At 36.0% G+C, this 576,716-nt stretch overlaps 1 protein-coding gene, 1 long non-coding RNA gene and 1 pseudogene across 6 annotated transcripts; 1 reads left to right on the top strand and 2 right to left on the bottom strand.

Moving 5' to 3' along the window:
* Positions 1-167,078: 167,078 nt before the first annotated feature.
* On the bottom strand, positions 167,079-471,305 carry GBE1 (1,4-alpha-glucan branching enzyme 1). Its single transcript, XM_059065713.2, has 16 exons — positions 470,901-471,305; positions 397,208-397,377; positions 358,263-358,378; positions 323,351-323,476; positions 322,276-322,411; positions 319,905-319,995; positions 310,438-310,647; positions 265,422-265,537; positions 256,925-257,052; positions 252,534-252,632; positions 246,030-246,140; positions 243,133-243,304; positions 207,453-207,637; positions 205,658-205,788; positions 183,725-183,842; positions 167,079-169,187 (listed from the first exon to the last, which is right to left on the bottom strand). Exons 1-16 carry the CDS (start codon positions 471,050-471,052, stop codon positions 169,131-169,133), a joined length of 2,118 nt encoding a protein of 705 aa, XP_058921696.1. The 5' UTR covers positions 471,053-471,305; the 3' UTR covers positions 167,079-169,130.
* On the bottom strand, positions 276,380-277,138 carry LOC131757843 (large ribosomal subunit protein uL18 pseudogene; annotated as a pseudogene).
* LOC131757844 (uncharacterized) lies at positions 470,630-520,397 on the top strand. Of its 5 annotated transcripts, none has more exons than XR_010840804.1 (6): positions 470,771-470,932; positions 476,824-476,953; positions 504,564-504,789; positions 508,088-508,420; positions 509,608-509,671; positions 520,356-520,397. It is a non-coding gene; the product is annotated as an uncharacterized lncRNA (long non-coding RNA). The 5 variants fall into 5 exon arrangements; XR_010840803.1 differs by lacking the exon at positions 520,356-520,397 and adding an exon at positions 512,969-513,315; XR_010840806.1 differs by lacking the exons at positions 470,771-470,932; positions 520,356-520,397 and adding an exon at positions 470,630-470,716 and having other exon boundaries at positions 509,608-509,710.
* The last annotated feature ends 56,319 nt before the right edge of the window (positions 520,398-576,716 follow it).

Here is a 576,716-nt window from a genome sequence, read left to right as displayed (position 1 = left end):
GTCATATTTGGGGCAAACTTAAATGGAGTAAATAACATGATATTCCAAAAATGATTTGAACTAACTTTTAACCTTTGCTTAGGTGTTGATCTTCTCATTAAACTAGCAAAGCTGTTTTTTTTAATTGAATGTCCAGAGGAAGTTTATTACTATTTTCAGTATGTGAAAATCTGACTAAAAAGAAGTACTGTTCCCTACTCAAGCCATATGCCTTATAATTACCAATTCATTACTTTATCCTCATTACTGTCATTCCCATTTTGTGTGTGAGGAAACTAAAAGATAGAGGTTTCAGTTCACTTGTTTAATACAGCATATGGTATATGTGATGTCAAAAGAAAGGCATTCCAAAAACAAAAAGAAGCAGATTCACAGATATAGAGAACAAACTAGTAAGCAGTAGGAGTGGGAAGGGGGGAGGGGCAATATAAGGGTGGGAGGGAAAAAGGGTCACTATGGGATTATGTGAAATTATGTGTGTGAAACTTTTGAAAATTGTAAAGCACTATAGGATTTAAAGACTCTATCATTTAATTAAAGAAAAAAAAAGAAGAAAGGCATTCCAGAGAAGGTAAAACATGAATTGCATATTGGAAAACATGGAGGAGGTAGCCTAGACAAAGGGACAGGTATGAGGAAGCCTTTCCCGGCAGATGGAGCTGCTTCTAGACAGAGGGAGAGAGAACGATACATTTCAGGGACTGAGTTTTTTTGGAGAACGAACATGAAGATGTAGCAACAGAAGAAGATTTAGGGAGTCAGGCTGATTCTGTGTCATACAGTATCTTGAAGGCCATGCTTGGAAACGTACACTTTTCCCACAGACCACTGAGGAAACATCAAAGGATTTTAAACAAGGGTATTTGCATTTCCAAATAATCTTTCTGGTAAAATGTTGAAAAGGATTTGGACAACAACAATTCTGAAATTAGGGCATTCCATTATAGGATTCTTTCCTTTGTTTTCCAGCTTCACTGAGATATAATTGACATATAACATGATATAAATTTAAGGGACACCAAGTGAGGACTTGACACATCTCCATCACCTCACATAATTGCCTCTGTGTGTGTGTGTGTGTGTGTGTGTATGTTTATATGTGTGGTGAGAACACTTAAGGTCTATTCTCTTAGCAGCTTTCAAGTACATAATAAATTATTGTTAACTATATTCACCATACTGTACAGTAGATCCCCAGGACTTATTCATCTTATAATTGAAAGTCTGTACCCAATACCCAACATCTTCCCATTTTCCCCCAGCCCCTGGCAATCACCGTTTGATTCTCTGTTTCTATGAATTCAGTTTTAAATTCTACATATAAGTAAGATTATAAATTATTTGTCTCTCTCTGACTTTTTTCACTTAGCCTAATATCCTCAAGATCCAAACATGTTCTTGCAAATGACAGACTCTATTCTTTTTAATGATTGAACAATATTTCACTATATAACACACATATATACAAACACACACACACACACACCATTTTCTTTATCCAATCATCTGTCGATGAACACTTAGGTTGTTTCCATGTTTTGGCTATTGTAAATAATGAAGATGCACAGCTGGATGGGCTAGCCCCACGTGCATGCACAGCTGCGGGTCTCAGCTGTGGGGATCTAGGCCGGCAGTTTGTACTCACACAGCAGTCCACTCCTACTGTGTGGATGATACTGGTAGCCCCTCTCTTCTTCCTTGTTCCAAGCCAACTCTATATGTCTCAGCTTTGCTGGTATCTGGGAATGGTGAAACTGAAGAGGGACCTTCATGCACTGCCCTGAAAGGCTGGGAAGTTGTTTGTTTACCACCCACTCCCATTTTCAGAGAGGGGAACTCTTTCCAGCAGAGGAGTTCCTTCTTGGTGCTGGGCAGTGCCAGCCAGGGAAATGGAATGATACAGGCAAAATAAAGATGTTTTTCCTTACCATTTTGTGCAGTTATTCTCAGGTTTTTTTGTTTCACCGTGTTACGGAAGTTTCTTAAATGGACTCCTAAGCTGTCCCAGGGCTACTTTTGTCTTTAGATAGCTGTCTAATTATTGATCTTTGTGTGGGGACGGAGTCTGTGGTCTCATGAGTCTCCATTTTGGTGACCTCATTCCATATCATATTTATTGATTTGCATATGTTAAACCATTTTTGCAGCCCAGAAATAAATCCCACTTGATCATGGGTTATGATCTTTTGAATGTGCTGCTGAATTCGGTTTGCTAATATTATGTTGACAAATTTTACATCTATATTCATCAGGGATATTGGTCTGTAATTTACTTTTCTGGTAGTATCCTTATCTGACTTTGGTAACAGGATAATGCTGGACTCATAAAATGAGTCTAGGAGTGTTCCTTCCTCTTCAATTCTTTGGAGGAGTTTGAGAAGGATTGGTGTTAACTCTTCTTAAAACATTTGGTAGAATTTAACCTAGAAACCATCTGGTCCTGGGTTTTTCTTTGTTGAGAAATTTTTGATAAATGACTCGATCTCCCTACTCATTAGTCTGTATAGATTTACTATTTCTTCATGATTCAGTCTTGGTAAGTTGTATGTTTTTCAGAATGTTATCAATTTCTTCTAGGTTATCCAATTTGTTGGCATAAAATTTTTCATAGTAGTCTCTTTTGATCCTTTGTATTTCTGTGGTTTCATTTGTAATGTTTGCTCTTTCATTTCTGATTTTATTTCAGTCATTTTTTTCCTTTTTTCTTACTTAGCTAAAGTTTTGTCAATAGTGTTTATTTTTTCCAAAAACCAGGTTTAAATTTCATTGATCTTTGTTTGGCAGGGGTGGGGGTGAATCTCTATTTCATTTATTTATTTTGCACTTGCTGAAATGCTGCAGGATGGTTATGTAAAGGAGGAATAGTGCAGGTACTTCTCAAAGATACATATGGTCTGTTTGGAAAGGACACGTCCACACAATATAAGGAACTGATTAAAAAGGATAGGATATGAATTAATGTGTGGTTGCTGGTGAAGGAAGGCATGAGATTAAGCTTCAAAACAGAATGTAATGTTTACATGTAGTGTGATTAATTTTCTTTCATGTCTCATTGTCAGAATGTTTCCTTCAATCTAGGGACAGAAGAACAGGCTGGATAAAACAAGCTATAAATAAGCCCTCTCTGTGCCACTCCGGGGAATAGAGAGCATAAATAAAAATTAAAAAGTTACACAAGCATTTCTCAAAGACTGGTTTACAAAATACATGACGCTTTTCATGGAAAAGTTTTTAGATATTCACAAAGGACTTCAGAATGAGAAATTCTATGATAAAAAGTCCTGCTTAACTTGTTTTAATGTAGCATTTCAAAAAATTGTTTAACCACAGAAAAAGTTATCTAGTAATGTCAGTTAATATGACCTATATTGTCATCGGATTATTATGGCATTAATATGAGTAATCTTTGGAATGCACTTTGAGAAATTCTAACTTCTATTACTTATAAGTGCTTAAAGGGACCTTTTAAAGAGAAAAGGAAAGCCTGTGGCCAACATGATGCAGTTTTTCCTGAGTCAAACTGATCAGTGGGATTAGTGAAAGATCCTACATAAAATGGTCTTTAAGACTAGAAAAATAATAAAGCCATTGACCCTGTAACCATACATCTCAAGAGGAGACATATGGGAACTATGTTTATGCAGATGGAAACACTGGTCATGGAGTAACTTAGAAGTCAGTATATAACAGAGAAACTGAAGTCAGGATATACTATTCCAGTGTTCAAAATACAAAGGTCAACAGACAAAAAGACAAATTACAGTATCTGGGTGAGACAGAGCAGCATGCCTCTTACTAGGCAATGTTGCAGAAGGAATATCTGTACTAATGGAAAAGTCAGAAACAGGATGGTGAAAAGAGCAATGTTGTAGCAATGTCATCAGCCCAGTTAGGCCTTTTTTTTTTTTGTGGTACGCGGGCCCCTCACTGTTGTGGCCTCTTCCATTGCGGAGCACAGGCTCTGGACGCGCAGGCTCAGCGGCCATGGCTCACGGGCCCAGCCGCTCCGCGGCATGTGGGATCCTCCCAGACCAGGGCACGAACCCACGTCCCCTGCATCGGCAGGCGGACTCTCAACCACTGCGCCACCAGGGAAGCCCAAGGCCTTTTTATTAAAAAAAAAAAAAAAAAGGAATAGAGACTTAAGGGAATACAGAAAGATTGTGATGAAATCCAACATTGTGCTGAAGAAAACGTTTCATAGCACACATTACAACCATCAGACACATTTCTACTAGCAGGAGGGGATGGCCTGCCTGAATACTAAGAGAATGAAAATAGAAAAAATGTTTCCTCTTCAGAACCTGTAGCTCAAAGAGTTTATCTATTAATCATGAAAGGAATAGTGATTAAACAGGTGTCAAACAAGTATCAGTTACTTAACAGGGATAAACTATATGCAAACCTGTACTGTTTAACTATTAATTGAGATTATTCTCTCATTCATTCATAATTTGTTATTTATTGACCAATAGTATTCTAAAGTAATTCAAATTTAGGTTGTTTTTAAAACGGAAATGTTTGAACTTGCATGAAGTCAAGTCATGATCTTGGTGCCTGGGTAAAAACTATTCTTGACTATATCTAAGAGATGAGAGTTAACCAGGTAATGAGACTGTATGTACTTTCCTACCTGCTACATAATTGTGTTTCATGTTTTACCTTCAAACGGATGACAGTATTGATCCATCTTCAATTAAGGTTGAGTTTAGAGGTATTTACAAGGTGTTTTCCTTGTGCTGAGTTTTGGTTTTATACATGTGGAATATGAGATATACAATCTAGCTATACTATTAAAAACAGAGTTATGTCCTAATTATTAGGACAGTGCTCTAAAACAAGCCATGGACCAACATGAGAGTTGTCCTTTTAAGGAAAAGCTACACTTTCTAGGAAATATTTGTTGATCTTTTGTTTTTCTTTGATTTTTTTTTTTTCGGTTACACCTGTTATGAAATGGAGAAGGAAATGTTATGCTTGCTTTTGTTGTTTTTTTTTGTTTTTTTTTTTTTTTTTTTGCAGTACACGGGCCTCTCACTGTTGTGGCCTCTCCCGTTGCGGAGCACAGGCTCCGGACGCGCAGGCTCAGCGGCCATGGCTCACGCGCCCAGCCGCTCCGCTGCATGTGGGATCTTCCCGGACCGGGGCACGAACTCGTGTCCCCTGAATCGGCAGGCGGACTCTCAGCCACTGCGCCACCAGGGAAGCCCTATGCTCGCATTTTTAAAAAAATTTCAATATGGCTAAATGTATCTAAAATATTCATAAAATTAAGCTTTTTCAGGATAAAAAAAAAGACATGGTTTTCTAAATTGTTTATAAGAGTGACTGTAAGCTGATGGAGATATTTTGAGCACAAGGTGCAGCAGAATTTTAAATAACTTCCTCTCACTCCTCATCAGTGTCTATATGATTTCTAATCATTCCTCTACACATCAGCTGTGATGAGAATGAGTCCAGGTGTGATGAACATGATGTTCTTGTTATTCTGAAGGACGTTTATTTTTATTTATGCCATTGTGTTTAGGCTTCTCAAGCAATATTTAGAACAAATAGGCACACAAAGCTTCTAAGTTACACCTTCTACTAGCTCCATTTGTAGGATGGGGGCAGAATCTCTTTTTGTTTGGATAAAAGTTTCCAGCTGGAATAGGATGAGTGAGGCCACGACACTAATTCCCAAATTGCCCTTAGTCTGATGTGGCGTAAGGGAGTATTTTCTAAGCAGTACTTTAATCTGAAGTTCCAGAAAAATTGAAAAGAAGAAAATACATATTTCCCAATGTTAACTTCTGTTAAAAGAAAAACTTTTCAAGGACAGATGTCGATCCATAGATAGAGTTGTTATGGCAAGAGGAACTTTCCATAATTATAGGTAATCACGCAAACACCTTGGAACACAGATTCCACTTCATTTTTTGTTCCTGAGATTACAGAGTCTTGGGAAAGGGGGTATTTTCACTTATTGAGCTAACAGCAGATCTTCTGAAAAGCTTAGCATAAGTTGTTCTATTAGGCATATATTTGCTGACTAAACAAGTGATTCTTGTTTATTTCCACAGGATAATAATTTTGAACTTCAATTCATCCACATGTCTAATGCTTCACATTTGTTGCTGTGCAAATAAGAAAATATTAAGAACTAACTAAAAAAACAAAGCTTAATGTTAGGAGCCCACTTGATAACACCCAGGAAATGGTTATATTTGGTTGGCACTTATTAAAGCTGCATATTTAAGTCTATTAAGGTGCATTTCATTACCTCTGCCAAATGCAAATAGGCTTTCAACCTTTCCAGAGCATCAGGATTTATTGTACAGTTCAAAGAATGATTGTATCTGCCTTCTGGGCTTGGTGTAGTCTAATTTCATAATATATACACAAATAGAATTTGTTCTCAGAGTAACATTGGGACAATTTCAGAGCTGTAAGTCAGGTGCTTGATGAGCTCCTGAAAATATTTGTTTAGTATTCTGAATAATACATATAATTTACAGTGTTATCCTGAGATAACAAGGAAATGTTATTTCAAATAACAGCTTACTTAGTAAACACGGGTGCCAGTGGAGATACTACCCAGCTATCACAAGACAACATACATTCACTTTAGGTAAGCCCATATCAATAACGCATGTCCCAAGAAAATTATGAATATTGCTGTGAATTGGCTGACATTCTGCTCAAATAAGATTTCTCTAGCAGCTACAAAATTGTAAATGGATTAATGCAACTTAATTGCTTTGAGAATGCTTTACTGCATTGATAAAAATTACATTTCATTTGAGGTGAAGCCAGGGAAAAAATAATTCTTAAAGGCCACCAGCAAAGTATAATCAAAATACATTTGAAATAATTATAATGTAAAGCATTAACAATATTTCCACTTTCATAAGAAGTTACTATAAAAATATTACACAAATCAATATTCACTTGAATTTTTAAACTTCATCTTTAAAAAATTTATACACTCCCACAAAAAATAAGGTACACCTAAATGTTTTGGTACATTTTATTTCAACAGTTAACTTTGAAATTTAGGTAGTTTGAAATTTAGTTCTTCTATCATTAAAAAAAATACATTATCAAATCTGAATTTGTTATTTTTTCTGTTCATCCAAGTTTTTATGAACTTAATAAGATTTCAAACTATAATTCCAATTAGTTGCTTATCTATTTGCTTCTGAGGTACTTGTTACCAAGATGATAAAACACGTAAACATGTTATCTCTTTCTCTTTATATAGTATATGCATATTTTATATATATATAAATTTTAAAATAAATATATACTATACAGAGTAGTTATAATAATCACAATAAATACAGATTTTTTTAACCTACATATCTATCTTAGAGCAATGTCTGATGGAGTCTTGTAGAATTGATAAATGAGACATAATTCCTTGCATTATCAGTTTTATATTTATCATTGTTTTAGTATATCATTTTTTCCTGACTAGTCTTGTAATGTGAGAATGGTAAAGAAGTTTGGATATAATAAAATTAATCTAGATAATCAAAAGGAAAACAGAAAGTTAAAAAATTTCTGAAAATACATTCTGTTAATTAAGGCACAATTCTAAATCACTGAGTTTTAGTTATAATTCATTGTTTATAAAAGTATTAAATATATTAAAAGACATTAAATTCCTCCAAATATTAAAGCTTTATTTCTACATTTCAAGCTTTGGACCTACATCAATTTTATTTATTTTACAGAAAAAACAAAATGTATTCCAAGTTTTGTTTTTTTGTTTACCATTTAGATATATGTCAACATGAAATAAAATATATGTCAAAGAAATGAATGAGGAAACTTTGTTATGAATGAAGAATATGAAAAATATAAATCATCAAGAAGACACATTAGCACAGTGTTAAAGTTTTCTTAAAGATATACACACACACACATACACGCACCACCACCATCAAATGAGACTAATGTCCCCTTTCTCTGATCTCCATGTAAATTCCTCACTCCCATCAAGGAAAAAAGACAAGTTCATTTAAGAGTGCTCCTAGCAAATTTGAAAAGTAAATTAGGCCTTAAATGGCCCCCTTGTCCTTAAATGGCCCCCTTTTCTCCATTCCTACTGTAATTGACCCCCATCATCATGAATACTCTCATATTTGTCACCACATGCACTCATCTGTCATAAGAGAACAATCCTTGGACATTGATATCTGTCTGCTCTGCATGTATCTCTTCCTACAAAATGACAGGCAGGCAAGATTGAAGAAGGTTTTAAGTCTTTTTAGTTTTCAAACTTGCCCAAGGCTTCAACATTCTGGAAACAACTGGATAGAATGCCTAAATTCCTCCTTCAACATGCTCCAATCTCCAACTAGAACACAGGCCAATAAATATCTTCTCTTAAAATTGACATCGGTTATGTGAAAATTATTTCAAAGATTTGAAAATGGTTGTTGCGGTCTTTGAGTCTCATCACTGACAAAGAAAAATGTGTCGTTCATTCCACTGGTATGTACCAGGTGTACTCTACATTCTGGGTATGTAGCAGAGAACATACAAGAAGAGCCCTACTTTTACCCAGCTTCATTCTCATGGGGGTAAGAGATAGTCAGATTACAAGAAAACAAACAGGATAATTTCATCTTCTTTAGCCTTAGCTTACCCACTGTAAAATCACTCATCAATTCAGCCAGTCATTGAAGATTTACTGAGTCTATAATGTGTGGGCACTGTTCCAGTAGTTGTGAATAAACACAAAAATCCAGGTCCTCATGCACTTACATTCTAATGGGAGGAGATAGATAATAAGCCAAATAAGCAGGTAAAACATATATTATGTTAGATGCTAAAATGTACCACAGAGAGAAAATAGCCAAGGATAGTGCATAAAGTAGGTTACAGCAATGGAGGCAGGGTATCAGGTTTCAATTTAAACTCAGGTAGTCAAGAAATTACCCTCTGTGAATGTATTAGGAGAGCAGAATTCTGAAGATGGTGAGGGAGCAGTACCTGGGAATCACCTGGGGGCGATGAATGACTGGTACCTGGCTTATTCCAAGAATAGTAAGAAAATCAGCATGACAGGTCTGAGCAATCAAGGAGGATCATAGTAGAGGAACAGGTGAAAGAGATAACAGCATGGTTTGGAGGGAGTGAACTGATGGTTTTAAACCTTGTAGACCATTCTAAGGACTTTGGCTTTTAATCTGAGAAGCCACTGGAGCATTCTGAGTAATAGATTTCAAATGATCTGATATGTTTTAACAAGAGAGAGTCAAGACAAGCAATTATGATGCTATTGCAATTAATTGGATGAGAGATGAACATGAGACATTACTGTTATTCCATCAAGAGTGTAGCAGTGGAGGTGGTGAGGAGTAGCTGGATTTTGAAGGTAGAGTCTGTAGGATATATTGATGATTTGTATTTGGGATGTAAGGGAGACAGAAGAATCAAGGATGACCCCATGATTATTAGGCTGGGCCATAGAAAGAATGGAGTTGCCATTAACTAGGATGGAGAATCAGGGGAAGAACTGACTTTGGAGGAAAGGTCAAGAGTTCTGTTATGGATATGTAGCTTTAAGATGCTTACTAAACATCTAGGACATCTAAGTATGGAGATAATTAAGAAATCTGGAGCTCAGGGGAGAGCTCCAGGTTGGAGGTATACATCTGGAAGTCATGACATTTAAAATTATGAGAATGAATAAGAAAAGTATGATAGTCTCATTCAACTACTCCTTAGGGTATTTCTAAAGAAAATACTCTTTTAGACATTTATACTGGACCTAATACAAAGTTAAGCCTTAATAAATGTTAGCTATTATTATTATTTACGATTCTGCTTTGTATCAACTACTTCTTATTCATACTTTCCATAAAAGTTAGTAACTACCAGAAACCACAGTGTCAAGTCTGATTAAAATGTGCTTATACCCTTGTAATTGAGGTCATACATCACAGATTATACAGGGTTTAGAACATAGGTAGAAATAGAAAACAACATCCCTAGAATAGTATGAGGGTGCAACACTATACATAGATGGTGGTTTCATGGATATTAACCCTGGAGTATAAACTTCTGATAAGAAATAAGTAAATGTACAAATCAAATTAAGCACCCCCCACCCAAAAAAAGTAGTTTTATGCTGCTCTGTTACATGGTAATTTAGACTCAAAAGCAACTCAGAAGCAACTTCATTGGCATACAGAAATCATGAAAAATTAAACTTGGACATATTCTGGATTATCAGATATAGAAAGTATGTTGGGGGTATGCTGTGTTACCTTTTCTTTGTTTACCTTTTTACTGGAAGAATTCTTCTATTTAATTAGTAAGGTTAAGACACAAGCATTTTCCAGTTATTTCAAAATATGATATGTCTTAAGACTGTTTTGAATTATAACCCTATTGAGCTATACTTAAAAAACAAAAGGGAATATTAAAGAGCAACAAGTGTTCCCACAATAACATTATGTTGATCTTAAAGAATGGGCTTTATGGGTAGCAAGTGATTAAGAGTGATTTAAGTGCCATTCCCAAGGAAATACTGACAGAATCTGTGGTTACATTTCCTGATCTTTTCATATTTTTGCCTTTATGGTTCAACCAAATTTGGCAAAGCAGATGATTCACACTTAAAAACACATTTAAAAATCAATATCAGTAGTTTTTCTTATTAGTTTTCTCATTTGAATCACTGTTAAATTGTAAAGCAGAGTAAAAATTAGTATTTTCTTGATCAGTCATTATGTTTCCATACAAGTTCCAAGATGCAAAGTATAAACACTGAAGGGCGTGGTTATGAAAAAACCCTTTCAGACCATTGCACTATCAGCATACTTGCACTAAAAAGACCATTAACAAACATAACTGAGAGCACTAAACATTACAAAACATGTTACAAAAGCACCTATACCTTAACAGATATTGAAAAGCCGCATCTATTATGTCACCTAGTGGATAAAAAGAAAATAGCAAGACTACTCCCTATGTATTTGTGGGCAGCAAAATCAGATCTCATTTCTGAGTGTATTACAGTACCTGACTAGAAAATACGTAGAAGCAACTGGATGGTGGATATAGTGGCTTCTTGTTCTCAGGAGAAGGAGTTCATTATTCAAACATAAAGTTATCTCCAGTACTGAGAAAGAAAAAAATCGAGAATCAGGTGATCAGTCTTAAGAAGGATTTTGTTTTTCATAAAAGCCAATCCAAGTCCTATCCAAAGAGAAATGTGATATCAATATTAATAGAAGATATGATGTCCAAGCTGCTTCTAACTTTAGTTCTATGTGAGTTGACCCAAAGAGAAAATCATTTTTACTTTCAGCAAATAAACTTATCATTTCCCTTAGAAATGAGGAAATAAAGCCAAATCTTAAAATAGCAAAATCATACACAGACATGTTTAGAGGTTTCAAAAACCAGCTTGTAAGGGAATTTTTAGACTATTCAAAATTCAATTACTCCAAGGAACAAATGTGATTGAAATACTTTGCCATAAAGAAAAGAGAAGGTACCTGATCAATGTCAAATATAAACTTAATTGACAGTCACAATTTTAAACCCCAAGACTGAACAACTGGTTAAGGATTTATATTCATATTGAGCACATTTTTAAAAATTGAGGTGTAATTGACTACAATATTATATCAGTTTCAGGTGTACAGTATAATGATTTGGTATTTGCATATCTTGCAAAATGATCACCACAATAAGTCTACTTAACACCTGTCACCATACATAGTTACAGATTCTTTTTCTTGTGATGAGAACTTGGAGCACATTTTTAGCAGTACTTGACTCTATAAATTTTCAACCCTATGCTTTCCAACAGAAGTATATGATCCAGATATGGAGCTTACAACTTCATAGCACAACCCTCAGAACTGAGAGATACATCATGCAGTTTTATTTTTCTTTTTAAATAATAATAATAAAGATTAGTTGTTGTTAGAGGAGAGTTTTACTTACTGGAGCAACAAACACAAACTTACAGAAAAAAAGCTTGCATATTCTTATAGTGTCAAAAGAGGGCAGAAGCTTATATTCTAATCAATTTGTATGAACTTTTCTCTTCACCCCACTAATGAATACTTATGAGGCAGAAAAGCAAACATGAAATCTGTCAACAATTTTAACATGATTAGTTAAGGAGAACTGCTGCTAGTTCTTACACTGATCTGAAGCATTAATATAGTTAGCTTGGGCAAGCTTGTCAACCAGGTCATCTGCCTTAGGCATGAACCTGGCATACAGCATTTTTGATAATCTTTTACTCGATTCCAACTGTCAAGCAACGCTAATGCTATTTTTCTTAGGTGTCAGTGTAATTGCTCCTGACTGAGAAGTGACTTCGTTTCTTGGTGTTCCACGTATCTGTAGCTTCTTGCCCAAGGGACATGTCCCAGGCTTCGTTCATGTCATGTTCCATTAGCTATGGTTAACTAGGAGTAGACTGAGATAGTCTATTTTTTCTACAAATGGAAAAAGTAAAATAACTGAATTTTCAATTAGTCAAAAAGATTTTTCATGTAGGTGGCTATGTGTGAGAACTTTCGTACATAAGCACATAAATGGGCACCTGTTGTTTTTTGCCTCAATCTTTACTGGTAAAAACAGGCAAGTGGTAGTGATAAGCACTTCAATATTATCATGAGCCTGGGATTCCTGGTAGTCCAGCAACAAGACTTCTGATTTTTCAATACCAAATAAAGCCTAGCAGATACTGCTATAAGTATTAAGGCAAAAATCTAGAAACACTGCAATATTACATTTACACAGATTTAATCATGGCATTTTTATAATAGTAATGAATGGAAAATAAGTATAAAGGACCTGTTAAATATTTAAAATATGAGAAAGGTCTAAATTTATTTAAATATAAAAATATTCATAATATATTATTAAATTAATAAGCAAATAGCAAGCATGTATAATATGACTTTGTTTGGAGGAGGAAAGCTAAATATTCATAAGTGGGTATATAAACACAGAAAACTATCTCAAGGATACACTCCAAAATGACAGTGGTTGCTATTCCTTAATAATAAGATTTTAGTTACTTTTTTTTTCTATTACTTGTCATATTGATAAAACTGTGGTATATCCATACAATGAAACACTACTTAGGAATAAAAAGAAACTAATAATAAATGAAAAAAACACAAATTAATCTCAAAATAAGTATTCTGATCTCTACATTAATCAGCCTAATTTACCAATCTACAAATCAGTAACCAAAGGTTACTAAAGGTTTACTCACCTAAAAGGTGAATCACCTAGGAGTATTAGTGAAGGTGAAAATTATTAGTTTCCTTTCTAATTGCAAAGTTTTTCTCATGAAAATAAGATGTTACATATTGCTTAGCCAGACTGGGAAAATCTGGAACAAAATTAACATTCCTTTACAGTCAACATGAATACTGCTATTAGCTGTGAACTTCCTAAATCCCTTCAAAAAGTTTATATGTTATGGTTCAATGCTCCCTAATTTCAAACAACATTACAAAGCTACATTAATCAAAACAGTGTAGTACTGGCACAAAAACACAGAACATAAGACACATGAATCAATGGAGCAAAATAGAGAGCCCAGAAATAAACCCACACTTATTTGTTCAATTAATCTACAACAAAGGAGGCAAGAATATACAATAGGGAAAAGACAGATTTCCAATAAATGGTGTTGTGAAAACTAGACAGCTACATGCAAAAGAATCAAACTGGAACACCTTCTCACACCAGGTAAAAAATAAACTCAAAATGGAATTAAAGACCTAAATATAAGACCTAACACCATGAAACTCTTAGAAGAAAACATAGGCAGTATGCTTTTTGAAATTGGTCTTAGCAATATATTTTTGGATATGTCGCCTCAGGCAAGGGAAACAAAAGCAAAAATAAAACAAAGGGGACTACATCAAACTGAAAAGATTTTGCATAGCAAAGAAAACTATCAACAAAACAAAAACACCAGGCTACCTACTGAATGGGAAAAGATAGTTGCAAATGATATATATGATAAGGGTTGATATTCAAAATATACCAAAAACTCATAAAATTCAACATTAAATAAACAAAAAATACAATGGTTGGAGGACCTGAATAGACATTTTTCCAAAGAAGACATACAGATGGCCAACAGGAACATGAAAAGTACTCAACATCACTAATCATCAGGGAAATGCAAATCAAAACCACAAGGAAGTATCACTCACACTTGTCAGAATGTCTATCATCAAGAAGACAAGAGACAACAGGGTCGGAGAACAGGGATGTGGAGAACAGGGAACAGTTGTGCACTGTTAATGGGAATGTAAATTGGTGCAACCACTATGGGAAAAAGTATGGAGGTTCCTCCAAAGCATATAACCTGAGAAAACCATAATTCAAAAAGACACATGCACTCCAATGTTTATTGCAGCTCTAGTTACAACAGCCAGGTCACGGAAGCAACCTAAATGCCCATCGACAGATGAATGGATAAAGAATATCTGGTACATATATACAGTGGAATATTACTCAGCCATAAAAAGGAAAGAAATTGGGTCATTTGTAGAGACATGGATGAATCTAGAGACTGTCATACAGAGTGAAGTTAAGTCAGAGAGAGAAAAACAAATATCGCATATTAATGCATATATATGGAACCTAGAAAAATGGTACAGATTAACCAGTTTGCAGGGCAGAAGTTGAGACACAGATGTAGAGAACAATCATATGGACACCAAGGGGGGAAAGCAGTGGCAGGTGGGGTTGGTGGTGTGATGAATTGGGAGTTTAGGATTGACATGTATACACTGATGTGTATAAAATGGATGACTAATAATAACCTGCTATATAAAAAAATAAATAAAATTAAATTTAAATTTTTTTTAAAAAAAAGGAAAATTAAGACCCAAAGGAGCTGTCAGGCGCAAAAGCTTATATACCATTTGAAACAAAGAATAATAAATTATGAAAATGTAACAAGACAAAGTGGTTTGGGCTAGGGGCAGTAAATTATGGGACAGTGACTAGGAAATATATGGGGAAAAGTAATGGAAGACAAGGGTTATTTTAGTGGGTTTGTTTGTACAGATCCATTTTGGTGTCAACTCCTAGTCTCTGGTGATAAGAATTTCTCTTCCTGGTACAGAGAGGTACTCTTTCTCACAGGAAATATTATGACCTGCTTTTAGCTAGAAAGAGGGAGGTCAGAGAGCCCTTCCTGTATCTGCTCTTCCTCAAGTAACTTCAGCTCAAAAATCAATATGCCAAAGGGGGTGACATGTTCTGAACCTCTTAAGGATAAAAATATCTCAAAAGCACACGAAAAAATTACCAGTAGGATTAGTACAGAAGAATTTATTTTTTTTCAATTCAAACTCACATTTAATTTTAATTACATACATATACAGTAAAAACTAATTATTATTCTCCAATATTTACTTTCCCCTTCTTCCTGCTCATTTACCCAGTTCTAATAAGACTCACAAGAGGCTGGCTAGGGAGTATATTTCCCAGTCTGTCTTGCAACTAACTAGGATCATGTGATAAATTCCTACAATGAAAAGTGAGCAGAGGGGCTTCCCTGGTGGCGCAGTGGTTGGGAGTCTTCCTGCCGATGCAGGGGACACGGGTTCGTGCCCCGGTCCAGGAGGATCCCACATGCCGCGGGGCGGCTGGGCCCGTGAGCCATGGCCGCTGAGCCTGCGCGTCCGGAGCCTATGCTCTGCAACGGGAGAGGCAACAACAGTGAGAGGCCTGCGCACCGCCAAAAAAAAAAAAAAAAAAAAAAGTGAGCAGAAATCAGGCATACAATTGCCTGGGCATTTTCTTATAATAAAATTGCTTGTTTTGTATCCTGATCTTTTCCCCTTCCAACAGGCTGTAGGATGGACTTCAGCCAGCTTTGGCCTGCAGTGAAGATAGCACCAAGGTGATAGTTCATTGTGAAGCTGAACTGAGCACAATGGAGCTAGGCATCTGCTTTTTATCTTTTTCAGGTCACTTGGAACAGTTGTTCTCTGAGGGAGAAATAAATACCTGCCTTTTGTGAGCTCTTACATTTTGAAATCTTTTTACAGCATCTTGGCCTATCCCCAAGCAACAACAGCAAGCATTTATTGTGTTTTAAGTATAGTCTAAATTTTAAAAGTTTGAGATCAATGGAACAAGTATATTTTAAATTAAGATAGTGTCAATCCCATTACTTATTTACTCAGTGTGCATATGTCAATAATATTTGAAACATTTTAGAATGGCATAGTCACTTCATTGATTTTTATAACTCCTGTAGTTTAATTCCCAAATTGTTCATAATATAATTATGTAAAAATATTGACCCATTGTATGTCCAAAGGAAAAGGTTAGTTCTTTTCATTTTATTTCAGAGATTTGTTTTGATACTCACATTTCTTCATTTTCCTAGACAACCTCTCACAGGATTATATTTCATTTTAACCGCTATGATATTGTTACTTGTTTACTTCTCATCAAATAATGGACTTTGGTATCTGATTAGCTTTACTCTATTCTTGAAAGAAAAATGTCACCCTCAGGCTAACATATCTTACTGATAGCCATCAGTAAAATAACCTTTGACACCTTCTCAATACTGCTCTAACAACTTCCACAAAACACACTGCAAACAAAGCTAGCTGGATTCAAAAGTGGCATTCATAATTTGAATTAAAGGCTCCCAATAATTATGGCCTACAACTCTATAACATTCTTAAATTTGCAAGAAATGTACATGGCTTGTGAATCACTTAATAATCAGCCAATACAAAAGCTTTCACATCTTGTGTCACTATTAAAATGATTAGTATAGTGTTGTTACTTCCTTTCAATTCTTCTAAAACATGAAATATTTTCTATCCTGAAACTTCTATACAGTGATTTCAGAGTTTTTAACATCAACATTTAGAAACACAACTGACTGTTTTGCAAACTCAATATTCTGTAATCAAATAGATTATTGCTATGATTATTCTCATATTTATAATATGTTTGCTTATGAGGGATTCTACATCTAAAAGTAAAGTTTTTCCTGAGAGTATTTACATAAGACATCTCTACCCTTATTTGGTCATCAATCTTATTATAAACTTATATAATTGTGAGAACTAAGATATCTCATATTAATGGGCTGCTATAGGGGATTGACTCCCTTTATGCTTAAATGATCCCACCTGGTCCCTAAAATTCATTTTTGGCTTTTTGGAGGTTATTGGTGTTGAGTTAATTTTGGAACTCTCATAAGTAATTTTTTTTTTAATTGACAAGAAAAGATCCTCCAAAGACAGGCAAAGCCTAGTATGTGTTATGTAATGATGAAACATAGATGAAGGCTATTGCACAACTCTAAATTTAGATGATGCCCAGAACCAAGGTATGGTCAATGAAGATGAAAGGGAAGGTGCAGATGTGAGAAACACTAAGAAATAGAATCCATAATGACGGGTAACTAATTGAATATGGTTAATGAGATTAAAAACACATCAAGAAGGCTATGAGGCCTTAAGTTTGGCAAACTTAGATAATGGGGGAGATGTAAAATAAGCATCTGATGAATGAAAGTAAAAGCCATGTCTTTGGTTCATGAAATGGCAGGCACAGTAGGACTGTTGCAGGAGTTCAATAAATTTGGGAATACTGTTAATGATAATAGACATTCAAATTCTTATGTTTAATTTACTTGGAATCATTCTTGTAGAAGGCACATCAGACTCTGACTTTGAGGCATGACTTTCTTTCTGTTATAATCAACTGCTGTAGAAAAAAATGGGGGGATAGGCATTTAATATAAATTTTGAAAATCTACTTCCAACAAAAGATTTAAGAAAATTGCAATTCAACAAATATTTACATGAACATTTAGTTCTGGAGTTTGGGCTGGAGTTGTCCTCAAGGGGAAATTATAATTACTGAAGAACTCTAATAGAGTAGGGATTACATCAATTATTATAGGAGAAGTAACAACAGTGAACCATTGTTTTCAAATAAAATTTAGATCACTTTAGAGATACACAGAAAAAATAATTGGGTCAGATAGCATTTCTGAGGAAAATTATGCTCTGCTGTTTACCCAACAGAGGTCCACTGTCTTGAGTCATGGAAATGTTTGTCACTGATCTATGAAGACATAAATACAGAGATTCAAAGACTTTAGAAACTTTTACAACCATTTGAAAATGTGTTTTGAATAGCATAATGAATGTATAAGGCTTTATATTTATTTCATACTTCTAGCAATTTATGTTTTTATATTGCAATGTTGGACTATGACTGAATAGAAACTTCCCAAAAAACTGGTCCTTCATCACAGAGAGGTTGAGAAGCTCTGTATTAGAGGATGGGTAATGTTTCTACATAAATACAGAGGGCATTCCAAGGTTTTCGCAAAGCAAAGTATTTCACATGTTCTAGGATCAGAAAGCAGCCTAGTTTCACTGAAGTACAGTGTGTATAAAGGTTTAAAGGTAGAGAAGGTTGTATGTTAACTTTAGATTATAACTTAGGAAGTCCTGAATGCTATAGTTTAATTAAAGAGAACTTTCCCAAGGTTTCATTTACTGACTGCTCATTTTATTAAGCATCAAGATCAGGCTGATGCTAAACACAACTGCAACACGTCATTTTTCTATTAAAGGCACTTTGGCTTCATTAATGAGCATGTGTTATTTTCAAGTCACTCTCCAAATGTATTCCTTATTAATTTTCTCCTATTGGGTGGGGTACCTATGGTTTCTTTTGGAGAACAGCATTTTAAATCACAAGGTCTTCTCAGTATTAATTTAAAAAAAAGAATCCCCTGAATTAATGTTAATAAAGGATATATTTTTTAAAAGGTAGTATCATAACTTGCATAGAAATATAAAATGAACACCTGCCAAACATTGTATTTACCTCATTAATTAATGAGGGAACCAGTAAGATGTTACAACTGGTTCAAAGGAGAATTCAAATAACTCACACATATAAAGGCAATCAAGAATACTAAAATAAATTTGCAAATATATGTAAATCTGATGAATATCCATGAGGTAATAATCTACTGGACAAAATTCACTTTCATCTCTATGTATAAGAATTATTTGCATTACTAAATAGCTCAAAGAGTATGAAAGGATCAGAACCAGACAGAATCAGATAACCAGGAAAGGTGATCTACCCAGAACAGTAAGTAATTTTTGATTTTTGTTCATTTTAATGCATTTGGCAAATTTCCCCTACAATCCTATCAACTGAAACTTTCTATTTTTGTATGTTGTGTTGCATTGTCATTGCCATTATTATTTCAATTTATCCTAAAGTAAAAAGAGGAGACTTATAGTCAAGCTTCCTTAAAAGTGGGGTTTCAAGGCTTCCCTGGTGGTGCAGTGGGATTAAGAATCCTCCTGCCACTGCAGGGGACATGGGTTCAAGCCCGGGTCTGGGAAGATACTATATGCCACGGAGTAACGAAGCCCATGCGCCACAACTACTGAGCCTACGCTCTAGAGCCCGTGAGCCACAACTACTGAGCCCATGTGCCTCAACTACTGAAGCCCGCACGCCTGGAGCGCGTGCTCCACAACAAGAGAAGCCACTGCAATGAGAAACCTGCACACCACAAAGAAGAGTAGCCCCTGCTCACCGCAACTAGAGAAAGCCCACACGCAGCAACAAAGACCCAACACAGCCAAAAATAAAAATTAATTAATTATTTTTTATTTTTTAAAGTGGGGTTTCAAATCAACGGCTTTTCAAAAAGTTTAGCTGCCAGGCATTTGAGAAAAGGATGTGCTAAATCACTGTAGTTTCTATGCCTAACATCTTTTGGTGGCACTTATAAGTAACCATGTGCTGTTTGTACAGTTTTCTTCCAATTCTCCACTCAGAAAAGTCATTTGTTTTTTATCCACCACCATTTACTGGCACTTAAAAGAGCTTGTTTGTTTCAGAAAATCTGCTTGACAGCCTGTGGTTTATAAGAGAAATTTGGTAGACATTCTGTTATAACATGGCAGGAGAGTGTAGAGTGAGCTCGTAGCATCTCAGATTAATAAATGGGAGTGTCAGCACACAGTGGGATGTTTAAGCAGCAAACGGCTTCTATGGAGGAGGCCCATACCTTACTATGTCTACTCGACCTTACACTGTTGATTTAAAGCCCAGATGGAAGACAGCCTCGGGTTGATTGGTACCCTCTAAAAAGGAGCTAGTGGTTTCCAAAGAGGCCCTATTAGGCAGGCATCAATTCTTCCTAGAAACTTGAAAGGGATATCACAAGCCTAAGGGGCTTTCCAGTTTACACCTCTGAGACATGTTGGTTGATTAAGTTTGAGGGTCTTGTGTGAAGTGCTTTGGGGGAGTCCACACTGTGAGACTGGCAATACAATACTTCTTTTTGTGATTAACTTCCCCAGGGTTCTCAACTCAAAACCTGCACTTGTACTCACTTCACTTAAAATTTCACAAAAGCCAGAACCCCTGAGGCCTCATTGGCTTCTATAGAAATTCATCTTTGCTGCCAAAAATTTATCTTCTTTAAGAGAGGCCTATATCTTCCCACCTAGCTCCCCTCTGGAATACTGTCCAGCTGTGTATCAGACCTCATACGCTATCCTTCCGATAGCTAGGATAAATCTGACTCTGTGCATACAATCATTCTGATTCAAATAATTGCACGCTTGGCTTAGTAGTGGGTGCCAGCCACAAATGTGATAATTTCTTCTTCCCACAGCCTCACACAAAGAGGTAATTTGTTCCATGCCCCCAGCAACAGGTAAACGGCACAAAACATGAGCAATGCCTGCACAGAGAGAAAGGCACATTTTACGGATAAAATGGGTGACAGAGAAATGATACAAATGCACAATTACTAAATTTGCATTAATCATTTTGGGATGGATGCTCTCATTGTATGAGTCTTGGGAAACCTGGCAGAGGAAAGCTGTTGCCTAAAGGATAAAAATAGCTTTATTCTTGCCGTCATAAGCCTGAGCTCTGGGGGATTCAATTCCCTTGCCAACTTTTTGAAACTCCAGCCCAAGGCACTAGAGTGTCACTTAAAGCCCTCCACTTCTTAATCAAACTCCAAGTTTTTCTTTTTCCAATACTTAGGTTTTATTTGCTCGCAAACAACAGTGTCAAACTTGCCTTTCTCATGGCAATTATGTGCTGTTCTTATACCGGTATGAGAAAAAGAATCCCGCAGGTAAATACATAGAAGGTGAAATACAGTTATTAGTATAAAAAGAAAGATTTTAGGCTTCTTCCAAACCATTCATTCTGCTTCAAAAATAGTCAGGAAGAAATGGTCACTCCTTGAGTGCCACTGAAACCAATTCTTAAGCCACTGATGAAAATGAAAGATCTGTGCCAGGAAGGTTGTACGAAGAAAACTACACATCTCAGCTGCACTACAACTACAGATGAATGTTGAGAGGCTTGGAGGAAAACAAATTAAAACATAATAAATGGTGAATTAGGGAACCAATCAAGAATACTTACATATTCTTATGAATGGAGGTTATACGGTTAACTTTTTGTTCTAGTCCATGCTCACAAATTCAGACTGTCACTCTTGAATAGCTGCTTTCCATCACTCCCACAAACACTAAAGGTCTCTTCATGCCTGCTTATGATCAGCCCCCATACACATACCCCTTTAAGATTTCTCTTGTCTCTACCTCCTATACCTGCTTGTACCATCTTTGTGAGCACTGCTATAAAACCTTTCCATTGGACCCTGTTCTTGCTCGAGGGGCATGTTCTTGAAGCAAGTTTTCAAACTAATCTTTCTGCTACTGAGGCCACTCTCACTTGCAAAATGAACTTTGATTCTCCTTCATTCTGTCTGCATATGATATCTGGAGCAGGCCAAGGGAATGTGGAGCGCACCTACGGCATCTGTTATCTCTCCCAACTCCAGTGAGCTCTGTCTGTATCACTCCCATCTTTCAAAGCTTTTTTTTTTTTCCTCTCCATGAAACTAGGCAAGACAAGCAACACGCCCCGGTGGCAAGAGTTGTGAAGCGGGGAAATACCAATATTTTACAGAAAATAGTGGACTGCTAGCCATCTGTGGTAGGCAGAATAATGGCCCCAAGTCAACCTAATTGTCAAAGCTGAGGTCCACAGAGGAGGGAGCCCAGCTGAAATCAGCAAAGCTGCCTACCCAACTAGAAGAGGACGCAGGTAGGTGACAGGGCCCAGGCAAAACCAGAAGAACTGCCTAGCTAAACCTCACCTGAATTGTCAAACTATAAAATCACGATCTACATGCACATTTTTTCCAGTAACTAAATATTGGGGTGACTTTTTGTACAGCAGTAGCTAATTCCACACTAGTACCTCCATTATCTGACTTCACAGAGAGTTTGCATGCCTGGATATTTGTATGCCTAGATTCTTACATTCATTGATTCCGTCACAAGCAAGCTCTGTGACCTCTGTCAACTCATTTAGCTCTCAATCTTTTCATCTGTAAAATGAGAAGTTGCTACCGTGTGATAAACAATACCACGTTTAGCTTTATGAACCCATCAAGGATAAAAAGAGAAAAGGATTTCAAAATATTCCTTCCATTAAGAGCAACAAACAAAGACAATGGCTGGCATGTCATCCACAAATTACCATTCATATTTGACTGGGATAATGAATTTTAGCAACTCTGAAATCAAAATTAAGCCCTGAGTTGAATATACACATTCATTTCACATTTCCTCTTCTCATTCATTTAAGAGCAGCGCAGAAGAAACTGCAGGATATATTCCAGTAACAATAAAAGTAAACAGTAAATAATAGATAGGCAGGAGTGTTTGAATTACCAAGCAATAAGCCCCATTACTAGCCCCTAATCAAAAACTAACACACTGCTCTCTGTTTCTATATAACTTAGTGACTTTGATTTGTATTGGGAAAGATGAATCTAGAAAATAGCTCTGTGCCTTCTGAAATAGACCCAGTCACTATAACAAAATTGAATATTTACTTTAAATGTAAGACAAACAGAACTCTGTGTATGTGTTATCAATTTATTTCCTCTCAGTTTCAAATCCATGCTCTTTAACTCTTCTTTGTGATGTTGACGTTGGACTCTAAAATTTTCCCCATGCCAGCTGGCACAATGTCAGGCTTTGTCAATAGAGGGAGCTGAAGGGATGCAGCAAAACCAAAACAGAAGAAGGAGCTCCTCTTCCAGATTTAGTAGGTTCTTATGTTGCAGCTCCCAGTAGATGGGTATGCAAGAGGCCCATCTTGGCAGTCACTCTCTGGCAAGTTCCTCGGCCATGGTGGACTGCTCCTATGGGCTAACTCAGTCCATGGACACTGCAGCAAGTGTCTCTGTCCCAACTGACTGCTTTCTGTGGATGGACTCAAGTTCTTACTATTTGTATTAACTATGGTACATGAAACAACACATGTATAATGTCATTTTGATCCTTTTTGACTAGCAGTCATTATATCAAAAAATTATCATATAAAAATTCATGAAAGTTAACAATTAATGCATCATTTCTAAAGTTCCAGAAATACGATTTCTGGGTCCACAAAGTGGGAAGCATAAGTGTACTATCAAAGAATAAGCAAATTAAGAGAGTTACATTCAGGCTGATGTTTTTTTCTGGAGACTACAAGTTCACTCATTACAGTCAGAGGAAAGTCAGTAGACTTATTCCTTGTATGTAAAATATCAGTCATGGTTTTAGGAAGGTATCAATCTAAAATATCAATAGTACAAACACTTAGTCTTACAGACATTGTGAAATTTTGCTAAAGAGAACTGAATTCACTTTGGAAACTTATAGTGGACATAGACTGGAAGAAGTTAATCATTTGGCTTATACTTTCTTTTAGGCAAGGTTCCCCAGAAAAAGATCTTAAGAAGATTCTTTTGCTAGTGTTGTAGTAAGGAAATAATCCCAGGAGAAATCACTAAGAGAAGTTGATTGGGAGGTGAGGAACACAAGACAGAGAAAGGGAAGAAGGTAACCAAGAATGCAATTGCAGACAATGTCCCAGAAGGGTACCTGCAGCCTGCTACTACAGAACTCTGCAGTATTATGTTTCAGAACTGTCCCAAACTGAGATGAGGGAGCTGGATTGTCATACTTTCACAAGACTGGTCACTAGCTAAGGGCCTGCTAGAGTAAAGTCCCCTTCCAGGTATTCTGGGCTCTCTGCCCAAGTGATCAGAGTAGCTCTAGTAAGTTGAGGGCTGACCTCTGTAGAAGACAAAAAAGCACACCAGAGTAGGGGGTTGCAGGTGTGGATGGAGTTAAGGATGAATCCCAGGGCATCTAAGCATAGCAATAAGAGCATTTGATACTTAATAAAAGAATTCTCTCCTTTTCAGCATTATTATTTCAGATGATTGTCAGAATTATGCTGAATGATTTGCAAAAGAGAAAAGATCTGGAATCAAAGATTTTATCAAAAGATCAGGCATTGGTGTCCAGTAGTAATAACCAGAGATGGATTCAGTAATCCCACGATAGTCAAGACCCCTCTTTTGTAAAATAAACAGAAATGGTCTAATGAAATACAATATAAGAAATGTAAAGATTACATGAAGTTCTGTTTAAGTATAATCACTGGAGACTGTAGAGGTGAACGTATTCTCCAGGGACCTCTAAGGTTTCTTTTCTTCTTAACAGTGTCACTTTATGTACTTGTTTGAGACTCCAAGCTGAACACAAAGATTTAGGTATGCTTTCCAATTTGGGTTCTGAATAATTTCTCTTTGCTTCTATGCAGCCTGAATTTGAATTGTACACATTCTCTGATGGTATATAAATACTGAAAGTAAAAAAGTGGAGAGAAAACTGCTAAGCCAGAGAATACAAAGAGTGCAGGAAAAACATGGGTTTATAAAGGTTGCAACTAAAAAGAAATATGGCAACTGATAAAATTATTACATCAAAAATTTGAATTCCACCCTCATGGGAAAAAAATACAAGGGCAAACAAGATGGCTTCAGGATGGCTTAACTGACTAAGGAGGGCTGCTTATGGATTAGAGAACACCGGTATCCATATTTATGTCAGGTTATGATATATCACTCATATCCAGAAAGTGTATTTACCTGGAAATACATCTTAGCTTTCAGTGACATTCTGAGAGGGTGGGATACACAAAAAATGCCTGGACTGATGTGTTACATTGTCAAATGGTTTTGTTTCTGGCAGACTTCCCCCTACATAAGGCAAATATGTCTGGGTTCAATCTTTGGCAAAGAATGAAGAATACAAACCAGATTCTACTCCTTTTCAAAAGAAATAGGATATAACAAGATTAATCAGATAAGTCAGAATAATCAGGGAAACTCATCCTCAAATTAACAAATGTAAAATTATAAAGAATGTCAGTATCCTAAGAAATAAAGGAGATATGAATAAGAAGAGATAAGAACAGCTAATAGAGACCTTAGTCATACTGAAAACAGACATCTTTTTATTCCTTCTTTCTCTCTCTCTCTCTCCCTTCCTCTTTCTCTCTTTCTCCCCCTCCTCCACCACTCCTCCTTTTTCTAATGAGGAATAAAATACATATAATAAAGTGTACTAATCCTTAGCATACAGTTTAATGACGGACTTCACACACACACACACACACACACACACACACACACACACGTATATGGATCATTTCCAGCAAACTCCCAATTAAATCCAAGTAGCATATTCTAATTCCTATCATCATACATAAAATTTTTCTACTTTTCAACTATTTATAAGTAGATTTTTACAGTATGTATTTTTGGACATAACACTTTGTCCATGTTGTTGCACGTAGCAGAAGTTTATTCTTTTTTATTGTTGTGTGTGTTACGTTGTGTGAATAGCCTACCTTTTAAATATCATTTCTATTGCGAAGGAAATTATAGCTTGTTTCTTTCAAGGAGCTATTATGAATGCTACAGCAGAATACTTTTATACATATTAATTGGTGAACATTAAGACTCATTTTTGGAGGTAAGGATATACAGTGGAGAAAAGACAGTCTCTTCAATAAGTGGTGCTGGGAAAACTGGACAGCTACATGTAAAAGAATGAAATTAGAACACTCCCTAACACCATACACAAAAATAAACTCAAAATGGATTAAAGACCTAAATGTAGGACTGAACACTATAAAACTCTTAGAGGAAAACATGGGAAGAACATTCTTTGACAAAAATCACAGCAAGATCTTTTCTGACCCACCTCCCAGAGTAATGGAAATAAAAATAAACATATGGGACCTAATGAAACTTAAAAGCTTTTGCACAGCAAAGGAAACTATAAACAAGATGAAAAGACAGCCCTCAGAATAGGAGAAAATATTTACAAATAAATCAACAAAGGATTAATCTCCAAAATATATAAACAGCTCATGCAGCTCAATATTTTTAAAAAAATACCAATCAAAAAATGGGCAGAAGACCTAAATAGACATTTCTCCAAAGAAGAAATACAGACAGCCAAGAGGCACATGAAAAGCTACTCAACATCACTAATTATTAGAGAAATGCAAATCAAAGCTACAGTGAGGTATCACCTCACACCAGTTAGAATGGGCATCATCAGAAAATCTACAAACAACAATTGATGGAGAGGGTGTGGAGAAAAGGGAACCCTCTTGCACTGTTGGTGGGAATGTAAATTGATACAGCCACTATGGAGAACAGTATGGAGGTTCCTTAAAAAACTAAAAATAGAACTACCATACGACCCAGCAATCCTACTACTGGGCATATACCCAGAGAAAACCATAATTCAAAAAGACACATGCACCCCAATGTTCACTGCAGCACTATTTACAATAGCCAGGTCATGGAAGCAACCTAAATGCCCATCAGCAGACGAATGGATAAAGAAGATGTGGTACATATATACAATGGAATATTACTCAGCCATAAGAGGGAATGAAATTGGGTCATTTGTAGAGACGTGGATGGACCTAGAGACTGTCATACAGAGTGAAGCAAGTCAGAAAGAGAAAAACAAATATCGTATATTAACACATATATGTGGAATCTAGAAAATGGTACAGATGAACCGGTTTGCAAGGCAGAAATAGAGACACAGATGTAGAGAAAAAATGTATGGACACGAAGGGGGGGAAGCGGGGGGTGGGAGGTGGTGGAATGAACTGGGAGATTGGGATTGACATATATACACTAATATGTAATAAGAACCTTCTGTATAAAAAATAAATAAATAAAATAAAATAAAAAGACTCATTTCTGTTTGGTATGTGCCCAGGAGTGGAACAGCTAGAACAGAGGGCACAATGCTTCGCTTTGTAGATACAGACAAACAGTTTCCAAAGAGGCTGTTCAAAATTATGTTGCTACTAGCATTGTATCATTGTTTCAAATGCTCCACATTCTTCCTAGCACTTGATATTGCTCTCCATTTAATTTAATCATTCTGGTGAGTTTAAGTGGTATAGGTTTGTGTTTATAGTTTGCACTTCCAAAATGACTGATGATATTACCTGCTTTTTTGTGTTTAATTTGATATCTCCTTTCATGAAGTGTCTGCTCATGACTTCCACTCATTTTTCTAAATTTTAATTTATTTTTCATTGAACTATATTTGGTTTAATGTTGTGTTAATTTCTGCTGTACAGCAAAGTGATTCAGTTATACATATATACATTCCTTTTTAAATATTATTTTCCATTATGGTTTATCATAGGATATTGAATATAGTTCCCTGTGCTATACAGTAGGACCTTGTTGTTTATCCATTCTATATATAATAGCTTATATCTGCTAACTCTAGCTCCCACTCCACCCCTCCCCCAAATCCCTCCCCCTTGGCAACCACAAGTCTGTTCTCTATAACCAGGAGTCTGTTTCTGTTTCATAGATAAGCTCATTTCTGTCATACTTTAAATTTCACATATAAGTGATATTATATGGTATTTGTCTTTCTCCTTCTGACTTCCTTCACTTAGTATGATAATCTCTAGTTGCATCCATGTTGCTACAAATGGCATTACTTCATTCTCTTTTAATGGATGAGTAATATTCCAGTATGGACCACATCTTTATCCATTCAACCATCAATGGACATTTAGGTTGCTTCCATGTCTGGGCTATTGTGAATAGTGCTGCTGTGAACATAGGGGTACATGTATCTTTTTGAATTATATTCTTGTCTGGATATATACCCAGGAGTGGGATTGCTGGATCATATGATATTCCTACTTTTAGTTATCTGAGGAACCTCCATACTGTTTTCCATAGTGGCTGCACCAATTTACATTCCTACCAACAGTGCAGGAGAGTTCCCTTTTCTCCATACCCTCTCCAGCATTTGTTTTTTGTAGACTTTTTAATAATGTTCATTCTGACTGGTGTGAGGTGGTACCTCATTGTAGTTTTTATTTGCATTTCTCTAATAATTAGCAATGTTGAACATCTTCTCATATGCCTATTGTCCATCTGTATTTCTTCTTTGGAGAAATATCTCTTTAGGTCTTCAAAATTCAATGTCCATTTATGATAAAAACTCTTACCAAAGTGGGTATAGAGGGAACATACCTCAACATAATAAAAGCTATTTATGACAAACCCACAGTCAATATAATACTCAACAGTGAAAAGCTAAAAGCCTTCCTGCTAAAATCTGGAACAAGACAACATGCCCACTCTCGACGCTTTTAATTCTACATAGTATTGGAAGTCCTAGCCATAGCAATCAGACAATAAAAAGAAATAAAATGTATCCAAATTGGAAGGCAAGAGATAAAATTGTCCTTATATGCAGATGACATGACACTAAAGACACCACACAAAAACTACTAGAATTGATCAATGAATTCAGCAAGGTAGCAGGATACAAGATTAACATACAGAAATCAGTTGCATTTCTTTACACTAACAATTAAATATCAGAAAAGGAATGTAAAAATATAATACCTTTTAAAATTGCACTCCCAAAAATAAAATACTTAGGAGTAAGCCTGACCATGGAGGTGAAAGATTTATACACTGAGAACTATCAAATATTAATAAAGGAAATTCAAGCTGGTGTAAAGAAATGGAAAGATAGCCTATGCTCTTGGATTGGAAGAATTAATGTTGTTAAAATGGCCATACTACCCATTAAATCTACAGATTTAATGTGATCGCTATCAAATTACGCATGACATTTTTCACAGACCTAGAACAAATAATCCTAAAATTTACATGAAATCATAAAAGACCCAGAATTGCCAAAGCAATCCTGAAGAAAAAGAACAAAGCAGGAGGCATAACCCTCTCAGACTTCAGAAAATACTACAGCCACAGTAATCAAAATGACATGGTATTGGCACAAAAACATATATGGATCAATGGAACAGAATAGAAAGCCCAGAAATAAACCCACACACCTACAGTCAATTAATCTTTGACAAAGGAGGCAAGAATATACAATGGGGAAAAGAGAGTATCTTCAGCAAGTGGTGTTGGGAAAGTTCGACAGCCACATGTAAATCAATGAAGTTAGAACACACCCTCTTACCACGCACAAAAATAAACTCAAAATGACTTAAAGACTTAAGCATAAGACATGACACCATAAAATTCCTAGAAGAGATCATAGGCAAAACATTCTCTAACATAAATCCTACCAATGTTTTCTTAGGTCAGTCTCCCAAGGCAACAGAAATAAAAACAAAAATAAACAAATGGGACTTAATCAAACTTACAAGCCTTTGCACAGCAAAGGAAACCACAAACAAAATGAAAAGAAAACCTACAGAATGGGCAAAAATATTTGCAAACGATGCGATCTACAAGGGCTTAATTTCCAAAATATACAACTAGCTCATACAACTCAACAACAAAAAAACACACAATCAAAAAATGGGCAGAAGACTTTTGCTCATTTGTAAGCTGGGTAGTCTATGTCTTTCTTAGTAATGTGAAGTAGTTCTTTATATATTCTGAATATAAATCCTTTTCCAGATATATTTTTACAGACATCTCCTCCCATTATATGGTTTGCTGTTTTCATTCTTTCAGCAGTTTCTTTGGAAGAACAGAATTCTTCATTTTAATAAGATCTAATTTTCTTTTATGAATAGTAAATATATTGTGCTGTTTATGAAACCATTGCCTACTGAAAAATCATGAAGTTATACCTCGATAATTTCTATAAGCCTTGTAGGGTTTTTTTTCACATTTAGATCTATAATCTATCTAGAAACATTTTTTTGTATATGGTTCAGGTTCTGGTTTTTCCATATGGACATTTAATTGATGAAAAACCACATATTAGAAAAACTTTTTTCTTCTCCACTGATTGTATTGGCAAGTTTGTCACAAATCAGGTTATTATTATACTCATAGATTTATTTCTTCATTCTAAGCTGTTCTATTGATTTATTTGTCTTTTCTTGCATGGTATCATACTGGCTTAATTACTACAGATTTATAATGTCCTTATATTCTGTGTTTTATTTCCTCAAATTTTTCTTCAATATTGCATTAGCTAATCTAGTTATCTGAGTTTAAACATTCATTTTAGAATAAACTTGTCAATGTCCACAAAAAAAGTAATGCTGGGGTTTTACCTAGGATTATCTTAAATCTATAGATAAATTTAAGGATACACATCTTAACAATATTTCCTCTTCTGATTCATGAATGTGTTATAGATCTTCATTTGTTTAGTTCTTGAATTTCTCCTAGCAATATTTTATAGATTGAAGTATAGAGATAGTGCACATTCTTTACTAGATTTACTCTTAGATGTTTTATGCTTTTTGCTATTAGAGATGGAGGGTGTTTTTTAAATGTCATTAAAATTATAATTTATATGTAAATACAGTTGATTTCTAAATATTAACTTTGTATCTAGCAACATTTTTAAATTCATTCTAACTTAGTTTTCCTCTTTTCCACATTCTTCCTTTCTCTTTCATTTTTAATGTAAGGACCCTTCATTTGAAAAAAGAATTTATTTTGTAGCGTCGTTCAATGCTGCTCACATATTTTTATAGGACCCTTTCCACAGTTCTGTGATGATAATCAAGGATAAATCATTTAGATTTATGTCAATTGCTAAAATAAGATATTAAAGTGTTATTTGGAATATTTTCATCTATCTGAAAAGTTAATTCTTTCTATAAAAATATGAGAGAGTAAAGGAGTCTTCTAAAAGTGTCATCATCAGTGTATAGAGAAGAGAGATAAGAATGAAATTTTAAGTCATTACTATAAACAAATCAGTGTCCACACACACAATGCCAAGAGTAGGACTGAGGTAATTTGGGGATAATTTAAATAATGAAAAATTTAATCAATTTTCTTTCTCCTTTGTATGTGGATCAAATTTTCTAGTGAGGATTCTGTATGTATTTAAATTTAGTACGTAAGTTTATTCTTTAATTTGACAAACATTTATTATGTACCTACTCAGTACCAAATACAAGAAATAAGGAGGGATTTTTCAGTCTAGTGAGAGATATACAACTACTGAGGCAATAAAAATTCAGTGATTGTTTTCTTGATAAGAAGAAAGGAATTGATGCTTCTCAGTTTGGGAGGTATGATTAAGAAGTAAGGTAGAAGTAGGGAAATGAGGTATAAACGTTGTCTTAGCTGAGACATGAAAAAAAAACAATAGTTTTATCCAGGCAAAGAGAGGGAAGATAACATTTAGCAGAAGAATGAATAATATGTGAAACTGATAAATAATTACACATATTAGCTGTCTCTAAACAATATCCCCTGATTGACTTTTAAATATAATTTTTTGTTTTTCCCCCCGTGGATAAATTCTGTCCTCCACCATCTCTCCTCCATCCTCTACTGTAAAGTATGTTGGAGGATTACTTTGTAATTTTTTTTCCTTGCAAATGAGATATAGAGCCATATGACCTTTAAATATCTTAGCACCAAAGATAAAAACCCGGGACCATTTTCTTAGAAGAAGGATGGTTTTATTTATGGTACTGGAATGAATATGGAAATAGACTACAAAATTGGATTTCTCTTCTCTTTCATTTTGTTCTCTTTCCATTCCTCACCTTACTGTGTTCTGGAAGGTACAGATTTCCATTTTACCTTCAATATACAGTAAACTTTATGTAATGAGCTAGGCTACTAGAGTTCAAAGAGAGGCTTAAAGCATCTAAGAACTTCTTTTTTTTTTAGAACTTCTTAAATTTTTTATTTAAATTATTGAAATATAATGATTTTTGAAGCATTTTGAGTGATTTGGGGGATAAAAAATTATAATCATATATCTAATGTATATGTATTGTTCAAGAGGAACAATATGATATGCTATTTTACTCTTATGTTCAGCCTTTTGAGAATATAAGAACTATTAAATACACAAACACAAAATACAAATACATGTGCTTTCCTCTACTAAATATAGGAACAAAAGTAGTCCATTCAGATAAAAGGTTGATATAATCCAATAAAACAAAATTTCAGAAAATAACAGTGAGGATTATGCTGGTAATAATGAACCAGGATTTGAATAACAGGAGAATGACTTCATGCCTATAGTCTTATGTATAGGCTCTATTACAGATATATACATGCATACATATATATATATATATATATATATATATATATATATAATGCTATATTACCACTAACTTTGTTGCTAACTTACTTATATCTATTATTTTAGCCAAAAGATAAAGAAATAACAATACTAGCTAAAGCCATCTCCTGTTTGATGACTTCTCATAGGAAAATAAACCAAAAAAAAAAAAAAAAAAAGATTATTTACACATGTGCACTTTTGTGTGTGTGTGCTTGTGAGTTCAAACATTGAACTCTACTTAGGGATTTAAGGTCCTATTCTTCATCTTTTCTAAGGTTGGGGGAAAAAAATGTTTTTTTTCTTTTTCCCTTCCAGGGGTGAGAGGTGACCTCTTTACTAATCTCCAGGAGTACTTATGAATTAATTGAAACTTGGCAAAACCTTTCACTTTAAAGAATGGAGGTGGTTATGTTATAGAACCCCTGTTAAAAAAACAGAGGCCTTGAAGATACCGCCCTGTCTCTACAAGTTATTTATTCTCAGGAAGAGAGAATATCAAACCTGCTCCAATTCTTTTCAGAAAAAGTGCTTCTTTCATGAGTTTTATTTTTAGAACCAATATGCCAAAATAACTTTAATCTTCTGAAACATTCTTAAAAACTTTTAAAAATTTAAATTCTGAAGTATTCTCTTTGGAAAAAATAAGGATGGGATGGCAAGATGCTGGGTCATAAAGAGAACCTTGAGATAGGGCAGTCAGGGAGACAAATGAGAAATATTGCACAACTCAAAATTATTGACCCAACAGATGTTTAGGAATTGTTCCTTAACCTTTCTATCAGTTTACAAGTCTTCACTGAAATATGAATATATATCCAGAGAATTGAAACAAGATTTTTTTAAGTGCAGTCAATTGAAATTCATATTTAGAGAAATTTCTCAGACTCTAGGGCAGGTACTTTCCAGTGTGAATTACTATTATTTTTTCCCTCTGAATGACACAAAATTTTCTGCACACCTAATTTTAAACTGTGAGAAAAAACATGAATACTGTTTTACGCTAAATGTAACAAAAAGATAACTATTTTCTATTTCAACATTAGATGTTTCCTTATAGTATGTCAAGTGTTTTGAGCAGCAAATCTGCACTCCTGAAACTGAAAAGTACTACCATCTCCTGGGTATTCATGAATACTGCATAAATGATTACAGTGCTAGTTGTAACAACTCCTAATATGTTCACTACAAACTTGATGATTCCTCTGCTGGGAGCTCTCATCCCAGTGAGCAAAGAGGCAAAATTCAAAATCTTTATTGAGGCTTTTCCAACTTTTTCAATCAGTCCATAAAGTAAAGTGAAATGATTCCACAAGTTTCAACTAAACAAATACTTCCAAGCAAATCAGTATAAAAGGAGCATTTTTAATCCTGAGACATTTTCAGGTCATGTAAAAATTGTTTGTCAAATATAATTGTTCTCTGTCCCTTTTTAAACATCATGATGTTTGGCTTTGAAATGTATTTGACTATAGTAAAATTAACAGTACACAGCAATTTATATGTAGATTCTAAATTGGTGAGTACAAAGTTTCAGAACCTCAAGGAGAGCCTGCAAAATATAATTATAAACTGGAACAGAAAGAATCCTCGGTTTCTGCAACCTACTTAGAGATATTACTAGTAGAAATATAGCATAGAATATTGCAAATATTCCAATAACTACTGTTAGGAATTCACTAATGTTTCTAAGCCTCCTTTTCCCACTGGGGAAGAAATAATTGTTCTTCAGGCATTAATTATTCACAGAAAAATAATACTCCTTTATTTTATGTGCTGTTTAAAGTCTTACAAAGCACTTAAATATGTGTTTAAATGTTAAACTAAATATTTATATACACATATATGTAAATATATATAATAATCATATTTAATACATCATATATATATACATACATAAAATTTAGAACTCAGAACAAAATTATGTGATTGAGTTCACATTCTCACAATAATGAGATTGATATTATTAATCACATCTTTTTATGAGGAATATAAGGCTTACAAGAATAAGTTATCCAAAGTAACATAATTAGTAAATGATAGACCTGGATGCAAAGTAAATTCTTTATAGAGTTGAAGTCCTATGAACTTTCCGGGCACAAGGAAAAGAAAATATCCTAGAATTATTATTTTAAAAAGCACCGTAGAACCTAAATATTGAACACCAGAATGCAATACTTTCGGTTTCTGATTGCTGAAATGTCCCTGTGAGGGTCACATCTTTTTCTACATCCTTACTCCAGCCTGAAGTTATCAGTCAGAAAGGTAAACATGATAAATCAATTCTTAAACCACCAGGTAGGTGTAACTGCATAAGTGACTATTTTCAGAGGTTAATTTTCTCTCCTGAGGAAAGACTAGAATCCCAGAAGGAATTTGGACACCCTAATATATCATGGATTAAGCTCATGCCTTTGAAATTGCAGTGATTTACTCTATCCAAAGATAAGATAAATGGAAGAACACCAGAGGAAACAAAAATAGAAATTGGATTTACCATTTCTTTTTCCTAAATGAAAGGATTTACTCAGGAAGCTTTTTACCTAATCATCTCCCATTGAAAAATGTAAATCTCCTAAGTACTGCAATGGGAGTCATCTTCAAAGAATTCCAAATATGCCCTGGTTTCAAGGCATACCATTAATTTTACATTATTCATCATCTTCAGTGTCAAAAGTTGTATTCTCATCTATTAGATCATCAGTTAGATGACAATTATTACTCAGCCATTATTGACTTCAGAACACACGCAACTATCTTTCCCAGCTGGCCAAAAAGAAATCTAAGAGATCTGAAAAAAAATGCTGGAGCAGCAATGTATTTGAAAATGTACCAACAGTTTCAGAATTCATAAATTGTGAAATGATTGTGTTAATGGACACGATGAAGTGTAGCCTATAGCTTGCAATGGTAATAACTAAAACTCTAGAGGGAATACAAAGAGAAACTATGAAATGCTCTAAAAATAAACATTAACAGACAGATTGAGGATGGAAGTCAAAACTTGAAGAGAATCCAACGTAGTGGTAAGTTAATACCTTTTGTTCCCCCTTTTTTATGTCCCATAATTGATCTGAGAGCAAGCTGGGCCCCATAACTGCATAGAAGCCATGGACAGGAAAATCTCCCAAAGAAGCCCCATTAAAAATGGGACTGTGAAAAGAAAACTTTTTAGCTGGAGAATGCAAGAGGAATCCCTGGTGGGATTTTATTGTTGTTGACTTGTTTTGGGTTTGTTTCTTTCCTGGACCTGCTCTGAAGTCAGCCAATATTACCTGGTTACAGCAGCAGAGAAACCTAAAACCTTAAGAGAAATGGATCATTCATACATTGCTGGTGGGAATGTAAAATGGTACAACCACTCTGGAAATCATAAGGTAGTCTCTTAAACAAAACTAAACTTGTATTTACCATACAACTCAGCATTTGCACTCATGAGTAATTATCCCAGAGAAATGAACACTTATGTTCATACAAAACCTTGTACAGGAATACTCAAAGCAGCTATATTCATAACAGTCAGAAATTGGAAACAATCCAACTCTTCAATGGATGAATAGTTAAACTGTGGTATATCCTTACTAAGAATACTACTTAATATTAAAAAGGGAAAAAGCAATGATAAATGGAACAACCTGAATGAAACTCAAGGGAATTATGCTGAAAAAGACAATCTCAAAAAGTCACACACTATAAGATTCCCCTTATGCAATGTTTCTTAAATGACAAATTATAGAAATGGAGAACAGATTAGCAGTCGATAGAGGTTAGAAAGCAGGTTAGTAAGGGGACTGGAAAAGGTGACTGTGATTATAAAAGGGGTAGATGACAGATCCTTGTGACAGAATTGTTCTGTATCTTGAGTATTATGGTAGTCATACAAATCTACACATGTGATAAAACTGCATAGAACTACATTCACAAATTAGTGTATGTAAAACTAGTGAAATCTGGTATTGTCAGTAGACTGCATCGATTTCCTAATTGTGATATTTTACTCTAGATATACAAGATGTTACTATTGGGGAAAACTTAGTGAAAGGTATATAACATTTCTCTGTATTATTTCTTATACTTGCATCTCAATATACAATTACCTCAAAATAAAAAGTAAAAAACCCCACAAAACCCTGAGAGAAATCCTGTCTAGGCATGTATAGCTAAAAACATCCTTTTGAACACTGCCTTTGCTGCATCCCATAAATTTTCATTTTTATTCATACTAAACTATTTCCTAATTTCCCTTGTGATTTTTTTTCTTTGACCCATTGATTGTTTAAGAGTATGTCATTTAACAGAATCACAGACATAGAGAACAGACTGGTGGTTGCCAAGGGGCAGGGGCTTGTGGAGGGATGGAGTGGGATGCTGGGGTTAGCAAATGTAAGCTTTCATATATAGAATGGATGAACAACAAGGTCCTACTGTATAGCACAGACAACTATATTCAATATCCTATGATAAACCACAATGGAAAAGAATATTTTTAAAAAGCATGTATATATATGTATAACTGAATCACTTTGCTGTATAGCAGTAATTAACACAACACTGTAAATCAACAATACTTCAATTAAAAAATAACAAAGAAGAAAATTAAAAGTGTGTTAAATTCCACATATTTTTAAATTTTCCTGTTTTTCTTCTGCTATTGATTTCTAGCTTCATTCCATTACAGCCAGAGAAGATACAATGTATGAGTTCAATCTTTTAAAATTTATTGAGACTTGTTTTGTGGCTTAATATTTAATCTAACTTTAACATTATATTTGAAGCAAGTTTCTTGTGACGGCATATATTTGATCCAATGTGACAATCTCTGTCTCTTAATTGGTGTGTATTTCATGTACTTACATTTATTACAAGCCAATCTTCTAATGTATATGGAATTACAAGAGCCCTGAAGAGCTGAAACGATTTCTAAAAAGAAGGATAAAGTTGGAGGACTCATGCTTCCCAATTTCAGAACTCACTACAAAACTATGATAATCAAAATAGAGTGGTACTGGAATAAGGATAGGTATATAAACCAATGGAATAGAGTTGAACCTGTACTTTTATAACTAAATAGTTTTTGACAGAATTGCCAAGCCCATTCAATGGAGAAAGAACAGTCTCTTCAATAGATGATGCTGAGACAACTAAATTTCCACATGGAAAATAATAAATTTGGACCTCTACATCAAAGCATATACAAAAATTAACTAAAATTTAATCAATAACCTAAATATAAGAACTAAAACCATAAAACACTTAGAAGAAAACATAGAGGTAATCCTCATGACTTTGGATTTGGCAATGGATTCTTAGATAAAACACCAAAAGCATGAGGAACAAAATTTTAAAAATAGATAATTTGAACTTTATCATAATTTAAAGCTTTTGTGTATCAAAACACAGTATCAAAAACTGTAAAAAGACTATGTAAAGAAAGGGAGAAAATGTTGCAAATCATATATCTGAAAAGGATTTAATACCCATAATATATAAGGAAATTCTATAACTCAAGAATAACAGAAAACAACCAAATTTAAAAAATGGGCAAAGGACTTCCATAGTCATTTGCCCAAAGAAGATATATAGATGGTCAATAAGCACATGAAAAGATGTTCAACATAATTAATCATGAGAGAAATGTAAATCAAAACCATGATTAAATAGTATTTTATACCTACCAGGATAGCTATAATCCAGAAAAAAAAAAAAAAGAAAAAAGAAAAGAAAAAAAAGTGTCAGTGAGAATGTAGAATGTTGGTGAGAAGGTAGAAATTAGAATCCTTGTACATTACTAGTAAGAATGTACAGTAAAGAAGAGCTACTGTGGAAAACAGTCTGACGATTCTTCAGAAAGATAAACACAGAATGACCTCATAATATAGCAATTGCATTCCTAGGTTTATACCCCGAAGAATTGAAAGCAGAGACTCATACCTATATTTGTACACCAATGTTCATTCCAGTATTATTCACAATAGCCAAAAGCTGGAAATGAGCAAAACATCCATCAACAGATGAATAAACAAAATGTGGCATATACCTACAATGGAATATTATTCAGCCATAAAAGAGAATGAAGTTCTGATAAATGCTACAACATGGATGAAACTTGGAAACATTATACTAAGTGAAATTGGCCATACACAAAAGGACAAATGTTGTTCAATTCCACTTGTATAAACTATCTATAATAAGCAAATTCCTAGAGACAGAAAGAGATTAGAGGTTACTTGGAGCTGGGAAGAGAGGGAAATCGGGAGTTATTGCTTAATAGTTATAGAGTTTCTGTTTGGGATGATGAAAAAGTTCTGGAAATGAATAATGGTGATGGTTGCACAGTATTGTAAATATAATTAATGCCATTGCATTGTACACTTAAAAATGATTAAATGGCAAATTTTATTATATATATATATATATATATATATATATATATATATATATATATATATATATATATATATATATATATATACATTTTTATAGGATTGGAGGACAGACCTGTAGTTATTTGGGTTTGGAGATGGGGAAATGGTGTGTTTACAAAGGGTCAACATGGGGGACATCTTTGGGGGTGATGGATCTTTTCTGTATATTGATTGTGTTGGTGATACACAACTCTACGCATTGGTCCTTACTCACAGAATTGTATACCAAAACACGTGAATTGCATTGTGTGTAAATTTAAAAATTTAATCCATTCCCCAAAATAAAAATCCCTTAGAAATAGTTTCCAGAAATAGAACCCTTTTGCCCACTAAAATAGTCACTTGATAGGCTCCAATAATTTCCAAAGAACTTCCAATTTTTGTATGATATTCTTTTTATTTTACTGGGACTGTTTCCTTATACTTTAAAAATATTTCCAAATTATATTTTTAAAAACCTGTGAATGCTTCATTTGTGGGGACCTTCGCTATCCACCCAGGTTATAATCATAATTTACAGAACATGCACCAGTGTAGCATTCATGAAAATTGAACAAGAATATTATTAAGTACCTCATCAAGCAGATGGAATTTCATGATTTTCTGATGGACCGGGTTGGCTCAATCTTTAAGAATTGACAGGCCAAGTCTATCATCATATTTAAACCTTTACTTTGCCTCAGGTTCAGTTCTGTTCCTGATAAAGGACAATGGCTATTGGTTCTCTGAGCTCTGCCATTAATCATTTCTGAAGTCACACCACTAAAATCTTTAGTAATTTTCATAAGATTGAAGAAGTGCTTTTTTTTCACTAAGATAAAACACTAGCTATCTTCTTTATTCTGTTTCTTCCTGAAGATTCATGAATCACATTATCTGTAACTATTTCTGATTTTCCATATTAGAAGTAATCATTTTTCTCCCAATGTATTTTTAATAAGTCCAATAGTGAAGAGTATTATCATTTCAGTTCTTTCAAAATGTCTAAAGTGAACAGTGGCTATACTTGTCAAAACTGTCTCTAAGACTTTGCATTCTTTACCTATGAGTTCATATGCTAGTAACTTCCAAGATACTCCTTTTTCAGGGAATCATTTCAAATTCCATCTTTCAATTCCACTAACTCCCCTTGCCTGTACTACTGATGCAGAATCCCTCTGTAACTGCCACCTTGTATTTGATGAATACCAAGATATGAAAAATCTCAGGATCAACACAACCGATTCTTTATTAACAATGATACCTGATCTCCCAAAACAAAAAAATTAAACTGTTTTATAACTCACAGAATTGCATTGAAGTCACAAATGTTCCTTTCAATGCACTATGGAAACAAGAATTTCATCATTGGTCTCACAATAAACATACAAATGAGATTTGTAGTTGTATGTCTGAGCTTGAATGATCTCTAGTAAGTAGGCCATCTTTATGGAAATCCCACTGGAAAGAAAACTCATGTGTATTCCTTTCCTGTATATAAGGTTGCTTTTATATGAAACACTGTTCACCGAGCTAAAACTCTGTGCACTGTGATTTATTGTATATCATATCTGGATTTTACAGTTATAATCTAATGGTAATAGAGGCAGGGTTATCTATTTGCACTAAAGGCCTTGTAATATTTTCCTGTCTTCTGAGGCAAGGCCTATTACAATGTATTTACATATTATATTTGAAAACTTTTCAGTTAGGCATTACATATTTATGGGTTTTAAATTATCCACATCTACTTGAGATAATGTTGACACATCTTAAGTTTCCTTTTGGGTCCTTAATAGAGCTTCTTCCTCCCCACCATCAGGGTTTAAACAAAGGATTATGGGTAAAAACGATGATTATATTCTTTCTGCATTTGTCATCCATGGACACACATATATCACGGTACTATAAGGTATAAAGGTATAATAAAAGATTTATCAGGAAAACTCACAAGCAGAGATGCAGCAGAGTTCATGACTCTTCCATCCTCTTGGATCAAGTGGAGAGGGATTCTTGGGGAGAGCACTGCTGGAGAGTCTTTAAGCTTAGCTTCTGACACCCGGCTGTTTTACTATTGAGCTAATTCAAAACTGCTGTGGGAGCAGCCTGCTAAGCTATCAAAAGAGTGTGGGAGTGGCGGGAGGGGGAGAATAAGCCTCAGACTCATCCAAATTTGTCTCTCCTCAGCCCACCCCCTAGCCCTTGGTGGCTCCTTAAGTATGAGTCTTTCCATTAGCTCTCATGGATTCTGGGTCAACAGTGATTCTTGCATAATTACCTAGTAGGTCTCCTGCAGCTGAGAAAGATAGCAAGCCATGGCTTGAAACAATTGTGAAAAACCATTTTGGCCTTTTCATTCATATCTAAAATAGGAAATCTACATGCACCAAACTTTCTGGTGTCAGAGGTACTTGTGCCTGTCTAGTTGAGGTCTGCTACTCCTCTTTGTTTATGTTAGGCTGTATATCCACTTTTAATTAAAAATAAGTTCTTCAGAGACTCAGAAATCACCCTTTTATTATCAAAAGCAACTTCTGGGCATAGAAGAAGGTAGTTGTACAGCTATGAGAGGCAGAGCCACTATCTAGATTCATATCTCTCCAGATATCCTTAATCTTGGCAACATACACTATTCAACTACTCACCAAGGTCATAAACCGTCCATCCATACAGCATTGCCAAAGCAAACACAAATTTTGAAAATGCTGAAGATGGCTAAAATGTTCCTCCTCAAACTCTTACTAACTCATGACTTCGAGGTGCACTGTTGCTCAGCCAAGGCGAACTAGATATAAAAGCATGTGCACAACTTTTAAAGAGCAGCAGGCAGCCAGCCCAGCCTTAGAGATACAGTTAATGGAGAGGCTAGAATAGGGGCAAGTAGAGGATACCCTGAGTGTCAAAACTTTTCCCATTGAGCATCCCCATCCATTATGGTGGTTCCATGCCACTTGTTAAAGTACAGGAGAAATACTTTATTCAATGGGTTGTAGGGACCCCATTACAATACGTGTAGGGACCACTGCAATGGGGTCTTGTATTGGGGAGAGAAACTGGACTCAACTCCAAATACAGCATTGGCAAGTGGGGATTTATAGCCAAGGAGCAGGGTGCAGGTCAGTGGATAGAAAGTTACTAAGAGAAAATATTAGGAGTAAGGGGGGATTCTGGCGAAACCAACTTAACAAAATCTTGTTGAAGGCAGGCCAAGGTGATTGGACATTACCTGGGGAATGGCAGAGGGTAAGAAACTTGATTATTTGTCGAGGATAATAGGATATGGAAAAAACTTTTTTAACCTGTAGAGGTAAACTTTTAATGGCTGGTTAATTACATCACTGCATCTTCTTTGCAATATAGTACCTACTTAAGCACTTAAAAATGGAATGTGTACAATGATTAAATTAAGACACAATAAATTGACTATATATTTGGTTTTTGTATTAATAAAGGTCATAACCATACTGTTGATATGTAACTGTTATAACAAGACAGTTAAATTTGTGAGTCTATGACGGAAGTTGATAAAGACCATGTTTAAACAAAACAACTAGGACTAACAGGTTGTGGTTGTAAGTAGCAACAAACATATTCACTCAGATCTGGCGCATTTTAAGGTTTATAGTTGGTGAGTTAAACCAAATTAGCAGGATTCTTTCTAAAATTGGACAGTGCAGAGATGAACGTGGAAGGTCTGGTTGAAAAGTTCAGAGGAGCCTGAGGAGAGTCTGGATCAGGAAGCATTCTGTGTCATGTACCATGCATCAATGTAGACGTTTATTTTAGTCAATTTCAGGGATGCTGCTCCATGGAGAACTAAAATTTTGTCCATACTGTAAAACTGCTAATGCTGCACTTTACCAACAGCTTACTCCCATTATGTTTGGCAGATGGCTAAGGCATTCCATAGCGTTTACCCACCTCAGAGGAGGGCTGTTTTGTTTTGTTTTGTTTATTAACATCTTTATTGGAGTATAATTGCTTTACAATGGTGTCTTAGTTTCTGCTTTACAACAAAGTGAATCAGTTATACATATACACATGTTCCCATATCTCTTCCCTCTTGTGCCTCCCTCCCTCCCATCCTCTCTATCCCACCCCTCTAGGTGGTCACAAAGCACCGAGCTGATCTCCCTGTGCTATGCGGCTGCTTCCCACTAGCTATGTATTCTACGTTTGGTAGTGTATATATGTCCCTGCCACTCTCTCACTTTGTCACAGCCTACCCTTCCCCCTCCCCACTTCCTCAAGTCCATTCTCTAGTAGGTCTGCGTCTCCATTTCCATCTTACCCCTAGGTTCTTCATGACCTTTTTTTTTTTTCTTAGATCCCATATATATGTGTTAGCATATGGTATTTGTTTTTCTCTTTCTGACTTACTTCACTCTGTATGACAGACTCTAGGTCCATCCACCTCACTACAAATAACTCAATTTCGTTTCTTTTTATGGCTGAGTAATATTCCATTGTATATATGTGCCCCATCTTCTTTATCCATTCATCCGATGATGGACACTTAGGTTGCTTCCATCTCCTGGCTATTGTAAATAGAGCTGCAATGAACATCTTGGTACATGACTCTTTTTGAATTATGGTTTTCTCAGGGTATATGCCCAGTAGTGGGATTGCTGGGTCATATGGTAGTTCTATTTGTAGTTTTTTAAGGAATCTCCATTCTCCATAGTGGCTGTATCAATTTACATTCCCACCAGCAGTGCAAGAGTGTTCTCTTTTCTCCACACCCTCGCCAGCATTTATTGTTTCTAGAGTTTTTGATGATGGACATTCTGACCAGTGTGAGATGATATCTCATTGTAGTTTTGATTTGCATTTCTCTAATGATTAATGATGTTGAGCATTCTTTCATGTGTTTGTTGGCAATCTGTATATCTTCTTTGGAGAAATGTCTATTTAGGTCTTCTGCCCATTTCAGGATAGAAAGCCCAGAGATAAACCCAGGCACATATGGTCACCTTATCTTTGATAAAGGAGGCAAGAATATACCATGGAGAAAAGACAGCCTCTTCAATAAGTGGTGCTGGGAAAACTGGACAGCTACATGTAAAAGAATGAAATTAGAACACTCCCTAACACCATACACAAAAATAAGCTCAAAATGGATTAAAGACCTAAATGAAAGGCCAGAAACTATCAAACTCTTAGAGGAAAACATAGGCAGAACACTCTATGACATAAATCACAGCAAGATCCTTTTTGACCCACCTCCTAGAGAAATGGAAATAAAAACAAAAATAAACAAATGGGACCTAATGAAACTTAAAAGCTTTTGCACTGCAAAGGAAACCATAAACAAGACCAAAAGACAACCCTCAGAATGGGAGAAAATATTTGCAAATGAAGCAACTGACAAAGGATTAATCTTCAAAATTTACAAGCAGCTCATGCAGCTCAACATCAAAAAACAAACAACCCAATCCCAAAAAAGGAGGGCTGTTTTTTATCAGTGGTTCATCCTTCTCTTGAGAGGTGACATTATTTCCACAACACAACCTTAATAAACTTTAAGCAGTTCTGAGCCATTCAAATACTAGAGAAGCCACCAACAAGAGTCACAATGTGTAAATCTGATCCATAGGTTCAGGTACCCATGCACTCCATATTAATTAAAGGTAGGATAACACAAAAAACAAGCACAGTCCAGAAACCCTGCCTTTACCAGGGCCCTCCCCCCAACAAAATAATTAACAACTAGATATAATAAAATAAGATTTCTTCATAATTCTCTTAAATTCAAGAATCCAGGTTTCAAATCAAACCAATAGGTTGTTTACATTTTTCATGGCACAAATAGCCAAATAAATTCCAGGTATTGATATAAATCAATCGACATGGATGCACTGCTGAGAAGCCCTTATCTTAGGTTATTCCAAGTATTTTTACTCTCTAGAAGTGCCTACCTTTCTACCCCCCAAGTACTGCTAATTTTTATAATATTCTTAAATCTCTTCTAGGCCCCCTCATCCTCAAAGACAGTCACTGGCCCCAAGCGCAACTTCTCTCTGTAACTGTGTCACTCTTCTGGTTTTTAGTCCACTTACAGGGAATGGGACTCTTCCTACTACCCAGCCTACCCCACCCCATTCCCAGCCCTTCCTTCTTCCCAATGGTTATTAACACGCTCTTTACTGTGTTTTATTTCTTTCCCAGGAAATCCATCATTCTGAGATTTCGGATCATTAATTTTGCTGTCATCTTTCCAACCACTGCATAGACTTGAACAGACACTACAAAGAACTTATTGTCTTTAGAACTTGGAACATCTACGGCAAGTCACCAATCTGGGTCTATAGCCTATTCAGTCGCCAGCCCTCCCACTTTCTTTCCTCTAGGAGGGTGTATTGCCCAAGGAACACTGCTCCTTCCAAGAACAGCCCAGAATGGAGTGATGTTTGTCCCTTCCTGGTTACTTGTTATTATGCAAAAAGAATCATTGACCCACCACTCCAAATGTAAAACCAAGCTTCTTAGAGGAAACTTGAAGGCATTGATGGGGGGATGTATGTCATCTGTGTTTGCTAATTGGATTTTCTCAAAGGAAAAGTAAACTCTCCCTTAGCTTCATAAGAGGAGGTAGTTTTACAACTTAGAGCAAGGTATCCCCCTCAATTAAGCTCTTACTCTCCCACAGAGACTGGGAGACAGAGACACTCTCTGCCTTTGTGATTACATTTCAAAGGGGTGGCTCCCAGGTCCTTGAGAAAGACCATGCTGGGCTGTAAAACTGGCAAGAAGCTTTTAGAAGATTTACACTTCAAAGGGGTATGAAAATAATTTATAATTATTCGTTTTCTAAAGTAAGTGTTCCAAGAAAGGGGAGATCAGGGGCTTAGAGACTGGAAGAAATTTGTCTAAAGTTTAATCATGCTGAGGGAAATGTTATGGTCTTCTTGGTTACCAGGTATCCTGCCTGGACGTTATAGTCACCAACCTGGGAGCCAAAATTGAAGGAAGACTTGACTTTAAGCTCCAACTCTGATCTATTCAAGTAAACATCTATTCATGTAAACATAATTCAGAGAAATACTGTACATGGAGCCAGGAACACTACACCTAAGAAATAAAGTCAGTTAAAAAAAAAAAAAGTAATTTAGAAGTGGGGATCCAAAACTTATCCACTTTGAGTAGAAAATGGAACGTGAGTCAGGCAAGGGAGCCAAATGTCAATGTGACCTCTCCTGGCTCAAGACACTACGTTCTTCTGCCATCCACAGAACACCTTGTTCATAGCACATTTTTCAGAGACTCTGCCATCAAAGTAGTTTCTCTCTCTAGGGATGTAGTAATCCACTCACCCAACAGCTGCATGCTCTCTGATATGAGTGTTCTTTACCTGCAAAACCCTTTCAAACATACTTTAATTTGTTCATCTAATTCATCCTGTTTGATGTTCTCAATTTACTGAGTCTCACACATATTTTGCAAAGCTACCAAGTCTTAGAGACGGATGCTTTTTTTCCTAGGCTACCCAGGAGACAAGCACAAGTCAGCAGGGCATTTGCATGGAGATTCCAGAGTTACTGGGGAAAACAAAAGTAGCAAACAGGTACAAGAAGTCAAGCAGAAAGTGAGAGAGATGCCGAACACCTCCTTTTCCTCTACCACATTCACTAGTATACCTGAAATTAAGTCAGTTCACTGGTTTGCCATTTTTCACTACAAATATATTAAAAATATTTAATCTCAAAAGGAATGTTGAAATAGCTATTCTCCCTGCTTTCAATCTACTCTCAATGCTGCCATTTAGCTTTTTAAAACTCAGAAATAATCCCTCATTCATTTCCTTAAAACTTAAGTGGTTCTTCCCAACTTCAGATTAAAGTCACTACCAAACTCCTTCACCTAACAAAAGGGGTAACATGACCCAAACATATTTCTTCTTCCCCTTTTCACCCCAGTGGGACCTTGTGTACTGCTGCCATGTGAAAGGCACCCGCTGGAATTGTGCACTATAGTGAAAATTTCCAACACATTCCTTTCAGCTATTTCCCAACTGACACTGCACTTCCATCCTACAGAAGACATTAATCATGAACTAATATGATATTTGCAGCACAGGGATGGAATTTTCACTGTTAGAGTCAAAGTCTCTTTTCTGATCCCTCTTAAGAGTAGAACATAATCTCTTTAGGGACTGGATATATTACACTCAACTTTTGTCCACACTGCCTACGGTATAGAGCCTGGCTTACGGTTGACCCTCAATAAGAGTGTGCCAAATAAATGAAATAAATTAACTGTGAATGAATGAGCGGATAAATGACACTATGGAACAACTAGTTAGAATTAACTTAAAGCTCTGGAAAAGAGACATGCAAATGTGTACTCTAAGGGATCATATTAATGAAGCTAACCGGTATTCATGAACCACAGATTCACCCTACACAGACAAACAAAACAATTATATGTATCCATGGAAAAAATGGCACAATACCAAGAATTCTTTTATCTTATTCTACTTTGGGAAGCGGGAAAGTACATTCCATTTCTTAAAATCACTTTCCCTGACAATTTTTTTTCAGTCGGTTGTATTGATTGATCTTCATCAGTTTTAGCCTTGAAATGATAAAAAGGATGAAATATAAACAAAGAGCTGCCTGCACAATATTTAGGTGGAGAACATTCATCAGTGTGAACAGCTCTAACTTAAAAGCAGTAAGAAGAGTATTCCCCCAATGCCCAAGTATAGTTCTCAGCTTTAATGAAAAAGAGACAATTAGAACAAAGGCACTTGCTCACTTCAAGTCACAATTCATCAAGCTGTCAAAGACAATAAAATGCTACACACCTAATCTTTCCTGTTAACCATAATGTAGGCAATGCAATTACATTGTTGCAGCAAATTGGCAAGAATTAGAGGAAGAATTAATGTAAAAACCTTGTGAAATTTTCTGTTCCAGTAAATGGTGTCATTCATATTTAAAAATCTGGTAAGGAAGTAAGTATTAATTGAATTAGCAATAAATACTTCTTATTAGGCCCATTTTCTTGCTCAAAAGTATTAGAGATTTTTTTAACTATATAAGCAAGGAAAAATTCATTTGTACCACCAAAGCCATCTAATTTTAATAAAAACAAAAGAAAATTTTAGGTGAAATGGAACATAGCAATACAAACACTCAATAATACTTAGAAATGCAAGAGAACAGATAAATTTAATCTTATGGTCAAAATGCTTTCAGTGGACTTCTTTCATAAACAGTAGATTCATATACTCACAGAAGAGGAAACTAAGCTGACTACGAAATTATATGGTTAACTATAAAGAGTATTTTCTAAATGACTCTCTATTTTCCAAACTCAGCTCGTGGCACTATAAGAAATACAGAAAAATAAAGCAAAGCCCCCACCCTTTAAAGGTACAAACGTTAATTGAGGACTATAAATGCCAGTCCAAGGATTAAAAAGATGCAGAGAAGTCGTGTCTGATCTAGAGGAGCTCACAATCCCCTGATGAATGCTGTGGATAAACTAATCATTGCTGTTTATACTTTACTGTTCATGTATGCCAAGAAAATGGAGGACATGTATTTTTCACGTCAATCTTATCTTGCTTCAAAAATCTCCACCTTGGTGCATAACAGTGATGAGACTGGGTTCTTCAAGTTTGCTTGACAGTCTCATTTTAACTTATTAATTATTTAGCTAATGCAAAGTTTAACCCCTATCATGCTGTTTCTCCTACTTCCACTTCTGTTCCTTAAGAAACCAATGCGTATATCGAGGGGTGGAGCTTGCAAGACTCCCAAGATTTGGACACTCTCTCCAATCTGCATCTTGCCTTCTGAATCCTGGCTGCTCTGTGCTGTGGGTTCACCGAGCTCAGTTCCCCTTTGCTTTCTCATCAACACCTTGATCCTTGTTGCCATTTAGGCTCTCCCTATGCTCTTCTTATAGCCTTGGCCATGTGTGTACTTTTCCCACCAGATCAAGCTTTCCTCCGCATCCTCCCCCAAGCTCATAAACCAGCAGTATCAGTCACCTTCATCCTTCCAAATTCATGGAGGGATGCTTCTATTTACCCCTTCTGCACACACACCCAAACTGTCACTAGCTCCAGCTCTCTCTGTCTCTGTCTCTCTCTGCTTGCTCAAATAGAACATACATCCATTTCTACTCTGATGTAGCTACCCCATGTTGAATTCTCATTTTAAATTCCAAATAGGAAACAGAACAAAAAAGCACTCCTTCCCTTTTTTTTCCCCTCAACAAAATACTCTCTTACCTCTCTCCTATCTATACTATAAAACCTATACTTCTTTAGAGGAACAGAAGATCTCTCTTATACTATTTTCTGTCACCAGATACATACCACATGTTATATTTTTCTTATGTTTCTTCCAGGGGGCATAAAGCCACATACTTTAGCCCTAATTATGGACAGATTTTAAGAAAAGGAAATAATTATTTCCAGTAAGCAAAATACATACAGAAATTCCTCACAAGTATTATCCCTGTTAGACCATAATATTATTACAATATGGTATAGGAAGATGATAATGCTCTGAAAGCATAAATAAGAAAGATTAGCTTAATTTAAGAGACTAAAGAAGGTTTGGAAAAGAAGGCAGTTGATTACAATGGTAAAGATAAGTTGAATTTTCAAAAGTTGAAATGACAAATACTAAAAATGAAAAGATCTACTTATATTTATACAAATGTATAAACATAAGAGTTCTGTTGTAGACACAGATATGTGCTGTCCAGAGGCACCTCTTCAAGAATGAACTTGCTGTTAAGCTATGGCATATTGAGCAAGTAGCCTTCAGCTCTTAGCTCCTTCAGGGTGTGCCCCAGTTTCAGAAGTAACACCATTTTGAGCCCATATTTATTGCTGAGCAAGGTGAGGGTATGAAGTCCCAGGAATTTTGGCCTGATATGACACTCTGATGAGCATTACTCACTCTAGAGCTCCCTGCCAATTCATCTAGGGCTTTATGGGGCCCACACTGCAATTCAACTCTTTCAAGGTCAAGTTTTGCCTCCTCCTTTTCCTTTCACAAAAGTTGATCCTTAATAAACACTTTGCACCCCAAGCTCTATCTCAGCTCCTGAAGAACCCAGAATTACGGTCTATGAAAGTAGGCCAAAAGATGGAGCTTTGGGGCTAGATGACTCAGCAACCTGTAGGCAATGAGGACGCCATCACTAGTGGTTAGGTCAAGAACACTCCTCCAACAAGGTGGCAGTCAATACTTTACCAGTGGTGAATCAGAAGGGTATCCCAGGGAAGGGGGAATAAATTAGCACAGGTAAAGATCAGTCATTGCAACTTACAGAGAAACTTGTAGCTGTAAAGATAACAGGATGGGCTGGCTATGGCTAACAGCCATTCATGCTCCATTTGGAAAGATAACAAGCAGCAGAGGTAACAAGGAACCAAAAACCAAGTATGAAAGCCAGAGGTCTGCGTGGCTGCCTACAAAGATGCTCTTATCATCCGTATGGCATGATAGAAAAAGCCAAAGACAAGTCCAGGACCTAACAGACCAAGTGGTTAAGTGTCCAATAACAAACAAGGTGAAATGTCCAACTGAGTCAAGTCATTTACACCATGGACAGGGCTCTGAATAGGAAATCCTAGGATGCTGACATGTGAGATGGAGCTGCTGAGTATATATGAAGTAGATCCTATGGTGCAAGAGGTACACTGGGATAGATGTGATGTGGCCCAGATCCTCCATAAAGACATGACCTGCTGTGGGGAGTACGCTCAGCAGACACCCTCCAGTTATCATCCACACTGGTCGCTAAGTGAGGAGGGGTATAAAATTTAGACAGTTCAGCCTGATGCATATGACTCTGACAAGTGAACTTGCTCCAGAGCCCCTTGTTGCTTTGTTCTCAGTGTGTCTAGTTTGTTTTACTATCTCCTTTGCCCAAGCTTCCCTCTTTCCCTTTCCTTTCACAGATTTCTCTATCTCATATACATCTTGAATCCCAAACTCCATCTTTTTTTTTTTTTTTTTTTTTTGTGCTAGGCGGGCCTCTCACTGTTGTGGCCTCTCCCATTGAGGAGCACAGGCTCCGGACGCGCAGGCTCAGCGGCCATGGCTCACGGGCCCAGCCGCTCCGCGGCATGTGGGATCTTCCCGGACCGGGGCACGAACCCGTGTCCCCTGCATCGGCAGGCGGATTCTCAACCACTGCGCCACCAGGGAAGCCCCCAAACTCCATCTTAAAGACTGCTTCCAGAGACACCAAATTGTAACTCAAACTGTTCAAAGAGAAATTGTAGTACCAGTATTAACATACAATTAGAAGGTATTTGTTTGCGGGCAGGTTGTTGCCTATAGATAATTGTTAATGACTATTTGATAGGAAGTATTTGAGGTGAATTTTTGCACTTCTAAGATAATTTTTGTCATCTGTAAAACTATCCAATTCCTTGTAGGTTCTCAATCTCGGAAGTTTTCCAGGTGAAATTTGAAACTGCCCTCACCCCAGACAAGGAAGGCATGGAGAGACTTTAGAGACAGGCAGCCACTCCAGGTTGGTTAGCGGCAGTTTTAACAAGCACAGGAACTTACTTACAGGACTTGTCTTGGGTGGCAGCAAGATGAGTAGATCTCCACACCTGCCAGGATCTTAGTTTATGTAGAGGCCTTAACTGGGTTCACTAACATGTACTGTCCAGATGGTCTCAGCACACATTGTTCTCTCGAGGCCTCATCCATGAAAATAGCTCCCGCTGTAGAAATGTTACCGACCTTCCCGAGTGGAGCTCCACCAAGGGTCCACCTAACCGGTGTCACTGGAACCAACAGAATGAGACTGAGTTCGGTTCAGAAGCAAAGGAAAGCTTTGTTTTTTGATCAAAGAATGGAGAGGCGCGAGCATATGCTCTTTGCCAGGCTCCGGGCTCCAAGGGCGGGGCTGCTTTATCTGCGGGATGAGGCTCAGTTCTCGCGAGTCCTGCACAGTCGTATTGCTCACGGCACCTCAGAATGAAGCGCCTGGAGCGGTGTCTCTGCACACGGCTCGCCCTCCGCCGCCGTCTCGATTGGTGGTGTTGTGCGCAGTGCTTCTGCGCATGGCCCACCAAGTCCAGGTATCAGGTACAGCGGTTCTGCCCTGGAAACTCTGATCCAACATGTTAGGTGCACGGTTTCTGTACACAGCCTCCTACAGGCAAGTGAAACTAGACTAAGCACAGAAGAAGAGGTTAGACCTTATCACCTAGAGTCCATCTTATTTTTCCCAGGGACCCCAGTGGACTTTGCTGGTGATGGAAGTGACAGGCAGAATATACATTTCAAGGATGGAAGAGGGTGAGGAGTGTCTGATGGGCCAGGTCCAGCTGGTGGGTCAACCACAGTCAGGTCCTCCCAAAGACCTCTTCCAACACTCCAACGCTCTTATGATCTCACCCACCTCCTTCTTCCTTAATGTGCTCCAAGAGGTCAGCAAGGGGTTTCACTAGCCTGGAGGTAGCTCGTTTGGCAGCTATCTGGCTGCAGTGGAAGCAGATGCCCAAGCAACAATCTAAGCACATGCGAGAGAAAACGCAGATTATGATTTCTGATATAAGTAACAAATTTTTCAACCGAAAGGCCCATGATCCAAAACCACTGATTTACTAACTCTTCTATGCCTTCTCTGCCCCAGGCTGGGGTGGGGCAAGGTGAGGAGTTTTGTAGGGGGTGGAACACTCAGAGCGTTCACTTGTATCCAGATTAATCTGGTATGAACATACGTTGTTTGGATAATGGCATAGAATGTCCCAGGCCATTCTGTTTTCGGGGACAGCTTTTCTCATGAGAGACGTTTCAGTGTTCATTAAGGACAGGCTTTGCCAGCTATCATTTGAGGCAGGCTGGGTGAATTTAGTAAGGACTTCTATGTGTGCTATAACATCCTCCAGGCCCATGGAAGTACCAGTGGAAAACACATTACTTTCTCAAGTCTGTAGTCTTGAAACAGCAGTTAGCGTGGGAATGGTAGGCAGAAGGTACATTCCAAGGACAGAGGAGGGGGTAAGGAGCCTCCTATTGCTTGGGTCCATCCCACAGGTCAACATGCAGTCACGCCCTCTTGATGACTTCCTCAAACATTTTTCCAAGCGCCGAAACAAAATACTGTATCATAAACTTCCATTTCAATTGTCCTTTATGGGGTGCTTCTGTCTTTGGTTCAGTCTTACTATTCTGTGCTCATTCTTAGTCTGAAAATTGGCAAACATTTGGATTCTCTGGTGTACCTAAACTAAGTACCATAAAGTTCACCTTTGTGACATATATAATGGATATGAATTGACTGAGATAGAGTATATGCTTAATATAGTATAGCTAGAAGAGTAATAATTATTATCTCAGAGCCATTCAGTCTAAACATCTTATTTAGGGTCAACAAAGGAAGTCATGAAATTGGACAGTATCAGGAAGGGAATTAATGTAGAAAGAAAAAAGAAGACGTCTATGGACTTTCAGCATTAAAATGTCGGGGAGATAAAGAGGAACTGAGGATGAGCCACCAATGAGGGAAAGGAAAAGCAATGGAGAATGCATGCCATGGGCCCTGTGAACAAAACTCCTTATGAAGGAGGGAAGAATCAACTGTGTAAAATCCTTCTGAGAGATAAATTAAGATGAGAATACAATTAGTAACTGGATTTTGGAGTGTGGAGATCATTGGTGGCCTTGATGGAGGGTTTTTACGGTGTGACAGGGTCAACATACTGATTCAAATGGGTATAAGAGAGAATAAGAGAATACAAAATAAGGTTACATCTGTAAACAATGCCTTTTAGAATTTTTGTTACAAAGAGGGCAGAGAAGTTGGAAAGTTGCTGAAGATAAAATTGGGAAAAACATTTTTTAAAAGAATGGATGAAAAGATGCAATTAAAAGGACTCTAGGCTCCCTTTTAACTTCAAGATTCAGCATCATGATCATGTGAAGAACAGCAATGCAAATGCATTATTCTGCCTTACTGGGTCCATTTTTTTTTTTTCCATATAGAGCTTTTACCAAAGATTTAACAGGCAAATGTCATTAAAAAGTATTCCTATTTTTCAGTCAAGTACTTTAAATTATGATCCACTCTCTTAAACACCTGCTCACTTCAGAACAGCTCATTGTTAAACACCCAAGTTAACCTACAATCTCTTAACAGGTTAAACACGAGCACTTAACTCCTAAAGTATATTAGCTACAAATTGAACATTAAGTAAAAAGCACTCAAGGCTATTTAAGGCTTTAGTGCCTTCCTATAAAGGTATGGTATGGTGCAATCAGATATGATTTCCATTAGTTATTATGGAAATAATCCACAGAACAATGTTCCTAATTGGTATTATAATAAAATGTTTCTCTTTGGAGCAAGAGTGGAATCAAGGCAAAGATGTGGATTAAAGTAAATGGCTCCCTTTCCTTCCAGGACCATTTATTTTTGTCTCTCTCTGGTTATCTGGCCAGGAATAAGCAGGGACCCTGGAATGCAGGTTATATTTAGTTGACCCTCTCTATCAGTAGCTGTTTGCTTTGGGAGGCAGGTGAGTGTCTGAATATCAACTGCACCCACGGCCAGAGTAAGCAGACATCTAACTACTCCTTTGTCTCCTGGCAGTAACTGCATTACCACTTTCCTCTCCAATTCCTTGCCCTGCTGTCCACAGATGAGTTCTAAATGCCCAGGGCTCAAGGCGAAGAGATAGAAGTTAAGGCAAAGAGTTATCCCAATATCCAGTGAATTTGTATTGTTAACAATTTAACTTTTCAAAGGATTTTAGAGTAAAGCAATCAGCTCTCTGCTGGAGTTGGGCAGGACATAAGGCTGAGACTGCTGAATCAATATGTGGAAACGTGACTGACAACTCAGGTAATTTGATGCAGGAGTTTGGACAACAACTGGAGATAAATTACTTAACACGGTCGGGAACCAAAATTGTGTTCAGAAAGAGACGTATTTTCCTGAGAGAAGTGAGGAGAATTGTACTGACAGGGAAGTGATGGGAAGTAATTATTTCATATGCAACTGTATAAGTTCTGATGAATATCTTTGAATTCAGTCTTTGTGGAAGGTAGGGAAGTATTGCGAAATATATGTAAATTAACTGTGATACAAATTCCTCCTCTTTAAAGTACGTAACTTTAGAACAGTTAGGGCTGAAATATATAGAAAGATGCTTATTTTGTGGAGAGAAAACTGCAGTATAAAAAGTCGTATTTTTATCTCTCTAAATCATGATGCAATCCTTTTAGAATTCAATTTGACTTATGACAAACTGTGTAAAATACTTTATATAAAGTTTATTTGTATTTTTAACTAGCTTGTATTGGTGTATTAAAGAAAGTTTCTTCCCCTCCTCCCAAACTAATACCCCCCTATAATGTAACATATTCAGTAATTGCAAAATCCAAGATGAATAGATCTAGCTACCTTATCAACCCTAGAATATGTGCAGTGAAAAAGGGAAGGAGGATGCAGAGAGGGGCAAACTCAATTGATTATTCACTGCTGTAGTCACTGCCAATTAAGAGGATGCTCCTGGGGCTTCCCTGGTGGCGCAGTGGTTGAGAATCCGCCTGCCGATGCAGGAGACACGGGTTCGTGCCCTGGTCCGGGAAGATCCCACATGCCGCAGAGCAACTAAGCCCGTGAGCCATGGCCGCTAGGCCTGCGCATCCGGAGCCTGTGCTCTGCAACGGGAGAGGCCACAACAGTGAGAGGCCCGCATACCGCAAAAAAAAAAAAAAAAAAAAAAAAAAAGAGGATGCTCCTGTTTTCACATGTGTGAGCAAACAATGTTTGAAAGGGTTACTTCATTTCTGATTTGCTTCAGTAAAGACTCTTAAGTGCTTTGCAGGGTGTAGCCAGAGACTTGTTTTTGGCTTTTCAGATTTCAATTCCCCTTTCTAATACAATCTATATATCCTTTTGCGGAATTAGCTTCTCCAGTATGTTCTGCTGTTGCCAGATTCAATAGATGACATGCTATATGAGCTAGGTCAATCAGATGCTTCCTCTAGAGCAGAGGGACAAAGATACCAGATGTAACTGGAATCTATCCCATTCTAAAAACCATAACTCACCCAGATTATTACTCTTCCTAGGCTCTTGTTGTTCTTGCTTCCTAGCCTCTGGGACTACTTGACCTTACTCACTTCCAGTGCTCATACCCAGTGTCCCATGAATTTTTTAACCTCCATTATTTCCTCAATCAATTCCCTTTTGCTTAATTTAACCAGAATTGATTTCTGTTGTTTGCAGTTAAATAGCCAAAAATTTATCCACAGGATAATACCTGACTGGCCCCAATGCTGATAATTCTACTGGGTATTATGCCACCATCCTAGCTCTCCATGAACATACATGGGTGTGTATGTATAAGAAATCTCAATGTGAGCTGTTCAACACTTATGTTACATCTTGGCCACTTCTTTTAACGTCTTTAGCAATTTGTGCATATGGCTATGATACCAAAACTGATCTTTTTCCTTGGCATCCTTTCCTGATGAAATTGATCAACAAGGGTACAATAGCAAATACCTAGGAATTATCCTTTATACCTCCCTCCCCTTCACTACCTTTATCCAGTACCTTACCAAGTCTTAATGATTATAATTTCTAACTACTTCTCAGGTCTGTATGTATAACTCCATCTCTACCATCACTGCTCTGGATGATTATCATTTCTCTCCTGAGCTACTGCAAAAGCTGCATGAAAGGTGTGCTTATAATTATTTGTGTCCCTTTACAATCTATTCTCCACATACAGCCAGCAGAACAACCTTAATGGAATAATAATTTGAACATTTCACACTCTGCTTTAAACACTTCAGTAGCTTCCCAGAACTCTTAGGACAATGTCCAAAATCCTTAATATATCCTTCAAGCCAAGTATTCTGACATTCCTCACTCAGCCCCTTACTTCACATAAAATGTGTAAGCTGGTCACACTGATCTTTCAGCTCCAGGAAGGAGCTATGTTTCCTCCCATTACAGGGTCTCTGTACTTACCTCTACGCATTTTGCCTTTTCTAATTAAATCTTAAGAATCCTTCAGATTAGCATCCTTCAGACAGTGTTTCATGTCCCCAGAAACACTTCTCATCCTCACTAACTAGATCAAATCCCTCTAGTATAGACTCTTCAGAATCATAAACCTTTCTTGACACCACTTATCTCAGACACACTTGCACTGTAGGATTATATGATTATCACTTTTCCCCCTCTCCCAGCAATGAGATCTAAGCTACATGAGAGCAGGGACAAAATCAATGGTTTTCATCATTGTTTCACCAGAACTAAGTGGAGTGTCTGACAGATGTTAGGCACTTGGTAATGGATGAATAAGGCCAATATTCTCTGTGAAGATATGAATTCCTTGAATTCTCTGTGGAAATATGAACTAATGTCTGACACAAGTGCTCAAAAACTGATTGAGTTCTTCCACACTCGGGTTCAGTAAAGGAATTGCTGACCTTAACAACCGATGAAGGTTATAAACATTATCACTCAAGGTCAGGTACACATTTTGATCATAATCTGATATTGCAAAATTTTTTAAAAATTATTCTCAGACTCCCTTTGAACAATCAGATTCAACATGCCAGGCATGGTAGTAGATCATCTTTAATCAACAGTCCATGATATTGTTTTTGGACAGAGAACATTTCAGAAGAACTGAAATCATGTACTTCAAAAGAACATTTAACTTTTCCATTAACAGAGTACTTTATTTGAAATGCTTATGAATAAACTCAAGATATTTAAGCAAAACCCTAAAGCAAATATCAACCCAAAGCCAATTAACTCTCACACATGTGCCTTTGATTTTCTGGTGACAGCCTAAAGTATAGATTCAGACTCAAATCCAGTACCAAAGTCCATGATCCTCCCAAGGACTTGATGAGACTCACTTGGTCTGCTCTCATATTTGCAGGGTTTCCCCTGGTTCTCAGATGCAGACTAGTGTTGGCAATTGTTTCTGACTGAAGATGAGCCACTTTTCCTGTTCCATTCTGAAAGTGTTCCATATGTTCCATTCTGGAAAAAAATATTGAATCTTATGTCTAAGGGGCATAAGCATGCTTTCAGAAAACAACTATATCATCACTCCCATCTCTTGTCAATTCAAACCTGTCCTGTTGAACTACTTATTTCCTAACCTTTAGATGAAATAGAATGCAGACATATGCCTTTTCTCATTACTCTTAGATAATAAAATGGTTTTACTCTGGAAGTGTTGACAGCCATCTTCTGACATTTGAAGCTGAAGAAGGAAGCCAAAAACAAGAGAAAGAAGTTGAAAAATAGAGAGAACACTTAGTCCATGGTGAAATTTTTTAGCCGAAGATCACACTGTGCTCAGATCTATTCAATTATGTGAGCCAATAATGCTCCTCTTTTACTTACTTCAGCTTTGTGTTTTAGTTCTATGCATAACTGACATATGATCTGCCAAGTATGCCCAAGAAAGATTTCCCCCAGGTGGCTAACTGCTCGCTGGTACATGGTACTTAGAGATATCTTACTCCCAACTCCAAAAACACAAATCCACTCACTGAGGAAACACAGACAGTGCTATCTGTTCTAAAAACTCAAAGAAGACCACTAGAGGTAACAGAGTTTTCTGTTCTTATTTCTTCACTTCCTCAACCTTGACAGTGAGGAGGTCTTTTGATGCTGCCCTGTGATCATTTTGAAACACTTAGGCCTACTCCTCCAAAGACATAAGGACATAATTGCTATCAGCTACATGCAAACCTATCCAGGATTTCCTACATGACATTGATGTTAAAGCTCCTTGTCAAGATGGAACCTACATCCTAATATCCTGGTGAAGAGGGCATAGACAATTGGAAAAAATGTAGAAGAAACTAAGGCATTGAGGATGAGGAACAGTGGAGAGAAAGAAGAGATGTCAGGGAAAGAGATGGTTTCCAAATGCCCATTTAACCTAGGCACGCCCCGTGTAGACTGAAAGGTGACAGTGTGAAAAGGAAAGAATGTTTTGTATCATCTATCAGCCTCCATGTGCTTTCCTTTTTATGAAAAATAAGATTGTATTCCCTCTGCTAACAGATTGTTCATACAAAGCCTTTCCAATTGTACAAGATATAGCAAAGCAGTTAGAAAATAAACACTCCTGGAACTTGTTTAAATATTCTCCATTCTTTCAGCCTTAAGTCCCATTTTTGGCTCCCCTTGGGGGTGCCTTTCCTCTCATATAATAAATCAACAACTATATCTAAATGCCATATATATACACACAAACATATATACGTAATTTTCTCCAGTGAAACCTTAAAATGGAAAGAAAAATACCAGTTGTGCATATATATACATGCACATACATACATATGTTATGTTTACTTTTTCCAGTTGTCCATCATAAAATCTGTGCCAGAATCTGTACTTGGTCCAGCATATGAAGGACCCACTTCTCTATGTTTTGGATAAATTTCTTCTTGTTCATCTGCTTTTATAACACTTCCTCTCTACCCCTCCCTGCCTCTCAGAATTGCTGTGCAATTGGAAACTGTACTAGAAACTGCACTAAGAAGTTAGCACTTCATTGTTGCTTTTAAATACAGTAATTATTTATGAATAAAATTACTATACATACATAGAGTGAGCATTATATAGCTCAAGATTTTACAGATTCTAAAGCCACTTCTTCCCAAGTAGCAGTAGAGATTTAAATTACTTTCAAATACAGATACCACAAATTCAAAAAAACTTGGAGTGAGAAAAAGAGCAATGGGGATATATTGTCTGCCCTGTGTCTAGAGGGAGGTAGTTTTCTCCCCATTTGCCAAGGAGAGAAGTGAACTGAAAAAAAGTGCTTACCCAAAGCTGCCATGGTTATGTTAATGCTTTTGGAATTTTTCCAAAGATTTTAACCAAATATTCAATCCATAACAAGTATTCCCCGTAGCACCGTTGAAGCATGCCGCAGTTACACATTATAAATGAAAGCCAGATCACACACTTATGTAAAATGACTGGTACAGCAGAAAAACAAGTTATGTATTTAATAAGCAATCTCAAGCTTGTAATGTAGTGAAACCCACTTGTAGTTTCTTTCAAAGTTTTTTTTTTTTTCCCCTGCACACACTATTCATTTCTGAAGCTCTCTACAAGGCTTTTATAAAAATCAACCTAGCTGATATACCATCACTCCAATTTTCTTTGCCCATTGCTTTGAAAAACTGTACTCCCATTCACGAATATTAGTCATATCAAAATGCATGAAATGTGGTTGTACGGCATTCCTTGAAGCATGGTTTTTACTTATAAAATATGTATGTTAAAAAAAGAAGCCTTCAACACGTGCTTACACTCCATGTAGTAGGCATGCTTTCTGTATTTCTACCCTGTGGGATACTTTTACATACAAAAGCCATTCATCTGTATTTTGTCTACCAAATGAAGGTTGTTATAGTTCCTCACATTGACATTACCCATAATTCTGATTGCCTTAATGAAGTAGCATAATGGGCCTTTTTGCCAATTAAACATAAGGCTTTTGTTAAAAATGAAAATACTGGATGTGGCAGTCAATTCTGAAACTGACTAACCTGAAATTCTGCCAGCATATTTAAGCTGTCCATTTAAAGGTGAAACTATCCATTGTTGCTTTCAGCAGGCCCTTTACTAGCTGGGTTCCCTCTCTACTGAATTTCTTCATTAATTCCTATGACATTTTACTTTCCTTTAATTAGATAATTATCTAATTCCATTTGAGCTATTTGTAAATGTGTTTTCATGCATCCAACTCCTCAGAACACATTGTTTTCTATCAGACAGGGAAAATATATTATATTGATAATTAGTTACCCCTTGGAACAGTGTTATAAGAAATTCTTCTCTGATCAACTTTGATTGAAAAGAAAACAAGTCAGTATTTTGCCAGTGAGTGCAGTATTGGCTTAGGTTTTCAGTGTATTTTATATTTATTTTTAACCTTGGCTTTCTGTTTGAGCCAGAAAAGATCATCTTCTTCTGAGGACTTTTCTCCTCTTTTGCTGATTAGCTATAGAATGAGAAGCACCTGAGGAGCCACATTAAGAAGGATGCTAAGCGGTTTACAAGTCTCAGTAATTAATGACTATTTTTATCACAAAGAATATAGACTGGCTTCTTCCATCTATCTAAAACTCAATGTAAGCCCCTATAAGCCTCAATGCAGCATAACTGGTGCAATAGAGCTGAAAATGAGATGGAGGATATAATGCAGCTTCCTGCCTTTAGCTGAAATGGAACAGTAGAAGCCCCTGGCAGCCTCCAATGTGGTTGCCACTAAGATTTAAAGACAGCCAGCTGTTTAGTGTTCCTTGTAAAGCCCACACTACTGTTTATGTCCTTAAATAGAGTTCAAATGTTTTAAATAATGATATTTATGAGAATGATTTACTGTGGTAAACAATTTACTTCTCAGCCTTTTGGCTCTAATTGGATGTTTTCTCTGATTAGGAGTAATCATAGACTGTGTACTTGTACTAGGTTTTATTCTGACCACCCTGTGCTTAAAATGTGCTCTCAAACCTCTTGGGATGAACAAATGGGTTTTGCTTTCTCAGTGTTGTTATTAAAAAACCCACTCTGCTGTAAATCATAATATGCTAATAATAGGTCTGAGGACTCAACTGGGAAAATGCAGAAAGCTTCACATTCCTGAAGGCATTCTAAGTGAGACCACAATAAGTGCTGGATAATGTGTTTGTTTTAGATGTGTGACCATCCCCTCTACAGCCTGGATAGCACTGTTTTGTCCAAACCAGCCATAATCACAAAATAAGCTCTTGGTAGTTTTCTACAATATGACTGGAAAGAACACTCCAAACAAAAAAAGCAAACAAAGGGAGGGGCTGGGAATACCTTCCAGGAGATTCTAAGACAAGCCAGGGTTATTTTCAGCTACCTCTTTGAATAGCACCTAAGCATTTCACTCATGTTCTTCCTCACAATGCTGGCACCACCAACTGTAAAAACAAAAAGACTGGTTTCTTCAAGAAAAGGCCATATTTGGAGACCCATTAACAGCATCTTCTACAAGTATTATGTAACAGCTGAATGCCACCTCTCTGTGGATATCAAAAGTTAGCAGGTTTTTCTAAAAGCATCTCTTGAGGATATGCCAGGTATCCAGAATTCAAAAGATTCATTGTAGAAACCAAATGGAATCAGATTAATCAGGAATATGGTTAGAGTTAACACAATAATAGAGATAAATCCAATGGGACAGAGAAACCAGTTGTAGTTCACATCTTTTAAGAATTACTATAGGGACTTCCCTGGTGGCGTAGTGGTTAAGAATCTTCCTGACAATGCAGGGGACACGGGTTTGATCCCTGGTCCGGGAAGATTCCACATGTCGCAGAGCAACTAAGCCCGTGCGCCACAACTACTGAGCCTGCACTCTAGGGCAGGCAAGCCATGACTACTGAGGCCGCGTGCCACAACTACTGAAGTCCGCATGCCTAGAGCCCGTGCTCTGCAAGAAGAGAAGTCACCACAATGAGAAGCCCGCGCGCCGCAACGAAGAGTAGCCCCCGCTCACTGCAACTAGAGAAAAGCCCGCGCAGAGCAACGAAGACGCAACACAGCCAAAAATAAATAAATTAATTATTTTTTTTTTTTAAAAAAAGCATTACTATAGATCAGGGGTCCCCAACCCCCAGGCTGCAGACCAGTACCAGTCTGTGGCCTGCTAGGAAGTGGGCCTCACAGCAGGAGGTGAGCGGCAGGCAAGCCATTGAAGCTTCATCTGACACTCCCCATCATTCCCCATTGCTCACATTACCGCCTGAACCATCCCCCCCACCCATGCCCTGTCTGTGGAAAAACTGTCTTCTATGAAACCAGTCCCTGGTGCCAAGAAGGTTGGGGACCGCTGCTGTAGATGATAAAATTCTGTTAGGATGAGAGTCTAAAATACTACCTATTCCATTACCCCATGACATAAAACAGGAGGGTTTCACTGTGAGACAGTCTCCTGAAAGACAGTGAATTCCCCAGTTCACTGCTGCAGGAGTGCTTAGTAGGGAAACAAGTTCATAAGGAGCTGTGAGGAAGGTCCAAGAACAACTCCAACTGTTGAATGAAAAACAGAATGAAACAAAAGGAAAATCTGAATTTACTCATTGCAAACAAAACATTCATCATAAAAGAACAGATTGGGTATTTATCTCTTATTTTCTGTTGACTCTTCTCACAAGGTTAAAGACTTTGGTAATCTGAATTGTACAGTTTCCTATGATAAAGATACGAGCACACCAAATGTTATTCCCTTTAAACATAAAGCTGAATCATGTGAAGATCCAAAGTTACAGCATCTAGGCAGTATTACAGAGGTGATGCAGCATAATGCTCAAGATTGCTGGACTCCAGAGCTAGATTGCCTGGAAGCGATTCTTATTTCTGCCGGTTTTCAGCTGTGCCTTGGGCAAGTTCTTCACTTAATCTGTAAAATGGGGATAATAGTACAAACTACCTCAACAGATTATTGGGATGATTAAATGAGTTACTATATAGAAACACAGTACTATTTAATAAATAAGTAAATAGAAGCCCAAATATGTACATCACTTTTCCAAGATCACATACTTAGGAAATAGTGAAGGCAGAACAAGTATCCTGTGATTCTGACCTGTACTTCACTGAGACGTCCACACTGGCTTGATGAAAGTACTGATGATTTTGGTGAGAGTGATTCTGGTGATGGGAGTACAAGTAAATGTAGGAACAAGTAATTAGGAGAGGAAGATGCAACCTAGATACTGAATAAGCAAAATGAAGGAAGAATATTGAAAGGATTAGAAGATCAAAGGAAGGTGATGAAATACTCCACAGCTGTGTCTGTCTGCCCAGGTGCTTGACTGGAACTATTATATATTAGATGAGGCACTTATACTAAAATAGATGTGAACAACTGGTTCAGGTGAACAATATACAACTTATATTTGTACTTAGTTTTTTTTCCTGCCCTACACATCTATGCTACCTTTCACGCATGGTCCTGAAAAACTGCTAATTCCTCAGTCTCATCCAACTAGGGAATACAAGCCGTATTCCTGAGAGGCTAGTCACTCTCCTGCAAACACACCTGGCTTCCTTTTAAGAAGACTTTCAATATTATAAAGAAGTGGATATTACAGTTGCCTTCTTCATAATTGTTTAGTTTCATGAGCTCTACATACTGTCCAAAAGCTACTGGCTATTCTGTATAAGAATGCTGATTATATTGAACATAATGCCATATATTTGATTTATTTGTCCTTCCAAGAAATCATGTCCATCAAACACTGTCTGTGACAGAAATACCTCTTTTACTGTTTATATTCTCCAATGTCACATGGAATGTTTTGAAATTTCTTTTTCAAAGTTTGGTACTTCTGCATCCAATTTAAAAGGATTTCCTCACTGGATAACCTTGGTTACATCTGACTCAGAACAATTCTTCACATTTTCTGTAGGATTATCATACTATTACATGGTTCTGTTGCTACAATGCTATTGCATTAAACTAATAATGCACCCCAGATAGCATTCTAGATTATACATTTTTTAGGCAAGAAAATAAAATATTTTCCCGACCACTCTAGAGTTGAGTATTCTCATGAATTTACCTGTACACTAAGCTTTAGCTTTGCTTACAACCTCTTTAGCCTCACATTTTCTGTAAAGAGATTTTTGTGACTTACTCTGGTTACTACAGAATTAGAATCAATGGTGGGTGTTAATAAAGGCAAATATCTGCTCAATAATAGAGAATTTTAAAAACAGATAAAATAAAATTACAATGGTCCCTAACTGATACAGATACACAAATGCCTTAAAGAAGGGAGTTGTCTGCTGTTCGAAATATTCAGAAGAAGGAACAAATCTATCACCAATATTGTAGAGAAGATTCCTGAGTCAAATGCAAAGTTAGAATTAGGGTCCTCTGAGATTCCATAATCCTAAACCAACTCACAGTAGATCTATCACAAGAGGTGGGAACAATTTTCAAGAAAAGAAGTCATAATTCTTAGTATATTTTCTATTTGATGTTTGGAAATTAATTTATTGGATTATTGCATTAAGGCAATAGCTATGGACTCTGGAGTACTATAGACTTGGCTCTGAATGCCAGTTTTGACATTTATTAGTATGTAGAATCAGGCAATTTACTTAATCTCTTGGAAGTGCTTTTTTTAATTGGTAAAATGAGATTAATAATACCTATTACATAGGGTTAGTATAAGGATTGAGTAAAATAACCTTTTAATGCTAATACAATTCTCAGCATGGAGTGAGGGCACAATACATAGCTGCTATTATAATACATATAAATCAATAGAAATAAAACTTTTCAACAGCCATATCACTGAGGATGTTTTTTAAAGTTATAAAATGGAATTGTGCCAAAGTTGTCATTTATAATGATTAAATGATTAAATGATTAAATATAATGATATAACCATTATAACCAATATAATGATGAAACCATTTTTTATCAGATGAATATATTCATTCCTGTGATTCAATTATGACTTGTAGATCTGTTAATATTTCTTCATTTGCTTATGTCATCCGACTCCTTTATCTTGACATCCTCTGAAAGCACTTCAAAATGAATCTAGCACTGTGTTTTTCTTGTTTGGCAGTTACCTTTTTCAGTAGCTATAAATTTAGAGATCATTACCTTTGATGGAAAATCTGAAGGAAATTGGGGGGCAGTGGAAGGGTAGTAGAAGTGTTCATTGGAAGGAACCTGTTTGGTGTTGAGTGTAGAAATAAATGTTGGCTACCCAAAATGAAGGTTCTAAAGAAATACAAGGAAAAAAATCAGCACTGAGATCCTAAACACTAAATGGAAAATTAAGATACCAGGAAACCCAACAAAAATAACAAAACACAATTAATGAATAATTGGTTTAAGCTGGGGATTGTGTCCTTTTAAAATACTAATTTTAAATACATCACGAGTTATTTGTTGAGGAAATCAACTTAATCTTAATTTATAAATTACCGTCAGACATCAGTTATTTTTTATTTATTAAGACAGTGAGCACAATTATATTCCAATAAAGATATTAAAAAAAGACAGTGAGCAATAAAAACTTATTATATTTATAATTTTTATTGATTGTATTGATCAGTGTTGAAAAGAAGAGGAAAAATTAATGTTTCCAAATAGCAGATATGTAGTATTCTCTGCCAAAAGGGTAAACTTCAGGCAATGAGAAAACAAAATTCAAATTCATGTCTTCTTTATATTCACCAAAATTCATTTCCCTCAGAGTTTAAGTCACCAAACATTATTAAAGAAGAAGCAATTTGCTCTCTTTGATCCCCTAGGTTTCTAAGTTGCTTCAGTAATCCATTGACAATAGTCATTGTCCAACATAGTTCTTTTGTTCTACTGTATTCTCTGTCAATTGGTACCTGAAGATTCAAAAACCAAAATAAAAATAACAGCAATAGTTCCAGCCTTTCCCTATCCCCTTCCCACTAAAAATACTTCTGGCTCTGCCTGATAAGTTTCTGCCTTTTCCCCAAACAATGAGGAGCATTCTGGAATTCCAAAGCAGATGTTTGCATTATTGTGATGCATTATTATGGGAAAGACTGAGGAAGAGGTTACACTAGAGAATAGAAGTTTGGGGAAGGCGTTTTTTAGTAGATTTAGATGTTAGAGTTTGACACTGGGTTTGCTGCAGGTGAAGAGAAGAGTAATATTACAATGAACCTTGTATCTTCTTGTGGAGTTTGAAACATGTAATCAACTTAATTCATTTTCACATTTCTTTTTAGTGGCCAGTCTTTGTTTTTTTTTTTTCTTGACCAACACAAGGCTAAGACTGGATGCTTGAATCATGGCTATATTATCTACACAATGAATTTTTACTACCAGTTTATTAATCCTTAGAATTTCAAATGAAGAGACTCATAAACAATGCAAAAGATGAAGCATATTGGGTATTGTTTTCAGTAAAGCTTGCCCAGTGCAGAATTCACCACCATTTACCTGGTAGTAGTACCCATCTGTGTGGTAATGCTGTTACAATGGTGCTTGGAAATTAAGTATAATGTACATGCTGATCACATGAGGTCTATTTAGATCTATCTCAGGGGCTAGGTTTTGAATTAGGGTTAGTAGGCATTTGTGTTGAAGGCAAAACTGAAAAGTCATAATGAAAAGAATTTGTGTTAAGTATAAGAAGGCTAAATTGCATCGGTAAGTTCAATTGAGCCCCACGGTGCTGCACATAATTTGCTTTGCCTACTGACTCCAGTCACGTCAGTGTCCACAATAAATCATAAGTTTGTAATCCATGAAGTTCTGCCTGACCTACTGGTTGGTATATCTGCCTGGAAGGAAAACCCAAGAATGGAGGAGTGGAGAAATCTCTCTTCCAAGGCCTTCTAAAGTAGCCTGGGATGACAGTAATTGTGGCAGCCCGAACTTTCTATCACCTAAAAGGGTAGTGAGAGTAGAAACATCACGAGGATTATATTCCAAGCTTTCACATATATCATCTCCTTTAACCCGTGTAACAACTAAATGCAATATGAACTATGTTTTATGTTTTATGGATAAAGAAACTAGGACTCTCAGAGTTATATGCTCCAAATCACTCAGCTAGTTTAAGGCCAGAATTTGAACCAAATATAACAAGTGCTTTTTATTCATATTACCCCACATCGTTTCAGATTTCTTCCCCTCCTTTCATTGTTTTTCCATCTATAAGAATATGTCTTCCGGGGCTTCCTTGGTGGTCCAGTGGTAAAGAATCTGCTTTTCAATGCAGAGCACACAGGTTCAATCCCTGGTCTGAGAACTAAGATCCCACATGCCACAGGGCAACTAAGCTGCATGCCACAACTACTGAGCTCATGCGCCTCAACCAGAGAGCCCGTGTGCTGAAAACTACAGAGCCCATGTGCCCTGGAGTCTCAGTGCCACAAATAGAGAGAGAAAACCCGCCCGCCACAACTAGAGAGATGCCTGCACCCTGCAACGAAAAATCCCACATGCCTCAACGAAAGTCCTGTGTGCCACAACTAAAACCCAAAGCAGGCAAATAAATAAATAAATAAATAAATAAACAAATAAATAAAAACAATATGCCTTCCTAGACTTTATACTCTTTTTTGTTTTTCTATCAAAATTATTGTAAAAAAAAAAAAAGGACAGCAATATTATTATTGAAATAATATGCCTCAGAATAATTCGCTGAAAAAAAGTGAAACCTTGGTTGATATAAAACAAATTATTCTATCAGGCTTTTGTCCAAAATTTAAATAGTCAAATAACTTAAAAATTAATATTTTTCGCCAAGATTGCAATGCCATTAATAAAGATCCTAAATAGATGCAAGTTTTCTAAGTGGCTTTGAAGCCATTAAGGAAATATTAAAATATCTTTAATAGGTATCAGTGTTATGTATATCTTACTGCATTATAATATCTGGAACAATGTTCAGTTTATTTATGGTGCATGTGTTACTCTCAGCCAATCCCCTGCTTGTGACTTATAAATGAATTTAATAGAATAGAATAGAATTTATTATTTATTTAATAGAATTGTCTTTATTCAAAGCTATAGGGTCACTGGGCTACTAAAATATTATCATTTACAGTCCTAGAGGTTATGGTACACAGTGAGAAGAGATATTCTTTCTACCAGGGTTGCAAAGTTTCCAAATATAAACTGAAGTAGAATCTGCATAAATATTTAAATGTTCCTTGGCCTATTATTATCATTGTGTTCATAGTATGAGACTCATCTATGAAAGGAAGGCTGAATTTAAATTCTCTAACAAGATAATTACCCATTGCATCTAATTTTGAGGGTAAATTATTAAAGAAACTGTGTCTGTTTGCACGAATATTTTACGTGGTCATGATTCAGAAATAATCCTGGTGGGTGAATGTGGATATACCAGGATTCTCTGGTGATGTTTTTAAGAGATTCTGAATGGGTCTGAACTCAGGCTTTTAAAGAATTTCGAATCTGTATCTACTCCTGGTGCTGCCTGCCAGCTCCAATTTCTTTCTTTAAAGGGCTAATCTCCTTTTAAGGAAGGGCATTAGCTCACCAAAAAGGAAATGGTGTGCTTGTAATGACAAATGACATGGCTCTTCTCTTCTATTTGATAGAAGGGCACTTGTTCTGTCTAAATCGTATATTCTTTTGTAAACAGACTCTCCAGCCCTCTAGCTAGAGAAATCAATGCCCTGTGCAGATGGTGCCAGACCTTTATTCAGAAATGCATGCACTTGATTTATATTAAAGTTCTGATATTTAACCTCCTGTCTAAACCTTAAATCAGGACCCTAGGGCAAGGTCCAATATCTTCATCTTTTTAAATTTAAAAATTTGTTTCAAACTATAGAAGAGAAATTAAAATCCCAGAATGATTTGAGTCTGTGAGCATAAAAATAGCCCTCTAGCATAGTATGCATTTATAACGAGAGTCATAATCTAAGGATCAGTCTCGCAAAATGAGAGTGAGAATCAAAAAGAATTAGAGGAAAAAAGTTGTGCCTGTGGAAAGACATATATAAAGCCCTATGAATATAAAAACCAAGCCAAGCCAATTAAAATTCAAGCTTATTTAAATACAACATACATACAAATATACACATAAAAAATACAATGTAACCTAAAATTATGCTATTTAGAATTTTTAAAAAAGTAATTACAGGACTTAACTCATATAGCAGCTAGGGAAATTATCACAGGTTGTAGCTACTGCCGCCATAAGAATTGGTTTCAATTCAGCCTTTAATGAGATCAGCTATTTCTATTCATTTTCATGGGTACCTACTTCTGTAATGACAAGGATTAATGCATCACCTAGCTCACGTTGGAGGGTAGCTAGTCTGTGGGCCATAAATATAAATTCTTCAAGTAGTGGGTTAACTACTTCATTAAAACTGATGATGTTTTAGTATTTCGTATGCAGAGCCATGCAAAGGTGGTATAAAGCAAGGTTTTAATATAGAAGGTATTTAAGGAGGAAAAGCTGTCATGAAAAGGTGATTGTTAGTTACTCACAGATGCACGAGTCAGGGTAGGGAGATACTTCCTTTGTCAAGCAAGTGCAAAATAATCTCTGAATTTCAGGTGTCTCTTATGGCTAAAGCAGGCCTGCAAAACATATCCCCACATTCAACATAGCCAATACAAAGGCAGGGGAAGGCTTCTGTGGCACCGGCTACCTTTCAAATGTCAATGATATTAATTTACTTCACTTTTCTTTAAGTAAAGATAATAATGATTGGAGGGTAATATTTGAGGTTTGGGAGAAGATAGTGCACACAGTATGGTTACTCAGCCTCCTGTAGTTTAGCCCCTGTTTGTAAGTCAATATTTCCCAGCATTCTTCTCTAACACTGTAACCAGTGCCATTCAGAGAGACAGTGCTGGCAGTGGCAGGCTACTGTCATGCTCAGTGGGAGGGGAGCTGCAAAACCGGCATCAGGTCCATAAAGCACAAGTTCATTAAATTCCCTGAGAAGCCCGCAATGACTCAGACACTTTGTGTTATGTAAGTTATGCACATGTAATAACGAAGCAAGCAATTTAGCCTCAATTTGATCAATTCACTGAGGAGAGAAAAATAAAAGAGAGCCATTGTGGTTTCATATGAAATCAGGGGCCATCACTGTCCTGGACTTCTCAATAACAGTGTTATAGACATGTTTTCCAGATTCTATTTTTCCGGTAAAAGAAGAGTTGACTAGTATTTTTGAGAGTTAAACATTAAAAAACATTTAAAATATCAAGAATTATTTGTAAAATAGTAATAATCCACCTACTTTTTTTAAAGTGGAAATTTTATAGAAAATGATAAAATGTTTATTTCTTTCAAAATTCTTTCCAGTAGCTGTTCTGAATCTTAACATAGTGTTCATCATCTTGCAAGTGAGTAATAACATATAATGATTCTTAGCCCTGCTGCAGAAATACCACTTTGGGACCAGTATCCTCTGTGACATCTATAAACCAATGACAAGACAAGATCACCAATAATGATGTCCTGGACACCAATCAGCCATAATGTAGTGAGTCCATCTGGGGTACTGTCCTCCCCTGCACCAGACAGGTGAAGAAGGGAGCTCATAAGTGATGTATGAACCCTTCTGTTGTACCTAACAGAGGCAGAGTGTTTATCTTCCTAAATATCGGTTAGACTCCTGTCACTTAGATATATAATACTCCAAGAAGACGAAAGGAAGAGGAAAAAAGGAAGTTAAAAAAATGTATCTTTCAAGCCATTGTGCTAAGGAGTGTCAGGTCAGGGGTTACTGCCAAGTCTGAATAGCTCTTCAGTGAATATGTTTATGTAAAATAAAAACCACAAATTAATTCAGAGAGAAGAAGCGAATGAAAAAAATTCCAAATTCATTATTTCCATAATACAGCCCAAACCACTGGTTAACTTCTTTCACTCTCAAGTTTTGACTGGTTGGTTTTGTTACTGTCATGCTAATCCAAGGCACAATTGATAGACTATCATATGGAAAGGAAGAGCATTCATTTTTTCTCAGCTTTATTGAGGTATAATATCATCTTCTCTTAAATATCTAAACTAGTATGGATCTTAACCTCTAAAAGAAAACATTTATTCCTTATCACTCTGATCCTTAGTTCCATCCATAAAATTGGATGAATAATTCAGTGGGTGGCTATATAGATTAAGTGAAGTAACATATGTAAAGTGGCTAGGACATTGCAAGCACTCAATTAAGTATTAAATATTATTTTTATTCCCATAGATGTGCAATATTTCAGTTCATTTTCAGTAAAAATCAACTTTTCCTTAACTCAGACTATGAGCAAGTGTTACAGTTTGAAAAAAGTGAAACAGAAGATTAAAAGAAACTGAAGATCCAGATAACTATTATTCACTATAATTGAATTTCCATTTGTGATTAAACTTCAGCTTCTTCATAACTGAAAAGATACTAGAATAGTAGGTCATAACATGTGTTGTGAATATTTCCACATGTAAAAAGACTGATTATTTCTGACTGCAAGGACCTAGAGTACTTACACTACACTTCACAATTAAGATCCCAATATCAGCTCCCAATTTCATATGTGAAAACAGCAGAAAAAGACTGGACAACTTGAAATTCAGTGTGTGAAATGAATTTTTGTTTTCTTACGTAGCTCATTTTCTCATAGAGTTAATCATTGATTTAGCAATATATTTTGGGCACCTACTATGTGCCAAATATATAATGCTAGTACTAGCAATAAATATTAGAGTTAATAAGACAAGATAGAGCTTACAATTGACACACACACTAAACACACACATTTGCAATCACTTGAAAAACAAATATTGAACAAGAAAGTCAACCACAGGTCCTAGAGTTGAGTGGGATTTTGACAAGTAGAGCTAAAGGAGATGAGAATTATGGTCAGAAAGAATAGCACAAACAAACGTCCAGATAATAGAAACACAAGATCTGATTTATGCTTTCTTTGTCTGCCAAAATCCCACTCTTTCTCCAAAGTGTAGTACAATATTTAAACTGACTGCTTATATCTTCCCCTATCTTCTTAATTGTTCTTCTTCCATAACATCTTTCATTTTGCATTAGTAAGTTAAGACACTCTCAAGATCAGGAACATCTAGAATCAAGAACACTGAGTTCTCTAGGATCTTATATAGTACCTGGAACATATTAGTCACTAAAAAAATGTTCATTCTAGAATATAGAAAATGAGGGAAAATGAGAAGCTGTGATATGTGATTTATAATAAGAAATATATATTTGGTCTTCATCCCCATTTTTGGCTCCTAAAATCCTTGGAATTTCCTAAGTGAGGAGAGTAGAAGAGGTATCTTTTTTTATGTCAATGAGGTGACTTTTGGACCCCACCTAGGGATGGGGGTAGGTTGACAGGAGAACCAACCAGGTAACTTGAGGCTTGGGATTTTCAGTCCCACACACCCCTCCCCACCCCCTCCCCCCGACCTCTGGGAACAGGAGAAGGCTGGAGACTGAGTTCAAGCACCAATGGCCAGTGATATAATCAATTATCCCTATGTAATGAAGCCTCCATAAAAAACCAAAAGGAGGGTCAGAGAGCTTCTGGGTTGGTGAACACACGGAGATAGGGGAGAGTGGCACCGTCAGAGTATGGAGGCTCCATGCCCTTTCCCCATACCTTGTCCTACACATCGCTTTCACCTGGCCATTTCTGAGTTATATCTTTTTTAGAATTAACTGGTAATCTAGTAATTAAAATGTTTCTCTGAGTTCTGTGACTGCTCTAGCAAATTAATAGAACCCAAAGAGGAGCTCATGAGAACCTCTAATCAATAGAGTCAGAAGCACCTGGGCTTTCGACTGGCATCTGAAGCGGACAGAGAAGGGGTGCAGTCTTGAGGGACTGAACCTTCACTCTGTGAGATCTGATGCTATCGCTGGGTAGAGAGTATCAGAATTGAGTTGAATTGTAAGACACCCAGCCAGTGTCCGAAGAATACTTGGTGCTGTGCAGGAACCACATCCCCCCGACCCAACACACACCCATTGGAATTGGTACCAGAATCTATTTAGATCTCTAGAATTTAAGTTTCAATGACTGGGTAGAAAGAGGTCAGAAGCGTGGAGTCCCTGAATAAGGAGGTAATTTAAGTTATTTGAGGAGAAGAGAATTATGATGATTTTAGTTTTGATGACAATTAAAGAGCCAAGTGAAGGTTCTGGCCAATTTTTGCATATACAGGACTAGAATTAAAAAGATAGGCAGGACTGTAGAAAAATATTTGAGAGTTGTCCACATAGTGGTAACTGTATATATTAAAAAAAAAGATTAGGAGTGTGCTAACAAAGAAAGCCTGAAGGACAACTATTTGGGGGACAGAAAGAACATGAGAATACAGAAAATTGAGCAAAATTAGAAAGAGAGCTAGGAGAGCTTATTGTCAAAGGATTCCATGGAGAACAAAATAGTCAGAAAGAAAGGAGAAAGAGTTATTCGAGTTGTGATTTCTGTGTTCACTGGATACCAGCAAAAATTATTTGGAGACAGAATGGAAGTCATTTTATCAGAAGGAATTTTTCTTCCCATGCTGGGTACACTTACATCTAAAACATCATATCGCAGAACAGAGTCTATAAAAAGTAATATGATATATCAATAGCTTTATGAGGAATGAAAAGAAAGTGTTTATTCAAAGCAATTTCAATATATTACTGTGATTTGCACATAATGACATCATTTTAGGAGTGCATTAGATGAAGATTCTGTACTTAGGACTTTATGATTTTTTTTTAAGCCTACCATTATTAACATTTCTGAGAGAAAATTTACACCAACTATCACAATTAAACAACAGTAAGAAATCAGTCTTGATGCAGAAAGAAGCCCGAATGCTATTCTGGAATCAGTAGTTAACTACTTTTATGAGGGAAAGTGGATGTACTTATACAATACAGTAGGAAGAGAATCAGACTACCCAGAGGTAATTTAGCCGGCAGGTAGCCTGAATGTTTTGCATTTTAGAAATTGTGTATAGGTTGTGAGGACAGGAGTGTAAAAAGTGAGGAAATGAAAATAGATGACCAGCTACCCAGAGAATCTGCCTGATTCAGTTTGTAATCAGATGTTTAGATTATCACTCTTAATCTTTAAATTATTTCAATTCTGTTGAGAGTGGAAGTGAAATTAAAAATTGTAGAATCTTGTTAGCTGAGCTAGTTTAAGACACAATAAATTCATACTGAGGGTATATGAATTAAATATGCAAAGAAAACATTTCTCATAGTAATACGAAAGTTAGTATATTTTCATGGTGGAATTAATTTAGTAATCCACATTCATGTCTTATGAAACCATATAGAAGTCAGTGTATTATCCTTTTCCCCTTTGGAGTAGGTTTTCATTCAACCATCCACTCATTTACCCATTCAAATAATAATTGAATGCTTATTATACATCAGGCACTGTGGTAGGCACTGGTCATCCAATCATGAATAAGATCCATCCCTTTCTCTCAAGAGCTGAAAACCTAGAAGTGCTTTCTAGATACTTCAAAATTTGTTAAAGAAAATTAATAGAGCAACTTTTAAAATCCAATATATATGCCATACAACTACCACTTAAATATCTCACTATATTAACCAACATTGCCCTATATCATAGCCAATGTCCATAGCATACTGAATGCTCAAAAACAGGATCTCTGTTATACTCTCTAATACTTTTCCTTCCACTAGTAGAAGGTTTTCATGTTTTTGTTTTTGTTTTTATCAAGAATACAATTTGGATTTGCTCCCAAACATGTTTATATAAGTTATGCTCATGATCGTAATTATGTAATTCAATTAAATATTGCTTAAGCTGATTAAATACAGTTGTGAAAGTGTTTCTTTGATGCTGTTTCTAAGTTGAATGCTTTGTTAAGACTCAATAAAAATAGGTTACCAATAGGGCTGAATTAGTTTAGGAGACACAACTTTAAACAATTAAAGGGAAAAAACCTTAAATGTCTTAAAGGCTTCTCTACCTAGGTTAGATTACTTTGCAATGGTCTTTAAGTTCTTGGTCCACTTAAAAAAGAAAACAAAACTGACTTTCATACAAGATCTATTATGTGTATGATTTATGTGGAAACATGAACTCTAATCATTGGGTCCATCCTTTAGGGAAAAAAAAAGCATAAAATAACTTTGGTCTTATATTTAAAAAATAGTTACTGAACATTATTTGTAGGTTTCAGGTTAATAGAAAACCTTTAATGTGTGCGTATAACATTATTTTGTGATTCCTCACTGTAACCAACTTTTTCAATTAATTGCTCTACTACCAACCTTACCTGCATGTGATAGAAGGCTTTTTGCTGTGCTACCTACAGACTACAATTCCAAAGACACATGGATATGGCATAATAGTGTTGCATACTAATTGCTTATGTAGATAGATATGATTTTGTTACTCTGAAACAGAGAAGATGTCTTTTGTTTCTCAATTTAAAAAAGGAATACTTTATTTAAAGGAACAGTTTTTATTGGGAAATACAAGAAGTTAGAACTTCATACCCTAAGGTACTATTCTATGCTTTCTTCTTAGAGGAACAACAGTTCTCCCAGTTGATGGCTAAAAACTCCACAAAAGGGAGCCATGAGTTGGGTTGCATGTCACTGGAAAGGAATGAGATATGACAGTTTGAAAATTGAGTTTTCTATCAAAAATGTTGAGTTATTTAATTCTCAGTGATTCAGGGTACTGATAAATATTTTTACTTGGAATGCACATCCTTGAATGTTATGTTGTAAAAATGTCCAGAAAATGGAATCTGAACAAAGCCATTTTTCTTCCATTACACACTAAGAGAAAAAAGAAAAACAAATGTGTTTACATACCTATGCTTTATTAAACTACAATGACTTCAGTTGTTGCCTGTGGGATTTTTATGAGAAACTTTTCTTACTTTGCTCACTCACATGCAGGCCATTTAATGGTCTTGTTCAGTTCACATTCATTAGCAGACTTAATGATTAAGTGGATTACAACATAAAAACTAAAATAACAACAGATTAAACTATCCAAAAAAAAAAAAGAAGAAAAATCCTCAGAAGGTTTTCTCTTGTGAATCTCTTTGGAAAAGCTAGAAGTCCTATTGTATTCAGTCTTTAGTCTAGAAAAGATATGTAATTCAAATTATGACTTCCCTGTACCATTTTCACTTCCTTGTTTTATCCCAGTCGCTGACTTTAATAAAATTGCCATCTTGTTTAGCCATCTCCTCCATTTTACCCTTAAATCCAAATGTTCACCAAGTTTTGTTGCTTCTTCCTTTTTCATCTTCACAATTCTCAAAGCCACCCACCAAGTCAATGACCTCCTTAGCTGACACCTGGATTCACTTTAACTCATGTTTCCTTTTGCTGTCCACACTGCACAGCACTTCCAGATGAATCTTCCTCAAACATGGTTTGTATCACTTAATTCTCCTGCTTAAGAATAAATAAAGCAATCTATTGACAACATCGTTTATCTAAGTGCCTCTTCTTGTTATTCCAAGTCTTCTATAATCTGCTCCCACTCAATGTGATATTTAGTCTCTTCTAATCTATTTTTAATTAGCTGGGAGTTTGAATATATAATTTCTTAACCTCAGCATAAATCCCATAGCTTATATCAAGGGTCTATAAACTATAAGCTGTGGACCAAATCTGCTCTATCACCTTGTTTTTATACAATCCATGGTCTAAGTATGATTTCTACATTTTTAAACAGTTGGGAAAAATTAAAAGAATTCTATTTCACGATATGTGAAAATTATATAAAATTCAAATTTCAATGTCTATAAGTAAAGCTGTATTGGAACATAGCCATGCTCATTTGTTTATATATTGTCTATGGCTGATTTCACACTAGAAAGCTGAGTTGAATAATTGCAACAGAAACCACATGGCCTACAAAGTCTAAAATATTTACTATCTGACCCTTCACAGAAATATATATATTTCTCTATATATATTCATATAGCATATATATATATATATATATATATATATATATGCTAGCCATGTTATACTCTACTTCATAAGCAATTTTAAACATGAATCTCTTTTTGTAAACTTAGAAAAACATTTTCATCAAAATGCTACTTGGGGTGTAGTGAAAAATAACAGCAGGAGAAGAGGGGAAGGGAAGAGGCAACATAAGCATGGAGAAAGTGGAGAATTTAGTGAAAGAAAAAGGTAAGTAAGGAGGGCAACAGGGAGCAGATTGTACAGACATAGAGGGAGAAAAACAGAATCAGAATTAAGTAAAAGTTAGAGCAATATTCCCAATCAAGCCAACTCCTGCCATGCTGCCCTTTCTCCCTATTAAAAAGAAAAATAATTAGCTCTTACCTAAAAGATTTAGTTATCAGTTAAGCCTCACAACAAACTGCAATTAAGGCAATAATGTCATTCTAAGTTAGAGATGAAGAGTGTGAGACCTACAGATGTTGACCAAGTGACAGACCTGTAACTGTAACTTAGATATGATGCCAATGCCCATTGTTATAACACCACATTGCCTTTCGTTATTCTTCAAGAGTTGTTCTTTATTCAGGAGTGTGTGTTTAGTACTTTAGAAAATCATGCATTTTTAAAATTACTATGGAATACTATCAAATCTAAACTCAGCTTGCCTCTTACACTTAACAACTTCTTGTAAAATCCAGGTGTTGACTTTTACCTAAGGGGCTCTTGTGAGAAAAAGTAATCAAGAATTTTGTTGACCCAAGGAAATAAACTACACTGGTAGGTTTCAAGGCTATTGACCAATGATTAAATATCATCCTAATAGTGAATATTTATTGACCTCTTACTATGTTTCAGTCTTTCCTTTCTCACAATAATCTTAAAAGGTATGTACAATTAAAATCCCTATCTGCATCATCACAGAAAAGTTTTGAGTAAATTGCCCAAAGTTACAGAGCTTAGCGGAAGCTGGGAAATGAACTTAAATGGTCTAATACTAGAGCCATGAGATTAACAATTATGCCAGGTTGAGAAAATCTTTAAAAGATTTAAATATATGAGACTCATGAAAACCTAAATGTATGAGACTTACCTTAGTGGTTTCTATTTTTTTTAATGAATTACCTTTCTTTGATAAGGCAACAATTTGCATTTATAAGACTACTGAAGTGCTATCTTTGAAGACAAAGCAGCACAGCATCATGATGAACACACAGTCACATGCACCTCTGCATGCACACACACACAATTACAAACACAGTGGTAAGAAGTGCTACGGTGGTCAGGAAGATCCCAAATGGCATTATGCTTATCAATTTACCAGTAGACAGGAACTCCTCTGTGATGAATGGCATGCTTGGACCATAGTGTGGAGTTGCTTTAAGTTCAAGAAGTATCTCTCCTTCAGGCAACACTCCAAGCCAGCTTTCCTCATGATCAGATCTTGGGACTGTTAACATAAAACGTTGGCTATCGTTACTGGGCTGTGAAGGGTGCATAATGAACAGTCTGTCCCAGGGGGCCACAGTTCATGTAGCCCCCAAACACTGATGAGGCCAGAGATTGAGATGTCTGTTCAATCTTATTACTATTTTTAAGTCGATTTCAAGATTTAAAAGTTCTCTGGAATGAGGCGGAGGAACCTCACTGCTGCTGCATAACCTTTTGCTGGTACATTGTCTTGGATGTTTCATCAACATAATGCACTGCATTTCACAGGAACTGTACTATTTTACAAGACAAAAGTTAAAACTATAATGTAATATTTAGATACTCTTTTCCTGGAGGTCAATGTAAGGACACTGAGTAATTATATCATAACATGAGATACTTAATTACAGAGGTGCATATATATTACCTCTACTAGATAAAGCCATTTTTATTACAGCAATTTCTCATTCTTTAGAAACACTTTTTCCCCATATAGGACGTCTGACACTGGAATACATCTTAACGTCACAAAGGCAGATATAAATATGTACATTTAGTGAGGTGATACCCTACCCCAAATGTTGATTTTACATCTTAAACTAGAGGGTCTCTTAAAATGGAAAAAATAATGCAATGATTTAATATTGGTATGGCATCAAATTATTTTTTTTTTAATTTAAGAAAGCATTTTCAGGGTTTCCCAGTGCTGTTAAAAAGTGAACATATTTGGATCACATGGAATGCTCAACACCTCCTCCTGACAAAGTAAAGCATTAATACTGGCAGCAACCATAACATTCTTGTCTCTCTTACTGCTAAAACCAGTACCCTATGACATAGTGAGAGTTGAAAATTCCTAACCTTCAACTCGGTTGATTGGAAAGTTTTCATTAGAAGTAGGTTCTCTTATGGCCCCATAATCTACATTTTAAAGCTTATTATCCACTGTTTTAGCCATTGATAAGCTGACAACTGTAAAACATTCATGAAAACACACTTGCAATCTTGATAAATGCCTCCATTGTGTAATCTATTGCAGCAATGATATGTATTACAATTATTTCTTAAAGGACCCCAAATTCACAAATTCACCTTGTTTATACACACATACATAATGATGTAGTACTAGACCTAGATTTAGAATGATGCCCTTTTCCTTTATTATCAGGGAATTTTGCTTTCCATACTCCTATAATTATTTAACATGAACAACCTTCTTCTTCCATCCATCAAACAGCAGTGCTCACCAGAAATACAAATAACCAGAAGACAGTTAGCCTTAATAGTCAACAAAATGTTAATCATTATATATACTATGGTACATTTACCAACCTGTAATGTATTGTTTTCCTTTTCTCATATAGTGTGAAGAAATTTGCAGGTCAAAATGATTGTATAAGTAAAAAATAGAAGCAAACTTGTTTTTATTTAAAATTAGAAGTCCAAAATTTAAAATATCCTGTGTAGATCCAGTAATAACTGAAATGTTCTCCCTTTACTTGAGCCTTCATTTGATTGAATATATTAAACATATAAATATCAGGACTTTAGATTATAGAAAATGCGTCTGAAAATACTTTCCAAAATATACCCCTGTAGACCTCTAGATGGCAAGCTTTAGTAAATTTTTAAAACAGGGCTGAATTCACAGTTTCTTACCGACTCTCTCTAATCCACCTATTGAAATAATTTTCTGTTAATAAGCTACTCAAAGGTATTTGTGCTCTTATGGAACAATGCATGAAAAGAGAAAATTATATTTTTTTCTGAAATTTAATCCTCTTCTTTGGGATAACCTAATTGTATCTACATGGTGTACTAGTGTCTTCTAGCAGTGTCGTTTTGGTGTATGGGATGTTCTGGAAAAGTTTTACTTGATAGATGATTTCAAGTGGTTTCTAAAATCAACTCTTTATTTATAATTATAAAGATCAGCTACAGCTTTTATTTTAGGAATTTCAGAAACCTTATAGAATAATTTTTTAAAAGTCCTTTGAGAAACATAAAGTATGAAATATGTGTGCATTTGTCATTAGAATTTCAAGCATGCCCTTTTAAAAACAAATACTAACAGAACAAATTTCCGAAGCATGAATCTTTTTGTGATACATCATTCATGTCTGTTTAATTCGATAATCACTGCTATTCCTTTAGTCAAGTTAAAAATATTTGTTTTGAATGCCAACTATATTCAAGAGTTGTCGTGGGATGAACTGAAAAAAATTAGTAAGAGAGTTGATAATTAACATATATGCAAGTGGCGTTGAAAAGGACAAATTTACTTTGCATATAATATTATTAGCAAGAATGCTGAAATATGAACTCCAGTTATAGCTAGGATACATATGTTAAATCTTCAATGAGGACTTGAATTAATATCAATATCACTGGCTATGAGAAAATTCATTACTTAGTGTGCTGGATATTATAGATCCCTTTCTGAAAGGTAGCTTGTCCTCAAACACATAGTAACTATAGAAACAATACTTAGCATCATGTCACACTGGCTACTGACAACTGGGAATCTGCTTCAATTGGCATAAGCATCTGACAAAAGCTGGGACCAAGTTCTTTTCAAATTCCAGATTCGAGTCACTAGGATGGGTCCCTGATCCAAGATGAACCAATAAGTGTCTCCCTAAAGATTATAAAACTAGAAAAAGGGGAACAAATCTCTCTCTACTAGCCGAAGCTATGAAATAGAGAGATAGAGACAGAGATAGATATAGAGATATAAAGATAGAGACTGAGATAGAGATAGACATAGAGATAGAGATATCTACAGTTGGTGAGTTAGAGGAAACCACTTTTGCTTCAGATTGGAGGAGACTAAATGGGAAAGAGTTCTGAGGGATTAACCCCTGATTCCAGTTATTTGTGAGGTTGAGCTATTTTCTTATCTTCCCAGTCTGTGAGACAGCCTAGAAGCCAGTCATTAAGTTCCCATTTTACTTCAGCTTGCTCAAGTTGTATTTGAACACTTAAAACCAACAGAATGTTAACTAATACTTTTTGTTCTTTTGATAAAATAATATCCTTTGTAGTTGTATTCTGAAGGTAAATCATTTTAGAGATAAATCAAGCAGCTAGGTTTTTAATTCTTATTTATGTAAATACTAACTGAGAGTGTGGACATCTTTTAAAATATGACAGAACCAAGATATACCTTCTGATAAATTCCAAGTACATTAAATATTATTTATGGACAATAAGTAGAATAGTATATTTAACTTAGAAGACTTCAGTACAAAGAAAACTTTGTGACCATAGAAATGTAAAAAGAACCCAAATGAATAAAGATAAGATTTTCTTTCATTCATAATTATAAGTGTAAATGAGTCTTTTGGGGGGATACATACATGTATCATCCAAGAAATGAAAAGATTGAGAATTTTTATAGCTCCTATAAAATATTTTGATCTAGATTGTGCATGTTAAACTGAAATGAGGTATAGAGGTGAAGCCCTGGCTTGAGCTCAGCTCTCCTCATCACAAGCAGGGTGCCCTTTCACAAAATCCTTACAACTCAGTGTCACATTCTTTTCAGAAAATATACATCCTTGTTTTCAACACAAAACCTTGAGAGTTGCTCTGTAAATGTTTTTTTAGATGAGCATGGATTTTCTCCTAATTTTGGATGGTGGAAAATACAGATGATTTCCACTAGGGGCTCCTGAAGTCCTACAACATGGAGAATACCTACCTGCCTGAAGATTAAGTCAATTCACAGAGAGAAGCAGATCAGGTAAAGAGAGATGCAGCAAGGGTATCACTTGAGCACATAGATCCAGTCATGCTGAGTCAGTCCAGCCCTGTGACTTTACATTTATGTACACTAATAATTTTTCATTTTTATCAAACCAGCTTGTGTATGGATTCATTAGGAACCAAAGGAGTCTTAAAAATAGCGTCAAACCCCACTTTTTTGAATCATGTATTTCAGTGGAATCTCTTACTCTTCTCCAAAGGGTAGAATCAGAGATAGAGGATAAGAGAATCTTTAGTTTTATAGAGGAAACTTAAAATGTTGATAGCTAGATAGAATGACATACCTAAAAGCAGCAGAAAGATTCATCAGATCACATATCCAGATGTCTGCGTTCAGGAAAATGTTATTTACATATAGTGATTGACAGAATAAGGTTTTCAAAAAGTTTGAGAAGCTAAAAGAAAAAGTGGGTCAAACGTAAAACATGAAATATCAAAGAGATTTATCTTTTTAACAGAAGATTAGTGAGTCCCACCTAACAGATCTTTGCAGGTGAAAAATATTAGAGGTTTTTGATTATTGCAGAGATGTCCAAAATGACTAATGTGACTTAAATGAATAATAACATTATAATAATGCCTTTAAGAGGAATATTTTGACTGTTTTTCCTTGGTTTTCTTTATTCTGTAACATAATTTTGCTAAATTCTGAGTACAAAAATATGCATAAATTGAACACTTGTAAGAAGAGTATAATTGAAAGATTATATCCTGATAGTCAGCTAAAAACTGGGGTAATTCAGGTTAGAAAAGAGAAGTCTGGGAAAAGATTTTTTAAAAAGATGTGATGTCAAAAAGCCTGAAGTTGTTGACCTGTCAATTGCTAGAGAAGCTATCTTGGATAAACTGCCTGATATCTGTAAGTTTCAGTTTCCTCATCCATAAAATTGGATTGATGTAGTAGATAACTATGTGCCTGTCTTCCCAAAAGCTTTTCTTGGAAACTATCCACTATTTACATGGGAACTATGATCAACCTCGTTTGTTTGCAACCTTGGAAATTTTCAGGGTGAGATATGAAACTGGTGCCCATACACAAAGGGCAGGAAGAGGCTGAAGAAAGAGGCAGACCACTCCAGATTAGGAGGTGGTAGGTTTTTTTTTCTTTTTTTTTTCTTTTTTTTTTTTTTTGCGGTATGCGGCCTCTCCCATTGCGGAGCACAGGCTCCGGACGCGCAGGCTCGGCGGCCATGGCTCACGGGCCCAGCCGCTCTGCGGCATGTGGGTTCTTCCCGCACCGGGGCACGAACCCGTGTCTCTTGCATCGGCAGGCAGACTCTCAACCACTGCGCCACCAGGGAAGCCTAGGAGGTGGTAGTTTTAAGAGAACTTACAAGGCTGGTCTTGGGTGATGGCAAAAAGAGTAGATTTCTGTATAACTCTGCTCAGTATTCTGTAACAACCTAACTGGGAAAAGAATTTGAAAAGTAATTGATACATGTATATGTATAACTGGATCATTTTGTTGTACACCTGAAACTAACACAATACTGTTAATCAACCATACTCCAATATAAAATAAAAAGTTAAAAAAAAATAAAAACACTGAATCAAAACTACAAAAAAATTTTTTTAATTAAAACTAAAAAAAAAGAGAGAGAAGAGTAGATTTCTGCACCCGCCCACCAGAATCTTAAGAGTTTATACAGAGGCCTTAGCTAGGTTTAGTTACCTTTTCAGTCCAGATGGTCTCAACAATATCTTACTCTCTTGAGCCTATGTCTCTGAAACAGCTCCTAGTGTGGGAACTGTAGACAGAACATCTTCTCAACCCAGCCCTTGATGGGAAGAGAAGTTTTTACGATGACATGCTCTTTCTTACTGAGAGGCTCTTCCTGGAGGAGCGCCGTGTACACTGGTAGGAGCACTGAATAGTGAGCTCAACAGGAAGCCTCCTATCGCCTCCAAGGGCCCTCACCTGGAAGCAATCTCAGCCTGCAGCATACCTGGGGCATGGGAAGCAGCCAACCCAACAGGGATGGTAGGGAAAGGTGGGGGCAGGTGTGAGCTGTTGTTCAGGTTTTAAGGCTTTGCACAGGCTGACCAACACAGCCTTGGGTGGATGGTCTGTCTTTTCAGGTGGGTCCCGGCAGCAATGAAGTCAAACCACACCACACTACTTCCCAGTTCCTGTTACCACACACTTTACAGTTGACTGGGGTAGCCTTTTGGATTTTTGAGCTCCCTGTCTTGGGCCTTTCCCACAGCCTGTACCCATTCCCAGGATTTGTCAGCTACCCCCAGATCAGCAATGGATTTTCCAACATCATAAATATCTTGTCCCACAACTGGGCTCAGAATGGATATCAGCTTTCCATACCAGGTGCTGGGGGTGAACTGGAATATTTCGTCCTTCATTCCTGCAGTGAATGTGGCACACACAGGGCCTTTAACGATGAGCATAGATGGCCTGTTTCATTTCCAACTCCTAAGAATTTTTGGTACCTCCTCTATAGATTTCCAAGGCCCCATGCATCCACAGAGATCCCCCTCACTGGGCCAAGCTTCCCTGCAAGATAGAATAGTCCAATCTACAAGGGAGTGAGTACCTTGAACCTCCCGAGTACCATGCAGGCGCTGCGAGAGGACAGGGAGGTGGGGTGGGGTGATGTTGTTCATTCTTTCTGCCTCCTGCCTGGTCAGAGAAATGCCATCACCCCCTGTATCCCACAGCTGCACTAACCATGCCTGGATACTTCCCCCGGCCTTTGGCTGGAACTTGGAAGCTATATCAATAAGCTCAGCGGGAGCATATTCTCTCATCAGGAGCATTTCCTGAATTGGGGGCTGCCCGGCTGGCTGGGGCTGTTGTCACGGTGCTTTGGCTTTCCTTTGTACTAGAGATCAGATGTCACAGGTGCTCTGTCCATTTCACTGTCGATCACAACACCCTCCTCTTCACTCTCCTCACTTTCCCAGGGATTCCACCTCTTACTGTCCTAACCAGGCTTTGTCACAAACAACTGGACCTTACCCCTCAGCAGTCTGCACCCTCCCAGCTTTGCAAAACACACACTAAGGTGTCCAACTTGTTACCCTGCTCTCCCACCTTGTCCACCAGCCCCAACGTGAGCAGAGCAGTGGACACCTGCATGTCCTTCTCTAACCTCAGCTCTTCTGCCAACTCTCTAATTGGACATCAGCCTCTAGTTGGACATCGGTGGCCACAGTAGAGGCCAGTCCACTGTGGGGGCCATTTGTTTCCCTTCTTTGCCACAGCATGCTCTGTGCAGTTCCTCAGACAAGGATGTTAGACCAGCTGGTGATTTCAGGGCATCCGCAGACTCACAGTGTGGTCCACAAACATCTAACATACATGCCACCCCTCCCACATAGAGGTCAATGGCCAACTCATGATTTCCCTGGAGGATGCCTCTTTCCTGTCAAAAGCTAATAAAAAACAGCAGTAAAACCAATGAATTGCTCAAGTAGTAATTAGTAAAAGTTTGTTGTTCACACACCAAAACAAAACTATTTGCAAACTGGGAGCACTCAAACCAAAACATGGAATGAAGCTCAGAGGTGTATTGTCATAACATAGCTTATATAGTGTGAAAGCAGTAAGTGTTTATTCTTTACAGAGATTGGTTATAATATTAGAATTTTCTTAAATAAATGGGAATTGGCTAGTGGTTACCACATACCAACTTTGAGGAACGTTTTAAGTTCTGCTTATAATTTTCAGAGGCACAAGCAAGAAGTGACCCAGGACAGGTTAACCTTGCTTGTCTGGCAAAATAAGCTAGATTAAAGCTTTGCTTGTATGACTAACTAGTTTTGTCTGCTCAGGGAATTTTCAAGTCTGGTGTCCATTTGCGCTTGACACTAATATTCCCAAGACCCATTTATTTGGTCTCTCAGTTGGCTCGTTAATCATCAGTTCTCGACCTCTGGAATTTCCCTAGTGAAATCTGAAACTGGCCTCCATACACAAAGGGCAAGGAGAGATGGAAGAAACAGGTAGAGGACTTCAGATTGGTAGAGGGCAGTTTTTTTGTTTTTTGTTTTGTTTTGTTTTGTTTTTGCTTTTTCTGCATCTATTGAGATGATCATATGGTTTTTCTCCTTCCGTTTGTTGATATGGTGTATCACATTGATTGATTTGCGTATATTGAAGAATCCTTGCATCCCTGGGATAAATCCCACTTGATCATGGTGTATGATCCTTTTAATGTGTTGCTGGATTCTGTTTGCTAGTATTTTGTTGAGGATTTTTGCATCTATATTCATCAGCAGTATTGGTCTGTAATTTTCTTTTTTTGTAGTATATTTGTCTGGTTTTGGAATAAGGGTGATGATGGCCTCATAGAAGGAATTTGGGAGTGTTCCTTCCTCTGCAATTTTTTGGAAGAGTTTGAGAAGGATGGGTGTTAGCTCTTCTCTAAATATTTGATAGAATTCACCTGTGAAGCCATCCGTTCCTGGACTTCTGTTTGTTGGAAGGTTTTTAATCACAGTTTCAATTTCATTACTTGTGAGTGGTCTGCTCATATTTTCTATTTCTTCAGTCTTGGAAGGTTATACCTTTCTAAGAATTTGTCCATTTCTTCCAGGTTGTCCATTTTATTGGCATAAATTTTCTTGTAGTAGTCTCTTAGGATGTTTTGTATTTCTGTGGTGTCTCGTTGTAACTTCTCCTTTTTCATGTCTAATTTTATTGATTTGAGTCCTCTCTCTCTTTTTCTCGATGAGTCTGGCTAATGGTTTATCAATTCTTTTTATCTTCTCAAAGAACCAGCTTTTAGTGTTATTGATCTTTGCTGTTGTTTTCCTTGTTTCTATTTATCTGTGCTCTGATCTTTATGATTTCTTTCCTTCTGCTAACTTTGGGTTTTGTTTGTTCTTCTTTCTCTAGTTCCTTTAGGTGTAAGTTTAGATTGTTTGAGATTTTTCTTGTTTCCAGAGGTAGGCTTGTATAGCTATAAACTTCCCTCTTAGAACTGCTTTTGCTGCATCCCATAGGTTTTGGATCGTCTTGTTATCATTGTCATTTGTCTCTAGGTATTTTTTTATTTCTTCTTTGATTTCTTCAGTGATATCTTGGTTATTTAGTAACGTACTGTTTAGACTGCATGTGTGTGTGCTTTTTACATTTTTTTCCGTGTAATTGATTTCTAATCTCATATTGTTGTGGTCAGAAAAGATGCTTGATATGATTTCAATTTTCTTAAATTTACTGAGGTTTGATTTGTAAGCCAAGATGCGATCTAACCTGGAGAATGTTCCGCGCACACTTGAGAAAAAAGTGTAATCTGCTGTTTTTAGATGGAATGTCCTATAAATATCAGTGAAATCTCTCTGGTTTATTGTGTCATTTAAAACTTCTGTTTCCTTATTTATTTTAATTTTGGATGATCGGTCCATTGGTGTAAGTGAGGTGTTAACGTCCCCCACTATTATTGTGTTACTGTCAATTTCCACATTTATAGCTGCTAGCAGTTGCCTTATGTATTGAGGTGCTCCTATGTTGGGTGCATATATATTTATAATTGTTATATCTTCTTCTTGGATTGATCCCTTGATCATTTTGTAGTGTCCTTCCTTGTCTCTTGTAACATTCTTTATTTTAAAGTCTATTTTATCTGGTATGAGTATTACTACTCCAGCTTTCTTTTGATTTCCATTTGCATGGAATATCTTTTTCCATCCCCTCACTTTCAGTCTGTATGTGTCCCTAGGTCTCAAGTGGGTCTCTTCTAGACAGCATATATGGGTCTTGTTTTTGTATCCATTCAGCAAGCCTGTGTCTTTTGGTTGGAGCATTTAATCCATTCACGTTTAAGGTAATTATTGATAGGTATGTTCCTATGACCATTTTCTTAATTGTTTTGGGTTTGTTTTTGTAGTCCCTTTTCTTCTCTGTGTTCCCACTTAGAGAAGTTCCTTTAGCATTTGTTGTAGAGCTGGTTTGATGGTGCTGAATTCTCTTAGCTTTTGCTTGTCTGTAAAGCTTTTGAGTTCTACATCTAATCTGCATGAGATCCTCACCAGGTAGACTAATCTTGGTTGTAGGTTCTTCCCTTTCATCACTTTAAGTATATCATGCCACTCCCTTCTGGCTTGTAGAGTTTCTGCTGAGAAATCAGCTGTTAACCTTATGGGAGTTCCCCTGTATGTTATTTGTTTTTTTTCCCCTTGCTGCTTTCAGTAATTTTACTTTGTCTTTAATTTTTGCCAATTTGATTACTATGTGTCTCTGCGTGTTTCTCCTTGGGTTTATCCTATATGGGACTCTCTGCGCTTCCTGGACTTGGGTGGCTATTTCCTTTCCCATGTTAGAGAAGTTTTCAACTATAATCTCTTCAAATATTTTCTCTGGTCCTTTCTCTCTCTCTCTTCTCCTTCTGGGACCCCTATAATGTGAATGTTGTTGCATTTAATGTTGTCCCATAGGTCTCTTAGGCTGTCTTCATTTCTTTTCATTCTTTTTTCTTTATTCTGTTCCCCAGCAGTGAATTCCACCATTCTGTGCTCCAGGTCACTTATCCGTTCTTCTGCCTCAGTTATTCTGCTATTGATTCCTTCTAGTGTAGTTTTCCTTTCAGTTATTGTGTTGTTCATCTCTGTTTGTTTGTTCTTTAATTATTCTAGGTCTTTGTTAAACATTTCTTGCATCTTCTCGATCTTTGCCTCCATTCTTTTTCCAAGGTCCTGGATCATCTTCACTGTCATTATTCTGAATTCTTTTTCTGGAAGGTTGCCTATCTCCATTGCATTTAGATATTTTTCTGTGGTTTTATCTTGTTCCTTCATCTGGTACATAGCCCTCTGCCTTTTCATCTTGTCTATCTTTCTGTGAATGCAGTTTTTTTTTTTCCCACAAGCTACAGGATTGTAGTTCTTCTTGCTTCCTCTGTGTGACCTATGGTGGATGAGGCTATCTAAGAGGCTTGTGCAAGTTTCCTGATGGGAGGGACTGGGGATGGGTAGAGCTGAGTCAGTAGAGGGTAGTTTTAATAAGCAAGGAAACTTACTTACGAGGCTTGTGTTGAGCAGCGGCAAGAAGACTAGATTCCTGCACCCACCGGCCAGAATCTTATGAGTTTATATAGAGGCCTTAGCTAGGTTTAGACACCTATTTGGTTCAGATGGTCACAATATCTTACTCTCTCAAGCTGTGTCCTTGAAAGAGTTATTAGTGTGGGAATGATGGACTGATGGACAGGAGGTACATTCCAAGGACAGGAGAGCAGGTAAGGAGCCTCCCACTCCCAGGGTCCAGCTCAAGCATCTGCCAGCAGTCACATCCTCTTGATTGCCTGCTCCAACAAACCTGTAACTGTATTTTGTTGTAGCAGGTTCAGAACCCTCATGCCAATTAGTCCACAAGGCCCTTCATGGGACTGGTGAGCCAGAGAGGGGTCAGATGGTCTTCAATAGCCAAAGGTGTGAGATGACAGTTAAGTAGCTGCTATTGATGACAGTTACTGCCAAGGAAAGGCAGATTGCAGTAGGAAAGAAGCTGATAAGCAGAGAGACTGACAGTTAATAAATAGAGAGTCATGTTATTTTCCTCACAGAGTCATTCTAAGTTCAGCTCTGGAATACTATTTGCTTTGTTGTTCAACTTTTCCTTACAATCACTTGCCAGTACATTTCTCTCTTTTTTTTTTTTTTACATCATCTTTGAAACTGGTATCTATCACTTGCTGCTGCCAAGGAAATTCCTAATCTGATTAACTTTTCTAATTTTATATATTTTTTAAAATAAAGAAATAAGGGGTTCCCTGGTGGCGCAGTGGTTGAGAGTCTGCCTGCCGATGCAGGGGACACAGGTTCGTGCCCCAATCCGGGAAGATCCCACATGCCGCGGCTAGGCCCGTGAGCCATGGCCACTGAGCCTGTGCATCCAGAGACTGTGCTCCACAATGGGAGAGGCCACAACAGTGAGAGGCCCGCGTATCGCAATAAATAAATAAATAAATAAATAAATAAATAAATAAATAAATAAATAAAAATGAATAAAATACTGGACATAACAGGACTTTGAAAACTTTAAAGCACTACCCAAATATAAGACAGTATTACCTTGTTTATTATCTACAACCAACCTCAAATGTTTGAGGGACTGTCACAAAACAGAAAGATTTCTTGTTATAAGTAGTTTCAAATGGCAATACCAGTGACAATAAGATTTGGCGAAATTTAAAAGGAGGAAGATTTCAGCTCAATATAAAAAAGAGGGTTTTAAAAACTGAAGTCTTCTAGTTTTCTTGCATTCAACCCTAAAATTCTGTGACACTATCTCCATGATTTTATTCCAAAGGTTACACCCATTCTAGTCAATGGCAACATTCCCTCAGCTCTATATTACTTTGGATAAAAAGCTATCCTTTCAAGTTTTCTACCACTTTTGTTTAATACATACATGCATACACACATACACATATATAAATACAAATTTTACATATATTTTAATTTTCTCTCTATATGTGTGTATAGTTTCTAAACCAGTAACTCTCAAAAAACTGAAGTCACTGATTGTTATTTTCTCTCCAGCAACTACTCTCATTTCTTTTAGCAAGAATAAATAGTTAAGATTTAAGGGAACCATTTGTTCCCATTCTTTGTCCATATTTTTTCATTGAAGCTGAATGTTGGGCTGGGATTTTTCACGACTAGAGGATATGACCTTGATTAAGCCCATCAGTGTATTGAATTTCCTGCCTATAAATATTGCTTAAGGGACAGGCACATAAACTAAGCTGGCTTAATTAGTGTGAAATCAGGAAGTTGTTCTGGACCAATTAAATGGCCCATCAGGAACTTTGCTGGGAATTCTGAAACAAAGATCCTTTCTTCAGTTGTAGGCATTTGACTCTGGAATCTGCCGGCAACCTTCATGTGTTTATGGGGGAAAAAATCAAAGAATAGGCTCTAATATATTAGAAACAGAGTGGAGAAATAAGACTACGCCTTTGATGACCAGGTTGAGTCATTGGATTAAATCTAATATTAAACTTTTAAAAAGATGAACTTTTTATTTCCTTTTATTGTTTAAGACAGTTTGAGTTCAACTGTCTTTAACTTGTAACTGAATGCATTTTAAATAATGCAAGTGAGAGTAGTGATGAATGAAGGGTACCAGAATAGGCCACGCCAAATTATGCCTCTCTGGCATATGGACTGTTTTGAGGTAATGGCCATTGAGAACCAGCAGATATGGTAAAGGACTCTTAAAAACTCTTATCAATAGGGAAAACTTAAATCTGTATTATAAACCTTACTAAACAACCCTTGTTTACCATACTTTTCTGGGTCACCTTCTCATAACTTGTTCCCCCCTCTCAGAAGCCCCAAACCTTAAAATGGTATATGGGTCCAAGTTCTAACCAGCCCTTTGGGTCACTCATCATTGGTTGCTCCCATGGGTGTGCAGGATACACATGTTAATAAACTTGTTTGTTTTCCTCTTGTTAATCTGTCTTTTTACAGTCTAATTTACAGGGCCCTGCCAGAGATGGATAAAGGAAAAATATTTTTTCCTCCCCTAAATGGACAACACTGTTCCCACTATGTTTGTTCAAACGCCATATACCTGCACAAACTGACATTACACCGTAGTGACAACATTCACAAAATTCACCAAGGTAAGGACTGAGATGGCAAAATTTTAAAAATAAAAATTTAAAAAGTTTGAGTTATTAAAAAACACAATTCAACTGAGTAAATTTGAAGATCTCATTCGCCTTATTAGGCAATTCATGAATTGGGCAGCATCCCATCTAGCAACTGAAAGGGCACTCTGAGGTGTTCTACAAATGGAAGAATTTTATAGGAAGAAGGGTGGGGCCAGGGAGTTATTAGCAAAAAAAAAAAAAGGATTTTTTTTTTTAAAGCCAGGATATCTTTTGGGGGGTAGGGGGAGGGAACAGCAAGGGTTTTATCATTGAAATTGCCTCTTCTTCCTATGGGGGATGGAGTGGTCCCACATGGCAGATTATCTCATTGGTGCTGACCAGAAAATTCCAGACTGGTTGATTAAAATTACATATTTGGTGAAGGTCGAAACTGCTGTTAGGTTAGGTTTTAAATCTAGGTTTGGTACCTTGGGTTTCAGCACAAGTGATGCCATTTTGGGCCTGTGGTTTTTCTCTTTAACAGCATAAGATATTTACTCACAAGACCATGGACTATGAATTGCCTACTAAATGTGACTAAGAATAATTCTGAAAAATCTGTAGCTGTAGGCGAAATTATGTCATATGTAAAGTATGTCTTCAGGACTACATTCCTCCTCTCTCACTATGAACGTACACCCTCTCCTCCAAAGAAACATGTACAGAATATGTATCTTTGCTCTCCAGTAACTACACACATGTATGGAATACTCCTGGATTCCAACATCTTTTTTTTTTTTTTCTCTGAAAGAACTACATTTGGAAGGGTATTGGAGTAGGAAGGACTTCATATTTTTCAACTCCCAGAGTTATTTGTGTTCCAAGAGAGCATGCCTGTGTGAGTCAACAGGAGTTGAACTCTTGTAACAAATGTTTCTAAGAACCATTATAACAGAATATAACAGAAACTCCTATAGTAAATATGAACCCCATAGCCCACAAACTCTGGTGCTAAAAAACCCAAAAACATAAAACAATTTTTTTAATTACTTAATTTAATGTCTATCTCAAGTCCTCATTCTGCCTCATGACAGAAAACAGCCTATCTTAGCTTACTCTCTGCCTTCTATTCTTGCTCCCTTCCAGGGGGAGACAGTAGGAGGGTCGTAGATGCTGACTCTAATTTGGAAATATTATCAAGAATAAAAAACCTGTATCAAAATAATTTCTGCTACACTGCTTTATTAGTAAAGTTCTAAGAATTGAGAATTCTAAATTAATCGGATTGTTGTATCTAATGGAATTTGATCTTAACCCAATCTTCTACCTAAAGCCCCACTTTACCAAAATAATATCAGTTTTTGAATAGAATTGGAAAGATAATCCTTAAAACAGCAGAATAAGTGGCTAATGGTGAAATCTCTAACATCAGTGATTAGAAGCCAGGAGACAGACTATTCACCCTATGCTAAAGAAATAATTCAGAAGAGGGGAGAGAAATGAATGGTTTGCAAAGAAAATGTCTGAGAACCACAATTTGCATACAGTTTCCAGAAAACAGGTCTGATAAAGCAAGAATAGAAGATAATGAGCTAGGACATTTCCTCCTCTCCTGCAAGTCTGCAACCTCATCAAGATCAAACATAACCTGGCCTGGCTAGAAGTCAATTGGCAAAATAAATTATCAAAAATATAATTAAGTAAGCAGAGAGGCCTGGGCAAGCTTCTTAGACTTTTTTATATCAAAGCTGTAAAAATGAAGCTTCCTGGGGTCATTCCGTCAAAATCACTAACAAAGCCTACATCTGGCTTGACTCTGACCAGAGATCTCACCTTACAATCAATTAGGGCAATTACAAACTAGTGAAGCACAAGGGCTCATCTGTGGTTAACTGAGTAAAACGTACTTAATCAACTTTCTGAGTAATAAGTACAAAGAAAATCAAAATACCTCGGGTCCACTGGTGCTTGCTCTAAGTCCTGTTACTTAAAATCTGGCTCTTTTATGGATATGAAGGGAAAATGTTTGAAGGAGGACAAAAAATGGTTCAGGATGGTGTATCTGGCATAAGAGGGTATTTATCACCCTTCCTATCACCAATAAACAACTTCCAGTATATCCGAAGACTATCTTTGTGCCCTAGAGAGAGCACAAACGTGTAAAAACAAAAACAATCAATCAAAAGCAGCTAAATCTCAAGAATTGGAATCAAATTGGCAGAGTAGAAGGACGTGCTCTCTCCCTCTTGCGAGAACACCAGAATCACAACCAATTGCTGAACAATCATCAACAGGAAAATACTGGAACTCACCAAAAAAGATACCCAACACCCAAAGACAAAGGCAAAGCCACAGTGAGATGGTAGGAGGGACGCAATCACAATAAAAACAAATCCCATAACTGCTGACTGGGTGACTCACGAACTGGAGAATACTCAAAGCACAGAAGTCCACCAACTGGAGTGAAGGTTCTGAGCCCCACGTCAGGCTTCCAAAACTGGGGGCCCGGCAATGGGAGGAGGAATTCCTAGAGAATCAGACTTTGAAGCATAGCAGGATTTGATTGCAGGACTCTGACAGGACAGAGGGAAACAGAGACTCCACTCTTGGAGGGCACACACAAAGTAGTATGTGCATCGGGACACAGGGGAAGGAGCAGTGATGCCAGGAGAGACTGAACCAGACCTACATCCTAGTGTTGGAGGGCCTCCTAAAGAGGTGGTGGGTGGCTATGGCTCACCGTGAGGACAAGGACACTGGCAACAGAAGTTCTGAGAAGTACTCCTTGGCGTGAGCCCTCCCGGAGTCCGCCATTACCCAACCAAAGAGCCCGGGTTGGCTCCAGTGTTGGGTTACTTCAGGTCAAAAAACCAACAGGGAGGGAACCTAGCCCCACCCATCAGCAGTCAAGCAGATTAAAGTTTTACTCAGCTCTGCCCAGCAGAGCAACAGCCAGCTCTATGCACCACCAGTCGCTCCCATCAGGAAACTTGCACAAGCCTCTTAGATAGCCTCATCCACCATAGGTCACACAGAGGAAGCAAGAAGAACTACAATCCTGTAGCTTGTGGGAAAAAAAAAAACTGCATTCACAGAAAGATAGACAAGATGAAAAGGCAGAGGGCTATGTACCAGATGAAGGAACAAGATAAAACCACAGAAAAATATCTAAATGCAATGGAGATAGGCAACCTTCCAGAAAAAGAATTCAGAATAATGACAGTGAAGATGATCCAGGACCTTGGAAAAAGAATGGAGGCAAAGATCGAGAAGATGCAAGAAATGTTTAACAAAGACCTAGAATAATTAAAGAACAAACAAACAGAGATGAACAACACAATAACTGAAAGGAAAACTACACTAGAAGGAATCAATAGCAGAATAACTGAGGCAGAAGAACGGATAAGTGACCTGGAGCACAGAATGGTGGAATTCACTGCTGGGGAACAGAATAAAGAAAAAAGAATGAAAAGAAATGAAGACAGCCTAAGAGACCTATGGGACAACATTAAATGCAACAACATTCACATTATAGGGGTCCCAGAAGGAGAAGAGAGAGAGAGAAAGGACCAGAGAAAATATTTGAAGAGATTATAGTTGAAAACTTCTCTAACATGGGAAAGGAAATAGCCACCCAAGTCCAGGAAGCGCAGAGAGTCCCATATAGGATAAACCCAAGGAGAAACACGCAGAGACACATAGTAATCAAATTGGCAAAAATTAAAGACAAAGTAAAATTACTGAAAGCAGCAAGGGGAAAAAAAACAAATAACATACAGGGGAACTCCCATAAGGTTAACAGCTGATTTCTCAGCAGAAACTCTACAAGCCAGAAGGGAGTGGCATGATATACTTAAAGTGATGAAAGGGAAGAACCTACAACCAAGATTAGTCTACCTGGTGAGGATCTCATGCAGATTAGATGTAGAACTCAAAAGCTTTACAGACAAGCAAAAGCTAAGAGAATTCAGCACCATCAAACCAGCTCTACAACAAATGCTAAAGGAACTTCTCTAAGTGGGAACACAGAGAAGAAAAGGGACTACAAAAACAAACCCAAAACAATTAAGAAAATGGTCATAGGAACATACCTATCAATAATTACCTTAAACGTGAATGGATTAAATGCTCCAACCAAAAGACACAGGCTTGCTGAATGGATACAAAAACAAGACCCATATATGCTGTCTAGAAGAGACCCACTTGAGACCTAGGGACACATACAGACTGAAAGTGAGGGGATGGAAAAAGATATTCCATGCAAATGGAAATCAAAAGAAAGCTGGAGTAGTAATACTCATACCAGATAAAATAGACTTTAAAATAAAGAATGTTACAAGAGACAAGGAAGGACACTACAAAATGATCAAGGGATCAATCCAAGAAGAAGATATAACAATTATAAATATATATGCACCCAACATAGGAGCACCTCAATACATAAGGCAACTGCTAGCAGCTATAAATGTGGAAATTGACAGTAACACAATAATAGTGGGGGACGTTAACACCTCACTTACACCAATGGACCGATCATCCAAAATTAAAATAAATAAGGAAACAGAAGTTTTAAATGACACAATAAACCAGAGAGATTTCACTGATATTTATAGGACATTCCATCTAAAAACAGCAGATTACACTTTTTTCTCAAGTGTGCGCGGAACATTCTCCAGGTTAGATCGCATCTTGGCTTACAAATCAAACCTCAGTAAATTTAAGAAAATTGAAATCATATCAAGCATCTTTTCTGACCACAACAATATGAGATTAGAAATCAATTACACGGAAAAAAATGTAAAAAGCACACACACATGCAGTCTAAACAGTACGTTACTAAATAACCAAGATATCACTGAAGAAATCAAAGAAGAAATAAAAAAATACCTAGAGACAAATGACAATGATAACAAGACGATCCAAAACCTATGGGATGCAGCAAAAGCAGTTCTAAGAGGGAAGTTTATAGCTATACAAGCCTACCTCTGGAAACAAGAAAAATCTCAAACAATCTAAACTTACACCTAAAGGAACTAGAGAAAGAAGAACAAACAAAACCCAAAGTTAGCAGAAGGAAAGAAATCATAAAGATCAGAGCACAGATAAATAGAAACAAGGAAAACAACAGCAAAGATCAATAACACTAAAAGCTGGTTCTTTGAGAAGATAAAAAGAATTGATAAACCATTAGCCAGACTCATCGAGAAAAAGAGAGAGAGGACTCAAATCAATAAAATTAGACATGAAAAAGGAGAAGTTACAACGAGACACCACAGAAATACAAAACATCCTAAGAGACTACTACAAGAAAATTTATGCCAATAAAATGGACAACCTGGAAGAAATGGACAAATTCTTAGAAAGGTATAACCTTCCAAGACTGAAGAAATAGAAAATATGAGCAGACCACTCACAAGTAATGAAATTGAAACTGTGATTAAAAACCTTCCAACAAACAAAAGTCCAGGAACGGATGGCTTCACAGGTGAATTCTATCAAATATTTAGAGAAGAGCTAACACCCATCCTTCTCAAACTCTTCCAAAAAATTGCAGAGGAAGGAACACTCCCAAATTCCTTCTATGAGGCCATCATCACCCTTATTCCAAAACCAGACAAATATACTACAAAAAAAGAAAATTACAGACCAATACTGCTGATGAATATAGATGCAAAAATCCTCAACAAAATACTAGCAAACAGAGTCCAACAACACATTAAAAGGATCATACACCATGATCAAGTGGGATTTATCCCAGGGATGCAAGGATTCTTCAATACACCCAAATCAATCAATGTGATACACCATATTAACAAATTGAAGAATAAAAACCATATGATCATCTCAATAGATGCAGAAAAGCTTTTGACAAAATTCAACACCCATTTAAGATAAAAAATTTCCAGAAAGTGGGCATAAAGGGACCTACCTCAACATAATAAAGGCCATATACGACAAACTCACAGCAAACATCATTCTCAACGGTGAAATATTGAAAACGTTTTCTCTACAATCAAGAACAAGACAAGGATGTCCATTATAACTACTATTATTCAATACAGTGTTGAAGTCCTAGCCATGGCAATCAGAGAAGAAAAGGAAATAAAAGGAATACAAATTGGAAAAGAAGAAGTAAAACTGTCACTGTTTGCAGATGACATGATACCATCCACAGAGATCCTAAAGATACCACCAGAAAACTACTGGAGCTAATCAATGAATTTGGTAAAGTTGCAGGATATAAAATTAATGCACAGAAATCTCTTGCATTCCTATACACTAGTGATGAAAAATGTGAAAGAGAAATTAAGGAAACACTCCCATTTACCATTTCAATAAAAATAATATAATACCTAGGAATAAACCTACCTAGGGAGACAAAAGACCCATATGCAGAAAACTATAAGACACTGATGAAAGAAATTAAAGATGATACCAACAGATGCAGAGATATATCATGTTCTTGGATTGGAAGAATCAATATTGTGAAAATGACTATACTACCCAAAGCAATCTACAGATTCAATGCAATTCCTATAAATTACCAATAGCATTTTTTACAGAACTAGAACAAAAAATCTTAAAATTTCTATAGAGAAACAAAAGACCCCGAATAGCCAAAGCAGTCTTGAGGGAAAGAAGTGGAGCTGGAGGAGTCAGACTCCCTGACTTCAGACTATACTACAAAGCTACAGTAATCAAGACAATATGGTACTGGCACAAAAACAGAAATATAGATCAATGGAACAGGATAGAAAGCCCAGAGATAAACCCACGCACCTATGGTCAACTAATCTATGACAAAGGAGGCAAGGATATACAATGGAGAAATGACAGTCTCTTCAATAAGTCGTGCTGGGAAAACTGGGCAGCTACATGTAAAAGAATGAAATTAGAACACTCCCTAACACCATACACAAAAATAAACTCAAAACGGATTAGAGACCTAAATGTAAGACCAGACAGTATAAAACTCTTAGAGGAAAACATAGGAAGAACACTCTTTGACATAAATCACGGCAAGATCTTTTTTGATCCACCTCCTAGAGTAATGGAAATAAAAATGAAAATAAACAAATGGGACCTAATGAAAGTTAAAAGCTTTGGCACAGCAAAGGAAACCATAAACAAGACTAAAAGACAGCCCTCAGAATGGGAGAAAATATTTACAAATGAATCACCGGAGAAAGGATTAATCTTCCAAATATATAAACAGCTCATGCAGCTCAATATTTAAAAAAAAAAAAACAAAAACCCAATCCAAAATTGAGCAGAAGACCTAAACAGACATTTCTCCAAAGAAGACATACAGATGGCCAAGAAGCACATGAAAAGCTGCTCAACATCACTAATTATTAGAGAAATGCAAATCAAAACTACAATGAGGTATCACCGCACAGCAGTTAGAATGGGCATAATCAGAAAATCTACAAACAACAAATGCTGGAGAGGGTGTGGAGAAAAGGGAACCCTCTTGCACTGTTGGTGGGAATGTAAACTGATACAGCCACTATGGAGAACAGCATGGAGGTCCCTTAAAAAACTAAAAATAGAATTACCATATGACCCAGCAATCCCACTACTGGGCATATACCCAGAGAAAACCATAATTCAAAAAGATACATGGGCTTCCCTGGTGGCGCAGTGGTTGAGAATCCACCTGCCGATGCACAGGACACGGGTTCGTGCCCCGGTCCAGGAAGATCCCACATGCCGCAGAGCGGCTGGGCCCATGAGCCATGGCCGCTGAGCCTGCGCATCCGGAGCCTGTGCTCCGCAATGGGAGAGGCCACAGCAGTGAGAGGCCCGAGTATCACAAAAAAAAATAAAATAAAAAAAAAAAAGACACATGCACCCCAATGTTCATTGCAGCACTATTTACAATAGCCAGGTCATGGAAGCAACCTAAATGCCCATCGACAGATGAATGGATAAAGAAGATGTGGTACATATATACAATGGAATATTACTCAGCCATAAAAAGGAATGAAATTGGGTCATTTGTTGAGACATGGATGGATCTAGAGACTGTCATACAGAGTGAAGTAAGTCAGAAAGAGAAAAACAAATATCATATATTAATGCATATATGTGGAACCTAGAAAAATGGCACAGATGAACTGGTTTGCAGGGCAGAAATTGAGACACAGATGTAAAGAACAAATGTATGGACACCAAGGGGGGAAAGCGGTGGGTGGGTGGTGGTGTGATGAATTGGGCGATTGGGTTTGACATGTATACACTGATGTGTATAAAATGGATGACTAATAAGAACCTGCTGTATAAAAAAATAAATAATATAAAATTTAAAAATTCAAGAACAAAAAAAAAAAAGCAGCTAAACCTGGTAGTTGCATTGGTCAATAAGCTGAACATGAACTTTGATCCAAAATCGTAGCTCTTAAAATGTTCTCCAAGGATGTAAGTTTATTTTCACTCTCTTACTGATGATACATTCTGAAAATTAAGTTTAAAAAATACTCCCAGATTAACTTAGCTCAGTACTCTCTTTTCTTTTCAACCTATTCCAAGAGACAAGTGCCAGCTCTAGCAAGACAGTTGAAAATACAGCTCATGCTGGAATCCAGCATTTCCCAAACAACATTTCAGAGTCAATCAATCTCCAATGCATCTAATTTTTTGAAGACAGCTCTGTTACAGAAAGAATAGCCAAAAACCATTTCTACTGGGCATGGGGGTGGGAAGGAGACTACAAGCTAAATTACTAGACAGTTGGGACCAACCATCAAAGTATATAGGTTTTTACTGAGCAATGAAATTTCTAACCTAAGCTATATGAGGAGTGAGTCCCTTATGTCTATGGAAAGACTATCCTCTAATTCTAATCTAAAGCACTGGGCGAATAAGCAAGAACTATTTTAAAGAATCCAAACAGCTCATTTCCTCCTCCTGCTGGGTACACTTCTAAGAAGTTGGCATTAGCACACACCTTCCTCTGAATGGAAGAGAACAAAGAGAAAGAACAAACAAGATATAAAACAGAAAACAAAATTGCCCTAAGGTTGTTTTGAACTCCAGTGGCTCAGACTAGGTGAATGGTGCTTCATCAGCACAGTGGGAAGTTCCCAAGCAGGCAGGCCCCATGCCCTAGAAAATGCCTCTGATGTGGATCTCTAATCAAACTAAACAAAGAATTTTAAAGAGAGGATGAAAAAAAAAAAGTGGCATGTTTTTATGGGAAGAATATTACGTTGCCTCGCCTTCTCTGGAATTGGTACTCTGGCACCACACAACTGTCTGGAGTGTTCTCTCCCAGCAAACAAGGCGCAAATTATTTATGTTTTCATTGTGTCACATTACATGAGGCTACAATGCAAAATAATCAACAAAAAGAAGCCTCAGGTGACACAGATGGTAGCACCAATTGTTTAAGAAAAAATACCTGATCACAAGCTTTGCACTAAAACTGCTCTGACAAATGAAATCATCATAAGAAGAAAATAGCACTTTGATTGAATAATAATTCTGAGTAAATGTCAACTTCTCCTATATCCATTTGGCATTAAAGATGGCTTTGGAGTAAAATGAGAAGGACATCGTTTCTTGTTTCACATGAATAGAGATTAAGTAGCGTAAGATCTTTTGAGAAGCAAGGAGAAAGAATTCCCACAAGGTTTGGATGGGCTCAGATTTTTAAATACGAGGGTACATGTGTATGCAGCCTATAAACAAACCATCAAATCCTTCACACATGCACTGTTCTGAAGTGTTCAATCTGAGACATGTGGGAATGGAGGCCAAACAAGCTAATAGAATAGCAGAGAAGATACTAACCGAAGTTTAAATATATTTTCCCATATTTTATTGCCTACATAGAGGTGTCAGTGTATACAAAAAGAACAGATACATAGAGCATTTAGATAACCTTTTCTGAAAAGTTTGTTTGTGATCTCATGTTGAGAGTGTTGTTTATACAGCCTTAATAGTTAAGATGTCTCTGCAGCTCTTTAGTTTCTTGCCCCTTATACTCAACAATGATAGAGATGACAGTGAGCGTATCAAATACAGCTGTCGAGTTTGATATGCCAAAGATTTCTCTTTTGTGAGTCTTTTTAGGTTTCGTCGCCTGCCATTCTCAGTTGGCTCCCTTTCTCATGCTATCCATAAGCTATTTTGTCATCTTGTCTTCCCTCCCTTGCACGTGCCTTGCCTTGTGAAGCCCACTTACAGCTGTACACTTTCCATGCTGTTTGGCAGGCTGAGTGGTAGGATTTCATTTTTAGTGATTGTTGTGGTACTTGATGTCCCTTCTGATGTAAATAGAGCTCCACAGTTTCCAGGAAAAAAATGGAGGGTTCTATGTAAAGCCTTGTGAGTAATGGTAGAAAGCTTGAAGTAGATTAATGATTAGTCCCACCCCGGATGTCTTCCCCAAGTGTACCCAGCGTGAAAAGTTGGTACCCTGACCTGCTCTATTGCTTCATTTTTCACCGTGTGGAAGGGTGGTCTTGGAAAAGGGGGTAACGCTTAATAACCCCCCATGGATTCCCAGGCTATTTTAGCGCCCCCAACACAGGCTGGGTCTCTTTTCTCACTTATCGCTATTAACAATCTATTAACAATCATTTGTCAGAAAGCTTACAAGTCAGCAGCAGGTACCAACAGCTTTCATTTCTGCATCTCTAAGGACTACCCTTAGCATTACAAATGGTCATCACAGGTGTAAGTTGATGCTGTTATTTTCATCTCCTTCCAAACATTCTCCTAAGGATCTCTGTTGTGTGTGGCTGGCTCCATATTTCCAGTGAGTTATTGTGTATGCAGAATGATTTCTGAGTGTTGTAAAGATGTCCATAATTTTTTGAGCTGAAAGAGCTTCCCCAGAGGCCAAATTTATATTCTAATAACATAATTCTCATTTCTCATCTCCCTAAGCAGGCCTTCAGGAAAAGATGATCCTGAAGCCAAATCTACAAACTATTCCTACTTCTACACAATTAGTAACAGGAAATGACTCTAACACAGCTCCTCAATTGTCACCCACAAGGCTATGTCCTCATGTACTAGCTTTGCATCATAATTAATTCTGTTCATATCCACATCTGTTTAGAAGTACCTCAGTTCAGGTCTGCTAATAATTGAAAATATGTCTATACGAAGTTTTGAGAGATATATCCAGACAATTCATGTAACTTCTTGTATTTCTCTCCTATCAAGAGAAAACTGCCTCTACTTGCAGGCAAAAACTACCAGGGACTCTGGGAGACTTCTTGAGCACTGCACAGTAGCTGAATGAAAGCAGCTCATTCAGGGATTGTACCAGTGCTCGAGAGAGATGGCAAGTCCCAACAGTTGCTGCGGACAGCTTTTTGACTCTTCTTTACAGACGGTGATGACAGTCATGCTGCATCCTGAGATGTGTTACCAGTGCTTTATGGGAAGAATCCTAGAAGATGTCTGAGGAGCTCCTTCTTGTTCAGAAAACCTTGGCAATGAATATGGCAAAATCCAAGGACTTTACTATTAGTCATCTGCCTGTCTTGTCAACTTCTGGCAAAGCTGAATATTTTCCTTAGCACCTTCTTGAGTATTCTGTGTAATAGAAAGTCTTATGCATAATGGTAGAAGGCAATAAGGATACTGATAAACTATTATTGTCAAGGATTTCCTCTCCAAAGGCCCTCACAGTGAAAGAGTAGAACCCATATACTTGCTGTCACTTGATCCATAAGACACTCCATAGTACCAACAAATGGGGAGCCCCAAAGAGGTATGAACATACGCAAAACCAGAAATGACAAAAATGCAGTAAGTCTGAAGGTTAGTCCAGGCTACTTTAATCCTTGAGGGTCTATCAAGCTGGCTTCCCCTTGGGAATTGTTTTCTGGATAGCTTTGAAAGGGTGAACTTTGCAAGAAGAGTGTCAACCTGAATATTTTGGGGCTTGGTTATTAGCTTCGTCATGAATAGGCTTTACCTTCTCAGATCCTACTTTTATATATTTTATTAGGGTATCTCACGTGACCATCTCAGAAAATCTGCTATTGCCACTTTTATAAGTGTCCAAGTGTGGCTTACAATTTAGGACTCTTTCTACTTCTGAATTCAAAAGACCCGATGCTGTTGAGCAAAATGATAAAACATTAATATTTTTATAATTCTTCACAGATGTACAGAACCATACATCATGGATAAGATGAACATAGCATAACACTCATCAAGGGAAAGAACAATGAAAAAATTCATTAGACAAGGTTCTATTTGCATATAGGAACAATAACATTTATTGAGCACTTACTCCACATGAGGCAGTTTTTTACATGCATTTTACATATAGCACATATTTAATACTCAAAACAAAACTTATGCAGTATATGCTATTATTTTCCACATTTTGTAGATGAGAAAACTGAAGCATGACACGAATCAGTAATCTGATCAATGTAAAATTATTGGTAAGTGGCAAAAATCAGGTTAAAAGCCAAGCAGTCTGGCTTTGTATCATGCTACCTTAACCATTAGTCCATACTGCCTATGGTCAACACTAATCATTGCTTTGCTCTTACAAGGGGAATTGCTTGATTAAGATCACTAATGATCATGGATGTATCAATTCTGTATTGTGACAATGCTTCATAATAAAGCACTCAAAACTTCAGTGGCCTATACCAGTGAGCATTTATTTATCATGCATCACTGGGATTCAGCTGACCTAGGCTAGGCTTAGCTGGGCTTGGCTGGGATCATTCATTTTTCTGCAGAGTGGTTCTGCTTTGCATGCCTCTCCACCAGTCTCTGCTTGCATCTTGTTTACCAATATTCCATTGGCCCAGTGCAAGCCACACGGCAGAGTTCAAGAGTCAGAGTGCAAGGGCCCTACCAAAGGTGTATGGCAATGGATATGGACACAGGGAGAGGTAGAACTGGGTCACTCTAGAGACTGTCATACAGAGTGAAGTAAGTCAGAAAGAGAAAAACAAATACTGTATGCTAACACATATATATGGAATCTGAAAAAAAAAAAAAAAAGGTTCTGAAGAACCTAGGGGAAGGACAGGAATAAAGACGCAGACGTAGAGGATGGGACTTGAGGACGTGGGGAAGGGTAAGCTGGGATGAAGTGAGAGAGTGTCCTGGACATATATACACTACCAAATGTAAAACAGATAGCTAGTAGGAAGCAGCCACATAGCACAGGGAGATCAGCTTGGTGCTTTGTGACCACCTAGAGGGGTGGGATAGGGAGGGTGGGAGGGAGATGCAAGAGGGAGGGGATATGGGGATACATGTATACATATAGCTGATTCACTCTGTTATACAGCAGAAACTAACACACCATTGTAAAGCAATTATACTCCAATAAAGATGTTTAAAAAAAAAAAGAATTGGGTCATTATGTAAGCCTACTATAATTAGTAACAAGGAATGTAAATTGGGTTGGAAGCCAAATTTTACTATATTTATTCATCCCTTTATCCATCCATTCAGTAAACTCCCTTGAGTTTCATATATAAGCACTGTCCTTACATCTTTAGTCATACCAAGATAAAATTCAGAGTTGCTCCTTCAAAAAGACTTGTAATCTCGTTGATGAGATAGACAAATCAACAGTTACCATACATCATGGTATTGCAAAGAATGTTATGAGAGCAAAGACTAGAGCTCCAAAGAAGGGTTGTATTCAATAAGGAGAAAGGATAAAGGGGAGGAGTGACTCCCCTAAGACAATGTTCAGGCTAAACTTTTATGTGTAGGTAGTTCAGATAATAGCAAATGTGCCTGCATTACATGCAGCAGGACATCAAGAGATGAAAATGGAAGTGAGATCATGAAGGGATTTGCATGTCACACTAAACAGCCCAAATTCTATCCTGAAGGCAACAGAAGGCTATGAAAGATTTAAGCAAATTATCAAACTTTGTAAATATGTCTATACAATGCCTGACAATTTTCTGATGGATAATTTACAAGTTGATATATAGGTAGGTAAGTGGTATTAGATAGAGATAATCCTTCTATAATGTTCCTTTATTTTGAAGTCCCCAAAGACACTTTCTTATTGATGTTCCAAAGTGTGATTAGGCTTTGAATGCCTGGTTCACACTTACTAATAAACGACATGTAAGATAAATATTGAAGAATCAATTTATTTATATGCACTGAGAAATATAACTTTTATACAAACTATAAGTATTTGAGTCAGAGCAGGGTTGGCACATTGCTTCCCCATGGCCAAACTATGTGGTCATGCAATAAACATTAACCAGTCTGTTTTAATAATTTACTGTGAAATATTATAGTGACAAGGACAATAAAACAGAGAGGCAGACGTGGAAATTAGATTTCTTGGTGAGCATGGAATCAAAACAATGGGAGTTACATGAATTGAATGTTTAATGGCAACAGGTGAGAATACCTGTTGGTCATTTTCACAATAGAGTTGGACTTTCCATTCAGATCAGAAAGACCTAAGAGCCATCCCCTGGCTCCAAATCTTAAGGGCCAACCTTGCCAGTGGGACATAAGGAACTTGATGTCTAATGACCAGGCTCCCTTCTTCCTTTCATGATCATTACCTTTTGCCCAAAGTCTTGGCTTCTTTTCCTGCATTTCCACAGTTGACTGATGCCCCTTCTGTGTGGCACCTTTTTTCTTTAAATATGTTAAAACTTCAACCAGAAGCCATCTGGTCTGTCACAAGTCTGCTGATCTATAATCTAATATTGATTTTACCATTTATCTCCCAAAAAGCCAATTATTTCCTTCACTGTCAACATTCCTAGTGGGCTTCTTATTGTAGCCTCTTAATATTAAAGAAAAAAAAAAAAAAAACAAGGACACTAGAATGTGTAGTCAACAACTATTATACAAACATACATACGCAGTCAAGTTAAAAAAAAAAAAAAAAAAAAAAAAAAAAACAGACATTTTTGGTTATTTAATGATGTAGTTCCACTGGTGAGTTTTGACCTGTAATAAAATTATATGGGTTTCCCTAAGTTATTTAGATCAATATATTCATGAAAACATGCTTTTTTATTCACTGGGAATTTTAACTTCAAGTAATGCATCTTTCTAATTATACAGTAAAGGGCAACAGACACCTCCAGGTAATCTTTGAAATAGGAGAAGAAACGATTTGTTCTCTGATTTTCCATTCTCCTTTCTTGTGTTCTTCATTACCATGAGCAAAATATTTGAATGAAACAGAATTTTTGTTTACAGATGACTATCTTCTGTTAATGTCAAAAAAGCCTCCTGACTCCTAAATAATAATGTGATTACATTATGTATATTTCCTTGGCAAATGAGTCAAGGAAAAGGAAATAAAGTAAGCAATCTCCAAATTGCTCACTGATAGTGGGCATTTATGGCTTCAACTATGTTGCTATAAGCAATTAAAATATGGTATTGCATGCACCCATAATATACCAGTCACGCAGGAAAGTCAGATAAAGTTTACAACTATACAGAAATACTGCTGCTTTTGTGTGTCTGTTTCTTTTTATTTATTTATTTTTTACATATGATTTAGGTATTAGAGAATGGAGGATTACTACATTTATCAAAATGCTTTTATTTTCTAGTAGTAGAAAACACAACTCAGGCTTAATTAATAAAGATAATTTCTTGCTTTTGTGGCTGAAAAGTCTTTCAAATAGTGCTTGAACCACAGCCCAAAAGGTGTTGCCCAAGACTTTTATTATTTTTGCATGTCTCAACCCCTCTTTCTGGGCATTTCCCTCATTCATTAGAGGCTTCTCTCCTTATACACCATGATAGATGGCAGTGGTTTCCAAACAATCATACTTCTGCATTCCTATCCAGCAGAGGAAAGCATTTCTGCCACAATATCCAAACAAATGCCCTAATAATTCATTCTGATCAGACCAGCTAAACTGCAAGCCCACCTCTGAACAAATCACATGGCCAGCTAGCCGCCTCTGTACCTGGCAATGGAGTCAGCTTCCTGCACCACATGCCCTCCTGAGATTAAGGAGGAGATGTTCATTAAAATCAAGGTAGTGCACCAAGAAAAAGGAAATAAACTTAGGAGTCAAGTAACTGACTTTACACTTTGGCTTTAACATCGGATAAAACACATTAAAAATTATTCCTAGGGCTTCCCTGGTGGCGCAGTGGTTGAGAATCCGCCTGCCGATGCAGGGGACACGGGTTCGTGCCCCGGTCCGGGAAGATCCCACATGCCGCAGAGTGGCTGGGCCCATGAGCCATGGCCGCTGAGCCTGTGTGTCCAGAGCCTGTGCTCCGCAACGGGAGAGGCCACAACAGTGAGAGGCCCGCGTACCGCAAAAAAAAAAAAAAAAAAAAAAAAAAAAAAAAAAAAATTATTCCTATTTGCAGTAACATATTTCGTCAAGATGAATAGGGCACACACAAAAATAATTTCACTGAAAACAAGGGAAAAAAATCACCTATGAAAACGATTAATGGTAATAAGACTTTGAGACTTCATTGAATGAGATTGGAGTATTTGATATTTACCTTCCTCCACAACAGAACTCTATAACCATTTCCATTTGCCTTTTGGATATCCCAAAGTACCACTGCTAATCAAAAACTGCTGTTAAGCCGTTAAGTTCAACTTCCCCTTTTATCTTCTAAGCAGCCACAAAACCCACTGTCCAGTGTTGCTTATTATCTTCTGTCATCATTCTTCTCTATATCAGTAGGAGGAACACTAGCATATCCCTGACAAGGAACACATAGCTAACTCAATTCCAGGGTGCTTTGCCTGCGATCCAGTTAGGAGATTTGGTCATTTAGAAACTAGAAAGCAACTATCACATGGAAAGTGAGACATATGTTGTGTTGCAATGCTCTGCCTGTTTGGTGTTTTCTCTACATTTTACCTTGTTTTAAATTGTCTCCATTGACAGATTTAAACCTTAATTTTTTTCCCCAGAGAGTTACTAATTATCCTTACGTAGTGACTAAACCAAAGTCTTTTCCATCTTCAGGGCTATTTAAACCTGCTATATCTTTTTTTCTATTTGCCAGAAAGCACTTATTCTATTTCACGTGGAACAGAAGGCTTACTGGTTCCTGCAAAAGTAAATTCTTTTGCATGTAATCTAAAAACAAAGCAAAGTGACTTGACAGGTCTCCCCTTTACCCCCTTTCAGAATGGATTGCCATTTTCCAGGTACTATCAGCCCTGAGCAGTGGGAAAATTTCAAGATGTCCACTTCAGAGCATCTAGACTTCAATGAACTAAACCATCAAACTGTTTTGTGCATTAAATAAAGTGTGCATTGGTAATGAATATTTTTCCAGTCAAGGTTGGTGTTATAAGGATTTAAGATGCAGAAGCTCAGCAATAAAGTGTATATATAGCTAACAGTCTTGGAAAAGAATTGATTGAATGTGGGTTTAAAATCAAGTTTTACACCATCTTATGAGTGCTTTAATGAATTATCAGATATTTTATTCTAACGAAAACTTGACTTCTATGCTAATCAGCCAAGGAAAGGTGTATTTGCTTTAGATGAATACTTCTATATAATAGAACTTAATTTAGTTTCAAGAGCTCCTAGTTTAATTATTTACAGCTTGTACATAATAAAGGGAAAACACATACTGTGAGTTACTGTTAACTATTTGAACTAGTAGGATATTCTATTGCTTAATCACAACATGAAACTCCTCACCCATAAGTATTTGCTATCATCACAGTTGACTTCCAAAGAGTTGTTGACATTAAATAACATTTATTTAATTGTGTATATTAGATAAAAACGTGAGATAAAGAAAAAGGCAGTAAGTGGAAATGGATGATCCACAGTACATTTTCATAATTATTATTCAAATTCTTTCATTTGCTCCCTACATCCTTCCTTCTAAAGCTGCCCTCAATATTCCTAACTCAGAAAAGAAGTCACCGCCCACAGCCTGATCTTTCTGACTTCACCTACTGATGATGTAGTGCCCCACATTTCTCCCTACAGGACTGAGGCCCTCATTTCCAACCACTGAGAGTCTAGACTGCTGGCAATTTTCAACTGAGTCTCTCTCCAAAACTTCCTGAAGCCAGCTGCTCTCAAACTTTAACATGTATTTGAATCATTGGGAGAGCTTAGAGCACAGACAGCTGTGCCCCCAGACTTCTGATTTAGTATGGGATCCAATATTCTACCTTTTTAACAAGCACCAGGATGATGAACCACACTTTGAGAACCTCTGCCCTAAGTTGAAAAGAGCTGCCTCACACAAGGTCACACCTCCCTCCCTGGAAGCAGCCCAGATCCATTGGGAGTAAAAAAGTTAGAATTTCTTGCTTCCAAGGGACAAATCTAAAGGGTCATCTTAGCTCCAGACATCCTGGTGGGATTGGCTGTGGCATTTATCACTGCATAATGTTTAAGTAATTCCGTTTATCCAGTCCTATGTCCATTCTTGTCCTACACCTGTGGATCCTATGTGTACTGCAAGACCCAAATTGATCTACTTAAAATTCCTATCTTGGGCTTCCCTGGTGGCGCAGTGGTTGAGAGTCCGCCTGCCGATGCGGGAGACGCGGGTTCGTGCCCTGGTCCGGGAGGATCCCACATGCCGCGGAGCGGCTGGGCCTGTGGGCCATGGCCGCTGGGCCTGCACGTCCGCAGCCTGTGCTCCACAATGGGAGAGGCCGCAGCAGTGAGAGGCCCGCATACCGCAAAAAAAAAAAAAAATTCCTATCTTATTAATGGCTCTTCAGTATCCCTAGAATGCCATCCAAACTTGTGTCTATCTTTTGCATTCTTCCCAGTTCTGGATTACTTAGCTTCTACTGTCTGTTGAATGTTGCTGGAGAAAAAATATACAAATTCATAATGTCCTGCTCCAAATTAGCCCGCCACATTGCCTGATAGTACTAGAATGTGTGTGGGGGGGTAGTATTTTCTCCCTGTTTCTGCATGAACTATCTTTTTCACTTTCTTTCTCCCTCCCACTCCACCATTTCCTAATATACTCTCAGGTGGCCTTTTCATCACCTTACTTAATGGCACAAAGCAGATGCCAAAGTCACCCTCCACACTCCTTTTCCTTTATTCCTAATATCTCATCCAATATCAGGTCCTGATGATTCTATCTACAAAATATTGCTCCAGTTGTCTACATCTCTTCTTCCCAATTATCCATTCATGCCCCAGTGCAGGCAAATATTATTTCTCATTCTGGTAACATTAAAGCCTTCTTGACCAGACCTAGGTTTTTGTTACCTCCCATCCATTCTCTATCTTGGCAGTGTTTCTAAAACAAAAACTTGATTTTGTCTCTCCCTTTTAATACATTCTTTCCACACTCTTCTACCATAAACATCCTGATGACCCACCTCACCCCCCCTCCACTCCACATATATACATAACCATCTCGGAATAAAGTTTGAAATTCTTAACTTGGCTTACAAGACTTCATGATCCAACCCATGCTTATATCTCTTGCCTCATCCTGTGTCCCTACATATAATAAAATATGGGTATTGCTCCAGTAGTTATTGCAATAAGTACCCTCATTGCTTATTGTACTTATTACCCTTATTTGCTAAGTACCTATTGCTCCAGTACTTCCCTGCTGGTGTAGTGGTTAAGAATCCGCCTGCCAATGCAGGGAACACAAGTTCAATCCCTGGTCCAGGAAGATCCCACATGCCATGGAGCAACTAAGCCCGCGAGCCACAACTACTGAGCCTGAACGCCACAACTACTGAAGCCCACGCGTCTACAGCCCATGCTCCTCAACAAGAGAAGGCACTGCAATGAGAAGCCCGCGCACCGCAACGAAGAGTAGCTCCCACTCTCCACAACTAAAGAGAAAGCCCGCGTGCAGCAACGAAGATGCAACGCAGCTACATAGATAAATACATACACACATAAATAAATAAATATGCTCCAGTTATGCTAAACAACTTGAAGATCCTAAGCCTTGCATAAGTCACTCATCCAGTAAAATGTGTCTGAGTCCCCAAGGCTAGGAACATTAAAAAAAAAAAATTATAGCAACAAATTTTAAACCTTTCCAATCCTTGAGATATACCCTCAGACCCTGAGAGGTTGGTCATGAAATCCCAAGTTGAGCAACACTGTTATAGATGCAATCCTCTAATATAAAAGCAAAAGAATTGTAGAATTTTAGGGCTAGAATGACATTAAACAAAAGCAAGCCCAACTCTCTTGTTTTCCAAATACGGAAAATGGTGCTCAGAGAAGTTAAATCATTTCAAGTGGCTATTATAGGAGTCAAAAGTTAAAGAAATCCATTAAATACCAAAGAAAATTTTTAAAGTGGTTGTGTGGTGTCACCATCAATTTTGAAATCCAGATGTGTAGATGTAGGACAGGGGACAGACTGAGAGGACAGATGCCACACTGGTCTCCAAGGCAGACATGGTTCCTTGGTTCCTTCCAAAAGGCACTGTTGCCAGTGCCTCCTGGTTGAAGTCAATGAAGAGTTAGAATGAGAACAGGTATTGTACTTACATCTTCATCCCTTTGAGCATGCTGGGTATAGCTAACGTCTCAGTAAGAAATGCACTTTAGGACTTCCCTGGTGGCGCAGTGGTTGAGAGTCTGCCTGCCGATGCAGGGGACGTGGGTTCGTGCCCCGGTCCGGAAGATCCCACATGCTGCAGAGCGGCTGGGCCCGTGAGCCATGGCCGCTGAGCCTGCGAGGCCCGCGTACTGAAAAAAAAAAAAAAAAAAAAAAAAGAAATGCCTTTTATATTGTTAACTGGTATACAGACACGAAGCAAAATACTTTTGCACACAACTAAATAATAAAAATTTTCACAAAGCAAACTCTGATGTGTTCTATATTGTTCTATTCTAAATCATTAAGATAAGGGCTAATTGTGACCTGCTTAATTGTTTTCACAGTCCATGAATAGGTTGTAACCCACAGTTTGAAAAATAATGTAGCCATGATTTCTCATTATTTAGTCTGAATTTGAGCTCTTCATGTCCTTTCAGCCATAACAGCAATAATACTTCATAATTTCCCTATTATATTTTGCCTTCTTGGTAAATTGCATTTAATCTCCCAGCAATCTTTCTTATTAAGATTAAGCCATACAGTAGGTATTAAGAAGGATATATATATATATATATATATATATATATATATATATATATATATATATATATTTTAGTCAGCTCAGGCTGCCACAACAAAATACCATAGATTGGGTGGCTTACACAACAGAAATTTATTTTCTCACATTCTGGAGGCTGGAAGTCTGAGATTGGGGTGCCAGCATGCTCAGGTTCTGGTGAGAGCTTTCTTCCTGGCATTTAGACAGCCCCCTTCTTGATGTGTGCCCTGATGGTAAAGAGAGAAAGTAAGTAAGCTTTCTGTGTTTCTTCTTACAAGGACACTAATCCCACCACAAAAGCCCCACAATAATGGCTTCATGTAAACATAATTACCTCTCAAACCCCCATCTCCAAATACCATCCATATTAGAGGTAGGGCTTCAACATATGAATTTTGGGCAGACATAATTCAGTCCAAAGCTTAATGTAATGCAATGTTCTTTCAAAAAGAAAGAGTCTTCTACGCCTTGTGGAAAGGAAGACATGGGGAACGTGGAAGTGAAAGGTGAAAAAAAAAGTCCTATTTACCTTGGAACCAAAATTCTAGGATAGGCTGTTAGAAACATCCATAGAGAAGGATGAAGGGGGAGAGGACGAAGGAGAAGCACTTACTCCTCATTTTTAAGTTGTAACTTAAAAATTTCAAAACCCTTTGGAGAAGCAGCCTGACAACACAAGGTAGCTACCATAAAGTACTGATGACACAGGCAGAGAACAGATCATGAGACTGTGATCTCTTCGTTCTCTACAGTCTGGGAAATGTATGTAAGAAATCCAGAAGTTTTTATGTGACATCTTACAGAGTGTGTGGTAAACAGCCGAAAGTCAGATAATTTGATATCAATGTCAGAAATTTTTGCTAGGATTTCTGCTAGGATTAACTGAGGTGTGTGTCCTGGGTAGGAAATGGCCAGCATCTCAGGAATTTTCTTGAGCAGAGAGAGATGACACTGACACTTCACGAAAGATACAAGGACAGAAACCAAGGCCTGAAACCGGGCAAGATGATCTTTACTTCGACTGGAGACACTCAAAAGCAAACCAGATAAGAATAACGTAACAGTATGTGTGTGGTCTATGTGCCTAAAACCAGAGAGAGGAGTAGGAGAGGTGGGATGGAGACAAAAAGTCTGGATATGGACCACAATGATACAGAGAAAGACTGAAACACATTGTTGTTAAACTGGAATAGACTATGACATATTTAATTGCTAAGTTTGTGACTTAAAACGTGACACTATTATACTTCACTTTTCTTTTACGCTCACTCTCCATTAAAATATTCTGACTTGTCATTTTAACTTAAGAAAAGTATAAGGTTATTTCTAAAAATATAACATAGGGGCTTCCCTGGTGGCGCAGTGGTTGAGAATCCGCCTGCCGATGTAGGAGACACGGGTTCGTGCCCTGGTCCAGGAAGATCCCACATGCCGCGGAGCAACTAAGCCCGTGAGCCATGGCCGCTAGGCCTGCGCGTCCGGAGCCTGTGTCCCGCAACGGGAGAGGCCACAACAGTGAGAGGCCCGCATACCGCAAAAAAAAAAAAAATAAAATAAAAATATAACATAGGCTATCATAAGAAGCTTGGGTCAAAAACAATGTGATTGCATGCTAATATTTTTGGAATCAAGTAGTTAACTCCTCACTTTCATTTACTTCAAAAATGATAATAGATTGATCTATGCCATGCATCAATATCACGAGTGTCACACACATTTGTGCAAAGTTCCCATTTATAAAACTAGTGTTCTCTGTACCATTTTATATAAAAACTACTCTATTACTGGGAGTCCTCCAAACTATGTGAAAAGAAAAATATGTAACAAAGGCTCAATCCAAGATAAATAGCGAGCCATTTCTGGATAAATCTGTAACTGAGAATAGAATGAACTCCACTGGCCAGGGCCCACCATTATACTACAGCCATTGGTGCTACACTTAGCTACTTCCAAGTGATCATTGACTTTTACTGTATACCCACTGTGTATTTATCACTGTGGTAAGTAGGCACTGAGGACACAAATTGAACAGCACAGAATTCCTGCCCTATCAGAGCTGATGGCTTAATCCCCAAAAGAGAAAAATTAAACAGTTACAAAGCATTAATACTGACATCTGTGACATGTTTCGTTTTTTCATGTTTCTGCTACAGGAGCAGAGACAAGATAGGAGGGTCTTCTTGCTGTGCAATGGTGCTGCATTAGGGAAATTGTGAGGGACAGCTTCACAGAGATGACAACTGGACTAAATCTTATAGGGAGGAATATTGTGTTATGTGTTTAAAAGAAATATTGATTTTTTAATACTTAAGAGACCTGAATGAATCTAGTAAAAAAAATATTAGAATGGACTAAGTTGGGGCCACAAAAAATCTGGAGATTAAATTTTGAGAACTTACCTCATGATTTCATGGGTTGAGTTCTATGCCAAATAAGCCATTTAAGGATAACTTTTAAAATCCACGCAATAGTTATTTATTTTGAGGAGACTGCAATGTACATTTGTAAATATGAACAAATACCAGTGGTGCTAATATTGCCAGAATGACTACTTGTGGCTGGGAATAAAATATCTAGCAACAACATTATGTACCAATTCAAATATTTTTGTATTTCAAAACATTTAGACAGGCGAAGATGAAGTAACCTGAAAAACTCCCTGATGATTAAAAAATGGCTCAAGTGATGGTGATGAAATGAGATTTTACATGCATATCTTGACCCAAGTTAGGTCAAATTCACTTTCTCAAGAATTTAAAATTGGAAGAGTTTCCAGTGGGCTTTGGGTGCTGAACCCTGCAAAACGTGTAAAATTAGAACTGGAACAGTCATGTTTGCCCACCAGCCTTGTTGGGCAAGCAGAAAGTCCAATTGCAGGAGAGTAAAGAACAGAGGGAGGGCTTCCCTGGTGGCGCAGTGGTTGAGAATCCGCCTGCCGATGCAGGGGACACGGGTTCGTGCCCCGGTCCGGGAAGATCCCACATGCCGCGGAGCGGCTGGGCCCGTGAGCCATGGCCGCTGAGCCTGCGCGTCCGGAGCCTGTGCTCCGCAACGGGAGAGGCCACAACAGTGAGAGGCCTGCGTACCGCAAAAAAATAAAAAATAAAAATAAAAAAAAAAAGAACAGAGGGAAACAGAATTAAAGGCCACGTGAACCCAACTGGAGGAAGGGAGAGACAGGGGTAAGTAGGGTACCTTGGTTTCTGGGTTGTCTTTGATTGCTCTGGTTTGGGTGCTCTTCATTTTAGTCCCTTGCAAAGCCTGGCTGAACTTCTTATCCTTGGATTTTCTGAAATATGACAAGATTGTCCCAGGTTTTGCCTAGATAACTATGAGTGGATTTTTTTTACATCCAAGCAAATGATTGACACACTGTGCTTTAAAAAAAAAAAAAAAATTAAAAGGTAGCCTAAGATCAAGAAAAAAAGACAATAAATTATTTAAAGCATAATGTACAACATCTCTATCATTTTTACTATTGACTCCACTGAATGAAATGCAATAGAACATAAATAAATTCAAATGCTGCCTTTCTATTCCTCTAGGGTACACAATAGAACTAAAATTATATGTAATCTTAGCTGAATGAGATGACTCCATAATTTTATCCATAATATGCAATTTAGAGAAAAAAATGTATTCATTTTATCATTTCCATGTTTATTCTTTTGTTAAGTAGATTAAACTAAAATTCTCAGGGTGATCCTAGAATTTCATTTGAGATTTCGATGCTTTCCATCTGGAAAGAAGGCTAAGAGAATAGTAATTGATTAGCCATTTATTTCCAAATACCCAAATATATTGAGAGTCTAATTGAAGTTTTTAAATTATCCAGATGTTAGACACATGTAAACTTTAAAAATAGGAAAAGGAACTGCTGCTTGATAAGTCATAGGTTAGGGCAGCATTAGGAATAGAAAAAACTTTAAAGAGATGAGTGTGGCCTTAATGACATCAACTACATTTTCTTATTGAGTGGCTACTCTCACCATCCTATTCTATTATTCGGTAACTTTATGGAGGCTCTCCTTGCTACTGGCCCCCCTCTAAATTTCTTATTAACTCTTCAGAAATTCATTCACACGAAAGGGATTGATAGTTGCTCAGTGTTAGCCTTCCCAGGAGAACTGTCATTTTAAGCCTTTAATTAAACAGAATAATCTTTTACTGCAGGATTTTTCAAAATGTAGTCAATAGAAAGGGGAGTATTTGAGGAACAAGGAAGTTTCCCTGATGCCTCTTATCATACCAGGCAGGTAGACATCCACTCCAACCCGCTCCTTAACAAGTCAGGTCTTGTTTGGCAAAAAAGTATAATATTGGGGCTTCCCTGGTGGCGCAGTGGTTGAGAGTCCGCCTGCGGATGCAGGGGACACGGGTTCGTGCCCCGGTCCGGGAAGATCCCACATGCCGCGGAGCGGCTGGGCCTGTGAGCCATGGCCGCTGGGCCTGTGCGTCTGGAGCCTGTGCTGCGCAACGGGAGAGGCCACGGCAGTGAGAGGCCCGCGTACCACCACCAAAAAAAAAAAAAAAAAAAAAAAAAAAAAAAAAGTATAATATTAAGCAGAAGTAATTATCATACTCATTCTGCCTTATCATTGTAACTGTTATCATTGCTATTCTCATTCATGAGTGAACTTTCTAACTTGAAAGTTTATATATTCTTCCCAAAAGAGATAAAGAAAACAAAAAAGGAGAATTAACTCAATGAAGAATTAAGCAGATAGTACTGAGGAGATATGGCACTAATAGCAACTTTTACAAACATATATAACATAAAATAATTATACAAACAGTAACAAAAATAGAAGATATAACTTATTCAACCTGATTTCTTGCATGTTGGTCTCTTGCAAAGTTCCATAAAAATTTACAATACAAGCCCTTAAGGCAAATAATGCTGGTAGAGTTCTATGGCGGTGAATAGGTCGTCTACATATTACATCATATTTGTGTAGCAATAGGGAGGGACTCTAATTCATAATTAAGTCAAGGGAGGAGCTGATACTCCCCGAACCAAGAGAGCTCAGGTGGCAGGTCATGCCATTGGTCAATACACTAAATAGCTGTAACCACAAGAAACTGGACCCCTGATCAAGACAGGGAGAGGGATGATGCTTCATAACCATACAGTGAGGAAAAACCCACAGCCTAAGAGCTGAGCTCTGTCTCGCAAGTCTGATATCTGTTTCATCCCAAGTGCAATGGGCAACATTAACCCCCACATCAGCAACTCCTATTATTCTATGATTATTCTAAATAAGTAATTCCCCAGTAGGACAGGTATGTGGGAGATCTGGCCATTTGCCTTTGCTTTTATAAAAATGTAAAATACAATATAGATATTTAATATGTGGATAACTATATTGATTCATCAAGTACTTACTGTTCACCCATCTCCCAACAAATAATTCTGGGGGACAGCTGTGTCAGAAACTGTGTTACAAACAACACATACCCAGAACTGGGACCCAGGACAGAGCACAGGATTGGGCTTTAGAATTCAGATGACTGGGTTAAAATCCCAGTGCTACTAGTGACCAGCGGTATGACTTGAGCAAACTACACATACTCTCTACGCCACATATTTTGTTCCACAAGATGGATATGTTTGCAAGGTTGTCATGCGGATTAATGAAAATATACAGATAGCACCTAACATTAGTATAATGGCTACAGTATTCCATTTTGGTCAATTTGTTTATAACACTATGCTTTGAAAAAAAAAATTCTGATAATCAGGACATGTAAATAGATTCTTAATTTCAGAAACATAAATGGTCAGGCAACAAATTATAAGAATCTTAGTACCAAATTTAAAAAAAACTCTTCAGTAAAACATGGGGGGGTGCCTTTTGTTGAAATAGTCTATTAGAGCATGGATGCATAAAACTAAGAGAGCGTTGGTAAATAGCTTCTTCCAAAAGAATGATTATTCACACCGATAATCATTAATTGTTAGGCCATTTGTCAGTGGGAAATATATCAGTTCCCAATGATTAAAAAAAAAAAAAGCAACCCAAAATTTTTAAAAGGGCTTCTCGAAAAGTCTCCTCACATACAATTTCATAGAACACATCTAAATAAGTCACTAGTGTGGGTGGGTTGCTAGGGAATGCTGTAGCTTAAAGCACTTACGTTATAGCTTTGAAAACATGGGTCCACGTGGAAATGAAATTGCGAGAATTAAATGGTCAAATCCATCCACAAACACGTTTTGAAGATACTGCATACTGTCATAGACTGTACTGAATCTCCCATCTGTAAACTATAATCCCCAGGTGACTTCTGCTGGAGAGAGATGCCCACGATAGACCCAAGAGGATGCTCACCACTGGAACAGGAAGAGTCTTCCCCATACCTTCCTGTAGTTGCAGCTTGAAGATCCTGAAATGTAGCAGACAAACCAAACGCTTCCAGTCCAGTGTTCTGAAATCAGAGATTGCTCCAGGGATGTTAAGTAAGAAAGGAACTAAACTGATTTATTCTGAAGGAATTCACTAGCTAAAAGTATTCCTATTCCTCCTTCTTCCTGAACAATTTACTTCCCAAAAGGACTGCAACAGAATGAAGTTAATTTGGAGTATATGCATGGACAAGCATAAAGGAAAATGCATTTTTTAAGGAAAAAATGAATTGCCCTGGCCGCCTGTTTTTATGAGCCAAACTTACTCCAAAAACTGGTCCAGGATGTTGCTAGCATCCAGTGGGTACACAGTCAGATGTTTCCAATACGATTCACACTAATATTAAAAGTTCAATATATACAGGTGCTTTGGGGAAATTTAATGATTTAAATAATTGGAAGACATCATCCTCAATTAAGTACACTCAACTCTACATCAACAGGATGTGGGACCCACGGATATCAAGGAATTACTTGTACTATGTCATTTTACATATGGGACTTGAGCATCTGTGGATTTTGGTATCCAAGGTGGGTCCTGGAACCAAGGCACTGTGGATACTAAGGGATGACTGCACCAAGTTTAAAAGCATCGATCAATCAATCAATCAATCTCAAGCGTCTGATGCTTTAAATATATGAGCCTTTTTCATCTCCACCTGAATTCCATTTTACAGATGAGGAAACTAATACACAGAGACTCTTATTTACCCCAGGAAGCAGTGCTGGGATGCCAGTGTTCCAGTAGGGTCATACTTTCGAATCAATCCTCTTAAAAAGGGTGTAGGTGGAAATTAAAGGATAATTGAAGAGATACATAAAATACATTCACACAACCTAATAACAGAGAAAAAAGATTTTTCCCATTACTGAGACAGAATAAAGAAAAATAATCTAATAAGTAGCTTCTAACCTGCTGGTGAAAAACAAAATAGGACTGAAGTAGTTGAGCTTGCATATGAAGGTACATACATTGTAAAGGGATAATTATTACTTTTAAATACGAGTTTTACCTTGAGGCATTGTCATCTATGCTACTTCCTTCCTTAAATGAAGACAGTTATTTACTTTCCCCTAAATTAAAATAAGGTTCATAGAAGGAATACATATTTGAAATTAAGATCTATGATAAAGAATAGATTTTATAGAGCTTCCACAGACTTGCCATAATTTTAGAGTACACAACTGAATCAGGTGAAGACTTAGAAAAAAAATACACCCCAGGGAGACATTCAGTATTGGCTAAAGAAATACATTCTGCTTTAATGTTTTGTTGTTGTTGTCGATTTCATCACTTTTTTCTAAAATGCTATGATTGAGCCCTTGGAAATCCAGGCTCCTCGGTTTTTTTCATGGATTCTATGGGACTGCAGAATAATTTAAGCTTTTCATCTGAGTTAGGATCTTTACTTCTGCAGTTCATCAACCTCATCTGTCACGTACATGTCACGAAATGAGAAAAGCCTTAGAAGGCAGGAAGAAATTAAAAACAAATTAATGTGGGAAGATGATATAAATCAAGTGATAAAGCCAAGAGTGAATTATCAAAAAATTTTTCATCAGGAGTGAATACATTTTCCTTTCTCAAGAGGAACCCATTTTGTGTTTTTGTTTGCACTATTATACATCAAGTGGAATATTAAAGAAATAGATTTATTAGGATTTAGAATGTGTTTTACTCTGAAAGATAGAGGAAAGAATAGCGGTCCTTCAGATTTAATTTGAAAACGCTTAAACCATGAAAGTCTACATAGGCCCTGGTTAGTAATGAATGCTAAGAAAAACAAATACTATTTTTAACTTAAAACATATGAACAAATCCTCTCCCCTTAGGAAAAAAAATACCAAAACAATATCAAGTTAGAATAAGCGTTATTTATTCTATCTAAAATCCTTAGAATTGATTCAGTCAGCTATGACACTTTGAGGTTTTTTTATGGCAAATCATGCTCTGTTTACTGAGAGGGCAAAGAAACAAATCAAGGGTTGCTTGTGTTCTCTAACCTTGTTTTTCTTCTGAGTTAAATTGATTGGCTTTACCAATGGGTTTTGAAAGAGACATCTATATAAAACAGAGATCTCAATAAGGAGTTTGAGATTGCCAAGCAATCTGAGAGAACATAAAGGTGGATAGAAATTCAAAGATAAAGAAAAATTAGCTTTTCTGTGATAACCTACTTGTAACTTGCCTAATCATTCATCACACCTGTTATTTTATTAGAGCAACATAAGCAGCCATATTGGAGTCTACCTGGAGAAGTGTGTGTGTGTGTGTGTGTGTGTGAAAGAGACAGAGGCAAAGAGACTTGTAGGGAGAAGAACTGTCTAGGCATTTAATTTGGCTTAAGAAAGATATGTGGTAAGACTGGGGGGACTGACTATTGAAGTTGGAGAGGTGAACCATTATTGCAATAGGGAGAACATTCTGGACCAGAGATCTGCTAGTGTCTCAACAGTTAAGCAGGAAAGGGCCTTTCCTTTCTAGCGAGGAGTAAACAAGGCTAGAAAAAAACAGGTGTGGGGAAGTGGGATAAAGGGTAGCCTGATGGGACAACAGATCAAAGAATGTTCTACTGTGAAGCCCCCCTGTTCTTGACAGGGGCTCTTAAGGAGGGGTTGTATGTTGGCTCAGGCTGAAGGCGATCAAAATTCAACAACCTGGAGAGAAAATTAAATTTGAGTGTTCTGATTAATCAGTAGGAATAAGCAGTTCAGCAAATCACTTATGAGGCAAAGAATCGAAATTTGGAGAGTCTGTATCTGACTTGTCATAGGTAAATAAGATGCATCTGTGAGTTGTATTTAAATCATATGCAGTAGGGTGGTTCTCTACAGTACGCTGTTTGCTAGAACACAAGAGTGGGGGATTTCTTTAACTTCACTGTTTCTCTGCATCAAAGGGCCAGGAAAAAATTCAACAGTCAGACTTAATGTCACTCCCAGCTCTGAGCCTTTCTTCTTGCTCTTGCCCTAAAAAAAAAAAAAAAAAAAAAAAAAAAAAAAAAAAAAAAAAAAAAAAAAATGTCCCTTACCCTCTTCTGCTACAAAGATCCTAGAAGAAACAGTTTGCTGTCTCAAGTGCTAGGGCAAGGGCAAGGATGAGGAAGGAAGATGATGTTGGGAAATCTTTAAAGACGCCCTTGGACAACAACATCTGAGCTAAGGATGGCCTCCTAAAATGATCGTGGTCCCTCCAACAAGATAAAAAGCACCTAGAAGGGACATGTCATTTCATCAAACCCCTTCAGCTGACTGGGGGGGAGTCACTGCTGGAGTGTATAGTTTGTTTCCAGAGCTCTGAGCATGGGAGGCGCTACATGCAGCCTCTGGGCAGATGCAGGCTGGCAGAAGAGACTGCAGTGTACAAGGAGTTAAGATATGTTTAAATCCTCCTCCAGGCACATACTGGTGACTGGGCCTCGCTTGAACGAGAACAAAAAGGTCACATATGACAGCAGATCTCATCAGGGTGAGAAAGTATAGTCTAGTGATTTTATCATGCCCCAGAGGCTCAGAGTCAGGAGGTATGTGAAATTAAGCAGGTGGTGATTTTTTTTCCCTCCTGGGAAATTGATGCTGCATAAACTTGAATAAAGTTCATAAACCTTTGAACTCCTATGTCTGTCTTCCTTTTTTTTTTTTTTTTTTTTGGCAGTACGCGGGCCTCTCACTGTTGTGGCCTCTCCCGTTGCAGAGCACATGCTCCGGACGCGTAGGCTCAGCGGCCATGGCTCACGGGCCCAGCCGCTCCGCGGCACGTGGGATCTTCCCGGACCGGAGCACGAACCCGTGTCCCCTGCATCGGTAGGCGGACTCTCAACCACTGCGCCACCAGGAAAGCCCGTCTTACTTTCTTAATCAAGAACCTAGTTACAACTTTGATGACATAAGTTTATCCCATGAAATAGGCCAATAAGAGCTTGAGAAAAAAGTTCTTCAAGATAGAACACCAAGTATTGTTACTGTTATACATACTACTACCATTAAAAGCAGCAACATACACCGTAAATTATATCATTAATTCCATAAGGGTGAAAAGAAATTAGTTCTGCTTATAAGTAACAAAATGCTTACAACTCTCATTCAATTTCACCATTTAGGAGCACTTAGAACTTTTATCATTATTGTGATAAATTAGAAGTGCAAATGTAGCCTGTGTTTTCTCTAATTTTGTAGTAATAATGTCATTTCTGACCTACGTTGTCTCTGTCATCAAGGTAATATGATTTGCTTCTTAATTACGTTTCTGGGTGAAGGTAAAATAACAAAGAACCACACCAGTGAATTCATCTTTTAATAGATGTTACAGTGAGCTTTGGTTAATGCTAAAGAGATGGAGAGGAAAGAGGCTCAGGAAAGCAGATTAGACTCTCCTTTTCTCTGACTTGTCCTAGCTTACAGAATGTTACTATTCTGCATTCCATATATTAAATATAATTACATTTTAGTGTCATCCCCATTTCTCATAATGTTGAAGTGTTCATTGTAGCTTACCAAGAAGCCTTAAATATGGGTGTATGGGAAGCTGGAGTGAACAAAATTATTCCAATCCTGCTTTCTGTATCTCATGGTCAAGGCTTCATTTAACCACTCTCCTAGAGGAGGGGCAGTTGCACTTAAATTATACCACCAACTAATGGAGACCGCCTAGAGAGATGCCAAAAGTCTTATGCACAGTAATTTTTAGACATTTTTCTGTTATCCTTTATTCAGCAATATCCACAATACCTATTATCTTGGCACTTGGTGAATTATTCTGAATCTGAAGCTTCATTTTCTCTACTAATCATCACACTCCACGGTCCAGGTAAGTTCAGTAACCCTCCAGTTCTGTGGCCCCTAAAAGCAGCCACCTCTATGTACTGCTTCCACCATAGATTCAAGCAATGAGTAACAGCAATAGAAAAAGCCCTTCTTCCCCCTCCTCACTCCCAAACAGGAAGAGCCAGCGGAGGGCAATATTGTTGAGCAGGGTGACCTCAACTGACACTCCAAAAACATTTATGTAGCACTGCACTAGATGTGAATAGAAATAAAGATAAGCAAAGAAAGGGCCCAAGCCCTGCAGAAGCTGACAATGTATTAATGCACTTGGGAGGATTCTGATAAGTTTATTCACACTGAACTGTTATAAGCTGACAAGTGTTAGTTCCATCAGGTGCTATTGCAACAGGTTCCTTAGCAACCCAGTTCCTCTTTCCTTGGTTGGGCTGTAGCAGTGGGAGAAGCTGGTGACTGGGTATTGTGTGGGAACAACTTCTGAGGAAATCTGTCAGGGAATTATAAAGTTGCCCAACAGAGGCTCCAGAGAACAGGCTGTCATCCTGTTTCATCCTGGACCTTTTAGAGGATGGGCTTCCTGAAATGTCCCTTAACAGATTCTCTGCCAAGCAAGAGGGCAAGTGTGCAGAGCTGACCTTGGAGCCAGAAGTCTCCAGAGACTCATTTTCTCATTAAGGATTGTATTCCCTTTAAAAGCACTATAATGTAGCTTGAAAAACTACTTTCCTTTAAGACCTTGTTTCACAGCCTGATGTACTTTGTGGGGTAATGGCCACAGAATTTAGGTTCAACTGTCAGTAATCTTAAAGGGCACCACATCAAGTGTTCAGAACATTAGGAATTTTAGGCTGGAAATGAAGTGGCCTCCTGAGTGAATTTCACATTTCAGTGAGTGGATAGAGGAGATCTGTCCTGAAAAAAGGTTTTGGGGAAAAAGTCTAGACAGTCTTTTTATAGGAGATTCTGTATTTCTATCTATGGGTATATAGATATAAAAATATATGGATATAAGATATATTTTGTAACTATATATCTTATAATACCATCTATGTACATATGCATACATAATTTCTTGTATTCAATCTGTGGTTATTCAACAGTAAAAAAAATTAAAACCAGGGGCCAACCTACGTACACAAAAATTTATAGGATAGTTCTTTAATTTGGTCTATAATCGTAAAACAGTAAACTTTTTTTTAAAATGAAAACTAGGGGCCGGACCACTAATAGAAATTTAGCTGAAAGATATTATGATGACCTCTTTTATCACTTAGGCAGGTCATTGAATACGTTTACGTTTAAAATATATGAGGGCTGCCCTGAGGGTCAAGGCCTTGGCCAGTTAGCTTGGAACAAGGCTTCTTTCATCTGTGAACATATAGCTCCAATAGACTGTTGTTAGCAATGCATGGTATCATGTGTTCCTCTGCCCTAATCCCAAAGTGTAATTTATAAAAATTAAGTTGGGAGGAAAACAAGAGCATGCGGTTTTCTGTAATTTGTGTATTTTGTAACTTGTCATGAAATTTTTCACATACTTGCTACTATGTAATATCCAGTAGAAGATAGGAGATGCCCACTTCTCAGCAGCTCAAATAGGAGACAAAATGTTGCAGTTGGCTAGGGACACTGCCTGTCATCTCAAGTACAAAAGGGTGAGATGGATCATCTCAGGAGCAGAGACCAGATGTGTTGCAGGAACTTGAGGAAGGATGAACCGCTCTGTCTTGAAGAGGGCTAGGATGGGAGTGGCAGCCATTTCCAGTTCTGCTTGGAGCCTTCACCATCACGGGGTTAGAATCTAATGTACAACACGGTGACTATAGTTGGCGACACTGTATTGTATAATTAAAATTTGGTAAGAGAGTAGAACTTAAATGTTCTCATAAAAAAACTAAATATGTGAGGTGATGGATGTGTTAATTAACTTGATAAAAGGAATTGTTTCATACTGCTATATACACATATCAAATCATCACATTGTATACCTCATACATCTTACAACTTTGTCAATTATACATCAATAAAAAATTTAAAACATAAACCAATGTGGTCCATATCTGAATATTAAGGTTATCTGGAGGAGAAAATGTTTTAAATTTTGTTAGAAAAAAATCTTCTGACTGGCACCTGTCTCTTCAAGTTCTGAAGGTTTCATTCAGTCTTAAAAAAAAAAAAAAACCAAGGTATTAATTAATCAGAGCCTGAGAAGAAGGAAAGGGCTCTGACCTCAATCAAGCAGCTCCATATGACATATGACAATAACATATGACAAAATTAATAGCACATGGTAGGCACTCAGTAAATGTATTTACTGAATAATAATACTAGTAATAACAGACAATGTCTGAAGAATTTACTATGTACTAAACACATGGCTAAACACTGTACTTAGGCAGTTCCAGCTGAAACACACATTTTTCATGACTCAGTGGACAGCAACACCTGACCTGGCTTAAAGTCATTCGATGGAAAAACGTTACCTGAACTGCTCTACAGCTATTTCTCAGCTTTTTAAAAATTCAACTTAGTGTGAATATCCATATACTTTCCTGCAGAATTGTTAATATGTTTGACTATACTGCTCAAACTCTGTCACGGGTATTGTATAATATATGACATATACTCCATTTAACCTTTCTTTAAAAAATAAAAATGTATTAATTCTAGGGTACATCCAGTCTCAAGGGCTTTAGACAAGGGTTGTAGACACTAAGTCCTTCCAATAACCTTTGATTTGATATTATTATTATATTTATTTTATGGTTGAGAAACTGAAGCACAGAGAGATTAAGTAGCTTTTCTAAGGTCACACAGCTGGTGATGACTGGAGTTAGGACCTGAATTTAGGCAGTTTGTCACCAAGACCTATAATCTCTACCCACTGTTTCATACTACTTCTTATATGGATAATGACACATAATAGAGAAACAATCAAGTTTAGTAACAGGATAATGGAATGCCTACATGTAACCTATAAGAAAATATTTTATAAACAAGCAAAAACACTTTCTGTTTCATTTCGGACAACTAGTGCAATGAATTGACTAAGCTACAGGAACTAGAAAGGAAGATTGCATAGAAGAGAATAGGACAAGGCCACTTTGTCAGTGGCAGGTCCTGGGAAACTCAGGACATGAAAGAAGAAGCAATTATCAGGGGGAGATCTTAGGAATCTTTGTGTTAGATGCCTGGAAGAACCCCAAGGCAGCCACGAAAAAGCGGGGACCAAAGAAATCAGGAGAACCACAGAGGTCGAAGAGGTGACTGAGAATCTCTGCTTCCTCTTTTTCTTCACCTGGACACCCCATTGGGATTACAAGGATTGCACCCAGTTTGCTACTAGAAGCCCTTCCTCTTATTTCCCTCTACAGGTGATCCATCTGTGAAGGCTAGTGCAGAGGTACTGGGGAAAAGAGAGAAACAGCTTGCACGAGGGTGAGTATTCATCTCGACAACATCTCATTGAAAAACTACCTTCAGGTTTATAATATTTAGAAATATACTTAAAATAATAAGAAAGAGGTAAAGAGATGTAAAGTGATGTTTTCAACAACAAAGGAGAGGGAAAGGGGCCCTTTGTAAAATAACTGGCTAATATGAAAGGGGCCAGAATGACTGTAAACAGATGCTGAGGGCAAGCAAGGAGGAGGTTGAAAAAACACACATTAATGGCCATAAGAGAAATGAGTTTTCCAGAAAGTTCTGTCATATCATGTGTTCTGGAGTTAGAAGGGGCTAAGGTGAAATAACTCTACAAGTAAGGAGAGGATAATTAAGTTGGCTGGTCTCTGAGCTAAATGCTGGCCAAGTAGAATGGATTGCTTAATCCACCATCTGGAGTGGTGTCCAATTTATCCTCGGACTCTCAGGCCTTGACTATGAAATTAGGAAGGCAAGTTCTTAAAACTAAACAAAGATGGTTATCAAAGTGTGTGATGATTCATTTTCTAGCATGTCTCTATTAAGCAATGGTATTAGAAGATAACACTTAGAGTATCCTGAGGACAGTGACATATTGTCATAGCCACATTGATCCACAGAAATGTAAAGCCATTTTTCCCAGAGGTCAAATGGTGATGTTAAAACAAGCTTGCTTAATCTTGAGGTAATGTTGGAGCTAATTTACATGTGGACTTCGGGGGATTTGTATCAGAGACTAAAAAACTATTAAAAAGATTTAAACTCTCCTCCCCTTTTACCCATATAAAATGACCCTTCTCCAAAGAACTCTGATGAGGTTCTAACAGCAAGTTCTTACAAGGCTGACAAATCAGCTAAATGGACTTTTTTAATCACTATAAAAGTGAAGCATACTTTCAGAGATCAGAATGCCAATTATTTTATCTAAAATTTCTTTCATTCAGAGAAATTATAAACTAGTGAACCCAGCCTAGAACTGCTTATAGCACAGCAATGCATTCATACGACTATCACTAGTGGCCAGGAAATGCTATTGAAAAGTCAACAGATATACACTGTGTGATATCCAACCACATTTGTCAAAAGTTTTTTTCTTTCTTTTTTTTTTTTTTTTTTTTAAATCTTTTGGATGCAGCATGTGGAATCTTAGTTCCCCGACTAGGGAATTGAACCTGTGCCCCCTGCAATGGGAACACAGAGTCTTAACCATTGGACTGCCAGGGAAGTCCTGTGTCAGAAGTTTTGATAAGACAGACATGATAAGGCTTCAGTGTTCTCTGATAAACTTTGAGGATTCACTTTATGTTCAAGACCCCTTGAGTTACGTTGCAAGAAGAAACTGGGTGTCTTTGTTCCCTGGGACAGAAGGTTAAGAGTAGAATGAAAAGTTATGAAATAAGACTTTTAAAAATAAATACTTCAGCCTGGTCATCTAATTCAACTCTTTGATATCCCTGAACTGTAGTAATAGTCTCTTGTTTTTGTCTGCTCGTATGTATTTTCCTCTTTTTTTTATTTTGGCAATTAAGAACTCTATTTTTCTTTGCAAAGTAATTCAGGTAAATCTGGCCCCATTCCATCCTGCTCTGAGGGGTGGGAAGTAGCTATACCCAGTCAAACACATTTACAATGAATAGCTCAAGGATCGTTATATGACCCTAGTTGAGCCAGGGAGTTAAGCCCTAGACTCTTTTAGAAATCCATGGAAAGAGAAGCTAAGTTAATAAGTCAAGAGCTGCCAACAGCCTCTGTATGGTGAAAGCCTGCCTGAGAATGAAGCCAACACAGAGAATAAAAGATGGGAAGAGGAGTGGGAGACAGGGGTGAGACCGAGGAAGCACTTGTTGATACTCTTTGGATATAACTCTTCCTAAAGCTGGCTCTCTTATTTCTGGATTTTTCTGTTATATAAACTAATAATACCTTTTGTATTTATTATTATTTTAAGCGACTTTATAATTGGGAGCCTGTCACTTGAAGTTTAAAGATTCAAATTTGCAAAAACTGATACTTGCAAGTGGGGTAAAGTATAAACTTTTGAATTGACTGAGTCAAAGTGGGATATGAGAAAGCTCGAATTTGTCTACCCCAGGAGATCATTGATGTTACCTATTCTATTATGCACTAACGAAGTAAATAGTCAAATGATCTCTTGCTATATTTTAGGAGTCTGGTGATGTGCCCACTGTAGTTGGAATTTTAGGTTACTAGGTATAAAAATGTAAAGACAGCTAGATCTTTTATCCTGTGTCCTTAAAGAAAGACCAAGCATGTGTCTAAATGTGGCACACCAGAAAGCAGGAATGAGGAAACATATACTGTTCTTGTTTGTTTGCTTGTTGCTATGAAGCTACAGTAATCAAGATAGGGCAATGTTGGTAGAATGATAGACAAATAGATTAGTGGAAGAGAAAAGAAAATCCAGAAATAGACTGCTTTTTCACAAGGCACAGTCAAGCAATTCAATAGGAAATGAAAAGTCTTATCAACAAATGATCTGAAAAAGTGGAATAAAAGTATGAAAAAATATTAACTTTATTCATTATCTCACAATAAAAATTAATTCAAGATGTTCATAGACCTAAAACATTAAACCAAAACTATAACATTTCTAGAGATAAACATGGACAAATATTTCCTGGAACCTTGGGTAAATAAAAATTTCTGAGAAAAGGCAAAACAAGCATTAACAAGAGAGAAAAAACAATACACTGCACTTTAAGATTAAAATGTCTGTTCATCGAGAAAATGAAAAGGCTGGAACAATATTGGTAATACGTATACCTAACAAATGATTTGAATCCAGAATATCTAAACTCCTACAACTCAGTAACAGAAAAACAAAATATTAAATGGGTAAAATACTGAAAGATACTTCACAAAAGAATAAGCACATGGAAAGATCCTCGATATCATTAGTCACCAGAGAAATGCAAATTAAAACCACAATGAGATACCACGTCACATCAGTTAGAAAAAAATTGAAGGAATTGATCAGACCAAATGTTGGCAAGGATGTAGAGCAGCTAGAACACTCATACATTGCTGGTGACAGGGTAAAACAGTAGAACCACCTTGAAAATATGTTTGGCATTTCCTATAAAGCTAAACATTAATTTACCTATGTCAAAGAAATTATTTCTGTAGATATTTACCAAGAGAAATTTAAAAAATCTATTTTATACACAAAAACTCATAAAGTTTATAGCAGTTTTAGTCAACTGTATTCCCAAAGTGGAAACAGGTTAAGTTTTCCTTAGCAGGAATACATAAAAACAATGTGTGGTATAGTCATATATTAGAATACTATTCAACAATAATATTAATATTTAAAAATAAACTACTGATACACTCAACACAATGAATGAATCTCTTAAAAATTCTATGTTGAGCAAAGAAAAACCAGACACAAAAGATTACATACCATACAGTTCCATTTCTGTAAAGTTCAAGAGTAGATAGTTGCTCTGAAGCACACCCGTCATGGCACTTATCTTAACCCTAGCCCTATCCCTAATAATATCACTTGTGTTTCAGGCTCAACTATATCCAAGGGCTTTCTTTTTTCTTCCCAAATCAAAATATCTTCCTGCACCAATTCACTTACTCTCCCAGCTGTCTTACCTTAGATAGGATAAAGGAGAAAAGGAAACAGAAAACTGTGGTTGATACACTCTTTTTGACTTGGATTCTATAAGATGGGTAGCAATAAAGAGCCATCATTCTGCAGGGAGGAGACAGAGCTTTTGGGGGGTAGCAGTAAACACTTAATGCTTTTATTATTTCTGACTTAGATAAATTGGCAAGAGAAGAAGACTATAAAAATACTAACTTATGATGGTAACGTTAGAACAGTGGTTGCTTATGTCAGGTAGAGATTAATTTGAAGAGAACTGAAGGTATTCCTGACCTTGACCGGGGTGTTGAATACACGGGAGTATACATTTTCAAAATTCATTTAACTATGTATATAAGGTCTTTGCATTTCCTTATATTTAAGTTTTTCTTCAGTGAAAAATAAAAATTTATGTGCTTAACAATATTTTTTAAGTGTCAAAAAACCAAAAGGACCTTAAGGCAATGGATCGCCATTTGTGACTAGCAATCTACAATGCCTACAAATCAAGTAATCAAATTTTATAGGACTGGAAAAGCTGAATTTTTCTCTGTGAAAAATATAGTCAGTCCTGGCAGGAATCAGGAGTAAGATTGAAACCAAAGAAGCCAGAGCTCAAGTCCTCATGCCATTTCTCTGTTTCCTTCCTGCTCGAGAAGATGGGGGATTACCACATTCACATTTCTGATGGAAAAGGCTTTCAACCTAAAATTATACTCAGTAAACTGGTTAATAAAGTGAGCAGGTAGAAAAGAACCATTTTCAGACATGGAAGAAGTCAAACAATCTAATTCTGAAGGGTCCTATCATAGGAAGCTCTTTCAGGATGTGCTTCAAGCAAGGAAGGAAATAGATGAAGAGATAAGAAGGCAGAGTTCTTAGGAACAGGGGATCTCACACAAAATCAAGGAAGGAATACAGAGGACATCTCAGAATGGCTATTCTGTACCAGGTACAGATGGTGTCCAGTCTGTAGGGGTCAGGTCACATCACCAAAGAGCACATTAGTCAATACAGGCAACCGTTCAGGTTGGAGATTACTGCAGTCCCCCCAGAAAACCTCTAACATGATCTCCAAGAGAGCCAGCCTGCCAATACCTACCACATCGGAGATATCAGTGACTGAAATACAAAAGCACCAATAACATAAGACCTTTGCCACTTTTGCCCTAAGTTCTTCACCCCTTTCATCCCCACTAACCAAGAAGCCAGGAAGTATGGAGGATGGGAGAGAGTTGGGGGGACAGTGAAAGGACAGATGCTATAATACTCTAGTGCAGGTCTCTGAGCCTAGTTCAGGACAGCCTGACCTTGGAGGAGGGGGAAAACTATGAACTAGAGATGATACTGAAGGTTTAAGTTGGAGTGGTCTGGACATCTACCTAAAAAGAAGTCACAGTTTGCTTTTTCTTAGGGGAAGGGGAAGGAGATCTGACAGAGCAGGTTTAAACACAGTAATGGGAAAATAATTACCTTTCCTCTTGTTTTTACTCCAGAGTTAACTGTTCGATAATCTACTTACAGTATCGACTACTACCCGCCTGTCATAATGATTGAAGATTGGGCTTTCCATTTTTGTTACCACCACCCATATTCCATTCCCAGTAACTGAATGGAGTTATTTTACAGTATTTGATTCAGCATATTTACTGTTTGTCTCACTGTGATTATGTAAATATTTTCTATTGTGGATCACAAAGACAACTATAATCACATTTCTTAATGTTACAAAACTTTCCATTTTCTCCAGTTACATCTTGGCTTAGTTTTTCAAGACTCAACTGAGAATTTTTAGCATAATAAAGATCTTTAAAAATAATATTGGGAAATGGGTGTATATTTGCTAAAATACTAGGTAGACAGTAAGTTACATGTGTTTATTTGTATTGCTTGTTTGTCTTTGAAATAAAGGTGTTGTATATTCTGAGATACTGTTGTTCACTCCTAGCATTTTGATTGCTCTTTGCTTAAGCTTAACTTCTGGCCATTTGTGTTGTTTTATGGAGAGAAATAGAGTGAGTCTTCTTACATAGACTACACACGTGCTTAACCAGTTCTGCATTTACTTATTTTTTGTAGACACAAAAACAGATAGATGAGAGAGAGACAGAGACAGAAATAGACATACATATTTATGTATAGGAATAAACATATAAATATTCCTTATGTATGTAATATTACTTGTAAAATTGAGATAATGTTACTTTATAGGATTGTTGAGGATTTACTGAAATAATTTATATAAAGAATAGTGCCTGTCAAATAACATGCTCAATAAACATTGTTTATTATTTTCAGAATAATATATAAAAATTATTCTCTAATCCCTTAGCATAGTCAAAAATATGGATGCATTCCAATTATTTAAAGAGTGGAGAGCACAATATTGAGGTTTAAGAGACCTAATTTTTAGTCCTGGCTTCTGTAAACCTTCTCTGTTTGTGACTTTTACCAAAATGTTCTACTTCTATGGGCCCAAATTTCTTCCCCTATAAAACTAAAAGGTCTGTTATATACTTTCTCTTTAGAGTCTACTTCAGCCTTATACTTAGACAAAAAGTAAGTTAAGAAATGCATTTTCTATAGCCAATCGTTCAATAGACTTGGGCAAGACAAGTTAAGCAGTAATCTGAAACTGTTATGTTAACAAGTACTTACAGAACACTTCCTATGAGCGTGACTCTTTATGATGTACTGGCTCAGGTCTGGGACCCAAAGGGATTTCTGCAAATTTGGGGACCATATCATGAATAAAATTCTGTATTTATTGATAACAGATTTTTACAGTTACAACCATAGCACTTTATCTGTATAGCTATAACATTTTCTTTGTATAGGTCTATCACCTACGACTTAGACAATTAAAGGACTCAATGCTTAATTCTAGAATGTGCTTTTCTCCCTTGTGACATTTAGATTCAAGTCTGTCAATGGCCAACTCTGCAGAAGCTGAAAAACTGCTCTGCAACACTGCCAGCTCCTGCTTCAAGGCTGATTTCTAGCAGATGTCTTACCCTTGTCCATCCCCCCTCTTTATTTCAGCTGCCATCCTTTGCACTAACACAAGGAGACTTTCGGCCATTTTATATACCTGCAGGAAGCTATGTAGCCCAGTGCATGAGAGCACATCTGGATTAAGATTTCCATTTTCCCCTGACATACAAACACGAAGTATCTCATTGCAGCTTGCATGCTCTGTTTCCAAGTTGCTTGCAAGGGGCCTGGCAATTTGATAGTACAATGACATTCTGATCACAGAACCACTGGACTGACGTTAAGGCATTAGGATGGATGTAAGTTGTCACCCTTAACACTTCACAACCGACTGTGCAAAAATGTTTACCTGGGATGAAGAAAGTGTTCAAGAGTGTTCAAGAGTTGAAGAATGTGAAACATTCAGGAGTAAAACCACATTTGCTCCCTTTGGAATAATATTATACCTGCAGTCAGGATTCTAATTAGGACTGACATCAAATTCCCATTTTTAGGAAGGTCTCATTACCATCACCAACTGTGGCCAAAAAGGTAAAATAACATATGTTTATTTCATAAGGTAAATAATTTCATCTGGTAAATGCTGTATTCTCACACAGCTTCACAATAAGTACAAAGCTAAATAAAAATGGAAATTATTTTGCAAGCTTTCCTACAACTTAAAAAAAATGAAAGAAAGATACCTTGGGACTTATTTTCGAGATACATACAGATTCTTGAAATTCTTTATTCCTTTATCAGCTCTGTTGCCCAAGGGGAAATCTGTACGACAGGCATCGTATGTCTTTAATAATGAAGCAAAGTACTGTAGCTCAAATCTTTCTAGCAGCTAAGAAACCCAATTGTGTGTAGGAAATGCCAGAAGAGTTTGTTTTACTAGAGCTATAAATTCAGCAACATTCAAGGGTGAGGCTCATTTCAATCAAAGGCAGAAAGGCTAAACTGATGAAAACATTTTAAAGGATAATCCATATGGACTGAGTCTGAGGGACATTTCCCATGAAGCAAATACCTTCCTTATAAACCAGAGAGCTCTAGAATCTTCCCCCTCCTTTTTTTGTTTAGAGGCTCAAACTTTATGAGACTTCTCAAAACAAAGTTTCATCCTTCTTGAAAAAGGAAAATTGAGAAATTTATTTTAATTCTGGCATAATTTCTCCAAGTGAAATGTTTTCTCTATGATCCTATTTAAAAATATGCATTTGTAGTTAAAAACTGCAAAACTGGAGTTAGCAAATTAAGATAGTAAAGATTTGCTTCTAATGACACTGTTACACCAAACAATACATTATATGCCTTAGCTGATGGATGAACAATGGCTAAAAGTTGCTATTAAGCAAAGTAAATACATTAAAGATAACTATAAAAATAACTGTATTTAAAGCATCAAGAAAACATTTTAGGCATCATTTCCATATGGTCTTCTTGGTGCTTCAAATTGATGTATAATAAATACTATCCATTGAGACTCAAGATAAAGTCAATTCAAAGTACTGCAGATTTTAAAAATATTTAGTCAATAGTTCATTTTTCTTTCAAAAACCCATTCAGCTGAATAAACATGTAATTTTAGGGACAGAAAAGGAACATGTTTACTTAGATGTTTTCATATAGGAAATCCCAGCACTACAGAAACATTGTACTGATAACAGACCAGCTCCGTCCTTAGCTAGGAACAACTAAGGAACACTACTGAAGCTGGTATGCACTCAGTAAATTGAAGAATCATGTCATCTTGACTAATGAGCTTTTTAGCTGAAGACTCATCACAGATCTAAAATTTATATGTCACTTGGCAACAAGCCTACTTCAGGGCAAAATTCAAATTAACTCAATGTAAATATTGTTCAAAACAATCCCATTAATTTTAAGAGATTAACAGAAGAATTCCTTCCACACACAAGTGAGCTCTTTATTTTGTAATTAGAAAATGGTGTGAAAGTTTTTCCTGACTCCATCTGTCTTGAAGTATTTGTACAGTCCAAACAAAAGAGCTCAATGTTCTGTTCCAGAACTTGATATGTTAGACAAATTTCTTACTAAAAAGTCTTGACTTCTTTCAACACAGTTCTAAAAAGTGTGCCTATTTGACTTTCTAATCTAAAACAGGTTAGAAGCAGAAAATCAGAAGGGGGCATGACTATATTGGCAGGCCATCAAAGAGCAGCAAGAAATGACAGCTGAAAGGCTGATGGGAGAGGGAGAAGTCAGAGAAACCATAAAATACACAAAGTAATTATAAAAAGTAAATACAGCAAACTAACCCAAGACTTTAAAGGGCATAGCATCTTGAGGTAAACGTCTCCTCAAATAATGACTTTACTATACACTACAAAATTGATATGCACAATGATGACACAGAGTCATTAAGAAAACATTGTTATGTGCTCTCCTCCAATAAGACAGGAAGTATTTAACATATCATACAAATATTCCCATAAAAATACTTAGCTTATTTTAAAAATAAAGCATGAGTATTCTGGGTAGACCCTTTTGTGGAATATCTCATCCCAATGATGTCAGACCTCTGAAGCCTAACTGTGTTAATGTCAGACCACATGATACACAATATGATTGCCAGATGCTGACTGATAGTTCCGGTAATAAAATGTAAACAATTTATTTGTAACCTTAAAAGTAACCTATTGCTACATAGTCTTCATGATAATAACATTTAATGTTACTAAACAGAATAGTTCTCTGAGTGAATATTTTTAAACTTATTCTCCATTCCCCTTTGGTTGAGCATTTATATTTATAGGCTGTAATCATATTGTAATTAAAGCTTCATGTCTCAGGATGTTTTGCAGTATAAATAACAGAAGAAAAGGCTACAAATAAATTTGTTTAGATAGCCGGATACCCAATGGCAGGACAAACTTCAATTCTCTTTAATACAATGGTGCTGGTTTCATTTCTCTGCAGTTCCTCAGCTGTGCCCTTCACGGGTTTAGCCACAGGACCAGCTTCCTTTATGGTCACAAAATGCCACTAGCAGTACCAGGCTTCACATGTCCACAAATCAAGATGTGTGGCAGAGCAAAGAACAAATTTTTTTCCCCCTGATTTCTCTCTCACAAAAACTCAGAAGACTTCTTTCCTGTCATCCCCAGAAAAACTCTCCAAGTTCACCCTCATGAATTATGTTAGTCCTGCTACCTGAGCCCTGTGGCGGAAGGCCATTCACTGATTGACTTAGGTCTGGGTCACTGAACTAATCACTGTGGGATTACCTGAGACAATCAAGCCCAGGCCTGGAGGTTGCATTGGATCTCACCTTGACTGTGGAGGAGTCGACAACTATCTGAAGATTGGGTAATTATGAGGATGAGGGAAAAATCTCTTCCATTTAGATTCCTTCTTTAGTATAGTTTGTCATACATAATACAAATATTTTGATTTCATAATTTAAACATTTTTGGCCACAATGATTGGAACACATCTGAATTTGTTTAAGCAAATGAGGAAATATTTCGGAGTATGTAAGATATACTTATTGTCTTATTTTTCCAGGACAGTACCCTTTCCCAGTATCGAGGAAAGTGTTTTGAAGGGAGCAGGCTTTTTTGTTGTTTACGTGCTTGTACTTTCTTGGCAATAGTGACTGGTTGAAGGATGAGCATCTGATACAAGCATAGCCTATCATAGTTCTCTGTACCCCTGCTCAGTTGTGATTCATCCAGGGCACAGACCCATGGTCCACAGCAGATTAGGCTACTTTCCAAAGAGCTTTATGAGTAGGAATCGTGGGAGCTGGGGTGAGTGGCTGAAAGCTGATTTTGTTTCACCTTGAAAAACTACCCAGAGCTGCTGGTGACCACTGTTCCAGCCTTGTGGAGAAAGCGGGTTTCAGAAACTCCAGGACACAAAGAAGAACAGAAAGAAAAGGTGGAACAAAAAAGTCCCAAAGGCATTGACAAAGGTTCTCTACCAAACTCTACTCAGGCTGCCCTTAACTTTCTCAATTAGTTCTCCACTCTTAGACTTCCATGTTTGTCTCTGTACTGCCCAGTTTTAGCGAGAATCCTGCTAAGTTGATTTAGCTAGAATTCTTCATCCTCCATATCTGATCACCTTTGATATCTCATTGGGTTCCTCATCTTTCATCATCCCTCAGTTGATGTTGGATCACCCTGCCCTGCCTTCAGCAAGACTTCTGTTAGGACGGTTTAGGCAGAATTTCCCCTTACCACTGTTGTTTCCATATAATTTTCCACACAATGACCCACATCCTGCTCTTGGTTGTAAATTCCCACTTACCCATGCTATATTTGGAGTTGAGCCCAGTCTTTCTCTCCCACTGCAAGACCCTAGTGCCATGGTTCCTATTTCTATCCTTTGAAAAAAGTCTTCTTTGCCATCATTAACAAGTGTCATTGAATATTTTTTTTTAACTACATGCATGCACCTGGTTCTAGCTGTGTCCAGTAACAGGCAGGCCCTTCCAATGTATTGGGGTAGGAAGTTTCCAGAAAGTTTGTCCTCAATTACTTTTATAGGTATCTGATGCTTACTGCCAATTTGCTTTCCCAAAATCTTGTCCTAGTGCATAACGTATTCATCATAAATCTGTATGTATTTGCTATTTAATAATTGTACAATGAATACTTCTCAATTGCATATTCTGTAGTATCACAGAAAAGTAGCAGAAGTAGGAGGAAATCTGTTAGAGTGGAAGGACTATACTTCAGGGTCAAGCAAACCTGAATTCAAAACCCTGCTCCTCCTATTCACTAACCATATAATTTTCGGATAGTTACCTGAGTTTCAGTCACGTCAGTTACAAAAATGAGCATATAATGCCTAGCCAGTGTCCTATTAAAAACCCAGCATTTAATAAATAACTTTTTCTTTTTTTCCTGGAAGAAAAAGATATCTCCTATTCTTAATTTAACTACAAATTGCTTGATCTAGGGAAACTCACATTATCCACATCTCTGTACATCATTATCTTAATTTTTAACTAAGAAATTTAAAAATCTCTTTAAAATCTAATTTTTATAATCAATTTAATATCTTCAGATTTATAAATATTGTTATATCTAAATCAAGTTAAAATGAATAATTTATAACTATGCAAAAAGGAGAGTTTATTTTCTGGGAAAATTATTACTTAGAGAATAAGTATATAGTACCTGTCTCCATGGAATTTCTAACTTCTTGACACTGTTCAATTGCTTTTTGAACCATTCATGAGGCTGACTTTATTTGGATGGTGTCACCAAGCCAAATGAAAGGTGACAAAACTGCATGAAACTTTGGTATTTCTGAGAAATCCATCTCTGATCTTTACATTGCCTGCTTCCTTTGGTAACACTTTGTTTCAATAAACATATGTCTTGGGGAATTTAAGGGTACATTTAGAAAAATGGAAACTCTAACTGTGTGAAATCACTGGCTTTGTGAGTTTCCTAATTATATACTCAAAACATATACAACCATGTATATGTTCATTATATATATATAAAAGTTATATATAACTTTTATATATATATAAAATATATATATAAATAAAATATATATTTTTATATTTTATATAAAAATATATATTTTATATATATAATATATATATTATATATATAAGTTTTATATATATATAAAAGTTCATTAACACATGAATGAACTTTTATAGTAAAATCATGAATCTGCATGCCTTATCAGCATTTCTATATTGATAGCCATTTCTTTGTAGACTTTTCCAACTTAATTTGCAAGCTATATGGGAAATATTCATTAGTAAAAATTCTTGAAGTTTGAATTATTTTTAAGGATTTAATGAATCATGTCAGCAAGTTCACTTTAATTCAGAGAGAATATTTTATTGCTTAGCCTTAAATTTTAAATTTACATGTATGCTCACTTCAGGAAACACCTTAATTATTTAAAGCTTTCCTTAACATATGCAGATATAAAACAATAGTTTTTTGAACCCAGAAATGTTTTTACATCAGAAGAGATCAGAAATAAATGGATAAGAGTAGAAATACTGCTGGTTTTCATTTCCTTACATGCATTTGTCAGCTAAAGGTTACTTTTCAGGTCAAGAAAACTTGTATGCTAATCCCTTCTGATGAGAGAATCAAGGAAACATGCTGGGATTTTGGCTTTCTTAAATAAAAGAATATTGTAATTCTCACAATGGTACAGACAAGTATAAATATGATGCTACATTTGAAGTGCCTTTCTTATCTTTATATTTTCATTTGGTATAATGTGTAATCCACAAATAAATATGCACATAGGACCTAACACTTATCTTTGTTTTTTCATTTATCTAAAATTTTGCTAAACAGCGGAGCAAAGTTTGCAAGTGCTAAATCCCTTTGTAATGCTTGCACTGCAACACGTAATCTGGAAAACCTTGGGACATTTTTATTTTAGGGGAAAAAGGAAAATATATTGAATAAAACTAGAGATTCATGGGGCAGAAACTTAAGTAAAAGATGTTTGAGGAAATGAGGATTGGTTTAGAGTAAAATAAGCAAATTGATTCCTCTTTTATTTAATCTGTGTTGTTCCCTGGAAAGAAACACACACTCATGTATACACATCAACATGCACACACGCAGGGCTCACTGCGTGAGAAATTACAGAAACAGCCATTGGTAGTTTGCTTTTTGTTTTTTGTTTTTTTCAGATAGTGGGTAAAGATTAAAAGTCGAAAACATTCAGCTTTATTTTCTTCTCTAGATGTATTCTTGGATATAAGGATTCCACTGAGGTTAAAGATCATGTCTATTCTTTTCCTCATAAATCTTTTAATAACAGTAAATGAAGGAAACATTTAACAGCAAGCCCCAGGGTGAGGGGCTCCTTTTCATTCAGCGATCTTCAACAGAAACATCTCAGACTAAAATTCAGAATGCTAAGTACACAAATTAATGACCAGTTATTTCCAAAGGTGACCACAGAAACCATTTTGGTAGAGTCAAAATGTTTTGGAAATCATTACAAAATGTCCCAAGAGGTGAGCAAATTGGTGGGGGGTACAAAGCACCCAAGAGCCAGCTTGGCAAAAATAACTCTTCCTTACAGCTGTTTCGGGGGATCACAAGACCGGTTCGAACGGGAGCCACTGTGGGAGCAGGTGACGGAAGGGGTCTGCCCAGCGCATAGCAATTCCACCCTGGGAATGAGGAAGGATTTGGGTGCAGGAGGGCGGGATGACAGAGGCACTACCAATTTCCTAGCAGAAAACATCACAAGTCAGACTATCTGATTCTCTCTACTACACTAACACCAACACCAACAGAAACGAAGAATTCTTTCAAATATAATACAAAACCGACACCGAAAGAAAGGTTTCCAAAACAACAGCTTGGCTTGAAATGACTCTTCGTTTTGTTTCTTCCTGCCACAAGTAGCAAACCAGTGTACAAAAAATGTCACAAGAGGGCTTCCCTGGTGGCGCAGTGGTTGGGAGTCCGCCTGCCGATGCAGGGGACGCGGGTTCGTGCCCCGGTCCGGGAGGATCCCACATGCCGCGGAGCGGCTGGGCCCGTGAGCCATGGCCGCTGAGCCTGCGCGTCCGGAGCCTGTGCTCCGCAACGGGAGAGGCCACAGCAGTGAGAGGCCCGCGTACCGCAAAAAAAAAAAAGTCACAAGACCAGCAACAAGCGCACAAGTGGCTCATTCTATATACAGAAGAGGAAGGCTCGCACATTCTCACGGACCCTACCCACCCCACAGAGGGCAGGGCAGGGTGTGCAATGAGGATGCCCCTTCCCAGCAGTCCGGGGCCTTGCCTGCGGGACACCTTCCCTTATGCCTGCTCCCAATTTACCAAAACCAGCACCGTCTAGTGCAGTGGCCACGCCCGCCCTTCTTTCCCCCTTGCCCACCTGCCCATCTCCCCTTCGGATGACTCGGGATTGACGTCTACAAATCCTAGGAAGTCTCTTTGGTTGGGAAAGGGGGAAAGGGTCTTCCGCCAGCCCCGCTGACGACCTGCTCTCTGGGCGCTGGAGGGAACACTCCTTTCCCTTACCGGGCCGTTTTGAAAGAGACTATCCAGTTCTACAAACACTCTCTCAGACACACACGGAGCTCCCACATGCTGGCAAACGGCACGTGGCAATTTGGCCAGGCTGGTTGAGGAAGCTCCTTGGCACTGACAGAAAAGCCCTGGGGAGGCGCTGGGAGGCCCAGGCCCACAGGTGCAGGGGCCACCCTCCCAGGAAGGCCGCCGTGGGTCTGGCCAGGTTACCTCTCCGCATGGGCCTGGCCCAAGGTAAGAGCCAAGTGCAGACCAATTCACACGCCTGCTGCTCCCCAACACCTCAAACACAGGCCATGACTCTCCGGGGAGGAGGTTCGTTCTCTGTTCCCTCCCCGTACATGTTTCTAGGCCAGTCCGGCCCCCAGAAGCCCCACATTTCCCCTTCCCTTCCCTGGACAGGTGCCTCTGCCTCTAGCCTGGCCAAGGCAGGCACATGGCTTCCACTTACTTCTTTCCTTCCAAGCAGCAGAAAAGTGCCAGCCAGCAGGGGGCACTGAGCTGTAGCCAGGGCAGAAGTGAGCTTTTGGAGTCACGCCAGTGCAGGGAAAGCTCGGGGTGACTGGCACCCCGCGCCAGGCCCGGAGACAGGGAGGAAGAGAGCCACAGAACTGCTCTGCCACCGAGCCCTTGGCGGCGGAGCGTCTCTCCCACCCAGGCTGCTGGCCCTGAGCTGAGGCAGAGACTCCGCGTTCTGGCAGCGGGCAGGCCAGGGCCCCAAAGGCTCCTCCCGAAACCTCAGCCTAACCTTTCTGCCCGTAAAGAGGCCTAGGGCTACTGAGGTCTTGCAAGGTTCCTCATCAGCCACGCCTAAACGCAGCCGGTGGGCGGGGCAAATCCGGGCACTGCGGCGATGTTTCTTTGCGAGGACAACCCTCCAAGATGGCGGAAAATGAAGGTTTTGCGTTGCGAGTTGCCTCGGGGGAGTCAGCGCGCTCGGAGTTCTCCCTCCTGCAATCCCACACCCCAGGGAAGTGACGGCCTCAATACAGCGCGCCTCTGCAAAGGGGCAGTACTGCCACAGTTGCTTCCCTGGGCGTTGCCAGCCTCGGGGAGACTCTTCTCCACTCTGCTGCCTCCTGTTAAGTCCACTGGCAGAAATCACGACCACCTAGTCACTAAAACTCAGTCTTGGTCCGATACAGTTAACAAGTGAAATACTGCACGGGCCCGGGGCCACTGGGTTGCCTACAGTGGGAGGGGGAGGGGGGCCCATCAGGGGAGGTCACGGAACTAGCTTTTCTGTTCTTAAATCTGGTCTTAGTAAGAACCAACAAGAGCATGGCCATTTTTATATTGTATCTCAAGTAGGTAAGGGGAGGTGGTAGATTATGGCATAAATTCAGGATTGGAGTTTTGCTTTGTGGTATCATGGGAGGTTTGCAAGGGAATTGAGGATATGTTATGTATTTCTGGTGAAAGCAAAAGTAGCTGATGATCATTAGGAAATTACTGGCCTTAGGAATGCAGGTGTGAGAGAGATTGAAAGAATGAGAGATTGTGGTCATACCAAGGTATGCTGGAGTTCAAAATTTCAGAAAAGCAGCAGACCCTCATGTCAGATCTTAGTGTCAGGGAAGCAAAGTCTAGGGTATCAATGCTTCCACATTTTTCGAGAGTAACAGATGATTGGAGAATGACAGCTGTGGGATAGAGTGTGGCAGGAAACTCAAAGAAAGAAAGGGTTTTGCACAAGGGTAAAAGCATCATCAACATTGGGAAACTGCAGTGCTTTATGTCATAAATGAAAAAGATTTGACCCCTGTTTAACAGTCATGAAGGGCAGTCTGTAAAACATAATGGGTACTCATTCCCTTGGCTGAGCGCAGCATCAGGTGAGGCCACGTTCCTGTTACTTGCTATCCTCCTACATACTTGGCGGGACATTGATCCATTACCTTTTAATGAATAAATTCATTGAACAGTCAAGGTGGCAGAGCTAAGTAAACACACTGAACGTTTTTATTATTCATAGATATTTGGCCATTTGTAAGGTTGGTGTATTGCTGACTGTATTTTCACTTCCATTTTCTTCAGCTAAGTCATAGTGCTCAATTGTTTCTTCCTTAAAATGTCTTTTTATATTTATAAATTCTTCTCCATTCCCTTTTTCTCAGCAGTAGTTCTGAGTTGGAAATCTCTGTTTTCTCTGACTCTCACCTCTCTCCTGTTTCAATCATCTTAATGCATCAATCAGATTAATGTTTGCAGAAGAATGATGTCAGTATCTAATTCCACTGCTCAAGAACATACACTGTATTGATTCTCCGTTAGGTGCACTATTCAGTTGTATTAACTCCTTTGTTAATCTACATCTTCAGCCTTGTTCACCACCACGCCCCACTAAGAATGGTCTATTCTCTTCTGGCTGTTGCCCTCCTGTGTCCTCTGACATATGATATTCATGCTCACATTTTGGTCTTCACTAATGCTATTTCATCTGCTTTTTCCATCAATGGGTCTGAATTCTTCCCTGTATTGTGGGCAAATTATAATCCATTTTCCAAAAAGAAAATTACCATTTTAAATATTCCATCTTACCACGACTTTTCCCCTCTCTCAATTTTAAACATATAGCCATTCTCTTGCTTTGTTTCCCCAAATAGATTCGAAGCTATCTGAGGGAAAGTGTCATATTATATATTTCTTGCCCACCGCCGCAGTGCTCAGAAACATGATATTGGGAATTTATGATGAATCACACACAGCTGGCATTGTGCTGGCAGTACACTATTAGAACACAGTATGTTTCTTGAATGATTGCCTTGGCATTTTTAAAAGAATGTCACCAAATGTTGACTATTTAGTATGCTATTTTTTACATTGCTCAGTTCTATTTCGCATCAGAATTTGCCAAAAGTACTGCTAGAATCAGCTTGTAATAAAGTCATCACTAAAATTAGCAAGGCCAGAACATAAATGGACTTTGATTATAGGTGGATGTTAACTTTAAAAGAGTAAGCTGTGACTATTCAATTCATAAATCTCCATTAAAAGACACTCAGTGACCTTACTTAGGCTTAAGCCCCAAGAGAGCGAATTCAATTTGTACTTCATAACCTAGGAAGGCCGGATGCTAGTCTACTCAGTTCTGTGGCAGAAGGATATTTAGAAGCATCTGAAGGTCAATCATGAGGAAAAACTCAAGCTCAAAAAAAAAAAAAAGAATAATTTAAAGTGACACATAACACACCATTTTGTTTCAGTTAATTCTATTTTCTACCTCTTTACTGTAAGACAGGCCAAACATAAGAAATTCTAATTCTTTTCATAACCCAGAAAACATTTTTATGAAGAATTAAGTATGAAAGTGACTTAGGTTTAAAAGTAATGAAATTATTCCTATGTCTCAAATTTGTATTGTAGAAAATTCAGATAAACTAAATTTCTACAGTCAGGGGAGAAAAGTCAGACAACATCTTTTGGGGTAGATGGCAACCCTGCATAAGTGTTACATGGCTTTTGTCCTGGTTGTTGCTACTGTTTCCTCTATTGTCTTCAGAAGTTAAAGTCATGAGTAAACATTTTTGTTTCCTCACCTGCAAAATAAAATAGCTAAATCTTATCAGCCTTCCCAGTTTGAAATACTGCATAATTAAAATTAGATTATCATTTCAGTACCTCAGAGTTGGTGAACTACATTGCATGAGCCTTTGTAGGCAAAATATCAAGAGGATAAATGATACGTTTAGGAGAAAATTCTCTTCTTTGGCAAAAACTATTTGTTCACACAAAAATTAATTGAGCATACTCTCTGTGTCACTATACGATACACTACATTGTGAATTTTAAAAAAAGAGCCATAGCATATAAGGAATTGAGCTTCAAGGTTGTATAATAGTATGGTTAGGGAGACAAAACACACATATATAAAATGCTCATAGCAATGAAATACAACACCTGAAAAAGATAAGTCACTGGGAAATGTTAAAAGCTATGAGTTCAGAAGAATGGGAAATCAGAGGGTCAAGAAATAAAGTTCATTTCAGCTATTGCATTCAAAACCAATACACATCTACATGCTAGATGCTTTTCTTACATTGTCTCCTTTAGGGAAATTCAAAGTGGATTTTGAACCGGCAGACTTTGGGTACAAAAGGAGGGATAGAGATCAGAAGTCTGAAGGCAGGATGACAGAAGCATGGACTGGCTAGCAGGAGCAAACTGAAGTTTGGAAATCAGGTGGATGGGAAATCAATATGGGGGTGTACACAGAAATTTAAACACTCTCAATCCCCTCAGTACTGACAAAGTATTGTCCTCCCAAGACCCCTTCACCAGCTCATCAGCTTTGCAGAGGGTTTTTTTGTTGTTTATTTGTTTTGTTTTTGTTTGTTTTTACTTAAAACTGCATTAATGCATTTATTTTTTCTATTTTTAAATTTTAAAATAACACACAGAAAAGTTGCAAGTACAATAAAGATAAAATTTTTCCCCCTGAAGATTTGATTTGATGCCCCATCACCCCTAAATAAACGAGGGTATGTTTCCTACAAACAAGAACATTATCCTATAAACCACAATAAAGCCATTAAAATCAGGAAATTGAAGCTTTGCTGTTTAAAGAAACCTTTTTGAATTTCAAAAGCATCTTACAGTGAAGACCAGTTCCTTGGGGTTTGAGTCAACACATAACTAGCAATTGCGATGTCGGAGCACTTTTGAACCAAACTTTTGACTAAGTATGAACTGCCGTGCTTCACTGTGATGAACTCAGAAGTTTAGAGCCTGCACTTAAACCAATGTTGCATGCACATATTCACGTATACATTCACTTGTTAGCCATAGCTTGCTTATGCCAAGCTCTCTTGGCTGGCTACATCAGCATGCATATCTTTTCTTCTTCCACTGCCTCCTCAGAGTGCTATGGACAGATTTCTCCATTTCGTAGGCCAGAAGACATATTGGTGAATAGAGTTGTTAAATCCAAAAAATTACTGTTCTAACAACTTTAGCAAGTATACAGAGTCTTCAGGTTGATTGTGACTATATTTACACCTTTCTTGAACATATCAAGATTCTAGTTCTTGATTTTAACATTTAATTCTGATATAAGTTAAGGAAAGCTCTTCGACCAATCTCCAGTTTAGGAGGTGATCCTATTTGTAAAAGAATTAACTTCTCTTTATGCACATTAGCTCAAAACTTAATCCATATTAGGTTTCCCCTTTTGAGCAAGGATTTTCTTTCTCTAGGTGGTTCCAAAGCACTTGATAGAACTGATGTATGTATACGCACACCAAACTCACAACATGAACAGATTACACTCATTCCCAGTTCATAGTTTATCAAACACCATACCCCAATGGAAATAATTAAATAGAAGGAAAGATACTTGTAACTTGTTTCTTCCAGCTCATTCCCCAAAAGACACAAAGTTATTGGGTTTTATTTCTTTAAAAGAAAGGGAGAGGGCAAAATCTCCCTTTCACATAGTAAGTTTTTTTCTTAAATCTGTGGGAAAATCTATTTGATATAAAGGAAACAAAAATGAGTTACACTGAATAATGTCAAAAATAAATCCCATAGAAAAAAAGCTTCCTGAGAATAAAACCAAAGATCCAACAGTCTGGCATAATTCTCTAAAAAGGAGATAAACATGCAGGGCTTAAAGAGGCACCCTAGAGTTTCAATGTAATTACGTATTTGAACTTGAAGATAAAGTATTTGACATTGGTGAACATTCACTGAACACCTGTAAAGAGAATTTTTTAAGAATTGCTTGCCACTCCTTAATAAACTTGAACTTTTCAATCATCCTGTCCTCCAATTCCTATATATTCACAATTTTTTCAACCTGGTTTTACTCTCCTCACTCAGACATCCTTCTTAACAGTGCCTTTTCTGACACTCAGAGATCACTTTCGTGCTTAACTTTCTGCTATATCACTGTCCTTCTAGAAATACTATCATTCCTTTTCTCCCATCCAACTTTCAGGTTGATAAGAATTGTAACAGAAAAAAAATAATAAAAAATTAATCTTATCAATGGGTCAAATTCAGGTGCTCTAACCTACCAGAAGAAGTTAAACATCTACTAGGCAATTCTTCTAGATATGTTTAATCAGCTCCTGTAATGAGTATTAAAAACAGTTTTTAGCTTTTACAAGTTTTCAACTTGATGCTGCAGTCTTACTCTTCAAGGTGAAAAGAGATGCTAATAAAGTGTCCACCAGTTTCTTTCCTTTTCACCTAAAAATCTTATTTGATATCTCCTTCCTTTTACCTGTCTGTGGAAGAATTGCCCAAATCACACTCAGCCTGTTCTCTCAACTCCAGTCTTTTCCACTTCTGAACTTACATCTTCAATTTTTATCTCTCTACTCACTGGCTCCTTCTCTGACAGTAAATGTACACTCTCCTTTCCGAATGTTACCAAACCAGGCACATTTGTCAGACACACAGGAGGCCAAACACTGAGATGCAGAGGTTTGCAGCAGAGAAGGGGTTTGTTCCTGAGGCAGCCAAGCAAGGAGACCAGAGAACAAGTCTCAAATCTTCCTCCCCAAAGACAAGAGACTTGGGATATTTATGGGACAGAGAAGCAGGGTGGTCTGAGGCATGGAGAAAGATGACTGGAGGCAAGGAAAAGATGAAGTAGTCAGTGTTCTGAGAAGGCATATCTGAGTTACATGCTTCTTCATGGGATGAATGTTCAGAAAATGGTGGCATTAGTATGATCTAAGGGTGGAGTTTTGACCGTCTGAAGTCAAAAGGTCATTTATTGGGCCCTCGTGCAAGCCCAGTTGAATGGTTGGTGGCCTCCATTGGTTTGAACTGGGCAAGACTAGCTCCGGGTTCCTGAAGAACTACTTAAGCAACTGTTACTATAGCGACCCATATATCAGAGGTGTTATCTATAGGGGGCGGTTAAAGGAGTCATGTGATATATTGTCTAAGCTCTGTGAAGCTTAGAGGATATGCATTTTGCAAGAACAATTAAAGCAAGCTTAGGGACTCCCCTGGTGGTCCAGTGGTTAAGACTCTGCACTTCCACCACACCCCCCTCAAAAAAATGCAAGCTTAGTCAGTAAGGGCAGGTTGTAGGATATTATTTATTAAGCAAGTTACAGTTTAAGGATCTAACTGATGATTGCCCTCAGTTTCACTAAGAAAGGGGATTATGCTTTTTATCTCCAGGTGTATTATCAAGCTTTTCTTTGTTTTTCTAACAAACTCACATTTGCCAGTCATTAGCTGTCCACTGACCACTCACCAAATCTTCCCAGTCTCCTTCTCCTCCTACCTCCCAGCATTCTGTTGAGTTTTCCCTTAAAGAATCACCATTGACAATCTAAATGGGAGATCAAATCATGGCTTTTCACTTAGGACTTGTCTTACTCCTCAGCAACATTTCTTACCATTACCTACCTTTTGTCATTGCTGCTGTTACTTTTGTTCTAAAATCCCACTTCCTTTTGTCACATAACTTTGCATTTTCTGGATTCCCTTATGTCTCTCGAAATACTACTACCTACCCTTCTCTTGGTTTGTTATTACACACACCAAATACATGTGAGTTCTTAGAAAGGTCTGATTTCAGAAATTTTAACTCCTAACTCCGTTTACCATCACTTTATGGATGGTGTTCAAATTTGTATCTCTGGTTCCTAAATTTCCTGAGGTACAGACTGAAATTTTAACAGCTGCTAGACATTTCCACATGGATTAACCTCAGTACCTAAAACATAAAAGGTTCAAAGTCAATAACTTCATTTTTTCTCAATTCCTCTATTGTTTATTTCTATATCACTTACTCATGTTACCATTTTTCCACTTTAAATTTTTAAAGTTATCATTGGTTTTCATTTTCTTTTCAACTCTCACTCCCCACACCATCACAGGACTCCAGCCAAACAGTCCTTCCTTTCCAACATTCCTTTAGTCACCATGTTTTAGTTAAATAATACCATTTCCAAACAACACAATTCAAATTTCATTTACCATAACGTATTAACCAAGTAATTGCAAAAAGTGAATTCTTTGATAGCTCTTCAGTCTATAAATTGTCATGTAAATAACGGCTGTGATTCATGATCGTTGGCCAATAAAATAACTTATTTCAGAGTATGTTAGTAAGCAGTCACTGTGTGTTATTCAGTTTATGCACAGATTATATGTAGTTATTAGTATATTTGTTGATTCCTAGTATCCCATGATAAACCCATGTGCAATTTTTACAAAAATGGATAACTGGGAAAGGAAATTGGCCAACAAAGATGAAAGTGCAGCAAAGAAATGATAAGCAATAACATTTTTTCGGGAAGGGAAATTGGAATTAAATGTAAATGATGTCATAGAAGAAAAAAAAAAAAACACAACGACTACAGGGCAGACATCAGAAGCAAGAAGAACTACAATCCTGCAGCCTGTGGAACGAAAACCACATTCACAGAAAGATAGACAAAATGAAAAGACAGAGGACTATGCACCAGATGAAGGAACAAGATAAAAACCCCAGAAAAACAATTAAATGAAGTGGAGATAGGCAACCTTCCAGAAAAAGAATTCAGAGTAGTGACAGTGAAGATCATCCAGGGCCTTGGAAAAAGAATGGAGGCAAATATCATGAAGATGCAAAAAATGTTTAACAAAGACCTAAAAGAATTAAAGAACGAACAAACAGAGATGAACAATACAATAACTGAAATGAAAAATACACTAGAAGGAATCAATAGCAGAATAACTGAGGCAGAAGAATGGATAAGTGACCTGGAAGACAGAATGGTGGAATCCGCTGCCACAGAACAGAAAAAAGGAAAAGGAATGAAAAGAAATGAAGACAGCCTGAGACCTCTGGGATAACATTAAACACACCAACATTCACATTTAGGGGCCACAGAAGAAGAGAGAAAGGACCCAGCCAAATATTTGAAGAGATTATAGTTGAAAACTTCTCTAACATGGGAAAGGAAATAGCCACCCAAGTCCAAGAAGCACAGAGTCCCAGGCAGGATAAACCCAAGGAGAAACATGTCGAGGCACATAGTAATCAAATTGACAGAAATTAAAGACAAAGAAAAATTATTAAAAGCAACAAGGGAAAAATGACAACATACAAGGGAACTCCCATAAGGTTAACAGCTGACTTCTCAGCAGAAACTCTACAAGCCGGAAGGGAGTGGCATGATATACTTAAAGTGATGAAAGGGAAGACCCTACAACCAAGGTTACTAAACCCGGCAAAGATCTCATTCAGATTCGATGGAGAAATCAAGAGCTTTACAGACAAGCAAAAGCTAAGAGAATTCAGCACCACCAAACCAGCTTTACAACAAATGCTAAAGGAACTTCTCTAAGTGGGAACCACAAGAGAAGAAAAGGACCTACAAAAACAATTAAGAAAATGGTAATAGGAAAATACATATCAATAGTTACCTTAAATGTGAATGGATTAAGTGCTCCAACCAAAAGTCACAGGCTCGCTAAATGGATTAAAAAAACAAACAAACAAACAAAAACCATATATTATGCTGTCTACAAGAGAACATTTCAGACCTAGGGACACACACACAGACTGAAAGTGAGGGGATGGAAAAAGATATTCCATGCAAATGGAAATCAAAAGAAAGCTGGAGTAGCAATACTCATATCAGATAAAATAGACTTTAAAATGAAGAATGTTAAAAGAGACAAGGAAAGACACTACATAATGATCAAGGAATCAATCCAAGAAGAAGATATAACCATTATAAATATATATTCACCCAATATAGGAGCACCTCAATACATAAGGCAAATACTAACAGCTATAAAGTAGGAAATCAACAGTAACACAAGAATAGTGGGAGACTTTAACACCTCATGCCAATGGGCAGATCATCCAGACAGAAAACTAATAAGGAAACACAAGCTTTAAAAGACACAATAGACCAGATAGATTTAATTGATATTTATAGGACATTCCATCCGAAAACAGCAGATTACACTTCTTCTCAAGTGCACAGGGAACATTCTCCAGGATAAATCACATCTTGGGTCACAAATCAAGCCTTGGTAATTTCAGAAAATTGAAATCATATCAAGCATGTTTTCTGACTACAATGCTATGAGATTAGAAATAAATTACAGGGAAAGAAATGTAAAAAACACAAACACAGGGAGGCTAAACAATACGTTACTAAATAACCAAGAGATCACTGAAGAAATCAGAGAGGAAGTCAAAAAATACCTACAGAAAAATGACAATGAAAACATGACAATCCAAAACCGACAGGATTCAGCAAAAGCAGTTCTAAGAGGGAAGTTTACAGGAATACAATCCGACCTCAAGAAACAAGAAAAATCTCAAATAAACAATCTAACCTTACACTTAAAGGAACTAGAGAAAGAAGAATAGACAAAACCCAGTTAGCGAAGGAAAGAAATCATAAAGATCAGAGCAGAAATAAATGAAATAGAAACAAAGAAAACAATAGCAAAGATCAATAAAACTAAAAGTTGGTTCTTTGAAAAGATAAACAAAATTGATAAACATTTAGCCAGATTCATCAAGAAAAACAGGGAGAAGACTCAAATCAATAAAATTAGAAATTAAAAAGGAGAGGTTTCAATAGACACCTCAGAAATACAAAGCATCCTAAGAGACTACTACAAGCAAGTCTATGCCAATAAAATGAACCACCTGGAAGAAATGGACAAATTCTTAGAAAGGTATAACCTTCCAAGACTGAACCAGGAAGAAATAGAAAATATGAACAGACCAATCACAAGTATTGAAATTGAAACTGTGATTTAAAATCCTCCAACAAACAAAACTCCAGGACCAGATGGCTTCATGGGTGAATTCTATCAAACATTTAGAGAAGTGCTAACACCCATCCTTCTCAAACTCTTCCAAAAAATTGCAGAGGAAGGAACACTCTCAAACTCATTCTACAAAGCCACCATCACCCTGATACCAAAACCAGACAAAGATATCCCCCCAAAAGAAAATTACAAACCAATATCACTAATGAATATATATGCAAAAAATTCTCAACAAAATACTAGCAAACAGAATCCAACAACATATTAAAAGGATCATACACCATGACCAAGTGGGATTTATACCACAGATTCTTCAATCTATGCAAATCAATCAATGTGATACACCATATTAAAAACTGAAGAATAAAAAGCATATGATCATCTCAATAGATGCAGAAAAAGCTTTTGACAAAATTCAACACCCATTTATGGTAAAAACTCTCCAGAAAGTGGGCATAGAGGGAAACTACCTCAACATAATAAAGGCCATATATGACAAACTCACAACAAACATCATTCTCAACGGTGAAAAACTGAAAGCATTTCCTCTAAGATTAGGAACAAGACAAGGATGTCAACTCTCGCCACTATTATTCAACATAGTTTTGGAAGTCCTAGCCATGGCAATTGGAGAAGACAAAGAAATAAAAGGAATACAAAATGGAAAAGAAGAAATAAAACTGTCAGTCTTTGCAGATGACATGATACTATACATAGAAAATCCTAAAAATGCCACCAGAAAACTACTAGAGCTAATTAATTAATTTGGTAAAGTTGCAGGATATAAAACTAATGCACAGAAATATCTTGCATTCCTATACACTAACAGCAAAAGATCAGAAAAAGAAATTCAGGAGACAATCCCATTCACCACTGTAACATAAAGAATAAAATACCTAGGAGTAAACCTACCTAAGGAGGTAAAAAACCTGTATTCAGAAAAGTATAAGACACTGATGAAAGAAATCAAAGATGACACAAAAAGATGGAGAGATATACCATGTTCTTGAATTGGAAGAATCAATATTGTGAAAATGACTATACTACCCAAAGCAATCTACAGATTCAATACAATCCCTATCAATTTACCAATGGCATTTTTTCAGAAATAGAACAAGAAATCTTAAAATTTCTATGGAGACACAAAGGACCCTGAATAGCCAAAGCAGTGTTGAGGGGAAAAAACAGAGCTGGAGGAATCAGGCTCCCTGCCTTCATACTATACTACAAAGCTACAGTAATCAAGACTGTATGGTACTGGCACAAAAACAGAAATATAGATCAGTGGAACAAGATAGAAAGCCCAGAGATAAACACACGCACCTATGGTCAACTAATCTATGACAAAGGAGGCAAGAATATATAATGGAGAAAAGACAGTCTCTTCAATAAGTGGTGCTGAGAAAAACTGGACAGCTATGTGTAAAAGAATGAAATTAGAACACTCCCTAACACCACACACAAAAATAAACTCAAAATAGATTAGAGACCTAAATGTAAGACTGGACACTATAAAACTCTTAGAGGAAAACATAGGAAGAACACTCTTTGACATAAATCACAGAAAGATCTTTTTTTTTTTTTTTTTTTTTCCTGTGGTATGAGGGCCTCTCACTGCTGCGGCCTCTCCCGCTGTGGAGCACAGGCTCCGGACGCGCAGGCCCAGTGGCCATGGCCCACGGGCCCAGCCTCTCTGCGGCATGTGGGGTCCTCCCGGACCGGGGCACGAACCCGCGTCCCCTGCATCGGCAGGCAGACTCCCAACCACTGCGCCACCAGGGAAGCCCAGCAAGATCTTTTTTGACCCACCTCCTAGAGTAATGGAAATAGAAACAAAAATAAAGAAATGGGGCCTAATGAATATTAAAAGCTTTTGCACAGCAAAAGAAACTATAAACAAGAAAAAGACAACCCTCAGAATGGGAGAAAATATTAGCAAACTAATCAACAAAGGATTAATCTCCAAAATATATAAACAGTTCATTCAGCTCAATATCAAAAAACAAACAACCCAATCAAAAAATGGGCAGAAGACCTAAATAGACATTTTTCTAATGAAGACATACAGATGGCCAAGAGGCATAGGAAAAGCTGCTCAACATCACTAATTATTAGAAAAATGCAAAGCAAAGCTACAGTGAGGTATCACCTCACACCAGTTAGAATGGGCATCATCAGAAAATCTACAAACAACAAATGCTGGAGAGGGTGTGGAGAAAGGGGAACCCTCTTGCATTGTTGGTAGGAATGCAAATTGATACAGCCACTATGGAGAACAGTATAGAGTTTCCTTAAAAAATGAAAAATAGAATTACTGTATGAGCCAGCAATCCCACTACTGGGCATATACCTAGAGAAAACCATAATTCAAAAACACACATGAACCCCAGTGTTCATTGCAGCACTATTTACCATAGCCAGGTCATGGAAGCAACCTAAATGTCCATCAATAGATGAATGGATATAGAAGATGTGGTATATATATACACAATGGAATATTAGTCAGCCATAAAAAGGCACAAAATTGGGTCATTTGTAGAGATGTGGATGGACCTAGAGACTGTCATACAGAGTGAAGTAAGTCAGAAAGAGAAAAACAAATACCATATTTGTGGAATCTAGAAAAATGATATAGATGAACTGGTTTGCAAGGCAGAAATAGAGACACAGATGTAGAGAACAAACGTATGGGCACAAAGTGGGGAAAGTGGGGCATGGGGGTGGTGGTGGTGGGATGAACTGGCAGATTGGGATTGACATATATACACTAATGTGTATAAAATAGATAAAAAGAACCTGCTGTGTATAAAAAAAGAAAAGAATAAAAAACGCTGGCTGGGGGAATGTTGACAACTCCAACATGGAAGAAACTCTGGATATGGAGCTAGATAGTCACTAGTTCACTGAAGATGGGCTTATTGACACAAATGAGGAAAGCAGTTGCCACAGCAAGGATACAGCTTTCCTAGAAGTGATGCTGGCAAAACTACATTAAAGGAATTCTCAAAGGTATTTCATGGAACTGAAAATTCAAACTATAGAATGTTGGAAGCGGATCTAAACTTAGAAAGGAGTACAATTCACCAAGGCATATAAAAGATGTTTCCTCTGTATAGGAAGTTATATGACAAAAAGGCAAGCGCTAATCAAGCTACTGTTGACATGTTTTATACAAAGAAACCAAACACATTAATTGTTTACATTTCAAATGTTTTAAATTACTGTGTGCTAAATAAATATTAGTCTTGCTATTGTTTAAATTTTCCTTTACATTTATAATCTACAGTAAGAGGGATTTTAATGCTTTGATAAACATTTTAAAGGTTGTAAAACAATTGTGATTTTCTTTTTGATTATTGAGATTCTTTTGTATGGTTCAGCTTTCACAGTAATTTTTATGATACCTCATCACTGCGCAAAACAAGGACTAGGTGTACTATCAGTTCAGCTTCAGCATCTTCAATGTGTCCTCTGTTGCATTTTGGGTGTTCTTGCTCAGGAACTTCCTTACTCTTCTTAGATGAAGGATATCTGCAGATGGCAGAAGGGGAGTTTTGCCAGGAGCTTCTAGGCAGTCTCCTGAGAAGTACCCACTTTGGTGCTGTAGGCAGCTCTGATAATCAAGAGCAGCTTTCAGCAGTATCTGGGCAGTATCCTCCTGAGAATCACTGGATTTGGTGTTGTAGAGAGCTAAGTTTATTAGCAGTGGCAAGTCTTATACTTTTGGATCTGCTGAAAGTCAGAAATAAGCTTCCTCACCTTTACTTTACCAACCCTTCCATGTCCCTAATAATAAATCACTTTGTAATATTTGTAGTGATGTCTGTCTTCCTGACTGCCCCTGATTAATACAATATTTAGCACCAGAAGAATTTCCTAGGTAAGAGCCATCTAAAGATGAGTCTTTATATTGGTTATCTCACCTAGTGAGATGTGAAGACAGTAGTGAGTTTATTAGTGGTAAATGAGATGGTAGTCCATAAGACAAGGTGAAAACGTGTATAGGTCAGGATGCAACCGGGAAGAAGAGAGGCCATTATGAGTATTCAAAACACAGGGACTTAACAGCAGGAATTTGGTTACACTGTTTATGAAAAAGGCTAGAATGCATTTGGGGGCAGTTGATACATCTTTTTACCTGTGTGTAGTTCTACTGAAACTACTCTGGCTTCAGGCCAATCCCATCTGTGGAGTAGCAATTTCATTCAGCTTTACAACTGACCTCCCAGCTACTGACATTTATCCCCTACACAGTACATTTTAGAGCATCTTTCTGAGTTACAGCTCTTATGTGTACCATAATATAATGGGGGAAATTGGCTAATGTCCTATAGATTCATGGTCAAGTCCTAACCTGCAGTGAGATCATGGGCAAAAGTTTCCTGAGTCAAAATTTTCCAGCAAATACAATGAAGGGATTGGGGTAAATGGTAGATTTCTCATTTTGTTAGCCTTAGAACGTTTTGTTCAAAGAAGTGCTATGTGGTCTTATAAACAGATAAAAGTAGAGTTGCTCTGAATGAGGAATTGTGGTGCTGTGTAGACTTACCCAGTTAGCAGCCCCAAATGCTTTGCCCCAGCCCCCTACTCACAAAGTAGTTCTCATGGGGATTCCCGAAATAGCACATTATGAAAATCATTAGAGGAGTGGATTTTAAGGTCCATTCAGCTCTAAATATTATTTTTCTCTTACTTTGTAAATACTCCTTAATGACTATATAATCAGTAAGATCCAGTCTTCTTAGTTTAGATATTGAAGGTCATTTATAAACTGGTTCTAACATCATTCCACCATCATATCTCTTTTCCTTCATAGAGCCTGACTCTGAACTACTAATTCATGTTGAATGAATTAATAGGTGTTCAGAGAGCATTCAGTGTAATTTCTTAATTCTAATATAACGATATGCCTTCTTTCTATATATCTATGGCCTAATTCACCTACGTACTTTAACCTTATACATGCAAAGCCCAATTGTTGATTTTTTTCATCAGTTAGATCATTTAGTTTCATTGGTACATAAATCATTTAGGATTGGATTTGCTGCATTAACAGAAAATCCTAAACATTTTAGTACATTTGTAAGGGCTTTTTTTTTTTTTTTACATAAAATAAATCCACAGTAAAGGCAGGCCACTGTTGTATGATTGATCCATAATCATTGGAAATCTAGCATCTTCTATCTTTCCTATCTGCCATCGAGCATATTAAAATTTCTCATGACCTAAGATGCAGGCAGACCTCCAGCCATTTTATCCGCATACCAACCAGTTGAAGGAAAAGGTAAAGTCTATTGTTAGTAAATGCCCTAGTTTTCTATTTTGCCTTTTAAGGAGTCTTCCTGGAAGTTCTACCTAACTTCTTTCTTTTCTCAAAATTTAGTCACGTGAATGGAAAAATGATGTCTTTTGGCACCTGAATAATGGTTCTATTATTGTAGAAGAAGAATGGACATTGGATAGGAAACTTGTACGCTCTGCCATGACAGCAATCTATTCGCTCCTTTGAGACTAACAGCATACTAAATTGTGAAATTCTATTACTTATTTATCTTTACATTCCTAGAACCTGGCACAGTATCTCAATACATGAATTAATAATAATGAATGAATAATAACCTTATCTTATTTTAAACTGCCATTTGGCTAGCCTTCCAGAATGTCAAGAAGGGGCCTACATCATACTTGTTCTAGGAATGTGAGAAGTACTAGAAATAACTGGCCAGTAAGGACAGAAATGATTTGTATTTGGGAATTCTTCAAAAGAAAGAAACTACGTGAATATTACTGACTTCATCTCTGTAACTGCATGTCAATAAGTATACATATCTCTCTATATATTTAACCCAAGTTTAGTTTTTAGTTTTGTCCAATATTTAGTTTATCTTAAATTTTTATATTACCTTCAGATTTCTAATATAACAAATCTTTAATATCTATTTATAAAGGAATAGAAATATGATAAAAGATGTAAGAATTTATTGTTTTGTCATACACAAAAAATTCATTTTTTTTATATATACTTTAAGATGTTTCACATATTATAATGAGATTTAACATCCTGCTGTCACAGTATTGGGAAGAAATCTTCATGACTCTAGGAAATCCAAGTTTTAGGCTAATGAAATATCAAGAGAAGCTCCTGTACTTCTCATTAGCTCTAAGTGATTCTTCAGCAACTAGTCACAATATGGAAACACAAAACTACAGACTATGCCATCATGACAACCAAAGCTGTATTTTTAAATTTTGCCTATCTCTCTATCTATCTATCTACCTATCTATCTTCTATCTTATCATTCGTATACCTACTTCCTTACTCCAAAAACGATTTAGATGCATTACAAATATATACTACAATAAGAGATATAAAAACAAAATTTTAAAGTAAGAATAATGAGAGCAAAGGAAGATTGGGGTAACAACAACAAAAAGCAGGTCAACCCAGAAATTAGGTAATTAAATGAAATGCATAACATGAAATTATACTCATTTTATAGAAGTTGGACTTTAATCTGGTTCTAAGATTTCTTATGACCCGGGGAAACTTACTCCAGAGAACTTTGAGATCACTATTTGGGGATCCAGTCAAACAGCTATCAGGAGAATTCTGAACCTAGGGAAATTAGATTGTCCACTGATAACTAAATTATGAGATTAAGAAGTGATTTAAATGCAAATATTGACTCCTAGATAAACTGACCTTGAAGGAAAGTGAACTGAACACACACACACACACACACACACACACACACACACACACACACACACACACAGAATAGTTTGAAAGAGGAGTTATTGGTCATGGAAGCATAGAAAAAGAAGAGCAAGTTATCTTCAAGTCAGTGTATCATAACTATGTTTAAGCAAACATAGTGGGGTTTTTTCCCAAAATGTTTATTGATGTTCCTTGTGGATGAGAACTGAGTTAAACAATGTTAAATAAGTTCTGGAAACACTGAGTTAAACAATGTTAGACCAGTTTCCTTACTATAGGAATTCTCAGGGTCTTTAATATTTAATTTGCATTATGAGTCCGTAAGGGGGAATAAAGCATATAAGATTTCCCAAACTCAGTTGACAATTATGACAGATGCCCTGCTATATTTTTATTGCACTGTTTCCCCTTCCTGCACAAAGAAAGATCTAGCCTCCCCTGCAGTTAGGTCAGAACAGTGTGACTGAATTCTTTCTAAGAAGGTGAAACAGAAAGGGTGTAAGCCACTTCCATCCTGGACTTACTCTTGTAATTCATTTTCTCTGCCATTGTGACTTTGGAGGTCACATATTCGAGACGGCATAACTACAAGATGGAGAGGGGTCACCTAGTCTGCACTGAAATGTGATATAAAAGGAAAATACTCTTGTTTTGTCCAGTTGTTAAGATTTTAGGACTTACCTGTAATTTCAGCCTCACATTGCATAGCCTGAGGATTGTAGGCAAGCTCCTAATTTTTGGAGAACATTTACAAATATAATTTCTTAACATGAAATGTTGTACCAAGGTAAATGGTTGAAAAATATATGCCTGAGTATCTGAATGAGTTATTTGGCCTGTGGGATTACTAGTAAGTGAAATATGGAACAAGTTTTACCAAAAAACCCCAAGTCTTGGTTTCCAAATGTTTTATTTGCTCACTTTCAGGCCACTACTCCAATAATTAAGTATAGTATCTCAGTAATCCAACACAGATCAACAAGACATACGTTTTAGACATTTGCTTTCATGTAGTCATGATTTTAGAGCTTTGCTTTGTCTGTTGGTCAGGGAAGGAGACGGGGAAAGGATGGTTGGTTATCATTATTTCAGCCACTTTAGAAAATTGCTTTCAAGCTCTTAGCCTGCAAAGTTCAGTCTCCTTTCAGTTTTGGTTTGTCTCCCTGGAACACTGGGTGTGATTTTTTGTAACACTACATTTCCTCTGTAAAGTAGATTTGTCTGTTCAGGCATCTCCTTTGACACAATTTTAAAAATATATTAACTGAACTCTACATTTTATTTGAATTTCACCAGTTTTTCCCCAAAGCTTCTTTTCTGTTCCAGAAGCCATCTTGGATGCCACATCCCATTTAGATGTCATGCCTCTTTAGCCAGCTCTGGGCTTTGACACTCTCTTAGACATATCTTGTCTGGCATTTCCTTGTCTGGGTAGGTATCTCTATGATGGTTACTCTTATGTGTCAACTTGGCTAGATTATAGTACCCAGTTATTTAATGACACGCTAACCTAGGTGTTACAGTGACGGTATTTTGTAGATATGGTGGTTAACATCTACAGATGGTCCCTGATTTAGGATTCTTCAACTTACGATTTTTTGACATACAATGGTGTGAAAGCAATACACATTCAGTAGAAACTGTACTTTGAATTTTGAATTTGATCCTTTCCTGGGCTAGTGATAAGTGGTAAGATACCCTGTTGGGATGCTGGGCAGCAGCAGCAAGCTCAGTGCCCAGTCTGTGACATGACCATGAGGGCAAACCACTGACATACTTAGAACCATTCTATCTTTCGCTTTCAGTACAGCATTCCATAAATTACATGAGATAATCAACACCTGATTATAAAATAGGCTTGGTGTTAGATGATTTTGCCCAACTGTAGGCTAATAGTAAGTGTTCTGAGCACCTTTAAGGTAGGCTGGGCTAATCTGTGATGTTCAGTTTGTTAGATGTATTAAACACTTTTTGACTTCCAATCTTTTTAACTTAAGATGGTTTTATTCGGCTATAACTCCATTGTAAGTAGAGGAAGACCCTTATGATGAGTTGATTTTACAGATTACTCTTGATAATGTGGGTGGGGCCTCACTCAATCAGTTGAAGGCCTTAGGAGCAAAAACTGAGGTTTTCCAGAGAAGGAATTTTGCCTCAAGGTGGCCATATAAGCTCTTATCTGAGTTTCAAGTTTTGCTAGCCTGACCTATAGATTTTGGACTTGCCAGTCCCCATAATCATGTGAGCCAATTCCTTAAAATAAATCTCTTTATACTTGCCTTATATATATTATATAAAGAGATATGCACACATATACAAAATCTTATACACGCATACAAAATCTTCTTATATGTGTAATCTCTTGATATATGATCTCCATATTGTATGTATGTACACAATGTATATGTATACACACATGTATATGTATTATATATACAACCTTTCATTTGTGTGTGTGTGTGTGTGTGTGTGTGTGTGTGTGTGTGTGTGTGATATTTTTCTCATGGTTAGACTAGAATTATAGTTTTGGGGGATTGTATTTTTGCCATTCTCTTCACTCTCATCACATTATATCAAGAGTACATGTTATCAACGTGACTTACTGATGATGCTAACCATGACCACCTGGCTGAGGTAGTTTTCCAGATTTTTCCATTGCAAAGTCATTATTCCCTTTTACCTACTCTGCTCTTTAGAAGGTGGTCACTAAGCGCAGCCCACACTCACAGAGGGAGTTGGGGGTAAGGAGAGTTAAGCTGTACCTTCTTAAGGGGGAGTGTCTATGAAAATCTTCATCATTCTCCTGTACAGGAGATTTATGTCTTCTCCCCATTTATTTATTTACTCAATCATTTATATCAGTATGAATTCACAGATATTTATTTTATATGTTATGCAATAACACAATATTTATTTTATTGCTCAAATTATTTCAGGTATGACCATTGAGTGCCTTTCAATTAACCCGTTTCCCTTTGACACACTCCATTCTTTTGATGTGGGGGCATCTCCTTACTTTCTGGCACTACAAGAAACCCAAGGCTTATCTTATATATTCCCTACCCAGTCCTAGAATCAGCTATTTCTCCAAGGAATCCTGGTTCATTCTTTTGGAAAATAACACTAGAAACCAGGATCTGGAAGCTGGGTTCAAGCTCTTTTAAATTTTTGTTTCTATGCAACACATGACAAAAATAATACCTGGAACTTGAATACTATCTTGCCACAGAGTGTGGGGCATTACATGCCCTAGTTTGGCTTCAAAGGCCATCCACTTCCCCTAGCGAAGACATTCAAATCCAACTAAAGACAAACAAGAGAATTCCCTGGTGGTCCAGTGGTTAGGACTCTGTACTTCCACTGCAGGGGGCCTGGGTTTGATGCTATGTTGGGGAACTAAGATCCCACAAGCCGTGAGGCCAAAAAATAGACAAACAAACAATACAAATGAGAGCGTCAAATGTTTACCCTTGATCCAGAGGTCATCAGTGATCCATGGTGGAAGACAGCAGAGTGAGTTGGATGAGAATGAGCCTAGACCCAAACGAGGATAATAATCAGCATTTTTCAGAGTTCAGGGGACTCAGTGATAATGTGTATTAAGTGTCAGCACAGGGCATAGTAACAAGAAAGCACTCAACACATGGTAGCCAATGCAATGAGTCTTAAAAAAAAAAAAAAATATATATATATATATATAGAGAGAGAGAGATATTGATATATAGATATGTATATCTGCTTGTAATTAGTAGAATTCGGCATACTACTGCTGTTTCTATATAGCTGAGTGATGCTCACTTATCATAAGAAAGATTAAAGGGGATAGGGAGTGACTGTGTGTATGTGTTGGAGGAGGGACCTCTGTATCATATGATTGGTTTTAATCAATAGTTGACAACGTGGCTAGAGGCATCTGTGAAATGAAATTACATGCAGTGTTTTTCATTATTTATATTACTGGGGTGAAGGGAAGGTGACACTACAAACTCAGTTAAAAAGAATCCCTAGTGAATATAAATAAAGAAGCAATAAAGCTATTTCATTTCCGCCCTCTTCTCTTTCTAGAGGAAAAATAAAAGACTCGTAGCCAAATAGGTTGAGGTGAGAAATTCCCTAAAAGGATTAAGACATATATATTGCATTTTATTGCAAGATTTGTAAACTTCTTCGAATCCAAATGAAATCACTCTTGTTCAGATTGATGCTCTTAATATGGCCGTATAAATTTTGGAATCAGTGAACTTTGTGAGTTTTCAGCTTACTTACAAGTTATATGTATGTCTGTGTGTATTCACACACCCATGCATATACTATAAATACATGTATGTCAGAAGGGTTTTATTCATACATTTACAGCTGTTTCCCATATTAACTTAGACAAGTATGCTCAAATAATTTGAACACTTACCTCATTTAATTTATATCCTGTGCAGCAAAGTAATTTGGCGTGATAGCTATTTTGTTAGTTTTCTGCTTTCCATTGTCTTTTTGTAAGTACCAGACAACTGTGGAAATTACAGATTGATGGTTGATAACTTTCTGCTTTCTTCAAGAAATTACTTTTGTGCTAATATTTACTTAATGAAGATGTGTGTCTCTAATGACAGTACAGACTTTCAGTCCAAAAAATGATGGGCCAAACTGTTTCTAAACTATGAGCTCTCTTTTGCAGTTGTTGAGTTTCCTCTGTCATTTATTCCTCCTGCCAGCAGTGTATACTGGATTGTGAAAGAAGGGGGAAGAAGAAATAGAGACCCTCGACACCTGGTCGCTGTGTCTCACTGGAGGGCACCTGTGGCTATTTCACTTTGTGTACGGTTTACCCTGATCTACTAGTTACCATTAAGAGGTTGCTAACTTTTATTCATAAGGCTGGGTTACCTGAGAGCAGAGTCTGAGAGTAGCTGAGACACTAAAGGGGCAGTACACTGATTGCACGAGAAGGAATTCACTGGGACTTTCTAGTGCCTTCAGAGAAGAAGCTAAAATAAAAAAATAAAAGCAGTGGTGGAGGAGGACTGATGTTTTAGGTCATCTGCAGTGGTGGAGGAAATGCAAAATTCCCTCCTCTGTAAAGCAGCCCACACCCCCTGCCTGGGACAGTATGGATAACAGTGCAGAAGCCTTGAAGGACAGACAAGTGGCAGGTGATGGTGACAGTGTGTTCCTGACAACAAACTTGGAAAATGTCTCCAAATGCTGACTCACCATCCATGTAGCTATCGATCAAACAATAGCCATTTATAAGACCAATGACGATGCTCTTTTTTACTAATTGTCTTAAAACCTTGGAAAAGTCACTGAGTGCTTTCTAAAATGAGGCACTGGGAATTAAGAGCTATAACTTGAACTCAGGTCTTCTAACCATTATATCACACACTTCTTTTAAAGCTCAGTGCAGGTTTCTAAGTGAAACAGTCTATGCAAGCTTATATGAGGGTCAAAGACCTCTCTCTGGTCCAGCAGAAATAACAAAAAACCTTGTAAGTAATAAGTAAACTTGTGAACGACACGCCCTTTGGTATAAGCAGATCTATCACAAAATCCCTTTTTTTTCATGTAAATAAACATCACATTCTCTGCACAGTTTTTGCCAAGAGTTAAAATCCAGATGAAATATTTTAAATTATGGAGACAAAAACACTTATAGCTACTGTATCTTAATCCCTCATACTACCAATTAAGAAATCCTGCCCTAAAGTATGAATGTTTCTCTGCAATTCTCTACAAATCACCACTAATAAGACAATAGAGCAGAAAAATTAGTAGGGAGTTCATATGATTTTTCTCCCCCTGAAGGCTGGCTTTAGTGGGAAAATTTATCTACATTTCAAGCCTCACGCATTGTGAATGATAAATGAACTCTATTGCGTAAAGGACACGACATTGCTGTGCCTTAGATTTCTATTTTCTTTCATCAGAATATTCTACCTAGCAAGGTTCATAGCTCAGTGCTTGTCTCCCTATAAGGAATGTGTAGATTAAAAAAAACCCACCACTGTAAAGAACCCTAGTTCAGGACACGATTCAAAACAGGCAAAAAGAAATAATCTGAGAGGTGTAAGGCCAGGCAGAAAACTGCTTCCCTGTTTTGCTTTCTATCAGGTATGTCTGCTCTGGTTCATTCTAAACAGGAAGAGCAATAGGAAACCTATTTTATGATGCTTTCATCACCCGATTCAATGGCTGCAGAACCAGAGATGGTGAAAAGATATTTGCCCTGAAGCTGCAAGCAGAACAATAGAGGAAAACACATTACCCTTCATCGTTTCCCCCAGATCTATCTGCTCTCTCTCCTGTATTATTTGAAGAATAGGCTCCTTATCCAGACAACCTCCTGTATGAGCCCGCATAGCAATGGCTATAACCCTGATGGGTGACAAATGTTGAGTTGATATTGCTAAGGGGAGTGTGGAGTCAAGAGGAAAAAATACATGCGTTCTTTTACAGCTGCTACGAGAAAAGTCAGTTTATTGTCACTGGTTATTTTTTGATCTTGAGGAACATGGTGGCTAAATCCCTCATTTTATGTTAGAGATGAATACATCAGCTAAGAACAGGGCAAAGTGAGAAACATCAAAGGTACAGAAAAGAAAATATGAAAGGAGTTGACCCTCAGAGTTCAAGTGCTATAAAGTGAGAAACATTCCAGGAAAAATGTTTACAGTGCAAGTATTGATGATTAAAACTATGGTATTTTCTGAGTAAGCTAATATTAAACTAAAACATCAAGCATCATTAGCATGAGGGGTAAATTCTCTTTTGGATAATAGAGTAATTACTAATACTTGCTAATATTAAAAAAAATGATGGAAAGACATCTGTACTCACCCGTGTTTTCTAGAACATAAAAAATTAAAACAGTAGAAATATTTATCCTAAAAAAGCCAACAAAGATAGATCACTCTCATTTTTGATGTTCGTAATAAACACAGCAGAGGAAAAAAACATTATTATAAGGCAGACAGAGTAAAATTTTGCATCTCTCTGTTGTGATTATTGAAAATGCTTAACCAGTAAAAAGAAAAAACTTCCCACTGGACTACATGATGACAAGAATGTTACTGAATCAAAAATGAAGATGTAAAGTGAAATACAGTACAAATATTAAACTGTTCTATAAAGGCTTTTGCTACGACAGGGAAGAAAAATCCAACTATTACATTCTATTTGGACTCAATATTTTATTTCTTTGCATGTATTTTTATGTTTCACACCTAAAACATCTGTTTATTGTTCTTGTGGCAGGGGAATACTTGACAAAGTCAATTAACTTACATTACATTGTTAAATTCGAACTTTACACTGTGAAATCTAAAGACCATAATAGTAAGGTCAGTCAACATAATGAAAATATAGCATATAACTACTCTGGTCTTTTTGACTTTCCACAGAGGTTGAAGTCAAAAAAACAAACAAAAAAATGAGTTCTAGGTGTGAAGTGATTTGTCATATTTTTAAAGAGTCATGATAGAAAATTAGCATATCTCTTTATACATAAGAACAAAGGTAAGAAATTATAAACTAGAACACAAAACATCATGGTTGGACATCATGTTATTATCAATAACAGGCACAGTGCACAAATCATGGCAGTGCTAAAATGTTAGTAACACATCCGTAAGGGGAAAAGCATTACAGAAGGCTTTCAGTAGTCTTTCCTAACATGTGTCATCATCATCTGGCATCGCTGTCAGGAAATCAAACTATTACTGTACTTTTGAAATTAAGACAAATAACATGTGTCAGACCTAGATTCACGGCTTTACTCAAGTTATAAGAAAGATGGTTAGTATGCAGGTTTAGCTATAAAAGGAAGTCTCTTTTGCTAATCTCTTCCATTACTGAACCAGTTTTTTATAGACTTTCATGTACTCCTTATTAGTCATGATAATCAAGCTAAAAACAAACAAAAAAAGAAGCAGTCAGTATTAATGCAAAGGAAAATATTAAATCTTTTAAAAAGTGACAGATACTTTATGTCTCATAAGTGCATCATAATTTCTCAGTTATGAATGAATTACCTGTGGCCTGCTATTTAATAAACCAAGGGGCAATTTCATGATGGAGTATCCCATGGAGTTGAGATAGTTCACTCAGCTTCTAAATGTGTTGAGGTTTAGAGCTCAAAAGTAGCTTAAATATCTGAGTTATTTAGTATAATTTCAAGTTACCAAATAGTACCTAAGGAAAAAAAATAGTATTAATCCCCACGCCTAGTCCATCGTGCAATATGCACATATGTGGGGAAGGTCTCAGAGCTGAGAGAGGCATTTTAATATTCACTTTAAATCAATCCCCATAACATCACAGCAAAATAAACATTATCAAAGGCAATTTTGCAATATTTTTTTATTGACTAAAAGTAAAAGTTTCTGAAATGTTACAGTTACCAAGTCAGGCCTTCAGAAATGAAGATATTAGCATTTACCAAGATACTAAGTGAACAAGAGATCACAAGATAAAACTTATGCAAAATAAGGCATGGATGAGTTCATAGGCAACAACTTTTATCTTTGACACAATTCTTAGTTTTATATTATTATTATATACTTATTACAGTATTTCTAAACACAATTTGAAAAACGAGAGTAACAATCTTGGTACTTTGTAATTTAGACCGAGAGATAGGAGAACAAATAAAGCCACCAGATATCCGCCTTAAAAAAGATGCTGGGGCTTCCCTGATGGCGCAGTCGTTGAGAGTCCGCCTGCCAATGCAGGGGAAATGGGTTCGTGCCCCGGTCCGGGAAGCTACCACATGCCGCGGAGCGGCTGGGCCCGTGAGCCATGGCCGCTGAGCCTGCGCGTCCGGAGCCTGTGCTCCGCAACGGGAGAGGCTACAACAGTGAGAGGCCCGCGTACCACAAAAAAAAAAAAAAAAAAAAAAAAAAGATGCTGTATACATTCAACAGAAATAATCAAACATGACACATGATTCAAATCTGAACTTAAAAGGACTAAATAATTGGCCTGTAAGGCAAAATTGTTTGAAGACATGATATATAACATTTCATTTGAGGATCCTAGATGTTCAGATGGCTGGAAAATATAGTCTAGGATCTCCAAAATTTCAAAAAATATGTTCCCCTCTCCTCCTTAAAGAAAAGTTTGACATTCATTTTCATAAACCAGTATTGAATTTCAGACATCTGACATTTAGGCTAGACCAATATATTTTGAAAAGCTTACACATTACAAGCTCTGGGACAACAAGCGTGGGAAAACAAAGCGCACATCTTTCTTTGCTGGAGCTGCAATCAGATCTCTTTAGCTGGGCAGGTCCACATTCTGAAGGATGAGGGCCACTCGGTTTGGAATGTACACCTAAGACAACACAATAGAGTCAGCGCATTTGAAAGAAAAGCTGGGCGTGATGTCATCGTGTCACAGCGACTGAGGCATGATGCAGTTTCACATTTGCCTAAATTACAGTTACCTTTACAATTCTACTGGCTCTGAGGAGACTCAAATCCCACAGTTCCAACAGTTCTGGCATCAACGTAAGACGCCTTTAAAACAGTCCCCGCTAGAGGGCTCCATACGCTTTACAAAAACCAATGTTCCTCAGACACTAGGGACAGAAATAGCCCTGGCTGCTCCCTTTTAGGCGCTATCAGGTGGTGAAGGAAGGCTGCCCTCCAGTTCACAATGTTATTCTATTCAGGGGAACAAAAGTAACATACAAAAGACTGCTCACATCAAGACACTTTTATTATCGTTCTGGTTTGTGTTTTCTCCTGTTATTTTAAGAACAAAACCTTAATGGTAACAGTATAAGGTATCCTAAGTGTATTTTAGGCTCCGATCCAATTTAAATCAATCAAGAAGCTTGCCACTGTACCGAAAATATAATCCACATTCTTTGCCTACCCCTGGGGAGTCCTGACTCAGCTCCTTCTTGTAAAGGTCCAGCTCCCATCTCAGATCTGCTCTTCACTTACCCCTTCTCCCCTCACCATGCTCTGGCCACAGGGCCCTTCCCGTTCCTTGAACACTCCACATCCTTCCCTTCCTCTTGGTCTTGGCCCCTGCCTGCCCCTCTGTTCAGAACACTCTTTACCTGGCTAGTTCCCTATCTCTTAGATCTTGAAAAATCCCTGTTCCACGGAGAGGTGTTCCTTGATAACTCTAGATGTGATGGTGTCTCCATGTCATTTCCTAACACAGCATCATTTTTGTTTTTTTCTGAACACTTAACAATTTGTAATTCTTTTTCAAGTTTATGATCAATCCTTCCCACTAGACCATGAGGTTTACCAGGGTATAGGCCATATATCTTCATACTTCTAACTTTTAGTAGGTGCCAATGGACAAAGTAGGTGCCAATGATGACTAAATAAAAGAATGAATGATGGAGTAGGTAATAGAGGAATCAATATGTGCATATTTCACAAGATATTCTTTAATACACTTACATCTAAAATAATTTTTATAAAGCTGAGAAGTGATTTGAACTGCTTGATGCTTATCTATGTGCTGTTTTACACATATTTAATGACTATTAACAAAGCAAACAGTAAAAATAATATTATAGATTGCTGTCTTCATTGTGACAATATCTCTCCATTTCTGACTTTGTGAATATTTTACTATTTTCAGTCACTTTAACTGAAAACTTGACTGACAGTTAAAAAAAAAATAAAAAGGTTTTTATAGTTTAGAACTGGAATGAAAGATGCAAAGCAAACAGGGCTTTAGGAAAAAAAAAATTAAAGAACAGAACAGCTGATTTTCATTGACTGAGACCATTGTATGTCCAATGCATGTCAACTCTGCAAATGAACACAATGTTTTCCCTTGAGGTTTCTGTGATAAAGACCTCTTACAACTGTTTAGAAAAAATAAGACACACCAATACAGCTGGTTAGCTTTGAACATTAAAGATTAAAGCAGTTTATAAATGATGGAATTTTGAGAAATTTATATTATGAATGTAACAACTAGGGAACAGTTTTTCTAATCTTGAATCAAAAGTAACAGTGATTTAGGAAAAGAACATGGTCATCTGAGAAAAATTTCACAAATGCTAACAGTTTACTGGGTTACTCAATGTCTCACAGTCTGATTTGCAATTCAGTACTTCCAAAAGATAAATATTACATTCTTGCAGTCATTAAGTGTGGGGAACCCACGTATTTCAGTGCCATAATCAGTTTCCCTACAATTTACACATTGTTTTTAATGTCATATAAAACCACATCATGATTTAATTGCTAATATAATCTCTTCCATTCTATAGTTTCTCTTTGACTGTGATAGGTAAGATGTTATAAGATTGGTTCAACAAAAGGAAGCTGGAGGTACTCATGAACAAAGCAGGACTATTACCAATGGTCTGGACAAATCCAGTCCAAAGGATGGCCTATTTCCACAATGACACTACAGACTAAAGCAGCAACAGACCAAAGCAAAAGAGGAGAAATAAAAGAAATCAACAATCAGATTCAATCATTTCTCTCTCCAGGTCTTCTCAAACCAGGCATGAATCAAGAGACAGTTGTCCTGCCCTTCTAAAGGAATTTGCTAGGTACTTATTCTAGCTGTTTAGTTTGGGGAATCATAGTAACTAGGTGTAACTAATCAGTGGGACAGCAGGTTATAATCAGAATGGTTCTGATTTGTTCTGTTAGGGCTATTCTAAAACTGAAGACCAATCTAAGTTTCTCAGCAGCACTGGAAACTGGAGAAAAGAATTTCAGTTCCCTTTACCTTAAAAACATTTCTCTGATATTATTTGGTCCTATGTGCAGATAAAAATATTATGATTAGCCCAAGTCTCCTGAGAAAGAAGCAATAAAACACACAAGTCAGGCCTAGGACAAAAAAATGATAGGTCCTTGCTCAGTGTGGCACAGTGATATACCAGGACACGTCACCTCAATCTTTTACTGGATCTTATGCACTTTTGATATCTACGCTAATTCATAACCTCATACCGATTTCATTAATGAAATATGAATAACTATAAGCTCATAATTTATAAGCAAGCTTACTCTCTGTGATCTCTGGTATTTTAGCTAGCCCAAATTTAAGTGTAAAGCAAACTGGATGACATAAGAACTTCAAGGTTTGCAGTAAATGCATTGAGTTTACTATTTTGTCATTTAATGGTTAAAAAAATCCTCCAAGAATTCTCTCTCAACGATGCTGGCCATTTTATGTAAGGACCTTTATGATGTCAATTCCAGCCACACTTAGAGACCTCTTAATACTATCTGCTCAAAAACCATCAGTTGATAATTGTACAATATCATTAATGGGAATATTGTGTATTTATATTTTTTCACTGCAGTGTTAATTACCAGAATGTGTTCATGTTGCTTTAGAGCCCCTGCAGTATAGGCGACATGAAAGAATTTCCCCAAGCAATGGATTTTTCTTAACTATGGCTATTTATGGATTTTGGAGTTTTCTTCTTTACTAGGGTTCTGAGTATATAAATCAGTGTTCTTAGTAGTTAGGAAATGACTACAAATTATACTAAAGGACTTAAGATAATTAGAGCTAATCTTTATGATGAGACAATTACAGACATGAACAATTTGGGGACTCTATAATTTAGTGCTAATATTGGCTCTGTAAATCTCAATTTACAATTTTAATTCTATAAATAGTTTTGATTCAAACGGCAAAAGAAATATGAACATATTTTAAGTAGATTTAAACATAAATGCTTATATTTAAATATGAACAACTCATATTTAGTACACACATCACAAATAAAATATGCTGATAAACATGTTCACTAGGCCCACTTACTAACCATTAGGCCGTAAACATTTTGTAGCTAGGATCACATGAAGAACATGTGAGACAGTGTAATGTAGAGCCATGAATTTCATTTTTCTAGCTATCTTTATAGTCCATTCTTCACAAGGAATCAGAATGCCACATTATAATCTAGTTCATTTATTAAGAGAGTCAAAATGCATGCTAATCTACCCAGTTATTTTGACTACCTGAATGACTTAATCACTATGCAAACCATTATGTATGGCTCAAAAAATAACTGACCACACAATAATCTACTATATCATTTCATCCAGGCAAAGGATTATGTTCTTCTAGGGTCAAAATTGAGTTATAAAGATTAATTACACAATTTTTGCAAACAGCGTGTCAAAAATTTGAAAACAGAAAATTTGAAAATAACTTTAAATTAAAAATACTTAAAAGGCAAGTTTTAAAATGTTCTTAGAAATTGTAAAAGTTAGCAATAGCACATAATCAGAGTGATAACATCATTTGATGAAAAGGGCATTAGACCCTTAACAACCTATATATATACACTTGTCATAAAAAATAAACTATTTTGAAAAATAAGGGTGACATATAAAATAATTTTAATTTTCACATACATGCTTTAGTTCATAAAATATTTTCTAAGAAAAAATCTTATTAATGTAGAAGTATATATTATCTCATTTAATTTAGAATATGAAAAAGACTAAACTTTAAGAATCAAAATTGATTTTGTCTGAAAAAAATACTAAACATTTTCATAATTCTGGATAGAGCAAAAAACATTTCCCAACTTAATTGATATTTTCAATGCCTACAACTGAGGGACAATAAGAAAGATACCTCTATGCCAAATGCCCTATTTAAACTAGAAGTCTACCTCTGTATCACCAAATTTAGAATGGGAATAAACAGATCTACTTCTTAAGGATAAGGAGATTAATTGGCAAAGTAATAGATGCTAAAACTATTGCTTTATTCACATTTCACCATTAAGACTGCTTAAGTTATTGTAAAGGAATCTAATTCACTTCAGGTTCAATAATCTCTGCTCTTCCATTTGTGCCATGGAATTTGAACTTATGAATCAGAAAAGAGGAAGCAAGCACCCCTGCCCCTCCTCGTGCATTGATTAAGATATAGATTAATATAAGTTCCTATATCAGGAACCAAAATATAGAGAAATCATTATGCTAAAATGCAGTTCCAAAAACTGTCAGTAAAGAAGAATGGAAAAGTTCTGCCCTATAGCTTCTTGGCATTTGTGAGATACTCCAATCTTAGCATATATGTTTCAACAGTAGTACTCATGCAGTTCTCCTCTGGCTTCACAGTTTCAACTGATGGAGCATGTAAAGAAGACACCAGGATGGTACCTGGTGATGCTGCAGCATATATGGCTATTTTAAGATTCCTTTGATCTCTGTTTCAAATCAGATTTGACACTTAATCAACAGATCCTTTCGATTATTGAGCTTGCAAATTAAGTTTTGGCAAATACAGTGTACTAGTTATGATGGACAGAAATTTCATGGAAAAGAAAAAATATTACATTTTGTTCTCTCCTTCCCTAGGCATGTGGGAGGCAGAAGGTGGTCGAATGAGACCTAGAGCACTTAGGATCATGTTCAAGAAACCTGATTAGATCCCAGTGCATACTGATCAGTTTAATAAAGAGTTCCATTATGATGATTCATTCTTATATTAGGTATGTATATTAATGTAATTTTTTTCTTTGGCTCTTTGAAGGATAACTCTGGTAAGAACAAATCTGTTTTATTGGATTTTCAGGTCTACTTGGGCTCCCTTATTCTTTTAAAAAATTTTATTATATTATTTTGTTGCATTAATATAAATTATTACAAAAATCACAATGTCATATACAAAAATATATGAAATACTATAATGAATATTTTAGGTACATACAACTTGCTTAAGAAATCATCCCTAACCACCAACCAATTTTTTTTTTTAATGGAAGTACAGTTGATTTATTGAATTCCCTTATTTCTACATTAAAACCAGTGATCACTTCATCTGGAGTCTAAAGACTTATTTAAAATGAGTCAGTCCTAGATTGGTTCAAGATGGTGGAGTAGAAGGACATGCACTCACTCCCTCTTGCAAGAGCACTGGAACCACAACTAATTGCTGAACAATCATTGACAGAAGGACACTGGAACTCACCAAAAAAGATACCCCACATCCAGAGACGAAGGAGAAGCCGCAATGAAAGGGTAGGAGGGGCACAAACATGATAAAATCAAATCCCATAACCACTGGGTGGGCAACTCACAAACTGGAGAACAATTAAACCACAGAAGTCCACCTACTGGAGTGAAGGTTCTGAGCCCCACATCAGGCTTCCCAACCTGGGGTCCAGCAATGGGAGGAGGAATCCCCAGAGAATTGGACTTTGAAGGCTAGTGGGATTTGATTGCAGGACTTCGACAGGACTAGGGGAAACAGAGACTCCACACTTAGAGGGCACACACAAAGTAGTGTGCAGACCAGGACCTGGGGGAAAGAGCAGTGACCCCATAGGAGACTAAACCAGACCTACCTGCTAGTGTTGGAGGGTCTGCTGCAGAGGCAGGGGGTGGCTGTGGCTCACTGAGGAGACAAGGACACTGGCAGCAGAAGTTCTGGGAAGTATTCATTGGCTTGAGGCCTCTGACAGTCCACCATTAGCCCCACCAAAAAGCCTGCAGTCTCCAGTGCTGGGTCACCTCAGGCCAAACAACCACCAGGGAAGGAACACAGCCCCACCCATCAGCAGACAAGCAGATTACAGTTTTACTGAGCTCTACCCACCAGAGCAACACCCAGCTCTACCCATCACCAGTCCCTCCCATCAGGAAACCTGCACCAGCCTCTTAGATAGCCTCATCCACCAGAGGGCAGACAGCAGAAGCAAGAAGAACTACAATCCTGCAGCCTGTGAATGAAAACCACAATCACAGAAAGATAGACAAAATGAAAAGGTAGAGGATTATGTTCCAGATGAAGGAACAAGATAAAACCCCAGAAAAACAACTAAATGAAGTAGAGATAGGCAACCTTCCAGAAGAAGAATTCAAAATAATGATAGTGAAGATGATCTAGGACCTCGGAAAAAGAATGGAGGCAAGGACTGAGAAGATGCAAGAAATGTTTAATAAAGACCTAGAAGAATTAAAGAACAAAAAACCAGAGATGAACAATACAATAACTGAAATGAAAAATACATTAGAAGGAATCAATAGCAGAATAACTGAGGCAGAAGAACAGATAAGTGACCTGGAAGACAGATGGTGGAATTCACTGCCATGGAACAGAATAAAGAAAAAACAATGAAAAGAAATGAAGACACTCTAAGAGACCTCTGGTACAACATTAAATGAACAAACATTCACATTATAGGGGCTCCAGAAGGAGAAGAGAGAGAGAAAGGACCAGAGAAAACATTTCAAGACACTATAATTGAAAACTTCACATGGGAAAGTAAATAGCCACCCAAGTCCAGGAAGTGCAGAGAGTCCCAGGCAGGATAAATCCAAGGAGAAACGCACCAAGGCATATAGTAATCAAACTGACAAAAATTAAAGACAAAGAAAAATTATTAAAAGCAACAAGGGAAGAACGACAAATAACATACAAGGGAACTCCCATAAGGTTAACAGCTGACTTCTTAGCAGAAACTTTGCAAGCCAGAAGGGACTGGTACAAATATATTTAAAGTGATGAAAGGGAACAACCTACAACCAAGAATACTCTACCCAGCAAGGATCTCATTGAGATTAGATGGTGAAATCAAAAGCTTTACAGACAAGCAAAAGCTAAGAGAATTCAGCACCACCAAACCAGCTTTAAAACAAATGCTGAAGGAACTTCTCTAAGTCAGAAACACAAGAGAAGACAAGGACCTACAAAAACAAACCCAAAACAATTAAGAAAATGGTAACAGGTACATACATATCGATAATTACCTTAAAAGTGAATGGATTAAATGCTCCCACCAAAAGACACAGGCTCACTGAATGGATACAAAAACAAGACCTATACCTTATGCTGTCTACAAGAGACCCATTTCAGACCTAGGGACACATACAGACTGAAAGTGAGGGGATGGAAAAAGATATTCCATGCAAATGGAAATCAAAAGAAAGCTAGAGTAGCAATACTCATATCAGAAAAAATAGACTTTAAAATAAAGAATGTTACAAGAGACAAGGAAGGACACTAGATAACGATCAAGGGATCAATCCAAGAAGAAGATATAACAATTATAAATATATATGCACCCAACATAGGAGCACCTCAATACATAAGGCAAATGCTAACAGCTATAAAAGGGGAAATTGACAGTAACACAATAATAGTGGGGGATGTTAACACCTCACTTACACCAAAGGACAGATCATCCAGAGAGAAAATTAATAAGGAAACACAAGCTTTAAATGACACAATAAACCAGATAGATTTATTTGATATTTATAGGGCATTCCATCTGAAAACCGTAGATTACATTTTCTTCTCAAGTGCACATGGAACATTCTCCAGGATAGATCACATCTTGGGTCACAAATGAAGCCTCGGTAAATTGAAGAAAATTTAAATCGTATCAGGCATCTTTTCTGACCACAATGCTATGAAATTACAAATAAATTACAGGAAAAGAAACATAAAAAAAAATGAACATGTGGAGGCTAAGCAATACGCCACTAAGTAACCAAGAAATCACTGAAGAAATCAAAGAGGAAATCAAAAACTACCTAGAGACAAATGACAAGGAAAACACGATGACCCAAAATCTATGAGATGCAACAAAAGCAGTTCTAAGATGGAAGTTTATAGCAATACAATCCTACCTCAAGAAACAAGAAATTTTTCAAATAAACAATCTAATGTTACACCTAAAGGAACTACAGAGAGAAGAAAAAACAAAACCCCAAAATTAGTAGAAGGAAAGAAATCATAAAGATCAGAGCAGAAATAAATGAAATAGAAACAAGGGAAACAATAGCAAAAATCAATAAAACTAAAAGCTGGTTCTTTGAGAAGATGAACAAAATTGATAAACCTTTAGCTAGACTCATCAAGAAAAACAGGGAGAAGACTCAAATCAATAAAATTAGAAATGAAAAAGGGCAGGTTAAAATGGACACTGCAGAAATACAAAGCATCGTAAGAGACTACTACAAGCAACTCTATATCAATAAAATGGATAACCTGGAAGAAATGGACAAATTCTTAGACAGGTATAACCTTCCAAGACTGAACCAGGAAGAAATAGAAAATCTGAACAGAACAATCACAAGTAATGAAATTGAAACTGCGATTAAAAATCTTCCAACAAACAAATGTCCAGGACCAGATGGCTTCACAGGTGAATTCTATCAAATGTTTAGAGAAGAGCTAACACCCATCCTTCTCAAACTCTTCCAGAAAATTGCAGAGGAAGGAACACTCCCAAACTCATTCTATGAGGCTACTATCACACTGATACCAAAGCCAGAAAAAGATACTCCAAAAAAAAAAAAAAAATTACAGACCAATATCACTGATGAATATAGATGCAAAAATCCTCAACAAAATACTAGCAAACAGAATCCAACAACACATTAAAAGGATCATACACCATGATCAAGTGGGATTTATCCAAGGGATGCAAGGATTCTTCAATATTTGCAAATCAATCAATGTGATACACCATATCAACAAATCGAAGGAGAAAAACCATATGATCATCTCAATAGATGCAGAAAAAGCTTTTGACAAAATTCAACACCCATTTATGGTAAAAACTCTCCAGCAAGTTGGCATAGAGGGAACCTACCTCAACAAAATAAAGGCCATATATGACAAACCCACAACAAACATCATTCTCAATGGTGTAAAACTGAAACCATTTCCTCTAAGATCAGGAAAAAGACAAGGATGTCCACTCTCATCACTATTATTCAATATAGTTTTGGAAGTCTAGCCATGTCAATCAGAGAAAACAAAGAAATAAAAGGAATACAAAATGGAAAAGAAGAAGTAAAACTGTCACTCCTTTCAGATGACATGATACTATACATAGAAAATCCTAAATATGTCACCAGAAAACTACTAGAGCTAATCAATGAATTTGGTAAAGTTGCAGGATGTAAAACTAATGCACAGAAATCTCTTGCATTTCTAGACAGTAACAACAAAAGATCAGAAAGAAAAATTCAGGAAACAATCCTACTCACCACTGCAACAGAAAGAATAAAATACCTAGGAATAAACCTATCTAAGGAGGTAAAAGACCTGTACTCAGAAAACTATAAGACACTGGTGAAAGAAATCAAAGATGACACAAACTGATGGAGAGATATACCATGTCCTTGGATTGGAAGAATCAATATTGTGAAAATGAGTACACTACCCAAAGCAATCTACAGATTCAATGCAATCCCTATCAAATCACCAATAGCATTTTTTACAGAACTAGAACAAAAAATCTTAAAATTTGTGTGGAGACACAAAAGACTCAATAGGCAAAGCAATCTTGAGAAAAATAAATGGAGCTGGAGGAATCAGGCTTCCTGCCTTCCTACTATACTACAAAGCTACAGTAATCAAGACAATATGGTACTGGCAGAAAAACAGAAATATAGATCAATGGAACAGGATAGAAAGCCCAGAGTTTAACTCACACACCTATGGTCAACTAATCTATGACAAAGGAGGCAAGGATATACAATGGAGAAAAGACAGTCCCTTCCATAAGTAGTGCTGGGAAAACAGGACGGCTACATGTAAAAGAATGAAATTAGAACACTCCATAACACCATATACAAAAATAAACTCAAAATGGATTAAAGACTTAAGTGTAAAACCAGACAGTATAAAACTCTTAGAGGAAAACATAGGAAGAACACTCTTTGACATAAATCACAGCAAGATCTTTTTGAACCCACCTCCTAGAGTAATGGAAATAGAAACAAAAATAAACAAATGGACCTAATGAAAGTTAAAAACTTTTGCACAGCAAAGGAAACCATAAACAAGACAAAAAGACAACCCTCAGAGTGGGAGAAAATATTTGCAAGTGAATCAACGGACAAAGGATTAATCTCCAAAATATATAAACAGCTCATGCAGCTCAATATTAAAAAAACAAACAACCCGATCCAAAAATGGGCAGAAGACCTAAACAGACATTTCTCCAAAGAAGATATACAGATGGCTAAGAGGCACAAAAAAGCTGTTCAACATCACTAATTATTAGAGAAATGCAAATCAAAACTACAGTGAGGTATCACCTCACACTGGTTAGAATGGGCATCATCAGAAAATCTACAAACAATAAATGCTGGAGAGGGTGTGGAGAAAAGGGAACCCTCTTGCACTGTTGGTGGGAATGTAAATTGGTACAGCCACTATAGAGAAGAGTATGGAGGTTCCTTAAAAAACTAAAAATAGAATTACCATATGACTCAGCAATCCCACTACTGGGCATATACCCAGAGAAAACCATAATTCAAAAAGACACATGCACCCCAATGTTCATTGCAGCACTACTTACAATAGCCAGGTCATGGAAGCAACCTAAATGCCCATCAGCAGATGAATGGATAAAGAAGATGTGGTACATATATACAATGGAATATTACTCAGCCATAAAAAGTCACAAAATTGGATCATTTGTATAGGTGTGGATGGACCTACAGAGTGTCATACAGTGAAGTAAGTCAGAAAAAGAAAAACAAATATTGTATATTAACGCATATATGTGGAATCTAGAAAAATGGTACAGATGAACCTGTTTGCAAAGCAGAAATAGAGACACAGATGTAGAGAACAAATATAAGGACCACAAAAGGGAAAAGCAGGGGATAAGTGCTGGGGGGTGTGATGAACTCAGTGATTGCGATGGACATATATACACTTATATGTATAAAATAGATAACTAATAAGAACCTGCTGTATAGCACAGGTAACTCCACTTTGCTGTACAGTAAAAACTAGCACAACACTGGAAAACAACCATACCCCAATAAAAAAAATTAAAATTTAAAAAATAAAATAAAAGGAGTCATTCCTAAAGCATCAGTAGTTATCAAAAACAAGACGCTGCTGCTGAGAAGACAGGGCTAATCTTTACCTTTTGACCGAGTTGGATCAGAATTCTATTACAGGCAGTGTTGAAGCTCTATTCTATTTCTCATGTGCTTGCAGTGCTGTATTCCTCTACCTGTTGTGGAGACTTATCTGACCTTCTCCATTCCACCTGCTAATTTAGTACTGCACAGTCCATATTTGGAAGATCAATTCAATTAGTGCTTGAAAAGTAATCTCCTGACTGTTGCTGCCACTGGTTACTTGGCTTGTTTTAATTATAACAGAATATCTTTGCTCTTAAAAAATCAAAAGGATGTCAAGATATTTTTTTGCCCACACTCAAAGATTGCAAGCCCTCGCCTAAGAAGATAATTTTTCCAAAATTGGGAGAATATCCTCAAAGCACGTAGTGCCTTGACATGCTTAAAATACCTAAATAATTATTGAATAGCCACAACAACAGCAACTTTTGAATACATGTGCAGTAGCATTTTGCAGCTTCCCCAAAGCTTGGCTGTGTTAATTAATTTATGCCTCACAAGAACCTCCTGCTGTAGGCAGGATACTATTATTGATCCTCACTATGGAGACAGGGAAATCGAGTCACAAAAAGATCAAATTACTCAAGTTCTCATAGCTGGTAAATGGCAGACTGAGGACTTGATCCCAAATTCCCTTCCATGACATTTTGTGGTCTTTTTTACTACATTACCAGGCTTCCCTCCCCAACAGAACCCTCTTTGGATACATGAACCTTTAGGAAAGTTGGCTATATAACATTTTTGCTATCTGAAACTTTCAAAACCCTTTCAGTCTAGTTCAAGTTCAGCTTTATCACAAGTGGGTGCTACTTCTCCATGACTCCTCTTTATGAGCTGTCACCTTCCCTAACCCCTCAGGGGTCTCTAACTCTTTTGGTTATTTCAGAGCTTTAAGATAATTTTCTTATTCATTTCAGAAGCTATTTGCATCAGTCTTATTTTACATGTCAAAACTGAATGTTCTGACAAACTACGGATCTAGATCTCTATCTAAGCCATATCAATGTCATCAACACCCCACCTCAACACACAAATAGGGTAACACCTAGGTTTCCTAAGGCTACTGACTTTCCTCAGAGCTGATAATCAACAACGTAATCTTGCTCATCCCTGCTCGTTTTATTTATTTTATGCCACCGTCTTTGACATATATAATATGGCAGCTTACAAAGTAAGGTGCTGGTACCACCCTAAGAGTTGGGAATATAGTAGAAAAATGGAGGAACTAGGAGTACCAAACAGATTCTCATGCTTGACTTTTACCCAAACTCAAAAAAAAAATGAGAGAATTTAACAGCAATGATAAAGCCATACATTTGTGGGATACATCCTGGCCTCACATAAGTGAAACAAATCTTTCCTTTTTATTTATTTTTTCTTTATTGGAGTATAATTGCTTTGCAATGTTGTGTTAGTTTCTGCCGCACATCGAAGTGAATCAGCCATACGCATACATACATCCCCACCCTCTTAGACCTCCCTCCCCCCCACCACCCCACCCAACTAGGCCATCACAGAGCACCGAGCTGAGCTCCCTGTGCTATACAGCAGGTTCCCAATAGCTATCTATTTTATGCATGGTAGTGTATTTATGTCAAACCTTACCTCCCAATTCATCCCACCCTCCCCTTACCCACTCCGTGTCCACACGTGCATTCTCTATGTCTGCCTTTCTACTCCTGCCCTGCAAATGGGTTCATCTGTGCCATTTTTCTAGAGTCCACATACATGCGTTAATATACGATATTAGTTTTTCTCTTTCTGACTTAAATCTTAATCCAAGACCTTTTATTGTGAAACAAACGAAAAAAAATGCAGATCTGAGACAGAGAGAAGAGGGAAGAGGAAGAAAGATAGATATATGACTAGTCAGGAAAAGGAAACATACATAATGCAGATGTGGACTTGGCCATAAATTAAACGAAGAATTCCTCCAAATCTGCAGAGCTTCTAAATTCTACATTAAAATTTTTTTTATTGATAGAGTTGATTTATAATATTAGTTTCAGGTGTACAACATAGTGATTCAAAATTTTTATATATTATACTCCATTTATAGTTATTATAAAATATTGGCTATATTCTCTGTGCTGTATGATATATCCTTGAAGCTTATTTATTTTATACATAGTAGTTTGTACTTCTTAATCCCTCCCCCTATCCTGCTGTTACCCTCTTCCCTCCCCGCACTGGTAACCACTAGTTTGTTCCCTATATCTGTGACTCTGTTTCTGTTTTGTTATATTCATTTGTTTGTTTATTTTTCAGATTCCACATTTAAGTGATAACAAACAGTATTTGGCTTTCTCTGTCTGACTTATTTCACCAAGCATAATACCTTCCAGGTCCATCCATATTGTTGCAAATGGCAAAATTTTATTCTACATTTGTAAAAGAAATTAAATTTAGTAGTTTAAAGCAATATTCTTTCATTGTGTCAACATCACAAGGTAAAAGTTAGTTAATATAATACAACACTCTCCTCAGTAATATAAGGAAACCAGAGAATTTTATAACTAGAATGAATTCAGTCATCAATAACTACATGAAAGAAAAAAATGTATATATAGATTCTTTTAAGGTGTTTTAAATTAAATTTCATTAGATAACCAATAATGCAGAAATCTGCTTAATGTAAAATATTACAGAGAAAGCAAGAACAGAAGGAAAGTAAATTGTATAAAAAGAGAATTATTCATAATAGAAAGAAAACTAAAATGTGCCTTCCTCTGATTTTTTGAGAAATAATTTTTAATCCTATTAATATTCAAATTTCCTCAATTGTCAGCTAAATATCCTTTATTACTTGTTTTTCCAAAACCCAGTTCAGTTTAGCACCACACACATTGCATCTATTTTTTTAGTGCAATCCTCTTGCCCTACTCCCTGCCTTGTCTCCATGTTGCTTACTTGTTGAAGAGTTGTTTCCTTGGACAAAAACACATCATTTTGAAAATACAGAATTAAATTTAAATGAAATGAAAATACCTTAAAAATTTTACTTACCAAAAGAGAATAGGGACAGTTATTATGTTCAAAAGGTTTAGAAAAGAAATCGGTATTGTGGTCCAGTCTCTGGTGTCCTCCATATTCTGCTGCATCTGAATCTAGCACAATTTTGTACGTACAGCTCTTAAGGAATCACAACAGTTTAGGAGTTGAATGAGACATTATAAAACATTTCTGAGACAGGATTTAAAAGCGAGTATTTTGAAAACATTTAATGATGATTTGTGCTATGTTCTCATTTCTTCTCTAAGATTTCTGAGTTGAGTTTATCATGTTTGAAAGGGGCTTTATAGGCTACCTAGTCCGCACACCCATGGGATCCTTTTTTTCCTTTTATCACAGCTCGTCACATGATCATCCATACCTATTAATGAAGAATCTACTTTCCTCTTCATGTAACTAATTCCATTTGTTAGAAATTCTTCTCCATATTGAACAGAATGTTGATTTCTTGGGACTTTTTCTACCCAGAAAAGTCATAAGGAATAAGTTCAAAATACAGTAATTTTCAAATATTTAACAATAGCTATTTTGTCTCCATGTGTCCTCTGCATACAAAGCTAAATACTTACTAAATGTAATCCCAGAACCTTTGATCATTACTCATTTGATATGGCTTTTTACTATTTCCCCATCTCTGAATTCATCGCAGTTTGCTAGATCCTGGTTGATAAAGTGAGGAACACAGAAGTGAACTAAGGGTCCAGGTGTGGTCTGAAGACCAAGTAGGCTCAGTCTTTCCCCTTGGTTACAAGCAGCATGCTTCTATTAATGCACAAGATCATGCAAACATACTATCCATCATGCCACAGGTGGATTCATGTTGCAATCATGTGATCTGCTACAACTTAACATCTGATTTTTCACAATAAGCTATTATGCATGTTAGCATTATTGTATTTATAACAAAATAACAGCTCTGGTTATTATGTTCAAACTGATGCTCAGAAAGTCTAGAAATGATACTGGAGTAAAAAATCCACACGTAAATATAAATGGGTACCTAGACATTTAAGTTTCTTCTAGCCTAAGCAGGGAGACAGATAGGCGTCTAGGTGCTTTGTATTTTCTTTTCCTCGTATATAAATATTTAATCTCAGAAACGTTTGTACATTTTCATTACAGCTAAAGTTATCACATTAAAAGTACATGGGAGAAAAAAAGTACATGTGGATAACAAACTATGACCATATTTTCATGCCTAGGGGACCTCTGTTTGGGTAAGAGATGCAGATGGACGCACCACAGGAACTTTTGCTGGGAGTGGTGGTGCCATTTCAGTCAATCCAGGTCAGCCTACTCTGATGCAAAATTAGACTAATACTGTAATCAGCATGTTACTGTGTTTAAAGAGAGGGAGAGGGAGGGGGAGAAAGACTGAGTTCAAAAGATGACTACTGGGCACAAGCTCATTCATTCTAAAGTCACTCAATAGAGCTGCACATGACTTGAGCATATGGATTTATCTAATGGGGAAATACAGACAGTGAAAATAAATCATTAGGGGCATGGTAAATAAATGAAGCATTGTGGAATGAAAGGAACTACTAAAGTAAAAGTTTAGCTTTGGTTCTTCATCCTAGCTCATTAAATACTTGCACAGTCTTCAAAAAGCATTAAACAGGGCTTCCCTGGTGGCACCGTGGTTGAGAATCCGCCTGCCGATGCAGCGGCCGCGGGTTCGTGACCCGGTCCGGGAAGATCCCACATGCCGCGGAGCGGCTGGGCCCGTGAGCCATGGCCGCTGAGCCTGCGCTTCCGGAGCCTGTGCTCCGCAACGGGAGAGGCCCCAACAGTGAGAGGCCCGCGTACCGCAAGCATTAAACAAAAACAAAAAGAGTACAATACAGTTTAGAGAATAATGACCTAGAATCCTTTCTAAAACACTTGAAATACAGTATCAATTATTAAATTATTGGTTAACAGCATAGATTGTTGGTAGTTGTGACTGAAGCAACAGCAAGTATATCATGAAAAGCACCGATTCCCAACCTGTGGGTTGATAATTACTGGTCATTGTGTTATAAGGGTCTCACAGAATGAGTAATTATGTTATTAAAAGGGACTGGGATGGATTCTATATGTACATTGTCTGGAGACTAAATTATGTTATTATACCCATTTGGTACTGTATTTCAAAGAATGTGCACTTTTTTGATTAATGAGATATAAATTCATTTAAAAAGTCACATAATTTACAGTTAAGTTTTTTCATATATTTTCCCAATCAAGGATACTGAAAGAACAATTGTTATATAAGAACCAATTTCTTTTTGACATTAAGGGGATCATCACACTGAAAATGGTTAGAATCTACTCACTTAATCTATAATTTATAGCTATAAAGACAAAGCTTACAAAAGCCATAAAGTTTCAAACTATCAGTTTAGACACATTTCTCTGATCTATAATTTAAAGAAAAAAATTCTGCTGTGACCACTTTTGGAATACCCCAGCCCTGTGTCTCTATTACCCAGGGAATACAACCACATCCTTTAGAAAACACACCCCTTAAACTCCAGAAATTCCAACAATTTAAAACACTAGATTAAAAGTAGTGATTGTGAAAGAGCTTTATAACTGTAAATTACTACAACATACTACTCAAGTGTCAACTTTAAAAAATGCACAATGTGAGAGTTGCGAGTTAAGTTTTATTGGGGGCAAAATGAGGACTGCAGCCTGGGAGACAGCATCCCAGATAGCTCTGAGAAACTGCTCCAAAGAGGCAGGGGGGAAGGTCAGTATATATGTGATTTTGGTGAAGGGGGAATACATGCAATCAAGCACATACTTTTTACAGAAGTTTTCTACTAGTCTCGTGCAGGTTACTGCTAGTCACAAGGAGTAGACGTCACCATGAAGGATTTTAGTGCTTTTCTATATATGAGGAGATACAAGACTTGGGCTCAGAAAATTGCTCCTGAAAATATCTTACTATCTGAAGACCTGTTCTGCCAGTTTTTCGCAGAGCACAGAGTGCCTCATTTCTGCTCTCCACCCTGAACTCCTTTCAGGGGGTGTTGAAAGTCAGCAGATGCAGCAGCTCATGATTTAATCCTTGTAGACGGAGATGGCAAGTGCCAATGGAAAATGCCAATTCACAGTGACACAAAAATCAGGAAACCCCATCTTTTAGGAACACTGCTTAGCATAAACATTTTTAAGGAGGTTATCTGGGCAATTGGATTTTTGTTTTTCTCTTCTCTCACTCAGGCATTCCCTCACTCCCTCTTTCTCATGTATATGTGAGCACACACAAACACACACAAATACACAAACACAAACAGATACACATATGCACATGACATGGGACCCACACAGCACCAATACCCCTACAAAGTCCTGTCTTCCACTGAAGAACATCCCTCTGAAAATATAACTCAGAGCCAATTTACACTTAAACTACCTTCTTCATGTGGTTTCCAGTTCCACAGTGGATAAAACAAATTTAGAAGGAAATCTCAACACCTTCACATCTCTTTTATTCATAGCTACCTCCCTACACTTAGCAGACTGCCTTCTCATAATAGCTTCTCAATACATCTTTGAAATGGATATTCAGGTTGACAATTCTGATTCACCAAGAAAGGCCAAATTACATGTCTTATTTTTTATATTCGAGGAAGGTAGGAGAAATTATTTTCCCATTCACTTAATAAATACACACAATGTAGGAGGCACTGTATAAGATATAAAAAAAAAATAACTAAGATGTGGTTTTAGTTCACATGCAACTCATAGCCTATTAAGGGGAGATTAGAAATGCATATGAATGTCTATAAATAAAGCAGAAAGCAATATGCAATGAGAGGTAGAGCCAAGGAGGGAAGGTAGGATTGACAGTCTGTAAACAAAAACTTTTGAAGGCTAGGCTAGACTGTTAAGATTTATTTTGTAATGAAGTATGAGAACATTGAAGGTTTGTGAGACAGGTTATGACAATCAAAAAAATTAACCTGAAGGTTGAGGGTAGAATAGGATGAACAAAGGAAAGACTGAGTCAGAGAAACCAGCCAGGGACCTAACAATGGTTCATGGATAGTAGTATGGCTAAACTTGGATAATGCAAATGGAGAGACATACATAAACCAATGAGATTTCGCATGTGCAACTAATGGTACTCAAATGTAAGGAGACTGATGCTCAATTTGGGGAAACACTTGGAAAGGGAGAATAGTTGTGCCCAAAGACACACAATAAGTTTAGTGGCAGAGCTGGGATATAGACACAAGTCAAATTCAGATCTACTTACCCTACTCTCCACAAGTGGATGCCTATTTTATGCCAAGAATCAGGCAAAGTGTTTTTGCAGGCAATTTCTTGTTTAATTCTAAATTTGAGATTCTAAGCATAAAGAGGTTGGAATGAACATGACATGAAGAATAAAAACAAGGAAAACAGATAAAGTGATATCCATCTGAGTGTTTAATTAAATTTAAAAGATTGGTGTTAAAGGACTGTAATTCTTAACATTACTTAAGGAGACTGGATATCTGAGGTTTATTGCATTTGTTCTACATCAATTTCTTGTTTAGTTGGTTCATTTGGTCACTTGATTGGGGAACACAAAATTATTGAACTGAAAAAATGTATCTTGCTCAATTTGGGAAAATACAGCAGGGAAAGAATGATAGAATGATAGAATTTTTATGGAGATTTTCTTTTAAAAAAGGAGATCAAATAGATTCCTATCCATTTGGATATCGTTTTAAAATATTATGTCTTCTTATTTTAAATTCAAGAGCTTCCTAAGTATTTGATATATCTATCAACAGGTTGAAGTAGATAAGAAGTTTTAAGCATTATTTTATCATGTGTCCTTAAATTTGAACCAAGGAAGAGCCATGTTCTGAAGACCTGTACTAATAAGATTAAAGAACAGTGAAGACATGAAGACTCTTAAATTCAACGGCTCTTCAAATACTTCAAAAGCTGCTGTGTTTGCTCAGCCACTTGATAAAGTGTCTGTTCAAAGTATAAGGATTTTGATGTAAGAAGTACTATCGTTTAATCATTCTGCACTAAACTCACTTCACTTCTGCTGAAGAAACTAAGGAAATTTATTGTAAGGTACAAACCCTGAGGTTTCAAACTGAGTGACAATAAAAGGGGTTCTCTAGTGACTAGGTGGCCATAAAGATGGCAAAGCTGGTAAGCTACCATATATCTTTAAATCTAAGACACCTTCAATTTTAAGATGAATTATTTTATACACCTCCAATAAAGAGAAAAATAACACTACCATGCTAATCACTGTAAGACACATCCCAATTGAAGACATGTTAAAATGTGAAAAAAAAAGTACACTTAGAATATATGAATGTGGTATGTTATTTTTAGATCTGATTCTTTAATCAACCCACCCATAGTATTATGACTGCAGTAACTTTTGGGAGTTAAGTGACCTCAGGAGAGAGAATCTGTATCAAAGGCAGAAAACAGTAGGTACAAAATTCTAAGGAACTGTGAACAAACATCTGGCAGTATAAGAACAGATGGTAGAAAACAAAAATAATTTCATGTTTTTAACAGTTTAAAGATAACCACCCAGCACAGGACTTGCCTCAATGTTCTAACATAATGCTCCCCTTTCTATGTTTCATGAATTGAATTTTATTTATTGCCAGCCACAATTCACAAAATCTTAGGTTATGGCTGTATAGCGTCTCAAATAGATCTATTTATAAATATAGTTAAATTATACCTCATTTATTGTCTTGAACCACAGAAATGGTCATAAATGACAACCTTTAGTTGCTCTTCTGCTCTCTTTCCAAATATAGAAGTAGCAAAAACTTGTGATGTGTTGCTGTATGTTTTATGAATGTATATGTGTGTTAGAGTGTGGCAGATGTGTGTGTGTGTGTGTATGTGTGTGTGTATGTGTGTATCTGATTTAGGCATTTCTATCTTTAGCTCTGTCATCTAGAATATACGATGATTTAAAAATTCACCAATGGAAATGGAAATGATATTTTCATTATTTGTTTGAAACTATTATAGTGCAATAGACATTTATGAGTATATTACTTTCAATAGACAATATCCATTTAGCTTTTTGCTCTACCTAACTAACTTTAATTTAAAAAAAACTCCCCCAGGGCTTCCCTGGTGGCGCAGTGGTTGAGAATCCGCCTGCTGATGTAGGGGTCACGGGATCGTGCCCCGGTCTGGGAAGATCCCACATGCTGCGGAGCGGCTGGGCCCGTGAGCCATGGCCGCTGAGGCTGCGCGTCCGGAGCCTGTGCTCTGCAACGGGAGAGGCCACAACAGTGAGAGGCCCGCGTACCACAAAAAAAAAAAAAAAAAAAAAAAACCTCCCCCAATATTATAATATTTCTAAAATAAAATTAAAAGAGGGTAAAATAAAAATAAATAGGAAATTTACTACTGAATATAGTCAAAGTATATTTTAAATATAATAAAAGGTAAGTGGAACTTCCCTTTAAGGGTACAATATATTTTAAAAAAATTTTTATTAGTTTACATTAAAATTTTATTGTCCTTGAAAAAAGCAATAACTTCAATGCATGAGCTACACGTGCATTCAAGTTTGTGAACACTGTTTTCATTTAAAGTTTAAATGACAACCACATGTTTTAATTAAGTGCAAAACAAAAGTATATTTCTAGTATAATTTAGAATGTGCTTGTTTCATCAGTAGGTTTCTGATTTTAGCCTAAAAAATAAACTCCAACTCCTACAAGCTTACTTCCTTAAGTATACATTCTTAGAAATTGTACAATGCAGAATAACAATAAAGTAAACTTAAAGGATGAAGGGTTCAAATATAATCTACCATGTTAATTAATGGATTGTTATGCTTTTTTTTTTTTTTTTTTTTTTTTTTTTGCGGTATGCGGGCCTCTCACTGTTGTGGCCTCTCCCTTTGAGGAGCACAAGCTCCGGACGCGCAGGCTCAGCGGCCATGGCTCACGGGCCCAGCCGCTCCGCAGCATGTGGGATCTTCCCAGACCGGGGCACGAACCCGTGTCCCCTGCATCGGCAGGCGGATTCTCAACCACTGCGCCACCAGGGAAGCCCTGTTATGCTTTTTGAAATGCATTTTCACACAAATTATTAGTTCATTCTTAGGCACGAAATTGAATAATATAAAATATTGAGCACTACATATTTCTCTATGCAAATAGAAATATTATTCTAAATACTTTACAGAATTCTTTGACTAACCTAATTAGGAACTTTTCTTTGTCCTAGAAGATTATACAACTTGAACTAAAAAATGTCACTGTTTCTCAGTAACTCAAGAGAGGAAAATAAGGAAAAAATATGCCCACACTTCTAGACTAACCTCCCTCTAAAATTGTTGGTCTTTGTCTGTGCCATTAAAGATTATTACCCAAAGACTTATAAATTCAATTATTTGATGAAGCAATAGCAATTATTTACAACTGCAAAAGAAAAAACAACCGATTTTTATACATCTTTTAAACACATACTTTGTCATCAAAATGAGTTTTGACCATGCAGATGCAACATTTTTTTACAAACATATTGTGCTTTTGAACTGAAAATAACTTTGACATAGGCTATAAAGAAACGTCTTCACCCAAACTTACTCTAATACATCCTTTAATAGAGTCCTATGCAATGTATATATAAATGGAAAATATAATTGGAAACTTCAAAGTTCCTGAAAAATGACAATCAGTGTAAGTAAGCATCATCTAAGTTATTTCATGCAGACAGACAAGAACAGGAGAAAGCATCCTAAAACAGTAAAATACAGTGGGTGCATGGCTTTGGGGTCCAACAATTGCATTCTAAACCCGATTCTGCCAATTACCAACTGTGTGTGTTCCAGCAAGTTACTGAATTTCCTGTAGGCTCAGTTTCTCACTGGTAAAATGGAGGTAATATATCAGAGGGTTGCTGTGAGGATTCACAGAAGCAATGCACATCAAGTGCTTAACACAGTGCCCAGTGCTGGGAAAAATGCTCAAGTTATTAGCTGCTCTTTATATTATTATTATAGACCCTGGACTATTTAAACTGCTGTCTAAAGTGATGAAAAATGTAAAAGTAGGTTGATTTACTTTCTTACATTTTACACCTAACTTGGCCTTTTCTTCCTTTGTGATCTTTTTATCCATTCCTTTCTCCCATGTCTTTGCTCTCACTAGAATCTAAACACTTTTCCTGTTATTTAAACAAGCTGAACATTGAAGTTTGATTGGACAGTACATTGAAGTATTTGAGGACTACACACCTTTTAAAATTTTATGAGTTTTAAAAAGTGCTCCTCATGCTTCTGAGAATGATTGAGAAGCCTACTCTGAACATCCTAACTGAAAATTAAACACTTGCACACCCACAAACTCTTGCATTTGTCCTGATTTTTCAACACAGCATTATCAACTTTTATCATCCTATAAATTTAATTATTATATTTTCTCTCTTCCTTTAATTAAAATAAACCTCTATAAGGGAAATATGTCTCCCCCCCCCCTTCCCCTCTACCTGGGACCTAGATTAGTACCTGGAATATTTATTGAGTGGATCTTCTTTTCATTATTTTCCTATGGCAGCATCCTCCTTGGGTTTTGATCTATGCATGCTCTTGCTAAACTTTAAGAAATAATTTAAAACTACTTTAGTCATAAAAGAACAACCTTGATTTTCTTCCCTCATTTTATAGAGTTAATATTCCAGATCCGTACAATGTAACTTTTAACACAATCCCATTTCATTATCTATAAAGTTTTACTTGGACATTTTACAAGTTTTTTTTCCTTCTTTTTTGGAACAGTCACAACAGTTAAACAGATGCATGTCAGCTTGAAACAATTAATTCTCAAGTGAATAACTCTGATTGGTATGAGCCCTAGAGACAGACAGACATTTTATATAATTCTTTTCTCTTTTTTTTTGTGGTACGCGGGCCTCTCACTGCTATGGCCTCTCCAGTTGCGGAGCACAGGCTCCGGACGCGCAGGCTCAGCGGCCATGGGTCACGGGCCCAGCCGCTCCGCGGCGCGCGGGATTCCCCCGGACCGGGGCACAAATCCGCGTCCCCTGCATCGGCAGGTGGACTCTCAACCACTGCGCCACCAGAGAAGCCCTATATAATTCTTAGTTGAAGTGGATAAATGATACATGTTTACTAAAGTCGATATATACGCAAAGACTTGTATTATCAACTTGACTGGTTAGCCTTCTTTATACAGATGACTGAAGTTAAGCATTGAACATCAAAATGACTGTGAAGGGCTTCCCTGGTGGTGCAGTGGTTGAGAGTCCGCCTGCCAATGCAGGGGACACGGGTTCGTGCCCCGGTCCGGGAGGATCCCACATGCTGCGGAGCGGCTGGGTCCGTGAGCCATGGCCGCTGGGCCTGCGCGTCCGGAGCCCGTGCTCCCTAACGGGAGAGGCCACAACAGTGTGAGGCCCGCATACCGGAAAAAAAAAAAAAAAAAAAAAAAAAAAATGACTGTGAAAAAATCATATATATATGATTTTATATATAATTTGGCAAGGCCAGGATATGCACTTACGTATAATATTTTCTACACTCTACCACCATCTGCCAGTTAAAGTCTGAAAAGTAAATGAACATTAAAATACTTAAACATTTGAAAGCTTATTCTTTTAGTGTTGGTAGTAGCAACATCCTTTTTCTTTATTTGAAGTCAAAATTTTTTAGGAAGTAATGTATAGTCTATATTCTTCTTTCTCTTTTAACTTTTAAGACCAAATAGAAAATCTAATACTTTAGGGCTTACTCAGTGCTTCAGAAAGGTAAATAAGAAGGGGCTGAGCTAGCTTTCCTTGAGAAACTGTTAAGTAAAGCTTACAGGGGTGCGTGTGTGTGCGCATGCCCACGCGCGCACATGCATCATTACTCCCAGTCATTCCTGAGCACTTCTGGGCACACAGTCAGGAACTATCAAAACTTTACCTAGGTTGATGATTGTGAGGAAAAAGATTCAAAGTAAACACTTCTCCACAGGCACCAAAAAAACTGAGTGAGAGAGCTTTAAACACACATACACATGTGATTGTTAACATATGTATTTTTCAGGGGTATAATAAATCTAGTATAGTAGTTTACAATCATCTTGAAAACAATCATATTGGTTTAATCCTACTAGGTAGATGTGGAAAAGACTTACACAAGAAAAGAGTAAAGCTGCTAAGTTATTTCTGAAAAGTGCATTTTTGTACAACTCAAAACAAAATGAACCAATGTTTTGGCTACGATAGTCAAATATAAACATGATTTACGTAATTGAAATGAGCAAAAATTCTGGCACATTTTGGATCAAATTCTATGTAGACTTATTTATTTTTATAGTTATTTCACAAATGTTGAGTTTTATTTAGACTATCCAAATATTATTAAAATTCCAAAGTGATGTGACTACTATGGTCATAAAAGAGTTAACCAAATCCAGTAAGACAATTCTGTATAACCCTTAGGTAAGTTGTCTGAAGCTGTCAACAAACAAAATATCACCAGGAATAAATTTCCTACATTCAAAATTATTAAGGCAAGAAAAGGAAATATATACAATTAAATGAAAGAAAGCTGATGATGATAGGACGCTTCTCTTTCACCTCTTTGTAAAGTGTTCTTTATTCTATGGGATTTTTAGTCCCAGACTCTTTATCCTCTAACATCCTTCAGCACCTAGCATGACACTTTCCCAATCTGCACTTGAAGCTGAAATATACTTAGATTTATATCCTGGTTTAACAAATATTTGAGCAGTCATCTTTTTCCTTAAAAAGTCATTTTACCCCTTTAAAGTGAATATGTTTGTTTTAAAAATACTCCAGCTAAATTGATCTGTGTCTGTGAGTGTCAGAAACTAGGACAGTGTAACACTGCAAAAAATGACATTTAGTCAGAGACACCATTAACTTCTACAAAGAGAAGCAGAGAAAACAAATAAAATTATAAGTAGTTAGTGAGACACACTTTACCTATTTTAATGGTGTTTCTACAGGGCAACAAAAGGTGAATTATCTGGTGCCCAAGTAAAAAACTGTGCTGGACTTACAGGAACTAGACTTAAATCACACTTATTCACTTACTAAGAATATGATCTTGTGAAACTTATAAATCTTTCTAATGCTTATATTTAATTTGAGGATAAAAATACTTGCCTGACCCCATCACTAAGTTGATGAGAGGGCAAGATGAGTCAATATAAATAAAAGTATTCATACACTGTCAAGTGTTATGCAATTTAACTTTTGGTACTAATTTGGAAACCATCTCTAAAATGGTTACATCTGATCCAACCAATTCTATTTAATTGAATAGAACCAGGTCATGCTAGAGTTCTTCTACCTTTCAAAAAGCTATGATTCCAGACTGCTCAGTATTTCCTAACAGTCATTAAACATCACAAAATTTCACTTAGTGAATAGGGGAAGACCAGGGTAGAAGGGACAATTAGGAATCATCTTCACAGAGCTACAGCTGAGCTCTTTATGAGCATGTGTGAGTTCTTCAAGGGAAAAGAGCAAGAAAAAAGAATAAATGATTGGGTTTGGATCTGAGGGACAAAAAGACAACACAAAGAGTGATTAGAGAAGAAAGGGAAATCAAGATAGTGGTGCAGCATGTGAAGAAAGTGGAGGTAAGGAAGAAAGGTGGACCAGTGGTACAAGAATGAGGAAAAGATATAGCAGAGAGCAGAAGACTTCCACTACTTCCGAAGGACAGAAATCATTTTGTAGTGGTGAAATGGGGAATAAGAAATGAAAAAAGAAGTATGACAAGAGAATGTAGGCAACAGAGAGGATTAGTATCTACTCCTCTCATCCTTTCTTTTCCTTCCTTTTATTATCAAATTTCTAGTGCATTTTTAGAATAATGATCATGACAGTAATTATGACCATCACAGCTAACAGGTACTGAGCTTATAGTATGTGCTGGACACTGCTGCCAAGCCTTTCACATGCCATTAACTCATTTAATTCTGACAATAATTCTACAAGTAGGTGTTTTAAAAATGAGAAAACTAGGAAACAAAGAAATTACTTTCATGAGTAAGTGGAAGAGATGGAACTTGAACCCTCAGATGGTCTTATTCCAGAGCTAATGCTCTTAACCACTATCCTAGTAAAAAGAGCAAATTTCTCAATGTTTACAAATATAAGACCCAGAAATACCTACTGCCATACAAGTTACATGAGCCTTTGTGAGATAAGAATGCTAGGGTAAGAGAACAAACTGAAGAAAGGAATGTTTCAGAATCAGAAAAGAATGCTACCACAGAGAAACTTATTTTCCTTTTGTTTTCCTTAGCTGGACAAAAAGGAAGAGTGTTAGAAGGGAAGGTAGTAGAGTGAAATTGACTATTTCCCTAAGTAATAAAGAGCTTATGGGGAAAAAATTACAGTAATGGTTATAATTTTACAGACAAAGAAAATAATCTTCTGTTTAAATTAATGTTCCTATAATAAATGTTAATTGTATGCCAATAAAAGGTAATATGACTGTACTTGTTATATATTAATTAAATAATTTTATTTAATAACGTAATAAAGAATGCTTTCCTTATTCAACAGTTGGTATCATGTAACTACCAAAAGGATTAATTAGTTCCACAGATAAATTTCACAAATAAAATAGGGATTAATTAGGCATTTTGCCATCATTTAGGATAAGAGATACCACATTAATAGAATTAGAGATGGTTCTTACACATGGTTATAACCGAAACCACTGTTTCCAAGAACACATTGTTCATGGCTTTACTTTTTCCACTTTTCTCTGGAGAGATACAACTTTCTTTTGGTTGTAGCACCCATATATCCTTAAGAGTCCTTAAACAGTTATAATGAACCAGTAATTAGATAATGGCTTAATTTTAAGAAATCTTCTGGAATACTCAGGTACCATTTTCAAATATAGATGAAACACTGAGCCCTCAATTTGACCCTGTGAGATTCTGAGTTAGAACAGCTTAACAGAAAATGATGAAAATAAAAATATCTCACTTATAGAAGATCCAAACAGCTTTCTCGTAGGCAGGAGATATTCACTGAAAAAAATAAAATAAAAGGGGGGGTGGGTGGGCTAATTTCTACAGAGATCCAGAAGGAAAAACTAATTTAACATTCAATATATTAGAAATTTATTTTAGATACTGAATGCTCTATGTAAAGAAAGCTGGCATCAGATATAAAAGTGATATGTATAATTTACTTTTCAAAATACAAGAGGACAATCTGTTCTGGACTAATTAAATAAAGGACTATTTAAAAGAAAGCTTAGATATGAAATCTTTCAGGCTGGTGTTTTCATTGTGGATTTTTCCTTCCTCTATAGTTTGCAATGCTATTCCCTAGGAAAGGAAAAAGTTTACTAAGTGAGATAGTGAATGTAAAGTGCTTGCAGCATGCAAAGCATGTGTTTGTAATAGATGGTAGATCTTATTATGAAAGTCTGTTCAGCAAGTATTCTGACAGCAGATTCCACAATTTTAAATTCTACAAAATCATGATGTATGTTATTGATAATATTTTATCAATTTTTCCTTTCTACCATTTAATTAAACATCTGCTCTAAGGGAAAAGCAATAGATTATAGAAATCTTTGTGTTTTAATTACTTAATTTTGAACAACTTTAAGGGCTCTTCCACCATTAGGAAACTGTATCCTCCGTCTATCCATCCATCCATCCATCCATCCATCCATCAATCAACAATTTAGCTTTATGTTTACCTAATATAGTCCAAGTAAAGATATAATTGAGAATATAAGAAAGACAGTCTTACCATGTATCTTGGAGTCAATTGCCATATGATAGTACCTCTTTTCACAAATTGGTAAAAATACTTGTTAGGAACAAATGTTTTCCTCCCATTAATGACACAACTAGTAGGTGAGACTGTCTTGTTTTTATAGCATACAATAATATTTCTGATTTCTGTTTTCCCCAGAAAGACAAGAAATAGAGGAGAGAAATCTTGTCTGAGCTATTGTTAGATGAATTTCTGGAACCAGAGGAGACTATCTCTGAGCAACTGAGCTATGAACCAAACACAGAAATGCTGTTGAATGACACTGAATAGCACTCAGCTATTAAAAAAAAAAATCTAAAAACATTTGTGTGTAGTAAGGGCCCACTCATTATTCATTACTACCTATAGTCCTATGAATATCTATTAAACCAATCTAAAAGTGTTACAGCAGTTGCAAAATATTTTTCTTACTTTGTGATTCATCTCAAATTCCTGAGTAGAGTATGAAGCTAAATCATAGGCTCTTTATTGCCAGTAGAGGTGGAGGGTACACGTTTGTCATTATCATTAAATCACAGGGGTTTCTGGACAGCGTTTAACAATGAAAAATTACCAAAAGTACCTCTAGGTAATGAGGTAATGTTTAAAAGTATTACTTTCACCTTGAAACTAAAGAAGGCTAACCAGGGCCGTGAGTGTACATCCATTTTGAAGCTACAGAAAACAAAAGGAGGACATATTAAATATAAAATTTTTAGTAGGATTACCTGTCCCCATTCGCATAAAAAAAGCTTCATCACTAAATGGACACAGAGTAAAAGCGCTCTTGCGTGCTCTCTCTCTCTCTCTCTCTCTCACACATATGCGCACGAGGAAAAGAAACATGCTTGCATCTGTTCAAAGTCACTATGTAGATCTTTTATGAGAAACCCTTGTACTTGTTTTTTTTCTTTAATTTTTTACCAAAACATCTAAGCCTGGAAAACTAAAAAGTTAAACTCTACATTTTTAGTCCAGAAATTAACCTTCACATATAAAATCTTGATAGAATGTGGCATCTAGCTAATCCTAAATTAAGTCCTTTGTTTTTATTTGCTGCATAAAGCCTAGATTCTAACAAACACAGACTGTTACATAACCATGCTTCAAAGGCTTCTGTAAACTAAGCAACTCACAACAACATCTCTGCCTTCAGTGATCACACTTCAGTGAATCATTCAAGTGACCTTATATGCTCATAAGAAACTCTGTGTACAGGTTGCAAATGTCAGTGTCTGAATTTACATTTTAAAAAGTACATCGTTCAGCAGTTTAATGAAAATATTTCAAAGATCTTGAGTCAAATCTAACTATTTACTCATCTGTTCCCTTAGCTTTAAATATTTTTGGCCTGGATTCACATATTCTGCACAAGCCGTAATTTATGATTATTCCTCCTAACATTTCAATATCGAAACCGTTTGAAAAGCCATTTGGAAAGGGGGCTGCTCTCACACTATTTTTCTCACTCCACCTCAAAAGCATGCTGACAAATAATTTGAAAACATCTGTCACTAGTGTTGTTTATGCTCTCAGAGTGATAAGAATCTGTACATACCAAGACATATACCTTATAAATGAGCTGTGAGCGCTTAACATTTACATAAATATTTTACAGTAAACCTAATTGATGTGATGCATCAGAAGGTTTCACTTTGAGCAAAGAACTACGGCACATTTATATTCTCCAGAATGCAGAGAAATCACAATAATTGACCTGAGGCAATTATTTCAGGTTTTGCTTTAAAAATAATTTTTTTTTTTTTTTTTTTTTTTTTTTTTTTTTTTTAGTTTTTTCTTTTGGTTGATGGTGACAGGGGTTACGAGGAAGAATATGTGGGGAAAAGTTTGTAGGGGGTGATGGTGAGGTACTGAGGGAACCTGACGAGACAGAAGTTTGTGCCATGAAATTGTGTGTAATTTTCTCATGCTACTTATTTTCCCAGAACTATATCAAAATCCTTTTGAACATTACAGAAATAAGTCATCATCTCTAATACCACTATTGCTACCACCAGCAACTAAAAGCACGCACCCGTGAATCGCAGAAAGGGGCACCGTGGTCTAACAGAAAGAACATGGGCTTTGTAACACACCGCTCAACCTTCACCAGCCTGCGTCGGAGGGAAGTTGAATAGTTACTTAAAGGCCTAGTTTCCTGATCTGTCACATGAATCTAACACAACCTACCTTACAGAGCGCACCTGGGAATGTTAAGATACATACTTAATAAAAATGCCTAGCAAACAGATGGCCCTCAGAAGAGGGCCCCTTCACCCATGCTCTCCCCTACGCCACTCAAAATGAGGCAGCATCATTTGTTTTATTCAAAATGGATTAGAAAGAGCAGTTTGTCTTTAGGGGCTTAGCCGTTTTCCTTTTGATTCAATGATGATTTGATAATGGTCTAAGTGAAGAAATGTGACCACAGAAATACAATAATGATTCTGATACTATAAAGGGCATTATGCTTCTTTCTTTCTCTCCAGCTAAACAATGTAAAATCATAAGCAAATATACCACATCAGGAGAATGCATTTTATCTTCCTGAGCATGTAACCTGCCAGTAAATTGGGTCTCAGTTCTGCATCACCCACATTGCTATCCACTGCAGGAAAGAATGCTGGTGATTATTACATTGCAGATTAGTGGCTAAAAAGACAAATGGGAGACAGTGCCCAGGCAAAGGGTTTTTATTGTTGCTATTTTTTATTTTCTAGAATATGGCTACAGATTCCTTTTGCAGAAACAATACTATGTCCTTTAGCAATCACCATGAAGACCAGGTTCAAAACCTTAGTAATACAAAGCAGACAACCCTCTCAGCTTTCTAAATTTATCATCTTATTTTGAAGTGACAGCTAAAAGCATCCTTAAAGTGTTGCTTCTATTCTGCCTGGCATTGCCCCCAAAATAGCTCCCCTTACAACAGTTTCTTGGGAAGACAGTCAGCACATATGCTACACAGATCTGAGTGAAAGCTGATGTCTTGCTATTTGATATACAGGATACACAGGTTCAAAAAATGGAACTGCGCAAGAATTCAGACATGCTGCCTATTGCAGGTTTATATTTCATAGTGACAGAGGAAGTTCAAATGACTTCGTTAGAAACTTGAAATTTGTTCTGGTACCAAATCCTGCTTTCCTGGGAATTAAAAATTTGATGAATTTCTTGACTTGATTAATACATCCAATCTTGCCCCTGTGGATCCTTCACAGAGAAAATCTGTATTCAATTCACTGGCTCAGTAGTTGGAAATACCAGTGGCATAGAAGAACACTTTGGTGAAGTCAGAAACTACAGCATAGAAATCCCAATGTTTTTGTACTTTCTATACCTGAAATGATTCTATAATGCTGAACTACAATGCTGTTTAAAGGTATAAGAATAAAGGCAGAAAGATGAAAGACCAAAAAGAAATGAGACTTGTAAAATGCTAAGGATAGTAAAAAGGACTGTTAAAGCTAAGCTACGGGGCTTCCCTGGTGGCGCAGTGGTTGGGAGTCCGCCTGCCGATGCAGGGGACGCGGGTTCGTGCCCCGGTCCGGGAGGATCCCGCGTGCCGCGGAGGGGCTGGGCCCGTGAGCCATGGCCGCTGAGCCTGCGTGTCCGGAGCCTGCGCCCCGCAGCGGGAGGGGCCGCGGCAGTGAGGGGCCCACGTACCGCAAAAAAAAAAAAAAAAAAGCTAAGCTAGGAACAAGAAGAAGCTGAAAGAAGAGATCTATCTATTGCTTAGGGAAGATGGTATGATCATAACATTAATACTCTAGTGCTCTTTTATCTTCTCTATTAATAGTTTAGGGACAAAAAATAATGTTTTTTATGTTCTATGTTAAATTTGGGATTTTAGTTAAATTAGCTGAATAAATAAAGAATAAGGGAGATAGGACATAATACAAGTACACATAAAGAAAAGCTAAAGCTTTTTATTTGGAAGTGAATACAATATGAGTGAAAAATGTGATGGCTGCCAGAAAAGCTGATGTGACTTTAACTCCATTAATGAGAGAACAGTCTCAAGATAAGAGGAGGTAATGGGGCACTCTATCTATATCATACTTGCCAGACCATATCTGGAATATTCTGTTGTTAGTTCTGGAGACACAATGAAGAGGAGTGTGAACAATGCTGGGTGGATTTTGATAAGAGAGACATGATGGTAACAGGTCTGGAAAGTATCACAAGAATCTATTAAAGAAACCAGAGGTATATTTGGTCTGGAAGAGGGTAGACTAAGGAGAGGTGGTACTTTGAGGAACAAGTTAAAGGCCTTTTTGAGTTGAATAGCTGGCATATAGAACAGGCATTGGCCCCAGAGTACAGAATTAATGCATTTACATTTAAAGCTATATTAAAAACAAACAAACAAACTTGAATTGTTTACCTTGTGAAATAGTGAGATTCCTAAGACTGGAATCTCACTATTTCATAGTGAGAACAAATCACATAGCAGAACAAATCACTGCTATGATTTGTGAAGGAGTATATAGGTGGGATTTCTGCACTGAACTGGGTCATTGGAGTATAAAGTATTTCAAAAACCGGAAGTTTTTATGATTCAAGCTAGGAGTTAGGGCTGGCAGTATTAATATTGCTAATTAGAAAATATGGTTTAATGTATGTTGGAAATGCTCTCCTGCTTTCCTTTCCTCAAAAAAAAATCCTTATTATAAAAAAAAAAATTATTCTACTAGATATCTAGTCCATTAGGTCTTCCATACTTTTGAGTATTCAAAGAGACTGTTATTAAAATGCAAATGTCCTTAGAGGAAGCAATAACATATGGGAATTAGTTACAGCTTGTTGACAGAAAGACAGGAATGAGAAAGGCAGCAAGAGTAAATAAGGTCCAAGTGGGCACAAATCTGTAGAAGACGAAATCCTTGTAGTAAAAGAACCAAACAATATTTCTTCAAGGTTCTCTCAGAGACGCAACAGATGACTAAGGCTGCAACTATGACTTCTATAAAGATACGGCCCGATTTTCACAACATTTAATGAGCACATTTTCTGAAATGAGTCATTAATATAAAGCATTCAGTATTTATTAGTATAGAAATTTTCTGTATAACAGGTGCCTATGGACATTTAAACAAATTGCTAAATTTCGAAAGATTCAATTTGTGGCAAGGTTTACCAAAACCAAACTAGACTTTCATGTACAGTGTAACTCTGTATCATTAAACAAAATTAACTTTTGGGGGTGGATTTTACTCAGTAAAATATACTGTGTTATTATATATATTTTCATTTAACAACATTTGTTAAATCACACAGACTTCAGATAGGAGTCAATGTAGCTTGAGCCAAGATTTTTCTCCTAGACATCATCATTGAAATTCCATGTATTTCCATTTGTCAATGATGCTAAATTAAATTCATATTTCCTATTCCTCAAACTGGTTACTCCTCCTCCTTGCTTTGCTATCCTCAGTAATAATACTACTACCATTCTTCTCACTCTTCAAAGTGAAACCTTGTATCTTCTTTTCTACACCCCATGTCCCAACAATTGCTGAGTCCTTTCACTGCAAGAAAGCGCTTCATATACCTCTTTCTATCCTATGGACATTACTTTAGTTCATACCCTAATTATCTTTTACGTGTACTTCAATTTTTCATAATTGATACCTGTACTTCCAATCTCTCTCCTCATAAAAGCTCTCTAACACCCTGGGTACATAAGAACTTTTCCAAGTTCATACATTCTTATCAAGGAGCTCCCTAGCCCAAACCCTTCAGTGACTCACTATGAAACTATAGAAAAAAGCCTAAACTAATTAATAAGGTAAGATATTCTGTTATGTGATGGCAATCTATCTGTTCAGTTTTATCTCTGAGTACTTCTCCTTATGGTCATCATTCTCCAGTTAATCTATGGTACTGTCCATTATCTAAGGATAGTCTCTGATTTCCAACAGCTGGAATGGCCTTCCTCAATTTTTTCTACAATTTTATCCATTTCTCAAGGTCCAGGCTTAAAGGTCTTTTCTTAATCAATCCATCAGTCTACCAATCATCTCTCTCTCTCTCCCTTCCCCCACCCAGGCTTAAACGTCTTTTCCTTTTCAATCAATCAATTAATGAATCTCTGTTTCTTTCTCTCTCTCTCTCTCTCTCTCTCTCTCATATTTATTTATTTTTCTTTTACTTATCCTCTGTTAAACATGAGGATAAGTTTGTGGAACATTCCCGCCCCATCCCCTTTACTGAATTATGCCTTACATCCTAAGTTGGTTTTGTACATCTCTTCTTCCCCACTTAGGGTCAAGGGCAGTACTTAACTAACAAACACCGCAATAGATCACAAGTGTTCTGTAATTGCATTTTGGTCTGATAAAAATCAAAATTATGTTTTGATTATATGACATTATTAGATATAGCAGGATTTAGTCTAGGGGTATTATTACTTTAAGCAGTTTGTAGCTGAGAAGGCTTATATATGAGTTGCTACGTGTCTAGCATCTATTTGCATTTCTTCACGGAGATGGTGAGAACATTCACCTCCTGAACAGTACAGCTCCTCTTTAGTGCAGACAACCTCATTACACTGATTTCCATTATCTGAGCATTCTCTGTGTTAACTGGGACACATTTAGGCTATTAGTCACAGCAATAGCCTTCCCTCCCAAATGCTCTGATATCCTGTGGGATGGTGATCTGGGAGGGTTGGGGTAGAAGACAGGGAACATCTTTCATGACCCTCAATGCCACTGAGCAGCACAGATGCCACAGGCTACTTACCAGACAGTATGGACCTTTACTCCTAACTGCCAGGAAACATTCTGTCTGGGCAACCACTTCACCAAGGAGGCCACTTCCTGGAGACTCAGGGGTAATTCCTGATTAAGCTACTCATGATGATAGCATTCTCCTTCCTAGACACCTCTCTGGGGATATGTGACTGAATTCTGGTCAATGGGATACAAAAGGAAATTTGCTAAAGTGACTTCATTCTTGAAAAAAGACACAAATCTATTTGCCTTTTGTTGTATCTGAAGGTGACATTTGGAATCATGGCTGCTGTCTTGCAACTCTACCAGGTGCCAGCCTTTGGACACTGCTGGCACCCTGAGAGTTAAGAGCAGAAAGGCCAATGGACCAGGGAACTGGATGATATTGTCACAGTGCTGGGCTTTCATGGTTTGGCAAAATGCATTTTCCTTATTGTTTGAGCCAGTCAAATAGGGGGTTTCTCTTACTGTAGCTAGAGACACCCTGACGCGTAGGACTTCATGTTGGCATCTGGCATCTCACTCAGGTGGCTGACATTAATCATTGTTAGGGCTTCAGGGCAAGAACACATTATTTCTACTGCCTGTTTAAAAACCTGTGCTGGTTTGTTGCTGGATCCTGAATCTGTTGCTTTTTTCCATGGACTGGGTAAGCCATAATCTCTTTAAAATACACAGCAGGATTCACTTTGTAACAATGATCACACTTACAATTATTAATGTTTGTCTTCTTCACTAGTTTAAAAGCTCAATGAGGGCAGTGACTGTATCTGCCAGGAAAATTCCTGTATTTCCAGCACCTAGCACAGGGCTGGCATGCAGGTGTTCAATAAATAGATGCTTAGTAAATATCTGTGAAATGAATGAATGGACGAGTAAATGAATGTTCAGACAATATCAAAACATTCTCCCTATTATTTCCTTTGCTTACACCTCCCATGCCCTGATTCCTTACCAATTCAGGCCCACAAAAGCGAGCTATATCCTGTATTTTAGGAGACAGGAAAAAGAAAGGGGAAGGAAGCTATCTTTTCAGCTATTGTCTACTTGCTCACTCAGTGGAGAGGGGGAAAGGAGACAATTCTCAGGGGCGACTTACAAAATATTTTCATAAAGAGAAACAACAATTATCGCCTATACTATTAATAGTATATTAATAGTATATTAATCCTATACTACATAGTGGATTAAAATATTACTTAAGAAAATGTTAAAAATCATACTTTTTAGAGCCAGAATGGAGTTTAGGGTTAATTGAGTATAACTGAATTAAGCAAAGATTTATCAACTATTTTAAGTCCCTCATTTTTCACATGAAGAAACTGAGAGCTACTGTCACCAAGATCAGCATTAGTTTTTCTGATGCTCTATGATGGAATAACAAAAATTGAATGCAGACAGTCATATACACTGGCAACAAAAAGGATATTTTCCTGGCACTGTGGTTCCAAGTCGGTAATCAGTGTAGCTGTTGCTTGGATGAAAGTTGAAAACAAAAAGAAGGCCTGCTCTCTCAAAAGCAATGATCTTATTGGTTTCATGCTCTTCACTAACATGGGCCTGCAAGAATTAACACACATAATACATTTAAATAATACCCAGATGCTGCTACAAGTAAATTCTTAACAAAAAAGTTGTTTTTGTCTTTATTAACAGCCTTGTTAGTTATTAAGCCAAAAATGAAAATTCTAGCATGTTATATTTTTTGAACATGTTGCAATCTTGCCTTATCAAACTCTAGGCCAACAGCAGTCTCAAAAATAGCTTAAGGAGTATGAAAATCTCACCAGCAACTTGCCAACTTCAAACAAAGCACAGAGGATTAGGGTTTTGGCTTAGGTTTTAGCTAAAAATATAGCACCTGTGCTATACATAAAGCATCTGTGTGTGTGTGTGTGTGTGTGTGTGTGTGTGTATGTGTGTATTAGATCTACTTATAAGTGAATTTTCTTTAAGACTTTTGTTTTAGTCCTTAATGAGGTAAGGTATATAAGATTACTTTTCAAAATATGATGTAACGTTGTTATTATATCCAGATTTCTGAAGTTGTAGTTTTCTTAAAAATTTTACATTATTGCACAACTTTGTCAGATTCAAAAACAACCAAGAGTCCTTCACAGTATACTTGTTTTTTTGCCTAATAGTAGAGAAAGTCTGAAAAGGAATTACATCATCTACAAGCTCTCTTATTTTATACACCACATTTTACAGTAGGTAGTGAGAAGGCTTTGTTTTTTCAACCCTACCCTCTTCCAGCCCCAGCTTTGAGAGGACTTATTTCCATGCATGTCAGCAGCGCCACTCTTGGTAATTTAGAAATGTGAGCTAAGGCTCTAGAGCAAATTGCATGCCTTTTGGTATTCAACATTGTTCCTATTGAAAAGGAGCATCATTTTGCTCTCTCTTCTGGAAACAGCACTACTAATAAATGAGATTAGGGCGTCTGTGTCATGTAGCCAATCTTACTGAGAATATAAGTAGCCAATCTTACTGAGAATATAAGTACCTTTGTTCAACCACTAAAAAAAAAAAAATCAGAGACACCAAAGTAAAAACACATCAACAGTAATTTCAAACAGCACCAGTAGAAAGTAAATGGATTATAAGTAACACATATTATATGCTAATTTTTGCAAGGGAAAAAAGAAACAGTGTATAAAATCTGAACCTGTTAATTACATTTTCTAAAACTTATTGAAAACTGAGACTTTAATTCCAGAGGAGAGTCAGGCTCATGAAAAATACAAAACAGCGTGCAGGTATAATGGCATCTATTGAAATGACAAGTTAGAAACCGGTAAAGGAAGGATAAAAAGGAATAAAGAAATCTCCACGTTGTCAAAGCAGTTTCTTTATGACAGCATAATTATTTATATAAAGAAAAACAGTCAAAACAATTAAGATATTTCCACAGCAATTTCCAAAGTGGATTCCATGTGGAGCTTTTGTCATTTATTTTAACCAACTGAAATAAAAATTACTAAATTTAAACAACAACGACAAGCTAACCAGGAATGTAAGTAGGGGATTATGTTTAAGATTTTCATTATCTATTGGGGAGACTTCAGTAACATGTTTTGACAACCTAAAGTATGTCACAGGGCACTACACACTGAATAATAAAATGCTGTTTAAAAGATCTGCATATAGATTTAAGTCAATTGCCATTCTAAGCATGTACAACACTGGTGACTAAAACATAACATTTAGAGTAAAGAGCTTACCTGTGGAGCTGAAAGCCAATGACATCTTTCTTCCAATTTATTCATGTCCCTGTCAAAGTTATTCAGGAACTTATAGCGGAGAAGGTCATCATCAGTTAAATGAAACTGCCTTCTTGCATAATGGTAGCTCTCATTATTTCCTTTTCTTGGGAAGTCTAACCATTCAGGATGCCCAAATTCATTACCTGCATTTGAAAACAAACATAAACATCACCTGGTAATATTAGCATTTCTTATTAAGATAACTCAATAATTGTATGTTTTAAAGTCTTTGAAATCAGTTTAGGTTATAATTTACTATAGCTGTGCCCTATAAATGATGCACAACCCTGGCTTAGAAACAGCATAGTCTAGCACGCAGTACCGACAGCATTTGGACTCAAAAGCCCAGGGCACAGTTTTAGCCTGGTCACACATTCTTTGTTCTACATCTCATTTTCCTCATGCACAAACTGAGAACAGTATCTCTGTCATACTTATTTCATCTCTGAAATAATCTCTGAAATCTCGGAGTAATTTTTGAGATCTCTATTTCTATAACCTCTGAAATCTGTACAACGCTTTGCAATTTCCAAAGGCTGTATGTACATTATTTTTTGATCCTCGAAGTAAATTTCTATTATATCCATTTCACAGATGAGAAATCCAAAGCTCTAGACAGTTAAGGGATTTGCCCAACCTCACATGGATAATAACTAGAAAAGCAACCGTTAAAATTTAGTTCTTCTCATTAAAATCCAAAGCTCTGGGCTTCCCTGGTGGCGCAGTGGTTGAGAGTCCGCCTGCCGATGCAGGGGACACGGGTTCGTGCCTCGGTCCGGGAAAATCCCACATGCTGCGGAGCGGCTGGGCCCGTGAGCCACAGCCGCTGAGCCTGCGCGTCCGGAGCCTGTGCTCCGCAACGGGAGAGGCCACAGCAGTGAGAGGCCCGCGTTCCGCAAAAACAAAAACAAAACCAAAGTTCTTTCTACCTCATCACATCAGGCAAGTACGTTTCAAACTTCAGGTGCTACAGAAACCCGAGTCATCACTTTTATTATTCATTTTCCCCATCCCTTTCTCAGATCCATGTGCCACCATTAGATGTATATCTTTAAATGTGTGTGTGTGTGTGTGTGTGTGTGTATGGCTGGGACACTTCGTTGGGAACCCATTTGATATTATTTCTCATTATAATGATGAGAACCAGAAACCCGATACACTTTTAAAATGAAATAAAATAATAACACCTACATATTATACATTCTTCCTTCTGAAAATCAAATTTAGATATTAGTGGTCTAATAGACTGGCTCCTATTGTTTTCCCCAGGTTAGATTTCTATTTTATGGCTTCTTTTTTTCCTCCTAAAAATTAAACACTACTTTCCAAAATTTACTTACATTTGCCACTTTAATGAGGCAATTTTCTAAGCCACAGATTTCTCCTTTGAGTTGGAAAGTACCGTAGCTGATACAAGTATGTCCTACTTTAAAGGAGATAGTTGCTAAGTGAAATAAGTCAGACAGAAAAAGACAAATACCGTATGATCTAACTGATATGTGGCGTCTAAAAACAACAATAAAAACAACCAACCAGCAAACAAAAAACAAGTGCACGGATACAGAGAACAGACCAGTAGTTGCCTGAGGTAGGGGTGGGGAGTTGGGCAAATGGGTGAAGAGGGTCAAAAGATATAAATTTCCAGTTATAAAATAAAAATTAAAAAATATGGGGATGTAATGTAAAACATGGTGACTGTAGTTGATAATACTGCATATTTGAAAGTTAGCTAGGAGAGAGGGTCTTGAGAGTTGACGTCACAAGAAAAAAAAAACTTTTGTAACTATGTAGGGTGATGGATCTTAACCTGACTGGATGATCATTTTGCAATATATACAAATGCTGAGTCATTGTGTTGTACATCTGAAACTAATGTAATGTTATGTCACTTATACTTCAATAAAAAAGAAAGGTAGAAAAGAAGCTAGCATATTAATAGTCTAATAAATAAAAACTAACAAGCTATGATGTAATTCAAAATGGTTTACTGTAGAGTTGCTTTAAATGGTAAACTCTGCTAAGAAACACTGCAATTTACATTTAACTTTTCAGGACTATAGTCATCAAAATAAAAATAACATCCAAATATGTCTGTAGCAGCTTCATAAAAATTAAAGTGTCTGCAAAAATTTTCCTTAATTCGAGTATTTCAGTCTAAACAATATTTCTTATATTGTTGTCTGCTATGTGACAGAGGAGGGAACCAGATTTCTAACTCTGCGGGCCTTTATTTACCTTATGGTGTCTTAAAGTGATACGGGAACTTCCCTCTGCTACACTTAGGAGTCCTGCTTAGGTCTGGAGCCTGATTCATATCAGCCCATGGTGAACCCCTGGCATAGCTTGCTCCATCATCCATTCAAAAAGCAAAACGATGCACCTCCAGAATTGTAGTCCAGCATATTCATTGCTGATAATGAAGGTACTGCCAGTCTGGGGAAAATTATATGTCCTAGTACTGGTGGGATTTCAACTAGTTGGGAATTTAGGAGAGACCAGAAATGCCATAGGGTAGCTAAAGTATAGTAGCCTACAAACCGGATCCGAGCTCTCTATAGGCAAAATACTTTTATTTTGGTATGACCATGAATCTCTGAGTTGACTCCAGTATTAATAAGCAATTTCTTTAGCCTTTTTGGGGGGAGATTGTTATATCACTGCCATCATGATTATCATAGTAGAATCAGCAACAAAAGCTTAATGTTGGCTTATTATTTGCCAGGTACTATTCTAAGCATTGCACATGAATTAATTCCTTTCATTTTCAACAACCCTGAAGTAGTTACTATTATTGGCCCAGTTTTATAGGTAAGGAAACTGAGGCACAGAGAGTTATTAAGTAGTGGGGCCTATTAGCCCAGACAGTTTGATTTTAGCACCCTCACTCTTGGTTACCACTCTCCCGTATTGCTTAGAAGCAGATACCATGGAAATATAGTGCAAAAATTGACCAAACTCTCGTATGTGGACATAGATTCCAAGATAATGGAATGATGTGCAAATGTGTTGAGTGAGAAGGTGAGATGTAGTAAGAAGTTTGGTTTAGCCATGGAATAGGGCTTGTGGTAAGGAGAGGAGGTGAGACAAGCAGGAGGAAGCTAGATTAGGATGGGCCTTACAATCTTTAAACCTTAAGCTACTTTTAAGTAGGGAGATGCAAAGCTCAAATGTGTTTTTATTAAAGTATCTCTGGTAAATAAGAAGACACTGGATATTGGAAATAGCTGAATGGTAGGAAAGCTAACATGGAATTCAAAGTATAAGATAAGAAATAACCAGGGGAGTTCCCTGGTGGTCCAGTGGACTCTGCGCCTTCCCTGCCAAGGGCCCAGTTTCGATCCCTGGTTGGGGAACTAAGATCCCACTAGCCACACGGCACAGCCAAAAAAAAAAAAAAAAAGAGAGATGACCAGATGCAGTGTCAATGGAGAAAAGAATGGCATTTTTGAGGTGGAAATAACAGGATTTGATGACTGCCTGCTGCATGGATTTTAATTCCAATGAGGACATTTATGGGAAACATGAATTTAGGCAATTGAATCTCTCCGGGACTCAGTTTCCTCACCTGTAAAATAGGATAACAAGTTTCATAAAAGCTCTTTTAAGGTTCAAACGAGGTAAGTAAGGCACTTGGTACAGGGTCTGGCAGCTAAAGCTTTCAATGTTTGGCAGCTTTTACATTACACACTCATTACTGATGTTGCTCAGGAAAGAATGACATAAAACCCAATAAGTGAGAGTTACTATAAACCTAAAATTTCTGCCTCCCATCATTCTGAGGAGGGAACTGACCAGCCCAACTCTGCAGCAGACACACAAGCAACCAGGGTGAATTCAAGGCAGCTATTTGGCTCTTCTTCACTTGGTTTCATGGTACAACATTATTCTTCTCTTTAAAGTGTGGAAATTCTACACTGATGCGTTTATTCGTATATTTAATAATAGAAACACATTTCCCTAAGCCAAGTATTAATGTTCTTTGAATTATCTATTTTAGATCTTAAAAGGCAGAATTGACTGTGAAAGTAATTTTGCTAGAAGACACCCAGATTGATAGGGCAAATCAGGTTGCTATGTTAGGAATCCCCTGTCTACACTCTTCCTTCATTATTCCTACTACATGTTCATCCTGCAACCCCTGAACAAGCTCTCAGGGGTTATTTATAGTTATACTATATATTATACACACACATATATGCTATATATTGTATATATTATGCTATATAGTATATATTTTTATAGTATATATATAGTATACAGATGATTCTATTCCACCTAAAATTAACATTTTAGGCAACCTTCTAAAACTATAGCTCTGTTCTGGTTGAAACATTCCTGGCATTTGAGGACCTCCTCATCTCCTAATTTCTTCCCAGTCTTCTTGAAAATGTGACCCAGGTCACAATTTCTGTTGCTTGCCATCTTTTCTATCTGCCTCAAGGTAGACTAATGAGGTAAAAACATAAATTTTCCTCCAGTGTATAGTTTAGCTTCTCTCTTAGTATCCCTCCTTGGAAGCCTAGTTTTTATCAGTACAGAATTGAATGGTGAGTTTGACCAAAACTACTAGAAGCAGTATTAACCCATCTCATAATCTAATTAAAAGCTAACTGCCTGCTGCCCAGAAACAGACAGACAGACAGACACACACACACACACACACACACACGGAGCCTCAAGGATTCATGGACTCCATTCAAAAACTGATACAATGTGAAACTACATTATTATCATTTATTTGAACATTCTACCATGAAAATTCACATCCTTATGATCTACAGAGTAAACAACGATTGAAGAGTAGCACGATTACAATAAATGAAGTAACAGATGCAAATTATTTAGAAGAGTACAAGACACAAAATATGTAGCTCAATAAATCTTAGCTACTATTATTATAGTATTATATTTTCTTTTATTATTTTTATTGTACAAGTAACGTACTCATATATTATTTTTAAAAATCACAATTAAATGCATACACACAATATCTGAAATCTTATCAGATAGCCACTTGCTATGGTCTGAGTGTTAGTGTCCCCCCCAAATTCATATGTTGAAATTTAATCCTCAGTATGATGGTCTTAGGATGTCGGACCTTTGGAAGGTGTTTAGGTCATGCGGGTAGAGCCCATATGAAAGTGATTAGCGCTTTTATAAATATGAGACTCCACTGAGCTCCCTTTCTCCTTCCACCACAAAAGGATATGACTAGAAGTCTACGACCTGGAAAAGGTCCCTGTCTCAACCATGCTGGCACTCTGATCTCAGACCCCCAGTCTCCAGAAATTGTGAGAAATAAAATTTTATTGTTTATAAGCTACCCGGTCTTTGGCATTTCATTATAGCAGCCCAAGTGAAATGACATCACTGTTTCCCTGTTGATAAATATTTATTTTTATTTTTATCTATAGCAATAGCTATATATATCTCTATCTATATCCATACCTATACTTATATACATATCCATCTATCTATTTATCTATCTATCTTACCTACCTACCTACCTACCTACCTACTTACAACTAGCTTTTGAAAAAAGGTAGATATATTATATACTATTTTGAATTTTAATATAAACACTTTCCATGTTAATAAGTATATTATCACCATGACGGTATTCCATTTTGTGCATAAAATGCAATTTTATTTAACAACTTTCCTCATGTTAGTCATTTTGGCTTTTTCTAATATTCTAGCATTATATAAAAAGACCAGTCTTATAAATACACCTCTGTACACTTGTCTGGTATTTCCCTAACATCAACTGAATAAGTAAAATACAGGTTCAAAAGGTAAATAGTAGACAGGATTCTAAGAGAAAACATTTCCTAAGTTTTGAACATTGCTAATTATTTGAAGACACAGGCACAAGGTAGTAAATTGCTTCTCAAAATAATGTTTAACACATACACAAATTATATTCCTTAATGTATATGTTTAAGTTTCTAGTTTAAAAGTACTCTTTATTACTTAAATTTAAGACTTCATTTTAGTGCCTTCTAACATACATTGATCTTAAACGTTCATTTATCTTTTCAATAACATCTAAAACTATTAACTATTAAGAAGAAAATTTATTACATGGGGCAAATTAAGTACTTGGAAAAAATATAAGAAAAAGATGAAAGTGGTAAAAATGTTTGGTATCATAATCCAATTTAGGATTTTGTATGTCACTACTTTAAAGAACATTCCAATAAGCATACTTACATAATATGGAATATGAAATTAAATTTCTGAGTTAGAAAAAAGAACTGTTTAAAAAAATATGACATGAAGAAGACCCTATTCTATTAGAGAATAATTTATTAGTCTTTATTAGAGACTAATTTAGATTCTCTAAAAAATCTCCTGGAGAGGCTTCTTTTTAAATTGAAAGATATAGCAAGTTGTATACAACAAAGAAATAGAAAAATTCCATTAGTGATTGCAGACAAAACATTTTAGAGTGGCTTTTGAATGTTATCTCTGTTGTAAAGGATCTGACAAGGGGCCAATTAAGTTTAATATAGACAAATGCAACATTAAATTCATATTTGGTTCAAAACTGTAAACACAAGCATAAAATAAATGGAAGCAAATAGCAGAAAGACTTTCAAAGTGACCCTGGTTAACACTGAACCATTCTCAGACTGAAAAGAGAAAAGTGGAAAATGCCCGTTAGTATCTTACACTAGTTCTCAGCTCACAAACCTAATGAAGAAAAACATTATCATTAAAACAAGTTAAGAATGTTCTTCTCAGCTGTGGTCTACAGATTACTTAGGAAATGTGGCAGCACTCGAGAGAGTACAGTGAAACATGCTCACCCAAATAAGCTTATAAATAAGGCCTGCTGTATATAAAGATGGATAAGAGGGCTTCCCTGGTGGCGCAGTGGTTGAGAGTCCGCCTGCCGATGCAGGAGACACGGGTTCGTGCCCTGGTCCGGGAAGATCCCACATGCCGCGGAGCAACTAAGCCCGTGAGCCATGGCCGCTGAGCCTGTGCGTCCGGAGCCTGTGCTCCGCAATGGGAGAGGCCACAACAGTGAGAGGTCCGCATACCGCAAAAAAAAAAAAAAAAAAAAAAAAAAAAAAAAAAAAAAAAGATGGATAAGAAATCTAAATGTATTCAGGTAATGGGAAAGAAGGTAGTTGATTTGTTTTAGTACAAATAACTTGATGGAATAGGGAACACATGATCGGAATCAGCATTTTAATGTAACCAAATTAAAAAATGTGTGTGTATATATATTTCTAAATTATATATAAATATGTTATGTTTACATGCATACATAATATATGTATACATTCCTCAGTGAAAGCAACAGGCATTTATAACCTGGGGTTCATGCTTTGCTACCGACTCCTGATATTTTATGCAAAATGTTGTATGTATGTTCATCTGTGCATTTTTCTGAGGAGAGAAAGGTGTTCTTCAGATGCTCCAGGCGTCTGAGTCTTAAAAAGGGTAAGAAGTACTCACTGTATTAGAATGTTAGGAACTAGAAGAATGAAACACAAGTGAGGGTTTCTAGGCTACATAAAAAAGAAAAAAAAAAGTAGAAGCCTAAATCGATGAAAGCATTTTAAAACTCTTCGGCTGGTTTACTCAACATATAAGAGGCTTAGAAAAGTCACACTTAAACTAACTCTAGTGCAGAGAGGCAATGAGTGTGACTCCTGAGAACAAGACTTTCAAGTCCAAAATATGCATTACAAGTAACCTGGCACTAACCATCAAAGCATGCTCTTTCTGCTCATTAAATTATAATTATGATCACTAATGTAATACATAGGATGGTACTCGTTTCAAAATGAAGGGAGGATGGTAATTTTTTGAGCTGTGACTTGGGACATTTTGTAAGAAAACTCACAGTTCAGGCCATGATTCATTGCATTCAATATAGTAACAGAAGTGGATGCTTCCAGAAATGAGAAGCCTGAAAGCTTTAGCTAAAGCACTTTAAAACAAACACAGGGAAGCAAGTGACTAACACTGCTATGGTTAATTAATGCTTCTAGAAAATTCTACACAGTTCCTTTTCTCCCTTTCCATTTCCTCTGTAAACAGCACCATTCATGCCTGATAAATTGTGAAAAATCTCTTAAGCGTGAAATTCCTATTGGGATTTCTTTTCCTGTAATTAATTTTTTGCTGTTTGATGTAAAGGTCCAAACTATAAATTGACAAGAAGCCAGCTGCTGCAGTGATGAAATTCGAGACAATACAACTAATGAAAAAAAGCCCCAGCTCTGTTAGCTGAACATTTTGATTAGCCGGTTTGTGTGTTTTGTTTCTCTAAACTGTAATACATACTAATTTTACCTAGGAATTAATTAAAGTCTATCACAGCCTCCATGCTGTGGATGTTATGTAACTCTTTGTTGATACCAAGTTTATGTATATATGAGAATAAGGTACAGTTTTAATGAGAATATAAAAACCTTTAGCTCCTACTCCTCTTAACTGTACTGAAGACTAACTCTTAAAAGGAAGTATCTATTTTAAAATCAAATGCTTTGGTCTTTCTCAAGGCCATCAAGTCACCAGAAGATGAGGCACAGAATAAAATATTTTTCTATATTAGGGAGTTTGATTTCCCTTTTTAGAAAGATAAATTTGCTATCTACTACTACATCCCACCTTTTTTTTTTTTTTTTTTTGTGGTACGTGGGCCTCTTACTGTTGTGGCCTCTCCCGTTGCGCAGCACAAGGCTCCGGACGCGCAGGCTCAGCAGCCATGGCTCACGGGCCCAGCCGCTCCGCTGCATGTGGGATCTTCCCGGACCGGGGCACGAACCCGTGTCCCCTGAATCGGCAGGCGGATTCTCAACCACTGCGCCACCAGGGAAGCTCCTCCATCCCACCTTTGACATTGATCACTATGGTTCCAGGCAGGGGCTATACTACACTTCTTTTCTTCATTCTCCACAGCATGTTCCCGTGTATTATACCTACAACAGGGACTCCTTAAATATTTGTTAAGGTTGGATGTTTCCCTCTACAACTGATAAAGGTCTAACATAATCTCTTTTGAGGTTCAGAAACAAAATATGACAGTCAGACCCAGAAGAGGAGATAAAGACAAGCCGGACAAAACTCAGCAGTGCTACCGGGATTTACCCTTAAAGTCTATCACAGCCTCCATTCTGCGGATTTTAGGTAACTCTGTTGATATCAAGTGTATCTATATATACACATATAATGTGTATAAATACATATATGTGTGTATGTATATATGGTAATGAAAATATTTTAAAAAACCAAACAAACTTTAATGCCCATTCCTCTTACCTGCACTGAAGACTATTTTAAAATCAAATGCTACGGTCTCTGGGTTCTCCCTGGAGCCTCCCTCGTGTACACTCTTCCTTCAAAAGGTGCAAGTCAGTGATTATATTCTGAGCCCCATGACTCCCTATATTGACCATATGCTCAACTATAACACAAAATTCTAATTTTAAAACTACTGAGGTGTACCCTGTGTATCAGATAACGTGCTCAGGGTACATCAGCATGGTCCCTTTCCTCATAGAGCTTACAATCTAATGAGGAAGAAAGACAGAATTAAACAAATATAAAAATACATATTTCCTTAAAGAGAGGAAGTTGGGGAGAAGGCTCAAAAAAGGCTTATGGGATCAGTACGAGTTGAAATAACAAGAAAATTGTAAGGGAGGAAAGGAGAGGATGGCGGCAAACCTCCTCCAAGAGCAAATATAAATGCCCAGAGATGACAGCAGAGCAAATTAGGGAGGACGGACTGAAAATTATGTCAATATACAGGGAAGGGGGAAGAGTCAGTCTTAGGAACTCAATCTTGGAATTCTAGAATTTCCCTTGGTATTAAAACCAAAACAAACGAAACAAAAATCTTTGCATACTAGGCATGTATATAGCTTTTAGAAACATACAGGGTAACTGATGCCACGGGAATGGATGAAATTGCCTGGGGAGAAGACTCAGGGAATAGAGGCAGAAAAGAGAGTATAATGGGACAAAGTCTGAGGCACACGCATATGGCTAGTTGGGGTAGAGGAAGAGGGGCCTGGAAAAGCTGCCAGAGGAAGGGCCAGAGAGAGAAGAGGAAAACCATGGCGGTGGGAGATGGGAGACTGAGCCCTGAGAAGTAGTGCTTCCTAGAGGAAACAGCGCTCAACAGTATTAAGCGCTGGCGAGTTGAACTAAAATCCAAAGGCCTATAATAGATTGAGTAACAAGAGAGGACACTGATGAAAGAGAGCGATAGCAGTGATATCTGAGGGTATAACCAAAGAACTGAAAACTGTACTGTGAGAAATGAATGCTTTATTTTTTTCTATTTGTTTACTCTGATTTTCTGACAGGTAGTATATTTAACTAAACACCTGGGAGAGAATGGCTCATCTTAGTATGTAAGCTTTGCACTTGTAAATTTTAAATTCTGAGGCAGTTTATGGTATACATGTGTATGTATATATATTTCCTATTTTAAGACATTAAAAAAAAGGATTAGTATACTATTAGGTTTCCTTAAAATTCCTATAACAAATTTACCAACTAATATTTTGAACAAAAGACATAACTTCCAGTCCTTCAGCCCCTAGATAAAGGGCCTGGTGGTCTGAATCAAGCACTATAGCTGCTGTCTTGCTCCATCTAATAATACTGTCGTGACTATCGTTCATGCCTCTGACACTGTGACAGCTTAAAGGGGCCAGAAATAATGCTTCTGTTGGAGCTGCGGTAGTGAGGCTGGTCAATACTCTCATTCTGTCCTGCTCTCTCCAGCCTTCCCCCTGATTAATTATGCATAAAAAGTCTTGAGGCAATAGCCAAATAAGCTCTGGGCACTTGGGAAAACAATTTTCAACTTGAACTATGCTTGGACCATGGCCAAACCAATCAATACCTTTACTTATCTACATGATTAGAGTTGCTTTGGGTGATAAGTTCCCATCAATAAAGCACAGAATAGGGGGTGAACACTTGCTTACCTCAAGTGTTTTGATAAGAAGATTATCAAAATAAAACAAGCAAACAAACAAAAAATTCTCTTAACTATCAATGTCCGTAAGTAGAAAATCAGATTAACTTTATATTACCTACAAGTATGGTAGAATAAACGTAGACACGTTTATAAACCAGTCGTTTTAAATGCAGAAGAATTACCATTATTATATTGACGGGTAATTACATATTTCTTGATGCTTTCATTTAAATCACAAAAATGGAAAAATGCTTTAAATAAATGAAATGTAATCATAAAACTATATTAAAATAATAAAAGCAATAGTAATTACTTGAGAGCCCTCTAGATACACAGACTCCGTGCTAGAATTTTTAGCAGTTATTTCAGATAATAGTCGCAAAAACCGCTCAATATGGGAGGGGACATTATTCCTATTTTCAGATAATAGATCAGGAAGGTAATATAACTATCTAAGGTTATAATGTATAAAATATCAAAGTTAGTATTCAAACCTATATCATCTGTATTCTTTCCATTGTATCTGGCATTAGGTACTTAATTTGAACATTAGCTGGAAACCTACTATGAATGTACAGGCATTAGGGAAGGTAATGAAAGAGCTATAAAAAGGTGAAAAGGTATAGATTTCCAATTCCACTCTCAAGTGTACAAATATCCTTTTTTTTTTTTTTTTTTTTTTTCTTAGTGGTACGCGGGCGTCTGTTGTGGCCTCTCCCGTTGCGGAGCACAGGCTCCGGACGCGCAGGCTCAGCGGCCATGGCTCACGGGCCCAGCCGCTACGCGGCATGTGGGATCCTCCCGGACCAGGGCACGAACCCGTGTCCCTTGCATCGGCAGGCAGACTCTCAACCACTGTGCCACCAGGGAAGCCCTCAAGCGTACAAGCCCTCAAGTGTACAAATAAATTACCTATTACTGACCTGTGCTCCGTTTGTGCCTTGTGTGTCCTGCTACTGCTGCTGTTACTACTCCAAGTGATAGCTGTTTGGTCTCCATGAGGCCTTTTTAAACTTCTGTTCTGCAGGAAGGTTTTGGTGCTTGTGCTTCCACTAGTACTTAGTTGTAAATGTTTCCCTTGTTAAAACAATTACTTAAATAGTGTAAAAATTTTGGTTTGTTTTTTGCTTGTCTCAGACTGGGGATAGACATCCTATATCCTAGTTATCCTATATTTTAATTTATTATCCCTACTGCCTAATCTACTAACAGGCACAGAGTACCCGTTCAAGGATTAATTAAACCTGTGTTGAAAGAAAAAAATGAAGGAAATCTGCTTCCCTTAGTAGCCTATAGATTGCTTACGGAAAGTTCTGTCTTACTTTTTGATTATACAGTTCACAGCACAGGGACTCAGATAAAGAAAGTATCTAACAATTTTTTTTAACTGATTGCAAAATTGGTCTTTATAAGACCATAAGAAAAACAGACAAAAGTGCTTTGGGGTGGAAATGGGATGGATAAAGAGGAGCATATCCATGTCACCAGGGAGGGGAAGATGTATATCAGAAGATAACTTCAGATCTCTATTTCTCAGAGGCCTCCTCTGGTGTTCTCCTCTGAGTGCCATGCCAATAGGAGGTAGAATTTCAAACTGTTCATGTTGCTCTATATACTTTGACCTACATTCCATCTTCGTGGCACAATTTTGTTTTAAAATAAATAAAAGTATCATCAAACAAGGATAAGACAATGAACAAAACAAAAGAGACTGAATTGAGAATGTGTTATTTTTATGCAAACACAATTTTTAAGAGCTAGATAATATTTTCTTAAGAAAATTGATAGCAACAGTAATGGACTTTTGCCATTCATTCCAAAACCATTCTGATGCTACATGAAGCAGAGGACTCACGATACTCTTTTGACGGGGAGTGAAGTGGGAATAAGGGAGAAATTGTGGGGGAAAAAAAAGGGGTTCTTTAATAAAATTCTAACTGAATTCAGATTTTTCTGCAAGTAGTTAACAAATGTCTTAGAAAATGATTTGCTAATGGACAGCCTTGTAAAAAGTGTAAAAGTTTTGCATGCGAACAGGGCACCCACTGAAAGACTCCACACCTTTCTAGGTGGTAGAAAACAAGCGAGGAAGACAGTAATGCACAAACAAAGAATATACTGGCTGATTATAAAATTGATTATAGGGCTTCCCTGGTGGCGCAGTGGTTGAGAATCCGCCTGCCGATGCAGGGGACACGGGTTCGTGCCCCGGTCTGGGAAGATCCCATGTGCCGCGGAGCGGCTGGGCCCGTGAGCCATGGCCACTGAGCCTGCGTGTCCGGAGCCTGTGCTCCGCAACGGGAGAGGCCACAACAGTGAGAGGCCTGCGTACCACAAAAAAAAAAAAAAAAAAAAAAAAAAAATTGATTATACATGTGGCTTTGTGGCTATTCTAACTTTAGGTTTAGACTCAAAAGTTTAGTAGTGCAGTCACACTGTACTATTTTTCCCTAAAATTTGCCTATAATTTAGGATATGTTACCACTAAGTCAGGGTCAGTTCCCTGTGGTCACATCAAACATACATAGTAATAGAGATTAACACACTTCCCTAATGAATTATTAAGAGCTAAGCGATGCATTTAGAAGGGAAGCACATAACCACAGGAAGGAAGATTGGAAAGAAAATGTTCATTTAAATCCTCTATACTTCATAACCAACATCCATTTAACTCAATTCTGGTATCATTCCCAGGCTAGATGAATATTTCTGTAAGAATCTAATGCTCTTTCAAGGCACAGCCTGGATATAGCTTTTCTGAGGTTCAGTCTCCCACAGCCTTTCTTCTGTAGGCAGCAACTCTAACTCCCTAGTAGAGAGATTTAACTACCTGCTTATAACTTAATCAAAGAACCAGTATCAGTTTGCCTTTAGATGATGCTTCCATCCCTCCAAGTTCCTGCCAACAGCTAGTTATCCTTCTCTACTTCCCTGCTGTAAGCTCTTGTTTCCTCTCAGGCCGCTGGTGCCCAAGAAATGAGAAAAAAGTTCCCTAGCAGCATGGTGGCTTGTGGGAAACACTGTGAACTTCTTCCCCCAGCAAGAAGAAAGGTTCTCAGTAATTGTACTTGCTTGCTTCAGGTGTCTCCCTTTGCTCTGGATAAAATGGATTTCGAATTTTAAAAATGTCATGGAAAGTTTATGAATTAGCCTATCAACTGGCTTTGAAGGCAATTAAGTGGGAGGGTTCAAAAGCACAAACAATCCATGTCTTTAAAATAATAATATTTAAAATATTACGCACAAGTCTCCTAGAGAGGCTTGATGCGACGTAAACAACCGCCATCACCACCCTCTACACAGGTAAACCTTAAAATCTTCCATAAGGCTAAGTCAGTCTCTACACTTCCATAAAAGTTTAAGTTCTAATAAGAGAAAGGGTTTGGTGAAGAAAAGAACACAGAAACGAAGCAACACAACTAGTGATTTAATCAGTTGTGTGCTTAACTTTCATGGTATCCAACCATTTCATTAAACTATTCCATGTGGAAATGCTCATCTCTATTATTTGTCCCTAAATGAGTAGAGTTTCTTTGTTAGCCTTTAAGCTTTATCTCCCAATATACAGAACTTGCTTCAGGCAAACCAGATGACCCATAGTAATATGATACGGCCCATGTTTCCTGTTTCCATATCTTCTCTCCAGTTAGTCCTTGGCTTGTAATGCCTGTTACAAGTCAAAAAGGCAAACGCCTCCAGAAATTCTGTCCATTCTTCAACAACCAGCTTAAACATCACCTTCTATGTCAGAGACAAATCTCCTTCAGTCTAAGAAAATTACCTATTTTTTTTTTTTAGCTAGGTAAACTGATTTCAAGAAAAGATACATTTCCTAACTTCCCTTTATGGCTCTCCTTTATGGCGCTGTGTCTAATTTGTCCAAAGATATACAAGCAGAATTGTTTATGTGAAGATTTTTTCTAAAGAGCTGACTCAAAACGGTGGATATTCACTTCTGGTTCCTCTTCCTTCTTCCTTATGTAGAGAGTGTCTGGGTACTTATCTGGACTATGTGGGAAGGGCAGCATTTCAGGTTTGTGACTTTTACTTTATACAATGAAATGTTTTGTACATATAGATACACAATTAAGTGAATTTAATGTAATTGTACCAAAAAACATAAGGGTATGAAGAATATCTAAGTAAACTTCCATTCTTCAGGTTAGAAATTATATGTATAGTACAGAGGGAAACAATATGAAATATGCTATTATAGAACACATATCTTAATCTGAAATGAACATACTGTATTAATTTTTAAATAATATAAAGAAAGCTATTCAGAAATAAATGCTATAGCTTGCTTAAAGAGTAAAGAAATATCCAAGAGACTCTAATTACACTAAAAATATATTAAAATAAGCATCCAGAATCATGGCTCAACAGTCCCTCACAAATTGGTACATGAATGTATACAAATACTGTGTCAAAGTTGTCCCAAAACTTCTTGAAACTTTACGGAAAATCATTGTGTCTTTTTCAGAGGGGAAAAAGAAACTTTTAACATTCCAAATGACAGATGTCAAGACTCATGAAATACCTAAATATTCATAACTTAGCAGACATTCTAAACAACCATCCAAGGATATATACATATTTGCTTTAATGTTATTCCTGGGACCCATTAAAAAACAACTGTATAGGAACAGTGGGAGCACAGAGTGAAAACATACTAAGAGGTAAACTCTACTGACTTATATAACCACAAATTCCATTGCAGTTTTACGCTTTCAGATAATTTTCTGACTATAACCTAGTCAAGTCTTCAGTAAATAAAGAATTTCTCTTATAGAAATTAGAAAATAGGCAAAATTATGTGTATACAGTAAGTAAAACATGGGATATAGAAACAAATGACATGAATTTTAGTACTCTGTCACAATATATAACCTCAAGTTGTATAACTTTTCATTATTTGTAATATAGTTAGAACTTACACTTACTAAACACTTATTACATGCAAGGCATAATTCCAAAGACAACATCACTAAATATTTTAATTCTTACAAGTGCCCAGTAAGATAGGTATCATTATAATCCCCATTTATGACATGATGAAGGTGAAGTTCCAAAAAATTAAGTAATGTGCCACAGATGATACAGCTAGGAAGTAAAGCAGCCAGGATCCGAATGTGGGCAGACTGTCTCCAAACTTGAATTCATAACCATTGTGTTATACTGCCTCAGAATGAAAATTATAAAAAGGATACTGACTTTGCAGGTTGGTTGTACTAAGTGAAGTTATGCATGCAAAAATGCTTTATAAACTTTTGAAATTTAAAGAAATGCAATATTAATAGAAAAATGGCATAGGAGTATATACAGGAAAAAGAAAATGAAGAATAAGGATGCTGTGACTTGATTACTGGCTAAATGTTACAGACAAGGAAAAGGAAGGAGCAACTGAAATGACTCAAGAGTTCACCCATGGTTACTAGAAGAGAGATGATGATACTTATAATAATAATAATTTTTGAAAGGCATCACAGTTTGTAGGGAGGATGATTACAGTTTTGGATTCAGTGACTTTCAGAAGCCAACAAGATACCATGTAGAGATCTCAGGCAGGCAGTTTCCAAATTTATATTTGTAGTTTAGAACAAAAGGTTTGATCCGGGGATGTAGATGGGGGGGATTATCTGAATTAAAGAGATGGACAAAGTCTAAAAGTAGATGAGCTCTCTGAGAAAGAAAGAGTAGGGAAAAAGTAAAAGAGGCCCAGGACAACCCCTGAGGAAATATGTACATTGTAAAGAGAAACAAGGTGAAAAGGAGACTGTGAAGGAGACAGGGTCATGGTTGATAGAACAAGGAAGGCAGGGAAGGAAGACATGAGGGATGTCAAAGGGAACCAGGTGATCAAGAGAGTTCAGGGAGTAGATGCAGAGACCCACAGGTCAATGATGGCCTTAGAAACCAGTTTCCAGACTGAGGAAGGCAGTAGGAGACCTACAAGGGTTTGAGTGGGCAAAAGAATATGAGAAGGAGGGGTTAACACACATGACTATATAATGAAGTTTGCCAAAGTAGAGAGAAACAGATAGAAATACTAGTTAGTTTCACAGATTAGTAACCTATTTCTCAATTTGAAAAATGTACATTTGAAACCAATGTTCCAAGAGTTTTTGATAGTTTCTCAGATTCATTTCCTAGTTATTTTATAATTATCAAAATAATTAAAACAAATGTGTATAAAAATCATGGTGAAAAGAACTATTTCCAGTCCAATGCTTACTGTTGATATTGTATGTTTAGCCACACCATAAAAGGAGACATTTACTGTTTTATTTAAGTACAGTTGAAAAACAAAAACAATTCAGGTGTCACTAAAGTATATATCACCAAGTTGCAGGGGAAATACTGCTTGGTATAAAATATCTTGTGATAAGTGTCAGAAAACAGCAAACTTTTTTTCTAATCATTAAAATTCAAAAGTTCGGTTTTCCTATCGGTAAGTCATAATAATTATATCCACCTTTTCCAATTAACCTTCTCAAGACAAAACAAATATTAAAATATTCCTTACTCATAAGGAAACAAGTGTTTTATATACCCATGGTTAGTTACATAGATAGAAACTGATGTTAGGAAACAAAACTATTAATACAAATAGATTTCAGTACACTAAATACTAATGTGTATAATGGTTATATTATTTTCTTATCCAAGGAAATAATTTTGATAATATGCATATAACAATATGAGATATTAGAACTTTTTTCCAATTTAAACTTATGACCTTAAAGTCAACTAATTAAATATGAACAGATACCCTTGTCTTTTACTAAAAATATGATGGGTGTCTATAGGAAAAAAAATTAGAATGTAAAAGTTTCAGCTCTTTGTCTTAAGTTGTCTGGCCTTTGATGTTATATTTGCTCAGGCAACTATTGTCCTCATTTAGTCGAGAGCAGCATATATTGGCAAGGGAAAACAAAAAAAAGTGGAGAAGAATAAAAGAATTAAGTTGGAAGTAGGCTGGCGGTAATTGAAAACTTTTTTTTTCACTTTCAAAAATATTTAAAACTTAAATCCCTTTTAGCTACTTGAGAAATATCTTCCAAGGGAATAAGAACTCTCATCAATACCACTGTTAGGAAGAATATGAGGCCAATGTCTTTGTCTCATTTTACAAAAAGAACATTTAGTTACATGGGAATGGCCCATGTAACTAAATAGTAGACTTTTAGAGTAGACACCTAAAAAGTCTGCCAGGACGTTTTATGTATCTACTCTAAAAGTAGAATCTACACATCAAACTAGAAAACTAAAACAATTATCCTTGAGATACTATTGATACTTTGAGATAAACAGTATCTAGTGGGTGACACTTGAACAGCCTAGAGTTACAATGAATAATACAGTGTTTTTTGACCTTTTTGTCATTATTGCCCCCTGACCTATGACACACACACACACACACAGACACACACACACAAGCCTTTTAAGATATTTTTTTCCTAATTGTTTCCACCCCGTGAAATTTAAATACTGCAGATCTACTGCATATCTGTTTAAATATGCTATGATGCTCTGGAGGGCAATAACGATTATAATATCTAAGTTTTCTTTGCCCTCCCTTAAGGATCAATTTTCACCCCCATTGGGGTGATAGCACCCTCTTGAGAATGCATAAATAAGGCATGTTTGTGAAATCAGGAAGATAGGCATGTTGCTGAAAATAAGTGCATGCATACTTCTCCGTGTAGAGAAGACACATGCTGTATGAATCAGGTAGTCAAGGAATTGTTTGATTATACATCTTCCGGGAGTATATAAAAAGAGCATACCTGGTCCATGTGATCACTGCCCCCTGGATTTTATTGCCATCAAGCTCATTTTAGCAGTTGTCAGAAAAGTCTGGCACTCACTTTGTTACACAGAAGAAACTAACACAACATTGGGAAAAAAAAAAAGAGAAGAAGAAAGAAAAAAAAGAGAAGTCTGGCTCTAAAAATATTGGGAGTGACTAACAAATATGGTTAACAGTAGCTTTCCAATCTTGCAAGCAAAAGAACATGTTTGACTATTTTTATTTATTTATTCTGCTAATATTTCTTTGGCTTCATTTATAGGAGAGTCCATATACACACAGAATTTAAAAGTCTCCTAATTAAATGAGAGAGTCCTATTAGTTCACATAGCTTTCAGAAGACCTTGCTTTAATAAATAAAGTGCTTTTCAAAAAGTCAATAAATAGATTTTTCAAAACGTACCGGGCTTATAAATGTTTATTTGCTCAACATGTAATAATTACGTTCTGTCATACTATTATTTTAAAGTCTATAGCTAGGCATAAAATAAGCTGATCTTTAAAACAATATGTTAAATGCACAGCATTTTTACATTATAATAAAGAAAAAGAAAATATAAAATGTGGAATGAATTGTTAACTACATAATGTAATTATATCTTTTATTAAACTGTAGATAATATATTGGAATAATCCACGATATCTGAATGTCTTCTCATTTGTGGAAAGGTGTTATTAAGTATAACATGAAACTTTCACTTATGACTTTTATATAATCGTAATGTATGTAAGATTAAAGTATTGAAAAGGTGTGGATTATATAGGTTTCCAAACTTTTATTTTTGTTATCTTTTCATCCCCAAATGGTCATCTCAGCACATCTCAAAATGGAACCTCTGGATGATGGTGGTTTTGTGGATGTTGGTGAAGTTCAAACACCTATCATTAATTTTTGGTTTTTTTTTTTTTAATTCCTTCACATTCCAAGTGTCTTTTTTTTTTTTGGCGGTACGTGGGCCTCTCACTGCTGTGGCCTCTCCTGTTGCGGAGCACAGGCTCCGGACGCGCAGGCTCAGCGGCCATGGCTCACGGACCCAGCCGCTCCGTGGCATGTGGGATCTTCCCGGACCGGGGCACGAACCCGTATCCCCTGCATCGGCAGGCGGACTCTCAACCACTGCGCCACCAGGGAAGCCCCCCAAGTGTCTTTATTTTAATCACAGGCACCCCCTCCAGCTTTATTAAGATATAATTGATATATAACATTGTATCAGTTTAAGGTGTACAATGTGTTGATTTGATGTACTTATATATTGCAAAATGATTACCGCCAGAGCTTTTGTTAATACCTCTACTGGGCCACATAATTACTATTTTATTTTTGTAGTGAGAACATTTAAGATCTACTCTCTTAGAAACTTTCAAGTATATAGTACACTATTATTAACTGTATTCACCATGCTGTACATTAGATTTCCAGACTTGTCTTATAACTGAAATTTTGTACCCTCTGACTAATATCTCCCCATTTCCCTGCCCCTACCCAGTCATAAGCTTTTTTTTGCTTGATCGCTGTCCTTTATTTTTTTTAACTTTAAAAAAATCATATTTTATTTTTTATTTATTATTTTTAAAAATAAATTTATTTTATTTATTTTTGGGTGCGTTGGGTCTTCATTGCTGTGTGCAGGCTTTCTCTAGTTGCGGTGAATAGGGGCTACTCTTCGTTGTGGTGCATGGGCTTCGCATTGCAGTGGCTTCTGTTGTTGTGGGGCACAGGGTCTAGGTGCGTAGGCTTCAGTAGTTGTGGCACTCCAGCTCTAGGGCACAGGCACAGTAGTTGTGGCGCACAGGCTTAGCTGCTCCGCGGCATGTGGGATCTTCCCACACCAGAGCTCGAACCAGTGTCCCCTGCATTGGCAGGCGGATTCTTAACCACTGTGCCACCAGGGAAGCCCCGTTAGTTTTTTTAAAAAGTAATTCAGGGCTTCCCTGGTGGCGCAGTGGTTGAGAATCCGCCTGCCGATGCAGGAGACACGGGTTCGTGCCCTGGTCCGGGAAGATCCCACATGCCGCGGAGCAACTAAGCCCGTGAGCCATGGCCGCTGAGCCTGTGCGTCCGGAGCCTGTGCTCCGCAACGGGAGAGGCCACAACAGTGAGAGGCCCGCATACTGAAAAAAAAAAAAAAAAAAAAAAAAAAAAAAAACTAAAAAGTAATTCATAAGGGTCTATTAGACAATGGCGTACATACAAAGATGCAGAGCAGTTTCTGGATTGTTTCTCTCAAGCTATAAAATTCCTCTATAAAAACTGAAAGTTGACATTTTTAAAGTTTAATAGTATAAGCTTTTTAGTTAATTTTCAATACATTCCCTAAATATGTTTTTAAAGGGCAGATAACTATTGTATTGTAGACTTTCTATAATATAGTTATGAACTGTTTAGGCTGTAAAAGTTATGCTGTCATTCTTTTTAATTTATAATTTATGCTTCTACAGGTACAACTTACCTTAAGCAACTTAATGATATGAAAATGTTTTCATGAAAGACAAATCAGGTGGTAATTCTTTGCTATATTACAGAATTCTTTAAAATAACACATTTTCAATTGCATCTCAAATTATTCATTTTCAAACTCTAAATTAAAGAAAACTTTTCCAAATGATAGTTACTTCATAATGTGTTATGCCTATACTACCTATATTTTTAAAACTGCTTCAATCAAGCACCTGGATCATTTTTGAATTATGAAATAAAATGCAGAGGTTGATTCAAACTTGCACAAAGAAACGTATCTTTTTTATGACCTACATAGACCAAAAATTTCAAGTGCTATTATTTGATTACTTTGGATATAAATATGCAGTAAGAATAATTTACCTAAGTAATATAATGATAGTTTTAGCCTTATATTACATAACTTAGGTGGAATTAACAATTAAATTTCTCTTTCATTTTGAGGCAATAATCAGAGGTATCCTAGTATTCGTATGGCTCTGGAAAATGGCAGTTTTATTTTCCTCATAATCTTCAGAAAAATCTTTTTTTTTTTAATGAAGTAAATGATTTTGAACCCATCCACAAGAGATACATCCAATTTATTGATTGATGTGAATAGTGTGGAAAGAACTGAGACCTACAATTTTAAACCAATTTTAAAGAACTCCAGTGACAGAAGATCTCGCAGTGCTATATTTAGTGTGAGGTCACTGCCCCCTCAAATCCAACTCTCACAGTTTTAGTCCAGTAACATATCTAAACTGTGGATCTGACAATGTCAATCTCCTGTAAAACCCTTCAATAGCTCTCTATGACCTGGCCTCTCTCTCATCATTCATGTCCGAAATTAATATGTCCCTCATTCTGTTTCACCTTCTTAGCTTTTCGTAGTCACCATTCCAGTGAGGGACACTCATAGAGCATCAGGATAGAGAGGGATCAGGCACTTTAAACTGAACCCTCTTTCTGCAGGACACCCTCCCTTATAGCCCACCATTTCGAGTATCAGTTTAGTGTTCTTCCCTGGGGTACTCACACTTCTCAATGCGGATCTTGAAGGTGACATTTATCACCCAACACACTTACGGCTATCTGGCTTTGTCAGTCTCCTTCCTGGACACTATGCTCCGCGAGCTAATGCCTACGTCTTCTCTTTGTAAGATAGGTCCTAGGCTGGTACCTGACCTTGCAGTAGGTGCTGAATCACTGTAGAATGAAGGAAGCATAGGGGACTAACAAGTCATTTGTAAGACTGGCTTGAAATTTGAGAATAAGTTACTTTCTCCTTTGATTTGTTTCAGATTGCTGCACAATATAAAATTTGGTTTGTTATTTTCCTCTTTGACTTACCTCCTCTGGAGGGATGTCTATAGCTAGAGATTTACCAACATCACTGACAATCTTAGCATACATTTCAGGTAAAATAATAATAGAGTTGGCCCTCCGTATCCCAGGATGCAGAAACCACGCATACAGAAGACTGTACTGCGTGATTGTGATTTTACGTAAGGGACCTGAACATCTTTATATTTTGCTATCCTTGAGGGTCCTGGAAGCAACCCCTGCCCCCTCACGGGAACTGAGGGCTGACTATATTGGCTCATATGAAGTAGTGTGAGGCAGACAGAGCTGTGCTCAAATTCTGGCTCTTGTATTGATCTGAACAAGCCACTTAGCCTTTCATGTCCTTTACGTGTAAAATGAAGGCAATCATTCCTACCTCTCAGGATGGCAACACAGGTTTAAATGAGATATTATATGTAAAGCACTTACTGTACTGCCTTGCTCAGGGTAAATATTCAAGATATTGGAGCTAGTTTAAGACCAGCATGTTCAAGGACTGTCAAATGAAGACAAGTCACCCAAATAATACGCATGCCCCCAATCCCTCAAGGAAAATATATTCCCAAAGAGAAACCTATGTCTCTCCAGTGAGAAAGGAAAAAGAAAAATTACTATATTTCCCAAGGAATTTAATCTCTCTACTACTAACTGAGATCAGTGTATATATTTCACCATCCTGCTTTGTTTGGGGGAGTGAGGTGGGGTGGAGAGTTAAAACACAGATAATGATCTAAAGTCTTAGAGGCAACGAAATTCACCTTCTAAATCCTATCTCCTGTTGGCAAGTTGCTCAGGAGAAATGCTGTCAGAGCAGATTATTTGTGTTTAGAGCAGTCACCATCACATCTCAAGAGATGACAGCCATACATAGCTCACCAGCTCTAGTAATATATAATCAACCACCTTTTGCATCCTACGGTTATAAGGATTTTTACAGCCTGCTTGAATAATACTGGAAAAGTCAGCCATTCAGTCTTTTAGCTAAAATAAACTCTCTGATCAATCCTGTTTGGAAGGAAGATCTGGGGGTTTCTTGGTAACCTCTAGAAGCCTATGAAAAGTTCTAAAAGGTTGTGAGCCAAATAACAAGGCTTACTATATGGTAAAAGTGGAGAGAAGAGAATTAGTAAAGGAGAGAAATGATTCAAGAGCCTAACGCCACAGCAAAAATATTGTGACGTGTAACGAAAATCCATACCATGGGGCCAGTGGGGGAGAGTGGGATGCTTATTCATTTATTGGCATATCCTTTAGGCAGATTCCACCAATAAGATGAGGTTATCACCCAGGTGGGCCTTTGGGATTGGATAAGGGTGAGGCTTAGTTAAAGATATAACTAAATTAGGAATCCAGGGCTAGGTATGATGTCCATTATATATTAATTTATCTGCACTCACATGTCCTAGGATAATACCTTATTTTTTCCCTTCTTAGGAAGATGAGCAATTTGACAGAGGATCCTGGACCTAGCTGACTCCCTGAGTTTAGAGGATTCTTCTGTGGGACACTGAAGCTCATAGAAATGAGGCTTTGGAGTTCTTTTAAAATGCTAGGTAACAAAGTAACAAAGAAGGTTTGATGAAATTTCTATGTTTCTAAATAATGTTAAATTACATAGTTCCTCCATTCTGCAAACTCCACCATCTACAACTCAACAATGGAGCGAGAGAAGTTTATATACCAAACTTTTAACCCGGGGCTATGTGGATAGTGAGTTCATTCAATGTTTTATATATATATATATGCATACATACACATACATATACACACACAGTATACATACAGTGTGTGTTTGTGTGTGTGTTTTTGTGTGTGTAGTAGCCTAAGAGCAAAGAATTCAGATATTAACTTTAGAAAAAATTGTGCTCTTTTCACTGGGCCTTATTTTAAGGTCCAGGCCCACTTTATTGTATTGTTACATTAGGAAATCTGCTATGCAGCCTACATGTTGAACTTCCTATTTGTGATTATCTCACCTTGAGGATAGAGAGATGAAAAGAAAAATAAGTGTCTCCCTTATGTGGGAATTTTCTTTCTTTATAAAGATATGATCATATACCTTCTCCAGGAGAAAAGTCAGTGCCCTAGATGGTAAGTTTTGGCTTAAAATCCATAACACATGAGGAATAATATTCCATTGGTTAGCATGTTCTGCACAGAAGAACAATCTCATTTTCCCAGCAAGCCTCTCTAATGAAATAAACATTTGAACCAAGAGTAATAATTAATATCTCTACTTTCTGATGCAGTTTTAGAGCAATAAACCAAAGAGAGAAAAAAATTCTTGTTTCTGGTGTAAAAGGCTTAGAGGCAAATGACCAGAGAGCAGCAGACCTTGCTTAGATGGATAAAGACTGGGGTCCTGCAGTGGGTCTCATCTTATTGCTTTAACCATTTCTTTGGAACTTCAGTAGGAGGTCAGACCAGCTGAACAGTAGTTTAGGGAGAATCATTACCACCACACCCAATAACACCACTGACAACCACACAGACCTCAAAAGAAGAAATGCAGGGACTTATACAGATATCCTACCCTAAGATCAAGATGGGAAGAATTAAGGAGACATAGGTTCAATTGCTTCTGTTTTCCTCTCAACATCCAGATTACTAGTAGACCCTTTTCCTATGTGTAAAGGGTGTGATGTATTCAACTTGAACAATGTGAGTGGGCTAGAGAAAAATGTGGATAAATTGCATCAGAAACATTCTTCACCAGGTTAAGATGAACTTCTCTAAAGTGACTCTTCTCCCAGGTTATAATCGTCAGCAAGGATTTGAAGGTTCTTGTGTGAAAATTAACCTGTCAGAAAGAACACTTCTGGTACTGAGTGGGGTATTTAAATCACGTCGGGAAAGGGACAGGCGAGTCCCTCAGCTAGCCCCCGGTGATCCCAGCACAGTCTGGATCTGTCTGTCTTTGGCCCAACTTTCATTTTTGCATTTCCTTCCCGTCAGTGAATCTCTATGTTATATCTCCACAAATTAATCACTTTGTGAGATTTTTTTAAAAACCACTAGTGTCACAGCCTCACGATCGCTGACTCTGGCGTGAAAGGTTCATGAGGCTCAGGGTTCAGTATTTTAAAGATCCCCGGGTAACTGCAGCAGCACTTCCTTCTTAGACCCATGCTGTACTCATGGTAAGTTCTCAACAAATGCCAGCCAAAATTGGTTACCAGTGTGCTGTGAATCAAATCAGGGCCATTACTTTTAAGTCTATGCCATTTAAAATAGATTCTATTTGTGTCTCTGAGCATTTTAACAGGGCTTCAAGCCATTTACAGCTGCTCATATTGAGAATTTTGCAGTTTTTCACAGCTCAGTTTTACAGACTTCTCCTAGCTGTGTCACATTCAGTAAACTTGCCTCAACAAGCTAAGAGAAAATGCCAAAAATCAGCACTCCTACTGTTCAGCAGAGTGTATTTTGTCCTCTTATAACTGCTTCAATTCCAGCACTTAGCAGGAAGACATTTAAATTTTTATTGTATTCCTATCTATCAGAAAAAAGAAGCATTTACAAGTTTGACACTAAACAATCACAGATGGAAGATGTGAAGTAGGGCCACACATTTTACACGGAAGTATAATGTAGCTATCACTAAACGCAGACCGACACAAAATCCATCCAACTCTCCCTGTGGCTTTAGGGAGAATGTAACATATTCATTAAAGAATGTCCCACAGAATTTCAAATGTCAAAATACAATATAATCATATTGAGAAAATCCTTCAAATTTAGTAATGGAAATTTCAAAATACTGCTGAGAGAGAAAATTGCCAGTTTGTAATTATGCCTCTTTCTCTGCAGGTACCACTCATTACAGAAACTAGGAAAACATCACGGTAATGAGATTCCTAAACAAGAAAGTAATAAAAACAGATGTACGCATACCAGATGACCACGCTGTTAATAAAAGATAGTTTACTCCATTGTCATGATTTTAGTCTGTTTATAAATAGAGAAAATAATATAAGAAAAGTAGAAAAGGCTTCTCATTTAAATTTTATCTGTTGATAAAAATCTTTTTGAGAAAGCTTCTCAATACCAACCAGGAAAACTCCAGAAGCAGCCCCATTCCTGTTTGCCTTGTTTGCTATGGGAAGTCCAAGTCCAGCCTCCTGGTCCTTCATTGGCCCTTCACTGACAGTTGGACTCACAACATACCCATCATCTGTCCCAACTTCCCTTCCTTGTACTGTGCCCTCTATGATTTCTGTTCTGGAACCAGAGAACTTTCCTATATCTTTTACATCCTCTTGGAATTCTCTCTTTACTTCCTAGCCTTAAGGAATCTTTAAAAAATTCCAAAGCCCAGGCTACAGCCAAGGCCAATTCAATCACAATTTCTAGTATTTTTTGAAACTCTCCAGGTCGTTCCAGTGTGCAACTTTGAGAATCAGTGATTTATGGGTTCTCTATCATGTCAGTTATTTTCTAATACTTTCAAAACCCCTCCCTCTTTTGACAGATGCCTGACAAAATTCCAACCCTTGATCAACTATGGCCTTCTAGGGAAAAAAAAAATGTCACACAACAAAGAGGTCGATTTGGCTTATAATCTTGATTACAAATCTCAAATGAGCATTCAGTATTTCCTAGATATCCTACTACAGTTCTCTAGTATTTTCACACCTGAAGATGTCTATTTCATACTTCTACTATTTTTCTCAAAAGTCTCTTACTCCTTCCACTCTCAAATGATGACCTCACTGATAATATAAAAGCTATCAAGCATGAACTTCTTTGCCTTCACACAACTCTACCTACATCCAGAAACTGACATGAAAACAATTGGTTTAACTGAATGAGTGAATAAATTCATGAGGGAACAAATCAATGAGTCCCAATGATTCCAGATTATTTCTGACATTTCAGTTTTATGCAGTAACAGATGATGTCATGGGGAATATGTATTTTATGATTACAACATGAGTTTTCAGTTTTCTGGACTACCATGCCATATAATAGTAGTGAAGCATTGTTAGTTTTGTTGATTTTAACCCTGGTAGTTCAGTACTTTTTAAATGAGAAATTGGAATCACTTATGTTTTGAGATAAACCCAGAGAGTTACATGGAGCATTAAATTTTCTAATGGAATGAAGGTGTACTCATTTAGAAAATGGTATTCTATAACATAGAGTACCCAGGAGGAAAAAGAAAATGGTAACTGGGAAGGCAAAGCTTCTGTTGCAAGAATGATTCTTACTTTAGTTCAAAGGCTTTCTGAACAAGTGGAACATGAACATGACAGTATTAAATGTGATTCAGATCACTCTGCATCTGAATCTCTATCTATATATGATGAAACTCAAGAAAATGAAGTCAAGTTGCTTAAAAAGACTTTCTTCAAGTTATAAGATGCTTGGTTATGTGAAAAGGAAAATATTTGGAGTTAGCTGTCCAATGTAACCTTCTCCTACCATTGCCCAGTCTAGGATAGGATTACAAAGAGCTTTCTGAAGAGCCAGAAACTTTTTCACAGAAACTGACTTGGAACTAACTCGATGATGGCAACATTTTAATTCACGTTATTTTTGAAATTCAAATCTTTAAAAATGATTAAATAATATTATTTAGTTTTTAAATTTGAGATTAAATTTTCATCATTTTGTTTGGATAGCTGATTCTTAAGATTACATATGTCTGCCAATATTTTAAATCAGCAAGATATGTGCTTAATACTTAGATTTTAATTTATACTTTACTTGATATTTTAAAATATGTACATGTTTATATTTTAAATGAATTAAATACTTAGGTTCTTCTCTTTTTCTAGAATTCTAAGCAGTCTTTAATAAGGAATACCAGCAATGCATTATTTTGGTATTTCAGTTGACTCTTGAAATATGACAATGTTTATCCACTAGTAACTTATAGTTGGCCCTCCATATGCTTAGTGCCTCCACATCTGTAGATCCAACCAACCACTTAGTTTGTAGTACTGTAGTACTAAATATTGAAAAATATTCATGTATGAGTGGACACTTGTGGTTCAAAATTGCATTGTTCAAGGGTCAACTGTATCTGGAATTAATACTGCAGCATCAGTATTGGTGTTTTTTTCCCAGTACACAATTACTGGACATAGTAGCCCATTTGCCTGCCTGGCCACACCTCTCTATAGCAGTTCCTGACAAGTCACGTGACAAGGCCCTGCGACTACTCCCTCTGCCTCAGTAAGCTGGGTTAGGAAATGGTAGCACTTCTAAGATAACCAGAGAACCACCAGAAAATGGGGCAAAATATATCATTAACCACAGTTTCTTCTTCTTTGAATTGCTTTAGCAGCTTATCCACATACAAGTATAGGCATAGTGAGGAAATACTGTGGGTTCAGTTCCAGACTACCTCAATAATGTGAATATAGCAATACCGTGAGTCACACAAATCGTTTGGTTTCTCAGTGCATATAAAAGTTACATTTACACTATACTATAGTCTATAGTAATAGCATTATTTCTAAACACAATGTACATATCTTAATTTTAAAAATAGTGTATTGATAAAAAGTGCTAACCATCATCTGAACCTTTGGCAAGCTGTAGTAGTAACATTAAAACAAATGAAAACCACAATGAGATATCACCAAACACCTGTCAGAATGGCTATCATCAAAAAGTCTACAAATAACAAATGTTGGTGAGGATGCGGAGAGAAGGGAACCCTAGTACACTGCTGGTGGGGATGTAAATTGGTGAAGCCACTATGGAAAACAGTATGGAGGTTCCTCAGAAAACTAAAAATAGAACTACCATATGATCCAGCAATTCCAATCCTGGGAATATATCTGAAGAAAATGAAAACACTAATTTGAAAAGATAACATGCACCCCAATGTTCATAGCAGCATTGTTTATAACAGCCAAGATATGGAAGCAACCTTAGGGTCCATCAACAGATGAATGGATAAAGAAGATGTGATACAAAAAATATATATACACACACACACAATGGAATATTAGTCAGACATAAAAAAGAATGAAATTCTGCCATTTGCAACAATGTGAATGGACCCAGAAGGTATTATGCTTAGTGAAATGTCAGACAGAGAAAGACAAATACTCTGTTATCACTTATATATGGAATCTAAAATATGAAACCAACAAATGAATATAAAAAAACAGAAACAGACTCATAAATTAGTGGTTACCAGTGGGGAAATGGAGGTGGGGGGCAAAATAAGGGTAGGAGATTAAGAGATACGTATTAAATAAATAAGCTACAAGGATATATTGTACAGCTCAGGGAAATATAGCCATTATTTTGTAATAAGTTTAAGTAGAGTATAATCTATAAAAATATTGAATCACTATGTTATATACCTGAAACTAATATAACACTGTAAATCAACTATACTTCAATTTAAAAAAGAGCACTGATCACAGATCACCATAACAAATATAATAATAATGAAAATGTTTGAAATGCTGCGAGAATTATGAAAATGGGATAGATACAGAAAGTGAGCAAAGGCTGTTGGAAAAATTGTGCCCATAGACTTGTTCAATGCAAGGTTGCCACAAACCTTCAATTTGTAAAAAACACAATATCTGTGAAGTACAATAAAGTGAAGCACAGTGAAACAAGGTATGCCTGCAACATATATTCACTGAGGTCATCCTATGTGTAAAGCAGATGTTTTTCATTCTATATTTATTTTTAACCAACAATTAAACATTAAATAGCCACTGATTATAAAATAGCATAGACATATCCACATAGATTATCAATAATCACATCTTATTTTTCTAATCTGTCTCCTTTTAGTTATATTACAAATAGATTAAAAAAATAAACCATAAAGCTATTAAACCATCAGTCAATACCAGGCCTTTCTTACTGAAGAGTTCATGATGTTTTAAAGTGATTGAAAACCACATTTTTTTCATTACACTTGCCAATCAATGAATGATGTCTAAATTGATTTCTTCGGGCCCCAGTTTTTTCATTTATTTGAAGTTTAATATTCCCAACTGACTTTAATCTCACTCCATTGCTTCAGTCCTACTCCTTCTTAGACTTTCCCTAAGTTTGTCATATGGCTTTCTTGTGCCTTTCTATTTTTCTATGTTTGCCTGGCTTGAAGCAGTTCATAAATTCCAACAATCTAATCTCTTAACCCAGTTTCCTACATATTTACATGACATTCTCTGCTTATCTCTATCACTGTATCTAGTGAATGTACCAGGACAGAGATACTTGTCTGCTTACTTGTCTGGATCCCCTTTTGGGTTTTGAGACCTTGAGGGCAAGAACTCTTTTTCACCCAGGAATATCCACCACTTAGCAACACCTGGTACATAGTAGATACATATAAATGTCTGAAGCATGAAGGAATGTTATAAATTGTGTTAAAACACATTCTAGAATGTGTTATAAATATATTAAGTATATAGTTTAAATTGATATATATGTCAAATTCACTAACTTTTTAAACAAGTTGCTTTATATCAATCTACCTCTCTCTCTCTCTCTCTCTCTCTCTCTCTCTCGCTCCCTCCCTTCCTCCCTCTTTCTGTGTAAAATAAATCTCAGCACAGCCATGCCAGAAAAACATATTAAGCTTTATACAATACTCACACACACTCATACACAGATACCATATAATATATAATAAATGTTAACTGATTAATATCATATTGGCTTATCCTAGAAATGAGAATCAAGGCAAACATCACACCTCTTCATACATGAAAGTTAAGTAAGATGTTTTAGCAGCAGCATTCAGCAGACAGCACTATGAATTAAAAAAATAATCTTAACTCTTAGTGAGATATGCTAAAGAAATGGCTTAATTTCTGTATAATTAACCACATAATACCACCTAGGAAAATGTCATTTGATTTTTAACAAAGAATTACTGCCTTTACTGATGTTTTCAAGAGGGAATGAATTAAATATTTTAAGAAACTTTTACATTAAACAATATACCATCAGATAAGATTCTAAAGAAACACTCTTGGATGGAATTGAAATATCAGCGTTTAGGACCCATATATTCAATGGAATAGCTAGTAATATTAAAAATAGTAATAGCAAATTTAACTTAAAGTTAAATTAAATTTAAATAAACTTTAACTATGAGTTATGTGCCTGGCAATATTCTAAGTCTTGTGTACGTATTAAATCATTTCACCCTGAAAACAATCCTCTGAGGCAAGCACTACTCCATTCTACCACTGAGCAAACAAAGGCACAGAGTAATGATGCTCCTTACGCAGCTCACACAGCTAAGCTTGGATTCCCATCGAGATCGCTTTCTTAACCAATATGCTCTACCTTTTCTCTAAAAGATATTTATTAACCATATTTTGGTAGCTAATCTATACACTGATCTAATAATAATTTTCATTTCTAATTTTTTCACATTGTTAATAGAATGAAAAGACAATCAGCTGCTGTCATTTTCTAGTTGTACAATATTAGGTGTGTCCCTTTTCCTCTCTGAGTTGTAGCTTTAGTAAAATGGGACTTGGCACATCTACCTAGATACCTGAATATTCTTCTTTCACCCCATGTTTCTTTGCAAGCCAGACAGTATAAAAAAAAATTTTTATGAAGATAGAGTTAGATGAGGCATATGAAAATGTTTTAGAAAATATAGCATGCTATGTCAATATAAATTTACTTTTATTAATATTTATTATCTCTTATGATCAATGATATAAAAATATAAAAGTAATTTAACTATCCCTGCTCCCCTCTTCTATATTTGATCCTTTCATATGATGATATGGTGGAAGAATAAGAAATATAAACCTATTTATTCATAATCAATTAAAATAACCTAGCAAATTAAAAAAAAAAATCATAGCAAATACTCCTCTGGCTTTAACCAGAGTGAAGGAAGTTTTTTAAACTCAAAATTACAAGTATATAGGACAAAAACAAATAAAATAAAACAAATCAGCCAAACTGGTATCATTGTGAGAGAATTCATATTGATCTTAATTATTTTTGATAAACAGAACACATATCTAAATGCCTGATGAATTTAGGTAAATATATTTAAATGAAAAACTACAAAAGTATGTTGTTTTCTTACTTATTTTAAATCATTCTTTCTCTACTAGAGGGAAATAAAAATAAAATTCCAGAAAGCTAGTAAGTTTTAAAATGCCTAAAACATGAGTAAACAACCAGATTGCTCCTTAGTCTTGAATTTCTTAAATTGATCTTTTTAAAAATTATTTTCTTACATGCCACTTGAAAAAAAACACAAAACTTTCCTTAAAACTACAACTGGTGATTGCAGCTAATGAACTACTGCTAAAAATAATTACAAGGTAATTATATATATGCATATACGTATATATATATATAAATATATAAAATATCCTTTTTCAGAAAAATGTGAAAGTCTTGTGATGTGCTAGATACTGTGCTAATTGCTACTAGTTCATGAAGATATAATAATGAATAAGATACAGATGACCCCTGTTTTCATTCAGTTTTAAATGTTTCAAGGCAGCTATATATTTAATAGTTTTTTAAAATGTAATTTTGTTATGTGCCACAAAGGGTAGGTATAGGGTAATATAAAAATGTATAATAGGTAAAACTAGTGAAGTTTGAGGCTTTAGAAAAGACTTCCCTAAGGAAAAAAGATTTGCAAATGAAGGATTTTGTCACATATGGCGGGGGTATCTGAGTAGAGTGATTTCAAGAGGGGAGAACAGAAAAATTACAGAATTCAGAGTGGAAGGAAGTTGGTACATTCATTGAACTGAAAGAAGGCTTGCTTGACTGGAGCAGAGCCATCAACGGGGAGACCCATGGGAGACCATTCATGCAAGGCTTAGAGGTCAGCTGGAGGACACTGCAGCCATTGAAGCCATTCAGCAGGAGAGTGCCATGATCAGAAAGTGGAAAAAAATATTTAAAGTCACGATAGTTCACGAGGAAATATTAAATTTCATAAAACAACATCAATAATCAGAAATTATAAAGACTGGAGATTACTGGTTTCAAAGTTAGTAGAGAAATGCTAGATTTAGAAAAGTCATTGAGACAGAAGGAATTTTTTAAAAGTGCTACATTGGAGTTAAACATTATAAGCCATTTGAAGGACAAATGTAAGAAGAAAACTTCAAAAGATCTTTGAGTCCTGTATCAAAGAATAATTTCAAAATTATATTTGATACCACAAATATGGTCAATTTACAGACCTTATAGAGAGATGCTAGAAATAATTATGTTTATTTAGTTGTGTTACTATTGAAAGTTCCATGGGAAGAGTTTCCAAAACAGAATAGCATCTTAGCCATCCTCAGGTTGAATATATACAGTTAAGATTATATTAATATAAACATTTCACAACATTTATGAGATTACTGGAGATTTGTTAAGATCTTAGCTGTCCATGATCCATTTTTACCCTCAGGGAAAATATTGACCAAGACTCAAGAAACAGTTCTCATTATGAATTTTCATCAGACCTTTTTTAATCTGAAAGTTATCAATATTAAATTAACTAGGGCCATTAATTCTCTGTCATCTGCAGATAGTTTTGTTTTACTCTGATGCTCTGTTGTATGCTACGGGCTAGAATTGTCTTCAACAAAGGACAGTCTCAGGAAAAGGACTCTATCAGGTACCTCAAACTACTGACACTCTCAACTCTTTGCTATAGGCTTCTGAGCTGATATTGCTTACACAACTTCCAAAGTAAAGCAGTAAACTAAGTCAGGATTACTAGAATTCTCGGATGCAGTGGGCTTCAAGAATTAATGACAGGACTAACAGCATGAAATCAGAGGTCTTATTTGATTTTATTTCTCTAACAGGAAAGTTGTTTTAGTTTCCACATATATAAGGAAGCTCTTTCATTTTCTTTTTAATCTATCTATATACACTACAACAATTTAATAAACCCTGCTTTTGTAAATGAAATAAAACATTAAAAAATCTCTCACTTTACATGGTGACATAGTTGTTTACCTAAGTTCATTGACTCCACCTTTTCATCAAGATATAATTGAATAAACTGTGCGACTAAGGCCTTACTGGAAAAGCCATACCCGTGAATGATGTTCATTGTGTGAAGGAGGACTAGTTGCGTTTTAGGAACTGAGGCCGGTTTTACTTATGAATACAATGCCTGCAAAGTCCACCCAGGAAGCCCAGCCTGGTGCCTGAAAGACAAAGTGCAGTCTCACACGTCATAAGGGCCACTTCCTGACAGGTTGGGAATATTAACAAATTTTGGTGATCCTGAGAGGAGAGGGATGCACTGAAAGGTACAGGTTGTACAGGTGAAATCTGGTATATGGTTTATTGGGTCTGGCTTCCTAATCTCAAGTTAGTAAACAATAGAGACTTTGAAAAGTCCAATCTGAGATTTTTAAATAAAAATTTCCAGATAGAAATGAATTAATCTGAAGCTCTACAGCTTTTATTGTAGAAAAATGTCAGTCTCCCACATGCATTTTGCAGTCTTTCCAGCTCTCTCTAACCTAAAAACGGGTGAAATTTCCTAAAACTCAAATGGTCATAGTTGACCAAATAGAACTGAAAATGGTATTAGTTGATTTTTATATTTTATCATTCAAGATCCTTCAGACAACAATGACCTTTGAATATTCATACTTTCCTATTTTTTAAAATAAATGTATATTTTTGTCCATCACAATATCTTGGGCATTGGCTTCCACATTTATAATACAAGTATACTGGTACACAATTACCTCAAAGAAGACCAATAATATTAGCTCAATATGCTATGACATGACAATTATATCCTTCTTATGTTCAATGTATTACAAACACTACAATAACAAACTCAATGATCAAATTCAGAATAATAATTCTGCTTAAAAAAAGTTCACCCCACTTATTGACAACAATATTAAATAAAATACCAGCCATTAGATTACTTTTGCATCATGTATTAGTATAACAATAATCTTAAAGTAATTTAATTTTTACAGTTTACACACGACAGTGCTTTAAAGAAATAAAGTTATAATTTTCTATTTTAAACCTGAACAACCAAACCAAAATATTCTACATAACTTATGTCATATATAATATTAGTTAACATTTTAAACACAGATTAGATATACGTTCAGCTCATACTTACCCATGAAATTGAGATAGCCTTCTCCGCCGAGTGCATGAGTAATGAGTCGAATCATTTTATGAAGCTGTATTCCACGATCAATAACTGGAGTAAACGGGGTTAGAACACTCATGTTGGTATACATTTCAGCATCCATCAACCAAAATGCCAGCGTCTTATCCCCAACGAGTGCCTATAAAAATAAAAGTCACCGAGATAAATGCAAATAATAGGTACTAAGCAGCTGGGATTTATACTAGAATAACATGTAATTATACAGAATGGAAACAATGCAGAAGAGGTGTGTGAATTAATATTAATATCATGTATTTTCCAACAGTCACTATGCTGAAGGTGAGCTGATGAAATACATGAGAGATCTCATGTATCTATGTTTCTTTCATTTTTAAAATAGCTTGGTGAAAAACTCATGATCAGCTACCTGAATAGTTGTTATAATAAGCTGATGCTTCACATTTTTTGAAGTTAGAATAAACATGTATTTTAATGTTGAGAATATTAACAGATAATATCTTGCATATCATGATTTTATTGTTTTGAAAGAATGGAAGAGTTTCCTAAAAGTAATTTATATGTATATGCATTTATATTTATATAGATGTATTTATATATATAAAATATGTATATAAATATATTACAATGGACCCTCTCCCCTTCAGCAGGAAATTAACAACTTTTTCTTAAAATGTAAAATTTGCTTTCTCATTATATTTGCCATCTAATCTAAAATTAATTTGTTTTATATGAAAATATAATAGTTGACAAATGGGGCAGGTTAACTCAGAAACACCCTGAGCAGCAGAAGAGGCCTCTTAACAATCTGAATTATTTATGGTGAAAACCAGCTAACTAATGCCAAATGTTATTTAGTGACAAAAAATTATATATAGTGAAACATAGAGACTAAACCATAATCTCCTCACCCTATTACTGTACGATTATTTACATTTTTACAAAAATATTTTAACTTATAAACCTATTTTAATCTCTAAGCTATTTTCACATATGTATTCATATTTATAATTTTTATCAGCTTTAAAATTCAGTATACATTTGCTTTTATAGAAAGAACTATGCAATTTGCATCTTTTTGTACATTCCCGACAATGTGTAATACAAGACAGAATTATGTGGATCTTTAAAGTATGAAATAATTCTTGGTAAATCCATACTGTTTCTGTACATTTGGGGAGAAAAATTATGAAATTAACCTACCAGTTTCATCTTCAATTTGTTTATTCCACTCATTTATTTATTCTTTTATTCATTCATATAAAATATACATATATTGGGAGCTCAAAACATGCTACAACTGCTAGGAGTTTGTAATAGAAAGATATAATTTATGCATTCATTTTAATTTTCATATTGTTATGTATTTAGCAAGGGATTGCCCCATCCTTAAATTAATACTATTCATTTCTTATCTCGTTACGTTGTGGTTCTGGTTTCTTCATAGGTATTTATTTGATCTGCTCCACAGCCAATTTAAGTTGAAAAGAAAGTACTGCTCCAACTAGGAAGATGCAAAACTTAATATATGTCTACTTTATGAGTGAGCAAACTTTCTGTACAGGCCAAACAGTACATAGTGTAGGTATTGTGGGCTCCTTCCTCAGTCTCAACTACTTAAATATACCATTATGGCTCAAAAGCAGCCATAGACAATAGGTGAGTGAATGAACATGGCTGTATTCTAATTACCTGTACAAAAACAAGCAGCAGACAGAATTTGGCCCATGGGCCTTGGTAGCTGACCTCTGGTCTACTTATACTTTCTTAATAGTTAAAGGAGACCCCTGAAAAACTAGTGTCTACCTTAAATTGTCAATTTCTGCTGAAATACCAGAGGAGCTTATAGTTTTAACTTTAATTTTCTGAATACATATACTGCAAATAATTTCAGAAAGTTTTACTGCCTTTTTAATGTATAACGAGTTCATTTTATGTTGTTTATGATGGTTCATAGGCTTTATATAACTAAATGGCCTTTTCCTGCATTTATTTATGTTTCAGTGACTACTAGGAGTAGCACAGTGCTAAGGCTGGAAATACAAAGGTATCAGAAACAAATTTTCTGCTTAAAATGTGATGAGAAAGTGAACAATGGGGAAACCATGTTTTCCCTGTACGGATGAAGGCTTCAGGGAGAATATGTCTGAGCCAGGGCATCAGGTCTTTACACGAGCGTCCCAGGTGACGTAGGCATTTGCAGGTGTGTGGGGAAAAGTACAAGATTGGAGCAAGATTGACCTACTCAGGAATGGGTGGAAAATGAACAGTATTGAAGAATAGAACTCTTGGAGGGTTGGGCAGACAATAAACTTTGGCATGGGCCAGGATATGACAGGCTGTGAATGAGAAGCTTTAACCAAAAGATCTGGGTTGACAAAATTAGCTTTGCCCTTTGGAAAATACCTCGGACTGCATTACAGAGGATGGACTAAAATCAAGAGGGACAGAGGTCAGGGCGATCAATCAGCAAAAGATTTCAGTGGCTGAGGGAAAAAATGATGAAAGCTTGTGAAAAGGCCTAAAAGAAAATCTTTAGAAGGAAACCTAAAATGGAAATTAAAATTAACCTGGATTAGCACCAACATTCCTCTTGTAACAACAAAGGAAAACATGTAAGATAACACTTGAAACTGTCATTCACAATCATTTAATTACAGTTTGGCAGGGTAAAAGTGGTATGCATTTTGAAGCTGGGATTTATGGATCTACAAAATAATTTTAAAATGTTTTTTCAAGTATGAATAGTTGTCACATAAAATAGACAGATAACACATTACATTAACTGTATTAAACTATAGAAATTTATACTGTGATATGTTTATAATTAGGTATGTTAATAAATACAGACAGAGACAGAATGGTTTATACACATATTAATTTACCTGATCATGGCTCTCTGCATAAGCAATGGACTTTTCAAGGTAGCGTCTGTTTGTGAGTGTATACACTATATTGCCCATATTCCAATCTTCATCTTTATATTCTTTAAGTAACTAAATAAAAGACAAAAAATAATTCCAATACACTATTATCATCCTTACTTTAAATCCCAGTCTGAGGGTATACATCCTATCAATCCAAATTATTTAAGATGCAGATATAAGCACACCCACAGAGCAAAAAATATCTTTGTCAAAACTTTTACTGAAATCTCAGCTTTTTTTTTTTTTTCCCCCCCTCTACAGTACGCAGGCCTCTCACTGTTGTGGCCTCTCCCGTCGCGGAGCACATGCTCCGGACACGCAGGCTCAGCGGCATGTGCGGTCTTCCCAGACCGGGGCACGAACCCGTGTCCCCTGCATTGGCAGGCGGATTCTCAACCACTGCGCCACCAGGGAAGCCGTGAAAGCACAGCTTTTATACAGACTATCCAAATGACAGTGGTGTTGCCTGTGTGTGTGCATGTGTTTGTTTTTCTGCAGATGATTTGATCACTGCATTTTAGGATTTTTGTAACCTTTTTCCTCTGTAATAGCTGCTACCTCTTGATTAATGACCACAGTGAAGTATTGTTGTGCAGTATGTCATTCCGCAACTTCCACAAGGTAGAGATATACTTGCTACGTTTTTAGGTTTGAATGAAAAAAAAAAAATTAGCAAGAATAATGTCTTGTTCCATTCTTTAAAAAAAATGAAAACAACTGTCGTTTCAAAGTGTAAAGCCTAATTATCATGAAATAATTATCATCTTAACAGACCACACATTTTTGTTTCCACTTCAGTTGCTACTCAGTCTCCAGTGTGGCTTCTGCGCCACTAACACCTCTTCAGTGCAAATGACCTTGCCAAAATCTCAGACTATGATTGTCTCCTAGGTCAGTAATTGCTCTTTCTTAGGCAAATGCTTGCAGTACATGATGATAATGCTGACCCTACCCCTTCCATGAAATGCTTTCCTTCTTAGTCTACCATTGCGAAACTCTTGATTGTTTTGTTTTGCCACCACTCTAGACATCCTGTAAAATCCCTTCCTCTGCCTATCCTATAAAAGCTGGTGTTTCTCAGAGTTAATAGCGGAAAAATAGCCTGCTCTTTTACTCAATGCGTTCTTTCTAAGTGGGTTCATTTCTCTTGTCCAAAAGTGTCAACGGCATATGCTGATAGAAGCAGAATTCTAAAATGGTCCCTATGATTCCGGCTCCCTCAGATTCACATCTTTGTATAATCCTTAACCTGGTGTGTGGGAGGGTCCTTTGAATACAATTGGGTGTCTTTAGAAGAAACTGTGAGATAATAACAGTAATGTTTTAAGTTGCTAAATTTGTGGTAGTTTGTTACACAACAATAGAAAATTAATGAAGATTTTGGTACAAGAAATGGGGTTCCAGCCTGCTTGTATCTTCCTTTGCATGTTTTTTTTTTTTTTTTTGGCTCAGTGGAATTCAGAGGTGCTTAGCCATTCTGCATAATTGCACTGTGAATCACTGAGCACCAGAGGACAGGCTGTATTAGGCAGGCTAATGGCCATCCACAGGTGTTTACATCCTAATACCCAGAGTCTGTGAATATGTCACCTTACATGGCAAAAAGGACTTTAGAGATATGTTGAAGTTAAGGACATTGAGATGGGTAGATTATCCTGGATTATCTGGATGGGCCGAATGTTAACTGCAGGCATCTTTCTTAAAAGTTGCCTGAGGGCTTCCCTGGTGGCGCAGTGGTTGAGAGTCCGCCTGCCGATGCAGGGGACACGGGTTCGTGCCCCGGTCCGGGAAGATCCCACATGCCGCGGAGCAGCTGGGCCCGTGAGCCGTGGCCGCTGAGCCTGCGCGTCCGGAGCCTGTGCTCCGCAACGGGAGAGGCCACAACAGTGAGAGGCCCGCATACCGTAAAAAATAAATTAAAAAAAAAAAAAAAAAAAAAAAAAAAAAGTTGCCTGAATTGTCAGAGTAAGAGAGAGATTTGAAGATGCTACCCTGCTGGCTTTGAGGATGGGGGAAGGGACCATGGACCAAGGAATACAGGAATACAGGTCCATGCTTTTACAGGCTTTTAGAAGGTAGAAAAGTCAAGGAAACAGAGCCTCCAAAAGGAATGCATCCTTACTAATGCCTTGATTTTAGCTTAGTAAGACCCATTTCAGATTTGTGACTATATGACAGTAAATTTGTGTTATTTTAAGACACTAAGTTTGTGGTACTTAGATACAGCAACAATTTGAAACTAATGTATAGACCTATACATATATGCCCAATTAAGTTCCACTATTGTATAAAAACAATTCAATGGAAGTAGGTTCAATGGACTTTTCAACAAATCATGCTGAATGAGTTAGACATCTACAGGCAAAAGAAAAACAGAAAAAAACCCTTACATGTTGACTGAACAAAAACTAACTCAAATGGACTATGGGTTTAAATATAAAAGTAAAACTATAAAATGTTTAATAGAAAACATAGGTGAGTCAAATAATTCTTAGGCTTGTCACCAAAAGAGATGTCTAAAAGGAAAAAAAAAAAGATAAATTGGCCTTCATCAAATTTAAAGGAAACAAAGAACTTTTGTTCTGTGCAAGTCCACATGCAGAGGATGAAAAGACAAGCAAAGACTGGGATAAAATATTTGTCAACCACATATCCCCCCCACAAAAGAGCTGAATCTAGACTATATAAAGAACTCTCAAAACTCCACAGTAAATAAATGATCCAATTAGAAAATGGTCAGAAGACATGAACAGACATTTCACCGAAGAGGATATACAGAAGGCAAATTAGCACACGAAAAGATGTTCATCATCATAAGTCATCAAGGAAAGACAAATTAAACCCATAGTGAAGTATTTCTGCACACCTGTTAGAATGACTAAAATAAAAAATAGTACAATAGCAAATGCTATTGTTCAATGATGTACAGAAATTGGATCTCACCAAAGTGGCTGCTGGGAATGTAAAATGGTACAGCTACTCAGAAAAATACTTCGGCAGTTTTTTAACAAATTAACATCCAACCACTATAAGACCCAGTAATTGTACTTTGGGGCATTTATCCTAGAATAATGAAAATTTATGGTCATACAAAAATCTGTACACAAATGTTTATAGCAACTTTCTTTACAATAGCCAAAACCTAGAAACAATCTAGATGTCTTTTAATGGACGAATAATTAAACAAACTATGATACATCCATGCCATGGAATACCATTCAACAATGAAAAGGAATACACTGAAGTAGAGTCACAGATATAGAAAACAAACTTAAAGTTACCAGGGGATAAGTAAGGGAGCGAGGGATAAATTGGGAAATTGGGATTGACATATACACACTACTATATATAAAATAGATAACTAATAAGAACCTACTGTATAGCACATGGTACTCTACTCAGTACTCTGTAATGGCCTATATGGGAAACGAATCTAAGAAAAGAGTGGGGCTTCTCTGGTGGTGCAGCAGTTGAGAGTCCGCCTGCCGATGTGGGGGACACGGGTTCGTGCCCCGGTCCGGGAAGATCCCACATGCCATGGAGTGGCTGGGCCCGTGAGCCATGGCCGCTGAGCCTGCGCGTCCGGAGCCTGTGCTCCGCAACGGGAGAGACCACAACAGTGAGAGGCCCACCTACCGCCAAAAAAAAGAAAAAAAGAAAAGAGTGGATCTATGTCTATGTATAACTGATTCACTTTGCTGTACACCTGAACCTAACACAACATTGTAAATCAACTATACTCCAATAAAAAAATTTTTTTAAGTTGAAAAGGAATAGACTATTGATACATGCAAGAACCTGGATGAAATCCCCAGAGAATTCGACTGAGTGAAAAATGGCAATTCCAAAAGGTTACATACTGTATAATTCCATTTATATAACATTCTTGAAGTGAAAAAATTATAGAAATGGAGATCAGATTAGTGGTGGTCAAAAGTTAAGGAGTGACTGTGGGAAGAGGGAAGTGGGTGTGGTTATAAAGGCAACATTTGGGAAACTTGTGGTAGTGGAAGTGTACTATATCTTGACTATGTCCATGTCACTATCCTGGTTGTGATATTGTACTATAGCTTTGCAAGATGTTACCACTGGGGAATACTGTTTAAGAATTCACCAGATCTCACTGTATTATTTCTTACAACTACATGGAAATCTACAATTATCTTACTATAAAAAGTGTAATTAAAAAAACTATATATAATGAAAAATACCAGATGCTCAATAAATATTTGGTGGAATTAATAAATGAATGAATTCAATTAAATACCTATATTACCTTTACATGAACACTTCAGTTATTAGATAATAAAAATGATCAAATAAAATAAAAGAAGATACAGCAAATTTGGCATATTTTAGATAGGCAAATATTTGTTCAGTAAATGGCTAAACTAATATGATATCCCAAACTACTGACTTTGAACTCTACAAGTAGAAAATGGTAAATAATTTGCTTCTGAACAACAAAAACATGAATGAAATCTAGCATTCTAATCTAACGCATACTCTATGTGTAGATAAAATGCGTGACACATACATTCTGAGTATAGTTGTCATTTTATCAATACTCTTGTGTGTTTTATTGACATTTGAAGGGATGATAATCATTTATGGAATTTTTTTTAATGCACAAATTATAAAAGGACTGGAAAATCACTGAGTTTTTAAAAAATATTATTTTAACTCTCTCTTGTCTTATTAACTAAGGCTCCCACTTTGGTGATGAAAAAAGATGTTAAATAATTACTTGAAACAGAAGATGATATCTGTTTTCAGAGGCTTTACAAACTACAAAGACAAGATGGCCATATCCTAAATAGAGGACAATACATTTTTTTCTATTTATATGACATACTGCATAGTATAGTATCTTGAGCATACAAGGTACTGAAATGTTTAGTAAGTTAAATTTTTTAAAAAACCTGACATGATTGCTCAGAGAAGGAAATATCCTACTGTGAGCCACGACTGACTGGGAAATAATTCTAGGTTGATGTACACCTTGAAATATCCTTGAAGTTGCCCAAAGACTGATGAAGCCTCTTCAGTAAAAAAAAAAAGTAAGATTTGGCACTTGTCAGGGGGAAAAAGTCTGTGTGGAAGATTAGAAATAATAAAAGATGGTGGGTGGATAAAGAACCTTCAACTAAGGTAAGAAACTTGAAGACCACAGCATTTTTTTAAAGTAACAGATACAAAGCAACTTTCCCAGGTATTAAAGTTGGAACACACATTTGTTTGTTCCTTTGATTTCTAAGTCTAATCGCCTCTGTAAAACCCTTGCTTTTCGACCTGACAATGTTTACAAAATCATTATAGATGGAGAAGCGGAAGTTGTGCTGGTAGAGTTTTAATGTCACAGCTGTGCACTGCCCAAATTGTCTAGGGATACAGAAAAGATGATTAAGAGATGATTACAATAACTGCTTCCTTCAGAGTAGGCTTTATGTTTTTTCTATGCAAAGTTAAGCTCTTCTACCATTGTGATCTCATGGCACCTGTTAATGTCTGTACTAAAGGGTTTATCAGAAAGCAATGATTATTTGATATGTATCTGACTCCTTATACATGTTCAGTCTATGATTACAGACTTGGCCACTCAGAAATGTTCTACATCAAATCTATGTAACAACTTTAGTCTTTTAGACAAACATAAAATGAAGCAAAATATAATCCAAACTACTTGAACTGTCATTAAATTTAATAAAATTATATTAGAAATTATATGCAAGGTGTCATGTACAATTATTCATTCCTAGTGCCTAACACATGGTAAGGGTTTTTAAATGCTAAATGAAGGAATGGATAAATCCAAATTTTTTGAGAAAAAAACCATACTATGAAGCAAGTACTGGGAATTAAGGAGTGACTTCTACATTAATTGATGATTTGCAGGCAGAAATGGATGCGTTGATGAAGTTTAATGTGTTTTAAATATAGAACACCGAACTTTCATATAATTGCATTGATAATGCAAAATTCCATTTACACAGCTAACATTATATCAATCATATTTTCTCTGTGCCTGTATAATGCAAGTGTGAATACTTTAAATTAGAACTTTTAGAAGTTTGAGAGGCACCTTATTAAAAAGCACAAGAGGGTTTCCCTGGTGGCGCAGCGGTTGAGCGTCCACCTGCCGATGCAAGGGACACGGGTTCGTGCCCCGGTCCGGGAAGATCCCACGTGCCGCGGAGAGGCTGGGCCCGTGAGCCATGGCCGCTGAGCCTGCGCGTCTGGAGCCTGTGCTCCGCAATGGGAGAGGCCACAACAGTGTGAGGCCCGCGTACCGGGAAAAAAAAAAAAAAAAGCACAAGAAGCAACACACTAATGAGAGAATTTAATACTTCAATTATATCTGTAACTAATGATCACAACCAAGAAATAAATCAAAGAAATAATAAATAAACCAACATAATACATAGTATCTGCAGGAAAAAAAAAATTTACATGAAACCTTACCTGGATCCATTTATCTGGAATTGCCATGGCTAATCGATAGTCAAAGCCACCCCCTCCCTGGGAAATTGGAGAACACAGAGCTGGCATTCCTGATACATCCTAAAATAAAGAGCATCAGCATTATCAGTTCATATTGCTCAAATTTTTACTATATATTCTTCTGACAGTAAAATCCAGGCCAATAAATACAAACAATAAATAGGGGTGAATACTCTTGGAGTATTTTGGTAGCATAACTGTAAAAGTAGATAAAATTGTGATAGTGTATCTCATTTCCCAATAAGATTTTGTGTAATGCCTTTCATTTCAGGACAAATTTGATCTCTTTTCCTTAGTAGCACATAGAGAGCACAAAATAGTAAAAGTGTTATTGTTGAAACATAGCTTCTTACACTAATTTTGGAGTACTATATTTATTAACTACTGCTTCCATCAAACATAAAAATACATGTGCCATATATCTGTTATTCTTGTTCTCTCTGTATACAGCACGGACATATAGTGTATTTTGTGAGAACTTAGCTTCTGATGAAATGGAAAGTAGAGTTAGCACACTAAGAGCGAAGCAGCAAGATGGCTTTTACTATAGTCAGTTATACTTGGAAAGGGTCTTTGAGGTTATCTAGTGGATTCTTTTCATTTAGAAGATACAGAAATCGAGGCTTATTGAGGTGAAGGGATCGCTAAGGACATGTTTCTCCATGGTAGAGCCAGGACTCAGACATTTGGCCTTTTGACAGGGTCTTCCTACTGTCATGCCACCACTAGATTATCGGTAATCAAATACATATACAATCAAACAGATAAGTAAAAAAATAATGGTACAAGGACCCAGATGCAACAAAATACATTACTATAACAACTGTGGTAAAATATGGGACAAGTACTAGCAATTCTAACTTCACAATATCTTTCCAATACATTCTTTTCCTTTGCTCCATTTCTACAGACACTATCTTATTTAACCTACATTACTGTTTGCTTCAACCACTATGTTTCCAAAGTTCCCCATCTCCAGTTTCTCTTTACCCTAATTGCTGCCAAATAGTCTGCTCCTATCACTGCCTGCAGATAGCTTTCAATAGCCAACAATAAAAAACTCAAATTCTTCAATTTAAGATATAATTCAACAATTATACTTTAAGCGTTGACAATACAGTTCACTATTTGATTATCGGCTTCCTCATTCAGTGTTAAAATTTAAGATCCATGAAGAAGGACTTTTGTTGCTGTTGCTGTTGCCGTTGTCCACTGACCTATGCCAGGAATCTAGAAGAGTAGAAGAGTCGCTGGCATAAAGCAGGAACTCAGTAACTCCCTGCTGAGTGAATGCATGAAGGTGCTGCCAAGGATTTCAAGATACCTAAGACATAATACTTGACTTGCTGGATTCATGAACTAGGACCTAAGTGAACATGCACACACATACACTTATCACGAAATGACAACATGCGTGGCTGTCATAATTGTTAGCTGAAGTACACAGAAAGTGCAAGGAAGACACTTCTATCTTTCCGTCGTTATTTCTACTATTTCATTTCAAATATTCAATACCTCATCCACTTTGAAACATTTACTCTTCCCTGTGCTTGTCACAAGCTTTTCTGTGAGTGTCATCGCCCAAATTCTTCTTTGGATCATTTTCCTTACTTCCTATGAAAGACTATCACATACTCTGAGCTCTCTGAGACTTAACTGCTTCTTCTTCCACAACACCTCATCCTCAAACTCGTCCCACAGAAAAGCTGGAAAAAAAGAAACATATGACCTCTCTGGACTTCCAAAATACGTATTAATTCTTTTCTAATGGAAGAGAGCTACAGTTAAATATAGTACATGGTGGAATATATCCATAAGAAAGTATTCGTCAATAACATCTTATTTCTACATACTTGTTATAGTTTATAAAAGTGGAAAAAGATGAATTTAAAAAGGTGAAAAAGGATGAATGTTTAACAGAAAAGAAACCATTTTAAAAGAATTATATTTGTCAAAATATGTCACATTTTCACAGATATGATAGGTATTCAGTTCAATTCCTTATAAACACTGGCTGAATATGTATTAAATCTCAGGCACCTGTGTTAGGCACTGGAATTACAGACACAACGCCTTCCCAAAAGAATTTTCATAAGACCCAGAGTTTTCCTAAGACTGGTGATAAGATGGCATTAAAGATCAAGATAATTTTTCTCAAGAAAACATTAAGGTACAGTCTATATTCGGTCTACAGGTAGTTTTAGCAAATAGTTTGAAAGGAAATAGAATCTGCTAAGAAAAATATTTAGACACCAATTGGTCTTAACTCCTAAATCTGACTCCTAGAAGGCTGCCCCATTAATGCAAATGAGATATTTCTAGCTCTCTTTTGGAAGTACAGAGTTAATGACTATTCTTTTAAAATCTTAAAAGAAAAAAAATAATAAGTAAATGTAACAGTCACTAAAATAAATATGCTTTAAATATAAAGGAGTTGATGCTTACTGACATAGAATATTGAAATGATCATGTATGTTTTTAATGAAGTTAAAATAGTTTTAATTCTTTAATATCTAAAGACGACTCATGACTATTCCAGAGGGGGAAAAAGCCTCAGTCATCAAAAAAATATTTTAAATTAATACAGCAAATATAACCATGTATAATAGTAGATATACAGAAAAAGGCTTCGATTTTAATAACTATCAATATAAATACATTCAAATTTCTACTATAGGACTTTATGTATAACATTGCATTACTTATTCATTACACCACATTCCTTTCTTAAAAAACTTCATGAGGATCAATTCCACATTTTGAAGAGACTCCCACTAGACAGAAAAGTGATGTATTGAAATTGAAGTAGTTTTCAATTTAAGTAGAATAAATTGAAGACACATCTTGTTTTAAAAATATCTAAAACCAAGTAATATAAAGTAGGCTAAAGTCTCAAAGTTTCCTTGGTAGAAACACTGATAATCAGACAAGAGCTCCCTAGATGATGAAACTATTTTACTTGAAATGAAGGAAAGATCAATGTAACAATTTTAAGTTTCATGTATTAAATAATTCTTTTTCTTCAGTACCCACTTCTGATTTGTGCTGTCATTAATTGTTTGTAGTAATTTGTTATATATAATGTCTCCGTTTCAAATTGCCATAAATATAATTGACAAACTAATTAATTTTTTTGATGTTTGACATATAATATTAAAATATATAAAGACAAAATAAAAGTTTAAAAATACTAATTTACATTAAAAAATATTCAGCACAGAAAGTGTTAGTATAAGTGCTAAAAAGACTTACAAGTTATGACCAAATATAGGTAGGTAGAGATTGTGAAACAATACAGAGTATCAAAATGGCATTTTAATTGTGGGGTTTTTAAATTTTATATGAAAATTTACTCCAGGAATTTAGGATCTATTGCTCTATTCCTAGAAGATATTTAGGAGGCAAAAGGTCTCTGTTCTCGATCCAGAGATAAACCAGGAAATCATATCACCTAGTTTGAGATCTGGAGTTTTGAGAAATGATGTATAGAAAAAAGGCTATACAAATAATAAACACTACAGGAAGGAGACTGTCACTACTGCATCTCATTCCAATGAACAAAATGCCAAAAATGTGAAAATACACCTTAACTCTGACTCTTTCAACAATAGCCTTACTACTTTTATATGCCAACCACTACACTTTGTATAGAACAATTTTAACACACTAAGTTCAATTTTAATAATAATTCCCAGTTAGAGGACTCACAAAACCAGAGGGACTTTACTACTAAATATAAATTAGCATAAGCATTTAACAAACTTCTTAATTTATCAAATTTATCACCAAGAGGGGAATTGTCAATTATGCATATACAGAATTATATCATTACAGTGCAGCTTTGGGACAGTTAATCATGAACCTTCAGTAATCATGAATAACTAGTGAACATTTGGCAATTTGAGAGCAATAACGTAAACAAGAAAGGTAATCGCATCAGAACAAGAGAGGTTTCAGAGAAGCTCGCAGGCAGTGATCCATGCCATCTCTAATGATTAAACCAGAAAGGAAAAAAAAAATTAAATAGTCAGACACATATTAATATTCATTCTTTTCTGTGCTGAAGGTCACATGGCAAAAGGACCTGTCCACTGATTAGGGTATTTTACTTTCTAACCACTGGCAGTTTCTTTTTAACAATGGAATAATGACAAGTAATTAGGGTACACTATCTGCTAATAGGAAAACTGAATTCTGAATAATGTGCCACCCACACAAGGTAGCTGCACTATAGTCAGGGTATAATTGCACTTATGCAATTATTGACAACATAGAGATTATTCATATAATGTATGCTGACAAAATGCTCTATTTTAAAGGGGGTCAGAGGGTAGAGATCATTATAGCTTTACCTCAGCTATTGTTATAGAATCTGGATACAGCGTGTGAACCAAATGGTTTGCCAACATGATATAAGTCAAAGCATCTTCATCTACTTGTAATCCAAAATACTCATGGTAGCCACCGGAAAAATTCTGACCTAGAGAAGAGAAAACCATTATGGATGCATCATCTTAGCAGTCAAGTCTTAAGCCTGCACAAATGCCCCCACCAACTAGTTGGTTGATATCAGTTTTGTTATCATAGCAAAATGTCATGAGCCAGCAATTATATGATTTAACTTACAAAAGTACTCCATATCTACATTCAAAGTTCAGACAATCCTGCAATTCAATTTTTGTTTTACAAAATCAAACAAAAACCCTGTGATTTAAAATTTTAATTTAATTTGAACTGAATTTTACAGGAGAAAAATATAGTAAAATGATATCAAAGAGGGCTTCCCTGATGGCGCAGTGGTTGGGAATCCGCCTGCCAATGCAGGGGACACGGGTCCATCCCTGCCCCGGGAAGATCCCACATGCCGTGGAGCAACTAAGCCCGTGTGCCACAACTACTGAGCCTGCACTCTGGATCCCGCAAGCCACAACTACTGAGCCTGAGTGCCACAACTACTGAAGCCTGTGTGCCTAGAGCTCATACTCTGCAATGGGAGGGGCCACGCAATGAGAAGCCCACACACCGCAACTAAGAGCAGCCCCCGCTCATCACAACCAGAGAGGGCCCACACGCAGCAACGAAGACCCAATGCAGCCAAAAAATAAATAAATAAAAGAAATAAATTTAAAAATAAAAAAATGATACCAAAGAGATTCATAAATTTTCTTTTAGACACATTTTTTGTCACACTAAGAGATCTTAATGTTAGCTAGCTACTATTTGATCCCTCTGAAGAAAAGCAAATATGAAAACCATCATAAAATTGAGACATAATGTTTATATTATTTTAAATATGGCTACAATTTATGCAGCATGGTTTTCCTATGATGACAAAAACAGTTTAAAATCCCTCAACTTCTACTTTCTCTTCCCCCAACTTCTGATTTGATTGCTTATAGTATATTTCACTTATTGGTATTATACTATGTACTTTGTATTCCTTCAGTTGTTTACTCTTATTTTTAATTAAATCTAATTAGTGCTCAATGCCTGCCTTTCCTCCCCCTCATTTCATATATCTAAGTTCTTTATTTTGTCTCTCTTTTTTTTTTTTCAGTTTGCTGGATCTATCTCTAAAGGATATTTTCACAGGTAATTATGGAAGTTTTATTCTTCAAGTTCTTTCAAATTTATCCCTCAATGGCAATTCAAATATTCAATTCTCAAGTAACACTTTCTTTCCTTAAGAATTTTGTAGACATTGCTGTGGCAATTCAGTGGTATAAGCCCAGGCATTTTTTTTTTCATCCATGCAGGTAAATTGCTTTTTTTCTACATATTACCTGATGAACTTCTCTTTATCATGGAATTTTATAAATTAAACACTGTGTCTTGATTTTAATTGTGTTATCTCAATTTTTTTCTGGTATATTATGTATTCATTTGCTGTGCAATTTCAGTATTTGTTTCTTTCTTTAATTAATTAATTTTTTAATCCATTTGATACATATTAGTGTATACATGTCAATCCCAATCTCCCAATTCATCACACCACCCCACCCCCGCCACTTTTCCATCTTGGTGTCCATACGTTTGTTCTCTGCATCTGTGTCTCAATTCCTGCCCTGCAAACCAGTTCATCTGTTCCATTTTTCTGGGTTCCACATATATGCATTACTAAATGATATTTGTTTTTCTCTTTCTGACTTACTTCACTCTGTATGACACTCTCTAGATCTATCCACGTCTCTACAAATGGCCCAATTTTGTTCCTTTTTATGGTTGAGTAATATTCCATTGTATAAATGTGCCACATCTTCTTTATCCATTTGTCTGTTGATGGGCATTTAGTGTTGCTTCCATGACCTGGCTACTGTAAATACTGTTGCAATGAACATTGGGGTGCATGTGTCTTTTTGAATTATGGTTTTCTCTGGGTATATGCCCAGTAGTGGGATTGCTGAGTCATATGGTAATTCTATTTTTAGTTTTTTAAGGAACCTCCATACTGTTCTCCATAGTGGCTGTATCAAATTACATTTCCAACAACAATGAAAGAGGGTTCCCTTTTCTCCACACCCTCTCCAGCATTTGTTGTTTGTAGATTTTCTGATGATGCCCATTCTAACTGGTGTGAGGTGATACCTCATTGTAGTTTTGATTTGCATTTCTCTAATAATTAGTGATGTTGAACAGCTTTTCATGTGCTTCTTGACCATCCGTATAATCTTCTTTGGAGAAATGTCTATTTAGGTCTTCTGCCCATTTTTGGATTGGGTTGTTTGTTTTTTTAATGTTGAGCTGCATAAGCTATTTATATATTTGGGAGATTAATCCTTTGTCCATTGATTTGTTTGCAAATATTTTCTCCCATTCTGAGGGTTGTCTTTTTGTCTTGTTTCTAGTTTCCTTTGTGTGCAAAAGCTTTTAAGTTTTATTAGGTCCCATTTGTTTATTTTTGTTTTTATTTCCATTACTCTAGGAGGTGGATCAAAAAAGATCTTGCTGTGATTTACATCAAAGAGTGTTCTTCCTATGCTTTCCTCTAAGAGTTATATAGTGCCCAGGCTTATATTTAGGTCTCTAATCCATTTTGAGTTTATTTTTGTGTATGGTGTTAGGGAGTGCTCTAATTTCATTATTTTACATGTAGCTGTCCAGTTTTTCCAGCACCACTTATTGAAGAGACTGTCTTTTCTTCATTGTATATCCTTGCCTCCTTTGCCATAGATTAGTTGACCATAGGTGCGTGGGTTTACATCTGGGCTTTCCATCCCATTCCATTGATCTATATTTCTGTTTTTGTGCCAGTATCATATTGTCTTGATTACTGTAGCTTTGTAGTATAGTATGAAGTCAGGGAGCCTAATTGCTCCAGCTCCATTTTTTTCCCTAAGGACTGCTTTGGCTATCTGGGGTCTTTTGTGTCTCCAAACAAATTTTAAGATTTTTTTTTCTAGTTCTGTAAAAAATGCCATTGGTAATTTGATAGGGAATGCGTTGAATCTGTAGATTGCTTTGGTAGTATAATCATTTTCACTATATTGATTCTTCCATACCAAGAACATGGTATACCTCTCCATCTGTCTATATCATTTTTAATTTCTTTCATCAGTGTCTTATAGTTTTCTGCATACAGATCTTTTGTCTCCTTAGGTAGGTTTATTCCTAGGTATTTTATTCTTTTTGTTGCAGTGGCAAATGGTAGTGTTTCCTTAATATCTCTTTCACATTTTTCATCATTAGTGTATAGGAATGCAAGGGATTTCTGTGCATTGATTTTGTATCCTGCAACTTTACCAAATTAATTGATTAGCTCTAGTAGTTTTCTGGTGGCATCTTTAGGATTCTCTATGTATAGTGTCATGTCAACTGAAAGGAGTGACAGTTTTACTTCTTCTTTTCCATTTTGTATTCCTTTTATTTCTTTGTTTTCTCTGATTGACATGGCTAGACTTCCAATACTATATTGAATAATAGTGGTGAGAGTGGACATCCTTGTCTTTTTCCTGATCTTAGAGGAAATGCTTTCAGTTTTTCACCATTGAGAATGATGTTTGCTGTGGCTTTGTCATATATGGCCTTTACTATGTTGAGGTAGGTTCCCTCTATGCCCACTTTCTGGAGAGTTTTTATCATAAATGGGTGTTGAATTTTGTCAAAAGCTTTTTCTGCATCTATTGAGATGATCATATGGTTTTTCTTCTTTAATTTGTTAATATGGTGTATCCCTTTAATTGATTTGCATGTATTGAAGAATCCTGGCATCCCTGGGATAAATCCCACTTGATCATGTTGTATGATCATTTAAATGTGCTGTTGGATTCTGTCTGCTAGTATTTGGTTGAGGATTTTTGCATACATATTCATCAGTGATATTGGTCTGTAATTTTCTTTTTTTGTAGTATCTTTGTCTGGTTTGGGTATCAGTGTGATGGTGGCCTCAAAGAATGTGTTTGGGTGTGTGCCTTCCTCTGCAATTTTCTTGAAGAGTTTGAGAAGGATGGGTGTTAGCTCTTCTCTAAATGTTTGGTAGACTTCACCTGTGAAGCCATCTGGTCCTGGACTTTTGTTTCTTGCAAGATATTTAAACACAGTTTCAATTTCATTACTTGTGATTCATCTGTTCATATTTTCTATTTCTTCCTGGTTCAGTCTTGGAAGGTTATACCTTTCTAAGAATTTGTCCATTTCTTCCAGATTGTCCATTTCATTGGCATAGAGTTGCTTGTAGAAGTCTCTTAGGACGCTTTGTATTTCTGCTGTGTCTGTTGTAACTTGTCCTTTTTCATTTCTAATTTTAATGATTTGAGTCTTCTCCCTCTTTTTCTTGATGAGTCTGGCTAATGGTTTATCAATTTTGTTTATTTTCTCAAAAACCAGCTTTTAGTTTTATTGATCTTTGCTATTGTTTTCCTTGTTTCTATTTCATTTATTTCTGCTCTGATCTTTATGATTCTTTCCTTCTGCTAACTTTGGGTTTTGTTTGTTCTTCTTTCTCTAGTTCCTTTAAGTGTAAGGTTAGATTGTTTATTTGAGATGTTTTTTGTTTTCTGAGTTAGAATTGTATTGCTATAAACTTCCCTCTTAGAACTTCTTTTGCTGCATCCCATAGGTTTTGGATCGTTGTGTTTTCATTGCCATTTTTCTCTAGGTATTTTTGATTTCTTCTTTGATTGCTTCAGTGATCTCTTGTCTATTTAGTAACGTATTGTTTAGCCTCCATGTGTTTGTGTTTTTTACGTTTTTTTCCCTTTAATTCATTTCTAATCTCATAGTGTTGTGGTCAGAAAAGAGTCTTGATATGATTTCAATTTTCTTAAATTTACTGAGGCTTGATCTGTGACCCAAGATGTGATCTATCCTGGAGAATGTTCCGTGCACACTTGAGAAGAAAGTGTAATCTGCTGGTTTTGGATGGAATGTCCTATAAATATCAATTAAATCTATCTGGTCTATTGTGTCATTTAAAGCTTGTGTTTCCTTATTAATTTTCTGTTTGAATGATCTGTCCATTGGTGTTGAGGTGTTAAAGTCCCCCACTATGATTGTGTTACTGTGGATTTCCTCTTTTATAGATGTTAGCAGTTGCCTTATGTATTGAGGTGCTACTATGTTGGGTGCATATACATTTATAATTGTTATATCTTCTTCTTGGATTAATCCCTTGATCATTATGTAGTGTCCTTCCATGTCTCTTGTAACATTCTTTATTTTAAAGTCTATTTTTTCTGATATGAGAATTGCTACTCCAGCTTTCTTTTGATTTCCATTTGCATGGAATATCTTTTTATATACCCTCACTTTCATTCTGTATGTGCCCCTGGTCTGAAGTGGGTCTCTTGTAGACAGCATATATATGGGTCTTGTTTTTGTATCCATTCAGTGAGCCTGTGTCTTTTGGTAGGAACATTTAATCCATTCACGTTTAAGGTAATTATCGATATGTATGTTCCTATTACCATTTTCTTAATTGTTTTGAGTTTGTTTTTGTAGGTCCTTGTCTTTTCTTGTTCTTCCCACTTACAGAAGTTTTTTAGCATTTGTTGTAGACTTGGTTTGGTGGTGCTGAATACTCTTAGCTTTTGCTGGTCTGTAAAGCTTTTGATTTCTACATCTAATCTGCATGAGATCCTCGCCAGGTAGACTAATCTTGGTTGTAGGTTCTTCCCTTTCACCACTTTAAATACGTCATGCCACTGCCTTCTGACTTATAGAGTTTCTGCTGAGAAATCAGCTGTTAACTTTATAGGAGTTCCCTTATATGTTATTTTTCGTTTTTCTCTTGCTGCTTTCAATAATTTTTCTTTGTCTTTAATTTTTGCCAATTTGATTACTATGTGTCTCAGTGTGTTTCTCCTTGGATTTATCTTGTATGGCATTCTTGTGCCTCCTGGACTTGGGTGGCTATTTCCTTTCCCTTGTTAGCTAAGTTTTTGACTATAACCACTTCAAATATTTTCTCGGGTCCATTCTCTCTGTCTTCTCCTTCTTGGACCCCTATAATGCGAATGTTGTTGCATTTAATGTTGTCCCAGAGGTCTCTTAGGCTGTCTTCATGTCTTTTCATTCTTTTTTCTTTATTCTGTTCCCCAGCAGTGAATTCCACCATTCTGTCTTCCAGGTCACTTATCCGATCTTCTGCCTCCGTGATTCTCTTATTGATTCCTTCTAGTGTATTTTTCATTTCAGTTATTGTATTGTTCATGTCTGTTTGTTTGTTCTTTAATTCTTCTAGGTCTTTGTTAAACATTTCTTGCATCTTCTCAATCCTTGCCTCCATTCTTTTTCCGAGGTCCTGGATCATCTTCACTATCATTATTCTGAATTCTTTTTCTGGAAGGTTGCCTATCTCCACTTCATTTAGTTGGTTTTCTGGGGTTTTATCATGTTCCTTCATCTGGTACATAGCCCTCTGCCTTTTCATCTTGTCTATCTTTCTGTGAATGTGGTTTTTGTTCCACAGGCTGCAGGACTGTAGTTCTTCTTGCTTCTGCTCTACGTCCTCTGGTTGATGAGGCTATCTAAGAGGCTTGTGTAAGTTTCCTGATGGGAGGGACTTGTGGTGGGTAGAGCTGGCTGTTTTTCTGGTGGGCAGAATTCAATAAAACTTTAATCTCCTTGTCTGCTAATGGGTGGGGCTGGGTTCCTTCCCTATTGTTTGTTTGGCCTGAGGCGACCTAACTCTGGAGCCTACCTGGGCTTTTTGGTGGGGCTAATGGCAGACTCTGGGAGGGCTCACGCCAAGGAGTACTCCCCAGAACTTCTGCTACCAGTGTCCTTGTCCTCGTGGTGAGCCACAGCCACCCCTCGCCTCTGCAGGAGACCCTCCAACACTAGCAGGTAGGTCTGGTTCAGTCTCCTATGGAGTCACTGCTCCTTCCCCTGGGTTCTGATGCGCACATTACTTTGTGAGTGCTCTCCAAGAGTGGAGTCTCTGTTTCCCCCAGTCCTGTCGAAGTCCTCTAATCAAATCGCACTATCCTTCAAAGTCTGATTCTCTACAAATTCCTCCTCCCATTGCTGGACCCCCAGGTTGAGAAGCCTGACATGGTGCTCAAAACCTTCACTCCAGTTGGTGGACTTCTGTGGTATTAGTGGTCTCCAGTTTGTGATTCACCCACCCAGCAGTTATGGGATTTGATTTTATTGTGATTGCGTCCCTCCTACCGTCTCATTGTGGCTTCTCCTTTGTCTTTGGATGTGGGGTATCTATTTTTGTGAGTTCCCGTGTTTTCCTGTCAATGATTGTTCAGCAGTTAGTTGTGATTCCAGTGTTCGCGCAAGACAGAGTGAGAGCACGTCCTTCTACTCCGCCATCTCGAAGAATGTTTACTGTCTCAGTATTTGTTTTTATCCTCATCTCAAAGTGAGAAAGCATACTAAGTAACTAAGAATGTTTTTCTTTATCATTTCTTGGGCTCTGTACCCATAAAAAGCATATCCCACATCCACGGATTTCAGTTCATTTCACCAACTCCACAATTCCTTGGAAAATACCTAGCCCTCAGCACAGCGAGGTTCTGCAGGGGCATGTAGCTGTTTTAATCTAGGAAAGGATCTTTTTGAATTTTGTCTTGCTTGCCTTTTTCATCCCCTAAGTCAGCTTCTCTCCAAAGTGGAAGATATCAATGAAACCTGTCATGTCTTAAAGATTCAACTTCTTCCCTATGAATGTTTAGTGTGGGCAGCATCTTGACTGAGAGCAGTTAACAGTACACTTTGAATATAGCATCTTTCCTTGGCAGCCACTTTTTGATTTATACTCTAAAGTCAATTTTTTGGATTGGTTGTTGCCAGTAAATATTTGGTCATTAAAAAAATAATTATTATTCTCCATGTTATTGATTGAAGGATTAGGATTCTATGATCCCATTTCTCTGTACAACTTTTAAACTGAAGATCTTTGATCCATATTTTTAATTACAGGTTAATTTACAGTTTAATTTTAACTGAGCATATCTATATTTAAAATATACATTTTTTTTCAATGTTTAGTGTGCAAGGGAACACATACATTAACAAATGTTCTCATTTATTATTTTTGTTATTTATTTTTCATTACAACTGCTGTCATGTTCACAGCCTGAGGGTGCTGTAATAAATGGTATCCTTAAAAAACATTTTTAAAAGAATGCTACATATTAAAGAGAGCATACTATTAAGTAGATATATTTCAAAGAAAATCATTATATTTTATTTACTTATAAAATGTATTTGACCCAATCTCTTGCCAAAACGGGATCAGAAGTGATCAGAGAAAAGACATACACAATGGAACTAATAAAAATCAATCCAACAATAACGGTTACTGCAGCAACATAACTGAACCCCAAGCCTGGTTGTAATCTTCCAGTAAAAAATAAAATAAAATCATTAGTTACATCTGTAATGTATCAGGTTACCTACCTATTCCATGGTGATGATAGAGCATGGATGTAACACCATCAAAACGAAATCCATCAAATCCATATTCTTCCAACCACCACCTTATGTTTGACAGGAGAAATCTTAAAACTTCCCAGCTAAAATATTAGATAAATATATATTTAAGCATAATGTATATAGTATTTTCCTTAATTCTTATACATCCTTTGCTAAGAGTAATAATTAAAATCAAAATCTCTCTCTTAGGAATCATGATGTTCAAAGAAATATATCACATAAACAACAGAAAACTACTAAGATTTACCTCATTTGTTTGATGAAATTCATTCTAAAAGGAAAATTTGTTAAATTTCTTTAGCTGCAAAATCACTCAATATCTGAGAAAAACCTAAGGAAAAAATGTGTCAGTCTGGTCCAAAGTGCAGGGACTCTATCTTGTTCAATGCAAACATACAGTGATTACTACACAGTACAGGTTACCAAAAACAAAAAACAACAACAAAAAAAGCCCAAAAAAACACAGTCTGTCACTTATCTCTGAATTTTCATCACGAGTTTTCATGTAATATGACCACAGTTACATAGTTTCTCCTTTTAGAAAATATAATTTCATTATCAATAGAAAACTGCTTTCAGCCTTCAGTGTTTGCTTGAAATATTTCCTTATTCTACAGTTTAAAACAGATATAGTTCAGAATAAAAAGTAAAAGAAAAAAAAGAGTTTTAAAATCAACCATATGATAAGCAGTATTATACTTACTGGACTTGTTTTGTGAGGGTAAAAGAAGGAGACCTAATTACTAGAATATACATGTTTAGTTCTACAAGTTAGAGAGTCCTATATCCATAAAAACATAAAGAAAACAAAGAACTGTTATAACTCAATTAAAAACACCACATGAGGGCTTCCCTGGTGGCGCAGTGGTTGAGAGTCCACCTGCCGATGCAGGGGACATAGGTTCGTGCCCTGGTCCGGGAAGATCCCACGTGCCACATAGCAGCTGGGCCCGTGAGCCATGGCCACTGAGCCTGCACGTCCAGAGCCTGTGCTCCACAATGGGAGAGGCCACAACAGTGAGAGGCCGGCATACCAAACAAAACAAAACAAAAAAACACCACATGAAACAAGGCTATTTTGGACAATTGAAAAGAGGGCATCATCAATTAGTATTTTTTTTTTAGTCATACAGTTATGGTTGAGTTCTCTATCTCATTATAACTACAGTCTTAAGACTTTAATACCTCATTTAGTTTAATGACAAAGCTGTAATAGTGTACACAACTCCTTAACCCATTTGAAATTTATGTAATTTTTTAACCTTCTATATATTAAAGAGTAATCTGACATAAGTGGAGATTAAGTCATCACAATCAACTCCAGAATTGTAAATCAAAACTTTGGGGCAAGATGAGTATCACTGGTAATTAACTGCTTTAAATAGGTTACTTTGAGTTTTGAAAACTTACTCAAAGTTAAGAAATGAAAAAAAAACAGAAATCCAAGCAATCCAGTAGATATGAAAGGGATCCAGGAGGTTCTAGATTGCTAGGTCTAAGCCATGATAAAGCTAGAATATACCAATGTTTCTATTAATGCATATTCATTTAGGGTTTAAAAAGAAAACATTCTGCTTAACAAAAAGAAATGAATAGATCAACATTGCTCATTTTATACAGCAATTTCTAATATCTATACTTTTTTGAAGTTTCTTTAAAATTAATAAACTTTGGGGCTTCCGTGGTGGTGGCGCAGTGGTTGAGAATCTGCCTGCTAATGCAGGGGACACAGGTTCGAGCCCTGGTCTGGGAAGATGCCACATGCCACGGAGCAGCTAAGCCCGTGAGCCACAACTACTGAGCCTAAGCATCTGGAGCCTGTGCTCCTCAACAAGAGAGGCTGCGATAGTGAGAGGCCTGCGCACCGCGATGAAGAGTGGCCCCCGCTTTCCACAACTAGAGAAAGCCCTCGCACAGAAACGAAGACCCAACACAGCCAAAAATAAATAAATAAACAAATGTGGGGTTTAAAAATAATAATAAAAATAAAATTAATACACTTTATTTTTTAGAGTAGTTTTGCGTTCACTGCAAAATTTAAAGGAAGCATGTCTATACTTTTTTTAACAAGGTTGCTATATGAATATTTCAGAAAGAATAAATTTGCATATCAATAATCCTTTCTAAACAATATTTTGAAAAGGTCATACTTTTCTCATTTGTCCATTTGATTGGTAATGTATATTTTACTTCTGAAAGGCAAACTGAAAGTTATTTTTAGCCCAAAATATCTCAGAGTAAGAACAAAACCTGTTTAAAAACTAAATATCTTAGGTAGATGTATGAAGATATGAGTATGTAAACCAGAGTTCACAGACTGTCCCTGGGTCTGATCTGACATGTATTACTGTTTTGTTTATCTTGCAGAAGGCAGTAGACCCTTGAACAACACAGGTTCGAACTGCACAGGTCCACTTATATTTTTTTTCAATAAATATACAGTCATCCCTCCATATTCTTGGATTAGCATCCTTGGATACAGAGCGATCACAGTATTCATTATACTATGCCATTTTATATAAGGGACTTGAGCATCTGTGGATTTTGGTATATGGTGGGGCTCCTGGAACCAATCTTCTGCAGATGCTGAGGGACAACCGTACTTTCAATTTTTCAGTTTGAATTTCTGAAGATAGAACATGTTTTTAATTGAGTTCCTCCCAGTACTTGCAACTCCACATTTTCATACCAACCCTATTGACTCATTTACATCACTATCTTGGGCTGGTGGACATTTTCTGTCAATTTCTAACATAAATATTAGACATTTATGTTTAGACAGGTAAACACATTCAAATGTGAAAACTGCATCCTAATATCTACAGAGATAAAGAGAAAAGAAAAAAAAAAGCCAATGATATCGCAATTCAATAAAAACCAGAAAAGGAGGTGATGTGAATCTAATAATTAAAAAGAAAGTACTGCACAATATCACATACTTGATTAAGGGCACAGTTACTAAATGTCCTACTGATTCCTGTTATTACAGTATTTAATCTATCTTCTTCTTGACCAAAAGGAGTTATAAAACTATATTTAACATACTTTGCTGTAACTATGTGAGTAGACAGATTCTTGGTATGAGTAAATAGAAAAAGAATTTCCTGTGATAATCAGAAAAGAAACAATAATGAAAATGGAGCATATAATTAAAAAGTTCAAATGGGCTAAAATAATACTGAATTCTATCCTATGGACCTCTAAAATTCTCTTAACCTGAAACAAAGTCTAAATAACATAAAAATTCTTTTAAAAAATCACCACAAGGGGCTTCCCTGGTGGCGCAGTGTTTGGGAGTCCGCCTGCCAATGCAGGGGACACGGGTTCGTGCCCCGGTGCGGGAAGATCCCACATGCCGCGGAGCGGCTGGGCCCGTGAGCCATGGCCGCTGAGCCTGCGCATCTGGAGCCTGTGCTCCACAACGGGAGAGGCCACAACAGTGAGAGGCCCACGTACAGAAAAAAAAAAAAAAAAAAAAAATCACCACAAGATTAAACAGATAGAAACAAATCAAATTTGTACTGCTTTCAAAATAATCCATTTTATTATATTGTTTGAATATGTAAATGATTAATAAAACATAAAATAGATGTGTAGTCTATTTTAGATAGAAAAGAGATAGAAAAGAGATTCAGTTGATCTTGAACAATATGGGTTTGAACAGCGTGGGTCCACAAATATGCGGATATTTTTCAATAAATATAGTATCTGTATTTTCATTTTACAGATCTTTAAATTAGCGAGCTGTGGGGAAAAGTTTGTGTTCAATTAGAGATCACAATATGTGGAATCAAAAGAACTATAGTTCGAGTCCTGATTCTAATCCAAACTGTTTCAGCTTGAGTGAGTCATTTATCAATTACTTTGTTTTTGAGGCAGAGATAGCAGATGTGGATTTCAGCTGAGCAGGGGTAGGTGCATCTAAACCCCAAGTTGTTCAACGGTCAACTGGACACAAAATTTTACAGGGGAGTAAACTATCTAGAATGAAAATAGTAAAGAAACAAACTCTAGAATATTTTGTTTTTTAACAAAATCTTGGGAAATACGTTCAGGAAAAAAATCAGATCTAAAATTTTCAAGTTAGCAGCAAATAGAAAGCAAAAGTTAAAAGTATTAATTCTCTGGTTATACATATTTTCTAAAACTAGATTATTTTTAAAAGTTAGTAAAAAAAAAGTGATCTTATAAAGGTAAAATTTTATAAATAAATAGCCTTTGTTGTTCAAGAAAAAATAAACTACTAGTGCAGGAAATAGGGGGAAAGACAGACTCATAATTATGTTCCCAATATTTCTGTAGTCCAAATTTTCTCTTATCATCTTAGCATGATAAATCCAGACAGATAAATTCACTCTATAAACTCAGTGGCCTAATAAAACTAATTTAAAACACAGGTTGCTTGCACTCAGATCACAAAAATTGGGGCTTTCAAGACCTAACAAGACAGAGAACTAGGAAGACTGAGGTCTGAGTCCCTAAATAACCAGACCGTACACGTGAGTAATTGTATGGACACAATCCACAACTCAAAGTTGAGAAAGAGCAGGTTTTAGAGGGTTTACAGTATCACTGGAATAAAGATGTAGCTTTCTTTTTTTTCCTTACACTATGTAAATATCCAACTTACTGTTAACAATGTATTTAATTATTATATAAATATATTTATCCCAGGTCACTGAAGTTAAATTACAAGAGGAAAGCTGTGCCGTGAGTCCTCCAGACAACATCCAGATTTAGTGATTCATTAGGAGACCTACAGGAGTAAGCATATAGTCATGCTCATGGCTATGATTTATTACATACAGTAAAAGGATAAAAAGCAAAATCGGCAAAGATAAACGTACATGGGGCAAAGTTCAAAGGAGACTAGGTGTAAACTTCCAAGAGTCACCCTCTCCTGATAGAGTCACACTTAATTCCTCTGACAACAAACTGTCACAACACTTGTGAAACGTCATCTACCAGGGAAGCTCGTGAGAGACTCAGTTCTCAGCAGTTTTACTGGGGACTGGTGAAATCTTAAATATATGTTAAAAATCTAAATCTAAAGGACCTCCAGCTGAGGTACTCTGTTTTGCACCCTACTTTTCAGCAGTCACATGTACGATGCAATTATTAAGCTTATACATGAATGAAATCGTTCACTGAATCTAAGCATTGCCTTTTAAATAGAACACCAGAACAAGCTTAAGGAATATATACCAGTGAAAATATAGATTTCTGAAAGACATCTATTACTAATCCTACTATCGTAAATTTCAAATTCAGCACCCATAAATTGCATTTTTCCTTCTTTGAGGGGCTGAGAAGAGTTAGGATATATTCCAAATTATGACTGAATTACAAATATTACTCAATGTGCTCTGCAGTAATAAATGAACTGAATCATCTCAATTGAATGGTTTGCCTTGAGTCAAAGTAGGAAGACGTCTGGCAAAGGATACAATAGAAAAGGCAATTTACCTTTTCTACTTCAAAGTGTCATCAGACAGCGCATGACACAGTTAATATATCCAGTTGATTAGAGTCCCATAAAAATATAAAGCAGAATTTAAGAGTACAGTTTTACTTTGGTGTGTTACAGCAGACAAGGTGGGGCTTTGCTTTTAAGATTATTCCATTGACACAAGGCTTTTAAAGTCTGTCCTTAAAAACCACAAAGTAGCCTAGTTTCCAAACAACTGGAAGAATTTGATGCTAACAAATATATACTTAGGAGCCAGTTTGAATGTATTTGAGAAGTAACCTATTTTCGTTATTAGCTTTCTATCTTAAACCAATTAACACATAAATTAGAGGCAAATACTATGTCATATATACTGCCTAAGATCGATTGATTAGCTTACTCATATATTTTATGAAGCAAAAACAAAATCCCTAAAATCCAGAAAAAGATAATGAAATGCGCTGACTTTCCTGCGAATCATAAACCACTAAAAATGTTTAAATCACAGGTGTCTGATATAGAAACAATATGTCAATGAAAAATATATACATTTAAGGATTTCTGGCAATCAAAATTATCAGTCTAATTGGTTTGGATGTCTGAAATATTCAACCTGTAATCAAGTAGTGATGATTTATTAAGATAATTTTGTCACACAGATAATTCCAATATTAAAGTTTTTAGGAAATATCCCTAAAATCAAAAACTTGATTTGTCTAACATTCTGCCAATGAACTTTATAATGAAATTAAACATAGTCAAATTTTCTTGGCAAGCAAGTATAATCAGATGTAACCACACTTACTGGATGAAGTTACATTTTGTAATTCAAAACTATTTGCCTAATGTATTTATTTGTGGCCCTGAATAACTTCTAGAATTTTCAAAATCAGCCACTTAGTCCACTGGATGTTACTAACCCCACTAATATTGCATACAAATAAATAGGAGACATTTTTAAGCAGTGGTCAAATATCAAAATATGAAGAAAAATTATATATTCCTCTTAGCAATTACAGAGTCTTTGAAGCTGAATGGCTATTAAAACGTACATCATTAAATCATAAAGCAAAAGTTACATGTTTTGACCTGGGTATTTCAACTGAGACAGCAGATTAACCTTAAACAAAGAAAGTACTTTGAGACTTTTTCTTTTATAGAAAAATATGGCATGTCAAATAGAAGGATAGAGTCTTGAATCACAATCAAAATAACATTTTTTTTTAAAGAAAGATACTCTTTTTAAAGGAAAATAACATTTTTTAAAGGAAGATACTGAAAAGCAGGTAATATCTTACTACGTACTCTATTTTTAAAAATAAAAAAACTCATCTATCAGTATAATTTTAATATAACTAGTCAATAAAGGGAAAATGCTATATTTTTGCTTTTTACTTTGTCAACAGAAATTATATTGTCAGACAATTGGAATTGACTGAGAAAAATTTTAAACATCAAGAAATGCAAAAAGTGCTTATTCATATCTCGTACAACATAATAGTGTCATCTATAACAAAATGTATCTAGGTCTTTAGACAGACTTATATTGAGGCTACTGTATATATTAATTTCAAACAAAATTAGGTAGCAAGAAGCACACAACTCTAATGAGACAAAGTATTAATTCAAATACTAAAAATCTGTAATAATATAAATTTCAGAAATGGGTTTTTATTATAAAATATGATTTTGAAGTTTTCTTTTCAATATCACGTTATTTTTAAAATTTCAACCTGTACAACTTTATTTTATTTAAATTAATATACTGTTTAATCATATTATATCCACTGAGCCCTGGTTATCTACATTCATTATTACAATAAAACATTTTCTTCCCCTTAAGGCCTAAATTGTACTTAGCTTATTAAATATTGAATTAAAATTACCTCCATTTATATTATCTGTAAGTCTAATCAGGTATTCTTTAGGAAATAAGTAGGAAAGGATGGCTTATTATACTTTCATATGCTAAATGTTTCCAATTATACTTGTACTAAAAAAAAAAAATACTCGAGAAATTTTCAAGTCTCTCTTTTCTCTAAATTTATATTAACAAGCTTGGTTACCTGCTCAAGTAAGATGAGTAAAATGCAAACTTCTAGGGGAGTGTGTTTGTCCCTGTGTTTGTGTGTGCATAGGGGTGCAGAGCGGAGTGGTAAGGGACCAGCAGTGAAAGCAAAAGTGAAAGCTTTTCAGTCTGATACAAATAAAGAGATAAATCTAAAATAACTAGTAACCCACTCTGATAATGATTAATTACCCTGAATGATTAAGAAATTAATAAGTTTTCATACTATTTATTTTTAAATCAGTTTATATTTCTTTGCTTTCTCATAAAGATTGTTACCAAAGGTGATTTTTCAAAGCATTAGAGCTTATCAAATATACTATCAAAATTTGGAAAAAACTTAGAAAGATCTGTTTCAAAGTAGAGGGCCCAAAAAAGCTGAGCATCTCAAGGTCCAGAAAGCAAAAAGCCAAGCTAAATCATCCTCTATAATGAAACACAGGGGAGGTACTATATGAAATTATTACATATCTCATCTGAACAAGGCATTGCTCTTTTACAGAACAAATCACTATAGGTTAGCTAATTACATATACATACATACAGGTACACAGATACACATCCATCTTTTCCAAGCAAGGTTAAAAATTCAACCTTACCTATAGAATGAAAATAATTATTGCTCCAGATCAAAACTGACAGTGACTTAAACATATATAGATATACATTATTGGCAAATATTAAACTATAATTGGTAATCAGATTTTAAAAGCTTATTTTAATGGTAAAAGTTTGGAAACATTAACTATTTACATATTTCTCATTTTTCAATTTTTCTCTTGTGATTGATTTATTTCTAATAGATTAACTTGATATTTACGTGAACTATTATTCCTACTGTAGAAAAATAACTCATAAACTTGATAATTTTCCATCACTGTATTAAAATTTGTCATTAGATATATAATGTTTATTTACTTATATTTAACCAGCTTCATTTCAAAAGACTGACTTGAGGCAACTTAAAGATAAATACATCTAAACAGCATCAAAAATAAATGAGAAAAATACAAGTGAAGGAGAACAAAGATCTGTAGATAAACAAGTATAAAACATCTGGGAATTAGTTTTCTTTTCTAGTCCAAAATAATTATGATTTTATAGACTATATTGACTGCAAGAGGATTTTCCTTGACTCTCACCCCTAAATAATGAATATTTTAGGACAACATTCAAGAAAAATACTATTATAGTTTTAGGTATTTAGAATACTAAAGAAGTTGCAATGCAACAATGTACTCTGAGAGCAAAAACGGATAAGCACTCTAGGGAGGAGATGAGTTGGGGAATACCAGCTGCACAGGGATAGAGATAAGGCAAGGGAAAAAAGAAGCACCTAGTTCTTCAGAAAATGGTATGTGCTTGTGTGTGTGTGTGTGTGTGTGTGTGTGTGTGTGTGTGTGTGTGTGTGTGTTCTGGGGGTGGGAAATTGAGGAAAACTGTACGGGAAGCTGCTATTAATCATATTTAAATTTCAACTATCACTCCGTCAGCAGTTTTCAAATTTGCACTAACCTTATTAAATAAGATATAGTTCTTTAATGTCTATTTGTAACACATTCCTACAAACAAAGGGAATTAGCATTTAGCGGGCTGGCTAGAATAGAACAGAATGGAGAATATAGGTGTTATATAGAAAAGAAAAAGAAATTCAAATTCATTGAATGTCTATTGGCTTCTAGAACTCACATGTTACATAGTCTCACCTAACAAGACTGTAATATCAAGTGTGTTTCATGGTTGGAGAATCTGAGATTTTAAAAAGTTAAACTGTTGAGGGTCACCCAGCTAATAAGTACAGGTGGAACTCAACCTTTTTTTTTTTTTTTTTTTTTTGCAGTACGCGGGCCTCTCACTGTTGCGGCCTCTCCCGTTCCGGAGCACAGGCTCCGAATGCACAGACTCAGCGGCTATGGCTCACGGGCCCAGCCGCTCCGCGGCATGTGGGATCTTCCCAGACAGGGGCACGAACCCGGGTACTCTGCATCCGCAGTTGGATTCTCAACCACTGCGCCACCAGGGAAGCCCGGGACTCAACTTTTTGAGTCCAAAACCTCAACGCTTAAGTATAATTGGATAGTGATACCATGACCATGTATAAGTTAATTTTTGTTTTTGGCAATTTCCTTGGTACAATAAGTTTTTAAAACCACATACTCATAGCTCCAACATGTGGTCATGTCAGTTGTATGAACTTGGGCAAGGTACTTAACTTCTCTAAGCCTCAATTTTCTCAACTGTAAAATGGAAGATAATTTCAGCACACTCCTGAAAGAGGATTAAATAGGATAATGTGTATAACGTGGTTAGCAGTGTTTGATATATAGTAAGGATTGATTAAGGGGAGCACCTATTGGATAATAAACAGATTTTAAATGTATTTGTTTACATATAAATTAAGTATAAATTGGAATAGACCAATGTGTTATAATACCTATAATTTTTTTCATATTGAAAATAAATCTTCTTAAAGATAAGCACGTTTTGGCTAATATCAAAACAAAATGAGCCTTTTTTCTTCTAGTTGATTCAGCAGTTGAGTTGTTACACATTCCTTAGAGGATTCCGACTTCCATGGCCACCATCTTGAGCCTTATTTTTTAATTCTGCATTTATTTTTTCTGGAGTAGTGTGGTGTTTACTTATTGGTGCATTCAACAAATATTTCTTGAGTACCTGCTTTGTGCCGGGCTCAATGCTAGGTGCTGGGGTTATAGTCATGAATAGAAAACATACAACACCCATTTTCATGGAGCTTAGAGACTGACGGGAGAGACAGACATTTTACAAATAATAACACAAATGCATTTAATTACAATAGTGATTAATAACACAAAGAAAAGTATGGTAGTATGACACTATAATGAGAAAGGATCTGTTAATCTAGTGTGGAAAATATGAAGCTAGGCTACTCAAAAAAGTGATATTAAAGGTGGAGGCCTACAGGATAAATTGGACAATATATCACTCACACTTATTGGAAATCACCATAAATTTAATTCAGAAAAGCTGTCAATCCATTTCTGACAGGCATAGCATGAATACCTTTGTATTACATACTATCAGTTCTACAGTGTAATCTTTAACATGTGACCTCCTTTAAAAGTCAATTCTAATACAGTCAACACAATCAGATTTTGTGGAAAGCTATTTATTAACTTAGCCATCAAATAAACAGGTGAGAGCATGAAAAAATAAGAGATGAACATTTTTTATGTGATAATTTTGTGTGGTTGAACCTCTCATATAATACTCAGCTATTCACTTCTGAAATGTTTGAATCGCATTTCTACAGAATTTTTCTATTTTATTTATTTATTTGTTTGTTTATTTATTTAGCTTGGTCAATAAGTTTATTATTGTCTTTATCTGAAAAACCTTCATAGAAAATTGTGGTTTGGTTTATCAGCTCCCAGCGGCTCACTCCTGAGCTCTGAGGAAGCTTGCCTTCTTCTGAGCTACTCCATCTTTCTTCTGGGCATTTGACATTCTGAGATGGTTCTACTTCTTCTTTTAACCTTCTTTCTTGGGCTTCTTCTCATAGACTGGATTCTCTCCTACAGCAGCATGAGCTTTCTTATAATCTCCTCCATCGTGTCTAGAGTCACACTGTTCTTTATGTATTGAGAGAATTATTTCCTGGAAGCATCTTCACCTTCTTCAATCAGGTAACACATACAATCTGCAATGTTCTGACCCATGATGTGCTTCCAGTGTACTTCTGCAGTGGATTCCTTGCTTTCTGAATCATAACCAGAGTCTTTTGGTACTGTGAGGGACAGACAAGCCTCCATTCACAGCTCCCTTCAGGGCCCCCAAACTTTTATTTCAAGTAGTAGTTCCGGCAGGCCTTGCGTCCAAACAGCGGGTGAAGGCACCAGGTTGACCATCAGTGCTTTCTGCAGTGTATCCATGAGAGTTCATGAACATAAGCTGCACAAACTATCTTATCTCCTTCTATATGGAATAAGCAATCTGACAAATGATATCTCTCTCGGTTATATGAACTATCATCCTATATTTGGGTTTCTTGTACTTATTTTTATCCTGGATTACCATGCATTTCTGAGCACAGTCATCAGCTTTGACCTCTTGTCTTCTTCCAAATTTCACTTGGTATCTCTTGAAGTGGGCCTTATTCTTGATAACTTTAATAAACCCCATCCTGCAGAACAGAGACCTGTGCCCACCGCTAGCCACAGACCTGCAGATCCAGCACCTGTGAGGGTGGCAGTGGGGTGGCAGAGGGGAAGTGGCCACAGCCTGAGCTCAGGCACAGTAAGTAGCCAGAATTTTTCTCTTTAAAGAGAATACCTTTGGGATAATTTTCTTTCTAGCAAGATACATCTCTGGAAAATTCCCACTTCATGTTACAGCCTCTTTCCCAATTAAGGCTCACGCTTTTCTTGAATCCTCCCCCAACTATTGCCCCCTTCAGCTGAGACTCTGCTCTTTCTATCAGTCTTAAGAAGCCATTCCTTTTTTCCCTTGCTCTCTGTGGCTCCTTAATCCCTAAACTAGCTCTCCATATGATCTCTTCTTCTCTTTCCCTTCCTTTTTTCTTTTCTAAACTCTTTTTCTCTCTTCCTTTTCTCTCTCGTCAGCCTCTCTTCCATTTAAATTGTCATTGATAAGGCAAAAGTGAAAGCCTATCAAAAAACTAGCTATTGCTTGAAATCCTTAAATAAATAAATATATTTACTAATTTTGAAAAGATAAAGCAAGTGCCTTGGTTTGATGCATTTTATGAGAAAATTATGTCAGACTTCACTTAATGAACATCAAGGAAGCATTTGTAACACACACATACACACAAATAGCACTGAGTTAGGAGTCAAGAAAACTATTCCATCTGATTTTGCAAAAATCAGTATAAGCACATAACCTCTCTGAACCTCAGAGTGATAAGTTTTGACAAGAAGTTACTAGATTATTTGTTCTCCTTCTAACTTAGGATTTAATAAACCTTTTATTAAAGTGAAAGATTAATTCAAGAGCAAAAATTTTCTGAGCTTCAGGATACAGAGTAAATAATTTGAATCATTCCACTATATGCTAACATAATCCAGACCTAAAGGTTTCTTACATCAAATAATGTGTTTTAGGCAATAATAGAATTCTAGATGATAGGGGAAAATAAACACACATACTAAAAAACATAACTATTCAGCCTCCCCCGCCAAAAAAACCCAAATATAAGAACTATTACCCATTCCTCTCCTATCCAAACTCTACCTATTACTCAAGTTTCAGCATAAGCTTCACAGAATCTTCCTGACAATTCCTTAATTAGTGTAAAAGAAAATAGGAGATAAACTGGTTCATGTAACCAGTCTTCCCAACACAACAATAAATGTCTATGTGGTAGGAATCATGTCCTATACCTTTTTAAAAATTAATTTTAAACAAATTGACCTGAATTGAATTAATAAGGTACATAGAAAGCTAAGAAACTCAAATAAAACCAACATTAACTCTGAAGCAGTTTAAAAAAACCCCAAAAACCTAGTATACATTACTTAAGAAACTGTGTTTTCAGTCACTGAAATAGGAAATGGAAATTAAGAACAAAATTCTTGACTACATTGGCATAAATGTAACTTAAATATACTTTTGTAGGTACTTCAGATAAATACAAAAGTGGCTATGTAATTAGCATGATGTAGGCATTTAGGAAGAAAACTAAATAAGAAATTATTTATTTGGGATGCTCAAATAAGATTGTCCTCTTCCTTTTCCCCCATAGTTTACAATCTTTGTTTAGGGGCCTTTTACAACATGTTTACCACTATGAAAAGTAAAGTCATTAAACTCTTCCCTAATCATATCTCCTTATTAATGCATGGATTTGTTTAAGTTTTAACACACATGGGCATTCATCTGAACATATACCCCAATTTAAAAAAATAATAATATATCCAGCCTCTAGTTAGAACAAATTCTGACTGGCCTGCATGTATAGCCTACATTGGAATAAAAATGCTTATGATTAAATATTGAAAATTTCCCCAAATGTTAGATAAGTCTCTGGTGACGACAATAAAAGAAAGAAACCACAAAAACATCAGTATCCTTAAGGAATCATCAGCTTCTTTTTGTTTGCTCCAGTTATAAATTTTGCATTTGTACATTGCTGCCTAGATTTTCAAAGGGGTCTGCAATGATTAATTTAACAATCTACCCATATTGCTGTAATATAGCCAAGAACTTTTACATATGTATAATTTATAATATTCATATTAAGGACAGATTAGTGGGCAAAATAGAACCTCCAATAACCAGGACTGTTATTAATGCAGAAATGGGCAAGTATCACCAAAATATGACTACTCAAAAAACAGACTTCTCAAACTTAGGCAATTTTACCCCCAAGGATATACAGAAATACACATGAACAGTGGTGCATCTTCATGAGAATCAATTTGACCTGATTACTGTGAAGTAACCAAAATGAATTTCTAAAAATTCTAGTAATTATAAATATATATTGAATGCTTATTAAATGCTGGACCTTGTACAAAGAGCTTTGTGTGAAGTATTCCACGGAATTACCACAATAACCCTCAGAAGTGTGCACTACGACAGGGGTTGGAGAACTTTTTGTAAAGTGTCAAGTATAAACATTTTATGCTCTGTGGGCCATGCACAGTCTATGTCGCAATGATTCAGCTCTGCTGTTGTAGGTTGTAAGAGATCACAGACAATATGTAAAGGAGTAAGGATGACTGTAGTTCAATAAAACTTTATTAACAAAAACAGACAGCAGCCAGATTTGGCTTGCAGGCCATAGTTTGCTAACCCCTGCAATTAAAACTCACATTTACCAGTGTCCATATGTAACTTTCACAGGGTCACACAGCTGGCTAGTGATGAAGTCAGAATTTGAACTCAGGTTTCTTATTGCAGAATCAAAGTAGCTTGCTACTATGCACATCTGCCCCTTGACTTAAAGAGCTAACTGTAGGAAGAAACTTAAAGAGCTAACTATAGGAAAATAAACACAAATATATTCTGAAGTAAAAGGCAAACTGACAAATTTGTAAAAGATAAAACAATAGATTAGATGAAATTTCACATCTGCAATGGATGCAGGGTCCTGGGAAATAGAAGCTTAGGCTCCTCAGAATATCAGGTATCTGGTGAAAATTTTGAGGAGAGTTTAGCCTATGCTTACAAAATTAACTTTTTTAAAAGGTCCCCAAATTATCTTAAATTTCCATAGTTTCAGGATTCTTTTTCATATATAAAGACATAGGATGAATTGTCAGTAACCTGCCCAGAGTTTTATATATATAGTTATCAATGCCCAGGCACTTTGCAAATGTACAGCGTGCAGCGTCAGGTTGAGATCAATGACCCACTTTCAGGTCAAAATCCTGCCCAGTCAGAGTGACCTGGCCCTATTAAATAAGTCCCATCTCACCTGGGATAAAATCCACTCTATAGTCCTGGTTACAAGGTCCGATACAATCAAGCACCAGTCTAATACTGTGATTTACTCTCTTCCACCTGTTGCCAGGTACAGTGGCCTTCTTTCTGTTCCTCAAGCACAATCAAGCTCATCTTAACCATATGGACTTCGCATCTCTGCCTGGAATTCTCTGCCCGAGTTGAACCCAAGCTCAAATGTCAAGCAGATTTTAATAAAATATGACCTCTGAGAGGTTTTCTCTGGACACCCAGGGATCATATATAAGAAACTATGTCTTAAGCAAGGAATGTTATAGTCATGTTCATCTATGATTAGTTTTACATTAGCCCCTCAAGTCCCTTGGAACTAAGTCTACTACTTTTTCCAAAATCAGTTTTTGTTGCTGAAAATCACAATTTGGATACCTGCTGAATATCAGCAGGTCACTACTTATACAACCACCAATGGTTTTCTGGATCAGTGGTAAACTCTCCCATGCCAAACTATTTTTCTCCAGTAAGAGGGAATCTGCAACCTAAACACTATGGTCTACTCCTCTACTATACAAAGATTACGGGATTACCACATTAAAAAAAAACAAACAAACAAAACCCCCAAAACAAAACAAAACAAAAAAAACACCTTTGCACAGTATGAAAGGAAGGTAAATCCACTGTGCCTCTTCTGCTGAAAATTGTTCTTGAGAGAGATTTTTATTTCAGAAATATAAATTCTACATGTTACTCTTTGATTAAATCAGGCATTTAGGATAAAGCTGCTTATTTGGGCTATACCATCGTCTCCCTTTCAGAAAATTCCTCCAAAACTACATTTTCAATACCTTTTTCAACCTGCACTGAAGGCCACCGAATAGGTTTGTGACATTTGCTTTTTCATTGGCATGTAGAACTGTCATTGTGAACAGTTCCAACTACAATACTCAATGACGCCCAAACAATGAGCAACACGCGATAACTGTCAGAGTCACAATATATCTGCCAACTCCTGAGGATGATTCCCTCTCCCCTCTGGCTGCTGGCAGTTTGCATTCTGGGGGGATAAAGAAAGAACAGAAAACTATCCTTTACTGAGAATAGATAATGGGTCAAATGCTTTAGCCATATAGTCATGTTTAATTTTTTCTTTACACTTACATTAAGGGTGGGTTATCATCCTCTAATTACAGATGAGGAAACTGAAACGAGATTTTCCAAAATCACCTGAACAGATAAGTGAAGGATTGGGACACTGGTACAGATCTGTCTGACGTTCCCCCCATCCAAAACATCTCTCAAAGCCAAAAATCTTTAAAGTCAGATTTTATCCACAGACACAGCAACTGTACGGATGATTATAGCCCATATGTTTCCCTGCCTCCCAAATTATTTTCTCATTTTCGTTCCCTCCTCTTTTGTTTTGTTTTTGTTTTTTGCTTTCTCTTGTTATCATCCATATTATTGGTATGTTAGCGAAGTTTATAAAATTTCAGATATATCACAGGGAGTTCATGGAGCTTGCAGCAGTCTGACACTTCCCTAGCCATCTTAACCTGCCTTTTTCTAGAGCCCTCTTGCTCACAGGTGGTTTGTTTTAATTTATCAATTACCATCACAATGCATTTCATTGCTGCTATTGTTGATTGCTAATGGTCAAACCGACTTTGGAAAGAATTATAATATTAGATTTTTTTTTTTTTTTCTGGTATGCGGGACTCTCACTGCTGTGGCCTCTCCCGTTGCAGAGCACAGGCTCCGGACGCACAGGCTCAGCGGCCATGGCTCACGGGCCCAGCCGCTCCAAGGCATGTGGGATCTTCCCGGACTGGGACACGAACCCGTGTCCCCTGCATCGGCAGGCGGACTCTCAACCACTGTGCCACCACCACCAGGGAAGCCCAATATTAGAATATTTTAAAGCAGATGTTAGAGACTGTAAATATGTAAATTGCTCACAACAGAACCACAAATAGCTCAAATTTGGCATTCTGACTTGTCACTAACATAAATATGTGAATCAGATTCATTCACAGCCAGTTACATGAGTAAATGAAGAAAAAAAGAGAAAAAAGGGTATAAAAATTTAATAAAGATGTAAATGTGAGCAGAGAATGAAATAGGCACATAAACAAGTAGAAAGGTCCAGAAAAATAATGGCTATAAACAAAAATGAGTATTGCTCTGAAGTATAAATTCTTCTTATCATAATTTGCTGATTTTTTCCAACTATTATGACACGTTATGTTATATGTCTGACCCACTGGTTCAAAATGGCCTTCCCTTCACTACAGCAACAGCAGTACTAAGCCAGCAAGAGCAAGCCTGTTCATGATGCTTCCACAGCTCTCCACCACCATTCAAGGATACAATTCCTTGACCTTTGATATATCAAGCTAATCAAAGAATGATTTCAAAGCTCCTTTGTTTCACAGATACTTGTTAGTCTTTGGCAATAGTTGATTTTATGAAAAGTGTGTCTCTTTTAAAGACAAAAAGGGGAATATCTAGTTGAAGACAGTTGCATTTTTGTGAATATTTGTCACGTTTACAGATAAAAGGCCTACACTTGTTTCTCATAACTCATAAACACTTCATAAGGAAAGGCCTCTTTGAGGGTTTATGATCATATTACAGCAAGACAGAAAATATAATTTTGATTAATCGGGGTGGCCTATATATTTCTACTGTGGCTTTTAAGATACAAAAGTTTAAAAGTGGCCCAGTAACCTCTGAAGCGCTGTCATCACAATGGCTGGCTGAAGGAAAATACAATAGCTCTTCGAAGCTCCAAGGCCTGTTGATAACACCTGTGATTGCAGGTGGCTCTTCTTGAAAAGAAAAGAACCACCTTCCTCTTCAATTGTGACCACTGTGTTCCACAGTGGGTCAGAGGTGACCAGGGTGCTTTCAAGTTCAGTTTTAGACTTCTGAAGAACTGGATTGTGAGCACTGACAAGTTCCCAATTTAGCCTGTTAGAAACATAAAAATGGTCTGCTTTCCCTCCTTTAACATATATTTTCATTCACTAAGTATAGCAGGAGATTTAATCTAGTGACTTTCGGAATCCAATTTAAATTTAAACGATAGATTGTAAGATTTTTGACTAGACATATATTGAGGCTTAAAAAATAGTAATCTTCACAATACACTCGAGGGAGAGTAAATGAGGTAAAACAAACAAAACAAAGGAAAAAAGTATATCACTGAAAGAGTAAGTGATTTTTTTTTCCCCATTACCTTATATACACATGATTTACAAGTCTAGAAGACAGAACAGAACCAAACCTTAGTACCCTAGAAGTCTTTTGACACAATTGTACTTTTGAGGTATAAAATAAATAGAAAATAACAAAGATACAATGCATGTCTATACTGGGCAATGGCTAAGAAATTTCTGACTAAAATATAATATGATATAGTCAGAACACATCGGTATATTACATTCAGAATTCCAAATATAAGAGGGATATAGAAAAATTCAAGTTTGCTAATAAATAAGAATTCAAAACCACGTAATGCAATAGGAAAAATAATTGGGGAGAAAATGGAAATACACATTCTGGAAATAGAAAGAGCTCCAGGTTATAATACTCAAAGGCACACTATGTAGAAAAGTGATTGGATCTGTCTTCTGAGTGTCTGTGGGTTACAAATTGATAGACAGATTTTTAACTTAATGTAACAAAGAATTTTCTAATGGGGAAACCTGTCCAAATATGGAACGGGCTACCTCATGAGATGGGTTTCACACTACTGAAGATATCTAAGGGCAAGCAGAATCAGGGATGTTGAAGCAAAGATTAAAGATTAAACTATGTTACTGAGGTCACTTCAAACACTTGAATTTTCTATGAATTTTCTAGTAAGAGAATTGTCTACAATGAGAGAGAGCCCAGACTGATAAAAAGAGCATGTCAGAGAAAAATAAATACCAACATACAAGCAACATTAGCTAATAGCAGAAATAAATGTTAACTAACACATAGTTTATAAATGCTTCTTTGATGACGAGTTAGGGAGTACAATCAAGGTGACAAGTTTGAATTGTCAAAACCAGGATGTACTGAAGAAATCTGAGAAAAATCTCAAGAAAAGAACACTGATCTGCATTGGGCTTAGTAAAAAACAAACATTATTACAAAGCTTAATAAAATGCATTCATCAGTACTAATCCAGCACTAATGGGAAGAAAGAAACACTAGTTGGTAAACCCAAGCTTTCCACTTATTACAGGGGTAGTAACATCAGTCAGGCAGGAATGGTCCATAAGACATTTACTTTACCAAGATTACATACTGTCTAAGACCATGTAATGTTTATAGTGCTAACTCTATGCTCATTTAAAAATCCTTAAAATTACTTATTTGAATTCAAAAACTATTTGGAACAAAACAAAGGTGACTTCTTTACTGAACACAAGGATTCCAACTAACTTTCAAGGCATATACTCCATCTAACATTATTAGATCAGTTTTGTTGTTGTTGTTAATATGAGTTTATCGTGAGTGTGGCCCCTATAGCTCAATCTAAACTGGGGGTTGGGGGGAAATTCTGAACTCTAAAGTTGAGTATCAACTCTGAGCCACAGTGATTTTAATTGGCATTGATGTTCTAAGACTGCATGAGCAGCAGATGTCCTGATTTGACTAAATCTAAACTTAAAAAAATCTATTTGAAAAGTTATTACCTATGTCAATATGCTTTTGAAAATGAAGCTTACTTTCAAATGCCCATGAGTGGTAATAATTAAATGACTGTTAACATTTTCATATGATTTCTTCGAGCCACTTTGTTTCTGATATAAAGAGGATTTTTAAAAATTTTAATTAAAACGTTTGATTTTGAGATAAATGTAGATTACCATGCAGTTACATGAAATAATACAGATAGTTCCTATGTAGACTTTACCTGTTTACTCAAATGGTAACATTTGAAAAGCTATGGAACAATATCCCAGTCAAGGTACTGGCACTGATACAGTCAAGATACACAATGACATCACAGGCGGCTCTCCTGATACCGTTTTATAATCACATCCACTTTCCTCCTGCCTTCCCACCACTATCCTTAACCCCTGGTTACCACTAATTTTTCTGTTTATTTTGTCACTACAAGAATAATACATAAAAGTAGTTGAATCATATGTATATCCTCTTTTGAGACAGGCTTTTTTCCCATCAGCATAATCCTCTGAAAATTAATCCAAGTTGTTTTCTGGATCAATGTTGTTACTTTTTATTGCTAAGTAGTATTCCATGGTATGGGTGTACCACAATTTGTTTAACCATTCATCTATTGAAGCATACCTGGCTTGCTTCCAGGTATTAGTTATGAATAAAGCTGCTACAAACATTCATGCAGATGTCTTTGTGTGTGGGGAGAAAAAGTTTTAATTTGGGGGGATAAATACCCAGAGTGTGACTGTTGGGCTGTATGGTAGTTTTACAACTACCTCAGTTTCACAGAGTGAAACACTTTACATTCACAGACTGTAAAATTTTACATTCCCACCAGGAATGATCCAGTCTCCCTGAATCCTCACCAGCATTCGGTATAGTCACTGCATTTTATTAAAATAAATGAAACGGCTAAAGCCATTTCAACAGATGGGTGGTGATAATTCCTTGTAGTTTTAGTTTGCATTTCCTTAACTAACAATGTTGAATATATTTTCTTTCATCTGTTTATTAGGCATCTATATACACTGTTCATGTCTTCTGACCATTTTCTAACTGGGTTTTTGTTTTGTGTTTCTTTTTTTCCTTTTTTTTTAATGTGAAGTTTTGAGACATCTTTACATACAGTTGAATTTGAACACAGGTATTTTTCAATAATAAATACTATAGTACTACACGTTCTGTGTTTGGTTGAATATGCAGATACCAAGGAACCTTAGATACAGAGGGCAGACTATAAGTCAAATGCAGATTAACACCAGTGTTGTTGAAGGATCAACTGTATTCTAAACTTGAGACCTTTGTTGGATATGTGGTTTGCAAACATCTTCCTCCAGTCTGCAGCTTTTCTTTTCAGCATCTTAACAGAGGCTTTATATCATAATTTTAATAAAGTTCAATTTGTAAATTTTTCCTTGTATTGATTGTGCTTTTGGTGCTGAGTTTAAGAATTCTTTAACTACTCCTACATTCTGAAATCTTTTCTAAAAGTTTTCCAGTTTTACATTTTATATGTTAGTTCATGATCTATTTTAACTTTTATATAAAGTGTAAAATTTAGTTTGAGGTTAATTTTTAGTCCATGGATGTCCAACTGCTCCAACATCATGAATTGAAAAGGAAATCCTTCCTCCTTTGAAATGTTTTTCTACTTTTGTCAAAAATTAGTAGGGCATATTTGTGTAGGACTATTTCTAGGTTCTCTATTCTGTTACATCAATTTGTATCTATCCCTCCACCGATACAACATAGTCTTGATTAATGCAGCTATATAATGTCTTAAAATCAGGAAATCTGATTCCTACAACTTTCTCTTTTACAAGATTTTACAAGGCAATTGCTTTGCCTTTCCATATAATTTTAGAACAATCTTCTCTATGTCTTAAAAAAAACCTGCTGGAATTTTAATAGGAATTGTCTTAAACTGCTTTTTATTTGGGAGAAATGACATCTTCACTATGTTGAGTCTTCTAATCTGTGAGCACAGTATGCATTTTCATTTATTTAGATATTTTCACCTCTTTCACTGATATTTTATAGTTGTCAGCATACAGTCCTATTTAAATTTTATTATATTTATAAATAAATATTTCTTTTGAGAGAGGAAAAAGGGAGGGAAGAAGGGAGAGAGGAAGAGAGGAAGGCAGGAAGGTAGGGAGGGAAGAAGGGGGCACAATTAAAAATGACATCATATTTAAAAATAATTTTTATGGTCCCATGTTCACTGCTAGTACATAGAAATATAATTGATTTTTGTATGTTTCTTGCATCTTGCAATCTTGCTAAACTTACTTCTTAGATCTTGTTTTTTGATTGTTTGGATTCCTTGGAATTTTCTACATAGATCATCATATTATCCATAAATAGGGACAATTTTATTTCTTCTATTCCAGTCTTATGTCTTTTCTTTCCCTTTTTTTGCTTTATTTCATTAGCTAGAACTTTCAACACTATGTTAAATAGGAATGGTGAGAGCACACACATTTGCCTTGTTCTCAAACTTAGGGGGAAAGCATTTAGTTTCTGGCCATTAAGTATATTATTAGATGTAGGTTTTTAGTAGATGCTGTTAGTCAAGTTCAAGAAGTTATCCTCTATAGCTATAATTCTGAACCGTTTAATTATAAATGGGTATTGAATTCTGTAAAATACTTTTTCTGCATCAATGAATATAATGCTTTTCTTCTTCTTTAGCCTGCTAATATGATGGATTATATTAGTTGATTTTAAGTATTTAACATGCTTCACATCTCTGGAATAAATCCTACCTGGTTATCATGTACAATTGTTTTTATGTGTCACTACACTGCATTTGCTAATATTTTGTTAAGAATCTTTCTGTCTATATTCAAGAAGAATATTGGTCTGTGGTTTTCCTTTTATTACTGTCTCTGTCTGCTTCTGGTATCAGGGCAATACTGGCTTCATAAAATGTACTATGAAGTATTCCTTCTTTTTCCATTTTCTGGAAAAGATTGTATAAAGTTAATGTGAAGTATTTAAATGTTTCATAGGATTACCAATTGAAAACATCTGTACCTGAAAAAAAAAAATAAAAACTTTGTATCACTATTAAACCAGTGTAGTCAATAGATACTTAGAATCAGTTTTAGAAGAATCCAAATCATCAAAGCATAGAAAAAGATCATCTACATGTTAGATCATGGTAGGTCAAATGGAAACACTATTTCAAGACATCCTGATCTAAAAGTTGGGAGACATGAGATGGAGCCACAATAAAGCACCATAGGGTCATCACTGTCCGAATGTTTTGGAAATTTTTCCCTAATTAAGACAAATAAATACTGACTGCTTTTATCTACTGAGAAAGAAGAAAAGAAAGAAAGAAAGAAAGAAAGAAAGAAAGAAAGAAAGAAAGAAAGAAAGAAAGAAAGAAAGAAGGAAGGAAGGAAGGAAGGAAGGAAGGAAGGAAGGAAGGAAGGAAGGAAGGAAGGAAGGAAAGAAAGAAAGAAAGAAAGAAAGAAAGAAAGAAAGAAAGAAAGAAAGAAAGAAAGAGAAAGAAAGAAAGAAAGAAAGAAAGAAAGAAAGAAAAGAGAAAGAAAGAAAGAAGAAAGAAAGAAAGAAAGAAAGAAAGAAAGAAAGAAAGAAAGAAAGAAGGAAGGAAGGAAGGAAGGAAGGAAGGAAGGAAGGAAGGAAGGAAGGAAGGAAGGGAGAGAGAAAGAAAGAAAGGGAGAGAGAAAGAAAGAAAAGGAAAGAAAGAGAAGGAAGGAAAGAAAGAGAAGAAAGGAAAGAAAGAAGGGGAGAGGAAAGAAAGAAAAAGAGAGAGAAAGAAAACATCTGTACCTATAGATTTATTATTGGAAAGTTACAAACCAAATATCTTCAATAGTTATAGAATATTCAAATTATATACTTCATATGCGGTGAGTTGTGGTAGTGGTTTTTATGAATAGATCCATATCATTTAAGTTAGCAAATTTATGTATGTAAAATTGTTCCTAGTATTCCTATATTATCATTTTGATGTCTGCAGAGTAACATATCTTAAAAACTAAATAGAAGAACACTTTATTGTATTTACCCACAGATTTTTTCCATTTTTTCTTCTTCCTCACTGATATTCCAGTGTTCCTTCTTTTTATAATCTCCCTTCAGTTTAGGGGATTTCCCTTAGCTATTCTTTCAGGATACGTCTGCTGGCCACAAATTCTCTTCGTTATCTTTCATTTGAGAATGTCTTAATTTACCTGTCATTCCTGAAGGATATTTTTGCTGGTTTCTAGTTAATAACTTGCAATCAATATCTTTAAGCACATAGTATTTTCTTTTTAATATATAGTAGGCTTATAGCCTTAGTATAAAATACCTTAAGTGAAATAACTCAATGATCACGCTACAGCATTTTTTAACATAAGTGCTGACAAACTGTTTTCCAAAAGGACTGCAGAAAATTATACACCAAGAAAAATAGTGCATAGAAGTGATTCCTACTCTTAGAGAGAGGATGGACTACTAAGACCCTTCCAACTTCATGATTCCAACTGATATCATTGACGAGTCTCATTTATCATCGTAATTTTTAGACATGACTGTATTAGTCAGGGTTCTCCAACGAAACAGAGCGAACAGGATGCATATATATATGAGGCAACTTCTTATAGAGATCAGTTCAAACACTTATAGAGGCAGAGAAGTCCCATAATCTAGCCTTCTGCCTGCTGGAGAATCAGGAAAGCCGGGGATATAATTCAGTTCAAGGGTAGCCGATGATGCAACACCCAGTAGGAGGCACAAGGCCTAAGAACAAGGGTGCCACTGGTATAAGCCTCAGAGTTGGAAGGGCCAAGAACCAGAGGCTCCAATGTTCAAAGACAGAAAAAGATGAACTTCCCAGCTCAAGGAGGGAGAGAGAGAAAGAGAAAATTCACCAGTCCCTCACCTTTTTGTTCCATAGGGGTCAAGAAACTGGATGGTGCCTGGCCACATTGGTGAGGGTGGTCTCTTTATTCAGTCACTGAATCAAATGCTAAATCTCTTCCAGAAACACATCCACAGACACACCCAGAAATAAATGTTTACCAGCTATTTGGCATCCCTTAGCCCAGTCAAACTGAAACAAAAAATTAACCATCACAATAACAAGGAAGAATCAACTTTGAAGAGAAGTGAGAAGTTTCTTTTGCCTTTGACATTCTCAGTCAATACCTGTTTATTCCCACACCAGTTCACCTGGGCATTTTTGCTTCACTTCTCTTCCCCAGCTCAGAAACTTCATTGATGATGCATATCCTACACTGAACTTTCTTTTCTATAAAGAGCTTAGGGATGAGTTTAGGCCACGCTACACTTTACAACTGTCCTTGAGAAAGCAGAACTACTGGCTTCTATAGTTAATTGAAAAGCTATAACTAGACCCAGAGATACTGGTGTTCTATTAATAATTTTTACCTTTAAATAAATGGACTCATCAGGCACTTCTGGGGGCTGAAAAACTTCTACACACCCAGAAACACCTTAAATAATGTACTCTTGGAAATCTCTGAACTTGTATATGAGATACTTTTGAAAAGATTACCCTTTAAATTATGTCAAAATAATGAGAATATACAGAAAATAATTTTATTTATCATTTTGTCATAAATTGCAAGGAAAATATAATTTTCATCCATTTAGTTTTCAAAAGTGATCAAAAGTAGTAAAATCATTAATAATCATAATTTACGCATTGGTCTCTGCCCTATAAAGAGAAGCAGAAATAACCATATTATGCAGATGTTCAGCAGCATGGCTGAACTAGACCTGTAAAATTGATTCTATAGAAAATATATCCTTCACATTATCCATAACTATATGAATTTGACTCGAGGTTATTGTGCAAATATATCTATACATACATTCATATTTTAAAAGTCTATCATTTTTCCATATAAATTTACAAAGAACACAGTGGTTTTATGGTCTTCTCCTATATTTGCCCATACTGAAATCAGAATAAAGAGAAACCTATATCTGACATACATTAAATGTACAAGTTATTATGCTAATTAAATAAAATTGACAGATTGTTTATTTCTGCATTTAAGTGTGTATTTCTGTATTTTTATATTTATATAAAAGTATTTATAAATCAAAATAATCATAGCAGTTAATTATATGCTATGATAGATATATGATAGATAATGGGATGGAAGATTGGAACTTATAAGTTATTTAACACAACACATTTCATGGGGGGTAGGTAAGATAAGTATTTGATAAAATTGTGACTTTGTGAGGAATGGAGAAAAATTATAAAGCTAATAATTATATATATAATTGTTTGAAAATTATCCTCTAGGTTAGAGACATCCACATTTTAAAATTCTTTAGGGAGTTAATTAAAATAGAAAAAGTCATCACTTCTCAAAAATATGACCAAGAAATTTAATTTTGGCTTTGCATGCTTATTTTGACATTTTTAAATGTGTTTTAATATGAGGAAACAAAACATCATTTTCTACTTAAAGTTTTTCTTTTTGCTTTTTTTTCAGTAGGTCTCAGAGTAAAACCTTTTCATAATAAGTAAAACAGCATAATATTAAAATGTCCTCACCATTAAGATATATACAAATTTATAAAAGGAAGTATCTCCATACTTAGGAAGAACTGGATTTTTATGTCAGTTCGTATACTAGAAAATTGATCATGATTTCCTACTAAAATTACTGCTTTAACAAATTACTTAGGGCACAAATAAAATTAAAACTGAATGATATAAAACATATCAATTAAAATGGCTTTACTATGGGAAGTTAAAAATATTTTTGAAATAGAAATAACTTTTAACATCAAAAGCCAAAGGAAATGGCAGAACATTTTGCATGAAAATATCTCATGAAATGTACAGAATACTCTCTCAGGATAAACATTTTTGTTTTAGGTACAATTCTAATAGATAATAAGCATTAATTAGAGAGCAAACACATGCTGTTGAAGTAAAATCAAAAGGCAGGTCACTGAAATGACATGGTGTCTAGTAGGAAAGACTAACATGGGAGATTTTTTCAATGTTATACATATATATACACACACACATATATACACATACATACATTATTAGACCTATTTAAATGCAGTATTTAAGTAAGAAGGGGAAGTCCAGCTTAAGTCTATTGGAATGAGACAGGCAAGAAGACATTTAAAGCAGCAGGGACAAGGATGGAGATGGTAGAGTTTTTATGAAGGTTTCCTACAAGAGGAGATAGATATTTGGCCTGGAAATATAAGATAGTGTATAAAGCAAAGTAGAGCAGCGAAGGCATTCCAAAGGAGAAAGAATGGCATGGGTTAAGACACTGAGACTTGGTATGTGTGAGAAACTCTACATTGTAGAATTTAGAGAAGTAGAAAGTGATCAGATACTTGAGCTCCTAGTTTGCCAAGAACTTGGAAGTTATCCTTAAGACCAATTACTTTGAAAATATGATTCTTGTTCCCATAGAGCTTCAGTGAAGATGCCTCAGTGCTGAGTGGATAGCACACATGGGATTGCTAGAGGCAGCTGGGAAACCCCTACCCTGGTGCCTCAAGGCAGAGAAAGGATTAACCCACTGTGACTATTGCCTATTGTTCTTGTCGGTATGCGGGCCTCTCACTGTTGTGGCCTCTCCCGTGGTGGAGCACAGGCTCTGGACGCGCAGGCTCAGCGGCCATGGCTCACAGGCCCAGCCACTCCGCGGCACGTGGGATCCTCCCAGGCTGGGGCACGAACCCGTGTCCCCTGCATCGGCAGGCGGACTCCCAACCACTGCGCCACCAGGGAAGCCCGCCTATTGTTCTTAAAGTCTGTGTGCTTTCTCCCAGAAATTGGCTAAGGGTATACAACGAAGGAGAATTGCAGCCACATCCCTGTTTCAAGTACTTTTAAAAAATAATGCCATCTCTTTTAATATGTATGTTTCTTAAAATTAGAATTGGATCCTTTTGTATATCAAAAAGTTGTAACTGAATGTATTCATGGACCCATAGTTTCAGCCCTGAGGAAAACATACAAGGAGTTAGGCTTGTATGTTGTGACTGTTTTGACTACCCCACCCACCATCCCCAAAGCAAGTGCACATGCACACATTTTTACAACCACTAGACATTCCCTGAGATAGCTGCAAACTGGATAGTACCCTTGTGCTGCCTACTGCCAATTGCAATTCTAACTAGCTAGTGCACAATGGCATTTTTTGTGCTCTAGACCTTTCAGGCAATCAGGGAACCCCACTTTCAGTCAGTGGACTAGGAACAGTAAGGATAATCTCTGAGAAATATTTGGGACCATATTTGAGATGGCATAACTGACTTGTGAAACCCTGTTTTATGTCCTTGGTTCTCATATTTCTTTCTCACATGATCAAGAAAGTATCAATCTATGACATAGTCTATAAGGAGGAGGCAGCCTTAAGTGTGAGTAACTCTACAATAGACGTTGGATCTCCATTGTCACCAGAGCCATTAGCATTCATCTGTTTAGAAAACAACTGTCAGAGGCTATAGTTTACCACCGAATGATTTACACTTGTCAGTCACACACAAAATTAACATTTGAGAAAGTTTACTCCAGCAATACTATGAAGAATATATTTGGTAATGAGTTGAGTATATTTGAATCAATTGTCTCTTGTCGCGCAAGCTTTACTTAGCTTATAATTAATTATACCTCCTGCTGTGATTTACTATTTAACAGATTTGACCTGGAAAACTGTGATTCTTTAAACTGACTATTTTTGTTGTTGTCAACTTTCTGGAAATGTTAACTATATGAAAATTCGAGGAAAATGGAGGTAGAAAAATTGTCATTCAAGCATTTATTGATTGCCCTTCTTCAGCCTTTAAAACAGCTTCCAGTGGAATTTAAGGGAATTCTCATAGTCCTAGCAGAACTTAGTCAAATCCAGCTTTCTGCTTGGTCCACAGGCAGGTGGGCCCACAAAAATCACTCAGGAATCCCATCATATTTCCTTATCGATGAAACAAGTCTCTCTCCCACTCTCTCAGATGACAATTCTACACCTCCTCTCATCTGGAATTTCCAACACCTCTCTCTTAACTTTTCACCTTCAGTTGACTGCCTTGACTTTAAAAATAAATGAAAAAAATAGAAGCAATTACAGAACATCATCAATACCCAATCAAATCTACCACCCTCTCTGCTTAAAACTCATATATGTGTCTCCTTATTATATCAGATAAATTGTCCCTGAACTTGTCCAAGACCAACCCTCCATTTGTACACCAAATCCCATCTTCTCTTCCCTTCTCAAAGATTTGTATCTACAGTTATCCATTCTCTACTGACTCAGCAATTTTCCCTTCTCTATTGGTTCAACCCTATCAGCTGAAACATCTCCTACTTTAAAAGAAACTTTCTGACTTACAAATCTCTATTTTAGCTACCAACCCACTTTCCTACTCCCCTTTAAAGAATATCCCCTCATAAAAGTTATCGTTACACACGTTGCCTTCACTTTCTCTCTTCGCATTCATTTTTAACCCATCAAAAAGACAATTTCAGCCCAACCATTCCAACAAAACGCTTTTTAGTCCAAATAAATGACCATCAGGCCAAATCAATGTCTAATTCTCAATCCTCATCTAACTTAAGCCCAACAGATGCAGCTGACATGGTTGATCCCTCCCTCCCTGTCCTTCTATTTCACCTACAGATCCTTCTTCCTGACCTCTTCATGTGAGAGTAACTCAGAGATCAGCAGTCAGACCATATCTCTCCTCATCCTCACTTTTCCAGTAATCTAATTCAATCTCATAGCTTGAAATACCTTCTATAAACAGATGACTTCTGATTTCAATTTGCCAGCCCTATCCTTTCCACCGAATTGCAGGTTCAGATATTTGACTGGCTACTCAAGATCTCCATTTATATGTCAAATGGACATTTCAAATTTAAGTTGTTCAACAATGAGCTTTTAATTTCCGCCCCAATACTTCTCCCAGTTTCCCGCAGCTCTATAAGTGGCTATGATATACCTCATGCTCAAAAGGTATAGAGGTGACATTTTCAGAGGCCCATTGACCTACTGGACAAAAACTTAGAAATAATTGTTCTTACCGTCATATACAACTAATCACTCAGCAAGTTTTATCAGCTCTCCCTTCAAAATGTATTCCATTTTAATCTAATGAGTTCTTAAAGCTCCTGATGGTACCACTCTTACCCAAAACACTACAATTTCTCACTGGACTGCTGCAGTGCAGATGACCCTTAACACTGCCCACCAGTTCCACACCTACCCACATCCCTCTTCCTCCTAGCTTATTATCATATAGTGGACTTATCTTCAGTATTGTCACACCATCCCCCTGATACACACCCTTTAACAGCTTCTCATCAAACAGAATAAATTGAATAAAATAGAAGAAAATCCAAACTCCGTACAGAAACCTACAAGGCTTTACATGATCTGACAACTGCCAAACTCTCTGGATTTTCCTAAAATTATCCCTCACTTACCAGTCTGCATCTTCTTGCCTTCTCTTGAAAACACTAAGCCCATTCCCCCGCAGAGAATTCACAACTGCTTTCTCCTCACTGTTCGCTCACCCCCCCCAGGATTTTATACTGCACCTTACTTCATTCAAATCTGTTAAAATATTACCTCTTCAGAAATGGTTATCTTGATCACACTGAAAAACAGCTGCAGTCAGCATAACACTGAACACTTTTAGGTGACTTTATTTTTCTTCATGGTACTTGCTACCATCTGGAACTTTATTTTGTATTGTCTGCCTTTCCCATAAACAGGGCTCTTCATGGTACTTGCTACTATCTGGAACTTTATTTTGTATTGTCTGCCTTTCCCATAAACAGGGCTCAGAGAACTGGGGTCTTACTTGTTTTTTGACTGCTTCATTTCCAGGATTCAGGAATATTGGGTACATAATAAGTGCTCAATGAAATTTTGTTTAGTTAATTAATTAATTTAATTAATTAGCTAATTCAGCACCTGTGTGTGTCAGACTTATTTTTAATACATGATTCTAAGCAGCAGATTACTTTATCATTAATATGTGTCCATAAAGCCCCCTGTCCCTATCATTCATTTTAAAAAGCAGAGTCACTCAGAAGTTCATTGTATATACATATGCAGTATATATATACACATATATATAGTACATGTATATATTTCCTAAAGACATTTTACAGACATTTCTAATACAGAAAAAGTACTTCATTTCTATTTTTAAAGCAAAACTTCTTTTGCTTTAAAACTAATTTACCTGCACAGCATATAAATCTATATTCTTGCCCCATTTTCTATCAATTTTAGTTGTGTTGAGATTATAAACTATAGTTAACAGCAAGAAACCAAAACATTAAATAATCTATGATTAATCTATATAAAACTCTGAACTTTAGATATGTCTGTACACATACGTATATAAACATGTATATAAATAAGAAAACTCAAATCTAGTGCATATTGATATAAACTAGTTAATATCTACAAAGTAATGTAATTTATAAACACGCACAACACAAGAATCAGATTTCTACTTTCTGCAGGATGTTAATAAATCCTGCAGGAAGAGTGGATAAAAGGACCAAGCCTCCCTCTGGCTTGTTCCCAGCTTCTCTGAATTGCCTGGGTTTATGCTCAAATGGCCTCAAAGGTTTACATTTCTTAAGACAAATTTTTAGCTGCAGCCAGTTTTTTCTACATGCTGAAATAATCAGTAGAGCAGGGAAATAAGCCATAATGAAGACAAAGAGGAGAGAAAACCAAAGCTGTGCCCTCAGCTGATACAGACCCGAATCCTCCCCAGCCTCAGGACCTTGCTCTCCCTTGTATTAAAAAAAAAAAAAAGTGGGTGGAGGGAGGAGAAGGGAAGAGGAGGGGAGGGGAGGAAGAAAGGTCACAAAGAAAAAACGGAATGCTTCACTCCTGCCTTGATGGGAGAAATTCTTAGGTCTTCATCAATTCACAGATGACTATCTAATCTAGACACCGAGGATAGCATCTCCTCAGAGTATTTGGTTCTGAGTGAAGTTCTTACTTTTGCATTGCCTATATTTTAATATTTTACACCTTGTCTGCTTGTGGCAAGTGGAGTCTATATATTAAGACTTTTAAAAAGAAAATAGAGACAATTTTCCCTTAGCTCTTTGCAGAATTGATAAGCATGAATAAAAAAATAAAATCCATGATTTTTTTTATTATTGGGTATCTTCTTTTAAATATCACAAAATTTAAATTGCCAAATGTACAGCTGAGATCCATGAGACAGACAGACAGAGAAAGAGACAGAGAGAGAGACAGGGAAAGAGAAGAGAGAGACACAGAGATAGGACAAAGAGAACTAGGAGAATAACAAAGGCAGCCAGATGAATCTTTGATGGACTGATGGGGGAAGACTGATAATAGTATTTTGCTTAAGTTAGTGTAAATCCTGAAGCAGGTTGTGCTATTACTTATTGCTTGAGAAAATGGTAAAAAAAAAGCTTCATTTCTCTAAAATGTAAACTACAAGTAAATGGTACTATATGTTGATGGGGGTTTGAGAGTGATAAAGAAGAGATGAAAATGAAAGATTTCAATAAAATAAAGAATTAAAATGGTGACAAGCACTACTCTGTAAGGAACAGCCCATAGCTTGGACGCCAAAGCAAACCCACCCTAGTTCCATCCACTAACTACCACAAATTAATGTCACTCTACCTTTAGTATTTAAGGTACTTAAGGGTTTAGTGAAAATTTTTAGCTTCTTCCAAGGACATAAATTTCAAATAGGATATTCTTTACAAAAATGTAAAACCATCATTAACAGTGTTTATAACATGGAATTTACATATGCACACTCAACAAAATATCTCCTAAAGATGAGATCAAAAGCAAAATAAGTTATCACTATTTTAAAACACAAAATACAAATATAATTGCAAATCTTATCTACAGATTATGATAAATAAGTGAAGAATGAAGAGAGGAAGCCATGAGCAAGCATTCCAGGGGATTGATTTTAGACTGCTGAAGTTAAGAAGGGACTTTTACAACGTGGACTGGAAAATAAATAGGAGCTGGCCATACAAAGGCAATACTCCAGCAGAGGGAAAAGCATGCAAAGAGGCTCCAAAGCAAGATAAGGACCAGAGTGGTTAGAGATTAATGAATGAGAGGAAGAGAAAGTTAGGATGAGACCAGAGGCAGGTCCTTCAAAACCTCGATGTTAGGATTTCTTAAAAAATCTCTTCTAAGTGCACTGAAGTGCCTCAAGGTCAAAGACATTTGAGAAATGAAGTATTATTGTGCAGCACTTACTTGGAGACTCAAAATAGACAACAGCTAATTAAAGATTCCAAGAATTTCAACTACAAAGAAATGTGTTGAACTTGATTTAATTCAGGGTTTTCTAAATGTATTTGAGCACTGAGCACTCTTCATGTGACACACGTGGATATCCTCCTGAACTTTCCTCCCTGGTGGATCATTTTCTATAGTAGTTACATGGAACAAACTGCTGTGACAGATCTGGATGCCATTGTTACTTCATGAATTAACTGAAATACCATTTGCTATATCTGGGAATAAAAGGACTTAAATATTCAATAAGTAAGACTTCATAGAGATAACGGGTTTCATTTTTTACTCAGTTGAACAAATATTTGACAGTCTACTCTCTGGTAGGCTCCAAAATACTGTGCTAAACAATAGGGTTACAAGATGTAATAAGACCTATATTCTAAATTTGGGAGCCTTAGAAAACATAAATGTATTCATTCATTTCTTTATCCATTCAACAAATTTGTGTTTAAGTAAGTCAAGCACTGTTCTAGTCTTGAGGGATAAAGGCAGAAACAAGACAACAATGCCTTTGCTTTGCTGAAGCTTGTATTTTTGCCTGGTGTGGAGGAGAAAAGTAAACTAAATAAGAATGCAATCCAAAAACCGGTATAGTAAAATACATATTAACATGTAAGAGAGCAGACAGTGGAGGTAGATAATCAAATAAGAGCATTTAACACAGGGCAGAGGTAGGAAAGAGAATCTGGATTTGAGAAATAATTTGGTAGTAATATAAAGAGGAACTGTAGTGGTTAGATGGATGTATGTTCAGAGTTTGTATAATACATAAATTTGAGATCAACAAAGAAGTTGCGGAACAAACCATGGAAGTTATAAGAAATAATAACTAATTCTTATTATGTGCCAGGAACTGTTCTAAGAACTTCACGTATTTTTAATACTTCAAATCTCCCAACAGCTCCATGAGGTAAGCTCCGCTTTAATCATCGTTTTAGAGATGGATGTGAGTACTAGAATATTTTAAATTATGTATGTGGCTTGCATTATATTTCTTTTGGATAGCATTGTTCTATATACTTCTCAGCAGGACTATTAGGTTTCTATTTTGCACACTTATTTTGTGCACACCTTACATATAATTTCCCATTTTTCCTTCTGACCTCACCAGCCAGCAGCCTGGCAGTGCAGCAGTCTCCTGTACCAGATGGTCAGCGGGGACAGCAGTACTGAGTGCCTCTCTCACCACCTCTATACCTGACAGCGTTCATCTCTTCATTTTGTCACTAAACTCCCCGAATTCTCTTCTTTTACAGGAGATCTTAGATACCTCACTTCTGGAAAGTGCTGGGAAAAGATAAAGAGATGGGCAATTTCTAATAGCCTTTCAGATATAACCACACAAGCTGGTCGATGAGCCCATGGCACAAACAAGGAGGAAAAAACCACAAGTCAAGCAAAGCCCATGACAGATTATTATAAGGCAACGCTTAATAATAAAACTTTGTCAGAAGGAAAATATCAGGAGGACATGCTAGTCCAGCCTGGGCTCCAAACAACAAACATAAAGGTGTGATCTCCTTACTCATAATCATTGTCACAACATCAGTGGCCATGTGAAACAGAAAGAAGAGACAGGAGATGGTGAGAACTAAGTGGGCCCTTGCTGCCTCAGCTAATCTAGGTACTGTTAGAGCAAACAGCTTAGCCATTATACTGAAAAATTTGTCCCCTAACTCCATTATTGGGAAAGACTGAACAATGTGATTTAGAACCTACGTCCTGAGACTAAAATTCTGTTTCCTTCTCACAACAAAGTATCATAAGATATTATCCTAAGAAATAGATCAGATGGCCCTGGATTTAAAAGGCAAAAGAATCAGGGTAGTTAATCTAATAACTGTTTAATAAAATGCCTTCCGTACCTGAAAATTTTAAACATAATAACAAGTAGAGGGAGGCTTTGCTTATTCTGCATTGGAGGGGAACAAAGTACTCCACATAAGTAAAATCTTCACAGTAACCCTCATTAAAAAATAGTTGACAGATAACTTTAACTTAATCGTTAAAATGGCATTTAAAAATTTAACATTTTTAACGAAAATACTTTGAAATAACATTTTACTTTTTCCTGGTGCCTAAAAAGATATTTTTGAACATGACTTAAAGTTTTTTTAATGACTCACATTCATTATGATCAATTATTATACGATAGTACAGTCTAATGATGCCCGGAGGGACAATTACAGAGTGTGGAACTGTTTGCTGCTGCACCTGAGGGGCCTCACATCGCTGTGCTTTCAGTTCTGGTTTCTGGCCTTGATGGGCTTTCTCCCTCTACCATTTCTCTTGGCTGTGATTTCTCAATACTGTTAGATGTTGATCACAATCGGTCATTTCCACAAACGTTACTGATTTGGGGCTTCTACCAAGAAAACAGTTGAATGCGCTTTTAAAAAGTAGTGTGGGGCTTCCCTGGTGGCGCAGTGGTTGAGAGTCCGCCTGCCGATGCAGGGGATGTGGGTTCGTGCCCCGGTCCGGGAAGATCCCACGTGCCGCGGAGCGGCTGGGCCCGTGAGCCATGGCCGCTGAGACTGCGCGTCCAGAGCCTGTGCTCCGCAACGGGAGAGGCCACAACAGTGAGAGGACCGCGTACCGCCAAAAAAAAAAAATATAGTGTGAGACCACAACAAATAAAGAGCCACAGCGATTATGGCACATATTTGGCTCACGAAAAGTATTGTTATTGCTTGTCTTCAAGCCTCTAAGCATGTTTCAGAGGAATAGGTTGGCTAGTTAATCTACCCACAAGAAGTCTGTGACAATGATATGGCAATGTTGGTAACAATGGCGATTATCATGACTACAAGCCAGGCACCAGGATAAGTGTGTCACTAAATCTTCACAATCACAGGAGGGAGGTACAATTAGAATCTTATTTTACAGATGGGGAAACTGAATTTAGAAAGATTAAATAATCTGGTTGTGGTTACACGCTAAGCGGTGGAACTAGTATTTGAGCCCAGGCTGCTACCTAAAGCCCAGGCTTCTACCCATTCTCTATTATGCCTCCAAAAGTCAGTAACTACATTTATAGAAATTACTTACAACTTAGATGCAAGGCATTACAATAAATAAAGGTTACTGAATTTTAACTCTGTAGATTTCTTCACTAAACGTGAATTTTGATTTATTGAGCCTGATTTTAAAGGCATTTATTTTGTTGATTCATCTGCTACTTAAAATCAAGGAGATGTTAACATAATTCTGCTGAGAGACAGTGTCATACTACCAGTTTAGGTTTATAAAATTCCCATTGCTAATCCAAAGAAAGCTGAATTACAATATTGTGTTTAAACTATAAAAGTATCATTGTCCTATTATCATATCTGACTCAGTACCTAATTTACTACTTAATTTTGGAAGTTTCATAGAATCTGATACTCTCTTAACCCAAGGTACATCTCAGGGTCCAAGACAACCCTAGAGTTCCAGAGATTATATCAATCCCAAATGTGTGTTCCTTTGGTCTGAACAATAATTTCAAAAATTTAAATTAATTGCAGACATTTAAAAATGGGAATATTTCATATAAAATGTGGACTTCTGACTTCTCTCAAAGAACTGGAAGATGTGGTTTCACATGGTAACAACCAGCAGGAGCTTGTGAGTGGAAGCCCCTTCTAACAAGACCTGTTTGCTCTGGGTTGCCAAGACCACCACCTGGCCTGCTTCCCTCAGTTATCTGCCTGGTTTGTGAGTTAAGCCCTGCTTTCATCTTTAGTAAAAATCTGAAAGTACAACTCCAAACTCTTCATAATATTCTATATTTAGCTTGTCATGCATTTTCAATGATGTTATTTTATATCATTTTAATAACTGCCCTGTGGCACATTATGAGCTCTTCACCCATGAAACCAAGATTTAAGTGTTAAACATCTTGGTAAGATCAGAGAGGTAAAGTTCATGTAATTCTAAAACCACTTACTTTATATTATGTCAGATCTTTTATATCTTAACTATATGTAGTATTTATTATTATCATCATCATTCTGGCTGGAAGTATCTTTGATAGCTTTCTTCATTGAATTCAGTTCTAAAGAACAGAGAACCACACCAAGTCAATACTTTGCAGTGTCACTTTCATGGCAAGCAAATTTGATGGTGAAAAGTTTATGAGACAGAGAGCAAGAGAAACAGAGACTGCTTTACTTAAAATATTTTCTATAAGAAACAATAAATATTAATTTTACTTCCACATTTAATACATAAAAAACAAATATATCCCTAAAATTAAAAAAATAAACAAGTATCTTTTTCGAATGTAACACGGTGATAAGTGCAATAGAAAATAATTAGGTAGGGACAGGAGATAGGAAATGGCAGAAGACTGAAGGAGATATTTTATTTCAGGTTGTCAGAGAAGAAAGTTCAATAAGGTAGGTAGGCACCTAATGCCTCCAAATTGAATGATCCTTAATAAAGGTTATCACTACGTCATCATGATCATCATCCCTCACAAAGATCAGATGAACCCACTGAACAGCTAGTTGGCCTCATTTGCCATCCTTTACACAGTACTGAGAATAGAGCTTAAGTCTTAGAAAATTTGGCAATTATGCTGTTTTGTTTCCTAAAGCACTGGGAGAAAATGTTAACTATAACTGCCCCTGAGTTTTAGTGATGCTTTCAGCAGACAGAGAATTTTGAAAGGCTACACAGGCAAAGGTCTAATCTTGGGGAGATATTTTAAGCTGAAAAAAGACAATGAAATAAATCCTGAGGCTGATGGCTTGTCTTACTAACAGTGAAAGAAAAAGAAGCAGAATGAAGACCAAATAGAGATATCTCACCACCACAAAATTGGGATAGGAAATTCAGAAGTTTGAGAAAAATATGCCTGATCACTAGTCCAAATGACTGGGGGGTGGAGGGGAGGAGACCCTCAAAAATAAATAATTTTTATGTTACTTATAAATTATGTGACCTTCCAAAATTTTAAGAGATACCTATATTTTCTGAAAATAATTGGCTCACTATAACATAGGTTATTTATCTGCAGTATAACACTAAGGAAATCATTCAGCTAGGAAACCATGAAATATCTCTTCATAACTTCAAAATTGCTAGTCCATAACCTAGAAAACAGACATGCTTAAACAAGTTGTTTTGTTACACACAGATAAAAAGAAAAAAATGGATTTTTTTCACATTTTACCTGCTTGTTTAAAAAGGTCATAAGAAAAACCCAGATATTATTATTATAGACTCAACAAAATTCACAGACTTAAATAAACAACCACTGAATAGGGACCTTTGGACCATTTTCACAGGCATGTACCATTGCCTGAATTTAAAAACGCTGCTTTTGAAGCCATGCTGGACATTTTCAAATTTAAGGTAAATTACCAAGTAAGAAGAGTCCTACTTTAGAGTGAGTTTGCATTTGAGAAGGTGAATGTTACAGGTGAGTAAGACCTAAATACTCAAGATATTTTCACGGTACCCCTGTGCACTTAAAGTTTAGACTTGTGGGAATAAATGAGGCAGATAATACCAGGAACAAAGTTTACACAAAGACTAAATCCTTACTCCAGTGCTGTGCTTTGCATCAATGGAAACCTTTCTGCCAGGCTGAATAATCTCATAAACCCTGTAAGAGAAGTAATATTTCTACCATTCAAACTCAAATCCAGACACATTAGATTGATATAGCAACTTTCTTAATCGCCTTTACAAAATAAAATTAGCCTGTCTGAATTTTGAATCTAATTCTACCTTCTTTGAAATAGTAGATTTAACCATTTGCCTCAATCAAGCTGAAATAGGTTCTGGTTTAAATAAGGAAAAAATTACTAAAAGGAAGAGAGAAAATTCTGTAAAATAAGAAAACAGAAAGACTTTTTATGGGACATCCAGCATTATTAACAATCTTACTGTGAAATTTTAATATTCTTAATGAATAGGCTATGTAAGTTATTCTTTGTTTATTTTTAATTGTCTGACTCCCTTTGGAATAGTTAACTGTTTGCTAAATCTATGTCCGAAATTGTCTTTTAATCTTCCATCATTTGCTTTTTATTAAGCAAATAGGAAAGGTATTTGTCTAAAATGATACTGTATTACTTCAATTAAAAAAACAATATTCAGGGCTTCCCTGGTGGCGCAGTGGTTGAGAGTCCGCCTGCCGATGGAGGGGACACGGGTCCATGCCCCGGTCCAGGAAGATCCCACATGCTGCGGTGCGGCTGGGCCCGTGAGCCATGGCCACTGAGCCTGAGCGTCCGGAGCCTGTGCTCCGCAACGGGAGAGGTCACAGCAGTGAGAGGCCCGCGTACCACAAAAAAAAAAAAAAAAAAAAAAAAAATTCAATGTTCAGAAATCTAGCCAAAGAAATTAAAACACATACTTTCTTTTAGGGTTTTGTGCTAGTTTAAATATACAGAAAATATCATCTCCCTAAAGATATGACATAGGGTAAATGCTCAATAAGTTTACTCAATAAATTATTCAATAAATTTATGAATGAGTTGATCAGAAAAGAAAGTTTCTTCTTCTTTAAAAAAAAACTTTGATGTTAACCTTAATTTACCTAAGCAATTATTTTTAAACTTTTTTGACTGTGTGCCTTATCAGCACACTCTTCCATATGTGTATTTATTTATTAATTGTATATATACCACTTTAGTAATATATTAATAGATCCACAAAAAGAAACTAAAAATAAAGATAAAATAATCAAGGTCTGGTTAAAGTTAAAATTGTTTTGATAGGTGATTTTAATGCTTGTCCTGGCTATAATAGCTCACTAAAATACACAGATATAAATGAAAGAAGAGAATCAATGGCTACCTTTATTAAGTTATAAAACTTTTTTTTTTCTAACTCTTTCCACTGTCTACCATCTTTCATGAAATATGGATTGTATATTTCATTTTACCTGAAGTTAGTTAGGTGATCTTGCCAATTAACCACAAGGTGATTCATTTATATTTATAATTATATTTATAAGCATAACCAATGGGCTTAAGACAAACTATAATTGGAATAATTTTAGAAACTTGGCAAAAAATGCTCCAAGATTCATGTTGTATGCAAATAAAAGAATTTTTATGACTGAAATCATTGGTGGCAATAAAATCACGAAGATGGAAATTTTTTCTTGATATTTTCCCCAAATGGTTTCCCCATAGCTAAACTTTCTTTGAAAGCAGTTACTTCAAGTTAACTGTTAAAATGTCACCTACACCCTGAAGGGAGTGACTTTTTTTTTGTATTTGTTTTTTCCCAAATTTCTGATAAGCATATGCACAGAAATTTCAAGCATATATATCTAGCAATGTGTCCTAGATGAATCTAAAACTTTTCCATATAATACCTGTTTTCAACAGAAGTTGAACACATTTACCCTTTTTATGCTATTTTTCTGTGTTATTGTGGCCATTTTTACTATAGCAAAAGAGAGTGATTATTTCACCCGATGGCCTGTTGCTTTTTGGTTTTTGCTTTTAAGAAATCACAAAGCAGCATATGACTTTAAAGCTCTCTTAAAAAATAATATTTTAGAGGTTTCTATTCATGTCCTGGATGTTTAGTTTTTAAATATCCTGCTAATCATAATGGTGTCATATATTCATGAATTAATATATCAATGAACAATAATTCTTAAATTAAGGTTCATCATTAATAATTGATTGTCGTGATGTAATATCATATAAATATATGCCAAAATTTTGTTTAGAATTTTAGTACCTATGTTTATGAGGGCTTATCCAAGGAATGTAAGATTGGCTTGACATTCAAAATCAATAAATGCAATTCACTATACTGACAAACTAAAAAAGAAACATCACGTAAGATATCACAGAATATTTAAGATTCAAATATTCACTCTCAGAAGCGAAGGCCCCATGAATTTCCTTCCACATTCTAACTCGTGGAAAAGATCCAACAAGATTAAGAAGATCCACATATTATAGTGTATGTACTAAAGGATATTTTATTCCATGTGGTTATGACCTTAAAAAATCAAACTGGATTCACTTTTTGTTTCTGAAAGGAACCCTAATAACTCAAGATAAGAGTATCTTCCTGCCTAATAGTTGTCACACTACAAACTCATGCTGACAGAATATGATTACACTACTTTTGTACCCAAATGTAAGGTTGGTGGGGGGGGGGGGGGAGAAATGAGCATGAGCTCTACTATGCTATCTCCTTTGAGATTCATATCCTATCTTTGAAGGAAATACTCAACAAAGAAACTATTCTCATTCGAAGCTTTAGTAAAGGTTACGGTATAATAATAGTTAAGTTCCACAAATTATGCAGGTGTCTTGTTATTTTATCAAGTGTATTTACATACTGCCAGACACATATGCAAAATACAATTTAAAACTGAGACCATTAAATTATATCCATTATTTCTCACTCTAGAAACTTTTGAAACTTATGGGTGACAGGTTTGTCAAGAAGTTCTCTTTACCAACTAAAGAAAGAACAACCCAATCTCTGTTATGAACTGTCATTAGTAATTTAGCAGAGCTAGAAGGCAGTTCAGCCGAGTAGACAGAAAATTAAAACATGGGCAGCTCCTGATTGGAAATTTATTCATAACAGGTAATGAAATAGCACAGTCAGGATCTCTGGTATTACTCAGAGTGAGAGATTTAATTCTGATAACTCTGATGATGACACTTGAATTAGAGATTATAAATGGTGACAGGTTGCAACATACAGATAGAATGAAATGAGCATCAGCAACATATCTCTACAGAAGCTGATTCTATATAAGATCAACATTTCCTTAATTTCAAAAATTATTACAAGTTTTCAAAACAGAGGTTTATTAGGGCCTTAGGCAAACCCTGTACCATCTTTATATCTACTTTTCAATGGAGTATAATATTAATCAACATATCAAAGGTAAGGGATGAAAAATAACTTATATCTTAAAACATGAAGTATATATTATTGTTTCTGATTTCATCTGGATAAGGAACAAGCCCAAAATTATAGACGAATAGCTATCCTATGTATAGAGTAATAGTAAAAGTTTGGGTTTTCCTGTGCTTATACGCATGAAAAGAATACTCATTAAGTGCAGCCACATAAAAATAATGTTATTTGTATTTGTAAAGAATAATAATTTTTATTTTGGATTTTCTATGCCTTTTTATATTTTCTAATTAACAAAAATGGCATTATTAGTTTGATAATGATTAGTATATTTTTTGAAAATTGCCTATTTCAGACAGTCTCTACCACAGAAATACAGCTGAGAAAAATAACAATATTTCCACATAGACAGGTATTTCAATACATCTCTTTTGAATTTGTGAACTGGCATATTTACTGTATATGGTTAAAACTTGTTAGATGTGGGGATTTTAAAACTTAGCCCTAAAATTCTTTAATACTCCTGTCACTGAAATAAAAGGGTCTATGCCCTTGGAATCTGTAACTGTTTGGACAACAGCTTATAGCAGAAATGATGCCATGTCAGTTTCCAGGCCCAGACCGTAACATGGAAGAGAAGAGATGTCACACTGACCTATGCCCCAATTGCAGATCTGGAAGTAAAAGAAACAACTGCTATTGTCCGAAGTCACTAAATTTTGAGCTGGTTTGTTAAGCACCAATAAATAACCCAAAGAGCATAGGACTTTCATCATGAATGTCGATTATAAAAATGGTTTTCGCATTACACCAAAACAATGTTATATTAACTATGCTATAACTAGTCAGAATAGAAGGAAGAAAATGTAAAAAAAAAAGAAAAATGCAATACACTTTCATTAGGCTAACATAAATTTTATCAATAAAGTTTTTAATAAATTACAACACAGTACTGAGAAAATAATTCAAAGAGTCTTAGAATCTTTAGTATGTTATAAATTGAAAAACCTAAATATTACAGTATTATTTGCTTAAATTTGGTGATTTAACTTTTTAAATTTGGTTTTGTAGGATTTAGCTATATTGTTTAATGATGTTGTAACTAAAAGCATAAACCTATATAGAAAATACTAATTCAATAAAAATCAGAGAATTTAAATATTGTCAAATAGAACCGCATATTGAATAATGGAAATACATTTTAAATGGAACTATATTTACAGAGGTCTAAGCCTACATGACGTAATGCAGCCCTGAAAAGTCATAATAAAAAAATAACAAGCTAAAATCATACTACATGTTATTTACCAAAAGGAAGTACTTGAGAAAGATTAATAGTTAATTCAATAAAAAAGAAACTAAGTATTGGGTTGGCCAAAAAGTTTGTTCGGGTTTTTCGGTAACATCTTATGGAAAAACCCAAACAAAATTTTGGCCAACACAATATTAAATTAAAATGTTAAATATGCCTTAATTTCGGTAATATAAACAACAGAATTGTTTTAAGACAATTATGTATAATTCCTTTTCCTTAGAAAACTGGATAACTTTAAATGGACTTTGAGAGCTCAGGATACAGAAAAATACCCTATAATAAATATTTTGATAAAATAAGGAATCATTTTATAACATAAAAATCCACCTACTTAATGTGTTTCTTTTCAAGGCAGTTCCACAGCAGAATAGTTTCAAAACATAAAAAGTTAACAATTTAGTGTATTTCTTTCATAAGGCACAGTTCTACAGGATAGAGTCAACATTATTCATCCAAATATGAACCAGAAAGTTCAATTAATTGTATTTCTTGTCCACAAATTACTTTGATAAGATTTACTCAATAATGAAATTGTTAAGAATCATATCATAGAATTAGCACAGGTTCAGTCCTTTTTACTCATTATAAATCTACAGTATAAAAAGCAATATTCAAAAGGTGACACAAATACAAAATACCTTTACAGAGGGAATTGTATTAATCCCAAAACTCTGCCTCCTCTTATAATGAAAACCTGAGAACCAGAATGATTAATCGATTTGTACCAGAGTGAGACTAGGCCTGGAATCCTGCCACCTGCTTCTAACTCTTGTGTATTTTCTCATATATTATGCTGCTTCATCTGGCACGAGTGATTCCTATACAGCTATGAAATATAAAATAATGCATGATAATAAGAAAAGAGTGAAGCAAAACAACTTCTTCCATATAAAAGTCATCTAAAAAAAAAAAGTCATCTATTTTATGCTGAAACATTAGAATTCTTCATTTTATCAAAGTCCTTGCTGAAGCATTTTTCTACACTGTTTGTTTGTTTTCCGGATATGTGCATATTTATTTATGGTATAATATCCAACAGAAAATTCATTAAACTCTTTCAGAAATATTATAAAAATTAGTTATACATTACTTGACACTCTGCTACTTTTAATATGCCTGAAATCATATTTTCATTATATTTTCACTTCTGATAAAAAATGGATACAAGTTGATAGTATTTTTTATTTTACAAAATTTTTGCCATATTTTGGAATTTAAATTTAATCACCTAAAACACCCTTCTAATTAGATGGCAAGTCAGAGATGTATTTAATCTTCAGGAAGTGTTTTAGCACTAAGCCTTAGTTTATTATCTGTGAGATGGTCATAACAATAGTACTTACCACATATAAGTAGAATTGTTGTGCAGAATAAATAAAATATGTAGCTAATATATCTAAATCCTTGGCACCATACCTGACATATTACATACTAATAAATGTTAGTTGTTATTATAGTTTAGCTGCAATCAAAAACATGGTAATATTAAGATTTAGCTGCAATCAAAAACATGGTAATATTAAGATAGCAAAACATAAAGTATGATTTTTTAAAAATGGCCTACTTAAAACAATGTGTATTCTTCTATTAAAAGGAGATTTGCTATGTTTAATTCAAACTGATAAAGTACTTTTTAGATAGTAAAAAATTATTCACATTAACCTTTTAAGGGGCAATATAACCAATATATGTTAAATAGCATATGATTTGTAAAACCAAAATTTAGTGCAACTTACCATTAATACATGTGCTAATCAAAACAAGGTAAATTCTATTAGTATGTTAAACATTTCTCATAAAATTCTTTTAAAAATTAAGAAATTAAATACCAGTGAGAGAGTATACATACAATGAATTTAGTAAAATTCCTTGATTTATTTTTTAAACAAATAAGACATTTCCATATTCTATGTACATACCTGGAGTAGGCAAACAATCGACTATCCCAGAGATTATGATGCCCTCTAGGTCCATAATGAAAGTAACAGGACTCTGTCCCATCAAACATATTCAATCCATCTTCTGAATTCTTTGAGGCATGGCTATGTACCACATCTAAGAGGACTGTAATACCCATTGAGTGAGCTGTGTCAACCAGTTCTTTCAGCTCTTCAGGAGTTCCATAACGGCTTAAGGTAAAGGAGACAGCAAAAACAAGATCACATCACATTTAAACCCAACAGCCCATCATTTACTGAGAATCAATTGTTTTACCAACACAGTACTAGATACTTCAAATGTACAAATGTAGTATGATATAATACTTAGAAATATGTCAAAATTGCTTAATAGTTTTTATTAAGCATTTTTAAAAGCATTCAATAAAAAAATAAATCTGGCTGTTAATTGTAGATTTATAGCACAATGAAAATTCACATTTTGAGTAGGAAGATAGCAAAATTCCACTTCTCTATACTCAGAGCTTCTGATTTCCATCTCCAAGCCTAGCTAGTTTGAGGGGTATGGTCATTCCTGTCCACATACCTGGCCATCCCTTTAAGCATGCATGGTTGGGATTGTGAGGGCTCTTAGAATACTTCTTTGAATATCCTTGGTGCCTTAATTGAGGCCATTTCTCCTGTACTTACTTATTCCCATACTGGAATGCCTCAAGTACCAGCGGGTTCTGTCACCACCCAAGCAGGAAAGATGGGCAGCTCACATGCACATGGGTTTGTGTTAAAAACAGTTTTCTAGTCAGCGTGAAATAGGAAACAACAATCATTCCCAAGAGGAAGGCCTTTCTTAACCTATGTAAAAATCTCAATACTGCAGTCTTCAATAGCATCAACTTTTGCTTTTAAATAAAAAAAATCACCCTTGTGATGAACTGTTTACTATCTCTCTTCCTCACTAGACTATATGTCCCCTGAGGGCAGGGGCTCTGACCATCTAGTTTCCCATGCTACAGTACAGTGCTTAGTATGCAGTGGGGCTCCTGACAGCAGACTCCATGGAGCAGCAGGAGCTAGCCTCTAAAAATGCAAATATGATCATGTCATCTTCTCTCTAAAATCATATTTGCACTCCCACTGCCCTTAGGATGAAGACGACTGTCCTTATAAAGACTTACTGCACTGCCTAATCTGGCTCCTTCCAGTAACTTTAGACTTATGACACTCTACCCGTTACTGTTCTTATCCTACCTACCTCACCTTTTTTCCCACTCATTGAACATCATGTTCAATGAATAAACAGCCCTAAAGTTTTATTCATTCATTCATTCATTTGTTTGACAAATACTTATTAAGCTATCTACCATGTGCCAAAAAATTTTCTATGCTCCAGAGATTCAGCAGTGTACAAAATAAATATCACTGGCCTTATGGAATTTATATTCTAGATGGATGATAACAAATAAATAAGCAAAACATGTGGAATGTCAGACAGCAATAACTGCTCTAAAGAAAAATGAAGCAAGGACACTGGTCAGAAGGGAAGGTTTGCTGTTTTAAATATGATCATCAGTGAAAGTTTTATGACAAAGGCAATATTTCAGTGAAGACCTGAAAGAAGTAGGGAGGAAGGAATGTGAATATTTAAGGGGCAGAGTGCTCAGAAAGAAAGAGCACTGGAGATAGAAATGAGCCAGGAGCATCTGAAGAAGAGCAAGTACTCTAGTGTGGCTGGAGTGGAATAATCAAGAAAGAGATGAGCTCAGAGAGTTGGCCAAGACCCAGATCACATGAGGCCTCATGGATCAATGTAAGGCATTTGGCTTTTATTCCGAAAGGGACAGGGAATCATCAGAGTTCTGAGCAAGAGAGTGACATGAACTGACTTTCATTTTAAAAAGACGACTTTACATACTGTGCAGAAAGTGGTCCACATGTGTGGAGGGGGAGAAAGCTAGGGAAGGAGGACAAGAGAATAGAGTGACCAGTTACAGACCTAATGAAATAATGCAGGTGAGAAACAGCAACTTGGACCATGGTGGTAGCAGTTGAAGCAGCCAGATTGGGGATATATTTTGAAGTTACCAGTGGCTAGGTTTTCTGATAGCTAGAGTATAGAGGGGGACATAAAGGGAAAAGTCAAGTATAAGGCAGCTGGCTTAAAAAATTGGAAGATGGAGATGTCATTTATTAAATTAGTGAAGATAGCATGAGAAGAAGGTTAGAAGATAAGATCAGATATTTAATCTGGGATAGGTTAAGAATGAGATATGTATTACATACCCCAACCTCAAATAGGCACTGTTTGAAGTTCACAACAGAGGTGAGAACTGGAGAACTAAATTTGGCAGTTGGCATAGAAAGTGTATTTGAGGAGAATGGTTCAAGATGGTGGAGAAGAAGGACGTGCTCTCACTCCCTCTTGCGAGAGCACCAGAATCACAACTAACTGCTGAACAATCATTGACAGGAAAATACTGGAACTCACCAAAACTGATACACCACATCCAAAGACAAAGGAGAAGCCACAATGAGATGCTAGAGGGCACAATCAAAATAAAATCAAATCTCATAACGGCTGGGTGGGTGACTCACAAACTGGACAACACTTATACCACAGAAGTCCACCCACTGGAGAAAGGATGTGAGTCCCACGTCAGGCTTCCCAACCTTGGGGTGCAGCAATGGGAGGAGGAATTCCTAGAGGATCGGACTTTGAAGGCTAGCAGAATTGGACTGCAGGACTTTGACAGGAATGGGGGAAACAGAAACTCCACTCCTGGAGGGCACACACAAAGTAGTGTGCGCATTGGGACCCAGGGGAAGGAACAGTGACCCCACAGGAGACTGAACCAGACCTACCTGCTAGAGTTGTAGGGTCCCCTGCAGAGGCAGAGTGTGGCTGTGGCTCACCACGAGGACAAGGACACTGGTAGCAGAAGTTCTGGGAAGTACTCCTTGGCGTGAGCCTTCCCAGAGTCTGCCATTAGCCCCACCAAAAAGCCCGGGTAGGCTCCAGAGTTGGATCGCCTCAGGCCAAACAAACAATAGGGAAGGAATCCAGCCCCACCCATCAGCAGACAAGCAGATTAAAGTTCTACTGAGCTCTGACCACCAGAACAACAGCCAGCACTATGCACCACCAGTCCTTCCCATCAGGAAACATGCACAAGCCTCTTAGATAGCCTCATCCACCAGAGGGCAGACAGCAGAAGCAAGAAGTACAATCCTACAGCCTGTGGAACAAAAACCACATTCACAGAAAGATAGACAAGATGAAAAGGCAGAAAGCTATGTACCAGATGAAGAAACAAGATAAAACCCCAAAAAAACAACTAACTGCAGTGGAGATAGCTACCTTCTAGAAAAAGAATTCAAAATAATGATAGTGAAGATGATCCAGGACCTCGGGAAAAGAATGGAGGCAGAGATCGAGAAGATGTGACAAATGTTTAACAAAGACCTAGAAGAATTAAAGAACAAACCAACAGAGATGAACAATACAATAACTGAAATGAAAAATACACTAGAAGGAATCAGAAGGAGAATAACTGAGGCAGAAGAAAAGATAAGTGACTGGGAAGACAGAAAGGTGGAATTCACTGATGCAGAACAGAATAAAGAAAAAAGAATGAAAAGAAATGAACACAGCCTAAGAGACCTCTGGGACAACATTAAACACAACAATATTCGCATGATACGGGTCGCAGAAGGAGAAGAAAGAGAGAAGAGACCCAAGAAAATATTTGAAGAGATTATAGTTGAAAAGTTCCCTAACATGGGAAAGGAAATAGCCACCCAAGTCCAGGAAGTGCAGAGAGTCCCATAAAGGAAAAACCAAGGAGAAACATGCTGAGAAATATAGTAATCAAATTGGCAAAAATTAAAGACAAAGAATTATTGAAAGCAGCAAGGGAAAAAAGACAACATACAAGGGGACTCCCATAAGGTTAACAGCTGATTTCTCAGCAGAAACTCTATAAGTCAGAAGGCAGTGGAATGACGTATTTAAAGTGGTGAAAGGGAAGAACCTACAACCAAGATTACTCTACCCAACAAGGATCTCATTCAGATTCAATGGACAAACCAAAAGCTTTACAGACAAGGAAAAGCTAAGAGTATTCAGCACCACCAAACCAGCTCTACAGCAAATGCTAAAAAACTTCTGTAAGTGGGAAGAACAAGAAAAGAAAAGGACCTATAAAAAGAAACCTAAAACAATTAAGAAAATGGTCATAGGAATATACATATCAATGATTACCTTAAATGTGAATGGATTAAATGCTCCAACCAAAGGCCACAGGCTCGCTGAATGGATACAAAAACAAGACCCATATATATGCTGTCTACAAGAGATCCACTTCAGACCCAGGGACACATACAGACTGAAAGTGAGAGGACGGAAAAAGATATTCCATGCAAATGGAAATCAAAAGAAAGCTAGAGTAGCAATACTCATATCAGAAAAAATAGACTTTAAAATAAAGAATGTTACAAGAGACAAGGAAGGACACTAGATAACGATCAAGGGATCAATCCAAGAAGAAGATATAACAATTATAAATATACATGCACCCAACATAGGAGCACCTCAATACATAAGGCAAATGCTAACAGCTATAAAAGGGGAAATTGACAGTAACACAATAATAGTGGGGGACGTTAACACCTCACTTACACCAAAGGACAGATCATCCAGAGAGAAAATTAATAAGGAAACACAAGCTTTAAATGACACAACAAACCAGATAGATTTAATTGATATTTGTAGGACATTCCATCCAAAAACAGCAGATTACACTTTCTATTCAAGTGCACACGGAACATTCTCCAGAATAGATCACATCTTGGGTCACAAATCAAGCCTTGGTAAATTTAAGAAAATTGAAATCATATCAAGCATTTTTTCTGACCACAACGCTATGAGATTAGAAATAAATTACGGAGAAAAAAACATAAAAAACACAAACACATGGAGGCTAAACAATATGTTACTAAATAACTAAGAGATCACTGAAGAATTCAAACAGGTAATCAAAAAATACCAAGAGTCAAATGACAACGAAAACATGATGATCCAAAACCTATGGGATGCAACAATAGCAGTTCTAAGATGGAAGTTTACAGCAATACAAGCCTACCTCAAGAAACAAGAAAAATCTCAAATAAACAATATAACCTTACATCTAAAGTAACTAGACAAAGAAGAACAAACAAAACCCAAAGTTAGCAGAAGGAAAGAAATCATAAAGATCAGAGCAGAAATAAATGAAATAGAAACAAAGAAAACAATAGCAAAGATCAGTAAAACTAAAAGCTAGTTCTTTGAGAAGATAAAAAAATTGATAAACCATTAGCCAGACTCATAAAGAAAAATAGGGAGAGGACTCAAATCAATAAAATTAGAAATGAAAAAGAAGTTACAACAGACACCGTAGAAATACAAAAGAATCATAAGAGACTACTACAAGCAACTCTATGCCAATAAAATGGACAACCTGGAAGAAATAGACAAATTCTTAGAAAGGTATAACCTTCCAAGACGGAACCAGGAAGAAATAGAAAATATGAACAGACCAATCACAAGTAATGAAATTGAAACGGTGATTCAAAATCTTCCAACAAACAAAAGTCCAGGACCAGATGGCGTCGCAGGTTGATTCTACCAAACGTAGAGAAGAGCTAACACTTATCCTTCTCAAACGCTTCCAAAAAATTGCAGAGGAAAGAACACTACCAAAATCATTCTATGAGGCCACCATCACCCTGACACCAAAACCAGACAGACACCACAAAAATAAAAAATTACAGAACAATATCACTGATGAATATAGATGCAACAATCCTCAACAAAATACTAGCAAACAGAATTCAACAATATATTAAAAGGATCATACACCATGATCAAGTGGGATTTAGCCCAGGGATGCAAGGATTCTTCAATATACACAAATCAATCAATGTGATAAACCATATTAACAAATTGAAGAATAAAAACCATATGATCATCTCAATAGATGCAGAAAAAGCTTTTGACAAAATTCAACACCCATTTATGATAAAAACTATCCAGAAAGTGGGCATAGAGGGAACCTCAACATAATAAAGGCCATATATGACAAACCCACAGCAAACATCATTCTCAGTGGTGAACAACTGAAAACATTTCCTCTAAGATCAGGAGCAAACAAGGATGTCCACTCTCACCACTATTATTCAACACAGTTTTGGAAGTCCTAGCCACGGCAACCAGAGAAGACAAAGAAATAAAAGGAATACAAACTGGAAAGGAAATAAAACTGTCACTGTTTGCAGATGACATGATAATATACATGGAGAATCCTAAAGAAGCCACCAGAAAACTACTAGAGCTAATCAATGGATTTGGTAAAGTTGAAGGATACAAAATTAATGCACAGAAATCTCTTCCATTCCTTTACACTAATGATGAAAAATCTGAAAGAGAAATTAAGGGAATACTCCCATTTGCCATTGCAACAAAAAGAATAAAATGCCTAGGAATAAACCTACCTAGAGAGGCAAAAGACCTGTATGCAGAAAACTATAAAACACTGATGAAAGAAATTAAAGATGATACAAAAAGATGGAGAGATATACCATGTTCTTGGATTGGAAGAATCAATATTGTGAAAATGACTATACTACTCAAAGCAATCTACAGATTCAATGAAATCCCTAACAAACTACCAATGGAACTTTTTACAGAACTAGAACAAAAAATCCTAAAATTTGTATAGAGATACAAAAGACCCCAAATAGCCAAAGCAGTCTTGGAGGAATCAGACTCCCTGACTTCAGACTATACTATAAAACTACAGTAATCAAGACAATATGGTACTGGCAGAAAAGCAGAAATGTAAATCAATGGAATGGGATAGAAAGCCCAGAGATGAACCCACGCAACTATGGTCAACTAATCTATGACAAAGGAGGCAAGGATATACAATGGAGAAAAGAGAGTCCCTTCAATAAGTCATGCTGGGAAAACTGGATAGCTACATGTAAAAGAATGAAATTAGAACATTCCCCAACACCATACATAAAAATAAACTCAAAATGGATTAGAGACCTAAATGTAAAACAGGACACTATAAAACTCTTAGAGGAAAACATAGGAAGAACAATCTTTGACATAAATCACAGAAAGATCTTTTTTGATCCACCTCCTAGATTAATGGAAATAAAAACAAAAATAAACAAATGAGATATAATGAAAGTTAAAAGCTTTTGCACAGCAAAGGAAACTATAAACAAGACAAAAAGACAACCCTCAGAATGGGAGAAAATATTTGCAAATGAATCAACAGACAAAGGATTAATCTCCAAAATATATAAACAGCTCATGCAGCTAAGTATTAAGAAAACAAACAACCCAATCCAAAAAGGGGCAGAAGATCTAAACAGACATTTCTTCAAAGAAGACATACAGATGATTAAGAAGCACATGAAAAGCTGCTCAACATCACTAATTATTAGAGAAATGCAAATCAAAACTACAATGAGGTATCACCTCACACCAGTTAGAATGGGCATCATCAGAAAATCTACAAACAACAAATGCTAGAGAGGGTGTGGAGAAAAGGGAACCCTCTTGCACTGTTGGTGGGAATGTAAATTGATACAGCCACTATGGAGAACAGTATGGAGGTTCCTTAAAAAACTAAAGTCAGAACTACCATACGACCCAGTAATCCCACTACTGTGCATATATCCAGAGAAAACCATAATTCAAAAAGACACATGCACCCCAATGTTCACTGTAGCACCCTTTACAATAGCCAGGTCATGGAATCAACCTAAATGCCCATCGACAGACGAATGGATAAAGAAGATGCGGTATATATATACAGTGGAATATTACTCAGCCATAAAAAGGAACGAAATTGGGTCATTTGTATAGATGTGGATGAATCTAGAGACTGTCATACAGAGTGAAGTATGTCAGAAAGAAAAAAAACAAATATTGTATATTAACGCACACATGTGGAACTTAGAAAAATGGTACAGATGAACTGGTTTTCAGGGCAGAAATTGAGACACAGATGTAGAGAACAAACTTATGGATACCAAGGAGGGAAAGCAGCCAGCAGGGTGGTGTGATTAACTGGGCGATTGGGATTGACATATATACACTAATATATATAAAATGGATAACTAATAAGAATCTGCTGTATAAAAAATAAAATGAAATAAAATAAAGTGTATTTGAGTCATCAGAATGGATGAGACCTTAAAGGTCCTTCATATAGATACAGAAGGGAATGGAGCCAAGGGCTGAGCACTGGGAGGGCCCTCCTTTCGTGGTCAGAAAGAGCAAACGAAGTAAAGAAGAAGCAACAAAACGTGAGAAAAACAATAGGAAAGCTTAATATTCTGAAAGCCAAGAGAAGACAAAAGTTGCAGGAAGGTAGGAGTATCAATTGTGCCAAATGCTACTGACAAGTAAGCTAAGAACTGATGACTGACTTAACAATGCAGAGGGCAACAGTATCCTAGACAGCAGCAGTTTCAGCTAAGTGGTGGAGTGCGTACTTGGAATGAGTTCAACAAAGAAGAGGAGTGGAGGAATTAGAGACAACAAGGACAGATAACTCGTTCAAGCAGAAGTCCTATGAAGAGAAACAGGTGAAGGGACCAGTATCTTTTCTGTATGTCTGGAATTCTATCTACCTACTCCCACTTCACTCCTCCCCCCAGGTAGCTCTTTTTTTTTTTTTTTTTTTTTTTTTTTTTTTTAGATTTGAAAACTGTTTATCTCTTAATCATGTTTTAGATCTCAGTTGTAACATCAGTTCAGATCTAATCTAAACTGATTAGACCTCTGATTCCATGCTATTGGAGAAATATGCCATCTTCTTCTTAGATTTTATTACATGTGGAAATCATAATATGTATGATTATTGGATTTATGTCTGTATGCCACCACACTGTAAGCTCCATGTGGCAGAGACAATGTTGGACTTGTTCAACTTGTGGTTATTTGGGTCAGTATCTCTCTGCATAGGACCCCTTGATGTCTTTCTGCCCAGAGAGCAATATTCCTTGGATTTCACCCTGGGAAGAAGGACAGTCCTTCCATGGGTAGTATATATCCCACCAAGGGCCTCCTCAGTTACCTTCCTATATAAGTCAATCTCTTTCCAGAAAAGGATATGAGCTCTAGCAATAATGGCTTCCATAAGTCAGGATTTTCTGACTGAAGCTTAGGCCTCCAAACATATGACAGTTTCAGCAGGCTAACTGGATATTCTGTACCAGAAATCATTTTGTGAAAAGCAATGTTAAATCAGGCCAGTCTCTAAGGCTTGATGAGAAGAGAGTCTATGATCTTAATAAAAGAAAATGCTCAGCTTCTATTAGCTCTGTTAACCCTAAGATAGGTTATAAGACATCACACAAAATATAGAAATTCATTTCATTTTTTAAATGTTTTGTTCAAACAAGAATGGATATAATTTCTTTCATTTTACCTTGAAGCTGCAAAGAAGCTTGTGATTTGGTAACCAAAACTGGCATAGTAAGCATGTTCCATGATTGCCATCAACTGAATGCAATTGTATCCTGTATAAGCAAAGGTCAAATAGAGATTAAAAGCCACATTTTTTAAAAGTAATGAAAACAATATATAAACACAGCACCCTGCTCAAAGGCATTAAATTTTACATATAATCTAGAAGATTTGGTCATTTTGAAAAGTTCTACTACTTTAACATCTTTGCTTGTCTGACCTTCTAACACAAAATCAGACAGTTAGTTCTTGAGGGTTATAGTCTAGCTATTTGAAATGTCTTCATTTTAATAAGTAATAAATGATATGCAAATATACTCTTAATTTGGCTTTAGAATATTAAAGATGGCAATCTGCATATGCTAAACTTCAGTTGCACTTGTAACATTCATATCGAAGATTGTGAAAGCCAAATAAAAGTAACTGATTGCAGGCCATGTACTTTTTACTTCACCTTTTTCTTTATATTTCTCTTTTTTCTAGCATAAGATATACCATACCACTCAATCCATTTTTCTACAAGGTAGCTTTTATAAAGCCAGCATTAATGCTTCCATTTTCCACTGTTTCTAGGACCTATAAAATTACTCCACAGTCATCCATGGGCACACATGTGTGTGTGTGCACACATGCGCGCACACACACACACACAAACACACACACACATACATCCTTTCTCTATCTGAAAATGTTTTGCTTTAACACTAAATGAATTGACTCAAATGAACTAACTCAAAAAGATAGGTATGTATTTTTAAAAATCCTTAACACAAATATATTTATTAATGTGTTTTTAATGTAAGCAAATAAGCAGAGTAGAAGACACTTTGGTCTTTTAAAAAACTAAAAAAATCATTTTCTTGAAAGTAAAATATGGTAAAATTTTCAAATATGATTTAATTGCCTTCTGCAACATGCAAAGAAAATATTCCTATTCTGTTCTCAAAGTCTAATTCATGTCAATATAATGTCTTGTGCACATATTTTAGTACATAATTAATATTGGAACAGTTACCAATTCACATTCAGAACTGAGGATTCGTAAGTTTAAAGGATAACATAAACTCCATGATTCAGAATTTGTTGAAAAGTTATTACTATTGGCTTTATTGTTAAAAAAAGAAACATTAACTCTACCAGGCCTGGTAGAAATATGTATATAAACTACTGCTCTACTGCTCAATAATATAAATCAAGTATAATAGTTAGTCACAAAATACAGAGTTTGTAGTTTATTTCTCTATTATGTAATCAATATTATTCTTCTGACCAAGTAACAATTTATAGCTTTTATTATTCATTTTATGTCATTAACCATTCCTAAACTCACTTATGGTCAGAGTACTGGGCTAGGTAATTCAAACACAAAAGATGAATAAGAAAATCCTTGTTCTACTGAAACTTCTGCAAGATCCAGGTCATAAACAATTTATTACAGTATGAAATGAGAGACCATCTCAAATATAACAAACTTAATATAATATTTATTAAATATAATTTATATTAAATTATCCAAACAATTAATTTTGGTTTCTAGAACCTGACCTCACCATCTCAGGTTATCAAGATCTCTATATAACTAAAAATTTCAACCATGAGAAATTTTTCCTCTACCCAAAATGTGGACTGCCTACCAGAAGCAGACTAATTAAATGTAGTTTATCTTCCTGCCTAGTCACTGGAGCAGGTGCTAATATGCTGAGAAATGATAAAAAGCATTACCTATAAAAAGAAAATAACAGATCTCAAGCATTCTGAATCAATAATTCAGCAGTACACTATTCACTCTCCTACTTGTTCCCATGAAGACAGGGTTTGTGTCATTAGAGTCCAATATACAAACACCTAGACCAATGTGACTCACACAGAAAGATGCACCACAAATATCTGTCTAATAAGTCATCCAGACAGGAGCTATATATACAATGACTCTGAAACAAAATGAGTTCTAGTCACCTTACAAATGTAAGATTTTTTTCCCTAACAGACTAAAATGAACAGGCTATAATCAATGACCACTTAAATTGAAAAAAAATTCTCTCCTGTAGAAAAGTAATTATGCTTATGTATTTATCTATAATTTTGGAAGCCATCATTTCACATTAAAATTGAAATTGGAATAATATCTTGAATTCTTACGTTCTATCTTATTCCATTTCTCTTTTCTATGCTATCACTATTACAGGGCAATTTGAGAAGCCTAAAATAACATGCATTTCTATTACATATTTAATCTCTTAACACAAAAAAAGAGACACTTGTGATTAGCTTCTCTAATAAGAGAACAGACTCATTAAAATTTTATCTGAATAAAAATCACAGTTATTACTTACCAAGGTCTTTGATTCTTGGTACTATATTGCATGTAAAATGTTTATAAGAAGCTATTTTTCCTTCATAGGAAGAAATTCCCACATGAGATTCATAAATTCGTAGACCTCTTGGCTTCTTTGGTTTGGAATGCTTAAACTACAGAATATTAAAATTACATATAGAATTAAACCAAAAATGCAGGTATGACACTAACAGATTAAGCATGTTAAATGAAATGACGAATTAACTCAGTCAAACACTTTGAAACTACTTTCACGTATAAAAGGCACTGGCTGCCTCCATTAAACTTTCTTTTGAAAAAAAATCCTTTTTAGGATCATGGTAATAGATCTATTTGAAAAGAGTGGTCATGTGATGGCTTATGCCTTATCACTGAGTGAAGATGTATTTTGAGCCTAAGCCTTAGAGAAAACATAAGAACTGTGAAATGCATACATAATTATTAAATGCACAGCATTTATCAACAAGTTTCAATAACTTAAAGGACAGAAAAGTGAGCTCCAAGATACCAATAACTTATCAATAAGACAGCCTTAAAAATTACCCTAATTAATACATTCATGAGACGTCTTGACTATTCGTTGTTCCTAAGGACATTGATCCTGCTTCAAGCCCATGACAGTGAGAAATATTACACCACTGGAGAGTCTTTGATTAATCAGAAATTGTAGTTAAATTTTTTAAAAATCAGTATCCCTTATAGGTCAGTTCATAGAGATTTAGTGTTCTTCCCCCGCCCACAACTTCAGAAACGCAGGATAAAACAAAAACTCACTTTTATATTTTATTGGCTACAGATGATGGACTCATATATATATATATATATATATATATATATATATATATATATATATATATGTATATATATATATATACACACACACACACATATATATATACATATATATGTGTGTATATATATGTATATATATAGCAAACGAGTACACTATGATGTAAAATATTAAACTGGTGGTGAAGAGAGAAGTTGAACATTACAATAAAAGTTATAAAGTAAAAATTAATTTTCCTAGAAATACTGGAACATGCATTTATTTAAAGAGTTGTTGTTCTCACTTTATATGGGTGTTCTGGATCCCAGTGTATCCAATCATAATTCACATTATCACCATCACGAGTCACATACTTCGCCCACGGTGAAATACGATACAAGATCTCTCCACTTTTACTCCTAATAATAACCTAAAAAGAGAACAAGATATTATTGCCTTAAAATATTTTCAAAACTCTAAAATAATGCATGATACTCTATGAGCACTGTGACAAGTAAGAAAAGGAGGAATGATCTTAAGAACCGAAACTGCCTTCCAGATGTGTGACCTTAAGGATGTTTAAATTCTATGGACCTTGCTCTCCTCATCTGCCATGGTATATGATCCCTAAAGTCATTTCCAGCTTGAATATTTTATGATTCTCTGGCAATTTTCATCATTGCCAACCAACCATTATACTAGTTAATTAAAGTAAGCATACAGTAGATAGGAAAAAGACATGAATATTATTGGAAGCTACTGTCAATAAATCAATCAACAGAAGGAATTGATCCTACTACAGTTTTTAAAAAGTGATGAGTTATATCACCATCTCTTCCTTTTCCTTTTCATAGCAATTAATGATAACGTGGGTTTTGACTAATAATTGTATTATACACACAAACACACACACTACCCTACAAACATTTTCCACTTCTCAATTTCTTCTATACCTTATTCCAAGTATGCTTTACCATATGAAACCAAACATTTTCCTTTTTAACCATTTATTCCTATATTTGTCAACAGTATCACTATTGCTATTAGTATAAAAAATAACAATAAAAATGCAAAGGCAACTTCTATGGGATCCACCAGTTTAGACTTAGTACTGAATAGAGGGCTTTGAATTTATCTGCATGGTTAAATAGCGAACAGAGCTTCCAAATGACTAAAATATAGCGTTTTAAAGTTTAGTTTTAATTAATTAAACCTTCTAAGAGTAGCTAGAGTGTGACAAAAAATGTTCAGATCAGTAGCTGATCTGAATTCTGAATGATCAATATGCTCTCAGCATTGAGAAAGAACATATCCTTTGGTCTCCTTTAATAGAGAAAAGCTCAAGTATGCATAATTCTTGGTCATTAAATATTTGTAGAATGTTTTATAGTTTAGAAAGGGCTTTCATAGTCATATCTCACTTGATTCCAGAGAATCTTTATAACCCAAATATTAAGTGAGTAGCCAGAAGTCCCAAAGTCACCAACTGGCAGAACCAAAAGCTAAGTAGAGCTTCTGATATTCACTTCCTTTTTCTTAACAGGCTTTAATGGCACTTCCTTCAGATACAGAAAAAGAATAAATCATGATTTAAGGTGGAGGGGGCAGGTGAGTGGTGAAAAGGAGCATCTAACTTACATGAGCTCAATTCTATCTCCTTAGTTATGCCTCCCACTTATTAAAGCCTATCACAACTAAGTGTTTCTATTATTCAAATAGTTATCGCAAAATATGAATGAATAGGATCAACCCAGTCCTGGAGTATTTTATCCCCCAAAATATGTTCCTTAAGTCACAAAAATTTCTAGTATAATACACACAGTGATATATTTGAGAAAAGGCTTTTTACTCACTCATCAACCCAGGACAGGTTATGGGGAAATAAAATACCAGAAATCAGTTTTCAATGGATAGCACCCTGCCTAATCCATCCATCTATCTTTTCCCTTTTTTGCAAATGGCTCTATAACCCCTTCAAAGGATGATCATGAACCAATTAGTATTTTTCAAGGTGTCTGCTGGCAGAGAGAGTATTTGAAACTTTAAGCAAAGAACATGAAGAATTTCCTTATGCTGAATATAATTTCCACATTCTTTGGAACATTAACTTATTTATCTTGCTGTACACGTGAATGTCTTCAGGAGGTACTGAGTGACGGAAGTTGGAAAGAACAGTCCTTCTATGGGTCTATCTCACTCCTACATGTTTTGCTGGGTACACCAAGGATATAAGGTCCTGTTGATGACAGAGGCCATTTCTCAGAGTTGTGTTTGTAGCAAGCAACCCTGAGGAATGAGATAATGTCTCCCTTGAAGACAATGGACAGGTTTCCTTACTGCTTGCTATAAAAGAAATGATTCCCCAAGGTAAATACTCCTCACCTATGAGGCAAACTAGCAGTGTGCATAGCATCCACCTAGACCCTATAGTGTCACCCCTATAAAACTTAGAAAACAAGGGGAACTAATGCAAGTATGATGCACATCCTGTGTCATGAGTAATAAAGTCATTTATCTCTGACTCAGGAGTCCTGTGTTTTCTGCCAGAATCCACGAAACAGTAACTGGTTAACTTATGAGCTTGAAGGTATGGCAAAATCAATTCCTACACCTGACAATGGATGACTTACTCATTTTGAATGACTTCAATATTTTTGTTACCAAAAGTTCTATTTCTTCATTTCTATTAGTGTTTTATATTAGATATTTTTGTTCATCATTTTTATTAATTTTGCTTCTTGGGGTGGAAACTTTTAATTATCTAATTCCTTCCTTTTTTCTTAGCAATAAAATCAGAGCCTGGATCCTTGAATGATACATAAAACAAAGCTTCCCACCACATCTAGAACACTTCACTGTAATCATTACATAAATGGTAAATTCACTTCTCTAATTCTTTAGGCTCCTGAATTTTGGATGTATTTTTGCTATAGCAGTTGAGATTTTACTAATAAACACACTTGCCAACAGTACCCACCTTACCTCGCCTTTGATTTACTGTTCCTAAGGAGTATTATAGTAAATCTAAATAACCCAAACTTGAGAGACCTTCCAATGAGTAAAAAATATAAGCTTCTGGATTAAATTTTGCTCCTAAAACATTTTAGGGGGGGAGAAAGGGGAGAGATGAGTGTATTTACTGAATTTGCACTCTCTTGAGTTCAGATTCAGACAAAAGATTTGTTAGATAAAACTTCATATCATTTAATTTACAACCTCAAAATAGAACATGCTATGTAGCAAATTGAAAAGAAAGCGCTAGCTTGATTGATCTTTCAATGATAGTTAAGTCTAATAGCTGATGGGTAGAAGAGTTCACTTGGTACTAGCAAACTGAAAGTCTCATACACTACTAGTATGAGTATAAAATAGTATGAACATTCTTAATAGCAATGTGGCAATATGACAAAAAATTCAAAAAAAAGTAATTCTCAATGACTCAGCAATTCTAATTATAGACGTTTGCCCTGTAGAAATAATCAGAGAAGTGCCCAAAGAACTATATTCTTATCTATTAATCTTAGTGTTACTTTTATTAGCAAAAAGTGAATGACTGAATAGTGTGTTTGTTAAAAATTATACCACTGAATTATATTGAAGGTTGCAAGAAAATTCTTTCAAGTTATAAAAAAGAATGTATTGCATCTTCCTAATGTAAATATATACAAATGGTTGCCTATGGATAGAGAAATTATTAATAGCTTTTATTTTCCAGTTGTATCTTTCTATATTGTTATCCATTCATTTCACTTGTAGAGCTTCTATAAATCAGAAAAAAATAAGTATTCTGATAAGGATTGCAAATAGATGAATTATACAATTGTATACATATTTGTGGACCTGTGCTACCAAGTTCCATATATATGTGTGTATATACATACACTTTAAATATATTGACACAGTGTTAAAAATAAAACTTTAAAAAGTATATTAGGGAATTCCCTGGTGGTCCAGTGGTTAGGACTCCATGCTTTCACTGCTGAAGGCTCAGGTTCAATCCCTGGTCAGGGAACTCAGATCCCACAAGTCGTGGGCAAAAAAAAATAAAAAGTATATTAATATCACTGTATATCACTCCAATAAAAAAAATATATAAAATCACTTTAAAGAAATATACTAATGAAAATAATATCATGATGAACTTTTGTAGGGCAAATTGATCATTTGTATAATTATAACATTTTATAACATGGTAAAAATGTCATTAGACTCCTTTTCTAATGAGCCAAATTATCTCTTTGACTTATGGGAGGTTAACATCAAAAGACATTATTAAATTAAATAAAGAAGTGAATAAAATAAACCTCTACCTGTGCAAAAGTCAAAATGACTTAGTGAACTGTATAAAGTCAAATTTTATTTAGAAAATGACATTTAAAACTCAAATATACAATATAAGAAACAGTTTGGTAAAAGAGTGAAGGCCTAAAAAATTGTGTTTGTGTGTGTATATTCATTCAATCTTGGAATATCTTTTGAAATGGTTGTTGTCAAAGACTATTGTTCCTTTGGACCAAAAAATCACTGAGATAAGATGCTCCTCAAAAATTGGCCAACAATTTTATATGAAAACAGTGGATGTGTTCAGCTGGTTAGAAGTGGTAGGATACTCTGGAAAATGGTATTGCATCTAACTCTGGGTTTCAAGACTGAATGTGTAGAAGATGAAGAGAAAAGACACAGATATTGAAAAATATAATTCGATTTGCCCAGATTATACTACAAAATCACAACAACATGCTATGAAGGAAAAAAAATACTAATAAAGGTAACTATTTAGTAGGGTACAGGTCAAAATAAATAAGCAATCATAGTTATTTATAATTTATGAAGCAATGTTATCTCCTCCTCTTTTAAATTACCTCCAATTTACATAATAATATCTAATGTAATTGATATTATATGTAATATGCATATAAGTATATAATATGTAAAATATATAATTGGTATTATGTACATATTTTTAAAACAATGGGTACAGTCATACCAACATACAATGCTAAATATCAGTATTCTGTTGTGTGTGTTTAAAATGTGACTAAAACATACATGTGTGTATATAGGGAAAGAAATACATACATATAGAACATATAATACTTTTAAGTAATTTTTAGAAGTGAGTGGGACAAAAATAAAACAGAGCATTAGAAAAAGTAATCACAAGTTTATAATTAAGTAGAAAAATAAGTGATATTCCAGAGGAGAATCTGATGGTTCTACCAATGACCAGAATCCTGAAGAAATAAATATGTGCTTTTAATATTTACAATTAACATAGCATAAACATTATTTTTAATGCATAGATATAATTATTAAAACTTTAAAATACCTTAATATAATTTAAAAAGAATTTCTTAAATCTCATTTTAATTCAACTAAAATTTTATGACTAACCTTTGTTAAAAAATAGGACATAGGGAATTCTCTGGTGGTCCAGTGGTTAGGACTCCATGCTTCTACTGAAGGGGGAACTAAGATCTCGCATGCCACAGCACGGCCAAAAAATTTTAAAAATTAAAAAAAAAAAAATAGGACATACAAGTATACATTTTTTTCAGTTTTGTTTGTTTGTTATCCCTGCTTGGGCCAATTTTAAGATTCAGTAAGGTTACTTAAGAAAGAATCTCTTTACCATTTTGAGAGGCTGAAAAATGGCCTCTCATTTCATACATTCATATCCCACTTCTCTAGAATCTGTGAATGATAATTTATATAGCAAAAAAATGGGTCTTTGCAGATGTAATTAAAGTAAAGATCTTAACATGGAAAGATTGTTCAGATTTTCCAGGAAGGCAATCACATATATACTTATAAGAAGGAGGCTGAGGGATATTTTACACATAGACAGGAGAAAAAAGCAATGGAACCAAAGAGGCAAAGACTGGAGTGATGCAGACACTAACCAAGGAATGTCAGCAGCCACCAGAAGCTGGAAATAGAAAGGAACAGATTCTCCCCAGAGGGAGTATGTTTCTGCCAACACCTTGATTTCAGCCCAGTGATACTGATTTTTAACTTCTGGCTTCCAAAACTGCAACAGAAAAAATTTCTGTTGTTTAAAGACACCATATTTGTGCAACCACCATAGGAAACTATATAGAAATAAAGAAAAACAATGGAGGCAATCACTCTTCTAAGAATAAAATGTAATGTACTTAAATATAGTTAAATCTTGTCAGTGCCAGAAAGAGTTGAAAAAGTTATCTCAATGAGTAGTCTAAATAATATACTTTTATCTCTTATTAACTTCCAACTCCCAAAAAGTAGACAAACATAAATCAATGCATTTCAGTGACCTTCATTAAACAAAGTAAGTCCTTGACAATTCTCAGGAAAAGCAAACTCATTCAGAATAAACATTGCTGAGCTTCAGAACTGATCGGAGGGACTTCAAAAAAGTGAATTTGTAATACGCAGTTTTTACTGCTAGCCTGCTCCCATGTAATTATTTTCAGGGGTTGAACAAAAAAGAGTCAGTCTTTACATGATGCAAATAAAAGCTTTAAATTTTCCATAAGGAGAAGCTAAGGAGCTATTTTTTCTACCTAATACCTGATGTCCATCAACAGAAGAATGGATAAAGAAGATGTGGTACGTATATGCAATGGAATATTACTCAGCCATAAAAAGGAACGAACTTGTGCAATTTGCAGAGACATGAACAGACCTGGAGACTGTCATACAGAGTGAAGTAAGTCAGAAAGAGAAAAACAAACATCGTATAATATCACTTATATGTGGAATCTAGAAAAATGATACAGATGAACTTATTTGCAAAGCAGAAATAGACACAGACATAGAGAATGGATGTATGGCTACGACGGGGGGAAAGGGAGGTGGGATGAACTGGGAGATTGGGATTGACATATATACACTACTATGTATAAAATTGATAACTAATGAGAACCCACTCTATTGCACAGGAAATGACATAAATGGGAAGGAAATCCAAAAAAGAGGGGATATATGTATACATATAGCTGATTCACTTCGCTTTAGAGCAGAATCTAACACAACATTGCAAAACAACTAAACTCCAATAAAAATTAATTTAAAAAAGCAGAGATGGGACTATTTAAATAAACAGATGATCAGTTGTCAATAATAATAATTTTTCATTCTGCATTTTCTAATTAGGAATATCAGAAACACTATCTGATATTAAAAGGCTATTTATTTCATTGTGAACTTGAGTTTATATTTCAATTAATGAGAAAAGAAAACCAAGAAACCAATAAAAGTATCATGGCAGTTTTCTAATAATAATAAGGTCCTGATATATGAATGATCACTTTGTGGATATACTTTCTTAAAACTACATATAATTGATCAGTAAAATTATATAAACTGGGGTTATATATGAGCTATAATTGACATTACCATTATTTAGATATTGAGCCTGCTACAGTAACCAAATAAAATTACTCTGTCTCTTGAAAATTTTTAAATTGCATTTAATTTTTTCTAGATATTAAAGTTCATACATTTTGGAGGTCTCCATCTTTGTTTCATAATTTACTTCATAATTTTCAATTAAACAAACAACCTGACACAATCCATGTGCATATAAAGTTATCATAAAAAGTAACATCCTGGTGATGTCCTTTACATCTACAATGTTCAGGGACTGAGGGAAGTGAAAAAGGGATTAAGTGATTAGATTAAGCCCCCTAAGCTCTTTGGATACTGGACACTATCCAAAAGAAGAGAAAGAAAAGGCAATATCCTTGCTAGTAGCTTGATGAAGAAAAGAAACAAATCAGTTGAACTTCAAAAGCAATAACCTATTGATGAAAAAAAACATAACCTATTGAGGAATTTTCACTGGCTCCCATTATTTTTGCTTTGTATAAAATTTATTATTTTAAAACATGCCATCACAATTCAGGTTTTTTTTTTTCTTTAATAAGAAATTTTCCAAGGTTAAATCCTATAACAACATCTTGATTAGGAAGAGTTAAAGGATTTCACTAACAAAAATGAAGCCACTAATTAAAGAAAAACAACTTTCCTTAAAAGAAAAGATTAAGTATACTAGCTATGAAAAATAAATTTGTAACATGACAAAAAGTATCATACCAAATTATATCAAACTTTTGCATAAAGGACACCAATGTATGGAATAAAAAGAGATTAATTTTGAGGTATAGTACTCATGGCTACTTTACTCCTGATTTAACAACAATTAGAATTACAGAGATGTAAACATTCACTTCTGTAATACTTACACAAGGGAGAGAAGAAACTGCAGAATATTGCCAAAAAGAAATAAATGGAGATCAGTAGCTGCTTCTTCTAAAAGCAGGTCCTTATTTAGAATGATTTAGAGAGACAGATGCTCCTGTACCTATAAAAAGCAGTATTACTCCCATAGGTTTCCATCCCAGGTCCCCAAACTTCTAGTCTAGTTAAGAAGTATTACAACTATAATATTTTTTCTGTTTCTGTCTTTTGACTGAGGAAAATCTTTAACGAAATAAAGAAACAACTAAGTAGAACTGATAAAGTGTTTGCTCCTTTTCAAGTACATTACCTGAACAAAAACCTTATAAAGTGAGGTCACTACAAAAAGACAAAATCCAAAGGGATTATGTGAGATTTAGGATGCAGGCATTGAAAATGATATCCCTGAGCAAGTGAGAATAACTACTCCTAAGTGAAGAGAATAGGAACAATGCTGAAATGTTGTAATCAGGTAAAGATTGATTAGGTGTCTTAGATGAGAAAACAGATGAATTACATATGATATAAAAATATAGGATTTAAACTTCCAAGATATTGAAAGATCAATATAGTAATAAAAGAAAAAAGCTATGAAAAGGGGAAAAAAATCAGTGAGTTTTCATTACTGAAGAAGTGTGCTTCAAAGAGTCTCATCCATGTGCAGTGAAGGCTAGAATTCTATTAAGTAAATAGAGTTATGATCTGGTATAACACCAACAAAAAAAATCTTAAAAAGTATTTTTAGAAGCGCTAGATGGGAGAGGTACTATCATAAGATGAGTTAAAACTCTCTTTAAAATATTTCATTAGGTATAATTATAAAAGTGTATATGGTGATAAACTGAATCATTTGAAAGAAAGAATATGATTCTTAAGCAATCACTCTAAGTGCCATTGCAATGAAGTAAAATATAAAATGTGAGGGCTGGGGGAGAAATAATTCACCCCTTAAGGGAAATCTAGAGAAATTCCAGGAACTAGATACAGAATATGTAATTCTAAGAAATCATAAGATCTTTTGAGAAAACACGTAATTATATATTTAATATACATTGAGATTATCTCTAAGAATATAATTAAAAACTATTAAATAAAGAAAACAGTTAATAATGAAAAGAATTCAAAGTTACATTTAAATATTCTTTATAAATTAAGGTTTCAAATACAGAGTGCAACACTATCACTCTTTTCTTCCACAAAAGTCACATATTTTGCCAGGTGCAGGTGGTATTAGGGGAAGAACTACAAATAGGTATGTATGAATTAAGAAACACATAGTACACACATCATATGAGAAATTGATTAAGCAGACAGTATAATGGGAAATAGAGCATGACTACATGTGAGATATGAAACTCAACATATGTATTTGGATAATTTCTTGTTAACTAATAATGACGATGGGAAGAAGTAGTGGTAAATAATAGGAGTCTTCAAAATAGAGCTATTTACTTTAAACTTTTGTAGCTGAAGTGTATTTAAATTATTAAACATAGATATTTCCATCTTATGTAGATAGTGAAGGCAAAGAACAGCAAATGAACTTTGATCTCCAAGTGTGACAAGCTCTCTGGAGAAGCAGGAAAACTTTTCTGACAGTGCAGTCAATAAAGCACGCAGATTTACGATAGCCAGGACATGGAAGCAAACTAAGTGTCCATCAACAGATGAATGGATAAAGAAGATGTGGCACATATATACAATGGAATATTACTCAGCCATAAAAAGAAATGAAACTGAGTTATTTGTAATGAGGTGGATAGACTTGGAGTCTGTCGTACAGAGTGAAGTAAGTCAGAAGGAGAAAAACAAATACCGTATGCTAACACATATATATGGAATCTAAGAAAAAACAATGTCATAAAGAGATTAGTGACAGGACGGGAATAAAACACAGACTTACTAGAGCATGGACTTGAGGATATGGGGAGGGGGAAGGGTAAGATGTGACGAAGTGAGAGAGTGGCAGGGACATATATACACTATCAAATGTAAATTAGATAGCTAGTGGGAAGCTGCCACATAGCACAGGGAGATCACCTCTGTGCCGTGTGACCACCTAGAGGGGTGGGATAGGGAGGATGGGAGGGAGGGTGATGCAAGAGGAAAGAGATATGGGAACATATGTATATGTATAATTGATTCACTTTGCTGTAAAGGAGAAACTAACACACTATTGTAAAACAGTTATACTTCAATAAAGATGTTAAAATAAATAAATAAATAAAGCACACAGGTCAGGGAATTATCCACCTGACTTCTGCATAAGGCTCAGAGAACAACCATGTGCTGAGGTGCAGTGACCTATGGTTCACTGTTTTCAAATATATACATATATATTTCATAAAATAAATATTATATATAATATATGTGTATGTATATACGTTACAGACACACACACACACACACACACACACACACATATATATATATATATATATATATATATATATATCCATGAGACTTTTTTTTTTTTTCCAATCGGGGGCATACTGAGTCACTTGGGGAAATTTCTAGCTTATGGGCATATTTGAAAGATGTTAAGATGAACAGACTGAAGAGTGAAAAAACAGAAAACAAACCTTAAATTGAAGAGGGTTAAAATTCATATTGACATTTAACACACATTTAACTGTGCTATTCAATAAAAGAATTCAGCTTAAATGTAAATATTTAAATCATAAAAGATTATATAGTATGTACTTTATCACAAGAAAAAGGTCCTGTAGGTATACCATTATTCATTATTATTTGAATTCATTATTATTACTTGGCCAAAGTACAAATACTTCTATTAAATATAACCAAAAATAATACCCACCTTAAAAGTCACAAAATGTAATAATCTTCCTTTTTCTAGCACAGCATTAAAAGATCAAATACTAAACAAAAGCTCTCTTTAAAAAAAAATTAATGCCTACATAATTTAGAAGGAAAAAGCGTGAAATAATTTTATTTAAAAAAATACTCCTAAAGAAAAATGAAAGTGTTCAATTCTCCAGATTTTATAATCATATTTAAAATCTACTATGCCCACACTGAAGGACAAAGGAATAAAAGATTGTAAAACAAATGCAAGATATTTCACCGTACATGGATATAAGAAAAAGAGAGTCTGCTAATACATTTAAAGTATTTCTAGAATCAATGTTCACATAAAGGGCGCAATCAGAGAACTGATATTTATGGACAGTCTAATTTTCTAGATACCTGTGATTCACTTCTATAAGCACTAAAACAGAAAGAGAAAAAGAATATGTTTTATAGTTATCTTTCGAAAATGTATTATACATTACCTTGTGACCTTAACAGAGGGAATTAAACACTTGTAGAAACTGATTTGTATACGCTGAACTGTGACATGGTTGGAATATGAATATTTCCCCCTGAATTCAGTAAAAGAATATTAGACTTTTATATGTGTCTTTGACAGCAGTTTTCAACTCTGAATGTGCAATGTGAACCACCTGAGGAATATTTTAAAATAAAGATGCCCGAGTCCTATTTCTATCCACCATCACCACCCTACCTGTCACCCTTGATTCTAATTCTGTGAGCTGCAGTCTAGTAGCTTAGGAGATAAAAGCTAGACCTGAGAAAGCAAAAGACAAAGTAGTTATAGGGACCAGTGCTCCAATAATAAAGGATAGATTTTTATTTTTTAAAAGTTATCATGTAGGAAAGAAAACTAACATTAAAGTTACAGAGACTATATTTTCTAAACCTTGAAAATAATAAACACCTTTGCAAATGACAAGACATATTTTGCAATAAAATTTATCTTAATCTCTACTTTGAATTTTTAATTTATTTCTTATACAGTAATAATTTATAATTTGCTTTCATTCTTCCTAGTCTAATCTCCCTAATTATTCTCAAACAATCATTCTGTAAACTTTCAATCATGAAAGGCAACCAAACTAGCTCAAAATTTATTCATTTGTGGTTCTGAGTATACCCGTGAATGTCCTCACTGATTTACTTATCAAAAAATTTCCCCTGCACTTAAGAAGGCCTCATAAAAGAGTATGGTGAATCTATTCAAGTTTCTGATCTTACCCTATAGTTCAACGCATCATTTAAAATATTTCATAATTTCTATACTATGTATCACATAAATCATTTTGCAAAACAATATTTATCATGGCTACTTTAAATGCCATTACTAAAACTGGATGATTGTCTTTTCAATACTATGTTCTTAGGAATTCCATTTATAATCTTTATTGCAAAGTTGTAGATGATATTGGCTCTTCAGTCAGTCAAACCATTTTCTGGCATTTCTTCCTATTATAGAAAGGATGGAAAGTTTAAAGTCACATTTTTCACATTCCCTTGCAGCTAGGTTTCTGCATCTAGTAGAGGCATGCATGCAAGATCTGGAAGGAAGAAACTAGTACTTCAGGTAAATCATATGGAGATAAATCTTTTTTGCCTAAGAACCCTGAATGATGTGTAATCTAACAAAATGGCATTATCTCCATAGGCATGAGCAGTAGAAAACTCAAAAGATGATTGACATGTCACAATTAATTAGCTCACACGCTCAATTTCCATTTGTACCTCCCTATATATAATTACATATACATTCAGCATCAGCTTTTTCATGAGAAATAATCACAAAAAAAGTGTTTACCTGGGGAAAATTCTTTTCATTCTACATTTGGTTTCAAACTAAAATTTTAAATTTTATAAGCAGAATTGATATGATAATCATGCCAAAAGAAACAGATGTTGGCAATACATAGGAATCCTCAGAGGAAATAAAGAAAATGTTGGGGGTGGGTGGAGGATAATTTGAACCCAAACTGGCATTTGAAGCAGTGCTCATCATAAAAAATACGAGAAAGATGCTTTGCCCCTAAAGTAGGACATCATTTGAAAAGAACACACCAAATTTGGATTATGAGATATTGCAGAGGCAAAGTAAGTTTGAAAAATGAAGTGGAAAAGCAGGCTCATATAAGGAAAAGTTGGAGGTAGAACCTGGAAAGTGGCGGCCTAAGGACTGGAGGAGAATGGACCAGATTTCAAGATTAGATGGGTGAAAATAGAAAACTCCTAAGATGTGTCTAAAAAGTACCAGCACCGTGAAAACAGATAGTATAGGTATGCCCAAACCTGGGCCTAAAATGACCCAAAAAAAAAGCTTTGAAAAGAAAAAGAAGCACCTACAGAATTAATTCTTCAGATGTTTGAATTACTTTTGATAGAATTATTAATTTAAAAATGAGTTCATGTCTCAGGAACAAATGGAAAGGATTGATGCTCAGCTGAGAAACAACTGTTTATGACACAGCTTATGGTTGCTCAAGAAAAGACCATGCCTACAGAATAGCTTATAACTGCTTTAATCATCAACCAAATACTTATTAAAGTTTGGGAATGACATGTACACACTGCTATATTTAAAACAGATAACCAACAAGGACCTACTGTAGAGCACAAGGAACTTTGCTCAGTACTCTGTAATAACCTAAATGGGAAAAGAATTTGAAAAAGAATAGATACAGGTATACATATTACTGAATCACTTTGCTGCACAACTGAAACTAGCACAACATTGTTAATCAACTACACTCCAATATAAAATGAGAAATTTTTTTAGAAGTACCCACAGTAAAATTACCTATTTGTTTCAAGATTTACAGGTGAGTAAGGTGTACTTTCATGTTTAACTTACAGATTCATTTGAAAGAACGATGAAAATATGTGCATGAACAGAGGTTTGCAAAAATCACCCACTAATTAGCAGTGCAAGACATCATGGATTATTATTTCATTATTATCATCTCTTCACACCTCTCAACATAACTGTTCATAAATGTGACTTCTTAAGTTAATGAAATAGAATTAACTGGCCATCATAAACTAACAATATTTAGCATAATGATAGAGAAAATCCAGTTTAATATAAATATGCATATGTCAATGACATTGTTACTTCCAAAGGCAACAAACAAAAGCCATTACCTGTATATTCTTCAATTCATACTATTTCATTAAATTCTGATTTGTATATGAAATAAAGCCTATTCTGAGAGTTAAATTCAGAGGCAGTTCACAACCATGTTTCATAATAGTAATATATATATTTATATATACACACATATATGAACATATATTGTTGTATGAGCTCCATTTAGATTCCGTAGGCTGAAGTAGTATTTTCAACCTCTTAGGAAAGCTGATTAAATAATTAAGTTCTAAAAGTAATTTATGAAAATTAAACAAACAAATGAAAACTATCAAATTGATGTTAAACATGAGACTTTTTAAAGTAAAAGAACCTATTTTGACTCTTGCAAACCTTTTTTTTTAATAACATTTATATAGTCATCTTGGGATATGGTAATGATTAACTGAAAATCTTTAAATCCAAAGTACTTCTTCAGAGTCTGTAGACAAAGTTACAAAGGATTACCCAATAAAATCTAAGACCATGTCCAGCAAGATACTCAACACCACTGAACAATTTACAGGTAAATTTAAAGCATTTTTAAGGCTCAGCTGTAAACAGCAAAGAGGGTAGAAAACAAAAATGCTATTCTAAACAATGGTAGTGAAGGCAGAACCCTGATCTTAATGTCTCAAGAAAGCACAAAATTATTATAAAATTACTTTCATTATAAAAAGAAACAGATTTGTGTGATATCCATTAAGTACATTAATATGATTTTACTTCTTTTTATAATAGTTATGCCAAGGTAGAATGCTTAGTCAGAGTAAATATCAATTTCTAGCTTATGTATATATCAGTCTATATGAGTATGGAGTTTATTTAAGTAAGTAAAACAGTAACGTACTTTTTGAGATTTGCATGATATATTGAGTGGGGGGAAAAAAAGGAAATTGAGAACCAGCAGGCATAGAATAATCACATTTTTATGATTTTTTCTTAAAAAGCATATAAATACAGAGAGGCAGAGAGATAAGGAGAAAGACAGTCTATCAATGCCTAGAAACAGATCAGGAAGAATACTCACAAAAACTAAAACAGTAGATGGTAGGAGGGAGAGCTAGGCTGTTAATTTTGAGAAACGCTACTTTGCTGTTTTCTTTCCATATTTCTTAATTGTTTTAAGTCCTGTTTTTTAAAATATATTATAAATCATGTTTAATAACTACAAAAAAAGTAAAAATAACTTCTTTAAATAAAAATGAAAGCATTTCAAATATCAAAATAAAGTTTTTCTGGGTTCCAACTCATATCATACGGCCTGCACTGAGTTCTTAAGCCTCAACAAATATATATGTGCATACATATATGGAAGTTTAATGTTTTTATTAATGTTCTAAAATTCCAAAGGAAAACCACTCCAAAGAAAAATGTTCTTTTTACATTTATATGCTCAAGAAATTATGTAAACTGAAAATCTGTAAAGAATAATTTAATCTTAATCAAAATGTCATGCCTTGGCTTTCCAAAAGAGGGAGGTATAACTCCACTGCCACAAATGTATCAGTTGGATGCATAAGTGATATATTCAAACACACAATTTATTGAGTTACTGAAATAAAATAATTTTAAGAAAAAGAACTTAAATTATGTGTTTACTTTATCCTTATGATTTTAATTGCCTAAAGAGCACAGTAAAATCTATGAAAAATATCATGATCCACAATAATAAAATGGAAGCTGCTCCAACTCTTTTATGGATCTCTCAATTGGAGAATAAAAATATGACAGAAGTCTCACAATGCTTAGATTTTGAAAAAAAAAAACATAGATTCAGAGACCATAGATGTTATGGTTACTAAAAACTGGTTCTGATTATTATATGAAAATAAGATTTAGTATTGTTCAAAAAAAACACTAGAGACAGAATGCTATCCATTTCCTGCAGTGATTATTAAAAATGTGAATATTAAATACTGTACCTGGGAGCTTCTTATTGAAACAATGTTTACAAAACTGACTTTATAAATTAAATCAAATCTTTAAAAATGCATTGCATCTTTTGGAAAAATATAAGAATATAATCTAGTTTCTAAATTAAGAAAGATAAATTAATCAATGAATTAAAAAGCTCAAAGCAAAAGAAATATTTGTGCTGTATTATGACCAAAGAAAATACACGAATGACGAAAGAGGAGACATCAGCATCGAATCCAAAGAAATGAATTCAACTTGATAAAGCAATGGTATCACTCTCTGGACAAGTATATTGTAAAAAGAATGCAAAACTGCTCTAGGTTAAATACATACACATATACATTTAAATATAAAATGCAAGCAAGCAAAAACAGTTGAAAACAGGGCACCTATTTATTAAGGATGCTATTTATCATGTTTATTTTATCCACTCTCTATATAATTACATTTAAAAATAGATGGTTTGTTTCTATTAATCAGCATGTGGCCAAATCACCAAGTTTCCACACATTTAAAAGTTTGATTGAGTTGATTAACTATAGTTCTCCCAACTTCAACGTAAGTCAATATATCGCAGAGGATAAAATAGAAGGTAAACTTCACAGTTTGATTATTGTTTCAGTCATTTATGACATCGAACAAGATACTTTATCTAGCCAACATCCACTTTCTTCAGCTAAAACTGGGAATAATGATAGTACCTATACCTCACAGGACTGTTAAACAAGGGTTAAGATAGAACAAGCTGTTAAGCAAATAAAATGGTTAAAATAGTACCTTTAATATACTGAACACTCAAAATAATAATTTTTTGATTCAAACTGAAATGCTCTAAAAATTTAAACTCATAAAAGGACAATAGTATCCCTGGAAGACTATTCATAGTCATGAAAAATACTGCAAATAAAAACATCTCTCTTGATAATGTTTTCTTATTTATACCTTAAGCAAGTAACAGATCATTTATTTTGCAACGAGCATTAAGAAGCTGGTATTTTGTAGGCTCAGAACTTACAAACGTGAAGAGATGCATAATCTTGGGCAAGCTATAACTTCCTTAAAATTTAATTTTCTGAACTAAAACAAGAATATTGGACAAGGATGATCTAGAAGTTTCCTTCTTGCTTGCAAACTCAAGGATGCTCATTATGAAAACAACATTGTGTGTATGGGTACATACGTTTACACATATGTACAAATAGAGACAGAGAACAGGATAACAGAGAATAATAAAAGAACAGCATATGTTAAGTTCTGAGGCTATGTGAAAATTGATGTTTAATCATAATGTTATTTCAACAAGGAAGGAACTTCTAAGCCATTTTGAAGAAGGAAATGGATTTGGAAAGGCAGAATACAGAAAATGGGACATTCTAGGAAGTGAATGGAATAAAGTAGATATCCAGAGGTGGAAAAAACAAATTCAAGGAGAGTAACAAAACCCGATTCTAGAGGATTACATGAATCTCCAAATAAAAATTAGGCACGATGAACAGAAGAAAGTTTAAAACAACAACAATCAATTAGATTAATAAAGAAAATAGAAACGCCACACTGCGGAGCTTAGGATTAACAGCTAAAAAAGTGCCAAGTACAAGATAAAAATAATAATGATTTACATCATTAGATCATTTTCATCCTTTAAAGGTATCTTCATGAAGTCATTAGTTGTGACATATAAAATATATATGTATATATATTGAACAAGTAAACTGAGGAACCAAGGGAGAAAATCAGTGAATTAATTACCAATGGTTAAACTATAACCCCAAACACCTGACCCGCGGCCCAGTGCTATTTCTATGAGGCCAGTGAATTCCAAATTAACCCACCAAATCATCAGGAGCTGTTTAAAAGCACAGAGTCCTATTCCTCTGTGATGGCAACACAAAGCTATCTTTGAAAACTACTGTCTTGTGTGGTGGAAATGCCACAGGAGTAATTTAGATGAAAGGCAACACAGGTCCGAGCTACCAATGAAAAGAATAATATTCAAGAAATCCTACAGAGGATTTCTACAGAGGTAGACTCATTTAAATTTCTCAACTGAATGTGAAGGTAATAGAAAGACAAAAATAAAAGAACTATAAATTTACAGGAGACCAGAGGATGGCAGATGCTTTGAGAGTGGTAAATAAGTTGGAAGTTTACACTGGTTTGCAAATGAGACAATGAGCTTCAATTCCTCATATTAAATGTCAGTTGTACACTCGGATCTCATCAGATTTTGAGATTCACACATATAACTGAAAGATATATGTATTTTTTTGCAATATGTTCAGAGATTTTTTCTATTAAAATTAAACAACTTAAAAACTACATATGATATCTGAGTATATATACATGAATATATTTTATGTGTATATGAAGGTCTACCTTCCCTCATCCCCCAAGCCCAAGCCCACAAGAACACAGGCACTGTTGAAACACAGAGCTAAAAGTTAAACTATATTGATTTCATCATTTACTTTTCTAGGAAAAAAAAAAAATCTTATTTTAAATTAATTAGGGCAGTAAAACTACAAATGTCCTTAACTTCAAATATTTGTTACTTTCAAAGTTTAGTGTAATTTAAATTATTATCCTTCAAGTAAGTCTAGTAGAAGCTCTCTCTTCATAAATAAGGATCATTTATAAACAATATAAAACACTTAGTCTAAGAAATACAAATATTTGCTTGGCAGTATACAATTTATGAATGTGAATTACCCTGTAATAAGGCTAAAACATATTAAAGGTATGGATCCTTTTGCAAAGGAATCTCTCTTTCAGAATACATTCCCATTACTCATTAACCTAAGAAATTTGTTTTATCTGTATATTATTTATAAATTATGATAAATTAAAATAATATGTTTTAGGAAAATTTCAGTGTAGTGTGTTTGAGCAATTACATGAAACACAAAATAAGTGTACTAAGTGGTGAGTCTATATATGGTTAACAAACTTCAAGAGTTATAAGCAGAAACAGCCAAATTTGTTCCTGTGACTTGCTGGAGTTCACTGAAAAGACTATGGGAATTGTCTTCACCAAAATATGAAAGACTCACTTGGTTATCGGATGGACAAAAACATGTGTAAAGTATGAGAACAGTATCTAAGTTCATTCCAGTGCTCACAGTTTAATACATTTCCTATGATACGTGTTTTTCACACTGATTAGATCTTATTGATTATTCACAGATAGTCCTTGTATTTGATTAGTCTCAAAACAACTAGTTCTTCTTATTTCCAACAGTTCCTTTCTTCATTAAGGATTCTCTATCCATCTTCACTGTGGTAGTTTCATTTTGGCTCACAATCTCCTTGATCTCTCTCATAACATTTCATTAAGATTTCTTTTAAAGTTGTACAGAGATTTTATACATAGTTCCAAGATTCTTAAACTGTAAACTTTGAGTTAAGAAAATGAATGTTCAAAAGCACATAAAATTATTTACATAAATAAGTGCTGGGCAAAGCACACACTTTCTATAAACACTCTTGTGAATTTTCAGACATTGGTGGAGTAATCCCATGAACACACCAGCTGAATCCCAGGAAACAAAGCATTTTGTAGGGAGGGAGATAATGCTGATTTACAGACTCATCAGATACTGGCTTATTATGCAAATTTATAAAATATTTGGCCTGTGCTCACGAAGTCTACAAAGATGTGAGAATTAAAGGCTAAATAAACATGGCCTCTGCACATATGCGTGGAAAAGAAAATAGTTGAGATTACAGAGCATTAACTAAGTACCAGGCATTGTTGTGAGTGCTTTTACCCTCCCATCAATTCTAGGGGGTAAGTATGATTATTATTCCCAGTTTAGAAGAAGCTACTGAGGTAAGAGAATGATTAGCCAAAGTTCACACCATTAGCAGGTGTTGGAAACAGCAAGTGAACACAAGTAGTCTGGTTGGAGTCCATGCTTGTATTTATCATGCTATTATCACCAGTCAAGGGAACATGGAGATTCATATCCTCTGAAATATAAGTAGTATCGGCACCAACATAATGTCAAAGCCATCTAATAGGCAGAGTGCACAGGAGTAATATTACATGGTATCAAGTACATATTAGATATTCAAGTGAGACATGGTACTGCACTGAAGAGTGTTATTGGGCAGTACACTCAAAGGAGATTTGTTCTATCAGATGTATTATGAGAGAACAAAAATTTAAATAACGAAATATGTACTGTGAGAGAATAAAAACAATCACTATATTTCTTATTTATTGTGAATATGAAAAATCAGAAACTTGAAATCTGTTTGAGTACTCTTTCTTTGAAATTTTTTTTTCTTTGAAATTTTTTGAAATGTATTAGACTTTTTTTTTTTTTAATACAGACTGGGGGATAGTCAAAAGGCTCAGCTGTGTAACTTACTTAAAGCCATAAACAGCATATAATGAACATATATATTCCAAAGTCTTTTTTATCCAATTCACTATACAAAATAATTTTTCATGACACTCAGCTAACAAGTTAGTAGATGGACTCTAAAATTTGTAAACATTTACAATAGCCAAGACATGGAAGCAACCTAAAGGTCCATTGACAGAGGAGTAGGTAAAGAAGATGTGGTACATATATACAATAGAATACTACTTAGCCATAAAAAAAATGAAATAATGCCATTTGCAGCAACATGGATGGACCTAGAGATTGTCATACTGAGTGAAGTAAGTCAGACAAAGAGAGATATCGCATGATAACACTTATACATGGAATCTAAAAAGAAATGATACAAATGAATGTATTTATAAAACAGAAACAGACTCACAGACTTAAAGAATGAACTTATGGTTACCAGTGGGGGGGGGGGTGGAGGGAAGGGATAGTTAGGGAGTGGGGATTGACATGTACTCACTGCTATATTTTAAAAGTATAACAAGAACCTACTGTATAGCACAGGGAACTCTGGTCCATGTTATGTGGCAGCTTGGATGGGAGGGGAGTCTGGGGGAGAATGGATACATGTATATGTATGGTTGAGCTGCTTTGCTGTGCACCTGAAACTATCACAACATTGTTAATTGGCTAAACTCCAATATAAAATAAAAAGTTAAAAAAATCAAAAAAAAAATTAGTAAACATTGACATGGTTATTCCAACTTCATCTCCAATGCTTTGCATCTAAGAAAATTGCTGTAGCAGGACTCCTAGAACTGAATTAATATAAAGTGACTACATGAATTCGTATATCCTAATCTTGTATTGGGGTAGAAGGGCTGAGAAAGGTCTGCATGACTTACTTCTCTGCTCAGCAAAATGAAATATAAAGTCTTGTTCAAGTACCCCTTTATTGCACCTGGCCCATATTCTTACTTGTTAGAATTAAAACAGCTGTATACAACTAGTCAAAATAAAACGAACATGTTCTTCCAAGGGACCTCCTCAAGATCTACAAATTAAAACAAAACAAAACAAACAAACAAAACAGGAAAGAAAAAAAAAGAAACAAGATTTGAGGACACAATTCTGTTTTTTAAAGCATTATCAACTAATGGATGTGCTAAGCAATAACAGAGTCCTCTGAACTGTTCTCAAATTATAGTCCCTGAACCAGCAACACTGGCATCATCTGGGAACTTGTGAAAATTCAAAATTTCAAACTCATCCCAGACCTACTGGATCAGACACTCTGGGGTGTGTCTTTTAACAAGGCTGGCAGGTGTTTCTGATACCAGCTAAAGTTTGAGAACCAGTGCTTCGGGATACTGCTACACAGGGTTTTTTGGATGTGCGAGTCCAAAAACATGGGGAATGAAGGGTTTACGAATAAAGGCAAAATCTACAGTATGATCACCGCAGTGGATGCCTGTGGATTATGCAATTTAGTGAAACTGAGTTGGGAGAAGGGCAAGATCCCTAGAGCAGAGGAGGTGAAGGAACAGAGAGGCCAAAACCAGCATGCTGACGGGTCTCCTACGAGGATATGAAAATTACCAAAAGTATTTTTGTTAAAAATATTCTCTCAAGGTTATAACTGAAACATTTTAAGGTGCTTCTGTCCTCCCCATATTTAATAATTTTATCTTAAAATATCTTTTAGAAAGGATAGATTTTGAGAATATAATTATTTTAATAAGATTCCATTTACTAATGGTTGCACTTAAAATGTTTAACCAACTTACTAGTTTTAAAAAGCAGTCTTCTTTCTAAAGCTCTTCTAACACTGTGTAAAATATCTTGAAAATCACTTTCATTAATTATTACAACTATACACATAAATGCTGGCTCACACACTTTCCTTATCTGATGTTCCTACAGAACTTATTTTTTAAAAAAGAGTGAAGATTTAAGTATGTGTATTCATAAATGCTCACCACCAACACAAAAAATAAATTAGAGCCAATACCAATTTAGCATTTTTAAGAAGGGAAGGGAAATCATTCTTCTTGAACCCTAATTTAAATTTAGGTATCTCAACAGTACTCATCCAGCTGTCCTATGAATTTTCTGTCACAGAGGTGGTTGGTTTACATTCTCAATTGTGCTATTCAAGAAAACCAAGTTAGGGCTTCCCTGGTGGCGCAGTGGTGGAGAGTCCGCCTACCGATGCAGGGAACGCGGGTTCGTACCCCGGTCCGGGAGGATCCCACATGCCGCGGAGCGGTTGGGCCCGTGAGCCATAGCCGCTGAGCCTGCGCGTCCAGAGCCTGTGCTCCGCAATGGGAGAGGCCACAACAGTGAGAGGCCCACGTACCGCAAAAAAAACCAAACAAACCAGGTTAGAACCTAGTTGCTAATTCTGCTCAGTATGCTTTTACATCTCACACTGCTATATTTACATGCAGTGTTTTCATTAAAATCCTACTCTTATTTTGTGGAGAAATTGTTGTCAAACTAAAAATAGCATTAAAAGTGAGACTGGCACTTCATGATAATTTGGACATCCTTCAAAGACGGCAAAATTTTAAGCCTCACATAATATCTAATAAATTCCAGATGGCTTTAGGATTTTACTTTCATTTTATTTGTTTAATGTTGGTGTTTGCAATGATCTAAAAGTATACCATTATGATTGCACTCTATGAATAATACTAGTTATATCCTTGAGTGTATATTATTAATATTATCAGCTATATCCTCCAAATTTTCTTTTTTTTATTATTAAGAACACCACACTTTTTCTGTTATAATGAATTAAATCATAAAAGTTTTAAAACAATGTGTTTCTATAGCATAACAAATTTTAAAAAGGATATATTACTTACAGTTCTGAGGAGTATAAAAAAATGAGTTTCTAGCACAAGGTTAATTCTTCCTTAAAAAGTTCCTTTTAAATGGCTATAGCAGTAAATGCTAATTGTATTCCAAAATCAACCCTCTATTTTCCTTTAAATAAGACAGAACCTGCTGAATTTTAGCTGGACAAATGGCCCCGAAGCTAAAGCCACATTTCCCAACACTCCTTGCAGCTAGGATAGCCAGTAACAAAGATCTGGCCAAAAGGATGCATATATAAATGATGTGTTCACATCCCTAAAAAAGAATGCCTTGACCTTGTTTTCCTCTTTCTGCAGGAAACACAGAGAGATGGTGAGTGTTGTTTATCATATAGATAACATACTTGGAGATAGAAGACCAATGAGATGTAAGGAACCTGGTCTGAACATACGCATGTAGCAGAAGCAGCCTGTCCACAAAGCACTTACTGACTTGGACTCTTACTTCAAAGAGAAACAATCATCTATCTTTATTCAAACACTGTTATTTTGGTCCTTGACAAAATAAAATATATATACGTGTATAAAATATACACGTGTGCATGTGTGTACAAATGTGTTTGTGTATACTTAAATATATATATTACGTATAGCATATGTTCTATTGAATATTCCTAAAAATTAAACAATGTCAAATTATTTTCTGTGTGCTCCCAAATGCATTACTGTCTTTGCTACTTGCTCATAGGAAAACATGTATTCTAAAAAAACAGATTAGGATTTGCAAAGGTTTATCATTTTAGCCAAAGGCTATGCTTGTTGGTGTTCTTAAACAGTTATCAAGAAATCACAGGAACTGTAATTGAACTAATATATTATAGCAACATAACATAATGTTAAGAACACAACCTCTATAGCCAGATTTCCTGGGTTTGAATTCCAGCTCTGCCAGATATCAGCTAGCTATGTGACTTTGAGCAAATTATGTCGTCTCTCTGTGCCTCAGTTCCTCATCTGAAAAAATGGGGATGATTGATAATAGGACTTTCCCAATAGGGCTGTTATGAGGGCTAAATAAATTAATATTTGTAATATTTAAAATAGTAACTGGTACATAGTAAGGGCTATCCGATAAAGGAAAGAAAGAAAGGAAGCCTTTTACAAGGAACAAACCAGATTATATTTATAGTCTAGTTTAGGCTATAAATTCTGGATAGTCAATCACTGCATATTTTAAATTATAAATTATTTTACATACTACAATTTTAAAAGAAGGTAAATGGAGAAAAAACATAGGAGAAAAGGAAGAAATCAACAGGTTTGCGGGGTTTTTTCCCCTTGTGCTCGTCTCTGAAGGTGACCTCTTTGGGAAACGTATGTTATTTGTTCTCTGAGCTGTGTATGATTAGTTTCTTCATCATACACAGACAAATTAGGAAGGCTGCTGTGGTGCCCAGAAATTATCCATTAAACAAAGTCAAAATTAATGATAAAATTGAGTTCCCTTTGTGTTTGATTTTCATCTATCTGTACTCAATTATAAACGAGCTATCAAAGAAAGCTACCCATTAGCTCTTAATTCATAATGACTCCAGAAAGCAATCCCTATACTGCCACTGATATCTCACCAACAACCCCCGATTCTCTGCAGCGCTTTAGCTGAAAATGAAAAGAGAAAACAAAACTACATGATCCAAGCAGCTCCTGATCCTGAGTCCTACCATGGAAAACTAGGACATCAGGCTTAATATATACAAGGTGTAATACGTTTTCATCTATACATGTGAAAGAGACATTTAAACTATTTTTTCTTTCACCATAATTTATTGTGCCTTAAATAAAACAGTCATAACAGCAACAGTGCATCCCAGATTTCTATTTCATTGTGTCAGAAGCAAATATTCTTCATTGTGTCAAAAGCAAATATTCTTCAAAGTTAGAGAAAGCTTTCCATGAGGAAAAAGTCTAAAACAGAGATGATGTGTGCTTTATCCAGAGAGAAATAACATCTAATTATTTATTTGGGGTAAGAGTGACATCATCCCATAAGTGGACTTTTCTCTCTTCATAGTACTCATCTAAATGCCTAAACACTCTGACCTCTGGCACATCCCATAGTAAATCCATTCTGTATCCTCCTAACTAACTGGTTCTGAACTATAAGGAAAAAGAATTAGGCATTGTCCATTTATTCATAGGTGATTTAAAGAAACATTAAAACAGATTTGAATCCTGATTTGAAATAATTCCCTACCCTTATTCACAGATTTATGTACATTTAATTTATATTCTTCTTACTTCCAAAAAAAGAAAAAAAGACTACTCACAATTTAAAAATATAATATATTTAAAAATAAAATGAGAAGAAAAAAAATCAGCAGTTACAATGAAAGTGGTCAGGAGAGAAGGGCTGGAGGGCAAGGAGACGAGATAATGGTCTAGGACTGGAGCTGGATGGTTATTGCAAGTGTACAATTCACTTAATTTTTAAGCCTTCTGACAGACAAGAGAAAGAGGAGGGGGGGAACCATAAGATAAAAATAAGCATTTCAAATCTTCAGGAGAAAGGCAAACTTTTTTTCTAATATTGTTTTCTAAACAGTGACTCACAAGAATCTTTGTTTTAAAAGTAACATAGAAAATGCTAAAGACTCATTAAAACAAACTGTGACTTTTAGACCAATAATTTACTTACTTCAGTTATTTTGTTTGCTTGTTTTTAACCCTGGTATCAACAGCATTCCTCCTATAAACAGCAATTCTACAGGCTCAAGATGCCTAAACTTATAGAAAATTTAAAATTACTGAAACACACTTTATACATTTCTTTCACTTTCTGTATAATGTGCATATGCAAAAATATTTCCAACAGTAGCAAGTGTACTTACCTAATGATCCCTAACCCTTTCATCCATGCAGTCAATAAACATTTACTGAATAGCTTCTATGAATCAGATATTACTAGGTTCCAGAGACACAAAGATGACCAAGACACTGACCCTGTCCTCAAAAAGTTCACACTCTAAAAGTACATATCATCACAGTGAGTATAGTGGAAACAGGCTCTAGAGAGGCTTATGGCAGAAAGGATATTTGGTAAGTAGAAAGTGGCATTCGGGATTATGAAAAACTTCACCAAAAATAAATGGCATATAAACTCTATATCAAAGACTAGGAGTTTGTCAGATTACTAAAATAGGGAAAAGCCATTCCACATAAAAGGGATGCTGTCTTTGCATTTGCTAAGATGACCAGAACAGCATTTAAACAACAGCAAGTAATTCAGTATGGACAGTATACCTTATTGTTATGGACTGAATGTTTGTGTCCCCCACAAAATTTATGTGTTGAAACCCACCCACCCCCAGTGTAATAGTACTAGGAGGTAGGGCCTTTGGGAGGTAATTAGCATTAAAATGAGATCAAGAGGGTGGAGCTCGCAGGAATGGAATTAGTGCCCTTATTAAAGTCACTAGAGAGTTTGCTTCCTCTCTCTGCTCTCCACCATGTGAAGAGACATTACCAATGAGAAGCTGGCAGTCAGAAAACAGCCCTCACTAGGATTCTACCAGGCTGGCACCCTGATCTCATACTTCCAGCCTCCAGAACTGGGAGAAATACATTTCTGTTGTTCATAAGGCGCCTAGGCTATGGTACTTTATTATAGCAGCCCAAACAGACTAAGACAAGGATAAAGACAAAGTTGGAGAGGAACCCAACGGCCAGGGCATGGAGGGCTTTGTATAGTAAGCTAAGGAATATGGAATTCAGCCTAGAGGTCATTGTTGTTCAATTCTTTTAAAACAAAGAAATCATTATTTAGACATAAACATACATGGAAGCCCAACTATAAAACAGAAAAGGAATCTCCTTATTTCAGGTGAGTGCTGGAGAATCTGAAAACTGACCTGGTCAGCTTCTTGTCACATAGTTTGAAAACCCTGTCTATAACCAAATCAGGGGTGGGGAGAGTTTATCACAAAGGTTTTTAGTCAGAAGTATAACATGAGCAGATTTCAAATTTTAGAATGATGACTATGGCTCTAATATGAAAATGGATGGGGGGAAATGAGAACCAAGGAGAAGATGATTTATGAAGGTAAGACCATTTCAAGAAAAGAGTAATAAATGAAATCCTGTATTAGGACAGCGAATAGTGAAATTTTTAGAACATGAAGGATAAAGAGGAAACCCAAGTGACTACCAGGAGAAAGAGTTGATTACATACAAAGGAATAAAAATCAAATTATCAGGATTTTATCAGAACACTGGATATAAGACAAAACCAGAAATATAAAATCCTAGACAAATACATAAGATCTCAAGTCATCACTAAAATAATTTCTATAGGATGTGCCATAAGAAAAGAAAGTGTTAACAAGTAAGCTGCAAAAGCAATGATTTATGACAAGTTTGAGTTGGCAGGTGGCACACAGCAAAAGAATGTATTTTACCCATTACATAACTAGAAATGATCACTCAGGAACTGCAGAAGATTCAGATCCTATCACAGGCCATGACACAGTAGAAATCATCTATAAATTTATATGAAATACTAATGTGAATATGTGGTTCAAATGATTCATAATGGTAAATGATATTTATATTGTTTCATTCATAGGTCTTAAATTTAAATTATCATTATCCAGATACTTGTACCATTTTACTTTATTTTTTATTAGATCAGAGTAGGAGAAGATAGAAAACAATGAATTGGAAGTGAGGATATAGAAAGAGAAGATGTACATGATAGTAAAGTTCTTCTTTCTAGGAATCTTTATGACATAAAAGAAAAAGAGAGAACATTCAGGATCCATTAACAGTGACTAATTTTTGTTAATTGATAATAAAATTCCTTCAGCATTTTTATATGCTCTAGAAGAGAGAGAATGACCATTTCTGAGGGAAAAAAAAAATGAGATCATTAAGGGTCAAAATACACCACAGGTTAAAGAATAAATTGTTCATTTTTTAAAATTATTGAGGTTTTTCTTAAAGTAAGAAATGTAGGATTTAAGAAAAAGCAAAAAAGAATCCCTTTCAAAATTTAGCAATTGTAGGGCCCTGCACACTTTTAGAGTAAAATTTCCTAAAATAGATTCATTATTCCCTTTAGTTTCCTTACACATGTGACATCTTCATAAGTCAATACAAGTCAAACTGACCACTGTCTCCCATACAGAATTGGTTAATTCCTGTATAATCTTGCTTAACTTTATTTTCTTTTATTCTCTAATAGACCCCTGACAACCTATTCATTAGTCTAATCCATTAACTCCTTCAAGACCAAGCTTAAAATGAATCTCTTTCCATAATCATTCCCTAACTAACTATTCAATCTGTGACCTTTATTATTTTCCATCTTTCCAGTTTCCTAAGAATCTATCTCTAATCCTTGTCCTCTCTCCCTGTCATCTTCTTTCTTGGGTCCCCTCTTAGCCCCATCAATATTTAACCAAAAATGAAAGGAACTAACAAATATAAAAAAGAAACAACCACATATTCTATTTACTTATTCTTACTTTCCTGCTGTAAACCTCTCAAAAAAAAAAAAAAATAAGCTTCTTCCTCTACTCCCTTACCAGCCACAGAATGCTCAAGTGACTCATTTGTTTATGGTGAGTTTTCTCCAAGTGGACAATAAATTCAAAGTGCAGGCATTTTGTCGTTTATTTCTTCACATACATCCAGGGAAAACAGTGTTGAGTGCAGAAAATATAAAACTAAATATGTGCTAACTAAGATATTAAGAAAGAAAAAGAGTAAAATCTGATAAATTAATGTGGAGCACGCTCAAAATAGAAGGAAACACTCACACTTTCTGCCTCATCCACCCTCTAGGCAAACAGAGTTATGCTAAATATTGGTAAAAAGACTGCTTTGGAAATTTACACATTTATTTTGTGTTTCCTGTCAACATTCTAGAGAGCTTCAGAAAAAAACAAAAGAAAAATGAATCAATTAAAAAGCCTTTATTCTCATCTACAGAGGAAGACCACTTCCTAGTATGTTATTTAGGTTCATTAACATTCATGGTATATTTTGCAAACACAGAGAATTATAAGCTCTGTGGTAAAGGAAAGTGCATCTAATTCTACCTACACATTTTCCCACAATTAGATGTTTCAGGGTCTTAAAGGTTGATTAAGTTCAACCAGGTAACAAATGAAGTGAGTAAAGGATTTTCTGTGGGTCATAGAGAAGAAAATCCTTATCACATATAATAATATGTAAAGACACCACAAGCTAGAAATAATCAGTCTGACCAAAATTTTATAATCATGGCATACGATAAGAATGTAATACTCAACCGAGGCCCCAGAATTATAAAATATCCTTCTATTCGGTAGATGTATTTTTTTCTTCTTTCTTTTAAATACGGGGGTTTAAGAAGTATAATCAAAATAACAAACCTACCAAACTTCTGTTAAAATAAATAACAGCAAAGGAATACAAAAAGTATTAACAGAGAAAGACAGAAAAGGAGGCAACAAGAGAACAGAAATTTCAACAAATTTTTGGAACTTAGAAAGTAGTTGGAGTGGTAAGGAACTAAGTAGACAGGAAAAAATTAAAATCTGCTATTGCAGAGGAAGAACCTGAAGAGAGCTGGTCAGTTTGCTTCACAGAAGCCCTAGGAAACTCGGCATCTGGAGGCTTCTAGTACTATGGCAGAAGGTAAGATGCAGTGTTAAACAAGGAAACTGTAGCCTCTTCAGCAGAGCCTTTCCCTAACCTATACAGATAAACGTGTGTTCCTCCAAAATGCCACCTCTCACCCCTCAAATGGGAGATCAGAGGTTCACTCTCTGAAAAACACTGAACTAGGAAGGTTCCAAGTTCAGAGACAATGAGCATAGCAAATAGCAGGGGGTGAATCATATGGTTAAAAACAGGGGGATTCGGTGCCTTACTGAAAGTTGGGATCCTTATCTACTTTCCCTGTCCTTATGCATGGATGCCAGTAGCCACATAAAACTTCCTCCACTCCATACCCTTTCCACCCATCCCTTGTAAGAGACTGGAAGATTCACCTCTGGAAAAACTAAATGACCCCGGAGAAAAACTTTCACTTCTTTCCATCAATATAAAGACTGTCTCACTTTCTGGCTACCCAACAGTGAAGATCACCAGGAACAAAACACATCAGAAACAGAATTTTCAATTGTGTTTTCCTAACTCATTCTAAAATATGATTATATTACCATGGATCACCAGGCATTTCAAGACAGCCTGCAACACAAAAGACAAGGGACGAAAAAAAAAGCAAAAACACAAAGGAAAAGAAAATCTGAAAGAAACAGTGAGGGGGTGGGGGAACAAGCAGAAAACTTGGGGAAAAAATAAAACATCTATAATACTTTCAAAAAGATAAAACTATCTTTGAATATTTAACAAAGACAGAATCTACACAAAAGGTAGACAACACAGGCATGTTATTAGAAATGTTTTTAATGTGATTACTAAAATAATGCAGTTCGAAGATAACTTCTCAAAATGGAACAGAAAGTCAAAATGATGGGGAACTTGACAAAAAGATAAGAAAATCTAGGAGATTCAATATCCAAATACTAGAATATCCTAAAACAGTTCACAAAAAATGTGGAGAGAAGGAAATAGATGAAGAAATGACACAAGAAAATAGTCCAGAAATAAAGGATAAAGTGATTATGAGATTAATCTTCTTAAGCAAATATGTAGATACTAATTTTTCAACATGCCACATCCCTGCCCAATGGTATCCTTCTGCCTAGCAATCTCATTTTAGCTCTCAATAACTAGTTTCACTTTATGTAATCAATCTGATCTCTTATTCTCTAAAACGCAAACTGTTTCCACAAACTTTCTATCTCCTTTCTATTCTCAGGGAAGGTCACTTCAATGCTCAGCACCCTGAAAAATAGAGACAATAATCCGCACACAAAAAGGCGAAAGCAATTACGGTATAAAATAATTTGTTAGACCTGAGACAAGGCTCAAGTTCTACTTCCTCTGTATCACTTTTTTTTTTTCCTTTTTCTCTCTGTGAACCCTTAGCCTGACCAGCAGTGTAGCAATGGTTAGGACCATGGACTTTGCTATTAGACAAGCCTGAATTCAAGTCCAGGCAATACCATCTACTTAACCTCTCTAAACTTCAGTGTACTCATCTATGAAATGAATATATAATAACAGTATTTTATCTCACAGTGTTACCGTGAGGATTAAATTAAATATGAATGCAAAATAATCTCTAATTTATTTCATGTGTCTCATCTGAGAAAACTGCAAATCTAGGTATTAAGTTCCATGACCCTTTTCTACCAATCAACTGTATAACATCTAAATATAATTCAGAAAGCAATATGATCTGCTCTGAACCGAACTGTGGCCCCCACCAAGTTCATATGTTGAAGCCCTAATCCCACTGTGATGGTAGTTGGAGACAGGACATTTGGGAGATAATTAGGTTTAAATGAGGTCATGAGCAAGGGGGACTGATGATAGGATTAGTGCCATGTGAGTGCCATCTGTAAGAGAGGAAAGGAACTCACTGGAACTCAACCATGCTGGTTGATCACAGACTTCCAGCCTCCAGAACTGTGAGAAGTTAAATTTCTGTCGTTTAAGCCACCCACAGTACAGTATTTTGTTATCGTAGCTCTAGATGATTAATACCTGATCCTTCAAAAAGGTTAAAAGTCTGGTATCAAAAAACCTTTATCCTAGGCCATTTTATTACTGATTTGGCAAGGAAAAGTTAAAGTACATAAACATCCTAAACACTTAAAAGAAGACAATTTTAATTGCCATTGCTAGTCATATGGATATTAATAGGAATGATTTTTTTAAAAAAAGAAGAAAATGGAAATCAGAAGAAAAGAAAGGAATTCTTCAGTTTGCCCCCAACCCACCTTTCAAGTTCACTTTCCCCGACCTCTCACTTTTCCTGACGTGGGGTCTTTCACTGACCTCCTCACCTTATTACTTTACTTTTTAAATATTTTGTTTGGTAAACTCACTTAAAAACATGGAAAGGAGACATTTACGTGACCATATAAGCAATGCGATATCTTCTTCCAAAGTGTTCAATTGAAAAGACCAGGTATTTTGCAAAGAAAATAAAGCTATTATTTCAATGGTAGGTAATATTCTTGAGAATGGTTACCAGACAATTCGTAAGAGAAACATCCACAAGTGAGTTATAAAGGTCAATCCCTTGTGGAGTGAAATAAATTTTCAAGTTCAATTTAAGACAAGATTTTTAGTTACCAAGGTAGACTACCTAGGCACAATTTCAGATTGAAAGGCCAAAAACCTTAAGTTAGTTGATTTTTAATAGAGAATTTAACCCCAGCCCCCCTAAAGAAAATCTGATAAATCATTTCCCATAAGTGAAAAACTAATTATATCACCATATTGATATTATAATAGCATCTAAATGTTTCCTCAAAATTTGAAATATCTAAACACTATGAGTGATAATTTGGGCCTAAATTTCCAGTAAATTTATCCTCACTGAAATCTTTAGAGAATAATAATGAAGAAAGATTACACAATAGTTGATTGATATTTTTTGAATGTTTACTGTTAGATATAGATTTTTTTAAGTAAAAAGGTAAAAGATGCTTTTTTAAAAATTTTTTTTATTATTTCATTTCATCCAGATCAAATGAATTTATGAAAAAAAAGCATAGTATATAGTACATAGCATAGTGTTGAAAGCACCTTAGTCCATTTGGGCTGCTATAACAAAATATCAGGGACTGAGTGGCTTACAAACAACAGAAATTGATTTCTCACAGTTCTGGAAGCTGGAAGTTCAAGATCAGCTGCCAGCATGGTCTGGTGCGGGTTCTCCAGGCTGCAGAGTTGTTGTTATATCTTCATGTGGTGAAAGGGGCTAGGGATCTCTCTGGAGTTTCTTTTTTAAGGCCACTAATCCTATTTGAAGGGCTATACCCTCATGATTTATGCACCTCTCAAAGCCCTACATACTAGTACCATCACATCAGGAATTAGTATCTCAACATATGATTTGGGGGGAGGACACAAACATTCAGACCATAGGAGAAAATATAAAAGTTTTAGAGTTGGATGGGAGAGGCAAATGCCTATCAGTATTAACTGTATATATTAATAAGCATTCATTCCTAGTAATCATTTTTTCTCAATGTATAAAAACAACACATGAAAATTAATTCATTCACTGTATATAACAAAACAGAAAGAGATTTGTGGATATAGAGAACAAACTAGTGGTTACCAGTAGGGAGAGGATAGGAGGGAGGAGGAAAATAGAAGTACGGGAGTAAGAGATACAAAATACTACTTATAAAATAGATAAGCAACAAGGATATATTGCATAGCACAAGGAAATATAGCCATTGTTTTGTAATAAACTTAAATGGAATATAATCTATAAAAATACTGAATCACTATGTTATACACCTGAAACTAATATAATATTGTAAATCAACTATACTTCAATTTTAAAAACTGTAAAAAATTAATTCATTCACCCACCATTTGATGCAAAGAGTAGGTAATTGGCATCCATAAAATTTTCTAATTTAAGAAGACAAAAAAATTTCTGCAGCACTTTAAAAAACTGGAAATTTCAATTCTTACAAACAAAATATAACAAAACAAATGGCCAAAAGACCTAAAGCAACAATGGAATCAGTAGTATAATAGTAGCCTCACTTCACAGTTTCCTAAAATCAGGACTTACAGACCACAGAAAAATCAAGCTCTATGGTTTATTCCTTCAAAGATTGGGCCTAAAAATGGCTTTAACATTCAATAAACATTTTTTGAGTGCCTACTCTGTGCCAGGCACTCTTCTAAGAATTGAAAACATACAGTATTAGCAAATAGGACAGCAAAGGCCCCTGCTCTCGTGAAGCTTATACTGACTTGGAAAAGGGATTATACATATTAAATTTAAATCCCTCTTATTGTATACTGTAGCTACTTTTTCTCCTTTTCACTTCAGATTTAGGAGAACCTTGGCTGCTATCCCATATAAAAATGTCTCTTTATTCCAGACAGTATGCTCTTCTGGTAACTATATTATGTGTGGCAATATTTCAGTATTTTCAGGTACACTTATAATTTCATTATTTGTAAAAAACTGAAAAACAAACATACAACGCATTTTTTTAATTTTAAATACACTCTAAGTAGCTCTGGTTAATATTGTTAAATAACAAATGCCAATAAAAATACAATTCAGTTACAGAATCTATCAGGAAAAATGCTATGAATGCTATCACACGTCCAAGGAAGGGAAAGAGATACAAGGGACATGGAAATATTATATAATTATATGAGCATGGGCTAAAATCAAGTAAATGTTAAAGGATTTAGATCGCCTCTCATGTAATCAAATCTGTGATAGGTAATCCAGACTTTGGGACCCATCCTTCAAGCCTCCCTTGAGGAGACAGAAGAGGGCAGCTGTGATGGCTCTGCACATCGTAAATGCAGAGCTGCATGGTCAGCCAAAGCAGAGGGGAAGTAGAGGACAGGCAGGCCCCTAGGCTAATACAAGGAGAACAGGAGAATCAACAGTCCTGATATCAAAGAGCAGAAAGAGATCAAGAAAATCATATCCCCAAAAGGCATGGGTCTCCAGCACAGCCTCCCACATTTATGTGGCTCATCACAAAGTCAATTATATCAAGTCTGTCTCTACAGGTAAAAATTCTCTGCCCAGCTGACTTGAAGACAGGTTTCATGTTTTTGTTATAATAATACAACTAGTAAGTTCAGTACCTTACCAACCAAACAATTCCAGTCTAACACATTTCAATTTGCGATGACTTCTCTTAAATTTTCTCTATTTAAAAATTTACACTGTTTCTCCCGTAATTATCATGCATCAGTTTACATATTAATAGTTTAAATCAAACTTTTCAAACAGGACAAAAAGAAAATAGTAAGTTCAAATGGAAACAGGAGGGAGGAAAGTACCTTTAATTTGGATCCATGAGGTACTAGGACAGATCTATTCTGCTTTGGTGGGATATACAGCTCCCATTTTCCAAAATCCAGTTTTTTATATGGGTATGCAAATGGATTCCAATCATCTGAAAAAATAAAGATGATCAATTAACAATAGCATTATAGGACTAATACGCAATAAATTTCAACCAAAGCATAATATACTGCCTACTTATACATAATCAAATTGCCTAAAAAACATTGTTTTCTAAGTTACTAAACAAAATACTAGTCATTTAGAAAAAGCAGGTTATGCTTAACTTATTTTTTAAAAAACATATTTGAAAGTTTGCCTTTTGCATCTTAAAATTAAAGATTACAACACATTTTCCATTGTACTTTCAACTCTATTACGTCTATCAATAAATAGAATGATGGGTCCTTTTTAAGAAACACCATCAACAAAGGGAGATAATATGAAAAAAACAGAAACGCATTCTAGGCAACTAGATAAAATACATGTTATGGTAGAAAAAAATGGTGAAAAATTATTAAAATCATATTACCCAAATCCACAAGTATGTGATAGAACTGAGTTAAAATCTAAAGAAATGCCTCAAACAAGAAAGGTAGAAGGTTATAAACTACAAGAGGCAAAGGGGAGGTGGACTGCAGATGCTGAGAGAAAGCCAAAATGAACCACAACAGACCCATGGACACATAGAAATTTAACATGTAATAGAGGTGGCATTAAAAATCAGTGAGTAAAGGACACACTGTTTAATAAGTGGTGCTGGGACAAGTGGTGATCCTTATGAAAAAAAAATGAAGTGTATGTCTACCAATAATATTACTGAAGAATCATTTGAATATAGATTAATGTTTAAATATGATAGACAAAATGATAAAATGCTTACAAGAAAATACAGGAAAAGATGTTCATAATCTTTGGTTTAAAAGTGTTTTTTAGACAAGATACATACATGTACACACACATACACATACATACAAAACCTTAAGGAAAAGCCTGATAAATTTGACTACAAAAATTATAGACTTATCTTCATACATAGATAGATAGATAGACAGAATGACAAGACAAGCTACCAACTGGGAGAATACATTTGTAATGAACATACCAAGAAAGAGCATCCAAAATATATCAAGATCTATAAATCAATGAGGAAAAAAAACAGACCAATAGAAAAATCAACAAAAATATTCAGGGGAGGACATATGAATGGCCAATAAACATACATAATGATGGTCAAGCTCACTCATAATTAAGGAAACACAGATTAAAACAACAGTGAGATGTCATTTCCCACCCACTGGATTGGCAAAAATTAAAAGTTTGAAAATATCAAGTAGTCAGCAAGGATACAAAATAACACTGCAGCTGAGGGTACAAACTGGTAAAACAATTTGGCATTACATAGCAAAGCTGAAGCTATGTTAACTCTGGGGTCTAACAATCCTACCCCTAGGTAATACCCTAGGGAAATTCTCACAAATGGTCACAAGAAAATATTCAAAGATGTTCACTGAAGAATTGCTTGCAATAGCAAAAAATGGAAGCCTTTGAAAGTTAAATCAGACACAAAATGGGTAAATACATCATGGTGTAATTAAACAGGATGTTATATAATGCTATAAACTGATTGGATTAAATATTCAATATATAGGAATAGGTAAAACATTAAAGTTCATTTTAAAGGTGTATAGAAATACAATTAATGTAAAGTTCAAAAAATATGCAAAATAGTATAACATTGATACATACATATATAGTAAAAATATCAAAAGAAAAATAAAAATGACAAACATCAAATTCTATTGTGATTTCCACTGGGTAGAGGAAAGGGGACACAGGAAGTTTTAATAATATCTGTAATGTTTTATTTTTTAAGGTAGGTGGTGTACACAGAGATGCTTATTACATTTTCCCCTATTTGTTTATGCCTAAAGTATTTCACTGTTTTAAAAAAACTTAAGCCCCTGTGATGCTATGCACTATAGTGCTATGAAATTAGATTCTCAATTAAGGAGATAAGAAAAACACCAAGAAGCTTGTTTTATGCTATGCTTTCTTCTTTTAGATACCAATACTTTCACCACATTAGCCTTAAGGTTTTTCACTCTCAGCCAGTCTGAATGTTATGGGTAGAGTGGGGGTAAGAAACATGTAAATATAGGTCCTTCTAAACATTTTTCTACTCCCCATCAGAAGACAATCTGAAAATATCTAAAGGAGGTTTATCTTCAGGAACAGCTCAACAAGCTCTGTGTTACTATATTCTCCTGCCCGTAAAACATCAAATACATCTCACCTGTTTATGATGTGATATTCCTTTACCAAAGCAAAGAATTTAGGGCGTAATTAGAGAGAAGGAAAAAAGCTTGAAATATAAGGATCTAGGTAGTGTAACACTTGATACATTTTACTGAATTTCTTTTTAAGCTAATCATTTAAGACAACTAATAAAATTATGACAAGTAGCAGATCTTTTCCTGGTTAGTTAGATTTGAAAATAAAGGGTACAGTTCATTAGTTCATTCATTCACTCATTCATTCAAAATGTACTGAGTGGTTAATGTAGGCCCTGCTCTATGCCAAACTGAAAATTACGGTTCAGAATGACATTCAGATTTCATCCAGAAAAGGTTAAACTGAGTAACAGTACACCAAAACAAAGAGTAAAATATATAATATAGGACCCTCCAAACATTCAACTATAAATAAGACTGTTACTTTGAAAGTGAAACTTCAATTATATGTAAAATTTTCTTATGCAGATTTACTTAAAAGCTGTTTTCAATAATGTAAAAATAAATGTGGGTTTGAATATTAGTTGTTTTTTTTTTGGCGGTACGCAGGCCTCTCACTGTTGTGGCCTCTCCTGTTGCGGAGCACAGGCTCCGGATGTACAGGCTCAGTGGCCATGGCTCACGGGCCCAGCCGCTCCGCGGCATGTGGGATCTTCCCAGACCGGGGCACGAACCCGTGTCCCCTGCATTGTCAGACAGATTCTTAACGACTATGCCACCAGGGAAGCCCTCAGGGAAGCCCTCAGGGAAGCCCTGAATATTAGTTTTTGAATATCAGTTGAAATAGTTCTTCAGCTTGTAGTCACTTGAGTTTTAAGATCTGTTTAAACAGGTAATATTTTAATATTTGTATAAAGAAAAATATTTTTATTGAATCACATTTCTCCTTTCATAGTGTCTTAGAGACACTAACACACGTACTGGTTATTTCTAATCCTACACTGTAAAAAATGTTTTATCTATCATTTTCAAGAGCTTCATTTCATTAGCACACCTCCTCTTCATGGAAATCCTGGTGTTAACTTCCACTACACGTACATTTTTCTTGCTGAACTCCAATCTTCAAAGAAAACTTTGGAACATCTTCACATATGCTGCCAAAGAAAATCCATCTACCAACCATCATAAGCAATGTAGAATATACTAAAGGTTTCATAAGGGAGAGAGAGAGAGGAGAAGGTTGGCAAGGGGCATACATAACATGAAAAAACCTTGAGATTTTTGCATTGGACAGCTGTCGCCCACATAAATCCCTCTTCAGCCACACCACCACCAGTCTTTTATCTCCTTGATTTCTTCTCCAATCAGTGTTCAGCCCTGAATTTTCCTTACTCTTCCTCCTTTATTAAATACTACTGCTGCTTTCCATTTGAAAAATGGGCACCAACCAAACTAACCACTTTTACTGTATTACAGGCATATGAAAGATTTTATTCTAATAAAACCAGTTTATCCCTAAAATTGTTTTCTAAAAATATTTAATAAGATGAGCTTTATTCTACAGGATACAGATATCTAAGGTCCACGAACAGAATAGTCAGAAAAATCACTGGATTTGGATCTGTTCTCATAAACTTAACATTAAGCCCTTAGTTAAGAAAGAAAGAACTACCATTAAGGTATGTTCAGGTATGACTGTGGGAACTAATTGTGGAAGTACACAATTAAAAATAAGTAAATTAAACATCCAATGATTGGTATAAAAATATTAAACAAAAATATTAAACAAAAGTGAATGTTTTATTTTTAAATGGAATTTTTTTTAGAAAAACACAGAAGGCAAAATAATAAGAGATCAAAGATACATTTTGGGGGAATTTAAGTCTTAAGTGTCATGAGACTTTATTCCTGAAAATAAAGTAAAGTAATATTAATAATGATAAATGGTTCTAAGGCATATTAGATATATCTAAAGTGCATACTTTCAGAGCCAGATTACTCATTTGTCATTTTAATCCTCCATGACTTTATATCCTGAATCTACAAGATAGAATTAATTTTAATTAAGTACTTAAAGCAAATAGTTTGTACCTCTATGTAGGCCTCAGGACAGGACCAAAAATATCCTATCACCACCTGTGACAATTATTTGTTTCTCTATCACACGCAGAACTACATATTGAGAGTTCTGTAGTTCAGTGATTCTCAAGCTTTAGTTCACGTCAGAATCACTTGTTAAAGCAGATTGGGCTGATTAAAACAGACTGTTGGGCCCCACCCTCAGACTTTTTTGATTCAATATATCTGAAATATGGCCTAATAATCTGCATGTCTAATGAGCCCCTACATGATGTTTATGCTGCTCGCTGAGGCACCACGTTGAGAATCAACTTCCTGGCTCGACGGCTGACTTCAGGTGTTCTCTGCTCATAGCTTTGTGAGTGATGTTCTAGATTAGATTAGATTTATAGATTACCAAATAATGTTCCAAGTCAGTAGCTCAAGGAAATTCTGAAATAGAAATGATCACTAATAATCCCTCGAGGCAAATATTACTCACGTGAAATTTAGGATTTAGAATTTGGGATTCTCTAGGGTTGTAAAGCCCAGAAGGATGACCAGTGAGATGAAGATTACAGAACAGACCTGAGATATTAAGGAATCTGAATGTGTCAGTATGAGGAAACAAAAATTTACAATTTGAACATTAAAAGATAACATATATTAAAACCAATATTCAATATACTGCTATAAGTGTCTACAGAAAATGTTTCTTATAATATTCTCACCAATAGATTGCATGGTTAAAAAGTACAGGCCGCTTTGATCAGAAAATGAATATAAATTTGAAGGCTTCTACCTAGAAAAGTAACATTAAAATTTTTAAGTATTAACATTTTTTTTTTTTTTTTTTTTTTTTTTTGCGGTACGCGGGCCTCTCACTGTTGTGGCCTCTCCCGTCGCGGAGCACAGGCTCCGGACGCGCAGGCTCAGCGGCCACGGCTCACGGGCCCAGCTGCTCCGCGGCATGTGGGATCTTCCCGGACCGGGGCACGAACCCACGTCCCCCGCATCGGCAGGCGGATTCTCAACCACTGCGCCACCAGGGAAGCCCAAGTATTAACATTTTAACTCATCTTCCTTTCTGTGTGTCATTTCCTGCCATAACCTAGACATTGCTAGGCTAAAGGATGAGGTACCCCTAAAGCAATGTGTGCTTATTATTCTAGTCTTGGTGTTTTAAGAACATGTTTCCTGCTTGCATAAATTATTTTATTAAAACATTTTCTAAGACTTTTGATGATTATCAAGTTTGAATAACCTGACACAGTTTAAAAGCAAACATTTAAATAAGTATTTTATTACTAACAGGCTGAAATTCATCATCATATGTTATAATGCAAAAGATTCTATTTGTCCATAGACTCAAAACCAGCAGACAAATTTAAATCAAGATATGGAAAAGAAACGATGTGCGATATGCAGTTTAATATGAACTGCAAACACACATTCGGCACAGGCGATCAAACGTTAACTAAGGTCACTGCACCAGGCACACAGACTCTGTATTATCTCAAGTCCAACAACCTTTCTTTTTCTAATGTAATAATCCTCACATAAAATTCTTAAATGTCAGCCTCCTTCAAATATTCCCAAACTCTTTAACTCACAGTAAAGTATTTCTCTTCATCAGGACTTAGCCACCTCATTTCTGTAGAGTTTCTGAGTTTAATATATATATTCTTTACGCATGGTTGAAATGGTCCCAATTTACTATGTAGAACCACACCTTTGATGAAGATGTCAATGTGCTGATGAATGTGGTCCGTATTTGGGCCAACCCCTGCCATAAGCAGGCTTCACTGAGCTAGTGAAGTTAAGGTCCCTGTTGGATGTGGCAGATCTAATATCAGATCTAATGCAAGACCAGTACTGGCCTATATGGCAGATGTCAGTCACCTCCTATCTGAGTCGATATCGCTTACATCATAAGTTATTAAATATTTGGAATATCACCTCCTTAAAGCAAGTAAACACCCTTCCTCATCATACAATGTTGTTTAATTGTTTCAAGCTTCATATCATTCAGAATTTACATAGATTTATAATGCAAAGTTGGCTTGTCATGATGGAAGTTTTGGGACTTCTCTCATGTCAAGGAAGCATCCAGTCTGTTTCCAAGAAGTCATAAGATCCAGAACAGGAACCTCCTATGGCATTGCCCTTACCCAGAATTATGGAAGGACCACACAATTTTTGGAGGTGGAGAACAGCAGTCCTGACATATAACCCTGTGCTTTTTGATCACCTTCTCTTTTTCCCCTCCAGATAATTCTTCTCCTCAGATAGTTACTTGAGAATCACCAAATTTCTGCTGGAAGATAGTACCCTGGAAATAACCTTAAGACCTCCAGCATTACTTCTTAGGGAAAACTGCTCTTAAAATACGTTAGTTTAGGAGAGCTGTGGTTTTCAAGAACAAAATCTAGAGTATGTCAGAATGCCACTAACTTCAGAACCAATGGGATGCTAATATCGTTTTAAAGAACAATATTCTCAGTCCTATGATATGCAGCTTTCTGGAAATTGGGGAACAAATTAAATAACCTAGAGTTTCACTCACTAAACTGTTCTTAAAGGCATGCATAGAAGAAACGTTCTCCGTGACCAAAAAAAAAAGTGTGGCAAAAGTGACTTTAAATAGAATTAACTACGTGTCTTTTTCATAGGAATAGTATCTATATTATGATACTTTTATGAAAGAAAGGGGGTGATAAATGAATATACAGTTGGCCCTCCATATCAGAGAGTTCCATATCCACAGATTCAACCAAACGTGAATCAAAAATATTAGGGGAAAAGTTCCAGAAAGTTCCAAAAAGCAAAACTTGACTTTACTATGTACTGCCAAATATTTACATAGCATTTACATTGTATTTACAACTATTTACATAGCATTTATGTGGTATTAAGTATTATAAGTAATCTAGAGATGATTTAAAGAATACAGGAGGATGTGCATAAGTTATATGCAATACTACATCATTTTATATAAGGGACTTGGGCATCCTCAGATTTTGGTATTTGCAGGTGGGGGAGGTCCCAGAACCAATCCACCAAAGACTGAAGGATGACTGTATGTAGTCACCTATGATTTCAAAAAGCATGAAAATAGAACCCAAAAAGTGAAGAGAAATGATTATGTATATGAAGAGGGAAAACACAGATTAGTTTTGCAGGATTGTACCTTGCTTTATTTTGACTGTAAGACCAGGTAAACAATTCATAAAATTAGAAAATTTAATAAGTCAAAAAGAGGGGAAAATAAGAAAAAAAAATGTCTCTTAAAATGGAAACAAACTGAACCTGTGTGATGGAATTTGCAGATGGGGACTTTAGGAGGTAGTTAGGTTATGAGGGTAGAATCTTCATGAATGGGGTAAGTGTCTTTATAAAATAAATCCCAGAGAGATCACTCCTGCATTCCACCAGGTGAGGATTTCACAAAGAAAGGACTGCAGACTATGAATCAGGAAAAGAGCCCTCATCAGATACTGAATCTGCTGGCACTTTGATCTTGGACTTCCCAGTCTCCAAAACTGTGAGAAATCAATTTCTTTTGTTTATAAGCCACCCAGCCTGTAGTTTTTTGTTATAGCACCCTGAACAGACTAAGACAAAGCTCATCTCTACTTTTCCGTATAATGGGAAATTTCCATAACAAAATTGTAAAAACTATGTTATGAGGTCTCTGTGAACAAATACTTGTCCAAAATCTCTTTCCTTGCTATCAGTTGTAAAAAGTGATCTCATCAGCCAAAGGATGTAAGATTTTAATTTATTTACGGTTTTAAACACAGATTAACAACCTGCTTTCTGGATAAGAAGTTGCAGTTCATACTCCCACCAGCAGCATATGAGAACTGTCAACTATCCATATCCTCATCAACACCAGAGATTATCATTTTAATAAGAAGGCATGCCTGCCTTGTTCAACCAGGGTTCGCTAAGAGAATTAAGTTCGAATGCCCTACGGATCCATTGTATGCAATAAATTAACTTCTCCTCAATGCATCTTGGAATAGTACCTGTATGTACTACACTTGGGAGAATTTAGAAAATAGGCATTCAAATCATTTTCTGTGTTCTGTGGATCAGATTCGGAACCAGCATGAGAAAAGTTACCTCTCCTTATTGTCCTAGCTGTAACAGATAGCTTTGACACACAGTGTTTTCATTTCTTTTCAAAGCAGGTTATAATGATAACTTCTTATATTCTCTTTAATCCTATTTTTATTTGGGAGAAATAGAGTAGTGGGTATTTTATTTTAAACTTTTTCATTTAGTTCTAGTTTTATTGAACTGAATATAATAATGTGGTGTCCTTTATGGTATAATACAGTGGTAGCCAATCCAGTTATTTATTTACCAATCTATTTATTTTTAGCAGTATAAACCATTCAATTATCTCAAAATAGATTTTATGAAGGACTCCAGCATAGAAACTATACAAAACATGTAAAAAAGCAAAGCTGCTTCGCTTGAAGTGCCCCTACCTACCTAAACCCTCATCCTCACCTCTTTCTCTCCCTCTCAGAGCCTACCACTCAGAACTCAGTTCTAAAAAGTGCCCAGTGTATGATCTACCTTTGCAGATCTTCCATAGATCCTTAAAATATGTCATTTTTTTAATTCTCCATTTAATTTTAGTTTACTTCATCCACGACAAGTTAAGAATATGTTAAATTATATCATGATGATTGGTTCTGAAAATTTATTCAATTTCTAACAATTCTTGCCATCTACACTTGACAAAAATTAATGTCATTTGGGACTTAAGGATAAAAGCATTTATCGCTGCTGTGACTTATATTCCTGATCTCTGTGCCATTTTACCTGGTTTGTTTTTGGTCTGGATTTTATTTTATAATCTTTCAGTGACAGTAAAGCAGAGAGAAACTAATGGTTAAAGCCAAGAAGAGGTACATTATTTGCTTAGAAAGAATGCAGAACAGGACAAAATAGGAAGGGGAAAGAATGGGAGAGAGGTACTAATGCAATATGGTCAATCATCAGAGGAAGGCATCCCATGTGCAAAGAAGGGTTCTCAATTATGTTTTAACTGGCTAGTACATTGAACTGTATCCCTCCATGTCAGCAAAAATCTGGAGCTTAGTTGGAGGACTCTTACAGCACATACTTCAGTTCATCCATTATATCACTATTGACTGCAACTTAATCTATTTATGACTCCCCCGAAGTCATAAATTTGATTTGACTTTAGGACTCTTCTCTATACCCTAAAACACAATCTTTCATCTTAAGATGTTCCTCTTGAACCAGTCCCTGCTGTGAGGGCCTGGGAGGGGCCTATAGTAATCAGGAAAGCAATTATATAGATCTCCCTGTTAACCCTATAGCCACTTATGAAAATATTTCAATGAAAGTAAAATAATATTTTCTAACATGGCTAGCAATGTAACATAAGTAAACCTATGTGTCAATGGTCAATTGATTTTCAACAAGGGTGACCAAGACCATTCAATGGGGAGAAAATAGTCTTTTCAACAAAGAGTGCTAGGACAACTAGATCTCCACACACAAAAGGATATATTTGGATTCCTATCTTTTTTTTTTTTTTTTTTGCGGTACGCGGGCCTCTCACTGTTGTGGCCTCTCCCGTTGCGGAACACAGGCTCCGGACGCGCAGGCGCAGCGGCCATGGCTCACGGGCCCAGCTGCTCCACAGCATGTGGGATCTTCCCGGACTGGGGCAGGAACCCGTGTCCCCTGCATCGGCAGGCGGACTCTCAACCACTGCGCCACCAAGGGAGCCCTGGATTCCTATCTTAAACCATATACAAAACTAACTCAAATGGATCAAGTACTTAAATGTAAGAGCTAAAACTATACAACTCAATGTAAAACAGTGCTGACACCTTGGAAAACAGTCTGGGTGTTCCCCCAAATGCCAGAGTTACCATTTTGACCCAGCAATCACACTCCTAGTTATAAACCCTAAAGAAATGAAAACATATGTCCACACAAAAACTTGTATATGAATGTTCATAGTAGCATTACTTATGATAGTCAAAAGGTGAAAACCACACAAATGCCCATCAACTAACAAATGAATATACAAAATGATGCATATCCATACAATGGGATATTATTTGGCTATAAAAATGAATGAAGTACTGATACATGCTATAAGATGGAAGCTTGAAAACATTATGCTAAGTGAAAAAAGCCATTCACAAAAGACCACATATTACCTGATTCCATTTACATGAAAAATCCAGAATAAGAAAATTTATAGAAACAGAGTAAGTGGTTGCCTAAGCCTAGGGGAGGGATGGGAAGATTGTGAGATGATAGCTAAAGGGTACAGGGTTCCTTTGAGATAATGAAAATATTCTAAAATTCATTGTGGTTATAGTTGTAGAACTCTGTTTTAATATACTAAAAATCATGAAATTGTACACTTTAAATAGGTTAGTTGTATGGCATGTGAATTATATGTCAATAAAGCTGTTAAAAAATAAAAGTATGTTAAAGGTCAGGTAGCCTTTATCTGTTCATTTCTATTGAGCTTTTGTGCTAGACTAAAACCAGGTTCTATCAGAGATATTGTAAAGGGAAAGACCACAAAGGGAGACACATAAAAATTTAATACTGAAAAGATAGCTTGGTCAATAAGTAGACTAAAGAGTCTAGGTAGATAGTTGAAGACTTCTTTGAAGAGAAAATAATTAATTGTCTCAAGGCTTTGAAAAAGTAGAACAACTTGACCATATTAGAAGCTGGGGGGAAAAAATAGGCTTTTAAGCAAAGAAAAATGTATATCTTCTCCTTCTGGAGCCCAGATTTGTAGTGGTTTTGTGAGTGATTACCAACCGAACTGCTGCTGCTAATGTTAGAATTTACCTTGTACTCTGAAAGAGACCCATAAGGAACAGAAATCTAAAACTATCATACAATCCACTCCCTTATGAAGGAAAAAAAAAAAAGGTTTGAGCAGAGGCTGTCTCAAAACTAATGATATAAGAAGGGAGAGTTTTATTATGATAGAAGAACTACTGAAAGTCATTAAAGTAACAAAAAATAGGACAACTTGGTGACACTGATGGCAGCAGCAGTAGTTATGGACCATCCTGTGAGGAAAAGGTGTTTTGTTTTTTTTCTTGTTCAAAGCTAATTTCTTGATTTTGTTCTTTCTTTTTGTCTGTTTTCAATTATTTTCTCACACTCTGAGGTTTTCAAACATTCTCACTTCAGGCTCTCTACTCTCAGCATCCAAATATGATGACGTGATGTATTTGCTAATTCTGAAGTAAAATCAATGACAATGAAGAAAACCTCTCCTTTGGTCCAAGTCATCCTTTGGTTCTCCTGCCACGGACAGCCCAATTTCTTGACTCCTATCTCCACTTCCTTATATCTCTTCATTCACTAAAATATTTCTGAAATACTCTGGCAAAGGTCACCAGTGACCTCCAACTTTCCAATCCCAATTGTTCTTTTCAGACTTCCGCTTATATGAGCTTTCAGTGGCATTTGAAATTCTTGGTCACTCCATCTTCGGTGTCAGTTATACCCATCTCAGTTGGTTCTGTTAAACCACTCAGTGAAGATGGGGAGGAAAAAAAAGGAATGCATGTGAAAGCTATTTCAGAGTTAAAATTGATAAGAAGCAGTGTTTTAGTTATTAGGGGTGACAGATAATGGTTACTTGGGTGATTACTGGAAAAGGATAGGGAATACAGAAGTAGGAGAGAAGAGAATTTACAGGAACTGTAAATGGTCAACACCATCTATTACTGCAGAAAAGTCAAGTAAGGAAAAGATACCCAAATTGAGAGGATGGGATATTTAATGGGAGAACACATGTGAATGAGTGTACTATTATTTCTATTATTATTATTTCTATTACTTCTCTACCATATTTTTTTCTTACCACAAAAGAAAAGTGTACTCCCTGAAGAATTAAAACCAAAAAACATAAATAAAAAAGACACTGAAGCACTCATAAACCCAACCTCCTCTACATTAACACCTTATTTTTAAATTTCTCATATTTTTTACTATATAGGTATTTATATGCACAGACACATGCATTTCCATAATGTAAATTATATACAAAAGTATGTATATACATATAAATTTTTAAACTTACAGTTTTGTATCCTTTTCTACATACTATATGATCAGCATTACTCCTGTCAGTACATATTCATTTATGACAGTAGTTCCCCAACATGGCTGCTTTTGAAAGTTAGAAGTCAATAGACTCCACCCCAGGTCCTTGAATCAGATCTAGGAGTAGATCTGTACTTTTATAAAGCTTCCTAATTTTGTGCTATGCACACACAGGTTTAGTAACCAATAATCTACAATATCATTCTAGAAATCTGACAGCAAATTAAGGGAGGGATCTTCTTTAGTTTTCCAATTTATTTAAGGAAGGAAAGGAGTGAGCAACTTTATACACAGAGAAAAAGGAAGCAGCAAAGGGAGAGCCTGACAGGAGAAAGAAGAGGTAAATAGACTGATTTACCATATTAAGGAAGAAAAGAGAAAATGATTCAATGCATATATTCGTGACATCAATTTCTTCTACTAACTTTTGAAAGCATGTGGGAAGGATGAATATAGATACAGAGATATTTTTAGGGAAATGGTTTGGAAGTTGAAATATTCCTTTCTGCTGTCTTCTATTTCCTCTCAAAAGTAAGAGCAAGTATTATACTAATGGAAAATGAGGAGACAGTGAAATAAAGGATTATGCAGGGAGTAGTGAAACTGAAGTAGCTACTGTGGAAGATGTAAGAAAGAGATGACTGGGGATGTGCAACTGATTTCTGTAGAGTGTTAATGGCCATGAACCCACAGAAGCAGCAGTTCATATGGCTGTGTGATTTTCCTCATGGTGGCTAGAAACTGTGCATGAGCAGAGAAATTACAAATTTTGATGTGAGCAACACTGCAGATTTACAGGGCAAATGTGGTAGAAGGCTAATGTTCAAAGGAGGTGAAACCTTCAGGAAGAGAGAGGTTGGAGAGCTTAGAGCAAGGGATCTAGAATAGCTATCAATGAGCCATAGACATGTCAGAAAGCATCATGGATCTAGACATCACATTCAGTCTGGAATAACTGGTATCATGGAGTCGAGAATAGGGAAATGCTGCTACAGCAATCTTTGTACCTTTTACACAATAAATTCTGCTAATGCTTTGCAACAATTCCCCTGTCCCTCATCAGCAGTCTCATCCCACAACAAAAAAAAATCTTGCTTGCTACCCTTCACCCTTCCTAAGCATATCAAGACCTCTAAAAAACAGAGCCACCCTAGCAGATTCATAAATATATGACTGAGAAATAAATGCTTATTTTTGCTACACACTGAGCTGGGGATAGTGTGTTACACAGCATTACTGTTGCTATAGCTGACTTGTGCACCAAGTAAGACTGAGCACTACCCCTCTGAAATTCCCACAAATAGTCTAAAACTGTATCTATTATTACCTACATCTATTACTATAAACCTGTTACCATTTATTATATGTGTCAATACTGATTTCCTTGTTTTTGACTATAAGCTATCTGAAGGTATAGATCAACCAAGTATTCCTCATCTTTGTATGCCAACAGCCAGTACATTACTCCCATATAAGCACTCAGTAAGTTTTTACTGGAAGAATAAATTTATAACTTTTTATGCCAAATCAAGATCACAAGATAATTTAGAAACTAAAAATTTAGCAAAGAACAAAATTAACCAAAAAAACTCATTCCTTTTTAGTTTTGCAAGGGAACATAAATAGTATTCTTCAATAAGACTTCATTATACACTAAGATTATAAAAACTTAACTCTACATTTAGCAAATAATATAAGTCATTAAAAAGCACACACAAAAAACTAGCTAATTCCTTTTTATTATTCTGCCCAATTAATATGGGTCACTAACTAAATAGCTTAAAAGAAAAACTATAGTAATTAAAAGAAAAAATGTAATTACTTCTATTTAAGGTAGATCTTGATTATTTTTCCTTTATGTGCTAAACTCCAGAAGTATTATATATAGTTTATATAATATATAAATGTATTTCAAAAGGTCACTTTTTTTGAGTGGTGACAATTATATGTTAGATTAATTATACATTATATATAAAGTAAAAAAGGTTACAAAATTATAAGTTTTAAAAAGTGTTGGAGTCCCCTGGTGGTCCGGTGGCAAGGACTTGGCACTTTTACAGCCAAGGCCTGGGTTCAATCCCTGGTTGGGGAACAAAGATCCCGCAAGCCACATGGTTCAGCCAAAGAAAAAGTGTGCATATACATTATATATAATATATAAATTATATGTAATTAATCTAATATATATATAATTAAATACCACCACTCAAAAACAGTGATCCTCTAAAATGCTCCATATGCTATTAATCTAAAGATTCACAAAATACATAATTATCCATATATAAACACACATAGCATCTAAAAAAGACCTCTACATGTTATTTCTACATTTATAACACACATAAGACATAATTCATTAAGGCTATGCTCCTTCTTTTCTGAAACCCAAAATACAAGAAAATTGAATCACTTTGAAATGAACCAATGTGTTTATTAGCTCTGTGGGGTGTAAGGAAACTTCAATTGCTACTCTATGTCATGCTGATATAGGCATAAACTCTCAGGTTAAACTTCTCTTAGTAGTACAAGTTTCAATTTGGATTTTAAAAAGCTTGAGGGCATCAATTTTCACATCTTTCCCCACTCCCATTTCAGAAATCTGAGACCCAATTTCAGGAAACTGCTGACAAGTTATACGGAGGTTTAACATGTTCAAGAATAAACATAATTGCCATTAAGGAAATACCACATTAAAATAAAGAATATTTAAACCATTTACTATTATCAGGTTTTCTGGCTTCTAATATAATAGCCATTTATCTAAATTCAAAAGAATAATCATGTTTTTCTTAACAACTGCACTGATCAGATTCAAAAACTCTACAATTTAGGACATTCAAGATGGCAGGGGAGTAAGATGTGGAGATCACCTTCCTCCCCACAAATACATCAAAAATACTTCAACATGTGGAACAACTCCTACAGACACCTACTGAAAGCTGGCAGAAGACCTTAGACTTTCCAAAAGCAGTGTGGCTGACAGGGTCTTGGTGCTCCAGCCAGGTGTCAGGCCTGAGCATCTGAGGTGGGAGAGCTGAGTTTAGGACATCAGACCAGCAGAAACCGCCTGTCCCCACAAAACTTCAAACAGCGAAAGCTCTCCCAGAAAACTCCACCTCAACACTAAGAACCACTTCCACTCAATGACCAGCAAGCTACAGAACTAGAAACCAAAGACCAAAAAATTAGCAACACAGGAACACAACCCCACCCATTAGCAGAGAGGCTGCCTAAAACCATAATCAGTTCACAGACAACCCAAAACACACCACCGGACCAGTCCGGCCCATGAGAAAGACAAGATCCATCCTCATCCACCAGAAAACAGGCACCAGTCCCCTCCATCAGGAAGACTACACAACTCACTGAACCAACCTTACCTCCTGGGGACAGACACCAAAAACAACGGGAACTATGACCTGCAGCCTGCAAAAAGGAGACCCCAAACACAGTAAGTTAAGCAAAATGAGTAGACAGAGAAATACATATAAGATGAAGGAGCAAGGTAAAAACCCACCAGACCAAACAAATGAAGATGAAATAGGCAGTCTATCTGAAAAAGAATTCAGAGTAATGATCACAAAGATGTCCAATATCTTGGAAATAGAATGGAGAAAATATAAGAATCGTTTAACAAGGACCTAGAACAACTAAACAGCAAACAAACAATGATGAACAACACAATAAATAAAATTAAAAATTATCTGGAAGAAATCAATAGCAGAATAACCGAGGAAAAGGAATGGATAAATAACCTGAAAGATAAAAGAGTGGAAATAACTATCACAGAGGGGAATAAAGAAAAAGGAATGAAAAGAATTGAGGACAGTCGCAGAGACATCTGGGACAACATTAAATGCACCAACTTTTGAATTATTGGGGTCCCAGAAGAAGAAGAGAAAAAAAAAAGGACTGAGAAAATATTTGAAGAGATTATAGTTGAAAAAAATCCCTAACATGGGAAAGGAAATAGCCAATCAAGTCCAGGAAATGCAGAGTCCCATAGAGGATAAATCCAAGGAGAAACAACACACCAAGACACATATTAATCAAACTATCAGAAATTAAATACAAAGAAAAAATATTAAAAGCAGCAAGAGAAAAGCAACAAATAATATACAAGGGAATCCCCATAAGGTTAACAGCTGATTTCTCAGTAGAAACTCTTTAAGACAGAAGGGAGTGGCAGGACATATTTAAAGTGATGAAAGGGAAAAACCTACAAACAAGATTACTCTACCCAGCAAGGATCTTATTCAGATTCAACAGAGAAATTAAAACCGTTACAGACAAGCAAAGGCTAAGAGAATTCAGCACCACCAAATCAGCTTTACAACAAACGCTAAAGGAACTTCTATAGGCAGGAAACAAAAGAGAAGGAAAAGACCTACAATAACAAACCCAAAACAATTAGGAAAATAGGAATAGGAACATATATATCGAAAATTACCTTAAATGTAAATGAATTAAATGATCCCACCAAAAGACATAGACTGGCTGAAAGGATACAAAAACAAGACCCGTATACATGCTGTCTACAAGAGACCCACTTCATACCTAGTGACACATACAGACTGAAAGTGAGGGATGGAAAAAGATATTCCATGCAAATGGAAATCAAAAGAAAGCTGGAGTAGCTATTCTCATATCAGACAAAATAGACTTTAAAATAAAGACTATTATAAGAGACAAAGAAGGACACTACACAATGATCAAGGGATCAATCCATGAAGAAGATATAACAATTGTAAATATTTATGCACCCAACATAGGAACATCTCAGTACATAAGGCAAATACTGACAGCCATAAAAGGGGAAATCGACAGTAACACAATCATAGCAGGGGACTTTAACACCCCACTTTCATCAATGGACAGACCATCCAAAATGAAAATAAATAAGGAGACACAAGCTTTAAATTATACATTAAACAAGATGGACTTAAATTTATAGGACATTCCATCCAAAAATAACAGAATACACTTTCTTCTCAAGTGCTCATGGAATATTTTCCAGTATGCATCATATCTTGGGTCACAAATCAAGGCTTGGTAAATTTAAGAAAATTGAAATTGTATCAAGTACCTTTTCTGACCACAACACTATGAGACTAGATGTCAATTACAGGAAAAAATCTGTAAAAAATACAAACACATAGAGGCTAAACAATACACTACTAAATAACCATGAGATCAATGAAAAAATCAAAGAGGAAGTAAAAAAAAATACCTAGAAGCAAATGACAATAAAAACACGACGACCCAAAATCTAGGGGATGCAGCAAAAGTTCTAAGAGGGAAGTTTATAGCAATACATTCCTACCTCAAGAAACAAGAAACATCTCAAATAAACAACCTAACCTTAAACCTAAAGCAATTAGAGAAAGAAGAACAAAAAGAAACCCCATAGTTACCAGAAGAAAACATAAAGATCAGATCAGAAATAAATGAAAAAGAAATGAAGGAAACAATAGCAAAGATCAATAAAAGTAAAAGCTGGTTCTTTGAGAAGATAAACAAAATTGATAAACCATTAGCCATACTCATCAAGAAAAAAAGGGAGAAGACTCAAATCAATAGAATTAGAAATGAAAAAGGAGAAGTAACAACGGACACTGCAGAAATACAAAGGATCATAAGAGATTACTAGAAGCAACTATAGGCCAATAAAATAGATGACATGGAAGACATGGACAAATTCTTAGAAGACCACAACCTTCCAAGACTGAACCAGGAAGAAAGAGAAAATGTAAACAGACCAATCCAAAGCACTGAAATTGAAACTGTGATTAAAAATCTTCCAACAAACAAAAGCCGAGGACCATGTGGCCTCACAGGCAAATTCTATCAAACATTTAAAGAAGAGCTAACACCTATCCTTCTCAAACTCTTCCAAAATACAGCAGAGGGAGGAACACTCCCAAACGCATTCTATGAGGCAACCATCACCCTGATACCAAAACCAGACAAAGACATCACGATAAAAGAAAACTACAGGCCAATATCACTGATGAACATAGATTCATAAATCTTCACCAAAATACTAGCAAACAGAATTCAGCAGCACATTAGGATCATACACCATGATTAAGTGGGGTTTATCCCAGGAATGCAAGGATTCTTCAATATACACAAATCAATCAATGTAATAAACCATATTAACAAACTGAAGGAGAAAAACCATATGATCATCTCAATAGATACAGGAAAAGCTTCTGATAAGATTCAACACCAATTTATGATAAAAAAACCCTCCAAAAAGTAGGCATAGAGGGAACTTTCCTCAACATAATAAAAGCCATATATGACAAACCCACAGCAAACATCATTCTCAATGTTGAAAAACTGAAAGAATTTCCTCTAAGGTCAGGAGCAAACAAGGATGTCCACTCTCACCACTATTATTCAACATAGTTTTGGAATTCCTAGCCACAGCAATCAGAGAAGACAAAGAAATAAAAGGAATACAAATTGGAAAAGAAGAAGTAAAACTGTCACTGTTTGCAGATGAAATAATACTATACATAGAGAATCCTAAAGATGCCACCACAAAACTGCTAGAGCTAATCAATGAATTTGGTAAAGTTGCAGGATACAAAATTAATGCACAGAAATATCTTGCATTTCTATACACTAATGATGAAAAATCTGAAAGAGAAATTAAGGAAACACTCCCAAACACCTAGGAATAAACCTACCTAAGGAGACAAAAGACCTGTATGCAGAAACTGATAAGACACTGATGAAAGAAATTAAAGATAATACCAACAGATGGAGAGAGATACCATGTTCTTGTATTGGAAGAATCAACATTGTGAAAATGACTATACCACCCAAAGCAAACTACATATTGACTGCAATCTTTTTCAAGCGACCAGTGGCATTTTACACAGAACTGGAACAAAAAATTTCACAATGTGTATGGAAACACAAAAGACCCCGAATAGCCCAAGCAATCTTGAGAAAGAAAGACCGAACTGGGGGAATTAGACTCCTTGACTTCAGACTATACTACAAAGCTACAGTAATCAAGACAGTATGGTAGTGGCACAAAAAAAGAAATTAAGATCAATGGAAAAGGATAGAAAGCCCAGAGATAAGCCCCCACACATATGGTCACCTTATATTTGATAAGGATGACAAGAATATACAATGGAGAAAAGACAGCTACTTCAATAAGTGGTGCTGGGAAAACTGGAAAGCTACATGTAAAAGAATGAAATTAGAACACTCCCTAACACCATACACAAAAATAAACTCCAAATGGATCAGAGACCTAAATATAAGGCCAGACACTATAAAACTCTTAGAGGAAAACAAAGGCAGAACACTATGACATAAATCACAGCAAGATCCTTTTTGACACCCCCCCCCATAGAGAAATGGAAATAAAAACAAAAATAAACAAATGGGACCTAATGAAACTTCAAAGCTTTTGCACAGCAAAGGAAACCATAAACAAGACGAAAAGACAACCCTCAGAATGGGAGAAAATATTCGCAAATAAAGCAACTGACAAAGGATTAATCTCCAAAATTTACAAACAGCTCATGCAGCTCAATATGAAAAACACAAACAACCCAATCTAAAAATGGGCAGAAGACCTAAATAGACATTTCTCCAAAGAAAATATACAGATTGCCAACAAACACATGAAAAGGATTCTCAACATCACTAATCATTAGAGAGGTGCAAATCAAAACTACAATGAGGTATCACCCCACACCAGTCAGAATGGCTATCATCAAAAAAAAAAACTACATGTCCACCTAGAGGGGTGGGATAGGGAGGGTGGGAGGGAGGTGCAAGAGGGAGAAGAAATGGGAATATATGTATATGTATAGCTGCTTCACTATGTTACACAGCAGAAAGGAACACACCATTGTAAAGCAATTATACTTCAATAAAGATGTTTAAAAAAAGTATTCATTAAGTGAATGAATAAATACAATAGTGAAAGAAAAAAATAAACTTATACCTAAAGGAAAATATGAAAAAAAAAATCTACAAACAATAAATTCTGGAGAGGGTGTGGAGAAAAGGGAACCCTCTTGCACTGTTGGTGGGAATGTAAATTGATACAGACACTATGGAGAACAGTATGGATGTTCTTTAAAAAACTAAAAATAGAACTACCATATGACCCAGCAATCCCACTACTGGGCATATACCCTGAGAAAACCATAATTCAAAAACAGTCATGTAACACAATGTTCATTGAAGCTCTATTTACAATAGGCAGGACATGGAAGCAACCTAAGTGTCCATCAACAGATGAATGGATAAAGGAGATGTGGCACTTATATACAATGGAATATTACTCAGCCATAAAAAGAAATGAATTTGAGTTATTTGTAGTGAGGTGGGTGGACCTAGAGACTATCATACAGAGCAAAGTAAGTCAGAAAGAGAAAAACAGGGCTTCCCTGGTGGCGCAGTGGTTGAGAGTCCGCCTGCCGATGCAGGGGTCGCGGGTTCATGCCCCATTCCGGGAAGATCCCACATGCCGCGGAGCAGCTAGGCCCGTGAGCCATGGCCACTGAGCCTGCTCATCCGGAGCCTGTGCTCCACGATGGAGAGGCCACAACAATGAGAGGCCTGCGTACTGCAAAAAAAAAAAAAAAAAAAAAAAGAAAGAGAAAAACAAATACCATATACTAACACATATATATGGAATCTAAAAAAAAATGGTTTTGATTAACCTAGGGGCAGGACAGAAATAAAGATGCAGAGGTAGAGAATGGACTTGAGGACACGGGGAGGGGGTAGGGTAAGCTGGGACGAAGTGAGAGAGTGGCATGGACATATATACACTACCAAATGTAAAATAGATAGCTAGTGGGAAGCAGCTGCATAGCACAGGGAGATCAGCTCGGTGCTTTGTAACCACTGAGAGGGGTGGGAGAGGGAGGGCGGGAGGGAGGGAGACGCAAGAGGGAAGAGATATTGGAACATATGTATATGTATAGCTGATTCACTTTGTTATACAGCAGAAACTAACACACCATTGTAAAGCAATTATACTCCAATAAAGATGTTAAAAAAAAAACTCTACAATTTAAAACCAACTCATTAAAACGTTTGTCACTTTTAACCACCTCCAAACAGAGCCAGCAAGGAGCCCTCTCATCCTTAAACACTCTCCCCCATCACTGAGGGACTAGGCCACTCACTGTACCAGTTTTTGAACACACTAAGCTCCTTCCATTCTCTCTTGACAATTAGCCATCTGTCCACTACACAAACCCTTTAAATGTATAATCTGGAGACAGAACTATCTGCTTTTTCTGTGGCTGCCCCTGTCTCCACTACGCACTGGGAGGAGATCTCCACTACTATGGGGACTGCTGCTCTACTTAGACTATGTGGAATCAAGCTCTTTGTTACCAGGCAGACACTCAGTGCCAATCAAGGTCATATCTACATACCTTCAGTGCATATTTTCTCTCCAAATTTCTCTTATTAAGGTTCCCAGAGAAACGAATGAACTAGATCTCAGACGAAGCACTATCAATCAAATAAGACAATAAGAGCTAATACAGAAATAGCAACCAAAAAGTCATAAGGTGGATATACCTCCAGCTTTAGTACTGGATTAGGTACACAGCAGAAATCAATAGTGTGCATTAAACAGTTACCAGAACTACTCCTTATTTTATAGTTACATGTAATATGCATTTTAAACTATAACCATGATATGGTTCATTATAAAGTATGTATTAACCATTTGCTTATAATTCATTGTCTTTGTTATCATTACTACTTATCTTTACAGAATGAATATCTCATAAGAGTAGCATAATCATGAATCACATTTTTAAATGATGATAACCTTATTTTCAAAAAAAGGTTAAAACACCTGTGATTCTCTTTATTGTCTTTCTTTCCTATACTAGACATTACAATCATTGTCTGTAAGCATGATTAAGTCCTACTAAATAACTCAATTGATCACCTAAGATCATACACTCAAAAGTCTGGCGGTTTTACTTCAATATCTACTTCAATATATTATATATATGAGTTCTCTTTCAAGTCAGCCCACTTCTTTTAATTTTCCTGTCTCACAACTCGAAGGTAAACAATGTACATCATTTTATTACGTATATATCTATTGTATCATACACATACGTATATGTGTGAATATATGTACATATACACAAACTCAACACTGATGTGTTATAGTTTAGATATAAAATTATCTCAAAAGTATAAATCAGTTTCCATTTTGGGACAATACACCACCAATGAGCCTAGCAAGAGAGTCCACACATTCAAAATGTAATCCAGCAAAGACATGTTTTGACAAATTAGACAAAAATGTTCATATTTGCCATTGAATCTTTTTAAAAATGCTGGACAAAAGCTAAAAAGGAGTTAGTTAGTGAAGAAATGCTTATTGTAAATGTACTAGGTGTCAGGCACCGTGCTAAGAGCTCTCACATCTACACAATTTCATCCACTCTTACTTGCTTTACAGCACCATTCATAGCAGGCTCTTCCTATATGGCTGATGTTGAAGCCTTAAATCAAAATAAAGTCCAGATGAGGATAATTCATTTGCTTGCAACAATGAATTCCCATTTTCTGTATGCCTAACATGACCATGATTTCTTACTAAGCCTCTGAGAATGAATGAATCTCAATCTTCATTGAGAAAAGATTAACAACTCTGTAATGTTGCAATTACCTTCTGGGTAATGATGGTATATTTAGAGGAGATTTCAGTTTGTGATTACCTCACCCTGTGGAGAGGAGGAAAAAAGAGAACAAATATGGACCATTTTCTATAGCAACTTTTCCTTTAAAAAGGAAATGAAAGTTATAGTCAATAGACTTACCTTTTGACAGAGTTTATTTTGATTTAAAATGTACAATTAATCTGAGATACTTTTGTGCTAGTCAGCATGACCTAGTCATTAAAAAAAAAAAAAAAAGTTGTAACTGCCAAGAAGGATAAAGCTATAAAGCACTTAAGGTTATGTTACTACTCATCTGAGTAGGTCTTAGGAGAAAGTAAGCCAGTAAAAGATAAAATGCCCCTTCTGACTTAGTAATCCTTAGAAAAAAAGGATCAGCTATGTTGATTGATTGACAGGAGCCACAGGCTGATCACAGACTAGAGCTGCAGCAACTGGTATCAACTCTCTCCCCCAACTCTACTCCTCTGATTTTTCTCAAGCAGGAGAAACTTCATGACCCAAAACACAGCCCAAACCTCAGCATCTGCTCAGAACAAGGGACCCCTATGTCTTGAAACTACAAAATGCAGTTCCAGGGCTAGAGAGAATGGTCAAGATTAGTACCCAACTATACATTCTTATTCAACTTACTTTTTCTTAATGCCTTGGGCTGAGAGTGCACAGTTAGATAGGACACAGAATAATCTTGGAGCACCCTCATTTCCTCTAATTAATCTAAAACCAATTCTGTAGTAGTAGAGTTTACAAATCTAGCCAACACATGCACCCAATATATATTCTTATTTATGTTTGCTTTTCTACTTTGACAACTTCATTCTTCATATGCTTTAACTTCCAGAAGAGTACTACCCATTGGACAGAATTATAAATGAGATAACAATCCATCAGGTGGTAACATTAAAACATTAGGAAATACAATTTATAAGGATTGAGTAGCTATGCTGTTGAGTTGTTAGGAGAATTCAGAAGGCAGACCCCACTTTTGTTCTCAGGTTTTAGTTTGGTTTGATAAGTTTGGTTACTTTTTCCATCAGGAGAAGAGTAAACCATACTTGGATCCAATATAATAAGTTATTAAATTCTTTCAGAAACTTTCTTTATATGTTCACTGTAATAGTTCAATTAAAATGTACCTTTTTGGGGCTAAACTTTATAAAGAATCCCTATTAAAGGCGAGTCCTGAATACAAGTTAAATACAAGCTAACCATAAATTTAATTTAAGATTTTAAACCTATTTCTAACTTAAAGAAAGGTTAAAGCAATCTACTTTTAATTAAATATATCTATGGCCAACTTAATTCCAAATCTTAAGGTTTTGCAACCCAATTTCTCATGATAAGAATATTACTAAAACTCATCTGCATTGAATGACAATCTTCCATTCCTCTCTGCTCTCTGAATCCATTATCTCTCTCATGGGAATGAATGCTTTGCTATGACTGATGATGAATAAGATATATAGGACAAATGATGCACTTTTTCATTTAAAAGACTAAAAAGGAAATTCACTTTAGTCTCCTTTCTGCCTAGTTTCATTAAAATCTAAATACAGCTATTCTAAGAGATTTTTTTCTAGCTCAGTTCAATTTGACAAAAAACGCCTCACGTATCATTTAAATCAATTACAGATTATCTGGAAATACACCTCAGAAGTTTCATTTTGACACTTTTTGGTTTAAAAATAAACACACAAAATGTCACCAAGATAAATAAGCAATCAGAAAATCCTAAAAAGAAAAAACAGTATCGTGAAAGAGTACATTGTTTATAATTATTACTAAATTATATTTTAAGAGTTGTTTCAACTTTAGACAGTATTTAAGAAAATATCTTTATATAATTCTTTATTTGTAAAATATCTTTATATTTTATAAATATATCTTTATTTTTTTTAACCTGAAAAATTATACAGCAATGGCCACAATGCTTAGAATAACATTGAAATCTCAATTTAATTTTATTACTAGATGAGCTTAGGCAATCCCTGACATTTAAAAAAAGACCATCCATTTCACCTGCTGGATGAAAATTATTGTCCCTCTTTATCATTGTTGAATTTCCATGACTTAGCACAGTTTCTGGCACATAGAAGATGCTCAATAAATACTGCTACCTAAGGTAAGGGAAGCCGGAGGAAAGAAGGAGAAGTTGTTGAATGTAAACTATAGATTTTCACATGCTGTTCTAACTTCAAGGATTTGAAACAAACCTACTTTCTAAAAAATCACCATATGCCCATGCACAACTGTATATTTAATGAATTAGTACATTATTTTGGAAATACTACAATTTTAACAGAGTAAGCACCTTATTTTAAGATTATATTCTATTACTCCAGGGGGAAATAAAAGAAAGAAACACTTTGATTTTACTTGCCCAGAGTTTAGATGTACTGGTAATCATATATACACATTATGTTATGCTACTTTAGAAGTCTCTGATAAATTGCTACAAAGTTAATTGTTTGCTTTAAATGGATTAAGAAATAAAGTTCCATCTTCTTTTCCTTAAGAACCCAGACCCTTTTATAAACCTGAAACTCTTACACTTCTTAATATTAGTTACTAGCCTTGCTCAGGATTAATAAGATCAAAGATATATCCAAGGAAAAGGAGGAAGGGGGGGAAGCAAGAAAAAGGGCAGGAAGGAGGGAGGGAAAGGGAGCAAGTAAGAAAGGAAGGAGAAAGAAACCAGTGCACCAAAAATGTTTTCTTCCTTGAATAGAAATGTACATAATACACTGATGTAGCTATTTATGATGTAGTTATTTAAAGAAGTTTGGGTTCACTTAGAAGAAAATAGGGTAAAAAATGCCTCTAGTGATTTGTGTATCCTCTAAATCATGTGAAGAGAAACCCATGTACTTGGTCTGATTATTCCCCATTTCTCCATGCTAGGAACTGCCTTAAGATCCCTCTGAGTTTCTCACATCTGCTTTTTGAGACCCTGGAGGCTGACATCAACAGACAGTAAAACTTAGGACTCCCCTGCCCTCCAGCTTCAGGCTGGGTCTGACCAATGGAAGATGCTGGCATAAGAGAAATAGTGAGATATTTAGCATCCCCTTCCATCCCTGCTTCTTTCAGGCCTTTCTTTCTGGCCACAGATTCTGAAACTGGGCTCCTCTTGAGGGCTCCAGCTCTAACTATGCTCCAGTAACCATTCCCTTCTTTCCCAGACCGATGCCCAAAGGTAGAAACAACAGCTTCTGATTCTGGTTGTTCCCTTGACCCTCACCAGCCTTCTCTGAAGAGTCCTTCATGAAACTATCTCCAGTGAAACCCCTGAGTGAGCCATCTGTGCCCTGCTGCTCCCTAATATAGAGGCAAAAATCCTGTGACTCTAAAGAAAAATTCTTCAACAGAATCAAGTCTTCAGATCACTAAAGATGACACTCACATTTACTGGAGCTAAGCACACGTAGCAGTGGGCTGAGACATCAGAAATAAAGAAAGCAAGTTAGAACTGCTGGGGTTAAAACCAAACAAGCAAACAAACAAATAAACAAATTCCTAGAAAGAGCCCAGAACTGTCAATCTGCACATGGTTCATTCACTTTCAGTCCTGATGGATTTCTCTTCTCTCCCACTTCCCCCTTATTGGGATGAACATATTTGAACAAACACAACTTCACATTTCCATACATAAAGTGATGTCTAGATTAAGCATACATCAGCCTGGCCTATCTGTTTCATCAGTTGGCAAGTATATCATACACACTTATCACAATAGAGATACAATTCACTTACATTTTAAGGAGTAATTTTTAATTAAAATGGTCATGGTTACTCACATAATGATAGCCTTTTAAGAAAATCTTCCAAAGTTTTCATTATTATTTTTACAGAAACATTGTAAGCACCAAGTATGTAATGATGCTTCTATAGGTTAATTCAAAAAGTTAAAAACTAATGAACGGTTCTTACATTACAGTAAATATTGTTCGCTGCAGAGTCAACTAGAAAACTAGGACTACAGATATTGTTCACAGTCTAATACCATGACCCTGGGCCACTACATTTAGTCTGTCCAGGCTGCTATGACAAAATACCACAGACTAGATGGTTCAAACAACAGACATTTATTTCTCACAGTTCTGGAAACTGGGAAATCCAGGATCAAGGTACCAGAGGATTTGATTCCTGGTGAGGACCCGCTTCCTGGCTTGCAGACTGTCACCTTCTCATTGTGTCCTCACATGATAGAGAGATAGAGAGCGAGCTCTGATCTCTCTTCCTAGTCTATTAAGGATATTAATCCCATCATTGGGTCCCCATGACCTTATCTAAGACTAATTACCTCCCAAAGACCTCAACTCCAAATATCATCACGTTGGGGGTTAGGACTTCAACATATCGACTGGGGGGTGGGGGGGCCATAAACATTCAGTCTTTAACAGCCACCTAAAGGAGACTCTTTCCAGCATTATGTTTAAATTCAGCCTTACTTTTTTCTTCTGAAAACCTTTACTCATGTCCTAAGATTTTCTAAGCTCCCAAACGTTCTCTCCATTCTGCCATTTTCCTCCCAGGAAACTCCTCCCAGAGAATTTCTTCATGGGACTTCTCTTTTCACTCTCTTCCTAATTTTTCTCTATGGCTGTTGCACAACCCGACTACTACTCTTTCACTTTACTCTCTCCTGAGCTCGAGTGATGGATTCCTGCATCCCAGGTCTTCTTCTTTCTTGGTTTATTCCTTCCTTTTGCTGGCATCCATACATAACCTTCTTAGGAAGAATTTTTTAAAGATAATGCTTCCTGAATTCCTAAATATCTGAAAATATCTGCCTAGACTCCTGAGTGATAAATTGGACAGGGAGTAGGAATCAAATATCCTCCACCCAAGAAATCTGAAGTAATTATTTCATTGTTGTCTACTTTCCCCTGTAAGTGATGAGCCTGTCTGATTCTTTCCCAGAAGACATGTGTTTTTCTTTCCTTCCAGAAGATTCTCTTAAAAAAAAAAAATGCATTTCTGCTTTGGGTTCCACCCTGCCTACTATGTGCTATGGTGCACATAGTAGTCTTGTGACTTCCCCAACAAAGATAGAGGGGTGGAAGATGAAAAGGAAGGATATATGAAACTACAGTTGCTGCTGGCTTATAAACAATAAAAGTCCTCAAAAAAAGAAGGCAATGCATCATCCACATTAAACTCTACCCCCAAGAAACTGTGATTCAGAAAATGTGTTATTCACCCTCGAATCTTTACTTTACCAACACCCAAGCTACTCTGCTTCAAGAGTTACATGGACCACACAATGGGGGGCAGGGAAATCATTATGAAGAGGAAACTGTTCTTCAACAGATGGAACATCAAAAAGGCTGTTTAAAGTAAAGCATAACTAATTTGCTACAATGTAGGAAAAGAATATAACAGTATCTCTCACTATGGAGTTTTCTAGAATTCTGAATAACTTAAATTCTATAGTACATATTTCTTTACCATAAAAAGACTTAAAAATTTACAAAGTTGGTAAACCTAACTCTAAAAAAAATTATTGAAAATACTTTAACAGATGCAGGGCCACTGAGCTAAACTATTAAAGGGATGCTTTAGAATACCTAAACTACAATGTGAAGGGGGTCTTGTAGACCTGCATAACTCAGCAGGCCTAACAGAAGGGAAATACTATTCCAGTGATGAGAATCCAGAATGGAACCCACCCTACTTATTTCACAGAGGGACTTAATACAGGGAATTGGTTACACAGGTAACAGATGAAATGAGAATTCAAATATAGGACAATTAAGTAACCCAGGGATTAGCAATAATAGGAATCTGGTAATGCCCCTAAGGAAGAGGCAGAATTTACTGGAACCCAGAAGCCAGGACCATCTAGCAGAAGCTGGAAATAAGGCAAGCCTTCGCCGCAGGAACTGAGCTCACAGAAAGAAAAGCAAAAAGAACGACAACACACCTGCTTCAGGAGGCAAGGCTAGCCTCACTTTAGACAGAGGGTGGGCAAGGCAGTAACGGAGAATTTCCTGGCTTCTCCCTCCTCCTATCCTCAAGTTTCCCCCACTAGCGCCTCCAACTAAACCAACTCTACAGAAACAGAGTTCACAGGGGTGTGGGAAATGTGATGCAGAGCAGAGCAGAAAAGGGTGTGTGAAAGGATATTAGGGCAAACAAACAAATGACCAGCACAGCCAAATAGCTGAATTTGATAAGAATATCAATAACCAAGGCAACCCAGACAATTAAAAGCACATGTTCACATAAAATCCGGTACACAAAATTTCATAAAAGCATTATTCACAATAATAGCTTTTATTCACAATAGCTAAGAAGTAGAAACAACATAAATGTCCATCTGCTCAGGAATGGATAAACATAATGGGGTATATTTACATAATAGAATATTATCCAGCCATAAAAAGGAGTGAAGGACTGACTGCTACATACTACAAAATGAATGATCCTTGCAAACAGTATAATAAGTGAAAGAAGCCATAAACAAAAGGCAACATACCGTATGATTCCATTTATAATGAAATGCCCAGAATAGGCAAATCCATACAGACAGAAAATAGATTAGTGGTTGCCAAAAAATAGAGGAAAGAGAAGAATTGGGACTAAATGACAAAACATATGAGGTTTCTGGTTAAAGTGATGGAAATGTTCTGAAATTAGCGGCAATGGTTAAACACCATAGTGACTATACTAAACACCACTGAAGTATACAATTTGAAATGGTGAATGTTATGTTATGTGAATTATATCTCAACTTTTAAAATGTTAAAAAAAGAAAGAAAGAAAACAAATAACTAAGAAGTGAGAGTATATCATAAGTCTTCAAGATTTAGGTCAAAAGTCATTAGTCCCCATGGTTGTTGGGCAGTGACCCTGCACCACGATATCACTACTGAAGGTCACTGATACTTGCTGAGAAAATGCGGTATTATTTTCAGGTTCCTAATCTCTAAATAATACATCTGAGGTCCTTCTGCCACTGATTTACAAGCAAAACTAAGACAGCTAAGTCATTTTTTCAGGAACCCATCATAAGAGGTGGGTCTCTGACAGTCAAAATTAAAATGAATACTTCCACAGTTTCACATGAGGAATTGCAAAGCTACAAAGAAGCAAAAATTTCCTTTTTTTTTTTTCAATATCTATTCAAGCTTAAAAACACTTCCAACTTTTTTTTTTTTTTTTTGTGGTACGCGGGCCTCTCACTGCTGTGGCCTCTCCCGCTGCGGAGCACAGGCTCCGGACGCGCAGGCCCAGCGGCCATGGCTCACGGGCCCAGCCGCTCCGCGGCACGTGGGATCTTCCCGGACCGGGGCACGAACCCGTGTCCCCTGCATCGGCAGGCGGACTCTCAACCACTGCGCCACCAGGGAAGCCCCCAACTTTTTTTAATAACAAAATAGAGAGGGATTGAAAAAGTAAAGAATACAAGCTAGTAACAGGGGGAAGAGGGAAAGGATGTAAGGAGAGAGCTACAGATTCAAAGCCTGAAAGTAAAACAGACAAAGCTTCAAGACTCATCAGTGAATTCCAGCTGACCTGCTTGGGACAACTGTCTGGATAAGTAAAACAAACAGTGCTTTAAACCTTTTACAGATTTACTACATTTCTGTAAACCACCCCCCTACAGTGCAAAATGATATTCAGTTATGTTATCTGTGGCATAAGAAAGAAAATCACAACAAATTAAATTGGAGTTGCCTTAAATGCCTATCTCAAGTGACAGCTTCTTAGAGTAATACAATTTGAACTTAAAATAGTTTACAAAGAATGCTGATATATGTTAGAGTCAGTCACACTTAGGGCTAGATGTTACTCATAAAACAGAACAACACTTCTCTAAGAAAACCTCTAACTTGATAAGAGAATAATATGAATAATGTTCCTTCTTTCTATAAGTAAATGCTGAGCTTAATAAAGTCACTTTAATGGATAAAATTATAAAAATGTCAAAAGACAAGTGCTGAAGAACAACCATAAACAAAATAATTTTATAGACACTAAGTACAAGTGAAACACCAAAACTGAAACCTAACAAAAAGTACTGTATTATCCAAACAGCATAAATTTTTAACAAGATACTTACAAAAAAGCAACACAAGGCTAGAAAATTATTAGTTATGTCACACAGTTCAAAATCTACCTTCTAGCATTAAGGTTTCTAACAGCATCCCTAAAATCCCAGGAAGTAAAGATGCTTCCCTATAAAAATAATCCCATTAGGCATTATCACAAAGCTCTCTGATCCAGCACAACAACAGCTGGGGCCAGAAGTTGGTTCATATATTGAAAATATTGGTTAAAGCAGAGAATGATTATATATATATAGTAAAAATTCTATATATATTAAAAATGTTGCTGTAACTTAAAACACAAATATAAATATTCACTCACCTTCTGATATAAGATTACAGCCATTTTTTAAGTTTAGGTCCTTTGATTAGGATTTTGTATCATCTTTCTTATATGAACCTATACCTACAATGCAATATTTATAATTTCCAATTTCCTCTGGATTAAAACAGATTGAAAGCTAAAAGGTATATGCAAAATAATTGGCATCTGAAATCGTTAGATTTATATGATTTTTTGCAGTTCACTTGTGCATGCTTAATTCAAAATAACTTTCCAACTTATCCTTACTGAGATTTTTCCCAATATTTAATAATTTTCTTTGCTGTCACACTCACAGTTCATCACTTTACATAATATTATATTATAGAATTCTAATGAAAAGAATGGGCATTCACAGGATTAGAGGCAGATGGGAAACTGGCTCATTATAAGCACACAAAGCAACTGGCAGGAGCAGAATTGCATACATGAAGTAGACCACAGTTTACTCCCCATGGATGCTCAGTATCCTGTGGGAAGCAGGCAGTCTCATTTACAGTGAGCCTGTCAAGCAGAAATAAATTCAGTAAGTCTAATAAGTAGACAACGGTTAAGTAAACCTCCACTGTACATCTATTCCACTGAAAGTGAATAATCCATCAGTGAACACAGATAAAAGGGGCGAGAGAATCAACATCAGATTGGAAAGCTAGAGAAAGTTCGAACAACTTTCTATAGAAATGCCTATTGGCTGATTAGTTATTTTAAGCTCACATCCATCAAAGAGACTATTTCTCAGCACTGGTGCGGGTTTCGTTAACAACCCTAAAGCCTTCTACCTCTACCTTGTAGTTTGCCACCCCATCACCAAAATAAACAGTATCAGGGGTCCCCAGACACACTGGAAATTCACTTTCTAGAAACATCACCATCTCCAATAAGCCAAACTGACGGAAGCCACATAACAAAAATGCATTCACAGAGGACCCATGGGAGTCGAAAATGTCTACATTGCAAAAGATTCCTTGAAGTTCCATTTGAATCCAAAGGTCAGTAGACATTCCAAAGAAAACTTCTCAACAATCTATTGGAGCATTACCCTACCTGGCACCAACTCCCCTCTGCTCCCACAGAAAAGACTATAAGATATCAAAAGCTCTCGGGCTTCCCTGGTGGTGCAGTGGTTGAGAATCTGCCTGCTAATGCAGGGGACATGGGTTCGAGCCCTGGTCTGGGAGGATCCCACATGCCGCGGAGCAACTGGGCCCGTGAGCCACAACTACTGAGCCTGCGCGTCTGGAGCCTGTGCTCCACAGCAAGAGAGGCCGAGATAGTGAGAGGCCCGCACACCGCGATGTAGAGTGGCCCCCGTTGCCCCCCACAACTAGAGAAAGCCCTCGCACAGAAACGAAGACCCAACACAGCAAAAATAAGTAAATTAATTAATAAACTCCTACCCCCAACATTAAAAAAAAAAAAACTCTGGAAAGTTTACACTTTATATTATGAAATGTGTTATTTGCCATGGGGATCATTTATATTATTATTCCCAATTTTTCATAAGCCTCCATAATATCAAATTCTGCTTCCAGTATCACCAACATAAGGCTTGGTCAAATTATTTGGTTAATGAAATGGAAGTACAAATTACATTTGCCAATTCTGAGCTGAATCTTTCGGAGCCACGACAGGTCCCCTTCACTGCTCTTTCTGTCACAAGATCGGCACATCTCACACAGGGTCTGCTCCATCACCCTGGATCCTGGAAAGAATTTGACACTTGGGACAGAGCCACAGCTGACAACCACAGCCAACATGAGCAAGAAGTGGCCTTTGTTATTGTAAGCCATTAAAATGTTGGAGATTTTTGTAACAAGCCATACCTCAGTGAAAGCTAACACAACAACCATCGATTTAGTTGAAGGAAGAGAATACAAAGGAGGTTGACATCAGTGCTATACCTTCCAACCATAAATGACTTCTAAACGAATAAATAATGATCACTAATTTTCAGATCAGTGTTTCTCAAACTAGCTATGATGATGGACCAGTTACCTTTACTTTTAAAATTTTCCAATCTATTATAGAGCAGTACTTACATAAAATATTAAAAAATGAATTATTAGAAAATCAAAAGAAAAGAAGACTTTCAAAATTTAAGCCCCAATATTTATATTATCATTATTACATTCAACAGAAATAAAATTACTCTTTCAAACTGCTATTAAAGTTTCTAAATACTTACCCCCAATTTCTGACAATATATTATTATTGCAAACCAATTACAGTGCACAGAACCACACTGCTCCACAGAGCACACTTCAAAGAGCACTGTTTCAGAGCATGTGAAATTAAGAAATATAAAGGCTTTTGTGATGATGTAAACTTCTTGGCAATTGTATAAATGGAAATTAAATTGTAGACAAATTGTGTCCAGAAAAGAGGTAAAATTTTTCCATAGCATCTTTCCCACTCTGCAAAAATATCTGTGGTTCATTTTTCTATAGGCATAAAAATCAGGGGTTTTTTTTCACCTTGTTTTTTCAGTCTATCAATGATAGACATTTAGGTTATTTGAAAAGTGCCTAGCTCCCAGACTTAGTAATTTTAAATGAAATGTTTTCAGTTATAACAAATAGGAACCCAATTATTTTATATTGACATATGTAGTTAACTGCCTTTCTCTCTACTTATTATTATCTAACTACTGAAAAGCAGCTAGTTTTCTCCAATTATTTAGCAACCTGCAATAAACATGATTTAGTTCTAAAACCCCAAGTATATTTTAAATCACATTTAATTTTCTAAAGAATGAATCTTTCCTTTATTAAAGATGATTCAAAGTTTCAGAAATTAATCTCAAGCCTTTAAAGTAGTTTCTGGCTGGCCCAGAAATACTTTTTGGGTGGTAAGATTCCAATCTTGATGAATGTCATTATACATCCACTGTCCTGGGTTGCTGCAGCAGCTGCTAGCTGCTTAAAAGAGCGAGTTTTTTAAAAAATGATTGAAAGGAAAAGAAATGATTGTTTCATTTTCTCTCAAAAGAAGAAAAATATGTGAAATATATTTAAAGTGAAAGTGCTTTCTAAGTTTTAAAAATATGGATGGCAAAAGCCAGAGCCACCTCAGTTTGGGCAAAACAGAGACTACGTCATTTGACTTTTGCAAGGCTCAACTGCCTTTTGAAATTAACAGTATTTTTTTTTAATAAGAAAAAGACTTTTGCAAATTTGAGTACTTTTTCAATATTGTCAATTAAGATTTCTATAGCATTGAGTAACGTATAAATTTATAATTTGCAATCTACTTAGTTTCTAGAGCAACCCAGTTAGGCAGGTAAGAGGAATATCATCACCTTTAACCCCAGTAAGCCAGATGAAGAACCATGTTTAGAGAGCTCCGCTGTGGGTTCAAACTCTAAACCCTATTCTTTTTTTTTTTGTCTACACACCAATACATGGTAATTTCCTTCTTAAAGATCATTTATGTTTGACAACAATAAGCATTTGTACCTAAAATATTTTCAGGTCAGTTGGCAAAAAAATACAACAGAACAGCATACTTTTACCAGCAGTACTATATGTATAGTAAAGTACAGTGCAATTTCTAAAATGATTAGAAGAGAAGAGAGACATCATAATATGCTAACATATTTTGATTACTGGTATAATTTTCTATAATACAGAATTAAAGGCTACACAGTTTTAAATTTTCATTTCTTCTGAAAAATTCTCAGAAATAGATGGTTAATCATTTAGATAAAAATTGAATTAACAACATTTCCTTTTACTGTTTTCCTGTTACTGTAAATATAAGTAACAATTTATTCCTTAGCAGAAATAAGATTTTTGTTGTTGGTTTTTGAAGATGTGTTTTATATTATCTTTGGAGGTGTAGGGAAGAGGTAGATACAAAAGCAATGTTTTAAATTATATATGTATACACTTCCATGATAAAAATATAAGTAAAATGATGTTACTTTTTACAACTCTGCCTATAGGTAAAGAAGCAATAGGGCTTTTTAGGTGATATTTCAAGTACATAAATAGAAGTTAAGCTTACTGTTACATTAAATGACGAAGTAAGGAATTCTTAAAAATAACCCACGTTACAGTTAGAAATTATTTCCATAGAATTTTTTAAGTTTACTGCTGTTTCAACTTGGCTGATAAATATGAAGTTATATGAATACAGTTAAATGTTTTTAAAAACGTTTTAATATCATTAGCAAAACCACCTAGAATACTTTTTATTAATCTTCGTTTGCACTTTTTAATTTTAAAAAATCAGCTGTGATTTTTTAGCTAATTAACACAAATTGTATTTTCCCTTCAGTTTAGTACAAATTTATACAATGGAAGACTAACTACAAAATCTAACACATTTTTGATGCTGAGAAAAACCTCAACAAAGAAAAATAACTTTCTTCTTGCTCATCTCTTCATAGCCATAAGAAATAGATTTTTATGTAAATACAGGAAAAAATATAGAATTCCTTAATTGTATTTTTTAAAAAGACATGCTTAGTTCAGAATTATGGGTATATTTTCAGCTATGCTGTCATTATCATCAAAATTCTATATTCTACAAAGTTACATTAAATTAACACTCAGGTATAACATTCTTTCCCAAAGAACTATTATTTTAAATGAATTATTAACCCAGAATTTTGGCTCTACTCTCAATTTGAAAGTTGTTTTTCTTTATTTATTTTTTTAAGCCAAAGCTCTTTAGTGAGAAAAGTTTGAGATCCCATATATAAGGAGATCCTGAGACTGTATAACAGGGAAAAAAAAAAAAAAATCCCTTCATCTAGATAAGTAAATAAATTTAAATTTTCCCAACATACTGCCTGTTAATTATTTTAACAGTTAACTGTATTATATCATACTTCCTATTTTCTATCACAATTTCATTTATCTTAGTCATTCCTATCTCTCCAGTAAAAATAAAGGCCCACTGATTAAATCTGATATTCTTCGTGCCCTTAGACACTAAATAAATATTGCTTGATTGAAAATAATTGGCTGAATGTTGTTTCAAGGATATGGTGAGATTTTAAATTATGTGATACACCTTCACAAAGAGTAGGATTTTCAAAACAAATTAAATTGAAAAAAAAAAAGTTAACAGAGGATATTTTTACATTAAAATAGGGACTAGATAATTTTGAGTTTTCTCTTTGCAAAAGATTTTATAAATTGTTATACTTTTAATATTTAAACATTAAATCCTAAATCCTTAAAAATTTTAAATACAGTTTCCAATCACATATATGGTCCGACTGGATTTACAAGGAATAACTTTTAATAAATCAGCATTAGTCATTATGTTAGCTTCCAAATCTAGTTTCATACAGTCCCTTTCATATATTTTTATATTTCTAAAGCCTATTTAGTAGGTTCGATCATAAATATAGGGGAGAGGTAATCAAACGCAAGTACCAAATTTTAACTGAGGTTCTTATAGCAGTTTTGGTATCTGTATGTAAAACTTTAACTTGAACACTCTCAAGCAATATCTCTCAATAAATGGCAGTAAAAAGAATTAATAAAATAGAATGCCAAAAAGTGCCTTGATTATAGGTTGATATCAAAGTGGTCTATTAATATAAAACTAGTGGTCAAGGCAGTCACTTAAAGATGGGGAAATAGTCATGTTTATGTATGAGAAAAAATTATAACAATTTTAACAACAATTTAAGTGAAAAGACTCCTAGCCTCAAAATAGATTTCATAATAATCACCAGGCCAGCTATATGAATCAGCAGACACACGATCTTTCTCAAAAGTTTCCCTAAAGTTTTCAGTAACTCTAGAAACACAGGCAGCTGGCATCATCTAATTTGAGGGACTACACAAAGAATAATTTTAAGTCCTTAGACCTGCTTTTTGCAATAAGGAAGCCACCAGACAAAGGTGGTTTACTTGTGCTTAAGATGAGGTTAGTGCAACTGAGAAACTAAATTTAAAGTTTTATTTAATTTTAATTACTTTATTAAATGTAAATTTTAAAACTATTACTCATTTGAGTTGCTAGAACTTTTAATAATGGTTGGAAAAACTTAGGTATGTACTTTTAAACTGAAAATTGTATTAAATCTAAATATTGATCAAGTATTTCCAATGGAAAAATACCAGATTTAGAAAGTATAGTACAAAAGAATGAAAATATCTCGCTAACAAATTTTATATTGATTACATGTTAAAATATGTTTTGACATATTGGGTTAAATAAAAATCTATCATTATTAAAATTCATTCAGTTGTTCTCCTTTATTTTTTTAGTATAGCCACTAAAATTTCTGAATTATATAAATGGTATCCATTATATTTCTGTTGGACAGTGCTGCCTTAGATAATATAAATAAAATCAAAACTTTTTTTAAAGTCAGGCTCCTTAAGGTATAATTTACACATAGTAAAATTCACTCTTTTACATGTATAGTTCTATAAATTTTGACAAATGTATACAGTCATGTAACCACAATCAAGACATAATACATTTTTCATCACCCCAGAAAGTCCCCTTATGTTTCTCTGTAATCAGCTCAAACCTCCCACCCCTAAACCCTGACAACTCAGTTTTCTGTCCCTACAGTTTTGCTCTTTGCAGAACAGTACAGCATGTAGACTTCTGAGTCCAGGAAAATCAAACTTTAAAGACCACACTACCCTATGGTACTAAAGGATTATTATCATTTTGGTATTTCCTCTCCTTGTATTACAAACATTTTACCAAGGCCTAGTTTGCCAGTTATTCCATTTTCAAAACTGAGCTTTTTTCCTTGTCACTATTACAGTAATTTATTTATACCTATAGAATAAAACTGAGCACACAGTATTTTAGTTATTTACATACAGGTTTCCTTCCACTAGACTGTAAGATGGAAGCCTGACTTCTAAAACCACTGTGCATTCCATAGAGTTAACTGCCTAGTGAAATTAATGGTGCAGATGACAAGGCTGAGAAGGTATTTCCCACATTGTGTTATAAAAAAGGAAAAGGAAAAAACAAAGAACTGACTAATGAAGCAGCTTACCCTCCAGATTAGCTGTCTACTTTTACTGTGGTCTCAAAAACAGATATTAGAGGATCCAAGTACTACGATGCCAAATAACCAGGAGCAAATGCTAGTGGAGATTGAACCTACACCAATATTTTTACCTAGATTGATTGCTATTAGTTTTTTCAGAGCTGGCTAACAAAGTTGAATAGATTTGGAGTACTCTAACACTATTTTTCTCATAAACTCTGTTATTTCTGGTAATGATTTTAAGAACATAAAGTTTTAAAGAAACACATGTATCTTATTACAGCAGAAACACCTTTACCACATGAAGGTAAAGACTGAAGAAATTCTATGGAAAAGTAGAATATTTGCAATCAATAATATTCATAAAAGTTAAATATATGAAATATAACATCTATGTTTTAAGTAAATAAATAAAATATTACAACTGAGTTTAATCATTCTAAAATACTTACTGAAGTCTCCAGTAAGAAAAACTCCTTCAGCTCCTGGAGCCCATTCTTTGCAGTATAAACCACCATCAGCACATCTGTGGACGCCAAATGATTCATAACCTCTGGAAAACTTATCAATACCACCTTCGTTCTCTCCAATGTTGTTCAAAGTCTGGCTAAACAGCTTATACCTTTGAAAAAGTGCAAAAGAAAAGAAATTGAAAAATTAAATCATCTTCCAGAAAAGCTACTGTAATTAAGAAGTTGCTTTACTCTCATTCAGAAAAAGGAAAAAAAAAGACATCATTAAAGAGGAATGATGTGAATAATTTCATTTATTGGAAGAAGTTACCTGGTAGGATAAAATCATTCTTATCTCAAATAAACTGAACTAATCCAACTAACATTTTTTTTTGTAATTTCAAGCATTTTGGTATAAGATAGAAAATATGATGGTTATGTTATTCCATGAATATTTTAATATCAGCACTATAGCAACTTCTAGGTCAAGACAGTATAATGAAGGAGCATTCCTACATCTCTCCTCAAACTCCTAAAAAAAAAAAAAAAATGAAGGAAAAATAGCTAAAAACCAGTAAGAAAAATAAAATTACTCTATAGCAGGTTTGGCACACTTTTCCTGTTAAGGGGCAGATAGTAAATATTTTAGGCTTTGCCAGCCATATGGTCTCTATCACAACTACTCAACTATATCTCTGAAGCATGAAATCGGCCACAGACAATATGCAAATGGATGGATGTAGCTGTGTTTCAATACACTTTATTTACAAAAACAGATGGTGGGGCCAAATTTGGCCTCTGAGCTATAGTTTGCCTAGCCATGCCCTATAAGCATGGAAAGAACATACATCACATCAAACTACAGAAGCTAGCAGCCACAAGAAGAAACCAAAGATTAATTTCCGAGCAGGACTAAGAATAACACATGACTGCTCCTGAATCTCTCCCAGATTCCCAGAGTCCATACTCAGGGCTGGTACACAAAAACATACCCCAAGTCTGGGGAGAAGCAGAGTCGGACAAAACTTGTAAAACTAGAGAAATGAAGCATGTGGCAGGTGCTCTATGTCAGAAGTGAAAGTTCCAGAACTATGCAATGAATTGAGCAATGTCCATAAACTTCCCTGCATAGCCCATACCCTGAGGGGTAATCAATAAAAGTCCCAGAAAGATGGCATGAATCCAAGTAGGGAATATACAGGGAATATACAAAGTGTAAGAAGCTAACTAATGAATAACACCTCAACTGAGCTGAATGGAAAAAGAATCTTTCCACAAATGTTTCATGCTGTACTTCAACTTAAATAAAAATGAATTGAATTAAAATAAGAGCTGAGAGATTACATGACAGAACAACAGAATGAGAAGTAAAATGAAACTGCAGACCCAAAGAAATAAACAGAGTATCAAAATGTAGCATTAGAAAATAATAATTAAATTAGAATTGGCAAGGAACAAAGTGTACATATAACTAAGGGGGGAAAGCGGGGCATGGGGGGGAAGGGATGAGTTGGGAGATTGGGATCGACATATATACACTAATATGTATAAAATAGATAACTAATAAGAACCTGCTGTATAAATGAAATAATAAAATAAAATTCAAAAAAATAATTTAAAAATCCTTATTTTTAAAGATAAAAAAAAAATACTATACAATGGACATCCCCAATAATTGAGTATGAGAGTTACTGTTTCTCTACACTCTTGGCAATGTTAGTCTTATTAATCCATCTGATATTTTTTAACTCTCTGGTTGGTAAAAATATCTTACTGTGTTTTAATGCTTGCATTTTCCTAAATTATTATTAAGGTTGAAGGGCTTTTCTTAAATTTATTGCTATTTGTGCTTCTTTTTCAGTGAGTTGAGTGTTGGCTAGTATTTACTAATGGTATAACTCTGGACAAATTCCTGAATTTCTCTGTGTCTCATTTTCTTGCCTACAAAATGGAGATGCTAAGCGTATTTGATCAAAAGGGTTATTATGCAAATTAGCTGAGTTTGTACATGTAAAGTCCTTAGGCTATTGCCTGGCAAATAATATTCTCTCAATCAATATTAGCTATATCTTTGTCCTTTTTTTTCCATTTTAGGTTGCTTTATTTTTTGATTTGCAAAAGCTCTTTATATATTATAGAAAGTCATCTGTTTTCTGAAACACACTTATTGCAAATATTTTCTTCCAGTTGGTTTCCTTCTAGCTTTACTTATGATAGGTTTCATCTTAAAGAATTTAAAAATTCTTTCTAATCTATCCATCTTTAAGGAGTTTTATATAGAATATATATAGCATTATATTTTGCTTAAAAGGTATTCCTAATCATAAGATTAAAATAATTCTCCCATATTTTCTTCCACTACATTTATATTTTTTGGTGTTTAGTGCTTAAATTGCCTTGGAATTTATTTTTGTATATGGAATGATGTAGGAATTTGAGTTTTCTTCCAAAGTGCGAGAATAATTTTCCCAGTGCTCTTTATTTCATATATTCTTCCCTTTCTCCATTGATTAAGATGCCCGATTGACTTTATGTATTAAATTCACATATATAGAAGGCATTTTTATTTATTACTCTTTCTTTGTTCTTTTCTGTACCTGGAGGAAGAATACCACACAATTTTAATTAACATAACTACATATAATAGTATATTTAATATTTGGTCATACAAGTTCACATTTTAATTTTTCTGTACCTTTTCTTGGATATTTTAAAAATTTTTTTCCTTTATATGAACTTTACAATCATTATGTCAAGTTTATTCAGATTATTTTACTATATAGATTAATTTGGAGAGAACTGCTACATACAAAATATTGAGTCCTTTAGCACATTTATTATTAGGTTAATTTTAGCATTTGGCTGTTATCATGATAAGTTGCTCCTTGTCTACTACATTTTCTAAGTGGCTATTGTTGACAAATAAAGATTCGAGTGGTTCATTATAAAAAAGAATTATTAGGTAAGTGAACTGGAAATTGATATAATTAGAGAAAAAAGACAAAGAAATCAAAAATATTAAAGAAAAGAGATATGCAAAACTAACAAAAATTATCAAAATAAGGATAGCTGGTGACTCTGAAGAACAAAACTAAATAAAATGAATATAAAAGACATAAAACTGGACAGTTTTCCTATAGAATTAAATCTGCATTTTAAAAAGAACACCTTTTGAGAAAAGTTTGGAAAACAAACGCACAAACACACACGCACAAAATCTCCCAGTTTAAGCTACTGAAATTCAAAGGAGAAAGAAATAATTCTGTGGACAACTGGTACACAAAAATAAGGGGAGGGGGGCATATTTTTTTGCAAAGGAGCATTACATTAAAGACCAAAACATAACAAAGCCAAGCCCACACAATTCTGAGAGGGAAAAGTAGTAATCTAAGGATATTATATGAGGCACATGCCTACTCGAGCTTAAGGAATTCTTTAAATATTGCCAAATTAAAAAATAATTTTAAGTCTATGACATTAATGAACCATTGTTGAAGGAAAAAAAGCACTTCCCATAAAAATTAGTCAATTAAAAGACTAAAAACACACACACAGAGGAATGGACAGTCATTGCAGCAGTGTGGTTGAGCTCTAAGTCTTTAAATATAGAACCAAGGCTAAACAATTGTGCAATTATGTAAATGTGATAACAAGAAAAGAATCTCAATGGACAAGTGAAAACTTGACTTATAAAAGAACAAGAGGTAAGAGAAAGGGAGATGGAATAAAGCATGAGTGGTCAGACCCCTATTTTTTTTTTTATAACAGAGTCACTCAACACTGACTAAAATTTAAGATTGTCAACATTATACTCTTTAACCTCTTCATTAATCTTAGATGGCCACTTTAAAGAAAGTCGTAATGTGAATTTCAGCCACTTCTTTCATTTTATTTCAGTCTATTTGTTTAAAATTAAATTTAAAACACATCTATTGAGTAGCAATTCTCATATCAGACAAAATAGACTTTAAAATAAAAACTATTACAAGAGACAAAGAAGGACACTACATAATGATCAAAGGATCGATCCATGAAAAAGATATAACAATTGTAAATATTTATGCACCCAACATAGGAGCACCTCAATACATAAGGCAAATACTAACAGCCATAAAAGGGGAAATTGACAGTAACACAATCATAGTAGGGGACTTTAACACCCCACTGTCACCAATGGACAGATCATCCAAAATGAAAATAAATAAGGAAACACAAGTTTTAAATGATACATTAAACAAGATGGACTTAATTGATATTTATAGGACATTCCATCCAAAAACAACAGAATACACATTTTTCTCAAGTGCTCATGGAACATTCTCCAAAATAGATCATATCTTGGGTCACAAATCTAGCCTTGGCAAATTTAAGAAAACTGAAATCGTATCAAGTATCTTTTCCGACCACAACGCTATGAGACTAGATATCAATTACAGGAAAAGAGCTGTAAAAAATACAAACACATAGAGGCTAAAAAATACACTACTTAATAACGAAGTGATCACTGAAGAAATCAAAGAGGAAATCAAAAAGTACTTAGAAACAAATGACAATGGAGACACGACGACCCAAAACCTATAGGATACAGCAAAAGCAGTTCTAAGAGGGAAGTTTATAGCAATACAATCATACCTTAAGAAACAGGAAACATCTCGAATAAACAACCTAATTTTGCACCTAAAGCAATTAGAGAAGGAAGAACAAAAAAACCCCAAATTTAGCAAAAGGAAAGAAATCATAAAGATCAGATCAGAAATAAATGAAAAAGAAATGAAGGAAACAATAGCAAAGATCAATAAAAGTAAAAGCTGGTTCTTTGAGAAGATAAATAAAATTGATAAGCCATTAGCCAGACTTATCAAGAAAAAAAGGGAAAAGACTCAAATCAATAGAATTAGAAATGAAAAAGGAGATGTAACAACTGACTCTGCAGAAATACAAAAGATTATTAGAGATTACTACAAGCAACTCTATGCCAATAAAATGGACAACCTGGAAGAAATGGACAAAATCTTAGAAATGCACAATCTGCCGATATTGAACCAGGAAGAAATACAAAATATGAACAGACCAATCACAAGCACTGAAATTGAAACTGTGATTAAAAATCTTGCAATAAACAAAAGCCCAGGACCAGATGGCTTCACAGGTGAATTCTATCAAACATTTAGAGAAGAGCTAACATCTATCCTTCTCAAAGTCTTCCAAAAGATAGCAGAGGGAGGAACACTCCCAAACTCATTCTATGAGGCCACCATCACCCTGATACCAAAACCAGACAAAGACGTCACAAAGAAAGAAAACTACAGGCCAATATCACTGATGAACATAGATGCAAAAATCCTCAACAAAATACTAGCAAACAGAATCCAACAGCACATTAAAAGGATCATACACCATGATCAGGTGGGGTTTATTCCAGGAATGCAAGGATTCTTCAATATACGCAAATCAATCAACGTGATACACCATATCAACAAACTGAAGGAGAAAAACCATATGATCATCTCAATAGATGCAGAGAAAGCTTTTGACAAAATTCAACACCAATTTATGATAAAAACCCTGCAGAAAGTAGGCATACAGGGAACTTTCCTCAACATAATAAAGGCCATATACGACAAACCCACAGCCAACATTGTTCTCAACGGCGAAAACTGAAAGCATTTTCACTAAGATCATGAACGAGACAAGGTTGCCCACTCTCACCACTCTTATTCAACCTAGTTTTGGAAGTTCTAGCCACAGCAATCAGAGAAAAAAAAAGAAATAAAAGGAATCCAAATAGGAAAAGAAGAAGTAAAGCTGTCACTGTTTGCAGATGATGTGATACTATACATAGAGAATACTAAGGATGCTACCAGAAAACTACTAGAACTTATCAATGAATTTGGTAAAGCAGCAGGATACAAAATTAATGCACAGAAATCTCTGGCATTCTTATACACTAATGATGAAAAATCTGGGAGTGAAATAAAGAAAACACTCCCATTTACCATTGCAACAAAAAGAATAAAATATCTGGGAATAAACCTACCTAAGGAGACAAAAGACTTGTATGTAGAAAACTATAAGACACTGATAAAAGAAATTAAAGATGATACAAACAGGTGGAGAAATATACTATGTTCTTGGATTGGAAGAATCAACATTGTAAAAATGACTCTATTACCCAAAGCAATCTACTGATTCAATGCAATCCCTATCAAATTACCACTGGCATTTTTTACAGAACTAGAACAAAAAATTTCACAATGTGTATGGAAACACAAAAGACCCCGAATAGCCAAAGCAATCTTGAGAACGAAAAATGGAGCTGAAGGAATCAGGCTCCCTGACTTCAGACTATACTACAAGGCCACAGTAATCAAGACAGTATGGTACTGGCACAAAAACAGAAATATAGATCAGTGGAACAGGATAGAAAGCCCAGAGATAAGCCCCCACACATATGGTCACCTTATCTTTGATAAAGGAGGGAAGGATATACAGTGGAGAAAAGACAGCCTCTTCAATAAGTGGTGCTGGGAAAACTGGACAGCTACCTGTAAAAGTATGAAATTAGAACACTCCCTAACACCATACACAAAAATAAACTCAAAATGGGTTAAAGACCAAAATGTAAGGCCAGACACTATCAAACTCTTAGAGGAAAACATAGGCAGAACACTCTATGACATAAATCACAGCAAGATCCTTTTTGACCCATCTCCTAGAGAAATGGAAATAAAAACAAAAATAAACAAATGGGATCTAATGAAACTTAAAGGCTTTTGCACAGCAAAGGATACCATAAACAAGGCCAAAAGACAACCCTCAGAATGGGAGAAAATATTTGCAAATGAAGCAATTGACAAAGGATTAATATCCAAAATTTATAAGCAACTCATGCAGCTCAATAACAAAAACAGAAACAACCCAATCCAAAAATGGGCAGAAGAACTAAATAGACATTTCCCCAAAGAAGATATACAGATTGCCAACAAACACATGAAAGAATGCTCAACATCATTAATCATTAGAGAAATGCAAATCATAACTACAATGAGATATCATCTCACACCATTCAGAATGGCCATCATCAAAAACTCTAGAAACAATAAATGCTGGAGAGGGTGTGGAGAAAAGGGAACACTCTTGCACTGCTGGTGGGAATGTAAATTTATACAGCCACTATGGAGAACAGTATGGAGGCTCCTTAAAAAACTACAAAAAGAACTACCATATGACCCCACAATCCCACTACTAGGCATATACCTTGAGAAAACCAATTCAAAAAGAGTCATGTACCAAAATGTTTATTGCAGCTCTATTTACAATAGCCAGGAGATGGAAGCAACCTAAGTGTCCATCAACAGATGAATGGATAAAGGAGATGTGGCACTTATATACAATGGAATATTACTCAGCCATAAAAAGAAATGAATTTGAGTTATTTGTAGTGAGGTGGGTGGACCTAGAGACTATCATACAGAGCAAAGTAAGTCAGAAAGAGAAAAACAAATACCGTATGCTAACACATATATATGGAATCTAAGAAAAAAATATATCATGAAGAGATTAGTGGTAGGATGGGAATAAAACACAGACCTACTAGAGCATGGACTTGAGGATATGGGGAGGGGGAAGGGTAAGCTGTGACGATGTGAGAGAGTGGCAGGGACATATACACACTACCAAATGTAAATTAGATAGCTAGTGGGAAGCTGCCACATGGCACAGGGAGTTCACCTCTGTGCTTTGTGACCACCTAGAGGGGTGGGATAGGGAGGGTGGGAGGGAGGGTGACGCAAGAGGGAAGAGATATCTGAACATATGTATATGTATAACTGATTCACTTTGTTGTAAAGGAGAACCTAACACACTATTGTAAAACAGTTATACTCAAATAAAGATGTTAAAAAAAATTAAATTAAATTAAAAAATAAATAAAACACATCTATTTTCCTCATGTTTTATTATATTGTTTCTATCAAGCTATTTCTCTATCCTTCTACCTATATATAAGCATATAAAAAATATCAAGAATGATGTTCCCTTAATATCAGTGATGATTTTTTTGGTGGAGTTTCTATTTACTTTCTCCCTTGCATTGTTCTAATTATTTATAACAAAGAAACACCATTTAAACAAAATAAATGTTTTTTTCTGAAACCATAAAATTTTAAGATCATTAAAATATCTACATAATCCTATAAAATATTCCATAAGAATTTTAATGTGCATGTAAAACTATATTTATAAAATTTGGGGAATTCAAATAGTTTGAAATAGATCAGTGGGACAAAACTGAGTTCGTGAAATAGACTTGAACATATGAAGAAATTAAATACATCATAAAAGGACATTTCAAATAAGTAAGAAAAGAATGGCTTACCTATTAAAATATTGGAATCTAAGTTTAAAAATTGGACCTCTAAAACCAAAATAACTTTGAAAGATCAAAGTTATAAATATTTAATTTAAAAAAAAACCCATAGTTCACAGAAAAAGAAGTACAAATGGCCAGTAAACACATTGAAAAGATGCTCAAATTCATAGATAATTGAAGAAGTGCAAACCTAAATTTCAAAATTCCATTTTCCACCTAAAAGACCAGTAAACATGTGATAGTCTGTGCAGACAGAATGCAGGTCCAGGAAAAAGACATTCCCAAATACTCTTTAATGAAATATAAATTAGATGACTATTTGGCATCAGCTATGAAAATTTCAAAATTACACTCTTCAACTAAGTGATTCCATTTCTAGAAATTTATCCTTAGGATATATCACACAAAGAAGCAAAGACATGTGTACAATGATAATCACTATGGATTATTTAAAATACCAAACCATGGAAAATACCTACCTGTTCCAACAAGGGAGGCTGGTTGAATTAACTGTGGAACATGCAAACAACAAATTACATGAGATCCATTATGAAGAATGAGGTAGAACGAAATGTGGTGATATGGAAAAATGTCCCAAGAGAGATGGCTTAAGGAAAGAAGCTGCAAAGCAGTTTTCCACAAACCATCTATTTGTATAAAGAATATTCATATAGGTACAGATGGCATGTAGATGGTATTTCCACAGGGTCCCTTCCTCTGCACCAGCGGTTGAATTCCAATGGGCTGAGGTGAACAGCAGCCTTAAGCCTCCCTAGCCTCACCACACTGCACATTTGCTTCAAAGACAAGAAGAGGTACAGCACAGAATCTGATAGGTGTAGTGCAATGCCTACGGGAGTGGTAGGTGTGAGTCGAATATTTCATATATGACCCCCTTTTGTATTGCATGTATATACCCAACACACACAAATACACATGCCCACCTGTGAGCACACATGCCCATGGTTTCATAAAAATTCAGATTACATTCAATCTATTATTTGAAACAAATTAACTTTTAATGAAATGATACAACCCCAATCTCACTGGCAGTCTTTACTCTAGTCTTTACACAAACTGAACCACCAACAGAAGCCAGGAAGGTATCATAAATATGAGGAGCTGCTCCCACATGAGGAACACAAAAGGGCGAGCCTGATGATAAAAGAATGACCAATGAGGTTAGCCTTCGAGTATGGAAAACAACGCAGAAAAGAACTCTCAGTGAGATGGAGAGCACAAAGCCCAGCGAAAAGTGACAGTGTCTATTTAAAAGCTATAGCCTATTATTACCAAGCATTTGCCAAATCAAGTAAGAATGAAAAAATTCCAGATTTTCCTATGAACTCTCCCTAATTTAACATTGGCAACTGTTTCAAAAATACTTCAAATACTGATCTAAACCAAAAAAGAAAAAAGGCAAAAAAAACCCTCAATCTACAGATCTAATGAAAGACTAGTATTGTAAACTCTCTCGTACTCTCCAACTTCTATGAGAAAATGACTGTTACCTCTTATAGATATTATTCAGCTATAACTCTTGGTGTATGGAAACTCTAATCCATATTAGACAACATAAGTAACAACATTCAATAAAATGATCAAACAGTAAGGAACAGTCAACAAAATAAATCTGGACTTAGGGTTAAAAATATATATACACATACATTATCATAATATAAGAAAAACTACTGATTCTTTTCTAAAAAGATATCAACTTTGGGAGGCCAAATAAATGTGGCAATAATTGTACTGTCAATGTGGTTATAATATCTTTAAAACACAATTTTAGATTTATTTAAAGTTTAAGTTTAAAAAATAATCATTCTTAACACGTTTCATAAGACATGTACAATTGTCCCATTTACTAAAAATTGAACAGAAACAGGATTATAGTATGATATAATTCTAACTAAATATCTTGACTTCCCCAAGGTCAGCCCTGTAGCTTCTGATACAGAAATACACATTCCACTTTGAAATCACTGTGGTTCAAAAAAGAAAATGCCTGAGGATATAGCAAACTCATCGTTCCTTTGCCCTCTCCTACTGCAGTCATCTCTCTCAATATTTTGCTATGAATTTACAGAATATTTAAAAACTGGGTCAAATTCTTGGTAACCAGAACATAAAACGAAGTTAGTATTGCAACTAGCGTTTTGTACAGATATAAAAATATTATCACATTTGATTGATGTTTTTAATCCTCTTTTTACAAAGAAAGAAATAGAGGCACAGATAAATATGTAAGTTGCCCAAGTCAAGAAGGTAAAAAGCAGTAGAGATGTAGTATTATTCATCACAAAAGGTATACTTTAAGGAAATCAAGAGACAAAAGTCTCAAATTAAAAGTCACATCTTCCTTTTAAAGAAAGCCCTGTAAGTTTTATTCATAAGGCTATTAATCTTATAATTAAGAGAAACAGCTAAGGCTCTAGAAATAAACAGTTTACGTTCAAATCTTAACTCTGTTACATACTATATGTGACCTTGAACAAATCACTTAACCTCCTTTTTCCTTAATTTCTTCCCCTGTTAAGTGGGGGAAATCTCATAGTTTATAAGGAATCAATGACGTCATACTAGGAGTCATCCCCACAGTAGTTGGCAAGTGCTCAATAACTGTAAGCTAAAACTTTTCACCATCTCAGTAGAAGGCAATGCTGTAATATACTTTTTAATTTACAACTTTTTAACTTATAATATTTGTTTAGATTTTAATGTGCACATTAATTATTAGCAAACATCAAGGACTGTTTCTCCTTAAATTCCAAAAGTGTTTGAGAACACATTTTTCCCTGCTATGAAAAATTACAAATATAGGCATACTAACACATAACACATACCAGGTACTCCAGATTAACTTGAATGGATGGATTATAAAAAGTGTTGAAGAAAATTAAGTAAACTGGATTGACTAGGGGAAAAAATAGTTACTTTAGGGAAGCAGGAAATGATTAGTTTGGAAAAAAAAAATGAAACAGGCTACATACAGTCTTTGCTCTCCTGTAAGACAGTTCATCCTAGATCCCAACCGAAACTCTAATTTCAGGCAAGGTTGTGAACACAGGAGATATGTCAGGGGAGATGGATCATACCTTATCTGGAAATATCTAGGATGCAGAATTCTTTCTCAAGTGCTTCTGAGTGGGCCTGAAACACAGGAACCTATGAAGGAAATTCCTTCCTTGCTAGCTTAATTCTTAAGATTCTATATTGTCATCTGCTTCCTAGAGGAGACTTGGAATAGAGGCAAGCAAAAGCACAGGAGTAAAAGCTCAACAGGAATTTTTAATAACTAAAAAGGGGGAAAATAAAGGAGAGGGGAATGGATTTTTTTTGAAACAAAAAATTGCTTTTTAAATCGGTCTTTAAAAAGACCTCAAGGTGACTGGCAGAAACTTTCTTCTTGAAGCACAAAATATGTGTAATATACAAACTTATCTATATATTAAACTTGTTAAGTGAAGAGTAGGCATTTGAGACTTTAAAGTGAATAGTTTATGTCCCTCAATCACGGATAAGTATTCAACAACAACAACAACAAAAACCCACAACATATTTATTACAGGATAAAAATATTTATTGTGTGCCAATAATTCAAGGTCCTTCCCTCAATAAGTTCATCAGTCTAATAGAAGACTGTTCAACTCAGGACAGGATAGGGCTGAGATAAGCAAATGTTAACAGAAGAATAAGCAAGACAACAGAAAGAACTGATGGGAGAAGAGAAGATTAGAAAAGGCTTTAAAAAGTGGCTGGCATTTGTGCTATATCTTGAAGGATGAGTAGTAAGTATATTCTGACAGTTGGAGACAAACAGAGAAGAGCATTAAATGTGTAAAATTTAAGGTGGTTCTTGTGGGCTACATATTAGCTATACATAGCTGGACAGGAGGATGGCTAGAAATGTAGTGGCAAATCAAGATGGAAAAGATGGTTTTCAGCTAGATAATAAAAAATGAAAACCTTTAAGACTTTAAAGAGGAGATAACTGATAACAATCAGAGAGTTTTTAAAGGGAGCAGTTTGAAGGATCAATTTTAGCAGGCAGAGTATAGATATTACTGAAGGCTTTATTAAATAGACTGAACACTAAAATACAGGGGTTTGTGGACTCTTGTTATACAGGATTGATCAGTGAAAATAATTTAAAAATTGACATTATAGTATACATGGTTTCTTAGTTTTGAATGTCGTTCCTTATATTTAAAAGTTTAAATGTACTAGTCGACAAATAAATGTATAAATTTTCAAAATTTCATTTAAAATTTTAGTGACATTTCCAATCTGTATTCAATTTAACATACACTCTAAACTTCATCTATCAGGGAAACAGTAAAATTGGGGCCATTTAAGTAAAAGTGACAAGCAAGGAGTGGTAAAATCCATCCATTTATTCCACAAATATTACTAAGCATCTACTATATGTCCAGTGCTATGCTAGTCACTGAGAACAGAGAAGAAAGAGTCCATGCCTTGAAGACATTCTTTGTTATGTGTGGGAGATAGAAGAGCAAACAACAGAGTGAGAAAGCACCATATAAGGCGTTGATAAAGGCTTATAACCAGAAAATAGAAGTAGCTAGAATGTAAATTCCCCAAAGACAGGGAAAATTATGTTTAGCACATTCATATACCCAAGCACCTTAAATACTGGCACATATTAAGTACTTAACAAATAAATATTTAGTGAGCACCTATTACTTGCCAGACAGTGGTGAGGCAAGGGTGACAGGATGGTTAGAATTAGGTTTAAAATTAAGATTATTACATCTGAATTTGAATTCCAATCCTACCTCTTACCAGCTGTAACTAAGACTCAATTTCCCTATCTAAGAATAAAAGAATACATTTCATAAGATAATCAAATGAGATAATATACCTAAAATGCTTAGCATAACACCTTTTGCATGAAATGAATAAGCACACTATTAGGACAATAAATCTATTCAATATGATTGTTGGATTTGAGGACAACATAGAAAATCAATAGCCTCTTCAAATATAAGAAAGATACAATCTGCCCTAAATGTAGGAGACTCACATATTCACTTAGTCCCACCATGGTCCTGGCTTTGTACCCTCGTTTGACCGGCCCTATGAAGGCTGTGACTTGCAAGCAGCTCCTGAAAGAAGCCAGATACTACAACATTGATGTGTGGAGAAATAGAGGTTAAACTGTTTTTTTTTTTTTTTTTTTTTGCGGTGCACAGGCCTCTCACTGTTACGGCCTCTCCCGCTGCGGAGCACAGGCTCTGGACACGCAGGCTCAGCAGCCATGGCTCAAGGGCCCAGCCGCTCCGCGATATGTGGTATCTACCCGGACCAGGGCACGAACCCGTCCTTGTCCCCTGCATCGGCAGGCGGACTCTCAACCACTGTGCCACCAGGGAAGCCCAAGGTTAAACGTTTTAAGGAATAAACTTTGACCAATAAGAGATAGAAAACGGGAAGCAGTCTACAGATAAATCCCTCACTCTTGCTCCTGTAGGTCCTGTGTGACTAAACAACCAGCTTTATAAGGAAATGCATTATCTCACGTAAGACACTGATTCATTGACTTGAATGTTATAAAAAGTTCAAACGTATGGATCTACAAAAGTGAAAAGGAAACCAGGGGATGTGATGAACCAATGAAGACACCAACTGCTGCCAAAATGAATGGAAGACAATTCACTCCCATCATCTCATTTCTACTTAAACTGATAATAACATGCATGTCTGTGGTTTTTTTTTTTTTTTTTAATTTTTAAAGATTTATTTATTTTTGGCTGTGTTGGGTCTTCGTTTCCGCGCGAGGGCTTTCTCTAGTTGCGGAGAGCGGGAGCCACTCTTCATCGCAGTGCGCGGGTCTCTGACTGTCGCGGCCCGCCCCCCGTCGCAGAGCACAGGCTCCAGACGCGTAGGCTCAGCGGCCACGGCTCACGGGCTTAAGTTGCTCCGCGGCACGTGGGATCCTCCCGGACCGGGGCTCGAACCCGCGTCCCCCGCATCGGCAGGCGGACTCCCAACCGCCGCGCCACCAGGGAAGCCCGCATGTCTGTGGTTTTTAACTCAAGCAGTTTTTCTTACTATTATAACCCTTACCAATGCCTATGTTCATAAGATTCGGGACTAGATGTTAATGAAATGAGTTCTTTCACATATAGAGTTAATCTAAGACTAATTTGTATGGGCCATGTGCTATGTTCCAGGCATGATGACACACTATAGAAAGGACAGATTTTAAAAATAAAAGGTTAGGTTCTATTGCTAGGCCCATAAGCAAAGTAACCTTAGATTTTCCCCTTAATGATCTCAGAGTTTCAGCCTCCTCATTTATAAAACAGAAAGATAATACTGTTGATGTCAGGACTATTGTGCTTATATATAACTAGCCCACCAAAATTAAATTATGTCATATCTCATCTTTCCTTTTTTTAAACAAGCAATTAAGATATTTCTAAGTAGAAAAAAAAAAAACCTTGAAAAAATTGGAATAGTTATATCATGTTAATTATAATACAATAATAAAATCTAAATGTTAATTCAATTACAAGCAAACATTAAGCATGTTACTAATTTTAACCTTTTTAAAAAATCTTTGTCATTTTGTACCATCTCTAAAACACAATCAAATGCACTATGGACAATCTGATAACTACTATCCTCAGAGCATATTTAAGAGCAAACAGTTGATTTCTTATTTTCTGATGTTTTAGAATAAAAGCTATTTAAATAACAATTTTGTTCTTACTTGGCCTAAAGTTAAATGTAATTTAGCTACTTTGTATTTCAAATTAGTTATATATATATAGAAATTATGATTATGTAGAAATCATTAAATCTTTCCTTTTTGGGAGGAGGAGAATGAGGTCAATTTAAAACTGTTAAAAAAGTTAACTTTAAAAGTGAGAGTGGCTACTATTTAAAATTGTGTCCTGGAAGTAAATAATGGCTGTTATTTATTAAATGTTCTTTCCTAATTCTGGTACTGGGCCATAAAGGTGAAGGGGTGGAGGGAGGTCACTGCTGAGATCCTTCCAAATCTAAATCCTACAAAACCCAAACCATGAAATGTTCTCATTCAATTAATGGAAAATTAGAAATACTTCACTTGATGGTATTACTTAGAAAGCCTTATACAACTCCTTATTTATTTTAATAATAAAGTAGTTATTTCTAGAGTTCAACATTTAGGATAATGGAAATGACATTTAATGACACAACATAAAGAACCTACTATATAGCCATTAATGTAAACATATTTTGACTTCTTAATATATTAATTAATTAGAATAAATTAACAAAATGTAGCTAGAAATTAATTTTAATCACTGTGTTTTATCTCTTGGCTGCAAACAAATTAATAATATATTACCCTTGCAGTTTACCAGGGTATGATTAATGGTCAATATTAAAATTTCTGGGGTCTTTTGGCAATGTGAAAACCTGACTGCCTAACTAGAAAAAGAAAGCCATCTGAATGTAATAAATCAGAATTACTGAAGGTAAGCCCTGTGAGATGGCCCATCTGGTCAGGCCTGGAAGTGTCAAGTACTGTCCCAAGCACTTTAAGCAGCCAGCCTCTTTATCAGCCTCTCTCTTTCCAGTCACGCTCCTGTTCACATCTTTGCTACATGCTCTGCTGATTATCTTGGAAAAGGGCAATGCTGTAACTGTTCAACTGACCTTTCAGTTTATTTTCTCTCGTGTAATATGAAACATGAGCTAACACAGTCTTAGTCTACTGATTTTTAGGAAGAAATCTAACTTAATGGTTTAACAGCTCTTAGCTCAAATAACACTCTGCTCTATGGTCAGCCTTCTCTTTGGGGAAAAATTACATGGCAAAGACCAGAGGTTTGGGCTAGAGGTCCTCCATGATGTAGACCACAATCTGCACAATAGCTATACTCCTGAGTTTGCATGGTTAACTAACCTGCTGAGAAGCAATTCCAATCTTTTAAATCACCAACAGAATCTTGTTCTTAATATGATTCATTGTATCAAAAGATTAAAAGCAATAATGGTCATGTCTTTTGTCTTTAATATGAATGTCACTGTTACTCAAACATTGTCAAAAATTCTATACTCTCCAAAGTTGAGAGGGAGGTGAAGGAGTCAAAATATACAACTTCTAGACCATCTTTAAGGTACTAGCTATGTGAACTTAAGGATGCTAACCACCCAAAGCTTTAGCTTCTTATTCTGTAAAATGAAGAAGCTAAATTGAAAGGTACCATTCAGGTCTAAGAACCTATAATCCATACTCTAGCCTTCTTTGATTCAAAGTTGGGTCCTAATTCTTCCAACCAAGAAAGGAAAAAATTGCACCCCAATACAAAGGTTATTTTGGATGTCTCCCACACACACACCAAAGAGTGTATATTTTACCATGCACAAGTAGCATAATTTTAAATACACCATTTTTCTTAAAATAAAATGAAGTCTATAAACCACTATGAAACATAAAATGCAAAGCAAATAAAACAAGAAAATTGTCAGTCATCTGAAAAAACTATAATGAATTATAAATATCACAAATCATAAATGATGACTAATACCTCATGGAATACTTACTATGCTACAGGCACTGTTACATATTAACTATTTAAGCCCTCACAGTAACCCAATGTGGAGGGTACTGTTATCATTCTCATGGTACAGAAGAAGAAACAGGAGGTTAAAAAATTTTGCCCAAGGCCACACAGCTATTAAGTGGGTGAAGCTGGAATACATATCCAAGACTTTCCTTCCAGAGTATTTTTACTTAAGCATTACTCATAATAGCACCCAATACATTTTGCAGGTTACAGTTTTTTGGTTGATTTGGACTTGTATACTAAATTTAAATTATTTATTACTTTGTATTTGTTAAATAATTTTCATATGATAAATTTTTGATGGAAAAAACCTTTTATTATAGGTTAGAGTGATACAAATGTTCAAAAATAAAGTCATCAGAAAACTCACTTGAAAACAATTAAAACTTGTCATATTTACACTAACTAAACAAATCCACAAAGCATTTTTTCCTACTTTATTTTGTAAAATCTAACAAAAGGCAGAGATCACATTGGTACTGATTCTAATTACCCAGAGAATTTTACTGGAGGGCAGGTGTACCTGTCACAATGAACCTGAAGTAACTGAGTTAAAGCAAAATATGCAAACAAGTACTATTTATACCTCTGATATACAGTTTCAAACTGGATGGTTATTATATCAATTATAAGATAAAAACTAATGGACACTAATTTTCTTTCTCTGAAAATCGCCAAAGATCAGAAACCTTATAATATGGTAATTGGCAAATCAACAAACCCAATCACACATTTGAATTTATTAAATATAGCCAGATAGCCATGAACTTTATCCTTGTGAATGTTTTTATATTAGAGACAGGATAAATCAATCAATTTTCACTTTGACAATGGCATGGGACACAGTATACTAATATATATCAAAGAATCCAAGGAGATATATATATTTCCAACAAAAAATTCACATCCTTTGGACTAAATAGCCATGAAATATCAAAGGTTTATCAAACACCCTGACAAGATTTTTGCCTTTACTGAGGGACATAAAGGTTTAAAAATTCTGTCAGCTAAAAAACCAAAAGATCAAAGAGCTTTCATAGTGACTCCTAACATATTGGCAAGGCCTCTTTTAAGTTATAAAAATCCAAGTTTCATATCTATATCCATCTATCTATCTATCTGTGTGTATACACACACACACACACACAAACACACACACAAATGTCTTTTGTACATCCATAGACCTAACACAGACCAGACATAATAGGTCTGAAAGCAAAGAACAGCTTGGCAAGTGGAATAGTCTGCTATATTGTCTGCATGTCTCAGTTTATTATTTTTCCGAATTACACATTTTATTCTTTTAAATATTTACCCAAATTGAGATTGAGATAAAGTATTTAAAATTTTACAGAGCAACAGTACTCTGTAGGTTTTGTAATGAAGTATGGATGTAAAACAACATTTTAAAATTTCACTTACGATATTATCTAGAGTCTCTGTGCCAAATTAAACTACTATACAAAGACCATAATGCTATAAGCAGATTTGAAAGAAAACCAAAAGCTAAATTCCATTCAAGTATAGCTAAATCTGTTAGCTAATAAGGCCACCCTGATGCTTCATTTAATAGCCTATTCAACATCAGTAAAATGAATACTTTAAATTCATCTAGAACTCATATTGCTTATGGGCCACAGTATTCTAGTTCAGTGCTCCCAAAATGTTCTGGCCAGATCACACAGTTGTACTGATAATTAAAGCCTATTCATAATCAAAATTACTGGGATTGAGAACCCAAATAGGTTCCTTATCACTCATAGACCACCCTTCCCTAAGGCTGGGTTCAAAAAGAGTTTTGGCCAAACTGTCCCAATGGTATATTCATACAGCATTATAAATTTCTTTGCTGACATGTTCTCCCACCAGATTATAGATGCCATAAAGCCCAGGATCATCTTTTGTTTAATTTTACATCCTCAACATCTATTACAGCATCCATTAAGGAATAGGGACTATTGGGGTCCTTCAAGATGCTGGACGTGGAGACGTGGAGATGTGGAGATCACTTTCCTCCCACAAATACATCAAAAGCACATCTACGTGTGGAACAACTCCTACAGAACACCTACTGAACATCGGCAGAAGATCTCAGACTTCCCAAAAGGCAAGAAACTCTCCACAAACCTGGGTAGGGCAAAAGAAAAAAGGAAAAACAGAGACAAAAGAATAGGGATGGAACCTGCACCTCAGGGAGGGAGCTGTGAAGGAGGAAAGGTTTCCACACACTAGAAGCCCCTTCATTTGTGGAGATGGGGGGGTGGGCAGGGGGGAACCTTCGGAGCCATGGAGGACAGCGCAGCCACAGGGGTGCGGAGGGCAAAGCAGAAAGATTCCCGCACAAAGGATCGGTGCCGACCAGCACTCACCAGCCCAAGAGGCTTATCTGCTCACCAGCCAGGGTGGAGGGGGGGCGCTGGGAGCTGAGGCTGGGGATTCAGTCGGTTCCCAGGGAGAGGACTGGGGTTGGCTGCATAAACACAGCCTGAAGGGGGCTAGGGTGCCACAGCTAGCTGGGAGGAGTCCAGGCAAAAGTCTGGAACAGCCTAAGGCAAGAGACCATTGTTTTGTGGTACGTGAGGAGAGGGGATTCAGAGCACCGCCTAAATGAGCTCCAGAGACGGGCATGAGCCGCGGCTATTAGTGCGGACACCAGAGAAGGGCATGAAACACTAAGTCTGCTATTGCAGCCACCAAGAAGCCTGTGTGCAAGCACAGGTCACTATCCACACCCCCCTCCAGGGATCCTGTGCAGCCCGCCATTGCCAGCGTCCTGTGATCCAGGGACAACTTCCCTGGGAGAACACACAGCATGGCTCAGGCTGTTGCAATGTCACGCCGGCCTCTGCCACCACAGGCTCGCTCTGCATTTCATAGTCCTCCCTCCCCCCAGCCTGAGTGAGCCAGAGCCCCCTAATCAGCTGCTCCTTTAGCCCTATCCTGTCTGAGTGAAGAACAGACGCCCTCAGGCGACCTACACGCAGAGGCGGGGCCAAATCCAAAGCTGAACCCCAGGAGCTGTGTGAACAAAGAAGAGAAAGGGAAATCTCTCCCAGAAGCCTCAGGAGCAGCGGATTAAATCTCCATAATCAACTTGAAGTACCCTGCATCTCTGGAATACCTGAATAGACACAAATCATCCCGAAATTGAGGCGGTGGATTTGGGAAGAACTGTACACTTGCGGTTTGCTTTCTGCATCTAATTTGTTTCTGATTTTATGTTTATCTAAGTTTAGTATTTAGAGCTTATTATCATTGGTAGATTTATTTGGTTGCACTCTTCCTTTTTTAATTTTTTTTACATATATGCTTTTTTTTTTCCTTTTTCTCTTATTGTGAGTATATATGTGATGCTTCTTTGTGTGATTTTGTCTGAATAGCTTCGCTTTTACCATTTGTCCCAGGGTTCTGACTGTTCATTTTTTCTTTTTTTTTTCAGTTGTTTTTTTTTTTTTTAGTATAGTTTTCAGCACTTGTTATCATTGGTGGATTTGTTTATAGGTTTAGTTTCTCTCTTTTTTCTTTCTCACTTTCTTTTTTTTATTACTAACTTATTTTTTTATTTTTAATACTTTTTTCTATTTTAATAAATTTATTTTATTTTTCCTTCCTTCCTTCCTTCCTTGCTTCCTTCCTCCCTTCCTTCCCTCCTTCCGTCCTTTCTTTTCTTTCTCCCTTTTCTTCTGAGCCATGTGGGTGACAGGGCCTTGGTGCTCTGGCTGGGTATCAGGTCTGAGACTCTGAGGTGGAAGGCTGAGTTCAGGACATTGGTCCACCAGACAACTCCCGGCCCCACGTAATATCAAACGGTGAATGGTCTCCCAGAGATCTCAATCTCAATGCTAAGACCCAGCACCACTCAATGACCAGCAAGCTTCATTACTAGACACCATATGCCAAACAACTAGCAAGACAGGAAGACAAACCCACCCAATAGCAGAGAGGATGCCTAAAATCATAAGTTCACAGACATCCCAAAACACAACACCGGACATGGTCCTGCCCACCAGAAAGACAAGATCCAGCCTCAGCCACCAGAAAACAGGCACCAGTCCCCTCCACCAGGAAGCCTACAAAACTCACTAAACCAAGCTTACCCACTGGGAGCAGACACAAAAACAATGGTAACTACAAACCTGCAGCCTGAGAAATGGAGATCCCAAACACAGTAAGCTAAGCAAAATGAGAAGACAGAGAAATATACAGCAGATAAAGGAGCCAGGTGAAAACCCACCAGACAAAACAAATGAAGAGGAAATAGGCAGTCTACCTGAAAAAGACTTCAGAGTAACGATAGTAAAGATGATCCAAAACCTTGGAAATAGAATGGAGAAAATACAAGAAACGTTTAACAAGGACCTAGAAGAATTAGAGAGCAAACAAACAATGATGAACAAAACAATAAATGAAATTTAAAATTCTCTAGAAGGAATCAATAGCAGAATAATGGAGTCAGAAGAACAGATAAGTGACCTGGAAAATAAGAGTGGAAATAACTACTGCAAAGCAGAATAAAGAAAAAAGAATGAAAAGAATTGAGCACAATATAAGAGACCTCTGGGACAACATTAAAAGCACTAAATTCAAATTATAGGGGTCCCAGAAGCAGAAGAGAGAAAAAAATAAAGGGAATGAGAAAATATTTACAGAGATTATAGTTGAAAACTTCCCGAATAGGGGAAAGGAAATAGTTAATCAAGTCCAGGAAGTACAGAGAATCCCACATAGGATAAATCCAAGGAGAAACATGCCAAGACACATATTCATCAAACTATCAAAAACTAAATACAAAGAAAAAATATTAAAACCAGCAAGGGAAAAGCAACAATTAACATACAAGGGAATCCCCATAAGGTTAACAGCTGATTTCTCAGCAGAAACTCTGCAAGCCAGAAGGGAGTGGCAGGACATATTTAAAGTGAGTGATGAAAAGGGAAAACCTACAACCAAGATTAATCTAGACAGCAAGGATCTCAACAGACTTGATGCAGAAATTAAAACCTTTACAGATAAGCAAAAGCTAAGAGAATTCAGCACGACCAAACCAGCTCTACAACAATTACTAAAGGAAATTCTCTAGGCAGGAAACACAAGAGAAGGAAAAGACCTAAAATAACAAACCCAAAACAATTAAGAAAATGGTAATAGGAACATACATATCGATAATTACCTTAAATGTGAATGGATTAAATGCTCCCACCAAAAGACAAAGACTGGATGAATGGATACAAAAACAAGACCAGTACGTATGCTGTCTGCAAGAGATCCATTTCAGACCTAGTGACACACACAGACTGAAAGTGAGGTGATGGAAAAAGATATTCCATGAAAATAGAAATCAAAAGAAAGCTGGAGTAGCAATTCTCATATCAGACAAAATAGACTTTAAAATAAAGACTATTATAAGAGACAAAGAAGGACACTACATAATGATCAAGGGATCAATCCAAGAAGAAGATAGAACAATTGTAAATATTTATGCACCCAACATAGGAGCACTTCAATACATAAGGCAAATGCTAACAGCCATAAAATGGGAAATCAACAGTAACACAATCATAGTAGGGGACTTTAACACCACACTTTCACCAATGCACAGATCATCCAAAACGAAAATAAATAAGGAAACACAAGCTTTAAATGATACATTAAACAAGATGGACTTAATTAATATCTATAAGACACTCCACCCAAAAACAACAGATTACACTTTCTTCTCAAGTGTTCATGGAAAATTGTCCAGGACAGATCATATCTTGGGTCACAAATCAAGCCTTAATAAATCTAGGAAATTGAAATTGTATCAAGTATGTTTTCTGACCACAACGCTATGAGACTAGATACAAATTACAGGAAAAAAACCTGTAAAAAATACAAACACATGGAGGCTAAACAATACACTAAACAATACACACTATTAAATAATGAAGAGATCACTGAAAGAAATCAAAGAGGAAATCAAGAAATACCTAGAAACAAATGACAATGAAAACACAACAACCCAAAACCTATGGGATGCAGCAAAAGCAGTTCTAAGAGGGAAGTTTATAAAATCCTACCTCAAGAAACAAGAAACATCTCAGATAAACAACCTAACTTCACAGCTAAATCAATAAGAGAAAGAAGAAGAAAAAACCCCACAGTTACCAGAAGAAAAGAAATAATAAAGATCAGATCAGAAATAAATGAAAAAGAAATGAAGGAAATGATAGCAAAGTTCAATAAAACTAAAACCTGGTTCTTTGAGAAGATAAAAAAGCTTGATAAACCATTAGCCAGACTCACCAAGAAAAAAAGGGAGAAGACTCAAATCAATAGAATTAGAAATGAAAAAGGAGACGTAACAACTGACACTGCAGAACTGCAAAGGATCATGAGAGATTACTACAAGCAACTCTATGCCAATAAAATGGAAGAAATGGACAAATTCTTAGAAAAGCACAACCTTCCAAGAGTGAACCAGAAAGAAATAGAAAATATAAACAGACCAGTCACAAGCACTGAAATTGAAACTGTGATTAGAAATCTTCCAACAAACAAAAGCCCTGACCAGATGGCTTCACAGGCGAATTCTATCAAACATTAGAGAAGAGCTAACACCTATCCTTCTCAAACTCTTCCAAAAGATAGCAGAGGGAGGAACACTCCCAAACTCATTCTATGAGGCCACCATCACCCTGATACCAAAACCAGACAAAGATGTCACAAAGAAAGAAAACTATAGCCCAATATCACTGATGAACATAGATGCAAAAATCCTCAACAAAATACTATCAAACAGAATCCAACAGCACATTAAAAGGGTCACATAGGGCTTCCCTGGGGGTGCAGTGGTTGAGAATCTGCCTGTCGATGCAGGGGACACGGGTTTGTGTCCCGGTCCGGGAAGATCCCACATGCCACAGAGCGGCTGGGCCCATGAGCCATGTCCGCTGAGCTTGCGCTCTGCAACGGAAGAGGCCACAACAGTGAGAGGCTCACATACTGCAAAAAAAAAAAAAAAAAAAAAAAAAAAAAAAAGAAGGGGGGGGTCACACAACATGATCAAGTGGGGTTAATCCCAGGATTGCAAGGATTATTCAATATACACAAATCAATCAATGTGATACACCATATTAAAAAAATGAAGGAGAAAAATCATATGATCATCTCAATAGATGCGGAAAAAGCTTTTGACAAAATTCAACACCCACTTATGACAAGAACCCTCCAGAAAGTAGGCATAGAGGAAACTTACCTCAACGTAATAAAGGCCATATATGACAAACCCACAGCCAACATCATTCTCAATGGTGAAAAACTGAAACCATTTCCACTAAGATCAGGAACAAGACAAGGTTGCCCACTCTCACCACTATTACTCAACATAGTTTTGGAAGTTTTAAACACAGCAATCAGAGAAGAAAAAGAAATAAAAGGCATCCAAATCGGAAAAGAAGAGGTAAAAGTGTCACTGTTTGCAGATGACATGATAGTATACATAAAGAATACTAAAGATGTTACCACAACACTACTAGAGCTAATAAATGAATTTGGTAAAGTAGCAGGATACAAAATTAATATACAGAAATCTCTTGCATTCCTATACACTAATGATGAAAAATCTGAAACAGAAATTAAGGAAACACTCCCATTTTCCATTGCAACAAAAAGAATAAAATACCTAGGAATAAACCCACCTAAGGAGACAAAAGACCTATATGCAGAAAACTATAAAACACTGATGAAAGAAATTAAAGATGATTCAAACAGATGGAGAGATATACCATGTCCTTGGATTGGAAGAATCAACATGGTGGAAATGACTATACTACACAAAGCAATCTACAGATTCAATGTAATCCCTATCAAACTACCAATGGCATTTTTCATAGAACTAGAACAAAAATTTCACAATTTGTATGGAAACACAAAAGACCCCAAATATCCAAAGCAATCTTGAAAAAGAAAAACGGAGCTGGAGGAATCAGTCTCCTGGATTTCAGACTATACTACAAAGCTATAGTAATGAAGACAGTATGGTACAGGCACAAAAAAATAAATATAAATCAGTGGAACAGGATAGAATGTCCAGAGATAAACCCACACACATATGGTCACCTTTTTTTGATAAAGGAGGCAAGAATATACAATGGAGAGAAGACAGTCTCTTCAATAAGTGGTGTTCGGAAAATTGGACGGCTACATGTAAAAGAATGAAATTAGAACATTCCCTAACACCATGCACAAAAATAAACTCAAAATGCATTAAAGATCTAAATATAATGTCAGACACTATAAAACTCTTAGAGGAAAACATAGGCAGAACACTCTATGACATAAATCACAGCAAGATCCTTTTGACCCACCTCCTAGAGAAATGGAAATAAAAACAAAAATAAACAAATGGGGGCTTCCCTGGTGGCGCAGTGGTTGAGAATCCTCCTGCCGATGCAGGAGACACGGGTTCGTGCCCTGGTCTGGGAAGATCCCACATGCCGCGGAGCAACTGAGCCCGTGAGCCATGGCCGCTGGGCCTGCGCGTCCGGAGCCTGTGCTCCACAACGGGAGAGGCCACAACAGTGAGAGGCCCGCATACCGCAAAAAAAAAAAAAAAAAAAAAAAAAAAATGGGACCTAATGCAACTTAAAATCTTTTGCACAGCAAAGGAAACCATAAACAAGACAAAAAGACAACCCTCAGAATGGGCGAAAATATTTGCAAATGAAGCAACTGACAAAGGATTGATCTCCAAAATTTCAAGCAGCTCATGCAGCTCAGTATCAAAAAAAAACAAAACAACCCAATCCAATAATGTGCAGAAGACCTAAATAGACATTTCTCCAAAGAAGATATACAGATTGCCAACAAACACATGAAAGGATGCTCAACATCACTAATCATTAGAGAAATGCAAATCAAAACCAGGGTGAGGTATCACCTCACACCAGTCAGAATGGCCATCATCAAAAACTCTAGAAACAATAAATGCTGGAGAGGGTGTGGAGAAAAGAGAACACTTTTGCACTGTTGGTGGGAATGTAAATTTATACAGCCACTATGGAGAACAGTATGGAGGTTCCTTAAAAAACTAAAAGTAGAGCTACGATATGACCCAGCAATCCCACTACTGGGTATATACCCTGAGAAAACCATAATTCAAAAAGAGTCGGGCTTCCCTTGTGGCGCAGTGGTTGAGAATCCACCTGCCAATGCAGGGGACACAGGTTCATGCCCCAGTCCAGGAAGATCCCACATGCCACGGAGCGGCTGGGCCCGTGAGCAATGGCCACTGAGCCTGCACGTCTGGAGCCTGTGCTCTGCAACAGGAGAGGCCACAACAGTGAGAGGCCCGCGTACCAAAAAAAAAAAAAAAAAAAAGAGTCATGTACCACAATGTTCACTGCAGCTCTATTTACAATAGCCAGGACATGGAAGCAACCTACGTATCTGTCAATAGATGAATGGATAAAGAAGATGTGGCACATATATACAAAGGAATATTACTCAGCAATAGAAAGAAATGAAATTGAGTTATTTGTAGTGAGATGGATGGACCTAGAGTCTGTCATATAGAGTGAACTAAGAAAGAGAAAAACAAATACTATATGCTAACACATATATATGGAATCTAAAAAAAAAAAAAAAAAAAAAGGTTCTGAAAAACCTAGGGGTAGGACAGGAATAAAGATGCAGACTTAAAGAATGGACTTGAGGACATGGGAGTGGGAAGGATAAGCTGGGACGAAGTAAGAGAGTGGCATGGACTTGTATATTCTACCAAATGTAACATAGATAGCTAGTGGGAAATAGACGCATAGCACAGGGAGATCAGCTCGGTGCTTTGCGACCACCTAGAGGGGTGGGGTGTGGAGGGAGGGTGGGAGGGAGACAGAAGAGGGAGGAGATATGTGGATATATGTATATGTATAGCTGATTCACTTTGTTATACAGCAGGAACTAACACAACATTGTAAAGCAATTACACTCCAATAAAGATGTTAAAAAAAAAAAAAAGAAATAGGGACTGAACAAATGGTTCCCTATGTTTTACGATGGGGCATCTCTAATAGCACAAAACGTCAAGAACCTGGGGTGATTTTAATGGTATTTGCTACCTATTACATAGCACTTACTATGTACCTAGTATTGTGTTAAGTGCTCTACAAACAATATCTTATTTAATAATCACAATTCTATGTGTTGAAAATTCTATACTAATTACACAAATGAGGAACCCAAGGATCAGAGACCTTAAGTAACTTGATCAAGATGGCTCAGCAAGTTATTGGAAGAACCAGAATTTTAAGAGATCGAATTTTACATTAAAGTATCTTTAAAATGGTTATAACATAATAATGACTTATAACAATGGTTAATATATTGCCTATACATTCAAATCAATTTCAAATCACCTTTACGAATTCCCAAAGTTCATGTGAAATACTTTAGGTATAAGAATTAATATTCATGCATAATATCTTTAAATTTTTGAGCACCCCCATGCATATCACAGATATGATTTTAATGAATATGTATGCTATACCATCCATGAAATATTAAGAAGTGTTAAATTATAATTAAGAAGTGTTAAGTCTATATTCATTCATAAAAATGCTCACTATACCTTGTTAAGTGAAAAAGAATCAAGTTGAAAATGTGTTTTTTTGTTTAATTATGAATGTACATTAATGTATAGAAAAGTACCTCAAAGATTATACAGCAAAATATTACCCATGATCTCCTAATAATGAGGTTATGAATGATTTTTCTGAATTTTTATCTTTATGTTTTTCAACTATAAACATGCAAAGACAACAGAATATGAAGTAAACTATGAAAGAATCTATAATTATTATTTTTAAGTTTATTGTTTAAAAGTTCTAAGACAGAGCATATGTAATCCAACTGTCTACTTTAACAAAAGTTTGAAAGAATATTTGTTGGAAAGCAAACGAAAGAGGGACGGGGGACAACCAAATAATGAAAACCTAAATCTCATTAGCTCTTCTACTATTCAAATCACTATAATAGAAGGTATAACTCTTCTGACTCAACAATACGATCTGCTACCACTGATAGCTCTGCTGAAATGAAGTGTCTGAAGCCCTTTAACGCCTTGAAGCTGACTCCGCCTATACATATTTTTCCCACCCCCTCTAATCCATTTATTAATTCATTCAAAAAATGTTTAGGTTCTCTCTATATATAATGATCTCATACATGAATTTATATACTCTCTTACTTTAAATGTCCAACACCTAATCAGGTACCTAACAACAACAGGCACTCCTGAATAAAATATCTCTTGAACTAAATAGAAAAAGAATAAAATTTGGTGCCTGTCTTCAAGAAAATCCCAGTCTGGTAGGACTCCCTAGCATTATTTGCTTGCAGCATCATTTCTTCAAGGATATAACCTATCACAATCTTCCTGAAACTTCCATACTCACTCTCAAAATGTCAACCCCACCCCATCCCAGAAACTAACACAAATCCTCAGTGTTAAATAAATGTAATTTTTAAAATGAAGACTGCAATATCAAAAGTGCCATATTTAAATAAAAACTACCACCTACAGGATAAAAAATAAATAAACCATTCAATTTTTCACCTTATTTTTTTCCTTAAAAAACAGTGCAATACATCTTAAACTACTTCACTGCCTGTTGCACAGAGACTCCCAATGATAGATCTATTTTATTATTGTTTGCTTCAATACCTATTTCCCTCCTTTCTTCTGACTTCCAGCACCATTCTCAAAACCATGCTTACAAACAATAAATACTAAAAGCAGTGGCACTGAAGCATGATATACGCATTCTCTTCAAAGACTGGTTACTACCAGAGCACAAAAGTCCAGCTCTGCACCCTCATGAGTAACATTATTTCTATTTGAAAACTCCCAGAGGAGCTTCCCTGGTGGCGCAGTAGTTGCGAGTCCACCTGCTAATGCAGGGGACACGAGTTCGTGCCCCGGTCCGGGAGGATCCCACATGCCGCGGAGCGGCTGGGCCTGTGAGCCATAGCCGCTGAGCCTGCACGTCCGGAGCCTGTGCTCCGCGACGGGAGAGGCCACGACAGTGAGAGGCCCGCGTACCACACACAAAAAAAACAAAAAACAAAAAAAACTCGCAGAGAAGACAGAGACAGCCATGTAATTATGTATCTGCAGCCGCTCAATCTGCCCAGCCTCCTGCTTATTAGACAGTGTGCAGGACTATGGAAAACATTAGTCAATCGGTCTCACAGGTCTCACAAATCAACTCCAAAATCAAAGCCAGAGCTTTGGTTGTGTGTTTGCTTGTTTTGCTTTCTTCGTTTTATTTCTCATACTGGGAAAACACTACGTTTCAAATTCCCTCCCTTTAACTTGCTACTAGAATGAACACCTAAATAATAATTGTACCCCATCAAGAACTGGGCAGCTCAACAACTGCTGAGAAAAGTATGTTTGACATTTTTCTCTACAAGACTCCATTCTCAGTTCCTGTACCGGTTCAGTGAACATGGCTGTAATTGAGAGAAGTCCAAATGCCAGGAAAGAGTCATCCTTCAGGAAAAACATATGTATATATTTAACATATTTTATACAGCTCACTTTAAGTGAAACTAGAATATTTTTTCCAAATTCATATCAAAAAAATAGGATTTGGCAGCATTTTCTTATTAACATTCTAAATTTTAAAAATGAGAATGCTTCCAAGTATGATAATAAGTAAATTATGATACGGTTCACTAATTATTTCCTATAGTTCTGTGGTATCAAGATGTAACTTAAAATTCTAATTTTTAACCAAAATCTCCCATTCTCCAAGATATTTTTAGTAAATAAAAAGAATCAAAGATTTTTCAGGACAGAAAAAAATCTTTTCTCTTGTTCAAGGGGGAAAAAAAAGCTAAAAATCCTCAACCAATTACAAAATAAGTATTCCAAAATAAAATTCTATGTCCAGTTGCCACAGATCCTCTACATAGTTCCAAAACCCCTTTGTAGTCCCAACACCTCAGGTTAGCAAACAGTGATTTAATGATTTCATATGTATATGTGAAAATGAGGTATCTTCCACTGAAAGAAAAGCAGCTCATTCATTGGAAGCAAAAATTTATTTTTTTGAGGATAAAAAATACAAATCTAAAATTTGAAAAGAGTGAAAAATCCCTTCATATCCAAATACTCCAAAACCAATACTAATACTAACTTTAAGTACTTGTGTCACATAAATTCTCTAAAGCCAACGAATGCATTTTAACTTTAATTTCCGAAAAGTATTTCTGTAAGTGTTATTCCTCCTGCATCCAATTCCACTGGATTACAAACAAGATTTTTAAGATACTGGCTGAAATACCTGTTACTGGACCTAATTTCTGGCAATAAGGCCCAGAAACAGCCATATAAAAAATTTTTCACATCACTATCATGTACATCAAACTGTTTTAAATGTCTCCTGGTGGGTACACTGCTTCTTAATTAAAGTTACTTGAACTCATAATCAAGAAGATTTTTTTTTTTTGCCTCTTTAAAAGAATAAGATGGACCATATCAAGAATTCAAATTTACCTGATGTTCCAGTTCTGGGAAAATCCAAATATATTTATTTTTCATAAGATCATATTTCTCCTATCAGGATATATAATATCTAGCAACATATCTCCCTTCAGAATATTTTTTGTACTAAAAGTGACCTCAGGATTGAGAATACATATGAGAAATGCCCTTCTCTAAAGTAGGCAGCCTTCAGTTTCTTTTTAAGAACAATAAGATGTTCATCTCAGGACATGAAGAGGCGGAGATGGCTCAAAGAGTTATATATAGATGTTGCTAAGCAACCTTGGGGCTTTACGTGAGTTATGTTTCAAGCTTGTATCAACTAGAGGGATTATTCCAAATGTCCCAGTGGTATTCCCCAGAGCTGATGATGCTCACTTAGTTTTGGGCACCAAAGTGATGTTGCACAGCTAGGATACTTGGCTATGCCTTGGTGACTTCAGTGACAAGTGGCAAGGGAGATGAAGGGGTATATCGGTGGGGGGTTTCTGGTCCCCTTTGTTCTCTTCCCTAAGGCAGAAATGGATGCCCATGGTGATATCCAAATCAACCAGATTATTAAACTGAGGCACTTCAATGGGCAGGATACTGGGTATTCTTCAATAAAAATATGAAAACACAAACCATGCTGAACTCCTGGGCAAAATGCTCTTCAAATCAGAATTCTTCAAATGTCACACATCTTTTCCCTTGATGAAATATGTGTAACATCTCCCAAAAGGAAACCCACAGATCTTATCATTATTTGAGAACAAACAAAAGTCACAAATTAGTACTCTATTATGAGAAACGGAAAAAAATCATTAATTATGTGGTGAGTGTTAGAGAATCTTTAAGGCAATAGATGGGAATTTGACCAAGGCATCCCCAGAAAAATCAACTACTTTTTATGATGTGTTATCAGTCCAGACATGTTAATTTTCTATACTTAAATGTTTAGAGATGAGTAATTTTTGAATCACCTGCCATTGCATAATTATTGCATAACACAAAGCCAAATATCTCCAGTTTAGTTCTTCATTTGATGAGACACTTTTTAACAATTTTTAAGCTAAAGTACAAAAGGGAATATGAATGTCAATATAAAATGAGATTCCTAGCAAAAATAGGAAAAAAAAGTAGGCAGTATATTTTTAAATATCTTTTGGAAGATAAATGCATGCTGAATAAATTGAAGTGACATTTGGTTTCTCATAAATTCCAGCCTGTCCTGATAGCCTCCAAAGTAACAGATTCTTAAATGTAGCCTTTTTTCACTAAAACTGACACCTAGCCAGAATTGTCCAGGCATAAGATTATTTTTAAAGATGCTCATAGGATAAATAGACTCATATTAACTAATTATATAGATTATCAATTAACCTCCCAGTTAACACAGTTACCAATAAAAATTAGTTTCCTGGCAGTATCTGTTTTATTTGTGTATAGATTAGCTGTTAAATCACAAACATTATAAAACATTGCATATGAGCCAAAAGATATAATAATACTAAGGGGAAAAAGGAATGATATCACAACTTTCTGAATTTAAAACGTCTCACTGAGCAAGAATCTGCCTCATATAAAATATAGAAACAAAGACATCGGTCACCCTAAAGATAGTTAAATGTATTCAAAGTAATTTAAACTTTAGAAAAAAATACAAAATTTAGTAATTTACGCAGTAGAAACTCTATATAGCTGGGGGAGAGGAGGAACTATAACAATGCAATAGAAATCGATTTATCCCAATTACATTCATATGCTTTATAATTACCTTGGCCATAGATCTATCTCATCATAGATAGTTCATGGAAATAATACTAAATCACCTCATCCAATTTCTCCTCTAAAGAGACGAAACAGGCAGGTATTAAAAGAAAAGAAACTGGGAATAGTAAATCTGGCTAGCAGTGAATTACCAGTCTAGTCTCAAGCTAACACCTTTTAGTTTAGCCATATATTGCAATAGAATCTACAATAGAAATACATCCTAATGAATACTTGGCCATCTAAAGAAAAAAATAAAAATGAAAGGAAGGACAGGAGGAAGGGAGGAAGGCAGGGACGGAGGAAGGAAGGAAGGAAGGGAGGGAGGGAGGGAGGGAAGGAGGGAAGAAATAAATGTTCCAAAGAAAATGGCACAATATGAAAAACCACTATTATGAAATTAATTCTAAGTCAAATCTTTACTGATTCCCTCTTAAACAAAAAGATATATAATAACAAAAGAAGTGTTTAAATGTTTATCATTAAAAATGTGAGGAAATTCTTTAAAGTGTTCAAAATATTTAGAGTATCTTCCATTTTTCCTCTCCAAATTCACCATCCAACATTTTCCACCCTAACTTCAAGAAGCTGATGTATGTGGGCTGCATTAAAGGGAAGCCATGCCCTTCTCAGCAGACAACTGCTCTCCAATTGAAAAGCAGTTCCAGCTTACTGCTAGGTACCAGTAGAAATTAACCACCTGTCCATTAACATCAAGTGACTATGAGATTTGAACTGCCCATGTTGAAGTGGATGTTATCTGTTCCACCAAACCTTTAAAACGGACATGCAGAAAGGAATTCCATTACAAAACAGAAGTGGTAATACACAAGACCAAACTCAAGCAGGTCCTGAAAGCAAAAGTAAACTAAACTACACAAACTAGTGACTCAGACTACCAAGGCACTTGCTGCTACTATGTTACTGCCTCTCTCTAATTCCACATGTTTGGCCTCAATGGGAGCTCCTGATGGCTAAGAAACAGAGGAGGCAAATGCATAAGCCTGCATAATGGATGCATTTGAACAGTATGCTTGCATAGTTAGAAGTATACTACAACTCCACTCAGTGGTGACCTTCTAAGTGAGCGAACTGGCTTGTACATCTGGTTTTCCACTTGGAGTGGAACAAGAAATAACTAGAAGTATAGTTCGACACTGACTTACAGGCTAGCAACTACCACATGGTCTGGCCAGCAATGTATAAACTTTGAAACACAGAAATTTAAAAATCGGTGACAGAGAGGTACGGTGATTGACCTCTAGGAATAGGTACAAGAGTATGCTGATATCCTGTCCCATGTAAATACCCATCATAGAACATGCATGAAGGGGTAGTCTCTTAAACATCAAGTGAACAAGTTGACCCACTCAGTGGATGTCAGTCAGCCATTTTCCCCAGTGAATACAGCCCTTGCTCATGTACAAAGTTGCTAGAGTGGCAGGAATGTATGCTATACATGGATTCAACAACATGGTCTTCCCCTCCTCAAAGCTAATCTGGCTACCACCTATGCTGAGCATGCAGCCGGCCAAGAGCAAGCTGGCCCCATAAGCCCCTAGCATGTTACCATTCTCTGGGCTGATCAACTAACTACTTGGTAGCAGAGTTCATTTCACTGGACAAGGAGGTGCAGCACATTCTGGGTACAGATTTGTCTTTGATGTTTCCACTAGTATCACCATTCATGAACTTATACTTTATCAATTGCCATACTGGATGACACAATAGTGCCTCTGACCAGAGTGCATATTATACAGATAATGAGCTTACACTTAGGCAATTCACTTGTAGTATTACCAGATGTTTCATCACCCCAAACATCCTTTTCCACCCTTTATAAAACGGTACAATGGCCTGTTGAAGGCTCAGTTATGATGACATTTTTGGTGGGCAATTGACTGAGAGCTTGAGGTACTGTGCTGTGAGATACAGTATATGCTTAAAATTAGCAGCCAAGATAATAGTGTTATCTCCTGATAGGCAGAATACAGATCCAGGAATCAAATGGAAGAGGTGAGTATAGCCTCTCTCAGTATCATATCTGACAAGGTACAGGAAGAATTTTGCTTCACACTGGGATTTTAGGCTCAGTGTGTTTAGAGGTACCAGTTCTCAAGGAGGAAATTCTTCCACCAAGAAATATGGTTATGTTTTCAACTAATTGAAAGCTAAGACAACTCTCTGAGCCATGGGAAGAAGAGGAGGAAATTGAGATACAGTTTCACAGTGGAGGCCAAGGAATATACTGAGAAGCCTCATAGTCCCAGTAAGGGACAACCCAATAAAAACAAAACCACCGAGGACTCAGATCCTACAAAAATGAACCTCATAAAGGTTCCCATAAAGGTTCTTCTTGCAAATAACCCCATCTAGCCAAGGTGGAGGGGTGAGGGTTAGTAGAAGGAGGCATCTATGATTACAATGGGACCTGCAGCAGCTATGCTTTGTACCACTTAATCATATATTTTCTTTCTTTTTTTCCTCTGTGCTATCTTATTTGAAGAATATTAGTGGTAGTCAATGCTTTATATTTCAGTGAGGATACGACCAGTTTGACAGCACCTGATGATAAAACATCTAACAGGACTTTGTGCATTGCCTGTGTTGGAATCACAAACTTTTTACCTTAAAGAAAAATAAGAGGGCTTCCCTGGTGGCGCAGTGGTTGAGAGTCCGCCTGCCGATGCAGGGGACGCGGGTTCGTGCCCCAGCCTGGGAGGATCCCACGTGCCGCAGAGCGGCTGGGCCCGTGAGCCATGGCCGCTGAGCCTGCGCGTCTGGAGCCTGTGCTCCGCAACGGGAGAGGCCACAACAGTGAGAGGCCCGCGTACAGCAAAAAAAAAAAAAAAAGAAGAAAAGAAAAATAAGAGTGTAGGCCCAGAAGCAAAAAGGGCAGACTCTGCCAGACTTCTTACATTTGTCCCTGCAGGCCCATTTTCCATCATTCTGCACACTGTTCTCTGCCCCAAAAATATGACCTGTATGGACTATATCAGCAGACTTCTGGTGTCCAGTGGGTCTGGCCATTGAAGAGATCCAGGAAGACATCACAGAGAGAAAGTTGAGTAAACCAGGATACTTGTTCTCCAGGCTTCCTCCTTGCAATTGAGTTGACTCTGTCCCTGGACCAAAGACCACTGAGCTTCTCAAAACAGATGACTCTACATGATATTCTCCTTTGTGATTATATCAACTGCCCCTTCCATTATTCCTTTAGGGCTACAGATGGTAGTAACTCAGAAGCTAAGTCCCTGGTCACTGTATTAGCCACTGTGGTTTCCCTATTACCATATCTTTATAAATAAATCATCCGTAGATTATACTGTTTTGATTGCCATCTGTTTCCTGCGGCAGCCCTGACAGATATAAGTCTAAAAGCTTACCTTTATCCCCCAATAAACTAATTTTTATTTCTAATCACTCTACAGGAAATAATAGGAAGAACAAAAACAAAACAATAACATACAAAAAACTTTTTAGGTATACTGCTCATAGCACCATGAAGACAACTGTCTGATTTATTTGTTTATTCCTATAGCCCAGCACCTAACACAATGTCTGACATACAGTCAGCATTAAAACATAGCTTTTAAATCAATGAATATACATAAACACTATGAGAATTGCAGGGATCCAAGTCAATAAGTAAAATGAAATAGAAAGCCTGCTATTAATCAACATAATTATCACTCACAAACAGAACATTAGACTACTACACAGCACCTTTTATATTAGGCAAACCTACACAGCAAGCCCATTTCTATCCAAAATAATAACTAAAATTGCAGATTCAACTATATTAAAAAATATCCCAAATAAATGTGGTCATTGTTCCTACCATCTATGAGATTTAAACACATTTAAATCTGCAAGCTACAAATAGTGACACCCAAGTTCTAGTACTGTTCCTGTAACTAGATGACAGCCACAGCCCAGATCACTTAAATTCTTCCCTATTGTTGATGCCAAAAACCTCAGAAACATCCTTAATTCCGCTCTTTATCTCATATCCAATCCATTAGGAGGTGTTTTGACTCAATTTTTATAATAAATCCAAAATGCAATCACTTTTGACCACCTCCATTTCCACAGTACGGGTCAAACCACCATCATCTCTCAGCAGGATTATGCAAGAGCCAAAACTCGTCTTCCTGCTTACATCTTTGCTTCCTACAATCTTTTACAATACAGCCACTCAGAGTAATTGTAATGATTAATTTTATAAGTCAACTTGAATGAACCATGGGGTACCCAAATATCTGCCTAACATTATTTCTGAGTGTCTGTGAGAATGTTTCCAGATGAGATTAGCATTTGAACCAGTAGACTTAGTAAAACAGATTGCCCTCCACAATGTGAGTAGGCATCATTTGATCCTTTGAGAGCGTGAATAGAACAAAAACCGCTGCGGAAGGGAGAATTCACTCTTTCTGCCTGACTGCAGAGCTAGGGCATCGGTCTTCTGCCTTTGGACTAAGACATAACATCCGCACTCCTGGTTCTCAGGCCTTTGGAGTTGGACTAGGACTTATCCCATCTATTCTCCTGGTTCTTAGAACTTTGTACTTGGACTGGAATTAAAACACCAGCTTTCCTGGGCCTCCAGCTTGCAGACAGCAGATCAGGGGACTTCTCAACCTATATAATCACATAAGCAATCTCCTCAAAATAAATCTTCATGTGTGCGTTTATGTGTGTTTGTATATGTTGATCTGTTTCTCTACAGAACTCTGAATAATACAGTAATCATTTTAATTCATAAGTAAGATCATGTAATTTCTCTGCTTAAAACTCTCCAGTGGCTCCCCATCTCACTCACACTAAAAGCCAACCAGTCTTTACAGTAATCCACAAGCACTTGTATATTCTCAGACTTAAGCAGTTTTCTTTCTTATGCCATTTCTTTCTGCTCTGTCCCTAATTCACTATTCCAAACCAACTGTTCTTTTTCCACTTTCCTGAATACTCCAGACAAATCCCTGCCTAAGGGCTTCTTCAAGGGCCATTTCCACTGTCTGGAAAGCTCTTCCACAGATATCTGCCCAACTAATTCCCCTTCAGGTCTTTGCCCAACTGCCAGATTCTCTCAATAGTTCTGACCTTGAAAAAAAAAGCCTGTTCAAAACTTCCCCTTCATTCCAGTGTCCCTTATATTTCTCCCTGTTTTCTTTTTGCCATAGCATTTATCATCCAATATGTGTTAGGTTTATTATGTATCACTTGTCTCCTGCTGTGAGAAAGTAAGCTGCTCAAACTTATGGATTTTAGTCTGTTTTGTTCACTTTTAGATTCCGAATCCCTGTAACGGTAATTGATGGATAGTAGACTCTAAATAAATTGCTGAAATGGATTCTATTTCCTTACTTGAACAAAGGGTAAGAGTTGAACAAATTTGCCTCTCTTACCTATAAAAGTATTTATTTTCTGTAGTCATCTGTTACTTTACTAAATATAAATAAGATTTTACTCATTAATAGCATTAGGTATAATCAAGTATAAAATATTTGAGGATAGAAATATCCTGATTTATTTCTAAAGTTTTCCAAACTAACTTTTATTCTCACTTTTACATACAAGTCATTAAACAATAGAGTTGTATTTTTAAACACCACAGTAATTTTTACATATGGGTGTGTATATGTATAAAATAAATACACAAAATTCCATAAAGTTTTTTTTTCTAGTAGACAAAACAACAAAAAATAACCACTATTCAAAAACAAAGTTCAGTCAAAAAGCTACAGAAATTTGTATTTCAGAGGTCTGCTACTGTGTAATTTGTTCAAAGTGAATTTCCTCTTTTCAAATTAATATGGAGTTCTTTGTTTTTCTTTATTTAAATACCATTCATTTGGAGAATGAAAAAAAAAAAAAACCCTATAGACTCAGAGACGTGTTAAACCAATATTTGAACACTGTATTTAGATAAGTTTTGCAGAATTACCAGATTAAAGCACAGAATTCACCATCTACTTTCTGGTATGTATGAGTCTCACTAAGGCATCTAGACTACTTGTTACTCCTTGCTCATCAGATACAAAAAGCATGATGGTTTTAGTACAGTATACTGGCCCATGATGATGTTCTCTAGATATTCAGATGATTAAGTTCTGTATTAATCTAGATTCTCCAGAGATATAGAACCAACAGGAGATATATAGATATTTATTAAAGAGATTTATTAAAGGAATTGACTTACATGGTTACGTGGTAATGGAGACTGAGAAAGCCCAAGATCTACACTCAGCAAGCTGGAGACACAGGAAAGGCAATGATTTAGTTCCAGTTTGAACCTGAAGCCCCGAGAACCAAGAGAGCTGGTAGTGTAAGTTTTAGTCAAAGTCTGAAGGCAGGAGAAAATCAATATCCCAGCTCTAAGACAGTCAGGAAAAGAGGGAATTCTCCCTTAGTCTATGTCTTTTTGTTCTATTCAGGCCTTCAATGGATTGGATTAGACCCACCCACATTGGGGATGGCAATCTGCTTTACTCAATCTACCAATTCCAACATTAGTCTCATCCAGAAATACCCTCACAGACACACCTAAAGCAATGTTTAGCCAAATATAAGGGCATCCTGCGGCCCAGTCAAGTGGATACATAAAATTAACAATCACAAGGTACCTATGAACCATATTGACAGAGATCAAGAAACTGTCATTGCCCCTGCTGTAAATATATGAAGGTGTTAGCCCTTCTCTGTGGCTTGAAGGCCATCAGCCATCTGACTTTCCTAATTGGTAAAGAAAAAAAAAAAAAAAATGCCAGATCAATTGGTGCATACCACGTGCCAAAGACTATATTGATACTACATTTTAGAAAGCAAAACAATTGGAGTCACTCTGATTAGGTTTCCCTTAGTCTATATTTATTCTCCAAGATCCATCTGTTAAATCAGCAAACAAAAAGGGAATGTTACAGAAATCTCCATTGTTGCATCCTGCAAGTCTTTGAAGGTGGCCCTACTCACTGCAATGTTTCCAGGGATGTAGTACTGCTTAGGGTTTTCTCTTTTGTTAGGAGGGGCAGTTCCAGAGGCTTCAACTTAGTCCTTCCTAAATAGTCCTCATTTCATAAGAAGTCAGTGTGAAAACTGTGCCAATTCCCATGCCTGTTGCAACTATGCACTCAGGAAACTGTTAAGTATCCACAGGATTAGTCTGACAAGACATTGGAGCCACACTGATGAAGATTAAGTGACCTCCATGAGCCTCAACTCTGACTGATGTGCCACTGTGGCATTTACGTCCCCAAGATAAATCCAGAACCTGTTTTTATTAATTCTCAGAAGTCTGGGCTTTTTCCTGGCAAACAGCAGATGCCTTTGGGAAAGCCTTGAAAGATTTAAAGTATATATTTGTGGTAGCATTTTATGTCCCTTCTTAAGGGAAATCAGCCTCTCCTTTAATCAGGAGAAGCTGTTCTCCCTGTTTCAGTAACACAAGTCAAGTTTCTATTCAGCATATCTAGAATTTCCCCAATTATACAGATTAAGTAAAAATTCAGTAATCAGCCAATGTATCACAGTCCTAAGGATATGATGATCAACTAGCCATACCACAGAACCCTGCATTTCAAAACACTGACTGCTCTTCCACACTTGAAGCCTATTATTGAAACTGAGGAGGACCCTGTGCGACTCCTGGGCATGAGAGCCTTTCTGTGTCCCCTGTTTCTTGTTTGTAGGGAATAGCCTTCAGCCTCCATGACCTTCCCTGAGTTTCCAAAAGGCAGGTCCAAACAGTAGCTAATCAGGGAAGGGAGGGTTTGCAGAGACAAGGGAGGAGCATCCAAGAAACAATAGTGCAGCCTTGGGGCAGGGTCCTGGTTCCATCTCAAGGGATACACATAAAAATATCTTTGAGCTCTTTTACAGAACTAAAACCCCCAACAAATGGAAGATGTTAGCATTATTCATTCCAGAGAAGGTCATAGTTTGATAACCTCAAGAAGTTCATCAGGAGACTACCTGAGGCCAGATTAAAGGAACCAGAAAAGCTCATTAGGAGACCACCTGAGGCCCTGCACACACCCTGATCCTTATCAGCAACTCTGCCCTTGAACCATTGCTGTAAAACTCCTCACCAAATCCTCCCAGGTTGGGACACACAGTTTTTCAGGGCACGAGCCCACTGTGTCTCCCTTTGTCTAGCAAAGCAATAAAGCTATTCTTTTCTACTTCACCCAAAACTCTGTCTCCAAGATTCAATTCAGCACCAGTGCACAGAGGCCAAGTTTTCAGCATCATTATGGCAACTAGAGCTACTTTATTAATGAAGCCTAAGCACTGCCAAAGCACTTTGTTACCACTCCAGAATCCTATGATCCCCACTGAAATCAATGAGTCTAGTTCAATGGCAGCACACCCAATGACATTTCCCAACCTAGAGCTACCACAGAGGTCTCATCAATACATTTCTTAATTCTTAATCAAAGGTGTCCCCTCTAGAATCTCAGGGCTGAGTGACAAGGTGGATGACAAGACTATCCATGATAAACCTACTCAACTATTCCCAACTTCCTATGGCTCTTCCTTCCTCCACAGCCTGAGAGTGTTCAGGTATCTCAACCGCATTAAATGTTCGTCATTGTTGAGTTCAGGTTCTAGTCAAATAATCAAGCAAACTGTCAAAGCCATTTCCAGAAGCTCAACTAACACATTAAATCCAGATTATTAAGAACACTCATATCGATAAATCTGGCTCTGTCTGAATTAAGTATATTCATATCAGTATGTTCCATCCCCCTTAGTCTACTTTTCTTAGAATTCAACCCAGTACATTTCTTCCAGATTGCTGCTGACACAAATTAGCTTGCTTACCTGATATGCCAATCATCCCTGTAAAAGGCTAGGATGTGAAAGGCTAGGCTCAGTTATGGTCCTGAAGAAATTGAAAGAAATAAAGGTAGATCCTGAAGAGAATAGTATCCCTTTCCCTATAAAACTTATAAATGATCTCCATACCTCTGGTTTATTTGCATTCATTTTCATACTTGGCAATCTCTTGAATCAGTATTTTTCTTTTCCATTTATATAACTACCATCCCATTCTAAGCTACTGTAATCACTTACCCGGAGTGCTGAAATTGCCTCCTAACACTATGAGAATGTAATTGTTACACACCATTCAGCCAAGGAAACTGTAATGAAAACATGAAGACATCGAAGGTTATAAAAAGGCCTTACTTTCTCAGAAAAATCATTCTTGCAGATATATGGAAAATAGAAGGCAGGGGGAGGGAGAGGCGGAGGCAGGTAGAAAGTAGAAGCAGGAAGGCCAGTTCCAAATCGGATCAGACATTGATAGTGGCTTGGACTAGAGTGTTAGCACCAGAGATGTAAAACAACTGCAAGATTCCATAGGACATATTTCAGGGGATAGGGGAGGTAGGAAAGAGAGGATTCAATGATGATAGCAGATTTCTACTGAATAGATATGTAGTGCGATTTACCTAAAAGAAAGAGACAGTCATCTCCAAGTGTGAATTGAAAGGTCAGAGAAAGGATCTGGGTATAGATACAAATTTTGAAATAAATGAATATATACATGATATTCAAAGCACTACTCAAAAATGTGATCCATGGACCAGTGCTGAGCCACCTACTGTTTATCACTGGTCCACGACAAGAAAAGTACCAAACTGAGGTTAAGCACTTAGAAACTTTTATAGCAATTGTATACAGTAGTTGTATATCTTTTGAATACAACTTTAAAACTACGCTTTTATTTTGAATGTCTTTTTATAATTTAATTATTCTAATAACTCTTGTTGAATTTTATAAAAGTATCAGACTCTGGTAAATAATCAATTGAAAAAAAAAAAAAAAAAAAGACCCACCATTTACCGTAAGTTGGACAGCACTGATTGAAAGCTATGGTAGTAGAAGCAATAACTTGAGGAGAGAATCCTAGAGAAAAATTCTAACTATGATTATGTATTTGATCCTTGTTGCCCTCATCATCCTTTAGCATCATAAAAATTGTATACCCTGGAATGTAATTCCCAAGATTGCTTTATCATCCATGTCTCCTTATTACCATCAATAATATTTTACTGAGCATACTTCTTGCCAAGCAGTTGTTATATGGATTATCTCATTTCAAAATCTCAATAAAGCTAGTATTATAATCCCTATATTAAAAATTTTTTAAATTGAGGCTGGTTATTTAACTAGGGAAGTTAAATAACTTATCCATGTCACATAACTAATAAGTCAGGGAGCTGAAATCTGAACACAGACCAACCGACCCAAGACTCAGCTTTTAATTACTGCAAATATATTGTCAACCTATCAATCAGCCAGTTTATATGTTTTAAGGAAAATATTTCATGTGAAATCAAAATTTCTGTGTATATAACTTCCAGATCTAGGAATTTATTTATATCTTGGTTATCAAGTAAGTTCGGTTTACTAACATTTATCACTGGATTACTCTTATTATCTCCAAGGAGGCAATAACTGCTCAAGAACAAAAGATAGGGGCACACCTCCTAAAATCAAATATACTGCCTGGTAAACACTGAGTGAGCTAAGGCCTACTTCAGGAGAGTTTGGATCTAAGAATCTAACTTTCTGTAACAGAAAAATAAAGTTTACTCTGCCCACCAACTTAGGCAACACAATAATGTAGTTGCACTGATTCTGCAGCTGACTTAATTTTTATTGAGAGTGTTTTCATTATCAAGTTGGGTCTTTTCCATGAGGCTTCACAAACAGGTTAAGCCAACATAACCTTGGTTTGTCATCATTTGAGGACTAATTTATATACTCTACTTCTTTTTTAAGATTTTTTTTATTTTTTAAAAATTTTTATTGAAGTATAGTTGATTTACAATGTTGTGTATATATTCTACTTCTTTAGAAAAATATTTCTGCCAATTTTATTTTTAACCATAAACTTATATCAAAACATTACATAAATTAGGTATGGCTTTTGCTTAAGTTTCTAAATTTCCTTTCTATACACCATAATAAATAAGATTACAAATTAACTATTACATATTATAGTACATTCATGTAACCCTACACTTTTCCATATTTTTTTTTGTCTAATTCACAACTGAATTTCATCTTACCTCCAAGAAAATGTGATATTAAATAATATTAACAATGGCTACTACTTATTTCAGTGTTTAGTATCTGACAGACAACATGCTGAACACCTTTAAATACATATTCCCACTAACATTTATCCTTGGAACAACTCTGGCACGTAAGTATTTTTTGCCTCATTTTCACATATGAAAAAACTGTGGCTAAGTGAAATTTTAAAAGTTCCAATGCAGAGCCAAAATTTAAACCTAATCTCACCCCAAAATCCATGTTCTTAATTATTATGTGCACTTTCTCCTCTTTGTAAAATGTACAAAACTCCCTTTGTAATGATCACTTCCAGAGAGCAGCTTACTAACGTATATTCTCTTGCATTAATTTTCTCCAGTAGATTACAATAAAATCATTTCCTTCTCTGGATTTGTGGACACATAAGTATTAGATGCTGGATGAAAATTCAGGTGGCAAAACGAATTATTTTCTAATTGAAAGTCTAAATCATGATTCGGTTGTGGTGAATTCCTGACATGTTAATTCTGTTCCACAGACAAAAAAACCTCTGAGAGACATAAGGAAGGTGCTTTGAAGCAAGCAATACAACTTCTACTGAAACGACCACGTGATCACTAGAATATCTGTTAACTTTAACATGGGATATTTTAGCACAATGTGAAGATTACTAGACTGAGTTAATGCCCTTAGAAAGAGAAATTCTACCATCTTAGTTAAGCCACTCAAAGTAGCAAAAGCACAAGCTCCTTAACTGTAAAGTAGCGATAAAGGCACAAAATTAAACTTAGCTGAAAAATGTGCAAGAATTTGACTAGCAGTGATGCATTTTATGCATTCCAAGCACTACAGAGAAAAACAAGAAATTCTGATTCTTATAATAAAAGACTGAGTTTATTGAAAACATCGGTAAATATGTTTGGGCAACTAATGTGAATGAAAAAATAAAAGGAAGGAAGAAAAGAAAGAACGGAGGGAGGAAAGGAGGCAGGGAGGGAAAGAAAGGAAGAAAAAAACTGACGTTCTTGGGTAGAGGTAAGTAGACAGTCAACATAGTCAATGACTTCAAGCATTCTTTGGCCTTGCTACTCAAATTTTAGTCCAGCAGCATCACCTGGGAACTTGTTCAAAATGCACATTCACAAGCCCAGCCTCAGACCTACTGTATAGGCATTTTAACAAGATCCACAAATGATCCAGAGGCAGGATTCTTGGCTATTTGTATTGTTACAGAAAGAAAGCAAACTCTGATAATGACTTTAGGTATCACTTATCATTTTCAATACCAGACCTTATCTTGTGGCCTTTGGCTAGTGACTGCAGCAATTTCCCTCAATTACAGTTCTCTTCTGCCTAGTGTATTTACAGTTCACCATTGAACAACTCAGGGAGGTTAGGGGTGCCCACCCTCTGCACCTGGGAAAGTCAGAATGTGACTTACAGTTGGCTCTCCCTATATGCAGTTTCTCTGTATACAGGGTTCCTTCATGTATTCAACAAACCTCGGATTGCATAGTAATGTAGTATTTATTAGTGAAAAATACCATGTGCGAGTCGACCAATACAGTTCAAACCCATATTCTTCAAGGGTTGACTGTATTTAAAAGTTAGGTGGTCTCCAACAAGTGACCAGGTAGTTCATGACTTTATGTTTTTGTGGAGGTTTTTTTTCTGTTTTGTTTTTGCTTAAGAACCAACATTACACATGAGTGGACACCAGTTTAAAAAAAAAAATTCTCCCATTCACAGATGAAACCCTCATGAATTCTCAAATGGCTTATCTTGGATCAGCCTGCAAACACCACCATTTAAATGCATGTAATATCTGAGTAAATATATGTAATATATAATACTAAGTAATTATCACCTATCCACAATATCACTTGACTTCTAATTGGCTGACCACCCAGAAAATCAATTAAGGGGCACAGAACAGAAATGGAACCACGGAAAGCAAATGGGGGAAAGAAAAAAGGACAAAAGGCTCAGTTACCTCAAAAACATGGCTAATATTTAATAAGTGTGTATTTGTCCCTGAAATTACCAGTTAGCTTTTATTAAGATAATATAGAAATTATGTTGTAGGAGCTCTACTCTTCATGAATTCATTCACTCAAGAAACAAACACTTCCTTCTCTAATAGACTAACATACACCAATTCTACTACATTATACTATGCAGAAACATGGTAAGACAACATAAAGAAATCTAGTATAAGTTATTTGCATCCTTTCATTCTTTATAAGTTAAGTATGCCTGCAGATTTCTGATGACCAGGCAAGATGGAAGATGAAAAGAAATGGCTTAGAGTCTTGTCAAAAACATTATTAAAATGAATGCTTAATTGTTGGTTTGACAACCACTTGTAACAGTTCAGTCTGGAGTAAGCACTGTATTTATGGTTAGTTCTTGTAAGAAAATCTAAAATGCAGTAAATTCTCTTAAAAACTTTTTTTGTTTCTCAGCTCTTACATGAACCTCACATACAACGTTCTTATTTTTCTCCAAAAAAAAAAAATCATTATAATTTCAACTTGAGGAAATAGTCTATTTTTTCCCATGCTACCCAATGAATGACTTATATCTGTCTATCACCAGGCCTCTGCCTTAATTCCCAGGAACCCTGGAACATTTAATGGCTCCAGTCTTTCCAATTTGAAGGTAACAAATTTGGGGAAACTTGTACTATTTCTTTTTTTTTTTTTTTAACATCTCTATTGGAGTATAATTGCTTTACATAAAGCTGATTCACTTTGTTATACAGCAGAAACTATTTCTTTTCTACCTTTCACAGTACTTAAATTTAATGACCCCCAAAATCCACTACTTCCTAATTTTAATCATGTAGTCCTCATTATTGAAAGTGATTTTACTATTAAATGAACACAAGTCTGATGGCTTCATTAGGAAATCACAATGAGCTTCTACTGTATTGCCTAAGAGTGTTGGAAAACACACACAAACACACAATTTCTTTAAAATCTAAAAACTAGTTTTTTCTAGAAGAATCCATCACAAACAGAGCTAGAAAAAGTTAGAGAACCATTAAAGACTGAATGTTTGTGTGCCCCCCAAATTCATATGTTGAAATTCTAACCCCAGTGTGATGGCATCAGGAGGTGGAGCCTTTGGGATGTGATTAGGTCAGGAGAGTGGAGCCCTCATGAATGGGATTACTTTCCTTTTAAGAAGAGACGAGAGAGCTTGCTTCCTCTCTCCCTCTCTTCTCTCTGCCAGGTGAGAATACAAGGAGATGACAGACATCTCCAAACCAGGAAGAGTGTTCTCACCACTGAACCTGTTAGTGCCTTGATCTTGACCTTTCCAGCCTCCAGAACTGTGAGAAATAAATTTCTGCGGTTTAAACACCCCAATCTATGGTACTCTGTTATAGCGGTCCAAACTGACCAAAGCAGGAATCAACCAGACAAACCTGACTAGTCACTGGATAGAGGTCCAACCCAGCCATTATTCAGCCAAGATATCTCACACAAAGACACACACAGACACACAGACACAGACACAGACACACAGACACACACACACACACACACACAAACACACAGAAAGTTGCAAGTGACTAGGATTCAGTTAGTTAAAAAAAATAAAGCATAAAGTCAACAAGTCATACAGCAACCCAATCTGGCTTTTTGTGGCTTATTCACATTGTTATTATTTCCTAGGATATAACTGAACCTTAATCAAACAGCAAAGTAAAATAAAATAAAACCACAATGGCATTAATAAATAGAAATTAATGATATATCTATATGAAAAGATTGCCTTGATGCCATAAAATTTAAGTGCCTAAAATTTTAATATTATCATTGTATTTTCAGCCTGAACTTTGCATTAGTACAAAAATGATTGCTAATAATGTATAATAATCAGTAGCATTACAAGTTTGAGAAATATTTCGTTCAATAAAATGTTTGATTTTTTTTTTTAAGCCAAAGAAAAAGTATTCAGACCTAGAGTGAATCACGATGTGATAGAGCCTCGGTTGTATTTAAAAGTGTAAATGCTGTTTTAAGCTTTTCCACTACACTTAAGAAAGAGCAACGACAAAATTCCCAAATGTCAACACAGATGGAAGTTGAGAGGAACAGCAATGAAATCTAAAATGCAAACCATAACCCAAAAAAGAAGTATTCTTCCTTTCTCATTTTTAACACTATGCTGACTACCTCAAAGAGAGGAAAATCCCCGTTTTCTGCCATGTTTGTAAACAGATATCAGTACAATGAATGGGAAAACTTTTATTTCAACTCCGACAAGACATGATATAAAAGCCATTTTTATACACACACAAACGCACATATATATATGATATATACAAATGTATAATATATATTTATAGCATGGCCAGAGTTCTAATTTTATTTTAACCCTAAATCTCTACATATATATAATTCTAAAATATCTTGAAAGCCTTCATATTATTATAGATACTTCAAACTCTACCTCAGTGTAAGTCATTATTGGCTATTGATAAGAGAACAATGGCTTTCTCTAGTATACCTGTGTTTACCAGACTTTCCCCATTAAAAACCTAAATCCCTCAGGAGTATTTCCTTATTACAGAATTCAGAACCAAAAGCAGCTTCAAGAGCCTCAGGTTAGTATGCTGTCTTACCTCAAGCAAAAATCAAGCCTAATTCATGATCATTTGGGAAGGCAATCCAGGTAATTTGTTTCATTCACTGTTAAGATACTACCTTAAAAAGGAATTTGCTGCCTATTAAATGACACTGAATATCTTTTATTTATCCGTAAAAGTAAAACAATCTTTTATTCTAGTGTGAATACTGTTGTTCAAGAAAATTTTGTGGATGACTTTAAATGCTCAGGTGGAAAGTTAGAATTCTATTCATTAAGAAAGCAAAGTCTGGCTTACAATCTAGAAAACTAAAACAGATTAAAAACAAGGTATGTCATCTCCTTAGTATAAAAATGAAATAATAATTTTGTGAACCATAGTAAAATCAACACATAGAAGGCACTGGCATCTCGGCATTGCTATGCAGTAAACACACAAAAAAAGACATTCCTAGCACATCCATATAGAATGCTAACAGTGAAGGTGAATGAAGCCAGCAAGGATAGAAATTACTAGTGGCCTGGCTGGAAAAGCATGTTGGGCCTGAGGCGAAAGAAGTTTTTTAAATAGGAGAGTGTTTTGAAATAGAAAGCATGTTAAACAGAATTGCCTGAGGACTGCTAGGAAATGAAAAATTACACTAGCTGCATTGGGAACAGCAACCTGATAAAAGCACAATGCACAAATTACAATCTTCTTCACAAGTAGTATTAGACACAAGAAAGGTTAAGCTGTATGTGAGAAAGGTTTTGCCCACCACAGGCCACTACATGATAGAAGAATTACTTTCAAACATTTCTAGAGACCCTCCAACAACTATGGTAATAAATATTTCTATATTTCTAATATCACAGAACAAGCAGGATAGACTCCCAGTCAATATCTATTTGCAAAGAACCCTTTGAGTTCAAACCTCTACTCTAAGCTCTATGGAAAATACTGAAAGACAATAATGTGTTCCATAAATATATTCTTTTCTTCTTAAATTCAAAATCCAGCATCCCAGGGATGCTGGGTGAGTCAGCATGTTCTGAGCAGCTACAGTGTGGAAAACACAAGACTGAAGTGAGAAGGAAAACAGTATTCTATAAGAATCTGACTGACCACTCATGAGGGCAAATACTTTAATAAACAGTAATGTTTTTGCTATTATTATAAGGGTAATTATTAAGTATGCAAAGTGAGTAGGTGTAAAATGAATGAAAAGTATAAATGCTGAAGAAACTATAATCTAGAGGAAATTAAAGCAAGTCACGAAGAAAAGGGCATAAAACACAAAACATATATGTGTTCATGCACACACACACCCACTCACAATATTGTCATTAGTTTGAAGAGCGATCAAAGAACAATCCTTCCAACCCTCCTCCTTTATAAGCAGAGAGCAATTCAGGAATAATGCAAGTCATAATGAGTCACTACACATAAGCAAGATTCTTGGGACAAGGAAATTAGGAACAGCTGTCACTTGGGCTGAGTTAAAGTGAGGTTGGCATATCCTAAGAGGTCTAGGACCTCATCTCAGTTACTTTATCAAGAAAGACCAGATTTCCTTTGGCTGACCCAGGTTTTTGTTTTGTTTTATGTTTCTTTGTGCTGTTTGTCATGGGACAGAAGTAATGCATTTAGCATATGAAAATATGACACAAATAAGAATCACCTAAATGAACAGGGCAAGGTGGACAAGCCATGCCAGATAATCTGGGGAACATGGCTACCTAGACACCCCCAGGTTAATTAAGTATGTGGCATATCTCCATATCTACATTTAAGACACCACCATTTATCTTTTTTCAAGCATAAAAAAAGTCACCAGCCAATAATTTCTGACTCCCTCTCTCAGGCAAAATCAGAATCTCTCCAGGTCTACTTTCTTCTGTTATCATGAACACAGGGCTGACTGTACCTTTCTCCCTCCTTAATCTTCCCCTTCAATGTCTTTATGGGTCATGCCACCTCTTACCATAAAAGCTCCTCTTTGAAATATACAATCTAAGGCTGCACTCTCTAACCACTAGCCACCTGGTTACTGAGCACTTGAAATATGGCTAGTCCCAAATGAGATGTGCTGTAAATGCAAAATACACGTCGGATTCCAAAGACTTAGTATGAAAAACAAATGTAAAATATCTCAGTAATTTTTTAATGCTGAAACAGCAATATTTTGAATATACTGGATTAAATAGTATATATTACAAAAAATAATTTTATCTGTTTTTTACCTTTTTTAATGTGGCAAATAGAAAATTTTAAATTACATATATGGCTCACATTATATTTCTATTGGATAGTGATGATCTAGGTGAGACACTTAGTGGGGGGTCAGGTGGAGTCATTCAGTGTTCATTTGCATTTCTGCAACCTTCCTGACTGGGTGATACTCATCAAAATGTCCCCCTGACTCATTCAGGAATAGGTATCCTTAGCTTATGCAGGAACTGCCTCATTGCCTCAAAAAATAGTCCACAATCCCTTCCAAAAGGAGCTTATCTGCTATAAAGAAACATACCGATATGTTATCAAATATGATTTATAAACTATTTTAGAAGGTTCAGTTCTTACACAATGTGGCAATTCTTACACAAGAACATTTTGCAAATGAACTATTTTTGCAAATAAACTTCCACTTAAAAGCAACAAAAAACATGTCAAATCAAATTATAACTTATTATGCAGTCATCCCTCAGTATCCATGGGGGATTGGTTCAAGGACTGATGCAGATATTTAAGCCCATGGATGCTCAAGTCCTTTATATAAAACGGTGTAGCATGTAATATTTGCATACAACCTACACACATCCTCCTATATACTTTATTTTTTTATTTGAATTTTATTTATTTTTTTATATAGCAGGTTCTTATTAGTTATCTGTTTTATACATATTAGTGTATATGTCAATCCCAATCTCCCAATTCATCCCACCACCACCCCACATCCTCCCATATACTTTAAATCATCTCTAGATTACTTATAACACCTAATACAATGTAAATGTTATGTAAATAGTTGTAAATACAATGTAAATGCTATGTAAATAGTTGCTAGTGCAAGGCAAGTTCAAGTTTCGCTTTCTGGAACTTTCTGTTATTCCCGAATATTTTCGAGCCATGGTTGGTTGAATCCTCAGAAGTGGAACCCGAGAACTGGAAGGCCAACTGTAGTTTTAATAAAGATTAATATCTCAGCTATCATATCCTTTGACTCTTTCCAAAAAAGAGTCTCATAGAATTTGTCCACATTCTTCAAGACTCAGTCTTCCCCTTATAAAGAAATAATTTTAAGAATTTAAGGCAATTCAAATGAACTCCTTTGTGCTATATACACTCCCCTTCCTTAACAGAATAAGACATGCTTTTATCTGTCTTACAATGAATTTTATGCACAAATATCTACTATAATTGTGTTTACTTGTAATCTCCCCAATTAGAGCTCCCATCGAGTAGGAAGCCTATCTTATATTTGTTCTGCTATCACATAGAAAAATGCCTAGGACAAAGAGGATATAAAAAAAAATTTGTTAAATAGCAAATTATGCTGACAGCCTGTAACTCAGATGCCCATGTATACCCTGGAACAACATATGTGGAGAATAATTTTTCCTATGTGATCACCTTCTATATATTATCCTAAAGACCCATATGCAACAGTGAAACTCACAGTGAAGATGTAAGAAAAGTAACTTTGATATTAAAAGAAAACCACTTTTATCTAACATAAGTTAGAAAATCATGTGACCATTAAAAACTTAAATGATATGGTTAACTATACTGGTATATATGGATTAATTATTCTTTAAAAATTAGAATATTTACTTATAACTAATTTGGCCCATTACTAACTCAGTTTCTTTTTTTATAGAACTTTATTTCGAATATAATTGCTTCACAATACTGTGTTAGTTTCTGTTGTACAACAAAGTGAATCAGCCATATGCATACATATATCCCCATATCCCCTCCCCTTGAGCCTCCCTCCCACTCTCCCTATCCCACCACTCTAGGTCCTCGCAAAGCACCAAGCTGATCTCCCTATGCTATGCTGCTACTTCCTACTACCTATTTTACATTCGGTGGTGTATATATGTCGATGCTACTCTCACTTTGCCCCAGCTTCCCCCTCCACATCCCCCACGTCCTCAAGTCCATTCTCTATGTCTACATATTCATTCCTGCCCTGGCACTAGGTTCATCAGTACCATTTTTTTTTTCGATTCCATATATATGTGTTAGCATATTTGCTTTTCTCTTTCTGACTTACTTTACTCTGTATGACAGATTCTAGGTCCATTCACCTCACTACAAATGACCCAATTTCATTTCTTTTTATGGCTGAGTAATATTCCATTGTACATATGTGCCACATATGCTTTATCTATTCATCTGTCAATGGATATTTAGGTTGGTTCCATGTCCTGGCTATTATAAATAGTGCTGCAATGAACATTGGAGTACATGTCTCTTTTTGAATTATGGTTTTCTCAGGGTATATGCCCAATAGTGGGATTGCTGGGTCATATGGTAGTTATATTTTTAGTTTTAAAGGAACCTCTATACTGTTCTCCATAGTGGCTGTAACAATTTACATTCCCACCAAAGTGCAGGAGGGTTCCTGTTTCACCACACCCGTTCCAGCATTTATTGTTTCAAGATTTTTTTTTTTAAATGGCCACTCTAATTGGTGTGAGGTGATACCTCCTCATTGTAGTTTTGATTTGCATTTCTTTAATAATTAGTGATGCTGAGCATACTTTCATGTGCTTCTTGGCCATCTGTATGTCTTCTTTGGAGAGATGTCTATTTAGGTCTTCTGCCCATTTTTTAACTGAATTGTTTGTTTTTTCTTATTTTTCTTATTGTTTTTTAATATCTTTATTGGAGTATAATTGCTTTACAATGGCGTGTTAGTTTCTGCTGTATAACAAAGTGAATCAGCTATACATATACATACATCCCCATATCTCCTCCCTCATGCGTCTCCCTCCCACCCTCCCTATCCCACCCCTCTAGGTGGTCACAAAACACCGAGCTGATCTCCCTGTGCTATGTAGCTGCTTCTCATTAGCTATCTATTTTACATTTGGTAGTGTATTTATGTCCATGCCACTCTCTCAATTCATCCCAGCTTACCCTTCCCACTCCCCATGTCCTCAAGCCCATTCTCTATGCCTGTGTCTTTATTCCTGTCCTGCCCCTAGGTTCTTCAGAACCATTATTTTTTTTTTTGGTTCCATATATATGTGTTAGCATATGGCATTTGTTTTGCTCTTTCTGACTTACTTCACTCTGTTTGAGAGACTCTTCATCCACCCACCTCACTACAAATAACTCAATTTTGTTTCTTTTTATGGCTGAGTAATATTCCATTGTATATATGTGCCACATCTTCTTTATCTATTCATCTGTTGATGGACACTTAGGTTGCTTTCAGGTCCTGGCTATTGTAAATAGAGCTGCAATGAACATTATAGTACATGACTCTTTTTGAATTATGGTTTTCCCAGGGTATATGCCCAGTAGTGGATTACTGGGTCGTATGGTAGTTATATTTTTAGTTTTTTAAGGAAACATACTGTTCTCCATAGTGGCTATATCAATTTACTTTCCCACCAACAGGGCAAGAAGGTTCCCTTTTCTCCACACCCTCTCCAGCATTTATTGTTTGTAGACTTTTTGATGATGGCCATTCTGACTGGTGTGAGGTGATACCTCATTGTAGTTTTGATTTGCATTTCTCTAATGATTAATGATGTTGAGCATCCTTTCATGTGTTTGTTGGCAATCTGTACATCTTCTTTGGAGAAATGTCTATTTAGTTCTTCTGCCCATTTTTGGATTGGGTTGTTTGTTTTTTTGATATTGAGCTGCATGAGCTGCTTGTAAATTTTGGAGATTAATCCTTTGTCAGTTTCTTCACTTGCAAATATTTTCTCCCATTATGAGGGTTGTCTTTTTGTCTTGTTTATGGTTTCCTTTGCTGTGCAAAAGCTTTTAAGTTTCATTAGGTCCCATTTGTTTATTTTTGTTTGTATTTCCACTTCTCTAGGAGGTGAGTCAAAAACGATCTTGCTGTGATTTATGTCATAGAGTATTCTGCCTATGTTTTCCTCTAAGAGTTTGATAGTGTCTGGCCTTACATTTAGGACTTTAGTCCATTCTGAGTTTATTTTTGTGTATGGTATTAGGGAGTGTTCTAATTTCATTCTTTTACATACAGCTGTTCAGTTTTCCCAGCACCACTTATTGAACAGGCTGTCTTTTCTCTATTGTATGTTCTTGCCTCCTTTGTCGTAAATTAGGTGACCATATGTGCGTGGGTTTATCTCTGGGCTTTCTATACTGTACCATTGATCTATATTTCTGCTTTTGTGCCAGTACCATACTGTCTTGATTGCTGTAGCTTTGTAGTATAGTTTGAAGTCAGGGAGTCTGATTCCTCCAGCTCCACCATTTTTCTTTGTCAAGATTGCTTTGGCTGTTTGGAGTCTTTTGTGTTTCCATACGAATTGTAAAAATTTTTGTTCTAATTCTGTGAAGAATCCCACTGGTAGTTTGATAGGGATTGCATTGAATCTGTAGATTGATTTGTGTAGTATAGTCATTTTCACAATATTTATTCTTCCAATCCAAGAACATGGTATATTTCTCCATTTGTTTATGTCATCTTTGATTTCTTTCATCAGTGTTTATAGTTTTCTGAGTACAAGTCTTTTACCTCCTTAGGTAGGTTTATCCCTACGTATTTTATTCTCTATGTTCCGATGGTAAGTGGGAGTGTTTCCTTAGTTTCTCTTTCTGATTTCTCATTGTTATCATACTGGAATGCCAGAGAGTACAAAATTAATGCACCAACTCAGTTATAAACTGAAGTTGGGACGATGCCATGCCTTGCTCCTCAAAATATCATCTGGGAAACAGCAGCATCAGCATCACCTGGGAGCTTCTTAAAAATGCAGAATCTCAGACCCAATGCACGCAAAATGATATTTACATAAATTGTAATAAAAATTGTTATTGTGATGATGATGATAATTTATTATCAGTAGAGTTGTCAGAAGTCTCTTTTGGATGTTTAGTGCCTCAGACCCATCATAGCTAGGAATCATTGTAGAATGAACAAGTCCTCAAAAGTTCCACTTTACTTTTCTGTTTAAAGTGGGTAAATTTTCCAAATTTTGCCAAATACATGTACTAACAACTTTCATCTCATAACATGTAACCAATTTGTTTGGAAATTGATATGCTCGGATTTCTAATTATTAATAGCACAATGAATCCTGACAAACATCAAAGTAAATATTAAGACTGAAATAAAACCAAAGGCTAATTTCAGTTAGATAAAAGGCAACTAATCTTGGGAAATATTAGCATTACCTTTGTTAATATTTAACAAACTCATTTCTACAAATGAGAGTATAACATGAAAAGTTTTTGGAGATTTACCTGTCATTTAAGCCAAGTAAACAGACATAATAAATGAATAAAATATTATCTTTCAAAGCAATATTTTTAATAATGTAGAACTGAAGAATATATGATAGTAACAAATGAGTAGGTTCTAAGTAGAAGACATGAAATAAGAAAAACCTTGGAAAGTCAAATTAAAGTTACAAATTCAATATGTATAGATTAACATCTATACATGTTTGGAATACCAATCAATAAAATCATGCTATAACATGATAAAAATTACAAACCAGAAAAACTCTCAAGTAACTACTTGAAAATAAATTATTGTATCTTTCACAAATATTTTTCTCCAGCTTCCTGAAGTTTGAGGGGCTGCTTTATGATAATAACCAAAAGTTAAAATAAGATCTTAGAAATAAGAAAACTGACAGGTTAATTAGTTCCCACTGCTTTCAATAATGGATAGTATACATAAAAATTGTCATGGTTCATATATTTCAAGGAGACCTGACTAAAGGCTTATTTTTTATTTTGATCAGGTGGCTCCCCAATATAAGTGTGTCATAGTTTATGATCTTTAAAAAAAAAATCAAATATCCTTAGACAAAAAAAAAAAAAAAAAACCCTTCAACTTAAAACTTAAGCAAAAATTAACTCAAAATGGATCATAGACTTATAAGTAAAATGTAAAACAATTAAACTTCGAGGAGAAAACATTAGAGGAAATCTTCAGAACCTAGAGCTAGACAAAGAGCTCTTACACCTGAAAACAAAAGTATAAACCGTACAACAAAAAAAATCGATAAATTTCATCAAAATTTAAAATATTTGTTCTATGAAAGACCCTGTTAAGAAGATGAAAAGGCAAACTACAGACTAGTATAAAATATTTGCAAAACAAATATCTGACAGAGCGGGGCTTCCCTGGTGGTGCAGTGGTTAAGAATCCACCTGCCAATGAAGGGGACACAGGTTCAAGCCCTGCTCCAGGAAGATCCCACATGCTCCAGAGCAACTAAGCCCATGCACCACAACTACTGAGCCTGAGCTCCAGAGTCCATGAGCCACAGATACTGAGACCATGTGCCACAACTACTGAAGCCCATAGGCCTAGAGCCTGTGCTCCACAACAAGAGAAGCCACGGCAATGAGAAGACTGCACACAGCAATGAAGAGTAGCCCCCACTCGCCACAACCAGAGAAAAGCCCACACGTGGCAACAAAGACCCAACTCAGCCAAAAAAGACAACATAAAGTAAAATTAATTAATTAATTTAAAAATATATCTGACAAAGGACTTGTATCTAGAATATGTAAAGAAATCTCAAAACTCAAAGGTAAAAAAAAAGAAAAATCAATCCAGTTAGAAAATGGAAAAAAGACATGAACTGAACATTTCACCAAATAGGATCTAAAGATGTCAAATAACACTGTAAAAGACTTTCAACATAATTAGCTATAAGAAAAATGCAAATTAAAACCACATTGGCTTATCACTACACACTTATTATAACAGCTAACACTTTAAGAAATGTATTACCAAATGCTGGGAAGGATGCAGATAAGCTAGATCCCTCATACATTTGGGAATGCAAAATGGTACAGATACCGTGAAAAACAGTTTAGCAACTTCACACAAAACTAAACATACATTTGCCATAGGACCCCAAAATTACACTTCTAGGAACTTCTCCAAAGAAAAAAATAACATCTGTATATAATAAACATATCTTAGCTTCACTGCAATATTTTTAATAGCCAAAAACTGGAAACAATCCAAATGTCCTTCAACAGGTGAATGGATAAACAGGTGAAATGGATAAATTGATTCAATGAAATAGTATTCAGTAACAAAAGGAATGACCTATTGATATATGCAATTTGAATAGATCTCAAAGGCATATACTGAGTGAAAAAAAAAAAAAAAAAAAAAAGCCAATCCATGCCAGAGAGGGTGTAGAGAAAAGGGAACCCTCCTATACTGCTGGTGGGAATGTAAATTGGTACAGCCACTATGGAGAACAGTATGCAGATTCCTTAAAAAACTAAAAATAGAGCAACCATATGATCCAGCAATCGCACTCCTAGGCATATAACCAGAGAAAACCATAATTTGAAAATATACATGCACCCCAATGTTCACTGCAGCACTATTTACAATAGCCAGGACATGGAAGCAACCTAAATGTCCATCAACAGACGAATGGATAAAGAACATGTGGTACAGGAGAGCTGGGAAGATGGTGGAAGAGTAAGATACGGAGATCACCTTCCTCCCCACAGATACATCAGAAATACATCTACACGTGGAACAACTCCTACAGAACACCCACTGAATGCTGGCAGAAGACCTCAGACCTCCCAAAAGGCAAGAAATTCCCCACGTACCTGGGTAGGGCAAAAGAAAAAAGAATAAACAGACAAAAGAATAGGGACAGGACCCGCACCAGTGGGAGGGAGCTGCAAGAGAGGAAAGGTTTCCACACACTAGGAAGCCCCTTCGCAGGCGGAGACTGCAGGTGACAGAGGGGGAGGCTTCAGAGCCGTGGAGGAGAGCGCAGCAACAGGGTGAGGAGGGCAAAGTGGAGAGATTCCGCAGAGGATGGGTGCCGACCAGCACTCACCAGCCTGAGAGCCTTGTCTGCTCACCCACTGGGACGGGAGGGGACTAGGAGCTGAGGCTCGGGCTTTGGTCGGATCGCAGGGAGAGGACTGTGGTTGGCGGCATGAACACAGCCTGAAGGGGTTAGTGCACCACGGCTAGCAAGGAGGGAGTCCAAGAAAACGTTAGGACCTGCCGAAGGGGCAAGAGACTTTTTCTTCCCTCTTTGTTTCCTGGTGCACGAGGAGAGGGGATTAAGAGCTCTGCTTAAAGGCGCTCCAGAGACGGGCGTGAGCCATGGCTATCAGCACGGACCCCAGAGATGGGCCTGAGATGCTAAAGCTGTTGCTGCAGCCACCAAGAAGCCTGTGTGCAAGCACAGGTAACTATCCCCACCTCCCCTCCCGGGAGCCTGTGCAGCCCACCACTGCCAGGGTCCCATGATCCAGGGACAACCTCCCCAGGAGGACGCAAGACACACCTCAGGCTGATGCAAATTCACACAGGCCTCTGCCGCTGCAGGCTCACCCCGCACTCCATGCCCCTCCCTTCCCACCCCCACCCTGCGGCCTGCGAGAGCCAGAGCCCCCGAATCAGCTGCTCCTTTAATCCCATCCTGTCTGAGTGAAGAACAGACGCCCTCCGGCGACCTATACGCAGAGGCAGGGCCAAATCCAAAACTGAACACTGGGAGCTGTGCGAACAAAGAAGAGAAAGGGAAATTTCTCCCAGCAGCCTCAGGAGCAGCGGATTAAATCTCCACAAAAAACTTGAGGTACACTGCATCGGTGGAAAACCTGAATAGACAGTGAATCATCCCAAATTGAGGAGGTGGACTTTGAGAGAAAGATATATTATTTTTTCCCCTTTTCCTCTTTTTGTGAGTATGTATGTGTATGCTACTGTGTGAGATTTCGTCTGTATAGCTTTGCTTTCACCATTTGTCCTAGGGGTCTGTCTGTCCGTTTTTTACTTTTTTTTACTTAAAAAGTTTTTTTCTTAATATTTTTAAATCTAATTATTTTATCTTCTTTCTTTCTTTCTTTCTTTCTTTCTTCCTTCCTTCCTTCCTTCCTTCCTTTCTTTCTTCCTTCCTTTCTTTCTCTTTCTTTCTTTCTTTCTTTCTTTCTTTCTTTCTTTCTTTCTTTCTTTCTTTCTTTCTTTTCTTCCTTCCTTCCTCTCTCTCTCCCCCTCCCACCCTCCCTCTCTCTCTTTCTTTCTTTCTGCTTTTTCTCCCTTTTATTCTGAACCGTGTGGATGAAAGGCTCTTGGTGCTGCAGCCAAGAGTCAGAGCTGTGCCTCTGAGGTGGGAGAGCCAACTTCAGGACACTGGTCCATAAGAGACCTCCCAGCTCCACGTAATATCAAACGGTGAAAGTCTCCCAGGGATCTCCATCTCAAAACCAACACCCAGCTTCACTCAACGATCAGCAAGCTACAGTGCTGGACACCCTATGCCCAACAACTAGCAAGACAGGAACACAACACCACCCATTAGCAGAGAGGCTTCCTAAAATCATAATAAGGCCACAGACACCCCAAAACACACCACCAGACGTGGACCTGCCCACCAGAAAGACAAGATCCAGCCTCATCCACCAGAACACAGGCACTACTGCCCTCCACTAGGAAGCCTACACAACCCACTGAACCAACTTTAGCCACTGGGGACAGACACCAAAAACAACAGGAACTATGAACCTGTAGCCTGCAAAAAGGAGACCCCAAACAGTAACATAAGCAAAATGAGAAGACAGAAAAACACACAGCAGATGAAAGAGCAACATAAAAACCCACCTGACCTAACAAATGAAGAGGAAATAGGCAGTCTACCTGAAAAAGAATTCAGAATAATGATAGTAAAGATGATCCAAAATCTTGGAAATAGAATAGACAAAATGCAAGAAACATTTAACAAGGACCTAGAAGAACTAAAGAGGAAACAAGCAACGATGAACAACACAATAAATGAAATTAAAAATACTCTAGATGGGATCAATAGCAGAATAACTGAGGCAGAAGAACGGATAAGTGACCTGGAAGATAAAATAGTGTAAATAACTACTGCAGAGCAGAATAAAGAAAAAAGAATGAAAAGAACTGAGGACAGTTTGAGAGACCTCTGGGACAACATTAAACACGCCAACATTTGAATTGTAGGAGTCCCCGAAGAAGAGAAAAAGAAAGGGACTGAGAAAATATTTGAAGAGATTATAGTTGAAAACTTCCCTAATACGGGAAAGGAAACAGTGAATCAAGTCTAGAAAACACAGAGAGTCCTATACAGGATAAATCCAAGGAGAAACACACCAAGACACATATTAATCAAACTATCAAAAGTTAATACAAAGAAAACATATTAAAAGCAGCAAGGGAAAAACAACAAATAACACACAAGGGAATCCCTATAAGGTTAAGAGCTGATCTTTCAGCAGAAACTCTGCAAGCCAGAATGGAGTGGCAGGACATTTTTTTTTTTTTTTTTTTTTGGCAGGACATATTTAAAGTGATGAAGGAGAAAAAGCTACAACCAAGATTACTCTACACAGCAAGGATCTCATTCAGATTTGATGGAGAAATTAAAACCTTTACAGACAAACAAAAGCTGAGAGAATTCAGCACCACCAAACCAGCTTTACAACGAATGCTAAAGGAACTTTTCTAGGCAAGAAACACAAGAGAAGGAAAAGACCTACAATAATACATGCAAAACAATTAAGAGAATGGGAATAGGAACATACATATTGATAATTACCTTAAATATAAATGGATTAAATGCCCCCACCAAAAGACACAGACTGGCTGAATGGATGCAAAAACAAGACCCATATATATGCTGTCTACAAGAGACCCACTTCAGACCTAGAGACACATACAGACTGAAAGTGAGGGGATGGAAAAAGATATTCCATGCAAATGGAAATCAAAAGAAAGCTGGAGTAGCAATTCTCATATCAGAATAAATAGACTTTAAAACAAAGAGTATTACAAGAGACAAAGAAGGACACTACATAATGATCAAGGGGTTGATCCAAGAAGAAGATATAACAATTGTAAATATTTATGCACCCAACATAGGAGCAACTCAATACATAAGGCAAATACTAACAGCCATAAAAGGGAAAATCGACAGTAACACATTCATAATAGGGGACTTTAACACCCCATTATCACCAATGGACAGATCATCCAAAATGAAAATAAATAAGGAGACACAAGCTTTAAATGAAACATTAAAGAAGATGGATTTAATTGATAGTTATAGGACATTCCATCCAAAAACAACATAATACACATTTTTTTCATGTGCTCATAGAACATTCTCCAGTATACATCATATCTTGGGTCACAAATCAAGCCTAGGTAAATTTAAGAAAATTGAAATTGTATCAAGTATCTTTTCCGACAACAATGCTATGAGACTAGGTATCAATTACAGGAAAAGATCTGTAAAAAATACAAAACCGTGGAGGCTAAACAATACACTACTTAGTAACGAAGTGATCACTGAAGAAATCAAAAAACAGCTAGAAACAAATGACAATGGAAACACGACAAACCAAAACCTATGGAATGCAGCAAAAGCAGTCTAACAGGGAAGTTTATAGCAATACAATCCTACCTTAAGAAATAGGAAACATCTCGAATAGACAACCTAACCTTGCACCTAAAGCAATTAAAGTAAGAAGAAGAACAAAAAAAAAAAAAAAAAAACCCAAAGTTAGCAGAAGGAAAGAAATCATAAAGATCAGATCAGAAATAAATGAAAAAGAAATGAAAGAAATGATAGCAAAGACCAATAAAACTAAAAGCTGGTTCTTTGAGAAGATGAACAAAATTGATAAACCATTAGCCAGACTCATCAAGAAAAAAAGGGAGAAGACTCAAATCAATAGAATTAGAAATGAAAAAGGACAAGTAACAACTGACACTGCAGAAATACAAAAGATCATGAGAGATTACTACAAGCAACTCTATGCCAATAAAATGGACAACCAGGAAGAAATGGACAATTTCTTAGAAATGCACAACCTGCCAAGACTCAATCAGGAAGAAAAAGAAAATAAGAACAGACCAATCACAAGCACTGTAATTGAAACTGTGATTAAAAATCTTCCAACTAACAAAAGCCCAGGACCATATGGCTTCACAGGTGAATTCTATCAAACATTTAGAGAAGAGCTAACACCTATCGTTCTCAAACTCTTCCAAAAGATAGCAGAGGGAGGAACACTCCCAAACTCATTCTACGAGGCCACCATCACCCTGATACCAAAACCAGACAAAGATGTCACAAAGAAAGAAAACTACAGGCCAATATCACTGACGAGCATAGATGCAAAAATCCTCAACAAAATACTAGCAAACAGAATCCAACAGCACATTAAAAGTATCATAAACCATGATCAAGTGGGGTTTATTCCAGGAATGCAAGGATTCTTCAATATATGCAAATCAATCAACGTGATACACCATATCAACAAACTGAAGGAGAAAAACCATATGATCATCTCAACAGATGCAGAGAAAGCTTTTGACAAAATTCAACACCCATTTATGATAAAAACCCTCCACAAAGTAGGCATAGAGGGAACTTTCTTCAGCATAATAAAGGCCATATATGACAAACCCACAGCCAACATTGTCCTCAATGCTAAAACCTGAAACCATTTCCACTAAGGTCAGGAACAAGACAAGGTTGCCCACTCTCACCACTCTTATTCAACCTAGTTTTGGAAGTTTTAGCCACAGCAATCAGAGAAGAAAAGGAAATAAAAGGAATCCAAATTGGAAAAGAAGAAGTAAAGCTGTCACTGTTTGCAGATGACATGATACTATACATAGAGAATCCTAAAGATGCTACCAGAAAACTACTAGAGCTAATCAATGAATCTGGTAAAGGTGCAGGATACAAAATTAATGCACAGAAATCTCTGGCCTTCTTATACACTAACGATGAAAAATCTGAAAGTTAAGTTAAGAAAACACTCCCGTTTACCACTGCAACAAAAAGAATAAAATATCTAGGAAAAAACCTACCTAAGGAGACAAAAGACCTGTATGCAGAAAACTATAAGACACTGATGAAAGAAATTAAAGATGATACAAATAGATGGAGAGATATACCATGTTCTTGGATTGGAAGAATCAACATTGTGAAAATGACTCTACTAACCAAAGCAATCTACAGATTCAATGCAATCCCTATCAAATTACCACTGGCATTTTTCACAGAACTAGAACAAAAAATTTCACAATGTGTATGGAAACACAAAAGACCCCGAATAGCCAAAGCAATCTTGAGAATGAAAAACGGAGCTGGAGGAATCAGGCTCCCTGACTTCAGCCTATACTACAAAGATACAGTAATCAAGACAGTATGGTACTGGCACAAAAACAGAAATATACATCAATGGAACAGGAAAGAAAGCCCAGAGATAAACCAACGCACATATGGTCACCTTATCTTTGATAAAGGAGGCACGAATATACAGTGGAGAAAGGACAGCCTCTTCAATAAGTGATGGTGGGAAAACTGGACAGGTACATGTATAAGTATGAGAGTAGAACACTCCCTAACACCATACACAAAAATAAGCTCAAAATGGATTAAAGACCTAAATGTAAGGCCAGAAACTATCAAACTCTTAGAGGAAAACATAGGCAGAACACTCTATGACATAAATCACAGCAAGAACAAGTGGTACATATATACAATGGAATATTACTAAGCCATAAAAAAGAACAAAATAATGCCACTTGCAGCAACATGGATGGACCTAGAGATTATCATACTACGTGAAGTAAGTCAGAAAGTGAAAGACAGATATCACATGATATCACTTATATGTGGAATCTTAAAAAAGGGTACACATGAAGTTATCTATAAAACAGCAATAGAGGGCTTCCCTGGTGGCACAGTGGTTGAGAATCCGCCTGCCGATGCAGGGGACATGGGTTCGTGCCCTGGTCTGGGAAGATCCCACATGCCACAGAGCAGCTGGGACCGTGAGCCATGGCCGCTGAGCCTGTGCATCCGGAGCCTGTGCTCCGCAATGGGAAAGGCCACAACAGTGAGAGGCCTGCGTACCGAAAAAAAAAGAAAAAACAGCAATAGAATGACAGATGTAGAAAATAAACTTATGGTTACTGGGTTGGGGGGGCCGGGGGTGTGTGTTAAGGGGGAGAGGGATAAATTGGGAGATTGGGATTGGCACAAACACACTACTATATATAAAATAGGTAACTAATAAAGACCTACTGTATAGCACACAGAACTCTACTGAGTACTCTGCAATAGCCTATATGGGGAAGAATCTAAAACAGAGTGTATATATATATATATGTATAAGAGATTCACTTTGCTGTACACCTAAAACTAACACCACATTGTAAATCAACTATACCCCAAGAAAAAAAATTTTTTAAAGCCAATCTTCAAAGATTATATATTCTCTGATTTAATTTATATAACATTCAAAATATGAAAAATATTATAGAAATGTAAAACAGATCAGTAATTCCCAGAGTTTAGGGATAGAGGGAGTGGAAATAGTATAAGTATAAAGGAATGCAGAATTCCTGTGTGGTGATGGAATGGTTCTGTATCTTCACTGTAGTGGCAGTTACATTAATATATACTTGTGATAAAACTGCAAAGATGTGCATGCAAAGACTGTTGAAAACTGAATAAGGTCTGCATAGTGTATCAATGTCAATTTCCTGGTTTTGAAACTGCCATAAAGTTAAACAAGATATTACCACTGGGACAAGCTTGGCTAATAGTACAGAGGCCTTCTCTGTACTATTTTTGCAACTTCCTGTGGTTTATAATTATTTCAAAATAATTTTTTAAATATAGTCTAACACAATTTGCAATTCTCTAAATTCACTATATTTTTTAATGTCCTCTAAAGGTACCTTAAACCTGCTACAACCAAACTTCAGTTTTGATAACACTCTTGTTTCTGTTTTCCTGCTTATGTGTTGAATTTGTGAGTAGAGGTTTCCCTAACACTGCATGGATAGCAGATAATTTTCAATAAAAGGCATTTTAGGGAACTGAACAAAAAAGAGACCCATTCGCTCCACTATGCTGCTGTGCTTCACTAGCAAGCACAACTTGCACAACCAAAAGAGCACTGCCAACTGAAATGGTCAAGAGGATGGAAGACTCCCACATGTAAACAAAATGAACAGATAAGTAAACAAAAATATGAGAGACTGTTAATGCTGAAAAATGAGAATTGGAGGGGGGAAAATACTTGGAATTGATGAATATGAATTTGTTTGTGAATCTCTAGAATCCTGGAATAATAACCAATTCTCTTGAGAAAAGACTGTAAAACAATGAAAAAGCAATGGTAACACACATTAGTTACTCATGTCCTCCAAACAGTAGCCTAAAATGTTCATGGATAATAGACCTATAACCTCTTAGGGAAAAAAGAAACTAATATGACCCCACACACATTACTGATCTATTCTGACATCAAAGAGGAATCATTATGCTGTCTTTACAGTCCAAAGAGGAAAAAAAGAGGAATCCCATTCTTCCACAAATTGTTCGTTGGTCTACTGTCAAAGATGAAATACTAGGCTTCTCTGTGATGATAAAATCTTATATTTATATGGTAAGTCTGTAGCAGGTATGTTCTGAAGAACAAAGCTTACACATCTTAATCTTTTAAAAGAATAGAAAAGTATAATGTGAAAGCCCATAAACGTGCATGTAGTTAGGTAACAAAAGACAATTCATGTTTTAAAGCCTGAGCATCAACTGTCATCTTTATTTTAGTTCTGTTCTTCTTTCTCACCCCACAAATACAATATTCTCCAAATAACTTAAAAATAAAGCAGATCATTTTTGAATGAGCCCAAGAGAACATGAAAAAATTAGTAGTAACTGACAAACTCATTTCCTCTCAAAACATTCTATTTTTAAGAGTAAAACACCTATGAAATTAAAAAGAGAAGACAGGGCTTCCCTGGTGGCGCAGTGGTTGAGAGTCCGCCTGCCGATTCAGGGGACGCGGGTTCGTGCCCCGGTCCGGGAAGATCCCACAGGCCGTGGAGCGGCTGGGCCCGTGAGCCATGGCCGCTGAGCCTGCGCGTCCGGAGCCTGTGCTCCGCAACGGGAGAGGCCACAGCAGTGAGAGGCCTGCGTACCACAAAAAAAAAAAAAAAAAAAAAAAAAAAAAAAAAAAAAAAAGAGAAGACAGAGGTGCTCCCCAAATCGTTGGGCCAGGGGGCTGAAGTGAAATCAGACAGGCTCATTTTGGAGTAGAGCAAGCAAAAGTGTCTGTATTTGTCCCAGGAAAAGAATCCTGAGAAATACAGAAATCCAGAAATACAAGGTAGAGCAAAGTGAAAGCCATGCCCCAGAGTCTGGTGATACTGAGGGATGTAGCTGAAGACTTCTCTCAGAAGTGGAAATGCCTGGATTCTGCTCAGAAAGATTTGTACACAGATATGATATTGGGGAACTACAACATGGTATCACTGGGACTTTTTATCTTTATCCAGACATTGTCTCCTCATTGGAGCAAAAGAAAGAGCCCAGGCAAGTTGTGACAGATGAGACAAAAAGGCATTTCTCAGGAAGATATGCGTACAGCTGAAAGCCATGATTATGCAGGTTCACTTTCAGCTAAGGACGGCCATGCCATGGGACAGCTCTGATGAATAATTTGTAAACTGAAAGAATGATATGGAGTTTACAGGTAAACTAATTTATGCTTGGCTAAAGTGGACATAGTGAGTTAGCTTGTACTCCTGCTAGGAAGACAGATATGGGCCCTAGATATGCCCAGCCATCTTCTAAACATTAGAATCAAGACCATATGTTAAGGATAGTAGAACCAAAAGATAAATATGAGTCAATGCTAAGGCCCAAACCACTTACCCCCACTTTCTTTGTGAGAAATACAAACCTCTATTTCCATAACTCACAGTTTGCGTGATTTTCTGTTCTTTGAGGGTATGTTCAGTTTCTGTTACATACACCTAAATGCGTAACGGATTTTATCACATTCAGTAATAAAGAATGTAGCTGTGTTATGCAGCTATTCATAATTAAATACAACTTGTGGCTACTTGCTTATCATTTATGAAAATAAAAATGTTATACTGATGATATTGAGTAACATATGATTTTATTAGTAAAAGAAATATTTCTCACTTCTAAATATTTGGAAAACTTCAAGGTTATCTATACAAGAAATATATTTGCAGACTTGGTTTTCTGATTATCACATTTTAGATTACAGACCTAGGGCATATACCCAGAAACTGTCTAATTGTAATTTATCCTTCAGTGGATCTACTAAAATACACATGGTATTCCATTCCTTTGTTTTATGTATATCATTGCAAATTCAAACATACTGAAAACTGAAATCATCAAATAAAAAAAGAAAGGATAAAAAAGACAAGGCAAGACATAGGGTTTAAATTTTTTTTCTTATTAATAGATCATAAGTTCAGACTCCACTAGATAATTCTTTCATTTGCAAACTTTTAAGCTGCTATTATGTATTTTTTCTTCATATTTTCAAAGTCATTCCTGCTATTAGTAAACTCGGTATGACCATTCCTCCAAGCATCCAGAGTTCAGGAGGAAGAAAATCCCTGCAGCTGTTTGATGTACAAGAATATGAACACTTAGCAGTGAGATGAAAGAAGAGAAAAGACAGAAACGGAAGATCAAGAGAAGAGTGATTTGGGGTTTCTGCAGGGTAGCATTTACCTCTCTCAATAAAGGGAGCTTTGTGCTCATTACGTCCCAGAATTCATCTTGCCTTCAGCTTGCAGTAAACTGGCAACTGCCTTATCATTTCCTCTCCAAATTAAGGATCAAAATTTAAACATTTTCTTTTCTTTCTCCATTAGATTATGATTAAAATTACCACCTCCTCACCTCATTCACACAAATGCACTACTAGGAAAGAGAAGGAACCCCTTAAAGTAAAGATGCTGTTAAGCAGCAAAATGAAGAGCTGTGGGGAATTTCCAGTCAGGTTATTTATCTGATGGTTGATTTCAGGATACAGGATTAAAGAAACGATATATTTACATATATTCCTCATCCTCAAGAAACCCCTATAAGGTGTGTCCAATCCATATTTTTCAAAAAAAGAAACTGAGGTTCACAGAGGTTGACTAAGTTACCCTCAGATTCGAAGCTGTTTAGCATTTACGACAGCTAAAATTCAAGCTTCATCTTGCTCTTGTGCTTAGCAACATGGACACTCAGCCATATGTTTATTTTTGTTCCATTTCACATGTGAAGAAGCTAAATTTAGGATCTCAGCTATTATGGTCTTTTAAACATCAAAAATCAACCAGGTAAGTCACCATAACTTAATGTCAATTGTATAATAAATTAATGAATGTAGACTGTATAACAACATGTGTTTATGTGGAATTTTGCCTTCTGTTGATGTACTAGGTTCTTGCTACCCTAAACACAAAACAGAACAGGGGTTGCTCTTGGATCTTAAGCACAAAAAAACCCAAAAAGACAAAAACAGAACCTGGATTCTAAACAGTAGTGAGCATCTACTGATGAGTGGACATCACTACATGAAGAGAATCTACTCTTCTATAAAACAATAAAGTTACTTTAGAATGAAAGGTAGCTGAGAACAGCAATTCTCTCCACTGAAAACCCTTTTATATTTTCCTTTAATATCTATAAATGTAAAATTGAAGTTTTACACATGCTTTTAAATAGCAGCAGCATGATATGCTTATCAATCTAAAACGATAGCACATTTCACAGGGTCTGTGTTATCATCTCATTGACTAACTAGGGCTAGCCTGGCGGGAGCTGAACTGAATCCTCTAAGAAGTTACCACACACAGTCATTTCTCAGGAGATGGTGCAGCAGGCGCCAGATCCTAAACTAAACCAAATGCTCCATGGAGTCATTTTAAGGCACTTTGAAAATGAGAAGAGGTCACAGCCTCTTGCCCATCACTGTAAAGAATTCAGGAGTGACTCTGGAGTTAGTACAGATCTCAGCCGCAAGGTACAAAGGAATCTACTGCTAGTACAGAAGAGCAGGTCAGGTATGACTTATAATTTTTGTATTCTTCTTGCCTTCTAGAATCACTGACATTTGACTTTCTTCAGAGCCTACAACTTGGCCAGGCACTGAGAGAAAAGTGCACCATTCAGCTACAATATAAAATTTCTGCACCACAAGAATCAGTTTTTGGTGTGGTTGCTATTACGTGAAATCTAAACTACATTCTAGTTCTGATTAGATATCAGTGTAAAAGCTATTTTTATTTCTAACAAAATAGAGATGTTCACTGTAATTGTGATACTTAACACACTTGAGCTCACAAAAACCTCTCTTCCTAATTTTTTTTTTTTTTTTTTTTTTTTTTTTTTTTTTTTTTTTGCGGTACGCGGGCCTCTCACTGTTGTGGCCTCTCCCGTTGCGGAGCACAGGCTCCAGACACGCAGGCTCAGCGGCCATGGGTCACGGGCAATCGGCAGGCGGGCTCTCAACCACTGCGCCACCAGGGAAGCCCAGGGAAGGCATTTAATATATCTCTAGGCTGTGTCCTTAAGTACGTACAGGCACTAACAAGACAGAAGTAAAGTATGCATCAAGCAGAAGAAATAACATGTACAAAAGCCATAGCTGGACCCATGGCTAGACCAAAACAGGTGGCATCCAAGACTGGATAATATTCTGGCACACTTCAAATTGATCTTCTTTAAACATATGGTAAAGATCTATTTTATGGGGTAGAGAAAACTTATTTTCTATTAATAAAAATTAAATATAGAAATGGGTTCCCTTTTTAATCCATTTCTACTAAGCCAAAAGCATCATTCTTCTGATAAAGATCAGAAAATGTTTCTAGTTCTTGACCTCTCCTGCCTTTTTACTTCTAGACTCCTTACTTCTCACAAGCCTACACAAAATAAAAAATGAAAATCTTCAATATTTAAGAAAGGACTACATGTGTAAAACAGGTATAATGTTTCCAATTTATTCTAGTGATATTTTAGTGCCCCTTATAGAATAGCCCCCAGACATCCTAGCTACCTCTTTACACGTAGCCCCCTTCTGATTAGGTGGTACAGAGTGAGAAGGAGGATCCAAAGATGAGGCTAAAAAGGTAGACAGGAAGCAGATAATACAGAGTTTTGTAGGTCACGAGAAAGAGACTATACTGTACCTTAAAAGGAATGGAATTGTTGAGAAGATTTGAAAAGGGAGAACAACTGTGAGGCTGTTTTTACAAACCAGGCTAGAGATGCTAGCAACTTGAGTAGGAGGAAAACAGTAGGAATACAGTGTGGCATATACTTGAAAAGTAGTTAGGAGCTACTACTGACTAGACTTAGAGAGAAAAAGAAGGGGAGACGAGTAATTAAGGATAAGTCTTGAGTTTTAGGCTTGAGTAGTTGGTAGAGGAGGTTAACACACACTGAGATAAGGTATAAAAGGACAATCAGGCTTGGGATGAAAAACCCTAAGTTCAGTTTTGTACACATTGAGTTTTATACTTACAGTACATCAAAATGCAGATATTTATAAACAAGACCAGGAGACTAAGACCAGGGGAGATTTAGGGTGAAGATAGATGTGGGCAGCCTCAGTACACAGATGGAATTCATGGGATGGATGAGAATACTTAGGGAAAGTATGTGTATAAAACAGAAATACATAAAGGAACCTAGGGAAGAGCCCTGAGAATCTCTTATATTAATGATCTTAAAGAGGCTGAGGAGAAACCACCAGAGATAATGGAAGAAAAGCAAGAGTACACATCATGGCTTCAAGGATCTAATAAGTGGTCCAAAATGTTCAATGCTAGAAATAGAGAGAAAGAAAGAGATATTCACTAAATTACCAAGAAGGCATTTTTTGTGAACTTAAGTCAACTTTTGTGAACTTTAATAAAACTTGAAACAGTTTTATTAAAGAAAGAGTAATCCCAGCTGCAGCAAGCCACGTGAACTCATCACAACCGAATTTCAGGTTCTTCATCTGTAAAACAGGAAAAACAAAAATACCCACCCTTCCTACCTTGTAGTTTTGTTATTAGGGTTAAATTAAATACTATAACATATGTAAAAGTTACTATATAAACAGAGGGTATAGACAAGTGTTACTGTAACTGTGTTGTTAATCCTCCTGTTTACAAATGTCAGTTTTCTGTTCCACCCACGTGGTTAAGTCACATTTGACTTACACTGGCCAATATGTGTATCAGCAGAAGTGGCTGATTGCTAGGCAAAAGCTGTAAGAAATAGTGCCTAGTTCAAAATGTTCTCTGTTCTACTGTAGAACCATGTTTCAAAATGAAGACTTCATCAGCCTAGATCCTTGAATGATTGCCATGAGAAGAGCCTGACTCACACTGACATGTAGCATGGGGACAAATAACATTGTTTTAAAACACTACGATGTTGGAATTATGATACAGCAACTAATTGCAGCACAAATAACAGGTGAAAAAAGCAGGAAAGCCAAGAGGAAAATCATATCTTAGGAGGTAATCAATGAGACATCACAGGGCCTGTCACCCACGCTAATGTCTAATTTTTATTTTATGGCACGGAGTAATTCACTAACCCTCATGCTTGATTCAACATTCCTACAATTACAGAAAAGGTAAACAAGAACAAAGGTACATAATGGAATTTCTAATGAAGACATGGTGTTTAGGAAAGAATAAGACAGTCTATCAATGAGAAACCGCCTCCCCTATCACCATTATACTGTTATTATTTGTACCCTAAATTTTCTTCACTCCTTAGTAAGCATACTTTGCATCTATGTTTGACTGGTTGTATATTTGTGTTAGGCCAAAGACACACTGCCTAAGTGGGTTATTAGAAATGAATGGAAAATAGGAAAAGTAATCAGGACCACACTTAACAAAGGAGAAATTCTTTTATTCTTCAAATGCTAACAGTAAAAGTTACTGCGGCCAAACGCCAAATTACTACTTGATATGCCTAAAGGGAACATGTGTGCTGGAAAATGGCAATTACTCAGAACCAAGGCCAGAAGTAGAATCCAGGTCAGAGTGAGGCACAAGGACCCACTGGACCAGCCTTTTCATCAAGAACACTGGAGTGCTCCCACTTCTTTATTCTGGCCTTTGTCCCTCTCATTAGTTCTGACAAACCATGAAAGAGGATCACAACTGCTTCAATCCCAATGGAGCTGAAGTGAATTACATGAAACAAACACTTAACAAGGGAGGTTTGTCTACTTGTAATCATTTTTTTAAAACAGAGAGGGGAGAAACGGAGACAAAACATTTCCACAACTCTGCTTTTAGAAATGTCTTACCTGTCATTTTACAAAGCATCCAAGTAAATTAGTGTCATCAAGAGTCGGACCACCATCTTTTGCTCTAAAATTTTTTACTATTTCTAAATCAAATCCAATCCTGAACCCTAAACAATCCTGAACACTAAATTTCTTTGAAAGCACATATTGTAAACACTGAAGGCAATTTCACAAGGCTGCTCCCGGAATGGCTTATATAAAGGCCCAACATCTAATTAACTTAGCAACAGCTCAAGGTGACTCCTTTGAGGAGGGCCCATGCATTAGGATATACAAGCTCTGGAATGAAGTGTTGTATTCAACTTTGTGTCCCTTACTTTTTGTTCCTAAAGGACCCTTAATAAACAGTTGCTGAATTGAGTACAGGTAATAAGTGACAATGCCAGGTCATGAACCTAAGACTTTTTATTTTCCCAAACTCCAAATCAACCGTGTTTCATTACCCCCAATGCTGCTTCTTGTCAAGTAACTACTAGAAGTTTTCAATTACTTGAAACTGTGACTAGGTATTCTGTTGCCATGGTAATTTTCAAGTGGCTCTGCTAAAAGGGCAGAAACCATTAAATCACAATGTGCTTATCTCACAAATGTAACTACTATAACTAGCATAACAACTATTTTAGTCTTAAAAATTATACCTTTTAAATTCAGCTGACTACTGGAATTATTATCCTAGCAACTTCAGCATGATGGGAGACAAGCTAAAAGTAAAGCATACTAAGTGGGCCTCTAGAAGTCTGGCTTTCCTCGCCTTTCTCCAGCTTCAGGATGGCAATGCCAAACACGGGTTAGTACTCGTCAATGATGGCCCAAGGGGTAAAAAACAAAGACCAAGATAAGCTTAATCTTCTCTGAGAGGGAGAATATTAACAAGGAATGAAAAGCTGCCTGAAAGAATCCTGTATAAAATCACAGTATTTGCTATAAAATAAGCGAGAAGGTTTTAAACGCGCAATTACACAGGCCAGGTGTTATGCACACGCTAATTTACAGGACCACTCTGGTCCATGGAAGGGTCAGAAAACCTGCAGTGCAGTTGTCTAACTCCGCATCAGAACCTGAGGAAACGGGTGCTGGCAGCCAAAGCACACACCCAATGGCGCAAAACTGACGATTCGAAGGGAGGAGAGAGGGATGAGGAAAGTTTATTCAGCCCTTCTGCCTCTGGTCCGGCGGCAAGTCTTGCCAACCCGCAACTCCGGAAGCCATTGAACCCAATTACCGGACTCAACTCTTCGCCCAAGTCCGGAAGTTGCTACCCACCAAGGTGGGGGGCGGGGCCGGCGGGGGTGGAGCCGGCGAGGGGCGGGGCCCACAGTCCAAGAGCCAACGGGCGGCCCCAGCCGCAAGGTCGCGGCTGGAAGGCGGGCTGATGGGTTCTGTGGAGTGGGGTGGGGGGGCAGTGGGGGGGCTAGGGGGAGTCGGGGGACAGCACCAAGGTGGGGCTGTACCTGCGCTGGAAGTCCGGAGCGAAGGGTTTCAGGTACGGGTCTATCTCTAGAAGTCGGGCTAGTTCGGGCACGTCCGCTAAGGCAGCGGCCAGCGCCTCATCAGAGGATTCGGACCGAGCCTCCCGAGCCGGGTGACCCGCTGGAGCCGCCATCTTCTGCCGCAGCCCGAGTAGCCGAGGCCCGAGAGGGTCGAGTGGAGCGGGAGCGGGAGCTCTAGCCGGGAGGACGCCCAGGCGAGCCGAGGCAAGCCGTGGGAGGCCCAGTTCCCTTTATAGCCGGAGAGTACGGCCGCCTGTCCCCCGTCTCCCCCCTGCCGGCAGGGAGGAGCAGGACCCGGAGTGATCCCCGGACGCACGTTCCGAGAGGGGAGGAGGCGCCCAGGCCTCTCCGCCTACTCACGCGGCTCGTACGGGGAGGTTGCGGACACCTCCCCCTTCCTCCACCCGCGTCTCAGCCCCGGTGCCCAGGCCACCCCAGGAGGCGGTACCGAGCGGACTCGCTCAGCCTTGACCTGTCTTACCCTGACCCATTCTTGGCAGCGGAGAACCGCCGTGTCACTCCCCATCGCCCCAGCTTTTCTTTCTTTTAACAAGTCTCACTGAAGGGCGGCATGCCCTTCAAATGGATATATGGTTTTCTTGGAAGGGACTTTTCTTCTCTAAGTTCTGAGAGAATCCTGTAATCGTCCCAGAGATACTCTGGTGTTCTGGTATTATTCTCTGGGTTACCAACGACTGAGAATTGGAATTATGAAAACTTTTACCATTCCCCATAACCTCAAAAAGAGAGAAAGAAAAAGGCCCTTTTGCCTTTTTTTTTTCCGGTACGCGGGCCTCTCACTGTTGTGGCCTCTCCCGTTGCGGAGCACAGGCCCCGCCCCGGACGCGCAGGCTCAGCTGCTATGGCTCACGGGCCCAGCTGCTCCGCGTCATGTGGGATCTTCCTGGACCCGGGCACGAACCCGTGTCCCGTACATCGGCAGGCAGACTCTCAACCACTGCGCCACCAGGGAAGCCCTAAACTATTCTTTCTGAGACCAATGGTACAGGGAAGAGCATTAGAATTCAGCTGTGCCACTTACTAACGAAGTGATAAAGCAAGAAATCGCTTCATCTTGGCCTAAGAATGGGCGTCGCTAGGTAGTCTACCCCACTTGGAACTTACTTATATTCTTTCATTCCCATTAACTGACGGGTTTCTAGCTCACAGATCCTTTTTTAAGAGTACAGAATTGTGCATCGAGACAGTTGGACCCACCAACCCAGGAGTTTCCAAGCTACTTTGTACTTAGAAACTGGAGAGGCTTGGAGTATATCTGTCCCAGTTAAGTTCCAGGTGTGGATAATCCAAGGAGCTATGGAGAAGGACGTGTTGATCAGCCATGGACCTTGAATTTTAAAATGTTCAAAACATTTTTTTGTGAAGGAGTTAATAAGGACTTGATGAAAGATATCTAGGAATATAGAGCCTCAGAGTGAAAGAGTGGAGGACTTAGAAAACGTTCAGAAAGGCATGTCTTATTTCCCATAAAGATGACAACATGCAAACATTTGTAAATTTTTGTAAACAACATTTGTAAACAACAGTTGAAACTCAGAAACAGGATACCCAATAGACCCACAGACCTGTATCTCCAATCCTAAACTTTTCTCATAAATCCTGCCTATTGAATTCTGTGTTTAGCTGGTTAAGAGTCCTAAACCAAGTGTCTCCAAGACATACCCTAAGTCAGTCTTCTCATCCTTTCTGCTGTCATTCTTATGCAGGCAGCCTAGTCCTCTCTCATTTGGACTAACATATCTAAGGGTTTCCCCTTTCTCTTTCTCACCTCCAATCCATTCTCTAGTGTTTCTCAAGCTTTAATGTGCATATGAATCACCTAGGGATCTTGTTAAAAGAACAGACTTTCAGTTCTGAGTGGTGCCTCATATTCTGTAATTTTAACAAGCTCAGAGGTGATGCTGCCTCTGCAGGTTGGAAGCACAGTTTGAATAGTAAGGCTCTATGCAAGGAATAAATCATACAACCTAAATGACATGCTTGGTTCACCTGGAGTTAAAAATAAACTCCCTACTCTTCCCTAACAAGGCTTCCATAATCTGGTCCCTGCCTACCTTTCCACTGCTTATCATTCTCTGGCTTTACTATTCTGTAGTCACACTGACTTTCCTGAAACTCACTGAGCACTTTGTAGCCTCTGAGACTTTACTTGCCCTTCTCAATATTGAAAGTTCACTTCCCATAGCTGTTTCCTTCCCAGCATTCATTGAGATCTCACCATAAATGTCAACTCATCTCTGAGAAGCCTCTAATTCCACTATCTAAATATCTCAATATCTTCTCTCCTATGCAACAGTTAACAAAATTTGTGTATCTTTTTGTCTTTTATTTATTGCTCTCCCACTTTAGAATGTAAACTTGTAAACTCCAAGAGAGCAGGGACCCATTCTACCTTGTTCACTATTGAAAAAGTATTTATTGAAATCCCATGTGCCAGCCAGTTTCCCCAGTATACTGGGGATTAGTGATGAATAATACAAGTCCCAGTTGTCATAAAGCTCACAGAATAGGTAAATTTGTAGAGACAGAAAGTAGAGTATTGGTTTCCCAGGGCTGAAGGAAATAGAGAATGACTGCTAATGGGGAGAGGGTTTCTTTTAGGGGTGATGATAATTTTCTAGAATTGATTGTGGTCATGTTTGCACAGCTCTGTAGCTAGACTCAAAACTATTGGAATTGTACATTTTAAGTAGGTGCATGGCATGTGGATTATAGCTCAGTAAAGATGTTTTTAAAATACCAAAAAAGAACTTTTAAAGTAAAAGAACTTTTAAATAATATGAAATATACTCTTTAAAACTAACAGATATCCCCTGTTGAAAATTACTAGGAGAAAAAAAAGAAAAACAGAGATCTGTGACCAAACTCTAGAGAGAAGTAGAAAGTAAGTAACTTTAAATAAAAACCAGCAGTGATGATAAAGGAGAATGTGGTTTCTGAGAAGACAAAGGAGAAATTCCAGAAAGAACAGAGTGATAATAACCCTTTTATCTTTAATAATGTCATTGATAACCCAGGTTCCTTGGTTCTTTCATTTCCTCATTATGTAGGTTTTGACCTCAATTTTGTCTCCTCATTGTTATAAAATGGCTGCCACAGCTCTAAGCGGCACTTCTTCATAAGGCCTCATTTAAAGGAAAGGAAAATGTTTATACCATGCATCTTTGCCTAAGGGAAAACTCCTCCATAGCTCTTTGGCTAGAGCTAGGTCACATACCCACCCCTACACCACTGACATGGAGGAATATGACTACCATGCTTGGTTTAAATTAATTGTGATTCACTGCTTGAATTGGGTCCACCTTCTCTTACTGCATTGCTGCAGCAACATCTCGATAAAATGGTGATTCAGTTGACAAGGAAAAGCAGGATGGATAATCATGTCTGCCACATTTTCCTTTGCTACCCATCCTAGATTCCACTACCCATGAAACTTGCCAGTGTTATTAACTATCTTGTCTCCTTACCATACATGGCAAAACCTCAACCTAGAGTTGTTGAATTTGCCTTCCCCATTCCTACATCCAGATTGCTTCTGGGGAATACCAAAAAACAAACAAAACTGCATAACTGTAGAAACAAAAACCCTTCCTCATGCAAGGCAATCACAGTTTTACAGGCCATACACTGCATAAGGTATGCCCAACCAAGAGGGCAAATGAGAACCATTTCCTTTGCATGAAGGTGCCTCTGCCTCCTCAAGCTATGAAACCTTAGGAGTGTGCCCACCAGCAGGAGGCACTTCCTCCTAAATCACAAAGGTGAGTGGCAGCCCTGCCCTCAATTCTCTTCCTCTCCCTTGACCATAACACTCCTCTTTCTTCATTGCCAAGTGCTTGAGAGACTATCTCATTTACTGTTTAACACACTGTGGGCTCACTTATGTTTCTACTATATTGAAACTCCTCTTTCAAAAACACCCAAAATCACCTAGCTGTTAAACCCAATGGGCAGTTTTCAGTTTTCCTATTTAATCTCTGAAGATTTGGAACTGCTGATCATTTTTTTCTCATCTATTGAGAAAGAAAAGGGTAGAAAGTTGTGACAGAATTTGAGCTAATAAAGATGTTTAGCCACTGTGAGATAAGAGAAAGAAAACAAGTCAAGGACAAGAGGATTCCTGAATAATGATGAGAGCACAACAGAGGCTGGATATCAGATACCTGAAATAGTGCCACATGGTCCAACCATTAGTTTTTGTTCATTGCTTGATAAGCTGGGTGTGTGAGCTCAAAAAATTCAGTATTTGAATGAAGCTAGAGTTGGAGATTTACAGCGTGAGAATAGTAGAAGATTAGTAGGGCTGAGAAACTTGTGCTGGTGACCATGTCACATAATACTTAGCCATGGAATTCAGTTAGTAAGGGTGGTTAAAACAACAAGGGAATTAAAAGATCTTTGTTAGTTCTAGATACTGATTTAGCAAGGATAAGAAAAGTGGTTGACAAAAAGTGATTGAAAGTTGTTTTTGGTTAGATAAGAGCAGTGAATGGACTTACCCAGACTGCCTGAGTTCTCATCAGAGCTCCCCCACGTAAAACTTCACAAATTACTTTGCCTCTATATGCCTTCATTTTCTCTTTTTTTCTAAATTTTATTGGAGTATAGTTGATTTACAATGTTGTGTTAGTTTCAGGTGTACAGCAAAGTGATCCAGTTATACACATACATATATTTTTTTTAGATTCTTTTTTCATATAGATTATAACACAATATTGAATAGAGTTCCCTCTGCTATACAGTAGGTCCTTGTTGATTATCTATCTTATATATAGTAGTGTGTGTGTGTGTGTGTGTGTGGTCATCCCAAGCTCACGATTTATCCCTCACCCCTCCACATTTCCCCTTTGATAACCATAAGTTTGCTTTCGATATCTGTTAAGTCTGTTTCTGTTTTGTAAATAAGTTCATTTGTATCATTTTTTAAAATTAGATTCCACATATGAGTGATATATGATTTTTGTCTTACTCTCTCTGACTTCCCTTCTCTCTAGGTCCATCCCCTATACCTTCATTTTCTTAATTGCAAAGTATAATGAGGATTAAATAAGAATAGTTAATTATTTAATGAGTTCTTAGGATAGTGTCTATCATATAGTAAGCACTATATGTGTTAGCTATAATTATTACTATTATTATTAATGGATAATATACTTTAGGAGGAAAGTGTGGCTTTTCCATCCCTATATCCATAACACACATTCCAGTTTCTCCATATTAATATTTAACTTATTCATTGATTCTGGATATGGAATACTTAAACATGGAAGAAACATGAGGATGGCTAGTTTTATTTATTTTACAAATTAAATATTTGAATGCCTACTATTTTTAAGGCATTATAGAAAAGCATGATCACGTAAAGAACTTTGATATAATCCATTAAGATATTCACAATATTAGACTATTCATACATGAAAATTTAAACAATGACAGCTCAAATAGTATACAGTTGTATTAATATCATATTTTAAAATTTAATGAAATTTTAAAATCCTATTATTTGTCTTCCTTCCTCTTGCTCTTTCTTCCTCTGCCCCTCAGTGCTATAAGTATTATCTTCTTTGAAGTAATGGAATTTAATTAGATATATATTCCTTGAAATTTCTCCATTGAAATATTCTAAAACTTGATAAGGCAATGGTTACACAATTCTATAAATTTATAAAAATATCATTGAATTATACATTTTAAAAGGTGAATTTTATGGTGTGTAAATTACACCTCATAAAGGTAGTTTAACAGTTTATCTTGCATAAGACTGTAACTAAGACTCTCCATTGAAAAGGTGGATCTAATGGCTGGCAAGTATCGGTATCCCGGTCTCTAAACTGACATCCACTTATTTCTGGATTAAATTCAGCAGAGGCAATGGCCAGCCAAACGTTCCCTCTACCACCTACCAAGCCTCTCAGGGGACCCTGGAGGAAGAGAAGTTCATTCTGTCTTCAGACTCATTCACCCTCTCAACTCTCTACTTAGATGGCCAAGTGGTGAGTGTTCAATGTGATGGTGATTGTAACCACCTGGAAACCAGAGTGAGGCAAACAACTTTTCCAGAGATGGTATTTAATTGTTTTTAGGTGGTAATCATTTTCAATTACTTTTGTCCTAAGTTGTATGAGAACCAGTGACATAAAGGTGAAAGGCTCTAATTTTTGTGACAAATCCTCTGAGTATCTGGTCCTCTCCATTAAAATTTAAGCAATTTCCCTTTACCTCAAACCTACCCAAGCAAAACAGTGATTTTAATTTCACTCAAAGTACAGGCATCCTTTATGCCTTTATGTTATCTCTAGTGATTTTTTTTTTTTTTTTTTTTTTTTTTTTTTTTGTGGTACGCGGGCCTCTCACTGTTGTGGCCTCTCCCATTGCGGAGTGCAGGCTCCGGACGCACAGGCTCAGCGGCCATGGCTCACGGGCCCAGCCGCTCTGCGGCATGTGGGATCTTCCCGGACCGGGGCACGAACCCGTGTCCCCTGCATCGGCAGGCGGATTCTCAACCACTGCGCCACCAGGGAAGCCCTCTAGTGATTATTTTATATCTGAAATTTTCAGTACTTCTCAATTGTTTCTTATCTGAAAGTTTTGCAAACTTTCAGGTGCAAGATCTTGTAAGAAAGAATCAGGTAGCTGAGCTTATCGTAATGGAGTCATTTTGAAAAGATTGCAGCGATTCTTCAGAATACTAGGTAATAATAATAACACACTGCTTTCTACAGTCTAGGAGAACTATTTTATACTGCCTTTCAGAAAGGTGACTATGAAGGATAAATGCAAGTTTTTTTTTAAAGACTTAAAAATTAAACAAAAAAATTTAAAACAATGTATCTGTCAACTTTACCTAAATGAAACTCAGGTCTCTGGCAAACCTTTCCAGTCCAGAACCAAGCAGAGAGCCAGAAAATGGGGTAGCAGGGCGGGGGCGGGGGGTTTTTTATCATATAAAATTTGTCACAAAGCGCATGGGTTAAAGCCCCTTGTAATATGCTTATAGGAAGTTACCTCCTACCCCCATCACCTATTATAGTAGCTTGAATGGTGGTCCCCCAAAAGATATGCCCATGTCCTAATACTTAGAACCTGTGAATGTTACCTTATTTGGGAAAGGTCTTTGCAGATACAATTAGATTAAGGATCTTGAGGAGATCATCCTGGATAATCTGGATGGGTCCTAAATCCAATGAGAGTGTCCTTAGAAGAGAACTGCAGAGGAGATAGTCACAGAGAAGAGAAGGCAATGTGACTGTGAAGGCAGAGATTCGAGTGATACAGCCACAAGTCAGGGAATACCAACAGGCACCAGAAGGTGGAAAAGGCAAAGAACAGATTCTTCCCAGAGCGTTCAGAGGAAATCTGACCTTGCCAACACCTTGATTTCAGACTTCTGGGCTCCAGAACTGTGAGAGAATAAATTTCTGTTGTTTTAACTCACCTAGTTTATGATAATTTGTCTTGACAGCCTTAGGATACTGATAGACCTATTCAGTTTTTTTAAAATGAGTTCTCAGTGATTGCAGATGGGAAGCTGCAAATCACATGGCTGAGGGATTACTTTAGAACAATAATTGGCTTCTATATATACCACCTATTCAAAAATAGGATTTGAGGTAGCTAATAAAAATACTTGTGTTAAATGAAATAATACTTGACAAAAGCAAAAAACAACAAATCAGAACAGAAAAAATCCATGACATTTGAGCTCAGACCTTAGTTTTTAGGTTCCTAGAAGTAGCAAAAACAAAGAAGGAAAGATATTAGGTATTTATAATTCCATGAAGTTTGAATTGTTTTTCCTAGTTAGAAATCTATAAATGATGAGTATTGAGTAACATTTTGAATAATATACTTGGAATCCAATTTTAGGTTAACTACAAAGGACTTTCCTAGATAGTTTTTTCCTATGGATAGCAGTATGTTATTGTAAGGAACACAGACCTTGGAACTAGGCTGCCTGGGTTTAGATCTCTATATGCCACTCACTTGCTGTGTGACCATGGCAAGTTAATCTCTTTATGCCTTAATTTCCATTTCTGTAAAATGGGAATGATAATAGTATCTGCTTTCATATTGAGAAGATTAAATGGCTCAATATATATAAGGTATTTAAAACATAGCATATAATAATCATTCAATAAATGCTAGCATTTATATTTCTTTAAAGGCAAAACAGTAGCAAAGGAGAGTGATGTGTTCCATATACAAACTTTGCAGTAATCTAGATTAGTACAAAAGTAAGAAGGTGTTAAGACCTGAGGATGGTTAGCACACCCTCAGGGAAAAAAAGAAATGTTATTATGTCAATGAAACCTGATGTAGGTTCTGGTGGACACTAACACTGAACTGAGGTTTTCTAAAGAAACTCTCTAACCAGGAACCAATGTGTTCCTTGGATCAATGTTAGTAAACAAATGCTTGTTACCAATCCATAAAGAAAAATACAGGAATTGAAAGTGCTTAAAAGCTTCAGTGTCAATTTGAATAATTTTATATCTGAAAAATATAATATAATAAATGTGGGCTTGTATTTGACATTTTATAATTTTTATTTCTTTAAAAAAATGATTTTAATTTTATTTTATGAAACTAGTGATCCATGACTGATTGTGGGGGAAATAACTTTTCCTTCATCACTTGTAGTTTGATAAGCTTTGTGCTAGACAGAACCAGAACTCTTCTCAGAAAATTTGTTATCTGCAAGTACCCTGATGAGTACATACTAGATACTCCCAAATTCTCATTTTTTTAAAAAAGGGATTATACTGACTTGGAACATTTTTAAAATAATTAGAATTTATGTTTTACATGTTCAAGGTCAAAGCTAAATTATTCACATAGGGCCTTGTCAGAGATGCTGATCTATTCAAATTGCATTGTAAGATGACCATGCCAAGTTATTGAAGGACAAGTTGTAAAGGATGGGGAAGTTGGCTAGGATACTACCCTGTTACATATTCTTTAGGTAGAAATGTTTTTGGAGTTGCATGGGTTGAGCCCACTGACAATAAAGAAACAGGCAAAGGATGGCTCAAAAGACTATAAAATGCCTATTTACTAAAGCAAAATAATCTGGGTGCTTTAACCATAAACCTAGTCATACCATATTCTGCTATAGGACATAAAGTTTTAACCTGAGAATAATAATTTCTCATATTTTGGACTTTGAACATATTTGAATTCTAGTCTCAAACTCTGTCATTTATGAGCCATATGACCTTGGGCAAGTCACTCTCAAAACCTAAGTTTCATCTTCTATAGTATAGATTGTAGTAAAGCATATCATTGGGAAGATATGACATTAAGGTATGATAATATCAAGACCATCACTGGAAGGATACTGGCCCAAGGCAACTCAATTAATTTAGGAGGAGGAGGCAAAGTTGAGCTATTATGACTATATCTAATAAAAGTTACAGCAGGTAGCCTTCCCAACTCTTCCTTCAGCCCAAAAGAAGGACTCTCCTAATTGCTCCACCCAAAGGACAAAGAGCTCTGATAATATTGGGGTGGATGAGTTATAATTATGATAGATTATAATGCTTTAGGATACTGCTTGTGTAAAAATTAATGACAATCGTCTTCAGAATGAACCTTTGCAACATTACATTTCTAAATTCCATATAGTGTATAATTGTGGGCGGGGGGTTCAAGGAAGTTATCTTTAAAACTAAATTATAGAGAAAAAAGAAGCTGACATAAATTAACTTTGGAAAACACTGTTTTGACTATATACTGTAAGGGTAAATAAAGAACTATACATAAACACTGTAATCTAATTGGTAAATTTATTTTTCACAAGGGTATGGGCTAGGAATTCTGCAATTCTGCTAGGCTACTCTGCATGTCCCACAATTGAATAAAATAAGTAAATAAATTGTAGACAATGGAAGCCAGGTTTCTGGCTGTCAGAGATTGAGGTTATAAATAAGCAATGGGGGAAAGATAACATAGACCCTGTGGTGCTAGAGTCAGAGATAGGAATATGAACTCAGGTACACACAGGCACATGCACACACAGAAATATCAATACCAAAGAATGTGTATACATTGATTTGTATAATACATATATTTCTTAGCTCTGTCTGCTGAGAGGATAGGGAAGCAGTGACACCCCAGTAACAACAGGCATACCGAGCACCCAGATCTTAGTTTCTAAACACCATTCCCCAATAAAAAGAACCAGGGCTCCTTGAAGAAATGACTGATTCAAGGAGTGGGTAGGGGAAATTCAAGATAAGCCTGGTGCATTTTATAGTGCCAGAAAGTAAAATAATGTTTTTTAAAAAAAGAATATGGGGGCATGTCAAAAGGACCACAAGAGCCTCAAGTGCTCCTCAGAAAGAGTCCTCAAATGGTCAAAGCAGGAATCATTTGAGCAATAAAATAAATAAGAGTAGTATTGGACTCTTAGTAGTAGTAGTATTTATAACCCAAAAGAGCAAAGTAAATATCAATGAGTATAACCAAATGTATATAATTGATTGAACAAATATGTAAATGGGGGAGAAGGGAAAAATCTTCCTTCAGAAAAATTCCAGATAATTTATGTAGAGCCTCCCTACTCTAGGCAGTGGGGCTTAATTCTCCTCCACTGAAATGTGAGCTGGATTTAGTTAGTTGCTTCCAAATTATAGAATATGGAAAGCAGAAGAATAGGAAATTTATAGTGGAGAAACCTGTCAGACTCCATCTTAACTAAGCAATCAAAGTTAACACCACAAGTGACAAAGACATATTGATATGAGGTACCCCTTGATATGATTTAATAAGCATACTTCACCTCTGAGAGGGTCTTTCCCAAAATCCACTGAGAATTCCTAATTATGAGAAAATATCAGTCAAAACCAGATTGAAAGATGCTCTACAAAATACCTGACCAAGTACTCTTAAAAATCGTCCAGGTCATGAAGTACAAGAAAAGACTGGGAAACTGTCACCAACTGAATGGTACATGATGACTAAAAGTAAAGTGGTTTCCTAGAATGGATTCTGGAATAAAACTAGATGAAATATTAATAAAATATCCAGTTCAGTTAATAGTATTATACCAATGTTAATGTCTTAGGATTGATAAATGTCCTTTTACAAGATTTTAGCATTAGAGGAAGCTGGGTAAAGGTATATGGGAATTCTTTGTGCTGTCTTTGCAAATTTTCTATAAATCTAAAATTATTTGAAAATAACTGTTTTTATGTTTATAATGTTAACTAAGATAAAATATTAATATTTGTTGATTTTGGAGAGGAAATATATGCAGGTTTCAAAAACTATTTTTCTATGATTTTAATTTTTTCTAAAAGAAAAATTATTGCAATATTCATTTCCCCCCTTTTTTCCCCAGCGATGTATAGTGCTTACACAAACGTTAATGTTAAATAAAAATATATGCTAATATTTTAGTAATATCATAGTTAATCAAAAATTTCTGACTCTTCTAATGGAATTAAGTGTAATAGATTTTCTGAGCTTAACTCTTTGAGTTTACAAGGCTGCCACTTAGTTATCTGGTGGCATAGTGTTCTGAGAAATTTAAAGGAACTGCTACAAGTACCTAATTAATCCTTACAAAGTTGAGATAATCTGATTCATTAAAAGAACAATGTGTGCCTGTCACTGAACTAGAAATTTTTAATTACCATTTTGTACTTTGCTGATAACTTGATCTTCAGTGAAAAAGAGTGACTGTCTTTATGTGATGTACCACAAAGTTTAAAGTACAGAACTTTAGGAAATATAGAAAATCACAGATAAATGGCCTAGATTTTAAGAATTTATTTTTCTACTTTTGAGATCATTTTCCCTATACTGTTAGATTTTTAAAGTAATTTACTAGCAACTCCTCATTCTACTTGTCTTTCTAACTAGTTATTTCATTTTAGTAGCTAATACAAAAATTTCACACAACACTGAGAAACGTAGGCCATTGAATACTTGGAAATTGCTTTTCATTTTATTAATTCTTTCACTATTTGCTTCCATCTTTTCTAGAAATGTCTTCTATTTTTCAAGATCTTCTTTTCTTTTATGCTCTTTTTATTAGCAGTTGTAATAATGCCTTTAAAACTTGAAAAGACTCACAGTATTCAAAGATAATGCAGTGAAACACGGGTTATTTACTTGATGTTGGTATTAAAGGATTTTTTTTTAGCAAAGATTCTGTCCTTACATAAAATTAACAATCTAGGTGTAAACTTATCAATGTCAAAACTTCTCTTGAGAACTTTCTTGAGATAATTAATCTTGCAGATATCCCTGCTTGCCCACATTTATGAACACGTCCTAAATTAACTATTATGTGGGAAGGTAACATTTCCTAGACCAACCATATTAAATTACTTCATGAGAGCATTTATCATTTTACCTGACTCACTATTTCACTAGTTATACTGTACTTCTGAGCTAAAAAAATTGTTTGACAGAGAAAGGTTGAAACTTTTCCTTAGTAGGATGAGGTCAGAAAATCTAAGAATAGCTCCAATATAAAAGGATTGTAGAGATGGGATTTGAGGTACACATTTCTGTGAAGTGATCACTACTTATTAAATGACAGATACTCGTGCAGTATCTAGGTTTGTTTTTTCTTTTTCTTTTTTTTGTGAACAGTATTTGGAATAGATTTCTTGCTCATTAAAATCGATACTTCTCCAGAGTATGGGGAATGTAGTTTAAATTAAAAAAGATATATATATGTATGTGTATGTAGAAAGAAACTTTGATTCAATATTTTACCATAAGCTGAATTTTCTACAAAAGAACTATGCATAGAGTTTCTTAATCTTCCTATCACCGATCTCCATTGTTACGATCAGCTGGGACTTCAGCTTCAAGTCAGATGGAGTAACAAGTACTGGATTTACTGTCCTATATGAAACAATAACAACAACAAAAATATCAAATCAAGGTGCTGGGTATGGGTATCAGGCAACCAAAGAAAGTGATCCCTGAGAGATGGAAAACAAATGAGGTGAGCCCTGTAAATGTCCTAGCTTACTGCCACAAGAGAATTTCCAAGCCACAATTCAGGGATGAGGAACATAGGCAGAATGTGGCCTGAGGAAGTGGAAGCTGAGGTCCAGAGAGAACAAGAAGGCTAGAGTTCATAGAACCACACCATAAAGGAGAGAACTGCATAGAGAAATAACCTAGAGTCATTCACATGGTCCCTGCTGAGTATTCCACAGAGTCTTTTCATTTGAGGAAACTGCTAGAAACTGTGAAATAACCATTCAAAAGAATTAAAGAGAACAGTGCTTAACATTCACACAGGGCCAGGAAAAATACTGGTTCCCTTCAGCCAGACTAGAAAAACTCATAATGCATGTGGCATTGTGTAGAGTACTCAGGAAAACCTTGTCTCAGTAGTGGGGGATAATGAGCTCTATGCTGGCTGCTTTTCTGGAGCCAACTAACAACTCCTAAAAGCAATACCCTAAGGATCTGTTTCCAGGTAACTTAACCGCATGTATGAAGGAAGCTTAAGAATATTTATAGGATAAGAAAATATCCTCTCAACAAGTAAAGTTTATAAGTTCTGGCATTCAATCAAAGATTTGCAGACATGCAATGAAGCAAGAAGACATGATGCATATTGAGGAGAATAATCAATCAACCAAAAATGACTTAAAACTGACACAGGTGTTAGAATTAGCAGACCCAAGGACAAAATAGCAGTTATTATACCTGGAATACTTATGTCTAAAAAGTTAAGTAGAAATATTGAAGATATGAGAAAGACCCACTCAAACTTCTTGAGATAAAAACTGCATTGTTTAAAATGAAAATTTAAGGTATTGAAGAAATAGCAATAGAAACTCTGCAAAATTTAAAACAGAAAAAATAAATTTTAAAAAGAGAATGCAAATAACACCAGTGAGCTGTGGAACACTTTTAAGCAAACTTTTATATATATAATTAGATCCCTGAAGTAGTGAAAAGAGAAGGAGCATACAAAAAATTTGAAGAAATAGTGACCAAAATTTGCAGAATTTTATGAAAAGTAAACACCCACATTCTAAGAAGCTAAATGAGACTTAAGCACAAAAAATGTGAAGAAAACTACACCAACACACTTTATAATGAAATTGCTTTAAACCAGTCATAAAGGGAAAAATTTTCAAAGCAGCCACAGGAAAAAAGGCATATTGTGTACAGACAAACAAAAATAAGGAAGATAGCAGATTTCTCATCGGAAAAACTCAAAAAGTAGAGCAACATTTTTAAAGATGTGAAAGAAAGATTGACAACCTAGAGTTTAATATTCAGTGAACATGTTCAGAAATGAAAGCAATAAAAGATAGTTCATACATACAAAAGATGAAAGAATTCATTTTGAGAAGACCTACACTACAAGAAATTTAAAATTTGTCAGGCAGATGAAAAATGATGCCAGATGAAAATATGCATCTAAAGAAATGAAGAGCATCAGGAAAAATAGCTACATGGGTAAAAAATATGAATTTTTCCTATAATTTAAATTTTATTCAAAAGATAACTGGCTGCTTAAACAAAACAGTTGCAATGTATTGTGTGTTTTATAACAAATAAAATGAGTTAAAAAATAGTATAAAGACTAAGAAGTAAAAACAGAAGTAAACTATCTTCAACTTACATATGGTGTATAAAATCACTTGATGTCATAAAGTGATAAGTTAAAGATGTATACAAAAAAATCTTAATACAATTAGTAAAATAACAAAGAGGTATAACTAATAATCCAACAAAGGAGATGAAATGGAATTGCTAAAAAAATACTCAATTCAAAAGTGGGCAGAAAAAGGAGAGAAGCTGAACAAAGAACAGGAGGAACAAGAAGAAAACAAACAAGAGATAATAGACTTAAACCTAACCATACCAATAATCATATTAGATATAATAGGTCCAGATATTTCAATTAAAAGGGGATTGTCAGATTGGATAAAACAAAAAGACCCAACTCAATGCAGCCTATAATAAATTCAATGTAAATATAAATATACAAAAGAGATGCTATGCTAACACTATTCAAAAGGAAGCTGGAGCAACCATACTAATATCAGACAAAGTGGATTTTGAGGCAAATAATATCATCAGGGACAGAGAAGATTATTTCATAATGATAAAGTGGTCTATTTATCAGGAAGACATAATAATCCTAAATCTTTGTGCATCTAAAAACAGATTTTCAAAACACATAAAGCAAAAACTGATAGAACTGCAAGAAGAAATAGACAAATCCACTATTATAGTTGGAAATTTCAATACTCTTCTCTCAATATATGATAGAATAGACAGAAAATCAATAACAATATAGAATATTTGAACATTATCAACACACTTAGCTTAGTGGACACCACTAAAACTCTCCATCAAACAGCAGTAGAATGCACACTGAGTACACATGGAAAATTTACCAAGATAGAATATATATATATATTTATATAGACAATAAAATAAGTCTCAATCGCTTTAAATGGATTAAATTATAAAGAATGTGCTATCTGACCACAATGGAATTAAATGAGAAAACATTAAGAGAAACATATCTGGAAAATCCCAAAATGGTTGATAATAAATAACACACTTCTAAATGAGACATGGATTAAAAAAAAGTCAAAATAGAATTAGAAAATATTTTAGACTAAATGAAAATAAAAGCACAACATGACAGAAATTTAGTGGGATGCCACTAAAGCAGTAATTAGGGGAAAATGTATAGCACTTAAAATCTGTATTATAGAAGAAGAAATTCTCAAGTCAGTAACTTCACCTTCCACTTTAAGAAATTAGAAAAAGAAAAGCTAACTAAGCCAAAGTATGTAGAAGAAATTAAAAGATCATAACAGAAGTCAATGAAATAGAAAGCAAAATTAATGGAGAAAACCAAAGAAAGCAAAACCTAATTTATTGAAAAGATTGATAAAATTGGTAATTTTTAGAAAATTAGCAAATTCATTCCAACAATATATAATAAGGATTTTACATCATGAGCAAATAGGGCTTATTTAAGGAATGAAAGGTTGGTTTAACATTTAAAAATTAATCAATATAATTTATCATACTGAAAATCTAAAATGAAAAATCATGTGATTATTCTCCATAAACACAGGAAAAGAATTGACAAAATCCAACATCCATTACTGATAATAATTCTCAGCCAAGTATAAAGAGGAGGGACCTTCCTCAACCTGATAAATACCATCTATAAAAATCCTTCAGCTAACATATTTAGTAGTGAAAGACTAAATGTTTTCCTTTAAAATCAGCAACAACACAAGGATGTCCACTCTCACCACTTTCATTCAATATTGTACCGAAAATTCTGGACAGTTCTATCAGGGAATATAAATACATAAATAATCCTTCCAAACTGAAAAGGAAGAAGAAAGTCTGTCCTTATTCAAAAATGATGTGATTGTCTATGTAGATAATTGAGTGGAAACTTCAAAAAAGCTACTAGAACTAATAAGTGAGTTTAGTGAAATTACAGAATATCAGATCAAAACACAAAAATTAATTGTATTTCTGGACACTAGCAACTCATGAGAGAGAATTAAATTTTTCTAACTTGCAACTACAATAGCATCAAAAAATATGAATTACTTAGGGATTAATTTGGCAAAAGTTGTACAAGATCTGTATGCTGAAAACTGCAAAATATTGCTTTAACAAATTACAGAACACCTAAATGTAGAGACATACCATGTTCAATGATAGGAAGAATCAATATTGTTAAGATGTTAGCTCTCCTATACTAATCTATAGAATCAATGCAATCCCAATTAAAATCTCAGCAGACTTTTTTTTTCAGAAATTGAAAGATTGATCCTAAAAAATTCATATGGAGATTCAAATGACTTGGAAGAACCAAAGCAAGCTTTAAAAAGAAGAAAGAACATGGAGGACTAATACTACCTGATTTGCAATACTTATTATAAATCTATAGTTGTAAAGACAATGTAGTAATGGGGCCAAAAGAGAAATATAGACTACAGGAACAGAATTGACAGTCTAGTAATAGACTCACACCTATGTGGTCAATTGATTTTTGACAAAGGTCCAAAGACAATTCAGTGAGGAACGAATAATCTTTCAATAAATGATACCTGAACAGTTGGATTTCTATATGCAAATGAAATGCACTTTGATCTATACCTCTAACCAAATACAAAAATTGTCAAATAGGATCAAACAACTGTTAAACCTAAAACTATATGAATTGTAGAAGAAAACGTAGGAGAAACCCTTCTGACTTGGGTTAGGCAAATACTTGATTCAAAGGTAAAAGCATTGCTTACAGATAAACATATTGATAAATTTAATGTAATACAATTAAAAATGTCTGTTCCTTGAAAGACATTCTTTTTTTAGCGCATAACTATTCAGCATATTTATTTTATATAACATTTGAAATATAGCCCTTTACCTTCCTTGTCATTACTTCTTTTCTTTTTTCTTTTTTTTATTCAAACAGAAAGTCACAAAAATTATAATCATCCTCATCAGTTCACTCAATCCCATGTAATTAATTTTTTTATCTTGATCTTTTGTTAGCACTTTTATGAATTCATCAGTTTTCCATTAGAGTTCTGAAAATGCTTATTCATTCAGTTCAACAGTATAGTCAGTTACCAGAAACCTGTACTCATCAGAGTCTTTTCCATGAGTTCCTTGAAGATAAAACCCTTTTATAGGAACATTTTTGCAAAAGCATCAGAGTACACCCAGAACTGTCTGTAAATGACAAAAGACTTAAAAATGACCACGGTTAAAGTTTGATGAAAGTTCATAATAATGCAATTGACAAGGAAGTTTAGTTATTTCTGAGATATACATTTTAAAATAATAACTAGAATTATGACTTATAACATTATACCAGAACATACAAGATTTTTAGAAATTTCATGTAATGTCTGAAACATTTATATTAACATATTTCCATACAAATAACCGAAAGAAAGTTTAGTATTAGTTGCTTTTTTGTTTGTTTGGGATTTTTTTATACTGCAGGTTCTTATTAGTCATCAGTTTTATACACAGCAGTGTATACATGTCAATCCCAATTGCCCAATTCAGCACACCACCATCCCCACCCCACCGTGGTTCTCCCCCCTTGGTGTCCGTACGTTTGTTCTCTACATCTGTGTCTCAACTTCTGCCCTGCAAACCGGTTCATCTGCACCATTTTTCTAGGTTCCACATACATGCGTTAACATACGATATTTGTTTTTCTATTTCTGACTTACTTCACTCTGTATGATAGTCTCTAGATCCATCCACATCTCAACAAATGACTCAATTTCGTTCCTTTTTATGGCTGAGTAATATTCCATTGTATATATGTAGCACAACTTCTTTACCCATTTGACTGTCGATGGGCATTTAGCTTGCTTCCATGACCAGGCTACTGTAAACAGTGCTGCAATGAACATTGGGGTGCATGTGTCTTTTTGAATTATGGTTTTCTCTGGGTATATGCCCAGTAGTAGAATTGCTGGGTCATATGGTAATTCTATTTTTCTTTTTATAAGGAACCTCCATACTGTTCTCCATAGTGGCTGTATCAATTTACAATCCCACCAACAGTGCAAGAGGGTTCCCTTTTCTCCACACCCTCTCCAGCATTTCTTGCTTGTAGATTTTCTGATGTTGCCCATTCTAACTGGTGTGAGGCGATACCTCAGTGTAGTTTTGATTTGCATTTCTCTAATAATTAGTGATTTTGAGCACCTTTTCAGGTGCTTCTTGGCCATCTATATGTCTTCTTTGGATAAATGTCTATTTAGGTCTTCTGCCCATTTTTGGATTGGGTTGTAGCTTTGTAGTATAGTCTGAAATCAGGGTGCCTGATTGCTCCAGCTCCATTTTTTCCCTCAAGACTGCTTTGGCTATTCGTTATCTTTTGTGTCTCCACACAAATTTTGAGATGATTTATTCTAGTTCCATAAAAAATGCCATTGGTAATTTGATAGGGATTGCATTGAATCTGTAGATTGCTTTGGGTAGTATAGTCATTTTCACAATACTGATTCTTTCAATCCAAGAACATGGTATATCTCTCCATCTGTTGATATCATCTTTAATTTCTTTCATCAGCATCTTATAGTTTTCTGCATGTAGGTCTTTTGTTTCCCTAGGTAGGTTTTTTCCTAGGTATTTTATTCTTTTTGCTGCAATGTTAATGGGAGTGTTTCCATAATTTCTCTTTCAGGTTTTTCATCATTAGTGTATAGGAATGCCAGAGATTTCTGTGCATTAATTTTGTATCCTGAAACTTTACCAAATTCATTGATTAGCTCTAGTAGTTCTCTGGTGGCATCTTTAGGATTCTCCATGTATAGTATCATGTCATCTGCAAACAGTGACAGTTTTACTTCTTCTTTTCCGATTTGGATTCCTTTTATTTCTTTTTCTTCTCTGATTGCTGTGGCTAGGGCTTCCAAAACTATGTTTAATAACAGTGGTGAGAGTAGACATCCTTGTCTTCTTCCTGATCATAGAGGAAATGCTTTTAGTTTTTCACCATTCAGAATGATATTTGCTGTGGGTTTCTCATATATGGCCTTTATTATGTTGAGGTAGGTTCCCTCTGTGCCCACTTTCTGGAGAATTTTTATCATAAATGCGTGTTGAATTTTGTCAAAAGCTTTTTCTGCATCTATTGAGATGATCATATGGTTTTTATTCTTCAGTTTGTTAATATGGTGTATCATATTGATTGATTTGTGTATATTGAAGAATCCTTGCATTCCTGGGATAAATCCCACTTGATCATGGTGTATGATCCTTTAAATGTGTTGTTGGATTCTGTTTGCTAGTATTTTGTTGAGGATTTTTGCATCTATATTCATCAGTGATATAGGTCTGTAATTTTGTTTTTTTGTACTATCTTTGTCTGATTTTGGTATCAGGGTGATGGTGGCCTCATAGAATGAGTTTGGGTGTGTTCCTTCCTCTGCAAATTTTTGGAAGAGTTTGAGAAGGTTGGGTGTTAGCTCTTCTCTAAATGTTTGATAGAATTCACCTGTGAAGCCATCTGGTACTGGACTTTTGTTTGTTGGAAGATTTTTAATCACAGTTTCAATTTCATTACTTGTGATTGGTCTGTTCATATTTTCTGTTTCTTCCTGGTTCAGCCTTGGAAGGTTATACCTTTCTAAGAATTTGTCCATTTCTTCCAGGTTGTCCATTTTATTGGCATAGAGTTGCTTGTAGTAGTCTCTTAGGATACGTTGTATTTCTGCAGTGTCTGTTGTAACTTCTCCTTTTTGATTTCTAATTTTACTGAATTGAGTCATCTCCCTCTTTTTCTTGATGAGTTTGGCTAATGGTTTATCAATTTTGTTTATCTTCTCAAAGAACCAGCTTTTAGTTTTATTGATCTTTGCTATTGTTTTGTTTCTATTTCATTTATTTGTTCTCTGATCTTTATGATTTCTTTCCTTCTGCTAACTTTGGGTTTTGTTTGTTCTTCTTTCTCTAATTCCTTTAGGTGTAAGGTTAGATTGTTTACTTGAGATGTTTCTTGTTTCTTGAGGTAGGCTTGTATTGGCTATAAACTTCCCTCTTAGAACTGCTTTTGTTGCATCCCATAGGTTTTGGATCATCGTGTTTTCATTGTCATTTGTCTCTAGGTATTTTTTTATTTCCTCTTTGATTTCTTCAATGATCTCTTGGTTATTTAGTAACATATTGTTTAGCCTCCATGTGTTTGTGGTTTTTACGTTTTTTCCCTGTAAATCATTTCTAATCTCATAGTGTTGTGGTCAGAAAAGAGGCTTGATACGATTTCAGTTTTCTTAAGTTTACTAAGGCTTGATTTGTGACCCAAGTTGTGATCTATCCTGGAGAATGTTCCGTGCACACTTGAGAAGAAAGTGCAATCTGCTGTATTTGGATGGAATGTCCTATAAATATCAATTAAATCTATCTGGTGTATTGTGTCATTAAAAGCTTCTGTTTCCTTATTTATTTTTATTTTGGATGATCTGTCCATTGGTGTAGATGAGGTGTTAAATTCCCCCACTATTATTGTGTTACTGTCGGTTTCCTCTTTTATAGCTGTTAGCAGTTGCCTTATGTATTGAGGTGCTCCTACGTTGTGTGCATATATATTTATAATTGTTATATCTTCTTGGATTGATCCCTTGATCATTATGTAGTGTCCTTCCTTGTCTCTTGTAACATTCTTTATTTGAAAGTCTATTTTTTCTGATATGAGTTTTGCTGCTCCAGCTTTCTTTTCATTTCCATTTGCGTGGGATATCTTTTTCCATTCCCTCACTTTCAGTCTGTATGTGTCCCTAGGTCTGAAGTGGGTCTCCTGTACTCAGCATATATATGGATCTTGTTTTTGTATCCATTCAGCAATCCTGTTTTTTTTTTTGGGTTTGCATTACGCGGGCCTCTCACTGTTGTGGCCTCTCCCGTTGCGGAGCACAGGCTCCAGACACGCAGGCTCAGCGACCATTGCTCATGGGCCAAGCCGCTCCATGGCATGTGGGATCTTCCCATACCGGGGCATGAACCTGTGTCCCCTGCATCGGCAGTGGACCCTCAACCACTGCGCCACCAGGGAAGCCCAATCCTGTGTCTTTTGTTTGGATCATTTAATCCATTCACGTTTAAGGTAATTATTGATATGTATGTTCCTATGACCATTTTCTTAATTGTTTTGGGTTTGTTTTTGTAGGTCCTTTTCTTCTCTTGTGTTTCCCACTTAGAGAAGTTCCTTTAGCATTTGTTGTAGAGCTGGTTTGGTGGTGCTGAATTCTCTTAGCTTTTTCTTGTCTGTAAAGCTTTTGATTTCTCCATCGAATCTGAATGAGATCCTTGCCAGGTAGAGTAATCTTGTTTGTAGGTTCTTCCCTTCATCACTTTAAGTATACCATGCCACTCCCTTCTGGCTTGTAGAGTTTCTGCTGAGAAATCAGCTGTTAACCTTATGGGAGTTCCCCTGTATGTTATTTGGTTTTTTTCCCTTTCTGCTTTCAGTAATTTTTCTTTGTCTTTAATTTTTACCAATTTGATTACTATGTGTCTCAGAGTGTTTCTCCTTGTGTTTATCCTGTATGGGACTCACTGTGCTTTCTGGACTTGGGTGGCTATTTCCTTTCCCGTGTTAAGGAAGCTTTTGACTATAATCTCTTCAAATATTTTCTCTGGTCCTTTCTCTCTCTCCTTTCCTTCTGGGACCCATATAATGTGAATGTTGTTGTCTTTAATGTTGTCCCAGAGGTCTCTAGGCTGTCTTCATTTCTTTTCATTCTTTTTTCTTTATTCTATTCTGCAGCAGTGAATTCCACCATCCTGTCTTCCAGGTCACTTATCCGTTCTTCTGCCTCAGTTATTCTGCTATTGATTCCTTCTAGTGTAGCTTTCATTTCAGTTATTATATTGTTCATCTCTGTTTGTTTGTTCTTTAATTCTTCTAGGTCTTTGTTAAACACCTCTTGCGTCTTCTCGATCTTTGCCTCCATTTTTTTTCCGAGGTCCTGGATCATCTTCACTATCATTATTTTGAATTCTTTTTCTGGAAGGTTGCCTATTCTACTTCATTTAGTTGTTTTTCTGTGGTTTTATCTTGTTCCTTCATCTGGTACATAGCCCTCCCCTTTTTCATCTTGTCTATCTTTCTGTGAATGTGGTTTTTGTTCCACAGGCTGCAGGATTGTAGTTCTTCTTGCTTCTGCTCTCTGCCCTCTGGTGGATGAGGCTATCTAAGAGGCTTGATGGGAGGGACTCGTGGTGGGTAGAGCTGACTGTTGCTTTGGTGGGCAGAGCTCAGTAAAACTTTAATCCACTTGACTGTTGATGGGTGGGGCTGGGTTCCCTCCCTGTTGGTTTTTTGGCCTGAGGCAACCCAACACTGGAGCCTACCTGGGCTCTTTGGTGGGGCTAATGGCAGACTGTGGAAGGGCTCAGGCCAAGGAGTTCTTCCCAGAACTTCTGCTGTCAATGTCCTTGTCCCCAGGGTGAGCCACAGCCCCCCACCTCTGCCTCTGCAAGAGGCCCTCCAACACCAGGAGGTAGGTCTGGTTCAGTCTCCCCTGGGGTCACTGCTCCTTCCCCTGGGTCCCGATGCACACACTACTTTGTGTGTGTCCTCCAAGAGTAGAGTCTCTGTTTCTCCTAGTCCTGTCGAAGTCCTGTAATCAATTCCCACTAGGCTTCAAAATCTGATTCTCTAGGAATTCCTCTTCCCATTGCCAGACCCCCAGGTTGGGAAGCCTGACGTGGGGCTGAGAACCTTCACTCCAGTGGGAGGGCTTCTGTGGTATAAGTGTTCTCCAGTCTGTGAGTCTTCCACTCAGCAGTTATGGGATTTGATTTTACTGTGATTGCGCCCCTTCTGCTGTATCATTGTGGCTTCTCCTTTGTCTTTGCATGTGGGGTATCTTTTTTGGTGAGTTCCAGTGTCTTCTTGTCTATGATTGTCCAGCAGCACATTGTGATTCTGGTGTTCTCGCAAGAGGGAATGAGAGCACTTCCTTCTACTCTGCCATCTTGGTTTATCTTTGAAAGAAATTCTTTAAAGAATGAAATGACAAGACGCAGGCTGAGAGAAAATATTTGCACAGCATTTATCTGATAAAGGACTTCATCCAGAATATATGAAGAACTTTCAAAACTCAATTATAAGATAGTTTGACTTTGGTGCCCACTCTCTGCTCTCCTGGACAGTACAAAGTGTGTTTTGGAGTCATCAAGTACACCAGCTAAGCTGCAGTGATAAGTTTATATAGGGAAACTAGGCTGCAACATCTAATTAAAGCATAAGGCATGCTGGAACCAGGAAGTAACACTGAAAATGGTGGAGGAAAGTGATCCAGGATCAGATGGGTCAAGGGAAATTGTTCTAGTTAGATTGTGCAAATAGCTTGACCAGTCTAGCAAGGCTGTTCAAGGTACAGGGTCTACAGGTTGCAGCACATATTTTAGTCCTGGTGTGTGTGAGGAATGGTGCCATTCAGTGGACAGTGAGAGGCTTCACATAGAGCGTGTCAATAAAGAGTCAATCAGAGATGCATCATGGCTGTGGGGATCTGTGTATTCATCATGCAACCCCAGGCTCTGGAAGTTAACAGTATGTAGCTCTACTGGAGTGAAAAGGTTTTTGCTGAGAGAATTTCCTTTAAGAGTCTTATTCCTAAAGGAGACTAAAGTACTATATGCAGATTTGGGCTCAGGTTTGAAGACTTGAGACAAACCCTCCCTTAGAGGGCAAGTGCAGAAGAGTCAAAAAACGAAACAGAGGAAATAGAAGTGTTGAAAAAGGCAGAAGAAAAAGAATAATATTTACAGATATCAAGGGAAGAGAATGCTTCAAAACAGACTTCATTAAAAGTTAAAGAGCAGTCAGGAAGTGTCATTAGGAATTGATGATTAGATGATTATTTGCGGCTGCAAGAATGCAATACTGGTAGAGTGGTGGGATAGGAATTGGCTGTTATAGAGACAAACTAGACAATGTGATAGCAATTTAGCACTAGTTGTTTAGTGTTTATGAGAACCAGAGCTCCAGAAGCAAATCTTCCAGGTCTGAATACTGATTTCATCCTTTAAAAACACTGCAACTTTGGGCAAATTGTTTAATCTCCTTCTGACTCAATCAAATAAGGATAATATAATAAGTACACCATAAGTTGTTATAAAGACAAAATAAAAACCTTGTCACATAGTAAGTGTTCAAAAATATTAGGTATTATTAAGATCATGCATTCATTTCAGAAGTTTGACTATGAAAGAAGAAAACTAGCTATATCCCTCCTTTTTCTTTTCATACCAGTTATGGATTAAGGCCCTGCATTACTGTAATAATACAGTCAGAAATTTTTTTTATTGGAATCAGAAATGGATTTTATATTGAGATTTAAACTCCATCTATTTTCTTTTCTTTCTGTCCCTGATTCCTAAATCAACAGAGATTTCTCAGTAGCCCCCTTTTTCAGGATTCCCAGGTGCTTCTCCCAGTTGCTATTCTGGATGTGCCCAACCCTATACCATTTCTTCTGCCACATGGATGCCACCTATTCTCCTAATTGCTGACCAGTAAGATAAGGGCATGCAAATAAAGGTTTTGAGAAGCCTATATTAATAAGAACATAATTTTGAATATATTCTTATGAATATATATTATAATAAGCATTATCCACAGAAGAATATGTTTATTATAATACTTATTAAAAATATAGTCATAAGAAGAATATATCCATAAAAAATTGTGTACATTCTTGTGATTATACTATCTCATTCCCTGCAATCTTCTTTACCTTCACCTTGGTCTTCCACTCTAGCAATAGAGAGTAGGGAAGACACAAAAATAAACATTCCCACAAATATTTATGTAATCACAATAAAATCTGGTCAACTAAAGCTCTTCAAACAAGCAAACCTAGTAAATTAATCAGTTAGTAAATTGGATTCTGGCAAATTGTGTTCTCTGCCTGCCCTTGGGTTCCTTGAGATTCCTTTGTATCCTTGTAAGAAATTTCCTCTCTTTTTATTTAAACTAGTTTAAGGTTAGTTTTTATTACTTGCTTTCAAAAAAACCCTTGACTATCACATACTCTCACATATGGCTGCTTTCCATATGCATGTAAACATGTTTCATATCTTCCCTTTAACTGTCAAACTTCTTAAATGAGTTTATATTCTATAATCCCATTACCTCCCTTCTCAGTTATTCCTGGTGCTTTCTACCTGTATTACACTGTCAAAACTAGTCTTTCCACGGCTGCCAGTGAGTACCATGTCAATAACTCCAGTAGAACAATTCTAGTTTTTATGTAGCTTGATTTTTCAGTAGCATTTGACATTGTTGATTTTCACTCTGGAAATGCTTTCTTTGGTTTCTTTAACAATTTTTCTTTTTTTTAGATTTTCCTTCTACTGATTGTCTGTACGTTTTTGATCTCCTGTGTCACCTCTCTTTTTATTACTTGATCCTTAACGTCAGAGTTCCTCTGGAATTTTTCCCATTTTTGTTGTTTTCCCCCTCTTTTTGTTTGTTTGTTTGGTTTGGTTTTTGTTGTTGTTTTCAGAAATGGTATCATTACCTACCCAGTTGCTCAAGAGAGAAAACTGGCATTCATGCAGTCATCCTTGATGGCTTCTTTTTCTTCATTGAGCATATATATCTTAAAAAGTCAACCTCCAAATTGCTCTCAGATTTATCCATTTTTCCTCTGCTTTCCTGTGGGTGCCAACCACTCTTCTCTATTCCCAGCATGGTGGTCCCCACTGGTCTACTCCAATGGCTTTCTCGGTGGTCTCTTGCATTCAGTCAATCCCTTCTTTAATCTATTCTTTACTCTCAGCTAGAATATTTAAAAAGTAAAAAGTAAAAGCATAAAATGGATTAAGTCTTGTTTAAGACCATTTAATATATTTCAATGTCTTTTAGAATAAAATCCGAACTACTTAAATGGCTTACAGGGCCTCCCACAATGTGGGTGGTCCTCACCTATCATCTCAACCTTGTCTCTTACATACCTTCTTATATTTCTTCACAGTTAGTTTCTTCTAGCTTTAGTGAGGTACTGTTAACACTGGCCTCTGGGCCCTCAAAAAGACTGACTTTTCCCTGGAAGCCTGGAAGTCCTGCCCCATTCCCTATTTTCACCAAGTTACTATGCACCCATCTTTGAGGTCTCAAATAAGATGTCATCTCCTTGACCCAACCCTAGGTTGTCAAACACTAGATCGGATCCCATAACATCCTGCATATCTCTTTTATAATGCCTACTACACATATAGTTACTTATTTAATGCCTATACTCTCTGCCGTACTATAAATTCCATGAGAGCAAAACCTAAATCTATTTTATTGCTATCTCCCTAACACCAAGCCCAGGCCAGGCTGATAACAGATGCTAAAAAAGATTATGAATGAGTAAATGAATGGTTTTTTTCTATAATCTACTGTATGACTATTATAAAGTTTTCTTTGAGATGAAGCAAATGCTTTCCCTAAATCTAGGCTAGTTCTTGGCATTAATGACTTTAAGTTCTAACTATACACTGTGGATAGATGGAAGGTCCACCTTCCCCAAAATATCTTACCTGGTAACCTGTCATAATTTCTCTCATTTGTTATTTGTTCTAAAACTGCCCTGCCTCTACCCAATTCACTTAAAGTCCCTAATTATAGGATTAAAAAAATATTAATTGCTTTCCCAAAGGTCAGTGTTAAATGCATATCATTTTTTTTCTGGGGACATTGTCTCACTTCCCTCTCTTTATCCAATTGGAAGGATAATATTATCATATTTCCTTATTGATAAAATGCTATTCCTAAGAATATAAGAGAAAGAACACACAGCTTTTAGTAGGAGCTGTGGGCTTTACCCAGAATAATAGTGCACCCTCTGACCTTCATGTTTTGGAATACTAAGTAAGAAAATTAGCCATCAGGAAGAAGGGTGACACTGAAGACTAACTTTTCCTCCCTCACAATTTTGTAGATCTTAGCCCAAATGCTTTTAAAATGGATATGTATTTTTTTTCTTCTTTAAAACTTCAAATATTTAATTTAAAAATATTTCAAAATCATCAAAAGTTACAGAAACTAACATAACAAATGGCATACTACTCCATAAAATTGATATGTATTTTTGAATAATTCTTTTAATCAGGGATAACAAAGTGGTTCCTAAGTACTGGACTCATGTGCCAGCTCTCTCTGATATCTGTGTCACTGGCCAACTGAAGGCAGAATAAATGAAATGAACTCTGCAGGAGTAAATAGTGCCAAGATCCATGACATACATTGGAGAGAACCCAAGCACAGGCCTTAAACTGCATCCTAAAATCAAGGCCAAATCAGCAAAATTACTTGTACATAAATTTGATTTGAAAACAGAAGAGTGAAAGAAGGCAGGTAAGTAAAATATCAATGTAATATGCTTGGTAGTTGACACTAGAAGTACAAGAGGAAAAGGCACATCAACATACATATGTTCACTACATTTCATCAATCTGTGGTGCCCTCCTTCTCTATGTCTTTCACCTATGAAATGGAGGTTCATCTTACAAGTGATGATGTGTCAAATTTAAATGGAAATATGTTCTCTTTCTTAGTGATGCATATAATGATGTGCCTTATAATCAATGGCTGACTGACTGATTAAAATACAGTTGATTGGAATAGATGATGAATACAGTTACAATCAGCCTTCTGTATTTGCTTGTTCCGAATCCACAGACTCAACCAACCTTCCATTGATTTTCGACTTTCGATTTTTGATCTGCAGTTGGTTAAGTCTGCAGATGCAGAACCCACAACATGGGGGGCCAACTGTAGTACACCATTGTATATAAGAGACTTGAGAATCCGTGGATTTTGCTATCAAGGGTGAGGAGGTAGTGGTCCTGGAACCAACCCCCTGGTGGATACGGGAAGGGGAGCACTGTATTTGCTTGTAAATATGTACTGGTAGTATATGTTCATTGCCACATTCTCAATTCATGTCACAATTGACCATTCATTTTTATGTTTGGCAGAATTTCTGCATACCTTATAGCCTAAGAAAGAGATGAGAAATGTAAGTAATAGATATATTTGATGGAGAGATGTAATGTGTCAAAACCTCTACAGCTAGCAACAACCCAGAAAAGGCCAATAAACTCTGTAGCAACCATTACCATTGAATGGATCAGTAAAGACCCTGTATTCTTGAGAGAGAAGTCTTTAGAGAAATAGATATAGAAAGAAAGAGGGTGGAGGTGGAGAGAGACAGAGAAGCACACAATATGCATATATATAAAACCACCAGTATAATTTTCTTCCATTTAGAGATGTCAGGAATATCTCTAAAGTTAGGCAGCAGGACTTCAAGGGTTTTTTGTGCTTTTTTCTTACTTAGAACTTTCTTTTTTAATGTGTACATTGAGTGATAACATAATTAGTTGAGTTGGAAAATGCCAAATGAAAATGAAAAATCTAACACATGCTGTATATGAATGTCGTCTCAGGAAATTCTTGTAGATACTTTTTTCTGTCAAGCAGTGTATGTCAGAGAATTGTACCTAAAGAAAGAAGACTATCAAACAGTGACATCAAAAATAATCAAAATATGCTCAGTGGTACTCAAGAATTGCAGAGGAAGAAAGAAGAGCTTTATGTTAAAAATTTTTTAAAAGAAAAAACTAATCCCTTAGAGCACACACACACAAACAAGAACTAATCACAAAGAAACCTCTATATTGCCTTCCCACAAATGTTTCTTACAAGGTAATACATTATTATACAAGTCACTATCAATCAAAAGTCACTTTCAGTAAGGTATGGCTGTGACTGACAAAGGCTTACCCCAGTGGACTCAATTATCTGTATATTTTTTTCCTGAAAAAATAGCAGGATTTTAAAAATATTTGTTCTTGCATGTTTCAGAAAGCTCCAGAGTAAGTCAGAGGAATTGAGAGAGGTAGAAAACAGCTTGTTCTTCTTCCCAACCACATCAGATTAAGCATTGAGCATAAGCTTTCAAAGGAGACTCTATGTGGCTGCAGGACATCAAGAAGAAAGTGATGGTGTACACTGTCCATTACCTCTAATGTTCCATAATTGGTTCCAAAGCATGATATTCTCAAGGTGTTTTCCTCTGCCTCATGGTGGATTTAGCTGGTGATTGCTTTGCTGGTCATGATACTTGGACCTTGGATCTGCTGCTTGCCTGCAGTTTATTTGCCTTTTTCTAACTCTTTTCCAGAAGAAAAGAGGGATCACCCTGCAGGGATACCACTTCATGACTGGGATAGCAGTATTCAATTTTTGTATACAGTTTTAACCCTAACTTTTCTGGTTGGCAGAGTGAGCTGCTCCTCACAGATGCATCTCCCAGAATGTTTTAATGAGAAATGAGAAGAGAGAGAATTTATTCTCATTGACTTCTTTACTCCTAAGTAGCCTTTTCTGAACGTGGAGACTTAAATTTTATTTGTTGCCTCAATTGATGTATTTTAGCCAGTGAAGCGAAGTTTAGCAATTTTCTTTGTAATTAGTAGTAGCCAACCCATACAAGGGTGTTAGTTTATCTTTTTGTTTTTTTAAATCAAAGTGCTTTTCATCCATAACAACTTGGTGTATATATATATTCTCTTTTTCTCATCTCCATCAATGAAATCATAACAAAAAAGAAGTTTTTAAATCCCTTGGACAAATGGAAATTTTAAATTTCAAATCTGTTGGCATCAACAAAGATGTTAAATATTGTCATTAAATTTTATAGTTGGATATTTTTATTCTAGCAAAAACTTAGTAGGAATGTTAAACAAAAAATGATTTAATGTGTGGCTAATTTTTATTAGAAATAAGCAAAGTGATACATACTTTCAGCTTTTTAGAAAAAATCTTTTTTTTTTTTTTTTTTTTTTGTGGTATGCGGGCCTCTCACTGTTGTGGCCTCTCCCATTAAGGAGCACAGGCTCCAAACACACAGGCTCAGTGGCCATGGCTCATGGGCCCAGCTGCTCCGCTGCATGTGGGATCCTCCCGGACAAGGGCACGAACCTGTGTCCCCTGCATCGGCAGGCAGATTCTCAACCACTGCGCCACCAGGGAAGCCCCTGAAAAAATCATTTAAAAAAATAATAATAAATTTATTTATTTATTTTTGGCTGTGTTGGGTCTTTGTTTCTGTGCGTGGGCTTTCTCTAGTTGCAGTGAGCAGGGGCTACTCTTTGTTGCGGTGCGCAGGCTTCTTATTGTGGTAGCTTCTCTTGTTGCAGAGCACAGGCTCTAGGCGCCCGAGCTTTAGTAGTTGCAGCATGCAGGCTCAGTAGTTGTGGCTCACGGGCTCCAGAGTGCAGTCTCAGTAGTTGTGGCACACAGGCTTAGTTGCTCTGCTGCATGTGAGATCTTCCTGGACCAGGGATAGAACCATGTCCCCTGCGTTGGCAGGAGGATTCTTAACCACTGCGCCACCAGGGAAATCCCTGAAAAATTCATTTTAATGGCAATTATTTGTCAAGATTCTTACCTACTTCAGAAAAATTTCTTGTGAAATCTCTTTCAATTTGCTAGGCTAACATAATAGGGCTAAGTTTACCTTCAGTTAGCTTTTGGATCTTTTACTTGGCCATCCTGGAACCCAAACTAGTTTTTAAGTATAGCACCACCTCCACATTAGTTTCCTGGATTTGCATGAATTAATGTGCCATTGCACCTATTTCTCAAGCTGTGTTTTTTCCATTTTTGAAAAGTAATGTTCTTGGCCAGCACTGTGTGATATAGACTAATGATAGGACTCTCCATCCTCTGACTGCTTTATATGTAACATAGCTCTTAATTGGCAAAGTCTGCTTTTGACAATTGAAAACATAAGCATATCAGAGAGGATAATGATACACACAAATCAATTAAACTGATTTGAGCCTGCAATGTTGGTGCATCATTTGGTTTTGCAGATGGGTATCCTTAATCAGACAGTATAGGAGATACCTTCAGTCCCAGAGAACTTTTACTTAAATCACTGAACCTCAAATACACTTTAGCTTTACATTCATTTTAATAGTCAGAGGTGATGCTTGGATTTAAAGAGTACTAACATTCAGTTGTAATTTTCTCAGTAATTTTAAAGTGCTTTGTGGTTTTTGCTTTTGAACAGAGGAAAGAAATATATCAGAGCTGTCACAAATCTTTCATACCCTGATATCCTACTCCCCCTTCAATCCACAGATCTTTTATTAAATTCCACCATGCCTCTGCGGGAAATGTGAATAGTCATTGAAGCTCATTCTAAGCCAGGATTTGAAAGCTGATACACTGAAAAATGTACTCAGTGTATGTTAAATGAACACCAAACTCCCTGGCAATGAGAGGACTAATATAAGACTATGACACAGTTAAATTTAGAAATAGGATTAAAAATAGTCCCTGGGTTTTCATTTCAAGGTCATTCACAGACACAGTTCTCATAGTCCTGTGGAATTCCATCCCGGTTAGATTCCATTTCACATGTGGAGTAGTCTTTTGTCTTTTCAGCCTATTATGACTTTTGAAGAAATACAAGAAAGGTAACTAATATATATTAAGTATCCACTATATTACTGAGATTATGCACAATGCTTTCCTTTATATCTGATAATGATGATGATGGTGATGATGATATTACCTGATGTTTTTTGGACCTAAGTGTGCTAAGTATTGATAATTTCCATTCTTACTCATACTTTTTCCCATCAAAAGATTGTGAATTTTGCAAATGAAGAAATTGGTGTTTACAGAGGTTCCATAATTTGTTGAAAGTTGCTGCTGCTTTTACTAAATGTAAAGTAAGATTTGGAACTCAAGTTTCTTTGTCTCCAAAGCCCATATTCTGAAAAAAATGTGAATGCAAAAGTTTGGGATTCAGAATGTCCTAATGTTTTTCATTCATGAATTGCTGATAATAATAATAATACCTACACCAGAGGATTGTTGTGAGAATACAATTAGTGAACACATATAAAGTTTTCATAATAATTGTGCATGGCACATGGTAAATTTTTAAGAAACATTAGCTGTTAATACTTCTGTTTAATAATAAAAATAATTATTAGGTTGTTATATTCCAAAAGACAGCAATCTTTTCTTCATATATCTTATTTTATTATTGCAATACAATAGAATACAAAACACTAAAAAAAATCTATCTATAAACATTCTCCTTTCATTTTATCTTCCCAATACATTAAAATGGCAAAGTTTGAAATATTTATGCAAAGTACTATTTAATTAAATATTTCTGGGATCTATGACCTATTTTGCAAAATCAGCATGTCAAAGATAAGGATATTTCAAAGCCAACATTTACTAAAAGCTTTAATATTTGATCCTCAACCACTGTTTCATTTTAAAAATGTTCATTATCCTAGAGAAATGGGAAATTGAATATAAGGCATTGTGTGAAACTAACTTTGTTTTTGGTTGTTCCCACCACACAGATAATGTTCAAAGGTTCAGACACTGCTGTATTTTTGAAACAGCCCTAAAATCCTTTTCTTTCATATCCTTAATGGACTGGGAAAATTTTTCCTGTATTTGAGACTTCAGTTTGTTTCTCAGTTTATTAGTAATACATTATCTAGTGACAGCCAGTCAATAAGCATTTTGGCAGGACACCTGTCCTTAAAATGGCTAAGTTTTCAGCAGGGCCTTGATGAAACAACTTTTAAGGCTGAGATCATTCTCAGTTTAAGACAGTGATAACAGCATGTACGGTTATTCCCTTCTCCAGAAATTTGTTTCCCAGTGAGACAGATAGCTTGCCAAGAGCTTACCACTCTTGCTGAAGTGTTTTTGTAACTGACATCACTCAACAAAATAGCAGTTTTACCCAAGCTTACAGTTAGTAGAAGGCTTTTGAAGTACACTGAAACCATAGCAAGGAATCCCAGCAGAAGCTGGCTCTTAAGAAGGCTTCTTTTACTCTTCTAGGCCAACAAAAATGGCCTTTTAATATTACTTTTTAGTCATGGTTGTGTTTCAAATGAGTTATTCAATCAATAATAGTTGCCTTTAAAACAGTTAGGTTGGTGCTGTATGTACAGTGTGGAAATCATTAGTGCAGTTCACCAACTGTTTCTGATCTTTGGCTGCCTGGTAGGATTTTCTTTTCTGATTTTCTCTTTACTTGCCTTCCTCAGGTGAGTCCATGTGACTAGTTCTGGCCAAAGGAATCATGAACAGAAGCAACGTGGGTCATTTCTGGGCCAAAACATTTAACTGACAGAGTGAGACCTTCATGAACTGTCTTTCCTGCTGTCACAGTGATTGGAAGCATTCCAGATAGTGCTTGCAACATCCATCAGTCTGGTCTCTGAAAGACAATGAAGAACAATACCCTCAAATGATCTGCACCAGATGTACAGAGTGAGCAAAACAATAAACATTTGTTATGTTAGCCACTGAGACATTTAGGGTTGTTTGTTACCACAGCATAACCAAGCCTATCCTAAGGGATTCATGCAATAAGAATTACAAACAAAAGTTTGTGACCATTCAAAGAGCAAACTGGAAGAGGCAAGCTGGCATTTTTAGCAAGTTACTTTTATAGTCTTTAATGACATACTTATACTTGTTGCAACAGGCAGTCAAATTTGTTTCATGGGATGTTAGATCCTAAAACAAGCTGTGATTTCTAAAGTCAATACCGAATACCTAAGTAGTCATCATGAAGCAAATACTCACTATGAATTATTGCAATATCTTAAACTTTATTTTAAATATACATGTGATTATAACATGTATATATATATATATATATTTATATATCTGCTTAGAGTGAAGAACTAGAGTAATTGTCTCATAAATCAGTTATTACTTATGTTCATTCAAAATATTATTACTTTAGATTTTTTTTTTTCTTTCGGTACGCGGGCCTCTCGCTGTTGTGGCCTCTCCCGTTGCGGAGCACAGGCTACGGACGTGCAGGCTCAGCAGCCATGGCTCACTGGCCTAGTTGCTCCGCGGCATGTGGGATCTTCCCGGACCGGGGCACGAACCTGTGTCACCTGCGTCGGCAGGTGGGCTCTCAACCACTGCGCCACCAGGGAAGCCCTAGATCATTTTTCATGATAGGCTACATTGTAAAAATGTATTATATTCTCAAAGTGAAAAAATGAAACATAATAATTAGAGACAAATTTCTCATCTCTGCAGTATTCTATTGCACAGGGGCACCAAACTTTGGTTTCTCTCCTTGCTTTGATCAGAAGTACTTGTCTCAAACTTCTTTATTTCCTGTAATAAACCAATAGTATATCGTTATTCATCACATATCTAAATCTTGCATGAATTATTTTGTATTTTTACTGTACACTACCTCCTAAGGGTGACAAATTGCCTATGTTTAGAACTCACTAGGAAAATCAGTGCTTAAAAAAGTTTCTTAAATTTCCTTTTCTAAATGTCTTATAACATTAAAGTTAGTGGAAACATCACAGTTCAGCCTATTAAAACTTCCCTGTTTTAATGTGTTTCAATCTTATTTTCTCTTTTTTTCAGTTTTCCCAGGTGTAACCACACTAGTAATTTTAGTCCATTCTATTATGGTATCACTTTTAATCCCCCATTATTTTCAGTATCCATCTTAGGTACTTCTCCAACATTGTGCTGTCACACATTCAAAATGTAAACAATGACGAAGTTTCAGAAACTGCAACTTACAATGATGCATGATTGTGTTACACTGAGAATAAAGACCTTGATTGTTAATTCTAAAAGAACTCATATTTGTTAATCTTACAGTTTTATAAGGCCTATTGATTTAAGCAGCATTTTCATGATAACCTAAACTGAACTTTCCCTCAGAAAATATTTTAAAAGTTTTTAATTGTCCTTTTTCATCCATGCAATAACATGCTATTTTTGTCTGCAAAATGGTGTAAAATCAAATTTCCTGTATTAATGGATTTCAGAATTTACTAAAGCTCATAGCAAGGCACACACTATGAAACAAACCATTTTTGTTAAGAAATGAAATCACTCCATCTTGGATGACTCAAAATAAGATGTGTGAAATTAATTTATTGAACAAGTAAAATTTGAAGTAAGGTACTGAAATTTAGTTCTTTCATGGAAGGGTAGACAGTGATTTCTTTCAGAATATGTGTCTGACTTTGGTTAAAATTATTCTGTTATGCTGCACAGATGAAAGAACAAACTATATTTGTTTTAAATGATAGCACTAGATTCTGAAACTAAGCCCAGAAGATTAGATGCAGATTTTAAAGGATAGTACACATCTGTGCCCTATTGCAGGTTCTTAAAACTCCACACCACAAGGTCAGATGAAAATACCAATGACCATTTGCTATTCATTCTTGTGTGACAAAACAGATTGGCAATAGCTAATATTTCTACAATTTGTCCCTAGGCAAATTTAAAAGCATATGTTAGCTTCAACACAAAAGCTATGTTGAAACATTGATTCATTTCTACTTTTGCCTGTTCATTAAAACACACACACACACACACACACACACACACACACATCTACCCACCTTTATTATTTTTGAGTATACTTAAATAATCAGTGTGTATAAGAAATGGTACCTAATGTATACTCAGTTAGGATTTTGGAAATTTGAAGCAACATAGTCCTAAATTACATACAATAAAAACTTTGTCATGTGTTTTGAGTGGGATGAATTATCTTTTGTTTATATAGTGTATGCCAAAAATAACAAAAAGAAGCAACTCAGGAAAGTCCAAGGTAATCAGCCATATATGACAACATTATCATGGATAATCTAAAAATTAGATAATTTATGTACAAGTAGTCGTAAGTATAACTTTAATCCACCTATTTTGAAATAATTTTGAGGCATCTTATAATAAAAGCACAGGTACATGAAATATAAAACCATTAGTCCAAAATTAAAATATAAAATTCAAATTATAAAGATGAGGATGGGGTAATTAAACAGAAGACAACCTCTGTTAACTAACGTCCATTTAATACCTTACCCAAATAAAAAGCCTTGGGTATCAATGAAAAGATTAACAAACAAATTAATATTTATGTGCTTTCAGTTTAAAGAATACGTTTATGTGTATGTAATTGTTAATAATTTCCATATTTTTCAGAAATTTTAGATAAACAACCAATTAGATCCCAATTGTATAAGGATAACAAGGTAGCTAGTACATTAAGAAACAATGATAGAGGAAAATAGTAGCAGCTGGGCATAAATCTTAATTCCAAGCAGAAGTGGATTTGCCATGTAGCTAATAAAAGTTAAGCTTCAAGGCTCTGAACTTACACGAGTCCCTTCCATAGCCCTGCACTTAATTTTGTGTTCATAATTTTGAATTCTCTTTTCTTAGGGCTACCAAAATTATATAGACCTGTGGTCGCATAAAGCTTGGTTCCTGGCTCCAAGTTTCTTGTCAGTTAAGGAAAAATGTAGTTGATCATACAATGCTCAGTGTTTAATAATAGGAAATTTGCCAGTTCATCAGGAATAATAGACATTATTTTCCAGTTGATATGCTCATAGAGAAATTTACTATTAAATATATTGAAAAAATAAGTCCCTTGGCAATGATGTTACAATATGGCAATATATCACAGAAAAATGAAGTGTTATTCTACCTACAGTGTTCCTTTATATAAGCAGCAAAGACATGCTATTAAAGCATATTTCACACACTTTTTTTTTTTCAGGATGACACAAAGGGGTCCTGGAGTCAAGTTTGCTGGGAAAGTTTGTTATGGGATAGAGGGTGGAGAAGAATAATAGCAGCCTCAAGGAGAGGAGAGAGAAAATAGAATAGAAAGAAGATGAACTAAAAGAACAAGCATATCATGTACAGAAAGGATATTATACAGCTACAGTAGAAGAGAATGATGAACCGTCTCGTGGAACTGCAAAATTCAACGACTTGTGTAGAATTTTCCATTGCCACCATGTATAAAAAGAAAGCAATAAAATCAAAGCATTATTAGTAATGAAGAAACTCGATTTTCAATGCCACTAACTGACAAGATGATATAAAGGTAATTGGTCATGAGAATGTTTAGCATTAGTAATGGATAATCTATTTAAAAAATTGCTTTATTATAATTAAATTACAAAAGTCACTGTTTCACTGCAGTGCATTCCAATATACCATATTAAAGAAAACAATAACTATTTCAAACACAGTATGGATATTATTTCCCAACAATAAGCATTCAAATCAGGACTTGTTCATTGCTATATTACTGGCACATTGAGGGTGCCTGACATATACCAGATTCTCAGTAAATATTTTTTAGTAAGTTAAAAATTCACATAAAACACTTATGAAACTCTAGAATTTTAAAGTATTATTCTAAGAAAGGCATAATATAGGTATTAATATACTTACTGTACACAGTAATTATGAAAAAGGACTCATTGTACAATAAACTATATACACATAACTAAAATTCACAACTTTACATTATGAATTTAATATATTGCAAGCTATTAGCTAATCATTGTAAACATAAATTACACTCTGCAACCAATAATTTGCTTAGGGAATACTGGGAGTGAAAGGTGATTTTGATTATTTATATCACTTTAAAAAACTATCTAGGGAAATTTATAATCTGCCTTCATTTTCTCATGTAGCAATAGAAATACTTAGAATTATTCACTAGACTCTAGAAAAGCACTAAAATTTTGTATAATTTTTATAGAATTAACAATTGAACAATCTATTGATAATATTTAAGAGCTTGATCAAAGGCTTTATTTGGGAGACTCTGAAGAAATCTTTCTTAATGATTTTAACTTTATTTTTCTTTGTACCTTTGTACTCCCAAAGAATAGCCTTAAAGGCTAAAAGAACTCAAAAAAAGAACTAAAACTACTTCCTCAGAAGTGTGTTTAGAAAGAAGAAATATAGTGGCACAGTCATACTCTTCAGTCCTGGCAATAATTAGTGTTTATATGAGTATTATACGGTATTGTTTATTTAACTACTCCCCGACAGAGTTAGTTTCTTATCATCTATTTTCTACTTGAGTCTTTGTCTAATGCCAGCAGCCTGGGACTCTGCCATACACATTATGAAATAAATTAAAGGTAGGGTTATTAAGATTGTTTTGAATGAAAAATGCAGAAACTCAGAGACTTTTAGTTAAGATAATTATTTCCTATTTAAGTTTTTATACAATAAAAATATACTTTTCCATCTACCCTTTTTTCCCTTCAGGCTAGAGATAACCTCTCGATTATACACCAAGAAAGAGGGAAAAAAAAAGTCGTATTTCTCACTGGTATGTCCCTTTTACTGATTAAAACAATTAATATATCAATATGTGTGTCTGAGTGGTAAAAACACATTAATAAATTACTACCTGAGTCAGCCATTTGAACCTTTGGATTTAGTTACGTCATTACTGAATTTACAGTTTGCTAAAATGACTCCTATGTGTACATCAGTTAATTTACTATAATTTTATAATTTTGAGTTATGGAGTATGATATGATCTTTAAGTTATGTAAGTAGAATGTACCTATTGAGTAACTAATAATTAAAACTTTGGAACATATTTTAAGATGAAAATTCTAATCCCCTTTATTTTAAGAAATATTACAGATGTTTAGATACAAGAATATTGTAATAACAAGAGGATTTGTGATATTTGATATAAAATATTTCTGGTTTAAAACAGAGACAGAAGTAGAAGTGTACCATCCTATCCATTATTTGGGATAGAATTGTTAAAAATCTTACAGGGCAGGATTGGGCTCTTAAAGAGAATTATCAGCTGAAGTAAAGTGCTACTTAGGTACAAGGAGAAGGGCACAAAAACACAAGAGCAAGTATACATAGGGCAGATAGCACACACATTAGAACTAATCTAGGGGCTAAAAGTAGGCACTTACCTGAAGCAAATACAGAATTAATCAAAAGATTGATGTCTAATTACAGGAAAGTCCTGGGCTAACAAATATAGAGGGCTAAGAAAAATAAAATCAACATTTAATCTGAAAGGGTTAAACCTGGCTATGATAATCTTAGAAATTGAAATGGAAATGTTCCTTCCTGGCTGTAATGAATCAGCTTAAAATTCTGAAGTTGTTCAGGACCAAGGACAAATGCAATTCAATACAGCCTCATAGATTTTCTCATCCCACTTGTCTGAGAATCATATATAATCATATAGCTGGAAATGACTTTAGAAATTATCCATCCCAACTCCTTTACTTTACAAATAAGAAAACTGAGGCACAGAGTTATTACTAACTTATCCAGTCACTGTGTTAGAAAGGGGTAAGGTTCAGTTTAGAATCTAAGTTTGCTTATACCTGGTACTGTATTCTCTGAGACTTACAAATATATAAAATTACATGCACAGAAGATTTTGGCTGTCTTTTTGTTAAGAAGTTAATTTATATTTGACTTTTGTGTATGTAATTCTAAGGGTGTGTGTGTAGAGGTTAATAGTCTAAATGAAGAGAAAGACCTTTTTCTAAATAGCCCAGATTGTCTCAGACTAAAATGTACCCTTCCTAGTTTTGGTATGTTTATTTGGAAATGGCCAGAAGGAAGCTGACCAAATTTAAAATATCTCCTCAGATCTTTTTTTCCTTTGTTTAACAATGTTTACAAAAATTTTTTAAAATATATTTAAAATAGTCACTTGCTATTTTAATCTCTTTGTTCTTCAATTTTTCAGTCTAGTATCTGAGAAGTCTTCTATGTTTGTCATTTTTTTACATTGGTCTGTGTTTTTGTATTGTCGTTAATTTAAAAATGTAAATAGTTTTGCTAAATTGGTTTGTTTTTTCTTTTTATTTGAAGGTTTGATCAAGAAGAATTAGAATTTATAAAAAGTATACTATTGTTGAGATTTTATGAGAAAGCATCAATTAAGGGAAAAGTTGTATTACTGTTAGAGAATATTTTGTCTACTTTAGGCAGAGAGACTAAGAGGAACTAAAGCAAAGGCTAAGTTCAAGTGATAGTATAAGATCCAGAGGCTTATTGTATGACCTATATAGTCACTGAAATAATAAGCTAAATTAGAAAATGGAAAGATGAATCCTAATTTGGGAACAATGTGTTTTTTTAAAAAAAACAAAACCTTGTGAATAAGGAATATTACAACCTCTTGATTTAGTGGAAAGATAATGAATTTTGGAGTCTGAATGCAAATGTTAGCTTGACTCTCTCTACATAATGTTGGGAAATTTTCTTAGCCTCCTATCAGGCCCAGTTTCTCTCTTTGAAAAATAAGAATATGCTTTTGGATAGCATTAAATCACACAAGTAGACATATTCATCCTCCCTGATGAGGATTCTAAATAAATAGCTGAAATGTAAAAATCTGTCCTTGTCTCCATTCCTCCTCCTAGAGCCAGCTATCAACACTCAGGCCAATCCTTTAAGGTCTTTGGCTTTGATCCAATTTGCCATGAACTCTGGTGCAAGGTTCCAGAGAATTTATAAAGATATGGTATCCAGAGTTCCCTTTCACCAATCTGTCTAGCTTGAGTTGTGATAAACTCCAAGAGCCAGGTTACTAACTCTTATTTTAGACATAGTGTTCTCCAGAAAGGAATCTAGGAGAACCTTAGGGATTTTAGACCTAATCTTAGACTAAATGTTGTCCAAAAACTTCTGCCTATTTCTCTGTGGATCTCAAGGTTATTTTATCCTTCAACACCTGCTACCTCATCCTACTTTGCTGTGGGGTTTTTGGAAGGGAGATGGCTGTTGAAATTTGCCTGGCTATTGAAAAAGAAGTTTTCCTTCATTTTGCACTGGGTATACCATTTCTAATTTGGACTAAGCTGTTTCTACATGTCAAACTACCACACTTTAACCTAATCTAAAGTAAAGGGACCCCACTTGGAGATCACAGACATATTTTTCCATAAATTATAATAAAGTTAAACATAAAAAATTGTAAAATAAACATAAAAAATTTTAAAACACCCTCCCTTTTCTTAATGTATATGGTCTGGGAAAAATCAAGCAAACAACTTTAATAAGAAGGAGATAGGAGAATTTGGTTTTGGATTTTGCTGTGTTTCTTTTAAAACTTTATTCAGATTTTAGCAGGACCAGTTGACCATTTGTACTCAGGTAGGTTTGTCTGTTTGTGAGAGGGTATTCTTCACAAGTGGGTGTGGTTGCATAAAAAGATGAGACTTGAATTTACACTTCAACTTCAAAGTCTAAATATTAATTTACGTTATATTTTCTAACCTGCTCAGGGCAAATTTATGTGTGCAAGTGCAATGGAGCTTGGCTCCCTAACGTCAAAAAACGTTCAGTTTTACTTTCTTGTGAAATGTACACATGGAACATATTTCCATGTATTCATTCCACTAGTAGTCTGCCATGTAAAAGTTACATACTTTAGCAAAGAAACAAATTACTTTCTGAAATCTTAATTAGAAGCTAATACTTGAATTTGATCACTGTCTTTACATCTGTATAGTCCTACCACAACACTCAAACATGTATACATTAAATCCAAGGAAAATTGTGAAAACATCTACCATTTGAGTTAAAAAAAAAAAAAAGCAAAAGGAAACTATTTTAAAAATCTGTACTTTAGGACTTCCCTGGTGGCGCAGTTGTTAAGAATCTCCCTGCTGATGCAGGGGACATGGGTTTGAGCCCTGGTTTGGGAGGATCCCACATGTGGAGCAACTAAGCCCGTGTGCTACAACTACTGAGCCTGCTCCCTAGATCCTGTGAGCCACAACTACTGAGCCCACATGCCACAACTGCCGAAGCCTGCGCACCTAGAGCCCGTGCTCCACAACAAGAGTATCCACCACAATGAGAAGCCTGTGCACCACAACGAAGAGTAGCCCCTGCTCGCTGCAACTAGAGAAAGTCCGCACGCAGCAATGAAGACCCAACACAGCCAAAAGTAAATAAATTTAAAAATTAAATTAATTTTTTAAAAGTGTGTACTTTAGCACAACGAAGAGGAAAAGCCATAATATTTAATTTTTGCTTCCATGTACCTTGCTGTCATATCAGTTATTATCTTGAGAAATTTGGAACAAAAATCTGTGTGATTTCCTTTACTTGCAGATTGCATACCTACATAATCCTATTAACATTTCCCTGTATGTCTCAGTTTGCTTCTTGAACTTCAGAGCAGTAATTAATTGTTAAAAAGGGTTTGGTTTTTTTTCTTATATTCAGCCAAAATCTGCTTCCTGGAATCTCTACCGGTTAGTACTCCTGAAAGTCCCTGGGTTCTGGGAGTCAGTAAGACTGGGGTCACATTACATCATCTCTGGCAATATATGAGACTTACCTGATAGTTTTGAACCTTAGTTTCCTTATCTGTAAAATGGGAATAGCAGCATACACATAGTGCTTGAGTGTGGAATATAATAAGAGCTTTCTACTTATCAATTTATCTTGCCTACTCCTTTCTCCCCCTTCCTCAAGAAGGATCTGGTATCACTGAAGAGACAAGATGGAAATGGTTGAAACAATTAATGAACAATATGTCAGTATATAATTAAGCATTAAATCACTACTGTGTCAAAATATACATATGATTTGTGGTACACATTTAATATGCATAATGTGAATTTAAATTAGAACTGAATATTTTTCAAAAACATTATAATAATTTTCCCCTGCAATACATGCATGTCCTTCTGTTTTCTCCTTCTCTGTTTATGGCCATCTCTGTTAACTGCTTCTCCCACTTTCTTATGCCCATATCCAATCAGTTACCAAATCCTATTGATTCTATTCTTGTGTTGTTGCACATTTGACCCCATATATTTTTTTCCCACTTCCTGCTCTAGTCCTGGCCCTCCTTAACTGTTGCCTGTACTATCATATTTCATTCCCATCTGGTTTATTTGGTCTAGTTATTTCCTTCTTCAATGCATTCAATAGATTCCAGCTGGTTTAATCTTCCCAAGCAGAGCTCTGATCAAGAAATTTCCTTGTTCATATATTCTCAATTTCATACTTCTTGGAAAATGAAGTTCAAGCACCTTTTTTTGGAAATTAAGACTGTAAATGACCAAACTTCACCTTGACTTACTCCTGTCTTTCTCCTCACTACCCTGCTTAACAAACCCTAAGCCTTGCCAAATTTGATACTTGCTGTTTTCCTTTTGCACTTTCCAGCTCTTGTCTTTGAATAGTGCTTAACCTTAGTCTCGAATTGTCCTTCCCTCTTTCTAGAATGTTTACCATCTTTAGTTGATTACACCAGATACTACCTATATCTCTGTATAGCTCTATCTCTCATTTGTGCTCCAACAGTTCATTGTGGCCATTTTAAAACGCTCGTAATATTTTGCCCTGTTAACATGAACATGTTTAATCTCCTCACCTGTATTATAAACTGCCTGAAAGCTGTCTTTACATCCCTCTCCTTAGCTAGCAAAGTTTTTAACTTGTAGATACAGAATATTTCTTTTGAAGACTCAATAATAGTTCACTGTGAGTTGGAATGGCAGAGTTTGTTTCATAAAGGAGGACAGTCTTTGAATTTGGGCAGAAGAGAATTTACAAAAAGACTCTTCATGACAGGAGTTTGTAAAATAGAAGACAATCACCGAGTAAAGATTTGTGTTGAGGGTAGAGTTGGAAGTACTTCCAAGTAGTTATAAAGATGTCTTATTATAGAGATCTGAAAAAAAGACAGAAGAGTTTTAAAAGGTATAGGATGGGAAAGTAGAAAGAACATTACATCAGGAGGCAGGAGACTAGTCACAGTTTTACTTCTGATAGTTATGAGAATTTTATAGACCTTGGTTACCATTGTGTGAAATTAACAGAAAAGATTCAATGGTTTCTAGTCTCTTCTAGCTTTAAAATTCTATGCCTATAAAGAAATAATGGCTACTCTATGTTTTTGAGCAATTAGTGGCATATAAAAGCTGTACTTAAGGAAGATAGGAAAAAGATCAAAGAGGATTTTAAAAACTTTATAAATACAAAATTTTATTCAGTTTATTATTTTATATAAGTAAAAATAGTTAATAATTTTTGTAGAAATCTGTAGTTATATAAAGAGTTACAGGTTAGTGTATGTATATCCTCATATTGTCAGTTTATCATTTACTATTTGAATGTTGAAAATCCATAGGATAGAACCACAATAGTCTGGAGGGGTTACAACTGTTATGCAGGCCCACACTCAAACCATCCCAGACAAATGAGATTCTATCTTTGATTTTAATACATCAAGGCAAATGGCACAGTCTTTTCCTAGCTCAAATAGATCCAATTACCTCTAATGACCCTGTTACAGTTTATTGAGTGTCTGTGATCCAGGTGCTTTTGCTGAAGCCTAAAGTAAAATTTTACAACCTTTTGTAAAATCTCCTGGACAAAATGAATAAAAATTACTGAGACTTTTTTTTCTACAAAAAGTATTTTTTCATCTGAATATTTATTGAGCACCTACTGTGTGAAAGAGGATGTGGTAGGCCCAACACAGAAGATAAAGATGAATAAGACAGCCTTTGATCTCAGGGAGATTATACTTTGCTAAGATACAACAAACATGTGAAATAGATTGAAATTCTGAAGGGCTGATGCATGGCAGGTATTCAACAAATGACTGTTGACAAAGCAAATAAGGTAGAGGTTAAAATATGTATTACCAGAGAGATACAAAAAACAATGGGAACTCAATATCTTAGGGTTACCAGAAAAAGTTTCTCAGGACACTTGTATTTGGGCCTTGAAATTAAGTTCTTAATATGAGTAAATGTTGGAAGGTCAGCAGGGTTTTGAATAATAGGAGAGAAAAATCCCAGAAAAAATTTAAAAGGCAGGTTAGCCTAGAGTAAAATTCAAAAGCAAGGAATGGCCTAATTTGGCTGTATTATAAGGGAATAGTGGAGAATAAAGTTAGAATGGTAAATGGCTAAAAAGATCTTCATTCTATGGGCAACTTGGGAGTTATCAAGTATTTGTAAGTAAGGAAATATTACATAAGATCTTTGCTTTCTCTTTTAGCCACTATCCTTTAATATGACTATAGTGATTTTTAAATAGCACCTTCAATGCTTAGAAATGAAAATACAAAAAAACCCCAAAAAATCACATATTAGCCTTTTTATTGCTCACCACTCTGGGCAGCAGTGTCAAGAATCAAATGGATTGTTGGTTGAAGTTCTCATTCAGCCCTTGAAGGGGGTGTCAGGGAAATAGCCATATGTGGTGACGATTATGGACTTCACATTCCAGTGCATATGAGTTTTTATTAACATTAGATTTACTATAATTATAAAATAAAGTAGGCCTATATAACATAATTTTATAATAAGACATCATAAAATTATATTTTAAAAGTATATTTCCCTAACATAACAAAAATGCTAGATTTCTATTATTGGGTGCTTCTTGCCCTAAAATTATGCCAGAAAAAAATTATTTTGTTATACCCAATCATCAAGAGGGAAAGGTATGTTTTTCAGACAATGTCATCATTAAATAACTTAATTTTTCAAGTGATGCTGGATATTAAATTCATTTGGTTCTGAGAGATATATTCTAAATGCATTGCTATGTTAACAATCCAATTACATGTTAAATGTGTGTTTAACCTCAACGCTTACTATAAACTGACAAATTCTGGCTAAATTTTCAACTTTAAATTCTTATTATAAGTGGATCATTTCACCTTACTGATCAAGAGTTTTTTCCTCAAGGTGTGCACATATATTTTCCAAATTTAAAGTAATGAACATCTATTGTAAAATATTATGGAAATATTATGGAATATCTTCATTCTCCCTATCATTGAATTATACAGTCAAACCCTTTGCCAGGTAACATTTTCTTATCTTCTACTGGGGTAGGTGGAGTATATTTTCCCACCACGTTGATGTTGGGCTTGGTCATGTGACCTGCTTTAGCCAATGGAATATGAGCAACCATATTACAGGAAGAGTGGTTTTGAATGTAGCAGTGTGGGTAAGCATGAACTCTTGGGCTTCTGCTGTCCACCATGAGAGGACTATGCCCTGAGTAGTCTCTGGTTCTAGAGGGATGAAGACAGGTGGAGCAGAGTTGAACCTGATCTTCTGGAGTCCAATCCAGACTAACTGAGCCCTGGTAAGCCCAGCTGAGATATGCAGATCTGCAGCCAACCCATAGTTTGATGAGTGAGAAAAAAATTGTTTGTTTTTATAAGCCACTGAGACTTTAGGGTTGTTTATTATTCTTATTCAGCATAATTGTAGCTGTCATTGACTAGTACATGTATTACTTTATAATATTTTGATAGTTATGTTTCCCAAATAATGGTAAGAAATAAATGGAGTGTTAAGACCATGAGATTTATTGTAATAAATTAAATGTTAAATAAATGTCTCAATATAAATAGGTCTCAGTGATGGTAATAAAATTTTGGTAACTAAAAATATCATCTTCTCTGGAAACCACTTTTAGTCTTATGAGGCCCACAAGGAAGTTCAAACTGAAAAGGGGATCAGGCTACACAGTTTTCATATAAGAAAGCTGAAAATCATTTGAAAGTACTACTCCTCAAACTACATTTTATAAAGTTTCCCTTTTTATCTTAAAGCACAGCATTAAAAAATTGCTTATCTCTTTAGATCATTTGTCAGCTGCACATTGTCATCTCTTTATAATTTAGTGATTAGGGACCGTGATGCAGGGCATGAATTACCTTTGTTCTAATGGAGACTTGCTTAGAATTAGACTTGCTTAGATTGACAAAAGATGTAAATTATACACAAAAGTTTTATAACTTTAAAACGATGTACAAATGTTTGACAGGAAAAAGTTCCAATGTCATATGAGGATATGCTTAAGAATCATAGACCTAGTTGAATAAATTCCTCAATTTTAATGGATGGCCTACACTGTTCAGATAAGCTCATCTAAAAATTTTTAGCACGAATACATATATATGAAAAAGTATGTATATATAAAGTTGTGTTATTATTGAGTGAATATTTCCATTTCAGAGACATCTTGTCAAAAGCCAAGAACTATGAGTAAGTGGATGAAAATACTTTGCTTCATAAACAAGCTGGCCTATTTTATTTGTCCTACCTTTTTAGGAAAGCAATTTCCTTTTACAGCAATTGTTGAACAATTAAAATATTATTTCAAAATAAATGGGAAAAATAGGGATATTAAGACCATTTCCTTTCAATGAGACTAAAACCATTTTTTTACATATTTGTCTATCAATGCATAATAGATCTATCAAGTAGATGTTTTGTTATGTATCTCTAATTCACATTTCTCAGTTTTAGGAAGAAAATATTTTTGAAAATGATACGTAGGAATGAAAGATTTTTGTTTGATAAGATTTCCACATTAAAGTGTGGTATAACGTAGAACTGATTTAATAAAAGCTATATTTAGTTGGTTAATTCTTGGATGGAAAAAGAAATAATTATAGCTAGACATTTCACTTTTTAAAACATATAGAATTTTGTTTTTGTTTTTAATATCATAGTTACTTTGTTGGGTTTTTTTTTTTAAGGATCATAATAAGTTACCTCTATCCATCCTCCAATTAAGCACAGATATTTACTTAATTTTGGAATTGGTTACACATATTTTTAAAAAGTAAAGCTCTCAGCATCTAAAACAACATAATTAGGGACAAGAAAGATAAACTCAACTAATGAACATAGTGTTGAGAATAGAATTTTGAAAAATTAAATGATCTCTTGCTTTGCATGTCAGTGAAAACCTTTTGTTATTTTCTGGCAGGTATCTGGATAGACAGACGCTTTCCCATGTATTGACAGAACTGCACAAAGTCCAATTAGTTCTTCAGCTTTACCAACATCTGTTCTTTCCTGAGAAGTAATTCCAAACAATTCCTAAGCAAGCAGAAAGTTATTCATGTTATAAAAAGTTTAGAAATACTTTAGCTTAGTTTTATTTTTTATTTTTTAAAATTTATTTATTTATTTATTTTTGTCTGCGTTGGGTCTTCATTGCTGTGCGTGGGCTTCCTCTAGTTGCGGTGAGCGGGGGCTACTCTTCGTTACAGTGTGCAGGCTTCTCATTGCGGTTGCTTCTTGTGTTGCAGAGCATGGGCTCTAGGCGCGTGGGCTTCAGTAGTTGTGGCAAATGGGCTCAGGATTTGTGGCTCGCAGGCTCTAGATCGCAGGATCAGTAGTTGTGGTGCATGGGCTTAGTTGCTCCGCAGCATGTGGTATGTTCCCTGACCAGGGCTCGAACCTGTGTCCCCTGCATTGGCAGGAGGATTCTTAACCACTGTGCCACCAGGGAAGTCCCTAACTTAGTTTTATTTTTAAAGACAGACAGAGAATGTCACAAACGCCAGCTTTAGATAAAATCTACGGTACATTAGGCCTGGTGCTTCACACATATTAAAAAGATCAATAACCAAGGTAATGGAGAGGAAGTGTATGTACAAAAGAGGAAAGCAGAAGGGAAATAAAATATTAGAAATGTATGAACATGTGTACATTTTAGACTGCAAGTAAATTTAGCATTTAATTTATATAGTACCTGTATTGTGCTATATTATTTCAAGTCTTATAGTCATCTCCTCAACTATGGTGTAAACTCCTTGAAACAGGCTTTGTGTTTTATAGTCCCTCTGTATTTCTTAACACAGGGCCAAGACTAGTGCTAAAGACCCAATAAATAATTGTTGATAAATTGATTAAGCTCGTAATTCAAGTTTGACAGGACACTGCAATGTTAGAATGTTCACTGCAAACAACACAGCCATTAGGGATTCAAACTGAGGTTATGTACAGCTTTTGGTTACCTCACCCTTTTTTATTTCTAATTTTAAAATTGCGTTAACTGCTACTGACTGAAATTTCTAAGACAATTTTCACTGCAGTTTAAAAAATATTTCTTGCCCATTTAAGTGTGTGCTTAAGTGTGTGCTTCTCTTTGTCTTCTCCTCTTCCTTTGGTTTTGTGCAAAAAGGAAAGGTACATTATATGCTCTTTAAGAATTGCTTTCTTCACTTTCAGACACACACTAAAATCCGATGAAGTGAGAAGACTACCTTTTTTGACAGTCCTTTTATCTTCACTCTCCAACTAAAGTTTCAGAGAAAGAATTATTGAAATTCAATAAAGAATTATGGCAATCCCAGCCTTCACTCCCCTTGATGCCCCATAGGAAGAGTGGTAAGTCAAAGACAGTCATAATGGCACACAGTTTTCATTATTACATGTTTCAAAGTTAGGGGAGAGAAGAGGATATATCCTCTCTCAGACCCAGATGGGGTCACAAAGTTCCAAACAGTGATATGGTTATGGAAGGACTATCCTGTCTTCTATGGACCATGTAGTATATTCTTAGGAAAATTCCTAGAAGACCACTGACTTTTAGTTCTGTGTATTTAAGTGTCATACCTTTGTTTTAGACATAGGTAATTGAATCTGTCTGTAACTCAGTTTATGTCAGATTACTTTTCTGGAGTTGAGTGGGTATCGGAACCCAGCTCTTCTCTCATTGGGGCCTGTGGTGGTAGCTGTAATGCCCTTTTGAGACAAAGAGGGTGGCTTAAGCTATGCTTTCTAGGTTGGGAATTTTTTCTTTTAATTTTTAAAAAAATTTATTTTATTTATTTATTTTTGGCTGCATTGGGTCTTTGTTGCTGCTCACGGGCTTTCTCTAGTTGCAGTGAGTGGGGGCTACTCTTCTTTGTGGTGTGTGGGCTTCTCATTGTGCTCTTTTTGCAGTTGCAGAGCATGGGCTATAGGTGCATGGGCTTCAGTAGTTGTGGCATGTGGGCTCAGTAGTTGTGGCTCATGGGCTCTAGAGCGCAGGGTCAGTAGTTGTGGCACATATGTTTAGTTGCTCTGCAGCATGTGGGATCTTCCTGGACCAGGGCTCGAACCCATGTCCCCTACATTGGTAGGCAGATTCTCAACCACTGCGCCACCAGGGAAGTCCAAAGTTGTGAATTATTTTTACACAGTCTTGTGATGAGGAGGATGATCTTTACAAAAAGAGTAATAATTTTTACTAAACAAAATATCTGGGAGTATTACTGGAGAAGGGTATCTGGTGATTGTGTTGCTGGTTATATACGATTCTAACTGATGGGTATTGTTTTGAGAAAACTACTTCTAATCGACCCTGGACAAAGATTTTCAGTGCCACTAATCATTGAAAAGCTGCCAAGATTTCAATGTGTAGTCAGTGCCATATTAACTAATATTCTTGTTTACATGTGAATTTCACATAGCTTATCTTTTGACTCATTGGACATAGGTCAGTGAAAAGTGTGCATAGTTAGCACTAGGAAGCTTTCCACCCTTTATGTCTTTAAGCTCAGTGAATCACTCTAACATCCAAACTGTCAATGCACTATTTATACTGTTTAATCAGGAATATAATTTCAAAACATCGAGTTTGCAGCACAACCATAGCATTGCAATTTAGCACTCATTTTGTTAATGTGCTTTGTATCCCATTGAAGTCTCATCTTTGTAGCCCAGTGCCATATGTTACTGGTCTAGAGTAAAACTCTTAAGCAAGACAACATAAAAAAGAGTAAAATTACAGTGTGACATGTGCTATTGGTTACCTACCAACAACCAGTCCCCTCTTCTTCTTCCTAATCAATCCCTAATTTTGTTCAAGTTTGGGAAAAATGTGCTCAGGGAAGATGAGCCCCAGTCCCAGCCAAGGGTAGAAAAGATGAAGGATATAGGTCATAATCTCATTACCCTTTCACCAGGGATTCATTTGGAGTTTGTATGTAACTCAGTTCTTGCCAATAGAACCTGAAAGAAAATCTATTGTAAGGCTTCTGGGAAAGGTTTCTTCCTGATAAAAGAAATATACATGAGGAGAAAAACACCTCAATCCCCTTTCCTTTCCAGCCTTTGGATGTCGTTATGAGGATTTAATGCATAGAATTGCTGCTGCCTAGGGGCTAGGGATGAGGGAGATTGATGACATGCAGAGCATAGCAAAGCAGAAGGTTAGAAAGAGTTTAGGTACTTTAAGGCATTGTTAGGCTGCTGAGCCAATTCTTAGATCTGCTTCTCTCTGGACTTCTTGCTGAATGTCATAATAAGTGTCCTTATTGTTTAAGCTGCATTTAGCAGGGTCTTCTGTTACTTACAGACAAAAGCATTCCAACTGATAAAAGAAGTTAGTTAAAAGAATGCAGTTCATACCAGTGTGGTTGTTTCTCTCATAGGCAAAGGCAAGGCAAAGAAAAGAAAGGGCATTACTGGTTTACTAATGAGCTTTTTGTAGATCTGGTAGTTTAGAGCTTGAAATGCATTTCCCCCATAGAGATGTTATAAATGGTGTCTGCGTTCCCAAGGTAAGCCCATAAGGCCTATTTAATCCAATAATGCCACAAAATCTGTACAGTCGAGTAGAATTGAATCACCTTGGAAAACAATGTTTCCTTTGGGACAAAAATGAATTCAGGAAAAAAAAATGAAATTCAGAGATTCGGCTTGGCAAAACAGAAAATCATCACCCCAACAGCAATAAAACTGAGGACTCTCCTCCTCTTAAGGACTGGGCAGTGGGCATAGTTATTAACCCATATCCCAAAAGGCAATGGTAATACCTGTTGCCTGGGAGTCAGCCTGAGAGAGGTCAAAGGCTACACAGTGACGCAGGAGCAGGATAGAAGCTTGGAAGGGGTAGAGTTACATATTTTCTTTCACCTTTCCTCCCTAGTTTCAGGAGTTTACCTGCCTGTCTCTATTTCTATACCACTATACCTACTGTTTCTAATAAGACAATTCTCTCCCTCTCTTTTCCCTGAAACATTCATAACTTGTGCCACATTGAGGCAGAACAAGTAGTATTATGTAAATGTCGCTGTTACCTGGTTTGGTTTATTCTGAACACCAGTGAGAGATATTGGCCACTACTTAAAATATCTAGATATAAAAATATCTATTGGGGGACAGTATTTAACTGGGGATGAAGTGGCAAGACACTCTGTTGATTTTAAATTAATCTGTGCTTTGTTCTCCCCAGTAAAGTTGGAAGACATGAGCAGTCTTATAGCTCACTTCTCCCTAAAACACGAGAATGTTGCCAGATTTTGTGTTCCAAGTTCTGAACTTCTTGCCTTGTGGAGTTCTTGACCACCATATGAGCAGGGCCATGTGCTGAAGTGCTTAGGACCCCAAAGGCAACTCCTACTCCCACTCTACTCTTTGTTGGTTTGTTTTCTCTTTAAGCCTAATCTTGTGCAAGGAAAAGGCAGACAAACTGGGGAGGAGAAAGACTTTTCAGGAGTTTTCTCAGAAAATTAGGAAGTAAATGATGATATGGGAGGTTTTTTTTTTTTTTTTTTTGTGGTAAGCGGGCCTCTCACTGTTGTGGCCTCTCCCATTGTGGAGCACAGGCTCCGGATGCACAGGCTCAGTGGCCATGGCTCACGGGCCCAGCCGCTCTGCGGCATGTGGGATCTTCCCGGACCGGGGCACGAACCCGTGTCTCCTGCATCGGCAGGCGGATTCTCAACCACTGCGCCACCAGGGAAGCCCGGGAGGCTTTTGTTGAATGATAGAAACCTGAGGCCTTTACCACCCTGAAGGCTTGAGATGTGTCAAGATCTCTAATGGGATATTTGGGGTTTCACAAGAAACCCCAAATAATTTCACAAGAAATTAATTCTTGTGATAGACAGTAAAAATTACTAAAATGATTCCAATTGACCTTTGAACAACATGGGGGTTAGGGGTGCTAACTGTCTACATGGTAAAAAATCTGACCATAACTTTTAGTTGGCCCTCCCTATCTAGTGTTCATATCAGCAGTTCTCATCTGAGAATTCAAACAACCACTCTTCACCTAGTATTATGCTATTTACTATTGAAAAAATATCCCTATATGAGAGGACCCACACAAGTACACACCTGTGTTGTTCAATGGTCAACTGTATAATGAAACTATGTACAGCTGACCACATGTAAATTACACATAAAGGGTATGTATCTGATATGTCTCTGAGGACTTCTCTGATTTTTGACATTAATCACTGAGTCCTTGTGAATATTAAGAATGATTTCTAGTGTACCTCACTGAAAGTCTCCTTTATGCATAACCCAGTATCACGTGGGTTCCTTATGAACATCACTCCTCTGAGGATTACTAGAGATTTTTAACTGATGATAAACACAAGAAGTAAGAGGTAGTGATTAAGTAAATGGTTCCTCCCTTGCTATTTCAACATTCTTTTTCTTTACTTAGACCTTCACTTCTATCCCCTGGGTCTTAGTCCATTCAGTATGTTATAACCAAAATAACACAGGCTGCATGGCTTACAAACAACAGAAATTTATCTCTCACAGTTCTGGAGGCTCGAAGTGTGAGATCAAGGTTCCAGCACAGTTGAGTTCTGGTGAGAGCCCTCTTCTGGGTTGCAGACTGCCAACTTCTCCTTGTGTCCTGTCCTCGAGCAGAGGAAGCAAGTTCTCTCATGACTCTTACAAGGGCACTCACTGATCCCATTCATGAGGGCTCTACCCTCATGACCTTACTTAATCCTAATTACCTTCTAAAGGCCATGCTCCTAAAATCATCACATTAGAGGGTAGGGTTTTAACATATGAATTTTGGGGGGAACACAAACCTTCAGTGTATAACACCCTATAATTCCAGGAGCTGTGTGCCCTCTGTCACTAAAGAAAGAGACAGGAATTAGTTCCTTAGAGTTTTGAAAACTGATGAAAAAGAGTACTCTGTTACATCTTATAGAATTATACTTTATGCGAAAAGCTCAAGAAATACATTCTCACCAAAATACATGGGAAAATATTAGGTCGGGGGAAGCTCCCTAGTGAGGCTTCTCCAGGATCCCAGTTTCCTTATAGGAAACATAGTTGGATTCCTTGCTGGGTCCTAGGTGGAGCCTGTAAAGCTGGGAAGTCCTCAGTGGGGATTTACCAAGTGTAACAGTGTAATAGTTTTCTATTGCTACCTAACAAATTGTTTCAGACTCAGTTGCTTAAAACAACATATATTTCTCATTTCACAGTTTCTATGAGTCAGGAGTCTGGGCAAAGTTTAATAGGTCCTCTGCTTAGGGTTTCATAAGGCTGCAATCAAGGTGACAAGTGGTCTGAATTCTCATTTGGGGAAGCATCCACTTTGAAGCTCATTTAGCTTGTTGGCAGAATTCATTTTCTTACAGCTGTATGACTGAGGCTGGCTTTGCCACCCGCAGGTCCTAGAGGATACTTGCAGTCCCTAGAGGCTCTCCACCCCAAGTAGTCCCTACCCCCAGTTCCTTGCCACATAGACTTCCTCAACATGCTGCTTACTTCATCAAGCCAGCAAGGAGGCTTTCTTCAGTCTGCTAAAATGGAATCTTGTGTAATGTGATATAATCATGACAGTGACATCTTAACACTTTTACCATATTCCGTTGTCTAGACTATGATACACATGTTCTAACACATTCACAGGGGAGGTTCCATAAAGGCGTGGACACAAGGAGACATCAGGAAGTGGAAATTATTGAGGGTCATATTAGGGTCTGTCCACCACACCAAGGTCCTTAAACTCTAACCACACCCTAAAACTCTGAAATAATTACTTTATATGACTGTAAAAATTCTCTTTAGCATTTCTCCTAGATCTGGATTCTGGGTTCAACTTCTTACTATGTCATTAGCATCAACTTGTACCATCATATTTCAACAATATAATCCTGAGCAGTCCGTACACAAATACAAATTAGACCAGGAGGATATTGGTCTTGCAAGGCTTTGCCACCACCCACAAGTCAGCCCTGCTTCTGAAAGCCAGGTGGAAAGGGAATACCCGCAGGGTCCAGTCAGTTCACTGCATTTTTTACTGACATAGAGTTACTATTGAATGTTCTAGGTTTTCTAGTGAAGGTGCATTAGATGGTTCAGATCTTTATGCTGGTGCTCCATATTTGAGCCCCCAAATTACAGCTTTCTGACACTCTTTCTAGAGTCATAGAGCAGGACAACCGCAGCCTTCCCTCCTTAAGAAATCCCATTCAGCCCAGGTCAATACTATAGTCTCTGTCCCCCGAGCCCAACACCTCCCCACCCCCACCCCCACCCCCACCCCCACCCCAACAAATTCCCCTTAGGCTCTCTGGGATGTCAGCAGAATTTAGTCAGTGTACTTCTCTCCACTGAACAGCTTTCCTTAATTTCCAGTCTCAGGGAAAAGTGGTTGAGATTTTGCCTCCTCCATTCACCAAGGGTTCCTTATGCAAATTGGTGCACCCACTTCTGAAGCTCCAATTACCAAGAGTTAGGTGCAGCCCTGCTAAATCTACCAGAAGATTTGTTCAGTGAGGAATGACTTTATGCCTTACATTTGCATAACTGTACAGAGTAGAGAAGAATACCTTTAAGATGAATTTTTTTTTACCTCTTCCTAAACAGAGAAGCAGCTGGTACTCTGCTCTGTAAAACAAATTAAAGCCCTGCCTCACCAGTCATTCCAGCCACCCATTACACTGGTATTTTATTATACACATCTTCAAAGCAGTCTTTAGGTACTGAGTATCAGTTGAATACTATGGGACGTTTTATTCTTCTCTGTTATGCTCTGTCAAATGCTGACTGAAACTGTGTGATTCTGCAATTCTCTTGTCCTTCCATTCCCAGAAATCTTTGTCTGCTTTCGTATGCATGTTGTGGCTATAGGAGTAGTGTTTCAAGGTCTCTTTGTTGGGAAAAGCCTAAACTGAAAACAGCTGCCCCACTGGGCAGAAACAAGGAGGCCATGGCATCTCCTATGTAGCATGTTAAACAGTCATTTCACATGTTATTGTTTAACTTTTTTACACAGCCCCAATATCATGTGTGTTAAACAAGCACATGGGAATTTTGAGATTTTTCTAGAGCCTTTAACAGTGAATAAGTACAAGGAAGTAGGAAGTGGAGGTTAGGTAAAAATTTTTCCCTGCTTTGCTGTTTATACTTTGCTTTCTACCTATGCCTCTCCATGAAAACCCATAGAGACCCAAATTTTAGAACTATTTTTCTCTATTTGAATCTATGGGAGATATGAACATTAATGATAATTTTTGAGTACTAAAGTTAGATGAGGTTAGATTTCAGAACAATCTTGACTGATATCTTCTTAGACATTTTATTATAGCAGAGAAGATCTAGTACCTTGAGGTGAAGAAAAAAAAAAGGATAAGAAAGTGGGACAAGTGTCTGAGTTTGGGAGGTTACTCCTTTCCTCGTAAGAGCGATGCGTGAGCACTGAGAGACTGGGATTATTGAATGAAAACAGTTGTTAATTGTGTCTTCCTTGCAACTGTTGTCTCCTATTGTTGGATGAACCTGGGCATAATAGACAGTAACAGGAAGTAATAGTTGAGTGGAGCAGAAATAGAAATCAAGAGAAAAATCCAAAAGCCACAACAGAGAAACAAGGAGAGATTGAAAGTTCCTGTAGGCACTACTCTTCACAGGTAAGATAGCTGTTATGATATAGCTATTATGATATAACTATTTATATATAAGACATTCACACACACGCGCACACACACACACACACACACACACACACACACACACACACCCATTGGAGACTGCTGACGTATTATTTTGGCTGACACAGCTAATGCAACTCGTAATGATCAGGGTTTTTAGTTACAGATGATAGAACTCTAGCTAATGAAAGCAGAAAGTGATTTATTAGAAGATAATGGTAACTCCTAAATCACTGGGAGGGCTGAAAAAAAAAAAAGAGAGACTCAATGCTGAATGCTATGACAACTCCCAAAACCATACCATAGAAATGGAGTACGCAGACAGCTGTTGCCTCTTCTATAATCAGAAATATCCTCAATCAGGAAGCCGCTCTTATAACCACTTGGTCCAGAATAGCCAGCTCTGCCAGAAACCATATCAGTAATAATGGCAGACTAGTGATATGGATATTATACTGCCTGTTTTTCCATATGACTAAGTTCTAAATTAGGAACTTTTGCCAGTATGACTGGATGGGTAAACCTAATTCATATCTTGAAGCTTAGTCACAAGGGAACCTGGGAAATATTGTTTTTTCTAATTCTCTCAGCATCTGCATGCTAGGAATTAGAACAAGTATGATCAAGACACTACTGTATTCTGTTACTCTATTGAACTTAGTATATAGCAAAGACTCCTTATTCAAAATGGAGGAATGGCTGGTGAAATTTAAGTAAAAAGATGACAACAAAACAAAACAAAGTAAGCTCTAAGTGCCCTCCCAGTATCCACATCCTTGTATATACCTCTCCCATATTTAATCATTGCTGGTCAGTAAGAACAAGAGAATATGGTGTGTTACTTCTAAGACCATGTCATAAAGACACTGCAGTTTCTGCCTTGATCTCTTGGATTGCTTGCTCTGGGGAAAAGCAACCTCCACATTGTAAGACACACAAACAGCTCCTTGGAGAAATCCATCTGGAGAGGAGCCAACTTACCCACGTCAACTTGCTAGCCATATGAGTGAGCCATCATGGAGGTGGGTTACCAGCCTCAGTCAGGCCTCTGGATAGCCCCAGCTGACATCTGACTGAAACTTCAAGATTCTGAGCTAAAACACCCAATCCAGCTTTCCTGAAGTCCTGACAGAAATGATGATATAAATAGTTGATGGTATAGCAACCATATATTATTAATATTTTAAACCACAACATCTTGGGGTGATTTGTTACCTAGCTAAAGATAAGTAATACAAACATTTTACATAGTGAGGTCAGGAAAGCCTCCCTAAAGAGATGATATTTGATATAAACTGAATGAAAAGTAACTAGCTATTTGATACTTAGGAAGTTAAGTGTTCCAGGCAGAAACAATAGCAGGTAATGGCCCTAAGGTTGGGAAGAACTTGGCTTTTCAAGGGACAGAGGAAGATGTGTATGTGTAGAGCATAATGTGTGTGATTAGGGGAGGATGAAATGGGAAGAGGTAAGTAGGAGCCAGGTTCTTTAAAATATTGTAGTTCATAGTAAGGAATTTGGATATTTTTCTTCTAAGTGCAACAGGAGCTATTAAAAAGTTTTAATCATCTTAGTGATATGAGGCAAGAATGGAAGGTAAATGAGTTGAGACTTCCTGATATACTCAACCAAGAAGTTTTCTTGTGATAGAGGAGCAGATATTTGGTCAAGCAAGGTTTTTTCTTTTTTAAAATGGGTACAATTAAGGCCTGTTTGTATGCTGATGGAAATGGTTTTAGAGTGAGGGAGAAATTAATGGTGCAGTAGATCAAAGGGATAATTGCAGAACAATTGCCTTTGCATAGACAAGAGGGATGAATTGGGATGACAACAAGAGAGGCTGTTAACTCAGTAAGAGCAAAGATAGAAAAGAGGCCAAATACACAGGGACATTGGCAATTAGACTGGGGAATCTATAAAAATGAGGTGCTTTTGTCAGATTGCATCTATTTTCTCAATAAAATGTTTGGTTTGATTATGAGTTTAAAGTGGGGATAGAGGAAGTTTGAATAAAGATGAAATAGATATTTGTGTTGCATGTCTGAATAAATGGAACACAGTTGGAATTTCTGTTTCTTTCCACTTCTAGGAAAAACAACAAAAACAAGAAAGAGTAAAACAAGTTGTTATATTTAGTCCAGAAAAGCGTGGCTGGTGGCAAGGGAGGTTAAAAGGGAAAGAAGAGAGTGAACTAAAAGAGAAGCTGATCTTATTTTATTCCCCCTAGATTCTAGAATTTTAGACTTAAAGGGAAGCTTAGATGAGTATATTTAGAGAAAGGCACAGTCTTTGCAATGTTCCCTTGTCCTTTCAGTTCTTTTTTGTTTGGTTGTTCCAGGTATTTATATTTATAAAATGAATTGAAGATTTTTGTTTTTATCACTGGTGGAACCAATATGGTCATAACTAAAAAATTGGGACTTTCACTCTGACAATAGGCACCAATGATTATCTGGTTGGATTTACTCATTCACCAAAATTGACTAAATGGCTACTTTGTCCACTGCAGTGTTCTAAGTCTAGGTGATAGGAAACAACAGTGAGTGAATAAGACAGACAAGCTCTCAGTCCTCCTGGGTCCTTTATCTACCACGGAGATAATCCATATACTACCATGCACTGTGGCCTTCATCTACCCTATAGATAATCAGGAATGTTTTCAATCTTTTAGCTACGTAAAACACTTTTACTATAAAACATGCCTCTAAGGTGCACCTATACTTTAGTGTTAAGCGTGTGGTCTCTGAGCCTTACAGGGTTTGAATCCCTTAATCTCTCTGTGCTTTGTTTTCTCATCTCTACGGTTGGAACAATGATAGAACACATTTCATTCATTTCTTGACATAATTAAATGAACTTTTACACATGAAATGCTTAGTGCAGAGCCTGGCACATAATAAGTGTTATAGAAGTAGTTCATATTAATTAATATGAATGTATCTTCTTCATATTAATTGAAAAGACTCAGGCTTCTCAGATACATTTAAATCGTGGTTTAAACCAGACATAAGTTAGAAACTAAATGACCTGACATAACACCCTCCCCACTCACACAATTGCATAAGGACTTCAAAAGCAGATCTTTGTGTGTGTGTTTGTGTATATATTTGCACATTTCACTGCTCCTGTGGAAATTATATATTCACTAGAGGAATCAGATACTGGTTATGACATTACTTTTATTCTGATGAAGTTTATTTTCTCATTACAACTTTAGAACTCTATTTTACAACTTAATACTAAAATTTCAATTAGTGCTGGAACTAAAAACATCAAATCAAAATCATACAACCCAAGATTGGTTCAAGATGGTGGAGTATAAGAACGTGTTCTCACTTCCTCTTAGGAATGCACCAGAATCACAACTAACTGCTGAACAATTGTCGACAGGAAGACACTGGAAATCACCAAAAAAGATATCCCACATCCAAAGACAAAGGAGAAGCCACAATGAGATGGTAGGAGGGGCGCAATCACAGCAAAATCATTTCCCATAACTTCTGGGTGGGTGACTCACAGACTGGACAATACTTATACCACAGAAATCCACCCACGGGAGTGAAGGTTCTGAGCCCCACGTCAGGCTTCCCAACCTGGGTGTCCAGCAACAGGAGGAGGAATTCCTAGAGAATCAGACTTTGAAGATTAGTGGGATTTGACTGCAGGACTTCAACAGGACTGGGGTAAACAGAGACTCCACTCTTGGAGGGCACACACAAAGTAGTGTGTGCATCGGGACACAGGGGAAGGAGCAGTGACCCCATAGGAAACTGAACCAGACCTACCTGCTAGTGTTGGAGGGTCTCCTGCAGAGACGGGGGATAGCTGTGGCTCACCATTAGGACAAGGACACTGGCAGCAGAAGTTCTGAGAGGAGCTCCTTGGCGTGAGCCCTCCCAGAGTCTGCCATCAGCCCCACCAAAGAGCCAGGTAGGCTCCAGTGTTGCGTCACTTCAGGCCAAACAACCAACAGGAAGGGAACCCAGCTCCACCCATTAGCAGACAAGGGGATTAAAGTTTTACTGAGTTCTGCCCACCAGAGCAGCAGCCAGCTCTACCCACCACCAGTCCCTCCCATCAGGAAACTTGCACAAGCCTCTTAGAAAGCCTCATCCACCAGAGGGTAGAGAGCAGAAGCAAGAAGAACTACAATCCTGCAGCCTGTGGAACAAAAACCACATTCACAGAAAGATAGACAAGATGAAAAGGCAGAGGGCTATGTACCAGATGAAGGAACAAGATAAAACCGTAGAAAAACAACTAATTGAAGTGGAGATAGGCAACCTTCCAGAAAATGAATTCAGAATAATGAATTATGATGATAGTGAAGATGATCCAGGACCTCGGAAAAAGAATGGAGGCAAAGATCGAGAAGACGCAAGAGGTGTTTAACAAAGACCTAGAAGAATTAAAGAAAAAAACACCTAAAAGAATTAAAGAACAAACAAACAGAGATGAACAAAACAATAACTGAAATAAAAATACACTGGAAGGAATCAGTAGCAGAATAACTGAGGCAGAAGAACGGATAAATGACCCAGAGCACAGAATGGTGGAATTCACTGCTTTGGAACAGAATAAAGAAACAAGAATGAAAAATGAACACAGCCGAAGGGACCTCTGGGACAACATTAAACACAACAACATGTGCATTATAGGGGTCCCAGAAGAAGAAGAGAGAGAGAAAGGACCCGAGAAAATATTTGAAGAGATTGTAGTCGAAAATTTCCCTAACATGGGAAAGGAAATAGCCACCGAAGTCCAGGAAGTGCAGAGACTCCCTGGCAGGATAAACCCAAGGAGAAACACTCCAAGACACATAGTAATCAAACTGGCAAAAATTAGAGACAAAGAAAAATTATTGAAAGCAGCAAGGGAAAAATGACTAATAACATACAAGGGAATTCCCATAAGGTTAACAGATGATTTCTCAGCAGAAACTCTACAAGCCAGAAGGGAGTGGCATGACATATTTAAAGTGATGAAAGGGAAGAACCTATAACCAAGATTACCCGGCAAGGATCTCATTCAGACTCAATGGAGAAATCGAAAGCTTTACAGACAAGCAAAAGCTAAGAGAATTCAGCACCACCAAACCAGCTCTATAACAAATGCTAAAGGAACTTCTCTAAGTGGGAAACACACGAGAAGACAAGGACTTACAAAAACAAACACATAACAATTAAGAAAATGGTCAAGGAACATACATATCGATAATTACCTTAAATGTGAATGGATTAAATGCTCCAACCAAAAGACATAGGCTGACTGAATGGATACAAAAACAAGATCCATATATATGCTGTCTACAAGAGAACCACTTCAGACCTAGGGAAACATACAGACTGAAAGTGAGGGGATGGAAAAAGATATTCCATGCAAATGGAAATCAAAAGAAAGCTGGAGTAGCAATTCTCATATCAGATAATATAGACTTTAAAATAAAGAATGTTACAAGAGAGAAGGAATGACACTACATAATGATTAAGGGATCAATCCAAGAAGAAGATATAACAATTATAAATATATATACACCCAACATAGGAGCACCTCAATACATAAGGCAACTGCTAACAGCTATAAAAGAAGAAATTGACAGTAACACAATAGTAGTGGGGGATGTGAACACCTCACTACACCAATGGACAGATCATCCAGACAGAAAATTAATAAGGAAACACAAGCTTTAAATGACACAATAGACCAGATAGCTTTAATTAATATTTATAGGACATTCCATCCAAAAACAGCGGATTACTCTTTGTTCTCAAGTGCACACGGAACCTTCTCCAGGATAGATCATAACTTGGGTCATAAATCAAGCCTCAGTAAATTTAAGAAAATTGAAATCATTTTAAGCATCTTTTCTGACCACAATGCTATGAGATTAGAAATCAATTGCAGGGAACAAAACATAAAAAACACAAACACATGGAGGCTAAACAATACATTATTAAATAACCAAGAGACCACTGAAGAAAGAAAAGAGGAAATCAAACAATACCTAGAGACAAATTATAACAAAAACACGATGATCCTAAACCTATAGGATGCAGCAAAAGCAGTTCTAAGAGGGAAGTTTATAGCAATACAAGCCTACCTCAAGAAATAAGAAAAATCTCAAATAAACAATTTAACCTTACCCTTAAAGGAACTAGAGCAAGAAAAACAAACAAAACCCAAAGTTAGTAGAAGGAAAGAAATCATAAAGATCAGAGCAGAAATAAATGAAATAGAAACAAAGAAAACAATAGCAAAGACCAATAAAACTAAAAGCTGGTTCTTTGAGAAGATAAATAAAATTGATAAACCATTAGCCAGACTCATCAAGAAAAAGAGGGAGAGGACTCAAATCAATAAAATTAGAAATAAAAAAGCAGAAGTTACAACAGACACCACAGAAATACAAAGCATCCTAAGAGACTACTGCAAGCAACACTATGCCAATAAAATGGACAACCTGGAAGAAATGGACAAATTCTTAGAAAGGTATAACCTTCCAAAACTGAACTAGGAAGAAATAGAAAATATGAACAGACCAATTACAAGTACTGAAATTGAAACTGTGATTAAAAATCTTCCAACAAACAAAAATCCAGGAACAGATGGCTTCACAGGTGAATTCTATCAAACATTTAGAGAAGAGCTAACACCCATCCTTCTCAAACTCTTCCAAAAAATTGCAGAGGAAGGAACATGCTCAAACTCATCCTATGAGGCCACCATCACCCTGATACCAAAACCACACAAAGATACTACAAAAAAAGAAAATTACAGACCAATATCACTGATGAACATAGATGCAAAAATCCTCAACAAAATACTAGCAAACAGAATCCAACAACACATTAAAAGGATCATACATGACGATCAAGTGGGATTTATCCCAGGGATGCAAGGACTCTTCAGTATACCCAAATCAATCAATGTGATACACCATATTAACAAACTGAAGAATAAAAACCATATGATCATCTCAATCGATTCAGATAAAGCTTTTGACAAAATTCAACACCCATTTATGATAAAAACTCTCCAGAAAGTGGGCATAGAGGGAACCTACATCAGCATAATAAAGGCCATATATAACAAACCCACAGCAAACATCATTCTCAATGTTGAAAACAATGTTGAAAGCATTTCCTCTAAGATCAGGAACAAGACAAGGTTGTCCTGTCTTGCCACTATTATTCAACATAGTTTTGGAAGTCCTAGCCTATGGCAATCAGAGAAGACAAAGAAATAAAAGGAATACAAATTGGAAAAGAAGAAGTAAAACTGTCAGTGTTTGCAGATGACATGGTACTATACATAGAGAATCCTAAAGATGCCACCAGAAAACTACTAGAGCTAATCAATGAATTTGGTAACATTGCAGGATACAAAATTAATGCACAGAAATCTCTTGCATTCCTATACACTAATGATGAAAAAATCTGAAAGAGAAATTAGGGAAACACTCCCATTTACCACTGCAACAAAAAGAATAAAATACCTAGGAATAAACCTACCTAAGGAGGCAAAAGACCTGTATGCAGAAAACTATAAGACATTGATTAAATTAAAGATGATACAAAGAAATGGAGAGAGATACCATGTTCTTGGACTGGAATAATCAATATTGTGTAAATGACTACACTACCCAAAGCAATCTACAGATTCAGTGCAATCCCCATCAAATTACCAATGACATTTTTCACGGAACTAGAACAAAACATCTTAAAATTTGTATGGAAACACAAAAGACCCCGAAAAGCCAAAGCAGTTTTAAGGGAAGAAAACAGAGCTGGAGGAAACAGACTCTCTGACTTCAGACTATACTACAAAGTAATCAAGACAATATGGTACTGGCATGAAAACAGAAATATAGATCAGTGGAACAGGATAGAAAGCCCAGAGATAAAACCACGCACCTAAGTGGTGCTGGGAAAACTGGACAGCTACATGTAAAAGAATGAAGTTAGAAGACTCCCTAACACCATACACAAAAATTAACTCAAAATGAATTAGAGACCTAAATGTAAGACTGGATACTATAAAACTCTTAGAGGAAAACATAGGAAGAACACTCTTTGACATAAATCACAGCAAGATCTTTTTTGATCCACCTCCTAGAGTAATGGAAATAAAAATAAACAAATGGGACCTAATGAAACTTAAAAGCTTTTGCAAAGCAAAGGAAACTACAAACAAATGAAATGACAACCCTCAGAATGGGAGAAAATATTTGCAAATGAATCAACGGGCAAAGGATTAATCTCTAAAATATATAAACAGCTCATGCAGCTCAATATTAAAAAAGCAAACAACCCAATACAAAAATGGGCAGAAGACCTAAATAGACACTTCTCCAAAGAAGACATACAGATGGCCAAGAAGCACATGAAAAGTTGCTCAACATCACTAATTATTAGGGAAATGCAAATCTAAACTACAATGAGGTATCACCTCACACCAGTTAGAATGGGCATCATCAGAAAATCTACAAACAACAAATGCTAGAGAGGGTGTGGAGTAAAGGGAACCCTCTTGCACTGTTAGTGGGAATGTAAATTGATACAGCCACTATGGAGAACAGTATGGAGGTTCCTTATAAAACTAAAAATAGAATTACCATATGACCCAGCAATCCCACTACTGGGCATATACCCAGAGAAAACCATAATTCAAAAGACACATGCACCCCAATGTTCATTGCAGCACTATTTACAATAACCAGGTCATGGAAGCAACCTAAATGCCCACTGACAGATGAATGGATAAAGAAGATGTATTACATATATACAATGGAATATTACTCAGCTGTAAAAGGGAACGGAATTGGCTTATTTGGAGAGACATGGATGGACCTAGAGACTGTCATAACATGTGGAGGTAAGTCAGAAAGAGAAAAACAAGTATCATATATTAACACATGTATGTGGAACCTAGAAAAATGGTACAGATGAACCGGTTTGCAGGGCAGAAATAGAGACACAGATATAGAGAACAAACATATGGACACCAACGGGGTAAAGTGGTGAGGGTGGGTGGTGGTGGGATGAATTGGGAGATTGGGATTCACATGTATACATTAATATGTATCCAAATGGATAACTAATAAGAACCTGCTGTATAAAAAAATAAAATTCTCAAATTCAAAATAAAAAGAAAAGAAATTAAGCATAAAACTTGATAATTTATCTTGTAAAATATTAAACTGAATTTCCAAATATTTGTTTATTGAGAAAAAACTCACTATTTTTTTACATTTCTAGCTTGGGTCTTTGGCTGTGAGAGTATATATCTATATATATGTATAGATATCATTGGATACATATTTCATTACATTTGTAATTCACTATATACAGATAAATTTTCTTGTAGACAGAATGGACTGATTAAATTTTAATTAATATTGAGGAGAAGAGTATTTGAGCTATTTAAACAAATTACTTTTCAGACTATTGTCTAAGATTAAGAAGGTTTTAAACAATTTCTACTGTAAACAATTTTCCCTGTTTTTTTTTTCAATTTCATGATAAATCAGATTTACTATAATAAGTAAGATCACTCTATGCTTCATACTGAGAAATCTAAAATCTAAAAACTGAAAGGTGAATATTTCAGGGCTCTAAAATAAGTAAAAATCAGTAAAAACTGTACTCCAGATTTATTATTTCTGAATCTCTTTCATGAGTATCTGTGTCTCCTGATGTTCCTGTGATATTGTTATTGATGTCCAGGCCTAGACTCTTTCATTGAAAAGTATAATATCTGTTATAAAAACTATGTTTATTTTTATACATGCTTTTGACACAATATTGTTTAGGTTCTTATGTTTTCAATTAAAGATACTACTTTGCTAAGTATAAAAAAAAAGACTGTGTATGTGGCTGTCAATGGATAATATGTTAAATAAATATCAGTATATCTGCTGCAAAACAAAAGAAATAAATCAAACAACCCCCACAATCAACGGCTGCATAATTTATCATATATGTTGTTCTACAAAAGCAAATAGCATTAATATCAGGAAGTCTCCCCATTAACACCATCCTTCCAAGTATAACTGCTTCAATCATATTTATGCATTTACATCCCTACCCATGATAAACAGGTATAAGTTGTTTCCATGTAAGCCTGTACAGATCAATTATTTAGCTTTTTGCAGGTTTCTTTTAAACACAATTACCTTGAGGAAGAAAGATGAGTTTATGAAAGCTTCTAAGGAATTTATGCAAAAAAGCAAAAAAAAAGAAAAATGGTGCCCAAGTTGCCATTCATTTTTAGAGTGCTTATATTTTCTCTATATTTAAAAGCTGCATTATGCCGTCAATCATTCTGTAAATTAAACCTTTTGATTCCTAGTAGCATTATGCAAAGCTAGCTTATCGTACCTATTTGCAAATACACTATATTAGTGAATGCTTTCTTTTTCTTTTCCCAAATTGCCAAAATGTGTCACAACATACAAAGAACATCTTAAATGTTACCAAAATAGGAAGTTTTGTGTAAGCTGTGATAAGCACAATGTATGGTATAGTCAGTCACGCCAGGTGCCCAAAGAGATGCAGAACATGAAATGAAATGAAAAAAAAAAAAAAAAAAAAAAGTGAAAGCGCTTTGAAAAAGTTAAAAGCACAAAGCACAATATATAAATATTATGGAAAAGTCATCTAGATACACCTACTCATTGAAGGACAACTACTGAACATGAAGGAAGTCTGATGAAACTAGGCTTTGGGGAATTTTTCACAATCCCACCCTTTTCTAGCTCCAAAAGTAACTTCACGCTTCAGATCTCTTAGGTCCTATAAAGTGGGCAAGAGACTTTATGGGACAGATTTTCAGAAACAGAACAGAGGAAATGGGGTAAAGCTGAGTTGCTTAGATATTTTGGACTATTATGTCACAAATTTTGAATTACGGTGGCATAACCCTTCCTCCTTTATTCTATTAATTGTATTTAAATAATTGTATTTATTTGGGAAGACACAAAATCTCAGTGATAGGGCAGAACCTGAGGAGGGGAGATGGAATTTACATAGCTAAGATGTTTCTATATCTCCTTACCTAGGCATTAGCCACTATCTTTAGTAAATAGAAAATTTTAATTAAAAAAAAATGACTTGAAAAGGCATTAATACTATTTGTGCATAGGAAGTGGAGGTCTTAAAGGGGCCAGAGGATCAGGGAGTAAAAGAAAAAGGGAGCTGAGTGTGGACAAGAAGAGAATGCTCTTTCCTCTAAGAATTTAAGAAGGAAATTTAGGATTCAGGTTATGTTACCCATTCTAAAGCATTGTTCATTTAAAGGTGCATTGGTGGAGTCAGTATACTCTCAAATACAAACACATTGTACAGACACAGAAAATATCTATGAGAAAATACGTAAGAAGTGTTATCAGACAGCTATTATTGAAATAAAAATGCAATTCTAGCTAAATAATTATTTACTGTAATATTTTTAAGTATTATAAATTAGCTATTAAGAGAAAAAAGAGATTTGGATTATGTATTCATGAAGGTCAGGAACAATCTAATAATCATTATCTCTGTCTATCTATCTGTCTATCTATCTATCTATCTTTCCTCCTGGGTGGTTTGTTCATTTGCTCTATAGTATTTACATTTCTATAGCCTTTTGGAATTTTCATAGCACATGTCCTCAATATCTCACCTCCTTTAACTTTCAGAGACACTGATGTGGTCCTTTTTTGAGAAGAGTGTGAGAGGAAAATATTTAAGCTCAGGATATGAGATTTACATTACACAGTGGAAAAGTGTGATGATAAAAATATAAATTCATAAACAAATTACTGATGGTTTTAGGATCTTCAGAATTTTTTTTTTTTTTACAGACTGTGTGCATGTGTGATTTCAGTATAGTTTTAACAACTGTATTTTACATGTTCAAAACTAATTGTCTTTAAAAAGTTGATTTTGTCTACAGAGAAAAAAAGCATGTTGGGATGAAAATAGATACTGGGTATAGGTGTTATTTGGATTCCACAAGTGAACCTGGGGTCCTTTATATTAATATACTTGTTCAATACTAACTTAAGGGAGATACACAAATAAATTCACACTGCAGAAAAAGCTGCTTTCAATGAGGTATATACAGATGATGGATAGAATGCAAAGGAAAGAGAAGATTTTAGTCTCTGTGGCACAGTTTGCAGAGATATTGAATCCCACAATCCTGGTTCTGGCCTTACGAGTTCTCCAGAGAGCCACAGCAGCACTGCCAACAGCCCCCGGCTGGTCTTTTTTTGGTCTTGAACCGTATCTGTCTGTTTACCTTAGTATAATGTACAGCACAAATATTACCATTTTAAGATAGGAAAACATTGCCCTAAGGAGCTATGACTTTCTAGGTCTGAGAATTGCTTTGCATTTCTCTCCGTAAAGAAATAGACTTTGATTGTACTCTTTGTCATTTCTATGCCTACATCTATTTCTGTCTTTATTTTCATCTATATCTATGTATCCTACGACTATTTCTTGAGCACACACCATATGCCATACAGAGTACAAAATAATCAAAATCTGATTTTGATGAATGCTATGCAGACAAGCAAAATATAAAGTGGAAACATAATTTGCAACAAATAATGACTAGAAAGTTTGTCTGAGTTATACAATACTTGTTTGTTATGAAGTGAATCTTTTGATTCTTTTTTTTCAAAAATGCATCTCTTCTTTCTTTCTGTGCTGTAATCTAGGTAAGTTTAATTTCCTTGCTCTTCCTCTTCTAAATGGGAAACTTTATTTCTTGTTCATGTTTATGAAACTGGAGAACAGGAACTGGATTATCTGTTACTCTTAATATTATTGGTTTAAGAGATCCTCATCTTGTTATTTGTAAGGAAAGAATTAAAATATCTTAGTATTTCTGTTTGTGAAGATTTAAAAGCTATTTCCCTGGAATGCAGTTATATACGACAAAGGAGCTAACTGCTTAATTCCAGGGGTCTATTATTATTTGTAAACTGGTTCTTAAATAAGGATACTTACAGATGCCTCTTGCTCCAGATGGTACCATTTAACTGCCTGTGTTACTCATGAGTGGTTTTCTGCTTTAGCGTTAAACAAATACTTAACACAGCAATCCTGTTATCAAGAATTCTCTCTTTAAATTGGAACAAAATCCTAAAGTGCTGCATGAAGTGGCAGCACAAGCAATTTCCTTCAGCATGGGACATATGGGTTAAAAAGAAATGGAGCATGAAGGTACCGGTGGGGATAAAAAAGAACTGTAGCCAAGTGGAAAGAGAAAATGTCTCTGGATTTAGCCTGAAGATCTGAGTGCAAATTCTTGCTCTGCTACTTATTAGCTTGGTGATCTTGACAGGTCTCAAAAAGGTAAGGATGAGGTCATCCCTTCCACAGGATTTGTTTGGAGACTAAATAAGACAGTATTGTCCAACAGTATCTCTGATGAATGTTAATAGATGTTACCAGGAAAAAAGAAAAAGTGGCTATGGTTGCACCCATCTGAGAAATGTCAAATTAAAACAGGAAACAGGTTTCTTCAGTGAAAGACTTCTCAGTCTTTAAGATGCTAATATGTTTTGTGAATTTCCAAAAAGATATAATGTGTCATTATGTTTCCTAAATTTATTATTCCCAGACAGCACTCCTGTTGGAAAGATATTCCCTGGAACACATTTTGCAAAATGTTACTCTACTCTTTAAAGTGCTTTTGAAGTGTAAGCTGTTAAAAATTTAGTTGCTGACAGTAGATAGTAATCTGGGACCTGTACATTACTAATTTGTGTTCTGAAGACCTTTCTTATCTGATTCTCAAAATTATTCCGTTATAAATAACATTTTAAAATAAATGAGAAATTATGGTACACTGTACATCAGATATTTAAAAATAAACAAACAAAAAGCAAAAGAAATTTAAAAAAATTGGGGTCCACAGGTTCAGAGACCACTAGCTATACTTCTCAGTTTTATATTTAAAACATAACCAGATAGATATTTTGCCTCTTTTATGGGATTTTTACTGGAATTTTATTAGTACAGCTTAAACTGAAGCTCTGTGAAAATTTTAATGCTATTTTGGCATTAGTAATACCTGAAAAATATAAGAGTATTGGAGAAACAGTATAAGTACTGGATAAATCTTAATTGAAATCCTAAAGGCCACTAACTTACTCTGTGATGGCTATAATTTATCAATACATACCACTCCAGTTTCAATTTTCTCATATTTAAAGTCGGTATAGTAATACCAACCTTTCAGAATATTTTGGAAGCACAAAGAAGGAAATCATCAGATGAAATCTACTGGCATGCAACTGTTACTTCTGAATGATAACAGAAAGTCACGTATTTGTCTATTTAATTGAAGATGTATGTAGGACTGAGAAGTAGTATATGATCACAAATCCCAGTTTTTAAAAATTGGAAACAGAAATCTTTATTAAAACAACTTTAATGTAAATGATGATGCAGTTAAATTTCAATTTATATTGCAAAGAATAAAATGAAATATTTAATCTGTGCTACATATATGTATCTATGGGAATTTTCCCTTAAGTATTTCTCTCATATTTCTTCTCTATGCTCTTTTGCATGCTCATGGTTATTTAGCTCTTATACTGGGATTTGAATTTTGGTAATTTTCCTTTTAAAATTCTAAACTATCTTATTGTCTCCTTTTATTTTATGTTTGTGATGGTTTCAGGAATAATGCAAAGTATATTAATTATTCTCATCTTAAAATTATTGTCTACATTTTGAATTAAGTGCTGCTTGATCATTGGCACATATGAAAATCATTGTGAGCATTGGTTCAGATTACCAGGGCTTCACTGATATAAGGTGGAGGACTTAGAGCTGGATTGGTGTGTTTAAAGACCTATATGGCACATATATACAATAGAATATTACTCAGAAACGGAATTGACTTATTTGTAGTGAAGTGGATGGGCCGAGAGTCTGTCATACAGAGTAAGAAGTAAGTCAGAAAGTGAAAAACAAATACTGTATGCTAACGCATATATATGGAATCTAAAAAAACAAAAAAGGTGGGCTTCCCTGGTGGCTCAGTGGTTGAGAGCCCGCCTGCCGATGCAGGGGACGCGGGTTCGTGCCCTAGTCCGGGAGGATCCCACGTGCCGCGGAGCGGCTGGGCCTGTGAGCCGTGGCCGCTGAGCCTGCGCGTCCGGAGCCTGTGCTCCACAACAGTGAGAGGCCCGCGTACTGCAAAAAAAAAAAATAATAATAATAATAGTAAACTTCTCGGGGAAAAAAAAAAAAAAAAAAGGGGGAGGGCGGGGAAAAAAAAAAAAATAAAAAAACAAAAAAGGTACTGATGAACCTAGTTGCAGGGCAGGAATAAACAGGTAAACATAGAGAATGGACTTGAGGAAATGGGGTGGGAGGGCTAAGCTGGGGCAAAGTGACAGTAGCATCAACATATATACACTACCGAATATAAAATAGTTGGCTGGTGGGAAGCAGCAGCATAGCACAGGGAGATTGGCTCTGTGCTTTGCGAGGACCTAGAGGGATGGGATAGGGAGGATGGGAGGGAGACTCAAGAGGGAGGGGATATGGGGACATGTGTATGCATATGGCTGGTTCGCTTTGTTGTGCAACAGAAACTAACACAGTACTGTGAAGCAATTATACTCCAATAAAGAGTATACTAAAAAAAAAAAAAGATAATAAGGTCCTACTGTATAGCACAGGGAATTATATTCAATATCTTCTAATAAACTATAACAGAAAATAATCTGAAAATGAATATATATATATATATATATGAATCACTTTGCTGTACACCAGAAACTAACACAATATTGTAAAGCAGCTATACGTCAATTTAAAAAAGTGCAAAAAAAAAAAAAAAGACCTATATGGAGATTGCCTTCGGAGCTCAAGTATTTGTCTATTAGCAACTGAAACTCACCTAGATTAAAACACAGCACCCGCTCTGGTGTCTCCAGTAGTGATGCCAGATTCCCCTCTTCTTTTTAGAAACCTGCCCTAATGCTTATCCTGGGGACGAATATTGTGGCAAATCTGAGAACAGGAGGCTGGAGTGGCTATTCTTAGCCCTGTGACTAATTTACACCACCAGTTGCCCCAGTGTTCCTGTTTCTTAGACTAGATATTCTGGAGTTTTGATGGAAATACTCTCTTTAGAGCAAGTCTCTGTTTTTCCTCTATTGTACTAAAGGTTACTCAGGTCTGTTAAACTTCCCCATCTATCTTCAAATGTTCAGTGTATTCAGAAGTTCTTTAACTTTCTGGTCAATACCATAAATTTAATTTTCCAATTGCTTCTTCTTTCTCTCCAATAGGATTTTTGGGAGATGAGAGGGAGAGGTAAAGTCCATTCTGTGCCAGTCACCCATATTTAAATGGAAAACCTTAAAATGATTTATAATTCTTTCTATTATCATTTCCTTTGTGTCTGTACATGGTCACAATGAGAATTTTCCTTCTCATTCTCCTTTTTGAACATATTTGACTATAGTCACCAAGAATCGTATTTCTCAGCTTTTGACTTGGTTTAATACCTCAAAAAGGAAATTTCTCTTCAGAGCTGAATATGCATCATTCACTCATTCATCAAATATTTGTTGAGCACCTCAGATACAAGGTGATGAAGAAATACAGACACTGCCTTGCCAGCACAGAGCTATACTCACTCCTTTTCTGCAAACACAGAGCAGATTTTCTTTAGTTTTTTCCTTGAGAAGAGTAAACCTGTCTTTACCTTTCTGGCTATTTAACCTATTGGCACAGCACATGTTTAGTTTTTGATTAAATAATTGCTTACTTTTTGTGAAATAAAAATCTTCACTGTAACTAGGCAACTGAAAAGAATATTTAAGGTTAAATATTAAGCTTCAAATACAACCAAAAATTACACTGCCGTCTTAATTTTACTGTCAATACCGTGTATATTCTAGAGACATTCTAATAAAATTGTTGCCATTATGTAGGATATAACTGATGGCCTTTAATGGAAGTGGCTGTCTTTAAATTATCTGAATGTATTTTTATGGTCTTCCAAGACATGTAGAATTAAAATGCATTTTGTTTATATTGAAGAAGGAACTTCCTGATACTAAAATGGGATGAGTTTCTGAGCTTGACTATGGAATCCCTTCTTTGCAGAGTTTATGGAACAATCTGTGTTCTCATGGCTTTGGAAATTTAAATGTGGTTGTCTTTGAAGGCCAGAGACTAGACAAAGTACCCTGCTTAAGGTCCCTTTCAATCTTATGACCTGTTGCTATCTCAGCCTAGTCAACTCCAGTAAGTGAAGTGTTTGTAAAAATGCCAAAATGCACATGAAACTACACTGTGCCTATGCAAATGAGTATATAGAAGAGATGGCCTGTCATCCTGGAGGTCTCTGCCTCTCAAATTGGAGCATGTGTGACCCCAAGGGTACAGAGTGTTATGCTGGGGTCTATGTGAAGCTGTAGAATGCACATGGTCCATCTTTATGCCATGTCCATAATCTTAAAAATATTAGAGAAAAATATTTTGAAATTTTATTTTATTTTTATTATAATAAATATGGATGTGTAATAGAGTAAAAATCACAAATTTTTGCACTGATTTGAAAAAAAATAAGACATAAGTCCCCAAAATGATATTGGACTACTTTGGATTATTCCTCTAGTGCCTCCCCGGGGCACTCATTCACTCTCCTCTGCTGTATTTTGGTGACAGTGGTTGCAGGGCTCTTCTGTACATGAAAATGTATGGCCTAAAATACTGGTTTCATTACCCATATCATTATCACAGCTTGAGTAACAATTTTTTCATTTAATGCTAGTGGCTAATTTATCTAGATTCAATGAACATTTGCTTTGAGACTAGCAGATTGGAACTTGGTATTTTAAAAACATTGTTAAAAGAGAGTGATAGGCTAGCCTCATGATGATATCTGTATCTACATCTCTTTTTTTATATATTGGTTATTTAATTTGACATATTAAAACATTATTAATGTCTTATTGAAAGGTAAATGTCAAAATGCATCAAGCATGCAAAACCTTTACATGATATGCTATTTGTTGTTGGTTACCAGCCTAGCACCCATAGCTCCTCTTCACTCAAATTGTACTTTTTTTTGGGGGGGGCGGGATTCTCTAAATTATCATCTCAAGCCTTTCAAAGCTGAATCTCTAAATGGTACTAAAATACTCTGGAAATCACGACAAGAGATAAAGTACATGCGTATTCAAATTACTCAAATGACACATTTATTTTTAGTTAATTTTCATTTATGGATGCCTCTTAATTTTCTATCAAAACCTAGATAGAGCCATGAATTCTGTCAATTTTTTCCATTTCTGGCATCTATTTTAGAGATCTCTGCAAATTGATAAATTTGTATATATGGCTTCCCCTAGTTAATTCCACAAGTTTTTCTCCCCCTGAACATCCTTAACATTTAAGTCCAGAGCTGGGGCCAGGGCCAGACTCTGAGGGGAGAGTAGGCACATTATTTTTCTTGCTTCTCCTGTTTCTCCTTTCCCTCCTCATTAGAAGACTACATGGGGAAAAAATGTTTATTCTCCTTCTAGCTTTCCTTTTATACCTCTGGGGAACATCAGACTGATGGGATCAAAGCCAGTCCTGATATTTCTAAACTTCTGCCAACAGTAAAAACTCTGAGATTTACACTGTCCTGTCCAGTTCATTTTTAAGCAACTCTGCACTCAGGCAGCTCAGTAAGAACAATTTCATGAATTAATTTTGTCACTTTTTATTTGAAAACATGAATCAAGAACCTATACAAACAAACATCTGATAAATAACCGTTTAAACTTTAGAGTTGGAATGCATCATTTTCTAACCAGAGCAGTTCTGGATGGCTTCTACAAAACAGCTATTTAAGGTCATTCATCCTCTTCTTAGACATTTTCAGTAAAAAGTGTCTTTTTGGATACTTTCAGTGAAAATTCATTGCTGGAATTTCACATTGGCAAATTTCACTTGTTAAAAAGTCTGGTCTTAAAATTGATCCTAAATCTGCCATTTTATATTTTGCATACACTAGTCCTGGTGATGCCTTCTGGAATAAAATACTAAATTCTTACTCTCCTCCATGGTGTTTCTTCAAATATTTGAAGGAATCATATCTTCCATTAATCTAGTAATTTGCAGGAGCTGGCTTATAACAGGTCACAAGAGCTAATTAAGATTTTCAGGAAGTTTGCAAACTGGTTGTTAAACTAGCCATTATTAAAAATTAAATTATATAAACTTGAAGTTAAAGAAACTATATTAAAAGAACATAAATACAGCTTATCACTTAATTATTTTACTATTATCTGTGATTGAGGTTATTTACACCTGTAACTGCATGATAGAAATACTATATATTGTTGTAATAGTGCATATATCTTCCCAACCCTGCATTCAGTGATACCAAAGTGTTCGATTGAAATTGTCCATGGTGGGAGTATTTACACTATAGAAATGAACAAATGCTAAACATTAGGGCTTTTTTTCTCTTTTTTTCTGGAGAGCTTTTTATCAAACATTTATACCACACTACTGCTGCCTCATCTCTGATGCAGCCTTAAAATTTTATGCAGTTCTTATCATCTTATAACCTCTCAAAAATTAGTTCTATATAATTTTATGAGCAACTCTGCTCTCTCACTCACCTTCTTCCAGGTGCCCATTAGTTTCTATTAGTATCCAGAACCTAACACAAATGCCCAATAGAGGAATTGCTACCAATTATTAGAATATTATTATTTTTTACATGGCCTAAGAAACATAGTTTTTATTGTTTGTAAACAGTGTCTAGGAATTATCCATAGAAAAAAGGCCAAAATTATGTCACCCCACCTACAAGACAGGATTTTTGCGGGGCTCTAATAATATAAATTAAAAAACACCAAAAAAATACCATAGTGTGTAACAGAAATGTAAACAATTATTAGACTTTATTAATAGCGAGAGTGTGAAGGTCACAGAAAGTAATATTTCCACTATATACTTCTTACTTCAATGATCGGAACAAATATCAATTATTAGTCTTAGTGCCTCATTTTAATAACAACATGTATAGATTAGGGTAAGTTCTCAGAAAGTTGTCTAGAATGATATGGAGTCTGGTTTTTGATTTTGTTCTTCTATTACAGGCTTAGCTTTCTAACTATGTTTTGGTTAAACTAATACTAATATTTGTTTGTATTCCCAGGTGATTCACTAAAATTTTTACAGATTATCTCATAACTAAATAACATGCATTGATAACTGAGAGTGAGTTCAATAATAAGACAACTTTCTACCAATTTAAAAAATTCAGAGATTATAAATAAAACATTCTTGAAGTTAGGTTAGTCTTCCTCTTCATATTTTTAAGATAATCTTCCCTGTTTCCAGGGAAAAAAGAAAACTCCAATTTTTTATTAATGTGGAAGCCCAGAATTTTTGTAGCAGAATGAAACACATCAAAACTTATTCTTTAAAGTGCCATCATATTCAATAAATATAACCAAATATAAATTTAGTTGTAAACAGAAGGGATTGTGTGATGTGCAACAACCTAGAGTAATACATCACAGTACAATAAAGACATGGAACCAGGGGCAGAAAAGAAATGAAGAAGGTAGGGCAAAATGTATTGGGAGTTGGGGGATGAGGCCACAAAGATAGATTAGGCTGAGAGTGGTGAAGATATCAAAAATGTTATTAAAGATGAGAGAACATACTTTTTATTCAGCAGGAGTCACTGGAGATGTTTTTAAAAACTGAGTAATCTGAAGCAATTATATTTTACAAGATAACATGGGCAGTGTTGGGGTCTATATTAGAGAAGATAAAAACTAAAGGCAACATGGCCAGTAATGAGTACATTACAATTCAATAGCCAGATCAAATTGTATGGAAGTTTTAAGAAGTGACAGGGAGAACAATGCAGATTTGTCAATCTACATAAAGATGGTACCATAAAATATAAATAAACAAGCATACAAACAAACAAATAAAATCACTCAGAGAGTAAGTATAGTGAAAATATACCTTGGTTAGAATCTTAGTATGAACAGAAAAAAAATTCCAGAAGAAGAGGGTCTACGATGTCAAATGTCAAGAGTGAGAAGCCAAGTAGCATATATTTTTTGAATAGTATTCTGCATAAGCATCTTCATTAATATGCCATATTATTTTAATTAATGTTTTGAGTTGATTCCTTTATTTAAACTTACTTTAAAAAACTATGTACAGTTGACCCTTGAACAATACCAGAGTTAGGTTCACCAATCCTCCCTGCAGTCAAAAATGCGAGTGTAATTTATAGTTGGCCCTCCATGCCCACGGTTCTATCAATACAGTTTGTTCTGTATCTGCATTTTCTCATCCAGGGCTTCAACGAACTGTGGTTTGTATAGTACTGTAGTCTTTACTATTGAAAAAGTCCACATATAAGTGAACCTGCACAGTTCAAACTTGTGTCGTTCAAGAGTCAACTGTATTCCTACTATAAACAGAAAAACCATACATAGAAAGTAACTGTGAAATAGAAAACTAATAATACCAAATAAGAGATTATATATCACTGAAATTGACTTTTATATAATCATGCACTACATTTTGAAAAATACAGGACTAGGAAAAGCTTATATACATATATAATGAAGACTTAAAGGAGTTGAGTTTGGAGGAAGAGAATTAGATTGAGGAGACAACTGATAGTTTGTGAGCAGACTGGCTATACTGGCTTGTCCTTGAAGTGAACTGTAGGATTGAGGATGGAGGATGTAACTTTGAGAAGAATTGAGTGCTTCCTGATGCTTCAGCTGGAATTTGGATATTTTCATCAGCACATCTGAGAGATGGTAACTTTCTCCTTTCAAACATGTTGCATAATTTTGCATTGCATATAATTATATCTCTAATAACATAATTTTTCATCAGCAGTGGGAGATTGGTCTTCCCGAAAAGTATGTTTCTCTGAACAAGAAATGAAAGTGTGTTCCAATAGAAGACTAAACAAGTAAATCTATAGTGTAAAGCAATAGTTCTAGATTTGACAAAACCATATTGAAAGAAATTGGCTTTCTTTATTTAGTGTTGGCAGATGCAATTAGAGCAAAAGAATTTTTTTTCAAATCACCTTTTCTCTCTTTTTAAATCCAATTGCTTTCTGTGGGGAAATAACCTCTTTTCATGGCTCTTTGTACAGTTAAAGGAAGAAGGGATCTTTCATGGCAAAAGGATATGCTGGAATGTATATGTCCTTCCAGATGTTAAAAACTTGTTTAGATTTGCAAAGAAATTGTCTTCATACAATGAAAATCTCTCAGGAAGTCCAATTGCTTATTTATTTGTTCTTTCAAGTGAAACAAATCATCATTAAAAAGGTTCAGCTTCCAATTAAGACCTTTTCGAAGCTTAGAGGGACTTGCTCACAAAAGTTCAAATCCCTTAGAAAATGGCTCATTGCTGCCTCAGAGAAAGAGAAAAATAGCTACTGATGAGATTCAAATCATTCTCTATCTTTTCTTTCATTCATTTTAAACATAATTCATAGGCCATTATGCTCTGGAAATCAAAAGAATTATTCCTTATTGTAGCCCACCATTTTTCATCATTATACACACACAATGTCCAATTTCACCCCACTCATTCAAAATGGCGCTTAAAGCAGGCAGAAAAGATTAACTCCAATACTTATATTTGGCTTTAATTCATAGCTTTCTAAAGAGTTTTACAAGACTAAATATGTATTTACACAATGAATATGATGAGTCATTTCTAAAATGTAAACATACTAGTTTAAAAAATTGCTTAAATATGTATTTCTGCCTGAGCTTCTCTCAGAATATTCCTATGAGATTCACAGCAATAACTCCCTAATATTTGAATCACACCACTTCTCAGTACATTACGAATAATAAAAAAAAAGAATGAGCAAGGAGTATGGATACTTCTCAAAGTAATCAAAATATTTTAATTCTTCATCTTTTCTGGTGTTCAAGAGCCATAGAGGCACTGCCCTTCATTTCAGATGGAATCACATTCAAGCTATTCTGACTAAGCTTTTTTTTTTTTTTTTTTTTTTTTTTGGTGGTACGCGGGCCTCTCACTGTTGTGGCCTCTCCCATCGCGGAGCACAGGCTCCAGACGCGCAGGCTCAGAGGCCGTGGCTCACGGGCCCAGCCGTTCCGCGGCATGTGGGATCTTCCCGGACCGGGGCACGAACCCGTGTCCCCTGCATCGGCAGGCTGATTCTCAACCACTGCGCCACCAGGGAAGCCCCTGACTAAGCTTTTAATGGTATTAGCAGGTTGCTGTTTAAAATCCTCTAATGATCAAACAACTGAGCAGATGTTTCAGAGAATAATAGTATTCACTTTCTATAAAGGAAAATACAGCTTAAGATGTTGGCTTTTGTTCTTGGCTAGAAGACATTTCACATCATCACTCTCTCTTTGCTTTTAAACAGTGTTCACATTAGAAAGCATTCCAAATGTTATTTTCTGTTGCTAATGAGGGTACTGATGAGTACCATTTGGAAGCCAGTGTCGGTGTCATCCTATGTCTGAGGTTGGTTATGTCTGCCCTGAAGTGCCACTGCCAGTTTCAATCTTGGTCTAAGATGATGCAGAAGTGAATTAGGACAGCAGGGTTTGTAGATATGGACATAGAAAGAAAGGAAGTAGAGTATTAAAACTTATTTGCACTTCAATTTCAATGTTATTAATTACACCTATTTCTACTGTAGGGCAGTCTAGTCTAAACATTATTCCAAGCAAACTATTTTGTAATTGCTGCCTGCTTTATCTCTCTCTTGAGTATTTTCTTAGAAGTTTTATAAATACCTATTTAACCAATCTGACCTTGGAAGACTCCCCAACTCCTACTCTCTCCTCCACCACCACTCCCCATTTATAACATTGGACACAGGCTGGTTTATCTAGGAAACAGACTTTGAAATGCAGAACTGTGGAGGAATTTTACTGGGGAATGTTTTCTAGATAAATAGGTAACAGAGAGCAAATGAAGCACTGGGAAGAAGAGGCTGAACTGAGAGACAATCACAACGAAGGCCTCAGAGAGCCTCATGGAAGCTCTGGAGGTGGGATGTCCCTTTAGACCTGTCTGCATGGAGGCAGAGGAGGATCAGCTAATGCCTTGGTTCAAAGCCTGAGGATTCAGTGTTTAGGATTCTACAATCATCAAAGCAGACCTGGTAGCAAATGTCAAATTTGGGGATGAATTATATCAGAAAATATTTTTGCAGAAATATTTATGTTGATGCTTACAGGATCTCAGGCCTTTACCTAAGTAAGTATCAGGAGGGTGAGAGATTTCATAAGTATTTATTGAGGGCCTATGAACCAGATATATTATATAAATATCATCTCAATTAATCATGAAAGCCAAACATTTCATTTTTTCCTGTTTTATAGATGAGGAAATTGATCTTACATGTGATCAAGTTAATTGTTAAGGTTCATACAGTTATCAGGATTGCATGCAAACCTATGTGTACATGCTCAGTGGTTGCACTGTACTGTTTTATAGGCTTTGGGGAGGGGATTTGGTTGGGAGGCAGGTGCAAACTAGAACTGATCTAATTGTGCAGCAAGAGTCAACAATCAAGGTAAGGGTTCAAATGGCATTTTAGGGATCTCCAGAGAAACAGAACCAATGCAGGGGGTGGGGGGGGGCGGGGAGAGAGAGAGAGAGAGAGAGAGAGATAGAAAGCAATTATGGAAGCTGAAAAATCCCACAAATTGCAAGCTGAAGACCCAAGAAAGCCAGTGGTATAATTTAGTATGAGTCAGAAGACTTGAAAACCAGGAGAGACAATGGTGTAAATCCCAGTCTAAGGGCAGGAGAAGATGAGTTAACATGTTCCAGCTCAAACAGCAAGGCAGGAAAAAGAGATGAATTCCTCTGTCCTCTGCCTTTTGTTCTATTCAGACCCTCAGTGGATTGGTGATGCCCACACACACTGGGGAGGGCAATCTACTGAGTTCCCTGGTTCAAATGCTAATGTCATCGGGAAACACCCTCATGGACACACCCAGAAATAATGTTTAATCTGGGCACCCCTTGGTTAGTCAAGGTGACAAACTAAATTAACCATCACAAATGGCAAAGCCATTCATATTTGGAAATATCCATTCTTTTAAGCCTGTAGTTTCTGTGGTAATTAATGATAAACACTTAAAATCTTAATATGCTTTAAGAAAATTAAGACATTTTATGATATCAAGGATAATAATGCCAACTAAAAAGAATCATTTACCTGGTATGTTCCAGTATTGTGTTAATTACTTTAGACATGTCATTTTACAACATGAATACAGTTATTATTCCCATGTTTTAGGTGAGAAATGTAGAGAAATTAAGTAACTTTCCCAAGGCCATATTACTAGTTAGTGACAAGTCTGGGATTAAAATCAGACTATCTTACTCTAAAATCTGAGCTCTGAACCACTGCTCTACAGGGCTTCTCAGTGATCTTTCTGAAATGTAGAAATGTCAAGATATAAAATTGTTCACATGTTGGTTTATCATGGAAATGTCAGTCAGCTCCTTCTGGAATCACTATAATTTTTGGAAGAAATGCTTATTCTTCCTTCTTGTATGGGATGATTCTTTTGTCAACTTACTTAGTTTGTGAATGCCATTCCTTAGAAACCTATCCTGTACCAGATTAGAGATGGCCAAAAAAGAAACTTGTATGAAATTTGGGAGGGGGAAGTGAAGTAGCAGGCATTGTTCTCCCCAGTTTGTCATGGTGAGTTGTGGGGACAGATAGTCACAGAGGTATTGGCACATCCCAGTTTGTCCTCTCTCTCCTACACTTTCTAGCTCTTCTTCCTGACTGTTGACCCTGCTGACAAATAGCAACTTCAGTAACATCATCAGTTTCTTGGATGTGTACTCAGAAAAACAAGAGCTTCTCACAGACTTCTCTACTAACTACTTTTCATGGTCTTGTTTCATGAGAGACCATGTGCCTGGACTCTCAAATCAATCAGTTGGTGATTCTTTTGATCCCCCAACTTTCTATTTGGGGAGTTCACTACCCCAGTATTCCCCACATTTGTGTGAGGTCTAATTCCTACAATAAATTCCTTATCCCATGTCTATAATTGTTCTGCTTCTCTTACTGAATGCTGAGTGATACAGAAATTAGTATATGGGAGTAGGTGCTACCATAACAAAAACCCGAATCATAAAACTTTGGGGGCAAGGAATGAGACTTAAAAATATTTATAGAAAATTGACAAAGGTTTTAAGTGAATTTTACTAGAAAACATACATACAATGAACTCAGACCCAAAAGGAAAGACAGTTCAAAATGAAAAAGAGCGAATGGGCTCCAAATTTCTGTAGGAAAGAAGCAGGCTGAGAGAACTTCTCAGATGAAAATATGGGCAATTTTTTTATATGTGAGAGGGAGTTGCCAAGTTCCCAGGGAATGAACCCAGCTGAGAACAATGGATTGTTCCATTGGGAGAGCAGAATTGATTCATTGTCTCCTCTTCCCTGAACAGAAGTGTCTATTGTGGTTGTTTTCTCCCTGTCTCATCATTGAATGTTGATTATGCAAGGTCAGATAACTTGTATCTTTAAGTTCAAAGTTTTTTAGGTTAAAAGAAGTTGCATCCCACGAGTCTCAATGCGTATCTGGGCCTAAGTTAAATGATGAGATCTTGCACTTTCATCCAGAGCCTGATGCCATGATTGGATAAAACTTTGGGGGTCTTATTTGGAGATGAGCACATTTTGCACATGGGAGAAACAGAAATTTTGGCCAGGAAACAATTTCTCCCAAGCCTAGACATGCTGTTTCTCTCATTAAGAAATAGAGATCAGGGCTTCCCTAGTGGCACATTGGTTAAGAATCCGCCTGCCAACGCAGGGTCATGGGTTCCAGCCCTGGTCTGGGAAGATCCCACATGCTATGGAGCAACTAAGCCCGTGTGCCACAACTACTGAGCCCGTGTGTCACAACTACTGAAGCCCGTGTGCCTAGAGCCCGTGCTCCACAACAAGAGAAGCCACCACAATAAGAAGCTCGTGCACCGCAACAAAGAGTAGCCCTTGCTTGCCACAACTAGAGAAAGCCCACACACAGCAACAAAGACCCAATGCAGCCAAAAATAAAATAAAAATAAATAAATAAATAATGATTTAAAAAATAGTGAACATTCTTGGATCGGGGCTGGCCTTGTGACCTCCTTCAGTCAACAGAATGCAGAGGAAATGATTCTGTGCCAGTTTTGGACCCAGCCCTTCATGGGCCTGGCATCTTCTATGTTGAGTTCTTAGAGCCCTGAACCATTATGTAAGATACTATGGTTTTACTCTGATGAAGAGAGAAGCTCAGTACTTCCTAGCTGTTCTGGTGAGCCAGCAACTATGGAAATGGAGTTATCTTGGAGATTCCAGCCCCAGCAAAGCCCCTGGCAGAGTGCAGCTTCGTGAGTGACCCCAGGCAGGTGGAGCTGAAAAACAGCCTGGTTGACCTGTCAATCCACCGAATTGTGAGAAATAAGAAATTGTTACTGTTTTAAGCCAGCAACTTTTGAAGTAGTTTGTGATGCAGTAATTAATAACTGAAAGAGTTACAAATATATGAATTAAAGAACAAAGGAGCAAATGAATGATTAGAACAAAAGCCTTTGTAAATGGAAGTAGATTGTATTACCTAGGATATCACTGGGTGTGTTATCACAAGGTGTGTTACTCTTTCCTTCCACCTAGTATCTTTTGTGAAGCTTTATGCCTATGATTGCCTGTGGGCACCAAGTTGCTAAAAAGGTTCTAAAAAAAAATCTTTGTGCTTATTGAGATAAAAGCAAGAAAAAGAAAGTGTTGTTGGCTAGCCCCCAAAAGTTCTGATCAGTATAGCTTTCTCCTTTTCTGTCTCTTTTCAGGACAATATTATGCCTATTACTTTAAAAACAAACAAAGAAACAAAAAACCTTTATTTCTACCAAATATTGAAGCTATTAAAAAAAATGAGATAGGGAAACCTAAAGCAATAATGAAAAGACACGGAAAGTAAAACTTTTATGTAATGGAAGAAAAGTGGTTCTAAGACAATAGCTAAAAGAAATTCAAATGATTTAATACACTAAACTATCCAAATATCATTGAAGGACTTCACATCAACATGTTGTGAATAAACTAAATAAAAAGCATGGAATAGAGGCAAAATGATGGAGAAAGCCTACTTCAAAATAGAAGATCAGCTACAGCTTGGCTGAGGATTTTGCATTCGAAACTGGTTGAATGGTATCTTAGTACCTCAGTGAGTAGAGTATGTAAATGATAGAGATAAGGAAATAAGAGGGAAATAGATAGACTTTATAGATACTACTAAAAAAGCAATAATGAGGAATGATTTAACAAAATTCAAAGGTTTCAGATCATTTGAGAGCCTGAAACAGCAGATGGTAAATATAGTTCAATTCTGGCAAACATAAAAAAAAAAAGATTCATAGCAATAGAGAACTACAAAAGAAGGCTATGGAAACACATTTCGATGGACTATTCACCTAGTACGCCAACCAGAAAATATTTGAAAACTTTTAACTATCAGCTTAGTGCAAAGCAACAGTCTTCTAAGATGCAGGCCAGAATAAAAAAAGTGCTTCAGGTTTTTAGTCTTAACCGTTGATGGAGGGGGATGGGGAAGTGGGAATGAGAAAAAAAAGTACTTAGAAGTGGGAAAAGATAAAGATACTTTAGAGAAAAAAAGATTCTTTAGGAAACACGGGATTCTTAGTCACAAACTTCAGGGTATTTAATTTTCTCCATAGAAATAAAAAAGCATTTTGGTACGTGTGTTAACTTATTTAATAGGGTGCATTATAGTACCTTATATAAGAAAGTGTCTGAAAATAGCCAAGGGAGCTTTTTTCCAAGTGGAAATGGATTATATAGTTTGTAAACTACTAATTGTTTTCACTGATTGTCTTTGTGACAGAGGAGGATTCATATACATTTATATGACCAAATTGGCTGGAAGATTTCAAGACGTCTGTTTTTATGTGGTTTCCATATTTAGACAGGCACTTCTCATAGAGGAAGCTTAAGTGGAACTTTAAAGCCTTCACTCCCTTCCTGTTAATAACAAAAATTTATCTTTAGATTGTTTCCCCAGGTTTCACAATTTTCTCAGGGACAGCAGAATTAGTTCCTCTAACTATAGCAATTTCAATATGTTATTAGTTTGAAAATCACTTATTTTTTTCTTTTTATCCTCAACAATTATTTTGGAACAAAATGGAGCAAGTTCATCCTATCTTATCTTTCTTTAGAAAAAATTTTGACACTAGCAGGCATTTTAGTTATGTGTTTCTGATTTAACCTGTGATGTCATAGTGCATTTATGTGTGGTGGTTTTGGGCTGAACTCAAAATTATTCTATCACGAACATCTAGAACCAAGACATTGAGGGGGAAGATAGGTAAAGACATGTCTCCGGAATATGAAAAATTTTAAGCCAGAAAAACTTTAAATGGATGTCTATAGGAGTATATCTCCAGATATTTAACAATATAATAGTCATCAAAATATGTTACAGATATTTAAAATGGACTCTTGTTTAAAGTCCAGAAATGAAATCTGATGGTCTCCAAAAAACTTCTCTAAACTGATTTGTCTTTTTTAAAAATTTCTTTTGATAACAGTTTAAATGCCACTAGAATTATTTTCAAGTTAAGAAGATAAGGGGATTGACTTTTTAAACTTTAAGATGAGCTTCTCTACTATGACTTACTATATTTTCCAATATGAAGAATTGTAAGTTTTCACAATGAAATCATAAACTTTTAGTGTACATTGACGCTCTGCTTTATTTCTTTTCCATCTGCCACAGAGGCATATTCTAGTGGCCATGCTGTTAACAGCTAACATGCATACCATGTGCAGTTTTAAGCTTACTATTCATAATAGAAACTGAAACAATAGATATGTTTTCAAATTTATTCTAGTCTAATAAAAAATAGAAATGGTCAATAGAAAGAAATCTAATTTTAGATGTTTAAACATGATATATTTGGATTACAAAATAGAGACTATTTACTTAATTAAAAAAATAAAGTTAGGGACTTCCCTGATGGTCCAGTGGTTAAGAATCCGTCTTGCAATGCAGGGGACGCCGGTTTGATCCCTGGTCGGGGAAATGAGGTCCTACATGCCACGGGGCAACTAAGCCCACATGCCACAACTAGACAGCCCGCATGCTTCAACTACAGAGCCCATGTGCTCCAGAGCCCGTGCACCACAACTAGAGAGAAGCCCATGCACCGCAACGAACAGCCTGCGTGCTGCAACGGAAGATCCCACGTGCCGCAACTAAGACCTGACGCAGCAAAATAAATAAATAAATAAACATTTTTAAAAATACAGTTAGCTTAAAATATTTTGGTGAATTTCTCCTTCCTTCAGTTGGCATGTTGGCACAGGTAAACCTTGCTTTCCCCATTAAAAAGACTGTGACCATGACTTCACTAAAGGCAGGATTCCTGTCATTTATTTTTTTATCCTCTGTGCCAAGAACAGCCTTTGCAGGTGGTAGGCTAGCAAATATTTGTAGAAGAAATACATAAATCATCTAGTACTTACCGATGGGTTCAAATAACATTTAAAAATTAGAGATAAACAACCAAAAAAAATTCACTAAAAATTTTATTTCACTTAAAATTTTATGTATATTTTACTGTGTGAGAGCAGAGAGAGGATCGCGAAGTCAGAAGATGCTGCTAGGCAGCTACATTTTTTAAAAGATCAAGAGTCACTGAGTTGGTAGAATAGCCGAAAGATATATTTAGAAGCAGACTTAAAATATGACAGTTCATGGGCTTCCCTGGTGGCGCAGTGGTTGAGAGTCTGCCTGCCAATGCAGGGGACACGGGTTCGTGCCCCAGTCCGGGAGGATCCCACATGCCGCGGAGCAGCTAGGCCTGTGAGCCATGGCCGCTCAGCCTGTGCGTCCGGAGCCTGTGCTCCGCAACGGGAGAGGCCACAACAGTGAGAGGCCCGTGTACCACAAAAAAAAAAAAGATAGTTCATGACCTGGTATTTATTAAGGAACACACTTCACATATGGGAATTTACTTTTCCATGACTTGCCTTGCACCTCCTTTGTATAGAACAAACAAAAATGCTTTGGTACATGATATTGTGTCAGGGTTTCTCAATTTAACTCTATGATGTAGTTATAAAAAGGCTTTTAGTAGTTTGCTACTGCATAAGTAACCATTTCAATTTTGATATAAGCTAAATGTAAACTTGGCATCAACAGTGCATTATATTTCTGAAGCCTTATTCTTGATTTTTGTTGTTGTTGTTGTTCCTTATTTCATCATATCCTTAGCAACCATCCCATATATTTTCTTCATAGATCACAATCCTCATGCTATCTTTGCCTGATGGTAGAAATATCTGGCTGCCTAGCTAAATACATTTTCCTGTTCTTCCATAGTAAATTTGTTGCTGGGCATGTGTCTGCCCAGTTAGAAACCATATTTCTCACACTCCTTTATACCTAGATATTGTCCTTAAGCTACGTTTTCACTAATGCAATGTGACCAGAAGTGAAAGTGACACTTCCACCAGCTATGGGTCTTGAAATATTGGGCATGTGAATTCTTTATACTTTCCCTTTCCCATGAGCTGCAGCATGGTCTTCTGGGATTGAGCTATGGCTATAAAAATGAGAACAACAATTTAAGTGATGGTAGAATCACAATGTAAGGAACTTAAGTCTCTGAATGACTTTGTAGGGCACAACTTCCTGATTATCTGGATCTGTTACATAAGAGAAAATTAAATTTGTATTTTTAAGCTTCTATATTTTGGAGGATTTTTATTACACAGATTAGTTACAACAGTTGTAACTCACCCTAGTCCAGTATGAAACTGAACTATATAGCTCATTATTTTAGATGCTGGCACTTCACTTTTGAAAATAAAAATCAGTACATCTAGTTTTATCTCTCTTATAGGTGCATAATATTATAGGTGATATGTTCACCTTTATCTTCACTTGGTTTGTTATTAGATGCTATATGAATCAGGTATGCAGATTTCATAATTGCTGGCCAAGGGGCTTATCATCCAAAATGGATTCAAACAAGGACTCTTGTTCAGCATAAGAGATTATTCCATGTTTTATATTATTATTTTTTTAACTGAAGTATAGTTGATTTACAATATTGTGTTAATTTCAGGTGTGCAGCATAGTGATTCGGTTTTTGGTTTGCAAATTATATTCCATTATAGTATATTACAAGATACTGGGTATAATTCCCTGTACTATACAATAAATCTTTGTTCCTTACCTATTTTATGTTTAATAGTTTGTATTTGTTAATCCCATACTCCTAATCTGTCCTTCTCCCCCTCCCTGCCCCATTTGATAACCTAAGTTTGGTTTGTATGGCTGTGAGTCTGTTTCCATTTTGTATATAGAGTCATTTGTATTACTTTTCAGTTTCCTTTTTTTTTTTTTTTTTTTTTTTTTTTTTTGCTGTACGCGGGCCTCTCACTGTTGTGGCCTCTCCCGTTGCGGAGCACAGGCTCCGGACGCGCAGGCTCAGCGGCCATGGCTCACGGGCCCAGCCGCTCCGCGGCATGTGGGATCTTCCTGGACCGGGGCACGAACCCGTATCTCCTGCATTGGCAGACAGACCACTACGCCACCAGGGAAGCCCCCGAGATTCCATATTTTTAATATTATTTTTAATGTAAAATTCAGTTGCCATTAAGTATAATTTTGTGTGGTTTGACTGGTACCATTAGCATGTAATTGTCTGTAACTAATAAAACTTATTAACTGTTGTGACTTTGCTTTTAATTGAGTGTACATAAAAGGCCTGGAATGGCTGAATAATAAAAAGTTGAAGAGGTCTAGTGTTTGGTTGAATAATCTAATAGACATAATTAACATAGAAAGTAACTTAGCAAAAGGAAGAAAATCTAAGGTCCCTCTTGATCAATGCATGTTAGGAATTGTTGAAAAAATACTAGATATACATAAACTGTTTTTCTGTAAAAATTTCCAAAAATCTGAAACTTAGTGCTTCCAAGCATAAACATATTAAAATATCACAAGAAATGTAATCAGTATCTTGTAAAAACTAGTAATGACAATTTCACTGCTGAGTAGAATATCTGTGACCTGGAAAACAATTTAAGGATTTTAAAAACATGACTCTGATTTTAATCAGTTCAGGTAAATTGGAAATAAAGTATACAATATGGCTCTTACTTTAACTCTATATCCTGTCTGCAATGCATGAAAAAATCAAAATTATATTTGCAATAATACAGCATGAGCCAATCTATGAAATCTAATGTCCCAAAGAAGATTCAGCATGCCTGAACAAGAATACAATGAAGAAGACGTTACTATAATTATGAAACTTATGACCATTAAGTTATTTATGTTGTGTATATTTGTTGCATCTTTTTGTAAACCTTTAAATAAGCAATCTAAGAAAATAATGTTCTGGGAAATGACTGAGATAACCAGAGATAAGAAATTAAAATGAATTATTTGGCAGCTACTGTATAGTAACATTAGATTCAATTTTACTGTTGAAATTGTCTCTGTATTGTATGCAGTTAGAAAACATTTTCTCAAATGATCAACACCTATTTCCAAAAGTGTAGTTATGGATAATATGCATAGTTACAAATCATCATTCTTCCGTTAAGAATCAATCCAAGGAGAAGTATTCAGACAAATAGATACCTTTTAATAAGTCAGGTTCCAGCTGTGAACTTCAAGGCAATCATAAGAGATAAACATAAAGCATCCTGGCATAATACAAAATAAATAAGTCCTATAAAACTGGAAATTTGCAGATTTCTAAATCCTCAGGAATCCACAGGATGTCCACAAATGTATTTAGAGGGCAAGACTTTCAAAGCTAACACAAAATTTGACTCATTATCTTTTTGTAATTTAGTATTTCTTCTTATAAGAATTCTAAATAGAGGTTAGCTAGAATAGCTGACTTAATCTAAACTTCTTTTCCATCAAAAGTTCATTACAAGTGCCCTTGGCTCCGTTCTCAACTCCTTCATCCTTGTACATCTCTCCTGCCTGACTTCAAAGAGAACTCTCTACACAGGAGATAGGAAAGGGAGGCAAGAGGATGAGAACAGGGCCACCTCTGTTAAAAGAGAGGCTTAATTAAGTACGTATTTGAAGAGTGCCTTTGACATGAAAAAGAAGTAAGAAAATTCAGTACTATTAACACTGAACTAGAAGTGCTTGGTCCTGGGAGCAAAGCCTTATAGAGATTAGGAAAAAAGTTTATATTCTCCTTCAGGCAAGCAGTTTTCAATGGGGTTCTTTATTTCTGTGTCATCCTAAGAGAGCCTGTAAATCTAGTATCTGCATGTTGATTGCTGGTTTGTATGGAGAAAGAAGAAGCAGAGAGCAAAAGATACATATTTCTGAAATCTGAATAAAACTGCAGCATGCATGCTTTAAATGTGCACTAATTTCTTTGCAAAAGGACTTACAGTACATGTGAAATTTGAAGTAAAACAGTTTGTCTTTATAAAAAGAGGAGGATCTATATTTTCATTTGTTACTTAATAGAAATTTAACTGGCATGTTTTATTATCAAAATGACCAATATTAATGTAACAACATATGATAATTGGAAGTTTCATCTGAGGTGCCATGATTCCACAGATATAAAATTCTAAAGTGAGATGGCAGATCAAAATGCACACAACCCAAGAAAAATAACTGGTTAGAAGACATTAGTACTCCAAATGAAAGGACTGAGAAAGAAAGTGGAGTAAGAGGAGAATATTTGTGCCAAGATTTCCTTAAAGAGGTGGCACTGGACTCTTAAGTCTCATCATCCATCCCAGGGGTGTGGAGTGGGAGTCATCCCTCCTCTATCTGAAACCTAGAAAGGGGGACTTCATTGAGAGCATTTGGAAAGCTTGACATGTGTTCCCATAATTTGGGGGACTCTTTGGCCTGCTCTCTGACAAATGCCCTGACATTTTTCAGGGCAAGGTCATGACCCTCTGAGGTGGCAGGGTCAAGAGAAAGAAGAGGGTTCCTTTGTGGAATAACTGCATTTTCACTAGTAGAAGGGCAAAAAATTCATGAGCTTTTCCTGTAGACCAGGTGTTGATGAGAAGAGTGGGAATGCCATACTGGAGACATTTTAAATTCTGTCCAACAGGACTTCCAGGATAGACAACAGGATTCTTAGTCTACATGTTAGGTAGATATTTGAAGGATTAGAGTAAGAGAGAAGCAGACATCTGAAGAAAAGTTACCGAACAAGAAGTTAACAGGTGTTGTAGTCAGAGGAGTCTAGCCTCCAAAAAGTCCTCAAAAGCTTTAAACATCTGCCAGGACAAGTTCCTGCAGTGCTATCTTTTGATAGGTCCTGTTCAAGTAAGAACTTCCCTTCCTCTATTCCCTTTAATTTAGGAGTGGTATTTACAGGAACAGTTGAGTAAAAGAGGAGATGAGTGAGACAGAAAGACCCATTCCTTGTACTCTTTACCCCTGAAATGGCCACTGTACAGCCAGGCCCTGGCTGAAGAGGGAAGACAGGATGGTGTTCTGATTACTGGGGACTGAACAGAGTAATTTCTGAAATAAGACTGTGTTTGTGATGTGAACTGATTGTAGAAGCTTCAATTATCTAAAACTGACAAATGGGTCATTAGATCTTCGAATGTCTCATCTAGTATCAGGTGAAAACAACTCCAAATAGAAAAGAAAAACTAAAGTGGGATGCAAAATTAAAGTTTTGTTTTCAGTTTACCATGTGTGTTGTGCTTACTAGATAACAACCATAAGCCTAAAGTCAAATTTTTTTAAAAGAAACTACAGCTAAGAAGCAACTGATTAAAAATGCGACATATCTACTATTTTGCTATGTAATCAAATTAATCACCATTTAACACAACTTTATTCTTTAAAGTTAAAATACATATTTAAACTCAAAGGGAGAAAAGTTGAATAAAAAATTCACTAAGGCCTTCTGCCTTATCCTAAAAGGTATTAAGCCAAAAATTCACTTATTTATAATTGTACCTAGAAGGCCAATTATTCAATGTTATACTAATAATTTAAAGACAAATCATGGCATAAACATAGCAACTTTTAAAGTTTTCTTCAATTTGTATAAACATAAAAATATATATTAGACAAATGTAAATTGTGGGAACCTGGCAGTCATACCCTAATGGCTCAAGTAGAAAATATACAACCATTCTGTAGAAGTTTGACTAGATGGCTCACTTAAAAAAGGCTTTCAGTGTGTCTATTTATCTGAGCCTTCAATAAGGAGACATCTATTCATGGAAATCTAAATACTTACTAGTTCAGCCACATTGTCTTGGTTGTGAACTCCTTTTTTTTTTTTTTTTTTTTAAATTTTTTTTATTTTTTGGTGATACGCGGGCCTCTCACTGCTGTGGCCTCTCCCGTTGCGGAGCACAGGCTCCGGATGTGCAGGCTCAGCAGCCATGGCTCACGGTCCCAGCCGCTCCGCGGCATGTGGGATCTTCCGGGACCGAGGCACGAACCTGTGTCCCCTGCATCGACAGGCGGACTCCCAACCACCGCGCCACCAGGGAAGCCCCATTTATCTTTATTTTTATTTATTTATTTTTTTTTAAATTTTTTAATTTTTTTTAATTTTTTTATTTTTTGGTGGTGCGCGGGCCTCTCACTGCTGTGGCCTCTCCCTTTGCGGAGCACAGGCTCCGGACGCGCAGGCTCAGTGGCCATGGCTCACGGGCCCAGCCGCTCCACAGCATGTGGGATCTTCCCGGACCGGGGCACGAACCCGTGTCCCCTGAATCCGCAGGCGGATTCTTAACCACTGCGCCACCAGGGAAGCCCAACCCCATTTATCTTTTAACATTCTGTTCTAAACTGAATAAGTGGAATCTTCCATTTTGATAGCAAAATACTTTACCCAGCTAAGGATACAGTGAAACTAGAAAATCCTGTATACAAATTTCTAAGTTATAATTTCAAAAAGCTCACATTCTTAAATTTCACCTGCATCTTTTTGATACAGATTTTCCTTTCTAGATTTAATTTTCTTTCTAAGACCTCATTTGACATTTATATGTCTCCTTGAGTCTATATTTTTATGAAGTTTTCTACCTTCATAACTAAATTATGGTTTCTTTAGAGAAAGGAATATGTATTCTATCTTTCTGTGTTCCAAATACATAGCAAAGTGCTTTGGAGATACGAAGGAAAATTTAGTTTAGTGGAAACTAAGTATGAAAGGAAAATTTACGAGACTATTTTTTAAGTGACTCAACATCATTATTACATAATGCGCATTCTTGTCTTAATTTTCTTGTTGCATCTTTGCATTTCTACATTCATAAATATTATTTACTTATTCATTCATTCATTCACTCATTTATTCATACGTTCTGCTAGGTGTTGCTGATGATTAAGAAAGTCTCTGTGTTCTAGGGACTTATTAGCCAATTGTGAAAAATAAATATATATACAAGTATCTTCCACAGGTAAATAAGATGAAGGAAGTTTCTATGTTCAGTGAAGAAATAATGGAGGAGAATACAATAGTTACATTGTGAGTTATAGTAAACTGGAGCCTTAGGTTTCTAACATCTATTTTGTGTGTTTGCCATAGAGATAAGACGTCTTATTACAAGGTACTTCTTATAACCACAGTTTACAAAGGTCTTGGATTGTGTCCAGCATGGACCTATCAAAGGATGAATTTAGTTCTTTCCCTTCTGCCTTCCTTTAGGCCATATATAATTCTGTCACAGGCCTTGAAACATTTTGATCTTTATTATTTGTTTGTTTAAACATTCTAACTTAACTAAACTAGTACCTCCTAAAGCCAGTGTCTTTATTCACTGTGTAGCTAAAGCCTCATACAGAATCGGGCTTATATAAGGCATCTGATGAATATTTGTGGAGTAAATGAAACAAATATGCAGCATATGACAGTTTATAAATCTTCATAAAACTCACTTACATATGTGCATAGAAGTATGTATGTATACACATAAATGTATATGTATACACGTACATACATACACAAAAATATATATGTGTGTGTATATATATATATATATATATATATATATATATATATATATATATATATATAAAATAGGGACTTCCCTGGTGGTCCAGTGGTTAAGACTTCGCCTTCCAATGCAGGGGGTGTGGGTCTGATCCCTGGTCGGGGAGCTAAGATCCCACATGCCTCACAGCCAAAAAACCAAAACGTAAAACAGAAGCAATATTGTAACAAATTCAATAAAGATTTAAAATGGTCCACATCAAAAAAAACTTTAAAAAAAACCCCACAAAATTATTATTACTATCTTAATGTGAGGGAGAAAATTGTATGATAAAGCAAAATTTAATCTATGCTACTGATTCTTTTTTTTAATCCTAATAGTGATACTTGTAAAATAGCCAGATCAGGGACTAATACATTTATTTTGTATATTAAGGAACTGATGCTCAGAGAGATTATTATTAGGGCAAGTTCAGGTGTAAAGCCAGAAGTAGCACAGAGGGTTACTGATTCCTAATCAAAGTCCTTCCATTTTACTACACTAGTAAATGCACTAACACAGGAAATAGGAATAATAACACCTATTTGTTCCTTTCACTCAAGGTTCTCCACATGCCTTGCTAACTGTATCCGCAACCAGAGAAAAGAAAACTCTTACACCTTCAGGATTTTGTTTAATTCATTCTGCAGCCAGTGGCTGAGCCCAAAATACAATGCTTCCTTCCTTTGATCAAAAGATAATATTGGTTATGTGACTTATTAGTGTCTAGAAAAGCTGTGAGTTAAATTTCTGTGCTTCAAAGGATTAAAAGCATTATTTCTGTTTTGAGATGGTATTCGAAAAAAAAAAAAAAGATTCTGTATGTAGGAGGTTCATTCAGAACGCACTTCTAACATACTTTTAAATCTATCTTAAAATTGAAGTTCTGTCTAGTTCCTCTGGATCTCTTATAAATTGCTAATGTCAATGCTAAGAATATGTTATTTAGTTGGAACTTTTAAAAAGCAGTACAGTTTAAAAGTTAATGCTTATTATTACACAAGACCTCATTTGGATTAATGCAATGCTGATGTTTAAGTACTTCTATTTTTCATCCTCATATTAGCCTTGGTAGGTCATATTTATAAAAGATGCTTGACGTACTATAGCCATTCTTTAATTTAGTTCTTTAGAGTAGGTGATTATTGCAATCACGTGTTTACAGATAGTATTTCTGGCAATAAGTGTATATGATAAGGTTAAGTAGTAATAGATCTGATTAGAAATAACTATTATAACTCTAAGATTATAGAAAAAGTTTTACATACTTGAAAGTTTGGATTAAACATTCTATGGAGCATGTATATTTAATTAAAAATCTTGCCTTTTGAGTCTTTTACTCAAATTCTCTGTCATATCTATCTTCATTCAACTATTGCTTTCTTGTTATATAGGGACTTTGGGATAGGCAGACTTAAGATAGATTTTTCTTTTTCAGAAATTATCATTAATGATCAAACACTTGGTTAGATCCCTGAGTAGTTTAAGTTGGTTATAATGGAAAAAGTAATGAGGTTGTTATTTTCTGGTTCACGTATTAACACTATTACATTGTCTCAACTATTAAACTATAATATTCTTTGGGAGTCTCCTGTTGGTAATTTGGGATTTACTGCTTGACCTTAAACACCTGGTAATTTTCAGAGCTGATTACTCCTATGATGCAATTTTTTTTTTTAAATCAAGAACATCCATCCCAACACCAGTCTCCGCCTTGCAGTATTTTTCCACTGTGAGCACATTTGGCAAATCAATTAAAAAAAAAACAATTATTGACTACTTTAAATATAATAAGGGCATTGTGTTAATTGTGAGAATACAAAAAAAACCATCATATGCCATGTTCTAAAGGAACTTATTATCAGTTAGAATACAGCACATTTTAAATTCAACTATTATGTAAAAATGATTATGGAAAAAAATTAAGGGTCATGTAAATAGAAGAATAGGAATACATTAAAACAAATACTGGATGTTAGATTGAGAGTCAGTATACTGTACTGGTTTTGAATATTGCCCCTCTATCCAGTCTGTATCAGTTTAAATTTCAACTCAACCAGATAGGAGTTGAGTGGCTTTGGGCAACTTACTTGAACTTTCTGTCAGATATTTATTATACATTATGTCCTCATAGTGATATGACTAGTGATAATAACAGTGTACATGGACTTCAAATTGTTGTCAGAATTAAATAAGTTAATATATGTAACAGTGCCTGGCACATAGAAATACTATATGAGTATCAACTATTGTTAGTTGTAGCATTATATTGAAGAATAAATAAGATAATAATGTATATGAGTGCTTAGCAGAGTGTCTGTCTCATAGTAACCCGCTGAAAATGTTGTTTTATTATTATCATCATTATTTTATATGCTTGGTTGCTATGCTATGTTTTGAAGAAAGTAAAACCAAACCATACCAAACCAAACAAAAAAATATATGCACTAGGTAAGGACTAATGTATATGTACAACTACATGTCTGATTGAAAGAGAAATCATGCTATGTTGTGATTTGTTTAAGGGATAGGTTTTGAAAGTTATCTGGAAAAGGGAATAGTCTAGGATATTAATACTTGAATAAATCACAGAGTGAGACACATGTAACAAAAATGAATAAAAAACACCATACCTGGTATCATTTCCATGTTCTGACTGTGAAAAAGGCCGAATCTCAATATTAAACCCCAGTTGCAAATGCTGTCAAAATAACTGTATTTCTTGCCAGGAAAATGGCATGAAGGCTATTATCGTAGTCTAAGTGCAAATATATATATATATATATATTCACTAGAACTTTCCCTACCAAAGTAGCAAGCAAAAATAAACATGTTCCAAATAAGATTGCATGTGTTTGTGCCTCTACAAAGGACTTCAAAGATACAGATACATTCCTGTTAACTTTCCAATCTGACTTGCACAGAGGTAAATGTGTTTTAGAGAATGACAGTAGATTATCGTAAAGACATCCAATAGCAATTCTAATTTCAGTTACTCAGTGTTTTCTTTACTGGAGCAAATCAGTAGAGTATCTGGCAACTGGTATGCAACTATGGACTTAGTGGATGCCTTATTCTCTGTACCTGATGGTTTAATTTTATCTAGAAGAGATAGCAATATCCCTATACTTTATAATTTCAGGACTATGTCAACTTTCCAGGTTTTCTGTCATAAACTAATCTTCAGGAATTTTGTTTGTCTTGCTATTTCTTACAACATCATGCTGATCTGTTACTTTTATAATATTATATTTATTGGATTTGCTGAACAGGATCTAATAAATAATCAATATACATGGTAAGTCACATGCATGCCAGAGGGTAGAAAATCACCTACTGGAAATTTAGGGGATAAGAACTCAGTTGTCAGGGAAGTACATCACAGTACTTCCAGGGGAGGAGTAGGTCAATGCAGACATTTTGCAACATATGCATTTGATCTAGACCTCAAAGAATGGATGGGACTTTTATAGTTAGAGCTAGAGAAAGGAGACCATTTTAAGTGGAGAGAAAAAGGTGGGGAGAAAAGCATGGAAGTTAGAAAGAAGAGCAGCACAAAAGCTGTTTTGGAAATGGAAAATACTAACTGAAAAAAATGTAACTGAAAGTGAAGCTGGAAAGACAAGTTGGGGCTTGAATTTCCAAGATAAAGATTTTGAAGTTTATTTTTGATGATAAGGTTTGTATTTGAACTAGACGAAATGTTTCAATAGGCCTATTAATCTACAAGAGAATGCAGGGACCAATGGGAGGGCATGGTTGTGACACAGACACTCTTATCTTTTTCCTTCTTCCCAATCCCCTGACCTCAGGAGTCTGATAGGTTGAGTACTATTGGCCCCAAAGTAAGAGCTGTACCTTTAATTGAACACTTGCATAAACATGATAGATTTCTTTACGTAGACTTTAAAAATCTTAAATAGTAGGAAAAAAAGAAAAAACTCAAAATCACATTACGTGAATGGTAATATCTACCACCATGGCAGTTGATTTGTCTGTTATTTTTAATTCTAAATAGCCAATCCCTTAGCAAGAGAAGAGATTGCAAATTATCTATTGGATATCTATTTTAGAAATGGTCTGAAAGAAGGTCTGAAAGAAATTATTAATATTTGCACTTTATAAAGAAATGTTTTAATTAGTGGGCTAAATAAGAAATGTCACAGGTCTACTCTCAGGACTACTCACAGTTTAGTAGTTGCAACAGTGGGAAGAGTAGTGGTAGCAACATTGCTGCTAGTAGTAATAATACTAGACATCATTTATTACAAATTTACATGTCAGGAACAGTTATATTAATCCAACTACAACTCTATGAAGTCGACACTATTATCATCACTGTTTTAGAGATTAAGAATCTGTGATGCAGAAAGATCACTGACTCTGATCAAGGACACACAGCCAGAAAGTGTTAGATCAGGCAACCCAGCCAGGTTCACCTCAGGATCTGTACCCTTAATTGCCATATAGTTTGAGAGTATTTTTGGCGTGGTTCAACACTCGTAAAAACCTAACAAGTCTTGGGCATAATTTCTGGAAACAATTTATAATTGTTTGTGTTTGTTTTTAATAGATGAAAACAATTAGCCTATATTTAAATATGTGATCTTTACTTTATTAGAATATTTCTGTAACTCCAGTGATAATGAACAGTAAAGGTAAATATGAAGTATTATCATTCTTCCTTTTTCATCAGTCACAACAGTTGCTAGTCTTTTTTTTTATTCTTAAAAAAGTAAACTTTATTGAGGCATAATTTCCATACAGTAATTTTACCTATTTTAAGTGTCGGAGTTGATGAGTCTTGAAACATACATACACATATTGAAAAATACATACACATATTGAAAAATACATGTGGCCATGTATCATATATGGAATATCTTTCCTATCTCAGACATGTAACTCATGTTCCTTAGCACTCAGTCATCTCTCTAATCTCTCTCCTATGACAACCACTGATATGCTTTTCTCTATAGTTTTTCCTTTTCTAGAATTTCATATAAGTGGCATTATGCAAGATGTAGCTTTTGTGTCTTTCTTTCACTTAGCATAATGCCTTAATTATTTATCTGTGTGGTTGTGTACATCAGTAGTTTGTTTCTTTTTATTGCTGAGTAGTACTCCATCATAAAGATATACAATAATTTATCCTTTCACAAGTAGCTGGACCTTTGGGTTTTTCCAGTATTTGGCTATTTTGAATAAAGCTGCTTTGAACCTCTGAGTACAAGTTTAGTCTTTTTTAAGCTCATGACATTTTGAAAAGCATAGTTAATTTAAAATTTCACTGTTTTTCTGAAGTTGTGAATTTTGGTTGATTTACTTCCAATGTTGCCTTCTTTGGATTACACTAAAGACCTCAGATTCATGTGTTTGGCTTCATGGCCAGTTATGTTAACACTTCTTTGTTCTCTATACTTCATGTTGATACTACTGTGTTTATTATAGACATGTGATCATTGTGTTTTGTTTTTAATTTTTACATGTTCAAGTATTAAATCCTGTTTTTAGTTCTATCATATAAGACAGCTAGGGCTGGGGCTAGACAATCTCTCTAGATCCTAATGACAATAATTCAGATCTTGTTTAATAGATGTATAAGCTATGCCTAAAGGCCAGTGGTCCTGTGCCAGAAAGAGGGAGGACCAATTAGTAAGTGAATGACTTATCCTTCTGTTTATAATTGAATTTCACGATCTAATTTTGTTTAAACAAAGCCTTACGCCTTAATCATGAGCATAGTGGATTAAAGTGAGGGCTAATCTTTGGCTCCTCCTGTGAGACTCTAATATATTTAGAAACCCAGGTACAGTTTCATTTATTGCTTGCCATAATGGCCAATAATCAAGGCATAACCTTTAAAATAAGCAATTCACTTTCAGAATTAAAGCACACACAGAAGAACAATTTTTAAATTTTTGAATTGTTGTTCTCTCTTGCAATGATAGTTAAACTTTTTTGTCAGCTATGATTTGTAGGCACAGTATTCATCATGTTCTGATTCTTGTATACTTTACTACATTCTTTCCACCTTTCTCAAATAGGACATTTCCAAAAGATAACATTAATAACCAGTCTCATTAAAAAACCAATACAATGTAGGCAAAATACTCTGGATTTTATTACTTAGAAAATCTTTACCAGACTGGTGATTTTTTAAAAACATTTAACACTCTTGTGATGAATATTTTCTGTTTCAGTACAATCACATTTCTTAGCATTTCTCTCTAGGTAGGTATATTTGATATTTTTAAGCTAAAAATACAGCACATTCTGTATATCATATCATATTTATTATTAAATGGTTCAAATTTTTAATTGCATTTTTACATTAGAAACTGAATATATATTGCAGAAATCTGAGGTCATCTTTAAAGTTCAAGAGGCTTTTCAGAATGGTAAAATGAATATAAACTTTAAAGGAAATGTCAATTTTATTCTAAGAAATCACAGTAAAAAAATGAAATAAAGATTGCATAGTTTGAAAATTGAAGAACAGAAAGTACTGCTGTTTTAGTGTGATGTTGACATTGGTATTGCCCTACAAAGTTTGTTACATGTTTTTTCCTTCTTTCTTTACAATTATACTCCAATAGAGTTCTACAAAACAAAACAAAAACAAAAACAAAAACCAGAATTTTATCATGGCTGGGCAAGAGATAAATCATTTTCCTCCCTGAGATAAAATGTGAGTTAGTATTATAAAGTAAAAACAAGGCAGTCTGAGAGTGTGCAAGGTATTTTAGGTATACAAGTCTTAACTGAAAACATTTAAATTGATAAGAAGAGCCAAATTTAAGTCCCAAGTTCATGAAAAAAAACTCATTCAGATTTCCATGGGCATTTTGTGGTTTCTGGAAAACTATTAAAGCATATAACATATATAGTTTGGCATCTTCTTAAAGAGTAAAGAATTGAATGATTTTTGGCAGAGGGTTGCATAGAGTAAAATTCCTAGACACAAGACACTACCTAGCAGAGGAACTCTTTGAGCACCTTTGCCTTATACTACTTAGCAGTTACACTGGAGGGGGAGCTGATTGTAAGAACTATAATCCTTAGAAGAGAGAGGAGTGTGGAGAAGGCAGTGGAGGGTAACAGGAAAATGGGAGAAAATGAGAGGTTGTGTGGGAGGAATGCGGGCTTTAGAGTCAGAGTTCCCAGGTATCAATTTATGTTGCATCCTTATGAGCAACTGTGGACAATACATTTCACCTGTTCCAAGATCCACTTTCTTCAACAGCCTGCAGGAGGCTATAGGGCCTGACAAAAATGCTTGAGATTCTTGCCTCATGGGCTCATATGAGAATTATATCAGATAATGTGTGATAGTGCCTTGTAATTGGGATGCACTGTTTAGGTATTAGCAGGTGTCTGAAAACTAATGCTGCAAAGTTTGAGATTCCTAGTAAGTATTCCAAAATGTTTAATGGCTTTTCTGCAGCATAAACGTCATGGAGAAAAAAATTTTTATGAAATCCCAGGTACCATTTGGAAACCTCAGTTTTAACAAAACATCAACTATTTAGCTGAATGTAAGAGTTGACTGGAGGATAAAGAAAGCTGCTCTTCCCCCTAGAGTCCTATAAGAAATTTTCAGTGTTATTAATTCTTTCATTGACTGCACATATCTACATTTTCTTTTCATAAACCGTATGTGAGAAGAAAGCAACTTGGATTAAAATTTGTGCTTTCATGTATAATTTTCATTTAGCAGGCAACGTGAAATATGGGCAAGGCTGGGTCCAGGTTTTGTGGGGCCCGCAGCTTAATCAATTTGAAGGGCCCTCTTTGAGGGAAAGAGTGCAAAACTACAAATACAAAATTATGTATGAAAATGAAATTTTATTTACAATATGAGAGCAAATTAAAACAAATCAGGTCCTTTCTTCTCAGATCTTTTTAGGCTGTTTACTAGATGCACTTACATAGAAACGCTTCATGATTGCAGCTTGACTTCTCCTTCTCACCTGGCCCTTTGCAACTCCCAGCAGCCACAGGGGCCTGTGAAAGGAAGGGATCTTCCATATGTTTCTGACCCTGACTATGGAGAAAGTCTGTTTAACTGCTTTTTTTCTGATTCTCTTCACTGAGACTATCAGGCAACCCATGCCACTGTTGAAGAAGCACAAGAAGACTCTCTTCTAATGATTATAGTTCTTTCGATCAACTCCCCCTCCACTGTAACTGCTAAGTGATATAAGGCAAAGGTCCTCAAAGAATTCCTCTTATAGGTAGTTTCTTGTGTCTAGGAATTTAAATAAAACTTAGGAGCTAGGCCAGGAGGCTACTTTGAATGATCACCTGCTTTCTATATCAGGGTGATTTTTATTTTGTTTTATTTTCCTCCTGCCCTCTCCCTCAAGGCTGACCATCCTTCATTTTCTTGAGTATCTTTGATTTCACTGCATAGAGCAGTGTTTCTGATGCTTAGCCGCATACCACCAGGGGAGCTTTCTAAACTACTTAAGTGGGGTTACATTCCCAAGCATTAGTATTTAATTAGTCTGGGGTGATTTTATTACACAGCCAAAGTTGAGAACCATTATCTAATATCCCAATGGTCTGTATTTTTTCAGAGCCACTGTATTTTTTTTTTTAAAAGAAATGGCTGAAGATCCAGAGGTGACTATGCATATGAGACTCCACTAATTTGCATAATTTTTGCTGAAAAATTAAAAGGCAGCTGGGTTATTTCCACATAGTTGAAGATGATGTCCTATTGAATGATTCTTAAAATCAGTTTAGATATTGTATATATCCTCTTAACCACTGAAAATAGGCAGAATTTAAAGATTAATTTCAATACAGTCTCTAAATTTACTACCTTTTCCAATTTTATTCAAACTAGATAGGAGAATTTATCAAGCTAGAAGTTTTTGTGTTTTAAGACTTCTTTAAAACGTTATCTTTTATGATTCTCTTATTTAGGGAGAATCAGTGGCAGATCATAGATGAACATGGAATAGTGTAAATCTGGAGGTGAGGGCTGGAAGCTGTGTGGTAAAATAGAATGGCTAGAGGATGGGAAATTTGGTGTGTGGTGCTGAGCCTAAAATGCAAGGTATAAATGGAACCCAAATGAAGGATGGAAGCTGGGTTTTGAGGTCGACAGAGGTCTATATCAGAAGTGAGCATACAGAGTTACCTTCTGGCATAAATCTGGCATTACAGTAATGGGGCTAAGATAAAGAGAGATCTTGGTAGGTGTTCCCAACCACCCTAGAAGAACTGAAGTATGATGCTGATCCCAGTGTTTTTATCAGATTTCCTTATGTGAGTGGATGTGTAGTCCCAAGGGCATGCTTCTCTCTAGAGTGAAGCAGGGTTCTGTAGGGCCTGAAACTGAAGCAAAAGGCCACATCCTTTTGTGAGTCATGTGATCAATTTAGGATGTTGTGACCAGCATTTAAATTAAATAAAATTGAATAGAACTGGAAGAAAATGCTGTGGGGCTATTGCTGCTTAAACTGATGAACCTAGACTCAGTCTACGTGTGATGAACTGCCAGTTAAGTATAATTAAGATAGGAGGGACATATAATACAGGGAATTCTGATAATGTTTGGTACTTTTAATTTTAGAATATCTCAACAAAACCTAAGAGTTGTGGGTAAGGTAGTGGAAGGCTAGGAAATTACTTCAAGTATCTCATCTGTGGGTGAAGGAGAAAATGGGAGAAGCGTAGTATTTTAAAACTTTCATATGTGCAGTACTGTGGAAGTAGGGGATGGAAATGGGGAGTCTTGGAAGAGAACACAGTGCATCTTGGTGATAAAAATAGTTTTTCTATTTTTAAATATCAGTGAAGAATGAAGTTTGGTTGTGAGAGCAGGAAGAGTGAAGAGAGCCATTAATGGAAGGAAAAGTATACTAGGACTTCCACACTCCCAAGAGGAAAAGGAATAATACATAGCAACTTGATCAAACCAGCAAAAATAAGTAACAACAATATAAAATAAATAACATGAACTAAAATTAAAAAGCAAAAAACAAAAATAGATTGTTTAAATCATTATATAACAAAGGTAACATTTGTTACAAATTTTAACAAATTATAACAAATCCAATTCTTCTATTGAGAGAAAAATTGAGAATGAGCTAAAAAAAGTTCCTGCCAAATCCTAGTTAAATACAGCTTATAAAAATAATTAAAACAAAGTAACAAATTATGACAATGTAAAATGTATATCTTACTGTATGTCATGTCAGAAAAATTGAAAGCCACTGTTTTAGGAAGTTGTATAATTCTAACCTGAGACTTGCCCACTTGGTTGGTTGATTGGTTGACTCATTTATTCTTTCATTTGCTCAACAAATATTTATTAAATTCTTAACATCCTCCAAGTATGTTGGGGAAAGCGTTTGAGCTACAAGAATAAGAAAGATACCGTTCCTGATTTCATGGAGCTTACATTCTAAAGGGGGAGATAAATAATAAACAAGTTTTGCAAGTCCACAGTAATTCTATGTTATGATATAGGTTATGTGGGAAAGAATCAGTGTGCTTGCTATAGAATAACAGGAGGTGACATAATGTTGAAGGTGTGATCAGGGAAGATGACTGTGAGAAAGTGACATTTAGTTCACTTCAACTTCTGTTAAATACAGAGTTCAGAATTTTTACATCTGACATTTTATAATCTGTTTCCTATTTCTCAGTCACAAACCTTTTAATAAAATTTATGGAGGGTTATTTCATTTCCCTCTATAAAATGAGGATCTAATTTTTACACACGTATAATGGGCTCATCCACTTAATTATAATATTTGAATCAAATCAGATTTATTTTATTTGCCTTTAAGTTTAAAAATACATCTGAAAAT

Source organism: Kogia breviceps, chromosome 5 (assembly GCF_026419965.1).
Source record: "Kogia breviceps isolate mKogBre1 chromosome 5, mKogBre1 haplotype 1, whole genome shotgun sequence".
Taxonomy (NCBI): Eukaryota; Metazoa; Chordata; class Mammalia; order Artiodactyla; family Physeteridae; genus Kogia; species Kogia breviceps.
Note: the sequence above shows the minus strand (reverse complement) of the source record. Positions and strands in the feature narration are given on the sequence as shown.

Coding starts and splice junctions, on each gene's coding strand:
- GBE1 (XM_059065713.2), bottom strand. CDS start 471,052: ATGGCGGCTCCAGCGGGTCACCCGGCTCGGGAGGCTCGGTCCGAATCC. Junction 310,648..319,904: donor AGCTTCTTTGCAGCTTCAAG/GTAAAATGAAAG, acceptor CTTTACCTTAAG/CCGTTATGGAACTCCTGAAG. Junction 169,188..183,724: donor ACTGTCCCTATTCTCTTTTG/GTAAGTAAAATT, acceptor GTGTTGTCTTAG/GTGTACATTCCAAACCGAGT.